This window comes from Patagioenas fasciata, chromosome 5 (assembly GCF_037038585.1).
Source record: "Patagioenas fasciata isolate bPatFas1 chromosome 5, bPatFas1.hap1, whole genome shotgun sequence".
NCBI lineage: Eukaryota > Metazoa > Chordata > Aves > Columbiformes > Columbidae > Patagioenas > Patagioenas fasciata.
The window spans coordinates 11,938,415-12,515,130 of NC_092524.1; the positions used below are offsets into that span (position 1 = coordinate 11,938,415).

The 576,716-nt window shown below is 40.4% G+C and overlaps 6 protein-coding genes, 1 long non-coding RNA gene and 2 other non-coding genes across 17 annotated transcripts; 8 read left to right on the forward strand and 1 right to left on the reverse strand.

Annotated features, from left to right (window-relative positions):
- The first annotated feature begins 13,809 nt into the window (after nt 1-13,809).
- On the forward strand, nt 13,810-25,684 carry TMEM9B (TMEM9 domain family member B). Of its 2 annotated transcripts, none has more exons than XM_065839343.2 (5): nt 13,810-13,960; nt 15,402-15,493; nt 19,739-19,847; nt 20,666-20,800; nt 24,521-25,684. In XM_065839343.2, exons 1-5 carry the CDS (start codon nt 13,877-13,879, stop codon nt 24,674-24,676), a joined length of 576 nt encoding a protein of 191 aa, XP_065695415.1. In that variant the 5' UTR covers nt 13,810-13,876; the 3' UTR covers nt 24,677-25,684. The 2 variants fall into 2 exon arrangements, with proteins under 2 accessions (XP_065695415.1, XP_071665019.1); XM_071808918.1 differs by lacking the exon at nt 13,810-13,960 and adding an exon at nt 14,027-14,285.
- Nucleotides 25,685-25,780: 96 nt separating this feature from the next.
- C5H11orf16 (chromosome 5 C11orf16 homolog) lies at nt 25,781-37,920 on the forward strand. The gene is given in 7 exon segments (XM_071808919.1): nt 25,781-30,003; nt 33,218-33,398; nt 34,206-34,365; nt 35,545-35,773; nt 36,546-37,162; nt 37,164-37,208; nt 37,619-37,920. Coding segments are annotated over 7 exon segments (1,719 nt in total). The 5' UTR covers nt 25,781-29,735; the 3' UTR covers nt 37,838-37,920.
- A 2,891-nt stretch (nt 37,921-40,811) lies between these two features.
- Nucleotides 40,812-45,818, reverse strand: AKIP1 (A-kinase interacting protein 1). Of its 2 annotated transcripts, none has more exons than XM_065839346.2 (5): nt 45,796-45,818; nt 44,942-45,019; nt 42,479-42,592; nt 42,125-42,175; nt 40,812-41,251 (listed from the first exon to the last, which is right to left on the reverse strand). In XM_065839346.2, the coding sequence occupies exons 1-5, from the start codon at nt 45,802-45,804 to the stop codon at nt 41,108-41,110; spliced, it is 396 nt and encodes a 131-aa protein (XP_065695418.1). In that variant the 5' UTR covers nt 45,805-45,818; the 3' UTR covers nt 40,812-41,107. The 2 variants fall into 2 exon arrangements, with proteins under 2 accessions (XP_065695418.1, XP_065695417.1); XM_065839345.2 differs by having other exon boundaries at nt 45,700-45,804.
- A 3,118-nt stretch (nt 45,819-48,936) lies between these two features.
- On the forward strand, nt 48,937-220,979 carry DENND2B (DENN domain containing 2B). Of its 6 annotated transcripts, none has more exons than XM_065839171.2 (21): nt 48,937-49,057; nt 88,390-88,478; nt 124,139-124,237; nt 149,975-151,186; nt 155,103-155,239; nt 169,844-169,992; nt 172,677-172,892; nt 174,281-174,377; nt 175,301-175,345; nt 177,626-177,810; nt 178,453-178,562; nt 180,625-180,694; nt 188,933-189,010; nt 192,796-192,936; nt 195,876-196,024; nt 214,855-215,032; nt 216,133-216,174; nt 217,186-217,297; nt 218,290-218,529; nt 219,759-219,845; nt 220,218-220,979. In XM_065839171.2, the coding sequence occupies exons 3-21, from the start codon at nt 124,164-124,166 to the stop codon at nt 220,250-220,252; spliced, it is 3,357 nt and encodes a 1,118-aa protein (XP_065695243.1). In that variant the 5' UTR covers nt 48,937-49,057; nt 88,390-88,478; nt 124,139-124,163; the 3' UTR covers nt 220,253-220,979. The 6 variants fall into 6 exon arrangements, with proteins under 6 accessions (XP_065695243.1, XP_065695242.1, XP_065695246.1 ...); XM_065839170.2 differs by lacking the exon at nt 48,937-49,057 and adding an exon at nt 49,380-49,617; XM_071808922.1 differs by lacking the exons at nt 48,937-49,057; nt 88,390-88,478 and adding exons at nt 88,974-89,149; nt 105,179-105,632.
- On the forward strand, nt 142,898-146,861 carry LOC139827993 (uncharacterized). The gene is made up of 2 exons (XR_011739144.1): nt 142,898-143,922; nt 144,738-146,861. It is a non-coding gene; the product is annotated as an uncharacterized lncRNA (long non-coding RNA).
- A 1,068-nt stretch (nt 220,980-222,047) lies between the features above and the next one.
- Nucleotides 222,048-226,466, forward strand: RPL27A (ribosomal protein L27a). The gene is made up of 6 exons (XM_065839169.2): nt 222,048-222,113; nt 223,013-223,447; nt 223,764-223,827; nt 224,389-224,464; nt 225,315-225,489; nt 226,284-226,466. The coding sequence occupies exons 1-6, from the start codon at nt 222,063-222,065 to the stop codon at nt 226,410-226,412; spliced, it is 930 nt and encodes a 309-aa protein (XP_065695241.2). The 5' UTR covers nt 222,048-222,062; the 3' UTR covers nt 226,413-226,466.
- On the forward strand, nt 224,850-224,981 carry LOC136102857 (small nucleolar RNA SNORA3/SNORA45 family). The gene has a single exon (XR_010651501.1). It is a non-coding gene; the product is annotated as a small nucleolar RNA SNORA3/SNORA45 family (small nucleolar RNA).
- Nucleotides 225,818-225,949, forward strand: LOC136102846 (small nucleolar RNA SNORA3/SNORA45 family). Its single transcript, XR_010651491.1, has one exon. It is a non-coding gene; the product is annotated as a small nucleolar RNA SNORA3/SNORA45 family (small nucleolar RNA).
- Nucleotides 226,467-229,454: 2,988 nt separating the features above from the next.
- TRIM66 (tripartite motif containing 66) lies at nt 229,455-283,125 on the forward strand. 2 transcript variants are annotated; one of them, XM_071808921.1, is made up of 20 exons: nt 229,455-229,637; nt 232,155-232,329; nt 242,900-243,003; nt 247,402-247,549; nt 252,178-252,310; nt 252,926-253,042; nt 254,259-254,373; nt 255,704-255,850; nt 255,988-256,105; nt 257,421-258,310; nt 258,964-259,125; nt 268,440-268,712; nt 268,907-269,135; nt 272,477-272,543; nt 273,264-273,438; nt 274,203-274,510; nt 276,034-276,157; nt 277,695-277,769; nt 278,938-279,090; nt 279,692-283,125. In XM_071808921.1, exons 2-20 carry the CDS (start codon nt 232,164-232,166, stop codon nt 279,959-279,961), a joined length of 3,774 nt encoding a protein of 1,257 aa, XP_071665022.1. In that variant the 5' UTR covers nt 229,455-229,637; nt 232,155-232,163; the 3' UTR covers nt 279,962-283,125. The 2 variants fall into 2 exon arrangements, with proteins under 2 accessions (XP_071665022.1, XP_071665021.1); XM_071808920.1 differs by lacking the exon at nt 229,455-229,637 and having other exon boundaries at nt 232,028-232,329.
- Nucleotides 283,126-576,716: the final 293,591 nt, after the last annotated feature.

The window sequence follows — 576,716 nt, forward strand, 5'->3', positions numbered from 1 at the left end:
CAATGCCTGAAATGATCTAGGATGCGAAGGACTCAGGAGCTAAAAAGGCAGCTGTGAGCAGATGTTATGGGAAGCTCCTGGATGGTGAAGGGTTTTGTTGAATGATTTATGCCCCAGCTGGTGGATGATGTCACACTGCAAACAAACATCTCGCAGGTGAGGACAAGCACAACCCCACAGGCAGCCCAAGGGAAAGTGAGCCAGCTGTTCCTTGGCCAAAGGGCTCCCTAGCACTAGTTCTCATCTTGTCAGCAAAGTGCAGTGGGACAAGACACCTTCATTCCTTTCCTATGTCTCATCTTCATTTTGGTTGTGCCTAAAGCGGAAGAGGTAAGAGGAAGAGATTAGCAGGAGCCTTAGTGGGTCCATCACGGTGCTTCAAAGAGTTGGTGGAATGTGTAGGGTCTTGATGCATGAGTTCCTGCAATTAAGATGGCAAGTGTGATTAAGACATCAACGCTCACCAAAAACTTTAGAGATCTGGGCAGCCAGTGCAGAGTGGCTGTCAGACTCCCAGTTCATGTCTATATTTCATTGTAGGTGATGCACATGAGGCCATGCAGGCAGGCAGTAGCAGAGGAGGAGCACCCCGGGGCTGCAGAGTGGGGGTCTGCTGGTGACCCCACCACCTTCCTCTCCACATCAGTTCAAGCAGCTATGGAGCCGACTGTCCAGTTTAGCTCTTTCTGGGCTGGTCGCTCTGCAGCAGCACTTGCTGCTGATCTGAGCAGTAAGTCAGAGGACATTGTCAGGAGTAGCCTTACAGCAACATCATTCACACGCACTTTGTATCCTGCTGAGATGCACTAACACTTTTTCATCGCCTCAGCCAGCAGAGCAGCTGATTAAACCAGACCCACTGGGGTGTCTCTCCACAGCTATCTGCAGGGTAATCTGTTACCTAATAGTTCTCCAGAGAGGTGCTTTTTATGGGCTTTTCTATTACTGTTTTGTTGATGATAACGTAATGCTCAACATGTTGTGAAAACAAAGCTGATTTATATGTCTCACAAGCAAATAACTAGATGATTTATTTGAATATAAACATAAGTTTTAGGGCTGTACATCACTGATTTATTGAGGTCTGTATTGCTTTATCACCTGCTCGCTTAATAGATGGAGGTGAGGTACTGTGTTTCCATCAACTGAAAATCTGCTCCTTTACATAAGTTGAGTTTTCTCTTTTTTCCCTTTTCCATGGGCTGGGCATTGCTGCGGCTGGCTCAGCCATGTGCTGATCTCCTCCTCCTCTTCTGTTAACAACCACATCACTGATAAAAGTCTACAGACTCTGGAGATAGCACTGTAGGTATCGGTGACATTTCACTAGAGATGGCGTTGCTGAAAAGTCAATTGATTTAACGATTTTGTTACAAGAGTGGCACTGCCACCACTTCCCCAGGATGAGACTGCATAACTCTCAAAGTGTGTGTGAAGCCAGTCAACAACCTAAAAATACCGGGAGTTCAGGAATGACAGGAAGCCACAGCAATGGGAGTACTAGCTGGGGGTACACTGCGGGGTTATTATTTCTTCCTTTTTTTGAATGCTGCAGAATCGATGTCTGGGGTTCGTGAGAGAACGAGTGGCACAGTGGCTGCCCCCACCATGAGATGTGGTAGAAGTCTCTGGAAAAGCATCTCAGCTCACACAAGTGGGTGTAAAGCTACATGCTTATTAAATGTAAAACCACTGAGTATCCTAGAAACAGGTGGTATATCTGCAGAAGGTGGGGAGCTCTTAAGGCCACTTCAGCTCTGCGTGTCTCACCTCTGCTGCCCACGTGTACCCCCAGGGCAGTAGCAGGGCCAGCACTGATTTACTGCTCACCTCCTCTCACCTCTCAAAGACAGGGGAAAACAGCCTCCTCCCTGCAGTGGATGTTCAGACACTGCTACTGCAGCTGAGGAGACAGCGACCACCCCAAGGTGCCTTTTTGGGGGTTCACAGCCTGGGGGGCTGGCACAGGCTGCTCCAGCCCCATGCCCTGCGCTGTGGTGTCCAGCAGCACGGTGCTGCTGTTGGGGCTGGTCTGAATCATGCCACATTCGCAGGGACTGTGCCAGGCTGCAGCTGCAGCCTCCCCATGCTCCTGCGGGACAGCAGCTCCATGGGTGACAGGCCGGGTGCGGAAACCCAGTACCCTGCTTTGGGGGCAGAAGAAAGGCAGTGGTTGCATCCCCCAAGGGGTGAAGCACTAAGAGGGGGCTACCAGGAAGTCTGAGAGGAGAGACCCGGACCCAGCCAGCTAAAAACTCACTCAGCGGTAAGGAAAAGGCAGGCTGGGCTGAGCACCGCTGTCAGCTGCAACCCCATGGTGCACAACTGGCTACCGCATTTTCCAGATGTTGACAGCTGGGGAGCATCTCAATGGCAATGAAGGCAAAGGCAGCTTTGAAAAATACTGCTTAAGGGAAAGAGCAATATTGAGACCTATGTTCTCAATGACAAAACCAATACATTTTAAAGTGTTGCTATAAACCCTGGTCCTCTGTTCCTCCCCAAACAGATCAGATGGAGCAAAGAGATTGATCAGGCACTTGATGGCTGCAAAACACATCGAGTTACAAGGGCAAAAAGGCTCCATGAGAGAAACTCTGCAACACCAGATGACTCTGGCTGTTGATTTGAAAAGAAAAAACGTAATCAGGGGTGAATCATTTGTCCTCCCTGGATCACAAAGCCAAAAAACACTTCAAAATCCCTGGGTGGAAGACAAAGCCCAGCATGACCGTGTTGCAGCCTTGTGACCTGGTTTTATCCAGGCCAGTGGAGATTATCAGGATTTCGTCACTAGCCTCTTTGGGTACTGGCAGAGGAGGCAAAAACCCATAATCGGGCAAAATGTGACTTGGAGCTGGCGTAACAGGGAAACTGGGTCTCCACAGTGCAGACGTCCAAGAATCCAGTGAATTGGGTCTGCTGTCATCAGTGACCTAGGAAGAGCTGTTTGGCCTTCTGGCTTGGCAGGTTTAGAGAGGAAATTTGTGGGTTTTGAGGTTCTTCTACTCACAGAATGCTCCTCTGCTGAAAGCATCGTGACACCTCTTGGTTTAGGCTTCAATGACATTTTTTGGTTTGACTTTTCATGCTAACAGAAGGGGAAAATGGGCTCTTGTTCCTCCAGAAGGAGACGGCAGTGTATTTTTAAAAACAAATTACGTATGAGGGCTAATTAACTTGGCATTTACCGCTTAGCATTCTCCTAGATAAATTTTCTCCAAATGAAACCACATTTTGTTGCAAGTAAGCTTCTGTATTCCATCTCTTTCCTCCTGCTGCTTCATATGCTGTGCTATTAAGGTCATGAGCCATCTTCCATTGTCCTGTTCAGTGCCTTCGAATTAAGTAACGAGCAAAGCAAAGATCCCAGGTATAGGTTAGCTGTGAGGGCTGAGACATATCTCAGTGGGCCTCCTTATGGTCCTGGTCAATGTTTTAACAGCTAGGAAGAGCCTACTGGAACAGGTTCCTAGAGGAGCTTTCAGCCAAGCAATGATTTAACCAGTTGAGATGCTGTTGTTTCTGCTCATTGTAGCGAGACGCTCTGAAAAGGTCATACTAATGAGGGGAAGGAGACTACGTAGGTGAGGAATTTACCTCCTCCTCCAACAGTAAGGCTTTGCTAAATAATTTGCTCTCTGAGCATGCTGTGGTTATGGTTAACAGGCTGGGAGAATGGACAGTCTGGATGTGTGGGTAGGATGGGGCAGGCAAGAAACTCTTGTCCTTGCTGCCACAGGCCCCCCAGGCCCCTGCCAGGGTGTGCAGGACATCTGTCCCACCATGGGAGCTCCAAAATCCTGTTTACTCGTGCTGTGCATATGGCTCAGGGTTACGTAGCAAAACAGGGCTGCGCTTGCTCCACTCACCAGGGAAACACAGCCTAAGAGAAAGTCTAAGCTTGTTTTGACAAGGAATAGTGACTTTATGTTGACATTATTTAGGTGTTATTTAATGCTCAGCAAAGTCCTCCCTGTCTTGCCGACATCGTTTTCCACCCCAGGGAGCATTCCCTGCCCTCAGGACAGCATCCGACTGTGCTACTGAGAATTCATGAATTATCTAAGTAGCTACCATAAAAGAGAAGGGGTTTGTCTGAACCCATACAGAGAGCAACCAAGCAGAGTGGCAGCTGAAAAAAACCTGCTCAGAAAAAGCACTAATGTAATGAATCACCATAGTCTGTATGAAGGGGGAGTTAATAGGAAGCTCTCATTCAAAAATTGCATTAGAAGATGCTGATGGCAATGAGCCCACATCAGTTTCTCTCCCCACACTTCCGCTCTCCGCCATCCCAAATTGAGTTAAGGTGATCCAGATGTGCCTTTTATTGCTTTAGGAAAAAATATGGCTTATGTTTTCCTGAGAGTCACATGTAACTAATGCAACAAATGCCCAGCACAGCAAAGGTAAAGCCCCATCCTCAGCGGTGTGACCTGCCACAGTGGCAGTAGGTTCAGTGGGCTTTCCCCAGGGCTCAGCTTTGGGGGAGAAGGTCTCAGGAGCCTGCTTGAGAGGATGAAGTGATAAAAAGCATCACCATGACAGCGGTTTGTGGAAGGTCTGCATGACTAACTGCATATGTGCAAACCTAAAGCTTGAAATTCTTTCACTCTTTCAGATTTTTCTTTTCTTCATTTTTAAGCCTGAATTGACACATCTTTATCTAACAATATCAGTTATTTATTTTTCCCACTATTCTCACAATACCAAACTATAAACATAAGTGGTGGTGGTGCATAAATAAAGGAAGGAACACAAAAGACACATACACAAAACCCAAACATAATATTTAGTTGTTGTAAAGCTCCAAGGCTCTAATCCTAGCTTCAGTATATTAAATGTGCTACAAACAGAACACACTTCGTGTTCAGCTTTTGAGACTGTTGAGTTAAAATGAGGGCAACTTGGCTAGTGAAGAAGACAGACCAGAGGGCAAAAGGAAAGACAAGGTTTTAGCAGAAACAACTGTGAGCAAAAATAATCTGTAAGAGACTGGTGTTAATAATCAACCCTCCCTCTTCTCTTACCCTGCCTACCAGAAAGCCCATCACAGTTGCCTTTAGGTGGGTGCAGAAGAAGCCTCCCAGGGAGCACTGCTCAGGGCAGACTACCTCCAGGTAAACCTCATTCTACAGGAAGAAAAGCAAGGCTATGGCATTTAGTAGAATCACCTGTATGTATTTATTGACCTCCCCAGAGAGCATGGCTGCTCAGCACCACTAAACCGCAGGCTGTCCCAAACTCCTTTTGAAAAAAGCCACCCCACTCTGTTTGAGAAACGGTCCAAATTTGGGTCTTTTTCTTGATGCAGCAAAATTCCTTTCTGCCCTTGAGCTGAGAGAAGTGGGTGCTCTTGTCAGGCAGAGGACAACCAGAAGCACATCTCAGAAGCATATGATGTACTGTGCTCTCTGGAGTCTGCTAATGATGTTTGATTAATTTTCATTATCACTGTGAGCAATCTTTGGGCTCCCTCTGCATCTGTCTTATTTAGAGTTGCCTTTTATTTCTTAGTTGAATGGCAACTTCTACAGACAGTGATCTAATTGTTCCTCAGCACCTGCTTGAAGCTGTCAAAGTTACAGATGGACATTATGTAATTTGCAGTAGACGTGATTTGGTCTTTAAGGCTTAGACCAAATAAAATGCAATAGCAGATTAGCCAGTAATTGAATGAAGTAGGAGGTAGTGTGCAGGCTCATGCTGGGGCTGGACAACACAATAATGGAGCAAATCAAAATATGCATGTTGTGGTCACCACACGGCAGGATGAACAGCCTTTCAGCAGGTACCCTGAGCTAACAGCATGCAAATCACCCTCTGTCTACCAGGGCAATGAGCTTTTGCAGTGGATTTTAGATTGAGTCTTTGCAATGCTATAAAAAGCAGATGCAGCAGCCCAGGGTGGGTTATGTGCTGTCACCTGTGGGCCTGTCAGCACTCTCCAACGGATCGCAAGGAGTACCTTGTACTGAGCCGTGTGACGGGTAAACACAGCTCCGGAGTTGGGATCATGCAAGTCTTTCGAGTGATGCAGAGGGATGCGCGAGGCCAGGGACCCTCAGAGGATCACAGTCAGAGGAAGGGTGCGTTGGGTTCAGCTCACAGAGGCAGCCATGATGGCCTCTTACAGGCACTTGCTGCTCCAGGACATCAGAGGCAGTAAGTCAGCCCTTCGCTCGCACCTCAGACAAAAGCCAGGACACTCGTCCTTGGTAAGGCCATGGGGGTGCCAAGACAGAGCACGTGCTGATCCCTGGGTTTCTTCACATTCTGGAAAGCGTATATCCGTGTTAGCATTCAGCTGCAAGTTCCTCTCAGCTGGACTTGGAGAAGCCCTTCTGTGGGCTACAGTCCTTCAGTGGGTCTGTGCAAGGATCCCAGCCCTTTCTTTGTTATCAACCTTAATTCTGATTCCCTCCTATCTGGATGACAACATGCGCTCATTGAGACAAATACTGAGCAACTGGGAGTGATAACAGTCAGATTCACAAACTGAGCTGCTAGTCTACATATATAAAGCAAAACAATCTTGGACTCTGTACAGGAAAAAATGTTTTAAATGTTATTTTAAGATATTATTTAAAATATTTTTAGCTTACCAAAAAGAAAAGATCCTCCAGCTCACTACAGTACTGCACTAGACTGGGAGGCAGGAAAGCTCAGTTCACTTTCCTCTGCTGCCCCAAAGCTTCAATGCCCTGAACTCATCTTTATGCTTCACATTTCTCATCTAGACAGCCAAAAGCATCAAGTCCAAAGACTTTTGTCTGAAGAACTGTTGGCTTGACTGATCCATATTTGGCCCTCATGAAGGTCTCACTCTCAGGGTACTCCCCAGCTTTTGAAGGACAGGCTGGATGAGACTCACCTCCAACAAAACCAGATCTTCCTCTCTCCAATAATTAGTCTGAGCAACTACTTGCCTTCTATTACATGAAATCAGGAGTTACTTGAAGTGCCATTATATTTTAATTCACTTCAGTGTACATGGAGAATCAGGCACACTGTACCCAGCAACAATGAAAAAAAATATAGTCCCTGGAGCAAAACCAAAAGTCATTCCTGATTACATTACCACGCAGCCATGCACAGTGTAAAATGGCAAACTCAGCCACCCTCCCAGCATTTGCGTAAAGGAGAGCTTAATACTCCGTGCTCTGACAATCAAAACATTGCTATTTCAAATAGATATTATTTTCCTTGTAAACCACGTTTTGTTAATTGAAGAAAGAGGTGTTGTCTGGGGCTGAAAGTCGCAGCCTGGGCACGGCTGTGGGATGCGACGAGGCAGCCAGGGCAGCTCGCGGGGAGCTGCTTTGCAGGGTGTTGTCATGGGAACAGAGCAAGTAGGGCAGCTGCTGTCTTCTGCACAAACTCTGGCAAAGCGGTGGCATAAAATCAATGGTGTGCAGCAGCACTAGGAGAGCCAGTGATTAGGTTGTCTCTAGTAGAGATTTAATCTGAATGAAATGCAAAAGCCAGAACATCCCTTTGTGTGGAAGTGGTGTCACTCCTTGCGATCTGAATGTAACAAGACTTTATGCCAACCGAGTGGGCATCTCGGCACAGATGTGAGAGGGAAAGGACTGGGGGAACCACAATTTCTTCTAGGAACACTCCAAAATAAGGTCATGTTAGAAAGCAGATACTGACGGCCTTGTTTACTTCCATGGCTTCACTTGATTTTCACCATTTGTGTACATTTTAACAGCATATGAGTCAGGCATCCACAATGATTAACGGCTAAAGACAAAGGGTTGAGCCTGGTGTGTACGTCACCACAGTGTACAAGCTAAGAATACAAAATACTGCCATAGTGTCAATATTTGTGGTCATCTGAAGTATCCAACTCCCTTTGCATAATGCTGGTTTTGAACGCAACTTACCTTCTCTGTGCAGGTCTATGTATCTGGAATTACTAGAATTTTCTTTATGTTTATAAGAAATACCTTGTGTGATATTGTGGTTGCTAGGTATAAGCAATGGTTAAGAATGGTTTCTTGCATAAAGAAGAAAATGGAGATTCCTGCTCTTGCAGTTATAAGTGATAATGTATCTAAAAAAAGAAAAGAGAATATTGTTAATATTACACCACAGAGACCAGTGAAAGTAGAAACAAATGCAATAGATAAGCCAAGATCTAAGAATGGTTAAAAACGCTAACTAAAAAAAAGGTTAAAAGAGCAAAACTCAATTCATTACCTCCAAGCTTTCATTTTATCTTGCCCAGGTCTGCTGACAAAGTAAAGAGCTCCTAATTAAAGCAGGCATCTGCAGTATAACCATGTTGCTGCCACTGACCCAGGCCAGCATGATGCTGAGCGTATGCTCCTCATTTCCTATCGACACCAAAGTGTGAATGAGGGGCCCTCACCCATCCAGGGCTTGTCTGATGTGTGCTTTGGAAAAACGACCAAAATAGCAGGCAAGGGAAGGAGACGGAGCCAACACATGGAGGGGTTCCCAGTTTACGTACTGAGGTTATTGATTAAAGTCTCTCTGCTTAGCAACAAGTTTGAGAAAAGTAATGATAAACTTTACCACAAAAAGGCCGGTAGTTGTATCGTAATCACAGTCTTGCCTTGCCTTTAACGCATCTCTCACTGGCTCTGGTGTTTCCATGGAGGTTGCAGCTAGGATCGGAATGAAATGGCTGCCACTGGGTAGTGCATCTTCTGGATTCAGAGTGACTTTCCCTTTAGTGCTGACCTCTTTGAACACAAAACAGGGAGCACAGATTTATAAGAGAAATCCCAGTGGATTACTCTGTATGGTGAAGAAACTGTGGGTCCTTTTTGGACATAGCTATCTCTATGCAGACGTGCCTCTGGCAAAAGCTCTTCTGGGGAGAAGGAGAGGGAGTTCAAGACAAAGCACGTGGAGCAGCGCCGACCTTGTCTCTCCCAAGGGCAATGCACGCAGAGTGCCCGAGATCCTGCTGGGTCAGGCCCAGCAGAGGCTGTTAATAAATATCGGATTAAATAAACAAATGCAGAAGCTGTTCTTCATGCTGCAAGGGATGAAGTCAGCGTTGTGGACTTAAAGATCATGGCTAACCAGCTGAAGCTCCCTTCTCATCTACAAGCTGCTACTCCAGGTATTTGCAGCATGTCTCCTTTGCTGAAGGAAGGGACACGCACCATGAATTGCATTGATAAGAGCATGACATATGTCACTAATTGAATCCATATGCAGAACACGGCATGCTCCCCACACGTGCGATATGGGGAGCCAGCCACCACTAGCAAAATGCTCACGTGTGTGAGTACTGACTGACCTTGCATTAACAGAGATGGACCTTGAACTCTTACAGCCTACAGAAAAGAGTGGATTCACTGAGACAGAAAGATAAAATAGATGCAGAGCTCTTTCAGCACTTCCCTCCATTTGCTTCATATCGTAAATATCAATACAAATATAGAAATACAGAGGTAAACAGTTTGTCCAGCTTGTCCTTTCCGTATGCATATATTTCTGTTGTGAAAGGCTTTACATAACTTCTAACAGCAGATTGCAAAATAATGCCCCAGTTACGGAAGGAAGCCACCAGCCATTACATTGCACTAATGTAATGTAATGGGTCTCTGAGATGACCTATATTTGGAAAGCTTGCTTTTATTGTAAACCTTGAACGCCATCCACCCACCGGCATTGATTTCTCTTTGCATTCTCCAGAAGCCAAAGACCACAAGGCCAGAATACCAGCTAGACGTGAACACAGCCACTGAGGTTTTGGACCAAAATGGAAACTCATGAGACAAAATTGTGCTGTTTATTTTAAGGGATGCAGCACCAGGGACAGAACGTATTCAAAAGGATTCTGATGACCAAAAGGTGAATTTCTCATTAGCCTAGAGCAATTGACATTGCAATTAATTGCTTCCCACACTTCTTTGCTAAGTAAAGGCTGCTTTAATAACAAGTGCTGCCATCATTTTAATTTTTTAACTGAACACAGGAAAGAAACAAAAGACAATCTGTATTTACTTTGTTTTTCTTTTTGTGCAAATGTCACATTGCTTTCATGTTGGCAATGACTGCAGAAGTGCTGATTCAATTACTTATTTACATAATCCCTTCAGATTTTTCTTTTATATCATTGTTGATAATGAAAAGATTTTTTCAGCTGAAAAAAATGAAGGGAAGCAGGCAAGTTCTGAATCTGAATAGGCTGAATTGACATAAAAAGATGGTAATTTGCATTAGTAAGAAATAATCATAATGCATATGATTAAAATTATGGTAAATACTGTCTACCCTACCTGCTCCGAGGAACATCCACCCTGTGACAGTGAATGTCTGTTCAGCTGCAGAATGTAAAGCCACCCTACACAAATTGTTTGACACAGCACAGCGGAGTCCAATATTATTACCACTTAGTGCATAATGTTATTTACAGTGAAAAGATTTTAAAACACTCTTATTCACACATGAATCACTGCAGCACAGTAAGGAAGAGCAGAGACATGGCTTAGTGCACTGTTGGCTACAGGGATGATGTGACTCTGGGAAGGCTCCTGTGATGGGAAACCAGCAGCCTGCTCTGCGCATACAGCACCTGGAGGCATAAAGCTCTGCCTTAGCTATTTTTATAAGATGAGTGAGCAGAAAAGAGACACCCCTGGAGTCGCTCCGTAGGGATGAACTGCTTGTGCTGCGTTCTTCATTGCAGTCTTGCCTTTTGCTCCGAAAAGCCCTGCTCAGACTGTGCCCCAAAGCCTAGAGTGATCTGCTGCACCCCACGGCTCCCCCACTCTGTGGCTGGGATGGACCAGGATTTCAGCCTCCCCAGAACCCCAGAAGCAGAGCACCTGAATGATTAAAGTGGCTGCCAACAGCTCTCAGGGGCACTACGTGTGTGAGTGTTGATGATGGAGACAAACATGACGGCAGCTACAAAGCTGTGAAAAGCTCACTTGTAATTCAATGCAGTGCACTGACAGCAAAGCACAAGGTTTAGCTTAGAGAGGCCAGCACATATGGCAACTCTCAAAACAAATCTTGTTATTAAAGCATGTTCTATGTTATTTTAAAAAAGCAAATTAGATGTGAGCACTCAGCTCAATTAACTTGTAGAGAGTTGGTCTGGTAAGGACTGAGCTGGCAGCACAGGGAGCAGCGCATGTACCGCTGAAGCTCAGACTCACAGATAAACCTTTGAGAGCTCTCTTGGAGAGGAAACCCTTCTCCATCCCTTCTGCAAGTTTAGATACCTAAAGAGCAGTTACACTCAGGGCAATGATTTAATAATAGTTTTTCTTAAAATCGCCTCTTCTTCACATTTTTTAGCCTTTTTTTCCTTTTTTTTTTAAACAGTAGTTTAACATTATTGCTTTTGATATTGCTGTGCTGACAAACTTTTCAAAAACCTGGAAAAATCTAAATGTTAAGATAAAAACTTCTGCAACTTTTTTTCTTAATAATTCATCCAGCAGTTTGCTTACTAAATCACTACTTACTGTTTTAAAAGGGAAGAATGGACTCATCTTCTAGGAGGAGTAATCTTTACCTCCTGTAGCACCAAGAGCCTGTGGCTCACAAGTCCTCTTTTCTTTTTTTTTGGTGTCCCTGAGTGGGAGCAAGCTCCAAGACCAGGCTTGAAGGTCTTAAAGGCTCTCCCAGCTATCTAACAAAAAAGTGCATTTATTACCTGTGTATGAGAACTCTCTGAGTGTGTTAGGAAATTTGTCTCTCAGACTACATATTAGAAATTTTTTCCTACAGTAAGCTGTGATGATCTGAAACTGCGCATTATTTGCTTCAGCTCAAAACTCGATCCACGTTTTTCTAGAAATTCAACATGTTTTTCAACTTAGCAATCGATTTGTCCATTGCAGACCATGAGCGTGGGTGGTGAGGAAGACACCGAGCCACCTTCATGCTTCAAAACATTTTCATTGCAGATACAGTCATTAAACAGACAAATTGTTTGGCTAAGGCTGAAACCTGATGTATGCTCATTATACTCTGCTGGCAATTCTCCCTGAATTTTAAATAAAGGCGTTTTGTGTTTCCATAGTAACTCAAGCTCCTTTATCGAGATGCCTGATACGCTGTTAGTATTACACAACTCACTGTATTAAAACGAAGTGTAATAGCATAATTGAAAAGTAAACTATATCTAAAGGATTATTTTAGTTCCTGTGAAATTATGACCACTTACTGGAGGTTGGGGAAGGAGAGAATAAACAGAGCAGCTTTTGACAATGTCCAGCGTTGCTACTTAGCAGTTTAGGATTGAAAATGGATATAAGACACCAGGTATAAAAAGTAGGAGATGGAATAAATGGGCTGAGTCATGCAGCCTGCTGTTACTCTGTGAAGCGTGTCAGAGAAGCTAAAATAAGCCAAAGCGTTTTCCCTGGTGGGGCTGGAGCATTTGCTGGACATCGCTCCCGTGCTGGGGATAGGCTGGGTCCAGTCCCAGCAGCACCAACTGGGTCTGGGGGTTTGTGCCCAAGCAGGGAAAATTCTGAAAACGTTCAGTCTGCCCAGGCTGAAGGGACTGCAGCTGGAAATGCTGCTGCTCATCAACACTGGTCCTCTGGAAGAAGGTGAACACAGCTCTTGGGTGGAAATAATTCACCACCATGCTACAAATAGAGAACATTGCTGGATTTAGTAATGTTTTCTTAATAAATAGGTCTGTGCATCTTATCGCTCTCTACAACTACCTGAAAGGAGGTTGTAGCACAGAGGGTGTTGGTCTCTTCTCCCAAGTAACAAGCGATAGGACAAGAGGAAATGGCCTCAAGTTGTGCCAGGGGAGGTTTAGATTGGATATTAGGAAAAATTTCTTCACAGAAAGGGTTGTCAGGCATTGGAACAGGCTGCCCAGGGAAGTGGTGGAGTCACCATTCCTGGAGGTGTTTGAATGACGTGTAGATGAGGTTCTTAGGGATGTGGTTTAGTGACAATGTTGGGTTAACGGTTGGACTCGATTATCTTGAGGGTCTTTTCCAACCAAAATGATTCTATGATACTATATATATATATATATATATATATATATATATATATATATAAAAAAAACACACCTTATTCTCTATTTAAGACGCTGAAGACTTGCTAGGTTCGTTCATTCATTCATTTTTTAATGATCTTAAAGGTCTTTTCCAGTTAAAATGATTCTATAGTATTCTATTCTATTGTGTCTATAAAATGTATCAGAATCCATACAAATTGCCCTTGTATGCTCAGGTATGGAAAAGCTGGATTACTGGCCAGCCGAACGTCCCATTTACAGCGCCACTAATTATCAGCGAGCGAGCACCACGGGAAGGGCCTTGTACAGGAATACAGCGGAAGAACGGCTAGTTAAATGTAAATACGCACAAGCGACTTGCAGAGCTGAACTGACCAGCGCCTGCGTCCCCGCTGGTGTCACCTCTGCCTGGGACCTTAGGTGCGACTTCCGAGAGCCCCCAGCAGAGAGGTAACTAAAATAAAACTTGCTCTTTGCAATGCATTCGTGGCCTCTGGCTCTCCTTGCGACGTGCCTGTGCTTGTGCACACAGGCTCCCCCGCTGACTGCCGTACGTTCCCCAGTATGTCACTGAGGGGACCAGGCCGGCGGGGATGACACCGCGGAAGGGTCCGCTGGAGCTGTGGGGACCGGCGGATAACGGCCACACCGCGCCCGTTGGGCGCTCGCACCCTCGGGACCCCGCACCGTGGCTGCTCGGCCGAGATGCCGGCGCTGCCCCCCCGCCGCGGGGACGCGAGTCCCGCCTGGGGCGGCAGGCGTCAGCCCGGAACCATCCGGCGGCGCCGCGGCTCCCGACGGAGCCGTCATGGCGGCGGACGCGGGCTCACGTGAGGCGGCAGGAGGCGGGCGTTGGCGGCGGCCGTAGGCGGTGGGGCGGACATGGCGGCCCGGTGCGGGGCCTGGGCGCGTCTCTGCCCGCTGCTGGCGCTGGCCGCAGTGGCGGGGCTGGGTGCTGCGGCCAAGGTGAGCCGGGCGGCGGGGAACGGATCGCGGGGGTGCCTCCCGCCTCTCTTCCCGGTTCCGGGGCCCTTCCCTCCGCTTTAGGCGGCGGCCGGAGCCGGTGGGTTCGGCGGGGCTCTGTCCGCGGGACCTGCCCGGTTCTTTCCTGGGGCCTGCGGTGGCCCTTCCCCGGGCACTCGGCTGTCGGTGCTTCCCAGGTAGTATTTGAGACTGTCACCTCAGTGTCTCTGTGACTCACGGAGCACCTGGTGTCTCTGCTGTTTTCAGAGTGCCCGCATCTCGGATTTTTCACCTTTTTAATGATAATCAGCTGTTCGACTTTTCTACGGTGAGACCAGAAGTGACTCGGTATATAATGCAGTCGAGGTTTTCCAGCTGACCTATGGCTATTTTGTGTTATTGTGACCTGATTGTTCAATATAGGTGTTGTTTACCAATGGTTCTTAAGACTTTCCTTTCTAATGCAGTTAGAAATTGCCTTGAACATCTGATAAGCCAAGTTTATCCACTGTCTTGTTTTACTTGGTCAAATAAGTTTTTCTGATTTGTGCTTGAAAATACTTTTATCTGTAACCCCTTGCAGACCATCTCTAGGCTCTCCATGGGGTTTTTGTTCTTGTGCTGTTGGGAAAAGAATAAATTATCCTATTTAAATATTCACAAAGTGGTTTTGTTTTGTTTTGTTTTTCCCTGAAATTCTGTTGTTCCCAGTAGTGATCTGTTAACTTATGATGCAACTTCTTTCTTAATGTCCAAAACAGTAGGCAGTTAATTTTCCTTATTGCTTTCTTCAGTGCCTCTTGTTGCTTATGCCAATTTTAATTTGTTTCTCTGAAACTTGCTTTTACAAGTCTCTGTAATTTTTCACATTTGCTTTTCATTCATTTGGAATTGCAGTTTTGTACTTTTTTTTTTCTCTGCTGCACAATATCCTGCTGCCTTTTAAGAGGAGAGCACCATAGGTTGTACTAGTCCCCTTACTAGTGTTCCTTATAGAGCTGTTTCTGCTGTGGTCAGGGAGGAAAGAATTACCCACAGAGGTTCCTTTGCCAGCTTCAGTTTGGGGTTGATATTCTTTCCTTAGTTTTAAGCTCATTGCTATGTCTGTGTTATACAGCTGTCCTCATGAATTGAGTAGTTGAGTATACCAACATCAATAACTCCTGAATGTGTGTTATTTCTTAAAAAGAAGAGTGAGCTTAAACTCTCGATTTTTCTTGTGAAGAATGTGTTTGCTATCTAAAATAATAGTGTTACTTGACAAATTGTTCTGCTTGCGTAGCAATTTTGAAGGCTTGTTTGTAAACTTGAAGGCAATCCTCAGTAAGACTGTTCAAAGATACTTGAAAGTAGTTTGTGTTAAACATTTCATGTATTACACAAAGCATGCTTTCTGTATCCGGCTATGGTTACTGATGATAATTTGTTGTTGTTTACTTTACAGAATTCTGAGGATGTCCGGTGTAAATGCATCTGTCCTCCTTACAAAGACCATTTGGGACAGATTTACAACAAAAATATTTCACAGAAAGACTGGTGAGTGTCTGTGACATCAAGAACTATAATGAGTTTTACTGGTTAAAAACTTGTTCCGTAGTGATTCTATGTGAGTCTGCTATGGTGCTGCCAGGAGAAATTACATCTCTTGCATAACTTACTGGAACTTTTATTTTAAAAGTACTTCTGAATTCAGCTCTAGCAAGCAGTAAGGCTTGAAATCCAATGTTTTTTTCCCGTCTTTGGTTTTGCTTTGCTTGCTTGCATGTTTGTTTATTTATTTAGACTTGGAAGTAGTAGAAGGGAAGGGGATGTTGTAATTTGAATTCAATTATTTGAAATGGCATAAAGGCAAGGGAGCACAGCCATGGAAGTAGGACTCAGAAGTGTTATCTCCTCCTCCTCTACTCTTGGAACCTATCCTATCATTTAGAGACTTTTCTTTCAGGAGATTTCTGTTCCTCAGAGTGCAGCCAGAGAGTGCAGTTATATGAGATGGCCTCATACGTAACACCAGATTTTCTCCAAGGGAGAGAAGCCTGGTTTCTCTGTGCCTCGGCAATGTGCTCTAATATATTATTTAGACCAGCTATTGCATTTGTCAGGCTCCTCTCCAAGCTGAGGACTCATGTGCATGGCCAAGGATGAGGGTTTGGGGAAGAAAAGGAGATGACAGTGATTTCTTACATTAGGATAGCTACCTTGTGTAATTTCACCTGGAGTATTATTGTCCATGTGAATCATACAAGTAAAACACAGTGCTGTAGAGTTGTGTTGATGTTGTAAGTGCTCTGAGATTCTTGGATCAGCTTATAAAAACATACTTCTTATGTATCTACTCTTCTTCAGTTAGAGAAAAAAATTCTAAGAGACTTTTCGGTCTGACAAGTAGCAGCAGGTTGGCATCTTGATTATGAAAAATTTGTGATCCTGAGTAGGTCCACCACAGTAATTACAGGAGTGAAATTAGTGATACAGCTACCTGTACAGTTGTACCCTGACTTATTAAAGTACTTATAAGAGAATTGTGAGAAACAACACTGTAAACTTCAGTCTAAACTAATGAACATAAAATGTACTGTCCAATGGAATTTTTGTTCTACATGATTAACTTAACAGCATTAGTCCTGCTATGACAAATTAAGTGGCAGTGGTGAAACATACTGGGAGAATTCCAGCTGCAGCAAGTATTTCAGAATAGCAGTGTTACTGGTTTTATTGTTCGTTACCGCTAATCGCAAATGAAAATGGATTTTTTCAGTGGGTATTGATTAGTGTGTGCCTTGCTAGCAGAAAAGACCCTGTTTTCCTTTAAATAAATATTGATACTTGTTGAAGGAAAATTGAGCTTTGAAGGCCTGACTGATTTTGTGGTTACAGATACTGATGCATATAGAGTCTCAAAAAATCTGTTTTTCTATCTTAAATCTCATTTTGTTGAGATAATTTCTTAAGTAACCATCTGGGAATGTTTTATGGCTTTGATGAGTTTGAGATGTCTTCCTGCCACCTCTGAAAGGCTCGACTGCTAGTTCATGCACAATAAATTCAACAAATTTAGTGCTGTAGTTTGGCATCTGCATCAGTGCAAGTGACTTGTTATTGAATAAAACAGAGTGATGTATACCATCCTTTAGGTATTTAGATCAGTCACTTGTGTGACAAGAGCCAGATCAATTTTTAGTGTCTTTATGAATTATGTACAGTATAATGACCACTTACTGCTGGCTTGTCCAGACATAAAATGAAAATTTAATTTTTAATGTTGAACCAACAATGTGCGTCATGATGCTCTTATTTAGATGTGCGTCATGATGCTCTTATTTAGATGTTTCAGTTCTTTGACTTGGAGTAGTCTGTTCTCCCAGCTTCAGGCTGGCAAGTGGCATATTAGGTGAACATCAGGATGTCCTGAGTGCACCAAGCACAGCACTGCCCCCCGGGTGAGGGAGGTGATTGTCCTGGTCTGCTCTGCACTGGTGCGGCCTCACCTGGAGCACTGTGTGCAGGTCTGCGCGCCAATGGACAAAAAGGTTATAAAGCTACTGGAGCATGTCCAGAAGAGGGCCATGAAGTTGGTGAGGGGTTTGGAGGGGAAGCGGTATGATGAGCAGTTAAAGTCACTGGGTTTGTTCAGCCTGGAGGAGGCTGAGGGGAGACCTCATGGCAGCTACAGCTTCCTCAGAAGGGGAGGAGGAGGGGCAGGCGCTGATCTCTTCTCTCTGGCACCCAATGACGGAACCCAAGGGAATGGCAGGAAGATGTGCCAGGGGAGGTTTAGGTTGGACATTAGGAAAAGGTTCTTCACCCAGAGGGTGCTGGACACTGGAACAGGTTCCCCAGGGAGGTCTCACAGCCCCAAGCCTGACGGTGTTCAAGAAGAGACTGGACAACACCCTCAGACACATGGTGTGAACTGTGGGGTTGTCATGTACAGGGACAGGAGTTGGACTCCATGATCCTTGTGGATCCCTTCCAACTCAGGACATTCTGTGATTCTGTGACACCAACACAAGTGTTCACCCTTCTAGGCTTGGACTAGAAACTATTGCAGGCAATCCTGGCCCGATGGACAGCGTGCTAGGCAGGTGTCGTGGTGCCAAAGCACCTGCAGGGTTAAATAACTCACTTGAAAAGTGTTGGTGTTTGTATTTCATGCTTTGAAAGTGTTGGTGTTTCGTGTACAGAGGCTGACTGCAGTGGCAGTTGTGGAGGTGCAGGGAGAGAAGGAGGAAGGAAGGACACCCTGTCTGCAGGTTGAATGAACTGGAAATCTGTGCAGAAGCTGCCCTTCTGACCAGCCTGGCTGGGAGGGCTGCTGCCTTGGTGCTGCTACTGTGGGTGCAAGGGAGAAGGTGCTGGTGTAGAGACAGTTGGGTGCGAATATTGTTTAAAAAAGACCCAGCCTTTTCTACATTTTACTCTAAAATTGCTGTGGAATTGCAGTCCAAGGAAATACATAATCAAAATTTTAAGGTTCTGATAGATTTTACACTTCATAGCAACTTGAAATACTGGAGGAAAAAAAGCTGATATTAATATTTTATATATTCACAGTAACAGACTACTGTACTTAAACTACATACTTGTGCAGCATATTGATGTAAGCTTTCAATCACATGAACAGAAATTGCACAGATGATGACTTGCATGTATTTTTGATTTTGTCACTTGAATACCGCACTCCCCCACAGAGGAGAATGTAATTCTGCTTTCAAATAAATGGGAAAAATAAGCCCTGCACTCCCCTCCAGAGGATGTGACTTGACACTCAGTTTTAGTTATGAAGAAGGAACACAAAAAAACCAGAAGAGATGAAGTTAGTGCCTGGCCAAGTGTTTGCAGCATTGTAACCTATCCCAGCAGAGTGGTGAATCCTATGCTGCTGCTGTCACATCAAGTGTTTTATTTAATTACCTGCTTCTGACTGTACTAATGTTGAAATACCAGGATAAATGTGAAACATCATTTTTGTTCCATCGATGCTTTGCAGAGACACTTGTATGTGAACTCTGAAAAACCAACCTGAGTCAATAAAAAGACCAAAATTACATAATGTATTTGTGGAAGCGGATGTCTCATGGCAGCTGGATTTTAGTGCTGTGGCATACAGTGCCCGTGAGATTGGCAGCCATGCTTTTTGGCATGGGACTTGACTTACCTTTTGTAATCTTAAATCAAATTATGTTTTCACATCTGGGTCCGGTACTGAAAGCTGAATGCTATTTATTCACTATTTTGTTGCTTAGAGAAACAACCCATCTGACTTTTTTTTTTCCTTTTTTTTTTTTTCTTTAATGCCTGTATCTTGTGATGGCAAGAAAAAAGAACTTCTGTTCTTAAACACCAAAGAGAGGTTAATCTGCCTTCAGATGGTGGAAGGGTTGAATAAGGCTCTTTTGAATATGGTGAAGAAAGAAGCGTGTAACTGGAACTTACTTTGATCCATGATGTCAGTGTCAAATGATGTATTTGTGCTTGGATTCAGGTCCTTGGACTTGATTTTTTTAACAGCTTTAATACTTTCTTGGAAAAATGAAAACATTGTATTGAGTTAGAAAGCTCTTAAAACTTGTTTAGCAGCTTGCCAATAAATAGCTGAATTCCTTGTTTAAGTAAAATAATTGTGGAGTAGTGATTTATTTATTTTGATCTTGGATACCTATAATTTAGAACAGCTGAACTGACAAACAGGTGACTTCTCAGCTCCTGCAGCTGGGGTCTGCCTGTGTAGTGGAACAAAACCAGCTCAAAACTGACTGAGCAGTTTCTGTCTTCCTTCAGTGATTGTCTTCATGTGGTTGAGCCTATGCCTGTTCCCGGACCTGATGTAGAAGCTTACTGTTTACGTTGTGAATGCAAATACGAAGAGAGAAGCTCTGTCACAATTAAGGTAAACAATGTCATTCTGTTGGCATATGTTAAATGCTTCAACTCATTAGTCAGTGTGTTTTGTCTTTTAGAGAAATATTCATTTTAAAGGGAAGGATTTTCTAAAGCAGCCTAATATTTAACTTTTTCCTGGTAGTTGCTCAGAATTTCTTTTGAGTAGTAACAATAGCATTGAGCTATAACTGAAGGAGTAGGCTTGAGATCCTTTGTTGAAAATCTCCACTTTTGAGATAAAGCTTTACACCTTACTGAAATTCTGAGTGTTCTAGGGCATTTTGTCAAGCTTTGGACTTTGTTTTCATTATTATTTTACAGGGCCGCTCATTATTCAGCTGTCTTGCTTTGTATGTTGGCAAGTTAAAAAGAGTGAAATCATATATGTTTGCCCTAGGCTGGGGTGAATAGAGTGTACAGTGCATCTTCTTTCATCTTCTACAGTTTTCTTTTTTTTGGTCTTTTAGAAGTTTGGTATTTGTTTTTGCCTTCCCATTTTTCTTAGTGGCTGAACAGTTGCCTTGATTGAGGTGAGATTTATAACACCAGGTTGTTTTAAGAATGATAACATAAGGTCTTTAGCAAGGCCTCACTAAGATAAACTGTCTCAAGCTAACATCTGTCTGCTCAAAACCCTTTTAATACCAGGTTGTAGTTCAGGGTTTTTTCTCTTTTCGTAGGCTTTAAGTCATCTAGTGACATTACCAAAGGTTGACAGGCTCATCACAGGCTTTGCATGTACTGTTCTTTTGATCCTTGCTGCCCGCTGAGAGATTGTGGGGGCAATGTCACAATTCTGACATAAACTTTGTTTGTATTATGTAGGTTACAATCATCATATACCTGTCTATTTTGGGCCTGCTGCTTCTGTACATGGTATACCTTACACTGGCAGAACCCATACTGAAGAGACGTCTCTTTGGACATTCACAGCTCATACAAAGCGATGAAGACATTGGGGTGAGTTCACCAGAGTGTTTGTGTACTTCAGTTAACGTAAAGATTGGGATGGTTAGCTGTTAAATAACTCTTGGGGATGAGCAGCGTTTTTGCCAGGCAGTGTAAATGCTTTTCCTGAAGGGAGATAAAGCTGCAAGATGACTTATGTGAAGCCACTCTCCCATTTTTTCGCTGGGCTAGAAAGCAGTGAAATGAGGACTACTTCAGTTATCCCAGCTCTAGGCACAGATTATTTTCTCAGAGAAGGAACAGAGTAGGAATTGGAGGTAAGCATACACAGGAGGTACAACTTCTTAAGTGTTGATCAGTCTCGCTACTGATCACATTTACACAGGTTGCTCACTGCTTGTATTTCTACAAAAAGAAAGAGGGGTTGCATCTGCTGTTGTTTCTGTTTGAATTTATTGGTGCTAAAAAGTAAAAAAATCATTATTTTATTGAAGTAAAACAGTGATTGATGCTGGAATAGTTTCTTAGTATTGCAGCTAGGAACCAGAATGGATAGTATATTCCAACAGATCAGAACAGCCTTTTTTGGGAAGGAGAGGGGAGTAGTCTGTCAGTGACTTGACTTCCTGTAATTACTGGCCTTCCCAATCTCCAGCACAGTGTTTTTGACTTCTGATAAATACGGAACAAGATAGTCTTCAGTGTCATTACAGGAAGGGAATGCAAGACCTTACGAAACCTTGCACTAGCAGGAGTGAGTCACTTTAGTACCTGCTCGGTGTGGATAAGGAATTCTGGTTGGTGGGAGCAGGTCATCTGTGTGTTGAAGGGGGACTTAGAATAGCATAAAAATATGGACTATGGCTCTGCATTTGATAAATCTGCGTGCATCTGAACCTGATGAATCTGCATGCCTTGGAGAAATATCACCATAATGAGAGGAAAGCTTTCTGAAGCGGCAGCTGGATTGGCGGTAAAAACGTCAGTGCTGAACCACACAAACTGATAAAAGAATTCTTGAGTCTCGGCATCAACGTAGTTTCTCTATTGAGCCATCAAGCAGGACTGCTTTTACTGATGAAGTACACTTCAGGTGTGGCATAACTTCTGAAACCAAACCCAGAGTGTGCAATGGGAAGATTACCGAATGCTTAACCTAAGCATTTCAGTAAACATGAGCGCTTTATTGCTGCTGGAGTAAATGGGACCTAGTCAAAAAAATGTACAATATTAGTGTCTTACGATAGAATCATTAAGAATATTTTAATCATGCCTTCCAGTAAATAGGAAATTAATAGTAGAAGATAAATAAATTTCTTCTTGGCGAAACAAAATTATGATGGCAACACTTTTAAAAATATTTAAAAGCCCTGTGGTTCTGGCAGCCTGTCGCTTCAGTGGTTTCATAGATCTGGAGGTTTCGAACCCAGTAAATGCTCATAACTCTGTTATGCTCAGTATCTGAATTTTTCCAGGTTGTTTTTGGCATGGCAACTGTCATTGCTATTAAACTGAGGAAAAGCGTATTCTTTAATTCTACTGTTTTCTCAACAGCGGCCACATCAGCTATCCTGACTTAAAAAGGTGTTTCTCTTCTGTGGGGGGAGGATATTAAGTAATCAAAATCAAGCATTTTCCTGGATAAGAGTTTTTATCAGCTGTGTTGTCTTTATTTACCTGAACCTCACAGCAAAAATGCATGAGTGTTGCCCAGGTTTGGGCTACTATTGTCTGGAATGAAGGTTCTTCAGCCAGAGGTATATGATTGCTTTTGTGTCCCACTGTTTCTGCACTTCCTTGGGTATTACATGGAAGCACATTCCAAATGATTTTGTATTGCAACCTTAATATTTTCCCAGTTACTTATTGGGAGGGTTATTTGGAAAGGAGGGATTTGAATGCATTCTTACAGCAAATCGGGCAGATCCCTATCTGAAATAAATGAATGTGTGCTGTATGTGATACCTCAGACAAATGAATTTTATTTTATACCTTAGGTGAATCATAGTAATACTTCAAAATCTGTTAAAATATTCTGACTGTAAGCAGAAGTTAAGTAAGTCCCGTGGCAGAGCTCAGGTTAACTGCTGAATGAATTTCCTTGAACTCTGGATCCGTCTTGATGCATTTCATGTTTTGCTGTAACTGTTACTATGACTCTTACGTTTGCTTGTGGAGTCGCTAGTGCTTATATCTGTGGTAGTGCTTGGAACAAAAAGCACTCAGGTCCTTGTGTAGTTCATGCTGCTCCTTTCCTGTTTATCCTACTGTGACGGTGAACATGAAATAATTTGGCTTATCCCCATCCTTGCCTTCTCTCTTGCAAATTCTCGAGGTATTGATCCTTATCACACTTGGGAAATACCACATGTTCGATTTTGTTGCAGAATTTCAAGCCAGTGTGTTTATTCGTTCTCGTTGCCCATTGGTGGCAGTGACAACTGATGAATGTAAGCCACTTCATGGACCTCTTTCCTCTTAAATTCTTTTTCCCCCCCTTGTTTATGTAGAAATTGATGGTAGCTAGCCTTTGGGCTGAGATTGTTGTTTATCAGGAAAGCCAGTGCCATCTAGCTTGTCCCGCGCTCTCCCTTCCGCCCTCTATTCTATGGTATAAATGTGTTGCTATTGTGATTTTTGTTTCCCTGCAAATGAAGTGGTTTGTCACCTGTTAAATTCCCATTCTAGATATAACCAGCTGCATAGTTTTTTATGGTGGGGTCATAGCTCTTTGGGTCAGGGATTGTCTTTTGTTCTCTGTGAGTGTATTCCTTAGCTCAGTGAGTCTTGTGTGGCTGTGGGACTTGTAGGCATCACTTCAGTGGGTATCATTGGTAATAATTTCTGTGCTACGAAGAATTATGATTGAGCTACTCTAAACAGTCATATTACAAAATAAAGTATCCATTAATGTCAATGCCTTCAACAGTGTTCTGGGGAAAAAAATAGGGAGTATGAAGTGTACACACTTCATACATTTAATATAGGACATAATTATGTTAGTTTTCATTATGCATTGTATATGTGATGCATTTTGACACAGCTTTAGCAACATGGCTTTGTCCAAACCAGTTTGATAGCCAAATAAGAAGTTCAGTTCCAACTTTTATTATTTTTAACTTTATTCTATTTACTAGAAGAAAAGAAAGCTTTGCAGGTACTGTCAGAAAACAGAGTAAATATTAAACCAGCACTGGGTTGTTGTTGAGCTCTGTCACTTAAACAGCTGTATTGACACTTTACTTTTAGAGAGCTCAGTACAATAGGTTTAGTTTGGTAAACGTCAGAGTGTGTTGGTTTTATATAGAAGCTGTGTGTGAACATCCTGAACTGCCTGACGGTAAATGGCTTTGAGCTGGCAGATAACTGACTCTTGAATTCAGTTTTGAAGTGAAGTGCGTTCATGACAATAACAGGAGCCTGCCAGCACCTGGGTCTGTTCCAGGCTTCTGTCCCACCAGCTGCTGATGGATGCAAGACTGTGCTGCTGGTCTGGCAGCTCCCCATGAGATCTCTGGGCAGCAGGGAATTGTTTGACAGTGTGATGAAGTTTGGTCTATTTGGGAAACCTATGGAACTTACCTTGAATGAGAAATCAAAGTACAGTTCTAAATACTTAAAAAAGCTTGCTTGGTCATTATTACTAACCAGCTTGTTGAAACAACTTGTTTACCTTAAAATCTCATCTTTTGGAATGTAACAACAAAAAAGGACTAATGTAATTGCTCAGCGGAATTGTTGAGATCTGACTACTGATTTTTGCCATTCCAGGATCACCAACCTTTTGCAAATGCTCATGATGTGCTGGCTCGTTCTCGGAGCCGCGCCAACGTACTGAACAAAGTGGAGTACGCCCAGCAGCGTTGGAAGTTACAGGTCCAAGAACAACGCAAGTCTGTCTTTGACCGTCACGTTGTGCTGAGTTAATTGTGTCTCAGCAAAACAACTGCAGGGAAGTGAAGTGGACTAATTAAAAGAGCTGACTTAGGTCTTCCTGATCCTGCCAGTTCAGAAGGGTTTTCTTAAATGGTTCATTATTCATTTACAAAAAAAAGTAAAGTATTTGAACTTTGAAGGAATGTACTGGAACAGAAGCAATTTAAAAAACTTAGTTAACCAAAAGCTTAAATCTTCACATTTTCAAATGGCTTTTGCTAATAAAACTGAAAAGAAAACAAACCTGAAGGTATCTTGGGTTGCCACTGTAGTACCTTATTTACATTTGCGACTTTATGGTGGTTTTTAACTATATATTTTTCTCTAGTATTTATGTGGTTAAAAAGTACCTGGGAACACAGTAATTACTTGCAACTCACTAATCGCTTTATGTAAACACCTTTTGTAAATATACTTGGATTTTCTTCTAACTGATGCTAGGTACTGGAAATCTAAATCTTACAGTGTAGTTTTCTTACTGGAGAATGAAATCCTGATTGTCTGTATTCATCATTTGGTTTCTTGCACTCGTACTTTCAAGATGCTTGTATGTCAAGTGATGTTTTCAGATTTAAGGCAAAACTTAAATGGACACTGACTCTTTGAGCTGATACTTGAAGTACTGTGACGTAGATAAACACAAATGCAGTGCATATCAAGACAGTGTTGGAATTTTGTTCTGTTTTGCTTTAATAGCTTAATATATTGTATGTGAATATCTCTTTAAACAAATCTTCACCCTCTCTTTCCATGGGTAAAGTCTCAGGATTTAGTGTATGATGAAATATTTATTATAAAAATCTTTCTGCATTTGTCTGGATTGATAGTGTAAGGCACATATTCTATCTAGCACCTGTCATCTTGGGAGTTAGGTGTATTTTTTTAATCTGTGATTCTGTACTCATCTCTTTTAAGAGGTCTGCAGTTGCTAGATGACTAACTTTCGTATATCCCCTTTCAAATGTAACAATTAAGGATAAAACTGCTTTTTGAAAAACAGATGTGCATTATTTGTATGTCATTTTTCTCCCTCATCACCCTGCATGCAAACTCCATCCATAAAAGCACTTCTCTGAAAATGCTTCAGAGTAGAAACATGCACTTGTTTAGTGCCTAGATAAAAGAAAGGCTCACCAAATTGCTAATTGCAAAAAGTGTTTAATCCCTGACTCAAATTTAGCTATGCATATGTTGTTACTTTATTGTCCTATACAGTTTTCCATTCCAGTGTGGAAGGAAATGCTAGATGGGACAGTACTGTATGTCGCTGGGGGGCAGAGAAGCTTGGGAAATAAACTGTACCTGTACACATAGCTCTGCCACATCACAAACATAGTCGTCTCATAACATTTGCACGTGAATACAGCTCTTTCGTAGATACAGAGCGTGTCAGTCCTTAGAAAAACTGAGTTAATCTGGAGGGAATTATAATGGGTGGCTAATTGGTGGAAGCACAGGATTCTTTCTTTAAAATAAAAAAGGCGACACAAGGTGCATTGACAGGACAAAGAAATCCAGATTTGGGTTTGGTTGGGTGTTCAACATCCTACCCTGGTGAGTCAATAACCAGTTATGACACTGATGTTCCCAGGGTCCCCTAAATAAAAATAATGTGAGTTGCTTGTTGCAGGCATGCCTGTCTACCAGTTTCAGGAGATGTTCCACCTCCTGACTGCCTTTCTGATGAGGTCTGATCTGACGTGGGTGGGAGGATGCAGAATACGGCATCGTTGCGGCCCCACACCAGGGCAGCAGAAGCAGGATGGTTTCGCTGATGACTGACAGTCCCAAGATGACAAGATGGGGTCTGTGTAGCTCTTTTGGTAGTAGTTCAATCGTTTCTAATCTTACAGTGTCTTCTGAAAGCTTTAAGCTGAACTGCTTTGGTTTTGGATTTTTTGTGTGGTTTTACTTCGATTGATAGAAGAACCAAATAGTGAGATAGTCTAGGGTGTCAAGGTAATCCTGTAAAATGTAGGGGTTTTGAAGCTAGATGTCGTATTTCCTTGCATGTGTACAATCAGACAGCTATATACTGATACAAAACATCTATATACCTATATATATTTGATTATACACACTGATTGCTCCATACCGTGTTTCTAAGTTCAGGCAAAACTTTAAAACGTTTGTCTTGCCACTGATAGCTCGCCCTTTTCAAATTTTGTTTTGTCTACCCCTACCAATGCTTTCTTAGAGACCTTCTATACGGTGTTTTACTTCTTAGCACTAAGGGAATTTCCCAAAATTACAGGTATAATGAAGATTAAATTTGAGGGTATGAAGCTAACTGATGTGTACCCGTACCTCTAATCTGGAGACAAATGCACCACAAATTCCTTCTAAACAAATGCTGATTTTCTGTGTTTAAAATGGAAGCTATGAAAACTAGTTTGCTTATGCCTTAATAGTAAATATTTATCTAAATTCTAGCTGATTGTTTATATTGTTTGATATTTAGACATGAAAGGACGAAATGCCAATAAATGAAAATACTGCTTTAGTAAACTGTAACAGAATACATACAGGAAGTAAACAAAGTACCTTCTTGATTACTTTTTCAGGTAATCTAGTTGTGCTCAATACAGTTTTAAAATTTCTTGCCCTTTATGCAAGTTTTGTTGCCATCATAGCTGTGGTGTGGGTGGAAAAGCCAAACCAGAAATGAGCAGATCTGACTGTAAGCTGCTTTGCATGTTGTCAATTGACTATAAATTGCAGCAGTCGTTGACTCAGCGGAACAAGCTGCATAATTCAGGTAAGAGACTTGCGTATTGCTGTATCGAGCAACAGATCTTCGCTGAATATCAATATTTTTGTAAATCACTTATGCCAGCTATTCGGTAACAGTGCTTCCGTAGTTTTTAAATGAATCTTGTTTAATATGATCTCTTATTAAATAAGGTGTAAGAAAAATGGACTTTAACTTCTTTTTTAATATCATTCAGGTATTTTCAGGTACTATTCATCAGTCTTAAAATAGCACATCTTGTTTCCTTGGATTTTACTTTCATCTGAAGATTGGTGAGTCTCTAGTCTAAAAGGAAAACGATCCTAACACTTGCATTTTGCACTTTGTGCAGATAGTAAGGCAGCAGGTAATTGTTTTATGTAATGCTATTATGCAGCAGAAGTGTCAGTACTAAGCAACAAATACTAGAAGTATTCCTTCTTTAGGGGTTGTGGTGGTTTTCATTTGTTGCTCTATAGTGTTGTTTTATTAGAAAGTGTTTTTTGCTATGTAACAGACTTTTGTCCTCAATGTTTTTAACTTGTTAGCAGTAGAAAGTTTTTAGACAATAACCCAACCTGTGGAAGTAGAAAAGAGAAAGATTATTGTCTGCTATTTTCATTTTATAAAGAGTGTATATATTCACCTCTGAAGCTCTGCATGTATATTAATGTAAAATAGATGTGTTCATGCTTTCAGCCTACGTATAGAAGTATCCGTTTAAGATGCATGTGACTCTTCTGTGTAGCAGCATGCTGTAAATGAATTATTAACTCGTAGGATTTTTGTTGTGAGACCTATTTGCATTAGAAAAAGAGATGACAGTGAATACAGAGGCTTTTTGATAGAATGTCATGTGAGGAAAGGTCTGTACTGAGTAAAAATTCTTTCTGTATTAAATGTGGCAGGTATGAAATCATTAGAAAATGTTAAAATATGTTCTTATAAAGGATTGAGAGGATCCCGTTTATGTTATGGAACCATGGTCTGAACATTGGAAGCTTTGCAAGGTTTTTGTGAGTATGTAATCTAGATGTTTCTAGTAAGCTAGTGTAATGTTCAGGTGTAGTTCCTATTTTCAAGGGTGGACTATAACCTCAGTGTGTTAGACAGCAATGGGTGGGTGTGGAAGTGGATGGTAAGAGTGTTTTTGGGTGGATTCTTTGTAGGCAAGTATTACTTGCAATCAGTGAGGATGGTTCACAGTCATTCTTTAAAAGTTAATTATTTAAAAATTATTTTCAATTAGCTATTAGGTGATGATCGTTACAGCTATGCTGCTCTTTAGCTGTCTGAATAATGATACTGGGAAGGCACTATAATGTAGCTTCCTATAAAACACTGCAAGATTAACTTTCTAATAAAAGTATAAAGTTGATTTGAGTAGTTGGACCTGCTGTAACACGGCTCTGAAGAGAGGGTGTGTGGTTTTAGTAGGCCAGTCTTAGTTTCTAGCAGTGCATCAACCACTATGTGCAGTCCCTTCTTAGTAAAATAATTTATAATTGGAAAAATACTATGAGGACATGCGTTTTTTTCCTTGAATAAATTACTTCTTTCATATTCTTCTATCAGTAGGATTGTATTTGTTTCATATCTGTGTTAAATATGCAGGTGAATGCAGAAGCAGTATGAGGGCCCAAGGAAATGTCAAGTTAAGCAGAAATTAATCCTCTCAACGTTTGGTAAAACTTTTGGTGTAGAATGGATTTAATACTTGACAGGCATAAAATTAATATTGAGATCCATTCCCTGCACAAGTTTTCTATCTAATTAAGGTAGTGTAGTGAAGGAGACATCAAATTAATAGAGAGAAAAAGTAATTTGTCTTTGAATGCTTTTTGGTATGAACAGGGAGTCTGTTACTGGAACAGTAGGTTTATTTTTTTTTCAGTGAGGAGAAGGAGGTAGAGAGATTGCCTCTGATGTTGACCTGCTTTTTATTGTCTGTAGAGGTGTAAATGTTGGAGGATTCAGAGCAAACTATACCTATGTGTGGTACATAAAGGTAGATCATTTCTAAAGCTGAGGTGAAAGGAGACTACTGTTTCTTTTAGTAAACTTCAGTGGTTTTATTTTCATAAAATCTTTTTTTTTTTAAATCAGTGTTGCTGACTTGCACCTTCTTTCATTTTCAAATGGGACATTGTCTGCTCTGTGTATCAATCTTCCAAGACTATTCTGAAATGTCACAAATGCATTAGAAGTTTCTCCTGGAAAATGCCAGTAATACCAAGTGTTGCTAAGTCCAGGTGAGTTTTTTCTCCTGTTCAGTATAACTTGTTAAAACTATTATGTGATTACACATTTCCAGGTTAAATGCAGAGCCCGATGGATGGCAAAAGCTGCTGTGACCTCATGAGCAAGTTGTCTGTCTGTGGTGAGACTCAGCGCATACAACTGGCCAGACCTTTCTGTGCTGACCCGGTGGTCACGTTGCACACGTACCCAGAGACACCAAACCAGGTCACTTGCTCTGAAGATTTGTCGTTTCTTCCTTTCGTGTCTGAGCATCTCGTCGCGGAGAACTTCTACAGTGAGCCCTGCACCTTTCCCTACCAAATGTCCCATTCCAATTACCACAGAAGTGAGTGCTCCTATGGGCCAGCTTTCATCAGAAAGAGGAATGAGAGGGAAAGACAGAGGGTTAAATGTGTCAATGAAGGCTACGCTAAGCTGCGACATCACCTGCCGGAGGAATATGTGGAGAAGCGGCTCAGCAAAGTAGAGACGCTCCGTGCTGCAATAAAATACATTAGCTACCTACAGTCTGTTCTGTACAGTGATTCTGTGGTGGCAGAAAAAAAATGTCCTGGAGCCAAGCCAAGTGCCTAAAGCATTTAACAAAACCAGTTTTTGAAGATGATCTAAGCTGTTCCAAACTAAGCAAAAGGTATCCTGTCCAGGCACCTGGTAGCCACTATATTATTAGTGACATGCACGTTCGTGGCACATCTTAGGATCAGGTCATAGCACACGTCAGGATCAGCCCACAGAACAGATTTTGATTTCAGATTTCAGTCAGTTAATTCATGGAAATTGGAAAACACGTATAAAATTGTCACCAAACCAAAAATGTAATACCTATGTGTGTGAAGTAACTGTATACATCATCACAGCCTGCATGCTTCAAAATAAATGCTTTCCTCTGCTGGGACTGAGATGCCTCTCATTTTCTGTAATTTTACTAGTTTACTCTCAAATGCACTTTCTGAAAAGATTTTTGGTCTAATTGCTGGTGTTTCTCTTAAAAGATTAAGGGTTCCCAGGAATGTTGTTAGATGCCAACAGAAAGGATAACTTAGTTAAAAAAGGGGAAAACAAAAAGGGCAGGGGAGCAGCTCGTTGAAGCATGGTTTCTGAACATACGAAGAGCAAAATGTCTGGCAAATGCTGTTCCATCCTTTTCTTATTAATGAATATTTGTTTAAATCCCGGTAGAAACTACTGACTGCGCCTAATTTCTATTGAAAATTGGATTCTTCAGCTGTCAGTGCCCTTAAATATTACTAGGACTGCTCACAAATTCCAAGTAAATAGAGGGTTGGCAAGACCTTGGCCTTGGGGAAAAAGAAAAAATCCTGCAACAGAAATTTTTTGGGACTTTCACTGCTAATGGTTGAGGTCTGGGATGGTCTTCCCTGACCCCTGTTTCTCTGTCCTATTGATGGTTTCGGCTAAGTGATATAGGATAGATTTATATTTATGTGAAGTTAGTGAAGACAGTTTAGCTTATGACTGGCAAAATGTTCTTAATATTTGCTGTATGTAAGGGAATTTTATTATTGACATTAATCAGTTCTGCTGACAGCATGGGAGCGGGTAGTCTGTGGGTGCAGCTGAATGTACAGAAAACGGTTACAGACTGCCTAAGTGCTGTATCCTTGTCCCTAATTGCAATCATCCTGTTGTTTTTGTAGCAGTGAATTGAAAAATGCCTACCAAATGCAATTAAGTATTCCTCCCCCCCCCCCAGAAAAAAAAAAAAGTTAACATTTGTTAAGGAGAAAATGGAGATGAGGGATCACAGCCAGATTTCTGCACTGTATTCTGGTATTTTTTTTGGTGTGCACGTTGCAGGAAGAGGGTAGAATTAATCCTTCCCCTTTATTGTGGAAAGTTTGTAAAGTGATGTGACCTCAGTTTGTCTCAGCTTCAACCTCTACGTCCACGCTTCAAACCAATTTATTTGTCACACTCTGGTGGCAGGCACTTTTTTCTAAATCTGAACCGTAACTTTGTGTGATGCTATTTTCTGCCCTGCGATAGTAGGCAGAAAGCCTAGAGGACACTGTGCCCTCTTATAATTCCTTCTCTGCCCCTGTGGTCTTGCAGTGCAATGTCTAGACCAAGGGGGAGCTGAAAATTGCGTGGATGTGTGGCAGATAAATGGTCCTCTCTGTGGTCACCCTCTGCTGGTTGTGAACTGGTGAGGTCAGGGTGACCTGTCCTGGTAGCAGTGCTGGTGACAACCTCCTTAGCAACGAGGAAACACTGGCACAAACGGCTCCGGCAGGCAAGATTTCTGCCTTGGGACTAAACCCAAATCAACGTAGTGTTGTTGATCGCTGGTAAGTTTGAAATGCTGCTGTGTCCAAGTACTTGGAGTTATCTAGAAAAAGAAAAATCTCATAAGGTGTTGCTGCCTTTGTGAGTGTCCTGTTTTATATAGAAATAGCGAACCTGGCTCTCAGCAGTGACAGCACCGAATAGATTTAAAACAGGGCTTAATGTAGAAGTGATAGTTGGTTTTCTTTGTGAAGTATTACTGATTCTGGCGTGTTTTGGTTTATAATAGAGGAGTTTGTGTGGCTGTGAAACAATTGAATATATTGTGTTAATTTGCTGACTTAAAGATGTGTTTTGCAACAGTTAATCTGCTTCTGTTTGGTATGCTAGTTTTCTGCAATTACATATATCTGGGAGTCCCTATAAAACGGACTCTCAGATCATATCTCTTGTCGAAGAGTCAAAATAACATTTAAACATAATATGAGACCTTAAACGGTATTTTGTAAAGTAAATTAGGCACATAAAACTTACATGTTGTTGAGTTTCCTTGCACATTTTACCCTAAACATGCTAAACATTTCTAAGCAATATTAAAAAAAAAACAAAGAGTGGAAGCTTGTATATGAAATCTTGTCAGATTCCCAGAGATAGCATCACGTCATCAATCTTACTGTGACAGCCTCTGAATAGTTATCACTTGTCAAATCTGAGCATGTCGTTCTTTCCTATGACAAGCCATAATCCTACTGTTATAAAACATGACAGGACAGCTGAAAGATCAAAATATTTCCTCTTAATACATCACTATAAATAAAACAAGTAACAGGCAACTGTAATCTAATGTCACGTTCAAAAATTGTCACATTTACCCAGCTTGTCAACAGCAGCTGGAGTTTCTGTTGCAGCTTGTGAAACAGGGAAGATTTGGCTGGAACTGTGTATGAAAAAGCTTTAGAGGAGAGCGTAGGTATAAGAAAAGAAGGCTGGGTGTTACAGAGGGAAACAAAAGTTGGAGGGAGGTGAAAGCTCCTGCTTTCCTGGGGATTTTCACAGCATTTCTAGTTTCCTTGGCTATTTCTGTCCCTCTACCAGGTTGGGATTTGGGTGACTGAAGATCACTGAAGTCGGTTATATGGATTCATCTGACCAAATGCCAGTCTGTATATTTTGAATTCACTGTTTTAAAATAAAAGTAAACCATAAAAGCTACTGAGTTCTTGAGGTACACTGGAAAGCATTTGTTTGTGTTGGAAAATGCCGGTACATTGTCTCTTTTCAACTACCAGCAGATCACAACCAATTCCTGCAGGTAGCTGCTTTTGCAGGAATGTCTCATTCGACTCCGGATCACAGGTTCTGCAGCGCAATTCCAGCTCTGGACAAGTTCTTGTGCTCCAGTGTCAGCCCCTGCTGCAGGAGCTCTTTTGTGGTGCATCCTGCCTGGATCGCCGAGCCCCGAGCCCCCCAGAGGTAAAACCAAGTTCATGTTTGAGTCTGTGATTTGTTCTTTTTCATGATATCTAATAGGATAAAACAGGCTAGAATGTGTCAGCTTAATAAATTAGCAGCATGAACATCATCTGAGCTTTTTCCTCCCCTGCACTGGCAGTTTTTTAGATGGTATTAACTAAAGTGATTTGCTACCCTGGAGATTATGAAAAGCAAAGCCCGAGTAAACCTCCTATCAAAGAAACATTCATTTAATATTATTTTGATAGATAAAAGCATCTTGCGTTACCAGCAATCTTCTGTGAAATGTTCCTGATACTTTGTGACAGGGGATTATTTTTCCTGTTTTGAACTTGAACCTGTCATATACCAGCAGTTTCGTTGTTTACATTTCTACTTTTTGGTTGTTCCCTGAATGCCCAATGTAAACCATCAGCCACAGAGCTCTTGAATGCACCTACACTGTGCTGGCGATGGATCCTTTCTCTGTCCCAGCCTTAAGGGTTGCATTGGCTTTCCATGTAAGTGGCAAAGGATCCAGTGCAGGTGATGCTGTCCCAGGATTCCAGCTTGTTCCTGGCTCATTTCCTCTAAACCCCAAACCAAAGAAATCTGGCTAAAACCAGACATTGATTTTTTTTTTTTTTCCCCAAAGCAAGTAACTGTTCCAGCAATAGCAAGTTTCCTGTTTCTTCCCACATGCCTTGGCCTGTGGGAGTGCTACAAAATGAGGTGGAATGATCCAGTTCTTAAATTTTACAAGATTTTTTTTTTCATGACCTGCAGAAGCTGTTTCTTCCAGTGCTGACCCGTTTTCTTTTCTTCAAGGTGCCAATGGCTTAGCCACTGCCTCCCCTCCTCTGGCCCCGCATGGAAAAGGCTGAGCCCGTCGGGGAGATCAGTGGGCTTAGACAGCAACGTCCCCGTGCTGGTGAGAAGGGAACAAGATGGATTTTATTATCGTGGTACAGTAAAAGAGGAGACAGAGGTGAGTGATAGTTGCTGTGTGGTAGTCATGGGGATGTGTAGGGTGTCTGATTCACCTGCAGTCCTCACACTACCCGAGTGCTGTGCAGCAGTTTTGATTTCAGCTGGTGCATGAGCCAGAGAACAGATCACCAGGACAGCTGATGGTCATGATTATGTACATTTATAAAGCTCCTGATGTGCCTGATTCCAGGCTGCCCTCACCTCCTGCTGCCTTGCATGCCGGGTGAGCCTTTTGCCTCAGCCACCAATAAACTGGTGATGATCAGACCCTTGCTCTGCTCAGCCTGCTTTACTGAGTCTGTTTCCAGGAGTGGACAAGCGTGCTTCTGGGGATCCTCATCTCGTGCAGAAGCCGGGTACCTCCCAAACTCTCAGTTCCCAGTGAAAGTGGTGGTGTTTGTACCTTGCAAGAGCCGGTCCTCTGCTTCTGTCAGTGCTGGGCACTGAGCCAGGCTCGGGCAGCACGAGTGGTGTTGTGAGCAATGTGCCAGCCACTGTTGTGTGTAGACACATCCCCATCAACAGCACAGGGAAAGCATTAGTGTTTTATATACACACTTCCAGCTTGGGTCAGCTATGGACCAATGGCTCAGTGTCTTTTCAGAAATGTTAGTGAAAGCTTTAATTCATTAGTTTGTTAGCACTTCAAACTTAACAGAAAAAAGAGTCCATTATTTCTTGAGAACAGGGAAGTGACTGCTTTCACTGTTGATGGAAAGCCTCTTGACAGACCTGAATTTAAAGAAAATAAAATTTCCCTGCAACCCACAACCCCCCCAAGAAGCCAGGAGTTAACATCATATGTAATGAGAAAAGACTTGGGCATGACTGAAGAGCAGGTCTGAACAGCTTTAGTGTCCTTTGTTACCTGGTGCACACACTGTAGTTTGTGAAATCCAGTTGCACACTATCTGTAGCTTTTACTTTTGGGGAAGAAAATACAGATGCCAGCAGCAGTGAATCTGTACATATGCTTCACTTGACCTGCTTTTTGGTGAGCCTCTCAGGGCTTTTTCTGGCTGTCTTGTTGCCAGATCAACACCACAAGCTATTAGTTATTGTTCAGGCTCAGCTGGTGTTTTCACCTAGCCATAGAATGGCCTTCTGGTGAAGGTTACGTGACCTGATGCATTACAGACTGTTTTCAAGTGAAACTATTATTTTGTTCCTGGTACAGAGTGACAGAGGCATGTTCCTGGTAGAATTTGCCAAACCACCTGTGTCACGTGGAAGGCATCCGGTGTGTGTGCAAAAAACAGGAAAGGATGACATCCTGGAATACGTGAACGGGATGAAGCACTCCTTGCTCCCTGGAGACAAAGTGCTGGCACCCTGGGAGCCAGATATGGCCAGATATGGCCCAGGAACTGTCCTCACAGGAATTGAGACAAGGGACCCTTTACGAGGTAAGAAAGATGCTGCCCTCTTCTTCCTCACCTTGATTGGGAACATGAGCGAGATTGGCAGGATAAACTCTTGTGGTGGTGCTACTGCCAGAGAAATACTGTGCACAGACTGTAGTTCGACCTTGCTTAAAGCTTGCAGGAGCTGATGGGACTTTCTGATGGATATCTGCATATAATCTCACCAGTCTGACCCTGAGCAAGTTGCCACCCATAAAAATGTCGTCTTCTGTGTCCACTGATGTGCCCATCTGCTTTGACACGGACGTGTCTGGCACGTGCAGGATGGTGGCTTTTTCCTGAGGGGTCCAAGTGAAACAGCTCTCAGGAAGCACTTATCTGTGCTTGAATACTCATATTTGTACCGAATGGTACATCTGGGGGTGATTTTATCACCCAAGTGTAGGAGATTTCAACAGCCCATACATTTTTCCCATGTCTGACAGTCAGGCTCCACTGACATTAAAATACTGTTCTCAAAGAAGTACTGCTAACTTTGACAGTAACAACAAAAGTTACTCAGTCAATGTTTTCTTGTTCATCTGATGACAAATTGGGAGGAAAGATGCTACCAAGCCTGTTGTCACACCAGCGGTGCCCTAGCTGTATACTGCACCCTCCATGACATGATGGTGAGGTGTTACAGAGAGGGGTCATAGCTGGTTCTACTGCTTGACCAGAGTAGAAAGTGCAATAAGCTGCAAATCCTGATCTGTATGTGTGTGCTGCCCAAGCAGACCACCTGCTTATGGCTGCTTACCTTTCCTCTTAACAGCCTCAGAAGATGAAGAAATTACAGTCCAGTTCTGGAACGACAAGAAAGTGAAGCTCCCACGTGGTGTGGCCCTGTGGATCCCTCCTAGCCTGTGGGAGAGGGTTATAGAGATGATCCACATGCCCTTCACCAGCAGGATGAAGCCTGGAGACAGTCTGGACACTAACTCTTGTATTTTTTCCTGCAGTCCTAAACTAGCCCTGGCTCCTGTTTGTGCTCTACATCTCCTTGCCAAGCACTGCTTTCCCTGCTCACCCTGCTGGCCACGTTTCCATTGTCACTGTGATGGTGTATGCTGTTTGTCAGCACCTGCAAGGTGCCTTTGCTGCTGCCATCCCCATTTTGGTGCCTGGTGGCCTCTTCCATCCAGGTCTCTGCTCTTCCAAAGCAAAACTGAAGAGACAGAGTCCAGCAGTGAGCCCTCTCCACACCTTCTAGAACTGGAAGGTCCAAAACAAGAAGAACCAGCAGCTGTGGAAGCATCTCCCCCCTCTTCTGATTCAGAGTGGGATCTGGAGCCCTTCCCCACTGAAAGTGCTGTGGTGGACAGTGCTGATAACAGTGGCTCTGGTTGTCTTGAGAAGCCCAGGCTAAAGGGTTCTGCAAGACCAGAGGATAAATACTGGAGAAGAAGCCACTACAAGTCCCATCTCAGTAATTCAGGTACCTTTTAACCATTTGCATAGGGAAGCAGCAGCCAGAGGGAAATAATGAAGTGTGTTCTGGGTCCCCTTCATCTGAGCAGTCACTTTGCCTGGGATGCAGCCTCTCATACAATATTTCCTCCTCCCGACATTTCTGCTGCCTCACCTTGCATGCCAGCTCTTCTTTTGGCAACTCACCCAATGGAAAACTGCCAGAACAATGAATTTCATGTTCCACATCATTTTGCTATGTTTTTTATGATGTTAACATCTTCATTAACCTTCGTAGCTAATCCATGCAGAATAAATTGCCTGAAAATTCCCTTCAGGCTTAAAGTGCATTTTCCTCTAGTCTGAAATTAATGTTTCTCCATTTCAGTTCTGGTTTTGCTCTTCCTAAGGCTTAGTTACAATTTTACTCCTTCCCAGGACCTGGTACTCGCAGCAGCACTTGTAGAAAGGACAAGTCGGAACCCAAAGCTGTCTCTGTTGTGCACATGTCCCATGTTACCCCGACTAATCGGAGGGCAATGTTTGAAACCATTGAGCAGTCTCCTGGAGGGCAACTCACAGTGGAAGAAATCCCAAGAGACGAAGATTTTAAGCCATCGTTGGGGGCAAGGTAATGTGTATCAATATTGTATTTAATTAAGCACATGATTTGTTTGAATGGAATAATGGTCTTGTGGCTGGCTAGAAAAATATATCGTTCCTAACTTAACTACCTGATAAAGCCATCCACCAGTTTTGTGATAGGAAGGGAACTTCTTCACTAATTAAAACAAAATCTCGAAACCCTAAGAAAGGGCTGAAGCTACTTGGTAAAATGGAAAAGATTATGCCAGTAACTGTGTCAGCATTCAACAATGCAAGTTTCAATTCAGAAACCTGCCAAATGCCTGTTGACATCAACCCAGTGAAGTCCTGTGGGAGCAGGGACCTACATGAGTGGCCCTGGAAATGGACGGCTCTGACTGTCAGCAGCAATGAAACACAGGAAGATTCCATCTGGAAAGGTGCTGTGCTCTGCCAGTCACACTCTGATAGTCATGATCTTTGTCTCTGAACAGTAGAAGTAGATATTTTTAATTGTATTTACTGAGTATCTTCTCTTACTCCCCTACAAGAAGCAAGCAGTTTAAACAGCAGATCCTTTCCCTGAAGCCAGAGGATATAGGGTAAGCAAACTATGTCACAGCTAGGTACAAGGATGACACCTTGATTTTTAGGTTTGGTTTCTGTCGGCTATGGTCCCCTCTTGCTTTAGAAAAAAATTGAAAAAAAAATCAAACCATGAATGCCAAACAAAGAAAGCACAGAAAAGAGGAAGAAAAAAGCTTGCAGGAGGAAGGGGGAGATGAAAGAGAAGGGCAGGATAGACAGAAACACTGCTCTGCACAAGAGCACCAGGGGTACAATTCATAAATTATATATCAGAAATCAAATGTTAATCTTCTCTACCTTCATACTCCTGCTACTGTGGGCTGACTGCAAAGTAAAACTTATAATATGCTAAACTTGCATGATCTTCTTTAGGAGGAGATTAATCTGTTAGTGACATGTCAGTGAACAGAGAATGTACCAGAATATATCTTGTATTCTCACAATTACATACATTGATTTTAAGCAGATGCCTACCAACTTATTAACTGTATGGTTCCTACTTTGTTTTCTAAATAGTCATAATTGCACACCTTTGTAATTGATTTCTTAGGATTTTTTTAGGCCAGAATGGAGCTCCAGGCAGACATGCTTTATGTTACCAAGCGTAACAGCTGCGCACTGAAATGACACGCTTTGCCTTTTGTTAAAACTAAAAAGAGACCAGAGTGGCATCATTCCAGCCCCAAACCGGCAGCATGAATTATGGTAGTGGACATGATATGATCATAGAGTATAACGACAAACTTTTATTGCTATAAAATAGCACTTGGTGTTTTTAAATCCAGAAGATAGATTGCTACTCCTTGAGAGAGCTGAAGAAATGTTATCATGTAATACAGACTGCATCCGAAGTAAGTTGAAACAAGCCAGTTAAGGCAGACAGCAGGCTTCCCAGGGGTGCTCCCTGTGGGGGCTCATGTTCCCCCACTGTAGTCACCAGAAATCCTTCTAACTTCTAAAGGAGCAAAGTTTCTGAAAATCCTGTGGTCTTGCTGTATGCTTCTGCATTTCAGCAGTAGGGTTAGTACTGGCACAGAAATGATACATTATTAAAGCTGCCTGAGGCACAGGTACCTATCTTTTAGCCAGGAAAGAAGCTTTTTTTAGATTAGACTTCCAAGGGATTTCTTTTCTGTCCTCCAGGAGGAAGATTTTGCAGTATCAAAAAACCAAAGATATAAAACGGCAAGAAAGAAAACAGTCAGATGATAAACGTAAAGCCACTTGCATAGAAGATTACAAAGTTGACAATACAGACCGTGTTAGAAAGCAAAGAACTCACAATAAAGCAGAGAGAGACATGATCAATGAGAATTCAATAAATGTACAACTGATGAAGTTCAGGAGCTGAAATTTCAGGTAAACTGTTTATAATGTAACAGCATTACAGTTATTAAACAAATCAAGTTCTAATTTAGGTACCATCTCTGTAGAAAATCTTTATGGATGACTGTATAATTTTAATAACTGAAAAAGTCTGTTTCTACCCAAATCGAATTTCATCATCCTCGTTCTCTACTCCAAGTTGTTAAATTAAGTTCCTAATTATTTGGACTTGACTTTACAATTATGGAGAGGAACACTGGTAGGAACACTAAAAGCCTGAACAGATGCAGAGCAAGGGTCTAATAAACCTCAGTTTGCCTCCAGTTCTCCGGAGTCAGACAGAGAAATTCAGTATAGCGATTTATTGTTGTAGAATGCCAGAAGGAACTGAGAAACAATACAAGCTGACAGCTCAAAGTACTTTTTCAGAATTAAAGCAAAAAAGAAAGTAGCCAGAGGGTAAAAGACCTGCTACTGTAGATACAGACAACAAAATGCTCAGAGATCCAGCATTCAAGCCACTGAATTTTATATTCCCATGAAAATTAACTAAAACCTTAATACCATCAGCCACAAAAAGATTATAGATATATATAGGTCATGTCACTAATACCAACCATGAAATCAGATCCTTCAGGAGAATTAAGCATCCAGGGAGTCTCGTTAGTGGGACTGCTCATGGTTTAAAGCATATGAACACAGGCGCGTGGGGCAGTGTGCAGGTGGTCAGCAGGACTTTTCCCCTGCAGCAAACAGGATAATTCAGGGCACTCTACCACCTCCTGGAAAAGGCAGCCAGCTGGCGCTTTACCAAGGTAAGAGCCTGCAAAGAGGCAGGACCCAGAGTGTCAATGGTTTATTTGCCTATACTGAACATCTGACATGTGTTCAAGTACCTTCTTGAGTTGGGGCCCTAGATAGTGAATTTCATTTGTATTTTTTTCTTTATCAGAACAATAAATGTACAGATAGGAGAGATGCATTGTGAGCCAGCTGCTCTAAAGTCAGTGCCAGCCCACAGGAGCTAACATACATCCATATTCATACCATGTGGATCATGCTGTCTGTGGTCAAGAATGTGACATGGATATTCTGTCTGAGGACAATATAAAAGAAGCTGTCACCACAAAGACTAAATTATGTATTTTATTCAATTGATCGTATCTTTAATTGTTTAAAGCATAAAAACCTGGAATTACATAGTCACATAATTGGATTTAAGGCACACAATGTACAAATATTTATAACATCAGTGTACAAAGTGGGCTGCGTATAATTGCATTAAGTATAAAACAAATATACAGGCCATAAAAATGGAGTCCCAAAGAGAAGAATACTATTAAAGTGCTAAAAAGATATACATAGTTCATTACATGCATAAAAAGAGTCTCGTATTTTATTCTTGTGATTGCCAAGAAACAATAAACATCATAGAACAAAGGTTAAATCAACACTTTGTCCAGCGTTGACATCTACCACGTGTGTTTGTTCTACCATGTCCTCTGAGGTTGCTGTGACAGAGTAAGTGCCAGGAGAAACTTCAATGTAGATGTCTTTGGAAGCTTGTCTGGTCTTTGGGGGGCGGAAAAGAAAAGTTTCATTACTGTTTAGTCATCTCAGATTTCCCACAAAAATAGAAATTTTGAATTTGTGTAAAAATTATATTTCAGCTGCTATAAAAACATACTAAGATTTTTCAAAATATACAGGCAGAATGGACAAAACTGTAAAATGTTTCTGTCAATATAAAAATTAGCAAGTGCCATACTAAAAATATTTCATCTAATGTTTTGATCAGTGGAAATAATCAACACGCTGTAATCTCTGCCTCACAAAACTGAAAGTTGCCAACCTAAACTGTTTTGAACATAAACCTGGAAAACATTCACACAAGAAGGGTGCTCCGACTAATGTGTACTGTGGTACAGATTACACGTTTCTCATCTTCTGTGGCTTAGTTCCCAAATGAGTTCAGTGAGGTGTTAGGTATTTAAAAATTAAAAAAAAAAGCTTTCTCCTTGAGGGTTCTTCAGAGAGAGCATGTGGAGCAAAGTGTAACTGGCTGAGCAAACACCGCGTGTTTTACTGGGTGTCAGGAGCACAAATAAGGTCAGACTGTACGATTGCTGGGTTGCTATCACTGATGCAAATCACAGGAGCCTGAAGATTAATCACAGTGTTTGATATTCTGTACCAGTCCAAAATATAGTCTTCACTGGTTATGTGCCAGAATGCCACAATCTAGTTTATCATTAATTGTGCGAGTCTCTGTATGTCCATTCTACTGCCCACCTATACATATACTAGTAATAGGATTGTGAATGCACCAAGGTTAATCTTCTGTGCCATCACAAAGTCTCCACACCTGATCACAAATTTTAACCAGCTAGATGCAAAATGATAAATAAATGCTTCATTTAAAAACAAAGTATTCTATAAACTTACACGTTGCTGGCAAGTTTGAGCTCGGCTGGGTGCTACAGAGGCTTCAGTCCTCTGCAAAGAAAGATATTGTTTTCTAATGATACAACACAAAAGGCAAATTCAGCACCTGAGAGAGGGGATGCTTTATGTCCATGAAATTCTCTCCTCCACAAAAGGACTGATACGACACTGATTGGTGCCACAAGTTACTCAGCCTCCCCAACAGAAGGCTCAAATTAGTCCAGGTGTTCATATGCCCATCATGTCAAACCACATACATTAGTGTAAGCAAGTGTCACAGACACTAGGTGGATAACAATTGTCTCAAGGGAGGGAAGGAATACCCTTTAATCAAAACAAAGACCACCTACTTACCGCTTCTTTGGAGGACTCCAGCTCTTTTTCCCCTGCTTGCTTGCCATGGTATCTGCAGAGGTGTTTGATTTCATGCTCTTTGCATTTACAGGCTGCCACGAAGCTATAGTACTTCTGGACAACAACAGAAACAGATAATATTATGTGGAGAAGCATCAAAGCTATCCTCACAACTACAGCAGATTTACAGTTAAAAATGGAACTGCAGAGCTACTGACCTTAATTGGCTGCTTTGTGCTCATGTGAGGATGAAAACAATGCCTGGATGTCCACAGGACATGTGCCTCTGGTACAGGACCATCAGCCTTGATTTTATGTGCTGGTGCATAGGGACTCTCTGACACCTCAGAAATGAGTTTGTGAAAATGTAAGAAGGAATGCTCTGAAAACATCTACCCACTCGGGCCCTTTGAGAAAAGCCCTGGCAGAAGCAGACATAGTTTCTGGATCCCTAATAGGATGGATATGCAAGCTAAGTCCCGTGTAGCCTAGCCAGTGAAAACTAGTTCTGCAGGGCACACGCAGGAGCAGTGCTCTAAAAGCAGAACACGTTAATTCTGAAAAATGACTTGGTGAAGAAGATGAAGCGTCTTCAAGGCTGGTACCAATAGCATAATGGTTTTGAGAATTGCATTTAACTCCACAGCGGCCCTTTTCTGGCTCCATGATAAAGGTACTTGAACCTTCCCACTGCTAAGTGAATATTTGAGTACAGCTCTGCTGCCATCTGGTGTTACCACAGAACTCCTCCCAGGGTTACCTTTTTGATCACAGAGGCCAGAAAGTTCCAAAATACCTATTTTATTTCACTTGTGTTTTCCTTGTGTCTGATTCTCAAGACTAACCATAATAAAAATGAGGCCAATAGCAGTTTTTATTTCCAAATCTATTGCTGTGCTTTATTCCTTGAGGTTATGCATGCATCAACAGATTTGGCTGCTTGTATTGTGGTTTACTGTGGAGCTACATCCCAAAATACATCAAATACTCTGATCTACTGCATAAGGCTTCACAGAGCATGTCTGTATCACAGGAGGTGAGCTGGATTTTTTTACATGATGCCACAGAGCAAAGAAATGAAATCAAACGTTTGGTGAGAAACTTTGGTCTCCAAATAATCTTAAGTCATGTAATTTTAATCATTTCCACTCGGTGGCATTCAAGTGTCTAAATGGTTATGTTATGTTCCACTGTAATGTTTCATTTATGCTTTGTAAACTTTATCCATGAACTTGTGAGTCTACTGCTTGTTCCCACTCCGTTACAGACTCCTAACAGGACATAGGATGAGCCTCTAGACATTGTTATATTTTTGTTTCATGTTCTGTAAAACTCTATTCTGCCCGAGTTGTTTTAGGATTAACTGGTTACCAAGCAGTGCTTTAAAATGATAAAGGAGTTGCTTAAGAGCTAATCATCTGGTGTGTCTCTAATTTAATTGAAGGCTTGGCCTCTGTAATTAACTCTGCAGACAACGAGCTCCCTGACACATGATGAGAGCAGACCCCGGAAGGCAGGGATGATGTAAACTGTGATGGAGTTTTCAGAGACTTGTAGTAGTTGCACTGCAGGGCTGTATTCACAAGGATGGGCTGGCAGAGATGGGCTCCCAGTTCATCTACCCAGCAGAGCACTGCCAGGCGCAGCCCGAACGCCAGCACAGCCATCCCACTGCAGTGAGCACACGTGTGCCCATATGGGAGCAGTGCAGCTGTGCATCTGCACCCACACCTGGATTTCTGCCTGTCGCAAATAAAGATACGGTGCTGCTCAGAAGAACCGAGCCCATAATTCAGTAACATCTCAAATCTAGTTTGCGTAAACGATACAAAATGTGAGATTCAGACGTTATGGATGTAAAATGCAGAGGGTAACTCTGAATTCAGACAACACAATCTCTTTACTTGAGATTCCAAATCTCTCTTCCTTCCACCACCCAGAACACACTGGTTCTATCAGCCAGCAGAAGTTCATGTCAGCACAATGAAAACAAAGGGTTTCTCTGTCATGAAGCCTCTCAGTAGCAGCAGTGGAAACAATTCTGTACATTGTGACACCTGACAGTGGCTGCCACAATGTAATTTGTGATGTCATCTGATGTTTCTGTCTAACCATATTGCCTTTACACAAAAGGTGGAGAAACCTCCTGCTGAAATCCATACAGGCCTACTGGTAGTCCCTATGGAAAATACTGATATTGCTGTTTATCAGCCAAGGTGGGATCACTTGGTCAGGGTAACACTGGTGAAGAAGCAGCACAGAACCTACCACGTGATGGTGAATGTCCCAAATTTGTTAATCCAGGCCAGCATCACAGGCTTGCAAGCTAAGCTCTTGCTATACCATGAGCAGAATTACCCTGAAGTCTAATTTTTGCAGTTTTAGCAAGAGCACTGCACACAGGCCTCTGCCAGGCACATCACAAACATTCCCCTTTGCACAGGTCTGGGTGTAAAACCTCACCTCGCATTCCTTTGTGGCTTCATTCATCAAGTTCACAATTGAAGCAAACGCTGCATTGAGACGTTCTGAATCTTCTTCCTGCAATTAAAGACATTTTTTGTAACTCCTAATGTGCTCATTGCTTAGAGATAGAACATGTCAGGTGATTCAATAGCAAAACACTCGCTAGTGCTGGAGACTGTCTCTGGGGTGAAGCAGACATGCGTGGCCACTCGCTCCTTAGTTTTAACGCAGGGTGCCCACCAGCCTCCCAACACCCGGCATGCAGCAGAGAACACCAGAGCACCTGCTTCAACCTGAGGACACCAGGTGCAGCCATCACCTTGTGCCAAGTGCATTCAGTCCCCCAGATCCCAACCAACTTGTCAGCTGCCTACATCTTCCTTTGACTACAGGACACCTGTCAGCGCCCTCAAACGTTTCACAAGTGCAGCAAGATAACAAACCCACCCGCCTCTCCAGGAGACGAATTATAACAAAGAATGATGTTTCACTCTGGCTTTGACTAGGAAAAACACAGAGGGGGATGCAACCAAGCGTGAAACCGTGTTTTAAAAAGCCTCTAACTCATTAAAGCACATATACAGCTCAATCCCGCGCATGTATATACATATATATATACATATATATATATATACGTACACTAGGCCTCTACAGGACACGAGCTCCCGCGCCACCCTATACGGACGTATCTCCCCGGCGCTCCTTGTTCACGCTGTCGCGCTCCTCCCGGTCCCCCCGCCCCCGCCCACACTGACCGGGCCCGATCCCGATCCCGCTCGCGCTCCCGCCGGCCGCCGCCGCGCCCGCTCCAGCACGGCGCGCGCCAGTCCCGCCGTCCGCCCCGCGCGCACCCGCTCCATCCCGCCGCGCGCCGTCACAGTGCGCACGCGCCGGCGCCCCGCCCCCCCCACACCCCACATAGCCGTTAGGGGGCGCCCCCGCCCCGCGCAGTGTCACCGGGACAGAGCCCGTAAGGGTTCGGAGCTCTCCTCACGCCATCGCTTCCCGGGGCGCGCCGTGCCCTGAGGTAAAGTCGCCGTCCCGGACAGGCTCCCCGTGAGTTCCCCGCAGCGGCGCCGCTCCTGATGGCGGCGGCTCCGCTGCTGTCCCGCCGGGCCATGGCGCGGACGAGCCGAGGGAGGCTGGAGAGCACCGAGCCCCGACTGGGCGGTGCTGCTGTGCCCGGGCGGCTGCACCCCACGGCCTCCGTTTGTGTATTAGAAAGGGGCGGTTAGTAGGTCTAGAGAGGTTCTCCTCCCCCTCTATTCTGCTCAGGTGAGACCACACCTGGAATATTGTGTCCAGTTCTGGGCCCCTCAGTTCTAGAAGGACAGGGAACTGCTGGAGAGAGTCCAGCGCAGGGCAACAAAGATGATTAAGGGAGTGGAGCATCTCCCTTATGAGGAAAGGCTGAGGGAGCTGGGTCTCTATTTTGGAGAGGAGCAGACTGAAGGGTAGTGTCGTTAATGTTTACAAATATGTAAAGAGTGAGTGTCATGAGGATGGAGCCAGGCTCTTCTCAGTGACAACCAATGGTAAGATAAGGGGTAATGGGTATACACTGGAACACAGGAGGTTCCGTTTAAATTTGAGAGGAAACTTCTTCTCAGTGAGGGTAACAGACACTGGAACAGGCTGCCCAGGGAGGTTGTGGAGTCTCCTACTCTGGAGGCATTCAAACCCGCCTGGACACCTTCCTGTGTAACCTCATCTGGGTGTTCCTGCTCCAGCAGAGGGATTGGGCTGGATGATCTTTTGAGGTCCTTTCCAATCACTAACATTGTGATTCTTTGATTTCATACTGGAAAGTGCTACTCCCTTTTACTGATTTATTTATTTTTAACTTAGGAGGTTCAAAATAATAATCACAGTATGCAGGGATGGGTGGCTGGGTGAAGTAGTATTAGTACAAGGGCAGAGCACCAGGTGAGCCGCAAGTTCAGGCCACCTGCAAACTACTGCTGCATCCGCTCTCACAAAGAAAGAAGCCCTTTTGCTTTGGTTAGTAGAAAGCAAGCACAATGCGTTTAGGCCTATTGCAAGCGAGATTTACCAAACAAGCAAATTCACTCCCTGGAACCTGCTTCTGGCCCAGAAGGACTTTCTGGCAGGGCAGCACACACCCGTGAGGCCTCATCAGCCCTGCCATGTGTGAGGCTGCAGTTGAAACAGGCTGGGAAAGTGGCTCTGGCTACGTGTAAGTTAGAGCCACTCTGTGGCTTTGCCAGCCTTACTTGTGCTGAGGTGATGGTAGAAAGTGCAAAATAAGCACAGAAACTTTAAGTGCAGTATGGCCAAGGTCAACAAGTAGGCCCTGTTTTTTCAAGTCCTTTGTTCTTGTTTGTGGAGCTTTGCTGGCTGTGATCTGTTTGGTGAGCAAGAAGAGTAATCCTCTCCCAGTTTACATTTTATTATTGTCTTCCAGTTGCTTAACCAGAGGAGCAGCTAGCCCCTATAATAAACAAGCTCTTCATAGGCTGCTTGTTCATTAAAACACATTGGAGGCCCAAATTCAGTGTTCAAATACAACTTCAGATTGGGTGCCCTGTAGTCAGAGGAAGATGTAGGCAGCTGACAAGTTGTTTGAGGTCTGGGGGACTGAATGCAAGATAAATGGGGGAGAAAAATAATATTTGATAAAACCAATGTTAGCATGTTTGAGATGTTTGTTTGATGTGCTGGAGGAGCTGCCAGGACAGACTGCTTCCTGCTTACTTGGAAGTCGAACATCTTTGAGCATCATTCTTTGTTATCATTGGTCTCCTGGAGAGGCAGATGGGTTTGTTATCTTGCTGCACTTGTGAAATATACTCGAAAAAGCCTGCCTATGTTGTTTTCCTATTGGGGAAAGAAAATGGTATTCTTTTTATATTTCTGCCAGGTACTTGTAGCAGTAGCTTGTTGTTCAGGAGGTAAATTATTCCTTGTGTGTTGAAATTTAAACTCTCACAATTTTTTGATGTTCAGTGACACAGTACTCCTTTTGCAGCTGAGTAAATAGATCTCCCAAGAAAGCAGGCGGCTGAAATAGCTTTTGCTTTGAAACACACACACATCAGAATGCAGATGAAAGTTACCCTTGCTTCCTGTGCATTCACTCTTTTGCAATATAATGGAGGTTTGTGAAATCCTGGACATTTATACCAGATTTCAGTGTTGTGTGGGATAACAGATCAGGATATCTCAAGACAATATATCTTATTTTAATGATGAGTTGGCAAAAGCCAAAAGCATTTCATCCTGAATACTCAGCTCTGGGTTCAGATAAATGTCCTTAGGTAGGAAAGCTCGTTAGCGTTTACCTAGTGTTGAGCACCATTTTAGTTCTGTTTCAGTCAGTGGAAGGTAAGTAAGCATGTGCTGGAATTTGTATTTCCAGTGTCGCTCTTATCTTTATTTTTCTTATGCTCCTATTATCGCTTAGTTAATATATTGTGAAGTGACTTGTTTTATAAATTCCTACATAATACTTCAAGATTTAGGTGTAGTCTTTGTATTTTCTGATACTCATGGTTCTGCTAACACCTAGTATATCCTGTCTATTTTTATGGTTTTTACATCGAACGTTTTGTGCGGGTTTGTCATCAGTTGACCCGGCAGAAGGACATGGCAGGAGTCCCAAGGAGCTGGCACCCATGACGCTGCTTGTGGTCCGTGTGGAGCACGTGTGATTTATCGCTTGTGCCATGCGGAGCCCTTCCTCGCCCTCCGGTACAAGCGTTACCGTGTCTGGCTGCGGAGGGGCCGCGGCCGAGCGCTGCCTCCGGTACGGGCGAGACCCGCGGCTGCGCTCCCGGCGCGCCGAGCGTTACAAAGCGCTGTCGGCAGCCGGTCCCAGCAGGCTGCATTCGAACTTTGAATGAAGTTCAGAGGCGTGCCGCCGCCTCCCTCTCCCCCTCTCTTTCTCTACAAGTACTGTTACTCCGAAGCTACCCCGGGGAGCTTGGAAAACTCGGGCGCCCCGGTTTCGCTGCCCCGGGGGCTCGCCCGTCCCCCGCTCCCTGATGGAGACCATCTGCTCCGGCGCCGGGGCGCAGGAAGCGCGGCGCTGCGTTCCTCCTTCCTTCCTCTGTGCCCGGCAAGCGGCTCCGCGCGGAGAGGAGCCCAGCACTAGTGGGTTTTTAAATAACAAATAAGCGGTACCGCTCCTTCGGGGTAGAGGGAGGAAGAAGATTGTCAGGCGCGGGTCGGTTCTCTCCTCCTCCCCCTGTCCATCGCATCTTCCCCGTGGACAGGCCCGTCCTGCCTGGCACCGCCGGGCTGCTCCCCTTCCTCCCGTCTGGCCAAGACCCGGGCTTGGGGACGGAGTCGGGCGGCGCCCACTCTCCGCGGGTTCGGGGCCGAGCGCTGCCGGCGGGAGCGGTGGCTCGGCCGCCCGGGGCTGCCCGGCCGCGGCGCGGCTGCAGCCCGGACCGGGCTGCGCTGGGGGAGCAGGTTTCTTTGTTGGCTGCCGGGTGACTGGTTCCCATTAATCTCCCGCACTGGCCGTGGCCGTCTCCACTTCCTGCCTTTGCATACTTCTCTCTCCCTCGATCTGAGTGCCTTCCCTCCCCCTTCCCTCCCCCCTTTCTTTCTCTCCCTCTTCCTAGCTTCTCCAAAAAAGCTACAACCGCCGGGTTGCGGGACGGGGGCTGCAGGCGTCCGGCGGAGGGAGCGCATCCCTGCGCGCCTCGGTAAGGGCCGGGGAGCTGCGCTGCCGGGCGGTGGTCCCCTCTGGGGACTGGGGCAGGGGAGCGGGGCTGAGGGACAAACGATTGATCGTGCTGCGGTTCGCCGTCCCTGTGTCCTGAGAGCCGCCCGCCTCCCGGGAGCGGGGCGGGCCGGGGATGCTGGGCGGCGGGAGCTCCCCGGGCCCTGTGGCTCCCGGGACCGCGGAGCCCCCTCGGCAGCGGAGCCGCCGACCCGCGGGGAGCGCAGATGGCCGCTGAGTCCTTGCGCACGGGCGGAGCGGCGAGTCGGTGCTCCCGCGCTGGTGTGTCCTGTGCCGCCGCCGGGCCTCGCGGGACGTTTCTTTTCGCGTGGGCGTCGAGGGCAGAGGCACCCCGGAGGGACAGAGCACAGGAGAGGGACTGGGCCAACGGCAACCGGGCCAGGGAGCCAGCCCGCCGAACGTGGGGCTCTGATCTGCAGAGAGATGGGGAACTGTGGCACTTCTTTTCCCTTCCAGTGCCCCCTTGCATCGTCTGTACAGCCGGCTGTAATGTTTGCAGGGATGTTGATGAGAGTAGGGGAGCCACCTGGACTCCAGCGGAAGACTTTGGGATCCCAAGACAGATTTAGCTGAAGAGCTAAGGGAGCTGCTTCAGCAATTCACTTGGTGGGAAAATCAGATGTACTGCTCTTGGCTTGGTACCAAGCGTTTACTTTACTAAGGAGCAGCGGGTCACCGCAATGAAAGAGTAGCGGCTAAATATGAGAGAGCTTTCTTATGTTTACTTCAGTTTTATAATTCAAATGTACTTTGAGTCAAGGTAAATGAAACTGGATGCATAGCATTATTGCATAGAGTATGTCAGTAGTAGTGTTTTCCACACCCTTGTTTTACTGTTGCACTGACTTCGGGGAATAGGTTTTCTTACATTTTTATTCTGAGCAATCAGTCTTTAACTTCAGCCAGATATTGGATAATCCAGTAAAAACCACCTGAAGTGTTAAAAACTTGCAAAAGATTAAAGATGAAACTGTTAGTTGAAGTGTGATTTCTGGTGATGTGGAGTATGATGAATTGAAGTGAGGTTGTTTTGCCTTTAAGACTTAGTAATGTTGTATTTATGTATGATTAATTTCTAGTCAGTAGATTAAAATATTCCATATAGTGGAAGGGTAAGTTAACAGAAGAAAGGTAAGAGTATCTTGCATTTTAGCTGGGATTTGAGAAAAGCATGTATGTTTTAGGAGTATCAAAATTCGACTTTGATTTTGATGATTGGGTTGTGCAGCTGGCATAGTAGAAATGTGACCAGGTTGAGGGGTGAGACTAAGATTTTTGGCTTTGACCATTAATTTCCTTCTTACTTTGCAATTAGTTATTTAAAGGGAAACTGCAACACCTTTAAGCAATTACAGTTACTTTATCAAGTTACCTAAGAATGTAGTTGAGCACCTTTTAAAGCTAGCTACAGTCTACATATTGTTAAGAGTGACGAGGCTGACAGGGAACTGCCATCTTGCTTCTGGAATCAATTTCCCCTGCTAGTATGGAGGACTGGGGAGTAGGGCTCCTTGGGAAGGGCGATAGAGTGGTGGTGCTGGACCTCACTGGGCACAGAGACCATCCTGCTCCTAAAAGTGCGCAGCATGTGTTCTCCTCTTGTATGCAGAAAGAAGGGAGTTCTGCCTGGTCTGGCATTCTCCTGCTGCCTTCCGGGTGCTGAACCCCCATAGGTAGATTGTTTGGTGTAGTCATTGCTCTTCCCAAGCGCTGGGGAGGAGAGATGCCTTCTGACCTCGCCTACCCCTACAGCATTTGTGCTGTGACTGCCAGAATTTGCTCAAAGGAGCTCAGGATCAAGTGTTGCCTTTCACTTTAAGCAAGTGACTTTTAACATATACTGTAGCTCTTTAAGGAGCATGTGACCCCTTATTATTGGTGACCCTGTAAACCATTGTGTAATCTGTTGACTGTAATGTACCATGCCAATTTATTCTTGGTTGGGAAGTCTTGCCAATGACTTGATAGAATAGCATGATTTTATCCACTTTATTGTTTTCATTGTGTTTCATAAACATCCAAGACCCTCTGGGAAGAATCACTGGGGTGGCTGGGCCTCCTTTTTTTAATTGCTGGTTAAATAAAAGTTGCCAGTTTAAAAAAAATAAAGTGGTATGTAGGATCTCAAAATGCCTGGAACTGCTAAGCACTCATGTTTAGGAAGCAGGACTATTTTTAGTGTAGGGGCATTTAAAGAAATGATACTAGCCCCTGTGAAGAGGTCACTGTGAAGTGCGCTGAAGAGCCTGCTTTTAGCTGCAGAGCAAGACCAAGTTTCCCACAGTTGAGTAAAGCTAAAGAGCCAGATTTGTACTTTTCCCACTTGACTGAAGAGGGAGAGGATAGACTTTATGTTAGTTCACAGTAGTGGGAGTGAAGAGGCCCAAATTCTTATTATAAAAAAAAAAAAAAAATCCTGATCTTGGGGCTTTCTGATTCCCTCCAGTGAGTACCTGTGATGGAACTGTATGACTGAAGGACATCTAATGCTTTCTGGGAAGGGCTGGGAACTGGCAGCTGAGGATGTGGCGTATCCCTTGGGATCTGTGTCTGTGGGAGGTCACAACTCTCTTGAATGGATCCCTGGCTGCCATCCTTATCTATAGCTAAAAGAACTGGGCTAAAACTTTAAAAAAAAAAAAAAAAAGCATGGGTGTTAAGAAGTCAGGGTGATTTGGTATCCTAAATCAATTCAGTACATGGGACTGAGGTTGCAAAATAAATTAGTTTGGATCCACAGAAGATTGTCCTCAACTCATCTGCCCGGAAAATAGAAGTACTTGGTTTTGATGGCTTGAAAGAATGTGGTTTAGGTCAAAGTTGCCACTGTGTGCTAGACCCATCATGCTATCTATGGGGTCCTGAGTAATCTAGAAATGGTTAATGTAATCCAGTCTCTTGCAGGTCAGAGGACCGACATCTGGACTGCTCAGACTTTCAAAATGTACCAAATGATAGCTGAGCCAAGTCGAGTTTTGGTCTAAACTTCATTGATGTCTTGTTTAACATAAGTTCAGTTTATATTATGAATTACTATTTTTTTTCTTTTATTTTTTCTCCTGATGCTTAGTACCATGTGTGTTAATTTTGTCTCTGTGCTGTAAAGTGTGTGAAACTGTTGCTTTTCAGATTTTTTGGTCTGCAGTTGGGATTTAGTTGGCAGTGCAGACAGAGGCAAGTTTGGGGAACCGAATCCAAATATTTACATTCTCAATTTGGCCCAGTCCTTTTGCTTGTAAACACTCATAGTCATATTGAACTTTGGTGAGGTTAAAAGTGGCTTTGCCAAGCCTTGGGGAGTCACACCCTACAAGACCTGAAATTCCCCCTTCTGGGAAGGGTTCTGGAAATGTTTTTTGGGTGTATGTACATTAGCTGAGCATTAGTACTAGTCACTCTTACCCCTAATCCAACTGCAAAATCTTTTCCTGTATCTTGCTTCTTTTTCATGTAGAAATGCCTCATGCTAGTGGGATGTGTCAAGTTAAATGTTGTGGAAGAGAAGTCCTGCCCACCTACGAGGTGCTGTGCAGACTCCACAAATCCTGGTCTCCTTTGCTGCTCTAGAGGTCTGCCCTGGCAGAGAGGGGTTGCGGTGAAGATCTTCTCCCTCTGCAGCTGTCGTTTTCCCAGTCCCTGCTGTTTGGCTGTGCAGAAATAAAGTTTGAGGACTGATTTGAACAATGGGGGTGTATGCTCATGGAGAATCAGATTTAAGTCCTCTTTCGATTCATACAGACTTTGAACACCTCTCAGGTTTTGTTAGAAACTTTTTATTCACCAGGGACTGAGTCTGAAAGTTTTGCTCTGCGTTAGCAATTGAACTTTCTGAAGTTCAGTTTACCACAAACTGTAGGGATAGGGATCAGCTAGTGCATTAACACTCCCTGGGCAAACCACCCTCTTGTTTGGGTCTGCCCTTCTATTTGAGTCTGTTACTGTTAACCAGAGATTGAAATTAGATATGATAGTTTAGTTGCAGAGAGCTGGAGACTATAGATAGAGGTGACTGAGTTGCAATGAGTTACCATAAGAGTTCCTATTCATCAGCTGAGGTCTGTAACTTTGTATTCTTAGCCAACTTAGTTTGGTAGAAGACTGCATTAGCTTAATTCACAGTAAACCTGTTTAGAGTAACCTAACTTTGTTCTCTCTCTGGAGTGTATACCCAGAGAGTTGTAACTGTTCAGGTAACAGAATGCTAGAATTCATACAGCCAGTGTTTTTTGGATGTTCTACTGTATGCTTCTGACCTTGGAGATGAATTTGTTAGGTTGAGGAACACAGGAAAAGAGTATGTGTGCATTTTTAATGCCACCTTTCACTGTTCTCTGAAGGTACGTTTGTCTGAGCTTTATCTGCTGAAAATGTGTTGGCCACTGCAGTGTAGAGAAGACTTTGGTGAATTTGTGCAAATGGAAGGTCCTTAAAGACACACTGAAAGCATCGCGAGTTTTTGCCGGAAATGCACCCTCTGTGTTTTTGCACACACAGGAATGGGATGTTATTTCAGTTTATCTGCCTCCTATTTTCTCTTTAAAACAGAGATGTAAAAATGCTTGATGTATGGACATTTAGTGTTAGCACTAGTGCCAACACAGGAAACCAGGTCTTTGAGTTGAAACATTTAACATTATTCCTCAACTCCCATGTTTTTAAAAACAGTCATTGTGTGAAGTTTTAATACTGTCGTTCATCTCATCATTTTGATGGGGTCATCACACTCAATTGACGGTTTGCATTTTTTCTGCTTAAGAAAAAGATTATTTGGTCTTCATGGGAAATCTAGTGACAATGGCAGGGGACAGATGCTAACCAGCTAGCATTGTGCAAAGCACCCTGCTTGGCCTGCTATTCCAAGTATGAGGGCAGAGACCAAAGCACTTTAGGAGAGCTGCCCTGGAAGATCTCACAACCCTTCTTCAGCGAGGAGCAGATGTTCCGGATGTGGACTCTGTTCATTGTTCTGAGAAGTCCTTCAAGTTAGGAGATGGATCTGTCTCTTGACATTTTTGCTTTCAACATTGTTGCTTCTTTGAGGAAATGCAAAGTTTTTGCAAGACAGGGTGGAATGAATTAGGAGCTTTAATGATTTTGATCTATTGTCCTGGTGGAAACTCTTATCACTCAAGGTTACTGGAAAGGGAAATATATTTGGCCTGAAGTCACGTTGGTTTCTGTGTGGGCACAGTGTGCTCAAGAAAAACGGGATATATTGGCTCTCTGTGTGTGAAAGTTCTTCTCAGTTGTGCTACAGGATTGTAAGGATTGGAGTTTCCAGTTTGCCTTGTCTTTTAATCCTGGCTCTAGGCTCACACAATCCTGGTAGCTGGTGTTGCTCAAATGAGCTTCATTACCAGGAATATTGTTTTGAAGATATGGCAGATCAGCAAAGTGCAAAAGCTTACCAAATCTCTTGTGTGATGGCAGGCTCTGATTATTTCCACTGTTAAGCTGCAAATTGGGCAGCAGTTCCACACCACAGCTTGTGTTTTACTGCCTGCTATATCCCTGCCGTATTGTTAGCTTCAGTCTTTGAGCAGAACATCCCCTATGCCACTTAAACTGTGTAAGAAATGGCTGACTTGAAAGGAGGCAAAATCAGAATAGGAAAGGAGAGAAAGGGATCATAATCTGAACCTCCCTATAGGCCTTATGTAAATACTACTTAACTTAATCTCCAAAATTGTTAAAACAGCATTCAGTACTTGTCGATACAAATCATATAGCTTTAGGGTATGCATATTTCTCTGTTCATGTTTTATGGGTGTATCCGTTACCATTTCTCCTGTGGAAATGAATAAATATCCTGAATTAATTGTAATGCAAGGAAGGCCAAGGACAAGCACGAGGAGCTCCTGCTGTCTCCTTCTCGGCACCTGTCTTGTCTGAAAGCCCATGTGACACTCATGGATATGACTGAGCTTCAATGGCACAACCTTGATTGTCTGGTTTTGCCATGGGCAGACCTCAGGATATCTTTTAAGCCTCCCTCCCTGCTTTCTCAGGTGTTGTGCTTCAGCTCTGCCCTCCCCAGTGCCAAGGAGTGGTGCTGATGGGTTTTGTGCCGATTGGCTCGGTGCTTTATTATGCTCTGAAACAACACCTTGAGCAGGAGTCTCTGAGGCTTTTGCTGCTGTAGTTGCTGAACAGCCAGCAGAGGAATTGCTCTTTCTCTCCAAGCATGTCCTCAGGCCTGGGAAGTGAAGGGGGATATTGCTGGGTGGCACAGCTACCTTTTCATCCAGTGCAAAGGCGAGATGGGGATACTTTTCATTGTCCTGCTTTTCCTGTGGCTACATAACTTGGATGACACAGATATCTTCCTGGAAACACTAAGTTCAAGAGAGGTGGGGGCTGTCAGACTCCTGCCAGTTTATGTGCAAGTAAAGCTTCATCTAAACCACTGTGCTTTGGCAAAACTCACCTGTTAGTTCCCAAGAAACATTTGCCATTCTTTTTTCTTCAGGTTTTCTTAGCGAGTTTCTTTTCTTATTTCTCCTTTTAGCCCTTGAACCTCCCTCTGAAAGCACCCCAAGCTCAGCAACTGGGCTTTAATGGACTGTGTCATACCCTCTAGTTGTGCTGCTGCTGTGTCTAGGCTGTATGCGAGGTCCAGGTTTTGTGGGTACCATTTTCACTGTGACTTGGGCTTTGTTAGGATCTACAAATGGGATAAACAATGACAGGTTCTTCATTTGCTTGTGAGCCCTGAGGCTTCTTGTCTGTCATAGATGTTCTCTGATAGCAGCTATTTGAGCTGCAAGAAGTCAGCTGGTGACTTATTCCTCTGCTTGGCCATTTTTCAAAGTGTTCAGGTGTGTGTTTAGTGGAACACCAAGAGAGATGCTGGATTGTACTTTGCACTCTAAAACCAGCATCACATAAGATTTGATTGAGATTCAACTTTAATTCTGGCTTTGTTTGCTGTTGCGTTCTCTCCTTGCAAGACAGTTTTCTCTAATGGTGAAGCTGATGAATGTGCAGCTAAGATGATGTCTCTCAAATGAAAGACTAAGAGACCCATGAGGTCTTTAGCGGCAAGCACATGCTTCAGAGATAGATTAACAGTGGAACGTAAAAAGTTATGAGAAAAATATATTGTTTATCCATCTACCTCCATGGGATGCGCCTGGCGGGGGGACACTCCAGCATATATGACTGAAGGGAAGTTATTGTCTTATCTTTTGTGTTGGGTGGATCATTGTATACTGTGATATTTCTTGCAACAGGAAGACCAAATACCAATAACTAGCACAAAAGCACAGTCTATAGGAAAGATGAGAGAATTTACTTTCTGCCCTGGGTGAAACCAACTTCTCTTTTGAAGATTAATAGTTCAATCCATTATCATTTTTTTAGCCAAGTGCATAATTATGCATAGAGAGTATGAGATGAAGCAGACTGTAGTTTTTGGCCTACTACTCAGAACTACTGCGGATAGACTGATGTGATAGAGGAAAGAATCTGGTCTATTCGAAAGTTTGGAGAGATAGTAGAGCTTTTTGACCTGTAGAAGGGTATCTGAGTTATGAGGCTGGAGGCGTGCTCTGGAAGCAGGATAATAAGGTTCAGTGGCATATTCATGTGAGGAATTAAAATATGTAATGAATTTTGGGGGTCACGCATGCTCACGAGTCCATGCATAAAACATCAGGAACCAAGCACTGGGGGGCTTAGTGCTTTGTCTTGGATCAAAACTTCCTTTTCCCTTCCCCATATGCTTTGCAGCAGAGCAGGTTGGCAACCACATCTGCTTGTCCAGCCCAAATAAACATGTAGTGAGAAAGTTAGCTGGGGTGGAGACCACACAAAGCAATGGGATTTGGACCAGGTGAATTATCCCATCATATAGGATCATACATCACATCAACTCTTCCTCACCTGGCACTTTATTTCTTCTGCCTGTGACTTTTCAAATTGTTTGTTTCTGAAAGCAGCTCTTCCCTGCCCCAATTAGGCAAAGAGTAAAAGGCAAGTACCTATCAGCTGTTTTGAAATAAAGTTTTTTTGTGGAGGCTTAGCTTGACCCTAAATGTTGGCTAGTCAGTGAGAGAGTTTTTGATCCAAAACTCCTTGACATAAAGGAGATGGGTTTTTATATACATGTGTATATATATATATATATATATATTTTTTTTTTTTTTTTTTTTCCAATACACAACAAAGGGGCTTACCTCCACAACATGTAAAAACTGGGTGCAGGAATTGTACACCTGGGGCCTGGGGCTAATTGAGGTATGTTATTTTCATCTAAAGGCTTTAATATACAGAGTTTAAAAATCTGAATGATGAGGGCTTCTGAAGCAAATAAGAATTAGTGGTTTCTGGAGTAAGGCAAATGATAATATAAAACAGGAGCTGAAGTTAGACAATGGCAGAAAGAAAATGAGATATTGCAGCAATGTAGTAGCTTTCATTTGTAAATCTAAAAGCACTTAACAAAATATGAATGAAGAAAAGACTTCATATAACTTTGGTAGATGAGAGAAGCATCAGGTTCAGGAAGGTAATCCTGGGAACAGATAAAACCTTTTCTCTCTATTTTCAGTTTAAGTCTTAGGAAAAATAGAAATTTATTATGAGGCAAAATATATTCTTTCATCTTGAACTCTAAATAAATACCCAGCACAGTGCTTTTCAGGCAATACTACTGCTGCCCTTCAGTCCAAAAACCTAGATGTTGATTTCAGGTGAAGTTACTTACCTTCAAAATGTGTGCCATTAGGTGGTGAGACTAACAGGATAGTTTAGACTTTTAATACCATGTTTCTTAACTACTTAATCTCAAATATTTATTAATGGACTAATGTATATAGAAAGGTATGATGTTATTCCATTTTTTTTTTTTCTTGGAAAGCGTGAGTTATTCTGTATCTACTTATATTTGATTTTTGAGACTTAGTCATAACCATTATTTATGGTTACAAGGTGGCAGTTAATTTGTATCTACTGTTCCCTCTCTCCTCCCTCCCCCCTTATTATAAACCTATGCCAAGAGGCAAAGATACACTGATCTATGAGAGTATACAGCCCAGCTGTACATCTTAGGTAGAGTATATTTGTCATAACTATTCAAATGATCATAATTTATCCATCTAATTACACAAGTATTCCAAGCAGCATTTTCTGTATGCTGATTAAATTAGCTGTAAAATCCTTTTTATTGATATACACAGAGGTTAGCTTTGCACAAGGTAGCACAGCAGGTGTTTCAGTTATTCCCTAAACTTCATTTTGACCAGAGAGTGGAGGAGACAAAGACCCTTTCTGCCTTCACAATTTCCTGTGTCTATTTATGGGTGCTCAACTCTCTACAAAGCCTTAACCAGGCTAGATTCAGATAGCATAAAAAAATGCTCTGGCTTTTTGTGCAACCCTGCTGAGATGCTCATTTTCCATTCAAATCAGTTTGAACCAGATACAAAAATCCGCAGTGTGGCTTTGGCCTAATTGTTTAACAATAAAACATCCACATGCTCTTCTTAGAGGAAGTTCAGGATCGTCACATTAGGAATGTGATTAAGTATTGCAAGCAAAAGTCAGCAACTTATTGTTTCAGTGTTTTTCTTGTATTCAAAATACTCATACATGTCTGTATACATTTCTACTGAAACAGAAAAGTACCTCTTTCTTAAAATAATTTAACCCTGAAACATCTGGTTTACTTTTGTTCTTAAACTTGGAAGAAAACAACTTTGCTGTGTATATAATTATTTTTTTCTTTTTTTTTTTTTTTTGTACTCTTAACCCTTTGATTTTTATCCATCATGGGAATTATCACCCATAAAGAGGATTGTGTTTGTCTTTCTCCAAAAGAGAACAACTTCTTTTTCAGAAGCAACTAGTATTAAGTACAGTGTCTATCAAAAGATGCAAACCCAGGTAAAGAAATACTAGTTTGCAACTCTCTTGTCCTGTTCTGTGCTTTGTTGTTTGCCTGCTCTGATGTACTCTAAGTCATTCCATTATCTGCAACCTCAGTTTCTCTGTGTGTCTGTAAAGGGATAACTAATACCTCTCTCCATGTATTCCTGAGATCTGCACATTAAAGAGTCAGAGGTTACTAGATGTTTGTATTAAACTAATTGCTATAACATGTACCTTTACAGTTTGCTGCATTTCTTTCCTAACCTGGCAAAGATATGATAGGCCTGAAATTGCACTCTGAGGGCTGATGGCAGTTTTACTGTAAAATTTCAGTGAGCAGAAGATTCAGCCTGTAAAGTGCACATGACGCGGGGAGCTCTGAGCTTAGGGAGACAATACCTTGTGTTCTGCACTGGCACCTCTAGCCAAGCAAAGAAAAGGTGTTGACCTTGGAAGGAGCTGCAGCTGTGCTCCTCTGCCAAATGTGAGGTGAAGCCCTGAAGCGAAGGAATAACAATGATGTATGACCCAGCAAAGAGTACTCAAGACAACACCCTTGAAGCAGCTAAAACCACCAAGGTACCTGAAAATTCATCAGCTGCCAGCTGGGCATTCCTCTTAGAGCTCAAAGCATATAGGTTTTATAGGCCCATTAAAGCAAGACTGTGCAAGGGCACTGTTATGCTATATTTTGTGATGCAGCAGAAGTTTGGATTTTCCTTTTTCTCATCACATTTCCCATTGTCCAGTGATTGTAGCATCTACCAGGTTACCCTTTCATTTAAACAAAATAGTGCAAATATGTTTACAGTTAAACATGCTATATAAATACCTTATTTTACTGTGTTATTAAATGTGTAACAAATCTGCTTGGCAGCCACCTAATAGGAAAAGGTGTACAGGTCTTGAGCATCAACTGGGCTCTAAAGTGTTCAGGTTAAATTGGGTTTTAGATAAGTTTACTTGACAGTTTTTTCAGAGAAACTGTTATTTCTTTTTCAGTCCCTTGGATTCTGCAAGAACTTAGTTTTTTATATATGCTACCTGTTAGAATTGCTAGAGTGACTTCAGTCCTGTGAAGCAAACCTTGCTGCAATGTTTCCAAAAGACATTTTTGTACAGTGTAAATGGATTGCACTTGGGTAATTTTTTTTTTTTTTAATCTATGTAGATAAAATACAGAAGAATGAGAATAAGCAGTAACAAGAGCCTTATTTACATCCTCAACTGTGCTTTTTTTCCCCCAGTGTCTTTTTACTCCTGCTGGGTGTCACAGCTGTAAGTGTTTCTCCTGCCCCCTCTGCTGTGTAGGGGATGCAGGCTGGCTAAGTGAGCTGCTCTCTTTTCCTCCCTCAGTAATTTTTCTGGTCCTTTTCTACATTCATGTAGACATTTCCACAGAGCTTGGATCATGAGCAGAGTTGTCTGATCTTTCATGACAACACTTTATTGTATTTACCAAGTTTCTTTCAGTACCATACTAGATTTGTTGCTACTCTGGAAACTCTCTCCTTTCCTTGTAAGCTGGTGTTGGGACATTGTTTAAACAAACCACCAGTCTGGGTGGCAGTTTCTGGCTCAGATGGGGGAAGAAGGAACACTAAAGAGACAGAAAGCTGCTTCAACTCATGTATCATGAGACCAAATGGAGGTGATTTTAGTATATTTGGCGCTTGTTCTCCTCAGAGCAGTTCTCTCGCCTGAGGGAATCACTCCTGCAAAGTCTCCTTGGTTTAGGCAGTTTGTGACCTGCCCCCTGGCCCCGCAGCTGCTCCATCCTCAGGCGGTTTGGGCATGTCTTTACACCGGGCCAAATGCCAATTGCATATTTGGGACTGAAACCTCATCTGGTCTTTTTGAGCCAGAAAAAAAAATCCTGAAAATATGTCTGTCTTTTATATTTTCTAAATGATGTTGTTCAAAATAGGGGAAGTAGAAGTTTAAACCTTGAACTGTATAAATACTTGACTTATCTCAGCAAAATATAAGTGCAATAAAGTGCATGCAAACAGCATGATACTGTGTTTCTTAGAGGAGGATAGTGAAGTAATGGAAAAAGTTCCCAACAAGGTGAAAATGAAATTAGATCTTCCAAGTGGTTTTGTTTCTCATTTGGAAAACTGATCCACTGCTCGCTTTCTGTATTATGCTTATTAGCAAGAGCAAGTGAATTTAAAAGCAGGGACAAACAAGCATTTTTCCATGGCTGATACTTAACAAGATTAGGGTTATGTATTCTTCCCAAAAGCTGAGTGATGCCCAATTGTTGCCCACCTGGGAGTGCAGTTGTAAGAAAACCAATGCCTTTAATACATTGATTTCCTGCTCCATTTGTCTAGAAAGCAGCTCCTGAGGGATCAGTGCACTGTGAGGAGCACGTTCCTCATTGGAATTTGTGATGATGACCTACAGGGCTCTTCCTTACTCTCAGGCTGAATGTCAGTCTTTTCTATGAAGGCGTTTGAAAGACTGATTAAGAAAAATAGCCTGCATCCTGCTCCCCTGCTTTTCAGAGTATTTCTTACTCCACTGAATGTAAAAGGGAAAAAAAAAATCCCAGTATGGTATTGTTTTACCCTTGCTTCAAGGAGAATGTAAATTTTTCAGGAGGATGGGAAGCAGTGTGGAATCTGCCTTTGAGTTAGAAGTAGTGGGTTTGGCAAAGCAAGGCGTTTGATGCAAAACTAGTTTATGCAAGGTCCTTTAAGACTTTCTGACTAAACAGTTTCTCATGAGCTAAACACTACTGGGAAAGGCTCACTTTGTGGGTAGGAGACTGTCCAAGAGCATGTTTTGTTGTGTGATTTTGCATCTGTCCCCTCAACACAGAAGACGTGTAGCCGTGGTCCAGCAAGCGGCTGAGGGCACAGTCCTGTTGGAGACCATGGCTAACAAATGAGATGTGGATCAAGTGCTAGACTTAAAGTAGTGCTTGTCTGCCTGAGGAGTTACTACATCTCTCAGGTTTAAACAATTGTTCTACGCACTCTGAGCTCACAAGAATGTAATAATGGTTGCCCTGCAACATTAAAGTTTCATCTAAAGATAACACAAGCTCAGCTATCGAACAATCATAAACAGTACAGACCAAGTTAGCCAGTAAATCAAACCAGGAAAAAAACCTCCTTTCTACTCTTTCCAACCCCTACAGAGACTTGTTGCTTTTGACTCCTCCTGGGAAGATTACCAAATTTGGAAACATGGGATATTTTTGACCAATTTGACATCAAGCACGGGGTGCTGTTTAAATTCTGGTTTGGTTAACTGCACTTTTGCTTCTTCAAACTTCCCCTCTTGCTCTATATGGATACAATAATATTGTTTCCTTTGTGCCCTCTACACTTCTGTGGCTTTGTACTGTTAAGTGAGTATTATGCTTTGCTGCAGAGACAGCTGTGTTTCAGCAGTAGATGAAGCAATTTGTGTGAGTGCCCACTTTTCACTATTTATTTTTCAAAGGTGTTGCAAGGTTATTAATTGTTAAATGCTTTGAAATTCATCCTTGAGGAATATCATATGACTTGGAGCAGTGTTTGAGTCAATGAAGGCATAAGGATGTTCTTGTGTATATTTTGGAGTCTTCAGGTCATATTTGTGCAAGTGATCATACCTATCTCTAATACAATGCTTTTCATTGCAATTCTCCAAAGTGCTTTGCAAAGCTGGTCAGAGCTATTACTAGAGCTAGTTGAAAGTTTTCGATTAAATGAAGTATGATTAAAATATCCTATTTTGATGGTGCTGGAATTAAGTTAATGCTAGGAGCTTCCTAAAAACCAGAGTGGACTAGAAGCTGTACTGAAACAAACACAGCAACTGATTTTTGTGGGAAAACGGGTGTATTGGCACAACAGCCTTATTGTGCAACACACGGATTTTTGGTTTCATTCAAATATTAAATATAAGCAAAGAAAGAAACTGTGAATATTGGAATGTCTTTGAATGACTTTAGTCAGTATCTCCATTTTGTAGATTAAGAAATCAAAGCAGAGGGAAATGAAATTACTGGCATGGCTGGAGTTACTTAACATGCTAGAGATGGAACTGGGGTTTTGAGTCATCTGGCCACAGAGCTACCTCTCTGACACCTTAGTTTAATAAGGTACTTGCTTTACCACTTTTGTATAAGCTCTGTTATTTTCTTCCAGAAATTAGACTTACAGTTCCAAGCAAAGTGAAGTATGGACATAAATAATGACAGTGAATTTCTCCTGTTCAAACAAAAGGGAAGGTAGGTCTACCATTAGCTTTAAATGCACTGTAAAGAATAAAACATTAACTGTTTCACTGCTGATACATTGCAACAGTTTTGACTTTCTCAGATTATAATATGAGTTTGGGAGCAGAGATGGAACTGAAATTGATTTCCTCAGATTATAAAAAAACCTCAAATTGATTCTTGCTGTTTCTCAATATCTCTAACAATGTACCTGTTACAACACTACAGAACAGATGTCAGGAAAATACCGAGATATATCTGTGGCAGGATGGATTTCATGTTGAAGTTTTTGAAAGTAACTGATCCAGCCAAGTGACGCTGTGCTGCCCCACTCTATCTTCTTTTAGGTCATTCTGAAAGACAATGCGTACTCTGCATTGCTTTGCTGTTTATGAAGTTAAAACAAGGTACAGCCTTCAAGTCAGAAAAGGCCTTCCTCTAATGAACAGCAGAGATTCAATACCCCATTTATTGTCTTGACATTTTGTTATAGTGTTCCAGTTTGCAGAGCGGTCTCTGGAGATTTCTAAAGTATGCATCAATAAGAGAGAGAAATGCACTCCTATTTTCTTTTGGGAAGATTGGGGATCTTGGCTTGGAAACAGGCCTGGCTATCTAAACCCATCTCTCTCATTCCTGTTGGCATTGGCAGAAATCCAGGTGGCACAGAACCCTCCTACCTCATCCTCTGCTTTTTCTTGCATTTTGTCTCTACATCTACCTTCATCATCAACGCCATGCTGTTTGCTAACAAGTCCTTGGTCTCCTCGGTTGTCCTTTCCACTGGCTACTTTCATTACCTGTATTCATATTCCAATGTTGTCTATAAGCACCAGTTAGTGATTGAAGCCAGATTTCTTGACCTTTCTATATGCATAAACTGTGTGTGTGTAAGCAATAACGAAGGTTCCTTTTTGATTAGAAAAAGGCAGATATAAGAAGTGGACAGGAGGAGAAGAGATATATGTTAACCTTCATCCATTTGTTGGTAGTATACTAAAAGGTGGTTGAATATGTCACCCTCTAACGATTCTCAGAGGTTATGGGATGACTGGGCTCTAAGCAGGTTTATGCAGTGTTGGTCTTGAAAAACTATGTATGGGAATCTTCATCACATATGGGAGAGAAGTTATGTTTATATCCCGGAATATAAATGAGATGTTAACTTGAATAGCTTTGTAGCATGGAATATCTCTTTCCTTCAGAGCTTTACATAGCTCAGTGCTTCCCCTTCATTTCTTCATGCCTGAAGAATGCAGACGAATAGCTGAAAAAGGTTTGTCTCTAGTGCTGTTAGGTCATTGAGGTTCTTGGCCAAAAAATATCCCTGACCTCCCAGGTCAGAGGAAACCGCATCAACAGCAATGGTTTTAAGGAGATTATAGCTAGCATGTCTCAGCTGTTGTGTATGAGGCCTGAGGGTGCCTGAGGGGATCGAGCACAACCTGCTGTAACTCTTATTCTCATCCTTAAGCGTGTGTCCAGTGAAAGCCTTTATGCTTAATTTTGTGCAAGGATTATGCCTGCAGAAGACAGAGAGGCATTCTTCCTGTGTCTGTGTTTTTGTGAATCTTCAGGACGCTGCCCATCAAAATCCTGGGAATGGAGCATCTGTTGGCATCTCGAGCTGAAGAAATTCAGCTCTTTGAAGGAGCTGGGCATCAGTTATGCCAGTGTGTAATCGACACTCCACTAATTGTACCACGAATTTTTACTTTTCAAATTCTGGGGCAAACTACTTTCAACAAATCCATACATGTGGACATGCAGCATTTTCATTTTTCTACTGGGGAGCAATCAGCACACATTTCTGCAATACAGCTAATGCCTCCAGCAAATTTTCTCTGAAGTGGAGCTGCCCGATGGCCTTGCAGCACCAATGAACCTTTGACAGGTATGATCTGAGACTGTTTATAACATACGCTTGAAATGTCAGGCTGGCACAAGGGGAGCGCCTGAAAAGCTAATACTTGATCAAGGCGAAGCAACAAGAGCCAAATTCCAGGATCTTCAGTTCCAGCCAGCAAACTGGAATTCTGCAGGAAACAATAGAAAAATCCTGCGGAATATTCTGTGCTCTGCCTGTATTACAGCAGGCTGTTTTTGTATTTCTGAATACAACCAAATACCCTAAATTGTGTAAGTTGTTTGCGAAGGAGTTAATAAGAAAATAGTGGTGGTATATGCCTTATTTTCAGCCTTCCTTGTAGTGCACACTCTTGGTCCTTCACTGTTCTCACTCATAACTTGTAGTTATCTCTGCATTTCTAGTTCACTGGGATCTGTGCCCAAGTCATGTTTTAACTTTTGGGACCCAAAGCTTTTAACATAAGGTTTGATGGCAAGAGAGCTCTAGGGGAACATCTTTTGGGTTCTTTAAAATTCTTCTGTTTCTGTTCTCTTATTTGTGGCACTCCCCTTTGTATACAGTCCTTTTCCAAACTGCTCCAGTTTGATTAGAATTTTTTATTCCCCACACCTTGTGTTTTCTTTCATTTTTCTTTTTCCCTTTGGCTTCATAGCCCTCTGAAGAATATTACTCTCTGCAACCTCCCATTTCAGTTGCCTCATGACCTACCCTAGTTTTTCTTCTGTTATTTGTACTGTGACCTGTTGTATTTTTTTTTTTATTCATTTATTTTATCAAGAAAGTGCTTGAATCTTACTGCTTCATTAGAAAAGCTCACAATAAAGCATGTGATCCGGTTTCCATGTGGAAGGTGGAATACACTGCCTGTATATAAACTGAGCCCTCAGTAGAGATTCCTCTGGCACTGGGAATCTTCTTCCATTGTGTGTCTGAAGAACTTGAGGAATCAAAGAACATGTATTTTAAATGCAAATCAATGTGCAACTCACATCTGTTATTTGAGAGTATAGTGCTTCACCCTTCCTGATAAAGAACCCATACATAGGGAGTTGACATAATCTTCCTTAAATGGTTAATACCTGATTAGTTTCAGATAAGTTTATTTTCTCTCAGTTATTGTTGTTGTTCCTAGTCCTACACTTTTCTGTGTTGTGGAACCTTGTGGGAAGGTTGGCTTGTGTGATAGGGCCAGGCTAATTTCACCTCATCCAGAAACCTAATGATTTAAACTTCTGGATGTGGTTCCAAATGGCCTGCATTTTCATAAGCCTTGTGCTCATTGCTGAGGTTTGTTTTATGTATTTTCTTTATTACATGAAAGACCTTTTGAATGTGTTCACCATTATGTACAAGTACCTGCAGAACTGAGTATCCTTTGGGGAAAGTGAGTTTCGCTTCTTTGAGCAAGCATGTAGTGTTGAAACAGAGCAGTGCAGACTGATGTTAGAGCCATAAAGGTGTCCGCAGGGAGAGAACATACAGGATCTCTCTTCTTCCTCTGGGTTTCCCTCCTAGAAAGCTGGACTATTTGTGGGACTCGCAGGGTGCCCAAGCCAGCCCACTTTTGCCCTTTGTTATTCTCTCTCATTGTCTTCACACAGGAGTGTGTCTTTTGTAGGCATGTGGACCAGAATGACCACCAAAGGCTCAAGAAGCCAGTATTGGTGAGCGAAGCTCCCTCTTTATCTTCTGGGGAGAAAAAAAAAAAGTCCACCCCCCAAACTAACCAACCAAAACCAAACAACACCACCACCAGCTAACCTAAACCAAATCCAACAACAAACTCCTCCAAAACAGAATATGTAGGCACTAACACTGCAAGAACTTTTGCATGGCTATCTACGGAGACAACACCTTTCTGGAAAAAACAAACAAACAAACCAACCTCCAATGTTATATTATACTTTACTGTATACACTTCAGCAAGAAAGTATAAATTGTCCAGATTTACCAAGGAACAATAAAACTCTGTGGTGTCTCATGAAACCATTGTGTGTAATGACACGCAATACCTGAACACAGCGTTTGAGCTGAAGTCTGTTGAAATAAAGGACTGTCATTCTAATGGTTTGAGTAAGCAGACTTTGGGCAAAGCCCTTGGGGAAACAGCAGTGTCACCTGAGAATTGGAGTAGAGTTCATAGATCGTTTTCTTTTGATGAGCAATGCTTTCTCCATGGCTCTTCTTTTAGAAAAGTGCTGTTTGCTGTGTAGGACATGAATCACTGCACATGGACCTGTTCATTGATTTTATAAGTGTTGCTTCTTTACTTGACTAAGCAAATAAAACTTTGCTGCCAGCCAGGTAATGGCTGAGATTGTCACAGGTTCAACATATTTAATGAGATAAATATATGTGTGTGTATATATATATATATATATATAAAATTTTTGGCTTTTTTTTTAGCAGAGGGTATTCTATTTAAAAGGTAGAGCTTAGATTCTGTGTGCACACTACTGCTAACATGGGAAAAGTAATGATGTTGGCGCTTGTGTAGTTTGCTAAGAGGCATGGACTTCACAGACTTTTGGGGTTATCCCTCTCTGGATTAGAAAAGAGGAAGGAAGATTCGCTTTGGGATTTTTTTTCTTCTTGAAATATAATCTGGATCGAAATAATTATTATTTTTTTCAAAATTTTGCAAACTTAACTGCAGCTAAACTTTGAAGTACAATTTTTGTTTTGAAATGAAGTCTCAATACACTTTGTATTAGAAAACATTGCAGAAAAACATGTCCTTGATTATTTACAGGCTGAGTATTTCAGCATGGATTTTTACCACCAAATCTTACTTTTTGGTGAACAAAATGTTCAAAGCAATTCAACTCGCTTGAATATTCTCATCCATTTTAACAGTCATGGAAACACCCAGATCATTTGGTCTCAATCTCCTCTAGAACCTGGTAGCATAGTGATTTTTAAGGCAATCTCTACTTTCTGAAAATTGAATCAAGCAGGTAAGTTATTTAAAAGGTAAAGAGCTGTATGTAAAATGGTAGCTCTCCCAAACCATATCCAGAAACTGTATCTTGGTTTTCTGGTGGCATATACTATAGGAAGCCACTATGAAGGTGCCTATGCAGTTTATACCATATAGAAAACAAACAAACAAACAAGCTCACTTGTGTAATTTCCCTGACCTTATGCCCCATTTCTGGCTTGTATTAGTTTTACACATCACTGTGTCACTTTGCAGAACCTGCAATAACTTCTCAAAGTTTGTACAGTGTACCTGATTATTGGTGTTTCTATTTAATGAAAATTAGCCCTCTGGATTTCTCTGCCTTTACCTATGAACAGGAAAGAAATAAAGAAAGAGAGGTTTGTTTTGTTTTGGTTTAAAGGGTGGTGTGTAAAGAGGAGTAAATCTCCAAAACCAAAAATAAAATGGCTCCAAAACTGGACTCCAGTTCTGTGCCAGAGCTTACAGCCTGTGGTCCTAAGAGGCAGAGGAACACGAGACTGGAGTAAGTGCTCACCAGAATTGCTGTATATCCCGGGGAAAGCTCGCTATGGTAGTTCTGCTTTTGCTGTGGGGCTGCAAAGAAGCTCCCTGCCACATTGCATTTAGTGAAAATGACAGAAGCTTTTGATAACTTGTTTCCTCAGGGATAGCAAACTTATTTTAAGTTTTTGGTTTTATGCTCAGGTTAGCTAGGAAAATCTGCATAGCTGAGAATCTTGCTAGGTGTGAATAATTGAATTTATGCATCAGTCCTTTCTGTGTGCTGGAAATTGTTTTTCTGATGCAGTATTCCTGTTCAAAGGAAAGATGCTAGCTTGCAGAAGTGGCTTTCCTGTTCACTACATCTTATTGTGTAAGCCGGGATGTTTTGAACTCTGCATGAACCAGATCAATATCTTACCCTAGAATTAATCACCAGGAAAACCAGTGACCTGGTTCCCCAAAACTTCTCTGATACCAGTGTAGCTGCTGCTGCTTAAGCTCATCCATGGGTCAAAAGCAAGATGCTGAATGCCCCTGGAGAAGATGTTCTGATACTTCTCCTTTCTCCAAAATTCACTTTTAATGCCAGCCCCCTGGCTATCCCATGATATTAATACTTGTCCATCAAGCCCAGGAGGATGACCAGCAAAAGAAAGCAGAGCATGGTGTGCATGGTACTGTCAGGGAGCAGAGCAAGGGCTGTCCCCTGAGGGAGGATGAACCGAGGGTGACCACAGCACGCGCAAGACAGTGCCCTCACTAACCACAGCACAGTCCCACAGTCCCTGAGCAGGGCCAGGTTGGTGACAATGACAGTAGTCACTGGCGGCCCAGGGATTGCTGGGCAGATTCAAAGGGAAGTAGCCAGGTCCAAGTTCGATCTAGAGAGCAGGTGAGGCCCAGCGAGGACAGGGCTGAGGGTGGGCAAACCTGCAGGATGGCTCAGCCTGAACTGAAACTGGGCTTCTGGACCTAAGGTTGAACTGTAAACTCCTCTGCTGGCATACAGGTGCCTGCTGAGTAAAGGGGACTGCTCCTCTCTGGAGATGCTTACTAGTGTAAGATAGGCATATTCTGCCCTCCAGCATCTTTCACTTAAAGCTTTCCAGGCATTGCTTCTGTTAGACAAGATTTTCCATTGAGGCAGCCTCACTGTGTCCTGCAATGGGTGGGGTGATTCCCAAAGGGCCCACAAGACTGTCCTTGAGTGGTGACACTGGTGAACTTTATTCATTGAACCAAATAACAACAAAGTGAAAAGCACAATGAAAATGCACATATTTTCATGGCATCCTGCTGTCTTACCCTTTGTGCACTAATTACATTTGTACATGCCAAAGAGAGTAACATTTCTGTATTAATGAAAAGTTTGGGTGAATACAGGTTTTGCAAAAAGGGAGAAAAAGACTGTTTTCCCTGAATCTGTTTCTTTAGGGCCAGTTTCCATTCTACCTACACACTAAAGGAGCATAAAAAGTTCCATTCAGTGTATGATATTGTTTTGAATATTAAATAGAGCTCCTGAAAATCCCAGATGCAGAACCCATGTGGGTGAGAAATCTGGGGAGGGAGAAGTGTCGTCTGTGGACCCAAGTGTCACCCCTTAGGTGGCCTTACCACTCTCTGATACCAGCTCCGATGCTGGCTTACTTGGCACGTGGCAGATTCCCAGGGACTAGTATTTCCAAGCACCGTGAGCTCAGTAAGTAGTGTCTGTCCCATCCAGTTTTCTCTTGTTGGGTGTTGGATATGCCCACGAGCTGCCCTGGCGGGAAGGGCTCAGGCTGTGGTGAGATCCGAGTCTGGCGATGGGGAGGTTACCTGCCTGTCCTGCAGCAGTGCACTGGTGCCTCAGGGGTCAGCAGCCCTACAAGGTTCCTCTTGGGCAGTCAGAGACAAAGCCTTGCTGCTGGGAGGTGGATGTATCTCTTTTAAATGATGCAGCAGGTACCATTTTGACCCTGTGCTCCTGCTTGTTGGAAAGCTGTTCCAGCACTTTGGTAGTCCAGTGGTTAGAGACATTTTTCTAATTTCTATCCTACTATAACTTGTGGGTGGTTTCTGCCTAATTTGTTCTCGAGTCAATGAGAAGAAAACGAGTGCAGTGTGCAGTGAATGAGGTCTGCCTTGAGCTTGTGGAAAAAAGGTGGCTGAGCAGGTCGCTCTCCTGATCTTGCAGCCTGGTGACTCTACACTTGCCTGAGAACATTCAGTGCGGCTCTGACGTCCTTTAAAGCAAAAGAATGTGGGTCTGGTCCCAAGCTTGGAGAAGCTCGTGGAAAGGCCTATGTTGACTTGGTGTTCTTGAGGAATAAGCCTAACAAGGTTTGCACAGAGCTGGTGCCAGATGCATCTCCCACCCACAGTTCAGCCAATGAACATGTGTGCACAAGGCTGGTGCAATTATGAAAGAGTTCAAAAGGATCTATACATCCAAGGAGAAATATTCATAGGCTCATCAGTGCCTCAACAGTAAACTTCCAGACAGCCGCCATCTGTAGTGTGGGGCTTCTCCAAAGAAAGGAACATCAGACGTGCCCTGGTCACCCAGGATTGTGAGTTGTACACACACGTTCCCTGGGGACTGGGATGAAGTTACTGTATGTGGGGTTTCTGTGGGTTTATTTTGTGAAAGTCCTGATCAGGCTGTTTAGGTCAGGAGCATAGAGCAGCTTGCTTGCTTCCAGTCTGATCTGGAAGAAAGGTGTCTGGTAGCATGTGTTTTTGCGGTCAGCACAGATATTTTCTGGGAATGTGTCTGAAGTGTAGGCAGCACATGATGATTCATGTGGAAACAGTAATTCCAGGAACACTACAGAGAGGTTTACAAGTGGAGCTAGTGAATAGGAAGATGTTCTCAAACACCATAACCTGTTGAGAAAAGCCTGATGTGCAGATGAATATGCTTATGTTTGTTCCAAGAAGATACCAGAAGGTTTTGATGGTGTGAAACCTCATGCCCTGGGTTGGTGGATCCATTCTTAGTTGTTCTTGTTTTACATGTCCAGAAGTGCCAGTTTTGGGATATGAATTCCTCTGATTTCTCAAGCACAGCAGGTGTGGGGCAGGGAAGAGTTGACCTTCAGTAGGTAGGACATGGTACCAGAGCATGGGGTAGGTCACACCCTGAATCCATGTGTCATGCCCCAGCATGGTGGCAGCATCCTGCAAGTAGTTGTCAGCTTTCCCATGGTAAGAGAAAGATATAATTGAAATGACAAATGGTTGTCACATGTCTCTCACTTGTTTAATTAAATGTAGCATTGCAGACATTTGGGTCAGGGTGTGCTGGTCTGGCTTTCCAGTATTCCTGTTCCAGTCACTTCTTTTCACTCTTCATCTTTATGCATCCTGTAAGGGCTGTCTTGTTGTGGTCCACATGCTGCTGTGTTTTGCTGGAAAGTGAAACATTTCGTGTTTGCTCTGTAGACAATTGCAGCGGTTAAGGACATTTAAAATGGGAGCTCGGAGTGTTTTGTCACAGGGTGATTGTGTAGGAGGTGGTGGGTGATAAATGCAAAACAAACCAAAACAATCTCCCCCCCAACAAACAAACAAAGCCCAAATAAACCAAACAAAACTTACTTTTTACTCTTGTCAACCCTACTAATTTTAATGTGAGATTTTTCTTTGGGGATTTTTTTAAGGCCCAGGTTCCTGAAGTTCAGTGATTATTAGGAATCTTGACCCTTTCTGGCTTTTATATCTACATGGTAAAGCTTGGAAACATAAGCCCCAAATGCTTGAAATCTGTAAAGCTAGTAGGAGTTCAGCCTTTATTTATACCTAAAATTTTGTGATTTGTTTAGGTCATCTCAGAGCATCTCTGAGAACTGTCTCAAGGCATTGAAGTACTTAAGCCCAGTAGTATGAGTTTCTTTTTATTCTCACTGGGCACTTGCTGGTGTGGTGTCAGAGGGAGAGCAGACGAGACTGTGCCCCAACCTCTCTCCCAGGGAACTGATAGGCACAACAAGAGAAAACTGCGTCCACATGAAGTGATGAAGCAATTGCATTCACTGAATGGAAAGGAACCGGTACCTTGTCTTGGGGCAGGGGTAAAATGATATCTTTCATTATCTTTAACATGGATGAGTATCTACAAGGGATGGTCAAACCCACACTTTTCTGTAACCATTATTTACAGCACAGTTACTTTCCTACTGATGTCACTGGAAATATATTTAATATTACTAACACTTCATACCATGGCCAAAGGTCTTGCCAGAAGAGAACCTGGTAGTCCAAAATTCCAGCCCTGTGTAAATAAACAAATATTTCAGTAAATCCCTGAGAATGGAAGCTGGGGGCCTTGGCATGACAAGCAAACCCATTATAAATGGATTATTTTTTGTTTGTTTTGCATTTGATTTTAATAACAGGCGGAATTTTCCAAGCAGGACGATTGCACGTGCTATTTACTATTTGTCTAAAGAATACTTTCTCTAGGAGGAGAGGGAAAAAAAAAGACAAAAGAGGAGGAAAGGAATAGCTTTTCAGAGAGAATTGCCTACTGCTTTTGTCTTCCATTTAAAATGAGGTGCTAACTCATAAGCTGGAAGCTTTCTCTTGCATCAGGATAACACAGCTTTATGACCATTCTCTCTAATTCCCTCCTGTTCCAGGAACAGGGCAGGTGAGCAGGGGTGTTTGACAGGGGCTGTTTGCTACCCAGGCACTCCTCTCCTATAACACCTGCTTTTCAGAGCAAAGCTTTGCAGGAAATCAGATGTGATTGTGATTGTGCATTGAGTCGTTTGGTGGTTTTTTTGTTTATGTGTTTTGGTTTGGTTTTGTTTTTTTGTTGTTGTTGTTTTCCTACCAGCCACCCATTCTAGTTTGCTACCAAGGTTTTTAATTGGGAACAAAGTGTTTTGAGGTTTCATTTTTAGACTCTTGAAGGTACGATTGGTCCTTGCCACCTTTGAATGCCTGTCAGTTTTATCTGGTATGTGATAGACAGGTTGAAAGCATCGAACTGTAAAAAACCAACCAACCAACCAACCAACCAACCAACCAACCAACCAAAGTTCCATCCAACCCTCCTACCCCAAAAAACCCTTCCAGGATTAGAAACTTCATAGAAACTTGCCCGTGGATTTGGACAGTAAGGCATGCAGGAGTAAGATCTTTGCATCAATTATAACCAAATGAGTGGAGTGCAGCTAGATGCTCTGCTGCATGGTTTTGGGGCATCCTGCTATTTCACAGCTTTAAACCTGGGCACATCACCAGGGCGCTATCTGTGTTTACATGGCTGTATGCTCCGGGTCAGCTTTGCAGCCCAGCCGCTGGTATGGTGTTTGCGTTTTTGCAGACACACTAATGACAGGAACAATGTTTTGCCTTCAAGAGTCTGTGTATAGAATTTCTTATCAGTCATTTCAGCACCTGATTAGTGGGTGCAAACAGGTCTTCGGCATCTAAAACCTTGGCTAATTGTGGGCGTGAGCTGCGACTTCAAAACTAGATACCACCCACTGAACGAAGCAGTATTCAGTGTTTGGTAGGTGCTGTACCTTTCCAGAGAGCTAGCAATGTTTGCCTTGCATTACATTAAGGTTACAAGGTTAACCTTGTATTGCCTAATATGTGTTTGTTTTGTTTTAAAAAACATTTACAGCGCATTAGTTGTTTCACCAATGGTCTCAGCCCACAGGCAGTTGTCACACTTTATGGGCATGAGAAGAACATTAGTAACCTACAAATGGTAATGATCTGGCTTATTAACAAATAAGTCTATGACAACCCATTTATTAGCCAAACACGTGCTGTAACCCTGCATGGAGGCACAGAGAATTTGATGTAACTTTGGGTAGGTTGGTGGTACCATGCTAAAATTGAAACTCAGGGTTTAGAAGGTGGGTGAGGACAGGGATGACAGTGCCTGGCCCTTGGCTCCAAGCTGTCTCTAGGTGACCTTCCTTTCTATCTGAGGGTTGCAGAATCTTTTTCTTCTGGCATCTGCCACTCCATGATTTTGGGGAACAGGGACAGTAGATCAGGACAGCTAAAATGACCTAACTCTTACATTGTTGGGAATCAGAATGGCTTTACTTTGCCAGAGAAGACTCATGCTTCACATGTGAATTATCTTCCTTTTGACCTAAACTTAAACCATGAATTCAGGGAACAACCATTTATAGAATTGGTTAGGTCTGTAATTCGCTGTGTGAATAACAGTATGGTCTGAAAGAGAAAACAAAGATCCTTACTTCTCAGCAAAGATGCAAAATAAAGACTATCAAATTCTCTTGGGTTTTCTTGTTACTGGTGTGTGTGTGTGTGGTTTTTTCTTTTTTCTTTATTTCTTTTTTTTGGGCAGAATTGGTGGAGTTTTGGAAATACTTTCAATTAGTGTAAACTATTTCCTACTGTGGCTGGCAGCTGTTCTCTCAGTGTTTGCAGATGAAGGGCACAGCAATACTCCTTAAGAAATGATTGCTTGTGAAGAACAGATGAGTCTGAAGTTCTGGTTAAGGGAGACTGCACCCCCATAAATTACTGCATTATTATATATCAAGAATACTTTTGTAGTCTGTCATTGGAGCAACCATTGAGTGGGATTCTGCATCCCACACTTGAAAATGGTCCCAGCTCAGCCAAATACTTGAGCATGTGCTTGAAAGCTAAGCATTGACATGAGCAGCTTGCCTAAGGGCTGACTCAAGTTCCATGCTGGTCTGGAAGGCTGCTGTAGTTCTCACAACTATTCTCAAATGGTTTTTCCTCTGGTGAGAACGGACAGCAATACTTGTGTGCTTCCTTTGCTTGTGAAATACAATCATCACTCCTCCTCCCTAGAAGTGCTAAACTCTCTCTTTTGCAATGTGAAGAAAAAACTTATTATGTGGCTGGATCACTGGGGAGGTGATCCAGGGTGGGTGGGTGAGTGGGTGACATCCACTGATATGCTGGTCTTGAACTGGAGTGAGTTGGCCCAGATCCATGTTTGCTCTAAGTTCTCTGATTGTGAGTTATGGTGTTGCTCGGTGCATGGCACAGGGGACAAAGTTGACATGGAGAAAGAAAGTTATGTTAACTAGCATAGCTGCCTCCCGTTAAGGATAGAGGGCCAAACAGAAAGATACGAAGATGATTATTCGGAATTCAATGACACTTATGATTTTCCATGCCACCATCTGAGTCTTGTAACATGTGATTAGCCCAAAGCCTGCTAGGCATTTGCTGCAGGGATGATATGTCTTAGTCACCATGTCTCACCCTGGATGGGCTGAGATGTGGTATTACTGTGCTGGGTATGGATATTGCCATAATTATTTCCAGTCCCACCCCATAATGTTGTTTTATAGTGTTTTTTTAAGAGGAAGAGCACTAAATCAGCCTCTAAATGTTGATGACCAATTGACATCCCAGAAGGTTAGTTACTGTGAAGGGTAGGAAGCTGGTGATGGTTGGGGTCTGTGCTGCTGTCGTGTAGGAGACTGACTGCAACCCATTGAGCACAGCTATGCTGATTCAGGTTTTCATACAGATTGCTGGGATATCATATTCCTTCTGTGTTGATTCAGCATGCTAAAGCAAAGACAGTTCAATATAGACATAAGAAAGAAAAAAAAACAAGAGCTGACAGACACTTTATCATTTTTGGCAAAAATAAATGTACAATACAAAGCAGTTTGCAGACTTGCACAGCCCTTCCTTTGTGTTTTGCGAGTGCACGTGATTTACTGCAGAAATCAGTTTGGCACAGCAGAGCTGTGCAGATTCAGCAGGACCTACCATTATCTTGTCATGTTTTTTAGCAAACTGACTTTTACAAGGCAGCAATTCAAAAACATTAAAGAGAAATGTGCTGAACAACCCACCCCTTCTTGTCCCCCCATCCAGTGTGTGCTGGCAAATCTGCCACAGCTGCACCCGTGGGCATGGCAGTGCTCAGCTCCCTCGCTTGCAAGCTGTGGACATTCTGCATGAATGAGCGAGCGGGGGTCTTGATTTTATTATTGTGCTCTCAAACTCCCAAGTTGCTGACTTTTCAGCTAAGTACGGCAGCTCAGACATGGCTTTCTGTCATGTTTCACTTTACAGACTTGATAGGTACAGCAAAAGTAACACATGCACTGTTAGCACAATTTTGTACATCTTGCTGCTTTTTCCAATGTTGCTTACCCACAGTGTGCAGTCTCAGATGGACAAAGAAAAATGTCCGGAAAGCAGCGAAGTTCCTGAGCTTGCCCTGATTAGCATTGCCTTTCATCGCCTCTGAAGGCAGGGTATTGAGCTAGATGCACCACTGGTCTGACCCAGAAGGGCATTTTCTGTGTCTTTAAAGTATGTTTCTGCTCCAGTGTCACCACTGAAGTAGCCATGGATACAATATTTCTGCATTCTCAGATGTTTGACAAATGTGCCTGAATTTTTATTTATTTTTAAGGGGCTAATTTAAAATGTGTAAAAGTTTCCTGCCTTCTGGGAATTCAGGACATCCAGCCCATATATGCCTCAGCAAATGGCTTTTATTTAATAACATCTTTGTATGTTACCATTAAGAGATAGCTATCTTGCAGAGCTAAGCTGTGGATGTGCCCAGGGGTGAAAAAAGAATAAAAAAGTAAGACAGAGGGGAGATAGGAGAAGGAAAGTTATTTGCAGGTTTTTGTGTTTTTTTTTTTTCAATGAATAATGTGTGTGAAGGGTAGGGGTGGAGGTGCTCTAAGGAGCATTCTGAGATAACAGAATAGCTTGCTTAGCTAAACAGGATGGATTGAAATGACAGCTCTACCCATCCTTCTCTCTCGCTCTTCTACAAACCAGAGCTCAACCAGTGTTCATGTGTGGAGCAGGGCCGTGCACAGCTCCTTTTCCTCTTCCCTTGGGTTTTGAGATGAAACTTCAGGGCTAGTGCTGTTTTCCATCCAGCTCCTCAGTTTAGCAACCTCTGTGTGAAGAAGCTTAATTGGCCAATAGCGCTGCCTGCTCCTTGCAGTTTGACAGGTCCTCTGCCACCAGGATGTGCCTGGGTGTCACCACACTCCATGAACCTGCTCAAACCCTGTCTCAAGCCACAGTGGTCACTTTCTTGAAGACATGACTATTTCCTCACCAGAACTTTCCTCTGTAGAAGGTACTGTTTTCCTTTCCTCTGCAGAAACTTGTCACTCGAAAGACCCTCCTGGATTTGAAAATTAGCCAGGCAGGCCAGAGATGCCAGTGAGGGACACCCACCCTGATGCAGCAGGTTTCACATCCCCCTGCAGCCTGTTCCTTATGTAGATTTTATTTCCTGCCACAAGTAAGGTCTTAAAATCTTTTGAATGGCTCATCCAATAGAAAAACCTCTACTCTACAGTAATGGGTCTTTCTAGCAGATGTAAAATCCAGTGAAACATACACAGTTTCTTTGGTTTTAACAGGAACAGATGATTTAATAAGCAGCTATAAATCTCCTGGGAGTGTATAGACATAGTCAGACAGCACGCTTCTGCCAGATTTTTCACTGACTAGACTTATAGCCTATGAGTCATAGCGGTCTGCTCTCCTCTCCACCTCAAATGCCTGTTGTTGTTGTTTGGGCTTTTAGAGCTGCTCTGTGCTGCATATGGAGGTTTTTATCACCTTCTCCTGTTAATGCGCTTGCTCTTTCATCCAGGAGACAGCGTTCAAGCCGTTGACTTCTCTGCGTGTGTGTGACAGTGCATGACATTTCTTTTCCATTCCCCAGCTCAGCTTGTGATTTTTAAAATTGCATAGTGAAAATTTTTCTGATTATTATATTAATAGAGACTCCTAAATGGGCTTAGTAGTGGGAATCTGATTAAATTAAGAGAGATAGTCAACCTCTTTCTTAATACAACAATGTTTTTCCTTCCAGCAGTCTGTAGCCAATTTAAGAAGTTTAATAAAATTATACTAACAGTATTTCTAATAGATTCAGTTGTTATCAGCTCTTCAGAGATAAGCAAACCATCACAGAAAGCAGAAAGCTGTTTCAGTTACCTGTGGCTAATGCTGAATTGCCAAGGGGGGTTATATTTCTCGAAGTATTGAAGGGCCATTCCAAATGGCTGTAAAATGGCAGTGTGTTTTACAAATGTCTTTTATATTCTTTTGGTCTGCTGGCTTTCCAGAAGTGTCATAAAGGTCTAGGAACTGGGATTGCAAGCTCCTGTTTTTATTTTACAGTTGGTTTGCAAGCCACGTGAATTACATTTGAGAGCTACTCTAGAGGAGGTGAGGTATTAGAATTGCTTAGATTTGCTCCAGGTTACACCTGGGTAAACCAGAGATGAAACTAGTGATAAAACCTGAGGTTTTGTATGGAATTTTTAACCATTGTGGAGGTTCTTGCAAGACAGGTGCAGTGCAGCTTATTTTGAATGCAACTGGATGCAGGGGATTTTAAAAATGGCCCACAACATAGTGGTATAGTGTGGTTTGCTTCCCCCCCCTTTTTCCCCCCTTCCCTCCCCTTTTTCTTGTTTTTTTTTTCTTTTTTTAATATTGCAGTGCAAGTATCTAATATTTTAAAATGTGACCAGATACGAAAAATATCTAAAAAATTGTGCAAAGTTCTGACTTCATCGTACACAGGCAGGAAGAATCAGGCTCTAAATCTTTCACTGGCTCAGGACTGCATTTGCATTTGTTGTATTCCAGGACTGTAGAAATTGTGAGAAATATTTCATATTTCAGTACTAAGAATGACAAAGGAACCCTGTTTGTGTTTGGCCTTTTTCAGGCTGGAGGGTGTATAAAAAATGCATACATGTGAAGCAGGTTAAGAAACTGGAAGCAGCCTTGGAGGCTGAGTAATGTACAGAATTGTATAACATGATCAAAGGTACATATTGTTTGAAGTTTATGATGAAATTGCAACTTACTGCACCAGTCCAATACTGTATGCTTCTGATTTCTCAGTGCTTCAGAAAGCCAAACAGGTATTGTGTTACTAAGCAAAGAAAGCTATCTGAGGTCCTATAACTGGATGGTGTCAAAATCAAGAACAACATCTGATTCTTCTGACTCCTTGTTAGGTCCCTGCACGCTGCACAGGAAGCAGAGTAGAGGGTTTCAAACCTATACATCTGTAATAAAAAAAAAAGCCCTTTCAGCTCTTTCTGGCAAGCTGGGAGTGTTGCTTTGTGTTTTCAGTAAGCACAGAGTTCTCATGTTTGCTGATGGGATTTTCACACGTCAGGAAATTAGAAAACTGGAGTCGTAATCAACATGCCTGTTCTTGAATGGGGAATTTTCCCCAAAGCAAGTTGTGATGCACGCATCTAATGATTTGAATCCTAGAGTTCAGACTTTCCATAAGCTACTTCCAGCATTGTGTAGGCACTAACCCGTGTTTGCAGTGAACATACGCACACCCAACTGCAAATGGGAAGAGCCCTGTTATGTGTGTTTGAATCTCGGCAGAAGTCCATGTGATTAGTTGGGCATGGCCTTTAGAAGCCTGCACCTACTGCAGCGTTTAGATGGAGACACTGGTGCGCTACTCAGTGCTTGTACTGCTGCAAGCCATGTTAAGGGTTAGCTAGATAGCAAGGCTTCTAGCAGAGCTTTTGCTAGCACTTCTTCACTTGGCAGCAAGGTCTTCTGCAAACTTTTTGGTGTGTGGTCTTTGCACACTAAATGGCTAACAGCCTGTGTTGTGGGATTTCAGCATTTTCATACTAGGAACAGCAAGCAGCAGCAGCAGCTCCAGGGAGTGGGTTGTCCATCCCCTTAAAGCAATGTACATAGTGATGGGGAACGTTGTATGATTACATGGATCTTATCCAGTGTTTTAAAGGAAAAATATCTGTAAGAGAGTCTTGGCCTATATAAGCTGTATAGTTTTCCCAGACTTGGAAGGAAAGCACTGGTACTTTCCCAAGTTCCGCCCTTTTCAGTTTGATGTAAAAAAATGTTGATTCTTGCTTTTCTTTTGTCTCTTTAATGGGAAATACTTTAGTTAAAGGAATAAATTATGCTTTTTCATGGTGAGGCAAAAATCTTATCTCTGAGCCATCCTTTTCAATGAGAGTAAAGCAGAATGTGTACATTTCTTTTTCCTTTTTTTTTTTTTTTTTTTTTTTCCTAATTATATAATAACCTCTACTGGTAGTGGTGAAGAAGAGACAGGTAGCTATGTCATTCCCTAGCAGCCTGAAAGGGAATGTTGGGAAAGACCTTGCTTAGATGTAGGGCTTTTTTCAGAAGCTTCCCTCAGCTCTGTTTGGAAGAGCAAACAGAACCGGAGGAGGAGGAGGAGGAATGACTTTGCTTTTAAGGCATTCATCTGGAGCTTGGGACCGGGAGCTGAATTCCCAGTGCTGGGACCGGCTCCCTCTGTGATCTGCAGTGTGGTGCCCCGGGGTGTCTGTGCTGCACAATGGAGCTGGGCACAGTGAGCCCTGGAGCTGACTCCAGGAGGTCTGCGTGGCCCTGCAGCGCAGTGGGGCACTGTGTGGAGGCACGGCCTCCTTCCCCAAAAAATACAGCTCTGCTAGTTCAAGCACTGGCTTGCGCTGTTGGGCCTGTGTGGCTTCCAGCTCTGGAGTTATGATGGTTGTAGCTCATTTGGGCATCTCTGTATCACACTCAGTTGCTAAACCCAGGAAGCAGTGAGGGATTGACTAACACAGAGTTCACAAAATGTTTTTGAACTGGCCTGGTTTTGGATTTCTTTTGTTTTGCATAAGCTTGTCCTAGTCACTCTGCTGTCATCGGCTTTCGTTTGCTCTGTGGCACTGGAAACCAGCTAGAAGGAAAACTTAATTTCAGCTGTTTTCCATGCTCAAATTGTTTACCTGGAAACAAAAGTTCTGATATCCCTTGGTGTTCAGCTGACCCCAGCTGCCTTTTGGGTCCCAACTGTCATCTTGGGGGAGAGAACAGAGCCTGGTGCTCCACACCCAGTTGGTCACACACTGTTTCTGAGGGGCTGCTGTGCAATCTCGCACACAAAGCCACTTAACTCCTCTGTTCCAAGCAGCCACACAGGAGTGGCATTTACCTGGCTTCGTAAAGCACACTGAGGGCCATGAATGAAAGAATGGAAGGAGCTGTGCATATTTAAAGAAGTATTTTGTTTATCTATTCTATCCAAACTGGAGTAGAAAATATCTTTATTGCATGTAGCTTGAAAAATCTGCCTGCTGTGGCAATTATGGCAAAATGAAAGACAAACTCATTATATGCTTAAGAAAACACATGCTGTAACTGGGTTTGGATTTGATGGGGTGTAGGTGATGGGAGTAGTGCTGGGCTGATGCTTGCTGTACCCTTCCTCCCCAGAGGTGCTAAGCAGAGCTCACAGGCATCCCCCAGCATGTGCCCAGCATTTCACAGGGTCTGCTGGCCAACTTGGAAGTTCAAGTCATGACTGAAATGCAGAAAGCCAACTGCAGAAGTCAGTACACAGAAAAGTCATTGCTTTTTGTCCAAATGAGCATCAGGCTGACACTTTCTCCTTAGAGTCTCTTGGCTGACAGTATTTGGAAGATAAAATCTATCCAGTGAGAGGGGCTTGCATAAACTTCCTGTCAACTTTCATAGTTGACAATCAAAAGGAATCACAAAACATGTTGTCATTCTCTGTCTATCTATTTATTTATTTATTTATTTAGATGTTCAAGGACTGCACAATGCTACTGGTTGTGATTTTTCTTGTGTAAACAAGGTGATATTGTACTGGATGCTCAGCCTTAGGCCCTCTTATTTTCCATTTTGAGTTTAAAGTAAGAGCTGTTTTGCAATATGTGTGTGAAATACAAAAAAATCCAACCACTGTCCATATTCTGCTTCAGAAACCAGCACTCCATTATTGAATATACCTGTCCTTGTGTCCATTGCTTTAAGAGATCTTCTTCCCTTTATTAGCTCCATATACAAACCCGATGTAACAAGAGAGATAGTTCCCAACAGCATCGTCTTATTTGTCCTACTACCTAAACACAGGAAGGGCTACTTGGACAACAATGTGAAAAGGGCCTCTTCAGGTGTGGATTTGGCTTAAAGGATCAGTATTCCCCTCATCTATATGCTCTGACAAGGATTCTGCCTGTCTGCTCCCACTGAGACAAGGCTTTGCATCACTCGCTCAGATTCACACAACAATTAGTCCTCCCAGAGTTACATTCTTGTGAGTCCTGCTTGCATTGCAATTCCAGGTGTGAGGTGATCTGTTTTTTAAATTGCCTTCTAGTCCCATCTGTAGCATCTGTGTACTGTGAACAAAGGCAACAGAAACTTGTCCTTTGGCTTTTCCTTAAAAGAAACAGTAGTGAACTAAGACAAACTGAGATATCTCACATTCATGTAGAGTCAGATCAGAATTGCTGTGGAATTTCAAGCAAGTCATTGACATCTCTCCTGATATGGCTAGTTCCCAGAGGAAGCCTGCTTGTCTCATTTGTCCCTTTTCTTGGGACATAAATCCATTCTTTATGGGGATATATGCAGTAAAAAAAAAGGTGTAGGAAAAGACTAACACCTATAAAGGGCAAAATTTTCTTGTTTTGTCCAGACAAGATAAGTGCTCTCTACTTGGGGACCTCCTCCCTCCATCAATTTTGGTCCTACAGCTTCCTGCCTTTCTGTCCAGGCATGCCTGGGACATAGCACAGCCCTGCAGAGGACGGGTGTTGACTGGAGTGCAGATGGGTTGCAGACAGGGCTGGCTCTGGAGAGTTGAGGAGCAGAAGGGCTTATTTACATGAGTTTCCCACCTTTTGGTTATCCCTATGGCTTGGCTTGTGCCTTGGCCTGATGCTGTCTGACACAGGCGATGTTGAGGGCTGGCTGAATTGGCTGCCTGGGCCCAGAGCCAGTTTGTATGGCTTGTTTGGCTTTGCACCACTTTCCTAGCAGGGTGAGCTGTAATATGTGTCTCCTGTCATGAATCAGACCATAGGTATGGATAATTCTCAAACCAGGCATTTACATGAGCTAATTCCATACCGTTCAGGTTTAATGTTGTTTTATTAAGGAATTATTCATCTTATTGCTCAGCAGATTTTACCCTCATTAGTACATTTAGCATGAGGAGCGTGTTCCAATTATATCACCAAACAAGGTCTTAAAGCTTTAATTGCCAAATAAAAACTCTTTCCATTTCTCTTTTCTGAAATATACAGCATTACTAAAGCACCACTTTGGTAAAATATTGTAGCATATGTTTGGCATACTTTTCAGTTCTCTTGAAGTCCATGTATGAGTGCTTTGCTGAATCAGGGCCTAAAACAATAACAGTCACAAAGTTAAGCTGCTTTATTTCTGAATGGGTGTTTGTACAGGAGTTGAATGTGTGTCAGCTTCTTATCATGACCCCCCAGGTACAGATACCATCTTAGTTTCACTGAATCACTTAGCAATTTTTGCAAATTACTGTCTTGCACCCAGTTGAGACGTCAGGGTCAGACCCAACTATGGCAGGCTTTCATTTGCAGAATGAGATCAAACTGAAACGGGATATAGGGCCATAAAGGGATTGGCAGCATCTCAAAGAGTGCACAGCTATGATTAGTCATTTCCTATATGCATATAGGATGTACGTATGTATATATACACACACACACATACTTTTTTTTTCTGGGTTAGTGAAATCAGTGCTTCAAACATGATCCTCATTGGGCTATTAAAGATGTCATGGAAATTTTTAAATTCTCTTATTAGAAGAGAGAGTTGTGGAAACACTATGGATAATGGATCTGGTGCTGAAATGAGGGAAGAAAGCAAGTTCATAGCTGGCTGATCTTAGACCTACATCTGTGCAGTCTCATTGCAATCAGAAGGCTATGTATATTGAGTCAACTCCTTTGCTTTATTGTTTGCAGGGCCATTATATACTCTTGTACTGCTCACTATGATACCACAATCTTGGCAAAACATGTTGCAGTGAGGCCAAAGTGAAGTTAATGTGCCACTGAAGTCAGTGGAAGTTTTATTTACTTCAATAGAATGATGCTTTTGGGGCCAGAGGTGTTATCTTGTGTGTCTTGCTTTCTTGCTATGCTCTCACGCCTTGGTGTTGGAGTGTTAACAATAAAGACCAGTCCTACGGACTATTAATTCAAAGGAGAACACAGTGGTTTTATAATGCTACTCCAAAGCGTATGGTGGCTACTGTCCTGGATGTCATAGCTTTGTCCCTCTGGATAGTCACAGAATGCTGTATGCAAAAGTGTTGATTGTTGGACCTTTAAGTAAAGTGCGAAGAGCACAATTTTTGTAGTGTGTGCACACTTTGCATTATGAGGTGGTTAGGGCCTTTTCCCTGATTTCCATACCTGTGCAAGTCACTGCCTGGTGATGAGGAGGTTCTGCTTAGCACTCTGCCTCTCCCAGTGATGTCAGCAGGAGCTGCAGGCACTTGCCTTTCTGTAGTGTTGGATTAAAAATGTACTGGGACAGGGTACTCAAGCTCCGCTTTTTGCTGTTGAGTCTTACAGTTATCTAGGTTCAAATAGAAACGTATCCATTGAGGTCACTGGAAAGACGGTCAGTAACTGGGAAGAAGAGAAATAAGGTGGTGATCTTCTGTTGGAAAGGGGCAAAAGACCTTCTGAAGGGAAGTTATTTGAGGAGGGGGAGAAATAATAAATCATTTTACAAGAGTATTTTTGCATGAGACTTCATTTTATTTAGAAGCTGCAAAGGAAAATGTCACTGAAGTTGCTGCAGTGAAATATCTCCATTTATGCCTACCAGAGATTTGTGCTGTTGTGGGCAGCTTCGGCTGTAGCTCATCTCTGGTTTTGTCCTTTTGAATCCCCAAATTAATTATGTGTTTTCACCTGGGAAAAGTGATACATCTTCACAAGTCAAGTAGATGCAAAGCTGAATTAGTTTCCTCTCCTGTTGCTGCTGATGGCTATTTGACTTGGAAAGGTTCAGTAAAGAATCTCAGACCACACAGGCTTGTATTTCCCTTCCCAGTCTCGGGGGCAGAGGCACCAGGTGTGCCCTGGGGAGGACTCTCTCGCTGCACACTCATCCTTTTCGGTGCATGTCTGGTCCTGCATGTGGCACGTGGCTTCTGCATTCTGCGCTTGTGACCACTGAGCACAGGGAGGAGTGTGTTCAACCAGGCAGAAATGGGAAGCGTATCGGAAATAAGAAACTAAACATCAGTTGTATGTGAGTAATGGATTGCCTGTCTCCTGCAGGAGATGAGGATGCTTATTCTAATGCTTTTTGATCACAGTGTAGCCATGATGCCGTAATTAATGTAATAGCAGCTGTTCGCTATGTCCTCTGTTTATGATCCTGAACTCTTTCCTGATCCTAAATTTTGTCCTGAGGTGTTGATGTGCTGACAGAAAAGTCCTGTGAGAAAAAAGTAAAAGCTGGGAATGATTCTTGTTTCACTGGCAGCAATCTGGAAAAAATATTTCACCTTTTTGTAAGTAATTGATTAGGAATGTATTAGTGAGGCTTATAATACAAATGTGCTTGTCTGGGGTCTTCTGTGCTAGTCACTTGCCCAAGACCAAAGTTTGGACCATAGTTTTACTATTGCGCTTTGTACTACATATTTGTGCATGCATAATATATTGTAGTAGCTTCATTTGTTTTGTCTGGAACTTTAAACTGTAACTGAGTGTATACATAATGTAATGAGCATTTTCAGTTGTTTATAAATTTTAGCTTGTGTGCTCCCCTGAGATCCCTGCCAGATATGCAGATGTGGTCATCTAATGAAGTGCTACAGACCCTTGTGAGAAACTCTGGAGTGGGACATGATGCAGGTGGTTGGTATATACTCCCATGCTACCAGTAATGGGGTCTATAGAAAACCTGGGACCAATCAACCATTTCACCTGTCCATTGATAAATTCCTATTTTTTTCCCTTACTTCCATGTCTTTGGGCACTCCCTTTGCAGTGAAGTAGGGTGAAACTTTCCTTTATTGGGGTGAGTTACCTGTCTCCCTCTTTGCCCAAGTTGCACTGCTGGAACTGTGTCCACTTGCAGCATGTGATGAGTTTAACTCGGTCATACACCAAAGGGAACTTTTCAAGACAAAAACACATAATATTTTTGTATTTGGCTCCCATGGTGCTGCTGGGCTTCACTGGTGCTTTCTTAGAGGGAGCTTAGCCTGAATTGCAAGCTCAACACGTGGTGCTTTCATGTCTAGAAAAACTATTTCATGTGATGTCATTTCAGCATCTTCTGGATTCTTGACAGCTGAAGTAGCTGTCTTTTTATGTTCATCTACCTGTGAATAGTCTACATGCGGTTTTTGGTAACTCTAAGATATGCCTCATGTATACACCTTTGGGTAGTGTTTGGGATGGAAAGAGAGGTGGTTTAAGTGTATGATCAGCTGGGAGCTCTGTCATTCACAAAATGTACAGTTTTCAGAAGTGTAGTCAATGATATGCTCCAGCATAGTTTATATCCTACAATAGCTATATGGGCAGACAGGTGTTCCCATCAGACATCTCAGCTGTCTCATCGTCAATTTTTTTTTAATCCCACCTTTGCTATCAGGTCGCAAACACAACCAGAAGAGTAACACATTGGAACTCTTCTATATCTCCTGGTGTATAAACCTAGCTGTTTTGATTATGGAATGTACATACACATTTTCTTGCATTCAGCTCCCTAAATAACATATAATAGGTTGCATATGCTAGTTTTATTTAAATTTTGTAATGCATGGGTGGAATATAATAACAGCATAAAGAAGTGGTTGATAGAGAAGAAAGAAATTGATTTCCTACTTGGTATGGCACAGTCAGCTTTGCAGTTCTACGCCCGCTAGAGGGACTGTTGCTTATACTGCTCCTTGCAGAAAGCAGACTCATGCAGTCTTTAGTAGCTTTTATGAAGTTTTAAAACTTTGAATGACTGACTCCAGTTAAATCCTCTAAAGAGTAAGTCTCCAAGCAGTTTCTCAGAGTGTACAAACCTTGAGCACAGCACTGTTCTTCTGAGTCCAAATAGTCTTTACTGAATTTCCTTACAAAATGTTCTTTTTTTTTTTTTTCCCCTGAAGTATTTTCTGTTTTCTTGATTCACCAACCCAAGCTTTCCTATTTGACATTTCTGGGGATTAATTTAGATTTTTTTTGTCAAGGAAAAAATGTTGTGTGTCTTATTTACGTTTGGAATAAGTTTTGTTTTGCAACCATGGTGCCAGTGAATATGGTAAATTAATCAGTTCTTGTATTCGCAAACGTCATTGAAATATGTCTTTTTTTTAAGTGGGAGATAGTGAGTTTTGGATAAGAGGCATGTAAACTTGTAGTCAGTATGAGAAAACTTCCAAATATATCTGTTTTTTCTTGTTTGGCTGGGAAATTTTTTATGTTTGTTTGTTAGAGTTGCATGTTCCTGACCTCTACATTTTTCTTCATAATTACAGAAACATGAAAGGATACAGGAAGTCCTGCATGACCACGATGAATACCTGTGCGAACTAAGTCACTGCCTGGGTACTGGGAGAACAGCAAGGTAAGCAGTCGGGTCATGCCAGCAGCATTTCTTGTAATCTGCCTGATTGTATTTCAGCAGCACTGAAAGCTTAGTGCTTTCAGATATCAAATTCATAACAAGTCAGTCAAAGACAAATAGCCCGTAGGTTTCAACGAAATAGATTTACTTCTAGTTCAAAGCTTTGGCAAGCAAACATCTCTGTTTTCCTTCCTGGAGTAAAAAAAATACAAGTTCTGTGGTGGTTTTCTTTTTTCTTTTTTAAAAGACAATATCTCTAATTTCGACAATTGATTCGTGACCAAAGCTCAGCTTCCTGGGCTGACTCTAGGGAGGGCTTGGAGGAGGGGTGGAATGCTTCAAAAACGCAGCTGATGAAAAGGCATGCTGTTTTGTGGATGCCTCCCAGAATTGTTTAAATCTGTGTGTGTGTATGCGCGCGCGCGTATGAAAAGAAAGAGAGAGAGAGAGAGATCACCATGACAACTGGCCCGGCCAGTCTGTGTTCCCTGCAATCATTTTAAATGGAATCAGTGCTGCGAAAGGTCATATGAAGGAGTTGTGGGAAGCGCAGCAGGTATCAGATGCTAAAACGCCTGGTTTTCTGATTGCCTCAGATAATAAGACAGATTTTTTTTCTGGGAAATACAAATCTGAGAATGGAGTGGAGAGGGAAATGCTCCAAATTTCAGGTAACAAAAATTGCCTTTTTAATGTTATTTCCTCCTGATTTTTTCTTTTAATTTCCACCCCCCCCCTGCTGTGGTGTTTACTCCCAGCCGAGTGTCTGAACCAGCTTGGATTCCCTAGCTCTGGGGAATGATGTCATACAGCAACAGTTGGATTCTATTAGCCAGGGAAAGAGGAAACATCCTGCATTTTTCTAAAAAAAAAAAGGATACTTTGGTGCTTTGTTGAATCTTGTGTGAAGGCTGCAAGAAGTGTTTAAAAAAAAAAAAAGAAGTTTCTAACAAATTAGTTCCCAGAAAATGACATTTAGGACCTAGACAGCATCTAACTTTAAAAACACTGCAACAATTACTCCTATATGCAAAGAAATTATTATAAAAGTGTTACAGAATTCAGAAGACCTTTCTTCTTGGACACTCCTATATTCATCTTTAATGAGAAAATTAATTGCATCATAATTAAGCAGAGGATTTGGAACTTCCACACACTTGGTATCCTTTAGCAATTGTTGGGAGAATGTGCTGCTAAAGAGTTTCTTCTGGTTTGGTCTCTGTCTCAAGCTGTTGCTTATGAATAGATGATGCTGGCAGCATTGTTCTTAACATTTTCACTGTTGGACTGTGTTTTTCATACCTTTAAACCAGCCTCTTTTGGGAGAGGGTAACAGAGGAAGAAAACAGAAAGCTAATACTTTCAGCATTTTGAAAGGTTCTTTTTTACTCCTCTTTCCTCAGAGGTGTTTGTTAAATGCTGTGTTCAACACTCAACGTTAGCATAGCATGCATAGCATTGTAAGCGGAGAAATGCCTGATGATTAATGTACAACTGCTATGTCCTAATGAAAAGACTTAGAAAATTGATATAATCCTACTTGCTTGAGCATCACAAAAATACACTGTACCGATAACTGTGGTGGAAAGATTAGGTCACCCCTACGCTGTTTAAACTTCCCTCTAGCAGATGCTCATTTCGACTTTCATGCTGCTCTGCTCCCTTCTGTGTGCTTCGGGCATGAACCAAAGTTTGCGAGAGTCCATGGGACTTTTCCCGTCAACTTCAAAGGGCTTCAGCTCAGCAATCTGCCTGAGAACTTCTCAGCCTCTGCTTCAGTCTTTTGACTGCAGGACCAGGCCACAGACTCTCTGCTTTCTTACTTGAACTTTCCAAACAGAAGGTCTTTTGTGTTCCTCCAAACAATGCCGGGCGCTGCTGACTGGCTTCAGCGTGGCGGCTCACACGCGCTGGAGATAATGGTGATGCTTATTTCCGCTTTCTCCTAAAATCCTCCCAAAGGGGGGAAAGTGCAGTGAATGGAAATCAGAGCCTTCTATCCCTCCCCTCCTCGCAAACAGCCCTTGTTTATGAGAGAATCTCCGTGTGTGTTTTTGTGTGTGGACATTGTTCCTTGATTAAAGGGCAGTGTCGGCTGGGCTTCAGGGAGGAGCTCCAGGAAGACTGAAGGAGGAAAACACTGTTATTGCAGCACTCGTGAGAGAGAAGCAGGCTGTCCTGGAGCAGACAGTCTTTCTAGAACATGTGGACAGAACTGACGGCTGTCATCTGTGAGTTGAGGGCTGATTGGCACAGTCTGGCACTTTGTGTCCCCCCCCCTTGCCTACCAGATTTGACCAGTTTGGTATTAACTAAAATACCGATGTTAGTGGATATCAATAACACAGTTAAGTTATTGGAAAAAATATTTTTTCATCCATTTAATGTTTGGGAGCAGATTAATAAGAAATTCTTGTGCCATTCCTGAGTAGGAATGAAATTTCTGTGAACCTGTTAGTTTGAACTATCCTTTCCTTAAGAACGAACACAGGTGATTACCCAAGTTTAAGGCTTGTTTGCAGGAAAATGCTATTAGTCCCTGAAACTTCTCAGACAGAGCAAAGGATTATGATTTTTGAAACTGGAACCACTGCTTTTAAGTGCTTACATTTTGCAGAAGGTCAGTTTGAGACCCCTGAGAGATCTCTGCAAGGTGTTACACATTGGTCATTCCAAAGGCAACGGTTGCTTCTTGGCATTTATTTGTTGTGTGGTGCGATGCAGAAGGAAGCCTGGTGAGGTCTCTCCCAGTGTTTTTGTCTGAGTGGCATTTCCATTAATGGTCTGCGTTGTAGTGTTTACATGTTACTTTGAAAAGTGATACAAGGCATCATTTCCATAGTCCTTTAATATCATCTCCGTATGTCTTAGAATTCTGAATGGTTCCAAATGGTGTTTGCATATGTTATGTAATACGTATTCCTTACCAGGAGGAAATAAATAAAAGTAACCAATAAATCATATATGTATATAACACTACACTCATAAGAAGATACCTTATAGCTGACTTACTATGACTGGGCATAAATGTAACCAACAGCACATAGACATTGGTGCACTGTATTTCTTTCATCCGTTAAAGCAGTAAGCAGCTCGAGAAGGCTGCTGCTGGGCCTGGTAGCACGCGTAGAGTTCTTGCAGCAGTGTGTGCAGGGGTAGCAGCTCTGTGCTCAACACAGCTCCTGGGAACAGGTACCCCATGGTCCTTAGCCCAGTGTTTGCAGCCTGCCGCAGTTGGTACTTTATAACTGCATTAATTTCAATACCTTAAAGTGAGTGGCTTTATGTGGTTGTCCTGACATAAATCTCCTTGCTGGTCCTGTCCATCCACCATGTTTCTGCCAATGGCTCTGTGCCCACGTTCTGTCTGTGGATGGTCAGTGGCTCTGAGTTTTGCAGAGAGCTTAATATGTTTTTTGATAGGATTAGTTGTGTCCTGTCTCATTGCACTTAAAAGGAAAGTGAAAGGACATGGTAGAAATATTTTTTGTTTGTTTGTTCTCTTTCCCTGATTATCTAAGGAATAATTTTTATATTCTGAGTTATAATGTTTTAATGTCTTAATTTATCTTGTATAAAGTAATATTTTGTGTAACTGCTCATGCTCCCTCTCTCTGTAGGTTGACAGCTCATCTTTCCCTATTGTTTGTTGTAGGGAGTTCCAGGTTAATTGCTATGTTGACATATTTGCCTTTATTACTTGGAAATACACTGCTTTGTTTGCAAGTAAGATGAAGCTATCTAGAAGCCTAGGACTGACTTTGTATCGTTCAATACTTGTTTTTTGCTCTTACTCCCTTCTCTAAATAGCTCTAGCACCTTCGATTTTTCTTCTTAAGGAAAGTCTGTGAGACACTGGAGAAGCACTGTAGATGTCTCCATTTCTGCTGTTTTCTTTGAAGGTCAGGTGATCTTCAGAGTACTTGGTGTTACAGTTGTGGACAGGTGCAACTCTAAAATCTGGATCATGAGATCAGCATTCTCCATCTGTAACCTTATGCGCACAATAGGTGGAATTCATTGATTGAAAACAACAGTGCTTTATATTTAGGAGAGCTGCTCATGGGGATGCTCAAATCTTTCCTTATTTTCTGTAATTTCAGTTCCATGTCTGTTTCCTCTTATGTGCTGTTTTCTGGTTGTGGTGACTCTGAGTGACTTTCTAAGGTGTAAAATGTGATGTGCAAAAGGATTTGTTCTGAGCAGCTCACATTAAATATGAATGTGGCTATCTTGTAACTACAGCAAGAGCCTTGAAACGATGGTTCTGTCATTCTGCTCTGCAGGGCAGTCTCATTAGTGCTAATCAGTGATCTCTGTTCTGCTTTAGCATCTTTGACTCAGTTACTTTGCTGAACTTAACACAGTTGCTAGTGTGACGCAAAGCAGACTCTTGGCACAGCCCTGATCACAGAGCAGGGAGAGATCTGGCAGCTTTCACACAAATCTGTTATAATTAAGGCTTCCGGTCTGGGATTTAAACTTCTTTCTCTTAAAAGCCTAAGATTTTTTCCTTTTTTTTTTTTTTTTTTTTAATATTTTTCAGACTGAAAGTCAACCTACTGCTGGTAGAGGCAAACTCTCCTGATGGTACTAGCTGCTAGCAGACCTGGAGGCAGGTGCTGCTCTTGTTCCTTCATCAGGCTTTGCAAATGTGCTTCCACTCTGAGCACTTTTTACAGAGCCTCCCAGTTGTTCTTCAGCTTCATGTGACAACAGTGGAATCCCCTCAGCAGTCAGAGGAGTGTGCCACAGTTGGCTTTCCTCCAGTGCCAGCTCTTATTCTGAGTTCAAGCCTCATGTAGCATTAATCCTCTTTGCTCACTTGGAGCCAAACTGCTGTATGCAAGGGGCTGTTCAAAGGAGTCCCATTTCCCCATCTTGTCAGAGGCAGTGCTCCCCTTCTTGAACCTTTTTCCTCGTCCTGTTGCAGTTTGACAAATAGATGAATTGGAGGCTGAAACTTCTGCCAGTGACAAGAGCACGATTTGGCACCCCTTGTGCAGCTGGCATCCAAGGGATACAAGCCATCAAATTATCCTGTGCTCCTGGTCCAGCAGAGCCTGTTAGTTTATAATAAGAACATCCCTCTTTAAAGTGTGCTTGAAAGTTAAAAGGCATTACGAAGCATTTGCCACATTACAAACATACAGAGGACAGTTGGACAGTTTTGATAGTACAAAACCTGCTCCCTGCAATGGTATTTCATGCCTCCTCGATAGAGAGCTAAAAGCGATTTCAGAGCTGTAGCAGTATGGAAACATGTGCAGCTGCACAATTCACATTCCCATGTTTCAGTCTCTCACAGGCCCATGCAGACCTTCTATTATTAGTTTTAAAAGGAGAATAGCTGACAGCTGATTAATTTGAATGGTGTATTCCAGAGAGAGCTGTTTTATGACTGAGTTGCCAAGAGTGGCAAGCCAAGAAAGTATTGCCTAAGTTACAAAGAAAAGTCTCTGATGTAAAGCACAATCCTGTTTATCCAAAAGATTTGTAGGGGACAGAACCGTCATCGTAGCAGTCTGCTGTCAACATGTTCAAAGCCGTGCTGGGGGAGGTGAGAAGCTGAACAGCTCAGCCTGTTGCCTTCATCCCCCAGCAGCTCCTGGGAGAACTCCCTGGGGCTTTTCTGACGCGTTGTTGCAGGGAAGAGGACATACTGCAACTCAGTCTTCAGAAACCTGCCTAAAAAATAACTTCCAGTGACTCATTCTGGTCTTGGTGTTTGGAGAGGAGTCAATTTGGTTTCAGAGGGGAGAGTGAAAAAACTTTTGGACGCTGGATGTGCTTTGTGTAATCAAGTGATGCTCTGGATTAGAGCTGCTCACACTGTGCATTAAGCTGGGTTTCACCATTGTACTGACCCTGCTACACTCATGGTTGGGACAGCAGATTGGCTTTTGGGAATGTATGAAGACCTAAGGGCAAACATTGGTTTTTCAGTGGTCTTTTATTAGCAGCAATAGCCTGCAAGTTGAGTGGTATCACCCGGGACATGCTCAGATGTGTGTCTGGTCACCCCTTTTGTTTCCTGTAGAAAGCACTGCCCTTGTGTGCCACCTGTAAGCCAGATCCTGCTGCTGGCCTGGGCAGCTGAAGCACAGCTCTCTTTCCCTGATCTGAGGCTTTAGTGCAGAAGCATGGCCAACTAGTGATCCATTTAGGTCTTCTGTCTCCTACAGTAATGAGCTTATGCCAGGATGCTGTAATACTATGGGACTGCTCCCCCTGCCTTTGCTTGGGATGCTCTCATGAAAGGTGAGAGCAAAGAGTAGCACGAGGTGAAAAAGCTAAACTGTCCTCCAGTCACTGTGGTCCAGGAGGAGACAGCATGTTCTTCAGTGTACAGAGCTTGTGTCCTTGACAGTGATCGGGTGATCAGCTGGGCAGGAACACTGTTCCTTGGGCCAGGCCAGAGCTGCTGTCAAGGCACAGAGGAGATGGTCCCAAAACACATGCAGAGCAGAGGTCCTTGCAGACCCTGCCTGTCACTGTGTGCTGCCTCCACCCTCCTCCTCCTCACTTTAGGGACCATGGAGACAGGGGAAAGGGTATCAATGAGAGTGGGGCTTTTTCACTTTCTATCCAGTGGTTGAACCCAGGTTACTTTTTCATCAGAAGTCTCTCTCAAAAAGGCATTTGTTTCATGTAAAGGTTGGGTGCAGGCAGAGACTCCATGTCCTCATGTTTGGAGCAATTTGTGTATGGTGAGGAGGCTGCTACACAAGCTGGTTGTTCAGGGCAACTTATCAGCAGGTTATAATCTTTTCTGTGCCAGACCTAGTGGATAGTATAATATATTGTCAAATTTGGCATTTGCATTAAGATCTGCTTTCCTCTCCTATGGAGACATTATCCAGTTTTCTGCTGAGACACATCAAGAGCTATGGTCCCTGCTGTGTTCTATTTACTGTTGGCTGACATGCAGGGACAGTAGAAAACAAATGTAAACATGACTCGGCGCTGTGTGCTACAACAGCACAAAATGTGTCCTGGGGATTTATGACTGTCTGGAAGAACAGGGGGTCCCAGGGGCAGCGCGAGGTCGGCAGCTGCAGCACCTGGTCAGCAGATCCCAGCACAGTTCCTGTGCCTGTGGCACTGATGGCTCTGATAACATGGGTGTACCGGCCTGTTCCAAAAGTATGACCAGATCCTCATGTAGAGGAAGATGAAGCCAGTGGACTTATGCTGAAAGTCGTGTAATTTTTCTAGAAAATCTGTGCAGTTCATGTTCTGGATATGGCAGACCGACTGCAAAGTGGCCATTGATCTGGACATTTCAGGTGTCAGTCAATGACTGCTCTGGCCAGGCTGTGTCATAGCCTGAAATCCTGAGCAAATGGCCATATTCCTCTTTCTCCACCTGAATAAAATTTCCACGTGGAAAACCAGGCTGCATTAGGTGAGGCTCACTTGTGCATCAGCCTCTTGCTGAATTGTATCAGGTATGTAATGTTACTTTTGGTGGTTTTGCTGCTGCTGTGGTGTATGACCTTGCACACAGTGGCAGTGTACATGGGCTTACTGTCTTCTGAGATCTGTCATCACACGTGCCCCGCAGGAACACAGGGACAGGACAGACTCCAAAGTGAACCACCACTGTTTCTGAGAAGGATGAGTTCTTGCTGCCTGTATTCATGCCAGATGATACACTGGCTTATGGAAGTATCAAAAAGCTTACTATTAAAAAATGATTTATCATGAGTAAAGGAGAAATGCGTTGCTTGCAGTGAGGGAATAGATGGCTACTCTTTAGTCTGGATAGAAAAGGGAGATGCTAGGAATAGGTTGGAGGAAGAGTGAGGAAAAGAGACAGCTTTTTTTTTTTTTTTTTTCTTTTGTGAAAGAGGAAAGAAAACTTTGTTAAAAGGTAATTGTTCTTCTGGATGAGTGGTGGGCTCCCTGCAAGGTGGGCAGAAGAGGAGCAAAGTCAAACCCCAGACTTCTGGCTCAGCATAACACTTATCATTTCAACATCACAATCTGATTTAAAAGCAAACAAACCCAACCCATCATTGCAAAGTGGGAATCCTGTAAAGTGTTTATTTGTAACATGGACATACGGTGTTCCCAAAACAAAACAGGTCAGACCCTTGCAACAGCCGGGTGATGTTGAGAGGCTGTGAGGCTGTTTCACTGCTGCCCGCTACTGAACAGGAGCAGTGAATCTGTTGGCTTGGGCAGATTGCCCTTGTGACAGTGGCTCATTAGCAGTTGTCACATCAGTTCTGTTTCCATGACAGCCTCAGGTCTGACAAATGTGACAAAGCTGTGTTTTATCAGCAAATCCCCCAGCAAATCCCCTGCTGGCCCTAGTCAGGAAAGCATATGGATAAGAAGAGAAAATTGTTCTTCCTGCTCTTTGTTACTGACTGATTCTGCTCTTTGTATGTGAACCAGCCAGCTAGGACTAGTTGCATTCTTCTGTAATTTGCCGTACCTCCTGTATGGGGCCGAACCAGTGATGAATTAATACCTTTTTCCATTTGTTAAGAAGTTTTATTCATTGTTTCAGTGACTAAGGGAACTCTAAAGGTCATACTGTAGTTTTGGGGAACGGAGCAGAAGCACCGGTGTTCTGACCATTACAGGGCAAACTTGAGCACCCTTGAATCACACTTTTTTGCAGAAGGATTATGGAGATTCAGATAGTTATGTTGGCCAGGGCTGAACCTGTGGGGCAAGCAGTCAGGCTTGTTCTGTTGCAGTTGTTAAAAAAAACCTAAACCCCAAAGAACAACAAAAGAGCAAATAAACCAAGTTCTATCAGGAACATTTTATTTATATTCAACTAATATATCCCTTTGAAACTCCTTGTTAAACACTACAAGATGAAGTGATCTGCAGCTGTTTGTTTTCTTTAGGTTATATATTGTTATGTTGTATGCCAAATCATACATAAAATGAAGAAAAATAGGATAAAATTATAGGGTATACAGAGATTTCTTTCTACCACAAATCTATCAACCTTGAAATTTAGCAGGATCTGTACTATAAATATTTTTCCCTCTTATGCAGGGAAAGGAAATAGTAGTTAAATAAATCAGATAATATGATGCGAATAACAAAATGAGGAGGGTTCCATAGCTTTGTGAAGTATAACATGGTTGCCCTTTCCTGCGTAGAATCAGATTTGCTTACAAGCATTCAGTCCATCTCCACAGGGAATTGCAAACAGGATGCAGCTTTGCTAATATTGGCAGGTATTGGAGGTTTTTCTCAGCTGAAGTGATAGACCCTGGGGCTTTGCATCAGAGGGTCATGAATTTGGATCCTGGTGCTACACACCGCTGTGGTGCCGGTTAGCTGACAACTCTGTGTGTGCCCATATATCACATGTGCACATGAGTTACTGCTCACCTCAGCTATCTGTGTTAACACACTGCAAGTGGTAAAACTCTCACCAGGAATATTTTGTCTCCAAATCAGGTAGAAGCTTCTGTTTGGGAGATCCTAGCTTTGCCCAAGGGAGGGTTCCAGGCTATGCTCTGGAACTGACCGTCTCATCTGAGTGCAGCAAGCCTGGCTGGAGATGGCCAGTGTTACCTCTGAGATGGGAAATGGTGATAGTTCAGCTGCTCACTAGTGCACTCTTGTTTATAGTGCCACAGTTGTGTCATTCCAAACTTGAAGGTGATGACTCTGACTGAAACATAGGTACATAGGCAAATATATTTATTTTAAAACAATGAGTAATAAATCTGATTATTACTTATACAGTTACTGTTATAAATTAAGTCAATGCTTTTAAAAGCATTGTTGGAGGTTCTGTACAAAGCTGTCAAGTGAAACACGCGAATTCTATTTAATAGCTCATGTCTGTTAGGTGCGGAGGGGGAAGCTGAATAAAAAGAAATCAGGATATACCTCAGAAAGACCAAATTTGTCATCTACTAATGGCAAATGTCTACTCTCCTCATCTCCATGGGAGCAATGGCAGTGAGAAAGAACAGATCATCTTTATGACTGATCAAACATAGTCAGTAGGAAAATGAAAGGCAAGGGATGGAAATGTGTTTGTTCTCAAAAAATGCCATGTACTTCAGCACAACTGGGTATTTTATGAGGGAATACCTTTTGATTTACATTTTTAAGTACAAGCAAATCTCTATTTTGAGAAAGAGGGAAAAAACTTAAGAAGGGGAAGGTGATACTTTCCAAAAGAAGTGTTCCTCTGCAAGATTTGAGATTCTATTGTGTCTGTGGTGTTGAAAGTACAAGAGGCATCATTTGAGGACAGATCATCAAAGGGAGCCACCAACAATTTTGTACTGGGTGAACTTTGCAGGTAGCCAGACTGACATCAACATTACTGTTTCCAGAACTTCAGTCAGACTTCAGGGGGGAGCCCATCACCAGAGCAAGGACAGACCCAGCCATAGTGAGCCTTGCAAGGGGAATCTTGGCTGGGAGCTGAAGGGCAGCTGGTGGCAGTGGTATGCAGCATTACCAATCGTATTGTATATTCTTTTTCAAAACTATAGCAAAAGGAAGTGTTAGGTGACTTGTGAAGTTTACTGCAGAGTTTTCCTTCTTTACTGGTAGCAGCCAGTCCCAGCAGGTTACATCTTCATTGCACCTTTCTGAGGTGCAACGATGGTGTAAGAAACTGGAAACATCACAGAAAACTCAGCTTACCATAATGGTTGAAGAGAAACTACCTAAGCGAGACTAACATTTTGGTTTTTGTTTGTATAGTGTTCAGTATGCTAAGTTCTAATTTGTGGCTAAGTTTCTGAGGTAGTGTGTGTAATAATAACTGTCTCAATAAAAATCAGGCCTGACAAGCATCACTGTTGAATTGAGTAGAATACTACCTCTTTCTAGATGTAGCTCTGCAAAAGATGCAGACTTTTTTTTTTTTTTTTTTAGAGCCATTAATTTGTCTTTTAGTTTAAAGGAGGGGAGAATGAGTCAATGCATATCCATTTGCTTGTTACTTTCTCCCAAGCCTGTCACAAATCTGTGGCTAAAAATGGACTGCTCACAAAATCTCTCCATCCTATATCATAATGGGAAGTTTGCATTTCTCTTGCGTTTCTGTGGCCAGCACATTCCTGCAGGCAGGGAAGTGGAAAGCCAACTTCTTAGAACTGTGCAAAAGTGCTTCATCTCTTAACTGTCTGCATCCTACTTTGGAACTTTTATTCTGCCTTAAAAATATTCCCCCAGAAAAATGAGTTTGAAGCCCAGGCAGTGTTCCCATATAAGTAACTGAGTCATCTTCCTTGTGAACTGAGGGATCACTGTCAATACATGACTAAGATCAACAGATAGTTAGGAATTTGTTGTAAATTTATATTATACCATTTATTATTGTTTGTTTTGAGTGTAGTTATACAGGAAGAAAACTCACATCATTATTATGAGACAGGTTTTCTTTGTATTGATGTAGTAGCAGCCAAAACAAAAAATGGTGAGATTCGCAAGGAATAAGATGGAGGATTATTATTGAGGCTGTTGTAATGCCAGGTCTCTTACTCCCTGTAGTAACATATTCTGCAGGAGCCAGAGAAAAGCCTACCTGTGATGACCCAATCTGGAAGCAAAATCGTTCTTCAAATTCACAAGTAACCTCTAAAGAAACACTTTTTTTTTTTTTTTTTCTGATATGTTTGAGCTCTTGATTGCACAAGGAAATGTTACAATTTTAAGAGGTAGTTTGAATTTCCATTGAAATCATTAATTTGGTTTGTTGATGGATGTGTTACTTCCACTGAACAGTCACACACCTGGAAACCTCTAACTGTGCTTCTGGGGTCCGCGGACAATGTTCTCAAGAGCCCTGAGGTCCCACTGACTTCCAGAAACATTGGAATCCTGAATGCTCTGAAAGCAGAACTCGAATCCCGCAGGCACCTTTGCAAAATGCTCCTGTCTGCATGCTCTGTGCTCCCTGTGGGCTAAAACACTCTGTCTTCAAACTGTTTCTGAGGTCATTGATCAAACAGAATTGTATCTATGGTGTGGTTTTTTTTTTTTTTTTCAGATAGAGAAGTTTATTTTCAGGCTGTCAACTATGTAGCCATTCACCACAGTAGAGAAATGTAAACAGTTTGCATTTTAGATAGAAAGAAATTGAAACAAAGTTATCCTTCTGAGCTGTGCAGAAGCTGTCTCAGCAAAGTGCATCCATTTGGGAGCCCTGGGGCTTTGAGCAACGTTCCTTCAGAGCTGCGAGACTGAAGAGCAGTGAGAAGGAAAGGGTAAGAGATGAGGGGGAAAAAAAGGGAAGAAAGCAAAAGGGTAAGGGGGGGAGTGTCTGCACCCTACAGATTGAGAGATGTTGAGTAGAACAACAGTTGAGAGAGATTTTATCTTTCCTCATCATCAAAACCTTGCAATTAATATGCTTCTGGAAGCACTTCATGTTTTACAGTTAAATTTTAAATATTCCCTACTTTAACATAGCTAGGTGGGTCACATATTTGCAGTTTCAAATCTGAGGCTATATTAATAATCCTAGGTATTCAGGTAAAGGTAAATGTTACTAATGTCTTTGCGAGAGAGTAAACCAGCCCGTAGAATAGACACAATAGATCTGTGATATACAAAAAGTGGCAGATCAGGTCACAGAAAACTGTGTATATGAGTAGATGACTAGTCAGATTTTTCTTCTTCCTCCCTACCTAGATAAAAAGGACTATATCCAAAGGGGCTATGCAGTGTACTGTATTCACTTCTTTTCTCAATCTAAAAGCTGTTAATGCATGGGAAAGAAATCACCTGCACTTCCAGTTGTTGGAAAGATGTGAGGACAAATGCCCTGAGGAGTAAAAGGTGTGTAAAGCTGTGAAGAAATAAGGAAAAGAAAGGCTTTAAAGATAATGGAATAATTAGATCTCATTCAAGTGATGATTCATAGAGCTTGGTCTTGGCTGTGTTTGGACAGAAAGTTTGGAAGACGCAGCAGCCAAGAGGTGAATGAAAATGCACCACAGTTCTCTTGGCATATTGCCTTCCAAAATAGATGGTGAAACTTTTCCTGATGGAGCTATAGCTGCTGTGCTAAATGTATTTCTTACCTTAGTCACAAACAAAGCTGCTTAAAGCAACTGTAGTCAAAGCAGGGTTCATTTTAAATTGTCATCCGTCTTGTAAAACAATTGCCCAGTGTCATTCAAAGAGAGCTGGAAAACGTGAAGGGATCTTGACACATTTACTGTACATGTTATTAGGTGATCAAGTAGATAAAAATGTAAGAATGCTATGTAAAGGAGACATGGTGGTGGTTTTACACTGGACAAAACACGTGCTTTTAACTTATCAAATTGAAAGCTTTTTACTGGCATGTGACAGTTTGGTTAATAGTTAGCAATTAATAAATTTTGCCACAGAAGAATTCTGCACCTGATGGCTGTCACCATTTCATTTGACTTCATTTAAAAATTTATGTTAAGTCTAGATTCTACTTCTCCATGTATTGTGGAAATCTAATTTGTGGTCTAGTAAATTCCAATCAAGGTAGAGACTTCCAGTGCAATAAGCTTTGTGAGAAAAATGAGTATTTAGAAATGATGTGTTAAATCACAGATTAGATTACTGGGTTTCATCCTCAGGCTGAAGGACCAAGTTACCATTTTTAAAGGGTTTGTGCCTTCCCCCCCACTTTCTTCTTTTTCCTCTCCCAAAGGTGGAAACTGTACTAGCCCAAGAGTTGACGGGGGTTTCGTTATAGTTGTTTAAACTGCTTTGAGTTAGCAGTATCCTGGCATCAGATGCTTCTCTCATCTTGCTGCATGCAGAGAGCTATTGATGAAAATTTTGTCAGCTCTGTTGCAATTTTTGGTGTAGTCTTTTTACAAGGCAAATATTTTAAGACACTGTGGAAAACTGGAGACAAAAGCTGCAAAGGGCAGTGAGCCTATACGTTGAAATGTCATACTGACCAGTGTTGTTGGATCACAATTTCCCTTTGAACATCAGAGGATAGTGACTCCCTTGAGAGCCTGGGGTGGCTCCTGAGACAGCTCTGAAAATTCGCCTGGTGTAAATAACCCCATACCTTTGTGGCACCTCTGAGCTGCAGAATATGCAATGAATGAGGAGCACTGGTTATTTGTTTTAGGGTCTGAAGTTGTCAGGGAGCATTACTGTGATACTACACAGGATCAACAGAGCCAGTCTGCTGTATAGACAGCGTAGTGGTGAGTTAGAGGCAGAACTGGGGTAGATACCTTTGAGATCCCTCTCACATGGTTACTAACGAAAGGACCTTTCTGATGCCTTTCCAACTTAAGCAGTTGGAGCTGTGTCTATACATTAGGTTTTCTTTTCTGTTAGTCATGTGGGCTTGCTTCTTCGTGTCTCCGGGCAGTTGGATTCTGCTGCATATTCCCTTTATGGATGATCCTGGTTGTGAAGTCTGCTAATCTCCACTGGGCTTGACAGGGAAAAATATTAGGGATATGGTTTTGAAACTGAAAAGTGCAGCACTATAATAAATTGTGGCTCTCTGGTTGAACATGAGGATAAAATTCATTCCAGACTCAGTGTTCAAATGGAACAGTTTATGAATGGAAGCACAGAGCCTGGATTGTATTTCAGCATTAGTTTCTGGTTTGGAATTGTGTTATTTCCAACATAGACAAGGGTACATATTTTATAAGCTTTCATTCTTCCACTGTTCAGGTTGTTCAAATATAAAATATCTTGTGCTGGAGATGACTGTGGAGTATATGGCAGAGGAAAAACATTTTCTTTTTTTATCGAAACAGGTTAGTATCTGTTGTCTGCAATTTGCATATTGAAAATAGCTTTATATTTGGCTGAAGGAGAACTGGCTAATGTTCAGAGGTATCACAATTGTATTTGTGCTTTACGTCCATTTCTCATTATCCACATCTTGTTTTATGGTAATCAGCTCTGCCTCAGCTTTGTCACCTCTCAGGTGAGGAGAACTGCCAGACAGCAACACAGCCATGAGTGTTGCTTTCTATCATCTGATATAGAAAGTTGTAGTTATTAAATAAACAAACAAATTAAAAGAAAACATGCCTAAGCAGCATGTATTAGGAAATTAGGAGTCTTGGACTGAAGTCTAGAAACTTTGTAGGCTCTGCTGCAGCAAACCAGCAGCTGAGAAATAGATGCTTAAAGATGAAGAATAAGCCAAAACCTCCTGTCAACATACTGTGGTTTCACCCACTGCTTAAAACCATTTAGTTTTAAACCTCTCAGATGGATTATGTTATAATGTTGACAGAAGCAAAAATGAGATGCAAAAAGAAAAGTTTAGGCAAAAAGCTTGAGGCGTGATTTTACATCTGTTAACTGGAAAATTTGATTCATTCTTTCTCACTGTGATATTTAAAGATGCTGACCTCCTATTACTTTGGCTGTGAAAAGGTAAATTCTTTTTTAAGGAAATATGTCTTTATTCATTCTTGCTGGTTTTGCTAGGTAGTACGAAAGCATAGAAATGTCAGTCTTTTTCTTTGAGCTAATAATATTTTCTAAGTAACAGCATGTGGGGCTTGGAATAAAAGCTGAGACATGGGCAAGATTTTTAAAAGCAGCTGTCTGAGTTGCACCTGTGAGAAGCAGAAGGACAGGGCACTATTGAATGCTCAAGAAATCTTTTAAAACATCACTCTCATTTTCAAAATAAATTGAAATAATTAGAAATGGCTCTGTAACAATGTTTCTTATTTCAAAGAGCAAATTGCGATAGAGCTATAGCAACTAGTTAGTAGCATGGACTGGGCTGAATTGGACAGGTACCTAAATATGAAGTAGGCCTGGAATTTCGTGAAGTTAGGGGCTCTAGACCCACCAAGAATTGTTGTCTCAGGAAGAGAGTACCAGGAAATAACCATAAAGAATAAAAAGGAAAAGTCCAAAAAGGAAAGGAGTGAAAAACTCATAGGTAAATAAAGATGGATTTTTGAGGTCAAGAAGCATGAATACAAAGCAAGGACTGCCAGAGGTGAAGTTAATTAGACACTGCTAAAGATATTAAAACAAAACAAAGTAGTTTTCCCCCCAACATTTATGAAAACAGAAGTAGTAAACAGACATGAGATAGTTAACATGAGAAGAACAGGGTAGTGACTGGTCACTGTACAGAATATGCAGAAACTAAACTGTGCACTGCCTCCATTCCCAAGGGAGTAAAAGGGGGGTTTGAATGAAGTTGACCTGATGTTTGAGATTGGCCACAGGGGCAAAGAAGAAATACAAGAATAGAAAGCACGTGAAAAGAGCTGGTCCAGCAAGAAAGCTTTAAGGACAGGACTTCTGCCATGTGCTTGGAAGTTGCAAATATAGTATCTGTGTTGCAGAAGAGATGCACATCAGTGATTCTGATTATGATAAACCAAACTTGAAAGGAAAGGGTATGTGGAGTCTTGGAGTTTAAGAGTGAAAGGTAGATTGTGCTGACTGATCTGATAGCTCTGAGAGCCCTATTCCAGAGGCAGGAAAGTTGCAGGTTTGTTCTCTTTGGACTTTTGCTTGGTAGTGGAACCACAGTGGAAACAATGAAGTGAGAGAAATTTGGGATCAGTAGAGCAACTGGGAAGTGACTTGTTAAGGGTGAAAAGATAAGGCTAGTGTTGAGAGAACAATATCAAGTTGTAGGGAGTTTATTAATGAACTGCTATATAACCATCTTGAGACTGGTTTTGTCTATTTTCTCCATTAAAACATTAATTAAATGGAATATGCTAGTTAAATTTTCTCCTCTTACACAGCTAAGCTGGTGATTTTTCAGACTGAAGTAACTGAAATGGCATAGCAGTGTCATTACCTGAAGACAAGGAAAGAACCAATGTGTGCTGATTAGTGACAAAATGTGAGAATGGGAAACCTGATCTAATGTGCACATTTTTGGAGACAAGGAAGGCCCAGAGGAGGCGCTCTTTGACATGCTGTGGGCAATGCTGATCACCCACATTCAAAGGGGTGATATTTGACCTGGAGCAAGCACAGAGAACAGCTATCGGGACGTTCAACATCACAGAAGACCAAAAATGGACAGAGGAATGAGTTTTGCAAAAACAAAGCAAAGTGAATGCTGGGGTGAGCTTTAGCTCTCTATGAATGAACTGAGAAGAAGAGGAACAAGAATCAGAAGACAAGCGAACAGCAATTTAGACTGAAAACAGTGTCACAAGAATGAGGGGCTACATGAAGCAGCAGAGGAAGGTAGGATTACTGCACTGGCAGGTTCTTTGGGTCCCTTATTTGCTATGTAGAAGGGTTACTTTACACCCTTCCCTTTCAACTGATGATTATGACTTAAATTTTGCTTGGTTTCAGCTTTAGTTCAGCTTCTTTTAATAGCCCTCACTGGTAGGGAGGTATGCAGGCAGCAAAGTGGGAAAGGATCTTTTGCTGAAGGTTTGGAAAGTGTTAACATAATCAAGATAAAGTAGAATCATAGGATCATAGAATATCCTGAAGTGGAAGGGACCCGCAAGCACATCATAATTCAGTGGGTTGGAACAAAGACTGTATTTTGTGAGATTATTACTGACAAATAGATGTTGAAATAGCGCACCTTTCCTAGTTGCAAACTACTATTGTTTGCAGAAGAACGAATAGAAATGCTGTTTATGATTTCAAGTGGACTGAGAAAGCAGACTAAAATCCTTGCTTTTTACAGCTGATCTTACTGAGCTTTTGGGCTGACAGCTTTGTCAGGAGGAACAATTGTCCAGAACAAAAAACAAGTAGTTCGCAACTCTCTGGTCATGGTGTTTTTCTGTCATCCTGGACATGTCTTTTTGCTGTCTTCATGTCTGATTAAGAAGCACAGTACCTTCTGTGCAGTCCATTTATAGAAAAGAATATTTCTAATTTAGTCTGTATTTCTCCTTAAATGATTGTTTCCAGGTGACTGGACAAGTCAGGCAGTGGTAATAACTGAAGATGGAGATTTTACACTATGTAGTAGTAGATAAAATATAATAACAATTTAAAGTTGATAAATTTATTGGTTTTGTGTGAAACATGTGAGGTTCTTGACTAAATTAGAACTGAGTAAACACTTCTTACCTTGGTTTACCCCTGACCTTAGCACTGAATTTTTCAGACAGGTTACTGTGTTAAATCTTCACTGTGATCCATTGACATCAAAGCAATCTTGTTCTCTAACAGCACAATGAAGAATGGGGCTTGGCTGAAGCAGGGTAGCTTTGAAAGAACAGATTTAGCTGGCAAATAGGTTTTATTTCTTCCATGAGAAAAAGAGAAGTTTTTATTGAAATAGATGTGCTTGTCCTTAGCATGGATAAAATACCTCGTTGACAGTGCTTTGCAAGATTTCTGTAATACATTTAAAGAGATTACTAAGGTGTTTCCTCATGTGGAATTTTGGCTCAGTGTTTTCTGTCTGTTTTTGTTGGGCATTCACTTGCAGAGTTACTCTGAAAAGATGCTGTATTGAATGACATACACTTGAAGTCTCCCTTGTTTCCTGTAAGAAGCATGATTCCTTCTTAATACCTGACAGGCTCATTCCGTGAGGCAGGACTGAAAAAATATCTTCTGGAAAACATGACGCTCAGCAGCTGCTCCCTCGAAGGTGCACATATACCCTAACCTAACTGCCTAGCTTAATACCTTTGCATTGAATGAGGTGCCTGCTTAAAGCAGATAACATCCAGTTTATATCAGCTGTGTTGAGGGTGATTCACCTTTTCAAAAGCACCTAAGTGATTCACACATTGCGTGCTATTGACTTTCAGTGATACTTTGTCTCCTGAGTACACAAACCATTGCTGGGCATGGGAATAAGACACTTCTGAGAATTGTATGAAGGTAGTGTTCGGTAGTTGCCTGGAGCGGTGGTGTCTGATGGAAGTGTGTTTTCTTTCGCCAGCAGAAAAAACAGATGCTATGCACCAAATCAAATGAGTGGGAAGGAGATAAAAGCGATGAGAGGTTGGAACAAGTAGAAGCCTGGCTCTGCTTCACCTGTAGGCAGATACATGCCTATGTGCATTCCCTTGATGCTGAACTGCTCTGCTTACCTCTGGGATGTTCAGCCCATGCTGTAGTTCCTCCACAGAAGGTCTGTTTGATGCTTTGCAAAGCTGCCTTTGAATAGTCCCACATTGAAACTGTATTGTTTGCATCAGCAAGTCAAAGACTTCCAAGTTGTGTGTGTTTCCTTTTGAGGACCATCTTTTTCCTTTCGGGGAACATCTTTACATTGGCACCAGGTGTGCTGTACCTCTCACATAGCACTGGAAATGAATGCTCACTCTAGCACTTGTACAGCACTGTTAAGTACATAAAATGCAGAAGAAACTGCTCTCTCTTCCCTAAAAATTATATGTAGGGAAAGGATAGACTGATTAATCTCAGCACAGAAAATGCTGGCTACATTATTGTGCATTAAATCTTTAGTTAGAGATTTGAGTATTGTACTGTCATGTATGAGTGTAGCCATAGTTAGCATCTGAAAGAACTTGCTGTCAACATTCTGTTCAGTTTCAGCTACATTATTCATAGGATTAATTCCTCCCTCCAGCTGTTTCCACAAATTGAAAGATTTTATTTCAGTTTATAAATGCTATTTCCCCATTGTTCGTGCCCACAGCTATTTTCCATCCCCAAACATTCATTCCCCCAAGAAAAGAAATACCAACCCTATAAAAGAAGCCATGTGGAGTGATCCTTTGAGGAGAAAGTCCAAAATGGCACAGTATTGGAGTTATCTGCAGAACTTCACCAGCTGGTATTTCTCTGTTGTGTATCTGTGACTGGGTGGGGATATTGGGCACGGAGCAGAATATGAGTGGGGTGTGTTGCATTACCAAAGGGTTCTCATTTTTTGTGTTGTGGTTTCAGTTTTCTCATTAAAACTGGAAAGGCCAAAACTTGCTTCTGTGAGAACTGGATGGAGCAATTGCCTGATGTTTTGGTGGTACAGATACAGTGTGAGGAGAATTTGTCACTCAAAGAAACTCCAACTGTATTGGCTTTTTGAGAGGAAGACTGATCGAATGATTAAGAAAATACATATGTCTGGAACAGCAGAGATAATATCTTGAAACTGTGCCATAAAATGAAGCTTTCTTCAGAGCCTCACCTGGAGTGTAGCTGTTATGAAGATTCAGCTAAATGGAATTTAATATTTTTCATACCCTTAGACTTTCTAGGATCAGAAAAAGGATCTTTGTCACAACTCTTACATCTAAAACATAGTATAAAGAAAACCCCTTGTATGTGGATGTCTTACTATGCTTTCTTCTTTCAGGTTAAACAAGAAAATATTTGTCTGGGTAAAATGAGGTAGGAGTTCAAATTGTCACACTTATTAGGCACACACCAGAAAACAGATGCAGTTATTCTGTCAGGAAACTTGGAGGAATCTGTGCTCTCTAGGAAGCTCTGAATCCTGATGCATTTATAATGCCTACAAATTTTAAGGCAAATCATCAGTTAAAATATCTCAACCCCAAATTGTCAGATGAGTAGATAGTTCTAAAAGATATTTAAGTGTATTCAGAATCTCACAAATCATTACCTTTTGGAGTTGCAAAAGGCTTTTATTTTGTTCTAGCAGGATGAAATCTGCAGTTAGTCAGCTTTTGCCTGCTGTGCTGTAACACAAATCACTGTCCTGTATCACTAAAAGTTTCACAGGTATTGACCTACCTTTTGGAGGACTAGGACTGAGTTTTGTATGAACTGTAGCCAAGTTTGTGGCATCAACTGGAAACCATGTGGAATTTTGTAATGCGGACTTCATGCCAGACAAAACTGATTCATTTTTGTCTTGAATGTTTAGATTTGTTCGTTAATCAAACCCAGGAAAAACTACATTCACATGAAGCTGAAACTGAAGAGTTTTTGCCTAATAGATTTTATAAACCTCAAAGACTGTATATGTTTTATGATGGTGAAATTTTTAGTAGGAAAGCATTATTTATAGTCTGTCTGTATACCTTATTCTAGCTACTATACTTACTGGAAGACAGGTTTTGTTTGTGGAGTTCATTAACAAATTGTGCATAACTGTGCATAACTGTGTATAACTGCACCTATGTATCTGTAATAATGTGTCTATTTGTAGCTGCACTTTTTTTAATTCTCTGCTTACCAGTATTGGAAAGATCAGTGTGCATGCAAGTGAACTGAAGGAGGAACAGTGAAGAAGTAGGAGACAAGTCTGGAATATGATTTCATTTCGGTATCATCCTCTATGAGCAAAGCAGTGTCTGAAACTGGAGTTTAGCTGACAACCACATAAGCATAAACTCTGAGAAAGCAGAATAGACTTCTGGTTTGCCCTTTCACGAGGTCAACTATGTGTTATGATTGAGCATAACAAAATGTGTTCTGACATTTTTGTTTGTCGATGAGTTGTGTTGGGAATAGACAGGTGTGATTCTGAAGCTCAGGTTGATGCAGAGTTACTTTTCTACAGCAGTTGCACTTTAAAAGTGAGAATAAAAGTATTCTTGTATAGGGAGCAGATCCAAATTAGACCTTTGCTGCATTCAGCTTAAATCCATAAGAAAGACGAGAAGGAAGATGAATGCCAGCTTCAGCGCTGGGGTCTACGACACCAGCATTTGAAAGTTTGCTCAGATATGGACTCCCATGAGATGGGGAAAGTTTGAGTCAAACTGCGCTATAGGTGCATTCGCTTTTGGAGTGAGAGAGCAGATGTGTTCAGATAATAGATTTTACACCCTGGACTTGCCTTGAAGAAGATATTTCCATATGGGTGCTATACCAAATTTACCCTACTGTGTGTGGAATGCTCTCTGCTTGGCAGGAGGCCAGAACATTCCCTGAAAGGGAGAAGGAGCTGAAATCGTATCTGATTTGAGTGTTAATCTATGTCCCTCAGGCTTATCCTGTGGCTGTTTCTGTGTTGCGAGGGCAATGCTGGATATGCCTTTTCAATGAGATCATTGCAAAATCAAATTGCTATTAAATTATATTTTACTCACAGTTTTGAATTGAGTTAAAGTAGGAACACCAGTGCTGAAACTTCGGGTAGAAATGCTGGTGCTGGAATGACACTCCAAATGCTGCCTGGATAAAATTAATCATTTCACACAAATATTTCAAGTTAATGTTACGTGTTTTAATGTTGTTAAACATAAGCAATAGCACGTTACAGCACTGCGACCAGTCTGAACACAAGAAAGGGGACCCTATTGCTGAATGCACTGGCTACTTGTTCTTCCATGACACATCCCACTGAATGGAAGGGCAAAGGATCACGCTTTCTTCTTGGCATGATTTTGAGGCTGCGTACTCTTGTGCCCTCTCCGGCATTACAGCTGTTAAGACTTGCAGTGCAAGCAGAGAAGTGGGATTTGGGGAGTGTGGATCGCCCACACAGGGTTCAGCATGGGCACAGCCTGCACCTGGTCGAGTGAGGGGGGTCTCAGTTTTTGGACTCATGGGCAGTGGGGCTCATCTGGCAGCTCCTGTGGTTCTTGGACTTCTTCAACAAAAGAATGAAATAGTTAAGTCTGTAATGCTGCTCTGCATCAGGTTTACTTCAGCTCCGTGGACTGTGAAGAAAGATCGTTCCCTCAGCAGAACTCACTAGCACAGTGGGTCTGTTCAAGCCTGTATCTGGGAAGATAGTGCCTTCATTTATGAAATTCCTGTCACAGAAGTGTAAGTTCTTTGGAAGAGTGGCTGGTCTCTTGAGATGTCTCTAACATGTCATGTATGCAGCAGTACCTAAATCATTTTCGTAAAAGGCAAGAGGAGAAGCTCTTTCAAATCATCAAATACCCTCTCACAGCCTGGAGACCTTTAAAAGATATTTGATATGATTCGCGGTTTGTTTGTGGGTTTTTGTTTTGCCTCTGTCTAAAACCCCTTCACTCCCTTCCGGCACTGGGAAGGCAGCACACACAGGAGCAGAGCTGGCATGTCCGTGGCTGCTGCCCGGCTTCCTTGTGCTGCTGGGGATGGCTGGTGCTCCAGGAAGCCTCAGCAGAAACCTTCTGTTGGCAGCAGCCCCGGTCCATAGCGGTTAGGTGGCTACAATCAGCTCCGGTGGGTTAAGTGGGTGTTTCGCTGCCTCCTACTACAATGAATGTTAAAACAGGTTTAAATGTTTCCAGTTGTGTCACTGTCTAGTGGTTGGAGGCCGGATGAAAGGAGGTTTATAACACTTATGCTTGTGGTAGCATGTCGAAACTTTCCTTTGATGCAGATGACAAAGGTCAGTGCTGTGGGAGCTGAACTCTTTTCCCAAGAAAAGTGCCTCTCCTGACAGCCACGTACACCTGTGACTGAGCGATAGCTGGGAAGATACTCTCTACAAATTCACAAACCAGCTTGTAGTAGTAAGGGAAGAAAGCTTATTTACGCAGTAGTTACAAGGTCAGGGGAGATGACTGAGAGGCATGGTACCATTTCCTTTGCAATAGGTTCAGTTCTTTGTCATTTTAACTTATAAAAATATCCTTTCTAGGAAGAAACAGCTCCTTCTCTATTAGATCTTATTGGTGTTTTTTACATTTGTGAAGGGCAGCTCTTAGAATTCCTTATGTTTCTTCTAATGGCTTTTCAGTGTTGATTCACACTTTCCTTTTTTGTTTAAGTGTGGAAGAGTGAAATTCCAGCAAGGCTGACTTAGTGAAAACTGAATTAGTGTTGATGGCTGGAGAGAAATGTAACTTGATCTTCTGTCTCCAGTGCTTGAATCAGGAACTGAAATAATTGTTCTAAGACCCTGGTGGAGTTGCCAGAAAATGGAGCGGTGCTTCTGCCAGATAGTCACTGCAGAAGTGCCAGACATTCCTCCCTTCTTTGAGCTTGTGAGTGTGTGTATTTGAGAAGTAAAATACACACAGGCAGTGGGGAAATGAAATGCTTTTCTCCCTGAGATGCTTGCTGAGTGTGCAGTGCCGTGGCAGCTGCCGTGGGTGTGTTGGTGTGTGACAGCTGGCAAGGGGTGTATGCACAAAGACTCGGGCGCAGGAGTTTTCCCCTGATTTTCTCTGTTGAGCAGTGGCATTGCTCACTCTGCTGCAGGGCTTGACAGAGGATGTGAGGTAAAGCCACCAGCAGTGGGACTGAAGGGCACATTGCACAGCAAGAGGAGCTAGTTCAGTCCCAGAAGAAGTCATAGCTCACTGGAAGAGATGATGTTGTCTGCCAGCTACTAAGCCCAGCTGCACTGGTTAATGATTCCTGCTTTTAATTGGAACCATTGTGCACTACTATAGCCCTGCCTTGTGGGAGCTGCTGGTGCAATAAATCTTAATTTTTCCATATTAGAAAGTTGCATTCTTTGGGGATTTTGAAAAGTCTTGGGCTTCTTTTGTTCCCCCCCTTTTAGCCCCCCTCCCATGTTGCTATAGCTACTATAATTTTTGTTAACAAAGGCAATATGAAGTAGTGTGCTGTGCTTAGTTTATGTTATTGTGATTCTGGTATAGCTGCCAATATTCCCTCCATCCTTTCTCCTCTCCCCTCTTCCCCCTCCCCGAGTCAATTCTCTAAAGAAACTGCAGGAGTCTGGGAACTGCCGCTCTCCTGCAGTCACTGCAAGGCTGTATGTGTGTGGAGGATGAGGCTTCTACTCATGCATTAGGGACCCAAAAACTTGAGTTTGCTTTTGAGTTTGAGCTTGTGTATTGAATGAGCAGCTACTCAGAGTTTGGCCGCTTCCCACACTCATGGAGTCATACCCACTTTGCAAGACACCAGGAGTTTCTGTCTCTTTCAGTGAAGTCTCACATCAGGTTACCACAGTATCACAAATCCATTTTTCTTGAAGTATCTTTGGGAAAATTCAAAGTTTATTCCATGAAGAAAATTTTAGCCATGGAATGAAAATGTCCCTGAGCGTGAGGAAGGATGGGCTACTTTCTCTGGGGGACACAGAGTGCATTCCCCTCATGGGGAGGAAGAAGGGGAGTGTATTTCTCTTCCCTCCTGGAGTTTCTTATTGTCTTTGTTTCCTTCTAAATATCTCTTCACTGCCTTGTTTCTCACCTGTGTTTTTCTGACACACTGTGTTACCTACCCTTCATTTCACCCTTTTTCTACCAGTCTTCAACTCTACCAATGTTTGCTTGGTCCCCACCTTCCTCCCTGTTTCTTCTGTAGTGTGCTTCGTCTGTTTCACTGATGCACCCAGGAGGAAGGTGGAGGTTCACTCATTTTGCTGGTACCACACTTCTCTCCCATGGTTCTTTTGTTTGTTCAGCTGTCTGAGGTGGAAGATGGAACTTAGGCAGGTGGGACATGGACTGCATCCTCCCAGTCAGCCTGCTTGTGTCCTGCTGTGGCTTATCATCCTGGGAGCACAGGGTCTTGGTTTTATTTGCTTTGGCTTAGAATGACTAGAGTTTGAAGGAGAGGGAGGCAGTATGCAAGAGGTTCATATAGATGAAGGGAATCGGAATCAAAAAGCCACCATGCACAAAACGGGTGCTCGTTGCCCTGAGAGATGCCAGTTGGCAGGAAGGCAGCCACGGCAGATAGGAGAGGGTGGGCTTGGTGTCAGCAGAAGCTGGTGAGGAATGGCTTGTCTCTGATGCTGATGTGTTTACCATTGGTGAGAACCACATGTCTGGACCCCACCATGTTTCTGGAGAACTTGAACTTGCTAAAGAACATGTCCTCACTGCTTGTGTGTGAGCTAAGTCATAAAGTTACGCATGGTTTGTTGGTAGAGCAGTGACATTTGGAGAGATCAAACCATAGATTTCTGGAGTAGAAAAAATAGGAGCAACCCTGGGAAAATGGGTCACTCAACCAGATGCCAGAATATGGGCAATGAGTTTTACTCCCTGGCACTGAATTTGATGGTCTTGCTTCTATGGAGCTTTTCGAAGACTACAAAAGAAATCCTTGTCAGAGGTGAAACATAGCTCAGAGCTCCTGCATCCTGCAGATGTTGTTTTAAGTGCAAGAACATAATTTCTAAATGTAAACAGATACCTCTCCTGAATGGTTTTTGCACAAATGCCTAATACAAACAGTAGACTTGCTTGCCATCCCATTTGCTGCTGATAATGCCTGCATTCAGGGTCACTTCTGGATGGACTTTGGATACAGGGGAGTTAAGGTCTTCTGTGTGCCTTTCTACAGATTCCCTGGGTAACTGCCAAGAACAAAAGAGAAAGACTCAAGGTTGTTCTCATCTTTTTGCAAAAGCCAAGACAGTTTTGGCTAATACTTTTTACTTACATCCATGAAGTCTCCAGCCAGTTCCTCATCCTCCCAGGATGCTTTATATCATCACGTTGAGTCAGTCCATCCAAATTAAGAGTTGCTTCACTAGAAGTGCTTGCGTTGGCAGCTGAGCTATCACGGACATGACCTGCTTCTTGGAGATACTGACTCAGAACAGTAACACAGTTACTAGAACATACTGATCTAAACAGAAGGAGATTCATAGTAACAACATATCATTTCTTGACCTTATTGAGGAAACGGTATCAAAGATTTTCCATTGCAGCTTGAAACTTAAAACACCACTTTGTGATAATGTTAGCTTACCTTCTACTTATACTGATGAATTTAGTTGTCTTTTAGTGCATATTAAAGTCAAAGGACTCTGTGCAGGATAGCATCAGTAGTTCCCATCAGTTACTTCCACTGAAGACCTCTATTTATCAATCCTTCTGACACTCATGAGGCACAGAATCATACAACCACAGAATGGTTTGGGTTGGAAGGGACCTTAAAGATCATCTAGCTCCAACCTCCCTGCCATGGGCAGGGTCACCTTCCACTAGACTATCCATTCCACATCCTTCTTCAGATGCTGCTTGCCATCTTCCTCTGAAGTTAGTTTTCCTGATGACATCTGCGTTGGCCAGGAGAGCTGGTTGTCCTCAGACTGTCCTTCATTGAATGCTCCTTACAGCCTTCTCTGGGAGCACAGCACAGTTTGGATCTCTGTACAGACTTGGTCCTTAAATGATCTTAGATTTTCTTCTACTCCTGTTTAACCATCTTGCCCATTCCCTTCCACTCAACATCGGGGAAAAGCGGTTACACACACTGGATGCTGATCTAGGGCTTTTGCTTCATTGCTCTGACACAAACAATGCAACCACTTTGTTTCGCTCTCCATTTACAGCCAGGGCCAGCATACTGAGGGTCACCTCATCTTCTAGCAAAGCAGACTTGAACCTGAATGCTCAGTGTGGCAAGTGACTCAACTTGCCTCATTGATTTGGGAGCAACATTTTAATCAATCCTTGTTTATTTTTTAATTTTTCATATTGATGCTATGTTTGCTTTCCCACTAAGACCTCCTTTTTTATTATTTATTTATTTATTTATTTATTTTTCTCCTCCTCTCTCTGCAGATCTATCTTCCTTTTATTTATTTATCTATTTATTTATTTATTCCCAGACCATTTCCACTTCTTGCTGCTTACTCCCTCAGGGGAGGAGAGCCAGGACGAGGTGCAAATCTGTTTGTCCCTCTTCCCTCCCTTCTATCACTGATCGTTTGTCTGTGTGAGAGTTGGAAGCAAGGTGTCTCCCAGACCATCCTGGCCTTGGGTTACTGTCTTTCCTCCTCTCTGCTCTCAGGAGTAGCTCCGCAGGAGTCTGAGACAAGCTTGCTAGAAGTAGTCTCCTGGCCTTCTGAAAATAGTGCCACCAACTGCAGTGGCCACACTGGCCATTTAAACCCTTAGAACTCCGTGCTTTTCTCAGTGTCACCGTTTCCCACATGGTCACAAATAGTTGCTTGCACAATGAAAGGCTATTTCAAGGGTCTTCATGCTTTTTGAGTGTCAACTTCACTGCTGTCTCTCAGGATGTGGGAGAAGAAGCTCAAGGTTCTGTTTGTGCATGCAGTGGGAAGCCAAGTTATTAATTTATAGTTCACTGCCTGCTCTGAGATAATTCTAACTCCCAAGCATCCCCTTATACAAGCTGATTCAGAAAGTGTGTTACCATCCTAAACATGTACTAAGAACATCTGCATGCAGAGTTCATCTGAAGCATTTAGGATGCTGTGAATTCTCCTCTGTATACAGACAAATTCTGACTTGTATCTGCTTTGTGGAGTGCGAATTGAGAAATGAAAATCAAGGTAATTTATCTACACTGGAAAGTTAATTCAGGTTTAAAGTACAATATAATAGAGATCTTGTTAGGCCACTCTCCATATGGCTGAATGTACTTCAGACTTTATTGGATAGCACAATTTGCTTCTAGGAAAGCTGTCCACACACAGAGATAGTCAGGAAATAGCTCAACTAGCATAACTTGAGCCATTTACCCAGTGACTCATAAGAAATGTATGACAAAATGAAGACTGAATCCATCTCTCTAAAGTCTTTGTGCAGCTGCATTAAGATTCTCCTTCGTCCCATCACGAGTTATTAAAACCTTGTACGAGGCATACAACTGCAGTTAATTTTGCAGTTTGCAGTGTAGCGGTGCTCTGAGTGGAGGGACATGAGCCTGGCAGGAAGGAAGGGAGCTGTGCTGACAACACCGGGGACAGCAACGTGTTCTGCCCTATGGCTGTGACCCATGTTTTGCCTCATGTGATGCTGTAATGAATCAAAACCTACAGTACTTGCGAAGTCAGGATGCTGCTCAGCTGCCCAGCAGACTTTGTCAGTCAGCACTGGGGTGAGGAAGGTTCAGTCTTCAGTGTCAGCTCAACAGGAAAGTTCCTTTTAAGAGTCCCTTAGACTTTCTGCTCAGTTTGTTCACTGTCTCCCCTGCAGCCTGTGCTCCCAGGCACTCTGTACTAAGTAGTGAACTGTGCTTTGTATCGCAATGTTTTTAGGGACCAGTGACACCCTGTGGGAAATACCAAAGACCAGTCTATTTTCTCATTTCTCATATTTTTTGTGATGCAAAAAAAAATATTTATGAAAAAGAATCTTGGTTCCTTAAAGCTAATCTCCTCTCATCCCTTAGCAAAATTATATGTTTTGTGTCACAAGAAACAGTTCAATATTGTGCAAATGATATTGATGTTGCAATTAGAGGACTGTGACTTAATTGAGGAATAAGCAACAGGAATAGGTGGGCTCCTGAGACATGAATGAGTGTTTTTATGCAAATATCCCAAGGAGGAAGGGACAGGACAAAGGAAGAATAATACTGAGGAACTGTGATATATCTTAAGCACAGTCTGTAAGTAGGTGGTTTTCATAGCAATGTCTGGTCTTCATGGAAATGTTTGTTGCAAAGGCCAATGTATATATGCCTATGATTATTTTGTGCTAAGCCTTTATTGCAAAATGCAATTACTAAGGGTTTTCAACAAATCAGTGAATCATTAAGTTTATTATAGACCTTTTAGAGAGGATTTACCAGATTGTGACTGACACTCAAATGCAGCAGAAGGAAACCAGAAGTCACTTTTCTGTAGTGAAGCCTGAGCCAGGTCTGAGGCACACACATATTTTCCTTGCTGAAGCCACATGAGGGTAATGTAGATGCTTTGCATCTAAAACCAAATTTTATTCTATGAAATCTGAGAGTCTTTGTTACAACAAATACATTAGTTTTTGCTGCGTTCATATCAGAGATGTCTTTGTGATTTTTTTTTTATCCTTTTTGCCTCTTTTTGTTCTCAAAAAATTAAGAGCAAAAATGGTTTGCGTGTTCGCAAGGGCAAAATTGTATTTTATACACTGTAGGAACATTGAGAGTCGTGTCCACAATTAAAAAGATTTCTCTCTTAAAGAGAAAGCACGCGAATTTAGTTTTATGTAACACACAGTTTGAAGGCACTTTTAAGGTATGTTTTCCTGACAGTCTGGATGAACCCAAATGAATGGCTGAAAATCAGCCTCACCAAAAGGAAACAAAACAAACAAACAAACGACAAAACCAACCAAACAAAAACAACACCCCCCCCCCCCCCCCCAACAACAACAACCTAGAATGGTAAGTTTTCAGATGAATCAGTTCGCTGAACCAGATAGCTGTATAAGTGATAGGGTGAGAATGTGTGGCTGGTGCAGCATGAGAAAATAAAACCATAGCATTTCAGATTGCCGTCAGCTTTGATGGTGGGATGAGGGTGTGTTTCATGACTGGCTAAAACCATGAGAGTTCACACTTCCACCAAAATGTGTAGTTAAGTTTCCTCTGAGCTCCTAATAATACCAATTAAACTGTACCGTTAAATATTGTAAACTCCTTCAGCCCTGATGTCTCAAATCAAGACAGTTAAGCTTGAACTAGTCAATGCATTTTTAAAAATACAAACCTGTTCTTTAGCCCACACAGGGAAATACTGAGTGCTGATTCAATAGCAGCCGTTTATTTTTTGTTAATGTCTCCATCTCACTTCCCTGGGCAGCAGTCATTTTAAAGGAGCCTTCAGCTTATTCCAGTTTGTTTTGTCAATAAATGTGAACTTGTTATATTCAGTAAAAGCTCTTTAAGCACTCATGTAGCACAAAGGAACAGGTAGAAGTCACAGTGAGGTTACTTCTCTGCTGGTACAACAATTACTGTGATTTACCTAAATTGGAAGAAAGTCTTGTATGGGCTACTAGCTAGGTGAAAAGCAGCTCTTGGTGACTGTACTAGACGTGGCACAAATCAGTATGCCTTTTGTGTATGCGGAAAGGGAGAAAGATTCAGTCCAAAGCCTGGATTCAGTCCAGCTTCTTCAGCTGAGATTCCAATGATGTAAGAGAGCGAAGAACAAACAAAACCTTATTGGTCCTTTTTAATACTGAAGCAAGATAAAGCAAACACTGTGCCAGAAAGTTCCCATAGTTATATTCAGAGTTTTTTCAAATACAATGGACCCTCCATAGTCTGAGAAACATGGTCACCCTAATATTAGTGAAAATTCCTACATGAAAGATAAGCAAAACTGCACAGTAGCATTGATATATTTGATTTTCGTGTTGTTTTCCTTCCATTTCAAAGCTATGATTACCTGAGCAGTGCTAAAGGTAATAGAAGAGCTTAGTGTTGAATTCTTACACAATTTAGACATGAGTTTTGGACAACAGTGCATTTCAGGTGAAATGTGTTCTCTCCACCAGGTGTTGTCCATTTTCAATTCAAGGGAAAAAAACAGCTTGAGGGAAGAGAAATGAAGTAATAAGAAGGTAAAGAAGGGGGAGGGAGAGAGAACTAGGGAGGAAGGCGTGAAATAGGCAAGTGCAAGATTATCAGAAGGGAAAGGTATTTTAGGTGGTAGAGAAGTAGGAGAGGAGGGTGGATGGTGATGTAGGCAGCATAGCAGCTTTTCACCTGCGTGGCTCTGCAGCCCTCCAGTTAACCTGCCAGTTACCAGAGGACATCACTTCTTTCCCCTCCAGTAAGTGCTGCAACATCATTTTCCTAATGGTATCAGTTTCGGTTCAGTGGGGACTTAATTGCTGAGAGAGTGTGTTGGCGTTACAAGGTTGCGATGACAACCAAGTCCACCACTGCTGTTGGTTATCCTAGGGAGCTTGTGCTGCAAGTAAACTTGTCACCCAGCTGTGACAGCCTAGCAGAGAAGACTGTTCATTGACTTGGTTTGAACCAGACTGTCTGTGGATTGTAGGGAAGAAAACTTCGGATGAGATTGTGAAGTTAATGCCAGTTAAAATCTCTGCCTTTTGTGGTGTCATAAAGGTGAGAAGCTTGTCAAACCCTCATCCTTTGGCTCTGTTATCCACAAACATCACTTGCTCTCAATTAGGAACTTGGATATATGTAGCTGTGTGAATGGCTTGATCTTGTTTTCTCACTTAGCAATTACATTCAAGCATTATATGGCTCAGGCATGTACACACTGCTGACAGCACAAGGTCTGTTTCTTCAGTCTTTAGGACTAACTTTGAAAGCAGTTAATTCTTACATCTTGCAAGAAACCTATTGATGTGATCATAGTTAGTCTATCTGTGTGCTGTAAAGACTAAACTTGGGATTAAATAGTTAAATTAATGCTTTCTGAATATCTCCATGCCCCTGCTGCACAGATCATATAGCTCTTCATGGTAGTTTGTATGGTGTTGCATGGCTGAACTTACAGTGGCCCAGCTTAAAGAACAGGTATACCTGATAAAACCAGGTCTAACATTCTTTGGAGTCTCCACAGAAGCTCTGTCAAGACAGAAATCTTTAAAGATTTTGTTGGACTTTCCAGTTCATCAGAACTGACGTTGTTCTGGGAGGACATAATTACATAATTACCTGTTTTACTGGAAGGGAATAGGCAAATTGCCACAAAGCTAAGCTGTGACTCTTAAACAAAAGTCTAGCTATACAACACCACTTGAGATGTGGGCAAGATTTCCTTAAAGCTCTCAGAAAAGCATATTAATGTTTTAAACTGACTTCTCAATGCTAGAGGAACAGCTTGCACTGCAGTGGGGCTGAGAGTGGCTTCTTCCAAAGTACTGAGATGCTTTAGAAAATTAAGAATAATTTTAACTGATAGTGGGAAGTAGCAAAGGATTCACACCTCCCCCATTAACGCCTGTTAATGGAAATAAAGATTCCATGATGTCACAAGGTTCGCACTAGCACAAAGTGTGATGGTTTTCAGTGCCTCATCTGTCCGTAAAACGAACTCCAGACTATGCTTTCATTTTGGAAGTGGAAGGAAACCCTTAAGGGCAGGGAGATAGTCCACAATGGATATTCTGTCACTGGGCTTCCTGCAATGATAAAAATCTGTTAGGAAATATCTGCCTTGCAGCAGCCATTTTCAGTCAGGATGATGAACCTTGCCTTGTACTAGCAGCACATCCCATGTTGCCATCACACCATTTATTATACTTGCCTGTTCTTTCCTCTTTGGTCACGCCAAATGGTTTGTGGAGGTTTTAGACAAAATGGATGTAATAATGAAGGAGGTCCAGATTCTATCCTCTGGGCACATTAAATTACCAATTTGAGAGTTGTCCTAGTGAAATTAGTGAGACCATATCTAGAGTAAAGCACAAATTATGGTTCAGTAAGGGTTTCAGAGTAACTCTTTACACTTACAGACAAAACTGAATTCTGCATTTTTAGGCAAAGTGTAGTTAGACGGTTAACTAAGCAATGTGGAATCTGTGTGACATGACTATTTTTGGAATTGTTGTTAAGTTTGTCACAATACTTGAGACATTTTGGTTTTCATTGCTTTGTGAAGAATAATTTGTGAATACTGTGATGGAAAATGCTCTCACAGAAGCCCAAGGGATGTGATTCTTAGCATACAACGATTCATATAAACTCACAGGACTGTCAAACTCATTCAAAGGCTCTGAAGTAACATGCTACATGACCATAAAATATAGTTTAGTCTTCATCTCTATGTTTGTTTTAGTGTGGTGCTTTTTTTTCCTGCCATATTCACATTATTTGGATTTTTTTCTGCATGTAGTGGGATGATACCAGCATCACCTGCAGTAAATATTAATGCAAAATAAATGTTAGAGAAAAATTGCATAGGAAAGGTCAGTTGATATCATCATATATACCAGAGTCTCAACTGCATTGGAGGAAACACACATGATCAAATTTGACATCTCTTGTGAAATTGTCTTTTAGAACTCAGTTCCTCTTTTGCTGAAAACAAACCAGTTTGATCTATTCGACACCTAAGGTAGCTTTGAAAGGGGAGGTTTAAATAATCGCTTTAAAAAATATTGCCATCGTGATTTTTATTAAATTTTGATGTATAATTATGCACACCTTTTTTTTTTTTTTTTTTTTTTTTTTTTTTTTTTTTTTGTTCTTTTAAATTGGGTTTTTGGTATGGGAAAAGTGGACTCTTAGAAAACAACATAAAAGCACACTTTATTTTTACGTGCTAAGTCAGTATCCTGTATTTTTGAGGTTCCCTTCAGCTTATTTTGTTCTTGAACAGCAAAGCAAATACTGGAAAACGAATGTAGCACATACATGCTAACAGTTGTTTTTCACCTTATGCCACAGCTGTATCTCTTATTTTCTTACCTTAATAAGTGATTTAGACATATTTAACACAGTGAAAATATCAAACTGGCGAGTGGAAAACATTTAAAAAGCTGCTGGCTCCCTGTGGAATGTACAGTCCTAGAAAGCTTGGCCAGCATCAGCAGGTTTCCTTTCTTTCCCCAAGCAAATCCTTTTCCAGTCGGAACAGGCAGTTCTTTAGCAGTCTGTTGTCTTGATAATGTAACACTAATAGTAACAGCCAGACACTGGAGGAATCTGGGGAGCTTCAGTGCAGAAAAAATGTTACCAACTGGGAAAAAAGTCTCTGCTTAATCTGGGAAAATTGATACAAGGCAATTGGAGAAGGACAAGTGGACCTGGATTCTGTGGTCAGCATGACTGAATCTGCCTCCTGAGCTGCAATCTGTAGATTTTCTGACCTTATTTATGGCAGAATCATTTGGAATTCAGTGGTTTAGAGAACGTCCTCTTCACCACGATGGGTCTGTTAGTACAAGGATTTTGTATGTTGTCAGTACCCAGCTTACTTTTCAGCATCACATTACAGTTGGCTTCTCAAGCAGTCTGGACTTACTATGGGTTTGAGTGAACAAGAAATTTTGTAATACTCCTTATTTTTGCATTAGCTATGCCATTAATGGTCATAAAAATTGGTAGTTCTGGTCAGAGCCTGGGTGCCAGTGCTGCAAACCATGGTAGAAATTTTAGCCTATAAACTAAGCAGTATCTCGGAAACCACCCAGAGCACATGCCAGCAGAGCCACAGAATCCTTGATAAATAACTCCTCTAGCATCAGGTGGAATAAGTACTGTTCTGTTTCTTTCACAAAGGGCTCTGCTGACACTTTAGAAACCTTATCATGACATGAAAGTACATTTTCTCCCTCATTTTGCAAAATATTTCTGAAGTGATTACAGTGACAGAGGAAATTGCCATAAAGAGCTGCGCTGTACACCAGAGAAACATGGGATATAGTCACCAGAGGGGTATGATGTTATCGGTTACTACTTTTGCATCTTTGGGATTAGATCCTGGCCTGTATTCATACCGCTATATTCTCCCTTCAGCCACAACATGACATTGCTAATAAGATAATGGGATGAAGGCAAAATAAATCATGGTAGCATTACAGAAGTAAGGACCATCTTTGGGGCACTTAACTAGACATATAGGGTTTTTACCATGACTGAAATTTGATATACAGCTTTTGGGTTGTTACCAAATTACTAGGAAACAACTAGGAATTATTAATGAGTCTTTATCTTACCTAAGGTCTTAAAAGTTTCCTAAGATAGTTTTACTTAAAGAATATTGTAACTAATAGAGAAAACTATTTGTAGATATTTTCATATCACAAGCAGATTTGAAAATTATATTCAAGATATTTGCTATTGAATATATTATTAGAAAATATTTCCACAATAGAGCTGCACTTTAAAATCGAGAAAAGTTTCTTGGTTCCTTGGAATAGCTTTTGTGTGATCAAAATTCCAGTCATTATTATGATATTTGCAAGTATCACACAGTGCACTTACTGGGTTCTCCTTGTACACTGATGGATGGAAGAAGCACCCCAAACCTGTGAACTTGATATTAAGCTGTGTTCATCAGACATGCCAGAAACTGAAGCACACACCTAATTCCCATATTTCCATTTATAGCACTGGGCTCTGATAAACTTGGCTATGAATGTAAAAGAGCAGCAGCAGAGAGGTAGGGTTTAGATATTCAGGATCATAACTAGACTCTGCTTTTATGCAGCATAGTACTTCTAGCAGTCTTGAAGGTTAATTGTCATTTGAGCTTGTTGAAAATTAACTGACTTTTCTTCTCACAGATATCCACATCTCTAGAAAGCAGAAATGACTGCCAACAAGAATGCCAGTGTCAACAGCAGAGCTGGAGGGAGTAAAGTGCCTCAGGACACCCTGGATAGGTAAGTGGTGAACTGCAAGCTATGTAGAGTAAGAGAACAGTTTGTCTGTGTTTGGGACAAAATCTTTGTTCAAAGGTAAGTGACCTCTGTTCTGACACAGAAAGATCTTTTCTGGGCTGAGAGAAGTTTTTGTGGGGATTGGAGGAACCGAGATATGAGAAAAGGTCTGCTTCTGGCATATTTCTCTCGAGTCATTGTGTTTGCTGGCTGTTTGCGATGAAAGTAATGGCAAGGAAGGACTTCTGTGGAAGGCACTGTGTACACCTCAGGAGGTTTGAACTAAATGTCTTGGCTATATGACTGTATGTAAGCTTCTCTCAATTGCCAGTCTCCAGTTTGTATTTTGTATTGGTATTAAAACCATATCCCTAGTGATATCTGGCATCCTCAAGTTGTTTTTCATCCTTCCATCAGTGCAGTCAGATTGGTGCTGGGAACTTGGGTCTAGGCTTTAGCAAACTTTGGACCTAATCTATTTTTTTAAAAATCTTTTCCATTCTGATTAGTTTAGAAAGTATATGGGATGCTAAATCATTGGATAATAACTATCAAGTAAACTGTCTTTCCCTATCATCATCATCTGTTTTGATTAGAATTTGTCAGGAAAAGGTTTTGTAAGGACAAGTATAGACCTGAAGCTAAAGGAAATCTTTGAGTTGCACTAGTGTGACAAGTGAGGAGATAAATAAGTTGTCATGCACCAGTTGTCCATCCATTATTTTGCCTTCTATAATCTCCACCTGTCTTTTTGAAACTCTGTAAGAGGATGTTATTTGAGTCAACCATGAAGATTCCTCATTTTAGTCAGACTGTAAATCAGTGGAGTAAATGCTGGCATAATAAAAGTTTAAGGCTTGCAGGATTTATTGCAAAGATGCTCAAAGATTCACTTAAACGGAACAGCCATTGTCTCTCTTCAGTACGGGATTTGACTGGAGATGGGGAAATCTGCAAATGGTGCTTTCCCTATAATTTGTGGGAGTAGAGTTTCAGTAAGTGCTGATACTGGCATAACTAGTGGCTAAAACATCTTTTTATTTTCTTGACAGTCCTAGCTTTGGTGACGTTTATTGTTGCAAGGCTGTTAGGTTGGACTTGAAACTAAAGGTCTTTTCCAATGTAAATGATTTTATGATTCTAAGACACAAGGTGTGTTTCAGTCACATAGTGTCACCATCTGGTTCAACCTTTTGTTATTCCTTATGGGTCAGAAGCAAAGGCCATTAAAGTCTATAGAAGTCTTCCTAATTTCTTTGTCTGTGAATCAGACCCTTGTAGATCATGGATTTAAATTTTAATCATAAAAATCTTTGGTGGAAAGGAGGTGCCTACAAGTAAGCATCTATACAACCACATGCAGCTAAGTGACTGAGACTCGCTTGGTCCTCTCTGGAGTGTGAGTCCACTGGTGTGAGGCACCAGAGCCATTTTTCCACCAGAGTTGTGCTAAAGGCAGTTTAGGAAATGAGGGAGAGGCAGAGAGCAGAGTGAGGATGTTATTTGGGAGGATAACAGTGAGTCTCACCTGAGGAACAGGTTGTGGGATTCACAGGTTTCTGCTGTGAGCACAGGAGGGGAAAACCTCTGGATCTGAAGAAAGTGAAGCAATTTAAATAAAAATCCACACTAATGCATTCTTTCTGAAGTTATCTGAAGTTACAAAAGGAGATTTTTGTGTGTCTTGAATGAGACAAACTTCACTGTGCTCCAAATAGGAGAACTGTAGAAAGAAACAAGGGTGGTCAAAAGTATGGAACATTTCGACTACAAGGCAAGAATTAGATTGACTGGGTCTCTTCATCCTGGAAATGAAAGAATTAGGGGGAAAGAAGAAGTAATGGAAGTCTCTGAATTGATATGTGGAATAGTAAATAGGTAAAAAAACCTCTTTCCATTTAAAAACTAATATGAATCAAATGAAACTAGAACACAACAGGTTGAAAATCAGTTGAAAAGAAGGTACTTCTCAGCAGCATGTTCTTCAACTATGGAACTTACTGCTACAGGATGTTGCAATTGGACAAATTCATGGAAGAAAGCTCTACCAAAGGCTTCTAGCCATGGAAGCAAAATCTGTGAGTCAACAGTGCTAAGCTGGCTAAGTTGCACTGCATACTTGTCTTGTTCTTACTCTCTTCTCTTAGGCACCTGCAAACTGTCACGGCCAGTGACCAAGCCTGGACTGGAAATGCCAGGGGGGACGTTCTGATATTGCTTGGAACTAGAGTCAGTTATAGGAAGTGAACATTAGAGAGTTTGCAAAGGGATTGCTATACTTATGAAATGAGACTGTCTAGCTTTCGGGGAACTGCAAGCACACAACTTTAATCCTTCCTTATGAGTCACTGAGGTGAACGCCAAGGAATAGAGGTTAGGAAAGCACCTTAGGTGTAGCTGAAAGTGACTTCTTAGCAATTCTTGCAGGAAACAGCTCTGTGCAATCTTATTAACTCTTCAACAGGAGATATAGGAGCCCATACCATGCTTGCAGCTAACGTATGAGTCTCTTGCATCAAATGACTACTTGGTTTGATTGCACCATACTTAAGAGGATCAGTGAAACTCTGAGGAGACCTTAAGAGAACAGAAAAAGAAAAGGCATAGCAGTCAAATAAAAGGCGTAGTGGTGTTTGTAGCTCGCTCCCCACAATGTAGCTTGCTTTCCCTTAGCAAATGATTTAACTTGATCTGGAGTCTGTGTTTTATGCTGAAACTTTAGTCGAATTAATGCATTAATTTATAAAGCATTTATCCTCACCTTGTGTTTGCTCCAGTGCAAAGTTAAATGTAGAAATGAAACTACCAGCTCTGACTTAAAACCACCTCAACTTTATGCCATATTAAAATGTGCCTATAGTTATGTCTATGAGCTCATGCTCTACTTAACAAAATATAGATTTCAAACTTGCAGACTGTTCAGTCTAATAAGAAAAATTTGAAAAAAATACTGAACAAAAATGTTACATATTAGTGTATCATTATCTTAAAATTGTAACTTAATTTGAGATGCTAGATGTGACAAACAGTGTTCCAGACCTGAAAAAGATTTAGAGGAAGTGTGGCTGCATAACTGCTGTAAATAATACCTAATGCTTTCACTTCTGGCTAGTATGCCATCTCTTAACTTGGGTTCTCAATGTGTTTTATACACTTAACTTGAGCCTTCTCACCTCCTGCAGTTACTACTGGAGTACAGGAAGTATTTGATTTACATTGATTTACAGTTTTTTATCTGAGGGTATTGCATGAGGTATAAGCAATTTCAGAATTTGGACGTACAGCCTTCTTCCAATGTATTTTGTCAGTAAGTGCTACAGTTTTCCTTTATCTTCATCATTTTCTGTGGTGCAGGCTGTGTCTGACCTATAAGTCCCACCTTGTGAGCTGGGTGCAGAGCTGAAAATAAGTAGAACTGTGCTCCTGCCAGGCAGTGTTGCCCTGATACAGGCCCTGTTGGAATGAGAAACAGAATAAATATTGTAAGACACATTTTTACTATAGGATAGGATTTTAAAATAAAAACCTAATTTAAAATATTTAAAAATATTAACAGTGTCCTTCTGCTGTAAGGACAGAATATATCCCTGCAACAGGGGTACGTAAACAATGATTTGATGTACTTTCTCAGTTAAGAGCTATTGGCTAAATTTCTGTTAATCTGGAAAAAAAAATTGAACACATTAATATGTATTTTTGTAAATGGAGTACTTAATGTAGACAATACTAGGAAGATATTTTGATTAATTAAGCAATACATGCACTTTACCAGATATCTCATAATTATATAATGAGTTATTCTCAATTTCTTAAAAAGCAAGTAAAGGTGATTGTCTTCTAACTTCTTACAGAACAGTGCAAAGTCTATCCTATATACAGCACACTTAAAATGTAGGCATATGAGTTTCACAAATCAAGACTTAGAAGACAGCTTTTGAAAGTTTAAGCACATTTGTGTACTATTTACAGTGAACAAAAATCAAGTTTGCTGTGAGCAAGTATTTTACTAGTGTGGTAACTTTAGCAGGATATATGGAGAGATTGCTATGATGAGCTAGAACCAATATCTTTTTAGTTTTATGTCTCTGGGCTTGACTTCGGAAGACAGCCAAAGGAGAAACCGATCTTGGTTCCAGCTGTGCAAAGTACTATTGCGTCTGAGGAAAACTACGTCACCAGAATCACGTAAGCTTTGGTGTGGATTGGATTTTGTGATGTAGGCTGTCGTCTTTCCACCCAATGTGCACAGGAAAGGGGTCATCCTCATGCGTTTGGACAATGTTCTCCAACTGAGCAGTCATGATTTAATGACACGATAAACTGAGGGTGCTGATGTCAATGGGTTGTATAGCAAGGCATCAGAAATTTGGGCTAGCAAAGGATTCCATCTGCAAATTGCTGTGAGCATGGAGTTACAGGTTGTTAAGTTCCTGCCCTAATAACATTCATAAAACTTCTCCTTTCTACATACTTTTAGCTGAGCCTTTGAATGCTTGTTCAGACTGAAATCTGATCTCTGAGTTGCATCCTTCTCCTTGCCAGGGAAGGACTGAGCTGGGTACCCACAAACCTCTAAATACAGGCTTCGGTTTTTATCTCCCAGCAGTGTGTGAGGCCATTCCTGCAGTCACTGACAATTTGTCAGCCCCATTATTCCAACACATACTGGGATATGTTTGCACTGGCTTTGTGGCTCACACCTTCTTCAGAATTTAAGTTAATGGGACAGAATTTTAATTGGCGAGAGCTAGCTTACCTCCAGTGAAGGCAATGGAGATGTACCACATAAACCAAATTATTAGCTGGACTAACATAACTCTAGAGGTGACTAAGGAGTGTTTCAGGTGAATTGCTTATAAGTCTTTAAATATCAAATAAAAAAATTACTTATGTTTCCTATCTAAGCATGTCTGTGTGGTAGTGTTATGTCCAGCTTTATCATGAGTCCAGGATTATTCGCTGTTCTTAGTTGTGGGTAAAATCACAGTTGTAAATTCAAAGGGAAGGCTCCTCATGCTGATGTGTTCACCTGCTACTGGCTAAACCAGAGGCCAGAGCTGGACCTGCTTGCACAGGGCCTCAGATTCTGCGTAGCCATCATCAGCCAGGCAGAGGAGAGGCCAGATGCTCCCCTTCTGGAACAATGGGTCTTTCCACATGCTTTGTGCTTGTTGCTTTCTATTTGGGGTTACAGAGGGCTGCAGGAGGTGCAAGGCTGTGGAGGACTGGCTGGCCGTGTTAGCAGAGCCAGCACAGTCCTGGAACGGTGTTCCACCCTGATTCTTTTGTTTGGGAACCTGGTAAATAATCACTGCATTTGTGTAAGCAAACACAACCTCTCTTGTTTGTTTTAACAGCAGCATTCTTCTGCTGTTGTGCATGACAGGGCACAGCAAAGCTGGGCTGTGGTAGGAGAAATATTGCTTGGCTTGATTACTAGGAGAGGTATAGTTTTGAATTGGTTACCTATCCCCATCATGCTTGCATGTCTGTGCTCAGCTACTTCATGTGCCTATTCAGTTCTTGTGTTTTATCACTGCAAGTCTTAGTTAAAGGAAGATTTCATGTCTGTGTTTCAGCCTTAAACTGAGATGTGCAGTCACTTCCAAAGTCAGTCCTAGTCAAGCCAAATTAATTCAGTTTTACAGCAAATATATTTGTTTATTTTTAAGTGAAATTAATTATTGGCCCACATTAATAATCCCAGCTAAAATACTTTGTTTCGTTTGAAGAAAGGATTACATGGTTGTGGCCTGGGGAGAGGACTAGAAATATTTTGCCTTCGGAGTTGAGACCTTCAAAATTCTTAACTAAAAGAATGTGCGGATGTGTGCAGTGTTGGGGCTAAGCAGCACTGCACTGCTGCCAGTGCTGCAGTGCGGGTGGCAGTGGCAGTTGTTTGCTCTGCTGGTTTGTCCTGGGAGTGCTCTATTCACTTCCCTTTCCACAGGAAACTTTTCACTTCAACGGTGATCTCATGTCAGGAGAAAAACCTATTTGTACAGGGAGAAGTATTATCTTCAGAGAGGCATTGCCTGTGCAGTACTTTCTTCTCATTTAGAGAATGCAGCTGTAGTGCCTTTTGCTTGCTCTAACCTGATGTGTAACAATATGATTTTAACTTTATTTGTATAATTTCAATTCTTCTGCTATTGTAGCTCTCCACCCTAATAAAAGTAAAAACCCAAACCAGTGCTTTTCAGCTCTGTGTTAACCTGTAGACACCATCAAAACTTGTTGCCAGGTCATTCATCCAGATGTGGTCCAGTCTGCCTGCACTGACAAATGAGTTATCTCGTGACTAATGCAAAAGAGCTGCCTGTGTTCCCGTCCAAGCTGGGTGCCTCAGGGGACAGATAAGGCAGCTCCATGCAGAGCAGCTCCCTCACTGTTACTGCGACAGAACATGGTGAGAGAGAGAACTCTGCATCCCCTATGCTGGAGCCCTGATCCTACTGCAACAAAAAATATTAGTAGTAAGATAAACAAAATGTTTGCATTTTTATTTATGGTTTTTCATGTAAATATAGATTTAAAGACTATGATACTTATTACATGTCCTTTTTTTTTTTTTTTTAAATTGAGACGACTACGAAGAAAACAATAACTTGGAAATCAAAGGATGCATCTCCAGCTCTCTGTATTTCTTTAAAACAATGAGGTTTTTGGTCTTAATTTAAAATTCTAATGCATACAATTTTCCCATTGATCATTATGTGTGATTGCCGTTGTCTTAGCACAGTTATGATAAAATATTCTTTCATCTCTTTCTTTGCTAAGTATATGGACAGTGTTGCTGTGAGTGATAGAAAGCTGCTTCTGCATTTTTTGGGTGGCTGCATTTCAATTACAGGTGAAAGGCTCTCTCTGGGCCCTACAGTTAGTCGCATGGTTTAAAGGAGTCTCCATAAAACATTGTCTATTAGTGTAGTTATCCTGTTCTTCACAGGTGGATAAAATTTTCTGTGTGGATGATGTTCCCATCCATGCTTACTGGAGAGTTTAGTGGGATGCTTGGTTGCCAGTTCAATCTGTTTTATAATGATATGCTGTGGGAAAAAATGCTGGTGCATTTGCTGCTGCCTCAGCTGTGTGCTGACATGCTTCCCAAACCACCCAGGGTGGTGTGTCTGCATGAAAACCTTTCTCTGGAGGAAGATGTAGATGGGTGTAGATGCAGAAAACGGTGACAGAGAAGGCAGCAGGGCTAGGAGTGGTTGACAGTTTTGCACAACTTTAAGGAGATCTGTGTGTGGTTTGGTAGGTTAGTGGTTGCCATTTCATGCATATTGGGGTGGATACCTTCTTGTTTTCAAGGGACTGTGGCAGGGGAGGAGGGAGACTATCTTGGAAAGGAGAGTGAACTACATATGCCTAAAGCAGGGAGTCAAGTCTTCGTTATATCATTATATACATCTAAAAACAAAAGCTTCTTTTACTCAGTCAGTTGTGGGATAGCCTGGGCTAAAACAGTTCCCAGTTTTCCCGGTCAGAGCAGCCCCTGGGGACTTTGTTAGAGCACCAAGAGGCCAGTGGTGTGAGTTCAGCTGATGTCCCTGCCTTGCCAGGCAGCAGATGAGGCAGGGCCGGGGCTGCTGCAGGAGAGAGCTCCTGGCAGCTGAGCCTGGCTTAAGGCAACAAGGAGCTCCGCACTGAACTGCTCAGGCAGATTTTCCTGCCAAAAGTGTTTGTCTGCTGCTCTGAGATACTAGTGAGAATCTTTTAAGCTCTTTATGAATTTGTGAAACAAATGCCATAGAAAATCTTTTGTTACTTTAAAAAATAATCAAGTTTTAATATTTTGCCAGAGAGCTTGAGAATAGGAAGAATAGCGATTCAGTAGAATTCTGCTAAGAGTAAGTAATATGCTGTTATTTGGACCATGGTGAGACACAACAAAACACACAAAAAAACAACCAACGAAAAACCAAACCATTGAGGCTTAGAAAACTATACAAATAAACTTCAGTAAAACAACTGTGCAAACCAAATAACTGATGTGGGATCTGTTAGCAAGTATTGTAGTCCTTTAAAAGCAGAAACAGCTTGAACTGTGCAGCTGACAAATTTTCAGCAGGTCGGTTCCCAGGAGCACAAAGATACATTTGCTTCAGAAAGGAATAAAAGCTGTTATTTACTCTGGGAGGTTGGAAGTGTGTTTGAGACACGGAGCTTTGGCAGCTCCACTATGAACTGGGCCATGGAAGGTGGGGGGGCACCTACTGCCATCAGGAACAGAGACATCAGCAATGGGAACAAGTCAAAACATTGATTCAAGTGACCCTGAAACTGGGTAGAACTTGAATACAGGCGTTACTGTATTGCTGTCCTTTATCTGGGTACGTGGCATTTGTGGGCTGTTGATTTCTGATGGTCTGGGGCGTGATGTTCCCCTCCCTGGCCCTGCTCAACAGTGACCTCAGGGCAGTGGATCAGAGGTCTTGAAATCTCTTTAGCAGGGTTGCAGAAGTATTGTAAAGCACAGTGGTCTGGAGGCATCAGAGAAGAATGGTTTGTAAGACAAAGTAACAGCTTCTAATTAGATCAAGAGAGAGAACTGAAGAAATGGAGCTACTTTTGGCACATGTCCTTTGGGCTTCCTCAAACAGTTGAATATGGGACCCGGGGACTTTTGGTTGTTGGCTATTTTGTTTCACTTTAAATTTAGGTGTTTGTTCAGAAAGAAGCATTGCTTACTTTATATGTACTTGTCAGTCAAGCAAAACACTTTTTCTTAGATGGATGTTGTGTTAATATATCCTTCCCATTTGCACAGGTTTTTAAGAAACAAAAACCCAACCCCCTAACATTTTGTTTGCATTTTGCTACATACAGCTTCAGATCAATATTGCTTTATTATTACTTAGAGGCTGCAGGAATGTACCCTGGCAAATTAGTTCCCATTGTAATTTAATTGTCGTGGCAGCTTGAATGCTTTATGCTTTTATATGCAGCAAATCCTACATCATCATTAAATTACCTTTTCTATTAAGGTTTATATTTGCTAAAAACATTGGATGCTAGCTAAAAATTGAAAAATAATAAGTCTTTTAAATAGAAGAGTTGCAGTTGACAGGTTAGACTAAAAGTGGCATTTTTAATGCAACTGTGTCCTGTTCCAGTACAAAGACTACTTAGACTAACACTGCAATCTTTGTTTGTTTAATTACTGTGTTTATACTAGCATACTCAGTAGTACTAAGACCTGAACTAAACTGTTACAAATTTTTGTAGAAAATAATTACAGTAGCATGATTTTGGAAATGTTTCTGATATCTTTCTTGTGCTTTTACTGTACTGAGATGTAGTGAATAAAAGCAAATAGCAGGATACTTGCCAAAACACTTAGGAGAGTCCCCCTCAATGTAGTGTCAGAAAATCAGAGCAGGAGTCTTGTGTGAGTTTGGTTTTTTGGGTGGTGATAAGAAGTGAGACAGAAGTCCACAGGGGATATAGCATAATAGTCATGTGCAAAACGTTTTTACATCATAATGCTAATATTTTGATTTTTTCTGGAGGAAGTCATGCTTAGGAATGAAAATCTTTTGCCTTCTGGACCAGGAAAATGTTGGCAATCTCACTGAAAAAGATGAAAAATGGTACAAGTCATGAGCATTGCTAATGATGTTTCATCTTCTGTGAGCATCTGTCCATTAGGAACTGGTGTAGGACCCTCAAGTCTTTACACTTGAGCTGTTGAAAAGCTGTCAGTATGAAAGAACAATTTCTGTTCTGTGCTCTGATCAGTCCGGATTTGAATTAGTGGTTTAGAAATGAAAGTGTCTGTGTTCTCTTACCAGTTTCCTGCACTGTTTAGTTATCCTAGAAAGATATTTTCCACTTTAAGCAGAACAGAAAATTAAAAGACATAGCAGAATTTGTAAAGAGTAAGACTGAAAAGAAGATTGAACATAATGAAATAAAGATAAGTGGATGAATTATTATGCATTTCATCCCTGATAGGAAAAACAGTTTGTCCAGAAAGTCAAAGCAAGAAGTGCATGGATGTAGTGTCCTCACAGTCTTTTCACAGACTTTATCCTCTAAATAGCATAATAACTATTCACCAGGTAATATTGTGTACAGAAACTGGGCATTTGCTAAATGCTTGATTCCATCTCCACACTGAGCATCACCCTTACACTTGCACTTGAGGAACATTAACATCAAGGGGGACTGTGTTTTCCTGCAAGCAGGAAAATAGGAGCTGATGGAAATACACAGGTGCCATCCATGTTATTACAATATATACATGCAAAACCGCCCATAGTGCCTAGGAGACTTTAAACAAGAGATGTGTCTATTGGAGCTCTTTGTAGGAGAGCAAAGAATCTTGGTTGTTCTGGTGCTGCTCTCAGCACAAAGCAAAGGACTTGCAGAAGCATTCCTGGAGGCTTAAGCTGTGCATAGGATTTTTGGGTCAATCAGCTTCATTCTTTTGCATTAGATGTGGCTTTTTCAAAACTTTTGTCACAATTCACATCACTGACTCTGAGATTATTTCCGTTTTGGCCAGCTCCTGTGTATAGAACTTGTTTTCTTCTCTCCTTAGCTGTAGAAAGACAATGTTAGGATTGCAAACCAAGGCAACTTCTTCAGAGTAGGCTGTCCACAATACTGTGACGAGTACACCTTTATGGCAAAAGATCAGCAGATAATAGATGGAAATTGTATTTTGCGTTTTGCATTCATAGAATAAGTCCATTTTGCATCCATAGAATAAGCCCATTTTGCATCATAACCTTCTCAGAAGTAATCTTTTTCCAGGTAACAATGTAAGTATTTGAACTGTGAAAACAGAATTCATTGTGGTAGCCTTGAAATGCTTTGTGTGTCAAATCCTGCTGGCAAAACCTCAGAAGGTCTTTTTTTCAGCTGATTCTGGCAGGCAGGTGGGCTGATACAGGAGGTGCTTGTGGGTTGGGATGGGGTAGTGTTGAGGATGTTCAGGTATGGGTGGTGTGGGTTAATCCTCCTGTTATCACAGCGCAGGTAACTCCAGCTGACTCACGGGGACGCTGACCCAGGGAAGCTGCTGCATGGCTGAGCAGCCTCTGAGGCCGTAAGAAGGGACTCGTCAGTACAGAGACCTGAACAAATGCCCAGTAATTGGACTGCTGCTCTCACATGAAACCTCTACCCCGTTGATTTGCTGCTGATTTGGAAAACCACTTTGTGTCAACACAGGCGAATAGGGGGGATGGCAGATAGCCTGTGTCTGTTTGGAACTGTTGGCAGAGACCTGAAAGCATTTTAATGTGGATTTTTAACCTCTCCCTTTCCTGCCAAATACTACTGTCACCCATGTGGACTTGAAGATATGTGTTGAGTCTGGCAGGCTTGTTCTCTGTGTCTGTACGTGTGTGGTTTGGTACCTGATACAGCTGCTTTGAGTTTGTTAGCAACAGGCGACTGGATTGCCTCTGCTCAGAGATTCGGCAATAAATTGTAAACTGTTGCTCCCAGCAACTTTAAAATAAAAACCTAAACAAAAAAAAGATTTTTGCCAAGCCATGGGTAACCAGGAGGAAACTTCTGGCTTGCCAGGTTTCTCACACACCTGTCCCTTCAAAGTCAGAGTGTCGGCTTGCAGAGAAAGGCTCTGCTACTGTTAGTTTTGTTAAACATTAATGCCAGTTTCCTCCCTGTAAGCATACAAAGGGACAGAGGTTTGACAAACGCGCTTGGGCCGTGTGTCATTTGTTGCTCGAGAAGCGAAGCAGGCAGAGCTCAGGAAGCACAGAGGCTGCAGCAGGGCACAAGGGACCGAGAGCAGAACTCCATCCTCATTCTGCATCTTTCCTGGAGGGAAGAGCTGCTCAGTAAGTCTGGGATGGGTAGCTGAAGCGATCGCACTGATGGGTGGTTGAGTGGTTGTCAGAGGCTTGAAAGGAGGCAGCTAAATAAAGCAGGAGTGAGGAGCATGAAGTACCACAGCACTGAATGCTTTAAGATCCTTTCCTATAACCAGTTTTGCAGTAGGTGAGCTTTCTATTCTTAGGTAGAACTTGCCACCAGCTTTCTGCCTACTAAAGAAAGAAAAAGAGGTACCTTTAATTTCCAGAGTTTGCAGCTTTGGTATAGGATGAGGGACTTTGTGGGACTAAAACTTGCTTTTACAGCCCTGTCCTTCCTCTCCTCCCCCTGCCTCTCTTGTTCTCAGACAGAACCTAATTTCTCTGCCTGGCTAAACGCATGTTTCTTGTCTAGTCTGAAATTCCACTTTTTCCTCTTTGTTCTTAAAGGTGATTTTTAAGTTTTGCAGCAGTATTCGTACCAATGTATTCTGCCACTGCTCTCTTTCCCCCTCAGATATACCCCTGGATGACAGTGTGTATGAGGGCTGACACCCTTTTTCTGGCATACTTGGGGTGCATACTTTGGACATACTAAGTTAAATCTGGGGTTATTTTACAGAAAGTGTTAGTCCATTAAGGAGAGGCCACACTTATTTATACTGAGGCTGACTGTGACTACAGTGACTGTGACTACGGTGACTAAATGCTGGCCAGCTGCTGAGATGGAAACTCAGTGTTAAATGCAGTGCTGCTGGCACACATTTGTGTGTTGTGTTGGTTTTGATGCCTGGTTTCAGGTCTGTGATTTCATTTCATTTCATGATTTCATTTCAATTTAATTTCATTTTTTAAAATGTTTTCTATGAAGCTTACTTTCTAGGGTATGAGACAGCTTATTTTTTTCCACTGAATAAGTAGAAGTCTTATGGGTTTGTGCTTTTCAAGAAAAATCAGTATTGCAGGCCAAACTCTATGGGGCTCTGAGGGATGTAACTTAGGGTGAAAGTCTGGACTTCAACTTATTGCTTCAAATATTCATTAGTTGAGACCCCTGCAAAGAGTTTGTTGTTAGTTTTTGTAGTCTTCACAGAGCAAATATTTTCACAGCTGATGAGCTTATAAACTTTGCTAGCTGCTTTTTCTTGCTGCCTTATACACAGATGTTGAAATTGCCTCATTTGCTCCATAAACTTTTCTTTTTCTTGATGCTTTGCCTGATGCTATCTACGTATCTTCCTGTAGGGACATGATGTTTATTTTTGGCTCTGTTCTGAAAAAAAAGGATGGGTGATAGAAGAAATGTCTACTTGGTTTTAGTTGCTCTAAGTTGAAGTTTAGTTGCTGTAAATTAAGTAAAACTTGCAGTTCCTTATTACTGTGCAGCATTCCTGTCGCACAACAATGGTAGCAAACTGTTTTCATTCTCAGACTTATAATAGATGCAAATTCTCTTATAAGATATGAAAAGTAAAAACGTATTGGCCAGCTCCTCATAAAACCTAATGGGCCAGCAGAAGAGTATAAAACTAAATCCACAGTTTTATAAGAAACCAAGGTCTTGTGAGAGTGAAATGTTTATAAAACATATATAAATCCCCCAGATATTATTCCGATTCCAAATTTAGGCTTGAGATCCCACAGCTCTTGTAGGTGTGGTGATGAAATGTGGTCTGGGAAGCTCATTTCAGTTGGGTGAGTAATGTACACGTTTATGTTACCCTTGATCACGGTGAAGAAAGTGATGGGGAGTGTCTTGCCCTGACCTAACTCTGCTCCTGTTGACAGTTATGGTCAGCAAAAAGCAGAGAGAAGCCGATGTCTGAATCTTTCAGAAAGTTTCTTTTAGATCGAGTTTTTGACTATTGGTGTGTGCAGTGCTTGAGTACTGGCTGATCGTTCTTTTGTTAATATTCAGTGAAACTGAATTAGCGCCAGATGTAGCCTTTGGTCAAGTTAAATTTGGTCTCGTCTGGACTCTTAAGTAAATAAGTATGATAGCAACAAGCACTGCATGTCATAGCTTGGCTTTTTAGTTTTCTTTTCTTTTATTTTCTTTTTTCAGTGTACGTGTGTCTGCCAACAGATTGGGGAATAAATAGATCAACGATTTTTTCAAAGCTCTGTTGAAGTAAACAAACCCCCAACAACTCTTGGCCGGCAAAATCTTTCATATGACTCTCAGTTGTGGGTATACCCTACACATTTCCTGATTTTCCTGGCTTGTTTAGCTAAACAAAGTAGAATGAAGCATACAGTAACCAGTCAGATTTAGTAATGTAATTTATTTTTCAGTGCAAATGTTATTTAGACCGAGACTTTGTTTTTCATAGGTATGTATTTGTGCCAGGTCAATGCCTTAAATCTTCCTATAACAACGAGTTTTGCATCAGTTTGCATCTTTCGCAACTTCTCTTTAGTAATTCCTGATTATTGCTGACATAACTCAGAAGAAAATCAGATGCTGATTCATAGACATTTAAAAACATGAACAAAAAGGGACCATTGGTGAAACTGAAAGAAAATTCCCTCTTAGATTCAAGCAAAGTATTCAATTTCTTCTTGAATCTGTACACACTTAAGATTTCTTCTTAATCTATGCACACTGTAACGTGTACCAAGGGTCATGTTTGTCTGTCATAGCTGGAATTTATTTTGCATTCCATAAGGTCAGAGCTACTAAAGCAAATTATGATGATAAGAGGGGCCGGGGTTGTAACCCTTCAAATCCTTCCTCCTTCAGAGGCAGGCTGCAACCTCCAAAGATGAGACGTTGGATACTCAATTAACAGGTACAGGGTAGACTATGAATGTGTATCTTATGTTATTTTACTCGTAGTTGTGTTCTTTTGCTTCTCTCGCCATAGCATCAGTAAAACGCCGAGTGTATCTGTGAATGTCAGGTGGTGCAACTGTGGTCTGTTGTACAGGTTGGGATGGGCTGTATATGATGATATGAGGGATGTCAGGTCACAACTTACAGGTCAGTAGAAGTCATGGCAGGCAGTGGCACCTTCTGAGATGGTGTTTGTACCCTTGATCTGTCCTAATACCAAAACTGTGGTGCAAGTCTGTACCAACTGTTTCTTCTGAATATCTGAAGTATTACGTATCACTTGAGTGTGTATTTCTGGTAATTGAGAAAGCAGCGAATGTCCATGTGTTTCCTTCCCTCCTTCCCTCTCCCTCATATTTCAGTTATCAACTGGTTCGTGTCTTTTCTGCTTTTTCAGGTGCTGGAAAAAAAATCCTGCATCTAATTTTGTTGTTGCAGTTGTTCACATATAAAGGTTGTGTGTTATGAGAATAATACAGTATCAAACAAAAAGCTGTCAGACTGCTTCATCCATATTATAGAAACATGTATAAAAAGTGCCTTTCAGAAGACAGATGAGCATTCTCAGTGTCATGTAACCTGGAGCGTGCTGATTGTGTGCCAGTATTTCGGCTTTTTAGTTACAGAAGAGATGTTTGCAAGAAGTTTAACTGAGTTGCTGAGGTTGTCTTGGTGATTGGATGGTACCCACCTACTGGTCAGAGATGAGACACCTCAGAGACCTGAGCGCTCTTTAGACAAAGATTAAAATCAGAACGACTCCTTCTTTCCCCTGCCTCAGATAGTTCTTATTACTTGTGAACTACCTTCACAATACATGAGCTGCAAGTGCATGGTGGTTGGACAGAGCTGGGTCAGACAGACTGTCTTCAGGCAGGACTGACGATGACGTTGTTCTGGTTTCACAGAGATAATGCAGGAGCTTCTATCCTACTCTTCTAGGATGCTTTCTCACTGTGTTAAATAAACTAGTTCACAAAACCAGAAAATTAGAAGAAGCAAATCTCTACAGAAAGACCTTGCTGGACATTGGCAACACACTGGGGACCAGAGATAAGCTGGTGGGGTCTGGAAGGAAAACGGGGAGACTGGTAGGAGAGATAAATAATAGAATTTTGTATTTATTCTGAAAGCAATTTCTTTGAGTGGATGAGACTGAGAACGGTTGTTAGAGATGGGATAGAGTAATGAATTCCCTTTTTTTTTTTTCTGTCTCTATTAGATATTTATTCTTAGGCCTATTTGATGAGGTTTTGTGTGACCTAGAAGTTGATTTATATGTAAAGCAGGGAAAGTAAGCTTGACTGTATTCTGGATTAGTGTGCAGCCAGGAATCATGACTTTTTGGCTCCCAGCTCAGTTCTTTTCCCTTTGGGTATAGAGTATTTCAGTAAAGTATACAGTGACCTTGTAAGGTTTTCTGACTTGTCAGAGCAGAAAAGGGATGAACCTATTTTACAACAGCTTTTCCAAACATGAATTTCAGGCTTGGAGCTTGCCCAACCCAGAATGGCCTCAAATGTTAAAAACTAAGCATCACAATTTATAAAAGTAGTTTTAACCCTTCCCAAATTGTGTGTGTGTGAGTGTAGGAGACTTGCAAAGCTCTGACAGAATTGTTTCCAAAGAGTTTATTGCTTTGAGATTCCAGGGCAGATAAACAAACATGTTGAAAAATCACCTGTGCTTTGAAAAAGCAAAGCTGAGAACTTCTATGTGTGCCGGGATTTTGAACAGACGTGTTTAGACATGCTGCTAAAGAACAAGTTTCGGGGCCTGGCAGTTCTTACAAAACTAAGAGCTTGTGCATTCTGGTTGATTTAAGAAAACACTATCATTTGCTGTGGTGCCACTCTCTCTCCAACAAAACTCCAAGATCTTAAGAATGCAGGTGAGATGTAAACATGTTGAGCCATTTCCAGAACATAATAAAAATAAGTAATGGAGGAGATATAACAGTGGAAATATCTGTTGCGTAAATTATTATTCAGAACATGTTATGGGAAAAGAGTAACTGTGAGGGAGGCTTCCATTTTTCAACTTGGAATCATATTATTTTATTTCAGGAGAAAATGAGAGATGGTCCTGTGAAGCCAGTGCACTGTACTTCAGCAGAAAAGAGAGAAAGGTGCTCTCAGATATTTTAGTTCTTGCTTTTGATATCTTTCCACGTGCAGGCAGCTTCTGATCACTGTGATGGAAGGTACAGCACAGGCTAGTCATTCTCCTGTGCTTTGGGTAGTATCGGTGTCCGAACAGAGTGGGTGAAAAAGGCTTAAACATGACGGTATTTAAAAACCATCCTGCACTTGCCTAGTAACAGAGCAGAAGACTGCCATAAATCTAGAGCAGCAGGGAATCTAGCCCTCTTAGTCTAGATAATTTCACAATTTCCTGTTATCTTCTTCACCCTTAGAAATTTCTTGGCAAAAGCATGTATCTAGTGCATGTTGATTGATCACATTTTATTTTATAGTCACTTGTCATTGTCAGATTTTCTTGCTGTCTTTACAGATCCAGTCAAATTCAAGTGTTTAGGATCTGACTCATCAGCTTTGATTTATCTGCCCTTTCTTTGTACAGTTGCGGAGCATAGTTGCCACTTCACGTAATTTACTTTGGCAGAATGACTCCTGAATTTCACTGATGTAAATCAGACATTTTGCTTCTAAGCCATAAAAACACAGTTCAACTGCAGTCAGCTGAGTTTTTGTGTACTCCTCTTAATGAACCGACTGCAAAGACACTGAGCTCTGGAGGGGTTTTATACACAGGAACTCACCACAGCGCACTCACAAGTGTGTGTCCCACGATTGTTATCATTGACTCAGTGCTTCTTGGAACCCAGGAAACCAGAGCTTTGATAAATGACACACAGAGCTGGATCTTTCTTTGTTCCACGGTCCTAGTGGCCTATTGTTTTGTAACTAGTTCTGATATGGTCTCAATTTTTATTTAAATTGAAAGTATAAAAATTCCCTGAGTAAAGAAGAATTCAGAAGTACAAACAGAAAAATAATTGGTGTTTGTATTTTTGTTCTATCTTTAAACATTTTGTGATATTAATCCACTTTGGTTTTATTGCCTCATTCTCTCTAAGTACTGTGACTTTTCTATCACTAGCACGTGTTCTTGGGAGTGAGTGAGCCTATTTCAAATAGCCTTGTAACGCAAATTCATTTTTCAGTTTGGAAAGTATTTTCTGTCTTGTTTTTGTCACGATCCCAAAGTCAACAACAAAGGAAGGAGGTTATTGGGAATGCAGATTTTTGGGGATTTTGTGCTGTGCTCCTGGTGGGAGCTCAAAAATCATAAAGGATCTGGTGGAAAAAGGGCTGTTCTGTTGGCACTTACGTCACTTTTCTTTCCAAGCAAGATGCAAGATATGACAAGTCGTACTACTTGCTTCATTGCCGGTTGAATCAGGTCAGAACCCACCTTTCTACCATGTGCCCACTACTGAGTCTGAAAAGTTCAACTCCTTTACTCACCACAAGCTCTTATTTAGTTTTAAGATAATTTAATATAGTTTCTAATTGTCTACTTGAGTTATGTAGAAAACTACAATACTATATACTATGCCAGAGTACCGGATATATTGTAATAAAAAGGTTTACTCTAAACAAAATTGGATTTGAATTCAATAGCGCAGGAAATCCCTTTTGTCTGGTCTTCCCATAATCCTTAGTTACGAAGAGTAACAATAACATTGATTTTAAAGTCCTTTTCTATAGCTGGTACAATTAATACAATGAAAGATTAAACTAATTTTCTTTGTAGTATACAGGGCAGTTGTCCAAGCCTAGATGCTCATTTATATTTGGAAAAAACCCTCAAAACTCAAAGTATCATGAACACATGGGATCCTCTTGGACCAACTCAGCTGAGCAACAAAGGCCTTCCATCCCACCTATTTTGGTGATGGCTGTATGTTGAACCCTCATTCTAACTGCCTGGTAGCCCAGTCAGACCAGTCTGACTACTTGCATCTGATGCCCGAGCATTCCCTGTTGCTGCCCCGCAGCGATGCCGTGCTGAGCGCTCTGCAGCAACCACGCTGCTGCCGCTCTGTCCCCACTGGCGAGGATGTAGCTGGGGTGAGGGAATGGAAGGGAACAGCACAGTGTCACAAGCAGATGGAGCTCGATCTTTGCTTCAATGTCCAATGGTTTGTTTCGTAACTCATTTCAAAATGCAACCAAACCACCAACTGGTAGTGTTGGATGGCTAAAAGTTGACTTCTCATAGCTCTTTGGAGGAAAGCATAGAGGAAATTATTCCTAGTTCTGGTACAGAGAAGGGAAGAGGGATTTTTTTTTAGAAGTTCCCCTCAACATTGCTTCAATCAAAGTTGTTAAGGTTTTTTGGCCTCCTTTGAATTACTCTGCTTTTTTTTCTTGCACCTGAGAGGCACAACTGGAAGATTGCTGTAGTGCAGTTAGTGCCTCCAGTTTTTGTTTGTTTAAAATCATTGATTCGTAACAGGAGCTTTCACAAGTGTGTCTCTGACAGAGGCAGAAGGGTGCTTTTCTGTTTGTTTGCTGGGTGATTTCCTGGCAGCAGTGCCCTTAGGGTGGCATGAGACTTTTCCAGTTAAAAGGAACTGTCAGTACTGAACCTTTCAAAAGTCCAGGTCATAGAAGTAATGACACAGAAACACTAGTTCTAATCAGAGCTGCTGTTGATCTCTCCACATTTTCTCTCCTCTACCTACTGTGTCAAATCTAGTGGAAGTTCAATGGAGATGAACACCATAGCAAGCCGTTACATCTGTTCTCAGTAGCGTTTCATGACGTGCTTGGCTCCAGTTAAGAGGTGAGCAGCATGTGCTTCCCCGTCACTTTGCCTTGCTCTGGGAAGGATGGATTCCAGCATTCCCACTCATGCTGACTGACATCAATTTGGAGCTGCTCCTGACTCCAGGGACCTTCCTGTGCTGCTGAACCACTCTATTGCAGTCTGACCACACAAGGCTCTGCTTTCAGGCGGACATCGTCCTCCCTCTTGCTGAGTTCAAAAAATGTGCATCCTCGCATCCTCATTTTTGTTTCTGCATTGTGAGTATTGGGTAGAAGTCAGGTCTGAACCCATGATACAACACATTTTTAGTCTGAATACAAAAATGCAAGTACAGCTTTTTCATATAGTGAGGAGTTACACTTGCGTGGCAGAAAATACCCTTTTGAAAATCTGAGGATCCAATAAGTTATATCTCGTTCTCTGAGTTTCTTATTTCACTTGCCTTTCAAATGTTTGGAAGCTTATACCAGTTGAAGATCTGGACATAGATAAACTCATCTGGACACACAATGAAATCCCCAGGATTTAGGGTTTTTTCAGCATTGTTATAAAGATAATTTCAGTTTTTCATCCTGAAGTCTGAACAAATCCATTTTGTTTCCTCAGTAGCCAAAAAGACTAACAGGGTGCCAGAAAGGTGTGGGCTTTACGATTCTTTCCAATAGAATGTTAAAAATAGATGTCTGAATTAGTCCTTCAAATGATAATTTTTGTTCAATCTTTTGCATGATAGACGCTTTTTATTTAAAGAAATTAAGATCATAATTAATCAGAAAATATTCTTAACTTGTAGTGTTGTACGAATAATTTGAAAGGTGGTAGCTGAGCATTTCCTAGCATTCTCTCTTACAAATTTCCAGAGAATTTTGTAGTTACACCCTCGGTTACCTGAAATTGGGGCAGCTGCTCTTGCAAGGAGAAATTTCTGTGGCATTTGTTTCAGATTTCTTTAAATATTGGCTAGAGCAACAAGTCTCTAGTCTTGTGTGGCAGGCCCAATCTGCTCAGTGCACAAACTAACATGCTTATGGTCACAGCTGATTCTGACATTATTGTCATTACTCTGAAACAGGTTGAGTTGTCCTGACAAAATGACACAATGCCCTGAGAAAAATCAGGGATAAGAAGAAAACCTGAATAAAAGTACTAATAAAGCAATATTTTCCTATGGAGTGGGGAAGTCCGGAGGACTAAAACCATCACTGTGTCACTTTGCGTGAGTTCATCGAACATCAGTGTCACTGTGAAATGACAGGATCTCATCAAGAGGAGCCTGGAAAGACCTTTGTGTCAATGCATTTCTTGCTTTTTTTTTTTTCTTTCTTTTCAGTAAATGGTCCCCTGAGCATGAGTATGTTGAAGTGGGAAATTCCCTGGGCTGGAGAGCCAAAAACTTGTCTCATTATTCTGTCAGTGTTGGTTTTAGCAGGGCAGACGGGATTAGCAAAACTCAAAGATTGCTGAGCAGCTTCTGCCAACTTGTTTGGCAGATCACAGATCATAGGGTGATCTGTGGAGTCACTCCCGATGCTTCAGGAGAGCTAAACATGTGCTGTGGGTCTGAGCTGCTTGGCTCAGAGGTCAGAGCAGGGCAGTGGGAGTCAGGAGTCCTGTAACTCTGTCAAGTCAAGGCATTTAACCACCCTCCAGTCACCTCTAACACCTGGTCTGAAATGCAGCTTAGTATTGTTATTAGTGTTTATAAAAAATGTGTGGATCATGGATGAAAACTCTTCAATAAATGCACATTCTCATTATTCACCTTATTCTGACTTCCAAAAGACATATAAAGGCTGCTCTTTGGCCATCATTCTGGCTGCCTCCTCTTGTTGAACACTATCTCATGGAGTTGTGGGAGCCATCTGCACTGTCTGCCATTCATTTCTCCTCTTTTCTGGAGGCAGTGATTAGCAAAGGAAGCAGGTAGGAGCTGTGTAGCTGCTCAGCTGGATCAAAAAGCCAGGCATGCTATTTTTGGTACTCATTTTGTATTGCTTACTTTCAGAGTTGTCTCCAAGAATTGAATTCTTCCTCTTCTACACACAGTCTAATGTCAGCACCCATATTTTGCAGGTAGGGAAGATTTTTGGCTTTTGGGTAAAATACAACATGATGGGTCAGGCGTTTTGTGGCACCAAGAAAAAATCCTTCCCCATCAGCACGGACTTTTAGAACAAGTCAGACTTGCTGGAGGCCTCATAAAGAGGGCAAGAATTCTATGTTTTCATCTTTTTTGCTTTATTATGAGTAGGGCACAAATTACATCAAAACAATGTGGCAAGTGATTCTGTTCTACTCTTGATGTCGATGAGGTACAGCTCCACTGTTATCTATGGGTGTTCATTGGAACTGCTGGAAGGGGATACTTGACTTTTTTGGAGAGGACAATATGAATACATTCATTGTTATGGAAACCATATATTTGAGGGCAGGCCTGGAGATTTACAGGGTTTGTATATTTAATGTTTTTTCTATGCGTGGGTGAGAAACAGGGAAACTGGAGAGAAGAGACTGAATAACAATTTAAAGCTTAATTGTATCTAGGGTTCAAAATCCTATAGAATGTCGCTGATGTCTCTGCCCATGGCAGCAGGGTTGGGCTAGATGATCTGTAAAGATCCCTTCCAACCCAAACCATTCTATGATTCTATGATATTATCAGTTTTCTTCTACTCTGGGTGATTCTGCTGATTTCTTGGAGAACAACTCACAGCATCAAAGCTAAGCATGGTTTGGAGGGCTGGAAAACACCTCTCATATTGTGTCTGCTCCCCTCCCTGTGCAGCAATGAGTCCCATCGGGAGGGCGGTTTCAGGGTCTGTGACCTGTTTATAAGACATTGTGGGCTGTTTGGCGGGTGATTTGCCTCCGAGACTGCAATTCAGTGCTGGATCACCAGCAGCTTGGGAGCTGCGCCCCTGAGGGTGTGTGGTGGAAGAATCCCCCCAGCAGATGGGCAATGGCAGCAGCTGATTGCAATGTGATTTGTGAAATGCTGGTATTCTCAGAGAAATGTCATTGCCCAGAGAGGAGGTGCTGTTCAAGTGAACTTGTTAAGAAATCTGAGTTTGATTCCATCATTTTTATTTATGCTGTTCATACATAATATTTTGAAGGTGTGTGTAACAATACGCTTTGTAAGGTGTTGCTTGTATTATGTATGTAGACAACTTCAATAAAAATGTTTTGCTTTACAGTCTTTGTATGGAAGATTGCAAATTATTTGTCTCTGCCCAGTAATACTTGTTTTAAAGTCTGTGGAACTTTTGTGCCTTCAAGAAAATATTCTTCTAATGGCAGCAGGTTTCTTGGGTAAGGACCATATTATTATCCACTGATTGGCTTTTGGACCTTTTTTTTTTTTTCCATTCTGTTACTTGCCACTGTCCTTTAGAGAACATGTGCCTGAAGTCATACAGACAAAACTTCGCTTCTCTTTCTTATTTAATTATTCCTGTAGCTTCTATCTTGGTTACTTCAGTTTACAGTACAATGCAACGGAAACCAGAATCTTTTTCTTAACTTGTAGTATCCCAAGTACTTAATAGCATACACTTCCAGAGGGCCTGTTTCTCTGCAGCCCCAAGTTTTGTGCAGTAGAAGCGAGTAAGACTTTTGTGACTGAATTTGGGGGTTTCAAGATTGAGTCTTTAAGCGCAATTACCTTACCAGGGACCTGGGATTTAAAAGAATGTCAAATATCTATAAGAAGAAATGTGCAACTTCTGCAATTTATGCAAATCATGCTTTCCCCCTTTTCCTCTTATCCTGTTGAGTCAACAAACCTTTTCCTGACAGTGCAAACCGCTTAAAAATATTTCTTAGAGTGCAAGGAGATGAGGGACTATGCCTACAGTATTTTCTATATAGTGAGTCAAAGGCAAATGTCCTTCACCTCTGCTGTCCCATTATTGACTTTACCCCAGTCATTTTGTATTTTATTCTTGCTACTGTCAATGTGGATTATCATTTAGAATCTAATAAATAAGTTTTAACGTGCTAAAGCATTCCACTTTGCAGGGTCTGCCCCTATCCCTTGGCTGAATCTTGCCAGTGGATTTAGCCAACACATGACTTCAAAGACTGCAGTGAAGGATCTAGTCTTTATATGTAAAATACACTTCCACCAGGCGGTACCTGTTTCATTGAGAAATGTCAGTGCAGCTCTGAAGCCAGGCCTGCACAAAATGCAGGAATTAGGAGAATCTGATCTCAAGTCTAAGCTAAAGGAGTGTCAAGAATAAAATAAAATTTATGACTTTGTGGTATTAAACTGAAGAGACTGAGAGAGGATAGATGGGAGTCATGAAGAATCAGGGCACCCCACCAAGTCTGAGGAGGCTGATTGAGGTTGCATCTTCAGGCACTGTAAAGGTACTTGGGCCAAAGTAATTCTAGGTGATTCATTACAAACCAGTGTTGCAAAAACCAACCAAAATAATTCAGCACCTGTCACCTACCTTTGATCTATTGAGGTCTCTTAATACACCGGTCTGAAGCTACGTAGAATCTCAGGAAATTTAACTTTTAGGATGAGAAAAGTGTATTCTGACATGCATCCCTTCTGTCCTGAAATTAGGAACCTTTAAACAACTGTTAGTGCAGTATTTTCTATTGTCTTTGGCATGAGATCTCTCTTTTCCTGTGGGCACATTTATTTTTCAGAACAATGAAGAAACAGAAATCATCAAGCAGTGCAGCTTCTGTTCCAAAGAGGCTTGATCGTCACAGGACTCTAAAAAAGACATAAGTTCACTTTTGTGATAATTTAATCATTGTCCTTTTCTGACCAGAACTCCCCTCTTTTGGGATACTTCTGAGCTTTGCTCGTGGAGTATCCGCTGCAGGAAACTGGGCTGAAATCTGAGAATTTGGTTTGGGAACGTGTTTGAAGGAGAAGAAAATATCTTCTTTGTCAAAGCAAATTTTTCAGAAATTGTCCCAGTGCTCTGGGCTTTCAGATTAGTGCACAGAACTTGGCACCAGTGCCTGTAGGTGTTGGCTGACTGTTGGGGAGAAAACCACATAGCGGCAGGGATCTTCTGAATCTTTTCTCCCTTTGCTACAGCAGAGACATTTGCTCCCGTAATTTATTTTGGTGAAATAGTTCTTTCATTTAGATTATGTGTGTACAGGACAGTTTATAAAAGAGCAACTTGTTGTCCACAATCTTCACAGAATAGAAACTTAAATCTGCATGCAAGGCACTACTTTTGGGTTTTTCTTCTCATTTCTGTGGTGTTTGGAACAGAAAGGTTGCTAAGGCAAAATGCTGAAGGAGTTATGATTATTTCTGCTGTGGTTTGTATGTATGTATTGTGGCAGATCAATAAAGCCCCTTTTTTGGCATGGTTTTGTCTTAATTTTCTTATTGTTGGCTCATTGGTGATGACCCAGCTGATTAATGTGCTGTTTAATTTCCTTTTGTGTTTTTGTTCTTAAGAGTCTTTGCAACAATGTTCAAAACGCCAGTAACAATGCCTGATCTTGCAAACCGTGGCAAAAATTTGTTCTGAGGGTTTTTTCCAGGGTAACACTGGGACCTTTCTATATAGTTTATACGCTTCAACACGTACTGTGGGAAAAAGAATATATTTTTTCAGTCTGTAATATTCTCTTGATAAGAAATTCTGTTTGATCAGGAGAATTTAATCTGTTGGCCAACATATGACACCAAAGACAATACAGGTCTTGCATTTGCCATTTTATTTAGTTTACTGTATATATCAGGGACTTGAAATGCCGTGGCTGAAATACTGCAGCAGTTGAGCAGGGAGCTACTTTGCTTCAGATGTTATGAATTAAAAACTGACATATTTTAAAATTGGTTTGCTCACTGCAAGCAGTCAGTAAACTGTGCTGCTTGTTGGTCAGTCTTTCCCATTTTATTTGCAGCGGGAATCTTCCCCCTGGCAATCCCCTTTTCCTGCAGAGGGAATCCTTAATCTGGGAGGCCAGGGAGCTGCTCAGCTGGAGGTGGTAGATGCATTTGAAGCAACAATTTGCTAGGAGAATCTCAGCTGTCTTTAAACCTGGGAAACTTGAAAAAGCTGGGGATCAAACAGAGGTGAGAAAACTGGCTTTGGCCATGCTGAATGCTCTGTTCATCAGCTCATCACTGACATCAGTTAATTGCTGCCATCCCTCCACTCCTGATTCTGTGGCTCAGTGGTATTTGGTGTCTTCACGATGCTTTGGGGTAGTTTTGTGGTGTGTAGACATCCTCTGCTCTACCTGCAGCCAGAAGAAATTTGGCAAATAACTCTAGTTTCCCCAAGGACTTGATTTTTTATTTCTTTCTGCTTCTAGGTGTCAGTCAGCCTCTCCACCACCTCTTTTGTCCCCGCGAAGAAGCCCAGCCTATCCCCTCAGCGACAGTGAGGACTCTTGCCGCTCCACCCGGCTCACCAAAGCCTCCAGCTCCAGGTTGCGCCTCAAGGACTGGAGCAACCGCACATCTACACTGCGAAGCACCTCCACAAGCCCATCAGACACCGAGTCCCCAAACCACCCTCTCAAAGCCCTCAGTGTGGGAGCTTTGGACAAAAGATTGTCTGTATTCAAGGCTGAGGAACAAAAAGAGAGTCCAAAGGAGGCTCAAGATGGGGACACGATAGGGAGCCATCCGCTCGCCCGGAGCACTCTGTCCTTGGGCACTGCCACCAACTTGAGGAACCTCTCCCTCAGCCGGGCGAGTGTCCGCTCCCAGGCACTGGACATCAGGCAGAAGATCACAGAATGGGAGTGTCGCCGGGAACCGTCCCCCAGGCTGAGCGCGTGTGTGGACAAGAGGGATGCTGGGGAGAGGTCGGGCAGTGAGAGCTGCCCCAGCGTGCTGACCTCTCCCTGCAGCGAGAAGACTTTTGACTTCAAAGGGCTCAGAAGAATGAGCCGAACGTTTTCCGAGTGCTCTTACCCGGAAACGGAGGAGGAGGAACTGCTGGATTCCTGCCATCGGTTCGAAAAGAGACCAGGCAGGAGTGAGCCTCCTGCTGCTGCTTTCCTCAAGGGCCACGTGAGGAAAGAGTCCTCTGCTGTGCTCAACAGAATACAGAAGATCGAGCAGGCACTGAAAGAGCAGCCCGGTAGAGGCCTCCCCCAGTTACCAAGTAGCTGTTACAGTGTTGATAAAGGGAGGAAAAAATCTGTGACTCTGACTACTGTAGAAGGACTGAGTGGAACCCTAAGCGATGGCAAAGGAGCGAGTGTTATTTTGGGGAGTGAACCAGAAACACCTACTGAGGCTGAGAAAAGCAGTAAGACAAAACAGGGGGTTACTGCAAACTCATCTTGCCCTAAACCGCTCCTCGAAAGCCCGACTAACACCGCAGTGAATCCTGTCCCCAAGCCCAAACGCACCTTTGAATATGAAGCAGATAAAAACCACAAAACTAAACCAAGCAATGGTCTACCTCCATCTCCTACAGCTGCTGCTCCTCCTCCCCTCCCGTCCACCCCTGCACCCCCTGTGACCCGCAGGCAGAAGAAAGAGTCGCGTTTTCACAGAAAATCCCAGAATAGGTAAAATTTGAGGAAATCTCTTGTGCTCGACCTTCTAATAAATAAATGCGCTGTATTTTTTCAGTTACAATGTTTTAAACTCTCCCTCTAATGCATTGCTTTTGACCTGAAAAATGCTAGGAATTGTGTGCAAGACAAGTAGTTTTTCTGCTGAACTGCACAAATGGTACAAAACCTCTACATGGCTGCAGTTTAGGAATTCTCCAACCTGCATTCCTTAATCCATGGAAAGGCTCTAGGCCATGTGTGCTAAAGGCTATCTCATTCATTTTGGCACAAATGCCCTTACTTGAGATTTTTAATGGGGCATAATTTCATTATCCTCTGGTAGTGGGACCACAGCTGATCTGTCACAGTCCTGTCTGTTCACTGCAAAACATACCTGTAGAGGCTTTGTGTTTCCAAAGCTTATTACCGTAGCAGTTGTGTCAGTTTTATGCAATGTTGATGACTTTTTTTTTTAATTCAGTGCTCAGAAATGTTGTCTTAAGTTACTATCAATAGCTGTAGAGGATTAATGCTCAGAAAAATTATATTTTAGCACAGGAAGGCCTTTAAAACCTTTCCGAGCTAATGAAGCGCAGAGTGCATGGCTACGTTTCCCCAGCAGTCTGTGGAGCTTGGCTTGTTTCAACTACATTATTCCCCTGGACTTCTTGGACATGGTACAACTCGGTTCACTGCTTGGAAAACTGTAGCTGTAGTTGTTAGTAAGCATTCAGAGTACAGCATTTTTAACAAGTTCATCTATCTGTGCATGTGTACGATACACACACACTCTTGGTATTTAGTGATAAGCTTTGCAAGTAACTGCTAAACAGCATCTCAGTGCACACTATCAGTTCAGTATCTGGTGCCTGATGTTAGCTCAATTAATTAGGAGTTTATGTCAGCACAACCTGACCTGAAGTACGCTAAGGCAGGAAAAGGAGAAGAGGAGCCTTCAGATTCTGCTCTTTACTTTCAAGAGACACCTGCTTCTCAAATGGATCAAACAGCTCTTCTGGTGACGTGTGTTATTTCTCTGAGAGAGGCGGGGGATGGAGAGGGATGTGGAAAGCCAGGCTCTGATTAGCGGTGCTTTTCTTTGAGTTCTGGCAATAATCTCAGTCCAAGGAAGTAAATCTTGATTTTAACAAGAGTTTGTGAAATAAAGCTGACCTCATTTGGTTCAGCACGGCATTTCCAACGTACAGAAGACAATAATTTTTGAATGTTCAGTTATAAATTATAACCTTTGTTGGAAAATGAAGGTGCAAGTGGTAAAATGGTCTGTGAGGTGGGTGATGGGGAGGAGTGAATAACAGGAGATAGTTCTTGCACAGAATCACTGTGTGACCTGCAGCTAAGTGACCAAAGTCAGTCTCTGAGTACATACACTGAATCTGAGGCCATATGAGTCCTCTAGGAACCACAGAATTTTGTTACAATGACTTTTCAAGATTAAGTTTTAAAACTTCTTTCAAGAAGGGGTACAATTCGTGCTTGCACCGTCTGTTCTACGGGTTCAGTCTCCCATCACAGCAGAGATAGACAACAGGACGATTCAGCAATGGAGCTTTAGTCCTGGGTGGGGCTAGTAGGTATGAGCCCAAAACAGCAGCACTATTTATCAATTTCAGTTGTGATTAGTGGAGTATATGTTGTAGGATTTACACTGTTAATCACATATACCCAATGATTCTTGCAAATCGATTTGACATTGTACAGGGTAGGTTTCCATTTGCCTGTAACACCTTTACCCTACTGTAGTTTGGTGATTTCTTTGGACTTATCTGTGATTAATGATAATCTAAATCCAACCTCCTAAAACTGCAGGTTTGCCATCTGACTTCAAGGCTGGGTGGAAATCCCGTATAAAATCTTAACTTTATTGTCTTTGCTACTGTCCTTCCTTTAGTTCCAGTAAGGAGAACTCCAGCATTTACAAAGCACTTGACACCACACCAGTCATCTAAGAATGACAGTATTTTGTTAATATTAGTTATTGAAATCTCAGTCTCTAAACTGTTGGAGAACAGATGTAACTCATTATGTCTACAGCTTGTAGTTGTGTGTTTCAGACTGAACATACGTGTGGTTTGCACTCACTGGAATGTCACGAGAATGGATTGTGGATATTTATTTTTCCAATATTTTGGTTGAAAACACCGGTTTGTGGTGGCTAATTCAACATTATAATAAAATGGAGAAAAAAATCTCTCATATTTGCCTGCTGGCATAAAGCCAGTCTGTATTCAGAGGACCTCCTGCCCATGATAGCTCCTACACTTTAGATTGATGTGAGCTGGATGTTCCCTGGTGGTTGGAGATCCTCTGGCACAGACAGCGCAGGAGAGGAGTGTCACAGGACAGGCTTGGGACACCTGGACCACAGCTGAGTGCCCGTCCACAAAACCACTCCCGTGGTCCTATGCAGTGTCACTAGATCGTAGGGTTTCCTTGAAATCTATGAGAGTGAGATATTTAACACCTTTAGAAAGTCTCATTTCATGCACAGATATGTCTCCAGTGCTTGCGCATCCTTTATAACTGCCAGAAGGTGTGGAGGAGCAGATGTCTGAATCTGAAAACACGGCTTGTTTCTGCCGCTATCCTGATGTGCGTAACAGGGCCCTGACTATTCTTAAGGTTGCAGAAAGGAGGAAGAGGGGTCTCCTAAGTCTGCCTCAGACCCGTAAGTCTGCTCCAGCAAACAAACAGGAGATGCTCTTGTCAAATGCAGGGTGTTTATGATGGGCACTGTACTGCCTGGAGGGACATTCTTGAGTCAAATAACAGGCTGAAGTATGTCTCAGGAGACTGCTGCTGCCATATGGATGTGCCATCAACATGTGTTTGACTCCAGCTGGGGAGAAGAGGAAAGGGGGTTGATGGCAGGATGATTTACTGTTCATCTGGCTTGGGTATCAATGAGTGAAGTCAGGGCATCAGCACAGCCCCCGTAAGCCTTACAGCCCCTGGGATTCACACTTCTCAGTGCAATTTTCATACCATTTCACCATCAGCCCTAAATAGATGCAATGAATGCTAGCCCTTGTACAGCTGCAACACAAACTGTGCACCTCCCGACTTCAGTGTAGATGTTGCCTCAGAGAACGAGTGCTGGGCAAACTGGAGAATGGGGAGAGCTTGGGCTCCTCTTCACCCAGAGCTGCTTGGCAGCACTGGGACAGGTGTGGATGAGAGGCAATTAATCACCTCTCCTTCGAGTACCCAGGTGGGAGACTAATTTTACAGGTTCATCTGAACCAGTTGCCCCTTACCTTCCTGCCAGAAAGCCCAAACCTTTGGGTCCCCAGCCATCAGTCTGGGCTGCTTGCCTACCCCGGGGTGTCTTAACTTCCTTTGTGCTTTGTCCTTTGCTGCCAGGGATTGACACAGGTTGTGTAAGGGAAATGGCTGATTTTCACACTGGTCTGTCTTTGGCATTTGTACGCTGACCTGTATGCAGGACCATATCTGGAGGCTGAAGATGTGTTTTCAAACTCAGGGCTACATCTCCCAGAGCAACCGGAGGAGGAACACTCTCTGGAGAAATGTCTTTTTCTTGAGGAGAGGTGGCCACATGTTTCTGGGGGCCCTGGCAAGAGCAAAGTGTTTTCTTTTCTGAGGACTGTGCTGTTAACTTACTCTGTAACCTTTGAAAAATATCACATACTTTCCTGGTATTTTCTCCCTGTCCACATAATGGAGATAACAATACTTACAACCTCATAAAAGTGTCACAGATTGCTATATAAAGACTGCTGTGAGTACAGGACTTGAGGTTCCCTAAAAGTTAGTCTTTAAAGCATGACGTGTAGTTTTTTTCTTTTGGTCATTTTTTTATATATTTCTTAGTAAACAATGCTCAGCTAAGTATTTGAGTAATTTTGCATTCTAGTTACTAATTACTTATTGTTTTAAACTTTAGAAAATCCTTTGAGTTTGAGGATGCATCAAGTCTGCAATCCCTGTACCCTTCCTCCCCAACTGAAAATGGGACTCAGAGCCAGCATAAATTTGGATCCAAGAGCACTTTAGAAGAAAATGCCTATGAAGACATTGTAGGTAAGAACCTGTTGCAGTTCACGGGCTCACAGTGCGATGTTGAGCAGTTGTGGTCAGACTGTGCATTGCTGAATATGTGCCCTGTACAAGAACACTCAGTGCTGTCAGTAAAAATGGACTAAAATGGAGGGTAAATGGGTTTGAGGCATCAGTGCAAAAATAACTCTCTGTCTGCATGCAGGAGGTCTTGATTTCTTTGAGTGATGTTGGAATCAAACTTTTTGGTCAGCTTTTTGCAATGCTTTTCAAGAACCAAATCATTCTTTTTATTGAGGCCTTGGCTTGAAGCCTTGAGTGATGTAGAAGTGTGAAGAACTGAACTTGAGATAGTGTTTACAGAACTATCCAACAGCAAGATTAACCTCACAGGCCTCGTGTAGTCAGCCTGAGCTTTTCAGGACTCCATGTGGACTGCCCCAAAGCAGTTGTTTGTAGCGCCATTCCTCGTCTCCCCTCAGTCCCAGTTGCTGGTTAAAGAAAAATTAATTTCCTTTAGCTATACAGCCATCAGGAATACACAACAAAAATGCTGTTTTGATTAAGCTTCACAAGAAAAACATGTTTCTTTTGGTCTTAGAAGGAAATGTATGGCCTATGCATACATTCTTTTAACATCAAAAAAGTTATAATTACCAAAAATTGGGCAGTCCTTCAGAGCACAGATTTACCACACAAGTGATGAATATCTGCATTGTTTTTAACTCTTTCAGTGTTGTATTATTACAAGAAATACAAAGGGCACTTCATTTTACTTTGGACAATGAACCTTTATCTACTGAAAACTGGAGATAATCAGGGGCCCTGGAGCACAAGCCCTCTGAAGAGACACTGATAAGCTGGGCTTGTTTAGTCTGGTAAAAACAGGACCTGAGGCACTGTAATACTGCTTACAAATGTTTGAAGGGCAAACAAAGTGAGAGAACAAAACTCTTCATGGTCATATCGATACAGCAAGGAGCAGTGGCCACAAATTGCAGCTTGGAGCTCTTTATCCTATACCCAAATTCTGTCTCAGACTTGTCAACCTCAGCAAAAACAGGAATTTACTTTTTCCATTTTCATCTGTACTCTCCCTCTATGCCATTCAAAAAAATGCTTTCAGAACACAAAAAAGCCACTGCTGTTCAGCGATTGTTAATAAAAATGAGAGCTTATGTAGATGCTAAAAAGCTGTTTCTGTGGCAAGCATCCTTATGTGATTGTCAGTCTTCTCTATGAACAGTCAGACCACCATGCAATTGACAGTTGAAAATTTATTGTGCCCTAATTACAGTGCTTGTCATTTATCAGGACCTGTCAAGATGTAAGATGGTAATGCTTCTTTTCCTTGCTTCGATTTATCAGATGTCGAAGTAAAATCTTCAGGACTAGTAAGAAGCTTTCTTCAAATGAGAAGAAATCTTGGATTCAGTAAAACACAATCATAATGGGCTCTTACAACTCAAGGGAACTATAAGACAGCTCCCTGCAGATTATAACTTGGGCATTTTGGTAGGGCAGTGGGAAGAGAATGCAAAATTTCAGATCTGTGGACAAACACAAAACTTCATTGTTTCATACTGCTTTTTAACAACCTCTTTCCAAACACTTCATTCAATACAGGCAGTGCAGGGGGAATACCAAATCAGTATAATTCTTATAAACTGTCAACCATGATTAAAGACAAGCCAAAATAGTTTGATCTCTGGCTTTAAAGAAACTATTGTAGTTTTGTGTATCACATCTGCATAATTTATACCAGTAGTGCTAGACTCCAGCCTGTAAGTAGCGCTTTTGTACTCATGCAGACCAGGTGTTTGTAAGAGTGAGTTTATTTTATAGATTTCCATCTGCTTTGGGACTATAAAGGACTCTGTCACTGCTGCTTTGAGTTTTCTTTGCAAACAATTGCCTTAAAGGTGGTGGTGGGTTTTTTGTCTATACCTAGTTGAATCTCCTGCCTCCCTAAAAGCTTTTGTAGGTAGTTAAAACATTGTTACTGTAGTAATAAACTCCTCCCATCCTATCCCATGTAAAATTAAGACTTTTAATGCACATAAGAGTTGAAACACAAGAAAAAAAGGCTATAGAACTTGATCAACGCTCTAGGTACTCTACTGTGAGACAGAATAATAAAAAATATGCAGGTTGGAAAGGATCCTAGAGTCAGCTGGCCCAACCTCTGTTCAGAGCAGGGCTACTTTCAAAGTTCAATCAGGTTGCTCAGGGCTACATCTGGTTGAGTTTTCAAAATATCTTAGGGGGGTGGTTCCACTACCTCTCTGCGCAGCCTGCTCCACTGCTTAACTTCCATTGTGAAGAACTTTTCCTTGATATCACCGGGAAGGAATTTTTATTTCTGTCCAGTCAGAATTCTGCTTGTTGCTATTTGTGACCGTTGTCTTTCAGCCTTTCACCATGTGCCTCCAAGAACGGTCTGGCACTGTCTTTTCTATAACTCTTTCTAGGTAGTGGAGAACAGCAGTTAGATCGCTGTGACCCCTGACTTCTCTTGGCTAAACCATCCCAGGTCTCTCAGCCTTTTCTCATTTATGTCGTATGCTCCAGCCCCCAGCCAACTTAGTAGCCTTGTGTAGACTATCTCCAGTCTGGTGATGACTCTCTAGTACTGTGATTACTCCAGATGTGCCCTTGCAAGGGCCAAATAAAGGGAAATTACCACTTCCTGTGACTTGCTGGCCACACTCTTGCTCGTGTAGGCCAAGGCGTGCTTGACCTTCCTTGCCACAGGCACACTTTGATGCCTTATGTTCAGTTCCTTGCCCACTGGGACCCCAGACCCTTCTTTTGCAGAGTTGATCTCTGGCCAGTCAGCCCCGCCGTGCACTGTCACAGGGTTAGTCCGACCAATGTATGAGACTATATTTGTCTTAAACTTCATCAAGTTCCTGTTGACCTCTTTCTTCAGCTTGCTGAGGTCCCCCGGGACAGCAGCCCAGCTCTCCTGTCTGTCACTGTGTCCCCCAGCCTGATGCCCCTCAGCAGGACATTTCTTTCTCACTGGAAAGTAAAGGAGAACTGTGGATAAGTTGTGAATTATCTAGCAGAGAGTATCTTCTATAAAACATATTTAATGTGAGATATCTACAAGATACTGTGTTGAGGTATGAGGGCTCTCAGACCAGCACAATGATCAAAAACCAGCTTCTAAGCATGTGAATGCTAGAACTAGAGTAATTGGTTTTGAAGTTACTACATGTCCTCATCATCTGATGTACATGCAAGCTAAGCCTTTGTCTTTCTTCTGGTGTCCTGATGCTGTTTCCTTCTTTAATGGATAGGACACTGATGAACTGCTGTGGCTAGTTTATAATATTTTGAGACCTGACTTTAAAAAAAAAAAAAAAAGTTTTAAGGTACATTGAAACCAAAAATGATTATGCTTTGAAATCCAGCAACATCATGAACCAAAAGCTTTGTTTAATTTTGTAATATTTTTGTACAGTTTAAGAGACAAAATATCTGCACATTAAGTTCAAGACAGATATTGGATTGGAACATAATGATCCATTCTGCATTAATCAAGAAGCAGTCAATAAAAGGGTGCACATTCCTGATATTAATCAAAGCTGTATTCCATGTGCAAGGAACCATGTGGACTTCATTCATCCTCTGTACTAGCACTCACAAGAATGTGGCAGTCATAGTAAACTTAACATTGTTTTGCTTTTTGTGGTTTTGAATGAGTCTTTAATCAGACCAAAATTGATGTGGCTTTATGAATCCAATTGGGGAAACCATGCTTGGCTTTGTGTGAATTCAAGAAACTATCATGGTATTAAGAGATGTCTGGGACAGTTGCTTCTGCTCTGTTTGTGGACAACAGTATTTCCTGTCATATGTACCATATGGTTTCAGTTTTCCAGTCTGTTTCCCTAAATGCAACTTAGATATCTGAATATTGTTATTTAATCTCTGGTGTGTCTGAGGCATTTTTCACCTGATGTCTAGAAGAAAGCACTTGGGTCTCTTGAGACTGGAGAAGAGGAGACTGAGGGGTGACCTCATTAATGTTTATGAAAATGTAAAGGGTGAGTGTCACAAGGATGGAGCCAGGGTCTTCTCAGTGACAACCAATGACAGAACAAGGGGTAATGGGTTCAAACTGGAACACAAGAGGTTCCACTTAAATTTGAGAAGAAACTTCTTCTCAGTGAGGGTAACAGACACTGGAACAGGCTGCCCAGGGGGGTTGTGGAGTCTTCTACTCTGGAGACATTCAAAACCTTCCTGGACACCTTCCTGTGTAACCTCATCTGGGTGTTCCTGCTCCGGCAGGGGATTGGACTGGATGATCTTTCGAGGTCCCTTCCAATCCCTGACATTCTGTGATTCTGTGGTTATCATAATGAAAAAAAGCTAAGTGCATAAAGTGAAGGCAAAGTTAAGGGCACAATATTAAGTTTAACTTAAAATCTAGTAAAACCATGTAAATTATAGTTTGTGTTTGTAAGAGAAATTGCATTCACAATTCAGAAATTAAATATAGCGGAAAACATCTTGGACAAGGCAAGCTTTCTTACTCTGTAACTCCTCAGAGCGCTGGACACAGCAGAATACGTGGAGATTTCCTCTAAGAGGACACTACAGAGATGTATATAAGACACATTGTTCAGCCGGGCTCTGCATGTTGCATTACAGATTGAGAATGTTTAATATGATGTTGCACAACTCCATCTGCCCTGCCCAAACAAGAGTCATTTGTTCTTATAGCTGCCTGGCTTTCATTTAAAACTTTTTTTTTTTTTTTCCTAAGAAGAATAAAAGTGATGAAAATGTTTTTCCTCCTTGAAGATCTGTGACTAACAGGTTTTCTTGTTCCTCTGCTGTTTTTGAAGTTATACGTGGACTACTCAGTGCATAGCCCAGGTATATGACTATCAGATTATGCATCTTCTAACAGGCTTAGTATGTTGCTAGTGCGGTAAGAACAGTTTGTGTAAGAATGGGTATATTTCAGCCACATTAGTACAGAGAGGTCTTGCCCCAGAAAGGTTCCCATTCTGTCTGACTGGCTCACATGCAAGTCTGGTGCCTGCTCACTAAATTGCAATGGCCCAAAGCACTCTTAGAATTCTGCTAATTAACATAAAAGACAATGCTAATGAATTACCCTCTTTGAGTCCCCAGACGGGATTATGCTGCGCTTTTCTTTGGGACAGGACTGACTTGACTTTGTGGCTGAAGCTTTCTTGAGTGGTCACCATGCTGGGCTGCAGTGAACAAACCCAATGCTCTATCCATCTTGGCATGTGCCTTGGTACGTGCCTGGAGTTTGGGGTGGCATTAGCCCTTCTTCTGTGTTGTTCTACAGGCTTCATGCTAGACCTTTTCTCAGGGCATAGATCTGCTGGAATTGCTTGAGGGCTGAAATTGATCTTTTAGTTTAATCCTCTCCATCAGATTCCTGTGAGGAGGAACGTAAGTGTCTGCTATGGCCCTGGGGAAGTTTTGGTGTTTCATAGGCAGCAGAGTCTCTAGGAACACAAAGTCTGGGGACATCAGCCAGTTACTTATGCCCAGGCCTGGTCTACACCAGAAGTTAGGTGGCCTGCCAAAGGCATGAAGGGCATCAGTGCCAGAACTTGTGTTAGAGCTGCTTGTTGACAGGTCCCAGTGCTGTGTAGATCACTAGGCCATGCATCTCTCCTTTAGCCTTGCAATTGAGAGTCAGCAGTATGGAGCTCCTTTCTTCATTAAATGCAGGTATTTTTTCAGCTGACATTTTAGGACATACTGTGGAAGATGGAGTCCATCAAATACCCACTGGCTGAGGACATGCTCTTCTCAAGGAGATGCCAGCAGCTGGAACATGAACCTGAGCAGCTGGAATAGCTGTTAAAGTGGGGCAGATAAGGAAGGATAGTCAGAAGTGTATGGTTCAGGCAACTGGCACGAATTTCTGTGAAAAAAATCTTTCCTCCAGGCAATGCCACAGTTATGCAAAGTTAAAAGTTGAAAATCTTTTATTTTGAAGCTGGGATTCAGCAGCTGATTTCTGGTTTTAAAAGAGCACAGGACTTTGCATCTAGGGTTTTGCTGTTGTCCATGGCAGCAGAGGCCAGCTTGAAACCTTGCCTTGGAACTCAGTTCCATCTTCTCGTTTCTCCCTGTCTCCACATCACAGTTTCTCTGTGTCCAAGGAGGCGACTAGAGTCAGTCACACATTCTCGATGGTTATACCGACTTCTTCCCAGCTCAGAAATAAACATTCAGAGGCAGAGCTTGGGTTCAGGCCCGTCTCTGTCTGTATTTGTGTTCGTTGAGAAGTAATTGATGGTACCTGTGAAGCTCTCAGTCAGCAGGGTCAGATTGTTTCACATTGGCTTTAAATAAAAGGTGGCAGTTAAATTGTGTGGGAAATCTGTCCAGAGGGGTAAAAGTTAGTAAAGGAAGCAAACAGCAGAACTGAGACAGTTGAAGCTGCCGACAGCTACCGTGTCTGCTTTGACAGCTAGAGCTGAAGCAGTCTACCAAGTGAAGCAATGCCCCAGGAGATACTGCTGTGGGATCTCTAAAACCAGGATGAATTTCTGAACTGCATCTTGCTGGTAAACTCCCATGGGAGCATCTTGCAATCCATGGTCTGAGGGGCAGCTGAGCCTCCTGGGGAGGGTTTCTTATGCACCCTTCTGCTACCTGGACTTGTTCAGATTCACCTTTAGGAGATTTTGAGCCCTTTCAATAGCTAGATATTTATCTTGACAAATATTTTTTCACCTTAAGAGGAGTTAGGCTGATGATAGCAACTTAATTACTGTGCTTCTAGAGATATATAATTAACCCTTGTTAAAAATGACACGCAAGGTGACTGAAAAGTGAAACAGTGTAGTTATACACAACTGTTCAACTGTTTTCCTCTGTCAATTTGAGTATCTAGCTTCAGTTTGGGACGAATTGACTTCTTGTTTACTTCTACACTATAACAGGACAACTAGTTCTGGAGTCAGAGAGCTGAGTGAAATATAAATCATTCTAAAGCCCCAAACCTGCCAGATTGGTACAAGGCCTAGAAAAATGTGTGTGTGGTGTTAGTTTGTTTGATTTTTGCTGTGTGTGTGGTTTTGTTTGTTTTGTTGGTTTGGTTTGGTTTGGTTGAGTTTTGTTTGTTTGTTTGGGTTTTTTTTGTTTAGTAAAATAATATCCACATAAATCTTGTATACAGGTTTCAGATAATCACCCAGGAAGCAAAATGTCCATCCTTTGGTGTAGTAATCTCTCCTTGATGTTAATGAGGGCCAGATTGTTGTTGTATTTGAGCAAGTACAGTCTTTTCCAGAGAGATGAGAACGGACACATCTGGGTCTCTGAGCTGTTTCCCAATATGTCAGAACTCATAAGAGAGGAGATGGAGTAATATGTCTCAAATCAGGATTATGAAGCGGAGTGTCAGGCAACCTAACCCAGGTGGGTGGCCGAGCAGTTAAAAGAGGCAGGTGTGGACCCATAAGCAAGATCCTGAGTGTGGAGGGAATGTCGCTGGCATAACCTTCCTTGTGGAGCCCAGAACAGTGTGTCATTCCCTTTATCCCTCCTGGTAAGGCACCTCATCTCTCCTAAACCAGTTAGTTGTTTTGAATTTTGATGTAAATTGGACATAGTGCTTGTCATGTAACAAACGGGATGATTTAACTGTTTTACTGAATCCTCCACTGTGGGTGCCAAGAGCTGCAGAAATTACGACTGAGGTCCAGTTGGAAGATGCTGCAGTTTGATCTTGCTTTCAAATTAGAACATTTGCAAAGTTCTTCCAGTAAATGTGGAAAAAGGTTAAAAAGACAGCAAGCTGATCTTTCCAGTAAAATTCAATCACCCCATATCACATTATTGCCTGTGATGCTTTCATATCATATATTTGTCTGTCACACTATTGTCTCACATCAAAAGGGTTGCACAAACCTGGGAGAATCTGGCATTGCTGGGCTGCTGTGAGCTGAAGCAAACTCAGAGACATTGCACCTCTGCCAGCAGTGCTGTGCTAGTTGCTTCTCTGAAAACATTTTGGGTTTTTAGTCAGTCTCTGGATAGCTGTAACTCAGAGTCAGAGCTAGGGCTGCTACAGAATGACGGTGCAGGCAGTGATCAGGGAAACGTATGTTCCTGTCTTCTATACTCCCAGTCTGCCTCTCCCTGTCTAAAAAGCATGTGAGTTTTTGGAAAGTGTAATAGTGGCAATTTTAATAATAGACACTGTAGGTTAATGGCAGCCAGAGCACATTAAATCTAACAGTATCCATATGGGACTGTCAGAGAAACACCAAATACTCCAGATGTCTGATGCTATTGATGATCAGCTTGCTGCTTTGTTTCTACATTGGGATGTGTGGATTTCAATTATTTTTAATAATAATCTCATGCTTTATTTAGATCTCCAGTTTTCTCTGATGGGTCTGTCTCACAGCTATACCATCCGCTACAGCTTCCTTTGACAGTCTCTGTCAGCTTTATCACCTGGTTTTCTAGTCAATGCTGCAGGTTAGTAAAAGAGAGAGTAAAATGACTCTGAGGCTGCTCTCCCAAATCCTAGTTTAAATTCAGAGACTGTATTGAAGTCAGCAGGGTTAAACCTCTGTGAAGTGCAAGCAGTTTAGGCATGCTGATGTTGTACTGTGCTAACAGTTGCACATCGGATGTTTTCATGCACATGATATTGGACTGAGTGTTAAGTGGGTAATTTTTTGGGGTGAAATTTCTTATTCATTTATCAGCCATGCTAATTATTCTCCATTTAATGCTTCATTGTGTTTATAACCCTAAGCTCTTGCAGTCCCTGTGGAGATAGTAGGGAGCTGAAAGTCTCTTCAGCGTTTCTTCTGCTTATTGCAAGGCAAAGCAAAACTGGAAAAGTTCAGAAAGCATAGGTTGTTGCCTACAAACTCTATGGACCAGGGCTCAAAAGGCTGATTGCATTTTAGACCTGCCACTCTGTGTGTTTTAGATGCTGTGTTACTTCTCTGAGAACATGGTACTGAGCTCATACACTGGGTGGTAGGATGGTCTATAACAGGGGTGTCAAACTCATTTTCACTGGGGGCAATAAATACAACTACTCCTACATTTATACAGTCCTAAAATTACATTTGGCCCTTTGAAGGCAAGCACAAGGCCGATGTGGCCCCCAGTGAAGATGAGTTTGACACCCCTGGTCTGTAACTTAGTACTGTTCAGCAATAGCTTTTCAAAGCAGCTATAATGTGTCTTAGCTGTAATTTGATATTACAATAGTTCCTCTTTCTGCAGATTCCTGGGGTAAATTCCTCAGCTGAGATGCACAGTTGCAGATTCTCTGATGTTGAAAGAGCTCATCTATGTGCTAAAGATCTAAGCTCAGATACTTTATGAGACTGAAGATTTTGTGGTTTTCACGCATTTGATCTAAACATGCTCATAAACATCCCAGTGGCTGAGTTTTCCTCCAGCACTGGCCATGTGAATCTGCATTTGCGCAATTTTATGAACAAAATGAATGAGTAATACTTAGGCACCTGGATTCTCACCATTGAGCAGTTCTTTGGACTTAAGTGCCCAGAGATGCCGGAGAGTCAGAAGTCCACACAGCGCATGAACCCTGTGCTGTTCCCTCATGCAGTGTTTGCACTCAGAGGTTCATTCCCATTGCCTCCTTTTTAACAGCAGCAAAAGCAGAGTTCCCCAGCCACCCTTTTCTGCTTGCTTCTCCCTTGTCCAGTTGTGTTCCACCTTAATCTTCTGCAAGGGCTTGTGTGCACCAAATGTGCATGAACTGGATCCATTGGGCTACATCTGCAACTGCACAGAGGTCATGAGCAGAGGGCAAAAATGTATTTCAAGGATTTGCAGATGCCATCAGAGGGATTATGTGTGGAAAGGGGTTGATGTTGTACCTCGAGCCTGTTACAGAAACACTGCAGAACGTTGAGGGGACAGGAGCCAGAGGATGAGAGGTTCTTACAGACAGTTCACTTGGGTCTTTTCACTAGTCTGATATTCAGTCCTGATTCTGCTTATATGGACTTCTTTTTGCTTTATTGCCATTATTTCCAGCTCCTTGCCTCTGGAAGTATGTACTGCTTTTTCCCAAATCTCTTCTGTGATGGCAGCTGAAGTTTTCAGCTCCCAGTTCATTACATCATAAAATACATTCATTGCCCTGTATTTTGGTCACATACTCTGGTATGCAGGACATACACACTTTGCCATTGAGGTGCTGACTCTGTCCAACTCAACCATACAGCTCAGGGGCCTGGACTTTCTGTGTAGCCAGCAGGGAAGGCAATAGGCTCCAAGCCCGGGCACTTGGCCTCACCCTTTGGAGATGGTATCTCCTCTATGAATATTGGCTCCTAATTTAGGCACCCAAGGCACCAGCTGATGAGCCCTTTCCCTTACTGTATGCCTGCTGTTTGATCCTTCTCACTTCCAGGCAGTGCAAAGGCAGGAGGTATAATCAGCATTCAGTGAACCAGTTCATTCCTCTGATAATTATTTCTCCATCTAGAAAGAAGTGATGCATTTCCTTGCTTTCTGCCATTTATAGGGAAGTGTCTGCCTGTATTTTTTTTTCCCCTCTTGGCCTTATTTTCACTCTTTTCTCAGAATGAGGCAGGCTTGCCGAGTCTGCCTCTGCTTCCCATTCACCACGTGTGAGAGGCTGAGCAGAGGAACATCGTGTGCTGCCCCAGCATTCAGCGGGGCTGACTCACAGAGCATCATTGAGTGAGGAATTGCAACCGCTGGAGGAAACTTATCCATGCTTAAGCTCAAGGCACTGCATTCCTTTTCTAAAGATCACTGGTTATTTTATCTTTCTTTTTCTTCTTTTCCCCATGGACCAGTCATTAAATTGCCTGTGAAATCTTCTGGAGATAATTGTTGTGTAGATAAATGTCCTGTGTTAACTCAGCAGTTTGATACGTAGAATTCAAGAGAATGGGAAACTTGAAAAAAATGCTTGTAAAGGGAACTGATCTGGAAGTAGGGACGGTGATTAGAGACAGTATTTGCCAAAGGCTTGCTCTTCATGTGACCATATGCATTCTGGGGGTCTGATTCAGCTTCCTTTGAAGTCACTGATAGTCTGCTCTTGTCTTGGGTGGCAGTTGGATCAGCCTCACTAAGACAAGCCTGGCCTCTATACTGCATAATGTTTCTCCTTTTGGCTTCCAATAGAGACATCCATATGGAAGGAACAAGGGTGTTTCCTTGCTCTTTCATTGTAAATATGTTTTCCTCTTGCAGCACATCCAAATGAATGCAAAAGTACTGCAGCTTCCAGATTGGGAACATTCCTTGCCTGGGTATTGGGACTAAAGAATTGATGGTGTTGAGGTGAAATGCAGAGATCAAAGCTGCAAACCCATGGGCCAGCCCAGCTGTATGGAAGATTTATTCATTTTGTGCTGCAGCAGCAGTGGTGGTCACCGCCACAGCCCTGTCCCCAGAGCCTTGCTCCAGTGTGGGACCTACAGCTGCTGATGGCTGTCGGTTCCCAGGTCTTTCTCCTGTGGAAAGGAGTCACAGTGCAGAGTGGTGGGGTTAAACGCTACTCTAAGGCAGTTCAGGACCCTCCCACATCTTTTTAGCTTGCTGACCTTCTTGAGTTTCTTGTCACGTGTCCCTTCCTACTCTTGGCACCCAGAAACCAGCCTGTCTGGGCTGCCTAGTGCGCTTTTTGCATACCTAGTATTTCGGTCTCATCTACCCTGGCATGTATATATGCTAAAAAAATGGTGGTTGTCCAAGGTTTTAAAATCACTGAAGACCTAGACAAATAAATTATCTCTTTTAGTTCACTGACTGAACCAAGTGCTGGGTTCAAATGCCAAATCAGCAAAACCAGATTGTTTCAGAGTGATCGGAATATTTCATTATCAGAGATTTGGTGGGGAAGTTTATTCTTAAAAAAAAAAAAAAAAAAAAAGGAATAGGTGAGGCGTATTTGTTTTGAAGGCATAACGTCAAAGTGAAAAGAACACATGAGATAAATTTTAAGCAAATGAGAAAAATAAAGGAAACAAGTGTTCTTCAACAGCAAGCCAGTCATCTGAAGAAACTCTCACAGCTCTAGCGAAAGGGTTAAAAGCCTGTGGTTTCTCCAGTGACCTCCACATTACACTAAAGAGGAATTTGGCCTGAGCTTTCTTTTGGTAGAGAATCTGAGTCAGAAAAGCAGCCTCTGCTCATGGTTCCTTGCTCCTCCCTCTCCTCTCATCCAAGACTTCCCTGGGCCTGTTTCTATACTTAATATTTTAGGTCAACATTAGAAATGCTGAGTTTAACCGGGTTCAAGCAATTCTGTTTTACATTGTGTCTTGGAAAGAGAATCACCCTAAAACTTTTAAATGCTTTACATTTCACACAAGTTTTCTTTGTAACTGATGAGATTGTTTCTTCTCAGGAGTTTGGATACTATGCAGACTAACATAATAACTTTGTTTTCACCAGGAAGCATATGTTTAAGCACTGTCTAATGTAGCAAGTTATTTTGAAATCTGTTCATCCATCCAAAAATGCTTACTTGACCTATACTTGACTTGGGCTTACAAGAAATTTTATTATGCCAGTACAGTCCAATTAGCTGTAAGCAACAACATTTTGTGAAGCTGACCATTTATTGTTGTTATGATTATCATATCTAGAGCTCTAGAGTTTACAAGTAATAGAATGAGTGTGCAGTATCTATTTATTTTTCTTCCTACAGAAGGAGTCAATCAATTCCATGGTCCTCCTAGAACATTTGTAACTCTAAATTTTTGTAGGACTAATTGTTGCTTAAGATTTATCCCACTCATTGCATTAATCAAAAGGTTTTTCTTCTAAGTACCCCATGCACCTGGGGCTGTTCTTCCCATGTGGCATGCAGATTGACTATGACGATAGTGCAACCTCTAGAAGCAGATTCCCTCTGGATGATATAATAAGCTGTGATTGCCAATTCAAACATTCTTCAAGAGCACCAGTTTTTCAGGCTTCTAATTAAACAAAGCTAAAACATTCATTCTTGTGCTTATATTTAACCAGAAATCATTAGGGCGATGCACTACTTAAGCAAAACTATATTTTTACTTGTATTGTGAATAGATGAACTTGCTAAGCAAAAGCTTTTATTGTTATAATTGATGAATCAAGTAGCCTCATACTTCCAGGCTTAACAATGAAGCAGAAAGCACAAACTACTTCTGTGTTCTTTCGTACAATGAGGAAATGCAATATTCTGTCTAGAACCAAAAAAACTGGTAGTCAAACAAACTGGGTATTAATCCAGGCCTTGCCCTCATTGAAAACATCTGTGCCTTAGCTGGTCATCTCTGTAAAAGCCGTGAATATTTTCTGTAATGGTGTGAATAATAAACCATGCTATATCTTCCTGTCCTCAGTTCTTAATTGATACAGTGTGAAGTAAAATCTGAATTTCCTATATTTAACAGCTTGTATTGCAATATATATTGTACTAAACCCGCGAGTTTTAGAGTAATCTTTAGATATAAAACCAAAAAGCAAGTTGATTCAAAAGCTTTGAACTTCCTACATGTTTCAAGTTTCTGCAAATTCAAAACTTTAATTTCAGTAGATTACTCTTTTGGGGATGTTTTTCTGTGTAAGATAGTTGGAAAACTGGAAGGAGCATGTGCTTGAAGAACCTGAATTTCTAAACCAGCTGCTGGTTATGAACTGTCTGAAGAAGTGGGTTCAAAACGCTCATTTTACTGATGCCACTCATTCATCTTCATGCTTCTTGGTTCAGTGAGAGGTTTAGTGAGTTCAGGAATTTTGAGATGGTGGGCTATTCCACCGGTCCTTAGGCTGCCCAAGGGTAGTGGAACTCAAATCTGGAGTATACATTTTGGTTCAGGTTTTCAAATGCTTTCAAATTCAAAGATTGCAGTCTGCTTTTTGATGTATTTTTCATGTATGTCTTATTTAGTGCTTAGCTGTTCAAGCCTCTCTATATAACTGGCAGAATGAGTTTCCTTCTGGGAGACATTAATTTTACGTAATTTGAAATGAATAACTGCTTAATTAGAAGGCATGATGTGTTTTAAAGAACACTTCGAGGATGTAGTGTGGTCGGGGCAGAAATTCTTCCCTCATCTTTTACATTTTCCATTCTTCTCTCTTGGGACTGCAGAGTTGAAGTGTTTATTCTGTCTTTGCCTTCTCTCAGGGGAAGAAAAAAGCGAAGGTAGCATCGAATAAAAGTTGTCTTATTGTGTGTTAGGGTGGTATGTTGAGAAAAGTTATTTATTGCTATTCATTTCACCTTGTGAGTGGCTGCTATAGATTTACAAAACCTACTGATACACTTTAAAGAAGTTCTGTGCCTTAGCTTTTATATATCAATAAATTTTCCACAGCTGCGGATGCTCAGAAGCACGTCTAGTGAAATCTTTGCATTTTATTTAAAAAAAACCCAACAAGGCAGTAAAAAACCCCAAAGAAACTTGCCAACCTCATAGCCAAGTTCTCTTCCAAATACTTGCAGCTGCAGCTCGAGGGATGAGTCATGCTGAAAGCCGAGAAGCTTTTCTAAAAGCTTTTCACTTGGTTCACATGATTTTTTTTAACTTTACATTCCTGTCTGTTTTCCTTTTCTTGGAAAAAAAAAACCACAAACAAAACATGAAGGCGAGTCACCCAAGGAAAACCCGTACGAGGATGTGGAGCTGAAGGGCCGTCACGCGGGCCGAAAATCCCATCAGCTCTCGGAGAATTCCCTGGATTCCTTGCACAGGATGTGGGCGCCGCAGGACAGGAAATACACATCACCTCCCCAGGTACCGGCTTGAAGCCTGCTTAAAACTTCTGCATGAAAATCGGTCGTGGCATAGGAGGAAGAGCAGCCGTGACGAACGAGAAAGGGTGTCTGGAAAAAGGAGCGTGATCAAATGCATAAGTGGTCGCTGGGAACGCTCTTGGCAGCTGCAGCTCAGAGGCTCAGCGCTGCGGCAGCTGATGGCTCTTTGTGCTGGTCCCCGATGAGTTTGAGCAGAATCCTTCCACCGGTGGTTTGTGAGCTGAATCTGGCCCTAAGTTATTTGTATGACTGCACCTCTCTGTGAATTGCCCCCGCGTTTGCTGCTGGGCTTTCAGTAGGGACAGGAGGGAAAAAGTTTGCTGCTTAATCCCCCCATGTATTGTTATGTGAGGCCCGTTGTGACTGTGCTCATGTGAAGTACGTAGTGTGGCATGCTTTACTGTAAAATGGGGGAGGCCTCCTAATAGATAATAATAAAATAATCAGAAAAATCTGAGAGTCTGCATTTAACAAGGCTGTACAAGTTGTGTTTACAGCATCAAGTAAAAGACCAGGAACTGTGCAGATTTTCCATTTTGTGGTGAATTTTCCAAAGCAGTCTGTTTTTTGTGAACGCTATGAAATGCCAGATTGCTTTGTTGTTTATGGGATATTTGTGTTCCTAAGGAAAAACATAAATTTCATCACATACTTAATTTTGAGATTCAAAATGCCCTTTAAAGGAGCTCTTGTTTTGCACTGAATCAACAGAAAATTTGCAGATGAAGAAAAGGTCACAACAATTTACTTTTTTGTCTTGTAAGGAGACCTAAACCAAAACCGAATGTATTTTCTTTCACTTATTTTTTGTGCATGGGAGCATCACAGTCCAAGAGAAGAAAAAGTATCACCAGGTTTCTTAGTATGCACCTAACACATCATTTGTAAAACAGGAATGATTTCAGCAAAGCTACTGAATAGGGAACAAGTGGAAAGTAGTAACCAGGCAGAGTAAGGAGAAACAGAAACTGCAGCCACAAAGATAACCTCGTAGTGGAGACATACTATTATGTTTAACAATTATTCTGGGTTGTGTGTGTGTGTTAACAGGAATTGTGTAGCATCTAAAGGATCCAACAGGGTGTTCCATTAGAGTGGGAACCCTACAAGTCCATAGTAAGGTACTATCGTTTTCTGTTTTACACTGGGTGACCGAAGATTAAAATGACTTTGATAAAGTTGCTCAGTAAATAAGTACTCTCTAGTATCTTTGCAGCAGGGCTATCTTTGTTCTGGTAGCTTCTTTTTGAAATGCTGCCAGGAGTTTCCTACCAGGAGTCAGTCCTGCCATAGTTGCGCTGTCATTGTGCTGATACATGAAGCGAAGAGACACTAAAAGCAGGTCAGCTATGGGCCTGGGTAATTCTCCAATGACCAGAAATAGAAAAGTCTCAATTTCCTGAAGAATTTCAGCTTTGGCAATGATTTATCAAGCAGTTTTTCCAGCATAGCAACATGGCTGGATTAGCAACATTAGCAACTTTTCAGTCATGGATGATGATAAACAAGATGGAAGAGATCAGGAGGTCAGCAGGCTTTCAAAGATCATCACTGAAAAGAATTTCTTTCATTAAACTATAGACTGCTGGAGATTCTCCTGCCGTGCTAACCTGTGGTAAGCAGAGGCCTCAGAAACACAGGCTTGTGGTCATTTTGAATCTCAGTGTGTCTTCTCCTTTCCCATTTGTTACTTGCAGTTTTTGAAGTCACCAGATATAACAGGAATGTTTTATTTATGACACTGTATTTGTGATGTAAATCCCACACACATAGAAACACCTGCACTTAACCCCAGATAGTATGGCACTGTGATAGGCGAAGCCTCCAAGAAGAACAAATGGGACATTTATTACTTGATGTTTATAGCTCATAATACTGTTAATAGGATATTAGCAAATGCCAATTGACAGTTCTTTGACATCACAGTACTTTATTCTAGACGTGTTGGTTAAGCTTCTTACAGTGTTTGTGTTTGAGAGGGGAAGGCAGGACCCAGCCTTGCCAGCCCGCCAATTAACCTTTGTGAGAGCTGGGCAGAGCTGCTGGAAGGGCTGCTCCAAAAGAGCCCCAGTTTTTTAAAGATAGTTGTTACTTGGTGCTTAATCCTGTCAGTGAGCTTCTCCCTTCCCCCTGCAATGAGAACAGTTTTGGGCTTTAAAGGGAATTCTTTGCAAATGAAGGACAAAGCTGTAACCACACCTCTGCACGCTGGGAGATACTAAAACATCTTAATACCATGGAAATATAGCAAGCTTGATTTTCTGCTTTTTTTCTCAAGGATAAATAGCAAATTCAATGTAATTGCTCTTGATTTTCACTACTGCAAGTGAGACAGATCAGGCCCATCGAGTCAGTGTTCCAATGTCAGCCAAACCTTCAAGTTAGGTTTGAAGGCTTATAGAGTTGATGTGATGTGCGAGCATGGAAGTTCACCAAAGCCAAAAGTATTATTGTTTTTTTTTTTTTTTTTTTTTGACTTTGAAGTCATAGATACTGACCCCTGTCTCTTCATTTCGACCTTGAACCCTCTCTTTGCACGTATCCCACAGAGTAGTGGCTCACCTGGCATGATGTCCTTGTGTGGCCATCGCTCACTCACAGAGCTGCCTGTGCACTAAGTGTTGCTGAGAAAGGGAAGAGCTCAAGCTGTTGTTGTTCCTGCAGCTCCCTTCGAAGCCCGGCAGCCAGTCTCTGCGCATCGGGAACTGGTCAGAAAGGAAGAGCCACCGCTTACCACGGCTGCCCAAGAGGCACAGCCACGACGACATGCTGCTGCTGGCTCAGCTTGGCATCCCCTCTTCCCCTTCCAGCCTCAATGAGGACAGCCTGAGCACCGCAAGCGAGTTGCTGTCGACACGGCGGGCCAGGAGGATCCCAAAGGTACTGCCAGCGTGATGAGGCTCATCCTGAGGATAGGTCACCATCCAGCCTTTAGCCAACACTTCAAACTATCCATTCTAGGCTAGACCTTTCACCTCTGTTGGAGGGGTTCTGTGAGTTTTTGTTCCAGTCTGCGATCTGTTCCTGACTTCCTATTGTGCCTGCAGTGAATTGGTTTCTCTCACTTGAGTTTATTTCTCTCTACAAGCTGAGGTAAAACAGCTTTTGCAAATTGTATTATAGTTCTATAAGTAAAGCTGCTATGGATTGAAATATACTATTCCTGACTCATAAAAACTTTATGAAGATTAATTGCTACATTCTATAAGATGTATAGATGAGGTTCTTAGGGACATGGTTTAGTGCTAGATTTAGGTTATGATTGGACATGTTGATCTTAAGGGTCTGTTCCAGCCAAAATGATTCTATATTTATGACTCTTTAGAAGTTATAATATTCTGCTTAATTACAAATTCTTAGTAATCCCAAATTCTTGTTGAAGGCACTAAACACAAGTCATCTCATTAATATTTTCCATCAACTCAGATATTTTTAGGCAGACAATTATTATCTACATTAGCCCTACTGAGGGAAGTCAGGAGTTACCAGGAGTTAAAATTCTAGCTAGTGCTGGCTAAAGCCAGCTAAAGGCAGCACTAGTAGCTAACTTCAAAATACTTTTGTAGATAAGGATAAGATTGGAGAAAGCAGATCCAATGCCTCTGAAGTAAGGCAAGTACAGCATGAGTTGGAAGGGAAGGGAGCAGAAGCCCATATGGACCAGATCCTCAACTGGTACGATGTAGCTTCAAAGCAGCTGGTTCACTCTCTACCTGAAAGGGCTTTAGAAAGTCAGGGCCATCTCCTTCTGTGCTTATTTGAACACACTAACATCTCAGTTCAGAGGAATACTAACACATGTTACTCTTCAAAATGAGAATATGATCTTAGGGACCATGAAAGTTTGGCAAAGTTGGAAATGGCTAATGGATTGCTGCTACTTAGACAATGCAAGTGAAGAGAGAAACAATAGCACAGAGGGAGCGGAATGAGGTGATAGAGAATAACAGCTGCCTTTGAATCCTCAGGCTCATTGGGCTTTTATTGGAAATGTCTACAATTCTTGAAAATGGAATTTAGGATTCTGAGCAATTTAATTGTTTTTTTAAATGCATCCATAGGTAAAGGAGTGAGACTCAAAATCAGTGATTCAAACAAATGGGATTCAAAAGAAGGGAGATCAGAAATGCACTTTGAAATAGTGAAGGCTTTGGGGGCTTCAGCTGCCTGTCATCCATGGACAAATTCTTTGTTTGGATAGATTAATTAAAAGTCTCCTGGCAGAAAAGTGCTTGGTCTTAGTGATTCTTCATTTTCTTATTTTGCAGCTTGTCCAAAGAATTAATTCCATCTACAGTGCAAAAAGAGGGAAAAAACGACTGAAGAAACTTTCTATGTCCAATATTGAGACAGCGTCCCTACGAGGTATGGCATGAGCATCACCGTTCAGTGAGTCCAATTGAATGTTACAGGATTAAGAGACTCCCTTCTTTCCTCCACATCTGCCCTGAGCTCTACTTTGTTTAGAATTTTCTTCTCCAAACAATGATAAATTTCTGTCTGCAAGAGGAGAAAATGGGGATGAGCGAGATTCTCAGCATTGTCTCTCCTATTCATCCTATGAACAGCTAGAATTAACCAGCTGCCTTTTCAGTCACTTTCTGAGTAGTTTGCTTCTGTAAGTTTTGTCCAAAATTCACAGTTTTGACCTTGTAATTCACTCATGATTTTTCCTGGCATGTGAATGTGACTCACATTGCACTTCAGACTGCTTCTGGAAAAGCAGGGGCCAAAAGCAAATTCAGGGTGTGTTTGTAGCAGGAGTACAATAGAGCTTTAACGCGTGTACACCTCAGAAATGCATCTTGTCATAAGATTACTTTTGCATGTTACTCTCGCTCAGTTTGGTGAGTTCTGGTCATTGAAAGTGTTGCCCAAAGTGCATAAGGCTTACTTTGACTTCTCAAGTGCTGCATAGCTTGTTTTTTTTAAGTAGCCTGAAAAAGAACTGGAAGGGTTAAAATCCATTTTCCAAATGGCGCATTCACCTCTGTAGCGTAGCACAGATGGGGGTTCACTGCAACCAGTTGCCGTAATGGAGAATGAATTTTACACTTTCATCAAAACAAAGCACTTATTCTCAAGCAAAATTGAAGCTTAATCCAAGGAAAACACAATCTAAGGAGTCATTCAAACTGTTTATTTCAAGATATTTTAAAACTGAGGAGAGAGCTTGCATGGATCACAAGGCTCAGTGCGAGATATGATTTTTCCCAGTTTCACTACAGCAAACCAAGTTTATATTTGCTTTGGTTTTGTATTAACTGATCCCTCTATCCCCTCTGCAGATGAGAACAGCGAGAGTGAGAGTGACTCAGATGACAGGTTTAAAGGTAAGGGATCAGCCTGCAATAATTCTAGTCAGCCACTGTCACAGACCTTATCAACGTACGTTTTCCTGCTACTGCACATTGTTCCTGGCCATGGCCTATATTTTCCTTCCTGAACTATGCAATCACCATTACTGCAGAGCTCACAAAGCTCCCAGCACAGGAGCATGAATGTGGAAAGCAGGGACAAAATGAGCTGTGAGGATCTAACAAGGATTTGGCAACTGTGTCATATAATGAAGAACAGGACCTTTGATAGATTTGCTTTGTCAGCCTCTTCACAGACGCTGATGTTTTCCAGACTGCCTACTGGGTGCAAACTTAGAGGGATGAGATTGGATAAACGTGCTGTCTTCTTATTCGTATGCTGCTTTAAATGTTTACTGCTAGCTGCTGTTGGAGGCAAGATTCTGGGTCTGATTCAGCATAGCAGTTCTTATACTCTTTTTTATAGGTCTGCAGTCTCCAAATTGTAGAAATTCCTTTGTTGGTACACAGCACCTGCACAAGCTCTGCTTGAGCCAGGCAAATAAATGAGTCCCTCATTTTCAAGAGTCCTGATACAAAAAGAGAACTATAAAAAAGTTTAAGGCAGCAACAACAGCTTTTTACTGAAAACTTCTCAGGTTCTTAGTAAGTGTGGGAAAAAAACAAAACAAAACAAAACAAAAAAACCCTAAAACCAAACCAAAACAAGAGTGTAAAGCTGTGGTTATAAGATTAGGGGCAAACATATGTGTCTATCTACTGCAGATGTCACCTGCTTGCTGTTCATGCAGGAAAACTTGCTGGAAAAAATTGTTTTAGGGAATAAGATTTGTTCCAGGTAGGTGGCTGGTGGCAAGACCACCCAAACCAGACTGTATGCAACATTGTACTGTGATGTGTGGAAAAAGTCTCATTACTCCTTTGTAGACCAGTACTGGCCCAAAAGGGCTTTCAGTTCTGTTTCTCTTTGTGTCAAAAAATATAGGGGTTGCTGGGAAGCTCTTTTCCCCATTGTTGTGGAATAGAGGATCTTCACTCTGATGACTCCCTAACCAACTGATCCTGCATGACCTTATATTTACATTGATGCTCTCAGGATATCCTGAGCCAAAGATCCAGTTATCACATGTGATGTGATAGGATTCACTGGGTCCCCATCTGTTGGGGTGGACTCTGTGGTTTTGCGTCTTGCAAACATGAAGCACTGGCCAGCAGCATGGGGCTATCTCAAGGCAGGTCATTTTTTGGGATTTAGCTTCCCTAGTTGTGCAGTCACACCAAGACCCAAGTGCTTTATCGTAACAAATTTTAATTTTTTGTGTTGTTGAACCAGTTGTGTGTCGGCTGGTCACTAAGGGATTTTGTTTTCTTTCTGTCAAATAGTTACTGCTGTAATCAAGTGCCTGTGACATCTTATTTCCCTACCACAAAGGACAATCTGCCTTGTACAAACCGTGGGCAGTGTCAGTGAATATAGCCTTAAGGGACTGGCATGTGCTGCTGATAATTCATTTGCCATTTCACAGAGATCCTGGTGTGAAGACGTGGGGAAGAGCATGTGGGAAACTGGTTTTACTAAGCTGTTTTCACTTACTGGTCTACCAGAACTGGTAATGATGTTACTGACTAGTCCACCCTAGATGTCTAGCGACAAGTCACTGGATCAAGGCATATCTTTGAATCAGGACTAGATGCGACCATGAATCCAAGACTGCCCCTCAGTTGAACTGGCACAAACAAAACAGTCTCACAGGAGGCAATTTGCAGCCCTTCCCCTTTCCCTTCCCTTTCTCCCCGCTTCCCTTCCCTTCCCTTTCCCCCTTTTCCCCCTCCCTGGAGATCATTCCAGGACTATGCTTGTACTGTTGAGAGGGAGAAAATACACATTCAGTGGTTCTTGGCATAAAGCTGTGCTATGTAGGGACGGGTCACAGAACTGGTTTTCACCAATGTAAACCAGGTCCAAGTCAGGCCTGAGGTCCATCACCCTGGAGGCCCCAGTTGCATTTGCACACCCACATAAGGACTTATAATCTTGGCAGGGGTAACAGTTATGAGCTGTAAATTATATTAGTGAGTTAGAGTTGCATCACTTGCATACTTGGAGAAAGTTTTGATTTATGGGAGTAATTAGTGAGGGAGACCACAGTATGAAGGTTTGGTTTTGAAAGGAGAACATGCTTGGAATTGAAAGACCTTGTGAGTGGTCATGGCTTACACATACACATCACAGTCCCAGGTGATGATCTGTGTCTTTTCTTTTTCTTCTTCTTCTTTCTTTTTTTTTAATACTAGCTCATACCCAGCGTCTAGTACACATCCAGTCAATGCTGAAGAGGGCTCCAAGTTATCGAACCCTGGAACTGGAGCTGATTGAATGGCAGGAACGGGAGTTATTTGAGTATTTCGTGGTAGTGTCACTGAAAAAGAAGCCCTCTAAAAACACTTACCTCCCAGAAGTGACATATCAGTTTCCCAAGGTAAAATTCTTACATACATTTCATTCTAAGATCAATGAAGTGAATAAGTGGGAAAAATAATAGAAATCTGTTTTTTAAATGGAGTTAATAATTCAGCTTTCATAATTGTTCCAAAGTGACCTGTTACAAAGTGAAGGGCATAGGGAAGGTGACTGAAAGCTTTCCCTGTTTACAAATCCATCTTTTCCAGTGCTGGAGAGTTTGCCCTGATGATAGCTGCTGTAAAGACTGAGTTTAAATCCAGTTTCTAAATATTTCATTTTTAACTCATTTTGGCTATATTAGGATTTGTTCCAAAACTCACTGAAGTCAATGGAATGGCTTTTGCTGATCTGTGGCATTTCTCTTGTGCTCTTGCAGCAGAAAGGAATTTGAGTTGGGACTGTGTTTTAAGTGGCCATTGTGCAACCAAAGAGTTTTGGGCAATTTTAAAGAAAATTAAAAAACCTCAGCAGTGATTATTTCTATTGTACTAGCATCTATAAGCCTGTCCTGGGGTCATGCCTCACTCTGCCAAGCACAAATAAAGAACAAGTTGATGGGCTCTTGTTCTTCAGAGTTGGTTAGTAACCCCCCTCCTGAGAGGTGCTGTGAAGCTGGCACTGACAGCAACTGAACAAACCTCAATTTTCTCCCCCACAGCTAGAAAGACCAACCAAGCAAATGCGTGAAGCGGAGGAACGTCTCAAGGCCATTCCTCAGTTCTGCTTTCCTGATGCCAAGGACTGGCTCCCTGTCTCTGAATACAACAGGTAAAGCCCCTGGTGCTCCCATGCCCAGTTAAGGAATTAACAGTTTCAGTCTTGGCCACTTCAGGACTTCAGGTTCAAGTAGCTGTATTTATTTTACTTTTTTATTTTTTTAAGTTCTTTGTTGTATTTCTTCCCTTTCCTACCTGCCTCACAGGCCTGTATGACTGAAGGGAAAGGGTTTGAAGGTACCTCTCAGTGCTAAACCCAAAAGCATAAATGGTAGTATTTAAAATAAATCTTAAAAAGGACAGGGCCCTGCCCACCACCTGCCCTAGTCATTTACCCAAGAAGGGTTGTCCAACATCGCAGGACACCTGTTCATTTGGCTCAAAGCAATGCTGTTCTGAGAACTTTTTTGGAGCCAATCTTATGCCATCAGAGGAGGCCTGTCTTCCTTCCTTCAGAGATCAATGACTGGAGGAGAAGGGCAAGGGGAGAAGCAGGCTTGCATTTTCTTTTTCATTTAAAAGAAACCTCAAAAAATGTATCTTTTTTTTTCCCTCCATCCATGTGTCAGAACCTGTTGATCTGAAGGTGTACAAGTAGTAGAATAGACAGAAGGGATAGAATCACAGAATAGTTTGTGTTGGAAAGGACCTTCAAAGGTCATCTAGTTCAACCTCCTGCAATGAGCAGGGACATCTTCAAGTACTTCAGGTTGCTCAAAGCCCTGTCCAACTTGACGTTGAATGTTTCCAGGGATGGGGCATCTACAGGCCCTTGTCCTATTGCTGGAGGCTCTATTAAAAATCTGTCCCCATCTTTCGCATAAGTCCCATTTAAGTACTGTAAGGCTGCAATAAGGTCTCCCCAGAACCTTCTCTTCTCCAGACTGAACAATCCCAACTCACTCAGCCTGTCCTCACAGCAGAGCTGTTCCATTCCTCTGATCATTTCTGTGGCTCCTCTGGCCCTTCTCCAGCAGGTCCATGTCTGTCCTGTGCTGAGGAACCAGAGCTGGACTCAGGACTCCAGGTGGCATCTCCCCATGTTCATCTAGAATATTACATGGCTTTTTAAGATGCATGATGTGAGATGTGTGTAAATGAAGAAAGACCTGTTCAGAGTGTGTCTGGAGGGACTCTCAACAATGACAAGGAACTAGCATTCACCTGCAGAAATTACTGAAGCCAAGAATATATATGGAACTTTTTATTGGCTTATGCATTGCACATACAGCACAACCATGTTATATTCTGTGTTGCTTGGCTGCATCATTCAGTATGTGGAAGCACCTGAATAATGAGTTGTTGAAAACACTGAAGGAGAAGCGGACAACTGTGTGGGTCATATTGGTATTAGAAGCACCCAGGCCTGCCTACACAGCATTTCATCTTCGCTGCTGCCACTTTTTGGGACAGACTTTTAATGAACCCATGTTTTTGAAATGGGATATTCTTTCCATATGGAGCTAAAATTATATAAACCCTGGCATTCCAACACAAAGTGGTCTATATAATGCCATTTAAAAATTGCAAAGCAGTCAGGAATGTTTCCCAGTCCAGGCACAAATTCACAGACCCATCCCTTTACCTGTGCTGTAGTTATAGCCTTGAACTGTCGTTTTACTTCTCTGTCACAAATGGTCCTTATCCTGGACAGGGATATAAAATGGGCTGGATTTTGGTAATCCCTGTTGTTTCTGGGTTAGAAAATGATTACTCTTAGAGAATATCTAAGGTTGTCCCTTTAAGAACAATGCACAGTCCAAAGATGGGATCTAACCAAAAGGTAATGGAGATACAGCATTTGAATACTGCCCGCAAAATCTGATTCTTGTGTTCCTTTAGCAGTACAAAGGGACTGCCGTGTCACTGAAATTCAGCACCCATCTCTTCTTATAAGAACATAGCCAGGTTGTCCACAACCGTGCAGATATTTTTGCTCTACTGCTGATGGAATTTGTCCACAGAGTATGTCCAGGTGATGGGCAGAGGGAGAGAAGACCCTCCAGTGGGTATAATCTCTCACTGGTTAAGGCAGTATCCCTTTCAAAATTATCTACCTCATAGCTATGCTGTAGTTCTGATTGTAAGGTCTGGGCAATTTTATTTTCTTCTAGTGAGACCTTCTCTTTCATGCTGACTGGGGAAGATGGGAGCCGACGGTTTGGTTATTGCAGGAGGCTGTTGGTAAGTAGATCACGTTCACCTCAAAATGCAAAATCCTTTCAAACAATATCTCAAGACTATAGTCTGAACTTTGAGGGTGCCTCTTGTGGTTTTAAAAGAAAACAGAGTTATTCACTCTGAAATTTGGAAATGTAAGGCGCTCAAGTAAAATAAGGAGTATGTAATAATAATAATAAATAAGTCTCAGTCAAATAGATGCAAGTCTGGTAGGAAATTCATGAGAATGTGGTAAGTTTATTGTGTGAGTATTTTTACAATTCTTTATATTATGTGCTTTCAAGCAGAATCTGAAATACTATAACACTGCAAACAAAGGCAAATGTGATATTTCTAAACATTTGTGAGTAGCATTTATCTCTCGGACAGCTGCTTACATCTCCAAAGTACTCTGCCAGCACTGCCTCATCAGTCTGCAGCAGGTCTGTGATGGAGGTGAATCAGCCCTCATGACCAGGGGTGGTCAGCTGGTGGTGTGGGGTCCTGACTCAGCCTGCCAAATAGCTTTGTCTCATCACCTGGAAAATCACTGGTTACCTAATAAACTGAGAGCTTGAAAGCCCAAATGTGTGCAGGGAAACTGCACAAAGGCTTGCATAGTGTATTAAGGCAGGTGAGGCACAGTGCAAACAGGGATTTTGCTGTCCATCCTGCAGGCCTGACTGGATGGCAGCAAAGCCTACAGCAGTTGGTTGTTCTTGCGTGAGTCTGTGCTCATCACCTCTCAGCTAGGTTTGGAGCTGGTTGTGAGTGCCCAGGTGGGAAGCCATGGCTGTTCACATGGTGGTTATCTACACTTGGCTGGAGAGCTTATGTGGCCATTGGGTGCTGCAGGAGACTTTTGCTGCTCTCATGGCAAAATGAATGCCTGCAGCATCATTGCAAACTTGTAAATAGGTACCCTCTATTTAAGAGAAATGGAAAACGGCACTTTCCCTTTCCTCCCCTCTCTGGCATGATTTCCAATCTTCCCAAGCAGTGAGCACCTGCCTGCAGTAGCTTTCAGTGGCTTCCAGTAGCCAGAGCAATTTGCTGGTATTAGTACAGCACTCTCCATCCTGCTGCCTGTACCTGACCCTGCTCCTACCCTGCTCTTTGTCTATGGCAAGGCTCCTTGTCGTGCAGACAGCAGACGCTCTGTCTGGGAGGTATTGCTGTGTGGGGTTCCTCTATTTGTAAGAAGTTTTGTTTAAACTAACATAACAGAAAACTTGTTTATCAATTCTGTGGGTGGTATTTGCCACAGGTAGCATCACAGAGACTCGCTTATGCTGTGTAACACTGTACTCAAGTGTGGGTCGCAACAAGATTTATATGTGGAAAGGAAATGCCAGTGGAGGCTTGTATTGCAGCAAATCTAGGGCTGATCAGGGGTTATTCAGAGATAAATGAGTGGAGCACCTAGAAGGTATCCTCACTGCTGTAAATAAGCATAAAAAGAGGCAGGGCAGCAATACAATTCAATTACTTTTTATGTGTTCTAATTTAAGGGATAATAAGGCATGTTTGGAAAAAAAAATAACAAAACCTCAGAAAACGTTGGCTAGAAATAAATTTTGGAATGTTTTCACTCTACCAGGTAAAGGTGGTTTAAGACTTCTGTATTTCTGGGAATGTTAGCAAGTTTGGAATCATGCACAGAGCTTACATTTGTGAAATGCAAATAAGCTGATCCTGGACCAGGTTGAGACTGAAATAATCAGCCACAATAAAAAAGATGTATAGACAAGATAGTTGAGTTAGTCAATGACAGTTTAATGTATGGTTTTTTTTACTCACTTAAGGCTCAGTGAAATCCACTCTACGTTAAAGGCAACATAAAAATACAGCACTGACTTTCAGTTGGTACAGAAGATGGGTTTGCACAGTAAGAAATACCAGGAACAGAATTAAATCAGTACTGCACACTTTTGTATAAATGGTGTTTTGAGATATTCCGGGATTGCTTTTACCCTCTATTGGCCATGGAAAAAAATCTATCAATCAGATAGCAAAAAACAATTTAAGAAGGGGAAAAATAAGTACCGTCTTGCTAAATCTATGTAATAATTGTGAAGCCAGTTATGAAACTGATCTGCTGCTGTCCTGGGAGATCACTTAATTCAGGATGTTTCCTCTGGTTCCAAAAGCTGACATGCAGAAGCTGACATCTCATCTACCTGGTACAGCCTACCCAGCAGAGTAAAGCAAGAGTGATACCAATCTACTTCACCAGCTTGTCCCCTTCTGGGGCAAATCCTACTGTGCCTTCTGAAAGCAAAACTGGCACTGTCTGGGGCTGAGAAAAAAAGAGGATTTTGGAAGCTGCAAAGAAATATTTCAGCATTTCTCTGTCTGGGGAAATGGCAAAACTAGCAGAGATTTGCTGCTATTTGGATCCTGTGACCTCTTACTGTCCTGCTGGGAGAAATGGTAGGATTGGGTTTGTTACCTGAAGCGCCTCCTCCATAGGGTTCAGCTGTGCTCACAAAGTGTAACAGTATCTTGTCCCCTGCAGATGTCGGTGCATGAGTGGAACCATCTCACTGGTGTATACCTCTGCGTGGTATTTATTCTATTTACAGACACATGCATACTTTCTTATTTTATACACGCAAATACAGAACCTGTACAGACAACAAGGAGCAGGTGAATTCTGCAGGCACTGTTTACATGCCAGAGGCTTGGGCTCTAAAGCAGATTTTTGTATTTGGCTGTACAGTTTCCTGAGCAGTTTCTGAAAACTTAAGTTAGGGTGGTTCTGATGTCCAGGAGTGCACAGCATCTCCCCCGATTAGTCCCATTCCTGACCAACAAGTTCTGTCAAATGCAATAACCATTATTTGGGAACTACATGCAGTTTCTGGCAAACATTACCTAAGAGAAAGGTGGAGCCATAGTGTGTAATATAGAACCATAAGAAAGCCCGAAAATCATTATAAACTTCTCTGCTTCAAGACAAGCCAACTGCTGTGAGGCTAATTCCTTAGAAAATATTCCCCAGCTGTCCTGGCGAGGGATGCTCTTCTAACACCCAGCAAGAGGTGTCCCACACCTTCTGGAGCATTTGCCAGTCCTCGGCAGCAGCTCCATGGCTGGACAGGGCAACCAGCCTGATCCTGCGAGAATGGTAAGGAGGACTATCTGTGTCTTCTGTAGAGGCTGCTGTTACCATTCCTTTGTTTACGAAACAATTACTTTTTGTCAGCCTTGTTCTCCTTTGGCATGTTTTGATACAAACAAACTGCTCCGTTTTTTCTTTTCTGCCTTCAGATTTCAGATTCTTCCAGACCCAGTTTTTTGGGGAGTGTGTGCTAAAACCCTGCCAAAACTAACTCAGGAGATACAGTGACAATTACATCCTGTTTGTACTAAAAATCCTGTACAGTATCCCCTTTAAATGTTTTTATATTGTTTTGTTTCATTTTGGAACAGGATTAGAATGGAATGTAACCTATTGTACCACAGCAAACCATCTCCACTTGCATAGATAGCACAAAGTTTTCCAGCTTGATACCTCCAAGGCAATTGTGTAACAGCTTTCCTAGTGACTTGACATGAGAAGTATGCATCTTCATATAAAAGGAAATGGGCTGATACATGGTAGAGATTTTGACTCTCACTCCTATGCCATTTCACTGCAATAAGACATTTTTCTTTAATAATCAGATTCATTTAACTTTCTTTTCCATGCTAATTCATCTATCAGCTTGCTAGGTTCCTTTCCAGAGCTGTTCTTGGGCTGTGGCTCTGCCATATGTGCATGTTGGCAGCAGAGATGATTTGAGCAGTTCCTGCTGACGGTTCAGTCTCAGCTGGCTGGTCACGGCCACCTCCAGTGGACATTCCAATGGCCCCGGTGCTGCGGTGCAGCAACCTGGGTAGGGGCAGAAGGGAGAGCAGGAGCACAGGAACAGCAGGAGAACATGGTGGGGAAGGAACAGGGTTGAAGCTGTTGTAACATGAATCTGTCTGTACCTTGCAAAATGCAGATTTTTAATTTGGTTCAGTGAATAATTTCATTTTACTAATTGCCTTGGTTTAATATGTTAAAAAATTGCTTTCTAGAGGACGTGACCAAAGTCTTAGCTCTTCTCTGTCAGTGCAACCCCATAGGCTTGTGCCCAGTAAGAGCATAGCGGATATATAAGGATCACAGTGGTGAAATCAGGGACCTTCTCAGCAGATTTCTGGTGGCTGCAAGACCCACCAGTGCTGGAAAATCTGAAAAACTTTCCTTATTGGGAGCCCATGAAAAAGGGTGTAGACAGCCAGAGGGATACCAGGACTGCATCCTTTGGGAGATGCTTGGATCCCGTGCAGCTCCTCAGCAGCCTGGGCTGTCAGTGGCCTTATGGCTGGGATCCACAGCTGTGCCAGCCGCTGTCTCCAGGGACAGTCATGTCATATAAGCTGCTGTTTTATGGGATATACACAAGCATCTTGGCTTTCTTTGCCATGGGAGTTGCTGTGGTTGCTGAGAAGTGCTAGTTCTAGCTGCTGGGGCAATACTGGAGTATAAGATACTGCAACCTCAAAACAATGTTCTGCAGTTCATTGCCACAGCTGGCAGCTGGTCTATGGGAACAGTAGGAGAAACACATTTATATCACAAAGGCAGACATCTGAGAAGGCACAGTTCTCAGAGCAGAAAGCCTGATGATGACTTTGTACTTGCAGAAATAAGATTAAAACTTGCAGTATCTGTTTCACCCTATCCTACTTCTCTCTTCCATCTCACATAAAATATGTTCTTCCAGCACTTTTCCCGGGTAAGATGAGTCAGTGGAGGAGCAGATGCCTGAACATGAAGTGTGTATGTTAAAACATGAAAAACAGTCGTTAGGTGGGACTAGTTCATCCTACATTTGCTGGGGCAGGAGAGGGGAGTTCATTACACTGTGAAGTCTGCAACTCTTGTGGGCTGCAGACTAATGTTTATGAAACTGAAACCAGCTCACTGGAAAAGCTTTTCATCTTTGAGATGGCAGGTGGGACTATGGTGCATGTTCCTCTCTCTTGCTGTTTGGCAGTCTGTTTTTGCTGCCTTTCCTCTCCACAATATATCTTCAGGTCGATGGGAGAAGCTGGGAGATGAAGGGCAGGAGGAAAAATGTTGTGTTTGGTCCCCATTGCTTTGGTTCCTCTGATGTCAACAAGCTGGGACAAGCATTCCCCAGTTATTTCTGGGGCTGTGAAGCCAGCAGCTTCCCTGACACCCCACAACCTCCCCCAGTACCTTAAAAAACCCAGACCACTGAGTTTTGTGTCTGAATGGGTGGTGAGGACACACACTACAGGGATGGCCTGCCTTGCTTTGAAAGCAGGTGTTGCAGTGTGTGAGAGACTCGCGCTGCTGTGCCAGGCTGGGAGGAGATCTCTGAAGGCTGAACATGGGCAGGGAGGTATGATTTGAAAGAGAAAAATGGCAGGCTTATTTTTTGGAGCAAAAGCCTGCTGTTTGTCCTGCCTTAGCAGGTTTTGGAGTGGGCTTTATTCAGTAAACTTCAGATTAAACTCACTATAAAAAAGACTGTCCTGAGGCACTTGCTGACCAGCCCGGATGCAGATCTCCGCTTCTCTACTCTGTAGCCAAGTTCTTGTCAGTTTATATTCATCCTCTTGGGAAACTGTCTTGTTATCAACAAAACTCCTTGGCGTTTTCATTTGTGATACTGAACTAAGGCTGAAAATATCCTGGGATCCATGAAAACAAAACAAAACCAAAACATCATCCTCTCCATCCCTTTTCTTCCAGGAGGAGTGCAGTGCACCAAGGCAGTCACTCAGATGCCTCTCAGCTGTGCTACTGTACCATACAGCTTCCCTGAACTGGATCTATTCATTGTGTGGAGGACTGGGCCTTGGAGGACACAACTCCAAGGCTTTGTAGTCACCCTGTCTGCAACTTGGAAGCACTTTATTCTGTGAAGAGAGGCGGTTAAACCAGTACTGCTGGCGAGACCCAGTGCCCAAGGTCTCCCCTAGTGAGGAGAGATGAGTTCAGGCAGGAAGGGAGGAGGGTCAGGTCCTATATGATGTTTTTCTGGGAAAGAAGCAAACTGAAGCACAATGAGCAGGTGTTTTAGATCCATCTTTGAGATATAAACTAATGTCTGAGAGGACAGGTTATGTGAAGAGTTGCCAGTGTCAGAAATTTGAGAAGTCCTGCCCCTCAGTATGGCTCTGCCTGAGGCTTTTTCTTTTTGCCTCTTACAGATGATTTGTGTGCATCTGGGAGGCTGTGCTTTTTGCAAGAAAAAGTCTCTGAAATAACAGAAAAGGATGTACTATGTGATGAGTGTGAGGAGGGAAGAATCCCAGCTTTCAGAGACATGTAGCCTTTAAGACATTTGAAAGCAATGATGTTTCATAAAGGAGAATCTTTGAGTAAGTGCTGAACAGTTATTGTTTCTGGTCTTATAGATGACCCAGGAATGTGATGTTTTTACTGGCACTCGGTGAGACAGCTCTTGGTTGGGAGCTCTCCAAGGCTCCTGGCATGGCTTCGGCATTCCTGCAGATTTGACACAATGATTTTAACCAAAATCCCACATGCTTGATATAATCACTCAGTGCCTTTAGAAAGGGTTTTATACCTAATATGGACAAAAAAGGGCTCTGCTTTTTCAGAGATGTGACGTGTAGTGCGCAGGTTTGGATCCAGAAATAGACTCATCTGTGTTCACTTAGCTTTGGTATTTTTTTGTGATCTTTATTATAACAGGCAGGCACCTGCTGTCTATCCAAGTCTAGATTGCAATATTCAGATTTAGAAAGCACAGTTACCCCTCATTTTCTCTTGATTGATATCTGTGTGGCATGTAAATGTCAAACACACAGTGGGGAATCTAATCACTGTATCAGCAGAGTCTAATGGTGAGACAAAGATAAAAATCTACTGGCCTTCCATGTGGATACAGAGGAGATGATCAACCACTTTGGCTAAATGTACAAGTGGGCAGAAGCTGATGGAAACAGTGACTGAGCTCCTTTATCACACAGTCGTTATTAATGGAGACGATTCTGTCACTGCTGCGTATCAATAATGTACAGCTGCACGAAGAGGCTAAGTGACGCTGATTCTTTCACAGCCACTTTTCACTCCATGCTGCACAAGCACAGCTGACTCCATGAGATGCAGAGATGTTGTAGGCAGCCTTGCCTGTTGTCTGAGACCCTGCTTGCAGCTTTTTGCTGCCAGGGTGCTGGGCCTTGCTGTGGACCTGCAGCCTTTCTGTGCCTTGATGGATGTAGCTCCTGGACGAGGCAGAGCCGGGACTTTCCTGCATTGTATCTTGGGACTCTGTGTGAATCTATCTGAAGTCAGCAAACTGCCTTGTTAAAATAACAGCCCCGGGAAGTACGTGCCTGCTGATCTGGTGAAAATCGGTTGCAACCACACAAAGCTGGAATGCTGCATTGCAGCTTATTAAAAATACAGTGGGAAGCTGCTATGTGTGGATGTCGCTGCCATCTGTGCTCATTGTACACATGGAGGACACAGGCAGATCAGCTTTCTGCTCTGAGGACCTTGCCAGTGAGGATGGTTTTTCTAAAGTGCTCAACACTGGCCTAATTCTGATTGTTTTCCTGTATACAAGCTAAATACAGCAAGTGGTTATACCCTTCTCTCACAGGGCTTCCCTGCAGTGGTACAGGTGGGGTTGCAGAGTCCAGTATGCTGGACGTCAGTCAGGCCAAGTCAAACAGTTTGCTTTTCTAGGAAATGTCTTCAATAGGATGGTTATAGAGGACGGTATTATAGGGGGATTTTTTTTGGGGGGTGGATGGGGTGTGCATCTTTGATTCATACTTGACACTGTTTAAGTTATTCAAGAATTCAATGTTTCTCGTGCATTAATCTGAGGAAGTTAACGATTTAGTTCATGCAGCTTGCCTTTGTTTAGGTCTATAAGCTTGCTTTCTGTGAGATGAGCTCTCTTTGAACATCCTGGAGTGAGTGGGGAGCTCCTCATGCCGCAGCCAGAGCAGAGGACACTGATAGCACAGGTGTGAGCTGCAGTTGTAGTTAAATGTGCTTTTATGGCTGCAGGCTGGAGCGATATTGGAATATAGCTCCAATGCGCTGTGATTTCCAAGTGGATAAGCACCATTTATGCTTTTTCACGAGTGGTTGTTTTGATGGAGAAATGGATAGTGAAAGGTGTCACATGATGGCCGTGTGATCAGAGAGAGAAGTGTATTTCCTTATGACTCCAAATTAATATGTCATCTCAATCTTCTTTTTACTGTTATTAGCCAACTGGAAAAGGCCCACGCCTACCTGAAGTTTATTGTGTCATCAGCCGGCTGGGGTGCTTTGATTTATTTTCCAAGGTAAGACAACTTTTTTTGTCAATATTGCTTTTTAATTTGATTGTTTACTGAGACACACCCGCAGTGATGAACCAGACAAGAAGAATTTCTTCCTTTGATGGGAGATAACTGTATTTTACAGTTGCTGTTTTGAACATTCTACCCCTATTATTTGGTCCATCAAAGAATGTCTTATTACTTCTGTGACTTAGGCAGAACTTGATTCAAAAAACATCTGGGTGTCTGTATGATCTGGCTGACTGAAGTTTTTTCCATTGTTTTCTAAAGCCATTCTGTGCTGAGCTGTAATTCTTGGCATCCACAGTTTGAATGATGGGCCAGTGCCACTTTTACTCCAATATCCTGTGGAACGATGAGGTTAAGAAGAAAGATTATTTGATATATGAGTTATGCATGCTTAACTCTATTGACATTTTTTTTTTTTTTTTAATCTTAGGAGGCTAGGAAAGCATGTATAATCTTTTAATTGGCCTCCACATTAATGAATCCAAAGTTGCATCGTATGCTGGTGTGGTTTACCTAGGTAATATATTTCTTGATGCAAGAGTTTCGAGACAAGGAGGGCGTTGCAGCTAAACTGAGGGGCTGAATACCCATAGAAACAGTTAACTGCCGATCAGCTCTAGAGCTACTAGCATTATTCTTCTGTAAGACAAAAGGTTATTAAAATTAACTATTAAAAACATTTGTGATTGATTAACATTTGAAGTATCTCTCTAGCTGCCAGTTTAGGGCCTCCTGGTCCTCTGAGAGCATGTTCTGCAAAATCTACCTCAGAATATCATATAGGATTTGCTCATGATCTGTGGAAAATGATATGTCTAATGCCAAATGTCTGCCATTCACTTTTCCAATTTCTATACAGTATTCATAGAAATGTCATCTTAACTTGCCAACAATTTCCACTTCGGGTATGGGAAATCTCATAGAACTTATACAGATTTTTCTTGTTAATTGATATGGGAATAAAGTTGAAAAGAACTGTAAATCACTGAATTAAATAAAAATCATAGCATTTATATTGTCCATATGATCTAATAACCATACAGAATGTTATCTTCAAAGCAGGTTTCAAGCTTTTCTAGATAAAACTTTGTTTAACACAAATCTTGTGTGAAGAAAAACAATTGGCTTGCAGTAGTTAATTGCGGTTCTGTGACGTCTTTCATAAAGCTTGAAATCAAGGATTTATCACAGTGTCTCTTAGACATAATATGTATCTAAACACAGATATCTGTGAGTGAAACGGATTGCATTGTTCTGGGAGGATAACACAGCTCACCAGACTCATGGTATGGACAGATGTCCTGAGGCTGTTTGCTTTTCTGTTTTTATCAGATTTCGATAATGCACTAATTTTCAAAGGAAAACATTTCAGAGAGGGATTAAAAAAAAAAAAAAAAGGAGAATCTAAGCATCCTCATTACAAGCAAGTATCACAGCAGCTGGAGTATAAATGTGCAGCAGACAAGGAAGGTCACATCAAAATTGCAAATAGTCTGCTTTCCCAGTTTAGTCTGTAACTTGAAAAAAGGTGCCAGATCATCCAGCCAAAGTGAACCGGAGGCTGATGTGTGAGTGCAACTTCACTGGCTTCAGCAGGGGCTGTGCCCAGGCACAGTGGCAGGCAGGCCCTGGCCACCCAGGCCTCTCCTGCTCCTGCAGGAAGGAAGGATCTCACCCAATTGCATATTGAGCCCTGCGTAGGGCTGTAACACATCTAGGCTCTTTTTTCAATTCATGGGCTCCTGGAGAGGCTGGACCATAAAAAGACCCCATCGCACTGGAGTATGGCCACCACGTTGTTGTCCTACAATGGGCTGCTCAACCTTCTGACAGCACCGGTGCCAAAAACCTCTTGGTTCCAAAGACGGATGTGGTGTGGATGGAGACGGAGGTTCTTGAAAAGTGAGACAGATTCTTTTTCCAGTCTAGTAAGAAGAACTTGGACTGTCCTAATTGATAATCCAGTGAAAGAGAGGAGAATGATCATGATGGTGCACTTTGCAGAATTAGTCAAAAGAAGGAACAGTTGTCTTTATAGGAAAATGGGAGTGAAGAAAGACTACAAGATATTAAACCTTGAATATTATTTATCAGAAAAGCAAAAGGAGTCTTCTGTTTTAAAATGTTTATCGTCCTGTTTCTCATAGCCTGCATTATTTTCATCTTCCTCAAAGTCTTAGATGTGCACTGTTGTGATACCTACTGCTCAGACAGACTTGAGAACCATGAATGTCCTTTCTTCCAGCCAGTTCTTTTGGTCATCATTTCAGCAGATTGTTTTGACCGTTTTCTCTCCCGAGATCTCTCTGTTCAACTTTTATTCAGTTTAAATGCTCCTTTTTATTTGTGTCTTGAAGCTTAGTGGGACATGGCCCCCAACTCCAGCAACATGAAGCATCAACCAGTAACTGCAGAAAAGGAGCTGGATGTTGGGTGTGTTACCACGTGAGGTGGCAGTGTGCAGGAGCACTAAGGGACCTGGGACATAGCCTGGGTTCACTGCTACTTCCCATTTGGGCAGCTGGTTTTGTTTGGTGAGAGTAGTTGTTGTGCTACAAATGACATCAAGAATGAAATTAATATCTTCATTTATGGTTATTTGCCACTTCTACAGACTGGAATGCAAGCTATGTACATAAGGTGGGCTCTGCTTTAGTTAGGTCTTTACTGTGTTGCAAGGACAAAGGGGAAACTACGCACCAGTGAATGTGTCTGCTGGCATTGGTGTCACTAGCGATCGTTGTAAGTCACCAGCTTGTGTTTAAGCATCTTTTAATATTCCGTTTCGGTGAAAAGCATTTCCAAGAGAAACAAGGGAAAATGCCTGGCTCAGACCCACTAACTCTTGTATGGCCTTTTGCTCTTGAGTAGTGGTTGAAAGATCACCATTTCAGGTCAAGCCACTAACTGCTTTGAAGCTTGCTTTCTCATCTTCTTTAGGTTTATCATCTATATGGTCTGTCTAATGTGGGAAAACTTAGCTGTGATCTAATTTATGTTGGCCCGAGTGACCAAAGAGAGAAGAAAATAATAGTACTCTCCGTCTGTAAGAAGTTCCATCTGCTTATTTCAAAAGTGGGTTGCCTGCTCTGCGTCATGTCAAACAGAAAATGACCTTAGTGCAGGCACTCAGTGTAAACAGCCGGGCACGCTGCACGCAGCTGCTCCCGGCGGGCTCCAGCTCAGCGCAGACTCGACACGGCTGCTGCCACCGCAGCCAGGACTCCTCCGGGAGCCCTTTCCTGGTGCACTTCTGCTGGTATCATGGTGGGCAGGGTTGCTTTTCTTGCTGGTCTGGCTTTTTCCTGCCCTCTCGGTTGAAACAGAAGAGATGCCCAGGGGAGAAGAATGTGCTTCTCCTTAATACAAATCTCAAGATGTACCACTGAGATGCGATGCTGACCTGGCCTGTGGTCATGGGATTTGTCTTGATCTTTCTCTCCTTCAGCTCACTCTGTTGTTCAGGCAAAATCCCAATGATATAGATACCTTTTGCCATGCTGAGTCTTCTTTCTCCTTTCCAGATTTGTTATTTTTAACTTGTCTCTGTATTAACCGCATTCACAGACAGGCTCCGTTTTGTAGCTGGAAAACTTATCATTTTTAGAGTACGATCGAATCCCGTATCTTTAACAGTAGTGAAGAAATGCATGGCAGAGGAGAATAAAACTTAGATCTGCCATGTGTTTAGGCACATGTGGGTCAAAAGATGCTTCAAAAGTGTATGTGGTGCTGACATGTTCTGTCTCTCTCTCTCTTGTGTCTTACTAATGGATCAGATCCTGGATGAGGTTGAAAGGAGAAGGGGAATATCTGCTGCCTTGGTTTATCCATTTATGAGAAGCCTGATGGAATCTCCTTTTCCTGCACCTGGAAAGACAATCAAAGTGAAAACCTTTCTGCCTGGAGCTGGAAATGAGGTAAAAAGCAACTGTAAACATTAAAAGTCAAAGTCTCCCCCCGCCCTCACCAGTCCAGTATCAAACAGCAGAAGAAAACCAGGAGGAGATGTGGGGATACTGCAAGGCATGGGAGGTCGAACACCCTCAAAATGAACAGTGCGGGAGCTGCACCAGGGTTGATTTGCTGATGCTGGTTCCCACTGATGATTATAAACCAATTTATTGTTATGTATTTGTTATTTTAATGTTATTAATATGCTGCATTTAGGAAAAAAACACAAACACCACAAATGTCCTAGTGTGCCTGGCCTAGTGAGTTAACAGAATGACAGTATTGCCGGGCTGTATCACAGTGATAATGAGCAAGTGTGAGTTTCTCATGTTCACTGTGCTTGAACTGTTCAGCAGCTGATTTTTTTTGCCAACCTCATTACTGCTGGTCTCAGCCTTAGTAGGAGGAGTGACCAACAGCACTTAAATGTCTCTTTTTGGCAATAATACTCTTTAACTGGCCCTAAAAGAAATAGTCTATATTTGGAAAAGCATGTCATATAGTTTGTGTGTGTGTGCACGCACATTTAATAGATTTCATTTGCTTTTATTACTGACTCAAGTAACCAGAAGCCTAGCATTATACAACATAGGCCTTACTGGAAAATGGCAATATTAGTGCCTTGCTTAAAAAGCTTTTTGTAATTTGAGGCTTGCTTGCCTTTTGCTGTGTCAAATTCTGCTCTCTGCATGTTCTTATGTAAGTATACAGTAGCTCCACTCAGATAGGCAAGCGTATAGAGGAAATACATTACTGCAGATAGGAATAGAATTTGGCCCAGTTAGCGAAAGCAGGAAAAAAAATCCCCTCTAGGGTTATTTTGCACTCCTGAGGGTTAGTTTTACAGTGCTATTACTATTTTTACATTGAATCGTATTTTCTCCAAGTGTAATGCCACTGACTTTGACAGAGTGGACCTGTAATGTCACTTGGTATGAAATGTGAAGGGTTCCTTGTATAAGTGACTTGCAAGGCATGCTTAAGTCACAAGCATTTTCTTGTGGAGAAGCAAAGGAAAATTAAAAGGCTGGATTGGCATAGCAGTCGTACAATCTGATAATGCTTTTTTGATGTGAATATATCTGGGAACCATGGATCTGCAACTTCTCTGTCCTTTGCTCAAGCTTCTGAACTGTCCCAGAGAAAAACATTGAGATAACTCCAAACAAACAAACCACTCTCTTCTGGCTGAGCTTTGCTCTCTGTTTTGCTAGTACAAACTCGTTATTTAAATGGAATGCACTGGCTTAATTAGGAACAGAATCTTGTCCTTCCATTGTGGCTCCTCCGGCCTAAACAAAGATGATGATTAATTGGGAAGCAGACAGTATATTTCTTTGTGATGGGCAGACTGAAGCAGAAGACTTTGCCAGGCAACAGAAAACATCCATGGCATTTGTAAAAGCTGCTGTAACTTGCATTGCATCCTACCCTGCAGCAAGATGCAGTAAAACCAGCTCCTCGTGATTTGGCACATAAACATGATTTGGGCTTATGATCCCAATGCAAAGGAGTGGAATTGGGCACCTTTGCTGAACGTGAGGAAGGGGCAGGCAGTGTTTCTCGGTGCGTCATCACTCCACAATTTGATTCTTACCACTGTCTGAGGCAAGAACTGAGTGATGGGTATGTAATACTCTGCCACCATAATGCTTCTGACTTTAAAAAAGTACATCTGTGCACAAATACTGTTCTAACAGTGACTTCCTTTTTACAGTCCTGTGTTACCAGTCACAATATTGCAACTAAACTGGTATGAACTGGTATTGTTTCCAGTATCCCGTGATCTTGCTGCTGATCACATCCTTAAAGCAGTGTGTTTGTGAGGAATTTTGTAAGGGCTACTTAAGTTTAAACCCAATACAGTATGCTCATGGAATGTGGTGTCATGTGCATGAAAACATAAAAGTCATCTAAAGCAATAAAGTGATGGTGATTTTTTGGACATATGGATAGAAGGAGGTCTATATGTGTTCCTGTTAATATGTCTTCAGAGATTTCAACACAGCTTCAAGTTGGCCAACTTTCCCCTTTCCCTTCTGTTTCCTCAAATTCCTCAGTAGTTCATTTGCTGCTTTGCACTTCACATTTTTCTTCCTCTGTTACTCTCTTCTTCATGTGTTTTTTCCCTCTTCTTTTTTCTGTCCTCTGCCTTCAAGTTCCACATCTGAGCATGTCAATTGCAGAGTAAGAGGAAGATATAATAAAGGAATCGAGCAAAAGGCATTTGAGAAAAGGAAGGAGAGGGCCTGAGGTCATGGATGAAGTATGAAAATTAGACTTAAAAGGGATGTCACAAGTCACCATCTAAGACCTTTTCCTGTCTCCCCAGTTAAGTATATATATGTACATATCTTTATGACAAAAAAAAAAAAGGTTTTAAATATTATGTAGTGAACTATGTGTCATAGAAGAGTGAAAATGAAATAAATTTGGTTTAAATTTTGCCTGGCCTCTAAATTCAGTCCCTGACTCCTAGCTAGAAGTGGATTTGAATTGCTAGCCAAGTTTAAACCAAATTTGACTTATTGTTATGGCTGTTTTAATCCTGTAAACTTCTGGTTCCAGTGTTCCCAGTTTATTACTTGCTTCATTCTGTTGACTCGGCCAAGCTTTCCATCTCTGACAGGGTGTTTAGAAGGCAGAATTATTCTTCCCTTGGAAATGCTGGCAGATTTAATGTGCAGACCTGTATTCTGGGAAGAAGAATGACTTGACAGTTAATTGTGTAACACACCATTTCTCTGGAGTGCTGTGCCTCCAGCCTCGGATTGCAAAAGTGGATGGGGGTTGTTCTCTGTGTCACCTCACCAGGAGAGCATGGAGCGGTGCTGGAGGGCCCGGGCACCCCGGCGCTGTCAGCACTGACCGGCGATGCTGACTGGTGTTTGTTGGATGTGTTCAGGTCATTGAGCTGCGGCGGCCGATGGACTCACGCCTGGAACACGTGGACTTTGAATGCCTTTTCAAGTGCCTCAGTGTCCGTCAGATCATCAGGATCTTTGCTTCTCTCCTGCTGGAGCGGCGTGTGATTTTTGTAGCAGATAAGCTCAGGTAAGTGCCAAAGGGAGCTGAACCACACGTTGTTCAGGTCAGTACTATCTCCAGATACAAAAAGCTTTATGGAATGTCCAGAATGGTTGTCAGATGTGAGGATCCCCTCACTGTAGGATTTGAATACTTTTTATATCAATGGAAGTTATTTGCATCAGGTGGGGCACACATTCACTAGTGGTCACTTGCCACAAGCCACTTGTTGTGTCTTCCTCGTCTGTGAAATGGCAATACCAAGACTTACCCGTTTCACAGTCAGCATGATGTTTGCACAGGGTTTTGAAGCAATATAGTCCTAGTGATATTTCATTTCAGGTTTTGGAAGGGAAAATTTATAAACTGTAGCAGACAGAGATCACCTCTGAGGTGCTTCACCTTGTGGCCCTGCAGTGTAGCCAGTGGGGTGCTGAGACTTCACCTGTTTTGCTCCATGCAGTACAAAGAATTTGTTAATGGCACTGGGTTCCAAATCCTGAAGTACCAAACCCATCCAGTGGGAGTGCTAAGAATGCTATTCCGGTCCATCCCAACCCTTTAGGATATTTTTCCTGCTACTGACATGACCTAAAGCCATTTCCTTCCCACAGCTCCATCTTAGGCTCCTTGCTGCATCCTTTCAACATACCAGGTGCAACAGGTCACAACTCCACATGGCCTTTACCAAGGAAATGGGAGCCCTGTACCCCTGCCCCGCAGCAAAGAATCATCCCTTTTTTATAATAGATGCTTATGTAATCCATATAGAAAAGTATGGGCATTGTAAAGATGTTCTTTGCTGTGGCATAATAAATAAAAGATAGCAAATAAAAATAAAGACCACAATTCATTAGACTGAGGAACATCCAGTGTCTTTTAAAAGGACACCAAAGACTGTATGGGTGGTTAAAAACACAGATGGATCTACCCAAACAAACTCTGTTAAACACTTTATCAGCCCTGACCTTCTCTGAATGACCGCCAGGAATAATAGCTGCACTTAGTGGCCGCCAGTGTATATAATAGCAAAAATACTTTGCATAGTAAAAGCTTTACAACCTTTAGGGGACAATTTCTTAAAGCTGCAGACCCTTCTCGGGTTATAAAGTTACTTTCTTAACAGTCTTGTTTGTTGTCTAGAACAACAGGAACATTTTATTTCATCCCTTCCCTTGTCAGTAACCCTTAGTTTGAAGGATCATTCGGGGTGACTTAGTTTCACTAAACTGCTGAGAATTGCTTAGCTAGTCCAGGGTGTCTGCAGTACTTCAGCAGATATTTGAGTCACCCCATGAATATTTGGGCAAATGGCTTTTGAAGATACTGCTGGGTGTTTCTTCAGACTCTTTTTCTATAGTATGCTAAATCACATCGTTCTGCCTGTTTCTATTTTAATGTTCATTGAGCAGAATTAGTGGTACCCACAAATCTGCCTGTAACTGAGAATGACACAGGTCTGTGTTCCTTCAAATGGCACACTGCTTTGAGTGGAAAGTCACAGAAATGGTACAGAGAAAATGAGGGCTGTGCTGTGCTGCCGCCAGCTGTTGCTCTGCTTCGCAGTTCCCAGTTGCTTCTTTGTAATGTTGTCCTGATTTGGTGAAGTACCTGGAGCCTCAATCCGCGGACCCCTGGCACAGGGCTGCAGGATGGTTTGCTGCAGGAGACATCCTCAGCTGTGAGGGCTGGGACAGAAAGTAGCTGTTCCTGGAGCGTTTTTCTGGGACAGCTGGCCTCGCCAATGTCATGTAATTCTTCTGGGTACTGTTCAGAGAAAAGAAGCAACAACTAAACCTACTTTGACAGGCATAAGGCAGCTTGGTTTGGAAGAGAGTCATGCTACTGATGCTGAGGGTTTGTGGTAACCTAGTACTTCATCAGACAATCAGGGTTTTATACACATTGCAAACCTGACTGGAAGCTAACAGCTCAGGCTTGCCCGTGCAATTATCTTTCTGTCGATAGCTGCCTGGTCCTACAGGTTCCGGAGCAGAGGATAACAGAGTCCTGCTCACCAACAAAACACTGCTGCTCTCCCTTTGGCACACAGATATAGAGCACCAGGACCAACAGGAACCTGAAATGACAAAGATCTATTTCGGCAAACACATATTGAAACATTGAGCTCTTCTGCAAAAACTGTTCTCTGGTGAACTGGTGTTTCTGGTTTGAGAGCAAGAAATCAGGTTAGGGGCCATCAGCAGGTCCTATGAGAAAGGACAGGATTCAGGTGGATCCAAGAGGCTCATGCAGTTTTGTGGTTGCTCCTGTGAGAAGAGACAGAACCTTTCATACAAAAAGGTTTATGTTCATTTACTTCCTTATATCTGCATATACCCTTTATTATACACATACACTTTGTTTTGTTTGAAAAGGGTATGACAAAATCTGATGTGGTAGATAAGGCCCTGGATTAAGACGCTTGAATCCTGAGCTCTTCTTCTGAACCCTGTGACCTGCTGTGTGACACATGCAGGAAACATAACTCCACTTTCTTATCTTTTGTCTGGTCTGACTGGGAACCTAAATGCTCCAGGACGGAGACTGCTTCTTGCTCTGTGTGCGTATGCAGCTCTGCTTGATGGAGTGTGGCCCCTCTCGGCATGGGGATCTAGGGGGTACTATAAAATAGAAGCTAATAATGAGTCCTTTGACAAAGGCCCAGAGAAAGTGACAGTGGATTTAAATTCAATACTTACTGAGGTTTTCATGGTTTAAATGGGGATGAAGTCTAAAATGAAACACTCTGACTTTGAGCTAATAACTGTCTGTCTTGGAACCTTTGCCTTGTCTGACATGAATTTTGTTTATGGGCATCATGGCTGAAACCAAAGCAGTTTACCGGTAATGTGGAAAAAAAAAGAAGTGAAATATCTTACAGGTCCAGTCTGTGGGCCCAAGAACGAGAGCAGGAAATTAAAAAGATTTTACAAGGGTTTGATTTCTGTATGTACCCAAAAAATAGCTTAGAAAGAAATGGTGTTGAGGTTTAGGCTTCAAACAATGAGATTCAATGGGCTTTTGTGGCTGCCTGTTTAACAGGTCTCCAAGCAATAAATGATTTCACACATTATACAAGTTTAGGAAAGTCATGCTATTGAAGTGAGACTCATTCAATAAATTTTATTTATGGTTCTTATAGTGCCCAGAATGTGAAAATTTGTAGTCCTTGATCTTTGCACAGAAGGGGCTGCCATTTTTTAGCACAGAAAGTGATGCTACCAGCAAGGAGGAAACAACAGTAAAGTTTTGAATGACAGGACTGTGAGGTTGCCTAGGTTAGTTATATGCAGTTAGGTTTGGGATGGTTTTTTCCCCCAGTAAGTTGCATATATATTTTTTTCTACCTGAAACTGGGTGAATAAATCCCTGTGGCTATTTGCTCACTTTCAAAAATGTGTTTGAATCTACCAGTGACCTTTCAGTATTTTGATTTCTATACACAGTCAAGAAGACAACAGATAAATAAAGATAACAGTAGAGAAACTTGGAAGAAGAATAATAACAACAACTCATGAAGAAGTAACTTAAAGCTTCCATTTCTTAACCATCTGCTGAAAGCACAAGTGAGATGGTATGTCTCATCTGAGCTCAATCCCCCTCCCAGCTGGGAGCCCCTGTTTATGTTTCCAGTGTTCTGCCCGTTCACCCCAAGTCTGAAACAATCCCACAGCTCTGCCGGCTGCAAAGGGGGAGCTGCTCCAGCACAGTCTATAAGGCCAGGGCAGCAGATGCAACATCGGCAGGTCCTGGGGCTCAGGGAAAATTGGCGTTGCTGGAGGCACAAAGGTAGCAACAGAAAATAAACAGAAAGTAAACAGGGGAAAAAATATTTCTCTGCTTGTTTTAGTTTTGTGCCGGGGAAACAAATTTGTGGACATGTTTGCTGCAGAGGTGATGTATCCATGCCTGTGAGAACAGTCTCTTTGCCTTTTCCCCTGAATGTCTGGAGAGGGGGAAAGGGAGGCCTTGGGCATCTCGATCCTCCTTTGTTATAACCCAAGTTTTTATAAATAAAAACCACTCTTGCTGTAATCCACTATATTGTGAAGGACTCTCAGCATGTTTTGCTTACATTTCACATGTGGGTCCAGTCCAACGCCAGCCAGAGTCAGTGGGAGTGTTTGGGTGAGGCTTGTCTTTAGCTATGGATCCAAGAATATTCCTTTCAATGGCATTTCTGAAGCTTTAGGGGCTGCGAAAGGCTCCTATAGAGTCCTTGCTCTTGTAGGAGGCAAAATAACTTCTGATTGTTGTGAATTTTGTTTTTATGAGAGACATTTCAGCTACTTCTCCGTAAAGCAGGAGCATGGGCCTCAAGGAAAAAAATCTCTGTTGGCAGCAATGAGTTTTATCCTCCTAAACCATAGAGGTGAACTTGGAAATGCACCCCAAGGTGGAGGTGGACCAGGCGTTTCTCTCAGTAGCAGTGCCAGCTCAGAGGTCCCCCCATCCCTTGCTTGCTCCTGCTCTGCACCACACTCTCCCTCACCCAGGAGGCTGTGCCAGCCCAGCCACAGGAGGAATTACTCATTTTGCCATGTCTCCAAACCAGAGGGGCTCCTTGGTCAGGTCGCACCAGGAGCTCCTGTGCTGGGAGAGGGGCAGAGCAGGGGGCTGGGGCTGGGAGTGGGCAGGAGCACTGGGATGGGCACACTTCAGGGTGGTGTTGCCACTGAAAGGGGTCTATCGCATATCATCCTTAGGTGTGAGCCAGCTGCATTTACATTCACGAGATGATACTGTAAATTTGTGAATAAACCCACAGGGAGCTCCATGGGAACGAGGCTGTGGAAATGCTGGATGACACTAAACTTTAGTGCAGCTAAAGCTTCTGCACATCAGGGTCTTCCCCCGCTTAGGGATGGCCACATTACTTTGTCTTCCCAAGCAGAGTTTTCTTCTCTCCATGCTTCTCTGCCAGGACACATCCCTGGCCCAACATGGACCAGCAGTCAGTCACCTGGTGTGCTGCAGCCACCTGAAACCCTCCTCTGCAGTGCTTGCCCCATGAAGTCAAGAGGTGCTGTTGCAAGCAGAAGCCAGGCACCTATGAGGTGGGAAGGCTTTGTCCAGTTAAGGATAAAAACCTTTTATCCTGTTAAAGATAAAAACCTTCCTGCCCCTCCCCAGAGTATTTTGGACTGGCAGGAGGAATCCGTCTTCCAGCACAACTGTAGAAAGTCCACACGGATCCCAGACCTGACCAAAGGTTATGGGCTCCAGACAGAAACACTGACTAATACAGGACAGAAGCATAAATATGTAAATACTGGGGGAAGTCATCCCACAGGCATGTCTCTGTTAACTTTGTGGAGCAGAGTGTACTTGTATACAAGGGCAAAGGCTTTCAGAACAAACAATGGCATTTCCTTAATCTCAAGGACAGAGACAGCTTAGGGCTGTGTGTGTTACGCCCGGGATGTTTGGGGGGCGTTAATGTTTGTCCTCATATTTGAATCTGTTGTTCTGGGAGTCATGAGGCCATGCTAGAAAGCAGCACGGTGAGCAGCTGAGGGGCAGCCTGGTCCCCATCTCTCAGTGCCTACAGAGAAAAAAGATATTAGGGATCCTTTAATCCAGCAGGTAAAATCATAGCATGATCTTGTAGTTCAAGTTAAAATATAGGAGATTAGTGGAAATGTTTTAGTAGTAAGAGTAAACTATTGTTCCTCAGCCCCGTAGCAAGGTCAAATGGAAAACCGGGAGTAGCTAAACTTTGGGGCAGATTACTGAAGTGAAAGCTCATTCCCTATTTACTTATTTTTTTTTTTTTTTTAACAAAAGTAGGATATAATTCTTACAAACTAATTACAGCAATGATAAGCCTGACTAGGCTCACCTGCTGCCTGGGAATGCTCCTTTCCAGTTGTCTGTCATATCGTAACACCTGTAAAATTTGCCAGCCTGCAGGTTGAAAGGTAAAGACACATGTGTTAGGACGAAGAGAGAAGGTGTGCTAGGTAAACAGACAGTGAGCTTTGACCAGTAAGAAATATTTGCTTTACTCTCTGATGTCACAAAAACCTCTACAAACAAAAAGGTGAGATAAAAGTGACAACAAACACATGCCAGAAAACAGCTTGTGAGGGACAATTTACTGTTGCCAGTTTCTAACTGCTCTGTACCATTTCTGAGCATGGCTACAGGAGACACAACTACCTCTTCTCTTGCTCACATCTGGCGCAGCCCTATATTAAGCTACAAGTCCAGTTGTTTGTCTTGAAGAAAACTTTTTTTTAAAGAAAGCTGTGCATTGAAGAAGGAGATGTTTAGAGATGAAAGCTATTGTACCTGTGCAATGTGTAATAGCTCCCAGATCTTATGCTAAACCCAGGAGAAGCATGTATGGCTTACATTTCTTTTGGTATTTTTTTGATCAAAAGATCTTGAAGTGTTTTCTTAATACTGTTAAAACTACTGTGCCTGTCTGGTCTGACATGCTGAACATAAGCTGGAGAATTTTTTTCCACTAATTTCTGCAGTAGAAGGAGTAAACCCTCATATAATTATCCAATATGTAATCATGCCTAGTAGACAGAATTTATGCTACAGCAAAAACATCAATTTTTCACATAGGTGACCAGAGAGTTTCCATTTCATCCAGTGAGAGCCAGATCAGCTCCCGTTGAGGAGTGATTTAGAACCTGCAGACCACTCCTACTTTACCTAAGGGACAACAGCTTGCACCACCCTTGATCTTTTATAAAAGAAGCATCCTCTTGAGTTTGTCTGAGTCTCTGTTACCTGCCCTGCAATCACTTTTCTTTTGTGGGACTTTGATTTTTCACAGTCTGCTTGCATTGTGAAGCTTCACTAAGTCGAAACATATATACTTAGAAAAAACCCTTCTGTAACGGATGTGATTATTTGGCCCGATGTAGCTGCAATTTCTTGATATTCTGCTTCTTTCTTTCCTGCCAAACATAGCTGGTAATCTTTGAGTGGGATGTTTGTATGCAGTGCAGTCATGCAAGACACTGATCGCCTTGTCTCACAGTCTAAATGCTAGAATTGAAGGTGTTCAATGTGATGTGAAACTGGTGGTCTAAGGTTGTCTCTCAAGGTTTTTGAGAGAAATTTTGCACTTTATTCCCCCCCTTTCAAGAGATACTTACGTTTTGTACCATTGGATGACATTTCTCTGGCACCCAGGTGTGTGACGTCTGATGCCAACAGAGGAGCTGTGTGTGGACAGTAGGAAAATGTCTTGTCAGGCAGAAGAGGCAGCTGGAGAGACAAAGTGAACTTTCTAAGTCTCTGGTTTGTTTAAGATTCCACAGTCCCAGAGAAAAGCAATCTAACAATGACATTTTTAATATGCCGTAAACTTTGATGGCATTTTTAATAAGCCATATGACAAGAAGGGTAGAGCCTGTATGATTTTCCTTTCCTCCTGCCCTCAAGTGCTATTTGTTTATGTCACTTCAGGCTTTGGCCAAAGCTCTACAGTGGGAAAACATAGTCATTTTTCCGCTTACTATGTGTGCAACAAAATTCTTTCTCCATTCCCCTGCCCCACGAACAGGTGTGGGATAAGAAGATGACCATGTTTTTTCGTTATTATCTTCTGGATTGTTTATTGGCACAATAACCATATGGCAGTAAGTTGCGATGTTTTCCTAACTTGACCTTTAGCTCCCTGCAAGGGGATTTAGACAGATTCCCTCTTTTCCGCTTTTGAATGAGAAAGGATTAGGGGGTTGGGGCTGTTCTTCTCTTCTGTTATTACCTAGAAAAATTCTTCATGCTTCTTTACAGCTGCCATGTTGTTAATAGTGCAATGATTACCTGTGAATCTGAACCTGGCAGTGTGAACATTAACAAGAACTAGTGGGAGCAAAGGTCCTTGTGTGGAGAAAACAAGTAGTTAGCACTCCTCTGAAGCACCTGGGCCAGAACCACTACTGTTATGGATCCGTGCTAAGAAACGCTCTTGCACAAAGGGACTGGATAACTGTCGGCACTAAGGATAACTTTCCACTTTGAAATGTGTGGGGTTTTGGTTTTGTTTCTTCTTGTAACCACCTGACGAAGTTTGGGCAGGTGGCTGATATGTCAAAGCAATGATTTTTTTGCTAAAAATCCCACTTACTTGAGCTTTGTGGAAAACATGGTTGAATGCCAGTTGCTTGAAAAGCCTTATTCTGAAGGGCATTTTGCATGTCTCTTTCTCCAGGGACTTTCGTGTGCCTCTCTTCTCATGCACAAGTATTACAGGAGCAAAAAATCATGTCTTAGTTAAAACCACATTCATCTTTAATCATCCTTTCTCTGCTTTCTTTTAAATTAAGCACTTCAAAGCCATTCCCGCAAAGAGAGATCTCCTGACGGTGCATTCTCTGCTCTGCAGCTCTCAGCTCCATGTGGTGCAACCTTGATTTGTACCATGAGCCAGGGTTGTGCTTTGCAGGTTGTTTGTGAGACCTCAGACTCTCTGTCACTCAGGTGTTGAGTCAGGTGTGAGCTGGATTATGGAAACCCAGCTCTTAATGAAGTAAAATCATTTACTAAGTAAAGTTACGATAACTTTTGGAAAATTTGCATAAAATATCTGTCTTCCAATATTTGGTTGAGAAACAAAAATAAAACCTCCCATATAGTCAAAATGAACCCTGTACTTATTATACAACATTGATAATCTGAATTATTTTGACTGACGTATCCAGTGAGTTTAAAATAGGAATGCCTGAGAGCACATCATATTTCTGTGTATCTCTGTTTAGCCAGAAGGCATCACCCCAGCAGGGCAGCCAGTTCCTGGGCACTGGCTGTTCCTGACTCACCTCTGGCCACACTGTGACATCGTATTATAGCAGACCTGCTCAGTCCTTAAGCTGTTGACCGTAAACTGCAGTTGGGTACAGATTGCTGCAGCAGCCCTCTTGCGTCACAGCGTGGGCTGCCACGAGCATCACAGCTATAATCTTTGGTCTCTTTGTTGTCATCTTAGGAAATCTTTAAATGTAAGTTACTTGCTCTTAGCATGAATCTTAGCACAGTGCCCAGACTACCAAAATATTACCTGACGTTCTGTGACGTTCTCTGCTCTGATGCAACGGGACATTTATGGGGACAGAAAGGCTTTTCTGTGCACGTGCTTCTGAACAAAGTCTCATGGGGGAGCAATGAGCGGACAGGCAAGTGCTGTGCCAGACCCTTGCCCCTTCCGCTCCACATTGCCTGGTGAGGTGTTCAGGTAATTACAGGGAGACTGCTGATGAACTGCTCTGGTAGAATAAGATAGCACAAGATAGGAGAGGAAGTTGTGAGGTTAAGCTAAAGGGAATGTGGTCAGAGAAGAGTTTATGGATGAAGATGTTGCCCACTCCATTTTCTGTAAAATATGATAAGGACAGACCAGAATTAGGACACAGGCGGTGATGCAAATCATTGGGCAAGTCTGCTTCATGAATTGTACTCATTGACATGACAGCGTGGAGAAAACAAGTCCAGGAGCTGAGCTGTGACCACTGTGTTTATCATAAAAAAATGACCACCTGGAATCAGCAGCAGCAGAGAGGACTCAGTTCCTGAGCTCTCCATGGCTCACCTTCAGCAGTCACTGCAACGCGTTCCAGAATCAGCTGTGCCACTGGTGCCCCACTGCTAGGAGCTGCAGCACTGCTTTGCCAGACAGGTGAGGCTGTATTGTGATTCCTTTATGAGAATTTTGCTTGGCTTTTCTCAGACTGCATTGTAGAAAGCACTAGATAAAACCTGAAGTGTGGCTCATTTCTTAGAAAACAAGGTTTGGGTTTGCCTTGTTTACCTGGCAGGTAAAACCCACCATTTGGGAGGTGTGAGGGTTAAGTAGCCACACTCTTTGAGTTGTAGGCATAGTTAAGAAGATTCTGCAAAAGACAATAACTGATAATTGGGCTGATGTTACGTGGAAAATATGCATTTCCTCTTCAGTCTGTGCCCCCCTCTCCCTACCCGTGTTATTGCTGAGGCCTCGTTTGCACTCTGTGAGATATCACAAAGGTCACTTGCAGCAAACGTGTCAGCATTCAGGTTAGGGGAGCCACGGTGACTCTGCCTTTCACCCTTGGCAAGAGCACAGTTGTGTTCTCACTTTTGCATCGGGCTGCTGCTGCCAGGTGGGGGAATCCTTGCTCAGGGGGCGAGGGAGCTGACGGGCACGGTGTGATAGCAGCGCTCCTGGTTTGCTGAATCAGCCACCCACCTGGGAAATGTCACTCTCTTGAATAATACTTCTCCTTTGTCAAGCTCCTGTGCAGAGTGAGGGATTTTCACCTGTTTCTGGAGTAAAAGTTGTTACCTCACTGCTGATACTGGGTAATATATGTTACAGTGCGTAACAGATGAGGAACACCTCTCATTTGTGCTTTAGAGAGCTCCTTGCCCAGCCACAGAGATCGACTGCAGCAGTATTTATTGTAGCATGGGTAATGATTAAGTATGAAATGTGCAGAACTGGCTCTGCTGCATTTGAGTTGGCCCAAGTGGACTCGGCTTTCCATGATTCTCACATGAATTGTATGTGTTCCTCTCCGTCATGATTGCACTTATACTAAGGAATTCCTTGTTTTATTTATACAAGAAAAGCAGAGCTTTCTATTGGCAGGTCTCCACTGACATAAAAAGTAACCTAAAATATGCACATGCAAATTTGTTCATATTTCTTGAAAAGATGTATGTTTGGTACTGATCAGAGGTACAGTATTAGCAGAGTACTTTAGGCCAGATACTAAAGACTTCACGTCATGACTTACTTCACCTCTCACTTACACGTTTGCTTTAAAAAATAAATCACAACGCAAAATATTACTCTGGCTTTTACAGCCTAAATTCTCTCAATTGTCCATGAATATGTGCTGCCACTAATTTTATTTTAAACATCTCATTGATTATTCTAGAGAAGGGTCAGGTTTAGTAGGAGGAAATTCAGAAAGTTCAGAACCCCCTTTCAAGTTGTGGATGCAGCTGTTCCATCCCGCACTACCTGCAGCCATCCAGATGTGCACAGCTTCACCTGAAGGTCCGGGAGGAGAGATCCTTGGCAGGGAGGTCATTCTGCCCATACACCCCTGCATGGGGGTGGGCCCTTTACAAACGGATTCTGCAACAGGGAATTCTCAGTCGGGGGCATGGATATAATTATGTAATTAAAAAATTAAATTACGTTATTAAAAGTTAATAAATATATTAATAATACATTAAAATTAAAGCTGTTTAATAGCTTAAAAAATTATAGACTCAAACTTCCAAGCCTTCTTATACAGGTTTGAAGGATTCTCTGTAATTTGCTTTAACCCTGAAGGGCTTCTAGAAAAGCAAAAAATTATTCAAATTTCATAAGCTGGAACATGCCTTGCTGACAAGGAGCTGAGTTTACAGCCGTTCAGATAGCACTCTTTTCCACAGCAGTCAGGGTACTTGTGCTTCAAAAGGGGTGATCATGTCTTGTGTGTGTACTTGTGGGCTCATCTGATTAAAATAGAAATGGAAAAAGAGAAGGTCTTTGAGGCTTCATTTCAGCAAAGTATTTCAGCACAATGAAAGTTAATTAAGGCCAAAACTTGTGCCAAATCAAAGCCTAAACCAATATTTTGCTGGTCCCCTCGTGCTTTACTTTTAATTGGTGAAGCCAGGCAGAAACTGACTATAACTCGTGCTGCTCTGTAATCATTACAAATACTTTTTCTGTCATTGTCCAGATAAATGACTGTATTAAAATTAATTTGCATTGGGATCAAACAGCAATAAGCTGAGCACAAATTCTGGTGTTTTTTTTTTTTATCACAATCTCTCACATACAGGTAAATGTAGCCATTGTGGAGGAAACTTGTCTTTTCAGTTTGAAAACTATTCCTGACAGAAACTGTGGGTTTGTGTCTGTCTGATTATAGCAGGCTGTGCACAGTGGGGCTGGGGGGGAACAGTGCACAAGTGGCCGAAGTGTACAAACACCCGTCATATTGGATTTACAGCTGTACAGCTTTGAGCCTCTGTCACACCTTCAGCGATGCTGGTGTCTGACCCACAGCTGCAGCTCCTCTCAGCGTCTCTGGTACCAAATGAGGATGGGTCATTGGCATCAGCCTGTCTTACAGTCCTTGGACCTGATAATTTGGCCACATATGCATGACAGAGCACTATCCATGTTCATATCAAATTGTTTTCCCAGGTCCTCATGTCGTTCAGCCCAGCCAGTCACTGTTTCATCCCTTAGTTTTGTACCCCAGCATCTTTGTCCTCAGTCCACGTTCCCTTTTTACCTGTTCAACAGGATCTTTTCATCTTCCTCCCCTCCCAGTTCTGCCTCACAGGTCTTATTTTTACCTCTTTGTATTTAATTCAGCCTCCTCCCCTTCCTTCCTTTCCTTCTTCATTTCCTTCATCCTGCAGGACGAAGATGATCTTCCTCTCCCAGATGAGCCTCCCATTTCTCTGGGTATCCCAGGGCTACAATGGAAAGGAAGGTGCTGCTTAGTATGACAAAGTTCTTCTGAAGAAATTAGCAGCTAAATAAGTCTCTTTTTAATATGCACAAATATATTTAAAGATGCCTTCTAACATAACTGAATCAGAGTGAGTTTAGACATCACTGGTAGACAACCTTGGCACACAGGGCGCTGCCTCCTGCCAGCCTTCACATCCTTGCCACCAAAACAGGCCACTCTTTCACAAAAAGGGGCAGCAAAGATGTTTCACATAACAGAATAACATATTTTTAAACTGGCTTTGGAAATAAACTGATCTGATGCCAAGCAGAGTTGGATCAGCTGACCTCCTGAGGTCTCTTCCCACCTGAATTAGTTTATAATTTTGTATAATTTTCCCTGAAATTGGAAAACAAAATTGTTATCCAGAGGCAGACACATAAGCTTAAAAATTTAAGTGAAAAGAAGTTAAATTTTGAATCCTGATCATGAAAAAATGGTGCCTTACAAATGCAAGCAACCCTACAAACAGGCAGCTCTCCCAGACCCATCAGTAGTTACACGCCTTATGCATGAACACAGTGTCCTGTAATCCCTGATCAGCAGCGACATTACCCGTGACAGCTTCACTTCTCAAAAAAATCTCCACTTCAGCTTCGCTTCAGTATTGGTTTACAAGCACAAAGGTATATATTGCTGCTTCTTGCTCCTGGTGAGAAGGTTGTCCCACACACTTCCTGCAGCCGTCTCCTGCCACAGCCATTCCCCAACTCTCTCTGCACTCAATGTGGAGCCTCTGAATGTGCCTGTTGTCCCCGAATGCGTGTCCTCACACGTTCCCAAACTCGGGGCTGCAGCCGTGCAGTCAGACAGCTCACTCACTTCTCTAGCAACATCAACTCACATGATCTTCTTATATTCACGGGGTAGGTGTGCTTGCCAAAAAGCTGAAAAAACATGTAATTTCTTTGGTTTGAGTCAAAAGAGAGGAATTGAAGATATCTTCCCTTTTCAATGTCCTGGAGTGGTAAGAGAGAAACAATCAGAAATAATTTGGTATAGGAGGAAACGCTGTTGTGTCTGACACTTTTACACTGGCTAGAAAACTGGAGGTGTCCTGCAGCATTGTATCAAAGATTTTATTGAATTCTCCTTTCAGTCCTCCCTGCCCTTTTTGGTGAGCAGTTGGTGGTATTTGGGTTAATGAAACATATGTCCTACAGCACAAGCTGTTGATCTGGGGGGCTGTGGGGTCACAAAGCCTCACTCCCTGGGAGTCAGGGAGGTGCTGGAGCTGAGCACCCACGCTGTGGGGCAGGGAGACAGTGGTGACATCTCCTCGTTGCCATCCAGCGTTTCCGACAGGCCTGGGATCGCCGAGGGCTTGATTTAAACAGGGTTCCTGCAGGGATGCTGCAGGAGCTGATTACAGAGAGACAGCTGGAGTATGGAGGCTGCCACTTACAATACTGATACATTTTCATTTACATCTTGTCCCTGATGCTATTACTTCATCTTATCCACCTGAGTAAAAGTGCTGCTGCTATTTATTCTTATGCACTCAGAGAAAGCTTTATTTTTTCAGAGCTGAGGTGTGTATTGTATCCAGCCCAGCATGGTTCTACTCCAAATTACTGCCTGCACGGTGACAGCAATGCTATGTGCACTCCATCTTCCACCCAAACTGTAGCAGTCTGCTACAATTTTTACTTCCATTTCATCTTGATGCTTTTCAAGCTTTCTGCTTTGTCGTTCCCCTCTGCCTCTGCTGTCTGTGTGTGTTGGAGGGGAGATGGGCTGAATGCTTGGCCCTGTAGCCTTTCCCAGAGTGTTTTACAAAGTCCTCTGCAAACCCCTCATGCTGTTTTATCTTGCAGAGTTGTCACAGACTTGTCTGTCTCTCTGTCTGTCAGAGACTGGAGTTAATCCAGGACCTGGGGAGGCATTGAAGGGTGTAGGAGGGAAGTGTCAGGCATCTGGTTTTGCTCTGCAGTTCGTCAGTGGCACAAGGGCAGGAGCCAGCACAGTGGAGCATGGCCACGGTCTGTGAGGAGGCAGGGGGGTGTAACACCTGGGAAGGACGGAGCCTCCAGACTCCAACCTCAAGAGGAGGAAGCTCTCCCGAGCAGAGGAGAGGACGTGGGTCAGGGAGGTATCTCGGTCACAGAGCTGCTGTGGGCTGGAGCATGCACACCTTAACAAGGCAGATGAAAGCGTTCAGCAAATGAGGACAGAGTCACATTATTAAATCAGCAGGGAGAAATGAGAACCACGAAAAGGTTGTGGAAGAGTAAACACTGGCAGTGGAAACACTACTTCCTGAATTTACATTTTTTGCTATGTTTCTCCATCTGAGGAAGCAGAGGGACCAGATTCTGACAGTCCCAGTTCTGTGCATGGTCCAGAGCATCAGCACAGCACAGAGCTGGCATCAGCCCTGGGGTGATGGAGCTGCTGCGTGGCTTGGCCCTGCACCCAAGGGCTGTTCCTCCCTCCTCTCCTGGCTGAGCGAGCTGGTCTGTCCCTTGGGAGAGGAGGAGGAAGGGGAAGGGATATTCTCACTGTTCTCTCTTACAGTGCAAATGCCAGAATGACTGTAGAGGTGCATGAGAGTAGCAAGGTAGGATCAAGGAGCTCTGCCAGCAAGTGGTTGTCTGTGCTAGTGGCTTAGTCCTGGACTTAGGAGATGTTCGGTGTGTGAGGCTCCCTTGGGTCTGTAAGAAATGGTAGGTGGTAGAGGGGGAAGTGAGAAGGAATATAACTTTGGGCTGAAAAGAGAGTTATCAAGTGTATCTGTGGAATATTTCCAATGTGAGTAGTACATGTAACTGAATATGACTTTAACGTTTCTTGAGAGTCGGTGACGTGCAGTACATAACGAGCCATGGTCCTCTGAAGCAGAGATGTCCAGCACCAGCACCCGCATGGGCAGTGCTCCCCGCAGCCCGGGCAGTGTCCCTTCAGGGTTCTACAGCACACAACGTGTGTTTCTCAGAATGTGGTAGTTGTGCTGTGATTAGATATTAATACAGCCTGGGCTTGGGGCTACTTTTTGGTTGACTGATGCAGAAACTGATAGCAGACATCCTCCTACCTAAGGGACAGTGAATGTTCTTGTAAAGTAATGTTGATTTGCTTTTGACATGGGCCTAGATCATGTGCACCAGCAGTCTTCACGATTCAGCTGAGTCATGGTAATGTCTGAAATTCCTGTGCCTCGGCTCTTAATCTGAGCCTTGTGTCTCCACAGCCAAGTAAACAACAAGGAAACGTTTCTGTTCACTATCATGAGCAAATGATTTAGAAAACAAAATAGCCCAGAGGAAGATATATCAGCTTTGAGTGGGAAAGAAGCATTGACATATTTTCTCTGTAACATGATGAAAGATCTCTTCTAAAAGAGAAATTTGTGATTAAGAATGTCTCCATAAGACGATATAATATCATATTAATACTTTCATGGAGAGAAAATCAAATACTAAAGGTTGTTTGTTTTTTTTTTTAATCTAGTGATTAAAAGGCACAGGAAGAACCAAAACCTGGGCCAAATCCAAATAATTTTTAACAAGATGATGACCATGGAAAAAAAAAAACCTGGAAGGAGAAATGGTGGATTGCCTTTTTTCCCTGGGGCCATCACAGTGCATCTCCCACTTGTGCACAACTCTGGCAGCGCTTGCCCTCTAAAGTACACGATGGTTTATGCTCCTTGTTAGTGTGTGACTCATGCAATAGTTGGGTTTCTTGTGCCCACGTATAAAATTACCTACATATGGATAATATAAGAAGTGTTTTCCAGTAGGATGACAGCTAGAACATTATGCAGTATTCCTGTAAAATTGCACAGACCAAATGAAAAAGCCTATTCTCAAAACAGCTCTCCGGATTACCAAAACTGCCCTAGACTATTAAAACTGAATATATTTCTAAAATGTAATTTCTTTGTTGCTTTACATTGTGTGCTTCACACATCTTAAAGAAAATAAATCATCTGACCTTATTTCTCATAAACAAGAACAGTGGGACAATGTGTGGGTTGTGCATCTTGAAAGGAAAAACTGGAGCGGAGCTGGTTTCCCAGGGCAGGGCTTTCTTTTTTTAATTTTCCAAACATGCTTTTCTGAATAATACCCTTTTAAAAGGATCTGAACCATATTTTTAGAGATTTAAATTGGGGAGTTCCCTTACATCCATCATCTCTTAAATTTTACCTCACGGAATGTGAAAACCTCACGCTGAAGTGAGAGATGTGTATCCTGTCTAAACGTGAATCTTCCCAGCTACAGAAGACACGGGTGCTTTGCACAAGCAGGAGTTTGGTAACGGGGTGTGTGGCTCCTGCACACGAGCCGCGTCTGGGAAGGCGACTCTGGGGACTGAAAGTTTGGAGCGAGTGTTTCATGGGGGCTCAGCCTGAGGTGTGTTAGGGAAAAGTTTTCTGAGGCTGAATGCTGAAAAACTGTGTGTGGAGCCTTACAATGCTCAGGCAGAGGTGGTGACAAGGGTGATGGCGTGACCCACGGGACACTGGCAGGGTAGAGCAGGGCGCTGCCGCAGGACACCCCCATGGCCCCTGCTGCTCCAGCTGCTGCCTCGTCCCTGCCAGCGCCCGGGAAAGCTCTGGAAGAGAAACCAGCGTCCTGGGCTGGAGCCCGAAGCCTCCCTTAGTGTGGGAACAGCACGGCCGAGAGGATGCAGGGGCTGATTTACGTCACGGCACTGCGTGTAAAACAACAAGTTACAAAAGGGCATTCTATAGAAAGGAAAAAAATGCTAACCGAATATCAGAAGAATGTTTGCCTTCCTGCTTTTAGCTTAATGTGGCTCTTTTTTTAGTCACTCAGCTAGGATGACTGACTTTGTAGTAGTTGAAAATGCCACAGAGTTGTTAAAACGAGCTTGAGAAAGCACTGGGAGCCTGTACAATGCTCCGCAGCTCTTCTGGAACACACTGCTCTGCTTGCTATGGTGGACAAAAACATGAGGCAACTGCAGCATCACTGCCTGCTATTAAAAAACAAATAAATAAAAAAAAAGAGAGAGAAACAGTGTCATTTTTACAATAAACCCATGTCAGGCAACATATGTTATAAAATCATGCTGTGATTGATAGATCTTAAAGTAAGTGTCAAGTAAAACCAAACCAACAGATTATTTGCAGTAAAAGACAGGCATTTGCTCTTCCCCAACCTTTTCTCTCTTTGTCCTCTAGTTCTCACTTTTCCCATTGAGCAAACTGCAAAGGTTAATCACTGACAGGAACAAACAGGTGAAAACTTTCTCCTGGCCTTGGAGTAATCCACAACTGAAAATGCTCGCAAAGGTTATTCTGGTGGAGGTCTGATGCCACCTAAAGTCTCCAACAAGCCTTGCAGCAGAAGAAATCAGCATTTCTCCCCAGCATTCTCAAGCAGTAACAGCTCTGAAGTTATCATTTATAGTTCTTTGTGGCTACATTAAGTACAGCAGAAGTTTACACTGTGAGAAAATTAGCTCAGTCATGCTAGGCTGGGTAAAATTCCAAATTTCTGTCATCCTCAGCTGGTGAGAAGCAGATGTTGTAACTCAGTCCAAAATCAAAGCTCTGAAATGGAGAGTCTGTCTTATTCCCCTGATGCTAAAACTAGCTTGGTAATCATGTTCCTTTATTTTTAACATTTGGAAACCACGTGACTGTAAAAGGGAATCAGATTCAGTAGATGGAAGGACAATGCATGCAAGAAATTTTCCGTAAATGATATCAAGCATTAATGTTTAGGGGATACCAACGTATATTTTAGAGTCCTCTACTGAGCACGGTTAATACTTTTATCACTAGAGGTGGTCAATAAGCCCATTACAATGTATTCTAATAAAAATACGCCGTTGTCACAAGACTATACAAACTTTGAAAAATATGTTGCTTTTATTTGGTTTGCTTTGGAGTATGTATTGATTGTTGGGGTTTTTTTGCATCTGCTTTAGTAGAGTTTTTCTTTAGGATTTTTTGGTTTGATTTTTTATTTTTCATTTTCCCTTGTTTATGCATTAGCGCTCAACATAAGAACATCAGTATTATGCTTTTTATACTACTGACACGGTTGTAGCAGCTAAGAATGGAAGTTGCTTTTGGAGTTCAAGCAGCATTCACTGTAGCTGCTATTAAGTGTCGCTGGGAACATTAAACCTCATCTTCTAGATCAAAGTGTTTCCTGACTGCTATGATCAAACAAATTGATTTCAGGTTTTTATCTTTAGTTTCAAGTCACCTGGAGGTGAGCGTGGGCGAAACTACCCCAGTGCCCAGTACAGGACTGGCAGGCACTCGTGGGCTGTCTGCAGTCAGAGGTGACAGAAGGGCAGCCCCTGGGCACTTGCATTTGAACACACTGGGTTTGTCAGCAGGTGGTAGGTGTCTTGGACAAAGAAGAACCCCTGCTAACGTGGTCGCCCCTCTCTCCCCAGCACCCTCTCGAGCTGCTCGCACGCCGTGGTGGCCCTGCTGTACCCCTTCTCCTGGCAGCACACCTTCATTCCCGTCCTGCCCTCGTCCATGATCGACATCGTGTGCTGCCCTACGCCCTTCCTGGTGGGACTGCTCTCCAGCTCTCTGCCCAAGCTCAAGGAGCTGCCCGTAGAGGAGGTAGGAGATGGCACCGGGGTTGTTTGCCTGGAGTAAAGCTGGCTTCATCCTGGAGAGGGCCTGCCAGTCCTCACACGTTTAATTTTTAATCTGCCTCTTTGTTTCTTCTCTGCCCAATTCTCACGGGTAGCTGCCTCTTGGTAAAACTGCAGTAGTAAGTTCAGTCTCCTCTACACTCCGTTCCTCTTCCCATACTTGGCACCATGACAGGGCGGAGTGAATGTTAACCTGGTCAACAAGTAAATAGTGTAAATATGCTGATTTGTTCTGATTTTGTTGGACCTGGAACATGAAGAGGAAGACATGAAGTGCCATTTGCTATGACACCTGTTAATGCTAATAGAAGTTGTGCATGAAGCCATAGCCAGCACAGAAAAAAAAAAACAACACCTTTAAAGCTTTTTTTTTCACTTCTAAGACTTTGTTAATACTATATGGGAAATCAAATCAGAGTTGCACTTCGTCGGCTCTTCCAGTAAAATACCACAAAAAACCCTCAAGGGCACAGTCTTCTCTCTTACTTCTATTAGTTTCCTGTCATTTATCTATGACATTTTCTTCTCTTGTGTTCGCATTCAAAGGCTTTCTGTGCCTCCAGCTCACATAAATCTTGGCTCTGTTTTCCTCCCACTTTCCTAACTTTGCTCTCCCACATCTGCCCAGCTCCATCTCTCAGCTTTGCTGCTTCATCCTCATTCATATTTCACACCCTTGCCCTTCATAAACCCTGCTGCCCCAAATGACACCGTTTTCTTTAAACTCCTCTGAAACGCTTTTCATCTGCACATTAACAAAATTCATTAGCAATAACTTGCTTAGGTTTAAGAAAAAAGACCCACCTAACTCTTTTGGATTTTTTTTACCTGTTAACCTAGTATGAGATCTATTGTATCTAACTACATTAAATTAGTTTTATGTTCTAAAGAAAAGCTTTATCTTCTTGTTTTATAAACCACATAATGTGTTGTTTCACAGCAGGAATTTGATTCATGTTGAGGCTTGCGACTGTTCAGATGATCTTTCACTATTAAAAGGCAAATACAAAGGAATGTCTTCTGCCTCTTCAGATATATTTCACTATAGTGTTTTCTTTTCTTTAGGCTTTGATGGTTAACCTGGGATCAGATCGATTCATCAGACAGGTAAAGTACAGTTTGAAATGTTGCCACGCAGCCTAGCAAGCGGTTTACTCCTGTAATATGATTAGGTTGCTTTGATTAGAGATATTTGGCAGGAATTGGGCAGTGGGAAAGAGATTAGAAAAAAAAAAAAGTGCTACTTTTCTGTTGCCTGCAAATAAATACTCCTCAGATGTGCAAAAGGGATTGAGGCTGTGACTGTCAGAAGAAATAAAGAACTGTGTTCACAGTGCAAAGAAAACATCCAAAGTTAATAACATCATGTTGGCAAAAACCTTCATGCGGTTGGAGGTGAAAAGGACAAAAACTGCAAAGAAAAGTTTCCGAGTGAGAGAGAAAAGGTGAAGAATAGTTTAATGTGGCGGGAAAACCATGACCTTGGAAACAGGGAGACGAAGGATCACATCTCCTGATAGTAACGTGGCACTACATAATTTCAAAAATAACAATCTGCAGGTTAGATGAGTAAACTTTCTTGTACGATTCCCTGGACAATATGGCTGGTGAAAAGTGGTTGCAGAGCTAAGATTCTTGTGTCTACTCACTTTTGCTGAACAAGCTTTAAATAGGATTAAGAGAACAAAAGGGGGAAAACCCAGAAAACAAGATATACTAGAATATAGGTACAAACAACTGTCAAGAACCAAAGCAGCTGCCTAAACCCACATAGGGCAGCTGTGTGTACAGGTAGCTGGGCTTGGCGTGATGTGTATTTAGTTAAAAACAACTATTTGGACTCTCCGTCATGTAAAGAGCTGATTCCAAGTTTCTATAGGTTTACCTTGCTCTTTGGATTATCATTCCTGACTTTAATCTCATTAAGAGTGACAAGAAATTTTGTTTAGAAATATATGATAGTTGCATATAGACTTTAATTATTTTGTTTACATAGGCATGACAGTAGCAGAGAGAAAATGCTTTTCTTTTGAACTTTAAACCTTGAAAAAGTATTTGCTGTAGTTCCTGCATGGATTAAAGTGATTCAAAGATTACTTTTTTTTTTTTCTCTGTCAGATGGATGATGAAGACACGCTATTACCCAGAAAATTGCAAGCTGCTCTGGAGCAGGCTCTAGAGAGAAAGAATGAACTGATAAATCAGGATTCAGATAGTGATTCAGATGATGGTAAGTTCATTTGGAAACAGGGACTTGTATAAAAGAGCATACAGGTAGTATTGACTTTCCATCCAGGAGAAAGGAAGATGAGACTTTAGTGCTCAAATACCTTTTGGAACATCAGAGTCTCTGAGCACACAGGCAACGGGACTGATAGCATCAACCCACAGTAATACATTGCCAGCAATCTACTTTAATTTCTTTGTAAATGACATGTCCTCCCATGAGTGCCTCTAAACCTTTACTCAGAGGTTTGCAGTTAATTTGGCCTTAATTCAATCCAGATAATTATACATGCTTAGGGGTGTGTCTGAGTTTGGAGTTGCTCTTGGCACTTGGTGTATTCAGAGGAGAGAAGCAGATACCTCCAGAAAATAGTTTCAGTGCAAGAGGGGCTGAGTTGCCTCTGAAGGCTCGTATTTCTCTCCAGCAATTATAAAAACAGCCCAGGGTGAATTTAAATGCCTGTGGTTAAAAGGTATGAAACAGGCCCCTATTCAGTTTTTTAAATTTATTTCTACTCCTCTGTGTTACATATGCAAAACTACTTTAACATCTCAGAAATGATGAAAACGCAAATTCTACAAATACTCTTTTTGATCAGTTCTCGGTAAAGGCTCATTATCCCCAGAACAAACGTTTTAATTCTGAGTCATCCACATGGTTCTCAAGAAAACTTACTCAAGAGCTAAAAAATTAGTCATAATTTTGATGAAGCACCCATAAACTTTTTAATTTTCTGAGCTGTTTACTGAGGATTTGTGTTTCTCATTGACTTTTGGTTATGGAACACCAATTATGTAGACCAGTACTCTTGATTAGGAAGCCCTCAGCCTACCTAATGTATACCCAGGGCTGCAAGGAGCCAGTTCCGCTCCTTTTGGTTATTAACACAGCATGAGCAAACCGCTAAATGACAGTACCTGGCCCCATGTGAGTGACAATGCTGACAGCTCTGGTAGCAGCTGATTTTGGTGTCTTATTGCTGCCTTATTTTGCAGAATGTAACACCCTGAATGGATTAGTGTCTGAGGTTTTTATCCGATTCTTTGTGGAGACAGTTGGCCATTATTCCCTGTTCCTAACCCAGAATGAAAAAGGAGAGCGTGCCTTCCAAAGGGAGGCGTTCCGTAAATCTGTGGCCTCCAAGAGCATCCGCCGCTTCTTGGAAGTTTTCATGGAATCCCAAATGTTTGCTGGCTTCATCCAGGACAGAGAGCTGAGGAAATGCAGGGCAAAAGGTAAGGGTGGGTTTGTGTCCCCCAGCGCGCGTTCCTTGTGCCGTGCCCATGTGCCCATGTGCCCTGGTTAGCGTCTGCCTGCTGTTGGGGCAGAGTGAGCACTGTGGGGCTGACAAACCTCCCGAAACACACTGTCCGCTTCTGGTGGGCCTAGATTGGGAGTGTGGGGGTGATAAAACACATGTTTAAACCAGAACTTTGACACCTGAGCACTTTACATCACTCAGCAGTGAAACTGGGAACGACCCTGCGAAGGGTCGTTCAAGCAGCGCTCAGAAGCGGACCCGCTCCCGGTTTAAGCTCGGGTCGCTTGGGGCGGCGCTCAGAAGCGGACCCGCTCCCGGTTTAAGCTCGGGTCGCTTGGGGCGGCGCTCAGAAGCGGACCCGCTCCCGGTTTAAGCTCGGGTCGCTTGGGGCGGCGCTCAGAAGCGGACCCGCTCCCGGTTTAAGCTCGGGTCGCTTGGGGCGGCGCTCAGAAGCGGACCCGCTCCCGGTTTAAGCTCGGGTCGCTTGGGGCGGCGCTCAGAAGCAGACCCGCTCCCGGTTCAAGCTCGGGTCGCTTGGGGCGGCGCTCAGGAGCGGACCCGCTCCCGCCGCCGCGCTCTCGCCAAGGGGCGGGGCGGGCGGGCGCACGTGGCGCCGCAGCGCCGCCTGCGGGAGCCGCGCGGGGCCCGGCGGGAGGTGGGTCCGGGCCTGGTTCGCAGCCTCGGGTGGGGCGGGGCGATGCGGCGGCTTTGCAGCCCGGACCGCGCCTGGTGAGGGCCGGGAGCGGGAGGCGCAGCGCAGCAGCTCCGTGGCGTTCCGGCCTTGTTGGGGCTGTAGCCGCTGAGCGGAGCCGCGCACTCGGTGCCGGCTGCTGTGGTCCCGCTGGGCGGCGGCGCACGGCGGTCCGGTACCGGCATGTCCTGGTACCGGCACGTCCCGGGGCGGGCGGCTGGCTCGGGCAGGGCCGGCCTCCCGCAGGGGCGCAGCGGGGCCGGGGGGGAGCGCGGGCCGCCCTGACCCCGCGCTGTTCCGGGTCCGTTACCGCCCGCGCAGGGTCAGGTGCTGCGGGACCTGTCCTGGCGTCGCGTGAGAGTGAGCAGCCCCTTCCCGGCGGCGACATCTCGCGGAGTGACAGAGGCCGAGGGCTCGGAAAGTAAAAAGCTGGGAGTGTGCACAGGGGCCGCGGGAAAGGGGTTTGGGCAGACATGGGTCACCCCAGCTCCGTTTTCTCCTCCTGTCCACAGGGCTCTTCGAGCAGCGGGTTGAACAGTATCTGGAAGAGCTCCCAGACACCGAACAAAGTGGAGTAAACAAGTTTCTGCGAGGCCTTGGTGAGGAAAACCTTTAAAGTATTTCTGAAATGAATTTTCATGTCTTTTGTTTTTAAATTTGAAAAAAACCTTACTGGAGGTGAAATCAGCCAAGCAGTTTCAATGTGATAGGAAATATGAAAACAGTGAAACCATACCTAAAGCTGACAGATCCAGATTTAATTATGATCCTTGGTTAACACGCTCATTTTCACTTGGGGGTGAGGGAACCCACCCACAATTGAGGAGAGGTGTCTGACAGCTCAGGGGTCTGTCAGCGGGCAGAGTTATTCTACAGCAATTAAATTACAAATTAAACCCATTTGCCAAGTAACTTTTGGTTGCCCTCTGCTTTGCAGCATGTGCTACAGACTGATGGTGTGCTTTCTTTAGGAAACAAAATGAAGTTCCTTCACAAGAAGAACTAACTCCATTCTGCTGAAATTCCAACGCAAAGACTCTGTGTGACCCTGCGCGAGGCACCTGCGGCGTTTCAGGGTTTGATGTGGGAGGAGAGCGGAGCAAGCTGAGCGCAGCGCTGCGTGATGACCGATGCTGGTGGACAGTGTGCCAGATGATACAGCTCCTTTATGTATCTGGGTAGAATTTGTAAATAACGTGCTGTAAGCTTTTGTAACTCATTTTGTAATGAGCAAGGACAACTGTGGTAAATATTTGTATATTCCTGAGAATAACAGGTGCTTTTTTTTTTTCTTTAGTATGAATTGAGTTATGCTTGGTGCAAAATTGAAAAGCTGATGATGTGCAGCTGACTGTCTCAGCAGAACCACTGACTTCACGGGGTGTTTGTGAGCTACACTGATGCCTGGACACTGCGGGGTGAATGGACTTGGGTACGCGGGAGAGGTTGTACGCACGGGGGCTGCTTTCATGTGGCGGAGTTGGTATTTTTTTTTAATTATTTTTAAAAGAAAGAAATAACAAAGTAACTTGATGATAAGGTACTTGGTTCACAATACAAAACTTCCACTTGGCTTGAACTCTGGTCAGTAAACTACTTGTAATCCATTCTGCACTAAGACTGCTAAACCTGAGGAGAGCTCAGTTCTTTGACATGCAAACTGCAACCAGTAGGTACAGTACATCCTTTCCTAATGTATGTATGTATGGTTTCTAATAAACTCTGTAAATATACCTGTTTGTTTATATTCATTGCAAACCTCTGCAGTTTCTGATGTTGAGCAGGTACAAAACCAGCGACTTTCCTGTGATTTTAATGAATTTGTAATTAAAATATGGCTAATATGAACGTATCTTTTAGTAGGCTTGCTGTTTCGCGACATGTAGTTTGATTTTTCTGTAGTGTTTTTCACTGTTCTGTTAATTTTATCCTGACAGAAGCATCTCTTAAAACATTTTTTTTTCTTTGCCATTGTATCACCGATACTGCTCCTGAACTCTGGTATTTTCAGGTTGGTTTTGTGCTGCCTTGGTTAGATGACCAGAGGAGCATAACTCCTGTGGAGATTCTGTAGAGTCCTGTCTTAGTCTGAAGAAGAAAATATAAAATACTTGAATATATTTGCAAGTCTCACAGCTAATGAAAATTAACTGTAGCTTCTTACCTTTTAAAAAAACCCCAACACCGTATTTTTCTTCATTTGTGGTGCAGTTCCATTAGTTAGATTGGCTTTGAGGCTTGCGCAGTTCCTAACCTGACAGTGGTTCTGGTTTGCTATCAGCCTCATAGAACAAAACTGAGGGATTATTCACTAAAAAGGTGAAGTCATTTCCTTTTTTCCGTACATCCCTCACACTCCTCTATATAGAAAAGCTGCTTAAGTGTACATGAAATGTCTGTAAAATATCAAGTGCTTCTGATTCAATGGAAATGTGGTCACAAATGTTAATTTCCATTACTTTATAATATGCTGTAAATTCCAGAATTATTTTTAGATGTAGTTCTTCAGACTGGAAGGACTAACTTCACTTGTACAGATAGATTCTGGCTATTTTATAAACCACAGTTGTTAGTACATATATGGGGAAATATATTTCTGAAGAAACACATCTGTAGAGAAAATGATGGTTAGAACATCATCCGCTGAAGGAAGTGCTGTGGAGAAGAGTTTCTACAAAGGCAAGAAAAAGCTGCGGAATGCTGATGTACAACGATGCAGTGCTGTTAAAACCCATCTCCCACACCAAAGCTGTTTCATCCATCTGCACTTTAAAAATCTAAGCAGAAAGCTTTTAAACATTTTATTACCCATCAACATGTCGTTCCAGTTTTTTTTTAAGGTGAATCAGAGGAGAGTACCAGACAAGGTGAGATCACATTTCAAAAGATCTCTAGGTGTCTTCTTGATACTTAAAGGATAGTCTTATAGAACTATCCTGGTGTAATCTGGAGGTCTGCATTTGAAAGGATCGGATTGATGAAAAACGGAAGTGTACTTAATTTTGCTTTTTGCATTAGTTGTTAAAACTAATGGTGTTCCTGAGCATGAAACACGACTGGTGCACTATTTAACTGAGAAGGAAATCCTGAAGAAAAACAAATCCAGCACTGAAACTCCTTTTAAATTGGTAAAGATTTGCTTAAAGTCTTGTGGTATAAAATACATTAAAAAACCAAGCTTGAGAAACGATGACACTCTCCAGGAATTGCTACTCTAGTTGTGCATGTAATTGTGTTTAACTATATAGTATTGTGTGAGGCAATGCAGGCAGGTCACAAGAAACAACCAAAGGCCATGAATGCAATTGCAAAGAGCAAATTTATTTGTTACTTTGCTACCAGGGCATCTCCAAAACAGTTTCTAAGCTCATGGGCAGAGGTGACAGGCACTGCAGAATTCAGCCCTGGCAGAAGATCCCTGGATCTGCTGTGTTCACCTGTATTTCGAGGCTTCAAGCCAGTGCAGCCTCATGCTGTGCTCTGCTCTTTCTCACAACAAAGCAGGAATCTCGGGCACAATGATAATGGGCCTCAGAGTTTCTCACAGGCCTGACACAGAGGTTCTACTTATCAAACACTCAAAGTCAGTAAAACAATTAGTGTTTTGTGTTTTTCTACATCCCAGCTGCAGTCACTGATCCTCCTCAACATTCTTCCACTCTGTTCCCATACAAGTATTTATTTTCCCATTGTTGTCGATATTTAATAAAGTGACCAAGCTTGCAAATTTTCCTAAATTCTGCTCAAAGTCCTACATTTGCTACAGAACATAGAGGGAAGCGAAAGCAAGTTGTCTGTCGTAACACGCAGCAGCACTTCTCTGCCTGCTAAATTCACTGGCCCGGCCGGGAGCTGCAGCAGGTACCGGAGCAACGGGAGCAGCCCAGGGACCGCTCTGTCCCCTCTGGAAGCCACGGGTGAGGCAGGGCGGAACACCGCCCTCCCAGACCCCTCCTGCTTCGGAAGCCGCCTGAGTCGCTGCTCCAGGGCGGCTCAGCCCGCCCCAAACCCGCGTTGCCCCCCCAGCCCCTCCCCGCCGGTCCCCCAGCTTCGGGGATACCGCGATCTCGCGAGACTCGTTCCGCTCCTGGCGCCTCGCGAGATCTCGGCACGGCCCGGCCCCACTTCCGCCCCGCTCCGCCTTTCCCCGCTCTCGCGAGCGCCGCGCTCTTTCTCTTCCCTCTCGCACGCCGACAAGATGGTGGGTGCTGCCGCCGGGCCGGGCCGGGCTGGGCTGGGCTGGGCTGGGCTGGAGGCTTCGCGGCCGCCGGCCCGCGCTCCCGCGGTGGGACATGGATGAGAAGTCGCGAGGGACCGGGGAGAGACGCTTCTCCGAGCCCGCGGCCTGCTGAGGGCACGGCGGGGCAGCGCGGTGTGGCGAGGCCGCCATGGCGCCTGGCTGCGTGGCTGCCGAGGGGCTGCGGCCGCGGAGCAGCGCCGGCCGCGGGGGAGGGCGGGTGATTACACTGCCTCTTGTTGCCCGTTTTGCTCACAGTTGCTCTCCCACTTTCCCGCAGCCTTCAAGGCTAAGGAAGACCCGGAAGCTGCGGGGACACGTTAGCCACGGCCACGGCCGCGTTGGTGAGTGGAGGGACCGCAGGGGTTGTGCCGATTGGTGCCTCTCGGCGCTGAGGGGATGCTGCTGTTCTTTACGGGTTGCAGAGAAATGTGGCTGTGGTGCAGGGTCTTACACACACCGTGGGTCGTAGTGAGCAGTGCTGAAGGCTACAGCGTGCGTGGGTGATGCTGGCGCTGTGGAGGCAGATGCCACAGCGCTGGGCTGATCTGAAGTCTGGCGGATTTTGTAAATTAACTTCAGTGGCGCTCAGGTGATAGGTACTTGTGACATCTTAAGCTTACAGGACAGCGTTGTGTCCCTTCTAATTCCTGCCTTTCCTTGTTAGCCCACTTGTGCTATCCCTGGTGGCCTCTTGTACTCCTGTAAGCTAACCAGAGGCATGTTTTGGTTATTATTTTTTTCTCCTATAGTGTTAGCTTTTAGTTGGTTCATCTTGCTGAATTGTGATAAATTCAGCATAGGGGATAGAATAAAAATAGTTTAAATTGACATTAAACATACCTCTAAGCTCAAGTATTTGTTGTAATATTCTTAGTGTAACGAACTTGAATTTTTCTTTATAGGCAAACACAGGAAACATCCTGGAGGGCGTGGTAATGCTGGTGGTATGCACCATCACAGGATTAATTTTGATAAATAGTAAGCTAACATTTTAAATATATGCTACAAAATGTATGTTTCTAAAGTAGAAATGTGAATAAACAAAATTCCCTGCAGTCCTGTGTGTTTTTTCCTCTTACATGAAGTGTGGCATTATAGCTATGGTCAACTCATGTCCCTGTTTACCCTAAAATCAAAAGCCCTTTTACTTAAACCAGCTGCCTGTATGAGTTCAGTGCAGCATTTGGTAAACTTGACCAAACTTGCCTGTTACAATGTGTTCCCTGCTAAACAATGTACACACTAAATGTTATGTTAAATTTATGTTGCGTTCAAAATGTTATATTAAAGTCCTGTTCATGTTAAATGTTATGTTAAATCCTATTTAGCAGCATGCTCTAAAGGTAAGGGATGTTGTCTTATTGCCGAGACTAGAGTCACATCTGGACGCTGCCTGTTGTCCTGGTGTGCTAGAGTACTCGGACAGGAACCACTAATCTATATTCACTGGCTGTGACTGTTCTTGACACAGTCAGTCACCAGGTTAGTGACAAGAGTGCTGAAACTACTTGGGCAGGCGCAGCCCTCCTTGGTGTCACTGGGTTGGGGTTGCCTCAGAAATACAGGACTGAGCCAGCCTCACCAGTGAGGGGGGTTGAGTTGTGAGTTCAGTGGGGAAAAAACACTGAAAGAGAAAATAATTTTCCCTTGCTTTGGATACTAATGATTATTACACTTGAATACTAAGTGTAATAATATGAGTAAAGTTATAATGTGAAATTTTATTACTTTGATCAAGTAAGATGCTTTTTCCAGTGTTAATTTGTAGTCTTACCTGTTCAGGATGAATTAAAAATGTGATTTAACAAGGAATATCTTTCTTTCACAGTCACCCTGGATACTTTGGAAAAGTAGGCATGAGACACTATCACTTGAAGAGAAACCAAAAGTTCTGTCCTACTCTGAATTTGGATAAACTATGGACACTTGTCAGTGAACAGACAAGGCTCAATTACGCAAAAAATGAGGCTGGACTGGCCCCTGTGATCGATGTTGTGCGCTCAGTAAGTTTCTGCTCATATTGAAATCTGCAATTCCTTGTCACTTCGTTTGTAATGTAGGTTTGCATATCCAAGTAGGAAAACTGCAAATGAGCTACAGTGCTTGAATATTTGTAACCTTCTCAGGACAAGTATCTTGGCATATAAGTAGTTGCACAGGTACTTATGTTACATTTTTTTTTCCTGTAAGAACATCTCATGTTTCTGCATGATTGCAGACAGGGACTGCCCTTATTTTGGAAGGTAGTGAGATTACTTGTTTAGTGTGTTACTGAGAGAATTTATAAAAACACGGTAGAACTTTTCATTTGTATGAAGCCACTTCTCTGATATCGAGGCTAGAGTCACATCAGAACATGTTTGATTGTCTTGGTGTGCTATAGTTCTCGGACATAAATGTCTGATCACTATTCACTGGCTGTGATGTCTTATGTCTCAGCCAGCCACCGAATCAGCAACACTTACTAGTCTGCCAGGTGGGTGTATTCTGTGTCACAAGTTAAGGTACCCGTGTTGGCCAGTTACGCCACTCCTAACAAGCAGTGACTTGAATGGCTGTAGTATTAATGGATCTTGTGCCATGTTTGTCCTTTTAATGTAAGGGACAGGAATGAAATGAGGATATTTTTCTTCCTTTCATTCATACCAGTTTGATATGGGAGACACACTTGGTGAGGCCATGGAGATCATGGTTTAGGTTTTAACTGGTACATACTGAAAGACAGATCTGAATGCAGGAGCCTGCAAGCTGATTACAAACACTTAATTTTTTTTATTTTTATTTTTTTATTTTCTAGGGCTATTACAAAGTCCTGGGTAAGGGGAAACTGCCCAAGCAGCCTGTAATTGTGAAAGCAAAGTTCTTCAGCAGAAGAGCAGAGGAGAAGATCAAAGCAGTTGGTGGTGCCTGTGTGCTTGTGGCATGAAGGCCTGTGTTTTATTCAAATTTTTTGAATAAAAACAATGTGTAAAATTCCTGATTTACAGAAGTTTCTGATTTTTTTTTTTTTTTTTTTTTTTTTTTTACCTCTGGCTTGTCCAGACGCTGTTCGCACTTCAGTCTTGTCCGGTTAGTTATTTCTGGCAGTTTTCTGATTAGTGGCTTGACTGCTTCTCACTGGCTTTTGGAATTGCCTGGCTAGTGTGTCCTCATCATTTTGTTTTTATGGGGTTGTGAAACAGGTTATTCTTGTATTTCTTTCAACTGGTGATCCTCTTTACAGCTGTCTATGAAAAAGTGACTTGGGATTTTTGTACACTAAAATGACATGAAGGTGAAATCTCTTGTGGGGATCCTGCCATGGCCTTCGGGAATGAAACAGCAAGAGTGTGGACAAAGAAATGCAATGGGAAGTTGGTAGCAGTATGTCAAAAATCACTGTGTGAAAGAGACAGTACAGGAAATTGCTTTCAATAAGCTATGTGCTTAATAGGGTTCTTCTGCAGGTAGCGAAACAATTCTAGTCTCATTTTCACTAAGGTGGGGTATAGGAGGGGATAAATGGGAACACCCTGGGAATAGTGTGGGACAGTATGGAGGAGCTGAAATAGATGGGAAGAGACAATCCATGGTGTTATGGCCAGACTTAAGTCACAAGAAGCACTTCAAGGGGGTTTCTGCAGCTGCTGTGAGGGTCTGCCTGAAATGCAGCTTTCACTAACAATCCTGGCTTTTGAGCAGAGGATGCTGCGGTGTGCCCCTTTGCAGCTAACAGCAACTGCGCTTCCAACAGAAAAAGCAATGTTTCTTTATCAGCATTATGCATAGAAATAAGATGTATTTTGAATTTAGCTCAACAAGGTGGTTAAATTATTTCCTTGACTCTTGAATTTGTCCCTCCAGTGCTTCAACTGTTGCTGACAGCTGTCTAGCTTCTGATTTCAATTAACATACAACATGCAGACCACTTAAATCCACCTGCTCTTTAGAAACTACTGGTGTGTAGTACTCTTGAGTTACTGAGGTGTTTGCATCCTGTATTCATCAGAACATGAGGCTGACAGTCATACATAGTGTAACACTGTGATTTTGCAGTCTCTTAGCTACACCACAGCTTGTGAACACATTGGATGTCTTTGAGATTAGGCTGAATTCTTCCACCACAGGATGAAATTGCTTCTGCACTTATTAATTCTGAATTTAATGAATTTGTAGCAATTGTAGCAGTGGCATGTTGTCCTTTTGGTAATAGTGGCAGAGTAGCTGGACAGATTGCTTTAGGCTAAAAGCTTTTAAAGCTTCTTGTCAGTGTTGCTGGACTGACAGAGGCCAATTCCAAGTTGTGCTTTTAAGGGTTGGTAGCAGCAGCAATGTACTGAAACTTAATGACTGAACTAATACAGTAACTGCTCATTTACTTTTGCAATCAATACCCTCCTCAAGTAGGGTACACGATTTCTGAAGTCCCCATGTGTGGGACAGAACTGGTGCCAGGTACCTTCAGCCTTCCCTACAGCTCACAGAAACCAATGGCACAGCTCTAGAACTGCACGGTATAGATTTCTGATGTATTTGGCTTAAAATCACTGCATAAAATATTGCTTGCTTAATTGTAACATCAAAATAGGACTTTAGTTGCTTGACCCTGCATGCCAAAGCAGAATCTTTATCTAGTGGTAAAAACCAAACAATTACTTAAAGCTAGTGAGCTAGCTCTTTTTTTAAGTGTCAGACCAAAAGCACTGACACCAATTTTTTTAATGTTCACTGCTACAGGTCTTGAATTATTGCTAATAGTTGCAAATTACCTTCTAGTATGTGTGATATGGTCCTAGTTAATGAACTCCTAACCTAGTGTTTGGCAATAACTAAATTTAGACGGCTTTTAAGCTAAAGCTGACATGCATTGCTTTGCTAAAATAGTTCATCTTAGGCAGTGGTACTGCTAGTTGTGAAGAACTATAACTTAAACAAGCAGTTTTTAAAATTCTGAGGTTAAGAGTATATGAAACTTATGTAATTGACTGCTGGGACCACTGCTTCCAAATATGTAATACTATTTATCCACTGGCAGAGCTAAGTCGCTTCAATCCTCAAGGTAAGTTGTGTGGTACTGCAAAATAAGGAATGTTATTACTTCCTCATGTCAGTAACATCGTGATCGCTGACCAGATCATAAGGACAGCAAAAGGCTCTATTTACACTGAAGTACCCTCTGCACAGGTGCCACCAGGCAAGTGACGCTGGCTCCCTAGCCTGAGGACAACACTCTCAATTCTTTGGTAGTTAATGTCTTAATGTTTTATCTTAAATCTTCCATGTTTTCTAGTCTTACTTTTGAGTGAGTACAAGAAGTTCCTTGTTATAAGTGTGCACGGTCGTCCAGCTCTGATCTCTGCGCCGCTGAAGGCCAGCTCGGGTATTTTGTATGCGGTTTGGCTGAGTTCCATCTGTCACGTGCCGATGCTGAGGCTGGGACAGGACACCTTCCTAGCGGGCTGCCTGTGCTGACTCCTGCAATAACCGTCGAGGGGTCTGGAGGAATAATCAAACCCTGGCGGTTGAGCTGTTTCCGAGTCTCGTTCCCACACGGCCGTTTTCCCGGTTGACTCCTTGCGGGGGCCCGGGGCCGCTTCAGCCGCGCGATCCGGCTGTCGGGCGCCGTGCCGGGGAAGGAGTCGCTGTGGGCGGCGGCCGCTCGGCGAGGCCGCTTCCGCCGGCGTTCCGGCCCGCCCGGTGGGTCCCGCCCTAGTCCCGCCCCCCAGCTGTCACTCATGTCGCGCGCGGCGGCCGTTGGGCGCGCGGGGGCGCCCGCTGGCGGGGCGGCCGATGCGGCGGCGGTTGGGCGCGTGGCGGCCGTTGGGCGCGCGCCTTCACTTCACAGCCAGCGCGGTCCCGGGGTCGCGCTGCCCCGGGCGGAAGGACGGGGAGGGCGGGGGCCGGTTCCTCACACCGGAGGGGGCTGAGGGGCTCGGGCAGGGTTTGCTGGGCATCCTGGCGTTTCTCGGAGTAAAGCGCTGGCGGGGAGTATTCGAGGAGTAAGCGGGCTGAACAATCGCAAACAAACCGCACTGTGACCGGGTTAACGAGAAGCTCCTGCGAGGGCTGATAGGAAACCCCCAGAATGGCTGTCCACGATGTCCGAATAAAGGATTTTCCTATATAAAAACAGGAGAAATGAGGAAGCCAAATAAAGGCCAACTACTTAAATGTAACACTTTTTTTTTTTTTTAAACTGATAAACATTATGCTTAGATGGATGGGAATATTTTTATCCAATGTTTTCCAAATTCTTGGCAAGTTGCAATACTGCTAATGAAGCGATTACTGACAAACTTGGTAAAGTTGATGTTATAACATTTTAAAATGCTGTAATGAGCCCCTGTAGCAACATCCACATTTCATGGAGGAAAGAAGATACAAAAAAAAAAAATCTGATCAAATCTGAGTAAAAGGAACACAGGAAGTTGAAAGAGTTGCATAGAGAGTTTATCCCTAAAATAGAGAAATGATAAAATTATGAGTGTATACCATTACAAACTTCTCTTGTATGAAATGTATTACTCTTCATTGGAAGTTCCAGTCCTGCAGTACCTGGATGCTTCCCTTGGACTTGTGTGGCGGTGGCCGCTGCCGTCCCAAGGCCGGGACTGCTGTGCTGGTGCTGAGGCAGCCCCAGCCCTTTGCTTTGTTCTGGGCTGGCACACCACAAGCCCAGCACTTCTCTTCCCATTCCAGCAGCCTCCCCAGCTCTCCCCGTCTTCATCCATTTCTGTCCTGCCTCATTACCCTCACCACACATCTCCAAATGCGATTAACTTTATTTTCTTTGTCATTGCTGCTGCTGGACTTGGTGTTTCCTATCAGCATAGCCAAGTCACTGGTGATGTAGCTGCCTCACTGCTGATTTCCATACCTACCTCAGCAAGAAATTTTAAAATTTTTGTCACCCTCACCCTTCCCCCTCCTACCAAAAAACTTGTTTCTAGTTTCATATGCTATGCAAAAAGCATAAATTAAAATGTATGGTAACCTACTTCTCATTCAGCCACAGGTTTGGCCTTTAAGGTGATACAGCATTTCTCAGAGTCAGGCTTGCTTTGCACAGATTCTCTGTGTGTGGATGCTTTGGTCCCAGGCTGTGGTTTTTCTGTCTAAGCAATGTGTTAGCCTAATACCTCAACTTCCTACTGCAGAAAGTACATGTTTTTGTAGGTGCTGGTTTGTTTTGGCAACAGAAGTTGCGAGAAACAATAGAGACAGAGTGAGCAGAGAAGCTGTGCTGCTCTAATGACATTTGCCTCTGAAAGATGGTTGATGAAGTGCACTGTAAAAAGTGAACTTATATCATAAGCACTGATGCAATATTTATTAGTTAAATCACAGCTACACTTGCCACAGCTAATTTTTTGAAGCTGCAATCAGAAGTTTTAGTGGTAGGTTTGAATTTGTCTAAGTGAATTCAGTAAAGTTGGTGGATATCTACCTGTTTTAATTTGTTCCTAGAATGGGTCTTGGGTATGAAATATGATGCCGACTTTAACATACGGTCCTTTTTTCTTTCTAAAATATTTACATAGCAATTACTTCAGGATGCAACACTTAAAAATTCCTGGCTGTCAATTTCTAAGTTTTTTTTTTTTTTTTTAATTGTCCAAAAAAAAAAAAAAGACCCGCTTACTAACCATTTTGACTGGAATCTGCCGTGAGACAAAATCCCTCAAGAAAATACACAGCCTGAAGATTAGAGCTGCTGCTCTTCTGTGCTGAGGAAATCTGAAGACAGTAGCTGCAAGTTGCATGCTGCTGGCAGCAATGCCAGGGCAATGGGCAGCTGTGTGGGCTCTGGTCCCAGAAGGTTTGGTCAGCTGGAGGGTGATTCCAGCGGAGGCCAGACTTTATTTGCTTTTTCTCCTCTGATGCAACTTGCAGAAGTTTCCCTTTTGCAGGCTGTATCTGATCGACATCTCTCAAAATCTCAGACTCAAGGATGGAACATGAACTGCAAATTTCGTTTTACCTTGAGTTTAGGTTGGCAGGAGGAACACTGTTCCGCTTGTTGGAAGTTCAAGTTTGGTCTATAATTAGATCTGTGGACATCTTGACTGTTGAAATCTGCTTACTGCAAAGTTAATTTTATTAAATTTCTACAAAGAAGACTGGCAGAATATGCTGTACATTTACCAAGGCAGCTTTCTAACATGCATTGCTGAAATCATGAATGTATGATCAGTTATGCTTATCATTTGCTTTACCTGAAAACAATAAAATATTGATGTGAAATTGTAAAAGCAGCAGAGAATATAATCATTTTTATTGCACAGTTTCAGTGCTTCTAGCAGGAAATGTACAGCGTGTGACAATTCAGCTTGGTAACAGCTTGGTAAGTAGATCAATAGAACAGATTACTTCAGTTTTTACAGAAGTTGCAAATACTATAGAGAGATAGTGGGATCACGGTTTCTAAACCATAAACCACACTTTCCTGCACAACAATCTGCAAATACATTACTTTTTTTTTTTTTTTTTTAAAAAAAACCCAGGTATTTGATTTTCAGCTGCAAGGAACTTCCTCTTTCTTCAAAAGGACTAAATAAATGTTGTTGCTGAGAACACTCATCCTGCTGTTGTCTTCTAGTTTGTGCTTGAGTGATCGAATGTTTTGTTAAGTGAAAGGGTTGTCATGAGCCATTTTGTGACTCTTCGTTTTTTTGATGTCAAACTTCAGCCGACAGAAATGGAGACTCTGGATCTGTTCAGGAATTGTTTGGTGTGCAAATGGGACCTGCGGAGGAGAGAGCCCAGAATGCTGCCTTGCCTTCACTCCTTCTGTAAGGACTGCCTTCCGGATCTGATTCAAGGATATAGCTGTATTCCCACTGAATGTGAAGTTCTATATGAAGGTAGTATTTGAGAATCTCTGGCTTGTGCAATTTGTGTTATAGTATTATAAAAACAAATGGATTGAGAAGTACTTTTTGTATCCTATTCCTTTAACGCACTAGTTTAAAAGAATAGGAGACTCAAGATTTGTATGAGTGAAGGGTGGATTTAGAACAATACTACTTCGTTATGTTTTTCATCAAACAACAATGTTATGAAGAGAAATTACACAGTCAGACAATATTTAATGTTTCCAGAATGGGATAAGTTTCAGTTACTCAGTGTGACGTTATGAATAGTTGATTTGCTTAGCTTAATAAATGGATAAATGCTACACGGTAGTTTCCAGGCTACATCTTTATGCAGTATTTTGGACATGTTGGACCTTTCTATGGTGGCAATTGTAGTGATAATTTTATTCTTCCTTCTCTCCCTCTTCCGTGCCCCCCCCCCGCAACACCAACACCAGCACCAAAACATCTTAATAATTGTTATTAGAATATATTGTGTGTATTGTGGTGTACTGAAACTCCTTTTATCTCATTGTAAATGTGCTTTCTCTCTATCTGAACCCTTCTGACTGTGGACTGTACTTTAACTCACCCTAACAAGCTGACTAAAGTAGTGACTGTGGCTTTTGAAATCCTGAAGTCATTTGTACAGGTTTTGGTAGTGATGTTAATAGAAAATACATAACTTTTTTTTTTTTTCTTTAAATAAGCCAGGATTTAGATCACAGAATACAGTAATTTTAACTGAATGTGTCTTAATTGCCATGGGGAAGCTTTTCAGATTCATTACTGATTTATAAGAAGAGCAAAGGCATGTAGATTACTTGTATTTTCACGGGCTTTGAACTTTAGATGAATAAGAGGCATCATTTATTATCTCTTCCATAGCAAATTTTAGAAACATGTAGGAAGATAAGATATGTTCCCTGAGGTGATGGTAATCTGAATGGATGAGATAAACATAAATGAGACAAGTTCAGGTTTGACAACAAATGGAAACAATATTGAAAGTCTAGCAAAACTCAAAAGGTAAAGGAAAATGGAATAACTTCTTGGTGAAGGAGAAAGGCTTTTCGTGCATAGGGTACAGACAGAAAAACATAAAGGTAGGAGAAGAAGACAAAGAGACTAAAACAATAACTTCAGGTAAATATCTCCTTAATATCGCCTTAAAGTTTTAAATGCCCAGTCATAGTGGGCTTACAGTCTGAGGAACTTTATAACAAAATGCTGTTGAAAACAACCACCCCATTGCTTTTTGTGTATCCTCATTTGACATCTGAGCTGTTCCTCTCTCCCCCTTGTCACTGTTTGTCAAGTGGAAAAGTGAATTTATACCACTTGGTGATCTTAGATGATATGCAGCTAGAAGTTCTCATGAGTTGTTGACATATTAGGTATTTCTTCAGATTCCCAAGTAGATGAGGAATTAGTTGTGTATAACTATTTTATTTCAGTATTCTTGACGTTTCTGTGTTTACTTCCTCATTCTCTTGTAGATAGGGAACTTCTGTGGGAAAGAGCAAGATTAGAGAAAAGAGATAATGAACAGTGATGACCCACTAAATGAAGTGAGACACCAGGTGCAGAGACTCAGTTGATATATGAGCAAGGAGAGCAGCAAAACCGAAACATCTGTGTCTCTTATTTAAGTCAATGACTGAAACTGCAACCACTGTAGGTCAGCCAGGATATATTTGTGAAATCTTCTGATGGTATGATGCTAAACATTGCTTGTCTTAGCTGCACTGATTGCTGAGTTGTGGGCAGTACAGTGCCAACTAAATTTTTAGCATTATCTTCAAGTATGATCATATATAAGTGCCAACGATAAATGATAAATACAAGTGCATTTTAGTTGGATAAATGTGAAACATAGCCTGTGTGAAAAATGTGTTCCTTATTCACTGTGAATTCTTTAAGCAAAATAGAAGAATGGAAAAAGTGAATATATTTCCAAGTGAAGTCAATCTGAGATTTGCTCCAAAAGCATACTTGAATTTGTGGGTTTTGGTATGCTTTACTATAAAGAGAACTCTTTTCTATTTTATTGTTGTTATAAGATTGCTGAGGTGATGGAGGTAAGTGGTCCTGTTTTTTGATGGGATTGATGTTGTAAACTTACTTTTATACCTGTGTGTGTCTAAGATGACTCATGAATGAAACCTCTGGGATAGCCAGAGCTCTTATGGAAAAGCTGCATACACAGCAGATTTTTTCACAGCTGTGAGAACTGAGAGTTTGGAAGTAATTTGAGTGAAAAAAGAAAAATAGCTTTCTGAGTTTAGCTCCTACATATCCTCCTTATATGAAGGGGACTTCAAGATTCTCAGTCTTTCATTTCTTTTTCTGCAGGCCAGTGTCAGTTTCCTTTTTTTTATTCCCCCTCTTCATGTAAGAGACAATCCACATTCTTCTCTGCAGGTCTACATGTGTGTGTTTCCAGTCTGTTTAGTGCACAGGAAGGAATATTTTTAAAGAGAGGTACTAGGTAAGAAAAAGAGAGAGAAAATTCCTCATCTCCTGAGATTGAAATTTCTCAGATGAGGACTTTCCCAGTGAATTGCTGCTCACAGTACAGTGTGAAAACACACAAAATTGGTTCTTGCATGCTGCCTTGGCTTCTTGGATCTGGCACCTTCTCACTGAGTTCTGAATACATTCAAAACTAGATTCATCCAGATTCCTGTGCTTATTCGTACTTTTTGAATTGGAGGTGGGTGCCAAAATAAATTACCTTTTGTCTACAAATCTTTCTTTGCATAAGATGTTCAATGATTTAAATTGTTTTGGTGCTTTAAATGTCACCAGCATATTAACTTCAAAAATAGCTGAGGACTGGTGGAGGTGCATCATTGTGAGAAGTTCATGTTTTTGCAAGACTGTTTCAACTTGAGGCTTGTGGTTTATTATTATTATTATTTTCCTTAAAAAAATCACAGTTTAGACCCCTGAGAACAAGCAAATCAGGAAAGATGTACTGGAACACCCTGCAGATTTCTGGTAACTCATATAAATTCCAGGTATTATTTACATTTTGTGACTGAATTGGGTAATTTTTCTAACTTGTGAGGTACACTATAGTATTTGTAAAATGCGGTTAGTAGTTGCTCAGCCTTGTAAATTGATCTGGGAAGTGGTAGGTTTAATTGTGTTATGGTTTTGTGTTGAACTTGTGTGTTGAACTACTTTTTCCAAAATTCTATTTTAAAAATATGCTTTGCTCTTTTGTGCTTCTCTAGGTTGGATAACAAAATTAATGACAAATGACTGCATAATTTCTGTCTGCATTCTGTGCATAAGTCAAAAACTGTCCACACTTGTGTTATGTTAACATCACACTTGCAGGAAAGGGTCTGAGATCCCCATTTAAATGCCAAGAGTTAGAGAAATGCAAATCGATTGGATAAAACTAAGAGAAAGCACACTATTAAAGCAAAAAAGTGTGACTTCAGCTGTTGACAGATGTCCACTTGCTGCATTATTTCCAGCTGAAAATATAGATCTTTCTTCAGCTTGTAAGGTAGGTGCTATATATAACCATGGATGCCTAATGTGAATGCTGGTTAGCAAGGCACATCCAAAACTCAGCCAAGCACTGGTCACACTTGCGTTTAACTTGTGCAGAGGTGTCTTCAGGGGGGTTTGTTGCAAGAAAAAGATTGAGCTCTAGAAGTCCTTTGTCTCTAAGCTTATTTTCAGTATGATGTTTTGATGTAAGAGACTCCAGGTGTTGACACATAGTGCCTTATCTTGTACTAAGTCTGTAAGTAAAACAAAAAACCCAAACAAACCAAAAAGCACACATCTGCACTACAGAGTTTTTTTAAACCGTATTTAGGCTTACAGTGGAGTACAGTTTGGATGCCTTTATATTACAGCTGTTATATCTCCAGGACCCAAATAACCTTGTTGTGATGCAATCATATAAGGCAAGTGATGCAATGCATCACATCTATTAATTCTGAAGGAGAATACCCACTTGCTTTAATTAGATCCACTTAACACTAGATATGTTTTATTTCTAAAAAGGGAAGTAGATAGGTAATTCTAAAGAGGAAACTGCTCATAATGTTTATATTCAGTCATCTTAAAACGGATTCAAAGTTACTCAGCCTTTCTCACTCTGTTGTTCAGTTGCCAGATAGAAAAGGCAAGTGAAACAATGAGGGGTTTAGTTACATAAATATGAAGCTGTGGAGTGGGAGGTTGTCTTCAGAACTGTTTCCTATAACCTATAATTGGGTCTCCAAGGAGGTGTAAATTATGCCTGCAGCTTGAGCTGTAGCTAATGCTCTCTGAGAATAATTATTCTGATGATTGTTGGAGGAAAAGAAGTGGAGGAATAGGTACAACATGTGGACAGCAAGTATAAATGTGGTGTGTATGATAGCTCCACTGTTTGTTTCTTTATGCTAATAAATTCTCATTATAATAATAGGTTAATTATCTGCATTGATTTGTTTCTGAGACAACCAGCTCGAGGATTCTTTCTGTTTAAAGCTGACCAGATTGGAAGACCTTGAAACAAAACTGAGAGCTGTGGCTTTTGATGTTCGAAATGTCTTTGTGCTCAGTTTCTACACTTGGTGGAGAGGTTACAGTTTTCACTTTCAGAGATGATTGCTACAAATTATTTGCAGCTTTGTCATTTACCAATTATATTGTTGCAATATAGGTAGAGTAAAAACCTAAGAGCACTCAGAAATTTTAGTTCTTTCTGTATTTGTACTTCTACAAAGCAACACACTGCATGAGGGCCACTACCTTGATGTCTACTTACTCTTCCCTGAGTCTCATGCAGTGTGGCAGCTTTCATTAACAGAAATGAAAGTGCTGTGGGATGAGAGAGATCTGGAAGTAGGACTTGAACAGTATATGGCAGAACCTTGTTGTTTTCCCAGAAGCTGATTTTGGATATCCCAGGTGTGGATCTGGGGTGTCCAGACTGGTTATTTATGTCCAACTACTGCATCCACTACCTTTGAATTTCCATTTACCTCAATCTGCTATCTAGTCACTGTTGTTGATGGGAATGTGGGAGTGGAAATAAACACACAGCTTACAAAGAAGGGCTGCAAACCAATTCAGAAAAGTAAAAATCTGCTGCTGAAGCTTTTCAGGGTCAGAGATACCTGTAGATAAACATAATACAGGCACACACAGAGATAAGTCTATACACATGTCGGTTTCTAGTGCTGGTGGCTTTTGTAGTGGTGTTCAAATGCATTAGCATACTATGGATGGTAGTTAAAGGAGTAGTGGAGCCCTGGAAAGATGTAGGTGTAGGATGTGATGAAACTTCATGAGAGTCTGTTCAATAAAATGTGGTCTTCAGTGATTGTTCAGTACTAGCTGATAACTCAAATACACTGAGAGTAGCTTATATGTAGTTTATCCTGCATATAATTCTGAAATAGGGTTTTATTCTGCATATGACAATGAAATGGGCCTCAAATTCAACATTAGGATCCTTGCTAGCATTTCCAAATCTGTAGTCATCTCTTTAGCAATGAAATGTGTTGTCATAAATAATGATTTCAAATCATAAACAGCAAGAGGTAATGAACTTCTAAACCACAATTTATGCAAATATTCCTACCTCCGTCCTACCAATATAATTTCCATACAAAAATAAAGCATGTCAACAGCTCTCTTAGCTTTTTGCTACTTTTATTTGTTTTGATAACACTAATGGACTTCATTTGGGCATCACAATTGCACCATAGCTGAATTTGGCTCCTGATCTCTTAATATGTAAACTCTTTGAATCCTGTAATTCCATGTTGAATTGCTATTTAGATCCAGAAATTGCATCATTCTCATACGTACAAACAGCGAGTCTCCAGGGCTTCTGACTACTCTTCCTTTCACCCACAGTGCTGTAATAATGATATATTTAAATGAGCTGTCTGCAAAGTACTGGTCCTTAAAACAGATTAGCAATGTTGTTTAGAGGCAGTGCCAAGGTAGGAAGGCAAGAAAAATATTTAGGGAACTGTCTGCAAAGCCTATTGTGGGAGTGAATGGCGTTGTAAGACCTGCTGCTACCTGGATCTGGAAAAGCTCTTCTCTGTCCTTCTACGCACTTGCTCCAGGTGACTCTGAGGACTGAGCGAAGACCCAGGCAAGAAGGGAAGTAGGATCCTGCTTTTCATTCTCACTATGGGATTTTTGTTTCACCACTTCAGGAAAAGTACAACCAAGGCAAGTTGACACAGGCCTGAATGAATCTCAGAGAGGTAAGGGCAAGAAGGAAAGCAAGAGGAAATAAAGTATGCACCTTGTAGTGGCCCAGTACATCTTTCTGCCCTGATTTGTCTGCTGATTTGTCAGCATTTCTGGCTGAAGAAGGGGGAGCAGCCCCAGACAGTTGGTGAGAGGTGTAGTGACTTCTCTCCGCAGTACAGCAAAGCCGGATTGCAGGGAGCACACAGCGTGTGCAGTTCTGCTTAACAACCACCCGCTCCCCGACACAAGTGACTTTGTGTGTAGCTCTCAAAGTGACTATCTAGAGGACAGGGAAGAGGTTTCTAGGAAATCGTACTTTACTGGTGATTTGCTCTCTGAGCATGAGCACAGCATTGTGCACTCAAATGTATTGTTGAAGTGGCTGCTGCTTGTGGCTATTGATAAATCTGTGTAAAGTTTGCTTAATTTCAGGGTGATTGCTTCACAAACCATTCTGTAGTGCATTTATTATGCCAAGGTATCGTTAGATTCTTTGGGGTGTTTATATTGAAAAAGATTGGGCATTTCTAGGGAGCACAGGTTTTTATTAAATGGAAAAGGAATCAAATAAGAAGCCCAATTAGCTGAACAAGTATGATCTCCAAAGCTACCATATTCAGGGAATCCCTCTTTTAGCGAGATGCAAATTTGTCTCCTGTGCTTTTAATAAAGTTTTAAATATAGAATTTGGTATTAGGACAAGCAAGAAGGTGCTTGCTGATTAGTCCTCTTATGAGCAGACGTCTGCTTCCAGTACAGTATTGCCATGGTGTCCCCATTATTTTTCCTGTTAACTGTTATGCCCTTTGTTCTGATTTTTGTATTACGCTGAGGGCTATACATGTCCTATGTTCATCTCAAGGGAGTTTTGGATTTGGAATCATTATAATTCACACTTACTTGAATATTTAAGACACATGTTTGCTCAGTTAAAGCTGTACTTTACTTGATGGTCTGTGGTAGTGAGTCTAATACAAAGTTCTGACCTTTGTGTGCGTGACTCACTCTGTGTATGCCTCTGGAAGAACACTGATTTCAGTAGCATAACTTGAATCTAAAACCTGGGAAAAAATTGTCCCATGGCATCCAGGACACCACTTTTAGATATCCCCTAATATTAATCAGTAGTGATGTCAAAATCATGAGTGTTCCATATTTCTTAATGCCATTGCATTTTTCAATATATAGTGAGGTTTTTGTGCAGAGCTGAAATCCATTCATAAAATATATTTTCTCAGGGTGAAAATTACTGAAGTTTCCTTTAAATGCATTTAAAAACATTAAAAAGGCAGTCTTGCCCATTGTCAAATTAATGTGTTCTTTATACAGTGTATTTTGTACTTCACTGATTTGTAACGAATTAGCAGATTTTAAAGTTCTCATGAACCTACCTGAGGCCATAAGCATTCCATTAAATATAATTCAATTGCTATAATTTGATTTAACATTCTGCACTAATTGAATAGTGTTGGAATGTAATAAAATAGTAGCTTGAGCATTAACTTTTTATCCTTATGTGGTGTGTAGAAAGAAGTTGTCCTTGCTATGGCAAAATCCTGAGTCCTGCTTTTGTTTCCCAGTCAGCAGCTGTTCCCAGAAACGTTTTGCATAAGACTATGTGCTCATCCATGCTGCGTGTAGATAAAGGAATAACTGTGAGAGTTGTGCACTTCTTACTTTGGAAAATAACCTGTGGATAATTTCCCCTTTGGTCAATTTGTGGCATATTATGTCGTCTCAGTATGAAGGTTTTCTCTTTGTATTAGTCAGATCAAGAACTGGCACTGCTTGGGCAATGCTGTTACGGGAGTAAGAAACTGGTTCCAAGTCTCAAAGGGCTAGAGGCGATTCCCTGTAAAGTCAGTAGATGGTTTCCTATCGACTGTGTCAAGAATTAGAGCATATCCTGTGAGATTTATTTGAGAAGCTGCTTGCAAAGTAGGTATTTTGCTTCCTAGCTTATCAGTCAAAAGGTATCAGTCTCTTTATTTCTGCTACTGTTATAACTGTTGCTTTGCAAGGTGTTCACAGGGAAACTTGTTTCACCGTCTAGGAATTAACACTACAATATATTGGTGCTTGTAGTATACACCATTTAAAAGGAGTAGGAGAACACTGTATAACATATCTTGTCTTAGGTACTGCAGTGTTCCTACTGTTTTTACATTTCCCTAGAGAACCAAGCTGTTAAGTGGTATGTAAAAGACACACACAGCCACAATTTAGGAAAGCATGTTGAGTTTTGGTGTGACTAATACAAAAACATTCTGTTGTCCTAGGTTGTAACATATGAAGGTGATTAACTACAAATATTGTAGGTAAATAAGATACCTTTTCAGCTGTGCTCCTTAGATTAAGGATGCAAAGTAGAGGAAGAGTTTAAGAGACTTTTACAGCTTTCTGCCATCACAGACATCTTTATCAGATGAATTTTTAGCCTCTTTGTGACTCCTGTCACCGGAACACAGTTAAACGAGACTCGAGTTACATGCCCAGAAGATGAGCAAAGCATTGGCAATTGCTTGCATGGCCCTTTCCCTTGGGGTGACTTGTAGCTGAGTAGCACAGGCACCTGTGGATGCCATCAGTTCCTTCTCATGTCTACATTAACACTCAGTGTTGTATGAAATGCACCATTAAACAAGTGTGAGATAGGCCACAGTCTGCCATTTGGGCCCCCAAATCACAGTTCTGTTGTAAATGCAACCTTGGAAAATAGTGGGGAAAAAAAAAAAAATTATATATATGCATGTGCATATATATATAATTTTGCCTTTATAACAAGATTTGGGCTGAAAAACCTAAACCTCGTGGAAGGAGTTCTTCGTAAGATGTTCTCTTCAAAGGAAATGTAGCAGAACTCAAAGTTTATTCAAAACATTTATGAATGAAACTGAACATATTCAGACACATGACTGCAGAGTGCTTTTGTCAGAAGCGGTAATGCAGGAAGGGTTTGGGGTTTGTGTGTCTCTGTCAATGTAAAGTGCTGCTCTTAAAATAACAGTAGGTCAGTTCTGAAAATGGGAGAAATTCAGGGTTAGAGTTGTGCATCTGGCTAGGGACTGCAGGAGCCATGTCCCAGGGGCGGGTAATACTAAGAGCCTGGAAAACATGAGAGTCTGTGATAACTGTCTAATGCAAAGAGTAATAGACATCTTAAGATTTAATTAATCTGCAGGCCACTCTTCTTATTCTGAAATAATTTTAGTTAAGGAAAATAGCACATGGACAATTGTTAGCCTGGTAGAGAGTTGTCCTTGGTCTTGCTTTTAAAATCTTGCTTTAAATAGGTTTGCATTATTTAGTCATCATACACAGATCACTTGGCAAACTGAGTGTAGCACCGAAATTCTGTTCTCAACAGAATGGAAAAACTTAGATTAAAAAGACTTGATAAGACAAGGTAAAAATAGTTTGTCACACTACCACCATCTCTAGAGGACTGGAATCACATCTACTGTAGTTAAAAGAAATGTGGTCAGAAACTTGCATACTCCTTTTCTAAAAAAACAAGGGAAAGAAAAAAAAGCACTAGACCTCCTACAAAAATGTAAGTCCTAGCAGAAGGTGTCTAGGAATGAAATAGCAGAGGTGCAAAAATGCAAGTGTACAGTTATGGACACCTTATTGAACTATTAGTTCTCAGGCCAGACAAACAATAAGATTCATCCCAGTTGCATCAGCAGCTGAATGAGGGTGGAGCCAGGTTTTGCTTCTCACCCTGCTTGCTTGAGTGATCACATTTTGCCACCTGTGGATCTGTTGTAATAGATGGTGTGCAGTTCTGACTTCTATTTATGCAACTTTTTTTTTTTTGTCCTTTACCTTCATTCTGACTTGTTGCTTCTGCTAGCAGCATGTTACTCCTCTTTCACTGTAGTTGGATAACATGCTGCACTGTAAAGCTACTGTTAGGCAATGTGTGTTTTATGCCTCGATATACATCTGGTAATGTAAAGCTGGTCTAGAAGAACTGTAGTAAGTATCAGGAAGCACAAATAGATCTGTCACAAGGGAATACAGTTTAAAGTGCAGCTCAGTTTTTATCAAAGCTGTAAGCCCTAATGAAATCATGGGAATTTGAACACGCAAATATCATTGATAAATACTGAAATAAGTCAACTGAACTGTGGTGTATTTCTAGGGATTTTATTGCTTTGTTTTTATTTCCTATGTATTGAACTGGATCTAGCCACAAGTAACTTAGGGCTTGAAGAATGCCTTGGTTTCCTGGAACTAAATGGGTCCATGTGATGTAAAAAAGCGAACAATACTGAAGTGTGGTTTATATAATTTACTGGTTCACATGGCTGGTGTGCTTTTTTTTTTTTTTTTTTTAATTCAGGTATCCTTTTGTGCCCTGTGTGCAAGCAGACCTGCTTTGCAAGGGATGTAGTTGAAAATTTCTTTCTCAAGGACTTTTCCACTGGTAATTCAACTATGGCAAAGGTAAGCGAAAACCACTAAGCAGGGTGCCTTGTGAGTTGTTGAAACATTATCGCATGAACACTGTGTGAAAAGAGAGCAAATTTTGTATTGAATAACAGACTCTCTTACAGTTTCCTTATGCAGCACTCTAATTACTTCACTCCTAGGGATGGGCGTACTGCCTTTGTAGTACTTTATACCTTTGTTTGAAGAATGAGTTTATATACTTAAAATAGACTTGATTAAAAATATTCATACTAGTGGTGTAGGACTGGATCTGTGGCAATATATTAGGAAGATACTGAATCTCTAGGATTCCTCATTGTCCCCTTTCTGCTCTCAACACAAAGTAAACAGAAGACAACTATTGGCTGAATGGTTACACCAAGATTATCCATTAGATCCTGTAGGAAATCTAGATTTTCTGATTGTCTGTTTTAATTATAAAAAAAGATCACATCACATTTCAGTTTCCCATTGGGAAATGTATGCAAAGGGTAACCGGAAGGCAGAGGATTACTAACTCAGCCCTGTTTTGACACAATATGTAGGTAGATTTCACTTCTGTTAAATACCCATTTAACACGTAGGACTATTCTCACACTTTTTCAGTTGTTACTACTTTGGATTGTGGAGAGGGACAGAGAAAGTTATGTATTTCTGCCCTCTCTGTTACAAAACAGTATTCTATTATTTGCATGAATAAGATTGATTTCAGAATGTAGTAGTATTACCTGTAGCTGGGAGTTAAAACAGGTGAAAACTTTTCAAGAGTATTCTGTAATCTGCTGACTGGTCTATCCAAAGTGTGGTCCAAAGTAAGGGAAGACTAAAAAAGAAGCAGTGACACTGGACTTCACCTTCTGTACCAGCTCCCGGACCTCAGTCTGTCTCTTTTGCACTTTTGATTCCTAAGTAAACGGGCAATTCTTATAGCCACATTGGATATTCAGTTTAAGGGCCTTTGGGTGGAGGGGGACACTTTTTCCATAATGTAGACCAGAAGACATACATTTCCACTCCTCTTAACTCCTGCAGGTGCAGCAACAATTTGTAGGTCAGTTCTGTCCCCTGCAGAAGGCTTGAGACCACTTTAAATTGTGCAAGTGACTTGCCCAGTGACATGGTTACAAAAAAGTCTAGAAGGGATGTGCTTCTTCCCTGTCAGTCATTTCTACATTTCATTTTCTCCATTGCTACAAAGAAAAAGAACGTATAACCTGATTCATGGAGCGTTCCAGGGAAATTAAGAAATTAATGCCATCGAAGTGTGTTGACATCTTCAGGTGTAAGGTGTTTGAAGAGTACAACATAACTTTAAAACACGAGGAGGTCAATTCACATGCATTCTTCAAAGGGAAGAAGAAAATTCTTAAGATATTGCTGAATGTTTAGAATGCACTTACTATACTGGGATTTCTTAATTACCATGACTCGCATCATTTACCTTTCAATGAGAATTTGTGTAGAAAGGAAATCAAATGGGAATATCTAATGTCTTCAAAAGCACTAGATTATTTTTTCAAGCCTTCTTTAAAAGAAGTTTTTTCTTTTCTATAATCCCTTAGGAGTCCTAAAAGCAGTACAGCAAAACAGATTTCTCACTGGAGCACAGGAGTACCCCAGAGGGACTCATGAACCTTCCTCATAGTTTTTGGCTTACTTCCTTTTTATTAACAGTCAAGTCATGTATCAGTGAAGTTTGCTTACCGTCTTTTAACTGCCATCCCCCACCAAGGCTAAAGCCATAGTTTCACCATCAGTGATATCAAAAGGAGAAGCACCAGCTCATCCAACTGAGACACAGCTGAACTGGCATAATTTTCTTAATTTACCTAATATGTTAAGATGGGAATCTGTCAAGGCTTGTAACAAAGTGATCAGAAGCAAGATGTTTCTCAGTTTGCGAGATAGTGAAGCATAAATGATAGAATGTGCTATATACCAGCAGCAGAGGTTTCAAAAATATGCAATTCAGAATCTCTTGCCCAAAAGCCCATTTCCACATCATAAATAATGTAACTCTGGGAACACTCTGTGCCCTGAAACTTAAAAGTAATGTTACCACAGTACAGTGTCGATGTAAGTTCTGGTCAAACTGACAGCTGAAGAGGTAAACCTGTGATTAAGCAGTTTTGGTTATTGCAGAGAAGGCAGAGCATCCCTCAACTTTTGGCCAGTTCCCTAAGGTGTCCCTCATGGGAACATTTTAAATTAGACACTTTTAAAAAAAAAAATTATATGTGTGTATACATATATATATATATATATATAAAAAAAACCAAGCTTTGCTTCCCAGAATAAATACCCTTGCATTTTGGTTGTATAATTTATATTAGACTTTTTGGTTTAAATCATTACATGTACCTTTTGGAAAACATTGTTGATAAGCAAATGGCTAAAATAACAGAATGGTTTACACAAATACTTGTCTGCCTAGACAATCAAACACTTGTAAAACTTTGTTGCCTCATTGTCAGCGATTGCCCAATCTCTTTGAAAGAAGATTGGGAATACTTAGAAACTCTTGAACACTGGGTGGAGAAGAGACTTGTGAAATTCCAGCCCTACTGAAGGTATTGATAAAATTTAAATTGATTTCAGCAGAACAAAAATTTATTTTCTTGAACTGAAGTGAATCAGAATTTGGCTCACTTGCGTCTCAGAGTTTATGTTAAAGCCAGGATTTAAAACTAAGATGACCAGCAAAGAACTGTGATTGTTCTTTCTTCAGTCTTTGTATTTCCTGAGACACCACAAAGAGAAACTCATCTACTAAATTCACCAGGGTTTACATCAGGGCTTATGTGCTGATTGTATGCTGCTATATCCTTCTCTTCATGTTTCCCACCAGAATAGCTGGGATGCAGTTGTAACCAAGCTGATGCTCGACAGGAAGGACACCATCAGAAGTCATTTTTTCACCTATTATTAGTTACTTGAGTAGCCCTGAGAAGTAGTGATATTTAGGAACTATGCATAAGTACAGTAAATTGTAACTCTGTAGGAAATGGTTGAGTTCGATAAACAGGTGGCAAGGCCTTTATGCTTTGGTGGTAAAATTACATCCCTGTGTTCACTCTACCCATTAGTACCTATTTGTGGCTACCGTAAGTAAAAAACATTAATATTAGCTATTTTCAAGCAAGGTATTTTATGCCTAGTGCAAATCCTTTTAAAAGGAAGTATCATTGTAGCTATCTTGAAATAACTCTTGAGTTCATTCTGGATACCAAGGATCAAATTATTCACATCATTTACTTGTTGATTTATTTATTTCCCCTTAAGTGACACTTCCAGACAGCATGGCCTATATAACCAAGGGCATTTCCCAAACTATTGTATCAATAGAGATGATAGTTAATAAATTTTCTACTTCTCATGTTCCCATGTCTTATGTTTCCAGTTCACCACATGTGATATCAATATATAAATTGAGCTCAATTCTGGTCAGTACTTTAGAGAACAGGAACTAAGGTTTTCATTGATAGTATGGGGGTATCCCCATATTGTTTTCTAAATTGCCTTACTATTGGCATGTTTTATGTATTTTTCTGACAGTTACACTGTATCAGAGTGCTTTATACAATGTTAAATAGAATAAGCTCTAATTTTAAATAAAGTAATGTAGATTTAGAGTAGTTCTGCTGAAGTAGCTCCAGTTTACATTCATATACAGGAAAACAGAAGTGGATTCTAGCCTATAGATTTTTATAGTTTGTTAATAAATAATTAGTAATGGACAGAAATTGATGAATGACACTGGGATGGCATGGTAAAATGCTTCTGCATAATGTGATTAGAAAGGAAATGGTAGATTAAAACCTTTTTGATGGGCCATGTTTGACTCTAATAATTCACGTATTTACTTGGCAACCTAGACTATCTTTTCTGAGGTAGAAAATACCTGTATCTATCTATCTATATCTACATACATATAAAAGTAAGGTGTATGCTCATTTGGAGCCACGAGTAATACAACACTAACAGAAAGAGATTACAAAGAACACCACCCCTTTTCAAATGTAACGTTAAACCTAAATCTCCGTAACTGAAATCAGACAAGTCTTATTTCATAGTTTCACAGCTTTTTCACAGGAAATAAGTCATTATGATTATTTCTTCTGACTTTGTGTGTAACATGGACGCTACAATTTTGCTGAATAATTCTTGCATTGTATCATAATTGTGGTTGATTGTGCTAGAGCACAGAAAGACAGCAAATTTGATTTAAGAGATTTGAATCTTAATTTTATTCTGTTCTCTTTTACAACATTAACAAGACTCTTCAAATCACTAGAATTGCTTAGTCTGAGGAAGAAAATTATTAAGCTTACCAATCTGAATCATAGTCTATTCAAGATAACAGTTTGTATGCCTAATTTATTATCCTTGTATGTAATTACACTTTGTTCTTAGAGCTGCTCCACGTGTAAAGAGAAGAGACCTGCTCACAGTCTCTGTACAAGCTGCAATAAGTGGTTGTGCAGCTCATGTACAGAGGAACACGAACATGGCAAGGAAACCGGAGACTGCTTCCTGGCTGTGTCCATGAAGGGCTGCACAGGTACTGAAGATGCACTTTGAAATTTTGTTTCTTCTCATATAATTTATCAAGTTGAGGTTGCAGGCTCTGTGACACAGACACCATGCTCTATGTGTGTGAGTCAGAAGGAAATTATGGGTCAGGGAGAGATGATGTGATTTTTCTATAACTTCAGGACCATTACCACAATCAGCATTCCACAGTATTTGAAAAATATTGAATATTTGTGTTTCACAGAGCCTATCTTTTCCACCTGCCTTTTCAGTCTGTGTAGTGATGGGCTAGGGCTTGGTAGGCTACAACAGCAACAGACCTCGCCCTTTCAGTATTTCTGTCCTCTTTTGGGTAATTTCATTCAGGAAACCACCATAAAGCAATTCTTGCGCTTATGGACAAGGTGTGGGAGGGAAAGTCACAGGCAGTGAAATGCTGTGGTCACTGTAGGATGTTCCTTTTCTAAGCCTGGAGTGAAAAACATGGTCCCTGAATGTGACCACTATATTGCCATCAGCAAGCACAAATGAAGCCCACTGGCAAATATGTCTCATTCCTATATAATTATGATCCTAATAAATGGATATAATCTCCTATTACTGCTCACTTTTTTTTTTCTTACTTATATCCCAGTAATCTGCTGAGGAGTATGCTAACCTGAAGTTATGTAAACACTTTTAACCTAAAATAGGAGTTTTGGAATTTATACGATGATTTAAGTTTATACTTTGCTCACATATGAAGTGACTATATTTGTGCTAAAGAGTTTATGCTGCACTATCATTCTTCTTCATAAGAAAGATGAAGGGCAGAACAAGGAATATACATAAGTGTAGCCCACTGATTATGATTATGCTTTTTTTTTTTTTCCCATATATTTTGTCTTTAGGATTTTGCATGTAGAAGCCTATACTTATGCTTGCCGTAAGTGGAGTTCTTTTAAGTCTAGGGTGTTCATATCAGAGTTTGATGCACTTGAGATGCAATATGCCATTGCTAAATAGAGTGTAAACAAAAAAAAAGAAGTCTCTAAGAATAGTGATAATAAAAACACACAGATGACATTTAAATGTGTGTGGAGTCTTTTCTAGAGAATAATATAAACTGAAGTACCCCTGTTCCCCCTCAAATACCCTGATTGGATGGACAAGATGTTTTTTTTTCTTGAGTTGATGACAGGATAAGGACTGTGGTTTTGAGGCTTCAACTGTTTATAATTTCATTTCACTTTGAGTAAGATTGCCATCTCATATTGTTGACAAATAATGGTAAGAAAATATACCTGTGGCTTAGTTGTGGTTTCGTGTGTGCTGTATAAATAAAAAGATGGAAACACATAAGCTAAAAAGCTTTCTCATCTTTTTAGTCCTAAATTATGTGTGCTGAAAAAAAAATGAAACAGGAGGTTGGTAGTGTATATATAAGCTAGTTAATCTAAAAAAGTGATTTGGGATGTAATCCATGCTTTTTAATTACTATTATTATTTATGTATATATTATTTACTTAGGACATAGATATCTCAGCAGGATATTTCAAAGCAAGCAAATACTAGGATATACTGGAACTTGGGCTATTTTTTCTTTTCCTGGAAATAAAGCATCCCCTGCTTTCAGATTCAGTAGCTGCCTTCAGTCTCTGTATGGTGCTTCTGAACAACAGCCACCTTCTTTGTAGGCCCTTTTAACCATTTAGAGACTCTCTATCTCATTAGTCTTGCACCTTTAAACTGTTCTATCTTTTGCCATTTGCTTTACAAATGCCAGACATTATTTTGTTATCTGAAAACTGTAAGATTCCCTGGATCTGGAATGAAGTAAAGTAGGAAAAAAACACCGCCAAATGCATTGAATCCTGCCTATTCCTCTTCTTTTTGATAAACAATTTCTTCCTTGAGTGTCAGAACTAAAGTGATCTGATTTTCCTGGGAAAGCTTTCTTTCTGCTTTTTTCTTCATGATACCTGTGTTCCACGCAACACATCTGATTGCTCCCTTCCACACAGAACCTGCAGCTCTGTCACAGCTCCCCATCCACTTCCCCTACGCATCCTATTGCTTCCTTCCTGGGCCACTGACTGCCCACTGGGTAAGACTGGCAGCACCCTCAGCCCACTGACTCCTGAGGTCATGCTGCAGACTAGTGTGCCAAACTCATGTATAGAGCTCTTGAACTGCCAAAGTCATGAAACCAGGACTTCTTCCTACATTAGTCCCAACTTTCTGAAAAGCACATTCAGTATCAGTACAGATTCTTTCCTCCCTCATTGGGGCCCCTCATTGAAAGAAGGATGTTGAAGTACTAGTGAGAGTGCAGAGGAGGATGACAAAGCTGTTGAGGGGTCTGAAGCACAAGTTTGATGAGGAGTGGCTGAGGGAACTGGGGCTGTTTAGCCTGGAGAAAAGGAGGCTGAGGGGAGACCATATCACTTTCTACAACTACCTGAAAGGAGATTGGAGCATGGAGGGTGTTGGTCTTGTCTCTCAAGTAGCAAGTGATAGGACAAGAGGAAATGGCCTCAAGTTGCGTTCAGATTGGATATTAGGAAAAAAAAAATAATTAATGGAAAGGGTTGTCAGGCATTAGAACAGGCTGCCCAGGGAAGTGGTGGAGTCACCATCCCTGGAGCTGTTTAAAAGGTGTTTAGATGAGGCTCTTAGGGACATTGTTTAGTGCTAGAGTTAGGTTAGGTTATGGTTTGACTTGATGATCCAGAGGGTCTCTTCCAACTGAAATGATTCTATGAAATCTGTGCTTTGCAATTGAGTAGAAACAATCCTTTTGCAAAAACTACGTTAGAAGTAAATGATCTGGTACTGACATACCAACTATTTATAGGCTAGTGCACAAACTGAATTATTTTCTCTTTGCTGTGCTGTCCATGTCTTTCAGTCTCTCAAGGCTGAATATGAAGCTCCAAAATAAAAGTTTGGGTCACTGTGGATTATGCAAGTTGAGGGAGCACTCTATTAGCGAAGATGAGATTGCTTTTCCAGAGTCTACATCAACTGATCGGATGACCAGTAATTAAAAACTTCCTGTTTATTATTAAAGAGATCCACCTGAGATTAAAAAAAAAAATACAGGCTGTAGAAAATGGTGACTCAAATGATGTTACTTCAGAATTTAAGGCAACTGAACTTTCCCTGTTCTTCAAATTAGGTTCTTTTCAAGAAGCTAACATGAATAGTTGTGGTCAAGTTGTCTGCTCCTAGAAAAAACAGGCTTGTGCCCTTGTTTAGTGTCTGCTTTGTAAGAATTGAATTTGTTTTAAAACTGAAGACTGTAGCTCTGAGCTGAGTATAAAGCAGGTTGAGAATACCATGGCTCAGTGGCAGTTCTCACTGATACAGCAATTGAATCAGGGAATTACTAGTGGCAGAGGCTGTGGTTCTGTGTTGTAATTAGATAACATTGATTTTTATCCATAGTTTGCATTTTAAATGTGCTTATCTCTTAAATCTGATACAGTACTAAGAAACTACTGATTTCTCTGGAATGATTACAATCACCCAAAGGCTAAAGAACCCTTCAGAGAAAGGAAAACGGAGAAATCATTATATAAGACTGTGACTAGGCTTCATTATACTTCGACCTTAAAGACTCATCTCATTATAAGTTGGACTTTAACATGGATAATTTGATCCTGAATTTTCAGAAGAACAGCTTATGTGCTTTGCAGGTTATGAACACTTATAGAAGCTTTTCCAGCTCATGAAAACTGAGACAGTTATTATGGGCTTTTTATTTTTCTTTTAAGACATAATATCTGACCCCGTAGGGGAGGAAAAGATGATCTTTGACATCTACCGTATTGGTTGTACAACCTGCTTGGTTACCTATTATTTGCATTGTCAGCTGCAGTTTTTAATGAAAAAGTACCTATTTGCAGTACAATCAGAAAAAAATTGCGGTTGAGTTCAGTTTGTAGATGTACTTGTGAATGTCTAACTTCAGTGGAAAGGGGTTTATTTTGCCATGGTTTAGCATTTTTTTTTTTTTTTAATTCTTTTATTGACAGTGTTCCTTCTATCTAAAACAATTCTACTGTATCCAGGAAGAGTAGATTTCACAGGAGCAACACTTCCACTTTACATATCCACTGTCCATTTTTAATCTTCATCACATTACTCTTTAGACAATCCTTTTAGGAGTAGGTTTTAGTGCCTAATATCAATATCCCCTAGCTGCTCAAGTTTTTGTATTACAAACACAAGTTTGAAAAAAAATCCCCATGTAAGTTTTTAGGAACAAAGGATGTCCTTGCTACTGCTGTGACTTCAGGTTTATTCAATGTATTTGCTTTCCTATATTCTACAATACAGTTTTGTTGACTGATTTGCCAGACCAGGGCATTCAAAGTTGTGAGGCAGGGTCCCAAAATCATGAGAGATATTTAAAACTCATGGGAGTTTAGAGGACAATATGAATTTTATTTGACTTGTTTCTGAACTGCTTTGATGTGCTCAGTTTGTAGGGTGTATAAGGCCAGGAAAAAATATAAAATAAACCTGCTTTATATAATCAAATGGTTCCAGGGTCTGGGTGTTTTAAAAATAACATCAAGACTTTCAATAAAATTGTGAGAGTTTAGCAACTGTTTTGTTGAACTATAAAAGTAATTCTCGACACTGACACCATTGCTTTGTATTCCTCAGCAACTGAAGATGAAGCAAGCAAGTTTTCCTTACTTTGCCCAGTGCACACACAAGAGCCCCTCAAGCTGTTCTGTGAGACCTGTGATACCCTTACCTGCCGCAGCTGCCTTCTGACAGAGCATAAGGAACACAGGTACCACACATTGACTGCATAATCATAATCCTGTCTAAAACTGTAGCTAATTTAGAGTTAATACTGTTCATCTGTTTCCTGTCAGCTGAAGCTGCAGGCTAGGCCAAACTTAAAAGCCACAGCAAACTCAGTTCAGTTGTCTTATGCCCAAGCAATGTGACACATGAGTTACTGCCCGCAAAGAATCACTCACCACTCTCAGCAGTGTGTACCTTTCCAATTGTATTGTCTGCCCAGATACTATGTATGTGTGCATGTAGTTCCTTGTGATTGTGCTCAAGGGCACAAATTGAACTCAGTACTTAGCATAGTTCAAATACTTCTGTTTTTCTTTATCAAAGACATCATGACTGTACCGGACCAGAGTTGCCAACGCTTAAGCATGCTGATTGCCTGTGGAAGCGTGTGAGCCATGTGAGGAATGGTCTATTCACTGTGACATTTCTTGTGAGATGAGACTGCCTGTGTAAGGGGCAATAAGATTTAGCTGTCACAGAGGACATTTGTAGTAGGAAAGGAGCTGGGCATCATGTTCAAACAAGTATTAAGACAGCTGGTTCCCTAAACTTTTCAACAGAAAAAACTCTCCTGTGAGAATTTCTCCTACTTTCACAGGTTCAGACATCTTGATGAAGCTTTGCAAAATCAGAGAGTTATCCTGGAAAATGTCATAACTAAAGTGGAAGAGAAAAAAAATGGAATTCAGGTTTCAGCTAAACAGATTGAAGACAGGTAATTGCTATGGGTTTTTATTTTTTCCATGAAAGTGGGTGATCAGTAAAAGTATTATTTTCACTAAATATAGGTTATTAGAAGTAAATGCAGATGCTCTTTTTAGTATGTGTGTGTGTGTGTTGTGTTTTTTTTTTTTTTTCTTTCTTTTCTTTCGAGGGTGGCAAATAATAGGAAGATTAAAAATATAAAATCCATGTTTAAGTGGTACTGACAAATGATGACATTGTAATACATTATTCCATAGTCTTTATAAAGCATGTGACAGCTGACTTCAGAGTTAAGATTCCTGAACTAGAATTTTAAAAAATTAGAAATAAAGACTATTTAAAAAATACCTTATTTCTTCAAGAAACCTCAAAACAAGCTACAAGTCCAGTCAAGACTAGTATAAAAATGAAAATATTTCATTATATTAACTGGATTCTGGCTACTGATTATGTATTTATTAGCTGTTTGATCTCTCTTGAAAAGAGTACAAATCTCTTTATACTATTTATACTCTAATATAAAGTTTTTTGGCTATGGCTTTTGTGGGTGTTTGTTGACGAAGAACTTAAGGCTGTTCTTGGGATGATGTTTGAGAGAGTCAGACAGCATTAGCATGTCACGTCCAGAGGGTAGTGGTCAATGACTCAATGTCCCGATGGAGATCAGTGATGAGTGGTGTCCCTCAGGGGTCTGTACTGAGACCAGTACTATTTAATAAGCGTAACTACTCCTACATGCTTTATTTTCTCAAATATAACTACTCCTAAATTTATACAGTCTTAAAATTACATTTTCCCTTTGAAGGCAACCATGAGGCTGATGTGGCCCTGGTGGAAAGGAGTTTGACACCCCTGGACTAGACATAAGGAAGAAAAGTTTTATGATGAAGGTGGTAAAACACTGGCACAGGTTGCCTGGAGAGATGGTAGATGCCCCATCCCTGGAGACATTCAAAGTCAGGTTGGATGGGGCTCTGAGCAACCTGATCTAGTTGAAGATGTCCCTGCTCATTGCAGGGGGGGTTGGACTAGATGACCTTCCAACCCAAATCATTCCATAATTCTATATTTGAAGATAAGTGTGAGAGAATTTATGGCAAGTAGTACAACTTTCATTGGAGTTGTCTGTCAATAGTTAGATTAGTTCTTGTAACAAATAACTACTAACCTCTAAATAAATGACATACCAGCTGGCTCATCCCAGGATGTGTATCTCTTACCCATAGGCTGCTTGAAGTAAAGCATTTATACAAAAAGGTTGAAAATCAAATAAAAATGGCCAAGATGGTTTTGATGAGTGAAATCAATAAACGAACAAATATCCTTCTTGAACAACTTGAAGTAAGTAAGGCTAGTTTCTTTGATACCTTGGGAAATTAAACTAAATTAAATTTAATCCCAGTTCCAGTGGAAGGAATATAGACTGTGAGAGTTATTATCCCTTTGGTTGTGTTTTCAAATATATTTTTTTTTTCTTGGCTGAAGAATTTTATTTATGGTATCAATTGTTGACAAAGCTTCGGGATGAAGTAGCAGAGTGTTTGCTTATCATGAGTTAACCGTGCTTTCTAATGCAGTTACAGAGAATATGTGTGCACCTTTTGAGAACTTGCAAACCAAACCAGCTTCTAGTTTTAATGTTTAATTTGTAGAAGACTGCTAGCAGCACATTTAATATCCTGTTTTGAAAACGATCCTCTTGTCTACTTTCTGTAACAGAGCCTGCAGTTTTCACTCTTCAGTTTTTGCATATCCATTTGAAGTATATGTGACTTTATTTTGAAATGTGCTGAGCACAAATAATTGTTATTGGATCTGATTAGAATTTGCAGTTCTCAATTATTATTGGGTAATTTCAGCAGATATTGGAAAGACAAGGCACTCAGCGCTTACTGGCTACCTTTGAATTTACATATTTGCCTCAAATATGACTACTCAGCTAAGTAGCTTTACAAAAAGAGAAATGTATGTTCTAATTTCATTAATAGAAAACATTAGGCTCGTGTTTTGACAATATTTCAGTTTCTGTGTTGTCTCTAACCACAACTGAACTGTGTGCACACTTGAAGTGTATGCACAGTGTTCTGTTGAAGTGCATGTAGGGGGCATCAAATGAAATTGGGAGGTGCCGGGTTCAAATCAAATGAGGGCAGGTGGTACTTCACCCAAATGGTAAATAAGCATCCAACTCCTTGCTGCAAGATATTGTGCGTGGGTTCAAAAGTAATTAGACAAATTAATAGGAAAATACATTGAGGGGTGATAATGAAGCTTCTGTCTTTGTGGTCCATAAATCATGAATTGCTGGAGACTGGAAGACCATTCTGAGGAAATGTTGCATGCTTCGCCTGTTTATATATTCTTTCTTGAGTCTCTTGTGTTGTGTACTGCAAGAGACATGAAAGTGGTCCAGGTGCAAATTTGATCCAACTTCTACAGCTTTCTTGGGTTACATTATTTCATTAAACCAAGGCCAGAATGATGTAGGTTGTTTGCTGCTGGAGAAGTCATCTGCTGAATAGGATTTGCCTTCTTTTTATGGTTGGTGTATTAAAAAGATTCTGTATAACACTGTCCCCACTAATGATGTGTAATGTAGTGCCAGTGATTGTATGCATTATGTGTGCCTGAAGAATGACAACTATCTTCTACTGGTTTGCATTATTAACAGAAAATCACAAGTGAAAGGAAGCAGAAATTGGAGCAACAGCTGCAAGGTGTTGTGGTTTTAGGCAGACAGGTAGAACATGTGCAGAACTTCATCAGTTGGGCAGTGTGCAGTAAAAACAGCATCCCATTTCTCTTCAGTAAAGAACTGGTAAGAGCAATACTTATTTTGTCAGTAAATTGAAATTGACTGTAAATGTAAGAACTGTTTTGACTATTTGATGTTTCTCGAATAAAACATTTTTCATTCATTGTGAATATAATCATCATCCTTTGATTTGTCACCAGATTGTATTTCAGATCCAGCGCTTGTTAGAGACAAACTGTAACACAGACATAGGTCCTCCTCTGAAGATCAGATTTACTTGGGATCCCTCCTACTGGACTAAACAACTGTCTAATTTGGGTAAGAACAATATCTTGTTATTAGGCAAGTGTCCAAAGCTAGACAGGACAGATGTAGACAATACAGTGCTTTCCCTGAAATGCTATATTTTTTTTCTTCTGTTTTGACTTCCAATTTTGTACCTCTTTTCACATTCTGCGATAAAACTAGTGTGGCTGAACTTTACTGTTTTTCCCTCCTGTTGTATTAATTCACCTATTAAAAGACATTGTTATATACAAATATCACCTTATAAACATTACCTAGAAATACACTCTCTCTATATAATCTTTGATGGTCTTACAAGATCACAACTTAAGACCACACTACTAATTTTGTAGAAACACTGTGCAGGACTGAACAAATAATTTTCAACTGAAATTACTTAAAATGTAGTGTCACTGGCTATCAAACAACCTTGACTTTGCCCAATATATTTGAAATTCAGTTCTGTCCCAGCAAGTAATAGCTGTGTACCACACTAACTCTGGCAGTTCTGTGATGAGTACCCTGGGTGAAATGGAATGTCTGCAGTGGGCCTCGTGCTATTGCTTCTGCCTTATCCATGGGTAGCTGGGCTCAGTCATGCCAATGCTTTCAGGTCCTTTAGTATCTTAGTGGCCGAGCGACCGAAGCTGCGTTTGAGACACAATTAATGGGCATGAAGATGGCTTTAAGACATCAACTCTGTAATAATTATGGTGTTATTTATATAATGAATGTGCATACTATGACTTTGTTTCCCACCAGCTATAACTTTCCCAACTGCAGTAGGTTTTTACAGTAAATTCAGTTTGGTGGGCTGATCAATGGTCTAAAAGATTGGTTCTCTTCCCATTTTATGATATTTAAAACTAGATGGGATAAAACACCATCAAAAGTATTAGATCATTTGACTAAAAGCATGGATGAGATCAGTCATAGGTCACTTTTATTTTTAGCTTTTATGACTCTCACCTACATAACATCAGTCTCTTATTTTTGTCACTTTCACCCTGGAAGCAGTCTTCTGTACCTGTGCTTATGAAGGTGAAGATATGCTCATACTTTAGTAAAAAATGGAAGTATAAACCATATCCATCAGTTAAAATAAGTTGAGGACTAATTTTCAAAGCATTTGCTGGTAATTCAACCATGAGTTCCCCTGATATCAGTGGGAGTTTGGTGTGATTTTAAATATTGAAAAAATTATCTTGAAGGTATGTTGAAGGACTGGATAGAATATTTGAATATATTTTATATTTGAAATTAGGACAAGGAAATGGCTGTTGTTCACATTTTTTATTATGTAAATTTGTCAAGATCATGAGAGGGTCTAAATTTGCTGCTTTTCCAGGCTGTTTCGCTATGGAAGGTGGACACATTTCTCACTCAGATGTGCTACTCTGTGGAAATGTGCAAGGATTACAGACCTCCTTGTATCACGGGCACCGTTTACCAGCATCACAGCTGGAGCCCGTGAATAACCAGCCACCTCAGTTTCCACCTGCAGTTCAGTGTCCTGCACCTGTGTGTTGCTCACACTGCCTCAGCATCCCTCACCCAAACAAAGCTCAGCCTTCTTACCAAGACATAAACCGCCATCAAAATTTCCGACAACCTCCTGAACTGCATCAGCAGCACTTTCCTCTGCAGTGCAGTGTGCAGCAACATGACAGAGATGAAAGGGGTGTCCCCCAACCTATGAAGCTAGCACAGTCTGGGCTGGAACGGCAGCCACGGTCAGAGCCAGAGGATATGTCTGGGAGGGTGGGAAAGCACTTACCATCCCAGCAGCCACAGCAGACTGCACCCCTGGGTTATGCTGTTGTATCACATGAGGCTCAGCAAGTTCACACGGGCCATCCACAGCCATTCCGCACACAGACCGCTTTGCAGACATCAACTGTGCAAGTGCAACTTGGTCATCTCCAAAAGATAAAATCTGGCCACTTGCAGCAGCCACCACAGCAGCAGCAGCTGCCACCGGCGTCACCACCGTTAGGTCAGAATGAGAACACCCACAAACAAGTAATTCAGCAGAGCCTGGACATAATGCACCACCAGTTTGAACTGGAGGAGATGAAAAAGGATCTGGAGCTTCTTCTGCAGGCTCAAGGACAGTCCAGCTTGCAGCTGAACCAGGCCAAGCCACCTCAGCATGTTCAACAGACCATAGTTGGTCAAATCAACTACATAGTGAGGCAGCCAGCTCCTGTTCAGCAACAAAGCCAAGATGAAGCACAAGTAAGTTCTCTAAAAGTTCTTTCCTATTGTATTTACTCAAGGTAAGCTGAGAAATGTGAGACACCTTTGAAATTTCATGTATTTGGTTGGACTTTCTGTTGTCTATGTTTGTATTCAGCAGAGGTTTCATGCCTCATGCAAACTGGGCCAAAATTTTCTGTAAAGTGCTGCATAAACAACCTGGATCCCAAAGATCTGATTCTCTAAATAGATAAGGTGAGCAGCAGGTCAGAGAATAAAAGCATCATCGTTCCTCCTTTGTGAATAGGTAACTGGAGGACTGCAGTAGTCTCACTCTCCATTTCAACTCTCTTTTTATTGGAAACTTTATGCCCTGAGTCCTTGAAAAAGATTCCTTTTTGATTCTGAATGATTAGTTAAAAGAGGGCAAAGAACACCTTTTTTTGGTCTGAGAGTTATTTCCCATTCTACTAGTAACTGCTCTTGCTACTGCACCATGTCCTTTAAGATTTTCATGAGTATTCACACATACTGTTCTGTTACAGTTCTGTCAGCAGGGCTAATTAGTTTCTCTACTTTTTCTCTGTTGGTAAGAATCCTGCTCTTGAAAAAGGGACAGTGCTTAGTGGTGAGTATCCAAACTACTTCTTTCTGATTTTTTTAAAACACAAATTCTCAATTGTGATTTCTAGATCTGTGAGAGTTCCACTGAACTTGATGCTCAGAAGCCTGTAATTCCTCTTGACAAAAGTGACAGTCCATCTCTGCCACAGTCACTGGATGAAGAAGCCAGTGTGACCAGTCACTCCCCTGAGAGCACATTGCAACAATCAGCTTTCCATCCACTGAGAAAGGTATAAAGAACTTTTTTTGAAAAATATATATTTTAAAGCAAAAACATAATTTGATAATGTGGAATATAATATGGCATAGGAATTTGCAATCAGTTTGAAAATATTAAAATACAGTAAATGTTGACAAAAGAGCTTGTGATTCTTGGAAGACAGTCATAGCCTAACCTAGTGTACATCTCCCAGTAAGATGCCTACACACTGTGCTGTAACCACGATCAGCAACAGTTCCATAAGCTGGCATGATTGTTAAGCATGAACTGGTAAATAAAGAGAAAATTTATTTCTTCACTAAGTAAATTCTCTCCAGTGCCTGTCTTTAGGGATTTAACTATCAGGACTTGTAACTACCATGCTTCAGCAGTAAATTGGGGGGAAAAATAAAGGGGGGGGAGGAAAGAAGAAAAAAAAAGTGATTCTGATGAAATCAGGCCTGGAAAACATCCTTCAAAATAGTTGCCCTGTGAATAACAACTAATTATTACTGAATATGCAGTATCTGAAAGGGACATAGTTCTGTTATACTCCTTCTCCTTGTTTGTGTAGAAGCAGAAAAATCATAGATTTCTGTATTGCTAGAATATTTCAGCACATTACAGAGCCATGCTTTGATCCTTCCACCTACTGAGAGGCCCTATCTATTGAAGAGGGAGCATAAACAAAACCAGGAAGGCTCATCTTTACCAGTAGATCCTTGCTGACTCTGGATATCACCTGTGCATTTGAGGCAGAGAAGCTGCCTTTTACCTCTCCATACAGTTTGTTTAAAATATTAAAACTTCTATGCATGACTCATGTAGTGCACCATGTAGAAGTCTTTCATGAGTATTTTTTAATTGGAATGTGTGTGTGGAATATTATAGAACTTGTCTTTCCATACTAGCCCCAGAAAGGAAGTTATTTTATCCTTCTTTAGTATGTAGTTTTGTTGATCCAACAAATTTATGATGCAATACCCATTCAGAGAGTTGGAGATCCTTTTGGGAATTGTAGAGGCACGGAAAGGTAATTATTACTGAGAGTCTGGAAGCAGCATGCAAATCAGATTTGGAAGCCACAAAAAATCTGCAATTGCTAACTTAACACTATAGATATGATGGAATTTCTGGATGAGGCTGATGATATCACAACATGTGGTTGAGACGGACAAACGACAATAAGAAGATGATCTTATCTTTGGCTCCGAACTTTCACACATGGAAGAAGATTTGCCCTAATCTCTGATGACAGAGGAAAACTCCGCAAATTTTCTAGGGTAGGGCTACATTTACTTTAGGATATGACTGTAAAAATTGAAGGTATGTATTTGAAGCTTGAGCAAGACCATGAACCTGAGCACATATTTTTCTTTTAATGCAGTCACACCCTCAAAGTTATTTGTGAAAATGAATGCTGATGTTAACCAACTAGTTTTCAGAGGCTTTTTTCTACATGCATATTGAAGAAGTTGTCCTTTTTCTTCTGGACCTGTAAAGGAAGGTTACTCCCAAGAGCTTAGACAAGAAAAGTCAGAAGGAGGGAAGACAATGGAAGTAAATGTGCAAGACAGAGACTAGTGGAGTCTGATGGGAAAAGGTGGTGGGAAAAAAAAGGAAGGGCTGACTCATTGCTGTACAAGTTGCGAAGGTGGGAAAAGGAGGATGCTCCTAGAACAAAAAAAAAGGAAATTTTTGTAATGGTGCTGAAAAGTGTATGCTCTTGTGCAGAAAGCACAGATGTGTCTGTGTTTTTACTAGTTACCTGGTACCTCCACAAGAAATGAGGACAATCAACAGCTACAGTACCCATCTTTGCTTGTATTTATCTCTTGTAATGAATTGTTTGGGATCAAGCCATAATGTATTGGCAGCTCTGGCAATGGCTAATAAGAAATGCCAAAGGAAAAGAGCACAATAAGGAAACTCTTGAAATGTATTCTTCATGAATGCTTTCGGAAGGTGTCTGACTGCTGTTGCTGACAATTAGACTAAATGCACGTTCAAATGGGAGATCAGTTCCTTTTTAAGAACAAGGGGATGGGTCTATTCATTCTCATCTCTATTTCACTTGATTAAATATTTTCACACTCACAGAATCAAAGAATTACAGAATGTTAGGGTTTGGAAGGGACCTCAAAAGATCATCCAGCCCAATCCCTCTGCTGGAGCAGGAACACTTAGATGAGGTTACACAGGAATGTGTCCAGGCAGGTTTGGAATGTCTCCAGATTAGGAGATTCCACAACCTCCCTGGGCAGCCTGTTCCAGTGTTCTGTTACCCTCACTGAGAAGAAGTTTCTTCTCAAATTTAAGTGGAACCTCTTGTGTTCCAGTTTGAACCCATTACCCCTTGTCCTACCATTGGTTGTCACTGAGAAGAGCCTGGCTCCATCCTCATGACACTCATCCTTTACATATTTGTAAACATTAATGAGGTCACCCCTCAATCTCCTCTTCTCCAAGCTAGAAAGACCCAGCTCCCTCAACCTTTCCTCATAAGTGAGATGCTCCATTCCCTTCATCATCTTTGTTGTCCTGCGCTGGACTCTCTCCAGCAGTTCCCTGTCCTTCTGGAACTGAAGGGCCCAGAACTGGACACTATTCCAGATGTGGTCTCACCAGGGCAGAGTAGAGGGGGAGGAGAACCTCTCTTGAGGACATCTGGGTTGTTCCTACCCAGATGCAAGACTCTACACTTTCCCTTGTTATATTTCATTAAATTTTTCCCCGCCCAACTCTCCAGCCTGTCCAGGTCTCTCTGAGTGGCAGCACAGCCTTCTGGTGTGTCAGCCACTTCTCCCAGTTTGATGTCATCAGCAAACTTGCTGCCAGTGCACTCTATTCCCTCATCCAAATCATTGATGAATATATTGAATAGTGCTGCTCCCAGTACCGATCCTTGAGGGACTCCACTAGATACAGACTTCCAACTGGACTCTGCCCCATTGACCATTACTACACTCATTGACCACACTCATCTTCAGACAAAAATTTCTGTATTGGTGTTCATCCATTTACTTTCATACGGTCTGTATTCAGAACTTTTCACCTCTCTCAAGTTCTTGGAGAACATGGAAAAAGTGAATATGGGGAAGTCTAAAATACTGCACTTGGAAAATATGGTAGAGAAGATGGCTAGAGAAAGCTTTTGCTACCTGGAGAAGAACTGTGTGCCTTTTGGTATTGGACTTCGTGGCCTTGTGTTGCAGTTCTGCTGAACTCTGACAGCCTTCATTGTGCACAGCATTCCTAGTGGAGTAGGTAATTCTCTGGCTGCTGAGATTCTTCCATTAAAGATAAAACAGTGTGAACCAGGGTGTAACAAAACTCAAAATTAACTCTTTAGAGATGTTTGCCAAGATCTGTCAAAATATGAAAGCTTCCATTAGTTCAGTGGTTTCCTTTATTTCAGAGGGGGTCAAGACTTGATTGCTCATGTAATTAAACATCTGTGCATTAACTTTGAAACGTGTTTATGGTATGCATTTGATCCTATTTACTGATAGCCAGATGAATTGTCTGCATATGGGATCAGATTTATATGTGAAGCAGTATAGAGCAAATACTATTAGTAGTCGTAAATGGGGAAACCACAAGTACATTATTCGGATCATCCCAGACAAGTGCTAGTGCAGCCATTACACCACAGTGTGAGGCATTCGTATGCCATGTGAGTGCCTTTTGAGTTCAAAGAATGCCTGTTCTAGTTATTCTGCTGAGTACCATTTTCTGTCCCTGACATTTATAGCTGGTTATTGATAAGCAGAAGTAGAGAAGCAAGGGTTGAAACACTTCATGCATTTGTAAAATGTCCTTGTGTGTTACATTTTACCACCTGGCAGGACAAAAATTAAATCTGGCTTCACTGAGCAGACAGAATTTTGGCTTTCCAGTTGTATAAAGTAGGGTTTTCTAGCTGATGCCAATCAGGAACACTGGCATCAAGGCTACTGCTGTCTTAAAGTTCTGAGTACTTCCTGTCTGTGCCCACCTGCTCTGTATGTGTGTGTATAGTATAGCCTCTAAATATGTAACCTTAGTTATGTGGTGCTTGTTTTCATTTGTTTCACTGTTTTTGAAACATGAATGGTGATATTTTGTCAAACTTTCTGTCTTCCTGTATATTCCTCTAACTATTCTTTCTCTGTGAATTGAATTTTTTGTGCAGAATAAATGTTTCTACACTTAGATTGTTGATTGTTTGATATAAGTACTGCACTTAGCATAACTTTGGACTTGATGAGCACATTTTAAGAATGCAACACTAGAAATGGAAGTTTTCTGTCTGTGTGCAAAATAGAAATAATTTTCTCTTCACACTCCCCTGTCAATATACTGTACTCACATAGCTGGAACCTCTGTTTTGGATGGTGGAGTTGTTCCATTTCCATGCCTGTCAAATACCCAACATTTCCAGTAAAAATGCCTGCAAGACAGAGGACAAGTCTCAGAATAACTTTTGTGATACCCACACTTTTGTTCTGGGGAATTGTGCCAAGCTCTAGCAAACAGATTTTGTACAAGTTATTGAATTGCTAAAATGCAGAGTGAAGAATATGTACTGAATTAGATTAACAGTTTTCTGGAAAGGGTTACCCACTTTCTGCAGTGATATGGTCCTCCTGTTGTTTTTGCATAGTGTGATATTGAGTTATTAATTTATACACAGAATTGGAGAGGTCATCTATTCTGGAACAGAGGCAAGAATAATAAGATATTTTTTGGCCTAATTGTGTTTTTAAGAGTAATAAAGGGCATACAATCCCTGTGTTTTGCTTACATGTATCTAATTATCACTTGTGGCTGTGATGAACAAGGGGTACCTAGCATTTGAAGAAATGTCACCGTGCATCTATAGCACAAATTTGTAGTTTGAGCCTCAGATACTGCTGCAAGAGACATTGGCACTGTCACAGGACCAGCTGGACATCTCTCCTTCTCAGACTCCAGAAGTGCCCCCCCTTCCTCTAGTTAGGATCAGGGACCTGGCAGGGAGGTTTACTTGTCTTGTCCAGCTCTTAAGCTGGGTCCTGGGCAGTAGAACTAAAAACCTCACTAACCTGGGCACAGTTGGTTTGTCTGCTGTAGGCGGCATTCTTTGATATTTTGCCCCAACACATTCGTCCCAAGCTTTATTAATGACAGCTTCTCCATCTCAGTGGCAAGTGCATAACAATTTCTTTTTCTTCCTTTAAAAGCATGTGAAATTTGTGGGAGAGGGATTGTGGAGCACAGTACAGGTTTATTTTTGTTAATATTGCACTGAGCATGTTGTGATTACTTAGTGCCTGAAAGTAATAATTTAATACTCAATCCTAAGACTTCAGATCTGAGCTTGGGACTGGGGTGAGTTTATTTTTACTGTTTTGTTTGTTTGTTTGTTTTCCCTAATTACTACTAATTTTAGGGGAATTAGAGGTGAAGGAAATAATAAAAACACCCTGGAATTTAGGGTCCTGTAAATTCAGAAAGTATCAGAGTATCTTTTGACTTTAAAGAATTAAGCCACTTGCAGCACAAATGCCTTCATGCTTGATGCAATTAGATACATTTCTCGGAATGTTAATTTCACAAAACCTTTTCCTTTGACCTGGAAAAAAGGATAAATAAAACATGATGCTGCTTGCTCCATACAATCTCTTCCTCCCGCTTTAAGCCAGCTCCAGTTTATTCAGACAAAATGTTAAGAAAGATTTGGATTCTTTTTCTCATAAAAATGGAAAGGCAATCTTTTGGATTTTATTGTGAAATTAGGAAATATGAATAGGAAGCATGTGTAGACTGTGCTATCAGTGCTGCTGTGTGCGGTGAGTTAAACAACTGGATTGGAGTAGTACATTTGTTTAACCTCCTAGCATAATGAGCTGCCAGGGGGATTGCTCCACTTAATAGCAGCCGTTCATTACTCTGCAACCATTTGCAGTGTGTTATTTCTCTTATAGCAAAGAGAATTGGTGGTTCCTAGTTTTAGCTTTCTTTATCTATGACACTTAATGTCAACAGCCTTGAGACTTTGCCAAAACAATCCTAACAAATCCTAATCCCAGTGTTTCAAGGTAAGTATTTACTTCTCAGAATTCTTCTGTATTAGTGCTGCATGTTTACACTGGACCTTTTAAAATGCAACAGTGATCAAAGAAATATTGGAACTGAACAATATGTTTATTTTTTGTTCTTTGAAGGTATTTTGCATGTTCTTTCTTCTTACCTTTCACTACCATAGCTATTAAATTTGTGGTAGAAGGCATTTTGGGGTGGTGATGCTGCTGCCATTATATTATAAGGATAATCAGACCAAAATTATGAGACAATGAGAATTCCATTTATAATGACACAGATACAGTTTGTGCCAGGCTGTACATTAAAATGTCAAAAGTTTCAAAATTAACATAGAGATGAAGCCACCCTCTACCCAAGAGCATAATTAATGCTTGTTGTTGTTCAAAGGTTGCAATGTAAAAGCAATAGAGCTTTTATAAAACAGAGATCAATTCTTTAAAGGCATCCCATTTTCAAAAACTAGCTGAATTGTCAAGGGAAAAGAGAAATTTTTGCTAATGGCAAAAGAAATGATTATTTTAGGGAGTGAATTAATAGGCTATTAATGAGCCTTGTTCCCAGTGCATTGTTCACTTCACACTTGACAGCAGCTCCATGGATCAGAATGGAATGTGTCTGTTCTTAACTGTGAGTTTTAATATTTTGCACTGAAAGATCATAATGTTGCTTCATCATTAAAATAACCACAAAATTAACTTTTGCCCCAAGGGAAAGACAGATGGCAGTTTGATGGCCTCATTATTCTTTTTTCTTTTTAACAAGAGAAAGGTTTTATATTGGCTTATATAATCTAAAAAGATCTGTGAAGAAACTGATGCTAGCTAGAAAAGTAAAGAAGATATATCCATATAATGCAATTGGATTTCGCCTTTCTAAAAATTTTAGTTATAACAATGTCTTATGTGTGTGTCTGTTGCTTTTTTTCTGTAGTTGGAGTTGTCCCAGTGACTACTCCCAGTAAGTAAACTTGTTTCGCTGAAGCCAGGAGTAACCCTACCACAGCCTCAGTGAGACTAACATTTTGGCTACAGTGCATAGAGTTACACCCGGAGGCGTCTTCACAGGTCTCTATCCCTAATAGCTGATGGCATGCTCTTGTAACATAAGTAAAGCAAGATGCATGTAGTGATTAGAAGAAGTGAAGAGCTGCAAGGTCTTCAGTTAACATACTGTCCATTTCCAATGTAATACAGTTTTAGGTAGTTCCTACTGACTTGGACAGGAATTTGTGGATGCCTCGTGCTTTTGAGCATCTAGCTAAATAAATATTTAATTACCTCACAGGAACTTAATTAATACTTACAATGGACTTTTGAAATAAGGGGAAAAGGCAAGGCTGATTACAGTCTGTCTGTTCAGTTCAAGCGTGGATTCTGCTTATTTGTTTTATTTTCTGTAAGTGACATGGGAATAATTCACGTTTTTGGTCTTTGTGGACTTCTTTAGGATATGTGACCATGAAAGTTGGGTTCCTTTCAGACCTACGTATATTCTTTTGGTTTGAAAGGTGAGCATTCTTAGACAGAGTATATGGAAAACTGTGACTCCACCAATGCATTTCCTCATTTGCTGTGTGCTAGTTTTCAGCTCAAACATAAGATAGGAAGAACATATTTGACTAGTTCCACCTGGTTCCAAGAAGTTATTATAGCTCAAACAACTTAAATTCATTTGCCTGAAGAGGAGGAAAATGCCAAATGCCCTGGCTGCAGAGACCCTGTACTCTCGGAGGTGCCTTCTATAGACAGGACTGTTTAAAACAGACTTACTAGAGCACTATGTGGTAGAATAGCACAGACCTTCCTGAGTGCCACAGAAGAGCTGATCTCTTTCTGTATCATTGAATATAAGAGGTCACTGTTGAGGCAAAGCTCTTACTTTAGTGTCTCTTGCAAATTGAGGAAAAGGAAATTAAATTACATCCTTAGGTAGAAATTAATGTCTGCGAACAGAGTGCTCTCTTAGCACAGAGATGATATACATTGCAAGCAGAGGAATTCAGGACTGACTTCTTTGGCATTATGTTGGATTTAAACAGGCACAATTGACAGCTCAATCTAGGCTACTGTCTTTACCACTGTTGGATTAAGATGGACACAGGTATCAAAATCCAAAATGGAATAACAGTTGAGAAGAAGAATAATTAAATCTAGGAAATGGGTTCTGTCTCAGATTTACTTCAAAGTCACAGGCCCCTAGCAGAAAAATAAGTACAACGATGAAATTAAACTCTAATTTAGATGCAATCAACACAATTCTTTTGTCTTGATTTATATTAAGAGTGCTACTTGCTGTATTGTAGTCAAACAAAAATTATATATTTGGTCAGTTTTCAAGGGTGAAACCCCAATAAACTATGATGAAATAAATGGAAAATTACATATTCAAGTGACACATCTGCATACTTCTTAAAACTGCTTAGATTTGCTTCATATAGATGCTAGGAGAGTCCTGATTTCAGCACAGTCCCACATTCCTGGATATAAGGCAGCTTAAGGAACTCACCTAGATAGGAGGATTTGCTTTGTTTTGCATAACAGTATCCCTGTGGTTTTGACAGTGACAAATCACGAGACAGTAGAAAAGGCATGTTGCTAAAACTAGTTCAGAGACTTGGGTGAATACTCTCTTTCTTTTGGAAATTAGACATATACATCTTTGTTAGTACATGTAGGATGTTTCTCGAGTTACACTATGATATTTAAAGAGCAAATGCGTTTAAATGGGATGGATGCACTAACTAGCATAAAGTTTTCGGCATCAATAACTGTAGCAATAATTTAATCCACTTGTGTCAGATCCAAATAATATTTCTTCTTAATTTTCTTTATAAATAAAGTCATATGATGATTTTTTAATAAGATGATAAAATTTCTGATATGATCTTATTTCTTCTGGAATAACTTAAGAGAAGCCAGGAGGGTTTATATCAAGGATTGATTTAAGACAATATTCTACATGCTTAGATTTCCCATTCATTGTAGGGAGTTAAAAATCAGGATCCCTTGGACTGATCAAAGGAAGACATTGTTTGTAAATCATTGAAGAATAACCAAGGTGTCTCCTTTTCCATTTTTCAGTTTTAATGGCGGAAACTCTAAACCTTTTGGAAATGGTATAATACTACAGCAGATATTTTCAGGCCCTCATGACACAACTGGTTTATTATGTATAGGTGAAAGACTATCTCATCCATTATGGAAAGAAAGAACAGTAGCATTTTGCTGCTGAAAAACTTACTGACCTTTTAAAAAATTATTTTTATTTCTCTTCTGCCAGCGTTCAGCATCCTTAAGTGTTGTGGGCTTTTCAAACAGTTTAGAAATGGAATTACCTTCAACGAGATCATCTAGCTCAGCCGATCCACAGATGCAAGGAGCAGCTGCTGTAACTCTTGGCCTGTCCCCGAACGCCCTTTGTGACTGTGATACTGCACCAGAGTTGGTTCCCAGCTCCAGCTTGACCTTGGGCAGAGCTCCAAGTGACCTGAGCCCCAGGGTTGCCGCTGACCTCGCACTGGGTGATGCACTTCAGGGCAGCACTAAGTGCAAGGTAAGAATCACTCAAACTCCTCTACTGAAAAGGAATCTGCTTCCATTGATAGTACATGTTATTGTTAGGCAGTCATTTCAGTAAGTGAATTTTTCCTTATCTGGTATTTGAAGACTGATTACAAATTATTTTCTTAAGATGGAAAGAAAGAAAACTAATAATAAAATTTGATTTTTTTTTTTTTCCTCCTGAAGCTGGAAAATGAAGACTTCATTATTGTAGATCATCCTCTAGAAAACAGCTTGGCTACTGCTAGGCAAGATGTAGTTGAAGAATCAAGTTTTTCTATGCAAAATGTGCTGGAAGAACCTATTAATCTTTCAATCAAAAAATCTCAACATTGCACTTCTCCTTCTGAACTGCTCAGCAACAGTTCTTTGCTGCCTGTGAATGCCAGAATGGAACAGCTTAGAAGCAAAGAAGGTACCCGGCTTTTCATTATTTAGTTTAGGATTTTAATCTGTCTTAGCACTGTGCATTGCAAGCATTGCAAAGCAGTATGCTTATTAATATACTTGCATATAAATGTGCTTTTCCAACAAGCTTCAAATAATATCAGAGTACTTAATCCAATGGAAAAGTGTGTTTGATCTCATTTGTGGAGGAAAAACATGGAAATGATATGCCTTGCATTTGTAACATCCTTCATCTATGAACCAGAAACAAGTGTGTCTGTGTGAAGTACCTGGAGCATTAGTTATCTTAGAAGCACTCCTGTTAATGAGACCTGCAGTTATGACTATTGAAGAGCTGTTTTGAAGAATCCAAATTCAATTAAAAAAAGAAATTGCTTCCAAAATGTAATATGCCTTCTGCTGAGTCTTCACATCAGCGGCATAGCAAATTTTTGTTAGGTTAATACATTGCACAGTATGTGCTTTTGCTTGGCTCTGTCTACTGTATAACATTGCCTTCAGCCAAGACCTACTTCTTCAGCCTTAATGGAGAATTAGACCTTACTCAACTCTTTTCATGGGCAAATTGCTAGCATCCTGTGCTACACTGTAAAGCTTCATTCCTGAAAACTCTGAAAGTCAATGGGACTATTCATGCAAGCAAGGGATTGCAGGATCAAGCTGTTATCCTGTGACTTATGCCAATATTTGGCTGCTTTTCTCTGTAAAAGATGAATTAATAATTGTATCTCTGTGCTGTATTTTTATTCAGAGAATTCTAATTAGTACAAAGGAGGCCTAGCTCAGTGAGCCAAGGAAATGTATTTGTCTTCTCTTATATGTGCTATGCCAAATTGTGGTAATTATGCCACAATCATTTGTGTGAATTGTAAGAATCAAGCACACCCCTAAAAAGCTGTGCCTCAATCAGGCTTAAGTATCTCTGAGAGGAGCAGCTTTGTAGTATCTGTTTTGGGTCATGTGACACTATACACAGAAAGCAGCCCCAACATACAGAATCTCACAATCTATAACAGATGTTACAAATTTGTTCTGTGCAAAACACGGGTCCTGTTGTGCAAGAGGGTGGGAAGACTAGAGTGTTGAATTCAATGGTGCTGCTTCTTTACAAGGCAGGCTCAGGAGTGAGCAATTCTCATCCTGCTCTCCCTGTTTAAATGTGCGCAGCGAGGAGAGACCTGAGGAGGTGCAGTCACCATGTGCGGAGTGCACAGCAAGAGAGATTAGCTCTGTTGCAAGGCAACGTTATCTTTGGTAGTGGCTCTCAGTAGGACTTACTGGCTTCGGCAGTGCTGGGCTGCCAAACCCCACTGCTTCTGGTATGTATTTCCAATGACTTATCCTTTTCTAATATCAAATCTAAACATTTCATCTTAATTTATAACAAAATACTTCTTACCCTAGCCCCAAGGGATGTGGTAAAATTTGTACATCATTTCATCATTTTTCCTCTTACAGCCACTTTTCTTCTTATCATGGGTTGTGTAAACAACCTCCCCTCTCCTTTTCTTTTCTAGACTAAACAAATCTAATGATTTCAGTCTCTCCTCATGGGTCAGGATTGTGATTATTTTAAAACCACCTCATTCCTGCTATGCTGTTCTGGATTCTCTGCAATTAAGGAGTGCTGCCCACAGCCAAACGCAGTGCTGCAGCTGAGGCCTCTGGGGTGCCATGCAGAGCCAGGGTATCAGCTTCTTGTGTTTTGCATTTCTCACTGATGGTAATGCACTGCAGGATGGAATTTGCTTTTTTGCAGCAGCAGCATTACATGGTTGACTCACTTGTAGTGACTGGTCCACATTAACCCTTAGTTCCTTCTACAGAACTGTTCACTAGTCAGTTATCTTCATTTGTGATTACATTCATACGATCCTTTGCAAGCATAATACTTATGGTTATCTCAATTCAAACTTACTGATTTAGGAGACTTTTTCTTTCTCTGATGTTTTAAAATAGTTTTTTAATTGTAAACATTCGCCACAATGTTTGCAACCCCTGTAGTTTGCTATTTTCCACAAACCCCTCTAGTCTGGTATTTTCTGTAAATTTTCAAGGTACTATTATTTAATGAACCAAGTTGCTAACAAAAATGTTGATTAATATTAGGAACACAGCACCACTGGAACATCCTCTGGTCTGACAGCATGCAAGGAGAGCTGCTCCTTCAGCTCAGTGTGCAGTCAACCTTTAGTAATTCTGTCCAGATGCGTGACTACCACCCTTCACCTGAGCAACAATCACAAGAAAATAACACTTTAGGAGTGATGTGACATGCACCTTTCCTTGACAGTCTTGATTGTATTGTGTTTCCTGTGGCTTGGAACAAGAGTATCTTACAGACATGATGCTTGCAAGCCATGAGTTGAGTACCATTGACCTGAGCTAGATTTTCTTTAAAAAAACATGTTTTCCTGGCACTTACATATCTCCAGATAGCCATGATATTGGTTTGTTTTCTTGTTAGTATTGTCTGCATCAAACTAATTCCTAAAAAAAAGGAGGAGTTACTATGAAACTTGCCAGTGGACTAGTATTTCTGAGGGCATCCAATGGGGCATTCATCTCTATTCCATCCCATCTATCCAGAGTTGTTCTGTTTCTCTTGTGTCTAGTATCAGCCAAGAGCTGTAGTCAGTTATGTGCTTATATAAAGGATAGTTCTGAATTCATGTGTTTATATTTGGAGTTTAAAAGATGCATAGATGAGGCTCTTAAGGACATGGTTTAGTGCTGGATTTAGGTTATGGTTGGACTTGGTCTTAAGGGTCTCTTGCAACCAAAATGATTCTATGATTCTATGTTACATAGGCTGGAGGACAGAAAGGAAACATACAGTGTAGCTTTTGTCCCTCAGTGGCAGATGGGAGACACAATTTCCTTCCTGTTTTCAAGTAACTAGAATCATCTAGAAGCATCTTTCATGGAGCAGGAGACCACAGAGACTTCCTGAGCCTTGGGGGTTCAGACCTCAGTAGGTCTGTTTTTCTCAAGTGAAGGCTGTATGGCGAAGAGGATTACTTATGTTATTCCATGTATATGGATGAATGTGGCATGGCTGTGTACATATGTAATTCCCTGGGAATGTAATCATTATGACAAAATATTTTGGAAAGGCTTTTCATATCCAGTATGGAAGCTGTGGTTAAAAAAAAAAGAGAAAGACAAAGACTGTATCCCAGAATAGAAAATAGCATACACATTTTATATACATATAGATGAAATGCTTCCATAATTCACTTATGATATCATATTAAACACCAGTCAGAAGTGCATGAATATTGAAGTACTTTCTACTCTAATCTGACTCTGATATTATAAATATTTTATTCATTTTCTTATCTTCAGTTCCAGATTCCAATAACTATGAAAAGGAACATTTTGAAATGGATATGAAAAGCAATCAGAATGTCAGGTAACAGGGTCTTTTTTTTTTTTTAAATACGAAAGTACTGCCCATAAAATTTTATGCATATATTTAGAAAATTGGTCATACTTAATGAAAATGGAGAACTTAAAAAGAATGCAAGACTCCTTACAGATAAAAATTCTGCAATTCTCTTAAACTTGAAAACAACAATTTAGAAGATGCGTTGAGCTCATGTATTTCTTTTATTCTGTGTAACTTTCCAAAATGAATAAATATTTGCAAAGTTATCTCATCTGAACAATTAGAAACTGTTTAGCCTCAGTTAATCCTAAAAACCATAATAGGAACAGGATTAACATTATCTCAACAATTTTATACAATTTTGTTTTCAGCTACTGCTGTGATAATATTCTAAAGTAAAGTTGATGATGTGCTGTGTTCCTGCTTGAAGCCAGCCACACTGAAAAGTATCAAGCAGGACAAACTGGAATAAATAAAACAAAAATATATGGAGAAAGGCAAAGTTTTAGCACAGAAGTTAGTGATGCATTTACATGTATGATTAATTTAAAGTAATTGTATTCACATTTCTTAAGGAATTGACATGTGAAAAGAAACCCCATATTTTCCATGTTTAGCCAGCAGAGTCACTATGACAAAGGAAAAGGAGCACAAAAAGTAGCGCATGAAAAATGTTGAAACTGAGTAGGGAGAAGAATTTTGTGGAATATGACTGAATTTAACCCTGTGTCATTTTGACTCTAGAACTGGCAGTAAGGAGCAGAAAATCCCCTATGTGCGACTGGAACGTTTAAAAATATGTACATCAGAAGCGGGGGAGCTCCCGGTGTTTAAGCTCCAGCCACAGGACAATGAGCAGGAGGGCAATTTCCTCCTGATAATTGAATGTGGGACTCAGTCTTCAAGTTTGTCTATAAAAGTGAGTGGAATTTCCTTGAGGCTTTACCTGCTTTTCTCTCCTTTATCCCCCTGGCTGCAATTTCTAAATAGTATTATACACTAAAGAAGTGTTAATTGATTTCACCCTTGGACAATTCTGTGATGGGTTGAAGTAACGGAGAATGCAGCTTTTAGTTTGCTGTGTAGCTGCTTCCACTTCTTAGAAGTCTGTCTCTGGCATTGGATAGCTGTAGTGTATTTGTATTCTAGCAAACAAGCTGGCTCGTCTGTCTAGTTACAAATATAGGATAAATAGCTTAAAACTGACCTAAAGTGCATACTTGAGTGATAAGAACTGATGCCAGAAATAGTGTAGTAGATTTTTAAAAGCTTTGTATTCTGTTCCTTCATTGGAGTTTTGAGTGTGAACGTCTTTCCACAGAAAGAAACAGGAATTTCTGATGGGAACAAAAAACTATACTATTTGTTTGTTTGGTTGGTTTGAGCTGTTTACTTTAAAATTTTCAAATAAGATTGTAAAGTATCCTGTTTCTATCATCTGTGATATGAAATCTTAACAGCTCATTCACAGTACTACTACATTGTGGTATGTGGAGGAAATGACCAAGGTGACCTGGCCAGCCGGTGGCAGACACTGAGCTGAACATGGGCCTGCTGAACCCCAGTTCCACCTCCAATAGAGGTTACTGAAGAGAAACTGTTTTGTCTGCAGATAACCACTGCTGTTGTATGCTTGTGTATGAAAATGATGATTGTGTGATGCCAGATTTTTCTTCCTTCAAGATAAATAAAACTAGTCCACCTGAAGGACTGAATTCTGAAGAGGAGAACTCAGAGAACAGAAAATTTCTTATATCCCAGGCTGCAGGACAGCCACAATCTGCTCCTGTAGATATACCATCTGTGGATCAGAAGCTCAGCAATGGCATCTCTACCATTAAAAAATCTCCAGTTACTCAGGAAGTCAATCCAATTGAAAATGAGGATTTCTGTGCTGTGTGTCTTAATGGAGGAGAACTGTTGTGTTGTGATCGCTGCCCCAAGGTCTTCCATCTTTCCTGCCATGTTCCAGCCCTGCTTAGCTTTCCAGTGTGAGTATGTGTAACATTTTGCTAATGTGCTCAGTTTCTGTTCACTGCCTTGGGGCAAAATATATCCTCAGGGATGTATATGTCAACCTTACATGAGGACTGCATCTCTCACTTGCCTTTTTCGTTACTTTTCTTGCAAAGGGAAGAATTGTCTTACACACTTGAAACTAGATTAATTATGAATAGGAACAGTTTCCAGCTACGCATGCCCTTTCTGCAGTTAGCTGGCCAGTACGACAAAAGATGTTGTGGACCTGAGCTTTAAAAACATTCTTAGGACTCACTGGAGAAAAAATAAAATCCTAACTCTCAGGTAACATTTGTGGTGTAGGTGTCAGCTCTTCTCTGCAAGAACAGTGCCTAGCACAAGGAAAGGGCAATCAGTGAGTTTATATTCAGTTTTCTAGCTGGTTTTATGGGAAATTCAGGATTACTGGGGCTTTTGTGGAAATGTTTAGAACATTGCTTTCCCTAAGACGTACATTCTCTAGCAACTTGTCACAGATGAATTGTATGTGACAAAGAGCCAGAATTAGATACACGTCCACATACCAAACTTTAAAAATGAGGCTGAATAATGTGTGTTGTTAGTGTTATATGATTCTGAATTCTGTTACAAATCATTGCCAGGTGGGATCAGAAGCTACTTCATTTGTTCCAAGCACAAACAACACGCTCAGCTGAGAAAAATACATTGTGAGATATTAGTTTGAAGATTCTGATGTGTTCTTTTTGTTTAAAAAGTTATTCAAGAAAAGAGGGGAAAACCAAGAGATGGAAATTTCTACTAAGTAGTTTTTAAACCTGCAGTTTCAAAACAATATGAAAACAAAGTTTTCCTTTTAAAATAAACTTCCTAAGCAAAGCTGAGTTCTGATGAAATTGATCCCCTTAACTAAAGTTCTGTATTTATAGTTCTTTAATATATCTTCATCTGTAGCTATTCAGGCCATGGTGTTGCAGAAGTTGCATCACTACCTCAAGAAATTGTTCAGTGGATCTGCTAGGAAGAACACTTATGCTCGTACAGAATTATGTCTACTTGGTTTGAGAACCGGTGTGCTTGCACAAATTATGACCTTTTCTGATAATGTTGATTTCTTAGATAAATATGTTGGTTATCATATCAATTAATAATAAATATATCAGTTGTCAAACAAATCTGGTTTTATCTTATGACCCAACTCTTGGTTATTTTTCCTTTATATCTTTTTATAAGACACTACTTGAATCAGTGCAGCTGCACATACTGTTGGTACATGATTTCAAACATGACTTTGTCTTTTTCTTTTTCTTTTTCTTTGTAACAGAAAAAGTGCAATGAGTAGGATCTGAAATTATCACACTTCTAATTAGATTCAAATCTCTTGAAGAACATCTAGAACAATGGGCTTCAGGTTGCCTGCTGTTGTAATACTAGTTAAGGATGAGACTTATTTCCAAATGCAGTGATTCCTAAGGTTAGTTATTTGTCAAGGTTGCTGAAAAAACTTGACACAAGTTTTTGGTTTCTTGTTTTGTAGGGGAGAATGGGTGTGCACACTTTGCCGTAATCCAGTGAAACCAGAGGTAGAATATGACTGTGAAAACACACGCTACAGCCACAGCTGTGATGCACAATGTGGCCTTGATGACTGTGACCAGAAGGTGGGAATAATTATATATTTTACTATTTAGAAAAGGACATATGATCTCAGCATGAGGCTTTGCTTCTTCACTGGAAAGATGACTTGTTTTGACTTGATTGCTACTTGAAAGTTTCAGAGAGTAGTAAATACAACAAAAACATTGTTAATATTTAGTTATATCATTCTCTTCTATCTAGACATTGCTGTTCAATTTAAAAATTAATGACATGGTGTAAAAAGATGAATCAGGCAGATCTGGAATTCCTTACTCCTTTGAACAGGGAAGTCGCACTCAGCAACAGAGCTAGCTTCCATTAGTCAACTTTGCCTGGCTTTCTGCCACTAAATCCTTTTCCTTAAAGACCTGGGACCTTCTCAGATAGGCCACTTGCAATGACATTTTTTTTGATCTAGTCACTTTTTGACTTTTAGTTGGATTGAAATTATCAGACAGTCTTTGTATGTGCCATGAATCCTCTTGAAGATGACATTTAGGCACTGTTAACTCAACCTGGATGGAAGTTTCTCTCTTTCTATTCCCATTACCAGTTTTGTCTACCAAATCACTCATGAAAAAATGCCTTTTCTTAAAGTACACTTGGTACTTGGAAGTCAATTTCTGAATAAATGTACTGTATATATTTGTGACAGCTGGACAGAGAGGCTAAGTCCACACAGCTGAGTGCAGGTGTTGAGCTGGCCCTGCACAAATGAAGCCAAGAAAAAGGCACTGTTCTAGTCTGGGCACCATGCATAAACACAACAGCAATGGTTCTTAGACCACTGGGGCCCCTTGGCAAGGCCTACGATCATAGCCACAGCACTGCTGTAATTCATCCAGGATGCTTCCAAACCTTAGTTATTCTGGTTCTAAAGAGGTGGACATAACTTCTTGACATTGATGTGATCCCTGTTTCTATTGGATTGGGTACAACAAGCCAGAAATAGTTGAGACCTGGGTCTTGATTAGTGAGGCTCTGTTTAGGAAGAGTTAATTAGAGATTCCATTGCTTGTGAGCAAACATGACTTGTAAAGTTTTTGTAGTGCATTTTTTTTTTGCATCTGTGAAAAAAATCAAAGACTTCAAGTATTTTACAAATTTACAGAGATTAAACGTACATACAACACTACCAGCTACATAACTTACATCCATTTGTATGAGTGGATATGAATAACGTTGAAACATTTTCCATTTAACTGTTTCCACACTGTTGCTCCTGTTCTTTTAGTCAAGAGCCAAGGAATGGATCTGGACTGCAGAAAGGAATTAGTGATAGTGATGAATTCCCCAGAGTTTCTGGGAAAGATGCATGCATGCAAAAAAAATAATGTGATGTTTCTTTTCTTGCATTTCTTGACTATCCTCGCTTTCAAAACTATAAAAATGCTATGAGGCAAAACATCCGTCGGATTAGAGTGAAGTATGTCATTTCGCATCAGAAATTCCCAGACTGCATGAAAACTCCTCTTATTCTTAGTATGATTGATCAACTAAGGGCAAGAATGAAATTCACTTGTTTTGTATTAAAATGTATTTCAAATTTGGCTCCCACAGAAGTGTGAAAAGCTGGTACTTTTCCTGTTCTGCAATAGTATGAGCCTCCCATTCCATGAACCTGTCAGCCCCCTGGTAAGTACTGCACACCCATGGGTCAGAGGGAATCCAAAAATTCCTTTGGCACAACTTGCGAGTTTCTCCTTTTTCTTATTGAAAGATACTCTTAAACTTTTTTCTAAACAGTATTGCTTCCCAGGGAAGGGCAGATGTTTCCCTTTTGCAAGTGCTTTTGAAGGTGCTGGGTTGGAGGCAGGTAAATGCTGGTCAGTGTTCTCAGGCCAGGTTTGGATGCCAACGTGAGATTCTGGTGGGACACTAAAGGTGTATGAGGGGTTCCAGTGACTAAGTTGACTTGCTGCATACATGGAGAATGTTGCACTGTCAAAAGAGAGGTCTGCTCTAGAAATAACCTGGACTCTCTCTTTTCTGGTGTTTTGCGCAAAGGTGGTAATGTGACTCTGTTCAGGGGGATATGTAGAGACTGCGCTTTCATCCACGTACTCAACATTTGCAGTTAACTGGCTATTTTAGGGAAGATGTAGTTTCATACTATTGTAACAATAGAACACAATGTGAAACAAGTTGGAGGAGGAAAATGAGAGAAAAAAAAGGTTTTATGTGAATTAATAGGACAAATAACAATATAAGAAGCATTTCTTGTAATAAAACTTGCAATGACCTTATGGAACACATTACCTAACAAGTAGGTTTTGACCCAGAAAGATATAAGGAGTGGGATATCCTGGTAGCTGTTGCCCATTGAAAGAGGCTTTTGTTGAACTTTGAAAAGAGTGCATGGATATGCATGCATATGCATGAAAAGAATGCATGTTTTTTAATCGTGGCAGCCTACTTCCCACAGTCTCAGCTGGCAGTATTTCAGCACACCATTTTTATAACTGCTTGGGGGAAATGTTAGTTAACTGTCAATGTTACATGGGTTATTGATTATGGTTAAATGACAATATTTATATCTGGGGATAAACTTTAGAAAGTGCAAATAGCAGAGTAGTCACTGAAGTGTGCTATTTTCAAAATCAGTCTTGCAGCAAATATGTTTTTAAACAAACTTTTTCAGGAAGATGATGATGTGCAAGTGTAGGCACCAAAAGACTAGAGCTGTCTTTCTTGATGCAGGGAATCCTCTGTAGTGTCTTTTGCCCAAATTTGGATAGAGGTTACCACAGAGGAAATGTTCTAATTAAAAAGGTTACATACCTGTGTTTTATTCTTGTTGCAGGCTCGGCATTATTATCAGATCATCAAAAGGCCGATGGATTTGTCAAGCATACGAAAAAAGTTGCTAAAAAAGGACAAGTACCACTATTCTGCACCTGAGGAACTTGTGACTGATGTGCGCCTTATGTTTTGGAACTGTGCAAAGTTCAATTATGTAGGTTTCTAAAATGGGTGCTGGAGGGATACAAACTAGAGGGTTGCACTTTTAAACTGTCACACTGGTGTAACTATTGGTTCCATTGACATCAGATATGGGATTGGGATAAACAGAAGTATTAGTGAGTTTTACTCTTTGGAAATGATTTTTTTTTTTTTTTTTTTAATGGCAGAACTAGATATATATATGGATTTGAGAATTTGAGATGCATATGATCTGAAATTAAAGAGGGGCATCTTAGCGAACAACTTTTTGGAATACCAAGTTTACTGTGAGAAGCCAGTCATAGCCAGCAAAATAGCTAGATAAAATTCAGGTGCGTAGAAACTCTTAAGCAATGATGACTGCTATTCCTTCTAGTTCATTGCACTTCTCTTTTTCTTAGAGGTGCAGAAACGTGTTCCTTAATAGCAACATCTGGTTCTTACTCACATTGCAAATGCAGAGGGACTAATGGGCTGTAGAAAGTACACAGAAGACTAATGGAGATATAGCAGACAGAAGCAAGGCGAGACATTAGGGTAGGGTACTCATTTGGGTTTGATCCTAAATGATTTCCGTGTGCAGTAACACTGAATGGTCATTTATTCTCTTACAGCCAGATTCAGAGGTTGCTGAGGCTGGACGATGCCTGGATGTATTCTTTGAGGGCAAACTGAAGGAGATTTATCCAGATAGGCATTTTCCTTCAATGCAACAAGAAGACTCTGATTCTGAAGAAGTGGAGAGCCAGAATAGCAACATACCATCCCAGGATTTTCTGTGGCCATCATATGGACAGGAGTGCATTCAGCCTAAAAGGAGACGGCGCCATGCTGTAAGATTGCAAAAGCAAAAGCATTTGGTTGCTAAGTGGCCACCCTGCTAATTCTGTTTACAGCTACTGATGGGAAGTTTTGACAGGGCTGTGTGGGAAAACTGTCAAGCTTCTATCACAGAGATGTGACCAGTTCTACAATTTTATGTCAAGATCGTCTGAGTGGAGTAAAGTGTCAGTACTGTATAAATGTGTGAGCATGAACAAATGAAGTCACTCAGGACACACCGTCATCTTCCTAGCAGAAAACTCTGTCAAGATTTTTGAAAAGACTAAGCCCTCTAGCCATTGACTGTTTGTTTCCTTTGTACACAGGAAAGTGAGAAAACTAAAAGAATGATGTTTCAGCCAGCTAACAGCCTTCCTCAGGAATGACCTCCTCAAGATAAGAGACTTGCTATGAGGAATCCAACAGCATAACTGACAAGAGTTAAGGTGTGTGGGAGGAAAGCAAAGCATTTGGGCTGTTTATTTAAACTCTCCTAATCTGCTGACCATATGCCTTATTTCTAGATCTTGTGGGTAGATAACAGATCCAAAGTGTTTGAATCTGTCAATGTTCAATCTGTTAAATCACGTATATGTTTTGCGGTGTTTACACTGAAGTCCTAATGTTTTGGTGATAGGTAATTATGATTAATAAAAAAAGGAACATGCTAATAATATCTAATACTGCAGTACCATTTTATAATCTGGTCAACATGACATCTCTATTTTATAGAGCACAGGTAACCATGTAATAATCTTGCAAGGTCAGTGTGAATGCTGACCATGCTTTGGGATGGCTAGAGTGTGTAGTCAGAAGAGCCATAATCATGTTGTCTAATTCAACAATTTTTTTCTGGGAGCTTGACTGCTCAAAGCCTATGAGATACAGTCTAATGTGATTATCTGATTAGCTGTTTCTTTTGAAGCAGTGCATTTTGATTAGATCATGAAAGAAAAAGTGCTAATAGTGCTAATACTAGGGCTCTGTGTGAGCTCTTTCTGAGTGCATACTGGATGCTCTGTTTGCAAGGAATGACTCTTCTGGCATCTAATTCATGTTCAGTAAAGCAGTGTGGGATTTCTTGGGTCTCAAAGGTCACATTTTTATACAACCCAAGCCAGTTGTTTTTCTTTAAAGTAGATACTGGAATTCAGTAAATTAACTATGAAGCAAATTACATGGTTATAGAAGTGCCTATAAAATAAAGTCATATATTCCTGATTTTCTCTTTGCTTATTTCTTGTAGTTGTGATTATCAACAGTACTAGAAGATGATGATGATGTGTATATGTAGAAGCTCAAACAGAATGAAAGGATGTCTTAGCTTTTTTTTTTTTTTCCTATCTTAAATTCCACAATGTATTGGCAGAACATCACTAAGGGCCAGAAGAGAAAGTTTAGAGTTAACTAGAACAAAGTGTAGCATGTAATTATAGAACCTGAAGGGTGGGATAGGTAACGACATGACAACTGATCAGAGTGCAACGGTTTACAAGCTGCTTCCCACCTCTTCCAGAAGTAGGTGAGCCAGATCTTTGTGTGGCCAATGCTTTCTTTGTGTGTGTGAGGGCATCTTCCTCCTTAGAGTTCTGCCCAGCATTGTAAAGCTGGGCTGTGGTCTGGCTCTGAGGGAGAAGGGTTGTTGCAGATCTCAAACACAGCTGAAGTTCATTTTAATTAGGTTTCTGTAAATAAAAATGATATTTTCAGCATAGTTTATATGGGCTATTTGATCTGGTAACCATATATGTTTTTTAGATACCACTTTAAAGTAAAGGTTTATGTATGAAATAATAAGACATGAATGTTATATTCTAAAATCCATGTGACTTACTGTTTGCCATTAATTTGGTAGTGAGCTAACGTTTTGTTTTCTTTGAAGAAATGAAAATCTGGATATTATAAGCTGACTGAAAAACTGTGAGATGAAGGAACAGCCTTTACATTTTCTATATGTGAATTACTATACGTTTGCTTTTTGTCAAACTCGTGTTCTCAAAACAGTAAGTGTCTTGGCACAGATAAATGAGTACAGGTTTGTAACTGAATTAATCACCCTTATCTGTGCTACAGGTATCACCTTTTCTCAGTTGGTAATTAATTTCTCCACCAAAGGCCCATCTTGTACCATTTATAGTGCAAAAATGATATGCTATATAGCCTTCATCTAAGGGCAAAGGTAGAAATAGGAGACACTATTGATGAATTCCTCTTTTCCTGGAAAAGCAGAGTCAACAAGAGCCTACTTCTGTTTCTTAAAGGCTGTAAGTTTGTTAACTGTACCATTAGTTTTGGAGAACACCTGTTTTAATAAAATTTATCCAGGATATATTAAACCTTTATTAAAAATAGAAGTGTAGCAGTTTGTCATGATATGTAAGATACTCTTTAGATGTGTGCTGACAGGACTCTATAGCCTGAGCACTCTTAGGGCTAACTTTGGGTTTGATTACTTCTCTAAGGCATAGTAACTTCATGCTTCATGTCATGTTGGTAAGCAGAACAAAAACTGAACTCATACTTACGACTTCACATACTTTCAGACACAAATTTGTGGGTCAGCAACATTGCATGTTGTGAGAACAACATTATCAGTCTTGGATGTTACCTTAAAATTGCTGGCTTGTTGCTGCTGCTGGACACCATACCACCAGGGCATTCTTGTGGCATTTACTGTGTTGAAGTCCAATTGTACACTGGTGATGGCACTAACAGGTATGACAGGAAGGGTCTCCTAAAATCTAACAGCCCACGTGGCCCAAAAGAGAAGCAAGTGATAGGTTATGTAGTTACTTTTCCTTTTCTCACTCAGACTGTTTCACAATCCAGAATGCATAGGAAAGGAAGTAAGGAGGAACCCCTGATGTTTTCCACTGGAAGTAAGTATATCAGAAACAAATGCCAGGAACACTGCGGAAACCCCAGCAAATACATTAGGCTCCTGCAAATGCAACCAAGGGCACAATTTTCCCTTTTGTCTTTATTAACGGGTTACACGTAAAACAGGAAAATCCTCTTTGTGCTTAAGCAGCTGGAAAAGAGACTGATTACATTTCAGTAATAGGTCTGTTGAAGAAGAAATGACAGCTGCAAATTTGACTTTCATTCCCCTACAGACAATTCCAAAGACATACTCTTCCAGCATCAATACAGCAGAATGGCATTAGAGTTAATACAAACAGGTATTTAACAATTCAGATTATCAAATGACTGCATGTTTTTATGTGTAATGTGCTTTCCTGAACAATAAAAGATGTGAGATGTATATTTGCACATCAATCTGAAATTTTTGCTCTGAGCACATCTGCTTTCTATTAATATATGGATGATACAATATAATTTAATGCTTATTAGCTATGTTGTTGATAACTACTGGTTACAAAGTTGAATGGTTACAAAAGCACCTATGCTAACGCAGGATATCACCTTTCTATTTGTGCTGGAATTTTCAATACCAAGTAGATATTTTACCTTTTCATTTTTTTCAATTAGTGTAATTTAGTGAGAACCACACATGTGATGAATGGGTAAAAAAAAGCAGTTTAAATGTGTGTATATAGTAAAGTGCTAAGGAACATACCACTCACTAGAGAGATGAAAACCTATTGTAGTGTATTTAATCAGAAGGAATCAGAAATATATTATTAAATTGAAAGATACTAGAAATAGAAGAATTACGGAATTATTTATGAAAATAGAACAAAAATACTCTATTGGCAAAAGGTCAAGCAGACAGTGCATGTGTTTTTGCATCATTATTGGTTCCTCTCAGTTTGGTTTATGGGAGTATAAAACTATGAACAAAAACTTTCTGACCTGGAGCTGTACTGGCTTGAGGGATAAGGATTCCTTTCAGGGTTACAGCTGTGCTGCTCTTCAGACATAATTAAAGAGAGAATTTGTAGATAGAGGTAACTGTTTTATTGTATGAACATGAAAATGTAGAAAAACTTCAGGACATGCAGTTCCGATAAGCGTGAAATACAGGCGATAGACTTCAAAGCTAAGTACCAACTGAGTTTCTCTGACTTTAATTATATATCAATGAGATAATCTGAGGGAAAATATGCAGTAGTTATGAGCTAAGGAAGATGCAGGTCTTTGGAACCTGTCTTTGTAGATCAAGAGCAAGAAGTGAGAGTTGGAGTGATTGTTTTTTTGAGAAAAGTTACCCAACTGCCTGTTCCTGTTCTTTAGCGAATGTCTAGAAAAGTCCATTTTAGCGTGTAGATATGTGCATTTTCATGAGAGCATTTCGTAGTTTGGTAGTATTTAGTCTATTAAATAGACTTTCCTATAAGTTTGTATTAGGATATGTAACAGTAGGAGCATGGTATTTGGGTGGCTTTGTTGTCAAAAGTTTACTGTGGTGGCAATACTTCCTGTGGAGATGAGAAATTGCAAAGTTCAAATTTATTGACAAATGACTAACTCCACTAGCTCCATTTTCATTCCAGGTGTCTGAAAAGAGGTTCTTGAAAGATACACTTCAGATAACTTCTTCCTGCATAGGATGTAATTGGTAACAGATTCCCTGTAAATTCCATCTCACAGTATATTTTTTTCTGTAGAAAAGTCTTTTTTAGGTTAAGAAGATAAGACATGTAAGTGTTTTTGCAAGAGCAAATAGGGTAGTGTCTGAAGGTCAGGGAGTATTTCACTTTTGGAGAGTATCTGAGACGGTTACCGGTTTTGTGGAAGTAGCAACACTGATTTATTTTTGTGCTGTGGATGTAAGTTTGTAAGGTACTATCCTTAAACTTGATTGTAGCACCTCAGATAATTGTGTCAGTACAGAAGTGTTCCAGAGGCAGTCTGATACTGACGCAATGCTTATTAAATTTGTTGTGAAAGTCGGTGAGGGAATCCAGGTTTCCAGAGCAGATGGTAGAGATATCACTTATTTTAGCCACAACATCAATGCTGTGTTCCTAGATGGTCTGTGCTGAGATGATATATCTGTCCTTTAGTCCAACATTCCTTCCTTATCGAATGCACCTGATTCCTTACTACACTGGAATGACGTTTCGACATTTTTTCTCATTAACAGTTGTAAGTTCAGTTTAGATGGAAAAAAATATTTTTATACACTGACATTTGAACAGGAAATGAAACATGCTTGAATATTTTTTCTTTTTTGCTTATTAGCCTGCTCTTGCTTCTGGTGAGGTTACTAAGAGCAGGAATGGTTATTACATCTCTTACAAATTTGATACTTATTCAGTATTTCATGATATCCTGCTCTAGAAAGATGTGTTGGTGCTATTTTGGACTGTGAAGTGGCTGAAGGAAAGAAACCGGAGAGTTGCTGTCAATGGGGCAGAGTCCAGTTGGAGGTCTGTATCTAGTGAAGTCCCTCAAGGGTCGGTACTGGGACCAGCACTATTCAATATATTGATCAACGTCTTGGATGAGGGAATAGAGTGCACTGGCAGCGAGTTTGCTGGTGACACCAAACTGGGAGGAGTGGCTGACAAACCAGAAGGCTGTGCTGCCACCCAGAGAGACCTGGACAGGCTGGAGAGTTGGGCAGGGAAAAATCTAATGAAATATAACAAGGGAAAGTGTAGAGTCTTGCATCTGGGCAGGAACAACCCCAGGTTCCAGTATAAGTTGGGGAACAACCTGTTAGAGAGCAGTGTGGGGGAAAGGGATCTGGGGGTCCTGGTAGACAGCAGGATGACCATGAACCAGCACTGTGCCCTTGTGGCCAGGAAGGCCAATGGCATCCTGGGGTGTATTAGAAGGGGGGTGGTTAGTAGGTTGAGAGAGGTTCTCCTTCCCCTCTACTCTGCCCTGGTGAGACCGCATCTGAAATAGTGTGTCCAGGTCTGAGCCCCTCAATTCAAGGAGGACACAGAACTGCTGGAGAGAGTCCAGCGCAGGGCAACAAAGATGATGGAGTGGAGCATCTCCCTTATGGGGAAAGGCTGAGGGAGCTGGGTCTCTTTAGCTTGGAGAAGAGGAGACTGAGGGGTGACCTCATTAATGTTTACAAATATATAAAGGGTGAGTGTCATGAGGACATGAAGGACATGACTTCTCGGTGACAACCAATGGTATGACAAGGGGCAACGGGTATAAACTGGAACACAAGAGGAAACTTCTTCACAGTGAGGGTGACAAACACTGGAACAGGCTGCCCAGGGAGGTTTTGGAGACTCCTACTCCGGAGACATTCAAAACCCACCTGGACACCTTCCTGTGTAACCTCATCTGGGTGTTCCTGCTCCGGCAGGGGGATTGGACTGGATGATCTCTTGAGGTCCCTTCCAATCCCTAACATTCTGCGATTCTGTGATTTCATTTTTTACAGTAGACTTCCTAGAGTTTCTTAATGTAGTGCAGGTATGGGACAAACAGGGAAGTAATGAGATGCCTTCTGGGAAATTTACAGCGAAAACGTAAAATATTCGAATCTGAGCTAATGTTTGGATTGTACCTCTGAAATGGTGAGATTTGCTCCTGTGGACAGACATTACAGACTTAGCTTGTTTCCAGGTCTTGTACTGACTGCCTGCACTGGGCTGAACTTCTCTCCTAGCTGAATGAACAAACACAGCACCCTAATAGTGTTTTGGATATTGACTTAGTAGAAACTCGTAGAACTTAATCTGGTTTTATACTGGGCACAGCAAATGTCAGTGTAGTGTGATGATGAAAAAGCAGCAGAACAATGCTATCTTCAGACATTGAAAGTAAGACAGATAAACCGTGTTGTAGTCAGAAAGTTAGGGTATTGGAGTGGTGGTGTATTTTATGTTTTCATTTCTGGATCATATGGTAATTTGTAAGTCAGTATGTTCATTCTATAAATAATGACATTTTTGCTGTTCACTACACTTTTAATGTTTCTTGCAACAGCATTGAAACGGGCAAATTTAAGTCACGGAAACAGTTTATGCATGTGTCTGTACCACATTGAGTAGTCTGTGGTGCACAGTGCAACATTTCTGAGTTTACAGATCACTGGGCCAAGCTAAGTGGTTCTCTTCTGCAGTCAGATAGCAAAAAGAAAAAGCTCATACAACAGTAATAATGAAAATATTAATAGAAAGGGATGATAGCTGTATAACCAGCACACTATGCAAAATGTTCTGTAAATCACAGAAATTAAACAAAAGCCTTGTAGGATATTTTATTCTCTGACTAATAATAAAGAAACAATATAGAGGTTAGATAAAGTGAAAATCAATTTAAAATTCATCGTTACATCCTACCCAAAATCTGTGCTGAATCTTACACGTAACTGTAAATACCTCAGGCATCTGCAGTGCAGTATATTAACACATACAGGTAGGCTTAGGTTTGTGAGAAATAACATTAAAAAAATTCAGTGCTTTAAGAAAACACTGGACACACCTCTGTTTCTTTTCCCCCATGGTCTCTGAGGACTTTAGAAACATGGGTAAACTGTCTCTCATCCATGTTTGTGATGTACTTATAAATATTTTCCATTTATATCTATGAAAAACAGCATGATAAGCTACTGGAACAAGTGAGTGGCAGAAGTGGAAATTGAACATAGCCCTTGGGCCTGGTTGCAGGATTATCATCTAGCAGTGTGAAATGCAAGTATTGTGAGATACTTTGGGTTTGGGATGCACAGCTAAAACTGTTCCTTATAGAGGAGAGGATTTGGCTCCGACAGTGTGATGCAAACGGTGCTTGAGGTGAGCATCTTTGATTCTCAACACCGCTCCAGGACCGCACAAACCTTTTTGTACCTGCAGGGAAGTTTTATCCCATGCAGGGGGAAGGGGAGATGCTCAGTCCACTGCTGCAAACCTACCACTGCCTTACAGCACAGGAGCAGTCGCAGTGGCCTGGGAAATTTGGACACTGTAACAACTGTCTTTGGCTCAATGAGGTTATCTTAGGGATACTATGAACATGATAGATTTTATCCAGAGAACGAACCTCATAAAGGCTCCCCAGAAGTACTGTTCCATACAATTTGAGAAAAACAAAAGTCTTCATCCCTACTTCTGTTCTTTTAAAGACCACAAAAACCTCTACAGTGCCAGCACTATTCATTGGCATGAGCCTGCTGGGCAAGCAAATCACAGCGATGATCTTTTGAGGCGACAGTCTCACTGCTTACTCGCAGCTCTTGCATCATGTTCAAAGCTCTTCCCAGCCCGCTAGCCCTGTGTTGTGTTGCATCATGCCAGGCTGAGCCGGTGCCGTGGGACTGTCATGCCCAGGGCCGGGGAGAGGCAGGCGCTCTGGACACGTGCTGGAGAGCTGGGAGCACCCTGGAGACATTCAGCCCCAGAGCTGGGAAAAGAGTCACTCCAGCACACCCTTCATCTGCTCTCTAGATGACTCATATAGCAGAAGGATATTTAATGGAAGAAGAATATATAATTTCCCTCCTTTTTAATTAGTCCTACTTAGGAAGTACTGTAAATATCTGTGCATATTTCTAGCCATGGAACTCAGCCTTCTACTCCTCTGCCTAGAGAAGGGAAGACACCAAGAGAATAAATCTGATTCTGCATTTATTGGATTTTACTGCTTCCAAATAATGTATATTCACTTTACAAACAAATTTCCATTGGTTGCCTCACCCAGCTATCAGTCCTATAACAACATCCTTCTCATTTTAAGTTCTCCTGCATTATTAATTCAGCAGTTTGTAATTAAATGATTAGCTAATCAAATTGTTCCTTCAAGAATACCTATAAATGCGTTGAAGACTGATTGATTTAACTGAGATCACTCAGAGATAGTTTAGCTTTCAAATTCCCCATTGTGAAGGATGAGAAACGGAGGAACGGCTTTTATAAGGAAAAGGCTCTCTGAGCTGGAGGTAGAAGGACTTTCAACCTTATACATGTTTTCTTGTAATTCCTGTGGAAAAAAATAATGGTTCTGGAAGTAGAGATCCAAAATCACACAGACTTTCATCTTTGTATGGCTTTACCTGTCAAAACTGCAGTTCAGGTTTTAAAACGCATCATGATAATTAGCTGCTTTCTCCTTTGCTTTACAATGTCTCATCATCTGAGAACAAAACACAGAAGGGCAATACTGTGGGGGTTCCATTGCAGTATTGTTATTGCTGGTTTTGTCAGAGAATTTAAGTTTTATGTGTAATTATCCCCACTCATTTAAGCAAAGCTGCTTCTGCAGCACTTATGAAAAGATAAAGTTCTTATGCAGTTTTAAAGGGGTGAGAGGAGATGAAGATAACTTTTTTTTAATGTCTCCCTCAGTTAGCTTTTGCAACCAAATGAGTGTTTTCTCACATTCCTCAAAAGCATTTAGGTACCTGTCACTTCCAGAGGTGGTGGCACAGCCTGGATGGGTCAGTAAACTTTAAGGATGCAGCAAAGCTCAGGTTTTCCTAATACTCCCTGTAGAACAAATGACACAGAGAAGCAACCTGTTCCTCTCCGGTAAGGTGAGATTCACCACCCGGTGGTAAAGCGGTGTAAAGATGTGGCACCCAGGCTGCTGGGCTGACTGTAGGGCAGCAGCCGATCTGGTCCTTCTACAACCAGGCAGTGGGCTCCCTCTGCTGATTTGCAGCATCATTTTAGTCATTTTAAGCAATGAGCACTCTCCTTTAGCTACTGAAGGTTCCAGTATCGTTGTGCCTTGTCTTTCTCTATGAATTAGTTATAAGCTCTATGTTCCCCTTTTGTTTAAAATCTGTACAGACCTTTACAAAGATTAATATATGTACTTATAACCAAGATTCAAACTGTAATGTGGCAGCTGAGCATAAGCATTTTAGGTAAGACCTTCATAAAACCATAATTACACCCATCTGTTTCCCATAAGCATCCAGTAGAAAACAGTTAGTGCTTATATATCTCTTGATAGCGTGTTCAATCCGTCTGGTATTATGGGGAAAGAGGAAAATTAATTTCCCTCTCTATTTTCTTTCTAGAAAAGAGTAGTGCTTAAATTTAAATATGTGTAAAAATATATGAAAAAAAAACAAGCTGAAAGCACTTGTCAAATGAGCTTTATTTGTATATGGATCAGTATCAAACCAGCAGGATTTTCCGAAAGTCTAAGTCTTATGCACCAATTATGGAAAATACAGAACAGCCACATATCTAAAAAAAAAAAAAAAGCTGTGGCCATATAAATAGATATTAAAAATAAGCAAACACAATATTTCTTAAAAATACATAGAGTTGCATCAAAGCTGTTGGATGTAAAAAGAGCTTTGTAAATAGCTGTAAACTGAATTATCATGGAGAGGATACACAAATAAGCCTTACCATTATGGCCTGGCTGTTATGTGGTTATTTGACCAGATTCTCACCTGTGGTAACTCAGTGAAGGACTTTGAAAGGCCATTTTCCACCGTGGCAGGACTGACTCTGAAACCACTGTGCTTCTAGAGCTGAAAAAGGAACCGATTTGAGACATTAATGGGGGTGTAGCTGGGAAATTGGACTGAGAGAACTTGTCTAGTTGTATGTTTCTTTGCACTTATCTGTAGCCATTTAAGGGATATTAGTATCAGGATATTTGGTATAGGGAGACATAAACACTTTTAAAAACTATTGCTTGCAAGAATTTGACAATCTGGGCACAACCAAGTTATCCAAACTCAGGCTACTCATGCCTTTTGAAATGTCCTCATGTACCATATCACTTGGAAGTCGCAGTGGAGTCTCAGTGGTTTTTGAGCTCATTTGAAGGTATTTGAGGCTTTTAACAGCCAAATGAAGATGACACGCTCTGTCTGTCCTGTAGATACCTACGTGAATCTTTCATGTACCAGCTCCCATGGGTCAGGTACCTATGTGTGCCTTAGTCACTGTGCACTCTGGCTGTCAGAGGTTGAACACGGTGACCAGGCCGTATTGTCACTTTGTAGGGGATCTTCTGAAGCTGCAGCAGCAGCTTCCCAGAGGGGGTTACTTTAAACTTGCAATTCCACCTGCTGTTGCCGCTCCTGTTGTGCGGTGTGTCCGGGCGAACGCTGCTGCAGGGGATGCGGTGCCGGTAGATGGAGCTCAAGGATCCCAGTCACTAAAGAGATGGTGAAATTAATGTCGAAAGTGCAGGCCAAGATTTTCCAATTTTTGTGTACTGCTAAAATTTGCCCTTTACTATGACATTTCCTCCCTCCCCCACCATGCCCCGAATGAACCTGCATTGAGAAATTAATACAAGTGGAGCACTTTACAAGATTTGAAAAGTCAGGTTGTCTGAAAAGATTTAGATGAGCATTCACTGCTGTGTGTCTCTGTCGAAATAATGCTTCCTGAATTTCACCCATTGTTAGTGACACAGCAGCTCTTAATGTCGCATTGTCGCTGTCATGGTAATTTGTTAAAAGTACTGGCACTTGATAACCTTATTATGCTTACAGTCTGAAGGAGGTAAAAATTTCTGTGCATCTGCATATGTGCTCTTACTAGAATCATGTTACTATATGACAAACAACATCATTTTACATCTCTGGTGACTGTTTCCTCTGGTGTTACAACCGAGGAGGGGTCTGGTTGGTACTTTATCTACTGCATATTTGATGCCATACCTATCTGAGAAAAAAAATAAACTTCTGCAGGCCCTAAGGAGAGAAAGCATGTATACTCATGCATCACAAGATAAATATTGAGATAAATATCAGGGATAACTAAAGCCATATCGAAAGCTTTTCCCATTAATACACACAGTGGATTCTGCTCAAAGCACAGCTAAGTGGTACAGAAGAATGAGAGCTTTCTAAAATTCCCCTTTCAGATGAGGAAGTTTAGGTCTCACCTGTCAAACATAATGTGACCTCAGGGGTTCCAAACTAGTCCTTAGCAGGCCTTTCTCAGCCTTGAAAAAGCAGCTGTCTTTTGAAACAATGTGTCCTTTCAAGAGCTTTGGCTTAATATTATGGCATGAAGGTCAAGATTGTCTTGTGCTGACTGAGAGGAGCACAGCAGCTTTCACAGTGGTTCCTTTCTTCATATGAGGCTCTTACTTGTACTTAACATTTTGAACCAAAAAATGCAATGTAGCATGAGAAAGCATCGTTTTCTCTGTGAGGATTTGATGTGTTTCATCTTTTAGTCTCACTATTGTCATTCTTTTTGTAATACTGAATGGTTATTCTCTTATTAACTGATGCCCTTTCTTTGACAGGACTATTTACTTTCACTGGTCTTGAGTTTCCTGGCAAGGTACACAGGCAATTTCAACTTGAACCTTTTGGTGGAAGGAACACCAAGATAATTCAGCATGTCTCCTCTGTACAGGCTACCGATGGAATAAACAAACGATGAACCTGTATGAGACAGTGAACAAGCCAGGTCACCTCAACCCAGACACAATGAAGGTAAATTACAGCACGAGCAGGCTGGGAGCAACCACCAGAAGGGCTAGAAGAGGTTAGATTAAAACCTCTCAAATCTGAATAGAGGGATTACTTCTGGTTATAAAGAGTCCTCATATTGTAGGTGCACAATTACTTCAGAAGAGCAATCCTGCTCTAATAGACCCAAAAAGGCAGTTAGCCAATCAGACAGCTGGCTGCAGACAATGGGGCAAAACCCACTGAAAACAGACCTGCATTTGCTGAGATTACATATTTTTGTTCTCAGCCACCCTCTTACCCTTACCCCAGGTGACTGTTGGGTGTCTGTGTGAGCTGGCCTGTGGCTGCTTTCCTGCGGCAGGACAACGTGCCAGAAATAATGCACTTGTTGGCAGCTGCAGATCGGAACATGAATCTGCAATGTAGGTATCTTAGAGGAGTCAGAGTTGCTCTTGATTCACAAGCCACAGTGGTCAAACAAGCAATTTTTCTTCTGTAGCTGGCATGTTATGTGTGACCTCTTCTACTGGAAGTGGCTGTTCTCAGACATACCTAAGTCACTCACTGTCACCTTGGGCTCCACTTGCTGTGATGTATTTTTTCTCAGACTGAAACTGAAGTCATCTGGAAAGGATGCCTGAAAGGACAAGAGAGAGATGGTTTAGATAATAGGGTTCTTCCAAAACTCGTAGAGATAGCAGGTATTGAGGAATTTAAATATACTTATTATCCATTCTTTTTTTGTGTGTCTGGAAGGCCTTGTGTTTTATTAAAAAAGCCTTTGAGAAAGCTCTCTTAGCACCACTACTCCTGGTCACAGTTAGTGGCATCAGTAGGAACAGAACTGGAGGTTCTGTGCCCAGATAAAATGAAGATTTTAACTGGGGCTTCCAACCCAAGGCTGACTCCATGTAAGGAAAAATTCAGTACCCCTAGAGAAAGGACAGCACAAGTGCTCAAATTTTAGTGTGGCATTGTGGGAATGCCATAGAATTGTACCCAAAGTGGGGCGAAAAACATTTTGTCCCTAAATTGTGACAGGAGCCAATTTCACTTAGTTTCGGATTATTCCAGCACTGATGAATGCATACCCATGTCTTCATGTTTAGGAAATTAATAATTTTTCTTCAGGGAAAAAATAATGACAACTACACTGGCATACAAGGAATGCATAATAATTTACCTGGAGTAACTGATCCCTCTGTTACTTCAGTCCTTAAAACCTCAGTTACTAAATAGGCGGATATCTGAGGTCTCATACTAAACTCTGGCAATGTGCCCTATTTATTTGACTAATATTGGTTTCAAAAGCCTGCTTAATACAGTGATAGCAATAGTGGTGGAGAAAGTTTTTAAGCCTACCTTTCAAAATTTCTCAACTTTACAACCAGTTCTTACTGAAGTAAATCAGAGGACTCAATACTGGTTTTGCAAGGAGATGCCAGACTTAAAATGTAACAGAAGTTCAGGCAAGAGGGAAAAAAAAAAAGCATCTTGAAGTGATTCTGCTCAGTTTGACTTGCATTCAGATACTTTTCTAAGATTATACATCTGCTTTAGTCCAATAAGTTAGTAGAGCAGTTTTCCTTTTTTTTCCCCTATCTGTTCAGCATTCTCTTTGCCTCGCCCCTTGATTTTTTCCTGCCCTATGGCATTCAAGGTTTAAAACAACATACTGCTTGTGCCAAGAGAACCTCATGGAAACTATTGTCACGGACTGCTTAGCAAAGCAGGAATTTTGTTTTTCCTCCAGCAGCCTTATAATACTGTGTCTGTTCGTCTGCCCTCTGAAACGCCAGCAGGGGTGCAGCCACCTCCCAGGAGGGTGCCCTCCATGAGGAGAAACACCCCGTTCTCCAGCCCCGCTGAGGTTCAGATGAGGCCATGAGGGGCCGTTGCCTTCCTTTCCTCGCTCCCCATGTCAGCGGGACCCCCACCCCTGCCAGCCCCTCCGCAGGGTCCCGGCTCCGTGCTCACAGACACCGCACATGACTCACAGCTCCCCTTGCCGTGGTGGATTTTTTTTTGTATGGCTCTGAGTTTATTTACACGTCAAATGTGATTTGTGTGTCACACAATTTGAACGAGTTGAAAAATGCAAAGTTAATTTATCTTAGAATGAACAGATTTTAACCATCTAGATTTTTCTGGCTTAGTAGCCAAAGACTTTGGTATTCTCTCATATTTAACAGGATGTCTGATTTCATTATGAACTGAATTTGCAATAAAGTACGGGGTTTAATTTTGATATTAAAAGTATTCTTAGGTAACGTGTATTGCTAACTTTCTTTGTTTGCCCATAATAATCCAGTTTATCCAGAGATTACAGAAAAGGTTATCTAAGAGTTACTTTACTGAAATACAGCATATTGGTGAGATGAAATGCCAATTTACTAAATCAAGCCATAAATACATCCTTCAACTTTACTGCTTCTTTCTTCCTCTCTCCCAAGAATGTGGCTATGTCCTGATTATATTGCAGTACAAACATTCAAATTCTTTGATCAAAACTACTTCATAACTGTGTAGACTCTGATTCTATAAAGCCCCTGCATTCTTTACATAGCAGCTTTGTTTTGTTTTGTATTATTCAGTTAAGCATGGAAGTAATGCTTTGCAGTCAGTTTATTTTGATATTCTAAAACTTGAAAACAGTGTTCCTGTCAGGACTAAGGCACAAAGGTCAGCTGCAGAGTCTTGCTTCTATTGCCATAGCTGTTTTGTGGCTAAGATATGTATTTCATTTTCCAGAACTGTGATATTATTCATAATTCTGGAGAGAAAAAAAAAATCAACTAAGTAAAAGCCAAGATTTTGATTAATGTAATAATGTCATACAAAAGGCATACAGTGAGAAGGTAGGATCGCATTTGGGTATTTTCCAACATTGAAAATATGGCAGAAACATTGTTCCTCAAAAGTAAGATACTCTTCCCAAACTACGTTATTACCAGAGACGTGGAAGGTGCAGGCATCTGTATTGGTATGGCAGTGACTTTAAACCTTCATCTGCCTCCCATAGACCACAATAACCATTCATTTACTTCATGTTCAGTAAGAGTTAGAAAATGCTTAGATTGTTAAAGTATTAGGTGGTTTAATAAGAACTAGGTAAAAGCAAGTGTAATTATTAGACTTAGATAGAATTACAGTAAAAACTTTTTGAGTTCTTTCCAGGAGGGCACACAAGCTCAGACTTGCCTGATCTATTTCCACTCATGTCTCTTCACAGCCTTTTTTTGATTCATTTGGGAAGCTTCCTTATCTGTTCATTGCTCAGTAAGGGGTATGCCATCTGCATGTTATTGTAAATTAGAGGATTCATCCATCTACTATCTTAGATGAGTACAGCTTTCCTGCAGGAATTTGTTAAATTGTATAAATTTAATTCTCATATCCCTTCTGGAATATTGAACAAAACTCATTTTATGACTGCAGGGTTTTAAAGCAGAAGGGACAGTAAACTAATATAATTAATCATTGTGTCATTGCTACAGAATAATGGACTAATTCTCTTCCTAATTTCCAGTTACTTATCATTTTAAATCTCACAGGGAAAGCAGCATTATATAGAAAGCAACAAGGAACAGCCAATTAAAACAAATGTTTTGTTTCATCATCTGAAGTAAGTGTAACTGGGGAAACCCTGCTTGTAATTTATTAGCTGCGTTTGTTCTTTGAGTTTTTACATACTCTTAAATATTTCACTGAACTACTTCTCATCCAAAAAATAATGAATTTCCCTGTATTAACATATTTTGTCCATCAAGTTTGCATTTTTAAAAACCACTAAAGTATAGAGAATAATTGGCTGGAGTTAAAATGAACAAAACAAGCCATCTAAAACTCTTTTAGTTGACAATTCTTTTTTTAATGTCAACTGTGAAAAAATTAAAAATTCCTGTAGTTAAAAAACTCAGTTGTAATCTGACACTGTCCTAATTTGGGTCACTTAAACTAAATACTTCTGTTTTACTTACAAGACTGTTTCAAATATTAGGTTCACAGCTGAATTCAACTGTGCCATTATAGGTTGGTCAGATGACTTTCTACCAGCTGATCATTATAAATGTGTCTACTACCTGTCACTAGTTTGGGTGAGAGACAGGGCTCTACTAAACCTTTGCAGGTTCAAGTTTAGGCTGGCACAATAAATATGACCAATACCTCTGATATCTCCCATTGAGATTGGAATTATGATGCTTTTAGAGATCTTCAGAACATCAGTTTTGGGCAGTACAGTTTTCTACATTCCCCAATACAATCACACGTCTCATTTATCCTGCCCAGACCCCTCCTGGCCTCCTGCATTGAATCAGGTGGTGCTATAGGTTGTAGAGGACCTTCTAGTGGGATGAGTTGGTGAAAATTGGTGGGGTTTGGGCTGTGTGAGTAGCATTGCTCAGAGTGCACTTTTTTGGGTATTTCTGTATTACTGCTTCCATCCTCGTGACAAACTTCCTGAAGGATGCAGAGGAACAACCTACCGGCCTGTCAGACTCTGGGGAGAATGTTTCTGCATGTTCTGTTGTACTGCTAAGCCAGCCATCCTCGTGCCTCATCATCAGAGGAGCACCGCTGTGACAAGCCATTTGGAAAAAAAGTAACAGGGATTGCGTGAGTTTTCATCTATAACTGACATCAGGTCTTTAAAACGTTTTAAAGAAAACGCTTGCAAATCATATAGAAGTTGCCATGCAACAGTTCATGGCAGTTCTGTTGTTAGTAAACTTAAATGCTGTACAAGCAAGCTTTTTGAGTTGGACTTTTATTTTATTCTGTCTGGAGAACATGGTGTCAAGTGCCCATTTTTTATTTTAAGAATAGTCTTAAAGGCTTGATTGCTCTTTGATCCTGATGTTGCGTTGAAGATAGTTCAAAGTTATAAGGAGTTACCACTACAGTTATGTATGCTGTATTCTAAGGAAATGCTTGTCTGAAATTGTACTGATGCCTGCTGTGAAAAAATCAATTTGCCATCAGCAAACTGAGTGTACTTGATGCTCAATTTAGTTCACCCAACTATTTGACGTTCCTCCCCGATAGGAAAACAGAAGGGTCCTGAGGATTAATTATAGTGTTAGCATCTGCTTGTGGTAGCTTTACTGATATACTTAGTAGAATAAGATAGTTAAGGTGGGAGTGAGACAGAGTGTAAAGTTTTTCCCACTACTATTTCTTATGCAAATATAGTATCTTTTATAGGACAGGCCTCTTTGTTGACTCCTGTACATACTTTTTGCAGTAGACTACCCAGTTGTGTATTAGATCAGGAGATACCGATCGCTTCCAAATGTACCGTGTTATGTCACTTTTTCATGGTTCATATTTCTATAAATACTGCTGCACAGTGGAGTATTGTTTATCTGAATGCTGGTAATGATATTTCTTCTTTTAATGTAAATTCCAAACTTTTTGGGGATCAATAGATGAATGAGAAGTTTGCAGAGATTACAGGTTCCTGAGATTCCTGATGTTGAATCTCGTATTAGTGTAATTCCAACCTGCTGTGCCAAGTGCACCATGGAGCAACCCTGAGCGCTGGACAAACAAACTTTTGTGTTGTGCAAAATCTGCTTTGACAGTCTTTCTTAACATTAGAAGTGTTAGTGTTCTAACATGCCAATCTAAATGGAAGTTTTATTGTGCTAAAGGTAGGTTGAGCTGCAGCACAAGCCCCCAAAATATTGGTAATTTTAGGATTTTAATATCCTACATTTTTGTATTTTAATGCATATTTAGGTAAATAAATCTCACTCAAGCTAGAAAAAGGAATAGGTACTGTACTTTTTGTCTAGGCTTTTTTTTTTTTTTTGTTGAAACAACACAAGGTATAGATTACCTTTCTTGGAATACCTGAGAAAAAATGATCTTTCAAACCCAAGAGATTTTCATTATTTGTAAATTCTCTATAATTTCTGTCATGTTGGATTTGAAATATGTTCATCCATATCACTGTATTTTGGAGAGGATCATCTTAGATTTCTGTGGGAGAGTGCCTGAAATTTGGTCTCGTCAGGAACGATACTGATGTTGGAAATGGTAGAAGAGTTAGTCCTGTTTGCATTGGAGAACAATTTCAGATCATGTTATTATAATAAAAACCCCAAGTTTGGTGAAGTAAGAGCGGGCTCTTCATGCTCAGTAATTTGAAAGAAGAAAATTACGACCAGAACTACTGGGAATTTTAAATGTTTTTAATATTTCTTGTTTCACATTTTCTGACAAGCTGCAAGCACAAATGGGAAAATTGTGTTTGCATGTCTGAAGGTGTAATACAACGTTTAAGCCTTCAGAAAATTTACATGTGGCCTGTTAGTTGCTTGAGGGTTTTGAATAAGTCATTATCCAAAGAAATACAACCTATGCTTTCATTAGATTAAGCTTCTTCTTCTTGAAGACATTTGAATATTCTTTATTATATTATTTGTTAATTTTATTCTTTTCTATATATATATGCAACGTTATAATTAATGCTTTGGCTTTTCTATTGGATACAATTCTTAATTTTATGTGTAATAGGTTGCCATATACAAAATGCTATTGACTTAACTCGTAAAAATTGTTGAAGCAGTGCCTGGCACTGGTCAGATGCAGTGATAATTAATACTGAAGTGAAAAGTATCTAAATTATATATTTCATAAGCTAATACTCTTACAAGACTGTGGTAACATTGTGTGACATTTAATACACATGCCTGTATATCTTGCTGCTTCTATCAATTAGAATTTTAACTAAAGGCTGAAAGAATGGGTCTTTGCTCCCTATTGGCCTAGCAATTGGTAAGCATTTCTGTATTTTGTAGATATGCTTTATTAGAACATCACATGGCGTGAAATTTAAACTCTACACATGTGTAACAGTTTTTGAAAGAATGTGTGGTTTGCTGCTCTTCCAGAGCAAACACATCCTCTAAATAATAACCATTTTGGTAAACACTTGAAGTGACTCCTGAGGATGTCTAGAGAAACCCTTGCAAATAAAAGGTGGTCTTACTGCAATGAAAACACAACTAAACTGTCAAGAACCTGGTAATAGAAGAACAGCCTGTTTGGACCTCAGAACAGGGCTGCGCGCCCTTATCCTTTTCCGTTTGTCAAAAATGCACAACAGCAATGCAAACAGAGAGGTAACAGACAGTCTTAAAACTAAGAAATCACTGGGTTAATTGTGCTCCATCCTTAAGTCTGAGAGAGAGTAAAATCTGCTAGTTGTGTAGGAAAGTGTTACTAAAATTAGCAGTTTACTGAAGTCATTGTACTTCTCTGCGCTCAATTTGAACATATTTAATTGGCAAATGTAATAAATACACAGTTTATAATGGAACAGTCATTTTTGTTATTTAAGCTTAAACATTTAACACATATATGGACTGTTATATGTTGCTAGCCAAAATATTTGATCTATTAGGTGCAGAAAATGACACTGTTATTTAGAGAAAGGACTTTCTTGTTTATTGTTTTATGAAAATAGCTTCATGTCATTAAATGTTTTAGCTATTTCCTCTCTTTTCATTATATAAGTAGTTTTCATTGTGTACATGGAGAAAGAGTATGTTGAACTTGAGAAAAATCTTTAGACTTTGTTATTCCTTTTGTTTGATTATTATTTATCAGTTTTATCTTCTTAGAAATACCATCTTAATTGGTAAAAAGTCTTATATTTCTTTATAAAAATCAGATGATAATTTATTAAAATAACTGATGACAATATTTGTGATTCCTTTGGATACAAATAGACACCCAGGTGGATTGAAAACTAGTGGTTTTGGTGATTCTTTAATATAGATCCAAGCAATCTATATGTTTTATATGTTGTTTAGCAATATCAAGGGGAGGGAAAAATAGGAAGATGTTTTATCATTCTGCAACTTTTATGGCAGATTAGTAATTGTTGCCTTGAAAATAGTTGGGATGCACTTTCACATAAGCTGTAAGACTTTCAAAACAGGTTTTTCTATGTTAAATTTGGTGCAGGAGATGTGTGAAATCTTGTGATCTTCATTCCTTGTATTTATGTGAAAAATAATTGTCAGGAAGAAGCACTTTTTTTGAACACTTCAACAAAAAATAAATTGAAACTCGCAGGTAATGTCTTCTGTGCTTTCAGTTTCATAAGAAGGAAATCAATTTAGTAAATTTTTCTTTGGTGTGGGAAAAGCATTCCTGATAGTGTAATATTTCAAACAGTTATGAGGAAAAATTGTAGTTTTTGTATACCTCTTACTTAATTTCTCTAGATGCTGAAATATTTTCATCTGGAGAAGCAGCATGTTTTGTGTCTAGCATTTCTCATTACAGGTGCTAATTAGCAATAGTTAACAAATGATGGTGTTTTGCATTAATGCTCAGAAGAGCATCCAGGAGCTCCAAGAGCAATTGGATTAATCGCTGAGACTGGGGATGTCTGCTCCCAGAAGCTCTCAGCAAACTGCCAAATGCATAAATGGTTTTGAAACAGCATATAGCTATGATTAGAGTCATTTATTTATATATAGTTTTAAGTATGAAAAGTGAAAGGGGTAGAAATTGTAACAGAGAATGGTAGGAAGGGAGATTTTATTTAATAAATAATTTGTTGTTGCAGGAGCACAAGATATTGGTTGCTTCCTTCTTCCCATGATCCATTATGACTGATAGTTTTGGTTAATTTAGTTAATTTCTACAACGGATGCTTTGTCGTGGGATTTGAAAAATGTTACCTGACATATAGGGTATATTTCAGCACATGGATTAGACTGTTTTGCAGATTTTTTTAAAGTAAATATACCTTGTGTGGTTGCCTGCAGCTGCATGGAATTGCACTTAATGATTCACACTGTCCAAGGTATCAGCTCCAATGAGGCGGTGAGGGGACTATTATCTTCAACCATGTTTGATGTCAGGAAAATATGGAATATTTTGCTGCCAGTAGCTCCTATTTAACATATAGGGTATTTCAAAAGATGAACCCAATTTGAAGTCACTATATCTTTGAAACTGGGTCCATCTTTTTGAAACAGCCTATATGTCAGAAATGTTTCTGTAGTTTATTTCTCATACCACTTTTTTTTCCCCCCTACTTTCCTCTGAAACAATATGTGTTTTCATCTACTTCCTTAGCCAAGGCTGAAAGATCTGGATTTGAACTTGTCTAATTTCTCACATGTTGTTAGCATGTAGATGTACAGAGATTATAGGTTTTCTTTGAGATGATTTATCTTTTCATCTACTGTTGGTCAAGCCAGAAGATTAGAGGGAAGGCAGGAAATTACATGAGAACAAGTCTTCAAGAAACCATCACAACAGGTGCACAGAGTTTATTGGAGGCTATTTCATTGCCACAGGCCAATGCCTAAGACAATTATTCATGTAAGAGGGTGCTTTTTTCTTATTTCACTTATACTGATTTTTTAACTATGGAAGCAATTTCATATTCATTATACAGCAGTCTGTACAAAATTTCTGAAATACTTTGTGGTGTTTCTGAAAAACTTTTAGGAGTCTTCAGACTGAAGGAATTTGGAGCAAGCACATTAAATTTAATGGTAGGCAATCTCTGAGAAGGAATATAGAAAGTTGTATTGGATGGGCAAAGCAAAGTCACTGTAAGAATTAACTTTTACTCTTGACATTTCTATTCAGCAAATACAATCTTGCAATAGTGCATATAATTCACATTCCCCTGTTTGTATTCTTAAATTTTGATAGATTTCTGGTTTTTATGACTGTTCAAATTGCATGTCAATGGCAGTATAAAAATGAATGACATTTAATTTAGTACCACTGAGTTTCCTTTCTCAAGAAAGATCTAAGTAAAATGCATGACTGTGATATACTCGGGAAGATCCTAGGAGTGATTTTCTGCACCCTTTTCCCCTCTTCCAATCTTTGAGAATGAATCTTTGAAATTATATTTGATATTTTGATTTTTTTTTTTTTACATAAAATAGTTAGTGTAGTTTGTGTTTGTGTGTGCACAGCCATGTGTGTACTTGTGAACTTTTTAATTTAAAGAAAAATTGGTATGTTCCCAGATCATGGTAATGAAGTATGGAATTAAGGAATACATACATTTGATTATGGCAGAAAACCAAACAAAAAAGAACAGTTATGAAAACAAGACAGCAGGGTTAGCATAACTTCTAAACATTAAGGCATGTCTTTTTTTTGCTTAGCTTTTTCCTATTCTTAATATAATTACTTTATCTGTGACCTTGCATTAAAATCTGCTTTACTGTCATCTAAGCAATCTTTCTGTAATTTATTATTAATTTTTAATTAGTACTACCTTCGGTGCATTTTCACAGACACAGTAAAGTCTGTAATTACTTGTTATTTTATAATTTACTTCAAATACATAATGATACAGCTCTTTACCTGTGTAATATATGTACTAGTGTGTAACTTCATGCTGTGCATGGAATTTTTCGGCAGCCACATGTTCAGCTGATGTTTGATTTTCTTTTTAATGATTAACTTTACATAACTTTTAAAACTCAGATCTTTGGGTGCAAGTATTGAATGACTGAACCATTTTGATCTGAATGAGACAGGAATAAGGTTAGCTTTGTAGGTTAAGCTAGCTTCATGTTTATAGAGTTTTAATTTTTAAAGCTTTAATACTGAGGATACCAAGCATTAGTACACAGAATACCAAGAGATTTTCTGCAATCATGTCTAAAGCAATTTGTCTTTTATATTTAGTAGATAAATTGAACTGGAAAAATGTTGAACTGGATGCCATGACTTGCAAATTGATTCCTATCTCAATGGTAAAATCAGTAAACATTTGATCTTAAAAGAAGAAATATTAATTATTTCTGAATGTAAATTCTAACATGTCTTTGTATGGTGGCTTCCATTTTTCATCTCAGGTTGCAATATTTATGAAGGATAGGTTGGTCCTAGCTAGCCTATTAAAGAAGCAAAATGTAGCACAGAGATGCCACCTTGTGGGTGAAATAAATGATGCAGTAGGCATGATTAAAAATAACTTGTTAATCAAATAGACTCTATGAGTTTGTGATTCATTTCTAGAATTTGAGGTTGTATTTTTTTGAATGTTTCCAATTATTTTGGGGGTTTTCATTTGATATTTTTGTAGGAAGTATCTAAGTAACTATGGCTGGACCATTCTGGCCTTAAGTGTTAAATGACTGCTAGAAATCAGACAATGTAATTTCATTTGTGCTTCTAATCACCACATAATTTTGGCATCAAATCAATGTATTTTTCTTAATGTATTAACCTGAGTGAATAACCAGAATTGATGGTTTTGTAGATATTCCCTGTATGAAAACAGAATGATGATGCATTCCTGTCCTGGAGTTATTCTCTCTACATACCCAAATTAACATGTTACAAGTATTTATTTGCCTTTCTTAGCTGCACATCATGGATTTCTTATAGCAATTTGTGAAATACCATGGCACCATGGTTTTGGATCACCTCTGTCTTGGACAGGTTTATATATGGTATTCTGGATTTCGAGAACATAATTTCAGTGTTTTCTTGGTCATTCAGTGTTAATGACCTCTCATAGCTCCTGCACATGGGGAACGTAATTGAGAAAAACTATATAAATACTTGGAAAATATGGAGCAGCAGATTGTGGCTGAGTCAGCTCACAAGAGCTCTCAACTGAGGGCAGCAGGGATGCTTGGTATCCACACCACAGTCCAGCTGGGTACCAGAAATTCCCCAAGCTGTTTCAGATAGAAATCAGAGTTCTGTTCCTGTCATGAAGCACTGTGTAGTGTCCATGTATTCTATTTGTACAACTTCCACAGGACAAGAGGGGTCTGTGGAGTGCTTCAGGTGAAAGACTCCAGGTAAAACCCATGTTATCTTTGTTCTGGCCATTTTACCTGAATTTACTTTTCCTCCTTATTCTTGCATGGATTCTTGGAGAACAATTCATTTTGCTTTTGCTTTGGAAAAGCTGTGTTTGCTGTTCAACCCACGTTTGTTATTATGTAGGAAACTCATAGCTCTTCAGGATCAGTAACGCTTGTTGTGGCATCATTAATCTTTGATGTGACATTGGTGTGGGCAACACATCCCAGTGTCGTTAGAATTTTTTAAAAAGTACTCTATGACTACATGCTGCACAAGATCTTCTTTCATAGGTCATGTTGGGGAGCCCAGAGTTATGTCTAAATGTTGTTCCTATGCAACACGTACATTTTGTTGCTGGTTTGAGGGACTATGCATGTGGAAGAGCACCTGAATTACGCAGATCTCAGATGCGGCAAGAAATAAGCTAATGGAGGTTACTGAGACTGGTGTCAGGTTGTCCTGGGAGGCAGCTGCAAGTCAAAATGCAACCTCTAGAGGAACTGTCTGCCCTGTGTGAGCTCTGGTACTCATCCACCTAGGAAATAGCCCCTTACCTTCACTCTTTGCATTACATGTCTTGAACTTGTCCACAGGATTGTGAACTCCTAGGTGTTCAGATTTTCTTTTAATGGGAACACTTCTGTTATGATTTTTAAGGAAGATGATTTACAAGGAGAAAAAAGGTTATTTTTGCAAATAGGAAAGCTAATATGTGCAACCAAGAATTTGCATTCATCTGCCTTCAGACAAGTACTCACCTCCCCATGACATTGTCTGAACTGGAGAAGGTTGCTTCAGAGTTCATGTCTTGTGCTTTGCCCCTTCACATGTTCCATCATGTGCAGAGCAAGACCTGGCCTCTCCCAAAGCATCCATTTCCATCAAATCCTGAGGTGTGTGCTGGAAAGCAGCCACGACACAGTCCAGTTCCTGACGCGAATAACTGAGGAATCAGGGTTTCATTGGCCACAATCTCAATTGCAGTAGCTGGTTTTTGTCGTTTCCTGTTGTCCAAATTTCAGAGATATCCAGAAATATATGATACGATTCTTTTCAACTTAGTCAAATAAATAAAGTACTCTATGTTTCCAGTGAACCATAGAGTAAAAGACTTGTGCCAAAGAGGTGATAGGTCCCTAGCCTGATGTGTTTATAATTTCAGTGCACAAATGAAAAAAAATCAAGCTCTCCATGAACACAGCACATGTTAAATTGAGGTCTTGTGACAGTACTTCCGATATTGCATGGAGATGGTTAGCCAGATGTTTCCTGGAAAGAGGCTTCAATGTTTTGATGTTATTTTTCATAATACAATCTTCAAATGAGGTCTTATCAGGAGCATTCTTTCAAAGGGTACTAGATTTTTTTTTCCTTTAACCTTAGAGATTTTATACCTAAGACGGCACTCCACTTATAACGTATCATATGTGCATCAGTATCTATTGGAAACCAGGTTGCTAAGCTTGATGAGCCTCTAAAGGAAAGGTTAAAAAATTCCAAGCTCAGTCAGGGGTTAAAAACCTAAAAGTTGTTTAAAGCTGCTTTCTTTAGCACAGCTTCAAATTAAACAAATGTAGTGCTTGGTCTTGTTTATTGGAAGTATCAATGAGCAACATAATCTTCTCTTGGCTTTGGATGCAGTTCTTGCTGATTTGACTGTAGGTTTCAGGAGGATTGTTAATGTAACCTTTAAGTACCTAGGTAAGTTTCCTCTTTTCCATTACTAACTTTGGTTCAAATGAGACAAAGGCAATTTCTGTCCATTTCCTTTTGCATGCAGAACCGAAGTGATGTGGTTGGGAGTACTGCTGGGCAATTGAGCAAGTCATGACTGGCATTTACTTTTGCCATGTCTGACACATCAGATTATTTTATAAAGGGCTGGTTTCACTTCCAGGCAAGAGAAGGAGTTAGACCTTCTTTATCTGGTAGATGACAAAAATCCTGGTTTGAAGATGTTTTAGGCTGTGTTCTGTTATGCTTTAGCTGGTTTGTGTACCCTTAGAAAATAATTGATGATATGAGAATCATCCAAGAAGCCACGTAAATACTCTGGAAATAACTGTCAGATGCAGCTTTTCCATATATGATTGTGCCTATCTTTTGAGCATGCCAAGTTCTGCTTTATAACCCCTTGACTTACTATTATACTATGGTGTTTATATGTATTTAAACACTAATGTAGTGCAAGAAATTAACATAATGTTTACTGGTTCAAAATATATTACTGTGATTATCTGTTCCTGTGTCCCATAAGAGTGCCTTTGTTTCGAAAGATTTGTCTCTCCCATAGCGGCTCAGTATTCGGAACTTAATACTTTGCACCTTGCTCAGAGATTATAGGGTATATGAAACATACTCTGAAATTCATTCAAACTTTTAAAACTTATCACATCTAGGAGAGACAGATTTAAGATTACTGAGGTTTCTGGTTGAAGTACTTCAAGCAGAAATCCATACTCCATTAGGTTTTGTAACATTATGTGACCTTAATTTTCCAGGTATTTTCCCCTTCAAATTGAAGATAGTATTTTAATACTATTTAAGTTTCCGGAAGAGCCTTACAATATGATAGGCTTAAGTTGTGAAACATTTGAACAAAATGAAAGATAAAAAAGTAATTTAAGATTTTGTACTATTTTTTAATGTATAGCAACATAAAGATACGCATCAAATAATAAATTGAAATAGGTGATATGAAGGTTTTTTTGAGTGCATTTATCAGTGAAGTTATATGTACATCTACTCAGCCATATTTCTTGTGTGAAGGTCTTTACATTTGATTATTGTAGGCAAAGCCATTCCCAGTGCTTTGAACTTAGGGATTTGTCTCTTACATTGTGGTGTACTTCAACTACAATTGTATCTCAACAATGGCTGTAGGATCCCATCTCAGGAGATGAAGTAGAATTACAGAGCTATACTAACTTGTTGGGGAAAAAACTGAACAATTGTTTTTAAGAAATCTTGTAGAAAAAGGATAGGGGAGAAACACATTTTCTTATTAATAAAGGTGTTATAGTCTTTCAGTATTGTTAAATGCAAAGAAATAAAAATTATTAGCAGCTGGTGTTGTGCCAGCTCCATATGTTAGAACTGAACCTAACAAATTACAGCAATAACTTCTGATGTTTTACTCCCTCCAATGTAATCCTCAAGAAGTCAAATAGCTGTGTAGTATCACGAATGCAAAACGTACCACTTCTGAGAAATCTCAAAAAAAGTAAGAACGGTATATAATTGAAGTGTAATGGCCTGTACTCTGGGTATGAAATTATATATATTCACATATGTATTTGTACTTGTTCTAAGTGTGTATCTTGATGGTTACCTCAGGTGTGGGTGTTTTTTTTTCTTTTTCCTAATAGTCATGCTTTATTCACATACACCAAGTGTCAATTTCCATGTTTTCTGTAACTGTCTACAACACTGGTTGTTACTAAATACTGTAACAACTTAGCATATATTGCCTTCTTTAAATATTTTCATTGTATTGCTGCTAAAACCAAAATATTATTTGATGGAGTGTCCCTTTTTGCAGACTTGTGCGCTGATAACTGCCTAGCAGATTATATGAATGTTTCCATGTCAGACGGAATCACCTGAAATGCAGGTATTAATATTGTGACATTTTTCATTCTGAGCATCAGGTTGGGTATTCTAGTTACTGAATACAAGAAGGAATTCAAAACAACTGAGCAGGCAATGATTAATTTCATTTTGCTTGTCTGAACTGTTGTTTTGTTGTTCTTGGCTGCCAACACTGAGATTTTCCCATGTATTTCATTCACTGCTTCCCAGTCTCTTGGGCTTAGTTGTGTGTTTGGGATACTTCCCTGAGAGTATCAGATGTAGTGGTTGGTAGTGGCTCCTAAATTTGGTCCTATTGTCTGGTCCAGTTTCGTGGAGTCAAAATAAATTCCTTTTGATGCCAAGACTTCCAGCTCTGATTTTTAAGCATCACAGGCTGTTTTGGCGCTTGGCGAGTGTGAACATTCACCCTCTATTCCTGCCAAACTTGGAATAGGAAAACTGTGAGTGCAGAAAAGCAACAAGAAATCTTGAATCAAGGCTGTGAAAAATTAAGCCTTCTTTTGTCTCTGTGCTTCTGAACTCTATGTTGCCAAAAATTACCAAATTCACCCCCACTTTGCTAATTTTTTCTGACTAGTAACTAGAAATCATCTAAAAAAATATTGTTCTGAGTTAAATCAGCAAATATGTGGTCTTTATTTTTTGTTTCAGTTAGAAAGCTGTGAAATTTTGGGTCTACTTAAGATTCATTAACTGAGCATCCCAGCATGCAGAGAGCACAGGTTTAGGAAGATTGCAGAAAGGAAATTGCAATCAATATATGAAAAGGTTAAAAATATAAACAAATTTTCAATATTCATGAAGTTAAAGAAAGATCTTTGTCAGATACCTAGAAGTACTGAGTTCATACCATAACATACCAACTTACTTTACCTCTCAGAAGTTTCCTGAGCCAGAATTTTTGTCATCCCATTAGTCTTTATTGAGACAAGCTTCCATCTGACTTTGGAAAGGCTAATCTGTTTTTACAGCTTGCCATCACTAAGAACTAAGTACATTTATGGCCACTGTTTCTACCATTTGCAAAATCACTTCATGGTGTCATGTCACCTGTAATGGTGGTACCAACAGTGTTGTGATCTCTGGTGGTGTTGCATGGTAAGCACCGTATGGTAGTCTTCAGCAAAGTCAATTTTTCCTATTCTTCACGTTCCAGTCACAGATAAAAATAATTCTTCTGGTAAAATACTGGATGTTTCAGGCTCACATTTTACAAGCGAAGAACAAAACTGGGTTTCAGTGGTGAAGAAATGACATGGACTTTTCCTTTTAGTTGATAGAAAGGATCCTTTGCCTGTGAAAATTAAATCCTCCACAGTTTGTAGCTGCTTTTCAAACTCATCAACCTGACAGTGAAATCATGTAATCTGCTAATAGCATGTCTGAGGCTTATTACGATTCTTTGGGCAGTGGTATCAGCAGATGATGTGCTCTGTTGATTTTAATCACTTAGGGTTTGATCCTGATCCCACCTGAGTGTAAATGCAGAGTAACTTCACTGGCTTCACTGGAATTGCCATAAACATCTCAGTGTAAATGAAATTGGAATTTGTTTCATTGGAGTAATGTTTCCACTATAGGATCTTCAGAAGTCACCGAAGAAATTAAGGTATGGATGACTTTTCCCATCTTTTCATGACAGCTTTGGAAGTTGGATTTTGACTTGGAGCATTTGTCTCTGACCAGTTAAAATTGTCATGTACCTGTCTGTGTGTTTGTACTGACGACTCAAGGTCTTTTGCTAAATGCACATGACGGTTGACTTTTCATTGTCTTACAGACAGTTTGATTTGCTTTAAGGTTCCTGCAGCTTGTCACTAGAAATTGTCTTTATTCATGAGCTTTTGTGCTGACTTTATAGTCAGTTTGAAACTGTTATGAATATATTTTAGTGTATCTGGATGGATAGAGTAATTTGAGATATTCTAGAGTACTTTTGATAAGTGGCCATAAATGAAAACTATTGGAATGTACATTTGATCCTGCAGCTGCTTTTTTTCCACCTCTGATAGTATCAACGGGAGATCTGTCTAAAAAGCAGGGACTAAGGTCTTAGGCTTGTATAGAACAGAGATGTAGCTTGTTCACAGCAGATTTCAATGCACAGATGTCTTCAATGGCACAGACATATTTGCTATTCAGTGAAGACTTTTTCTTAGTACTGGAAGTTTTCTTTTCAGACTTGGAATCCAAACTCTCCACAGCAAACCCTTCAGTAGGTTGTTTGTTTGTTTGTGTTTTTGTTTGTTTGGTTGGTTGGTTTTTTCAGTATGATAAGACCAGTTAATTTGGTGCTGAGCCTGATGTGCATTTTTATATCTTTATTTACTAACCAATGAAAATTTAAGGGAATCCTGTGCCTGTTTGTTACTTGTGGTTCTCAAAATCCCCCATTTCAGTAGTTTAAAATTAAGAATTAAAGGTGCTGGGCTGCAGGGCTGTGTAGGAAAGTCTGACTCTGTGAGCCTCTAGGAAAGTGTTCATGTGCTTTCTAAGAATTCCCATCTTGCTTTCTAGGAATTCACCCCTCAGCTTTGTAGGCTTTACATGTCCTTTCTATGAAAGCCCACCTTTTGCTTTCTAGGTATATTTCTCATGATGTTCCAGGATTATTTCCCACCTGCTTTCTAGGAATTTTCCCTATGCTGCCCAGTAATTTCTCCTCATATGTTCTAGTTGCCAGTGTGCCTTCTAGAAATTCCCTCTCTTATTTCCAAGAATTTCCCTGTGCTTTCCAGGAATTCTCCTGGTCCCCTTCCTAGGAATTTTACTTCTTATGTTTTGGTAATTTTCTTCATGCTTTCTGAGAAATGTTCCCTCCAGGTGGCAATTCTCAGGGGCTTGGTAGATTTTTCTCTCTGTCATTTGTAGGAATTTGCCTTGTGTGTTTTAGACAGTTTCCCTTGTGCTTTCTAGGAATTCTGCTCTACCTTCTAGGAATTTTACCTATGTTGTCCGGATATTTTCTCCTGTAAATTCAAGGAATTTTCCCCCTGCTTTCCAAAACATTTTCTGTGTGCTTTGTAGAGTTTTTCCACATCTTTTTTTAAGAATTACTCCTCCTCTTTCTAGCAATTTGTCAGGGGCTTTCTTGGAATTCAGCTTTCAATTAAAATTGAAGGTAAAAACATATGCCTTATAAATGGTTTTGTAGTAATTTATTAAATAATAGGAATGACTATTTTTATAGTTTATATTGAGACTTTTTGTGTTGAGCCTTTATTTTCCGCAAGAGGGTATGATTAGTTCTAGCCTTTCTTTCTGAAAAATAGTGTGCTGTCAGATTTTGGGAAAACCTACATAACATGAGAAGATTTTCACTGCTTTATTAGAGCAGCTTGTAGTAAGCTGTGTGTAGACAGATACCACCATCTTGCTTTTGTACGCACACATCACCAGCTACAGTGAGGTCCTGGCCCTGCTTTTGTGTGTTCTAGGTGTTGGTGTTGCTCTTTATAAGTAAAATTGTAGGATGTGGCCACAGAATTAATTCCTATCTCTTGCGGCATTTGCCTTCCTCTACAAATTATTTTACATGTATGAACATGTTACAACATTAATCGTGATAAGTGGCATTATCTTAATTTAACAGTTAAGGAAAATTGTAGCAGGAGAGTGAAGTAATTCCTCAGATCCCAAAGGAGCTGCTACATCTGAGAGAAGATCCCATTTCTGACTCAGGTTAGAAGCATACATGCCAAAAGTAGAAATGAAAATTGGTAGTGCTTAAAACCCAGCATTCTGTTTTATTTTGGTTTTTAACCTATTTCAGGTGTTGCAGATGCTGAAAATCATAGAAGAATTGAAATAAAAGATCTGGAATGTTAGATTCTGATATATGGGCCAAGTAGCTCCTTCCTTTCAACACTGGGAAGTTGAAAGTGGGAATTTTTAGTGTCTGACTATTCTTTATTCACGATGGACACCGTATCTATTAGTGTATCTACCTTGACCAGTAACAACTAAATATATCGATGTGAGCTCGCATCCGCTTTGGATCCTGCACCATTGTAACTTTGATCTAAAGCACCTGAAAATACTTTTCATTTGGGAAGGAAAAATAGCTTCAAATTGCTTTTTGATCATATTGTGAATTCACAATGGAAAAGCAGGCAAGCTGCAAATATGATAGGGAAGATCTTCTAGCTGTCATGTAAAATTTTCTCCTTTGCTATTTCCCTGTTTGTATCACCTGCGTATTATATTCTCCACGTTTATTAAAAACAAAGAAAATATTTGTGTGCTCCTCCTGTACAGCTTCTAATTGTATAAAATGTGCATTCGTCATAGTTACTGAAGGTGGTTAAGACAGATAATTCACTGCTCGAGCGTTTGAGATTTTGGATATTTATTAGGAAGGATATCTACCAAGCATACTGTGTATTCCCGAGTACTCTTTATTCTTGCTGTACATTGGATTTTTCTCAGTTCCTCTCATTTTTATCTTTCCGCAGGGCTGTCTGCTGTGCTATCTGTTCATTCTTGAATTGGTTAATTAAATCCGTTGTTATAGTTTCTAGTCTAAGTGATTCATAAAACATTTCAAAATACTCTGTCAGGTGTACACAGATATTGTGGTAAGGCTTGCCTGATGTCTCGTCCTTGGCACTGACACCCAGAAGGGTCTGAGGAAGGCCACATGACTCTCAGAAGGTGATTAAGGTATTGAGAATGGGAAGTCTCAGGCAAAGGCTAATGTAGGAACAGAGTTTTTCCTCTTTTTCTATTGGCAGTAGTTTGATTTAAAGCAGCTGTATCCCTTCCTCCTTCATTTATTTATTTTCAACTAATCTTTTAGTAGTAGCACTTTATTGTGGCTAGACAAAGAGTTCGCAAAGATTTTCTAGAAAAACAGTCCATCCTTTTCCTTGCATAGACTTATTGATAATGTTTAAAAATGTATCCTTCAGTTTATCAGTTTGTCAACAGAAAACTTTACTCAGTTCTGGATTTTAGTATTTTTTGTGTTTTCAAAATATCTTCAAGAGAACAAATTATTCCATTGTATCATTAAGCTTATCTCTTCTTTCTGCTAGTTATTACATTTTTTTTTCTGGTAAGTTTCAGAGACTCAATTACTGTAATAATTTTATCATATTACAGTTAAAAATTTCTTAGATGATAGGAATAGTACTAATATTGCCAGAGACTTAAATATGGAAATAAGGTATTAATCACACTTCATGTAAATTGCAGAATGTAGGCTATCGAGTGAGATTAGAAGCTATTTCTTATTATTAAAGCACTATATCAGAAAAGAACATTCTCTTAAGTAGCTTTTGCCTCCGTGTAAGAACTTTGTACTATTGTTTTCTAATAAGTCATCTGTCATTCAGAAAGAGAAGTCCTAGTTCTGGGAGGTGAGGGGCTAAGGAGGAACCAAAGGACTTAAGGATGTTCAAACACTATCTGAATTTTAATCTGAGGTGCATAAGAGGTGTGGGAGCAGAAGGCATTTTGCAGAACACCTACCTAAAATTTGGTCCTTGTTTTCTGCAGAAATGCACATTGTACCCTCTTAGTTTAAGCCAATTAGTCAATTTCTTGATATTTGGATTTTTTTATCTCATTTGTCTATCTCAGTCTCTAAAATACCGTCGTCCGTGCAGTCCCCATAGACTGCAGCCCCAGAATGTGTGAGACAAGGTGCTGCCTTTCACAGCTGAGCAGGGCAGAAGCTGCTTCAGTGCAGGGTCCCAGCGCTCGGTGATGCCAGAGGTGAACCAGTATCAGCACTTAAAGGTAGTTTTCAGTGCCTCACTCATGCTGCCCACCTGCAAGACAAGAGCAACTCTCTTTTAAAAGTTGAGCATCTTCAACTTGATGGTTTTCCAAGTGTAGTTAATAGTTCCCTTGTTTATCCCCTAATACTTTGAAGTATTGCTTCTTCTCACTTCTCCTCTATGAAGGAACTGAGCTCCAGCCTTCTTGCCTGAAAATGTTCAGATAAGAATGCTTCTTTAGTGCTTTTAAACTCATTCTGAGCCTTTTTGCACAGCTCCTTTTTTGAGAAAAGTAGACTTTGAGGAATCATGTGCAAATCAGTAGCTCTCCAGGGGAATTACAAGAGTACCAGGAATACTTGCTTTCGTTATCACTGTCTTGGCAGTACTGCTAAGTATGGCCTCACATTGTGCCAGTTAGAAGTAAAAGTTCATTTTAATTTGACAACCTAGATCTACAACTTCCCAGGTTTAACAAAGTATTTTGAAATAATCTAAAAATGCATTGTATACCATTTGCTTTGAAGGAAAAATCTTTTATAGTTTTGAACTGTCTGGTGGAAAAAAAAAATAAATATATATATAGATTTTAATTCCACTTCTAAATGCAGCCAGCAATCTGCTTGCATAAACACGAAACACAAGCTGAAGTATCATTTTTGACTATATATATATAATTGTTATCTTTTTTCAGATCTGCTGTTCAAACCAGTGTGCCGTGCTATGCCAATCTACTTCCTCGCCAGTGTGGCAGACAGCTGCAGTTGGAACACAAGGCTTTTGTGTTCCACTGGCCCCTTCATCTCTGAGGTTTTATTCTGCTTCTTCAAGCAGTGGACAAGTTCCTACCAGCCTCAGTGCTTTTATTTAATTTGGGGAGAGCCTATCTAAGACTGAACAGATGGCTGAAAGTAGTGGGGGGAAGACAGTAACATGTGCCACGTGCTCGACCATATTTGAACCAAGCAAGGTTGTATTTTTTTGCCTCCATTGCAACAAAGGTCTCGCATCTTCTGGAGGTGCGATAGCAGAGGCATCCAGCCAAGCAGCCAGGGACTGAGAGGATAACAAATAGCCTCACCTTCGAAAGATCCAGCACATGTAGAGGAGGTAAGCAAACAGTCATTGGAGGTTTCTTTCTTTGCGATGTATTTTTGAAATTTGTATTCAAAATAAGGTGTTGCTTCATATTCTGCAGTCACTTTTGTTCATTTCTCTGAAGCAAAGCAAGGATTATATTTCTCAATTAATTACTTAAAGCGTTCTGTAATAGAGGAATATGTCTACCACAGAGAATGTTTTTGAACTCTTGCACCTAATGACAACTTGACATTATTTTTGATATTTATAGAAAGTTCCGGATTCCAAGAAATTCACAAAAACACAGAAGGGTAGTTACACCGGGTAGGAAAGATGAGAATTTCACAGCAGAAGCTTTTCACTGTTTAAAAGAATCAGTTCATTGGAAGATGTGCTGAATGAACTTACAATGTTGAACTTTAAAAAACTTGTAATTTTTTTAGACATTTAGCATTGTTGTTTTACCTCAAGGTAATATAACAAATCGAATGAACTATGTAATGTTTTTAAATAGTGTAGTGGTTTGTAGTGATATTTATCTGGTGCTATCATGCCTTAATTCTTGAGATTGGATCAATTCATGGAGAAGGTTTGTCTGCACACATAAGAGATATATTTTCTTACCAGTGTATAAACTGGTAAAGAAATGCATGCTCTAAAAGTCTTATTAGTCCTACAAGTAGCGTAACAGATGTTAGTGTGTGTTTATTGTCTGTAAAGTTATAAATTAGTCTAAGGATTTAGGTCTGGGTAACTATGTAGGAAAAACAATAAAGGAGTGAGTAAAACTCTATTAAATCCGTGTCAGAAATAATCAGGTGATACCTAATTAGTTAATCCATCCTGTGGTCAGTGAATACATGCTCATTCTTTTCTGAATTTGGTTTATTTGTTGGCTCAACCCCTGAAGAATTGACCCCTGAGGTCACATGCTTTAAAGCTCTGTTCAATAGTACTTTAAGTACAACTAACTTGATTGTTAGAAATACTGGGAATGCACACATTCAGTTGAAGTTAATGGAATTTGCATGCTCATCATATTTTGAAAATCAAGCTTTTGTTTTAGTTGACAGAGTTTGTATGCGGTGGGCAACTTTCTGTTTTTCCTTCCACCCACTGTACCTGTGATGTCTCTCAAATGTGGTACTATTCAGCTGTATAATAGTCTGTAAGCGTTAATACTGTACTCATGACAGAAGGTGAAAAAATTTAGGCAGAAGCTGGATTTTAAGTTGATTGTCTTTAATTCCTCAATAGTTCATTCTTATTGAAATACAAAGTATCTTCTACTATCATTCCTGCAGTAGTTTACACGTTGATGGAGACATACGTATCTTGTATAATAATCCCTCCTTTAGTATTGTAGGCTTTTAAATGGTTCGGATTAAAAACTTTAAAAGCTTTTGTTGGATGAGTTCTCTATAATATACATATCTGAAAAGAAAATGGAAAGAAGCACTGAAACTGAAATTTCAGAATAAAATCCATAATTTTGAATATTAACATGAATGGACCCCCTTCCAAGTAGTATTTCCACGTATACATTTCTTTATATTCATATACATGTGTATAAAGTAGCTATCATCCTAAACTAGTCATGTCTGAATTTACAACCATTTATTTGCTTTTGTGAATTATGTGGTTAGTAGAAGGACATACAAAATCTCAACAAGGAAGTTAGAGATGTGTAGCCATAGATATTTGTGATACTACAAGAGCAATACCAGATTATATTGGATCTTTATTACCCCTAGCAACTGAGCTTGTGGTAGCTCTCTAGTTCGCTATTTCATTGCTGGTGTCTAAACAATATCCCCTTTTAGATATCATAGGAATTTAATGAAAATACATGAGAATGTTTGATTAAATGACACTCTTTTTATGTGAAACGTGCTTGTTGTTTTTGGTATTACATTCGGGGAGTGCCACTTTAATAAGAACAGTTTTCAATATGCAAATTCTCAAGTACAAACAATTTTTGCCATTCCCAGGCCATAGGCATAATGGAAGGTGGGTTTTATTTGTTTGTTTGTTTTGTTTTATTTACCACTAGCATTTATACAGTGACTATCCACTCTCTGTCTTGGTAGCTGCATTGCTAGCAGGGTCGTTATTATCCCAGGCTGACTGGAGAAGTCGGTGGGTTCAGCAGTGGATGAGGAAAGCCAAGCACAAACATTTCTCTGTGTTGGATTTCCATCTTCTGCGAAATATTCCATCAGCCACTGCCACTTAAGAATTTGCTTCTTCCTCTTGTTCCCTTCACAACTTTCGTAGTACTTCTGGCAAAGACAAAGTGTTCTACTCATAAAAAAAACATTTTGGAATCAATTTCAGGCACCTGAGATAAAGATGTGAAAAATAAAGGGGCAAATTCCTACAAAACAATGGGGACACTTTCTAGAAAGCACAAGGTAAAATTCTGGAAAGCAGAGGAGAGATTCCCTAGAAAATGGGGAGGATCTGTCCTGGAAGTCATGAGGGTAGTTCCTGGAGACCAGTGGGGATGGTTCCTACAAAGTAGAGGTGGGATTTCTTTGTAAACATATGAAAAGCCTCCTGGGAAAAGTGAATGGAAAATTTCCTAGAAAGCAGAGGGAGATCTAGACAGCCAAAAGGAGATTCATAGAAAGCACATGAGAAATTCCTGGAAATCAGTAGGGGGAATGCACAGAAAGCAGTGGGAGGAGCTGTTAGAAACCATTTGGGTGGTGGGAATTTGTGGAAAGCATGTGGGAAACTGGGAAGCGGCAGGGGAATTTCCTAGGAAGCACAAGGTAGATTCCTGGAAAGACAAAGGGGATTTTGTCAGAAGCACATAGGAGGAGACACTTGCAGAACAATGGAGGGATTTACTGAAAAGGAAAGTGGGAATGCCTAGAAAGTTGAGAGGGTATTCCTGGAAAGCACAGGGGGAAGCCTAGGAAGTGGAAGGTAGAAAAAGAAGGAGAGTAGGGTGGCATGTGTGCGTAGAACACCTGCAAAGGTACAAAGCACCAACAGAATTCCTAGACAGCCAAAGGGGGATAGTCTAGGGAGCACACTTGAAATTCCTGGAAAGCTGGGGTGTGAATTCCCAGAAAGCTCATGAAAAGTCCTATAAAGCAAAAGGGGAATTCCCCAAAATAATGTGTAAAATTGTGGATATGTGTAAAGTTTCCTAGAAAGCTGAATGTTAATCCCTAGAAAGCAGAGGGATATTCCTGGAAACTAATAGAGTACATTCCTAGAAAGAATGAGGTAAAATCCTACAAAGCACATTTTGGGATGAGTACTCCTAAAAATCAAAAGGGGAATTTTCCGGAAAGCATGTGGGAATTTCATGGAATTCCAGGCTATCACAAGTGATGGGGTGAGGTTGTTTAGATGGGTGAAATAACTGAGACAGTTTGGGTGGTGGAGTCAGGAGTTCTACCTGACCCTGGCAGGGGTCTGGGTACCAGCAGCAAAGTCACAGGGTGGTTGCTGAGGGTGTTATAATTGTGGTCAACATGCTCTGTGCTCAGACATTGACACAGAGAAGCAAAATTCTGAACTTCAGTCTTACCACAAAGTATAATTTGTAAGTGTTTTGTTTCTGAAGTCATGTTTGTACTCGTATTGCTGTACTAAGTTAAAAATATGGTAGCAATTTATTTTCACACTGACCACGTTGTTCTTAATGTTTCAAAATTGCACCTTACTTGTTACCACTCCAGGACTGTGGTTAGTAAGGTGACAGCTGTGCAAAGTGGAGTGGAAAACTCATACTGAACTCTACAAGTTGCTGGACTTAAAACTTCAGCTTAGATGCATGAAGACTGAAACAGTCAGTAGGAAAATTGTAAATATTTTTGTTTAAAAATCACAATGCTTCTCTGTTATGAAAAACATTTTAAGCATTTTGTTGTAAAGTTTAGTTTGTTTAAATTAATGGATAATAAATAAATTACGTTAAAACTTTATTAAAGCTGAAGTAATTTTTTAATAATTTTCCATTTCCTTATTAAATCTATTCTTTTTGAAGATAAATAGGACATGGAAGCCTTGTGGTGGTAACTGGAGTAAAACACAGGACTGCTGTCAAAAAATTGGCCATGAAAAGTTAACAGGAAAAAAAGTAAATATCATGTGGACAGGTGATTTTCTTTAAAGCATTCTTAGCTTTCTTCTGATCCAATGATTTTTTTTTTTCCAATATCTCTTTGAGCACCAAGATGTCATATTAGATGTAGACATTCTTTTTTTTCACCTATGTAGATGTTTATTTTAATTTTTAAGATATAATTTTGGGTCTTAGTCTTCTCCCCTGTCACAGAAACTAGAAGGAACATGGGTTTTTAAAATTCTCAAACTCTATTGCCTAACTATGTAAGTTAGGGTTGTTATTCCTTCATGAAAACATAATTGAAAAGGTGTTTTCTTATTAGATTCCAAACTGTCTAGATCTGATCAAAGAATATATGCATCTGGAAGGTGTTTCTTTTTTAAGTATTTGTTTTAATTTTTAAAAATAAAGTAAGGTATAAATTAGGAAGACAAAACTTTGCATTCACAAATCAGTATGAATACAGTGATACAACTTTATGCCCAGAGTTTGTGGCTGCCTGATGAATCCTGAGACTCTCAATTTACCGGGTGGAAATTCAGATACATTATTTTGTTCCTCTTGATATTCTAAACTCTTCAAACTGTTAAATTTGCAACCATAAATTATTTTAAATTGTGGTTTATTTAATAAGTTAGAAAAATACTGCACTTTGGTCATTGCTAGCACAGGGCAGCTGTGGCAATCCTGGGTATGATTACATTTAAATGGGATACCCTCATATAGGGTAGACTGGATTGTTTCATCTCCTTTATACCACCATGAATCCATCACGTTACTGGTGAGTAGTAAGTTGTTTGGTGCTCTCTAAAATAATTTTTTGCTCATTTGGTCTTGTTCAAATATTTGTGAGATCATGGGTATTGTCTCCACTGACTTTGTCAGCTTCAGTATATTTTGTTTAACTCCATTGCCCCAACATCTTTATTTTGTGTTGATGTTAGGTGCTTGTTAAATGTCACCTTTTCCATTTAAGTAAAGTTCTTTTTATTTTTGTTTCATAGGTCTATGGTGTGTTTGGATAGTGTGAAAATGGTTGTACACAATCACAATAATTTTCATACTACCCAAACTTGAAGGCTTACAGGGCATTTCACAGAATTGTGCATTTAAAACTGTAAGGTGTTATGGGCCAAATTTATTAGATCAATGGCAACAATCTTGCGGAATGCTAGGATTTGCTTGGTAGAAACATTTCAGGATGTAAGACCTATTAATTTATTGAATACGTTCAATAGCTTTTAAAAAATAAATTGTGGTTGAAAAAATAACATTGTTATGTTTCTAAAATGTGTTTCCCATCAATAACTAGGGGTGGAAGTTCTGCCATGAAGCTACTTGAATGAGGAATGAGCATCTTAAAGAGAGTGAACTATGATAACATAATACACTTAGAAGAGATGTTTGAGACACCAAAGGTAAGATTTCATTAATTGCCTCACTAGTGTTCATAGACTGAGAAACAAACAAACAGAAGAACCACCTCTATCCCATGGTAACTCATCATATATCTTATTTAACAATTTTGTAATCTGACACAAATCTTACAGCTCTTGATCAAAACATCATGAAAATATTAATATTTTATTTTCCTCAAAATTCCTGCTGAGCCATTCTTGCCAGAAATATAAATAGAAGTTCAAAAGAGGACAAAACCAGCATGTGTCACGGGAAATACCTGTGTAAGCCTGCTTTGTTTGCTGGTCTCTGATAGGCACAGACAATTACTACAGCCTAGGTTTTCATGTCTTCATTCCTCAATTCTCCTATCTATTTATTTATTCTCAATTCTATTCAGAACCATTGCAACAATAATTAAATACGGTCAACAAGAAAATTACAGTGTTATTTCTTTCCTGTGCTCATTTGCTGTAGGGCTCTATAAGGAAAGGACTCCTCTCGTGTGTCTGTAGCTTTTCTAACCAGGGGGAACATCAGTCAATAAGCAGTCTTTCAAATTTGTATAGATGTTTGTTCTTTCAGTAATTGTTATAAAGCCAAAGAATGGTGGAAATCTCATTTTTTTGAGGTTAAATTACTACTATTTTGTGTTTAACTTACTGTATTACATGTTGGAAAGGTGTAATTGGTGAGCTGCACAGAAAAGATCTCAGGACTGTATAAGGGCAGCACCATATTATAAATATTGCAATAACAGATGTAAAATGACATTTGCTGTCAGCTGTAAGTGTTTGGGTGGTATTGAATTGGTGGGAATTCTCATTTGAGTACTGTATTGTAGTTTTCATTCCTAGTTGCTGAAAAATTGAATTTTGTATTTTTTCAAATGTTGGTGCATTCTTAGGCTTTGTGTAAAAGGTATTGATGATGCATTGAATGGCTTTAAGATAAAGCTATACTTGCTACTTATTTTGTATTTTTATACATTTAAAACATGTATGTGTTTTGAAAGCTTGAGAGTTTGTTGTAGTAAGCACTGGCAATATTTGTGGTAGCTCAATTGTCTTTTATTCTTAAAATACTGAATGTGTTGGGGTTCTAGGTCATCACTGCAGCTGGAGCACTGCTCTTAATTATATATATTGTTATGACATTAAAAGAAACTAAACTCAGAAATAACAAAATCATTAAATTCTCTGTTTATTGATATTAGCAGATGTATCTTGTAATGAAGCTGTCTGAGGATGTAGAACTTGAAAACATTATTTGTAGTAAAAGACATTTTACAGAAAATGAGACAAGACACATCATTCAGAGTCTTCCTTCAGCAATAGCGTATCTTCACAAAAAAGCTAATTAGTTCTTCTATCTCACCCATATGTTCATTGATTTTGAGTGTTCATACGTTTAACAGCAGTTACTGATCCCTATTCTTATCTATTATTTATTTCACAGTATAAATGCAGTCTGGTAAAGAAAAAGTAAAATATATTACATGAATTTTTTTTAGAACTTTATTTGTTTTACATGTGCAATAACTTCTACCATATTTTTTTTATTTCTGTTTCTGTACCGTTTATGGATAATAATATGTATTCTTATTTCCTAACTTGCAATTGCTTTGCATTATAACATTAATTTTTTTAGTTGTTAAGTGTACAGTATATGTTGCATTTAGGATTCAGTAAACCCCAGTGTTTTCATCTGCCACACAGAAGCATTAAAATTCCACACATTCCATAACAGATTTAACTGATCCAGCCAAAAATTTAAAATTGTTTGATAGTGTAGAATTGTGTATAATTCTGGATTTTTTTCCACAGAAATGCTGAATCTCTCTGTTACAGAATATTGCTTCCAGGAATTCTTTATTTACTTTTTTCTTTTTCTTTACCAGTAGAGATATATATGGTTATGGAATGGTTCCTTGTTTAGAGCCTTGTTTCTTCTGTGTACTCATTGGAAAGGCAAAAAGCATCTGCTGGTTTTGGATATGAAAATGAACTCCAGGTATAAAAATGTGTGCAAATTGAATAATTATACAATATAAACTCTACTTTTTTTTAAAAAAAGATGATGTCAGATATTCAACCAATATTAAAGACTGAACCAATATGAACTTTTTCCTTGGTTTACAGGATTGTGTGGGGGAATGAGATTTGAAAATTTGACATACTTATATCACTCCTGGATGAAATGGCAAAGATGCTTTTCGTTAGGCTTCCAGTAGTTTAAAGTAAGATGCACTGGAATTGCTCGAAGAAATTACTCAATCAAAAGAGTTTAAAACATTTCTGTCAGCATATCTTCACTGCAACTGATAACATTTTAGTTCTGACTCTTTCTTGGCAGATATTGTTCACAGAGAGCTAAAACTAGAAAACATTTTAGTTAAAAGCAGTGACATCAATGAGGCAAATTAAATGAAATTAAAGGTAAGATGACAATTATAGCAGTTCTGCTTCAACAACTGGTTTTAATATCCAGGTATTACTGGGAGACCTGACTTTGATACCTATTAGCAGCTTTTGAAATGAGCTACTAAATGGTCTTATTAGGGGAAAAAATAATTTTGGAAGCTAAGTGCCACTGCTGAAAAACACTTTAAAAAAATTATTATTATTTTTTTTTAATAATCATAATTCAAGGTCAATATAAAAAAATCCTACCTTATATCTTGCTCATTTAGATAAATGAGGCTCTGAAGAAAACAAACAATGATTTATTTCAAATCAGCTCTAGGGTACGTTTGCCTAGACATGTTCCTTCTTTCCTTTGCTATTCTGGAAGTTCAAAACTTCTGAAATTGTTCATTGGTTGAGAAATAGAACACTATTTAAGATTGCTCCATCCTTTAAGCCTGCCTTGGAAGGTTCATGGTTACTTAAAACTTCAACAGAGTTGACAGGAGAAATTACTGACCAAAGAATCTGAAATCAAATGCATGTGGTTTTTGCAAACGAGCCATTGGTGGCCAGAGGTAATCAGAGATTCAAAAGGTTGGTTTTATTGGAAGGTAAAGAATTCTTTTGAACTCCTCATCTGCATAAGATAGATGGAAGAACTCCATATTTCTCAGCTGCTCATGGGAAAGGAGGTACAACCATTCCATGCCAGCTGCCAACCACTGCCTGGGTCAGCCAATGGAGGAGATGCTGTCACCCCACTCACTACCCAGTTCCTAAAGCAGACAAGCAAGCAGGTCCCTGCAGTGAGGACAAACAGCAACTCCAGCTGACTGGATGTCCCCAGGGTGGCCACAGGGAGAGACTGTGCTGTGCAGGGAGCTCTGCAACCAATACCTGCCGCCTGAGTTAGGGAAGACTTTGATCAGATCTTAGATGTAGCCCATCAAGTACTCATTGCAACCTCTTAGATGATATGCAGAACTCATTTCTTATTTTCTCATGAGCTTTACCACGCCCTCCATGCAGATAACACCCACTTTGCATTTCCATTCTACATGATGTTGTCTCCAAACTAGCTCAGTCTACCTTTATAGTATTGCTAAGTTCAGTGCAAGTAACACATTCCATTGTTACCAAGTCAGCTTTTTCTCTGTTGCTGGGTGTTTTTGAAGCCAACACTGCTTCCTGAATCATAGCGACTCCTTCTGGTTACATAAACCTAATTTGTAACTTCTGATGTGCTGCAGAAACTTCTAGGAATCTCCTGCTAAACAACAGGATTAAATTCTAAGCCAGTTTTTTCTTAGAAAATTCCCATCCAAACAATTTGTTTATGCCAGTGTATAACACTGATTATTATATGGTGTTGAAAAGGAAGTTGAAAAAACCCACAAAAACAGGTAAGTACCACATAGCCTGTCCAAAAGGCATGCTTTTCAGGGTGTTTTCTTCGCCTATTTAGGCAACTGATGCCTTGCATCCCGGAATATAAAGATTTGTACTCCTTTCTGATCCATACTGCATGCTCTAATATACTTCACTTCATTATCCAATGTAGCATTCATTTTTTAATTCTATAAAGTTGTTTTCCTTGATAGTATATACCAGCAGTGCATTTTACACCTTGCTTATAACAGAATGACACCCCCCCCCCCCCCCAAAAAAAAAGTCCTTTTTGAAGGAAGATGAGTAGTCCTGACATTTCTATTGATGAAATACTACTAGTATTAAACACTTCTTTAAGTAAGGGGGTGGCATGGGATGAAATTACTTTCTGGTTTACTAATCATGACAGAAAGATAGAAGCTCAACACTGGAAGAGACCTTAAGTCATTTGATTTGTTTCTCTGTCCAAAGTAAGAAGCAGCTGTGCTTAAGTAGTTTCTGATGACTTTTTGTGTAAAGTGTACTTAGACCTCCAGTAATGGAGACTCTGTAATCTTCCCAGGCACTCTATTCTGATGTTTCATTATCCTCCTAGAAATTTTAACTCCTGTCTGCCCTGAACCTTCAATTTGACAATCAGCTTAAAGTTATACCTACAGGCCAAGATCTTATAACTTTTTTTCATTATAAATTTTCAGTTAACTCACTTGCAGTCACATAATTGCTGGAGCTGACCTAAGCAGGGTGGTGGGAGCCAATGTGTGGGACTAAAGAAAAGAGCAGAACTGCACTTCACATTTTCAGACTCTTATTTCTCACCCTGTCCATCATGGATATGAAGAACAGGTAGCCACCTTCCTATTTTCAGCAATCTGATATCACAATTCTTCCCTGGTCTCTTGTTCTTCAGACTAAACAGGATGAATTTTTCCAGCGTTGTCCTGCATTTCTGATCTTTGTGATTGACTCACCGTGCTCCATTTGGTACCTACTATGTTAAAATGGGAGTATCCAAAACTGAACACAGTATCTAGTTGAAGCCTCACCAGTGATGGGCTGAGTTGAAGGATAGTTTTGAGTGTACCTTAGACTTGCATATAAAACACAGGTGATGACTGTCTTTTTGCAATTTATTTAAGGACTCTGAAGTCCAGATAAGAGAACAAGAGGTAAGTGCTGGGAATCAGGCCATTGGCCTGTTTTTCACCTGGCAGATTTGAACAGGCTTCTAACCCAGACAAGAGGAGGAGTGTTGGCCTTGGCCTCCTCAGGAAGGGTAGGGATGCACAAGGAGGTTTTACCAGAGTGGCTGTTTTAGGCTAATCCTGCCTTGCAGAGGCATTGTCTGGTAACACTGGAACTGTTAACTGGCGTTCAGTTTGTGATCCACAGCAGTCCTGGAGCTGCTGCCTGACCAGCTCTTCTTGTGTTTGTGTTCTGAGCTTGTCTTTCAATATACTTACAGTCATTCCTGGCTTGATGTTGTCTTCAGGTTTAATGAGCATGTTCTCTCTTGGATCAGCCAGGTCATCAATTATAATGGTATCATGCCTAGGAGAGGCACCTACAAAACATCCCTTGGTGCAGCCTTCCACTTTGACAATGAACAAGTTGCAATTACTTTCTGAGAAACATTTTTTATAAGCATATGTGCATTGTTCCTGTGATATTTTAATGTAGACAGTATTATGAAAAACATTACGTGAAATGGTATCAAAAGCCTTACTAAAATAGAGACATAAGATACTTAGTGTTCCTCCTCTAACCCCGAAGCCTGTCAACCTGTGCAACATGGAGATTTGTTCCTGACAGGTGCATAATGGCTGTTACTTACCTCTTTGTTTTCTTCTAGGTGCTTATTATTTCCAGTATTTTCCTGGGAATTAGAATTAATGGGATGCATCTGTAATTCTTTGCTGCCAGCTTTTCCACCCTCTTACAGATAGGTACCATGATTGCCTTTTTCAGTTTTCAAGTATTTTACTTGCCTTCCACTAATAGATCTTGAACCACTAATAGCTCTGAAAAGTCTTGTCAGTTTTTAAAGTACTCTAGAATGAATTTTATCGGTTATGGCTGATTTTAAAATTTCCAGCCTAAGTACTTGCTAATCTTTTGCTTCTCTGTAAAGAACTGAGGTCTTGCCCCTGTGTCATTGATATTGATTGTGCTATCCACCGCTTGCAGTTGACATTTTGGCTAAGATTGATGTAAGAAGATATTAAATACATCTGCCTTCTGAGCATCATCTATCAATTGCATCTTGGTTGAATACAGTACCAGCCTCTTTATTCACTGTCTTCCTACGGCTTGTGTACTTATAGATCATTTCATTTTTAGTTATGTCCCTTGTTAGTTGCTCCTCGTTTTTCCTTTCTGTTTTTACCTCTCTATGCTTATGTTTTCATTTTCTTCCTATTTCCATATTTTGTATGCTTCCTTTTTATGTGTGAGACTTTTGGAAATTCATGAATTAACCAGACTGGTTTATTAATTAATAAGAAAAATATAAAAGTAATAGCAATTTCCTGATTCTATAATTTTATTCTCTGTAGGATACATATACAAGCTTATAAACTTTTATAAGTTTGTAAGTTTCCCCAGGATGTGAATAGCATGAATTACTGCTGGTTTAAAATGTTGTCAAAACAATCAACTAAAAATGAGATGATACTGTAGGTTTTGGGCAGTTTGGTAATGTTAATGGTAGGAATCTCCTTTGAAGTCTTGTTTTACCAGTTGAGGTATTATCAGACCATAAAGTCAACCCTTTTAAGTTGACATAATGATTAGATATATCAAGCTTGGTACCTACCTAAAACATAAGCAACTGAGATGACAGTTAACCAAGCTTTTTGATTTCGTGGGACAACACCAAATAAAATAGTCTGTCAATCTACTCTTCTATTCCCTGAAGGTTTTTATCTTCTGTTCCTTACTGTGGCTAAGTATGTCATCTCCATTGATTCTGGAAGTGAAGACCATAGAATTTGCTGTGAACTCACAACCACTTTTCCCATTATATAAAAGATAAAATATCACTTAGATGTGACTGAAAGAATATAAAGTGATTAGTGAATAGATTATAATTTATGAATTTTTAGTCTATGATATAAATAAATATGTTTTAAAAGTTCCATTTTAGAATATTTTGGCATTGATTATGATATATTCAAGCTACTATGTGCAAACAGAGGCTCTTGTGTTTTGCAGAAACTCTGTGTTCTTATGTACTACGCTGAGATCTGGTATAAAAAGAAAAGTTCGTATGGTGTTTTGCAGTACTTTAAGTCAATGTGTTATGAATACTGCTTTAATAACTTATCGTGGGGAAAGAGAATACTAAGTTTAATCATACAGCTAATGTCACAATGTCGCCACCCCCTTAACAACTAAGTGATAGAAGTGAGGATGCATCAGCATGAATTGTTAAGGTCTGTACATTATTCATTTAAACATCTGCTGTTGGTTCCTCTTTACATATGGGAATAAATTATACCACATCAGCACATTCTTCATGCTTTGTGTTTAAGCATTTAAAAGGTTTTTTTTGTATTATTAATACTATTTTTTTCTGATTGGTTGGCAGCCCGTGAAGTTATCAGTGCCTATGACTACAGCCAACAGTGTGACATTTGGAGCTTACGTGTCATTATGTACATGCTGTAAGTAGCTTGTAAGAGTAATATAAAATGTACAGACCCATTTATAATACAAGTACTTACAATTTTGCACTGATATAAAAAAATGAATCTCTATGCTAAATCTTCACAAAAGACTGAACTCTTATAATTGCTTGTATGTTAACATTACAAATTTTTATGCAAAATAACGGAAAAGGTACAGTTCAGTGTTAAAAATTGAGTATTTGATTTATGAACCACCTTATAATCCTGAAATGACAGAAAATTACATAACATTGCAGTGTAACACCGTAAAACTAAAGTGGGAGTTTGGGTCTCTCTTTTTCATGTGTTGGTTGGACCTATATTTGAGAACTAAGTTATTGATTTACAGATTACTGGTCAAATCCTCAAATGGATTGCATGAGCCGTGCAATCAGCGTAAAGGCTTTTCTTCTCCATCTCTGGCTGAGGTAACTCTGTCACCAAGACATTAGAGGGCTGCCAGGTCTTCCATGTATGGATAATCTGTGTCCTTTGAAAGCTTATTAGTCTGCTGTTATTAGAGGAAAAAATGAAATTTTGCGTTTGTAGGAGTGTGTACGTATTTTTATTGAAGACTTCCATAATTTATAACATTTTTCTCAGTAAAAAATAATAATTCCTCTCTGAAAAGTCTTATCCTGTCTATACTAGCTAAATAATAGTAATTAAAAATAAAGTGTAGCAAAGTACATGTTTCCTTTCATATGATGCAGTTAAAATTGAGAGTTATGCAACTAAAATGTCACATGGTGTGCAGGGACCTTCTTTCTTTTATAATTTATTTGCATATTTTTTCCCCATTCTGTCATCTTCTTTTCTCAGTTGCCCCCAGATGACGCTTTAATACTGATGTTTTAGAACATTACCACTTGCCATTTCATATGTGGTTATTATTTCTGTCCTGTGATTGTTTTACTTTTGTTGCATACAACTGAGTTCTTTTGTGGCTTAAGTCTTTGTACATGAGCATGCAGACACAGGCACACAGTTTCATAACCTCCTCTTTACTGGATTATCTTTGTGGGTTTTTTTTCTTTCCACCTTGTTTTGGTTCCTCAGTTTCTTTTCTATGCAATTAGCTCACTTTTCTTCTTGTGTCAATATGATGGAGTGTTCATAGCTTTATTGCCTTTTTAAAAAAATTCTAAAATCCATGTGTACTTTCTATGCCGATACAGAATAAGTTTTATTGCTGTATTTCATGATATTAATGTTTGTATCATGGTAGTAGGAATTGCACAACATAATGCAATAGAATATAAGATAAGATGCTTGGTAGAAATTGCATGGTTTGACTAGGTAATAAGAATCCAGAGCAGTGCCTGCAATCAGCACAATTCACAACTCAGAACTTGTAAAATTCAGAGCAGTGAACTGTGTTGATTGCAGCTTAGACCTTCGACTTTCTTCCTTAATTAACAATATAAATATTTTTAAAAAATATTTTATTTAAACATTTTTTAATTAGCATTTTGTAATCACAACAATGTCAGGACCAAGTAACATTAATTCACCCCTTGTTGTGATGACTGCATAAGAATGAAAATACCATGTATGAATTAATAGAATACAATTCACACTCCTTTTTATTGCTTAATTTGAAAATAGTAATACAAAAGCCATAAGATCATCTTCTGATTTTAATTCTGGTTTTGCAAATTACTTTTCTTCCCACCCTGACTAACAGCTTGTGCTTCTACTGCTCCTCTAATGGGCTTAAAGATGCTGTTACAGCCATTATTGCCACCATCACAGCCTTGACCCTTCCAGGCTACAGCTAATGCCTCGCTGGTAATTTGCTGGCTGCCAGAGCTCTTTTTGCAGTGCAGATGGCATGCTCCATCGTGGTACCAAGGGTATTATTGCCACAACAGGCTCAGTCTCTACCTATATGGGGAGCATAAGCCCTGGGGTGACTCACGAACTCTGTTTTCATGAATGTTAATGCACAGGGTTGCCTCTGCATAATGGGGCGATGCCAGCATGATGGATTTTTATATGTAATTTAAACTGAGGTGTACTTTATACTTTCCATTTCATTTCTATTTTAACATAGACTAATAGAGGCACACACAATAGTAACCAACAAAGAGAAAATCCATTAAAATACAGAAGTATGGCAGCACATTGAAAAAGCAGAGTAGCCTGAGTCCTGCTGCCTGTCGCACTCAGAGCGCGTGGCCCAGGCGCTGCTCTCTGATCCAAAGGGGTCAGGGGCTTCTTGTTCCTCTGCAATCTGCACGATGGGATTTCTCGCTCATTCTTCCAGGCGTGCTCACAGACTCTGGCCTTTGCAATAGTTCTCGAAAACCTTTGTGCAACTTAAGAACTCTATAGGATGCCTAATAAATTACTTCCCGCATTGCAGCAATAAGAAAGCTATTAAGAAAATGTGGCACCTTTCTGAAGGCACAGAAAATTTCTTCACAGGTTTTCAAGGTTCCATGTGATACGTTTCACCTACTTAACTTGATTTCTTTAGCTGAAGTTATCTGTTGTCTGTCACTGCATTAGTCTGCAGAGAATTTAGTCCCATCTGTGCATAACAGATATAATGGGCATTGTCACCAGCCAATACTTACAATATTGTGTTCTGAAGTGAATGCTTTCTTCCCATTTTCTGTTCTAAAAATTGAGTTCCATGTGGATTTTAGTCTCAGGGAGATTTAGTCCTCAGGGAGATTGGGAAGGAGAATTGGAGGATAAAGAACCAGCAATTTTTGTTGAAGATATTTTGAGATTAAAATTTGGGGGGAAAATTAAAATATTTATTTTCTATTTTACCTTAAAATTAAAAATTAAAGCCATATGAATGAAACTCTAGAATATTTTATTTTGATATAAAGTGACAGGCATCCTTCACTAGGATATGACAATTACATTTCAGTAGCTACTTCTGTGTTTTGGGAGTAGAACTAAAACCATAATTTGATGGAAATAATTTATTTGATGAAGTTAGCTTCTTTTTTGTTTCAAATGGCCACAAATAGACGTATTAGTTTCTTGAAAGTATTTGCTATGTATTTTTTACATGTCAGTTGTGCTCGAATAGTATGATGTAAAATCTATTAGAAATCTAATCTCTCTTTATTAGTTTTGATTAAAACACAGTTCATGTGATACGGTTTTTCATTTGTTATGTGATTACTAGAACACAGATCAATATTTGCTTCCAAAGTATATTCCCTAACAAACATTTATAGTTTATGTTTCTGGTTAATACTTCTGTTGGTAAACATTAATAGTCACAAAAACCAAATACAAAGCAAATTTAAACAATGGGTTTGATATCAACTCACTTTTTTTTTAGGAATACATTTGTTTTAGTGTCATATATATTACCTTTTTTTATCATTGCCATGTCATTAAGAACACACCTGACATAAAGAAAGCAGATGGTACAGAAAGAATAAAGTGAATTTACAGACATTCAGATACCACATTTACTCAAATGTTTTACTGAAAATAACAAGAAATAGATACAGGGCAAGAATTCAGCCAAGGTATATTTTTATGAACTTATGTACTCTTAATAAGTACAATTTGGGTATGTCTTAATTTTTTCTGACATTTCTGATACCTTTGCTTTTTTATTATCCTATTTCTACTCATACTTTAGGCCAGACAAGATGATGTTCATTCTATGTAGCCGAAGGAGAGACAGCTTGGTACTAGAACAAAAAGTGAAAAACTAAAAATTATGAGGGTTTTTTATTAAGTATTTTCTGGTTTATGTTTTTGTTCTGAAAAGTACATATTTTGTTACAGTAAAAGTATATTATGCACTTCTATATTTTTCTGTGAATCACACTTGCTTTAATTTACTGTTATCCAATGAAGAATAACAACTTAGACTGAGAATTGAACATATTTCATAGATTGTAAGCATTTGAAACTGAGTTTATCACATGTTGAACAGTGGTAAACCTGACCTCAGGGACACAAGCAAACAATATTTATGACTAAACTGACTTCGTATATAAAATAAGGCTACAGAATAAAACGCATCTAGTAATTCTTATACTGAGTCAATGATGTCTGTTTTATCCAAAGCCTGTTTTTTTAGAAAGACAGCTGATTGGGAGTTAAACTCTTAAATTGAGAGTGACCTGTTTTGTCTCATTGTTGTTGTTTCAGTTCTTGTGATTGTTATTAACTCAGTGGAGTTTTAGCTCACTAGTCTAAAAACAGTGGGGCATGAATTAATGATGGTTCTTATTATTGAAATGTGGTCGCTGCTAGGATAGAATTGTTGAATTGTTTAATGGAAAATATTACTTTGACATGAAATCAAAAGAAATGGTAAGTATAAAGCGTTTGCAGTAAACAACATTTCTGTGGTGGAAATACTGCACATGGTGGCAACAGGTTAGCTGTCAGTCAGCCAAGTGATTTGGATGACTGAGTTACAGAATCGCAAAATACTATATTTTCAGATTAATTTTTTCAAGCTTGTACTTTCGGTTGGTGTATTTTGTAAAACCTTTGGCTGCTATTCTAAAAATCCATAAAGTATCAATTCTCCTTTCCTTATGTGGATACCTAAGGACCAAGATTAAATCACCTTTTAACCTCATAATCTTTTTCCTTTAAATCTCCCTGAGAGACACATTTTTCAGAACTTGAGTCATTTTTGTAGAGTTCTTCTGAAGCTTTCCCAGTCCTGCAAACTTTTGGATTTCACCATGATCCCATAACACATAGTTTTTGCCTCACCTGTGAAAAATTGTCGGTGTCCATTCACCGACCCTAATTTTCTTACGCCTTTATAGCAAGATTAGAAGAGAAGTTTTCGGAACGAAAAAGAAAGGGAGACCTGTGCCTTAAAATTCTGATCTGGGAAAGAGTTGGTGAGGCTGGTATGTACACAACGCTCTCACAAAACAAAGGCTGACAGTATTGCAATGAATTCCACAAATGTAGTAGTTTTGAACTGATTTTTGCTTTCAGGTAGTACGTATTTTCTGAAAAATTAAAATGATGTTAAAAAATAAATGGACATAAATGACATCGTGAACTAATTTTATAACATTGTAAGTAAAATATTCTCTGCTGCATTAGGGCACTCACTTGAAAATGTTTTGCCAGGGAAAAAACCCACAACTTGATACATCTCATGTCTGCTAAGAACAACTCAACACAAGTAGTGAGACTACTTCTGGAAGTCTACTCTACTCACCAAATCACAGCTAATGAATTATTTGATAACCAGTGAATTTTGAGGAGGTATAATTTCTTCTCCTTGTGTTCTACCTCTTGCTTATTTGGTACATGAAAATGCTGTATTGCCTCAGTGGAACCCAGTAGGTTGGAAAATTTAAAAATACACAACCTAAGAAACAGAGCCCTTCTCGGGGCCTAGTCCAAATCTCCCAAATCCATTAACATTTTTTGCTTGTATCTCATGGGCTTCTGATAAGACTGTTAACTAGGGGAAATTTTACACTGCGTTCCATACCCAAACCAACTTTATCTGATTTCCCATATGTTTTGACATAATATGGAAGTAGGGGTTCAGGTCAGCTTTAATTAATTCTCACAACATTCCTGTTACTAGAATAAAAGTTTTTGTTGTTGTTGTTTTTTTTTTTTAAGTTTAATTTGATTTAAAGACAGAATACTGAGCTACAGGAAAATCTGGCCATTCTGAAGGCAAGTGAATTGCAGTGCTGGGAAGGGAACCTGTGAACTCCCAGCTCCCTGGTTGGGCTGCAGAACAGACCATTGGGAGAATACTGAATTTTCAGCTGTCTGATGAAACAGTTTCACTATTTTGTAGTTGAAATTAAAGCAGAGGGAATGCATATATCTGCTACCTGGAGATAACACTGATGATAGCAGACCCTTATTTCTTCTGTCGCTGGCTCCAATGCCATGTCGAAAGAGAAAGGCCTGTGAATTACTGGAAAACATTCAGTTATGTGGGAGGATAAATAGCTTTCTCTGTTCAAAATGGACCACTGGTTTTGCCTCACACCTTCATCTACAAAAGAACCGTGCTGGACTAGTGTACATCTTTCTTCTTTCTTACTAATTGAGTATAGCTGAACAAGAAGATTTTTTTCAAAGTTTCAGTGCACTCTTGTGTGTGGGAAAATAGCCACAAGCAAATGTGTAACTCTGCAATGGCCTGAAAAATGAGACAATTTTCATCCAGTTATACTATGAGCACCATACTGTCCTTGCTTCATGAAACCGAAGAGATGGAAAACTACCAGCCATGTGATTTTATTGCTTTTTTCCATGTGCATTCATCAAGTTCGAGACTATGATAACATAATTGCATGTAACAAGACCTTCCTATAATTCATTGTAAACCATAGCTTCTCCATATACTATACAACATTTCAGGCACCATAAATTTTCATTTACAATGTTTTTCTTCATTCAAGAAGTAGGTGGCAGACTGGTTATCTTAACTATAAAACATCTATGAATGCAACCCCAATGCTAGTTGTCTTGTATTTGCACTTTCACAGTAAATGTGCAATACTTACAAGCATTTGTTTCAATGCAGAACTATATTTTAGATTTTTTCATCAAGTTTGAATGTTTCTAAATGTTGAGAGATGAACATCTTAGACTATTGATGGAATTCCATCACGCCAGGGAGCCACCTCTGAAGTCTGCCCTTGTGGACAGCTTCTGCAGACATGATTCAGTGAGAAATAAACACAATCAGAAATGAGCTCTGGAAACACGCTGAATCCATTTGTTCCTCCAGATGATCTACTCCTAGCACAGTTTTAAGCTGCTTCCTTAAGGGGAATCTTTCTGGACGAAGCAGTGCTTCAAACAGTGATCTTGCCTTCATGCTTCCACCTGTCCTGTATGTGACCAGCCAGTGTTTTCTATTACAGTAGAACTGCAAAGAGGTATTTTGCTCTCATAAGTATCTCTACATTAGCACGAGCTGACTTGCAGAGCCATTTTAAGGCTTGGATTGCTGTGTATCCAGTTCTGAAGGAGACTTGGGCACCGTCTGTGTGCGAGCAGTAGCTCCATCGTTGGATGCTCTGGATCTGCAGAGTGAGAACAGTGTGCAGCTGCTCTGCTCACAGACGAGACTTGGTTGAGCTTGCTCCATGGGCTCAGCACTGTGCATGTGCGGTGCGCGGTGTCCTGTGGTTGTTCTGCTAAATTTATTGAAAAATTATTTCAACCAATATGCCTGGTTTTGTGAATACTGATGGATCTGCTTAGCATTTTTACTACTAAATACATCCCCATCTCTGTTCAGTACTGACACTCCCAATTTATTTATTTAGCTAATAACATTTTTGTTTCATTGATATAAATGATTGATTTTGTATAAGGAGCTAAGAACACAAGAATGGTCATGCAAGGTAATGTCAAAGGTCTTTCTCACATCATTGTCAGTAGCCAAGAATAGATACTTAACCAATATATTACATGGAATATTATACCAGCCTTCAGTCACTTGTTGCTCAGAGTTTTCTGACCCAAAAGAGAGTAGTGGTGGTAAAGCTCAGTTGATTTTTTTTTTTCCACTGATTTGTCCAAATACATTTAAACTCACATAAAAATTAACTTGTGGGAAATAATTCCCAGCTTCAGTAGGCAGACCATGAAGGAGAATTTCCTTTTTTGTTTTGTACCTTCTACCTTCCATCTGCATGTATCATTTGAAGCCCCCAGTTGTCTTATTTGCATTGTCCTCTGCTGCTTATAGTTTTTGTATGTATTACATATTGCAGTGTTCGAAGCAGTAGTTAGATTTTTACCTTTTCTAGTAAAAACTTACGGTTTTAGAGGAGTATAAAGAGAAGAAAGAGGGACGTAAAGTGACCTTATGCAGAATTCTTTAACAAATGCTCCTGAAGATGTCCTGGTATGGCCTGATTTTCAGAACTACTGAGCACCTGTGGCTCCCGTCGTACTTCAGTGGGAGTTGCAGATACTCAGTACCGTTGAAAATCAGGACACCAGTTTCTACTTCATGCTTGTGCCTTCACAGTCTCTGTGATTTTACAATAGCCAGATGGGGAACATGGAAGTGCATTATCATGTAGAGAATTCTTCGTGTAAAAAAATTAACCCCTTGGTGCCATGTGACACATGAGCTTTTGCATAGGAGTAAATGCGTTTGGCACCACAGTCTCCCACCAGGAAATCCCTACCATCTGTACCACAAATTTATGAAGTCACAAGTCATTCTGTATGATTCAAACTGGCATTTAAAACATGGGTGTAGCAATTTTATATTCCAGAACAATACTTTAAAAATTTTAATTTAAAAGTTACCATGTACTTATATCAAAACAAATGACCTCAAACTCAATTCCGGTTGGTGGATACCTCTGGAGGTTTATGTGTTGTCAGTTTGAGACCATATATAGTTTTGGCCGGCGGCTATGCAAAGGTTTGATGATTAATTATTTACCAGAAATACTAATTAATGCAATTCTGTTACTAGTTTTGATTATGCTGATCTTTATACCAGTTACAACTTTTCCAGGCACATTTAACTTTTTACATCTTTTAAAAAGTAAGAGCGAAAAAGATGACAGGACAGCAGAATATTTTTAAGTCTCTGAGAAACACAAAGACTCTATTACCATTATGTGTTGTTTGTGCATAATCTGCAGGACTATATTACTTATATACTGAGTGTAATAGTCATGAAATATAGGGTAAATCTTATTTTGCAATAAATATTTTTATGGATACACATATTTTGGTTTGATACTGCAATTTCCAATTACTTTAAGCTAGACCTTTAAAATATACTCTATTCCATTATTTCTACCTAGTATTATATATTGTATGGATTGTGATATATTTCAACTATAAGAATACTCTTCCTCATTTTCTTCACTTCCCACTAGAAGAATTTAATATTTTCTTAGGTCTGATTTAATAGAAGGTGATGTTTCCTTTCAGGTAATGAGGCTGGTTTTTTTTCTTCCCTCTACTGATCTTTGTTTTTCTCAGAACAGCACATTGAAGGTGAGCTCTGGTTTAGAATTCTGTGTTACTGCTGTGATTTTTGGTGAAATTTATAGGTACCTGAGTCCGCTTGACTAAAGAGTAAAAGCAAGACCCTAAATACAACATTTATGTTTACAGCATGTGAGATATCTCATTTCTTTTGGGGGCGAATTGACTTTTACAAGCAAACAAAATGCCTAAAGCCCAAATTCCCTAGTGCCTGACTTACAACCCCAGTTCAGCAAAAAGCATATACGTGCATTCGTGTTCTGCAAATTATTTGTGTTTCTAAAGCTATGTCAGTACTTGAAAAATTGGATCCAAAGAACTGAGCTACCTAATGATTCTGAGAAGAAATCTGCTTAGAACTCTCACGTTAGCAAAGCGGCCTCTCACTTTCCCATCTTAACTTTTCTCAGCTAACTGGAGTTGGACATTTTGTGCACCTCGACCTCCCTGTCTTGTCACTGCTTGGCAGTTTGAGCCAAGTTACAGCCAAACAAGAGAGTTTCCTGACAGAATACAGCAAAATCACCACTTTCTTTTAGCAACTGGCAGAGAATAGCACCTTTTGTGTGGCACTCTAGCGGTCAGACTGCTTGCTGAAGATGCAGGAGACCCAAGCTTGGTGTACAGTACAGACTGGCCCAGAGGCAAAGGCTTGTGCTGGGTGAGAGCTCGACATTGCCTTTTCTTCCCTTGACTGAAGAGATGACGTTTGGGTTGGACGGCTTAGAAGAGGATCACTTTCTGTAATTCTGTAGAGCAGGCATTTGACAAGGGTGATAAAGGCTGAAATATGTACCACACAAGTAGATTTAATACACATACACCTTCGCTCTGCACAAAATATGGAACTTGAAACCCCTTCCGCATTTTTGCTACCAGCAAAATAATGCTCTCTGCTGTCATATCTTAGTAAAATAAATAGCAGTTGCATGATGCACTCCATGATATTTTTCCAATACACAAGTTCCCTTTTGTTTATATTATCTATAATTAGTTGATGGTTTATCACTGTCCTTGTAAATTTATTCCATTTTAGTTATCTTATGTTCATATTTTCCATTTCTGTGGACCAGTTTCCATTTTTAATGGATGGTTGTACCCAGGATTTCTCTGAACTAAATCAAAAGCATAATCCCCAGCTTTCTTCTGTACAGGAAAATCAAGAAACCAGGGAAGTCAGTTGCTCCTTTTTGCCTTGTCTGTAGCAACATTGGTTTTCTTTTTAAACTCCAAGACTTTTCTGTACGCATCAAGGCTTTTCTCTGGCTCTGTGAGCTTCTCCCATGGTATCAGAAGCATTTTTAGTATTTCCACACATCTTGTTCTTCCATTTACTGTGTATCAGACCTAATTTGAAGGTCCTTCTGTTTTCCTCTACAACATTTTAATTGTCTCAGTGATACGCTTTTTGGATTCTGAATGTCTGATAATGAATTATGAATTTAACAATTCTATTTCCTGCCCTCAGTTTACTGGTGTTACCTATTTTTTTTTATTTCTTTCCCCAATACTGAACTTTTGTCCTCTAAAATCTAAACCTAAAATACTCCAGACCAATACTTTGAACAGCTCTTGAAAATTATCACTTCAACTTGTCCTTCTCCTTGGTGTTTTTAAATTGGTGTATGTGTAACTGAGATTAACAGAATAAAGGTGCTCATCAGGCTTGAAATTTTGTATGTTAGGTATGTCCATGGAAAGAATACTTTACTGTATTTTCCATAAGTAGATGGATGTCTTTGCATTTTTTTTTTCTTTAATGCTGCCAAAGTTTGCTTCCTAAAAATTGAGCAGAAAAAAGTTAAAATAGAAACAAAAGAAACAGAACAATGTAATCTGTCAATTAGTAAACCTCCACTCCTTTTACCCGTAGTTGGTACCAGATGCTGATGAATTAAACCCAACAGGTGTTCAAATGAGCCAACACAGATAATTAACTTAAATGGTCCTATTTTCTTAAAAAATGTCAGGAAACAAACTCCCTCTTTAGTTTGATGTGATATACAATTATCTAGCACTCTGTAAGGTCAAATGTTTTAAAAAGGCCTAAACTCAGCCTCTGATTTTGTGGGTGCCATTCACTGCATGCTACATCTTTAACTCTGTAATTGTTCACACAATACAGGTAGTTAAAATGCGCGTCATCAGTTGTGCCCTCGGTTGTCGTAATTGCAGGTGAAAATCTGCATCTGCAAAATATGACATTTTTCAAAACGGAAACTTACCTTTCTAATGGATATGAGTGCTTATTCCTTGATTGTTTGGTACGTGTGTATGTAGCTAGCTATTTCAGACAAATGAAATGTTTTCTAAATAACAGCCCACATGTAAATAAAACAAAGAGGAATTTGAAGTAAGAATTGCTACCCTATTCCCCTGAAAATAAGACAGGGTGTTATATAAATCTTTCCTCCAAAACTTACTACTTTTTTACATGTATAGCTGCCTGGACACAATTTAAATTGACTTATTTCAGGAACTGTAACTAGGGCTTATTTTTGGAGTAGGGCTTATATTTTGAGCATCTCCAAAAATACTGAAAAATTATGCTAGGGCTTATTTTTGGGGTAGGTCTTATTTTCTGAGAAACAGGGTCTTGTCTCTGACCCCTTTTCTCTGTTTGATCCACTGTGTGACCTCAGAAGAAGTGATTATAATTATAGTTTTTGTGTTGTAGTTTATGAGCCTGTACAACACAGATAAAAACTACTGAGTAACTATAAATCATAAAATAATGTTAGAAAAATATCCCTGCTGTTCGTGAAATACTCGTGAAATACATAATTACCAGCTTTACTGAATGGCCGACGGAATCAAACCAGAATTATTTCTGATCATTCAGTGTGAGCTGAGAGGACAGAAGCCTGAGCAGTCTAAGAAAAGTTGTTTGTTCTGAACACATAGATCATTGCACTACCTGTTCCAGATTAGGCTAAGTGAAATGAGGGGGACTGTTTAGGCACCTTCATTTGCTCAGTAAAGAAATACTGATGGATACAGAAATAGGGAGAAGCCGGGGTGGTGGAAAATCTCAGAGCCATTCTCTAACTCTTTAGGTTTTCTTGTTGTTCCTTTTGTAGAAAGAGCTAAAATTCGTTCGCAAATTTTTGGGATCAATAGTTGAAGGAGTTCTGGGGAAAAGATCATCTGTTTCTCTGCTGACTGTAGTAAGCAGAACAGTAGTAGTAGCGCTTGCAGGGTTGTGCTTGGAAAAGAGATGACTGGCATTTGGAAGAGAATTTTTATTTTGTTTTTTTAATCTGACTGTGAATTGAAGTTCATGGCTTAAAACAAATAGAGCCATTACTCTGGTGTTATGTTTTTAACAATAGTTCCTAGATTTGTTGAAATAAAACTGTAATAAAATTTACTGTTATGTCTAAGGTGGAACGTATGTTTTCTGGTGAGCGTGTCTTCGAATTAAAGAAGGAATGGAATAATTATCTAGACATTGGTGAGAAATGCAATATAGAAGAAGAATCAAATAACCCTGGTACTACATGTCAACAGGATCAAACCAGTGAAACACAAGAAAACTCTACCAGTAACAACAGTAACATGGAACCTGGTGCAGAAGTTGGAACAGAGAATGAGGGCAACAAATCCTCCACACCAGCAAAACAGGTAAGATACATATAAAGTATATTGCAAGAAAGTAAATGATAAGTAGAATTGAGAATGACTTAAGAAATGTTGAGTGTGACCTAGTGCAGAGAAAAATTGCTGATGTCTGGTGAAGCATTTTAATGTAGTGCTAGAATAGAATAAACAGTAGGATATAAGGGGAACTCTCACCTGCACGGTTATAATGTAAGTACTATGCACTATAAGGAAACATTTTGATTTAGATACCAAGTCCATAACAGGTAATGTCTCCTGTTCATTCTCTTCAGGTGTAGGGAGTACGTGTATATATGGGATGGGAGGGGAGAGGAGAGGAGGAATGTGGTGAAAACTGTAGGATTTTAATATATTTAGGGGAATTGAAATGTTGCACAAGACAGCCAATTTTTTGTATATACACTCTCTAACTAATGTAAGTAGATGTCTCATGATGCTACTTGCAGAGGAGAATAGAAATAATAATTAAAAAAAAAAAATGAAAGAATTGTTCATAAACAAATGTATAAGCCCTCAATTAATATCGAAGTCCAAAGTTTAACATTTAGGATAGTCATTTGATTTCTTCAGATGATTGCCCAAGACACTGAATTTTCTTTCATAGTGCCTCTCTTGATGCTTCAGCTGAAGCAAGAGAAAACCATAATGCAAATACTAAGGATTCTGCATTAGCTGTGACCTCAAAGGCGCTCACATTTATCAGTCACAAGGTGGCTTGCTGTGCTGCAGTCTGAAAGCATCATTGTTACATTGGATGGTTTCTGCTTTCAAAGAGGTTACTTAGCAAAGGAAAAGCTCTTGATATGGAGTAATAATGCATATCTATTACAGCAGAATATTCTTGTATGAATCAAAAATGAGGGGTCTATATGAAAAAAAAAAAAAAGAAAGAAAAGAATTTAAATACACTTAATATGCCAAAATCAAAGTTCTAGAAATTCTGCTTCACACCACCCTAATCGGAGATACGAAAACTGCCGTCCTTACTTCCAGGCTCCATGGGCACCTAAGACTTTGTCTGCTGAGCATGCCTGTGTCTTGGTCTTTGGCCCAGGCCCCTTTGAAGAGCGAGGTCAGGGAGTGTTTCTGGAGCATCATAGGATAGGATTTATAAAGAACAGTGAAAACTACTCTTTCTCAGAAACAGGCCCCAAGGAGGCAGAGGTGGTCATGCTAGTGCTATTGCTCTCTTTTAAGCTAGCCTTGGCACAGAGCATGGGCTGCAGGAGACATCAGTTCCCTCTTCTTTCTGAGTGTGCTGTCTGCAGGCAGTTCCTTTCTCAGGAAGAACTTTTCTTTCATTTCTTATCATTTCACATCTCCTTCCACACCGTTCATCACTACCATTCGAGGAACCCTAGCACTCTTTCCACAGATTGAGGGAAAATGCTGCGTTTTGGATTCCTCTATATGGACCATATATATTGGCACAAATATTTTAAATAGTGATAGGGAAAAAAAACCACAAAACCACCTTTCCACACCCAAAGTGCAACACTGCTATACAGACATGATTGCTCCTGCTACTAAGCTGGCAGTTGATCACCATGCCCAGCAGACTTATGAAGGATGCCTCCCCAAGACACCTATTTCCTTCCAAATCAGCTGAACAGGAAGTCATAGCAAAATAGACAAAACCCTAGAATGTAAGAAATGAATTACTGGGTGAGACCATCTAGCTCAGTACTCTCTCTCTCTGGCAGCAGTAAATGCTATTTGGGGAGAATATACAAGCTTGGCTGTTTCCTTTCATGTAGTACCAAGCCTGGAAATTTCCTCCCGTTAGTACCCTGGCATCCTGAATTTCCTTAGGGCTGTTAGAAGATACATACCAACATAATCCTTTCAGTATTCATTATGGACCTGTTGTCAATGAACAGGTCTGATTCCTTTTTGAATATGCTGATAACATCTGCCTGTGCAGCTGCCCATGGCTGCAAGATACAGAAACACACTATTTGCTGAATAAAGACTTTTTTTTTTTTTTTTAAATTTTATTTTAGTCTGATCTCCTACTTGGTTCATCAAATGGCCCTAATTTCTAGAAATACAAGGTGTGGTGAACAGCTCACATTCATTGTTAGGTAAAATCTCAGTCATAACCCTCCTGAGTCACCTTCTCACCAAACTGAAGAGTTCCAGACTTTATAATCTCTTCTCATTTATGGGAAATGCTCTATCCATTTGATTATTTTATTTGGCATTCTCTGAACCTTTTCTAACTCAACCATGTCCTTCTTGAGATGTGGAGATGAGAACTTGCACAGTGCTAAAGATGCAGAGGCACCAGGGGTTTATATATCAGGAAAATGGTATGTATTGCTGTTTTCTCAATACCATTTAAGCAATGCCAGATGTATTTGGCTTTCTGGATGCCACTGCTTGTCCAGTCACTGATGCCAGAGAGCCTTCAGCAGTGGCTCCAGGATTGCTCTCTTGAGTTATGACCGTAACTACCAGTTTGAGTTGAGCACCATATAGATCTGTTTTGGATTATTTTTGTCTAAATGTATCACTTTATTTATTTTTTCCTCTCTCTTCTTTTTTTTTCTCCCTCTCTTTTAATTTTTTTCTTCTTTTCTGAGGCCTGTTGTTCTGTGTTCTGCACAGGAAAAGATATACAGCTTTGCTTATGGGTAAAAGTGTGCATAGAACATTTCCAGGAGCTTAACTGTGTTCCGAATTTCACTGATGACAAAAATACAGATATTGTCACTTATCTGAACTGCTCTTTTCCACCAAATAGAGCTGTGTTCAGAATAACTTCATTGGTGCTAGTTCTCTAGGGCCTTTTTAAGCCTCCAAAATGTGTCAGCTTGTTCCTTCAGTCCCTTCAGTCCTGTTTCATGGATTGGCAAGAAAATAAGTAGCACACCTATTTTACCAAATGCAACACTTGGAAACAATACAACCCTCTAGACTCACAGTGTTGTGAATACCTAATCAAGAGCCCTTGCTAATATTTTGTTGAAAGTTTGTTTAAATTAAGAGATAAAGTAATGTGTAACTAAAGACTGGCTGGTTTATATTTCACTAGTAAAATACTGTTTTCATTCAGATAGGAAACACAATGCAGTAGAACCAGTATTTCCCTTTGAGATGGCATAGATTTAGACACTTGAGCTTCTACCTGTGTATTCAGGAGCATGATTTTAAACTTTAAAAACATTGGACTACTTCATCTGTTAGTACTGAATATTATTTGTGTTAGCAGGAGCATCACATTTTTAAAGTTAAGAGATTGTTGTCATTGTACTGAAGCAAAAGACTTACTTTTTCAGTAGATATAAATCATCATTACTATTGTGTTCTTCCCACCTTTTTAGTGCGTTCATAAAGTTGCAGTCTGGATTTTTTTTAAATTGTACTCACCTGCAGGTAGATCAATATCTCCAGTATCAAATTAAAAGTGGAATCCGAACAGCCAAGAAAAGAAGGGAGAACTGGACAAGTCCTTGCTGCCTTCCACCCAGAAACTGGGAAATAAAAGCCTACTCAAGCCTGCTATCTTGCTCAGGACCGAAAAGAAATAATAGGACTTCCATCAGTTCTGAACAACTTAAGAGTAAACAACTATTACTTGTACCAAAATGAGCAGACTATATAAAGATGGACAAATATATCCTGAAGTGTTTGTCTCTTTACTTTTCTGAACCCTTTAATCAGAAAGCTTTAGCTTTCCTTTAGCACTGGAGAAAATCTAACAGCAGTGTGAACTCCTAACCTGTAAGAGGACATTCGCTGATAGTATTTTTATCAGAGTACAAATTATAGAATTGCCTGAAAATGTATATAATCTATTTGTTCTGTACTAATAGGCCCCATGCCAGGTAGGCAGTTCGCTTTCACAAATCCGTTTTGCTGTGTTTTACTTGCATTTACCTTCTTTGCTTTTGTCACAAACGTTTAGGGGGAAAAAATGAGGTCAAGATCTATAACAGGGATTCCTGATAACTGCCTGCTTTACACTCTGAGAATATTCTAGGAAATTGCTTATAAATTTGCTTGAGGCCCTATAGCACAAGTGCTTCAGTCTATGGAATTTGTTACTGATAGTTTAGGTTGCTGTCAATTGCTAATTTTTAAGCAGAACTTTAAGCTTGATGAATAGGAAATGTATTTTTAAGTACAGTGGAATTGCTATGGTACTCACTACTGAATTTCTGGTGTGTTGATTAAATTCTTAAATAAAATAGGTGTTAGAGTAATGGCCTTTACAAGTTAATTAATCTTCATTTTCAAAAGGATGAGCTACCATTAAGTGTAGCTTTATTATATATATGTGTAAATTGCTATGTGATTTACTGTTCCAAAGACAAAGCCATTCTCTAAGGACAGGTCTCACCAGTAGACTGGCATTGTGGTACATGATGTGAACAAAATATACACACTTCTGGCCGGTTGAAAATATTTCCTTACATGTATGTACATTCTGCGTTATGGCCTATTCAAGCAATTCTGCCGAGAATATCAGCCTGTGGAGATACCACTTACTTAAACACCTTTGGATTTCCACAATAATCTTGAAATTCCCTTTACAGTCGTTACAGACTTGATTTTATTTACATGTCAAGTATTTCCATTACAGGGCCAAAATCTTTCTCTTTACACATGTGAAAACTTGGAGAGATCTTATTTAGCTTTTTGACACCGTATAATATTAAAAGAATAATATATCACTCTCATTCTCACTGAAGAACATAGGTGTCTGTATAATCAGGCAACTTTTTGGGAGTATTAGTCTTCTAGTTTCTGTTTTTCAGATGAAATAAAGCTCAAGTCTGTTAAGGAGGTAGGCACAAAAGGTGTGTTCTACAAAGCACAGTGAGTGTAAGAAAGTCACAGATTTCTGTAATTTTCTGATAGAATTCAGTAAAAATTTCACTTTAAGCAGGAAGTTGTCCTTTGATGTTTTCTTGTGCACTCACACAGTAGCCAAGTCTGCTTCACATGTGAGCTCTACTGGTCACACTGTTTTTATTTGATGTGGTTCAAATCTTTTATGAAGTCCAGACTGCTTTCTGGTTCTCATGACACCAAAATGTTAGGTCAGATTGTGGCCTGAAAACTGTGTCCTTGGCTATTAACCTACACTGCTCATCCTCTTCATTTAGTGAGACTGTTGTTGAAGGGCATGTCTGGACTCACTATTAGAGCAGCGGCTGCATTATTAGCCACCATCGCAGCAGTCCCACCTCATCACCGCAGTTGCACACTGGTGAATTCTCTCTGTGACGGAGCACAGCATCTGTTATCAGATGCACTTTTTTGTAACATGGATAAAATTTTCAGAAGCCCAGCAGACACGGTGATATTTTCTACCAGCCCTGCTCTTTTGAACCAAGGAAGCTTGAAAATGCACTACTTCACATCAAAGGATTATGTCATTTTCACAGCACCAGCAGAACACAGTAGGTATAATTTACCTTTAGAGAGTGAGCTATTTACTTGTCAGGGGTGCATTCTCTTATCCTGCGGTATTAAATCACTTTCCAGCTCTGTCGATCTTAAGACACTTTGGCTAGAGCACAACTTCTGTGACTGGCTCGTCAACACATTTGACTTTGATCTCACCTGTTTTGATTTTGTTCTCCTTTCCTCTTTCCTCTGCACTCCTGGATTTATTTGGTGTGTTGTTCTGTTTTGCCTAGGTACGTTTCTGTTTCCACAGCTCTGCATGCTGTTTGCCACAGAGCAGACGTATGTCCTGCGTAGCCTTGTGTAAGTCTCACGTATGTCCAGTGTTGCCCATCAATGTGTTTTGATGATGCACAGTGCAGGGCTGTGAGGCTCACAGGAAAGAAAGCAGCAACCTGCCAAATCCATGGCTTGTAATCTGCCTCCTGTGTCAGGAAAAGAACAGGGTGAGGAATTAGGATAGAGGCTGGATGTATCTCAAATGTGATATTACCAGGCGGTGAACTGGAGCAGTTGGGAGGCGCCAAACATTTAAACTTGTGTTGGAATAGCAGAAGAGTAGAGCATCATCTTCCCAAAGGCTGAAGAAGAAACTTTTATCATGCCAGTGACTCCTAACGCGAAACCTCTCGTTAAACAAAACAGAACTCTTACAATAAGCTCCATGCATTTTTCAGTTTTCTTCCTTATCCTCTTTTTTTAATGCCCTTTTTCACTCCTTTTCAATACCTACATTTTTCTCTGTTGATTTTTTTTTTTCATTTGTCAAAAGATTTCTTTTCTTCTTCCTCAAATCTCTTTCTTGTTACTCCTTTTGATGTGGCTTTTCTCTGTGTTTCCCTTTCAACTCTCAGAGCTTACTTTAGTCTCTTCACTGTATTTGCCACACAGAGGAGTGCTATTGAAAAATTAAAAGTAGATTGCATGGGAATTTCTTATTTCTTCTTTTCCTCTAGAGGTCCATTTCTCTTCCCTCCTATTTCTATGAAATTTGCCATCCTCAAATGCTTCCTTCCTCAACTTCCAAATCATTTTACTCATCTTTCCCTCTCTTGTTCTGTCCTTCCACTTCACCTTCCTCATCACTTAGTATTGCTTGATGTTTAACTTCTCAAGTAGGGTGATAATTCCTGGTAGCATTCAGATTACCATGTTGTGGTAGTCTGTTCTGTATCTCAGCTTTACTGACAAACACTAACTTTACAGCTGCATCTATACTGACTTTTTGTTCCATTTTTTTCTGTTACACTCTTGGTAACAGCAGCCAGGTTGGCAGTATTAACTATTACAGCCACATTATAACCACAGTCTTGTAAAACCCATTACCGATCAGGTCTGTATGACATTGTAATTTAAATAGCGGTTGCTGGCAGCCTATCTCTGCTTGTCCTCCTATTATTACAACCACCAGTAGAGCTGCTCTACTGGGAAATTTCAAGTGTAGACAAAGCTTTAATCAACAGTAATCTGATCCTTTAAAAATGCAACACCAATTCATTTATTTCTCATTTCACATATGAAATTTTAATAGGTACAATCACCCTTAAGGATGTTTCAAATATTAACATTATGCACAATTACAAAACAGAGTCTTTTTTTCTGTATGAAACTATCAGCATCTTTGAACCAAGTAAGTAGTTTTCTGTGCAGACATCAGGTTTACTATCAATCAGAAACTTATTAACAGCTGTGTTAGCCCTAATTAAAGTGCAGAACAATGGCAGACTTTTTAATTAAGTCTTATTTTCCTAAGAGGAGACTGGTGGGCTTTTTTTCCCTTCTCTTCCCCAACTCCATCCTTATTTACTGTGTAAAACCTGCTTTAAAAATAACTGGGACACAAGATGTGGCCATTGACATGGGGCCAAGACAGCAGGAAGTATTTCCTTTACAGAATGGCTGTGTGATTATACTGACAATATTTTATTCCTTCGGCTTTGTAAAAGAATTCTGAATTTCTTAACTTTTCTGTAGTTTTTCATTTGGATTTATTTTTGTAGTTTTCTTCTTGTCTGAAGTGTATTTTCTGTATTGTCAGTGTCAGCAGAAGTATTATTGAAATTAATTTTAGTGTATAAATTCCTATGAGAGAAAGTGGAGATGTATAACATGCACCAAAAAAAGTCCTTGTTGCCTGAGTGGAGCTCTGGGTGGGTACTAGAATGAACAAAGTATGTAGCTGTTAAGAGAAAGAATGGGCCTCGCAGGCAAGTTGGAATTTAAAACTCTCTCTGAGTGTTTGATTTTCTTAGCCCTAAGCAGTGCCAAGTGGTATATGTGTAGTCCTGAAGGAGGGAGAGAAGTACTCTGAAAAATCTCTGAATTTGTACTTTCTACTCGGCACTATTTTAACTGGAGATCTTCTGTAACCACAAACAATTGCTGGATTGTTACTTTGCTCAAAGGATAAGCACTGTGTGCCATGTAAGAGGGCAGACTAATCGATTACTGCTCTTGACAGGCTATTGTCAAGCATAAATATTTTTATTTACTGTTACAGGTATAAAAATACCTTTACCTGAGCTCCATTGAGCTTATATTTTAAATTGAGAGATGTGATGACTTGAGGTAAATCCTGACCTTGATGCACTAACAGTTGACACCGAGAACTTCAGTGAAATGCTGACAGTTTACATGGGGTGAGGATTTGTCCCTTGCAGTTTAAAGAGAGGGGATTGTCAGTCTCTTCAGTCTCTTGTTTGGATCACCACATGAGATGAATTTGAGCAACATGTTCAGTGGGAAGAATTTAACAGGTTCCTGGAAAAAAGTGTGCCAAAGGTGCTCTAAGTTTAAAGGAGCAGTAGATCACTTGAGCCTAAAAGCCAGGAAAACTCATGGTGTTGCCTCACCAGCTGTAACACTGTGAGCTCTGGGGAGCAGGAATGGTCATTGTCTAAGGGTTTACAGAGCACAATTTGCAACCTGAGCTGGCTTGAGCCTAAGGCCCTGATTTAAAAAGCACTGAGGTCAGTAAAACCATAGTAACAGTTGTGGTGGCCAGCAATGGCTTTAAAACACTATTTCTCAATTAAGGCAGGAAATCCTAAACTAGAAATAGCAGGTCTTCATTTATGGGCATGCAGGTATGTCCTAATTGTCATATGTGGTATGATGGAAATTAAAAGGGCAACACTGTTTAACTCCTGCTTTGTGAAGCAAACTAGTTATATTTTGTAGCTGCACCTATTGTGTGGTTTCCGTACTGTTTCCAGCAGGGATTCTGGGTTTGTGTATTTAGAAGTTTCATTTTAGGAATCCATAGATAGTACACTCTGGTTCATTACAGTCAAAGGGTTTAATGGATGACTATTGTTTATACATTGCCTGAATATTAAAGCTTAATCCGTATTTGAGTCTAACCCCAGTTTTTTTCCAGGAAGAAAGCAACTGAGATAATACCCAACTATATTTAAAGAGAGAATAGGTTTTTTTACAATGGTTACGGATCGTTTTTATATGTTATCTTGAATACATTGGACCTATATGCTTCAGGAGTGTCCAACTTTGATCACTTTTGTTCTCTTACTTTAATATAAAGCAGAATAAGCTCAGAATTTTCTTCTGCTTCTGCTCTCTGTCTCTCATCCAGATATATTTGGTTCATATTCATAGTGTAATAAATGTTTGTGTCCTCTGAAAATTAGATTTAAAAATGCCGTTTTACTTCTTTTGATGGCAATAGTGATATAGGTTAAGGTGGGATCCTTGACATTTGAACAGGTCGCTCCAAGGTGCTCTGGACAAGGCAACTGCTTGTGACCAACATTGTGAGAGCAGCTGCAGGTTGGTCAGGAGTGCTGGAGTAATGAAATCGGCAGGAGGGACTCTCCTGGAAGAAGCACTGGAGTTTTCATGAGAGTACGGCTGTGGTGGAAGTGAGTTCAAGGCAGCATGCTCTTCATGGGTTTGTCTCCTGTTTGGTTTCACTGAGGCCTTGGAAGCGATCTTTCAAAACCAGCTAGTATAGTGAGATTCCTGCAGCTTCTACCACTTTAAACTCTTGCTTTCCAAAGGTGGAAGTTTGTTGTGGTAACCCCTAGCCTTCTGATAGCTCTTACAACATTCAGCTTGGGCTACCCTCCTACGTCCAGTGAGAGTTTTCGCTGTTGGAGTTACTTTGCTTTTCTGTCCCAGTTAAACATATTAAGGAGCACTATAAATGATGCAGTGTTTATTTGAATAACTACTCTTTTCTGGGAAAGTTAGAATTTGGGTTTAATTGAAATATTTGCTAAAATTGAATTTATCTTTCATGTTGATACTGTGAAGAAGCACAGCATAGCTTATGCTGCTTGTGTTTATAATTAGTATGAAAAACAGAAAAGGATCATGCAAACATTACTATATCCCAATTCAGAGTCTGCAAATAAAAGATAGTGATTAAAAAAAACCAGTGACTCCCTTCCCACAAGTAAGTGGTTTGCTAATCATCTGTAAAGATACAAGGGTAAGGTGGTCATGATCAAAGTGTGACTGTCGTTGAGGAATGCATTATGGAGTTGTTGGAGGCTTCTTAGGCATTAACGAGTAGATGTTTTGGAAAAGATGGTGCATTGCCACAGGCTATCAAAGAAAAAGAGACTGTGGGGTGAAAGAAGAAGAGAAAACAGCACAAGAGAGACTCCTGTTACAAGTATCCAGTAAGGAAAGAAGAGTGCATCTATTTGGCATGAGGGAAGTCAGCAAGAACATATTTGAAAGAGATAAAAGGACTCTCATCTCCCTTTTCTCCTTTTATTTATTCAGTGAATTTCAGTGCTTGCAGAAAGCACCTGGCTGACAGCTCTGTACCTTGTAGTCCTTGGTATATTCCCAGCATGGTATACAGTACAGACATCTACAACACCAGGTTCCCCTGTTTGCTCTCCTAATGGGAAATGTAGGGTATGCTTTATTTCCAAGGTGTGCTCAGTCACAGGCTTGTTTGCCCACTGTGGGTACAGGCTGGGGTGTCTTGCAGGGTTAAAGGTTTGACTAAAATGAGGCAGCTGATGCTGTTACTGCCCCAGCCATCGTCCCCACCCTTTGGTGGATGTTGCCACCCCTGAGGCAGTGATGTCTGATCCACTCATGAATCAATTATTGAACTGTCGCATTTTTCAGCCCGGCCTATTAAATTAAACTGACATGAGTCTCATCTCACAAAGACATTAGATAGTGATGAATTTCAGGTACTGTTAACCTGGTTTTGAATTGGCCAGCTAGAGACAGACAGATGCATTTTTCACTCCAGCTGCCAGAACCACTGTCACGTCCTGTCTTGCTGTTGTGCCTTGTTGATCAATGGGTGACTTTCTTTGCTAACTCCTGGGGGGGGGGGGGGCGCAATTTCATAAGGAGAAGGGCAGTGTAAGAAAGCCAGAAAGGTCAAAACCTTTTTTTTTTTCTTCTTCCTGCCTGTTTTTGTTAGAATTATGAGAAAGACTGTGCGTAGGCAAATGGTGAGATTGGCTGGCTGGTTAAAAAAGCATCACTGGAAGAAAAAGCATGATATCAACTCAAAAAGGCACTGTATGGAATTAATGGAATTCATGTTAGGGGAGTTTACATCTGTGGAAAAATGGAAAAGCACTATTCCATACTCCCAACAACATTGCTTTATAGCTACAGGTACCTGCAGTACGTCTACCATGTTCAGGCCCTGCTTGATCTTTGCTGTGTTTCCATTTGCTTGCTAAGGAAGTGGTGGAAACCTTCTTACTGTGGCTTGTTAAATGGTGGAAGCTCCTCAGACTGCTCGGAGCTGAACCTGCATGTGTTTGGATTTGTCTGTACTTGCTCCCTTCCCGAATTCTGGTTTTGCTAAAAAGAAACAAAAAATGCATTGAAATGGAGGTTAACTGCTCCTACAGTTTATCCAGTTTTCTCTACCGAGGGAGAGAAATTATGGGAGAATTAGTGAGTGTCTGTGTGCTTCCTTTTGACTCCTCATGGTGAGATGGAGCCATGTGAGACCTGTTACATATGGCCATGAGTGGCCAGAAGGGCAGCACCATGGCTCCTAAAGCGGGACAGCATCCTGTGCCAGTAAAGCCAGTTGTTTGCGGGTGCACTTCTCTTGGAATGCACTTCTCCTTTCCACGGTGAAAAAAAATAATCAACAAGGAAATCCTGGCAGATATTTCCTGCCTGCTGGAGCTGCGGATTCATTACTATTAATAGAACTCCTAATTGACTGCTCTAGAGCAGCTATAAAAATTGATTAGATGCATATGAGGAAATAAACATGGGTCAAGCTGTAGTGGCACAATTATATGAATCTGATGACCTATTAGGACTTTTTTTTGTCTAACAAAGGATTTTTTTAATAAACATTAAACACTTAGCCCAAATTCTGCCCTCCAGCACTTCTTCCAGTCTAATGAATGTGTAATGAAAGCAAATATTTGGTATATGAAAGAATCCTGTTTTTTAAATCTCATTCCTGTATATTTTCAAGAGGTTAGGCTACTTGACATGTATAATATCTATGAATTTTAAGCAAGGCCAGATTAGTAAAGCTCTATGGTTGGTCTTTCATCTTAATGTGTCCTCTAGCTCACTCTATTTACTAAGAAATTAAAAAATAGTAAATTACATATCATTGTATGCCATATGTCCATTCCTCTCCTGGGCTCTGCTCTACAGCAATGTTAATTGATTTACTTAAACCTTCTTCTCCTGAGTTGTGACCACTCCTGATGAAACAATCAACAATGTTGCTGAGCAGAATAGGGAATGAAAAAACAAAGCACAACATTGGACTGCATTAACAATAAATTCATTTCTGCAAAACAAAGATAAAAATGAAGGTCTGACATACAAACTATGCTTTCAAAGGCAGAATCTTCAGTTTTGGGTGTTCACTTAAAAAGCGGGTTTTCAGGTGTTGTGTAAAAGTCAGAGTGTTTTTAAAGGTACTTTAAACTGAGGAAACAAAATCATTAATTAGTAGAAAATGTAAACTGTTATACACATTTGTTTCTGTTTTAGTAGATTTTGAATAATGCACACAAAATCTAAAAAAACCTCAAAGGGTGTTAAATAATGACCGTACATTGTTCTATTGAGAAACGAGTTATTTAATGAATGTGTATGTAATAGGTATATTGGATTAGACTGAACAAAAATAATGATCATAAGTTTACAGTACATTAAAGAACTTAATTTTTACGTTTTCACTCTGGTCTTCAGAGAACTTTCATTAAATCACAAGTTTTTATGCTAATGAGGATGCATCACCCCAGCTTCACCTCCCACAGCACTGTGCTAACGAAGGCACCTGTGTGCAGGAGCCGGCTGATGACGCTTCCCACCACAGACTGCTGGTGGCTGGGGGCACTGGGGCTACCCTGGTTGTCCTGGGCTCCTTGCCCAGCCCGTAACAAGGTGTTAGTGGCCCCTATCCTCCTAGGGCAAGCCAAGCCACCATCCTTAGTCCTCTTCTTTGTGTGGTCTCGGTGAGCAGGGCTAAGTGTGGCTGTGGGGAGGAGAGAGGAAGAGCATGGAAAAGGAGTCCAGGCTGCAGCCACAGAGGTGTCTGGGCTCACCTGGGCAACTTTAACTCTGGCCCTGCCCACCAGCGGCCACCAGCATCTGCAGAGCGTTCAGTGCCCTGTTGCCAGGAGAGCTCACCCATAGGAAACCATGGGATGTTCCTTCTAATGCTCGTCTTTGATGGTGTCCTTATTGCTGTTTCGCAGTGCGCTTCATCCAAATCTGGTGCTGATCATAAGGTTTTCCAGTTTCTCTGTAGCTTCCCTGTGTTGCCAGCACTGTTAAGCTTTATGCAGGTTACTTCGTGTAGTGGTCTATGATAGCAGTGTGCTACCCTTCTTCTGTTTTGAAGACTGCTGGGGCATGCTAAAGAGGGAAAGAACGTCTTGCTATGCACACCCACTGGTCTTTAGAACCTTTTGTGTGCATGCAACTCCTTCTGCCGTGGCACCTGGCAGCACCCACCATGCACATTTGTAACGGCTGAAGAAGAAACACTCTCAGCTGAGGGCGGGAAAAAAAATAGAAGTGCAATCAACTGTTGCCTGACATTTTTCTTTCTTTTTATTGCAGATAAAGTGATTATGTTAGAATTGACTGCGTTTTCCTTTTTACACAGATTTTTGAAAAGCAACAAAAGAACCACAAAACCAACACAATATTAGATCTTGGGGATACAGAGAAAACACTGTAAATATGAAATCTGAAAAGACTCAGAAATGAAAAAACAAATATAGTGAGCATGATTTTTATTATCATTAATAGTCTGATCACTTTCTTCAGCAGTTTCATAATTTTTGACCCCTCAGAGCTGGCAGTGCACAAAAATGGGGCACAATTACAGCAGGCTTATTAGAGTTTTCCTTCCTTATGCTTTTTTATTCAATGATGCTACAAAATGGCTATGAAGTTAGAATTTTAATTTTAATAGCACTTTTTTCTAGGTATGGTCAATCTATCTTCTTATTATGACAAGTTATTTTAAACTACTTAGTATTCAGGATATTTGCAGTTGTAATGAACAAGTTCATTTAAACACCAAATCAATCAGTATTTTCACTAGAGAGAAATTTTAAAGTACCAATTAAGAATGAAAAAGCGATCTACATCCTCTAATACAATATTAATGTTCTGAGAGGGGTGATCCCAACTGCATGAGAAAAAAATGCAGCTGTGCATATGCTTCTCTTAAGAAAAGGGTTTTTTTCTGTCACTTAGAATAATTTAATGAATAAAAAGTGGTTCTTTTATTACTACTAATGAACGGAAATCCTATCAAATTGCAAGGCATCAACACACGACATTACTCTTAAACTAAAAGCGCAGTAGATTATCCTAGTGATAATGGAGGCTGCGAGCACTTTGTAGGATGGATGGACTGTACTTGTCGTGCCATGGTACACTGTTATCTTTCAGCAGTGCATAGATCACAGTTAAGAGTTATGCTAGGTGCTTAATTCTGTTATTTTCTGTTGAAATATCAACCTATCTGCCCATAATGAGATAGTTTTAGAAAAAATAAATTACAGAGGCGCGTGGGGAATCACACTCTTTAGGTTGGTGAGGACATGCAATACTGTGCCGAGGGGAGTGGTGGCGGTCTGGCTCATGAAGTAGTTTAGGCCTGCGCTGATGGAGGAATCAGACACGTAACGGCGGGAAGGATCTTGCCCTGGTGCTGTGATCTGGTGGCCATGTTCTCCTCTGGTACCTTCAATTTGGGTTTTGTTTGATTTGAAGTGAGAGAAGCACACATGAAATGGCCTTGGGGGAAGACCAGCCAAGTTCTTTAAAGAAATAAGCCTTGGATGGGGATACCCTGTTTAGGTGGGGATTAGGTTGCAAGAAAAAAGGGTTTTACAAGCCTCCAACAACTGGAGGGCCAGGTCAGGAGACATTTACTGAAAATTAAGGAACTGGTGCATTAACCAGACGTGTTTTATCACCTTGACCTAGATAGCTTTGTTTCAGCTTAACACCTGCTTGTTCTTTAGCAGTTGATCTGCTGGAGATGTTGCTGAACAATAAGGTGACAACCTCACCCTATCAAAATGACATAAAATACATTTTCTTTGAAGTTGTGTTTGAACTTGTCTTACCATAAAGGTATTTTCAGAGCACAGGCACCTTAGGGGGAACATCTGATAATGAGAGATGGGGGAACACAACCTGAAGATGAATTGTTGAACTAAAGATTGCTTGGTCTCTCCAAGGATTTAATTAGTGACTTTTCTGTGAAACAGTTTCATAAGCCTACTTACAACAATCTTGCTTTTCATATTCTAGTGACTTTCTTGCATTAATTCATAGAAATGCACTTTTTTCATATGATATTTCTTTAAGTGTTATCTAAAGGTGTAATTTAAAGGACTGTTGGTTTAACTATTTTAAGAGTATATTTATGAAATAGATTTTTTTTTAGAACAGCAAAAGATGTGTAGTCTCATTCTGATTATCTGTGAAAAAGTATTTATTATTCATAAACACAGAACAATTTGTGCATATAAAACTAGAGTCAGTGAAGTTAGCTTGATTTACACAAGTTGGAAATAAATCCAGCTTGTTCTTAAAATACTTGTTTTGCAGTTTTTACATGGAGAGTCTGAGTAAAACAGTACAGCTTCTGTTCCCTTGCTGGGTTATAAATAGTTTATAAATTAAGCATTTGGTATGCATTTTTTAATAAATCATCACTTGTCCTGAAATTCAGGATGCTTTGATCTGTGCACTGTTTTGCAAATACACAGCACCTTTATGATGACCCCACTGCTAATAGCGAAATGCACGGAGGGCTTTTCACAAGAGTATTCAAAGCTTTTGCTGTTTGGCCAGCAGTAGCTTTGACTGGAAGCTGCATCACTCTCTCCTCAACCATCACTGAGTGAGCGTTGTTGGAGATACCACAAAACCAGGCTCAAAGTTACCATGCACAGGATAAAAACATCTTTGTGGTATATTGCCATGATAACTCCAGTCTCACAAGGTAAAGCTGCATATAAAACATCTCTTCAAAAGAGAATAGGGAATGTAGTAATTAGGGAAGTGAGTGGAGTCATGTGGGAAAATATTTGTACCAGATGACTCTTTTCCAGCACTGCGGATGTTACATTAAAGAGCTAATGTGTAAGTTAATGCTGCCTGAGGCAGGATTAACTTCTAATGTGTAGGGATTGGAGATTGCTAATGGCCTAGCTAGCATGAAAACCAGCTCATGTGGGAAGGTGACTTCCCGTACTTCTATCTGTTATCTGGTCATGGCTAGGTTGGTTATGCTGAGCACCTGCCACCGAATTCCCCCTGCCTGTCCAACTCCTGGGCAGCCACAAGGTCTGTCACAGGGTCAGCTGGATCCGAGGCAGGGCAGGGTCATGCTGCTGGTTGTGTGATTTGTGTATGAGGCCAAATCAAGGAGTGTGACTGACTGCCTGCCTGATGTCCTTGAGCTGCTTGTGCTGGCACGAAAGGGCTGTGCTACTTTCCTGGACCAGACCTGTAGTTGTCAGTCAGTGAATCCCAACAAAAATGACAAAGGTTTGCACTGACTGAGGATGTGGTACTTCAGTTTAGGAGATCCACGTTACTGTGCTGAGGCTTTGCAGTATGAGAGAAGGTGCAATCTCATGTTGATAGAAGGCATCTGTCAGGGTGCTAAATGTGATGAACAGAGATAAGAGTATGTTCTCTTCCAGGTCTGGTCTCAGCTCTCGGTCCCCTCCTCTGCTGTGGTGGGGTGGCTGGGTTCTCTCTGGTGCACTCCAGGGACTGGGAGGAGGTAGATTCCCATGGGAACCTGTGCCCATCTCCAGTTTGGGTAGGAGGAAATGGGCTTGCAGCATAGCTTCACACATGAAATGAGGTAGATTCAGTGTGGGTGGCAATTCTTTGTGAACACTTGCCATGGTGTTTTGTATTGCTTGTTGGACACTGCCTTTATAGGGATTTAGTTTTGACTGTATTTCTTCCCCAAATGTGCTTCTGGGCTCCTACTCTACTCCCCATTCCTTCTCTGGAAAACCACTCCAGCGTGCTCAGCTGTGCATAGGGCACTACCATAGAGCTCCTGGCTGCTCTCTCACCTAAAGTGTTTCATTCATCCTGGTGTGGAGGAAGACCACTGGTATGTAACCCAACTGTGTGAATAACAGCTTCCACCCTCTGTTTTAATGGTAGTTCCTGTTGACTTGTCTTTCTGTATTGGCAGTTGTGCAGTTCATCCACTTTCTGATTAAAGTGCATGCTGTTTTAATATTGCTATATAGGCACCCCCTTAGGATAAAATGAAATGTAAAAAAAAGGTGAGAGATGGGGTAAAACAAATGTCCTTCCCTCCTTTTTACAAAAATGTATTAATTGTGAATCAAAGAATGTAGTGGTTTGACTCTTCCTGATGGAGGAAGTGCTTGTATAGACCCAGCAAGTGTTGTGTTGTTTTTTTTTCCTGGAAAAGAATATTTGCAAATGAGACTTCAATATTTGTACCTAAACCAGTATTTTAAAAGTTATATATTTTTCTGTATTTATGTGTGTATACTGTGATCAGTATCTGTTAGTCAGTCTAAAGGTATCTTTTTGGTTGCCAGATTAGAAATTTCCGCCTGTTGTGCAGCTTTCAGGTTGAGTGCAGAACATGGACGATTTCTCTAGTACATGTGTGCACAATGGCTGTGTGAGGAAGTTGAGGGGATAAGCGGTGTTGGTGAGAAACCAAGGAATTCCTTTCGCAGCACCAGGCCTTGTTCTCCTTCCAGTGAACATGGATAACTCACATTAACACTAATGGGTGTTATGCACAAGGGAGTGGATGATCTACCCCATTGCATGCACTGGGAAGTGCAATTTAAAGCTTTCCTGAGGCATCTTTAAATTAGATTTCTTGGAGCATCTGTCTTTGAGTTGTCTCGCACGCAGAACTCCCACTGACTCAATAGGGCTTGCTGCACACAGCTCAATGGGAAGGGATGTCTCCTTTGTTAGATCTTTCCAAGAGGTATAAACCAGACAGAGGTAAATTGCTCTCGTTGGTATGATACACAGATGCTCACCTGTGGATGTTGTAGTGATTCATTTCCACATGCTTTCAGGTTTCGTGAATGCCAAAACACTGGAAAAATAAGCCCACTACAAAATTGGTGAGGAATTTCCTTTCCTTCTCCAGAAGAGCCTATTCTGAAGCCTTGATTGCTGACAGGAGTTGAAGGAGAATAGATTGGTCAGGTTGACTTTAAAGACTGGATGTTTAAATGACTAGCAAGGACATACAGGATTGCTGTGAGAAGAATTATACAAACCAAGACAAAATGTTTGGGTGACAAAAGGACACACCCATAAAAAGGTGGATTCTGTAATCAGGGATTTCAGCATCTCCCTTGAAAGCATCTGGTATTAGCTGTGGTCAGTGATTACAATGTGGGATTCAGCTGACCTCTGAAGTTGAACAGTTTCTGTGTTCTGCTTTTATCCAGTTGGAATCAAATATTTGAATGCTTTTAACTCCGATCATAGTTGCACAGTGCTTGGCCAGCCCCCTGCATTTTGCTTGTTAGATGAAGGAGATAGTATATGAATTGTTCTGTTGAAAACAGGTCCTAAACCAAGCTAAGTGCATAATGTCAGAATAACGTCATCGTATGATACTGGTGTCTGCAATACCAAACCATCATTTTATGGTCTTACCTTATTTCTTTTTCCTTTTTTAAACACAAGGGAAATTTTGAAAGCACATTTTTTTCTAAACAGCTTTTTGAAACCAGTGGGGGTTAATTAAAAACTAAATATGGAATCTACAAACACCCAGAAATTATTTACACTGTTGTTAATTTGTTCTTTAATATTCATAACTGTTTTCTGTTAATTAAGAGAGGGAGAACATGAAGAAAGGCTCAGAACAAAAGCAGTCTGCATACAGATAAGGGTTTGAGTTCTCAAAGAACTGGACTAAATGCATACTGCCTGTACAGAGTGAGGAATTTATATGCAGTGAATGTGTATTGCAGCTGAAAAAATTGGGTGGACTTATGTTTGAATCTTACTACATCAGCATTCAGCATGATCCTCTTACCATCACAGTCGCTGCTTCCCTGTTTTGTGGTATTAGACACTCTGCAATCCTAGAGTGGTCTAATTAGCTCTTAGAAAGCAGGACTTGTAGTTGGGAAATATTTCTAGCTTTTGAAGTAGTATTATATAAAGCATTTGTAGAAAATGAGGCTGGATAGCTTAGAATAGGATGCTGTATTTTCTGTGTACCGCAGAAGTCATGAGCCTGCTGCTAATCCTTTCAGAGGTATTAGCCATTATCTCAACAGCATCTAGAGGCTGTGGTCAGGATCAGGGTTTCACCGTGCAAGGAATTTCACATAAACATATAGACAGCCAATTTCTTGATGTTGCACAGTATTGGCCAGCAGATATAAGCACTGTTACCTCTCTGTGTGAACAAGTTGCTTCCTTTTCTCATATGTAGAGGTATTTGTAGCTTCTTTCTCATCCAGAACCTTCACCAGCTTTGTTCTTTTCAGTTTTTAGTAACACTTGTTTAGAGTCATCCCTACAGTGTATTTACCTTCAGTCTTGAAACAGCCCCCTAGTTTAAATCTCTTATCTGTGATGTTTTAAATACTGGCCTATTTATGAATTAGGCTGCTATCTTGAAGTTTTACACCACTGTGTGCAATTTGTCATCTCTATAGGTGAATTTTAAATAATGTATCTTCAAATATACTCATGAATAAAAGTGGTGTATTGCCCTATAAGATTTGGGAGCTCTATGGTAGCTGTGAATAGCAGAGCAAAGCTGCTCAATAAATGCTTGGAAACAGGAGAGTTCCATGAATGTGAGTCTATCAGCTTAGCATAGCCCAGCTGACTTTCTTTTCCAAGAGGACAGGAAATGCTTTGTGGTTTTTTTTGTTGTTGTGTTTTGGGGTTTTTGTGTGTGTGTGTGGGGGGGGGTGGGGGTGGGGGTGTTTGTTTTGTTTTATTTTATTTTGTTGTTTTTTGTTGAGGCCAGTTGATACCTGGCCCTCAAAGCCATTTGAAAACCCAGTCTTAAATGGTTGTGTAACTGCTTAAAATGTTCATCTTCGTCAAAAAGATGCAGAAACAATTCTGTACAGCATAGGTGACCAAATCACATGCACTTGTGAGCAGCACATGATTGAGAGAAATGCTTCACTTTCAGAGGCTATGAACTTAAACAATCACAAAGAATAAATTGCTTCAAGAAAAGTAAGTGTGAACTAGCTTGAAGAGAAGCCACTGCATTCCACTCTTCCGTTCTTAAGCTATACTCCCAACCCCTTGTAGTAAATAATATATTTCATCACACATTTAAAGCTTTATAATATCTATTGACCTAAATGCAAGGTTAATTGATACTTCATGTCAGTAGAAGTAACAGTAAAATAAACAATGCCTTCCAGCTAGTCAGACTTTCTGCTGGATTGTGCTTGGAAGAAACCCTTTATATGTATATATATATATATATATGTATATATATATATATATATATACATATATGTATGTATAAAATATATTGCACAGTATACTACAATAGGCATGCAATATAAAGAGATGACAAGGTGAGATGAAGCTCCTGGTGCAACATGCTTAGTGAAAGACAAACTCATCCTCTTCCCCATTTCTTCGCCTCTGTATCTCAGCAGTCACAGTCTGAAAGACTGTTTGCAATTGTGAAAATAGATGGCTCGTATCCAGATGAGGCATGTGAGAGAAGACCAGAGATAATTAGCACAAGCCAAGATCATTAAAGTTTACACACCAGGATAATCCAAAGAAAAATGTTCTCTTGAAATAATTAGCACAATGTTTTAGCTTAGTTAATGATAACAACTTGCCTTTGTGCCAAAGGCCTATACACTACTGAAGTCTATTGATGCAGGAGGTCTAGCTTGAACTCTATACTGAGAGTCGACACAGGCACAGAGGTTGTTGAAACACTGTTAAACCTTAGCTACGTGTAGATTTCATTTAGGATATTGAATATACCTGTGTCTGATCTGTTCCACAAGTAGAAAACAGGCTTTTATGGAGTCCTTAATGTAAAATAACCTGCATGACTGGGACTCCCACGCTGATGCTTGCTGTCTTGCCATGCTACCAAGACAGACCCATTTTCAAGTTTCAGACTTCACTGTCCCTAGAATCATGGTAATCTCCTAAGAATGAGCTGTGGGGACAATATAACGTTGGAAGAAAGGAAACAGCACTTTTAAATGAAAAATAAATGGATTGTATTTCTTATCTCCTATCAAAGGTAGCAAGTGTCTTTTCCCAAGGATGGAGAATGGAGCAAAAGGAAGAAACAAAATGAAAAGAGAGACTGAGTGCCCCTGTGCTCTAAGGAGGATGTTGCATTCCCTAAGCTTTATAAGGATCATTGCATTCAAGATTTTAAGTTGTGACAATAAAGTTGCAAAAAACCCCTGTTTTAGCAAAGATTTATGGAAGAAATGCAGTGTATAGAGTAGTCTGGAGATTAGAAGCAAACTACAGACTGTGGCAGCCTGAACACGTTAGAGACCCGGGTTAGAGCTGACTGAGCTGTATGTACAAATACATGTCTGTGATCTTTTTGATATGAAAAAGATCACAAATTATATCAGAAAATACAGGGTCAACAGTAGCAAGAACACCTCGAGGGAGACAGGAGTTACAGTAATATCAGAAGACAGCTGGTAATGGGGCAACAGCAGATTTTTTTTTTCTTCCCCTTGGGGACAATGATGGAACAGTAATTACTGAGAAAGCCAGCAACCTGCAGAGCGTAGGAGTCTCTTGCTTGTAGTTGGAGATGCTGAAATCTGGCATATATAGGAATCAAAATTTGATCTCTGAACAATTGAATCTGCTGATGTTGGACAGGTAAGAAGGCAGATGGGGTGGGGAATGGGGAGATAAGGAAATAAACACTGTGATACAGCGCCTTTCTCAAAGATCTGATACATCCTGGTTATGTCCCTTCAAAGATTCATCTATTAACGAAACTGCATCTCTCTAACCCAAATTTTAGCTAAAATTGAAACCCCGAAAATGAGTAGTCCAGGTATAAATGGATGCAGTTGGATCAGTTCACTATGTCGCTCAAATAAAGCAGCATGGCCACGCTCTTTGGCCTCCCCTGTTCTTTCCCCATCTCCTTTACAAAAATATTGTCCTGATTTAATCGGTGATCTCTAACACTTGATGTTGGAACTGTAGACAACATTTCCATGGATTGCTGGTGTGAAGATGAAATGGGTTAACTCTGCTGAATGATATGAAAATGGAATGGACATATATTGTTAGAAGTAATGGTGGTTTAAGATGCTTGAAGCCCAGCATGAGAAATCTGAAAAGGAATTGAGATTTGAGGACTGCTCCGACATAGCTAAAAACCAGCCTTCTCTACGCTGTCCCAAGGAGGTGACTTGAAAACTAGATTAGGCACCAGTAATCTCATCTGCAAATGTGGGCTGGTTTGTTCTAAAAATTTTCACCCAGCAAGACAGCTAAAAACGAATGCCTGGGAAATAAAGTTTTCCAGTGTGCTGTACGTGTTTTCTTTCATAGTGATTTCTGTCGCTGGAACTTACTGATGCTTATTTCTGCCTTCACCAATACTCCCGTCTCCCTTACAGAAGTCAACATAGTTTCTTTGGAGATCTTGTTTTGTTATTATTTGTGCCAATGAACTCCAGAGCAACCTGCAGTGTAGATGAAAAGCAAACCTAAAGTCTGAGATTTCAGTGGGAAATTGCCCATTTCCCGTTCTCCCTCAGGTGTCCCTGGAGTTGCTCACACAGTATCAGTTGCTCTATTTCTCTTAAAAACACCTTCAAATAGCTTCCTTTCTGCTTTATGCTAATGGAGTCTTACATGAGTTTTGTAAGTTGTTATACTGTATTTGTATGTAAGCATGAAATATTCTTCTCTTTGAATAAGAGATGAAACAAGTGGCAATGAAAATGCAATTGAAAACAAAATCCTGCACAGCTGAATAAATACTGTCCTTTGCATATTAATGAAGATCTGAGGGGATCAGCAGGAGATACAGCAGTGTAAGAGAAGTGCTTGAGTGTGTCTGTCCAACTCCACTGTGAGAATCTCAAAGGAGACAGGAGTTAAATGCATTTGCTGTAGAACACAGTTTAAAAAAAATCACAACGGTTGTCTTTTTTATGTGTGTTGTGGTGTGTGTTTTGTGTGTGTGGTGTTTTAGGTGTTTTAGTTTGTTTTTTTTTTTTTTTGAGAAAGATCAACTGATACTGCTTTTCATTTTTTAGCAAAGGACCACTGCCTACTTGTGTATGTAGTTGAAAACTACACTAAATTACATAGTTTTTCTGTTTTTAAGAGTTAAAATGTCAAGTTTTGGGTAGCTTTGAAATGCATATTTTCAACTGAGATCTTTCAAAAGTAAAATTAACTGCACGTCAGTATTTAATGCCTGGAACCATGATTTAGTGTCCTGAGAACTAATTTCAGTTTGCTGCAGATGTAAACTCACCCTCAATTAATGTGCTACAGGGCCTGATTCGGAGATGAGTGAAGTCGGCAGGTCCTTCCAATTACTTTTATGGGTATCAGATGAAGTCTTTAATTAATGCATCACTGAATGCTTAGACTCATTTAAAAATTCTCATTTCTAGACATAATGCAGATCTTTCTAAATGTCATTGTACTTTAAAGCTGTTCTGCTCTCTTGGATAAGAAGTTATTTACACTTGTGTGAATACATCTGATATATTCCTCCTTTCCTCACACCAGAAGATGTCTACAGTATGTGTTTTGATATATTATGTGTATCTTTGTATACATAATATATTACCAGATGGTATGTGGTTAGCAGGGTACACTAAAGTAGAAAGATGTGTTCTGCCCTGGGTACATGCACACAGTCTGGTAGCTTATGTATTTAAAGTTAATATCTCAGGATGTATTTTCAGGAGAGAAAATAATACGTTGATCCATGCAAAAGTTCTGTGTACGTAGTAGACGAGCTACCCAGGAAAGTTTCATATCTAACATGTTACTTGAAGTAATGGAAAACCACTGCTGGCTCTTGAGCTCAGCCTCGTGAAATTTTCCCTGAGAACAATTATTGTTCAGATGCCATTGGCATGTTTTCAATTCCAGTAGCTTAATAGTCCAGATTTGGAATATGAAAGAGTCAATGTCCATATGACTTTTTCAGGTCTCACCTGGTTTTGATTTGTAGAGGAACAAAAAAACAATTAAAAAATTTGACAGGTTACTGCCTGCTTGAGTGGGAGCACGTGGAAGCCATTGTTTCCTCAGAACAAGTAAGGAAATGCCAGTTTGGAGCTTGCAAACCAAGCTCCACTGTCAAGGAAAACTTAGACATTTTTCAGTTTCCTGAAAAATCAGCATTTAAATCAGAAGCATTGGTACAGCCTTGTCTGAAATAATGTAATTTGCTATTATAATGAAGGCTGGTGTTGTGAAGAGACCTGAAGAAGACCTATTCCTATCATAGATTGTAGTGCTCAGAAATTGAATGCCATGGGCCAAACTTTCAGCTCTTAGTAATAAAAATTACCCAGTGAAGAGAAATTATAGACATTCCAGAAGTGTACTGTTTATGGGTCGATTCAGATCTGGAGGTAGCTTTAGTTTGGTAACTAATAGAAAATTCATATAAGAGCCTTAGCTCATGTAAATCAATCAGGCTTCCTTGATTGTAATGGGCTAATGCCAATTTATACCATCTGAAGCGCTATTGCCTAGATTTACAGTGTAAATATAATTACTATGACATAGATTTGCTTTGGTTCACTGAGCTGGCAACCAGCGAGGTTTACAGTATCTTGTCTCTTTGTTCTTGCTTAGATTGTTTTTTCCCAGAGGATGGTTGGATTTAGAACCCAGGCCATAGTTTCTCTCCCAATGTGTTGTTTTGACAGTATTAGTACATAAAGTCGGTATCACTGCAGAGCGCGGAGCTGGTTCCTGCAGGCCCTGTGCAGTGCGAGCGCAGGGGAGGCCCATTGCACCGTGGTGCTTGGCACAGCGGGACCTCCAGGACACTCGGTGCTTTTCAGTGTGGCTGCAATCAGGTTTTCACATTATCATCCTACCACACATCAGGCCGATGGGGAGACCAGAGCAACTTCCTAGACATGATCATTCTCCTGGGCTCTGCCAGCAGGCTCAGTGGGACAGTTGGGTAGTGATTTAAATGTTCAAGGCCAGCTTTGCAATCAGATGGGCTAGAATTTTTTTTTTTTTTTTTAAATAAAATATTAAGATGCTGAAAAATACAACAAGCTCTCTGAGTAGAAATGAGGAAACATCTGAGCTTAGGTTGCTCATTCAGACCTGTAAACCATGAAAAGTGGAGGATGTTTACCACAATAGAAATGGAGAAGACAAGAATATCATCCTTTTTTTTATGTATTGTGTAGGTTGAAACACGTTTTATGTCTTTGGCCACAAGCCTTCATGAACTCCAAAGTATAATTTCAGCCCAAGTCTCTCTTTGCCTGGTTGCAGGCTATCATTTAACTCCTGTTGCTTTTCCCCTTCTCCATTCATGCTGTGATGTCCCTGCTGACAGCTAAAATCAGTAGAAGAATCAATAAAGAATTATTAATAATAATTAAAGCATGGGCAGCCCATTGCACCCAGTGGGCTTAGTCTCTCCAAGTACAAATTCTGCACTCAGTTTTGTAAAGTGCAGCTGAAGACACTTGGCACAACTTCAGTGATCTGTGGATGTAACTAAGAGCAGGATGTGGCCCCTGGCACTAGGAGCTATTCTCTTAAATTATTGTTAAAAGCAGGAAATCATGACTTCTGGTTCTAAGTGGTTGAAATGCCATGTAACTCAGAGAAAATTGTGAGGGGAGGAAAAGGGTTGAAGCGAGTCAGTGAGCAAGCTTTTTATGCTTGGAAAAGAGAGAAACCTGTTTTCAAGAGCTCTTTATGTCACAAATAAGAGTGCAATAGTTTCAACACTAGCATCTAGCAGTCATTTTCCACAGTATAAAAGCACCATAACTTAGCATGATTTCTATGCTCCTGGGAGGCTGTAGACTTAAATAACAAGGGTGCCCCAGGTCACAGCTGAGATGCAATTAACCCTGAGATTGAAGAAATGCCTTCCCACCTGCAGGAAGGATTCTCATTTTGAATAGCTTTCCATTAGTTTTCCTGTGGGAATGGCACAATATTGGCAGTATTTCTGGAACTAATATGACAGTGTTAGCCAGGGAGAGGTTTAGCTACAGGTCCTCAACACTCCTGTGGCCACTGGGGAGTCTGGGGGTTTTCAGTCTGACTCTGACTATCTTATGGCTACTGAGAAAAATTTTTGTCCTGTGATTGAGGTAATTCCACATGGCAATAGAAATGCCATGACTGTATTTTGACAAAGGGTGCATTTGTGTACATCTGAGTTCTGATTTTTGTTGTTCATTGATTCCTTGTTCTCCCTCAGGTGACATGTAAAACTGGTAATGGTTGTGTTTTCACCTGAACCAAAATATTCAGATGTTTGAAATTCCATAAAACAAATTTATTTGTGACTGAACAACAACCTGATAGGTAAACTCCTGAGTAGAAACATTTACAAGAATCTGAATTTCTAATTACTCAAATAATGCAGCTAATGTTAGGAAAACTTTCAGAACTTGAAAATGATTATTTATGGTGGAAAACAGTTCAACTATGTTTTTGAATTTACTGTATGATTTTCACCCATTTGTAACCTAATGTGCACCAGAAAACCATTTGTCAGCTCCCTGCTTTCTCTGAATTCCTTTGCCTCTTTCTCAGGGATCAGTTGTGTGTTGTCTGCTACTGAATTTTTAGATAAATTGGTATATCAAAACTCCTGGTTACTGCTGAATTACTTACATGTTCTTTTGTCATCTTTTAGTTTTGCATAACTCTTACTGCAAACCCACTTCTGCAGAGGGAGAGACAGAGTAAAAGTTAAACAAAACTGGAAAAATTACTATGAAAGAGACTTGGTTTAGGACAGAACACTTCAGTGGAATTTGGAAGATGTCTTAGGAAGTGTGGATGCTTCCAGCATCCAGATCCCAGGGACAACTATGTTCTTCTGAAGAATGGGTTTATGATGACTAATGCTTCATTTTATAGCTACTTGTGCAACTTTTCCAGTCTGAGACATGCAACACCAAAAGCCAGTGGCTGAAGGAAGAGGCTGACTTCAACTAGTGCTTGTGAACTCTTCAGAAGACATGGTCAGTGGACTGAGTTACTGGTACACAAGAACAACCTGCAGTGAATTCGAAGTGCATGTGCCACAGAGGTGAAAGAGCCTTTGTGAAATGGAGTGTTATGTGTCTGCTGGCTGCCCACCCCACCCTCTCCGGGCCTGTGGAGTCTGACCTGTTTGGCTATCTGGGATTGTGACTTGATAAGTGCTGCTTTCATGTATGAGGAGATTATAGGCAGTGTTGCCACTGGCTCATGTTATCTTCGTAAAGCATAACCTGCAGGATACTGTAGAACAAAACAGGACAATATCGAAAGCAGTGAGATGTAGCTGTAGTGATGAGGAGAAAACTGATAGCTGTAAAAGCATCACAGAAGCACTCTGGTTCATCAGGTCCTGCACGCTGTCATGTGTGTTTAGGAAAGGATTATTCCTAGGGATAAGTTCCCACTCTAAGTATCAGATAAGTCAGAAGGTGAAAGTACTCAGAAGCATGAAAAAAGCATAGAGAATAAATATTTTTAATCATGTCAAACTGAGAATAGATTACTTCGTTTCCTTAAGGGGTCATGAGAGAGGTAAAAAAAAAAAAGTAAAATTGAGGACTTTTTTTTGCATTTATAGTGATCATTGAATGGGCATCAAATCTGGCTTTGTTTTGGGAAGTGAGGGAATTTCAACCAGGTAATTTTCTGAGGTCCCTTCCCACCTAAATCATTCATTGATTATCATTTTTGATTAAGCCAAAAAGCAATAAACCCTGAAAGGATAATTTGGCCTGTAGATCCCATTGGCATAACATACTGCTGAGTCCATGGTGTTAAATAAGAAAAACCAAATTAGACATCAGTATGGATCTAAAAAAAAAAAAGAAAAGAAAAATCCACAGTTGGGTTGGTTGGGATACCTTTACCTTTTCCCAAGGGCTGGATGTTGTCAGGCCAGCACAGCTTCTAAGGCATTGCGAGAAAATTTCCTGATGGGTAAAAAAGAAGCTTCGTTTCCTTTCCTTAGTGTAGCTGGTGTGGGCTTGGGACAGGGACAGCTCATCTGATTTGTTAGGACATTCTCTATGCAGGATGGGGTTCAGCTTTCACTTACAACAGGATAGTTCTACTATAACTTCAGCATCAGGAACTTCTTTATAAGACAGTTAAGCTTACATACAAAATTATTGGAAAAAAATCAATGTATAAATTTGCCCTTGATTTAAAACTTGAATTTTCCTCTGACACCAGATTTACTATCTGTTGCACAGGTGGAGTGAAGGTCAAATTCATCAGTATTTATCAAGGTAGCTGTGCTAGGCTGACAAATGTGTGAGAGAATCAACCAGTGAAATGCTGAAATCCCTGCCTTGCAGAGGGTACAGCCAACCGCGTTACACTGCTCTGTGAGATCAAGCGCAATGTTACCCCAAAAGAAGCCAGTTCTTTCCTAGTTTATGCAAACTAGGCCAGCATTCTTGAACTGTTAAAAATATTCATCTCTGCTTGAGTAAAAGCAGATTAAAAGAAGCTGGTTGGCTGTTTTCTACAATAAAACCCACCAACCTGTCCTTGTCCAGAATTTATTCCAATAACATGTTCACTTCAAGAATGGGTAATAAGAAGATTATTTTTGAAAAGAGAAAAAGAATATAAGCCTGAAAACCACTTTTGTTAGTGCTGCAATATGCATCTGTTGCAAGGTTAATAATAGAGTTATCTTTGTCAGCAAAGGAAGGAGCCTGACAACACAGAAGAAATCCAAATGAGTTTGAGTTTCTTGCATAATTGTTATTCTAATTACTATGTTCAGAAAAGGTTTTGGAGGTTCCCTGAACACTGCTCATCTCCAGATGAGATTTACCAGTGCACCACTCACAAGCTTTCTTTTGGAAAGTCACTTTCTTGTTTTATCATGTTTACAAAAACTGAAGTGAGAGTTGGTTATGAATCTTCTGTTATTTGAGTCGATGGCAGATGCTAGGAAGGCTTTGCTCTGTGATAGAGTTAAACACTCTGGGACTGATTACAAAGAAATTCCATTAGCAATATTTAAATGCCACCTTTGAAAGGCACTCAATAATATGTGTGTTGGCGCTGATCAAGAATAGTACCTTTTAAAAATGAAAAAGTAATGTGACTGTTAGCTTAACATAAAAATGTCAAACTGTGGGCAGTCTCTTGTCAATTAAAGAATCTGGGCTATTCCTAATGGGAATAAGGATGGGGGTGTGGGGAGAAGTGGGTACTGAAAATTGCAGGTGTGCAGAACTACTCGGAGATAATTTGTGCTGGCAAATAACACTGTCAGCCAGTTTGGGAGTAATACAGCCAGCTTGATACCTGTTCTTCCTCAGCTACCTTAGTGAATTTTTTTTTCCTTAGTATCTCCTTTAATAGCTAGCAAGGCTTTACAGCAAGCAGGGCTGTATTAATGGTATGCTGAATGGAGGTGGATTTGTGCAGATTTAAAGAATGTGCTTTAGCAAGTTCGTAAAATGTATTAAAACAGCAAACCTGCTTGTTGCTGAATTGAGGGATATGCCTGTGAGAGGGAAACAAGGAACCTTAAACTTCGGAGGCTAGTGGAGCTGGTGCTTAGATAGGAGTAAAGGGATGATGATGTGCATCTCTGTTACCTGTCAGTTCCAGTTAGCTTCTGTCTCAGTATAAATAAAACACCACAGTCAAGCGTCAACCTTTGTCTCATCTAAAAGTAGCTGCAAGGAAACAAAAGTCTCATAGAAGTTTACTTGGAGGGAATGTCATACAACAACTCTCTTTATTAGCTGGTACATGGGTCTGTTGCTTGCTTTTGGGAGGTTAGTGCCTGTGTTGTGGGCTTTTTTTTTTTTTTCCTGTTAAATCACCATTATTTCCATTGTATCATTCACATATCCCCTCCCACAGTTGTTTTTTTTTTTTTTCCTTTTTTCCTTTTCCTCAGTCATCTTTAAACTAGGCTATGTAACTAGTGTTCTATCTACCTGGGCAGGTTTCAAATCTGTTCTCACTGTCTAGATAGTCACTAAGTATTTGCTCCAGAAAGGTCCCACCTAAAAAGAGGCCTATGCAACTGCTGCTGCTGTGACAGTATGTGTACGTGCATCAACAGCTGTCTCAGTATTTATATGTAAATTAGGAAGGAAGCATTAGCATCTCTGTTTCACAAGACAGGAGCTGAATGTTAGAATGTGATTCAACCAAGGTCATGAAGGTCTGTGGCAGATCTAGAAATGGAACATCCCAGTCTGTTGTGTGAGCTCTGAGACCTGCTTTCATTTCAGTCCTTATATCTTAATGACACATTTTGTCTTGTTTAGTGAATTGCTGAGACTGAAACGGATTCTTTCTTATTTTTCCCATGGGGTCCTTTCTTTTATTCTTCTTTCTTTTTTTTTTTTTTTTTTTCAAATCCATCTAAACGTTACTTATAAATTACCAACCATAGTTTTTCTTTTCAACCTAATAGTCTGGATCTTCCTATTTTGTTAATCTGTCACTCTTTGCACCTGAGTGTCTTCTTTTAATGCATCTTTTATCCCAACTTCTTAAAAGCATTTCATCTATAGATTTGATGCCTTTTCATGTCAGCTTAATATTTTGTCCTCGCTTGGGGCCACCAGTCATTGCCTCACAGTTTTTATCATTGTTAATTGTTATACTTTGTTTTATTGCAGTGTCCTTGCTGTTATCCTTTCCCGATACTTTGCTCAAAAGTGCTATATAAAAAACTAAAACATAGCGTAATGGGCCAACTCTAAAGTAAATCAATGGACAACCTTGCTGTGAGGCCAAAACCTTAGAACTATGCTGCAGAAGGCTAGCTGAAAGTTGAGTACTGTTTTCTCTTAGTACCAGTACTATCAGAAGTTCTTAGTGTTGTCAATCCTTAATATTAACTTTTTTTTTTTAAGTTGTCTAACACAGAATATAACTGCAAGATCGGATTCTACAGGGGCAACAGTTACTTAAATTGCAACCCAAAAGGCTTGTTTTGACCTACTCCTAAAAATGTGACCAAATCCTAGGAATGCTGAGGGCCAAATCCAAGAGGGTTTTGGGCAACCAACTATCCCTTCAGGTATTTAAGGGAATAGTTGTTTGAGGAAGCTACAGCTGAACTAGATATGGAATCAAGTCACTTCAATGCCATTTCAAGCTCTTGCATCAACTGCTATAAGGTCATAAACATGTGCCTTACTTTTGACAAGCAACTGCTGTGGAGTTCTTGGCTTAATTCTTGCCAAGGGTTGCCCAGCTTTGTCTCAAACCCCACCATCAAGGCAGCTTTGGATGGGAGTCCTACAGATGTTGGTATGTTCCTGTAGGTCAGAAGGTGAAGTGAGGACTTTGGTAATTAATGGGAGTAAAAAATAACCAGCATGAAGCAACTGAGTGATGTGATATATGTGCAATAGGTTCTAAAAGATCTTTGGCACATCAGGAAATACAATATGCAATTGCAGCAAAAATTTGAGCTCAAATAATTAAGGACTGGGGAGGGGGGAGAGAGTTTAATTATTTGAATTTAATCTCTTACAAACTAATTTGCCCAAACCAGCAGTTTTCCTTTGGTTTTGGCTTTTATGCTTAAAAAAAATCCAACACCATCTATTGGACAAAATAATTTTCATCTGGCTAAAAATTGAAATGGCAGAGAATAGAATAACTTACAGGAAAAAAGAATTATTCTGCTATAGTTGCTGGCATGCCATGGGAGTATGCCAGGGGAGATCAAAAAGCATGTTCTGCTGCACAGGCAAGTGCTGGTCCAAGAAACATCCATGCAGGAACAGTTTGAGGTAGAAATGCTTGTGATTCCAAGGTCAAGAAAAGGTGCTTTCATGTGCAGTTAGAAAGAAAACTGTTGTGCACAGATAGGGCTTTTGTGTATCTCAAGATTTATAATATATTATAATAGCTCTGATAATGGCTGTGAGGCTCTTCCTCCTGAGGGGTGCCAGTGATACCAGAGCTGTTGATGAGATGTGAGAGGGGGCTGTGACAGGGTAGCACAGAGCATTTTGTAAGGACCCAGGGGAATTGTTAGAGCTGGCTTTCCATGGATGGACAGTCAGGAGGGTGAGGGGTCCTGAAAGGTCAGCAGTGCAAAAAAAATGTACAGAAATTCTTGAGGGAACAAAATCCTTTTTTTTTTTTTTTTTTAAACTTTCCAGTAACAAATGGTGCTGGGGTCTCCAGAGGTTTTGAAGGGTATTCTAAAACTACATACAAGTAATCAGGTTCATAAGTAGCGTTTGAGCATGTATGTTTCCCTAAAAGAGTAGGAGGTGACATGAATTTTACTTCTTTATTGATTAAGTTCTGAATGTGGATCTTCAAATGCAAATGAAGTTCTTGGGGTGTCTGGAGCTTGTTAGCACAGGTGTGGCAGAGCAGCGAGGGGATGCAGGGTGGGCAGGCAGGGGCTGGTGTACATCTCTCTGGCAGGTTGGGCTTCTATAGAAGTCTAAGATAACCTTGTAACTTTTCCAAACCCCGTGTAATAAGCAAAGCAAACTTTTTTTCACATGGCTGAAACTTTGGGCAGCTTTTAGAAGCAAAATTTACCTCATTAATTTGACGCGGGAATGTGTGAGCCTTTAATTACGGATTCTCTAGTAAGAGCAGCAGTTGATTTTCCCTTGTGTAATTGCTGTGGTGGCAACTTGTTCTCCTGAGTTTTAGATGTGTGCATTTTTTCGTCATTGCCTTTTATCTTTAAAGAGAGAATAACTGTGTTTATTAAGGTGGTTGTATTTGCCCTTAATGCAATGCATTAAGCATCTATTTATTACTAAGAAGTCTGCCCTAGCGGAGCGTGTGCTTGTAGGAAAGCAGAGCTATTGATTAGACTGCTTTGGAAGCACTTTACTCTCATTACAGTTGGAGTAGTTTTGGCATGGTGTACTCTGGTTTCTACAAGCAGTGTACTATGCATCCGAGTTTTGTCCACTGGATATTTAATGGTTGCTGTTGGAAGTGATTTTCTGTCTTATATGGCATTGGTATTGTTTGAATGGTGCTGTTTCCTTCTCCTTTCTGTTGCTCAGTTAATGGTAATAATTAACCAACTCTCTCCTTTCACTTTTATTAATATATTGATCACTTGCATATCCTAAATGGCATCTCAGTATATGTACTTTTGCATGAAATGACACTCCTGGTAGCTGTAATATTTATTCCAAACAGCTTTTAAGCTTTAAATAAACAAAAACAAACAAAAAACCTCTGCAGCACAAATGTTCAAAAATTACTTAGGAAAAAAAAAAAAGGTTCAGAAAGCTGGGCATCAATGTATGACTACAGGGATTTTTGTAATTCTTTTATCTGTGATGTTGAGTAAATAGAGGCCTGGCTATGACTTGTGCACATTATAGCTTTCACAGATTACTGTGAGAGTTGAGCAAGCTCATTTAGTTTAGTTTATTTTGTTGATATTTTTGAGATAAGGGAAAATATGATAGAAAACTAAGTTATTGTCTTTTCATTTTTTTTTTTCAATTTCAGACTTTTGCTTGTAAATTAACTTGATTAAGACTTTGGAAAACCTCTGTCCAGAGATTTTGCCTCTTTTGAGCTCAATGAAACTCATTTTTCTTGATGAACTTGAAACAGTCTTTGGTTTGGTGCTTTATAAAAAATTTAACTGTAGGATGTGGGGGTTTTCTTTGTTTATTTTGTTGGGGTCTTTTTTTGTTGTTGTTTGTTTGTTTTTTCTTTGAATGTGTTTTGGGCATTTGTGTGGTGTGGCTCATTTTTTTCTAAAACAAACAAACCAAAACTAAAACCCAAAAAACCTCACACATTATGTTTGGAAACTAGAGGGATTTTAGCTCATTTCTGGGAGACTTGTGCTTCCTCTCCTGTCTTGCCCAGAATGCAGTACCAGCAGCAATGGCAAAACCTGTGTTGTGCATGAACATGGAAGATATGAGTTGGAGGGCTGGGGAAAATTAGAAATAAAGCACTAAATTCTATACTTAGGAAGATCATTTCACCTTCATACTGATACACAGCAGTAACACTGGAGATTGAGGGAGGCTATGTGTCTCTCGTCTTTGAGAGCCTTCACCTCATTTTTGAGACAAGACTGGGAGATTTTGAGCAGTATGGCATCCTACCACAATGCTTTTAAATTCTTGTTAGCAGTCTTAGGAATGCCAGAGCTGTTATTTAAAAAACAAAACAGCCTCTAGCAAGTCTTGAAAATAAGACCTTTTGGCAGCTTTCTCTGAGAAAATAGAGAGAACTGAACTTTGAGTCGAGTTTCCTCTCCAATCCTTTGTTTGTAAGACATATGTGGATTTCTGTCCTGGGAAGTGAGCTGCGTAATTTTATCTTCCCTTGGTATGCCTGAAAAATAGAGTCCAAAGGTTCTATACTGTCTTTTCAGCAAGGCAAGAGCCAGTATGTGAACAGCTGCAACTTCACAAATACTATAGCAGGACTGGGGCTTGTCAGAAAATCAAGGCTGATCATAAAATCAGGGGTTTTGTTCTAGAATATCTTTTAAGTTTCTGTTATAGAAAGCTAAATTTTTTTTTTTTTGTCTGATGAGTGTGAAACAATTAAATAGGGTGTTTTTTTGTTTTGTTTTGTTTTTTTTAAGGACAAGAACATTTTAATTAGCAGAAAATCAGATTTTCACTAGAGGTATTGATATGGGTGGATGTTCTTTCTCTGTTCTAAGTAGTTCCTGCAAAGTTTTGGTTGAGGACCCTAAGACTTCTTTGGTAGGAATTTCAGAGTACAATGAATTGGGTACAGTCTCATCACATGGGTTACTGCCTAGGTTTCAAACAGTGTAATGAAAGAAATAGTGGGCAAGAGGAGTTAGAAAATAAATCAATGGAAAAAACAGAATTTAGGCAAGTGTAAACTCTGCCTTGCCATTTGAATAACCAGTGCCATGTATTGAAGCAGTGGACATGGATGCTCAGTAAGTCTAGGCACAGATTCAGTACTTGTTTTCCCCCTTCTGAGATGCATTCTTTAACCACATAAAATTGCCTGCTTTGAACTGAATGTTATGTTAAACCAAAGCCTGACTATTTCAGTGTGTCTAGAGAATGTAGTAATTGAAGAAAATAGTAACAATTGCAAATAGCTATTCCCAGCATTGTTATCCCTTTTGTATTTGGGATCTTTGTAGGACTAAAAAGGCTAGTTAACCAAGAAACTCTGTGTGTGTGAGCCTGGATAACAGAAAGTGACCTTAGCTCTGAGAGATCGCTTTAATAACTGTTGTTATTCTTTTCTTCTGTCTCCAGAAATGTTACTTATTAAAAACATTCCTTAATGATTCCTTCTGTCCCACCAGTCTTGAGCAACGGGATAATGCCAGGCAGTTGTGCCAGTGCCATGGTGAAGATAGCAGGCATGGCTTTCTCCTTCAGTAAAGTGTGGTCATTGGCTTGGAAAATGTCTGGAACTAGGGAATCCCTCACAAGTATCTTGCAAGGCTTGCCAGCTTTCTCACCAGGATCCCTCATAGTTTCTGAAATGTTTTTATGCCCACATTTGTAGATTTAGCTAACCTGACATCAGCACGGGGACCAGAACAAGCAGAAACGTGTTTTCCATGTTAATCTTCTTTCCTAATTTGAAAGACCCTTAAGAACCTTGTTCTTCCTTGCTGCACAGGCAGGTCTGTACCCACGAGTGTTTCTCTGGTAGTAAAACCGCATGTTGCAGACATATCTGAGTGGTGGGTAGTGTGTGGAAACCTTGTCATGGGAGGGTACCTAAGCTCAGATCTGTGCCAATGCTTATATATGTGGTTAACCTAATAACATTGAAAGTGCTCACACACATATTTACTCTAATAACATCAGTTCAAATCCCATTTGTTTGCTTGTTCCACACCTATGTGCTTAGCTGGACTGGAGCCCTCCTACAGCTGCTGCTTCTCTTCCGCTCACTCCCCCAGAGGCTGGTGGTTTGGTCAGCTCAGAGTTGTTGCTGCTGCGGCCTTGAGGTGGTCTCCTTGTCTCTAGTTTCTCTCAAGTCAAAGCTTCTTCCCTCACCATGTGAATTCCCAAGGGTGCTGTATGTCACTGTTTGCCTTCTGGGGCAGGGCAGTTTTTTCCTCAGCTGCCTGAGAGGACCTTGTCCCGGCCACTGCCGGCTCTGGAAGGTTCTGTGGAGAGGTGCTGCCTGTCAGCATCTCAGGAGAGGGAGCACCTTGTTTGTAGCCTGCAACTCACGGCACTTCTGCAACCCTTCAAAAAAAGGATCAAAAGTGTTGGAAACAGCACAGTTTTGAAGGGGAAAATGTGCTCTTTGCTTAAGTGGAAGTTTGGTCTCGGTGAACCCCGCTGCTGTGAGAGAAGGGATCTTGTGGCAGTGGACTACAGAAGTGGGCGCTACCTGCTAACATGGCAGGACTGGAGTGAGGTGGACAGGTGAGGCAGTGAGCTGCACCAGGTAATGGGAAGAGGTAGGTTTGGGAATGAAAACCACTGTTCCCTGGCCATGGTCTGGCGGTGATGGAGGTGCCTTGGGCTGCTCGGCTATCCTGGCACTGTGGGGCTGCTGGTGGCCAGAAGAAGGAAAAACCCTCCGAGGACAGTCCCCCAGAATTGCTGTGTGCACAACAAGATGAAAACATACTCCAGTTTGGTGAACTAGCCTCATACCACATCACTAGCTATGCTGTCCTTGCTGATTCTTAAATTAAGTTTTCACCTACAGATTTTAAGATTTAAAGATTCTTGCTTCCCCCATCCCCACTCCTTTTGTAATTGTTTTTGAGCTACAGCTGTGGATGGAGCGATGCTCCTCTCCTCTGCGCTGAGGGGCTCAGGTAATGGCAGCAAGCACCACACAGGTCAGGGAGCAGGCAAGGGAAAGGCTTCCTCATGGCAGAATCATATTTTATCCCATGGAGAGACAACATTTCTTTGCAAAACACTCCTATGACTTAAAAATAATACATAATAACTATAAAATTACCAAATGTCAGGTAAACAAAAAGTTATTAAGGATGACCTTATTAGTTCTATGTGCAATTTGCAGAGCGAGGTAATTGTCAAGTCTCACTGTTATTAGGTTGAAATAATAGTTTGGGGACCATCAACATTAAAATTTCATTATGGTGGGACAAAAAGGCTCATGTATAATCAATAGTAAGAATCCATTATTATTGACTTGGAATGAATGAAGCATGAACACATTTGTGCAGATATGAACAGTTAGCAATCTTTTGAATAATAAAGAATTAACACTACACAGATAATGTCATTCTGGGAATTGGACTCGAACTCAAATTGGTACATGTCTCTTTGTTATAAAGTCGGATTTACATCCCTTGGTAGCTTCCAATAAGCTGTTTCTCAAAATACTCTTTCTGAGTTTGTGTTCCTCGGCTCTGGGTTGCGAGGGGGTGGGCAGGCAGGTCAGGGTTGTGGTGGAGTGTGCTCTGTCACTTGCCAGGCTGGGTGGTGGCACTGGGAGCAGTGGTGCACTGAGACACTGGATGCAGCGGCACGGGCTGGTGGGAGCAGGTTGGGAGGGTGTTTCTTCTTTCTACAAACCCTGAGCTTGGTGTTTCAATGAGAGAGTGCAGTGTTGCTTCACAGGTGCCAGGTTGAAATAGGTGAGGGATGGTGAATGCTGAATGGAGAAGAGAAGAACAAAACCTGTGGAGTGTACCGGTTCCTGGGGATGTGGCCAAAGCCATGGACATGGTGTACAATATTAGCTTGTCTACTGTACATGACGCGCTGAGGCAGGCTGTTCCCAGCATGTTCTTTTCTGTCACTGTGCGATATGTCACATTGGCAGTATCGTTAGTCTCTTATTTCCCAATGAGGAGGTGGACCCAAAATGCACTTCAAAAAAAACCACCAAAAACCAACCCACAAGTCATTATGTGCTAAATCTGATGCATTTAAACTTTTTTCAACCTCTCTTTGAGTTTCTATATACTAAGTGCCTTTGAAAGGTGTTATTTAATGATATTTTAACCCTGCTTCCAGACTAACAGCTGCTCCTCAGCATTATCTTCTGACTGTGGTTTACCTGTTCCCTCACACTGGCTCCCAGCTGCTGTCATAGCCACTGTACTTTGAATCCAAGCTAATTCTTGACTTTCAACTGCATTTTTACAGGGAAGAAGGTTTGGAGTAATGCCTCTGCTATTACAGTGAAGAACCTCAGACGTGTAGTTACTTTGTGTTTTGTGGAGTGTTCCTCAGTGCTCCTACTCTCACGCCTTTCAAATTCCCATTCATGGAGCACTACAGGAGAGACTTCTGTCCTGTTGTCCTGTTCCAGATAGAAGCTGTGCAAACTTGCAAGCCCTCTGTGTGCCTGCTGGCCCAGGCAGAGAGGACCTGAGAACAGCCTCTTCCAGAAGCTCACCCTGTTTTCCCCAGTGGTTTCTTTCTGTTGCATGCCTGATTTCTGAAGGAATTTGGAAAGTCACCTGATGCCTTAAAAAGAAGAAATCGTGTGGCTGTGGCACTTGACAGGCTCAAGGACACTTTATTGGGAATCTGGGAAGTATTTTTTTCAACTGTGAAATAGGAACAATAATTTTCTTAGTCAGTGGAGAAGGAATAATTATTTATTACTTGCATTACAATAGCACTAAGGACTGGTTGGGCTAAATGCCCAGAAACTGAAAAAGTTATTTAAGGAATTAAGTATGTTTTTATTTTTTTTGAAAGGCACCAATAATGTTTTAGATGGAAGCCCTACAGGAGAATGAATGGTGTATTGCAGTGACACCTCCTTTAATCCTTTAGAATGGGTATTATTAGGAAAGGAGAAGTGTTGTTTCCTTTCAACTTTTACCAACAGTGCCTTTCTTCTTCCCCGTACTGACCTTTCAGATGCTTTTCAGGTGTGAGAGAAGAAAAACAGAGAGACAAAGGGCAGTGACCCAGCTGAATAGCCTGTGTATTGATGAGAGGGGCATAGAAAGGAAGGAAGGTAACAGCAGCAGGGTCTTTAGATGCTGTTCACTCTGCCTCACTGTTGGGCAAGAGGAGAAAATTGAACCTAATCCTCAAAGAGATGGAGGATGATACTGGTTTATTTCCAGGGTCCCCCTTTCTGAAAAGTGGGGCTACAAGGGGGGAAAATCCCTTAACATTTACAGCCATGAAGGGCAGAGATCCAAACAGCCTGAGAGCATGTGAACATATATTCAATTTGGCTTCATACCCAAAGCCTGTTTGAAGTGATGTGCATGCTTCCTTTTTCATCATTTGTCCCTCTGAGAGTAGATGTAATGGGCAATCTGGGATGTCTTCAGTGAGAGAGATGAAGAGGAAACATCAGAATTGAGAGGTACTGAAAATGTTTGGCCTACTAAAGGCATGAGTCATTTATTCAATTGTTTGGTTGGGTTGTGTTTTTTTTTGTTGTTGGTTTTTTTTTTGTTGTTGTTTTTTGTTTTTTTTTTTGTTTTTTTGTTGACCCATGATGTAAGGCATTGATGTTTCCTTTACCTGCCTGAGGGTGAGGAATAAGAAATATGTAGGTGTTTTAAATTTATGAAAAAAGAGGTGATTTATAACTGTTTAGGGGGGCTGAACCTAATTTCTGAAACTGTTCTTAATATTTATTTTCTTTTAAAGCAAGAGATACATGCAGGGCTCACAAACATTAAAATGGTTTTACAGAGCACATACCCTAAATCAATGAGTATGTTGTTCAGAACAGCACTAACAATGAATATAGGTGAGCGTATTTGAACCTAGGGAGGATAAAACATGTTTTTTCTCATGTTGTCAAGCTTCCTGCTGATTTATAAAATAGGTGAATTGCCAGAAAAACCATCAAAGTATGCCCAAGAATTATACAGTAGTTTAAAAATACAATACTATTGTATTCACAAAACAGAGTGCTCATCACTGATACAGTTCCGTAGTTATAATTGTTAAACATAAGTCCCTCAAACCAAACCTGCTACTTCATTAGATTGGATGATCAATGCAGAGTTTGTCTACCTAGAAAAATCCTATTTTTCTCCCACTGAGTTACATCAACCTGTTTTCTTTTTACTGCTAAAACTAATTTCAAGTAATCCATTTCAAAGTTGATTTTTTTTTTTTTTAGCATAACTACGTTTTCAGTTAAGTTGTAATTTTAAACTCCAAGTCTTTCAAATTATTTGAGAGATCTAAAACTAGGAAACACGCATGTTATAAAAATGTCATACCTTGTCTTCTGCTTCTTCTGAATGTCTGCTTCCCTGCTGTGCTGTTTGATCCTTGTTGACTTCTGTGTGAGTGCTTGTTTCCATTTGTATGCAAAAGTTCTTCTTGTGTCATTACAAGAACAGGTAATACCTGGGAAGAGATTACATACTTGAATTCTTTTCATGGGCAAAATATTTAAGTTCTGCCTTTCTTGTAATCTATTTCTGAAACTTTGAGGCAAATGATAAAGGTATAGTGCCTGCCATAAAAAGTAACATTTCAAGTAAAAGCATTTACTTATAGGTCGTAATTGTTTTTAAGTAGCATTTATAAGGGGTAAATGCAGTGCAATTTATAATAGTTTAAACCAACCATGAGAATACTTCATGCTCATAAACTGCATTTCACTTCTAAGCTCTTATGAATACCCAAGAGACAATGAATTTGCACACATAAATTTTAAGACCTGGGTTTTCGTTCCTTCTTTGTGTACATGGAAACTTCTTCCTTGCTGAATTTCAGCCTCATGTCTCTGGCCTTGTTTTTATTGCTGTAGTATACCTGCCCCCAAATAACTGCAAGTATAGGCAAGGTCTGGTCTTATTCCTCATTCTTACTACTTGGACAGCACATAGTACTGCTGAAGAGACATAAAGAGAAGTTTCAGTTCTATTAAGGTAAGAGCATGTCTGAACTCAATAGAAGCCCTTTTTATATGACCTCTCCACTAATGCAGCCCTTTAGATTAGAGAGGATTTCTTTTTCCTCAGCAATAAAATAACCTGCTCGCAGAACTGTTAGTACTGCTATTTCTACTTCTGGACAGAAGCCAGTTTAATGACAAGAACTGTAAGTTGTTACTTTCAGCAGGTTTTTTTTATTAGATGAGAGAAATAAGTTTACCAGTTCTATGTGGTCTAGCATCCTTCATATTTAAAACAAATAATAACCATCCTTGCCGTTCTCCCACCCAAAGTGTCCAAGCTCAGATAAAACCAATTAGCTTGTCCAGCTGGCTCTTTTAAAGACAATTTACAGAAACTGACCTTTTTTTAAATTGCAATGATATAGAGCAATTGTATCAATTCAGTCTGACTCCATGCAAACAGTTCTAAAGGTTTTCTAGTCACTCCAATCAAGTTGGCAAGAACTGCCATGTTTAATGTCCATCAAATGAAGAAGAGGTGTGAGCCATTGAGAAATGAAAGTCTAGCCTTCAAAAACAAATCTGTTGAATTTTTTGAGTGCAAAAAGCATCTTAAAAATTTAACTTCTATTTCTTTGTCACTTTTACAACTCAAAAATGCTAGACAAATGTTCTTGAACTTCAGAACAACTTTGTGAATTTTACTTAATTTGGAGTAGTTTCAGGAAGATTCTGAAGAGAAATACTTCTGCTCACCTCAGCTTCCAAAAGTTTAGGTCCTCATTTAAACTTGTTCCAGTCTTTGATCTGGCAGATGAACTCAAAGTCTCTTGCCATCTGATTTTTTTTTTTTTTCTTAAGTTTCTGCCACTGCAAAAATGTTGTGAGAAAACCCTCTCACACTTGGCTGCTTTCCCTTCTGCTGTCAGAGAAAGTAGGTGATGGAGAGACCTTGACTTCAGTGGGACCAAGGTTTGGACTTTGAGAACGTGTAGGATGCAGCAAGGGGAAACTTCTAGAGCATTTTGATGAGAATGAATGCTAGCAAATCCACAGATGGGTTGTGTGTTAGTGTGTGGGTGTTGGTTTTGGTGGTGTTTTTTGTTTGTTGTTTGGGTGTTTTTTAATTTAAATTCTTTAAAATTTCAAATACAGGCTTGTCTTACCTAAACTGTGTAGAATTCTGTAGTAACTTCTTAGAATAGAGGGATCTTGCAAATATTTCAGTTGTTTACGTCTCTTAGTTATAATTAAAAGAAAAAATATTCTGCTTGTTGTATGTAACTATTTTCCCTGTGATGTTTGAACTTCCATTATGGCATTCATTATATCATGTGATAACTTTGTAATTACTTTTTGCCAAAGACACATTTCATGTTCATATCATTATAGAAAATAACTGCCTTTGTTTAACTCTTTAGCTTCTCTCCTGTTTTAGAGCCACATGTGAAAAGAGTTCAATTTTGTACCTTATGCATCTTCATATTTGTTGTATTCACAGACCAGAGCCTTAATTTCTTATGCACTTGATTGAAAGTTAGTCAGGAAAAAAAAAAAGAGAAAACCAACCAACCAGAAAACCCACAAAAAACCTAACAAACACCTCAAGGGCTGTGTCACCCCATGTCGGTCTATTTAGGGAAGTTTGGGACCTTTAATTCACAGTTTATTTTTAATGTATCAGAAAACTTTCAGAATGGAATGAATCTCATTCAATATACCCATCAAGAAGTTAAATGCCTAAAATAAGAAACTCGCTTGGTCTCTCACTTTGAATACCAAAAATGCTTCTGGATTTGCCCCACTTATCTTAAAACCTTACCCTATTGATTCCTCTTCAGCGCTCATTGAATGATGATGCTGACATTAATAGAATTACACAGCAGAAATGTGTGCAGTTCTGGGCCCCACAATTTAAGAAAGATGTGAAGGGACTTCAATGCCTCCAGAGGAGTGCAACAAAGCTGGTGAAGGGCCTGGAAGGAATGTCTTATGAGGACTTTGGGTTTGTCTGATTTGGAGAAAAGGAGGCTGAGGGGTGACCTCATGGCTCTCTACCTGAGGAGGGGATGTGGAGAGAGAGGTGCTGGTCTCTTCACCCTGGGACCCAGTGATAAGACATGTGGGAACGGTTCAAAGCTGTACCAGGGAAGGCTTAAACTGGACATTGGGAAGCACTTATCTACTGAGAGGTTGGTCAAACACTGGAACAGGTTTCCTAGAGAGGTGGTTGATGCCCCAGGTCTGTCAGTGTTCAAGAGGCATTTGGACAATGCCCTTAACAACACATTTTAACTTCTGGCCAGCTGTGAAGTGGCCAGGCAGTTGGACTAGATGATCAGTGTAGGTCCATTCCAACTAAAATATTCTATTCTAAACGAAGATAAAAGGGACATCTAAAAGAATTAAATCGTTACATGTAGCCTGAATGCCACTTGATGTATTATTGGAAGCACATGACTGTTGCATAGTGTCTGTGTAGAAAGGCTTGAGAAAGGATAAAAAGTGCTTTGGGCAGCTTAAACATTAGGGTAAGAAAGGTTGCTAGCAGCAAAAAAATGTCCTTTAAAACTGAAATTGACTTCAAATGAAGAAAACAAAAAACATCATAAGCTACGGTGATTTTCAAAATAGAATGATGTAAACTAAAAAAGACCTTAAACTGATGTGTCCTCCAAACATTAGGAGAAGGAATGTGTGCTGATGACATACTGCTCTTCAGAGTGGTATGGACAAGAGTTGACTATAAGGAATTGTGATAAGGCCTTACGGGACTGAGTGACTGGGTAATGAAATGGTACATGATGTATAGTAGATGAGGTATATATGGGACAATAATCCATTTCAAGCTTAAAATATTGGGCTCTGAGGTTATGTGATTGCCTCAGGAGAAGGTTAGTTTAGTCTTGTCTTGTGGAGGGATCACTATTCTTTAACGGTGTCTGGAAGTCTTTTCTTGGATGACTGAGTACTCAAGGGTTATCTTTTTGTTTGTTTGTTTTTTCCTCCTGTTTTTTCCTGGTGAAAGAAAGGAGAATATAATTTTTAAGAACCTCTTGTTGATTTTTTTGTTTCTTTTTGTATCTACTCAGTTCCCCAGGAAACAGACTCCTCCTCTTTGGGTAGAAATTCTCTAGAAGCAAGCCAGTGTGAGTGGAGTGTGTGTGTTTTAAGCAAGAAAGATTCCCACTGACTGAGAGAGCTTCAGCTGATTCCAGATGATGCCTTACCTGGTGTTTGGCCATGTCTGGAGGTTGCTGGACAGCAAAGGGTGTATTCTGTATTTAAACCTTACAGAATTAAAAGGAGTTAATTCTTGAGTTGAGCACAAGGGTAGATAAAACCACGTATTGGCAGAATTCCTTAAATCCTTATAGAAGAAGTGAAATTCTTTAAGTTGCTGCTAGTGTTCAGTATTGTTTCTCAGAATTTTCTGCTTATCCAGATCAAATGGACTGTTCTATGAATAGTGCAGATTTACATCATGTTTTTCCCCCATTTATTTTTCAGGAAAATATTCTCATGTTTTTTCTACTTTTAGGTTTTACGCTTGTCACTGCTATTGCTGGTTGCCTTCCACTCTGCGGATCATTCATGAGTGAGGCCTGATAGGCCTTTTAGGACTGATACCTCTGTGCTGACAGTGAGCGAGCAGCTCTTGTGTTCAACACCATGTGCTTGGGTTTGAAATTTATCTTTGTTCCCACAGAACCATTACACTCAGCTCTGTCCATTAAGAGTAGACCACATTGTATCATCTTTATTTAAAAAATACATGGGAATATTGTTAACCAAAATAGCAAAATTGGAACACATTCAATCTGAAGAGATTTTTTTTTCCGTCTGCATTCAAGGCATCAAAATTATTCTTCCATCAAAACATAACAATTGTTATGAATGATATCATAATACTGTGAACTGCTTAAGAGCTTCCACTTTAAAACTGTAATGGGCCATGCAGACAGAATGGAAAAAAAGGCTAAAAGCATAAATTGAAGATAATCAATGTGAATAGACCTTACCCATTGTGCAGTTTGAATAGGATAAGCACACATTATCTGGCATAATTGGTTCATGTGATTTTTCTAATTGAAGAGAAGAAGTAATTAGAGCCTAATTGAAGCAAAGTAACACAATGTCAGTCAGCATTTTTCCTTCTACCACATATTATATTATTACCTGTCATCTTTTACTTTAGTGGGACTAAAAAATGAGAAAAAAAAAAACCAAACCACAAACAAAAACCCAAAATCCACAGTATTAAAACTTTGGAGTTTACCTAGCCAAAGCAAAGGTACACATAAAAGACACTAAAAGCAAATAAGGCTGAGATTAACTGTGTAGGCTCATGGGTGATTCCAAACTAGGAATGTTCAGTTTACCTAATTAAGAAAGGAACGGTATTTTGAAAAATGTTATAAATTCAGTTTTATTAAATCTTAGAAGAGTATTTAAAATGTATTTGGTTTCACTCAGGGCTCTGTACTTTTTGCTTTACATTCCTGAGTGAAGAATTTTGAACTTTGCAGTCAAAAAGAAAATAGTTGCTGTTTTTTAAAGTAAAATGGTAGATAAACCCTTTGCAGCCTTCTCTGCTGATTTTTTTTTTTTTTTTTAGTGGCACAATTTTCTTCCAAAAACTGTCTAATGTGAGAAGACTGCTGCTGAGTTAGTACTTGGAAGTTGGGAGATGCTTTGAATAAAGAGTAAGAGTATGTGGCAGGATAATCTCCATCTCTTGGGAAGAGAAATATGTTTTAAGGCTTTTTATTTCCTAGAGGAGAAAGGAGCCTGGGTGATGGAGTAGTTATTATCTGTCTCTATGCACAAAAATTTGGGTGTAACTTGAAAATAAGTTTCTTGAGACAATATGCAGTTATTATTATTAAGAGTATGTGATATCTTACTGTAATAAGATGCTACATTAAGTAAAGATGGAAAAATATTTTTGGTAAAGAAGTTGTAACTCATCTCCACTTCCTTGTTACTATGATATATTTAGTGTTGTGTCATTGCAGGTGGAGCAGAATAGTGAAAATTAGAGATAATCATCTTCATGTTGCAAGAGCTGCCAGGTTTCTTGCTGGTCATCCTGACATTGATTATTAACCCTTAGTGTTAATGAAAGAAATTGCATCTCAGTACCCTTTCAGTGCGTTTGCAGCTGCTGCTATCACTTGTCTCCAGTGTTAGATTCTAAAACACTGGAGTATGGTGTCATGGGGAAGACTTCTGGACCAAAAGATATGTTATAATCTTGATTTCTCTCCTTGCTGTGTGTAGTAATACCTGTTGTTAGTGCAAAGAGAATGTTATCTCTCGCCTGTAGAAGGAGAAAAATCTGTTTTGGAAACAGTGACTCAATCTTTACTACCTACCATGTGCTTGACTCATTGGTGTATTATGAATATGCCATCAGTCTTTAAGCAAAGTACTTGAATTGATACTGGATCATGGCTAACTCAAGTGTTCAAAATGGCCACAGGCAGCCTGGCTTTGACTCCTCTGTAGCAGCCCTCAAAGTGTGATAAACTCTTATTAGTATTCTGCTGCAATGAAGTGCACAGATCTGAGGTTTTTGACAGTTTGTTATGTCCCAGGTCTTCAAACAAAAGCTGCTCTCTGTTCTGATGTTGAGTTACTCTGAAAATCATTAATACCTTGTGCTGGTGGAACTGGCAGCTGTTTCTGTTTTCTTTGTTTTCTGACACTGAACTGCTTTCTGTAGGGTGTTTTCAAAGTTCTCAGAGGGTCCTTTTTCTGGTATGTGCTCTCCCTTTGCAAAGGAAAAAGCAAACAGTGAGGGTGGGAGACTGGGAAGGTCTGGATAGCAGCAGCTGTGCTTTGTAGATCTGAAAACCTTTTGCTGAAGCAGTAACAACACTGTGAGACAAACTGGTAAACCATGACTACAGCAAAGCACTTAGTTTGTAGCCAGCAAGTTAAGGACGGCTTACTTGGGCATCTTTCTAAATTAAGGTGAATACAGAACAGCTAGATATCAAAAAGGCAGAGGGATTTCTCAAATGACTTTTTTTAAAGGCTTTTGTATTTGAAGGGTTTAAATTGATTAAATTGAATTAAAAGGAGATTTGTTTTTGTCCTGGTGCTGTTTGAGACTCAAGACATTTCACAGCACAACCGTGTCACTGTTCAGTGCTATTCTGTGTTGATGCTGGGTAGGGTAGTACCACTCAGCAAAAAGTGAAATTTTATTGAGGACAGTGGGAAACAGTGGAGGAAAGACTGAGCATCAAAAACAGGTAAAGGTATACAGGCTTATATGTGATGCAGGAATATACAGAATTGAATGGTTTTGCTTGGAGGAGGGCAGGCAAATAAAACCAAATGACTTATGTGAAAAGGAAAAGGAAGTGCTTGCCTTTCATTCTTTTAAAAAAAGCTGTAAAATAGCTGTATTTCTTGGTGAAATCTGAGGCAGTTCCTAGCTCTGCTGATGCTCTTAAAGGAATAATTTTGATTAAAAGGCTTTGAGTTGAATCCCTTTCATCATTATTCTCTGTGGTCACAATTTGCCACATAGCTGCCTATTATGTCCTGGAAAGGTTAGAAAGACATTGCCCATAGACATTGTCCTCAGCTTAGTGCTTTCTACAAGTTATGTTAAAGCTGTTACTGATGTTAAAACAAAGAAATCATGGGCAATGAAGAGAATTAGAGTCTGCTAATGAGTAAAAAGTTGGAGTTGCATAAAGTGACTATACTTGAGGCTTTTCCTGCCAAATTCCTCAGGCCAAGCAAGATGCTTTCATTTGGAAAAGCTAACTTTTTATTTTGTTTCCTTGTGCTGGAACTGGGCTCGTTTCCCATGAGAGGAAAGATTTAAATTAGGCTCTCTAAACTCTTGGTCGAAGTTTAACTTTGGAACTGAAACTTCAAGAGCTTTGTGGCTCATAATATTTCTTTCACAACATGGCAATGATGGAAGCCTCTGTATGCTGTCACTGCTATCATTTAGTTTTTCCCATGTATTCACTTTCCCATTTTATGTTGTGACAGTGTAGGTAGAATCTGTTACCCTCCCATCTGCTGCTGACCACCTCTGGGGCCAGACTCATTTCTGAATGTCATTTACTATTCTGAAATACATGCTTAGCAGTGAATCTGTAAAAATGATTTGCTACATCATGTTGCTTTTTTATAGAGGTGAGAAAGAATTACATTTTTTAAATAAAACACTTCAGACAAAGTAAATATTAAAATAGTAATGCGTCCAGATGCTGGCACTGTCAAATACGCATCCGTTCCATTTATCAGTCTCTCAACATGAGGGCTTTTTTTCTCCTGTCTCTCTCTTGAGTAAATGTGGTGCACTTTGTCTGCATGGAATGAAAATTGAATGTAATGACATGGTTTGCACAATCTGATGAACACAAAGGCATTAAATCTGTCACCTGGCTAGGTGGAAATTCCCAGTGTGAGAAGCTCAAACGCTGAGCCAAACACCTGACTCTTGCATCACCTCCTGCTTGTTCTGATGTAAGGCATATGTTAGCAGGTAAGTGTTGAGACACTTCCCAACCTGATCAGCAAACGTATCTTGCCAGCTCATATCAACTAGCCCTCTTCCTTCCTGGCCCCTTCAACTGTCTGTGTAGTCTATGTAGGGCACAGATCCTCCCTAAGGACTGAGGAGCTGTGACCACCTCTCTGACAACCAGTACACCCAAGAGGTGTACTCTACAGGCTTACTGGGTAGCCTGCTGGCTTACTGCTTACCCCAAGCTTGCATTAAGCCTGTTCCTACAGTGCCTTCCCTTCTGTTGATTAAATTAGCTTGATTAAGACTAGCAAACATATGATTGTAGACTCCAGTCATATATCCTGGATGATTACAATGTCAATATGTTTGTAGTTGAACTCCCTTTTGCTTTGCTTAAGCAGTGTGAAACTTTGACTGAATTCTATCTTTAATAGCTCTACGATTTGTGTTCATTGATAATAGATGCAAAACAAAATGAAATTCAGATTGTAGTGAACAGCCTCTTTCAATCTCTGGTTAATTAAATGGTGCTCTTCAGGAACACTGAACATGAAAAACTTGTTAGAAGACAAGGCTACCAATGTATTGTGTGGGCTGTGTGCATGGGAAGTGAGGTTCTGATCTTTCTGTATATTCTTCTTTTTGTTTGATAATACATCTCAATAAGGATTTACCACCAATGCCTTGAGTTCTCCTTGAAGCGTATTGTGATGTTTGAATGTGTACTTTAAATGTTTCTCTGCCTGTTGGCCCTAAGTGTGAGTAGAAATATGTAAAAGATCAAATGGATATCATCTGTGTATCGTCTGAACACTTTACATCTAATTCTTCCAAAGCCTGCAAGAAACACTGTTGAGGACATTAATGTGGAGGAGTAATCTCAAACAAAGTCAAAGGCCAAGCTGTTTTTATTCTTCAGTACAAAGAGCCTCATTCATTTGGAAATTGACGGAAAGATTAAATTAAGCATTTGCATGTACTGTAGATTGATGGAGGTCATATTTCCAACTTGCTTTATGATTGCTTACACTGCAGACTTCCTTACAAAGCAGACAAATACTGGAGGTGATATTGCTTGGGATGGATGCAGCAAGAATAGTTGTTTGCACTTACCCATAATATTTAAATGCCAAATTCCAAATCTGGGCCCTAGAAGTACCCTTTTGCCATACATACAGCTATACCAAGACAACATCTCACATGGCTAAGGGAGGCTGGAGGTATTTTGTGCTTACCCAATTACATATTATAGCTTGACTCTGTTCTTTCTGTTACTAATTAAAAGGGTAGGGGGTCAGACAATCTAATAACAGTGACTAGATTATAAAGGTCTCCTTCAGAAGTCTTCCCCATCTGTCTCTACTAGTGCAAAAATTAAGATGAATCAAATAGAATTACCAGGAACACGAGTAGAGGAAAACACAAACCAACAATAGTGATGTTTCTTTGCATCATCAAAGATGAGGGGGATGGGGAGGAAGAATGAACAAGCACATTTATATCTTGATCTTTTCCTCTGATTAACCAAGGACTCTTAGCTTATAAAGCTTTTTGATGGTCCAGAGCATCAAATAGGGGAAAATGAAGAAATCTTGACAAAGTGTGCTCTGCACTGAAGACTGACAGTACATCAGTAATGTATCCTTTTGTGAGCTTGTATGATGAACTTTGATGATAATGCATATTGTTTGTCTCATACGACTTAGTCACAATATACCAAACTAAGTGTACTAATTCTAAATATCCTGGGGTTTTTGAGGCTCGAGTTGGACCTTTAGGACTACAATTTCAACCTAGCCTCTAATGTGCCTCTGTAAATTATAGTGAGGTACAATCATATATTTAGCCATCTGTGTGTGATAGATTGTGCCAGCAAATAATTGCATGTGCAAAAAATGAAAGCCAGTGTTTGAAAACCTGGCACTCTATTACTCTGAAGTAATTTTCCATTTGTGATATATAATAGTATAGTAGCAAGTTAAAGTGTGTGCTAACAATTATTTGAACAAAGCATCTCAGTTTTGTTGAAAGTACTGATGTTGAAGCACTATAAAATAGTGAGGGAGCAAGAGGAAAACTCTGTGCTTGGTTACTTCTCAGTGAAGAGACTACTCAATGCAATATAGAATTCAAAATGAACATATTTATCTGTGCAAGCATGTTAAAAACAACCAGGGCAAAAATTGTTTAGGAGCAGTAAACCAAAGCTGGGAATATGAATTAGAGCAGCTTTGCAGCAGTCCTGTCTAGAGAACGATTTAAGATTAAAAAAATAATAAATCCTTGAGAACATCAGCCTGCTATATGGCTGCAGTGAAACTGAGGCAAGTGGATGCCAGCAGGCATTTCCTGAATAGGACAGTAGGAAGATTTGAAGATGTTTGTATGCAAGGTACACATTGGAACTCATCTAGAGCCCTGCTGTAGAGGAAAACTATTAGAAAAGATGTTTAAAATAGCTAGTGATTAAGAACCCCCTGAAGATACTGGTCAGGTCCAATATCTGGTTATTTGCAATGTTATTAAAATAAAAAGTAGCTCTCAAATAGGATTAACTTCTAGTATTTGTCTGCTTATGTTTAATTTTGGCTTCCCAACTGTAGGACATTCTGTCTTTTGCCTTTGAAGACATTCGTTACCAAAATTTGTTCCTAATTTATGTACTTAGGGATTGCAATCAGTTTCTATCCTAACCTTCTCTTGTTCAGGTGCAGATTCAGCTATACATTAGTGATGGAGTATCTTCCAAATTTTCAGTTTTCTTGAGGCTTTTTCTCTTCTCTAATTTATTAATAGCATTTCTGGACTGTGGATATTAAAAGCAAAGTCTGTATTCCAATACTTATTACCCTAATGTCAAGCAAAGGGAAATGAAACTTCTTGATTCCATCTCGCTATTTGCTCCTTTCAAAGGTTTAGGATCACAGCAGTCCTTTGGCAGCACTATTGTTTAGGATCCATACCCAGCTGACTATTGACAATGACTCTGAAGCCCTAGTCACAATTTGCACCCCACAGCAGAGAAGCTCATGGCCTGCACATCTGCACACTCTTCCCAGCCTCAATAGCGACATAAAAATATGTTCACTGAGCAGCAGGTTATTCTGATTCTCTGCAACTCCAGTATTAATTTGGGGTAAAGATTTCAGCACTGGATAACATGAAGTGAGATGATGGAGACCTTATACTGTAAGAGCTGAAAATTTCTGTGCACTAAGTCAAGGTAATGATATATTGTCTCTGTGCCAGTCACCACCTAATTGATATGCATAGTTGCTGCTAATGACTCCCCTTCTCCTCCATTTCAGGCCAATCCAGCAACTGTATTGGTGCCTCACAACACCATAAGGGAACTTTCAGACTGAACATCCCATCAGCAAACACCTCTAGGTTACCATCTGTTTCATAAATGAAAGAATCAAATGTTGCTTAAGAAATAAAATAACACAACATTATAGTTAATGGTATGCAAATTGGCTTAAGCCTCTATAGACAGTTCTCCAAGCTGCATCCACTCCTCAGGATGTCCTGTTGGTCTTCCAAAGCTGAAGCACATGCTTCTTGTGAATGTGTTTCCCTTCCTTGTTTTTTGTGAGGTGGAGCCACTCTTTTAAAAAGCAAAATAAGGAAGATAAACAACTGTGTCCCAAACTTCACATGCATGGGAGGCTTTAGTAAGATACTTATTAGTTCTTATGAAATGTCTCACACCCTGATTGCTGTTACTCTAACTTGTCTTCTGTACCCTATGTCTTGAAAGTCTTTAAAAGTGGAGGCTAAAGACTTTCCCAAAAGGTCGCATGTTTTCTGCAGTGATGAACTGCAAAATTAGACTGCAGAAGACTGAGAGTTCAGGAAATGGTGTGATTGAATACTTCCGGACTGCTTTGTGGCAACTCCATCTCTTTTCCTCCCTGCATATATGTGATAGACTTCCAACCCTATGTTTTCAGTTGACCTGTATAAACCATTGAGCAACACAGACTAAAAGCAGCTGGAGATCTGAACTTTTTGATATTTAGCACAGGCCTTTTGTGGGATTTGACTTGAATGGTAACTCAAATAATGCAAGAGTCTATTGTTCTTGTAGTCTCCCTGGATTGCAGAATTCTACTGCAAGGAGACATACCTTATACCTTTCTTGTCCTGAATTAAATTTGCAGGTGGATCTTTCTAGGAAAATGTGACAGGAATTGACCAAAATCTTTTAGCAAGGTCGTTGTTCCTGCTATGAAACTGTATTAGCAGAACCACTTTGGTACTGCTTTTAAAATGTGACAATTTTCATGAGTAAATAGGAAGTTGGACAGAACTGTCTCTGAACCTATCTTCAGTTTGTGTTATTCTATTATATAATCATACGAGTTAAATGTTATTTGCTATTTCATACTTGGCAGTGGCTCAGAACAAGTGTATCGTAGCTTGAAACTATGGTTTTGTGGGCTTGTTATTTCCAGAAAGTGGCAAAACTTGCATGTCAGAAGTTCAGTCTCTGTAATAATGGATGTCTTTAGAATAAGAGTGAGAACTTTGTATGATGTTTCAGAAACCCTGAAAAAGCTGAGTGAGACTAATAAAGCATAGAGACTGCAGTCATAAGGTACATAACTGATTAGTTGCAGAATGTACAAAGTCAAACAAGAATGTATCAGTAATCACAAATTTGAAAAAAAAAAACAAAAACAAGTAAAAATTTGGTTTAGATATGTTAATGAAGAATCAAAGTAATTGCATTTGGATTTAATGCACTTTGTTTAATTGCTCCCAACATGCTGAAAAGCTAGAATAAAATATGGAGCTGCTGCTAGTACTCTTGGGCCTTTTCCAGAAACAAATCTAGGTAACACTGATCTTTAGTCTCCTTTAGAATAATATAACTCTGGAGTCCATTACTCAAAACTTAAATTTAAACTAATGTAGAAGAGAACAAAATGTGTGTCCCAATGTGAGCCAAATGATACTTAAAAGCAGTCTAAATTTGGTAAAGTCATGCTGTCTTTCATCTCCTGCATTATCGGCATTACGATCACAGGGATTTCTCGTATGCTATATGCTATTGGAAACTTACAGCTGCTATAGTTTTGCTGGACCTGACAGTAATTTATCACTATTTAACTTACCCATATCTATAGCTGGCTCTGAATTCTTTGTTGTTATTTCAATTGTTTGTGTGTGTGTTTTTTTTTTTTTAAATCCCTCCTTCCCCACCATAAAAAGAAATAACCCCTGTTTCCCCCTTACTTCTTTTAAGTCTCAGATGCCCTTTCTCTGTTTCCATGTTACTGACTGGAGTTTTTAAAATCATTGGAGCTTCTCTCTCCATCTTGATCACTTCATTGCCTTGAAATATAGAAGAGCTAGGGATCTCTCTTTTTCTTTTTTTTTTCCTTTGGCTCATAGGTGAAGTCTCAGGGGACAACAGAGGAAATTATGCTGTCAGCTTAATACAGGTCCATCAGTAAGACTTGGTATTGATAATATGCATGGAATGAATCTATTAAAAAGTCAAAGAATAGTATTTATGAAAATACAGCACTTACAGCAATATTTTGCCTTAGCATCAACCAAGAAATATATTCATGTAGAGCGACATAACATTCAGTGGAGTGGAAAATAGTTTATGTAAAATTGTCCTCACTATGAAATTGTATCAATACGCAGGAAAATAGGAGAGATTTTTTTAAAGGTAAGAAGTAAAGCTGTTCCGTTTCTTCATGAAAAGGCTTATGCATGTGATAAAAATTAGTTTAGACAGCTAACCAAAAAAGCTAATTAATGGGAATTACCAAAGAAAACAAGTCATAGGCACAGTAACGAGAGGTTACATTAAGGTCAGGCCCTCATAAATGGTCATGACAGAAAATCGTATGCTCTTTTTGTCTGACCTGCATGAAATATCCATGTCTGCCTTAACTCATAAATGGTATTAAGTCTGTAGTCTGACTCATTCATAAACCAGTCTTTGATAATCCTCTGATGGATGGTCATGATTTTCAGTATTGAGAAGATATTAATAATTTGGTGTTTTGGCTGCTCCTCATGCAGATAATCTCTTCCTACAGAAACAAGGAAAAGAAACAAGACAAAACCTTTCAATGAATAGGTTTGATTCCTGCCCAAATGTTCTAGCCCCTGGGGATGTCTGGAAGCCCAGAGATGTGTCTTTCAAGCCTGAGTTCTCACTATTCTTCTCCAATGCCATTGGAGTTGTGGCTCTGAGGTTCTCATCAGCTGCTGCCACTGCTCTTCAAGGAAATATAAAAGGAGGTATAGAGTAGTTAATGCAGCCTCAGCCTGTGTGGTTGTCAGCTCTTTTCTCTTGCTATTCCCCTTTTGTCTGGTCCTACAGCCAGAACCCTAGACTTTCATCTTTAAAGAAGTGGTGCTGGAAGGGCATGGATGAAAGTGCAAAGGATTATGCACTCAATTACTTTTAGCCAGATGATTTCTGTGAACCACAAAATCCCTTCCAAAGGGATGGAAAGAAAGGTGGGTGTGGGTTTTTTTTTAAATGACTTTTAATATTGAAGATCTTTGCCTTATGTCTGTAATTATAATACATGGTCTCAAAAGAGACTTTACCTTAAAAAAAAAATACACCTTTACCTTTCTAGTTGTTAAAATGCAGTGGTCTACTACAAAACTGAAACTGTCAGGAAGTTCTGGTGTTATGCAGTTTGCATGCCCTGGTTTTTACCGGCCTTTACCATGAGTAGCTCACAGTAGCTAATTTTACTTGGAAGTGCTGGTTAGCTTTAAAGAGCCAGCTTTCCAAAGTTTAGCACAGAAACCTGTGATTTTATACAAAAGACATCGTTAATCTGTTTCTGGGTTTAAAAACAAACCCAAACTCTTCAAATTTCAAGCCTATAGAAAGTGTTTTTTCTTGTTGTATCAACCAGAGTAATGAGACTGTATTCTAGTGATGTCTTGACTATTTCACTCTAAATGTTTACTGTGTGAACTTCTGAATGTGTTCTGTTATTACATAACTTTGTCAGATATTTGATCTATGATTTTTTTTTTAATTATGCAACAATAAAGTCCAAGCTATTCCTCAGCAGAATTAGAATTACGATGCTTTGGTAATTTCTGAAGGGTAATTAAAACTCCAGAACTGTCTTTTTCATTGGCATTTTTCTTTATTTGACCAATGTGTGGGAAATCGGAGGAGCTCAGTCTGAGTTTAGGTAAGTACTCTATCTCAGAATATCTGCAGTGGCTGCCTTTCATTTTGGTGGTTTTCTCTGAACTTTACAGTGTCTTATACTGACCAATAGAGGAGACACCTGTGCAGACATTGAATGCCTGGGGTAAATGTGAAAAAGCCTTGAGGGATCAACAACGAGTCTTGCTAAAACAGTGGATATGCTGCATGGAACTGACAAATACTGCCTTAGTTTTTGGTGGAAGAAAGTGTGCTCAGTGCAACCACAAAATTTTGTATCTTGAGTTCTGCAAACCTTATTCACCAAAGTTAACCTCCATGAGCTGATCTCTGATAACAGGCCTTACAGGTGACTGCCATATTACATCAAAGTGATTTTCCTGTTTGGATAGTAGCAAAGTCTTTAAACGCCTGGGCATATCACCATTCCAAACCAAGCACTGCAGTAATCAGGATTGTATGATTTGGGAATCAGACTATTCTAATTTGAGACAAGAACATAACTTTAAACAGAGCTTTATAATGCTTCCTTAAATATTGCACACCAGGTATTTTTATCCAAGAAATATTTTGCAAAGTATAATCATTCTTTACTGGCATCTTAAGAAAAGGGATGGCAAAGTGGACTCATTGTCTGTACCCACATGGCACCAACTTTCATGTTGCAAGAAGTTCTATTGTAACTTAGAATCTGCCTCCAGTGAATGCACGTTCTTTGCATGCTGCTCCTGGATAGGTCTGCATAGCGCAAAGTGTTTTGTTTTGTTTTGTTTTTTCCTGGAGATTGAATAGATTTTTTATATATATAGTTTCCTTCTTTCCATGTACTCTGTGGATCTGATATTATTAAATTAATGCTACCTTCCATGTACCTAACAGTGCAAAGAAAAGAATTCCCTCTTTCTGCTTGTCCTTGTCAGTACAGTCAACTGTGAGCAGTGACCAGGTTATATGCAGACAGCTTACATTGTCTTTCCCTCAGAAGATCTCGAGCGAAAGGCAGCTTTAATGAAGCATATATGTCAGTGAGTAGAGAAAGGCGGTTTCTTTTGTTTGTTTTTAAATGCTTAATAGGGAGGAAGATGAGGAGGTAAAGGTGAAAATAGGGATATGACTGTCATTTTGTTTTCTAAATAAGAGGACTGCTAACACCCTTAAATAATGATATGGTGGGATTGGGTTGAAGTATTTAGACTGGACGTGATAGAGCCATCCTTGGGAGCAGAAGCTATGATGTTGCAGGAATAAAGGTGTCTCCACAAATTGATTAAATGAAATTTTCTGTAGCAGGGAAAATGCGGAATGGAATCAGATCAGTAATGCTGTAGGATCTTATTTTTCAGAGCTGCTCCGCACTTTGAGTTTGTACGAGTCTCATAGAATCACGTTTTCCATCTGGTAGTTGGGCATATTTGAACATTTTCTTGTTCTCCGTTATTTACAAAACCACAGATTAATTATAATGACTGTAAAGAACCTGTTTTGTGATGAGGAGACCAAGTGTTTGATATCCCTGTGTGATACTTCAAAATACTATGGAGACTTATGAAACAAAGTTGGGAAAAAAGCTGGTCATAAAGAAAAACTGCTATTTAGAGGATGAAAGTCCTCAATGTATGAAAAGTTGTCCTCAGAGAGAAAGCCAAGACTGATTCACTCTTGCTTTAACCTTCTGTGCTGAAGGCAAACAAGCTTAAGGTACAAACAGATTGAGAATTAATTGGTGTAATTAACATTTTGTGATTATAATGACTTCTAATCAATACTTTATGCAAATAGCTGTATTGATGTGTTGAACAAAGGGGGCTACTTGTATTTGGATTGGGGAAATAAAACCCCAACACTTTAAAGCCCTAGTGAAATTAAAATCTTTCCGCTCAGGTAAAGTCCTAACCACATGTTTTTCAGGGTAAAAAGAAGATCCTTTAGTTAACTATTTAATTTAAGTGACTCTGATACAGCTGCTGACTAAACTTCATCAAATGAAATGACTGGAGGATCAAGCACATTACCTTACTGAAAGTTCCCTCTGCTAAACCACTGTGTTTCATCAAGTTAACAAAGCAAAATAGAGAAACCAACCCGATTGGAGCTCACAGCAGCAAGAGCCCTTCCTGTGGCAGGAGTAGCCTGGGACTTGGATCAGATGTCAAAAAGCAAATGGGAGATCAAGAAGTTTTCAAGGCCAGGAGGAGAGGGTTAGAAGCCTCTTTTAAAATGAGTGAAGGGGGTCCTAATTATTTCTCTGTCTCTGGAAATCAGGATCGCATTGTTCCTCAGTTATTTTTCTTTCTGAAATCATATTTAGAATAGGTAGGTTACTCATCAGAAAAGGTTAGATAAGAGCTGTCAGTTTTGCTGCACTCCAGTCTTCAACTTCATGTGGTAAATGGTACCTTCAGCAAACTTTATTTGCCAGTGGTTTCCAAATTCTTCCTTTTTCAAATAAGAACTGGAGACTGGGCAGCAAAGAAGTGCAACTACTGCTAAACTTAACTCAAATACTTCCTGAATAATCTGTTTAGGTGATGATGGAATAAAATATCTTTTGCTTTGAGTCTTGATGTTCAAAAGTAGCAGGAGTTGATTTGAAATAGTGGTTTATAAATCTTCAAACATAAGGTGAGTCCTAAAACATCAAGGGATTAATCTTTTGCAGTTGTAGATCAGCATACAGTTATGGTGGGACTCAATGAGGATTTCCAACCTAAAGGATTCTACTAAATATGTTTCAGGACTTCAGTTTGGGTGCTGATGGATATAATCTCACAGTGGACAGGACAGCATGAGTGACAGGCAGTCTGAGGACTGTGACAAGTTAGTATTTCCAACATCTGTTAATCCTGTGTAGTGAAGACTGTATAATTGCCTTTTGTGATAACCCTACACTTGACCAATGCTTTTTGAAAAAGAAAAGTGACTAAGTAAATGAACAAGGGCTTTGTGTACACAGTGTTGATCTTGGTTTTAGAGATAAAATAAAAATGATTTTGTTTTCTGTATTCTCAAAGGAAAAGCCACCTTGGTGCCTTTCTGCTAGGACTGTTTAAAGGGTTGCTGGAATTTGTAATTAGTGTGGCATTAGTTTTGTAAAACTTGCAAGCCTTTTGGTGCATCCTAATGAGGCATTAGACTTTTGAAGACAGTAAGTCCCTCAGTCCTCAGAGACGAGGCAGTCCATGCCAGGTATTGGCCAAAAATAGCTGTTGGGATTTCACCCAGTAAGCGCGTGTCTCATCAGCATTCTGCAGTGCTGCCAAAGTTTGCTATAGCATGAAGGAGAAAGAAACAAAGAAACATAAAGAGAAGGGGGAAAGGAAGTGAATGAGAAGAAAAATTGCTTTTTAGCTTTTCATTGGAACTCTTTTGGTTCCCCAGTGAACCTGAACAGCATCTTAGGTGATAATGTAGGGAAGTTAGAATTTTTGGCACCTGCATAGGAAACATTTGCAGTTTGGGCACTCTGAAGGGATTGGAAAGAGCTAGTTTAAGTGCTTTGTTAAGCAGTGCTAGAATGGATTTTTTGTACATTCCCAGAGCCTTGCTGAACTGGAACCTTAGTCTGGCTCCAGTGGTAAAAGTGCCCAAAATAAATCCTGGGTCTTAGACTTGAACTACCATGGAATGCGCTCCCTTATTAATGAAGGTCTCATGCTTCATATGTACATAAATATCTGTTTAACTGCGCTGGAAGTATAAAGGGATGTTGAACTGGCTGTAAATGCCACATGGTAGAAGACTTCTCAAATGACAATCAAACAATAGGTACCTCTGTTTTTATTTATTTTTTTTTTTTAAATTATTATTTTTAGTATAGGACAGCATAGAGTGCAGGTACCCAAAGAGAAGAGACATTCCAAGGCAATTTGAGTCCTGCTTAGGTCTGCATTCATCTAACACTGCTTTCACTGTGTCGCTTGGAGTAGCAGATAGTGGCTTTCCCTCTGAAGAGTTCCTCTCTTGTTTGGGACTGATAATACTCTCACCATTCTGATGGAGCTGCCAGAAAGGCTCTCAAGTCAATGTGTTAAACTCCAATCATCAGAAAGTTGCCAAGGTGTCTGTCACACCTTTTAAAGATGTAAAGCTGAGAAGTTCACAAAGTCACTTAGCAGGACATTAGTGGCAGCCACGCTGCTATTCCTTTTTCCTAGAGAAACAATCCCTGTGAATTCTTCTGGATGTACATGTGGCCTTTTCTACACAGCTGTCCCCTCACACCTCATCTCCCACCAATAAATTTTTAATTAAGTGGTTAGAAGCACAGTGGTCTCAAAATATTATGTTATTAGATATGTCAAGAAAACAAACAGTGCTAGTTCCCTAACATACACACAAGCTGTTGTACAACCCTTCTCACATACTGAAGAGTTCTTGTAGCCAAGAGTCCTTATGAACCACAGCAAAAATTTGTTTGGCACGTGATCTACTTAGTGTGCAGGATATAAATGTTTGGTAACTTCATTTGACCTCCTGCTTCCAGAATGCCTTATCTCCAGACAAGGGAACTGTGTGCTGCTCATTGCAGGTAGAATAAATTGATCTTCTGACTTCCCAGTGTTATAAAGGTCCTTCACAGCTGTATCTGCAGTGTTTGCCTTGCCTGATGGTAATAAAAGTTTGAAAGTTCTGTCTGCACTTATGGTATAAGAAGGATTTGACTAATGGCAAAATTTATGGGCTCTAAAGTATGCATGCAGAAATTCAGTTGCTCAAGGGGCTCTTCTGCTTTGTCCTCAGCACAGCATAAATTGTCAGGAAATATGGGATCCAACTGCAGGCTCTAATGTTTCAACTTTGTTGTAAAGAAAAGTACAAAAAGCCTTTTCTGGGAATGCCTTTGATTTGGCTAAGGAAGTGGAGACTGCTCTGTATCTACCTGAATTCTACTTCTGAAAGAGCTCAGATAAAATATTTCTACCCTTTGTACCTGTAAAAGATAGAAAACTGAAATCTGAGGAGTCCCTGTAGACTTCAGGAGTATTCTTCAGTTCATTTACTGGCTTAGCCTCTTATTCACTTTCAGATCTGCTTTGTATTTGGCTGATATAATGGTGGCTTAAAATCAAAACACTTTAAATACTCTGCCTCAGTAACTTGCTGTGTGCATCTTGTGTGCTACTTATGTTCCAGAGGATTATTGCCTTATGAAGACGCTTGTTTCTGCTGCTTGTGTCATGAAATATCTTTACTTTGTGTAACGCTTCTGATATTGACAAGTGACATTTGTTTCTGGCATGCTTTCTGCTTTAACTTTTAGTATAGAAGCATGTAGCAAGTATTCAGTATACACTTCTGAAAGGCAGGACTGGGAGTGGGGCCTTCTAAGCCACTTCGGTACTCTTGATATCTTTGAAACTGTTACTTGGTTCATATTTGTTTCTGCAGCACTGTTCCATGCTATTGTCAGAACCACACTAGAAGTAATAGCCACAATAATAGCATCAACACCTTTTCAAATCAATTAATCCCTTTGAATTCTCTTGAGGAGATGGAAGAAAGAGAGGGGGAACAGCAAACCCAAAAATAGCCCTTTGAAAAGAATTAGCTTGAGACCATAAAATGAATTAAAATAGAAACCTAACAAACTGTACTGGTAAGTACAAATGTACGGTATTCTGCAGCCTATAGAGAGCTGTCAGGCTGGAACATGGTGCTTACAGTGCAGAAGCTGGGATTGTGAGTGTATATTTAGCAGACAGAGTAGTTTCTCGTGACCTGGCACAGGATTCACGGAGGCAAACCAGAGCAGTTGAGCAGAACAAGGTGTTTTGTAGAGCCTGACTACAGAGCATGCATGTGCTCCGTGAACCACTGTCTCATTGAGCTGCATGGGTAGGAGAAGCCACCAGACATGGTGATGGAGACAAACATGCTGGAGAGTTGTCATATGGAAATTTTAAAGCTGATTTGGATTCTGGATTTCTTATAACTTGTAACCAGGCAAATCTTAACTTCTACTTTTTTGTTCCTTGGCCTTAAGTTGGAATAGCAGTTGTGAAACCTTTACAGTTCACTTTGTTCTGCTGTAGGTTCTTTTATTTGCCTCTAGGTGAACTCTGGGAAATATTAATAATCGAGATTAAACCACTTTTATCCCACTGTGAGCCTGTGCCTCCATTTATTTCTAAGAACTCTTCCTCACACTTGTCTGCCAATACTGATACAGCTGGGCTGAGTGCATTTTTCCTCCTTTTCTGGGTGAGGGTGAGAAGAGGCATTTGGCTGAGGTGGTGCAATACTTGGTGGACTCCTGTGTCTGTGCTGTTCTCTTCCTGCCCCTGCTCATCTCTGTTGCCTATCCTGTGTCAACCTGATTTTTAAAAAAACTCTCTCCTCAACATAACAGCAGTCAGCACATCCTTGAGAAGACTTCAGTGACATGGAGAAGAGGTTTTTAGGAAGTCTGGGATTTGTTTACACCTGATGTGTGCTAAAATGAGGTCAGGCAGTTAAGGCAAAATTTAGGCCTTCCTGACTGTTCCTGTTTGCCACTTTGCCGTGTCATGAAAATACATGTTAGTCTGCTTCATTAGCTAAAGGTGTGCAGGACAGTTGTCCTCATGATGCTCCATCTCCACTAGGAAAATATGTTTTGAAAAGATGATTTATACTTGAAGCTTTCTGTGGGGTTATATTCATTGCCTTGTTCTACAGTCACAAGTGTAAAGCTTTGAAATATTTTAGTTGAAAAAAAGACAATAAATAATTTTCCTTCTCCTTAAATGGTTATTAAATTCTCATGTACTTTTTTTTTTTTTTATGACAAATAGATGAACAGATCATAGATTTTTACATAGTAAGGTCTTCTTCAGATAAAGACAAAAACGCTTATGTGGTGGACTGTTTAGAAATGGATATCTTCTGATTGTTAATGAAATCAGACAATGCAAATTAAGTGAAAATGAATTAGAGCTGATGCCTGGCAGACTGGCTGTTTACAAGATTCTTCTGTGTGCTCTAGTGTGTGGGGTATTCTTGCCAAGACTTACTAAATGATGAAATGATACTGCAATTAGAATTAAGGCTGGCAGAGGTGTTTGTTAAAATTCTGCTATTAGTTCTTCGAAACACAATCAATTAAAAAGAGGGCCTTTGAAAATAATGAGAACAAATGAGAAGCCAGGAATTAGCCAAATAATCACTTGACTGCTTCTGTTTAGAGAAACCAGAAAATTCTTCCCAGTTATAGTTAAAAATTACACAAATGTTTAAGTTCATGGGGCGTATGTGTCTGCAAGGGAGAATAAGCTGTAAAACTGCCTTCTTGTCTGCAGGAAAAAAGCCCATAGGGTTACATTTAATCTTTCCTATAACCAAAAGCAACATGTTCTGAACCCATTTACTGTTCCAAATATTTGCTATCACCAAGCAAGATCCTTTGAGTTAGCTTATGATTCATATTCCCAATTATATGCTTAATATATATTATTAACAAATCATTGATTTGCATAGCCTGAGCATACAAAGCATCAGCCTGGATTAATGTTTTATTGTCCCAGGATTATACGAATAGAGTGAAAAAGGCAGACCATAGTAAATATTACAGTCTGAAAAAAAAACCAAATATGATATAGCAAATGTAGCAAAACTCTGGAAAAAAAAAAAAAACCAAGGAGGCTGATTGAATGCTAAGGTCCACCTGGTACCAGCTTCACTTAAGGACTGAGCAGCCTGGCTGTCAGTAGTGGATTTTTGAGATGCCCTGCTCAAGAAATCCTCACAAGCTTTTCTGAGAAAGATGGGCACTCAGTTTTCCGTAAAACCTAAAGGTTATAGTAATTAGACCAAAATTTGATGACAAGTTTTGGAAAGAAAACAAACAAGTATTGTGTTGTTCCCCGCCCCCCTAATTCCTGCGCTTAATTCAATTTCCTCCAATTTTTGGTGCCTAAGTTTGGAAAACCAGACTTGAACCAAAATACCTATTGTAAAAATGGGAGTCCAGAGAATTTTAGGATGAGATCTCTAAAAGGTCTTTCATTTCATTGCCACTGAACTTATATGCAAAGCTTTTGAGGCTAGGAGGATTGGCAACAAGTCAGAGTGCTCCATTCACATAGGATAATAGTAATTAAATGTACAGTGGAAGCCTTTATGTGATTCTGCCAAAATTACTGAAATTATGTTGAACCAAATTCATGTCTAGTGTAACTCCAGCTGTGTCAGTGGTCCTGGTACATCCAAGCACAGAGAGATGATGAGTCATGAGGAAATGTGTGTATTAAAGGAAAAGGAGAGCAAATGGGTTATTGTAGTACAAATATGAAACAAGTTTCTAAAATTATGTTTCATGAAAGACGGTATTTTTCATATTTTCCCAGCTGGTTAAAATTTAACTGAATGATTTTTGGTTTGGGAGACTGCGTACAGGGTTTGGTCACAACTGGTGTAGGGAGGGGGAAACCTTTCATAAGGAATTGCTAACAAATGGGATTCAACACTCAAGAGGCTCAGATGGCCTATTAATTCTGGTTCTGGCTTTCTTCCAAAACAACTGTGCTTCTCTTTTAATTCATGGCTAATTTCTATCAGAGATACCAAGAGACCATTTCTTTCTTCGACAGGAAGCATCCACATTGCTTAAATGGATTCGTACGAGGGGCTTTAGTGAGCAGACATTGATTGGCTCGTCTCTGGGGTCTGGCAAAGGCCTGACGGGCACTGGTTTGACATAGGCAGCAAATGAAATACGACCTCCTGTAAACAGGCCTGAGCTTTTGGGCCTTTGTGGTATCTGGTAGCTGAGGGCCTTTTCAATCCCTTTTAATTAATGAAGTGATTTGACTTGACTGAGATTACACTTACAATAATGAATTAAAAAGTAATAAAAAGAAATCTCTTAACAAATATGCAACAGGGACCAGGGACCAAATTCAGTACGTATCTGATCCCCAATGTATATCCTATTTCTGTATGCACTTCAGATCAATGATTTTAAAAGGGAGGCTTTAATTTTCCAAGCACTGACATCTGCATACTTCATATTTTCAAGTGCTTTTATATAGAAGATTAAAATTATGATCTTATATGCCTATATGATTAATTTAGTCCTTTGTTATATCTGTTGTGCTAAATCTCTATTCCTCAGGATTCTTGACATCTTATTCTCACTACTTCCATGTAGTATTTCCTCCTGTGTAATGGCACAGTTTGCTGGATAGCAATGGTCACTACATATATTTCGTAACAAGATTTCAGTCATCCAGTGTAACTTCTGGTGGTCACATAGTGAGTGTGAATCTATGCCCAGACCATTTTAAATTATCCTCCTTGGCGTTATGTCCAAGATCACTCTTGTTCGTTCCCACTCCCCCGTTGTTCTTGAAGTTGACATGCAGTAGAAATGATCCTAAATTTACTTAGAGAATAGCCATATTCTGATTCTGTCTGATGGGTGTGTTATAATTTTGGAGATATGACTCACTCACAAACTTTTCTTCCAGTCCATTTTGGGTTCAGGTGTGATTTAAGACGGTTCACATCTGAAACTCCACAGTAGTGGTTTGGGGCCATTGTGATCTAATGTGACTGGCTTAGACTTCTCCCTGGTGCTACGTTTCAAGGTGTAAGAAGTATCTTATTTGCTAACTGAGAGCGTACCTCACTTGAACTCCTGATCTAAATGCTCAAACTAAAGCAGTTGCTGAAATTAAAGGAAAACATGGGTTGATAGAAAAAAATGGATTTAAGCCTCTGTATTCTTGCCTAAAATGATGTGGCATCTAGGAGATTCCAAGAACGTTAAGTATATTTAAGTGTGTAGATAAGATTAGCTATGCAAAAATATGGAGGAAACTTCCACCCGCAGAGCTACTGTGGGCAACAATATTGTGTGTTTGGTCATGGACGCTCACAAAATATTGTGTGTGAGCAATACTGCTGTGAAATGTGGCACATGGGTGTCCTATAGACTTCCATACACTCGTGATTGCCACTGTGCAGGAACTGCAAGGCCATTGTAGCCATCAGTCTGTTTTCTTGTATTACAGCATGTGCTTAACTTTTTAGTTAATTCAGCTTCTCACTCTTTATCACAGCAAATTTTCTTCCTCTGCTGCAGCACAGGTTTATTCTGTTTGATAAAACCTGAAATTCCTCTTACATATATTGGCCATGGAAACTGCTCTTTTTTTCAGCTGTAAAAAGGGAACACCATCAATGTATGATTGAAGCAGAAAAGTTACAATTGTTTGTCATATTTTTAAAAATATTCTGTTATGTGACAGAGACTAGAGCAAAAGAGTAGTAGAGGTGTCATAAAGGCCTTGTGTACAATCCACTGGGAGCTCATTAAAAAGCAGTTATACTTAGATACTATTAGGTTTTTAGGATAAGAAGCATCTTAACATGTAGAAGAGGAGGATTTAGAGTGGTAAACAAGCAGTAGTGTGGCAGTCAGTTAACTAACAAAACATACCTTCCATTGAAACTTTAGTTTTCAGAGTTTATAGCTTCATTAAGGTGACACTTAATTACACAAATTTGTAAGAAATACCTCCTTAATTGTTAAGGTAGTGGGAAAAGCCACAGAAGTGGTTCTCTTGTACTTTAATTTGTTCTCTATGGCTTAAAAGTGACCTAAAATTAAAAAAAATCCCCCTGCTCTCCAGAGAAGTTTTATTGCAGATTTAAGCTTGGAACTGCAATAATTTTAAATGTATGTGTAGACTTTTAGATTAATTTGAAATTAGGAGCCATCAACGAATGAACAGCTGTGCTTAACAAATGTGATTTTAGAGGCCAGGGATACTTACTGATGCTCAGGAAGGAGAATTAGTCCATGGGTTATAAAGATTTTAAAAACGCTACATTCAGTAGTTTTAACTGTATTTTTAGTTTATAACTTATTTTCAGTACTGATAGCTGATGCTATCCAATCGTCAAGTAATCTCACTTGATTTATTAGCTCTTATTTTCATCACCACTCTGTGGCAGCTACTGTAATTGAGAGCTGGAATCACTGCACGCAAACCTCCAACACCCACCCCTCGCTCCTGCCCCCCAGGGTGTGTATTTCGGAGCCTGGCGGCTCCGGACACCTGCGGCTGCCCCAACCCACCGCAGCGTTCTGCGGCTGAAACGGGGGCACCCGGCCGGGAGGCGGCTCCGAAGGCTCCGGCGGGCCGGGGCAGGACGGAGCCGGGGCCGGGAGGGGCCGGGGGTGTCAGCCGGCAGCAGGTGGCAGCACCGCGCCGGGAATGGGGAGGCGCAGAGCGGCTCCGGATCTGCTCCGAGAGTGGGGATCGGCCACCTCGCCTGGAGATGGCTCTGATGGAAAGATCTAAACGATCACAGGCCCCTCATCTGAAGTTTCAGGGCGCCTCGCGGAGATGCCATTGCTAAGCGTGGTTGGAGTTGGCTTGTTCTGGTGGAAAGTCCGTGATGCGTAAAGGAAGGCAAGCAAGAAAATGTATTGGTGTCTCAGCAACTTAGAAATATATGTTGGATGGCATCACTAAGGTGCTGCTTATAGCTAAAGCAACTACTGTGGTGGTGAGTGGTAGAAAAGAAAAAAAAATAACGAAAGTCATATCTCTGTGGAAGATGGTAAGTTGAATTGAGTATAGGGAGATGGAAATTGCCCATAAGTTACGGATAATCATACACATGCACACATTTACATTTGCATATGACTGTGATAACTCAGTTATCTAAATATCCTAGTGCCATGACTTTCTTATAAAGTAGATGCATGTTCATTTTCTACATATGAGTCTGATGGATTTCGTATTTAGAAATAATGTGAATTTACTTGAAAAATATGCTTGAGAAAAGAGGAGCAAGCCGAACTACTAGAGTAGATATAGTGATATCAGGAAGGAGGTGAAAGAAATAAGACATGTATTTATTTGGCAAGGTGGTAAGAGGGCACCATGGTTGAATGCCTGCTGGAGAAGGCAGCGATAGCAAGAAGGTTTTTTTTAAACTTAAAATATAATCAAATGGAAAATGTGGAAATGATACCAAGGAAGGGGAAGGTATGTAGGTGTGCTGGTTTTGGCTGGGTTAGAGTTGATCTTCACAGTAGCTAGTAGGAGGCTATGTTTTGTATTTGTGCTGGAAACACCGTTGGTAACACAGGGATGATGTGAGCTGGGGGTGTACAAGAAGTTGGGAAGGGACACAGCTGACCCAAAGGATATTCCATACCATATGATGTCATGCTCAGCGTATATTTTAGGGAAAGAAGGAGGAAGGGAGAGACATTTGGAATAATTGTGTTTGTTTTCCCAAATCACTCTTACGTGTGATGGAGCCCAGCTTTCCTGGAGACAGTTGAACACCTGGCTGCCAATAGGAGGTAGTGAATAAATACGTGTTTTGCTTTGCTTCCATGCACAATTTTTGCCTTACTTATTAAACTGTCTTTATCTCAACACATGAGTTTTCTCACTTTTACCCTTCTGATTCCCTCCTCCATCCCACTTGGGGGAAGTGAGTGAGCGGCTGTGTGGTGTTTAGTTGCCAGTTGGGGTTAAACCACACTAGTGATCAAGGGCATCTTTGAGTACCTTATCAATAGCATTTTAGACTATCTAGATTTGAGGAAAAGACAGTTTAAATCTAAAATAACATAGAAGAAAGATTCAGGAAAGAAAAAAATATGTGATTAAAAACTGTTTTCTCTTGTAAGACTTTGGAGCAGTGGGAGACAGGAAAAAACTTCATGGAGTATAGTAAAGACTTTAATACAAGAGATAGGAAATCTTGGAGATTATAAGGAAAGGAGAGTTGAAAGATTATGCAGAAAATGAGGAAAGACCAAGAGACAACTGAGATCTCTTCCAGGAGAACTGGAAAAAGGGCAGTAAAAACTGAAGAGGGCCACCCTTAAATTGAAAGTATACTCTGTCCTTATTAGAGTAGCAGGTGAATTGTAGGGGATTCAGAAAACATGACAGAGTTCAGCATTTGGTAACTGAGATCCATGTTGGAAATGTGTGTTTTATTTTCTAATGTAGGAACTTTCTCAAGTGAGCTCTGTGGCCCATTCACCTTCAGTTTCCCTTAATTCAGCTCTTCGAGTGTTACTAGTTTGATATTTTATCTGAGATCTATTGACAAGATTTGTGCTCTGCTGCCATTCTCCAGTTCTAGTCTGCATTGTTATCCTGGCAGTGCTCATTTCTATGATCCCTCCAAAGTCCTGTGAGAAGGTGATGACAATATTTCATGAATTTGTATCCACAGATCTAATAGTGCTTTATGATAGTAGTCAGCATCCTTGTCTTCACGACATAAACAGAGACTCTGTGCCAAGGATTAAAGACGGTCACAAAAGATAGGTCTATTAGTCACTATTCAGCATGACAGTCTGGATGGACAGTAATCCTGCCTGGAAAATTTCTGGCTTGGCATTTGACAGAAGGTACACCCAAGGAAAGATGTCAATGTCCTCTATACTCTTAGAAGTCTGCTGCTCCTCACTGAGGAAGACAGCTTGCTGGGCTATATAGGTTGTGATCTGACCTGCCCATCCATTTTTGTCACTTCTGTGGCTTTAGCTTTTGCACATTTGCTTTTTACACTAAACCAGATGATTTAAAAATTAAAAAGGAATAGTACTTCAGAAAAGCATGATTTTGGGGATCTGTATATCATCCTAAATGCACTACTAGGTCACAGTGTTTAATGCAGCACTTACCTGTGGCAATATTTACATTATGTTGCTGCTTCCTTGCCTTGTGTCATGGGATCACCTCTCAGTGCATTGCCCTCTAGTATTGCCTGAATAAATACAAGAGGAGTCAGCTATAGGGATTGAGTTATTTTTACTCTTTTCATGTAATAACTGTGAGCCCTGCAGGCCTAGTGTTGGCAAAATACCATAGATTTGTCTTTTAGAAGCAGAAATTTCTGTATAATTTCCCAAATAGAATTTTGGTCCCCTCTGCTGCACTGAATTTGTTATTGTCACATGTTTTTCCTGGTGTTTCTAATGAGCTGTTAATGAGCTGCTAACTATGTATGTAAATTAAATGGGGTTAGACTTTGAAAGGTTATCAAGAAATAAAATGCTGTATAATACTTCAAAGTGTTATAAAATAAATTAGTGTCTTTAATATTGCTGGCACAAAGTTGATATTTAATAACCTATAGCCTCAGTTCTTCTAAATGATGTTAATTTAAGACATTTTCAATCTGTACCTCAAGTGACATAGCAAACAAGTTCTTCAATTCACCCTTCATTACTAAGATATATCTATAATGTATGTGTGGGTTCCTGTGTGCCTCAACTGAATGACCAAGTTATTAAAGATAGTTCAAGACCACTGGAGCTTACTGTAAATATTTTTGTTAGGAGTTGATACAGTGGGTAAAAATGTGGCAATGGTGACTGCTTTGGCTCTTAGGAACTATGATCCTGGCAGCTCCAGTTATCTTGCTTCTCCGTTGTGGTTGTGTTTTAGCACCACGATGACAAGGTGTTGTGGAGCAGACTTTACCCAACACGGGGGTGCTGTGGTGAAAGTCCTCACTGAATAAAAGGGACAGCGTGGCCCTTCCTTTAATGTCACAGTAGACTAAGCTTAAAGAGCTGGTGAGGCAGAGCTCTGGAGGTTCACTGATGAAACCAAGATATATTGTGTAAATATTAATAGCTCTATTAGATGCTTTGGTACCGCAGGAAAAGGAGCATCTTGTTCTCTCTCAGTGCTGACCCCAGAGCTTGGCTACTTGAGAGCTCCCGTGGCCTCCTCACCGGTAGAAAACTGACCTGCCACATAGGTCAGACTGCACAAGCACTTATTGAGCTGAACAACCTGCACTTTAATGCGGTTTTCACCTGGATCTTGTGCTATACAAGACCACTGCAGGGCAACCAGGCACCAGCTCAGGGGTGCCCTGCTTTCAGTGTGGAAGTTATAAGAACAGTCCAGAATAATTTTTAGTTCGGGTAATCAGGAAGCTGGGAAACACAACCAGAGTGAAGAATCTAGGATTCTGCATCACAAAACGTAATTTAGTCTTTTGTTTGACAAGCGTATTTTAGCTTAGATAATGTACATTAGTACTTCAGAGTATGCTAGCAGATGTTCTGCAGTACGTTTTGTGAAATTAATGAGATTGTGGTAATATGAGACATTGCTACCACAGTTTGCCATTAAATGTTTGCTGAAAAGGAGGACAGGGCAAAGTTCTTTATGGTGACTGACTTGTGAAGAAGTCTGGGTAGACTACGAGGTATTCTGTGAGACTTCAATGTAACTGAGTAATTGCTGTCTCATGTTGAGTATTATAAACTTACCAAATGTTTAAATCTGGCTTTTCTTTGTCATGATTTGAATGTTTAAAGATTTTGTGGGACATTATGGCTAGATTAGTAGCAGCATTTAAATCATTTTGGAAAACAAAAGAACTAGACAGAAGAAAAACTGTGCTTTCTTGTCTTAGTTTTACAGAGTAGCTGAAGGAATTTCACCATGTTCACTGATGTCTTAGGCCATACCATATTTTACCGCCCTACCCAGCCCAGAAGGATGGACTTGTTTTGCGTTTCACTGTACTTGAAGGTCTGGGATTAGATCCTTCCCTATATTTTTCAGTGTTTCATGGAACTATCCAATGTGTCACTTTGTGACACTGAAGCAAAGTGTAATTTTCTTTTTTTTGTACAGTGCCAACCTTGTTCCTTGCAGAAAATAAGATACATAATTTGTGTTCATTTCCCAGGAGACTAACAATTTTGCCCTAAAAGCCTGTAGGGATTTTAGTACTCCGAAGTCAGCACTCCAAAGGCTAGTAACACAAAGCAACACTCCACTGCAGACAAACTAATCCTCTGACAGTGTTTCATTCAATCAAAATATGCTGTGGATTGAAGGTGTTATTGCATGCCTGCCTTTTCGTGAGATTATTGTGAATGGACAGTGTTTTCCGCCAAGTAGTAACAGCAAAACAGCCCACCTACCTAAATGTTTCCCATGGTAGTTTTTCCCTAAATGAGCAAGGATTGGGAAACAAGTAACTTTTTTTAACCTTTTCCCTGTAAGTACGTGAATAAAAGCTGTTGTGGAAAATAGTTGATATTTGTAGTTTAAACTTCTAAAGTAAATTCATTCTATAATATGTGGTGCAAATCAGTTGTCAAGCTGATTAGATCCCGAAAACTCTATCTGTTTTTGTCTTGGACTAAGTCTGAAAAAAATTGCTGAGGAATCTTGTTATGACACATTTGAATTTATTTTGCAACACTAATCTCTAGATAGCAGCCACTTCCCCCGGGTACAAGTTTTCCTTTCCAAAATCCATACCTGACTGTTCTTTTCCAGTGCATGCACAGTTTTCTACAAAATTTGCATTAACAAATATACTGCTTTGGACAAAATCTTGTTTCTAATGTTATGATTTTAGCAGAGTGCCCATATCCTTTTTCTTCTAGATGCTCAGCTATGTGCTTTTGTCTCTGAACGCATTCACGTGTGTCCTGATGACAGACTTGAAAATTTAAAGAACCAAGATCTGTCTGCAGAAAGAGATAGTGTGGCTGCTGCCTTGATGGATGAGATGACACTCCAGTTCTCGATTCTGCCATTCCCTTCATTAAAGGCTTGAGACTGATTCGAGGGGCTTACGTAAGAAATGAGGGGCACAGCCTCGTCCTAGTCTCAGGATAGGATGGAATTTACTGTAAGTTCTCCCCAAAAAGCTCTTCAGTGAATTACACAAAGACAGGTGATTGTCCTATTGCCATTCCCAGGGGATGCATATTTTTTCACAGAAAAATTTTGAAGCCCTGAAAAGTTATTGTCACATGTGGAGAAGACCCATAGAGTCAGCTCATAGGCTTGGTCACATCTCCCTGTTTGGACCTGTTTGGGGCAGAGTGGCTTTTCTTGTTGGGAAAAACAGGCCTGCCAGGAGTGCCTGTTTTGTTGACTATTGGGAAATCAGACTGGGTAGCTGTCAGCTGGATGTTTTTCCACGGACTCATAATTCATTCTTCAAAGAAAACAAAACAAAAAACCCAACTAAACAACCAACCAAGAAAGAAAAAAAGAGAAACCAAATAGCTAATCCAAAACTAGGGATGCATAGGTACCTTGTGAAATCCACATTACCAAATAAGCTAATGACACAGTGACTGCTTTAGCTATGGACTGCTCTTTATTTCTATTCATGTCTTCCTGCTTCTTAGCAATTAAGTGTTTTGTTTCTAAGGTTCAGAGCCCAGCCTCACAGACCAGAGGTGAAGTTTCTGTCTAGATTGAAAAGGTTTTTACTGCGAGTGGCCATCAAGTACTGGAACACTATAAATGGACACTTACAGCTTATTAAACTGGAAACAACTCCACTGATGCACGCCATCCCATTTGGCATTTTATGCAGCTGAGATGGAGGCTGAGGGGATAAAGGTGTGATAGTAATGAAAGCAGCGGGGGTAGGGAAGTGGTAATGATGAAATGTTTGCACTAGTAATTGTTTTATGAAGACAACAAAACGAGGAGGAGGGGGAAGGAAGGAAGGGATGAAAGAAAAACTAGCGTAATGGGTGGTGTATTTATGAACTGAAACCTTCTTTCCATAGAGTGAGGGGGGGAAAAGGGTCTTTTAGCCAAAGGAGGTCATTCCATGCAAACCTCTAAAGGAAAGAGGATTTTGTAATGATAAAAGGAGGGGAGAGTACGCTTCTTACACTTTAATGATTTCTTTGCTGCTCACAGATAGGAACTGGAACTCTACACTATTAGCCACAAATGGCATTTTGAAATGACTTTTTTTTTTTTTTTGGGCAAACCCAAAAGACATTGCTAAGATTTACATTTTCAAATATATGCTGACCTTTTTTTCCCTCTTTCTTTTAGTTCATTTGTCATCAGTATGTAATTGAATCAATATATTTCCTGATCAACCCAAAGATTGAATAAGGTCATGGGAAGCCATGTGTGGACATTAAAAATCATTATTTTACTCAAAATGAGCAGAGATGGCATAGACCATTCAGAGTTCCAAATGAAATTCTATTAGATTCTATTACACTTTTACAATTATAGAGACGTTCTAATATTACAAGGGGAAATGAAGTCATAATAAAAAAGCCCAGAGGTGTATTACAAAGAAATGGGCATACTATTTTTCTAGTTAAAAACTTGATGAAAGGAGCTCTGTTACTTTTCAGTTGCTGAGATGTGACCTTGTTCTTCAAAAAAAAAAAGTGAAAAAGTACCAGAGGCCAGCTTCCTTCTCACCCTTTCTACTTCTTGTTTCACAGTATGTTTCCAAGGAGGAAAGGTTATTTAAGCTGCTTTTTATTTTAAAAATATTTAGAGAAAGATGCACAGTAATAGTTTGATATATTTACATATGTATCATTTTAGTATCTGTCTCTGGAAAAGTAGTTTTGGGGAGCTGCTTGCCTCTTTGTGGATATGAGCTTTTGGCATGTAAGAGACACAAATTTGATCATAATATATGCCTTCCCTAGCTGTTGCTCTTTACTTCATCCCCCAACTCTAATTAAAATGTTTGATCAAGCTACAATTCTTTGATCTGAAGGGAACTTCTTTTGACTAGAATATTTTTGGGAAACCCAGAATCAGTGTCTGTAACAGGACCCATTCCTACACTTAAGAACACACATCAGTGCATTCACCTGCAGCTAATGATGAGGTTGCTATAGAATTTCAAAGGCACAATTATTATCTGACCAAGGGTTGTCTCATCTTGGCATTGCATGGAGAAGAGTGCAAGAAACCAGTTTGTGTTGCAATTCTCATTCTGTTGCATTAGTTCTATATTAATTCTATGTTTAAATGTTAGCTTAGATGTCCGCGAACTGTTTCTCTACTACTGCCTCCAAAGAAATAAGGCAAAGTATCGAGACTGTTCAGAGGTAAGTCAAATGAAAAATGAAGCAATGAAATGTTGTCTGAGATACACAAGAAATAGAGAAAAATGGTATGTTGTATTCTGATCTAAAAACCAAAAAATTACTAATACTAAGGAAACACAAAACTGAGAAATGACAACATAGCAACAACCATAGGCCAAGCATAAAGTTTGAGCCCCGCTCCTCATGGAAGGTTTCTGGACATCTGCTGACAAAATTAGGGTTGTACTGAGAAATATTCTTTGTATGTATAGATGTGTGTACACACAGGATTCCATGCTGGAACAGGCTGCAAAGGTAGCTCAGTTTCCACGGGGGCATGAGGAAGAGAACAGTCTTCTACAGAACTATAATTAAGATGATAACTTCAAAGGGAACTATTAAACTCTGGAATAATGCCTATTACCCACCAGAATAAATTTTACTCATGTTCAGAAATGAACACTTCAGAGATCACTAAGTGGAGCAAGTGAGGGGTGGGATAAGAAACATATCTTTTTTCCAAGGTTTGGGACACTAGCAGAGCTGTTCTGGAAAAATTCATAGTAATTAGGTCACCACTTGTCTACTTTCTGCATGGTTACAGGCAGAAGCTGTGATTCAAGAGAGAAAGAAGTACTTGAAGAGCCCCCTGGTAATGCCAATGAGCATTAGCATGTTAATCTTCCCTAATGTTTCCAATGTTACCTTTTACAGCATTCCCTTGGTACCTAACCAAGCTTGCTTCGTCAAGTTATGTAGTCACCTAGGGACTCTCCTGGTACTTTTAGCATTACTACAGCGTTACTACAGTTTACACAGACATGGTGACAAACCATGGCCACATTTCCAAAGGCAACTGAGCTGTGCTACTGGGTGGATGCTTTCTGAGCACATTTATGATTTGGCCTTTATTTTTAATTGCTACATAAATGGAATGAATCCCTAATTTCAGGATATAGATCACAGGTTTACCCTGGTCTCTCTTTGAAGCTAGGAAAACTCTATCTAAATGTGCAGTGAAAGATAAGCTCTCCAATGCGTTTCATTGGTGCCATTAGGGTTTTTTTTTCAGTCACTTGTTATGAATGTGTAACAGTAAATATCCTCTGGCTGTTCTTAACTGACTTTCCGGTAGCTGTTGTCTTGGTTTTGCTTCTTGATAGCCACCATGCATCTGCCATTTTGACCTCATAAACTGCAAATCTGTTTTTCTTGATGTTTTTCTGTTCAACGATGGTCCTTTTGTCACCTGGGCAAGAGACTTCCTAACAACTTGATGTTTTTTGGCACCTCCTCAGGACTTAGCTTCACAACTTTTAATCAAATAGTTGCAGAATATGTGTGTAGTATGAGTGACTATTGCAAATGAATACAAATACAGATTAGTTCGCTTCTCTCATGGAAGTGGTTTGTAATGGTAATCCTGATAAGGTATGTTCACTTTTCTTAAAGCATCTTGCTTGGTAAATGCATTTTGAACTGGCTTTGACTGCATATACCTCACAAAGTCCTGTGCTGAGCCTGTCAGAAGGGGTTAGTACAGAACGCAACGAGGAGGAAGTAAAATCTCTTAATGAAGTGTGCACTCCCTACTAAATTAGGCTGAAGTCACCTCCAAAGCAAGAGACTGATACTGAATCTTGAGCTTGCGTTTCTACATGCTACCTCAAAGTTGGGTGGTGAGGTTTGTTTTAAGCCTGTTCTGTAATGAAAAGGTATGCAAGTGTCATAACAACTTTTAAATAGGTAAGTAATAATTGATGAAATAGTCAATTGCTAGAATGACCTCCCCAAACCCTCCCAGCAGTTATTGAGACATTAAAGTGACAGAGATGGGATCAAGCTGGCAAATGAGAATGTGCAATGTCTTCACTGAATGATTTCCAGTCTAAGCAACCATTTTGAGCTCAGTATATTGAGCAATAGGTTTGAAAGTAAATGCCTAGTAAAAAATTTCATTTAAATGCCATGACTCTTTAGGGGGATTATTTTACCTGAAAATACTTATAGTTTTGCTATTATTCTTACCCTCTCTTTTTCCTCTGTCAATCTGTTCTTTCAATATGGATAAAATAGTGAAAACAGTAGGAAAAAGAAGAGAAATAGTGTTTGCAAAACTCTTTTTATTGTGCTGGTTTCAAAAAGGTTTTGAATTTTAAAACTTGCAAAGTACTTTTTTGTTGTTGTTGTTCTCTAAGCCAAAACCTTTGTCTATCTCTACTTAGTAGTCTTCACTTTTTGCAAATGTTAACTACAGTAATTCATTTTGGCAACCACCCTGTGTTTTACACTAGTTTCACAGAAACCGGCTGGTTTGAAGGGCAAATTTTACTTTCCCCTCTTGTACTGTGTAGTACCTGCCCTCCTTCATGAGGAGAGCTATTCGAGTTTGACCTTACATGATTTGTTGAAAGCCAGAAAAGGAGTCGGTGTTAGAGTGAAGGAATTTTGGCTTCTGATCCAGAGTTCAAATGGCTAAACCATACATCTGATAAAATGAAACTTAAACCTGTGACACTGCATACGGCACAGCACATTTAAAATGCATTTGCTTCCCCACCCCAGGAGCTTCAATAGCTCCAAAATAACTTTTAAAAATAAATTGTTTATTGAAAGATTAAGAGCATTTTATTGACTTTGCAGTTATGGCCAATTTCAGTGCATTTTTGTGACAGTATCTAGCCACAGATAGTCTCTTTCCTACGTGTGATGGTTTCATTATGTGAAAGAAGCCTACCTACTATTTATCCTTCCCTTGCTCTCATGCTCACAGTCTCCCACCTTCCCCCAACGCTTTGTATGTCAAATGATCTCCCTGTCTCAATTCAAATCCCTTCTTAAGAGATGACTTCTTTGCAGATTTCCTATAATGATTCCCCCAAGATATCCATACTGATTTGAAGACAGGACTTTCATCTATTGTAGCATGTATGGCTGATGACACAGTTTCTGAACCTAATACTGCTGCGTTCAGAACAGTTTTGAAAAAATCTTTAAGAAAAAAAATCAAACACTCCTTTCCTTTTGCTTGTCTTTTTTTCACTGTGCCTTCATAACAAAAAAGCTTATTTTAAAAGCAAGGTAAATGAACAGATCAACTTCTAAATATGCGGAATAAATTACAATTAGTTCACAAATATTCTAAATACGAGCCTCTTTCTTTCTTAAAATCTTTTAGTGCCCTCCGTATCCAAGTGTGTGTAGAACTGCAGTATAATCTAATGCCTCCATAAACCTTGGCACTTTACTGACTCTTGCAGCCCTCTTGAACTTTCCTTTCCTGTTTTTGCAGCATGGATCCCTCTAAGGTCAGGGAGTGAGTTTGGAGCTGGGCTGCTTTTGCAGCCAGCGTCTACATCGTGAAGAAAGGAGGAAGTGTGTCCTCGCTGAGAGGTTCCTGACTCAGGAGTTTGCTTTTGCTCAGTTTTTTAAAGCCAGAGTTGAGTATCCTGGAGTATGGTGCCAGTTCTACCTTTTCAGCTGAGCCTTTGCCAAACGTTAAATTAAAATATTACTTTTCTTTCTTTTTACTTAGCTGATTAATTTCTTCTTTCCCTGCTCTACTGACTTATCACAGACAGATTTCTTATTTTTCATAAACTAATATGGGCTACTTCCCTTTTTTCGGACATGGATGAACAATAAATTGTGAAAGTAAAGTGGTAGATTATTCAGTAGTTACACATATGACTATATTGAACAGTTTTCTAAAGCACCTGTACGCTGCTGATTTCCACAAATGAGACAATTAGTGGACCTTTGGTCTGCTCTGGTATGGGAATTTCTGTGTTCAAGGTACTTTCTGGTAATGTGTTACATGCAATCACAGAAAACGAGGCTAGGGCAAAACCCGCTGCAAATATTTTTATTCTGTTAGTTTCCAACCTGATTATTTTTTTTTTTTTAGATGTTCTTTATGTTAGGAGAAAAATTTTGACCAATAGTATTAGTGATGCAAATGGCACCTTCTCCTAACAGACTGCCCAATAAACTCCAGACAGTTCTGCAAAGTGGCATGTTATTGCATGCGGGTTTGTGACATATGGCCACTGTGCACGTGTGAAGAAACAAGCACACATAAATATAGTCTTTGTGTAACTGTGGTAATTTTTAATCGTAAGCCTAAAATGCCTACACTACCTGTCCACTCCTGTTGAATTTTGGACTCATGCCTGTTCTATGACTTCTGTTTGGAATAATGTGCAAAGGAGGAGGAGTCATGGCTTTTCAATCCCAATTCAAGAAAAATTAGCTTTGGCAGGTGGTCTGAAAACATGCAAACAAAAATACTCTTTAAAAAAAAATAATCTCCCCTGCCCCCAATTTGTTTGGGATCCTTTGAACTGGAACCTCTGAGATAATAGGTGTATCATGGATATAGATCTGTAATCCATGACCTTATTACAAGTGATAAATTAATATTTCCAAACCTAATTGCCTCACTAATGCACACCCACACCTGTCCTAACTTACTTTGGCCATTTTTCAAACTGCCGGTGAGGGCAGCTGATCACAATTCTCCGCTGAAACAAAGCTGCATCTAGTGGGCAGAGTGAAAAATATTATGCTACCCAGACAAACATAAAAAGTGCCATACAAAATATAGACAGAACTGGTTTGGAACAAAAGTTGTTTAACCTTAAGCTTTGAACAGAAAGCTGTTTAACTTCCAGGCTTCACAGATGTAGCACCTTGAAGTTAATGGACTGGGACCAGTATTAATAAGGGAAGTCTGGTCTCTTGTGTCAAAATACGTGGGACCTCTTTTCTCTTGTGTGATGTTTTCATTACATGATGACTCTAGTGCTTCACATCCTTCTCTCAAGCTACTGATCCATTAGGCTACAGCCTCTCTGATTCCTACCTATGACTTACTCAGACAAGCTCACGTTATAAGTCAGCGGGAACCTGACCAAGTAAAATTTGAAACAATAAACGTTCCTCTGTCATTTAGCAAAGCATGTCTCCGCAGGATTTGATCCTGTTAGATTTCCTGAGTAAAGCTGAATTAAATCACCATGTAGCCTTTGTGTAACCTTTCAGTGATGCAGCAGGTTTCACAGTTGTCGCATCTCTAGGTTTATTTTTTGATATGGCGGTCTGTAATATTGTGGTTAAAAGAAATGAAATAAATACTTTCCTCACTGTTTCTCCCCCTGGATTCTAGTCCAGAAATCTGAAATACATTTCAGTTCATTTGCATATGATCTATATAGCTCATCATATATGCAAAGTACCAGTTTACTTTGATCATCTTAACTTTGTTAACCAAGTAGTAATCCCACTTCACAGTGTTTTCTCCAGTGCTCTTTATTCTCCTAAGACCTAAGTGTCTAGTATGCATATTGGTCGCAGTGCACGTGGTGTTTAGGACAAAGTGATAAATGGGAATATATTGATTAGGAAAATCACTTAGCTCTAATTTCGCAAATGTCACTGAATTAAGAGATCACTCTCATGTGAAACAGGATTGTCTAGTTTGAATACTTTTAGGATTCTTCCATCTTCTATTTCAGAAATTAGCTGACTGTTTCTAATAATAAACCAAGGTGGTATCTCTTCAGTGACTTTGGACATCCTTCCCAAAACCGAACATGTACCACACTTAAAAAAAGAGAACAGCAAAACAAAAAAACCCACCCCCCTCCAAGCCATTCTATGTAATAATTCAACCTAATGCTGCAGTTCTCAAAAATTGATAAATCCTTGGAAATCACAACAGATATGGTTGGAAATAAAGTAAATGAAGGGTTACAATGGAGAGGGATAGGGAATTGAATTAGAATTTCTGTAAAGAAAGTATACTTCCACAGGCATACAATGAGCCATTTTAAAAGCTGACATTGAGAGAGCAAGATACAGAAAATCAGAGCAAGATAGTTAGAATCCTGTGTGTAAAAGCCACAGGTGATTCTTAATAGGCAGTAAATTAGCTGAAGGATAGAGTACTTATTTTTGTGGCAATAGCAATGCTTTCATTTTCCAGCAAGTTTTTAACTGAAAAGTAATGCAAAGAATAGGAGGATAATTGTAAATTAGGAGGCAAATTATGCTAGGGACAATTGAATAAGTTCTGACTTTTCTTACTGACAGACATGTATATTAATAGTTGGCACTTATTGAACCAAATATGAATATTCATCTTCATTTATATTTCAAGGCCTTTCATTCCTCAAGGACCCACAGTGCTTTTGACCAATTTTCATCCACGTTACTAAAATGACAGCTTTCACTCCTGGGCCCTGACAGAGGTCTGCAGAATTCATTGGAGGTCCTGGGAGGAGGGAACCAGCTCCCGCTCCCAGCTGTCCACAAACACTCATTAAGAGAGGCAAATATCCAGCAGAATCTCTGTGAGAATTTTTAATCACGCAAAGGCTCTGCTAATTAGGTAGCTGATGGGGCATAGAGAGCACAAGGACGAATTCTTTAAACAAAGGACTAGAAACTTTAAGAGCTTTAATTACTTGGGCACAGAGTTCATTTCAGAACTTGGGAGCAAATTATTCTAATAACAATAAGACCAAGCAGCAGGCCATATTAGTGAGAATTGTGTAGAGAAGCTCAGTTTTCTTGGGCTGCCACAACCGTGATTGGAGCATATTGGAAACTGAGGGAATTGTAAAGGTATTAATAATAAACTTTATTGTGAAATGGATTTGATGCAGAAGATTTCCTATCAATGTGTGTTATGTTTCTCTTTTCTGTGATTACTGCTTTGCCAGGGATCATCGTGCTGTGCCCTATACCTCACAATCCTTATGTAGTTCAAGAGGTGGATACTTTTACACAAATGAAGAACAATGGCTATTTTCAAACCAAAATCCTTCCTTTTGTTTAGTGCGGCAGACAGTCTCCAAAACCTAAAAAACAGAAATATGTTGCTTTACTGTTGGTTAGAAGAAAATCGATTTTGCCGGCTGAAAATTACGGGTTTGTTTTTTGCTTGCTTTTAAGTGCATAAATAAAATGGCTGTGTTGTACGGTTTCTCACATGACACAAAGTAGGCTAGAACTATTTCCAGAATCCCTTTCTCCTACTTGGAATAAGAAATAGACAGAAATTGCTAAGGAAATTGGAAAAAACAGAGATCCTGAAGGATTCAAATTAGGAATGTGTGCTCTCCTACCCACCAAGAGAAGAATACAGAAAGTATACCACTCTCTTTCCCTCGGAAAATGGAAAATAGCTGATGTGTTACTCTTGTTATCGCAGCTAAGAAATCTTAGCAAACTTGACTGTAATTGAGCACAAGGGACACATCCTGCCTGTGTGCTGGATGAAAAGCTGATTTCCTTTGGGCAGAAACCAGGGTGACCAGGCATGAAAGGAAAGAAGACATTTGATGGTTGCTGCAAAAGGTTTGCTGGCCTTGGATATCTACATGGTCAGAGTTCAGGGAATCACTGTGTGGTATACCTGCCACGTATTGTAAATCTTCTGTGAAGATACACATTGAAATTTCTTCCTTTTTTTTTTTTTTTTAGGAAGGACTGTAACTTGTCTGGAGGTCAGTTTCAGACAAGGAGGAACTTGGTAGCTTTTACCATGCATTTAAAGAAAACTAGGTTCTAAGCGAGGGTGTGTTTTTTTCAGTGGTTTTGGTGCAAACCACTTACAGCGATTACTCATATGTTAAATGTTAATTAAAACGTTAGTGTTTGAGAACAAAGTGTTAATTTTATAGCCAAAGGACTCTACTCACTGCCAGTGGGAAGATGGGCTTGAATATGCGAGAAGTTCCAGGTACGTGCAAAGGGACAGGTGAAAATGTGATGTGTGATAATTGAAGGTTGACTATGCTCAGTGAGCAAGTGGTGGACTGGTGTTCACAGCTGCAGAAAGAAAATGAAGAAATAAGGGTATATTTTCTCAGAGAATTGGTCAGACGTAGAGCTTCAAAATTCATCTTGAAACTCAAATCTGCTTGCATTTTATATTTCATTTACTGCAAGTTTTATCCACCGCAGAGGAAAAGCATTACTAAAGAGAAAATGCTGCAGTCTGCGGTTGCAGACAAGCTTTCATTTTGTGTGGACTTTCCTCGTGTGAATAAATAGACGTTTGAGTGCAATAAACATAGATGGGTCCTTCCATTATGAAGTCACTCTGCCCACTGTGGTCCCCCAGCCATTTGTGAGAGCAGCTAGAGTAACAAAATATAGTACTGACAGAAGAGCTTTTTCATCTCTGTTGCTCTTTGGTTTAGTTTTAATTCCCAGGAAAGCAGGCTAAGCTGACATGCAGGAATAATTCTGTCACCTTAGTTCCTAATATTTCTGACAGCAGTTACAATAGAATAAACAAATAGGTGAGGGAGAAAATGTGAACAGAAGACAGGGAGAGACCCATGTAGTATCTCCTTTTAAAACAATTCCTCTTGTGATTTTGAAAAGCACTTAAGTTTCAGGTACGCTGCTGCTGTTCTCTCCTGGATCCTTTGGGGGAGTGGGAATAACTGTACTTTGATGCTCACTTCATGTGCTGCTGTTTTTCTGACTTTCGCTCTTACCTACTTGCAAGTCTGGTCTTGGACACACAGCACACAACAGTACTCTCCCCAGTTCGATCACACTGCATTGATTTAAGAAAAAAAGAATAAAGAAAGCTTTATGGCACATAACTTTTAAGCATCCATGATTTAGCAGTTCTGCAGAGCTTAAAGCCTAGAATCCAGAAACCTAGCTGAAAGTAAGGTATTCTTTTTGCATAAAAATATATGCTATCTACTTTTAAAACTCAGTGCTATTATAAACATTACTTGAATATCTTAATCTCAAAAAGCAATACAGGACAAATATTGCATGCTTTTGTGCTTGTTTGTTGTTGTGTTTTGTTTGTTTTTTGTTGTTGTTTTGTTTGAGTGGTTTTTTTTAGGAAATATGATTTGTGGTAAAGGTTTGTGGCCACGTTGTGCCAGTTTAGCTATTATGGAATAAAGTTCCATTTTTTCAGCAGTTCTGTGCATCGGATCTCATAATTTATTATCATTATACATGTAAACTGTGTCTTTTTCTTATTTCTGCTTTTGTTTAATATAGGTATTAGTTGCCCATTTTGTAAGTGTATTCTGAAGCTGTGTTCTTTCAACATGTAGACATCCTTAGCAGAAAGAAAATGTGTAAGACAGGAAGGCACACAAAGAAGTGGTTTATCAGCACTGCACTGAAGTTTTAAGTGGATCCATTTTAGACAGATTGTCAATATCAAGATATCAAAATATGAATATTTTTCTCAAAAAGGTAGCTGTCCGTGCACATTTGTCAACTGTTATGTTCTGTTTTCTATAGGAAAAAAAATCATTCATCATGTTACCATCACTGTCCAGTGCAAAGCTTATCAAGAGGCATAACCATTAATTCATATCTGTCCATAGATATCAACTCTAAAGGTGCATCTAGTTTCTATGAAAATAAAAAAATATTCAAATAGATGAATACCAGAATTTTTAGGACTGTGGTCATGTAATTTTGAGGGAATTTACCCTGAAATGGGAATATGAAGGAGCTAGACTTTAGAATTGCTACATGCTGGGGAAAATAATCTTGCAGCTGCAGAAACTGCAAATGGCTCTTGAGTGTGGTCTCTAAACTGGAAAGGGAAATAGAGGAGAAAGATACTTTTCCTGATATTTCAATGTATTTTTCTGGGTTTATGTCAAGAGCAGCTTTGTGAAACTTTCATGATGCAAAAACACTGGAATTTCTAATGCAGAAATGAGCTGCTTTCATATTCATATCCTTACGAAAAAAAATAAAGTCTCTCCTCTCTGTTTTTAACAGTTATGAGTTAGATTCTCTTCAGGAAATTAAAAAAAAAAGTAGAAATTATTAATATCAACCAAATCATTGTTTGATAACAACACTGGCAGATATCAGCAGGTCTGTATGGGTAAGGCAGGCCTAATAGATCCCATACCGATTACATGGTCAAGATGCTGATTGAGAAGAACTTTCACCCCAGCTGATGGGATAGTCCTATTCTTCTCCTCAGTAGGATTTCCCTCTCTCCATTTGGAGCTGTGACTGGGCCTTTGACAAATGCTCAATTTGGAGTACTCAGGCTTAAAATGGAGACTTTTAAAAATCTTTAATTGGGGCTAAGCGCTAGTTCCTCATGCAGTCCATTGTTTTGAACAAGGAAGCGGGACTAAGGAGTTAACTGCTTCCAATTGTAAGTACATCAGTGGCAGGCACATTACAAAGCTCTATACAATCCTGTAGAGTAAATGGTGGACAGCTCATCACAATTAGGCACGGTTATAATGAAGAGCCAGAGGAGAGAAAAGAGGGCATGGGGAAAATCAGACCTTTTACAAATGTTTTATATGAAGAGATATTATAGCTAAAAGGGGTAGTTAATTAGTTTAAAGAATAGGTGGTAATGCCTTCTCTTTGCAGAAAAAGAAAACTTTGAACGCATGGAAAATGGGTGAGTTTCTAGCTGCTGATCTGGAAAACGAGGAAACAATTCAAAGCAATACTGTACGTGGGTGTTTCTCAAAAGAGACTGTGGTGGGAAGCGTGTGATCTGAGCAATTTACTCTTAGCAGAGACAGCTGGCACTGTTGTGTTTAATAGAGACCCTGTATGTAGCCTTGTTTTCACTGGAGTGCATTTGTATTATTACAGTTGTTTATAAAAAACATAGATGCTCCCCAGCTTTGCATACCTCTAAGGAAGGTGAGAACCCATTTGACTGTAGTGAGAAGGTTGCACAGAGGAGCAAGGTTACAGTGAGGTTTGCTCTCTAGCCTTATTTCAGTGTGCTGGCAAGACAGTCACCTGTAGAAACATGCATTCTGAAATACGTTCTTTGGAGAAGAAATAAAGAATAGCAATAATCTGTATCAGATTATTGAACAGCAACGCGTGTAACCTAAAGTATTGTGGTGTATATGATAGAGCCTGTGGGATGCTACCTGGAGTTCAAGCTCTTCTAGCATCAGTGAATTTTGCAAGTAGCTCTTCCTACCACAACTCCCACTGTGTGTGTCTTGGATAAGAGGGATCTATGTGTCAGTAATAGAAACACACTCTGCCTAGACTCTGTTGTTTGGGTATGCGTATATTGCAGTCATTTGCCACGAAGTCAGTTGAGTTTCATGCTGCTGGGATGAACTTCTACAGGTGGCTTGGGTATTTCTGTGCTAAACCTCAGCTGTTTCTGAGAGTTGCAGAGTAGACGCAACCTTCATTTTGTAGTCTGGGATTTTGGAACTTCAGTAGTCAGTCCCTGTGACAACTATGAAAACAACATTGTGTTGGTTAGCTGTGTCTGTCCCTGTCACATGACACAAGATAGATAATGTTATAGTATGGGATAAGATCATTATTTCTCAGCTGTTACTGCATATAGCAGCATGCATAGTGTGTTTTGTGCTCACAAAGAGGAAACACATTTGTAGTAAGAGCCTGATTCTCTCTTGGTAAGTGGGTGACTGTTAGGGGACTGCTTCAGTTTCTTTTGTCCCAAGGAAAGTAAAATGGTGTGTAGGGATGTAAGGAGAAGATTAGTATTGCAGGTGTGTTTAATCTGTCTCCTGGCTCACCTGAGTTCTATTAGTACCCAGGTAACCTTGCTTTTGCAAGTTGCCTACTTACACCATCTCCCTCAGTCTCCAAGGGTAAGTAATATTCAATTACATATTCCAGGAGTTGTGATATTGCATCAACAACCCATAGTTTCTGTTGTGGTTTTTGTGATTAAAGCTGTTATACATAAAACAGAATTTTAAAAAGGACTTGGTATTAGTCTGGCTTTACTGCAATCGACATCAGTGGTAAGACTTGTGAGGGGAACAAAGTTAGGCCTGCTTATGGCACTTGCAAAAATTCTCACTGCAAAATATTTTATTATTTTCATTCATTATGTGTATTTGCTTGTCCTGGCTTCATAGACCATGTTACACCAAAAATATTATCTTCCAGTATTGTTCGCTTGCAGACCTAAAATCAACATTTTGGATGAAGCCCCTTTTCTTTAAATTCCCTCTGATAAGGTCTGCTTTAGCATTTGAATATGTGCAAATTAAATGGATTCATACCCCCAATTAAATTTGTCTTGTATGTGAACAGACACTAGAATTAGAAATTTAAGGGACAAAACCTGTGCCAGTGGCTTTATCAGGAGTTTTGTGAATATAAGTTATTTAAAAACTATGCTTTGTTTGGACAAACGGATGTAGAAGGAAAACGAGAACCACAGAAGGCAGGTGTACTGCTGAATGCTCTGGAGGGCAAATACAGGATTGTAAAATTGTAACTAGTATACGAATTAGATTATTCAGGTCTTTCTAAACACTTCCTAAACTGTGTTTTGTAGAAGAAAGAGATATATTCATATCATAATTCAAAAATGAAGCAAGGCAACATTTGCTCAGGTCTTGTGTTTAGGTTTAATATAGGGTTGATGTAGGCTACGGGATGTCAGAATGCAGGATGCTGCAAGAAGGATAACAGGTACTTAATGTTATTCTGAAAGAAGTCTGAGTCCATAAAATAATATTATGCAGAGAAAACACTGGAAGAAAGGCCTGTATGAAAATCTGGAAATAATGAATAGGGTTTTGTACCATATTAATACGCACAAAATCCTAGGGTAAAATAAGAATTTGGAAGAAAATGTATTTTTCCACTCAGCCTTCTAAAAGTAAATTATTATTGTTTTCATATCTGTGGTTATGTAGGGACTACAATTTCAATAATTTATTTGACTTCTCTGCAGAAAGATATTCTCAAGCTGCCAAAAATCTCTAACTCCGGTCTTTAGGTGGGTAGTGTATCCGTACCAGATCAGTCTGCTTCTGTCATTTTACAGAAATATCCATCTTAGAACAGGAAGACTCTGAACTTCGACAGAAGGAAAGCTCTTTCATAGACTACCCAAGAGCTGGGACAGGGAACTAAACATCTTTAGAAGATTGTTTCTGTGAGATTTTTTTTTTGACCGTATGGTTAAGCAGAGAGACAAAGTTGGAGGTGATCCAAACCCAAGAATGTGTAACATAAATTACCAAGGCATATGAAGAAGATATTTGAAAGAGAGAACAAGAGATAGGAGCCAATAATGAGAAAATCTAAAATTTTGAAGGTCATAGTGACAAGGAAAAGTAGCAATTGAAGAAGGCCAGGCCTATAATACTTCATTGCAGTTTAAGCAAAGTTTTAGCGAGTTCTTCCATTGGTCTGTGAAGTATACATGAGGTATTTTGGAAAGACCCCTCAGTCAGTCATCTGGTAGAACCCCAATGCAGAGAGGAACAGATCAGGACATGGCTGCAGGGTCTGTGGGTCACAGAGTCTCTGCTGAATTGCACCTCAGCTATGGGCAATTGCGATGCGGAAATTTCTCCATTACAAAAGGTTTGCTTCTTCTGGAGGGCTATTTGGGAAGACTGAATGCAGCAGCCTGACCATCTTGGCTCCGTTGCGATGGTTAGTGTGTTCATGTTGTTTGTTGTATCAGACTGTATCAGAGCTTTTCCATGGGCTGCCATTTACATAAACAGTAATATTTGTTCTAAGCTTCAGTGTCTGAAAATTCTAGCCTTGCTTGCTGGTATTTAAACGTTATCATTTAGCTAGAAAATGTTCTTTGTGACCAGGTGTTTTTGTTACATTTAAACCTACCAAAATTCCTTTGACTGCAAGATTTATTCATAATTGAAAATTTGTTATTTAATCTAGAGTTTAAATGTAGTTACATATGCCAACTTAATGCCACAAAATAGCCTAAGAATATTCTTAAGCAGTATGTCAGCTAAATTTTATTGCAGGTCCATTAGTATTACCATTAAGCAGCTGACTAAAGGTCATAATGAATACTTACTATTTTATATCACCCAGGAGGTACTAAGTGCAGCTGGAGTCTATTTCACTACTTGAACACATATAATACTCGACAAATTGTCAATCAGTGGGTATGTCCATCTTATCAAAGTACTTTCTCTGCCCAAGTACATAGCAATTTTTCTAGTGTTCATTGCATAATAGACTGTGGGTTTTTTTAAAAAAGAAAAGTTCTTACTTAATGGCTAGTTGTTACACTTCTATTTTAGGTACTGACTGTAATTTTGTGGTTGCACTGATATTTCAGAAACCCAGTCAGGTCTTACATGATTCTTGCTGACCAGTTTAACAAGTGGAAAAATAACTGTTGAGATTTTTGATGATCATGATGATGAAAAATTATTCTGGAGATTTTATCATATTGATGTTTTGTTGATATCACTTTTCATACTTTGCCAACCATCTATGTCCTTGTACTGATGTCTGGTTCTGCTGGAACAGCAAGAAGATTATGCCCTTATTGCATTTTTTTTTTAACAGCTGTTGCAAAATAGCCCTAAATCTTTCACGAATCAGTTCTGTGCATTTAGAATGGATTTTTAAATGATAGTTTATGGAAAAAATTACCAAAATAGATTGCTTTATATAATGACTTGAACTTAATTAACTCTTCTTTCTTGTGAGAAGAAAAATATGTTCATGTAGAGTTGTGTGAGCAGGATGGACTTAGGATCCATTCAGCTGTTATTATCCATCTGACAGGTTGTCTGTAGTCCAAGATAATTTCCAAAAGGAAAGCACTGACTTTAAAGTAAGAGTACTTGATCTTTTCAAGTACTGGTTTCTACTGTTTCCAGTGGATTTTGAGTACACACAGCTATGCAGGGTAAGGGGACGACACCTTCTTGATGAAAAATATTCCACAATCCTCTTGGTCCTATTTCTTTTCCCTACAGAGGGTCTATGAAACCTGAAACTACATTCAGTTTTACATTCATTTCAGCAGCAATGACACTGTAAACCTACTCATTTTCTACAGGTTTTTTGCAGTATATACTTTGGCACAGACATGCAGTAATGACTGATTTTTGACCTAAAATGAATGAAAAATACTTTATTATCAAAAATTTTGTGTATTTGAGTGAAAGAGGAAGATTAGCCCTCAGGTACTTTTTGCTTGAATGTGTTTTAACATTAACTTGTTCAAAATACCATAATTTATACTCACATACGTTTATATTAATAAGCAAAAATAGGATCCTCATCTAGAAGTTTATGCTGTAACACCCTTAGGCGAGTTAATTTCTTTCCTTTTCTTCCTAAACTCCATTTTTTTTCTTTTCCTTTCCAGTTGCACCATTTTCCTCCTTAGTCCAGTAGCACTAGGCAATCTCTAACTATTAGCAGCAAATTCAAAGCAAGAAATAGTTAAATTTTGATGGAGGAATACCTCCTAATGTGAGTCACTAGGTAATTCAGCAGCCACAGTTCAATGGGACTTAGTGTTTCAATGCTGTGCCTGTCGGGTGGTCATCATCTCTGGTGCTGTGTAGCAGAGGTGCAACTTGAAATGTTGCCTTCCCATAAAGACACAAAATAGATGTGTCTTAAATCTTTCTTCCTTGGCAGGATACTCCAAACTGGAATATCTTAATCTGGGGAGAATGCAATGGAAATTGGAAAATGCAGGCAGAAAAATGGGAATGAAAATCGAGTGTTATTTTTAGGAGTGCCAGAGACTGAAAAAAACAGAATTTCTGTTTTGTATCTCAGAGAGAAATAGAAGCCACACTTATAATAAATGACTTCCATGCTATATATACACTTTTGTATCAATTGATCTCTCTATAAAGTTCTTACAAACTAAAAGTAATGAAGTATAATAATTGAAAAGGGAAGTGAAGACATGAGGGATTCTGCTGACAGGATCAAGGACAATGGGTTTTGTAGCGTGTTTAGGCAAAAAAAAAATAATCCCCAAACTACCCACAAACCCAAGGAATTGTATAGATAGTTTACTAGACGGAAACTTCCAAATTCTTAACACTGCAGAAAAAAACCCAGATGTGATTAAATACATACTTACACTGCATTTGGAAGGAAACATGGTATTGTGTCCAAATACCTATCAGCTCAGTTAGAGAAGGTCTTTTAAAGGTAAAAAGACTTTGCTGGTCAATCTGTTTATTTTTATTAAAACATGATTTTGTGCATATTTTAAAACACAAGGGATAATATTGTGCTTGTGTTCAGCACCACGAGCAGACTGGTTTTGATCTGCATATGTTAGTCAGCTTGCTATTGATTGCAAGTCAACTAGTGGAAAAGCTGATAGTGAATTCAACAAAGAATTAGAGAATGGAAGCCCAGCTAATGGCTGTCAACATAGTTTTATGAAGACCTTGTCAAAAAAGCTTTCAGATTTCTCATGTGATTACAAATCTAATGAATGTACTGTATAGACACAGAGTGTTTAGGCTTCAGAAAAAAACTTTTGATGCCATGTTTGAATTAAGAGGAACACTAGCACTTCATGTTCTCACTGCAATATATAACAAATAAATAGAAAATGGCCTCACTGGAAGATGCCAGATAGTTGGTTTTGGTGAAGAGACCCGCTGTGTAGGACATTTCCAATGGCATTCTGCAAGGAATTATTCTGGCAGTGTTTGGCATCATCTTCAGTGACTGGACACCATGACACAACAACATGGCCAAGAATATTTTTGGACAAAGATTGGTAGCAAATCATGAGAGAGGGCAACCTCTGGTTTTTATCACTTCCCACCCAGGGAAATGTGGAAATGTTCTCAGAAAGGCCAGTGAGGTGCCCGAATGTTCGAATGGCAGCAGTGGGCTGCAAAGTGGTTTCTACCTCCTAGAGCTGAGTAACTGTTTCCCAATCAATAGTTCACCAACTCTTCTCTTAGAGACCCTCCGTATTATCTGTGGAGGCATCCTGTCTTTGACATGATCTTTCATGTTTCTTTAGCTCAATATTACAGGCAGAATGTTGTGAAGCAGAAACTAAGGTACACAAGCAATTTTTTTAGAAAAGAAGTAAGCACAGAAGCATTTCTTGGAGTAACAATTCCTGTGTCCTGGAGATGCTTCTGGTATCATGCAGCTTTTCTGTATGACTTTGAGCTGTTTTTAACATCCTGGAAGGTACAGTGCTGGTGAGGGAGAAAGAGAGGAGGTTCAGATCTCTGCTCTTGAGGTGGATTTCCTCTGGGACATTGTAGAAATCATACTCCATGTATTGGTTTCCTATCTGTGAAGTGGGGCCAATGCCTCTACCCACTCCTGGAGGACAGTCTGAAGTTGAAAACACTAGCGACAGCATAAGAATGCTACAGCAGCGATCACCTTGGGGAAATCTGTTCCGTAAATGAGACAAGTGTGTTTTGTAGGGGATATAAATGCATCTGCTAAGTGGAACCTCTTCTTCACAAATGCTGCAGATAAATACCAGCCAGTCTACCTGAAACTTGACTGCAAGTTTGTTTTAAAGATATTTTTAAATGCTTGAGACTTGATTTTGAAAGTGTTGGCATTTGTGTATTTGTAGAAGTGCTTCAGTTCCATTTAAACATTGGATATCCATTTACATTCAAGAATGTATCACTCCTTTATTAAATATGTACTCCGAGGTTCTAGCATACTGCCTCCAAGTAGCAGTTCTACATTCATGTATACTTTATCCTTTCTAAAACATTTAGTTCTGTGTAAAACATTTAAGTCCCTTGCTATCTGTAAGTACTGTGGTAGCCATGGGCATGGCCAGAAAAGACAAAGATTAGCTGTTTATTAACTCGTTAATTAATGCTTTAAAGCTCAGCAAGTCATTTAAAGTGACATAAATACAAAGACATCTTTATACAAAAATGTGTTTAGACTAAACATAGTTTTCTGGAAGACAGTAAGCCTACATATTTTGAAAACCAGAATAATGGTCAAACTGGTCAAAATAAGGTATATATTCTAAAATTTGTTCACTGGTAAAAATTCTAATATTAGTTTCTTGCTTTTAGGTATCCAGAATCTCCTTATTAACATTTTCCCTGAATTCTTTGCAAGGTGTATTAGCTGAGTTATTTGATAGCTAGCTGACAATAATTAACCTATTATGATGATTAATGCTTATTCAGGACATTTAATTTGCATGCTATAAGCACAGTGGGACAGCTAATTTGAAATTATGCCAAATGCAGTATTTAGTTTTCATATACAACATTTGTTTGGCTTTCCAAATGTAAAATAATTGACAAGAATGATCACAGCCGTGGATGTTTGGTCAGCAAGTTTCCATTTTTCCTTTTAACAACAATGATGTGTTACTTAGTGAACCAATTAACAAGGTAAACTTTAGTTGCATTTAAAAGTGTGTAAGGTTCAGGAAGAATTTCTAAATCATAGTTAATGGAATGTCAGCCAAGATGCATAGTGTGTCATCTTTGCCCAGGTGAAAACCATCTGTCCTAGACAGATAGCATTTCTCCAGCTTTTCGTGAGGAAGAAGGGTATGCGGTCGTTTTCCTGTTCCTGTGGATCTTGCATCTTGTTCAGCATATTTGCTGCTTCTGATCACCCAGGCTCCTTGACTGGGGTAGCAGAGCGCATTTTAAAATGGAATGCTCTTCACCAAAGATTTCAGTGTCCCTGGTTTTGAAACTGAAATCTTCCTAAGTGTGCTCCAGAAGAACATCCCAACCTATTGGAAATGTGTAGTGGCTTGCAGGGGAAAGAAAACGTCTGATGTGTCTAGAGAGCAATCTAATGTCTTTGGAATGAAAGGGAAATGCATGCTTCTCTACTGTAACTGTTGACATTTTCTTTAAAATATTAGGTTTCAGCCTTTGACACAGAATACATTGCAAAAGTCTTCCAGAAACATTGCAGAAAAGTTGGTAACACATCTAAATCCAAGTAGCAGTCAAACCTGTAGCCTAATCATCTCTGCTTAATAAATATTTCTGCTTGTGTTTCTGCAAAAGGCATTTCTGGCTGTTCTCTCCAGCTAAGCAAATGGCAGTTGCTGGACTTGTTGGGTCACTGATGGGAAATGGAAGAATCTGTCTTTTGTGAAGTGCCCTAAATTTTTTTACCATCTGTCAACCCCAAATATTGAAATACCTGGGAAGCGTTGCAGGGTATTTATTCTTGTTCATGCCGTTGTTTCCTCAAACTGCTGAGAAAGCAAGGTGTCTGGATGCTTTCTGACTCTGAGGCATAAGAGGAGGAAGAGGCAATTGTTCTCCCAGAGGTGACAACAAAACCCAAAATCTCTGTCACTTGTCCAGGGTCCTTTTAACCTTCTGTTATATGGAGGAAGCTAGCAGTCTGTATCAACCTGTATAAAAATAGAGGACCTATTTCTGTCCACTTGATCTCCCCTACCCTGAAATGATCACAAGCCAGTAGTGCAGGTTATAGCCTGCATTTATCACAGCACTCCTACTTTCTTCCCAAGCACAATCATAACATTTAGCACTCTCTTGCAAAGAGCCAATTAGTGTGTCCTGAATCCAGTTAAAACAGAATAGAGTGGCTGTGCCTTCACTACTAAACCGAGCAAGGCCAGACATGGACTCAAATACAGCACTACAAGCATTCTTAGGGCTTCACTGCTGCCATGTTTATGGCATGTTTTTTGTCGATGCCAACTAGACCTCTCCTTGATGACACCCCGTGTGGGTTGCAGGTTTGCCTAGGCCAGAGACTGTTTCTAATAAGCAGGATGAATGAGGGCTGCCCCCATGGTGCACTGGAGAGAATTTGGCCCGCAGACAGAAGCCATGCCACACCACTTGGGCCTTTGTGCCTTTTTGTTTACAATTACAGCCATAGACAAATGAGAAAATGTTCATTCTCTTTCTCATTAAGAACATGGGGAATCACTGGTTATCTACCACCTACTTAGATCCTCTTCATTTTATTTTTCTGTTAGCATCTTCCAGTACTTCATTACCACCTTTGTAACTTAGAGGAGTGTGAGGACCAATTTAAAATCCATTGAAAGAGCCTTTGGCTTTCTGTAGCAGATCCTGGATCAGGGCCAGGGGGTATGAACTGCTAGCGGCAGGTTTACAACAGGGCTCCCATTGTGGGTGCCACTGCTGGGGCTTACTGAGGTGGCTGGAGATTTTAATAAAAGCGGTTTTGCAGATTAACCCTGTGACAAGCTGTATGTGTTCAGTGGGACCTGTTCCCAACTTCTAAAAACAGTTATAGTACCCTACCCACGTCTGCTGGACAATTGTATACTTCTAACACAGGGATGATTGAGAGATGATTTTTTTTTTTTGCTACACTGAAGCTCCCTCTGTCTTTGTACTCTAGCTAATTTAATCATAGATTAATTTGCCTCTTGCTTAATTAGCTTCATATTCAAACACACAATGTAGTTATTTAGTGAGCTTACTTCTGACACTTACTTCTGATTATAGCAAGGTTAAAAAAGTTAGCCTCCTAGCATTGCACACATATCCACTTAGTATTGCACTGGTTATGCACTAAAAATACTTCTGATCTGTTATTACTGGGGAAAAACAACTGTAAACTGAAAAGTAATGCATCACAGTTCAGTCTCAATCCTTTTCAGACTTGGATTCATTCAGATCCAGTGGCTGAGTGATTTAAATACATTGATCATTAATTTGGTTCTTATTCAATAATTGTTTTCTTAGTTTGGTAAAAACTGTTCTGATGGAAATGCCAATTTTCAGGAAAAGCACTAACATGGTTTAAATAGTCCATTGTATATTTCTAGTTGCTTGCATGAGGCCAAAGACTACTCTAGTTGAAGCAAAGCTCTCAATTAAACCAAAACACAAAACATGCTCCTGGGAGAGCAACTAAGTCGGTACTATATTCAATTCTACCTATGCTGGTAGCTGGAAAGTAGTAAGGTTGCCTTGCTAATGGGTAAATCAAACTGATGAATTCTTGCAACAAATTCATTTTTTAAAACTCGAAACAGTTCATGTTTGAAACATTCTGAAGCTCAGAGAGTAGGATTCACACGAGGCTCTCCGATGAAGGATTATTGTGGTGTGTGTGGTTGTGGTGTGTGTTTTGTCGTTGTTTTTATTTTCTTTGTTTCTGTTGTTACAGATGCGATTATTTGTAGTTGGGTTTCATTGTTGTTGGAAACTTAGCTCAAACTTGCCCTTGTGAAACCTGGATGTGGTGTTTGATGTAGTCGTGCAGCCTTGAATTGACCATGCACACGTTAAAAATCCAGTGGTGTGAAAGCTGCAGTGATGACTTGCCAGTAACCAGTGGCTTGTGGCTTACGGAACGCATTTTTACTATTTCAGTTGTGATTTGCTACATTCTGCTCTCCTCTTTTTAAATACCATGTAAAGGTCCCTTGTTGTTTGCGTATCACTGATACAATTCTTTTGCAACAGGAAAACAAAAGAAGGCACTAGTGCTTTGAATAGAGGGTGCCTGATTGATAAGCTAGTTGCAGCCAAACCTGCTCTGGCTAATTGTCTTTCAAATGCCCTCATTAATCAAACAGAGGAGTAACTCTGACAGGAGGGCTGTCACTGTTTTCATGATTTCCTACCACTCACCTCACAGTGTGAGACCTGGCTGCGTACCCAAATCATGGCCTTTAAAGCAGTTTTAATTCCTGCTCGCTGCAGAGCACACCTGGCTTTGGTGGGATGGGGGCCTGCCCAACTCTGAGGCATGATCTATCCCAGGAGACCAATTTAGCAGTTATTTAATGATTCATAGCTTGATGTCTGGAAATGAGTGCTCCACACGATAACATACATAAACAAATTTAATTAGTTTTTGCCTTTTTTGCATAAGTAGCCACCAGTGTATTAAAGCTGCAAACAATCCAGGTAGGCTGCCCAGAAAGTCATTGAAGCTGGTTAACAGCCTGTCTTTGAAAAATACTATGGTGATTTCTTTCATCTGCTGATGGTGCCTGTTTGGTCAGATCCAGAAGTTGCCAGGTTAGCTTGTTAAGAAAGAGGAAAACAACTGTTACAATTACCTTCTACCTAGATCTTTGAATTGCATATCTACAGGAAAACCCGTCAGTCTCTTGTCTGCTTCTATTGAAAAGCTACAGCATATACTGTGTTATTGGAATTGTTTTAAGAAGACGTTCTTCATATATTTCCTGTTTGCCATCTCTTCCAAGTGTTACTTAGTAAGCACCAACCTAAGTTATTGTTCAGATTTAGGGTTTTTATATATATATATTTTTTTTTTAACTTAGTTTGGCGGCATTGCATAACTAACACTGGTGGTGTATGAAGTGTATGGGAGTTTTCGTCCTCTGCTGTTAAGTGTTTCGTATACTCCGTGGAGCAGAATTCTAGACTTGGTATCCAGAATAATATACTGCCATTCTCCTAAGCAGTATCAGTGAATGTATTTTGCATGAAAAAATACCATATTATACATATATTCATATTAAGCGAAATTCTGACTTCAATAGCACTTCATAGGGCTGAAAACTATTTAGTGAAACACATAAGTATGTTTTATATTGGAGGGATCGTATGAACTCTTGACAGCAAACCAATAAAGCTGGTTTTGCTGTCTTCATTTGGTAACAGCTTCCACCCACCAAGTGCAATATTTACTCCTGTGGGAGGTGCTTTTTTCTTTAATAGGGCAGTTTGGTCATAAATTTTGGCAGATCTTGGGTTTAGATTACAAACTGTCTAAACCAGACAGCTTTCTTTCCTGAGCATAGCGTGGAACACATCAGTTCAGGTACCCTGCCATCATCACTTTATAAATATGCTTCATCTTGGACTTGAGCAAGAGGGACCAAACCTTGATTTTAAGATGGTGTTTTACTCTCCACAAGTGAAATCCTGTCCCAGCAAGTTCATTGGATACTTTGCTATTGATCTCAGTGGGGCCAAATTTTATTTCACATCTTTACTCTTATTGAGGTATTGCCACCATGAAAACAATTTGAACCAGGAGAGAAGGTGGGGACTGGGGATAAATTGCTTTTGATGTTTTTCTTTTAAAATTTTAACAGAGACCTTTAGCTCTTTTTTTGCCAGTACCTCCCAATACCCATCAGAATAAAAGTATTTTCTCTGAGTCACTATTGGTTTTATATCAATGCGTTTTATTTTACTATATGAGCTGGGGTTCGAAGTGGTGTGATTTACAGGACACGTATACCTGGACAGAAACTGTCTCTTCTTTTCTCTCCTTGGTAATCCAAATCAAAGAGCTTTGCAGGGTTATATGGAAAAACTAGGTACCTGCTCCTAAAATTTAACTGACTTTAACCAACTCAGTAGCATGTAGGTAAACATTTCCAAATGCCTGTGATTAATTTTGCAGACTCATTCAATGCCTTTAAGTTGTGCTCAATGGACACTCATAAAGATTTCTAATTAGTGTCACTATGCCCCCTATAAATCTACTTTCTCAGGACTTGATATCTTGGTAATAAAAACTTGTCCTGCTGTGAAAGGTCTCAGCATAATGGCAAAACTATTATTATTTTTATTGCATTTGAAAAGTAATTCTTGCATCTTGCCCCCATACTCCAGAAACATGGTCTTTTTTGTGTGTGTGTGGTGTATAATACAAACACAATACATTTGTGTTCTTTTTAATTGAAATTTGTAGGCCATTAGCTGCTGTTGTATTGAGAGTGTGAAGGTGAATCAAACCTAAACTCGTGTATAAAATAAGGCTATGAACAAAATAGTTGCTGCTTTTCTTGAGAAAAGCATTTGATGGTGCATTAGTGTTCAGAGAATGTAACACTTTCTTCAAAAGACAGAACAGAGCTGAGGGATTTGGGAACATGCAAGAATGAAAGACCTTCAGACAAAGGAGCAATTTTGTCAAGTTCAGTTGTTAACTTTGATTAGACATTCTTAACTGGTATATACTTCCTTTCTACTACAGTTTATTGTGGGCTGTACAGGTACAACCTGGTAACTGTTACCTGGCCGCTTGTGCTGACCCCTGGCAGACTTGCTCTCTAGGGCCCTTGCTGGGGAAAAGCTGTCTGCTTCTGCCTCTGTTCTCGTTGGCTCTTTCACACCTGGGCTCTCCAAACTGGGATGGCTCTTTGAGATACAGTGAGGAATCAAACCTTGTGTTTAAGTGTTTTTTCAAGAGCTATGAGAGCTCACGCCATTTTGAGACTATAGGTTTGGGTTCTTCAGACCTTGGTCTGATGTGAACAGGAGCCCTTGATCATCTAAAGTATCATATATGTTGAATCCAACCAATAGATCTGTTAAGGAGCATGGAGATTATTGTTATATAGGATCTGCTAAATATGTGGTATGGTGCTTTTGAGACTGGCAGGAACCTGATGATCAGAGTCAGTATAGGTGCCACCTTGACAATTGGAGGTTGCTGTACCTGCTCCTCAGGGAGGTTTGTGACGGCTTTGAAGGCTGCACTGTGGAACGGTGCTTGACAGTGATGCCTTCTATGTAACAGGTGATGTTTGTGCTGCCCAGGTAAATGAACAGTTTATTTTTGTTCTGTCAGGTCTCCTAACTGCAGCATGTAGTTGTAGTGACTCTCCACAATAAGTCATGCAGTCAGCTGAATAAAACATTTGCTTGGGAAAGCAAATGTTAGCTATTTATGTTTTAGATCTGTTTGTAGAGTATTCACTGTATTTTTTAGCTGAGAAAAACACCATGCTGTTCCCACTTGAGACCAGCCATGGGATTTCTGCTAAGGCTATGCTTTAACTACATTTCTTTGTGGGATGTTATTATGAATCATGCAAAAAAATTGCAGTGCGCTTTCTTAAAAGTACTGCCAAATGTAGCATCTGATTGCAGGTAGTTAAGCACAAGAGTGTTAAAAATGTACTAAAATTCAAGAAGTGGATAGGAATTTGTGGGTAACAGTTCCAGTTTCAGTTAGACATCTAGAGCCAGCATTGCTCACAGCGCTGTGCACACTGGGGTCCAGGTTCTGCCTCGGCATGAGCAGGAGAGGAGAATCTGCCACAGGGTAACTGCAACAAGATCAGTAATCGGATCCCTAATAACTTAACTGACTGCTGCAGGCGCCTTTTTGAGCAAATAGATGTTGTAGGTTAGGTAGACTGAAATAAATGGAGTTGAATGAAAATGATTAATTTTTTGATTGTTTTAGCTGTTCATGTGCCAAAACTTATTTTGTTTTATTTAGTAATAACGATTGTGATATATTAAAACTGAACAAGATTACAAAGGAGCTCTTGTTAGTAGTAAATAGTCTTAGTTTTCCTTTTGTTTTTCTTGTATATATTCAAACAGTTACTTTGTTAGTTACAACTTTTATTTTAAAACAAGAAAAAACAACCAAAACATATGTAAAAAAGGTGATAATACAATACTTAAAAGAGCATTTTATGTTTGTGTATTACAGAAACAGTGTCGCTAATTCAGATCTGGAGAGAGGGGTAGATGGGAATACGTCGGTGGAAAGAGACATATATGGTAAGAATCTGTCATTAAAAGAAAAACATATAGGACTGCCATTTAAGTTAATTGCTGATGGATCGTGGATTAGATACTATCTGAGGGCTCATTTAGCCTTAAGGTATAGAGTATATGAATGAGTACAGTGCTAATGGCGAGTATTACTTTAATGGATCATCTGTCCAAAAATAATAATTAAAAGGACCTTTCTGAATTTGTAACATTAACTTATCCCATGGGAAAAATGTGTAGCTGGAAGATCTCTGTTATGAAATAGAGATGTACAAATGATTTCTCTCTCTTTTCATGGTGTCCTGTTCTTAATTTTTATGTTGCTGTGAAGTTACAAAGGCTTCAAACTAAAAATTGAGATTTCATATTGGACTGGGCGGAAAAACGTAGTTACTGATGACAGAAGCTTGTTGCATTTTGATTTATAATAACAAGAGTATTTGTACTAAAAGTGTTTCACTGGTCGATTCAGAAAAGTTGTTTTGAGGAAGTCAGCTGTGAATATGACGGAAGAAACCAAAGCATTATTACTGCAGAAGAGTCAAACTAGTTCTTGCTTATTTTTATTTTTTTTTTTTTATGATTGTGTCGATTTATTGACTTGAAACTATGAGTGATTAAGGCAAAGCCAGTGTTTTTGTATGGGAAAGGATTGTGAAGTCAAATGACATACAATCTAGTAGCTTGTTGTGAAGATTTTCGTTTCAAAGAACAGATCTTTAACACTGCTGATTTGTCAGAAATGCTGGGTTTGACCTCTGAAAATTGTGGGTGAAATTCAGATATCTTCACTAATATGTGAGAAATGTAGATATGGAAGTCTGGGGAAGTCAGCCTAGCTTCACTTCATGGTCAGTTGAGGAAAAATGGGAACCTTCAGAGAGTGATATATCTCAGCCAAAGATGGGCAGGTCAGACAACTTGCCCCCTGGAGATGCCTGTTTCTCTCCATTGGCTGCAGGAAAGCCTAGAGTGACAAGCTCAGAATTAAATGTCTATCCTTTTGATGTCTAAAGCAAGGTTAGATGAATCTCCCCACATGTTAATAAGGACAGGCTCTGCCAGCCGTACTAGTGTTGAATAGCATTTCCCCTGGTGTATTCCAGTGTGGAACTGAGAAATTCTGGGGATACCCAAGCAGAATGATCCCAATGATGATTTTAGGATTTTGTTTCTTTTTTAGATTCATTTGTAGTAGTTGGCAGGTGGGTTTATTTCAACTGGAAAAAGAAAATCTTGCGGGGAATTTTTTTTTTCTCCTATGGAATCTTAAAAATGAAGGTTTATTTTATTCCACTGAGTGTTAAAAGTTGCTGTGGGGCTAAGAGATTACTGTCTATTATGTGTTGCCAAAATTTTCCCCTTTTCTTGTATTATAGGGTGTAGACAGATGGTGGTTACTCTGTTAGTCTTATAAGCACAGCGGAAGTGGGTGGGAGAAGAGGGAGTTGTTCAAAGGTTGGCAAAGTATGCTGGTCCTGGAGAATGTCTCTCAAATTGAACACTTTCCTACATTTGTAATCAAATCCTTACTGTATTTCAGAAAACATTCCTGTTTAAAAAAAAAAAAAAAAAGGAGATAGATATGAGAATGAATGGTGGTGCTGTTTCATATAACACTTGCTATTAGCAGAGTTAATCCAGAAAGGATATAATGTTACAAAAATATTTAGAGAAAACTTGTGGTTGTGCTTAGTTTACAAACTGGAAAAACAAGAATGATCAGAACACTTTTGCTTAAAAAGGAAATGGCCTGTAACATAATATTTTCAGCATTTTAAGTCACAGGATACTTTCCGTGCTAACCTGCTGTCAATACAAACCAATTTGAACATAACAGGAGCAAGAGGGATTTTTGCTTCTGCCAGAAATCCCCAGATGTGGGAAGATGGATAAAGTCCCAGTAGTATCTATAACTTTTTATATTTTCTGTTGTTCAGAGAACCTGCCAAGCATATAATAATTAGAACTTTGTGCTTGAGGTCATACTGGTTCAGTGAATTTGTACTTGAGCTGATGTTTTCAGTTACAGACAATTCTGAATTTTCTGGCAGTCATAGACGGGCCATGGTGGCTCAATGGTTCAACATACTTGCAATTCTCATCCATCAATAGGTTGTTTTTTTTTCATGTTTTGACAAATTCTGAAAATAGAACATAGAATATACCAGCATCTTGAATGTACTGGAGGATTTTTTTTAAAGTTATTTTTTAACAAAAATATTCAAACAGACATATAGGAAGCAAGCTTGAACTTTTACAACTCTGCAAAACACAAATTTGCCTCTTCTCATGTGTCCACAAGCTAAATACCTACTTATTTAGACATTGCTCAATGTTACCTACCATGCCAAAAACTCTTTAATGGACAAATACATGTATGCATTTAGCTGCTTGTAGTTTACTAAAGTAAAAGGAAAATACATAAAAGGCAGGCTTCATGCTTTGAACTGGATTGGTGTGCTGACCTCAGCAATGACAAGTTCTCTGAACAGACATTGATAAACGTTTCTGTAATTTAAATTTAACCAAGTATGTTGAATAAGACTCTTTACATCTCTCTGAACAATTCAGAAATGAGGTGTTTTTGAGCATGTACTGTGAGTTGTGTACATGTTGCTAACTGATCTTGTGTGCACAACTGTGTTGACAAAGGAAGTCCTGGACTTCAGTGAGGAATTCTTGCATTAGTAAAAATGCTCAACACAATCACCTCCGTGCAGAGGACTGCTTCACCTATATTTATTTTTCAATTAACTCTGTGTTAAGTCCTCAGAAATAATCTTTGAAGACACTCTTATCATCTCTCTTCACTGAAAAATGAGGGGCCACAAAGAGAACTAGAATAGAATTCAGCCTCCTCTGTGGAGGGGCCTTAAGAACAGATAAAATCTTGACTTTAATACAGGTATGTGATAGTGCTGCTGTTATAAGACACCTTTAGACTGCATAGGCAAACAGCTGAAATATAGTCTGACTCTCTAATTTCTGTTACTGAATCTATTTCTTACCATGCACAACCTTCTTAATTAGTGAGGAAAATCCTTCATCAGAAAGATCAACAAAACTGAATAAAAACTGAGTATGTTAATCTTGAGAAAGGGCAAACTTCCCTGTGCTTCTGTGGTCATTACCATTTGCAATCTGGAGGCAGGTAAGACTGTTGAAATAGGAACATTACTTTTAAAGCAAGTGAAAACTGGGAGAGTGGGACAATTCCTTCCAGAATAGAGAAAAACATTTTACCTTAACTAAAAATCAGGGATTGGTTTCCTTAGATCACGTGACTGGCAAGTAATTTTATATACCTATTTTTGGCTTGGTTCACTTGAAGTGTAACTTATTTACTTGCAAAATGTTTATATACAAACATGCAGTGGAGCCTTTCTAGCTACTCTGAATTTCAGCATAGTGGCAATCTTGATGGCCTTCTTCATGGCTGCCATGATGAGAGAAGGTCTATATTCTGAGTTTTACTGGGCACTTTGCTGAATTCAGTTCCAGGGTAATCACAGCACTGTTATGCATTGTAATATATATTTGCATGGGGTTCAAGAGGTGTTTCAAGGTCTGATATCCAGCAAAATTTCTCTAGCTGTTGAAAGGATAGTTTGAGTAACTCTCTTAGAAACTCACTTAATGCAAGGGCACAGTCATTTTTGGCCTCATGGGAATTATGATGTGATTAGCCTGTTAAGTTTGTGACAACACGAGGAAAAGTATTTCTTTGTTGTGGATCCTCTAAGAGCTAGCATATTCATCATTTTGAGAAAATACTCATTGCTGTTGGATTCCTCAGAAAGTTTGGTAATATTTTTTTATGTTCCCCCAATGTTCTGTTGATGATTTTTTTTTTTTTCCCTAATTCTTCTGTGTGTATTCTGTGACTGCATGTGATTATTTTCCCATAAATTCCTTTTAAAATTCTTTCCTTCTTTAAGTGGATTTATCTCTATCAGTTTATAACAAAGAACAATGTCTAATGTTTAGAAGTAACAATATTCTGGGTGTAGAAATTGAATGTTTGGACTTGACAAGGTTACCCTGGAAAAATTGGATACAGGATGGCTCCTGGCCTAATTACCTTGTTCTTGCTGAATTCACATTCTGTCATTAGTAAGAGACAGGGATTCGAGCAAACACAGTGGAAATTTTCTTGAAGAAACAACACAAGAAGCGAAATGGAAGGACATACAGCTGCTTTTGTTAGTTGTTCTAAGGAAGGCAGCGTTTAAATGATGGTGGTCTTCTTTCTAAATCCCATGATTTTCTCAAAGAGTGCATTTGGATGCGTGTTTTACTTGAGATGAAAGCGTACTTCATTCTCACTGCCTTGGTAGTAGAAGTCCTGGAAGCGAAAGGCCCAAAACATCTATGTGGGTATCAGAGCTTCAGAAGGAAGCCTGGGGGGCCAAGGTGAATTTATAAGGTCTAATGAAAGTCACCTTACTGCATGGGTACTGTCATGTCTTATTCTCTCTGTGCTTGGCAAATAACCTCTTTCGAAGACAGACATCTTTGTCAGTACACTTGGTTATCTTTACCCAAAATGCTCTTCAAAACTTACATCGCCAGCTCTAATGGTTTGATGTTCTCTGTATAGTATTCCCTTTTGTGCCTCATAAAGGGAATGCAATATAAAGTGAGTTTCCAGTATTATTAACTTACCAAACATCTTTTGTTTTGTTTCAAATAGTACCCACCTTGTTTTCACTTTCTTTATTTTTTTCTACCCATCTTATCAGATTCGTCTTTCATTAACATGTGTCCAAAATATACACCAAAGTGAGCTTTCGGGAAGAAAAAGAACAAAAAAACAAACAAAAACCCAACCAAAACACTAACAACATATTATGGGAAAAACTTTGCATTCAAACTTGATTTATTGCAATGTTTTTCTTGAACATCATTGCCTAATTTCTAGATAAGGTTGCCACTGCAAGTACTGCAAAATTTTGCTGTGCATTGCCATGATGGCAAATGAAGAACTCAATAGCTGAAATGTAATATAACTACCTATAATGAGAGAAATGGGCAAATACTGGCAGAACAGACCATTTTTTTCAGGTGGAAGAGCAGCAAATCCTTTAAAAATATTGGTGTAGGCCTTTAAAAATATTGGTTTAGGCCTTTAATGACTTCTAACTGCTGTCTACCTCACAAATATAATCTAGTGTAAAATCACAGTATAAAAAGTATATAAAGCTGCTGGGCCTGTCCAGAGGAGAGCCACGAAGCTGATGAAGGGTTCGAAGAAGAAGCTGTATGAGAAGAGGCTGAGGTCACTGGGTTTGCTCAGCCTGGAGAAGAGGAGACTGAGGGGAGACCTCATGGCGGCTACAGCTTCCTCACAGGGGGAAGAGAAGTGGCAGGTGCTGATCTCTTTGGTGTCCAATGACAGAATCTGAGGGAATGGCAGGAAGATGTGCCAGGGAAGGTTCAGGTTGGACATTAGGAAAAGGTTCTTCACCCAGAGGGTGGTGGAGCACTGGAACAGGCTCCCAGAGACCGGACAATGTCCTCAGACACACGGTGTGAACTGTGGGGTTGTCATATGCAGGGACAGGAGCTGAAATCTATGGTGCTTGTGGGTCCCTTCCAACTCAGGGCATTCTATGATTCTGTAATGCTGACTAGAGCTCTTGGCCACCTTTTCTGTTCGTATTAATAATAATGGAGGATCAATTCCCTCATCAATAGGCACAGTGTGCATTGTGAAACATGTTGGTGTCATTTGGGAAGCCCTGGTGATAAACACTTTGACAAGTAACTGGGGTGATGGGATGTAGAGATTCTTACCACTGCGATTTGTCTATAGCCTTGTCTGTGAAGCAGAAAAGTTTGCTTACATTACATGAGTGTTAAGAATATTTCTAGTTTGTTGGACTTCCCTGACAATAATGGTGAGAGGTGAGCAGAATCGTGTTCTCCAGGAAAACGGTCAGTTTAATTTTTTCTTGTCCAGCAAGACCAAATGGTGAGAAGTTGGGTGCTTCTTACTGGAGTGGTCTTTGTCAAACACAAGTCAGCATAAACCCAAGCTATCAGTCCTTTAAGACAGAAACATTTTGTAGGACCTCACTGCGTATTTCAAAAGGTTTAAGTAGGTATTCATACAATCATGTGTACTATTCTATACATGTAACATTTTACTTTGGACTGGAGAAAATGAGGCCAAAGCCACATATACTATAAACAGCACAGATTTTAAGAACAAAGCTTTGTAAAATTGCAGTATACTTTTAAAGTTGGAATTGCCACAGGCACAAATGTCTCCCTTTGGTTTCAACGAGGCTTTCCAGTCTATCATCTTAGAGAAAACACTGCTGGGCTTTGGAAACCATCTGAATCAGTTACTTATCCACTGATGTGTTAGGATACCTGAAAAATAGTGCTGGTCATGATTTTTAGGTAGTGCTGGTGATGATTTTTAGGTAGTGCTAATTTGTAGTAGGAAATGAGATGCCAGTCAAGCTATGTCGTTCAAGTCTTTATAACTCTTATTTCTTGCCTGCATTGATCAGCAATGAACTGACTGCACCGGCATTTGAGATACCAGTATTAGAATTCATGGCTAAGTCTCTGTTGAGGCCAAGGAATTGTGCCAGCCATTCCTCTGTTTTGGATGTGTGCAGACTAAGTTTGTAAGGAGATTTTCTTCCCAACCAGCTCTAGAAGTTCTTTGGAAAAGGGAAATACAATACTAGAATCTAAGATGATCATAAGGATTGAAAACATTTAGACCAGACTCTCACAAAAATACCAGATTTGAAGGTTTGATAAATAATATCCTAGGCTTAGTGAAGCTGGTAATAATTTTATATTTTCAGAACTGACAAATTGTACTTCATTTAGATTTAGGTATGAAAGTTCAGTTTGGACCTAACATCGATTATTTTCTATTTTTAATGTTATCATATTTAACTGCAATTCTGAATCACTGCATGCTCTGTGTTTGTCAGTGAAATACTGAGTAACATGTTTTGTTCCTAGTGAAACTTTTGTATGTGTTTGTGTGTAGCCTGCAGTTTAACATGCTGTCCAGAGATGGAAGGTGCTTTCTTTGACAAGGTCAGGTTGGAAAGGTGGCCACATTCCCTGAGTAAGAAAAACCAGAAGGCCAGAGAATGCCATTTCATTAGACAGCCCAGGACTCCCTTCTCACAGAAAAGCAGAGAGAATGAATGCTATGGAATTTAAAATAACTATTTCAGCTCTTCTGTAGCCTGGAAAATGTTACTCTTGGGCAATATGCTGGTAATGACCACTGTTGGGCCAGATGTTCAGCACATGTAAATTAGTGTATTGCCATTGACTTCAGTGGAACTAGGCCAGCTTACGCCATCTGAGGATCTGTCCTCTCAGCTGTCTTTCTAAAGCAAAAGTGATTTTAGATAAGGAGACACAGTATTATCTGTCATAGTTCCAGTTTCCAGCAGAGGGGAAAAGAAAATCTATATTTGTACTTACCTCATCAACAGGAGAACAGATTAAATTGTGACAAAGAGTCAAAATAATTAAAATAATCAAATTCAAGACTCTCACAAAATGTAACAGACTTACTTTATTTTGCAGTGGGTATTTTCTTTGTCAAAACAGAACTTCATAGTTTCTAGATGGTCAGCTAGTTCTCAAAGCTTCTGGTATCACTTAGGCTAGTGGAGTGGAATAAATTGAACATATTAACCTGAAAAAGATCCCAAATTTTTGTTGTTGAGTGCGATTTTGTGTGTGTGTGTGTTTTTTTTTGTTTGTTTATTTGCTTTTATATTTTTTTTTTTCTGAATTAAGGTAGATTCATGCAGGGGCTTTAAGAAATGGGACAAGTTCTGTGAACTGGGTGCATTCCTTCTGCCTTTCTATTCTGTTTCCATTCAGCACTTATAATGGTAATGAAGTCTAATTACAAATGCATGTGACTGCCTGTTGTAATCTGTCAGTGTGTTTCTGAAAAACCTTGTGCCAGTTCAGTATTGGTCATTAGATAATAAGGATTGATAAAACGTAAGGGGCAAAATGTTAAAAATGCTACTATCGATTAGAACGCACCTTAATAATGAAACCATGGGCCTGGGGACGAAAGCCATGGATCATTTTGACAATTCACCCTTAGATTGTGGATGAGACAGAGTAGGGACAATTAATCCCTCAGAGCCACAAATCACAAATAAAGTAGTTGCAGCTCATTACAACCTGACCTTGCTAAACGGCCTTGAAAACATAAGTGACCTTCTAGTATTTGAAAAGATTACAAAGCTCTATTGAGAAATATATATATATATATATATTTTAATGTTTGGGAACGACATGACTTAATTTTTAACAGAACTATCTTGATGAAAGAAGCTTTTAACTTCACCATCTTTCACGGACGAAATTGGTAGCATTTCATGGAACTGGTGGCAATGTTGAGGAAAGATCTTAAAAGTCAAAAGTCTTGCTCTGTGCAATTAATCAGTGGAAGATTGTGCTACAATAGCTTTGAAGAGACAATAGTTTCAATGAACTATCTAGTAATTCCAGTTAGGGCTTTTATAAATGATCTGACACTATTGGAGCACTGCATAATTATAGGAAAACATACTCCTTTGTGCATTGCAGCCAAGTCCAACCCCAAAAATTGGAAATATGTTCAGTAAAGTATTTCATGAACTCTCCTCATATTCCCATCATAAGTGAGAATGTGGAGAGGGCACGTATTCTGCATTTCTGTCCACTCACATGGACGCTGCAGATGTTCTTTGGCTGAGTCATATCTTGAATGCCTTGCCATGGGCTAGTGTGCATGGAAATCACAAAGTATCAAGCCAGCAGCTTATTGCATGGCTAATCAAAGATCTCATGATAAATATATAGATCATATCCCTAAATAATATTCTGTGTAGAACTATATGCAAAGAACTGAGTTTCCGATGAAATAGTCCCTCTTAATTTGGTCCTTAACATTGGGTCAGCCTCAGCTCTTGCATCTTATTCGTACTGACTGTGGTAGATGGAGATATTCTTCCAGTTCATTTCTGAGAAGAGGTAGTAACCACAATCCCTGGCGTTGCCTTAACTGTGCAATGTGTTTGCAGTGCTACCTGATTTCTTTGTGGTTTGAACTAGGCCTATATGTGACTTCGCTTATTACTCCTTCCTTTCAACATATCTGAATGAGCTGTTCCTAAATGTCCTTATTATACATTAAATTAAACCTCTCCCTGAGTACTGCATCCCCCTCACTAGATAAATTAAATTTCTCTGAAGATTCCACCCTCTGTAAATACAAGAGACTTGTAGCTTTCCATAAGGATCAACCATCTTTGCTGGTTCTAGAAAAGAAATAGCATCTGTTATAGTGCTGAGAGCTACTCACTAAGAATGCTCTACCCTCACACCTCACGGTTGTGGTAAAAGAAATGCATCTAGTGTGACTTCAGTGGTGGCTGTGTGTTTGTGGGGAATGGAGAGAAAAGCTCAGACTTCTTCAGTTCTTTAGGCAAAAGGATCAAGTATCTTTTGGTAGCGTGAAACCACTACAATAGATCGTAGATCTGTTGAATCATGCTGACTCTGAGAAATGGCGCTTTATTATGTTTTTGGTAAAAGTGGAGTTTTTGAGATAGCCCCGAAATGCAGCTCCATGTAAAACACGTTGCAAAAAACCTCTGACAAATGTATCATGAGCACAAATGAGCACCATGCATGAAGTAAATGTTTTCAGTTCATTGTGTAGGAAGTGAGGTAATGAAATCTCCATGCTGCAACTAGAGGAACTGTGAGAGCTCACTCTCACAGCAGCTGGATTTGGGTACAGCTTCTAGGTTGTTTCAACCTGGTATTACCAGGACTAAGCTTCAGCCATGTCAAGCTTTCTCCTTGACAATGGGGTTGGATGACAATGCTTTCTGTGCTGGGAGTGACAGCACAAAGGCTGTGTGGTAACCCTACCTCTCTTACCAACGTGGAAGACAGCTGAGTGAAATGGATTCCTCTGAAGATCCATTTGATAATTTCTCAGTGATGAGGGAAAACTTCAGACTATCCCTTAGATGTAGCAGAGTTGCTAGTTCTGGTCAGAAAGCTTTGTGGCATTCTCAACAGCTCAATGGCTGAGCACTCCCACTTTTTGAGTTAACACTTCATCTCCTGACCTTTCCATGAGCAACTCCAGTTGTTTTCCAGGGACTTCCTGAGAGCTTCAGCTGTAATAAAGTTCTCATAACAGTGATAGTCATGTTCATGCACTTACAGGTACACATAGCAGGGCGTGACACAGCTCAATTGCTGGAAGTGAGATTGGGAATCAACCGGAATAAAATGATTCCTTGTAAAATAAAATCATTCAACCATTTATTAAGTACAGCAAGATACTGCAGGTGATCCAGTATAGAAGTGGGTGACCAGGACAACTAGACCTATTGCTTTGACACTTCAAACTTTTTATTTTCAAGTGGGGATTAAAGAAGGTTTCTGATATCACCAAAGGTGATTTAAGAATCAAAACTTTAAAAGTTTCCTTTACCTTTCTTACTTAGTAGCTCCACTTAGTGGCTAATGGGACAAAACACCATTTCCTTTAGTGTCTGTGTACCTGGTGCTATTGTGCAGGTCGCTCTTCCTCTCAACCCTCCTGTCTTCTGCGGAGCACCGCAGGAGTGTCAAAGATGGAAAAGTGCACTAACTGAAGAGCAGAAAAAAATGTCTGCTGATTTTCTGCTGAACTGTATTATCCTTACGTCTGTACATATATCTGTATTGAGTTCTTGTACAGTTCTAGTTTCTTTGCGAATTCATAGGTCATATGGAGCACTGAATCGTAGCAGCTCAGCATGCAGCCTTCCACCTTCGTACACAACATCCTTTCTGCTTAGATTCAGACCAACCTCTTCTGCAGGCTTACTGCTGTTTGAATAATAATTTTGCTTCATTTGGTGTCTGGCTTTCGGGGATAAATTTGTCTCCCTGTATACTGTGTTTTCTGGGCAATCTGATTTTTTAGGAAATACTTGGCATGCTTGAAGAGTTCTTTGGGGGGCAAATTCTTCACAGGAGCAGAGAGTTTCTGGCTTCCATAAAGTGAGATGCCAATTTGTTAATTTTCATATAGAATCCTGAAGTATTACTTCAAACCTAAAAGTAGAAATAATTGAAGCAACTGAGGAATTTTGGTGTTTCCAACATGTGGAAGGAGCAGAGAAGTGACTTTCAGGTGCATAGATGTGGACATAAGTAAATAATTGTTTTCCAAGGATATGGTATCTAGTTTCTCCATGCAGGTAAACTCCTAAGAGCTTTCCTTAAGAAGCTTGTGTTTTTGGAGAACTGAGTTAATATTGTAGGTGTACTTTTGGAATTTGTGTGTACACTCTGCCTATACTTTAAGCACAGTTGCATATGGCTTTCTTTTAATACAAGAAATGTTCAGAATACTGGCTGTTAAATATACAAAATATTTGGACATTCTGAAGGCTCTGCATGTTACTGTAATGAAAACAAATGATATTTTCCTTTGTATTTAAGCATTTGGTTCTCTTGTAGTGTGATGAAGCGGCAAGGTAAGAAGGGGTGGTGGCTTCCAGGTCCAACTGTGTAACCATGTTAGTTGTTGTCTGGATCGTGGTGTCTCAGAAGTTTCACCACGGGCAGCTTCTCTGGCCAGCTGTGAGACCTTTCTGGGTAGGACAGAGGTAGAAGGAATATATACACTGGGAAAAGGCACATACAATTCTTGTAGGCAGATCATAAGAGTGAAGGGGGACCTGTTTCTGGGGCATGCATTTCACATACAGAAAATTTCCTGTATCTGGAAGGAGCTTTTTTGTCTTATTTGGTGAAGGCCATATCAGTGTGCTCAGCTGCATTTCTAAATGCATAAGGTCTGTTTCCACACAGAAGCTCCACCGCTTCCTTTGGTTTAGGTCCTTATATGAATCAACATTGTTAATTTTGCTATCCTGTCAGTATAGCATACTCCAGTAGTTGTGCAAGTGGAGTCTTGATTTAGAAGAGCTCTTTTACCTTGAGTAGTGGCCTGAATGCTCTTGTGAAATCGCATCTTGTTTTCTCCAGGTTTTCTTCTTTGCTCCACTCAAGATTGTCCCACCAATGTGCAGCTACTCTGGCCATTCCATCTGAGCAGCTGGTGCCCCCTGGCTTCTCATGGCCCAGGCAGCTGCTGCAGGGACTGAAACAGCTCGTGCTTGCAGTACGTGTTTATCTGTCACTACAGCAGCTGTCATTTTTACGCTCAGAAGGGTGGCCACGTGGAGTCTCTCCAGTGGGTCTCTTGAGCATTTACATTGCCTAAATACCAGGGATTCCCTGCCTGCAGAGTAAGCACTTGTGTATCCTGGGTCTTTCTATCTACAGAAGTAAGCTGTTTTCTTGGTTCCCACCATTTTTAATAACTGAAATTCATTCATATTTATGGCATGATTTCCCAATTATCCATGTCCAGTGTTCTTTACTACTTAGAAATCCAATAATGTTTTTCACAGTGCAAGGCGAAGGTGGTGCTTGGGCTTCCTTTAAGTTGGTATATTGAACACTGATCTGCATATTGAATTGATATGATGAACCACATGGATCTCAGGCCAGGTCTAAGCCTAGTCAGATATAAGTTTTTGGTACCTAGCTTAGGCACTTCCTTTTTTTTCTTGTACATGCATTTATAGACTTATATAAGCTTTTCCACCCCAGCTCCCCCTCCCATTTATACATACAATAAAAGAAGCTAATGGCATAACATTTAATGTTGTCATAAGTGGTGTATTTCAAATCCTTACTTAGAATTTCTTATTTCAACACTATCTGTGCTGAAATTTTCTGTTCTGCATGCTGGCATCAACCCACTTCAGTCTGTTTGAAATTAAATTAAAAAAAGTTTCTATTCTTTCCAGAAAAAAAGAAGGCAAAGTACATTTTATGTGTTCTTGTATATGTTTGATCTCCATCACACTGTTCTTTAGCCTCAATCTAAAAATTTTGTGGGATCATTATCTTTTGCTATTCCAGTGAAAGTCCATTAGGGAAAAGACTGAAAAATATTTTTTTTTTCCACTTAATCAGTAGAGATTTAGTAGAAGCTGAATTCCCTGTACAGTACACGCCAATCACAATATTGCAGGGATGGGCAGAATCTCATCAGGGGTTATTTTTCATATAATTTTAGAATACTGTGACATCAAGCAGGAGAAGTTCAAGAGCATGCCCACCCAGCTCAGTGCAGTGTCCTGCTGGGGATGCTGGGGCAAGGAAGTAGGCTCCCTGCTCTGAGCGCAGTGCAGGCCGGCAAGGCTGAAAGCAATGAGGTGCTCTTGGGGTTTCAAGGTTCTCTTTTCTGTTCCTCAGACTGAGGAGGAGCAGCAGGAAACTCTACTTGACTGCAGAGCTGAGGAGCTGTAGAAGGACTTGGCTAGAAGCAGGACCTAAGAGTAAGTGAGAAAGAACTCTTGTGGCGATAAGGGTGCGAGATGCTGTCATTGGCATAAGAGATGACAGGAAAATTGGGGAAGTGTGTATATGGTTTGTGGTATGAGACAGAAGGAAAAGAGTTATGATTGGGAACCTCAGGGTAATGTATAGGAGAGAGACTGGAACTAACAAATAGAAGAGTAAATACTACTAGAGTGAATCTGAACAAGCCATACGGTACAGTGCTGAACAGAAGGCTGGGATGGGAAACTAGGTCTGGAGGTGTTTAGGGTTGCATTTGCAAAAATATTGGCATAAGTTAAGGACTGGGAGTGTGGAAGAACATGAGAGAGAAATATTTGCAACAGAAAGTAGTAGATAGCAACCAAAAATTCTTCATCTCTGGACCAGAGAGGGAAAGTCGAGATACATGATGTCCCGCGTTCCTGTTCTGCAGCGGGTCCCTGGGGAACCTGTGTGCCTCTCAGGCCTCCCTTCAGCCTGCTCCACACACAGGCTACCGTTGCTCTTACTGCTCACGTGGCCAAAGCCTCTGCTATGGACCATGAAGGGCCAGCCCTGTATTTCAGTATCAGTGCCATTCCGCACAATAGGTTTTTTCAGGCTTTCTTTTTCTCTCCTCTTCTGTATTTTTTTAACAACCTATGAAATTATAGATAAAAGGGTACAAAACCATGAGCATTGCAATAAAACCAAGCACACACAAAAAAAAGAGAACAAGAAAAAAGAATAATGCTGTCCATGAAGGCTTAATTGGGCCCCCTTGTGTGTATACATTTTGATACCGTCTCTAATTACATGATCACACACTGCTTTTTCCCATGGACCCCTGCATCGTTCTGTGCACTAAGTAGAAGGTGTTTGCTGAATGAGTGCAGCTTGAAGTTGTTTTATTCTTGCTGTGGCACAGGCAGTCTCAGGCTTACTGTTCTGTAAACTGCTCAAGACCAAGACTGAGCACAGAATTACTAATTTACTTGAGGGTTTTTCATTGCTGCCTGTTTTACAAACACTAACGTTTATTTTCAAAATGCATTTGTTCTGAGATGAGTGGTAAGGCTCTCCTACTCCTGCCTGTGGAAAAAGGGGCTGCAGGGTGGTTGAGTCTGAGATAGCAGGGGCCTGATGGTTTCCTGGCTCTCCACAGTGTAAGTCATGATGTGTGTTGAAACCAGGCTGCCCACTGATTCTAGTTTGCAGCTTATGGGTGTGGAGTCTTCTGTGATATGAACCTCTTTCTCAGGTACTCTTTCTCAGGAAGTGGAAAGTGAAGATACTACAGATAACAAATTCTATGAGAAGGTGAGTGCAAATTATTTGCCTGAGATTTTGTAAGAACCGGTGATGAAGACCAACTGTAATCTGCAAGGCCAGAACTCACGAGTTAACCCTGAGACCATTCATTCCCCATCTTAGTCCCCTGACTTATTTATATCTAATTTCCTGGTCTCTGCAATGAGAGGATGAAGACTATGTAGGCAGGCAGTCTCCTTCACTGCTCAGGACAAATTCAAAGTATTGGTTTAGGATTAATGATGTTGGGATCATCTGCGAAAGAGGTCATTGTGCAGTCAAACAGTGTATCATCATGGACATGCGGGGGGTACGGGCTGAACTAAGATTGTGCAGAGGGTCTTAATTATGGCCTCTTAAAATTTCTGAGTGCTTTGCAACCTTGATGTTCTTCTGAAGTAGTTTGTGTGTACATGCGTTTAATATATATTGTTTTTTCATTTATTAAAAGATGCTAGCAGGCTGCACTCTTCAAATAGTTTTATGAAGAGTCTGAGTTTAGCTTTCTGAACAGGTTTTTGAAATCAATACAGAAAGAGCCGCTAACAGGAGGTAAACTACAAACCACAAACACTTTCAATAGGATAGCTCGTTTTATATAACATTTGATATCATTTTCACAGCATGATCTCTACTTTCATACTGTGATAGCTTTTACCTGGAGTTTAGATGATTCATTTTTGTAGTGAATACTTAACTTTTATATGAGGAAAATGCAAGAGAAGCCAGCACAGCATTAAATGAACTGTAGTTGGAGCATTAAATGAACTACAGTACAGTAATAATGTAGAATGCTAAGATCCTTGCCATCACAGAAGGCTGGATTAATGAATGCTCTATTGATCAATAAATGAGGAAATATGGAGGCCTGGTATTTTTCTCACAGCTTTTTGGCATATCTAATTCAATTTTTAAAAGTAGATTGGGCACTCAGAGCTTGTTTAGTAATTGTTTGAAATCCTTATATAATTCTGCTTGAAAATGGAGTATGATTTCCTTTTGGTGTGGATCTGAGAGAGCCACGTGACTACGTCAGTGCATTTTCCTAATCTTTTTGTTCTTTGAAGTTTTTTAGACAAATTTAGAAATCCTAGCTTTACATTGATTTCTACAGTAACTGCTAAGAGGAGGGAGAACATTTAAAAAAAACCCAAAACTTTCATGTGAATCATGGATTCTTTTTGGTTGGAAAAGACCTTTAAGATCATTGAGTCCAGTTGTTAACCTAACGCTGCCAAGTCCACCAGCAAATTGTCCCTAAGTGCCACATCTTTTAAACATCTCCAGGGATGGTGACTCAACCACTTCCCTGAGCAGCCGGTTCTGGTGCTTAACAACCCTCTCAATGAAAAAAATGTTCTTAATATCCAGTCTAAACCTCCCTTGATGCAACTTCAGGCCATTTTCTCTCATCCTGTCACTTATTACTTTGGAAAAGGGACCAACACCCACCTCACTACAACCTCCTTTCAGGCAGTTGCAGACAGAGGTAAGGTCTCCCCTCAGCCTCCTGTTCTCCAGGCTGAACAGCCCCAGTTCCCTCAGCCGCTCCTCATCAGACTTGTGCTCCAGGCCCTTCACCAGCTCCATTACCTTCTCTGAACTCTCTCCAGCACCTCAAAGTCTTTCCTGCAGTGAGGGGCCCAAAACTGAACGCAGGATTTGAGGTGCGGTCTCATCAGTGCTGAGTACAGGGGGACAATCACTGCCCTGGTCCTGCTGACCACACTATTCCTGATACAAGCCAGGATGCTGTTGATCATTTTGGCCACCTGGGCATCCTACTGGCTCATGTTCAGTTGGCTATTGACCAACACCCCCAGGTCCTTTTCTACCAGGCAGCTTTCCAGCCGCTCTTCCCTGAGCCTGTAACGCTGCCTGGGGTTGTAGCAACCCAAGGGCAGAACCCGGCACTTGGCCTTGTTGAACCTCATACAGCTGGCCTCAGCCCATTGACTGAGCTGGTCCAGATCCCTCTGTAGAGCCTTCCTGCCCTCCAGCAGATCAACACTCCCACCCAACTTGACGTCTGCAAACTTACTGAGAGTGCACTCGATCCCCTCATCTAGATCATTGACAAAGACATTAAACATAATGGACCCTAATACAGACCCCTGGGAAACACCATTTCTGAAGGGAATGGCGATTATTCTTTCAAAGAGATCCAGATTTTTGTGTGTTTTATGGGGAGTGCATGGAAATAAATTTGTTATTTTGGCTTTTCTGGAAAATGGGTGCTGCGGTTGAGGTTTTTTGGGCTACTCAGCCAAGCTTCTGTTTTCGTATGCTTGTAACTTCTTACAAGTAATTTTAAATTGAAGCTTTCTGTATATGATTCCCAAGTAGTTTTCACATCTAGTTACTTCTAAATGATGCAAAAATGCAAAAAAGAAATCAAACAAAAATAACAAGAAACCTATTGTTTTGACCCTGCTGAAAAATATAGAAATTGAATAGTTTGCCTTATTTCCTCTGTTCAGCCCATCATCAGTCTTTTTCCTTTCTTCAGGTTTCCATCACTATCTCATTTTACTCTTCTTCTCCAGGGAACATATTAATACGCGTAAAACACACATATGTAAAATGATCTGACAGCTATTAGAATTTTGTCAAATTTGAGACTAGTCATGAGAAATGATCTTAGAGCTTCTGGAGAAAACATAGGTCAGACAAGGTTGAGCTGGACTCTTTTAAAATTCTGTTTAAGATTTTTGTGTCTAATTCTTGCTTTAGAAACAGATAAAAAAGGAAACCTTTCCTCCTTACTACAAACCAAACAGACCTTGTTTACTTCAAAACAAACAAAAAACCTCTTACATCTTCTACTATTTTTATAAACTGCGGATTGAGCTGATTCTATCAGCCTGTATCTTGCATGACCTGTGTTGCACTTGGTCAAGATGAAGGTGTTTGACCCTTTCTATGTTTGTCATAATTAGATATTGTAAAGCCAATTTAATATGAATGAGACACTTGTTTGAGTACTACAAGCTTTGCTAATAAATGCTGAAAGTCCTACCCTGGGGTTTCATGCACATTTGAAAGCAGCTACCCTTGATGATTATGTTCTGTACTTTTCTGTACTGAACAGCATACTGTGTCAAATCGATATTTCTTCTGCTCCCTGAGGTTCTTAATTCACATGTTCAGAAAACTTCATGTTTTGTATTCCTTGAGATACACCATACAAAACCTCTAATACACACAGAAATGCACATTAAAGGGCCCCTGCTTGCACTCCATCTGTATGAGCATATCACCAAGAATGACTGAGTGAGGTTTGCTTTACAACTTGAACCTTTGCACACAGGCACTCTCCTCCCAGCCTAGCCCTGTCTCGGGACTCTTCTGTTTCTCCTGCTGGAACTCAGGTTTTACCTACAATGTGTTTTACAGTGCGTGCATGACTGTAGAGCGTGACTTCTTCCCACCCTGCTGTCTAAGAATTGCATATCTGAACTTGTTTCTATGGAGGTTAAATTATTCCTAACCTTAAGTGGAATAATGTTATTTCTGGAGCCTCCTAACATAATTTTTATTTCTTATAGTGTAGGGATCCTAGTCAAGGTCATAGCCTGGGTGTGCTAGCTGCTGTACAAATGTATTATGACAGTTGCTCTCCAGAGAAGCCATAATTCCTAAGAAGATGGCTGACTGTGCTCTAGGGTTTCTGTCTCTTAATGTTAACTTTCAATGCAAATGCTGGCACTGGTGAATCAGGGCTGATTTACACCTGCCAAGGACTCTGCTCAAGAACTCAGTTAAATTTGAGACGCTCTCAAATTTCAATTTAGTTGTTTAAAGCAACAAAGTCTTGCAGGTGATTTACACTGTCTGTCAAGTTTCTTGAAGGGAAATCAAATCTGTTTCCATCAGCTTATGTTTTTCTTGAGCTATACAAATTCCTTCTACGTAGATGGAGCCTGACATATGTTTAAAACACTATAAGGCATGGGGTGGGATTAGGAGAGAGGGCAAAACTCCTAGGATAAGCAAATACTGGGTTTTCTGACAAACTTTTGGGAAATGAAGCAGGGTATACATTTCTACTTCAAGAAATTACTATGTGTGGCAGACTTGACGTTACAGTCATTTACCTTTCCCTTCACAGAATCTCCTGTCCAGTCCAGCTTTCAGTGTCCTTGCTGTTGCATCTCAAAAGTGCATCCAAGCTGAGTAGTGCTCAGGACAAGTATCTCCCTCCTCTCCTCACCATACTCTCATTACAGAGGCCCTGTTCTCTGGGAAGGACATTAAGGATGATTGCTCTGAGTAGGAAATACTTTGGGGGAAGAGCAGTGTACGAAGCAAAAGCTTATGCAAGGTACTATGCTTGGAAACAAAAAGGTAACTCTTCTCTGGGACCTTTCTGCACCCCAGCAGAAGCACGGGTTCATAGCAAGCATCTCTCCATGCAAGCAGGAGTCTGAAAGGAGTCTTGGCAGGGAAGAGGCATTGGGAGGTGTTGGTCCTTAGAAGCTTTGTTCGTGGTGGGAGCTGCCTGTCACGGTGCCCTGTGCCCTCTGCTCCAGGCTGCTTGTTCTAAGTTGGCAGCACAGCAGAGCAGCTGCGAAAGAAAGCTGCGGTCAGGCCTGAAGGTTGGAGATTGGAGATCTCCCTCTGTGATGTTTTTTGCATGAGGTAGGGAATCTAGTAAGCATCAAAGGTGGCCAGAGGGAAATCCCAAAGCTTTCAAATTCTGGAATCCCTGCAGTGAGACTTCAATCACCAGTCTTGACTTCGAACAAGCAGGTCAAAGGCACTCCCTGTGAAAACCCTTTCATTTAATTAGACTTTCTCATGTGATTAAAACTGCCTTTGATATGGTTTATTAACAGTTTCAATCCAAAATTAACGTCTTACCAGTATAAATTTGGACATTGATCTCTGACCCTTCCTTTTTTTTTTGTTAGGAAAGGTTTCAAGTAAGCCTGAATCTTGCTAAGTAGGAGAGAATGCAGGATGAACTAAGCAACTGTGTCTTGCAGAGTAGCTGCTCAGATCCTAAGGGTTAAGATCTGTCTTTCATTTCATGCAAGGATTCTTCAAATGATAAGATTATGTGTTGTCAGTGGAAGGGTAGTTTGCCTTGTTTTTCTTTTTTCCCCAGTATGAACACTGGAACATATGGAGACTGTTGTTAATTGAATAAGAACTGTGTCTACGCTTATAAGACCCTTGTTATGAGGATTTTAATTGTTTATTAGTAAGCGCTACTCTTTTTTAAAAAAAGGCAGTAGGTAACTATCACAACAGGACGATAGATAAGTTGCTGAAAAAACAGGTTTAATAGTTTAAGTCTTAAGATCAATGGTGAGCCCTAGCACAAGATTTCAGGCCAAGTCAGAATCTACATATTCTTTAAGTACCAGGCATCCTGGTGAGATGCTGTGAAGAGGGCCAGGCACAAAGTCAAAGTCAGATTCATTTCCTTTCATCTTCAAAACAGGCATGATATCGACTTCACCTTGAGCTAAAATTTGTCCTCTGATCTGATAAAATCATTATTTGTCATTTAAATATGGGACGGTTCTCATACCTGCTCCCCAAGCCCCTGCTGTGCACAGTGGCATTCTGTCTTCAGTTACAGCTCATGTGGAGTCGTACCTTGGTGTGAAAGCAGCTTTTGATTGCAAGCAGAAGCTGCCACATTACCAGAGATGATACCGCTGATTAACTCTCTCATAGTTGTGGCCATAGAGGCCTTGACATCACAAATTAAGGGCAACGTTTCACTCTCTGTCTTGAATCTGCTGGCATTTGCCGACTGTATCCAGGAATTAAACTTCAGTTTTACTTATAGGAGTCATCAATAGGAAGAATAATTAGGCTTCTGTCTTCAGTGAGACTTAATAAAAATAAGCAAGAACTGACGGTCAGGCTGATTTTCAATGGGAATTAATGAAATGATTGTTACGGGTGTTCACCCCTCCGCTTCTCTCATTTTTTTCAAGTGCAGGCCCCTCATCTCATCACAAGCAAAATCCTCCCTCGGGCAGAACAGCTGACAGCGACACTTCAATCTGCTGATTCTGATCCCAACAGCATTCTGAATGAAGGGAAAAAAACAAGTGTATTTGAGCATTAACAAACTGAGTTGCAGTATTTACCAGGATTTAAAATGATTGTCTTTCAAAAGATTCAAGTGTGAGCAGGTGTTTATGTAAATTATGATTCTTTAATTTGTCCAATAGTGTTGTTTTATTCCCTTCCTCCTATTATTCATTTCACTATTTTGCTTGTGGCATCCAGCTGTGATCCAGATTCGCAATCAGACCATTGTTTTTAGTCAAGTTCATCAAAAGGTTATATTGTATCTGATAAAGTCCAATTAAGACATTTGTGTTTTTCTGTATGTAAAACACTTGAAAGAGCTCTGTATGCACTCCACGCAACGTACAAGAAGTGACTGTGGAAGGTAATGATAAAGATGACCTGATCAGCTCATTTTGTTCAATGAAATAAGCACTATGGTTTGTTGGAAAATATAGAAGACTTAACTACTAGAAAACTGCTGCTTGGAGAAATTGCCTTTCACAGTTTTGTTTGTTTCTTTTTTTGTTTTTTAATTGTGGGCCTATATATAAAGATTTTGTGACTTAACGTATGTAATTTTAGGTACATGGCAAACTGTTTCCCCATATTGCTGAAGATATCACACATCATATCCTATAGACAGTATGTGCCCAAAGTAGAGTAATAGGTTCAAAGCAGATTATTTGTAACTGGTGTGTTACCATAGCAGAGGTAGCTGGGCTGTCATCTTGTGTTCATTTACTACATGAATAACAAGAATTTCTTTGGCCTGGCCAAGCTCGCCTTGGAGTCACAGAAAATGCAGCAAAGGAGAACATGTGACAAATAAGGTTCCAGAGTTTCTTTTTGTAAACCACCGTCTGTTCAGGCAGGAGATGATCTCCAGGTGCCAGTGACATCTGACCACAGACTTTTCCTGATTTCTGTCCTTGTTCTGCAAAATAAGTGCTGCAGAACAAGCTCTGTAGGCCTCCAACATTACAAGACTTCCAAAACGGAGTCACTCCTTGCTCACTGTATAAATGCAAGTCAGGCACAGTCAGGGTGTGTGTTTTGGTTTGTGTTGTTTGAAATCTGATTTGACTTTCCAAGCCACTTAGCAGCTGATGTGGGGGAACAAGATGACCAGGCAAGGTGGGGCCTGTTCTGCTGTTTTGGGAGTCAATCAGTCAGTGGAATATTATCATTATATCCCAGGTCTAACAGTTACACTGAGCCAAACAGCTAATCATTTCATAATGATCCCTAGTCAAGACAGTTTACTTTTTGGCAAGGATTTTTATTTTAATATCCAGTTTTGAGAAAGTAGCGTGAACATTAATAATAGCTAGTCATCATTGTGCTAATGCAGCCAAACTGCTTTTCGCTCACTTTTACCTAGAATATTTTGAAACTTTAGTTTTCAGAAAAACCTGAACTGCTGCTACCCAGAGAGATATGGAATACAACAGAGGATATGACCTTTCTGAATGTTTTCTTATCAGGCAGCATAAGTACTATATGTCCCACTAAGCTGCTTCAATAGAACCTTGTCAAGTTATCACATTACTTGACATGTTGCTGATAATGAATACATAAAAGCTTTAGATATTGAGGACTCAGAGGAAATAAATAAGATTCACTGAAAAACTGCTCAACATATATCCCAGGGCCACATTCTTTTTTTTCCATGTGGGTTTTGTGCTGCCTTTGGTCCCTTAGATAAATGGGATGATGCAAGAGTTCCAGCTTCTTGAAATGTAAAGTGCGGATGTGGGTAGATAAACGGAGAAAGTAAATGGTCATCTATCTCCATAGTGGAGAACTCAATCACATCGTAATCACATGAGCCTTGTGCTCCAAAACTGCATAATTATTTGCTTTTCTACTACTGCTTGCTCCTATAGCTCTGGCTGGTGTCTGCTACATCTTCTCTTGTCCCATATTGTTATGAGGGCTGAGCTTTGGGGAAGAGTTCATATTGAGCTTTGTAATTTTGCCCTGACATAGATAAATTCTTGTGACTTCGAGGAATTAAAGAAAAAACTACAACAAAACAAAATGCAGCAGACAGAATTAGGATCACCAACATCCGTCCCTTTTGTCACTGTGGTAGAATTAGATATCAAACAATGCTTGCCGAGAGGCTGCCCAGGGTTTCTCAGCTGACACCCTCCCCTGCCAGAGGGAGCACAACGCAATGGAAAACTTCAGGATCTGTTCAAAAGGAGTGGGGTGACTTACCCCCTCACTCCTTTTCTGAAACGATGCGCTGGTAGTCACATAGCTCTGGAATGGTTTTGGTTAGTTAGTCCTATGTCTCACCTGGGTCTGGAAAACTGTGTGTGTCTGTCATCTGTCCTAAAGACGGTCCCATTGGCAGAGGTTTCAGTTTTGCTTTATTAGCGGTATCCCAGTATACCTAGCCAACAAAAGCTGACAGCGTTGAGATTTCTTGCACCTGAACTTTGGATGCAGCTTTTGATAGCTATCAAGGATTTATTCAATAAGCACTGTTTGTATGCCTCTGACTGTGGAAGGTAACTTAATACCTTTTGAATCTGATCTCCACAATTTCTGACTTGGAAGAGCTGTAAAATTTGTGACGGGTAGCTTCTTAAATAAATACCTAATAAAATATTTTTAGTAATCTCTGAATCAAAAATACACGTTCTGTTCCCTCTCTAATTCCTAGTTTTTCACGTTTAGATTAAATGAATTCACTCCTTTAGCGAAGATGACTTTGAGATTTACTTCAAGTTTACTCATTTTGTAGACTACAGTATGCTTAAAGCAGAAAATAAGAAACGAATATTTTCCCATTTTAAAATGACTCCAAGCACCTATAAACTACTAACCTAAGAAAAAGCACCCATAGAAGTTCTTTATCTTCTTCTAGCACCCTGAGAGCCATCTTTCTCTGGAAGCCTGTGCTTTCATTCTGGGGTCCTGTTGTATGTAAAGACACGGTCTTAGATCTGGTATCTTGCCCGGTCGAGGCTTTTTCCCATGTTTAAAGTCACCTCTTGTATTTGACTGATGAGGAGGAGGTGGGAAGCACTGTTACAGCGCGGTGGCTCGCAGTGGCTGTAAGCAATGATATCTAACAATGCCCTCAGGAGCTAGTTAAAAAGCGCCTCGCACACTCAGGAAAGCGCTTTAATGTAACTGCATTAGAAAGCTGTCAGTTGCTTGTTGGGCAAAACAGACTTTTATTTTGCTGTAAGGATTATTGAAGCATTTGTTACACAGTAATTTGGAAATCATAATAAAACATTTCTAATTTTATTTCCCCCAGCAAACAACTAATGGATCTAGTGCATCGCAAGCTCAGACAGCATGCTGTAGAGCCGTGAAATCTTGTTCATCCTCTTAATTGGGAGGGCAGGGGATAGAAGCTGTAGCTATTTTTTTTTAAGTGTCCTTTAAAGAAAAAGAATTTTCGAAGGCAGAGGTAGGAAAAAACTTCATCTTTTTCAGCTTTTCCACTGCCTTAAACTCTTGGTATGTTTGTACAAATACATTTTAATGTTGTTCAAATGACATGTTAAATGCTGATGAAGTGTCAGAAATCTAGCAGATGACTTAAATGTTCTTAGTAGTCCCTCGTGTCAGGAACCTTGGCAAGATGGTGACAGATTAATAGAGGTTAGATTTTGCAAAATCCGAAGAGGGTGACTGGCAAAAAGTGCTTTGTAGAGGACATCCTTCAGCGCTCTCTACAGGCCAGCATTTTACATGGTTGAGAAATGAGTGATACATAAAAATTAAAAGAAAAAAAATATTTCTAAACTGTTTCTTTAATCTGTCTAACTTGTCTTTTTACCATATTATGATTTCCTTCATGAATTTTCTTTGGAATTGGAGAAGTAGAAATCTGATCCAAAAATTGTGCACCAGTTTTTAGTAGCTATTCTAGAGCTGATTGTTGGATATGCTTAGGTCCAGACATCTGAAGATGCATGTTGATGCTCTTCATGTAAACTTTAAATAGAGATCTATAATTAAACAAACAAACAAACAAACAAACAAACAACAACATACAAAGCAAAACCAAAACAAAAAAAAACCAAAACCCAGACCAAACCCAACAACAAACAAAACAAACAAAAAACCCAAACCAAACCAAAAACCAAAACCCAGCCTCACATCAAGGAGGGGAGAAGAAAAAAATAAAATAATGAAGTGTGGTGATTTGCTGAATTTCAACCTTGAGTCATGGTTAAACCTGATCACATATCACTGAAAATGTCAACTGTTATTGTTGTGTGAATAAGTTATGTGAATTTTTGCAGAATTGGCATTCTCATGCATCCAAAATGTCACAGGCCTAAGGATATAGCAATGACAAAAGTGGATAAGGGAATTCATAAATCTGTTGAATGGATTTGCAATTGGAAATCCAGAACACTCAGGTGCATCTGAGCAGAGGCTGGAACACTCTGTTTGTTATTCACTATCCTCAAAAATTTCAGGTAAAGTTCTCCTATGAAAAAATTCTCCCCAGACAAAAAAAAACATTCTGTCTTGGGAAGATAATTTTAAAAACAGTGATTCACAAATCATGTTTTTGTCAGCCTAGACAAATTCAATTTTTTACATCACATATTCCAAACAATACTTGCATACAAACTTACTTCTTCTGAGATCAAGATGAAAATTGTCTTATGTTGTCCATTAACCAAACTTACTGGAGCAGCTCTTAATGAACTAGGGGTGTATATTGCTCAAACCTGGATATTAGATGAACTGTAGTAGAGCTTGAGTTATAGACCTTGAACATGAAAAATGCTGGACAGCAAGTACAGGATGTTTCAAAAAGATGGACCCATCGTGAAATATATACTGCTTTGAAAATGGGTCCATATTTTTGAAACACCCTGTATTTCTCCTAAAGAGAACACGACCCTTTAGTTTCAAAGGGATAAGCATCAATGCCTATGTTTAAAGCTCTAAGAAGCAGTCTTTTGCTCAGAGGGCTGAATTAAAATCTGAGACTGGGAACCCTACAATTATTGACTGATACACAATGGCTCCTGTAGAAGAACCCTTTTTTAATTTAAATCCAGAGCTTTTTAGAAAATTTGTCATTACAGTTTTAGTCCATCTTTTTCAATATGGAATTCCAAGTAAGTTACACTTGGAAATATTCTTTTTCATAAATTGCTTATGTTTTGTGTCAAGTATCATGATGAAACATGATTGTGAATATGTTTATTTGTTCTAGTATTTTCAATATATGCTGTTAAACAGTGGCTGTTCAGCTACCTGTATGACACACAATGCAACGTGTGAGAGAATACAGTGAAATGGAGAATAAGATGGAAGTCTGGGCAGAAAAGATCAAATACCTGATTTTATTTTTGAATAGCAGCGCACATGAGAGATTTCTTTAAGAGATCATTGTGGCAGAGAGGAGGAGAGGAAGACAGAGGGCCCTGGAAGAAAGTGGAATCAAGTTTCTGAGAACTGCAGCCTTTACAAAGAAGGTCCTTTAGATACAAATAACGTGCAAATTTATAAAAGAGAGAAGTGGGTTTAGAATTAACAACTCAGAATACCAGTGAGCATCCAACAATGAATCTTAGCAAAGAAAAATACCTATTGCTGTAGGAGCTCCAGTTGTGCCTTAAAAGTACAATGGAGAAAGGACAGAAGTGAAAAGACAAGTCTATTCTTCTTTCCATTCAGGAAAGGACTGGCCTTCTCTTCTGACAACTGTCGTCTCAGTTTGTGCAATGCAGCCCTTCATGAGACCTGGAAGGATGCTTGATGGTAAACTGTCTTCAAGAAAGAACGGTTCATTACAAAAAGCTTTAGAATTTGGGCCTCCTTAACAGCCTTTCAGATAAAAGGGACACACCAGTCTTTCTTATATGATTTAAGCAAGAGTGTCATCACTGAATAGATCTGCAGGATGGCAACAAGGACAGAGATTTATATAAGAGCTTTAAGAACAGAGGTTTATAATTAATTAGTCAGCAGTGAATCGGCGGAGCATTGAGAAGGAGAAGTAAAGAAGAGACCCACAGTGCTGCTTGCAGGTTAGTCTGAAGTGAAAGCTCTTGGGGTGCGGGCCAGACTGACAGAGTTCTGCTAAAAGGAAAGAAAAAGCATTAACCTGTGTTCATGCCTGGATTTAATTCCACAAGACACTGCAGGACCTAAAGCAAACCAATTGGGACCTAAGGTACATCAAGTAACATTTAACCAGTTGTATGTTCTTTTTATGACTTCTGTTTGTGAGGGAGATGAATGCATGTCTTAGACAATGAAACATTTCCCCTGATTATAGCAAATGGTGTTTCTTTTCCCTCGCGGGATGTAATAGAAATATCAATGTTTTATACCTCAGATTAAAAAAGCCTGAGTTTGATAAAAAATGAAACACATTTAGTAGAGTTGTTATCCCAGGTAAGGTAAAGTACCATTGTACAAAGTCATAGGCACAGAACTGTAAGTACAGCGGATTCACTTACTCGCTGTGAATCCAACCACGCTTCTGCATACTACATCAAAAATCCAGGCGAGTTTGGAAAGAAAAGCTAGCGGCCAGACTTCTGTAAAGACCACAAAATCTCTAAGCAAAGCCAGGTTATACCTTTTATCAGAGGTAACAACCATCTCAATAAATGCAGCAAATTGAATTTTAAATTGGGACACAGACTTATATAAGGGGAGGATGGTGTTGGGGAGGAAAGCGGATGAGAGGGTGTGAAAACAGAAGAGAACCAGCTCAGAAAAATAATCCTGGGAAGTGTGTCCAATTTTTCTAACATAATCACTAACTTCTCACAGTTGTGTGGCTATCTGTAACAGTAGAATTTGTCTCCAGTAGAGTTTGGATGGTGTGTTAAGCAGATGTTTTATTTCAGGAATGTAAATATGCAAAATAGATATGCTGAAATATTTTCTTTGTTGTGGAATAATAAAATTTTAAAAGAAAGTGATACAGGACTGCCTTTCCCTTCTGTATAGTGAGCTGCAGTTTTGCATTTAGTTGTATGGCCACTGGTGGAAAACTTTTCCAAGCCTGCAAATTTTCCAGGAGCTCAGGTCTGTTCTGTGTTGTGACAAAGCCAAACTGTCCCAACACATGCTTCTTGTCTGTCCAGCAGAGACACCTGTGCTAGCACAGCCAAAAACCCCACTAGCTTGGGAGTTTGGCTTCAACGAGGAAACTTCTCCCCTGGGTGGTCTGGAGCAGGTTCCTCACTGTTGGGCTCCGCACCTGCAAGGCAAATATCCTCACCACCAGCCTGCCCTGCTGGCTGCTCTGGACAAGGCCACCCATTGGCAAAGTCTTGTGTCAGATGGCAATAACAGTAGAGTGCACGTGTGGGTTGGGTGACTGCAGCCTTTCTGGGAGCGCATTCATGGGAACCTGAGGTACCTCGGTCCCTTCTGCAATGAGTATTTAATTGTGTTTGTGCAGTAGGATAGTGCCAGCTGGAGGAATCAAGACTTTTCCTCCTGTTTCAGGCAAAGGACTTGAAGTTAGGAATTTTATCTCAAGCTTTAGCAAATGAATATTTTGACAAAAAAAAAAGAAGCAACCAATGAAGAATTGGCAGTGGGTCTCTTTAAAGATAGGTTTCTGAGTTTCCCTTCCAACACCCTAGAAATATTGTATCTCATTGCAGTAAATAAGAAATTTTCTGTATGATTCTAGGGGAGTATCCTATGTTTGACAAGTTCTGCGTATTCCTTAACTTTCCCAGTTTGCTACCAGATTAGTTCCTACTGCTTCTCAAAACACTGGTTTCCAAATATCTGATTGTATTCTACAGTTACATGCAGAGGTTTCGTGTGCGTCAAGGCAGTGTTTTCACAGCTCCATACTTCTGAATGGAGGTGTTCATTGCTGCTTGAACTGTGATTTCACTGCAAAATTAGGCAGAATAGTTTTCGCAGTTAGTTCTTTGAAGCGAGATTTCTTGTAGTGGAACTGGTCCGTTGGTTTGGTGGTGTTTGGTTTTGCTTGTTTGTTTGTCTATTTATATGGCATTTATAGCAGCCAGGAACTATCCAGCATGGAAGAAGTTTTTAAAGAAAGCCTACTAGTGCGTTTTTGAAAGAGACCATGGTGTAGTTTGGTTAGGGGCTGTCTGGGAATGAAGCATGTGCAAAGAGCTGAGAACTGGGCCGATGGCCACAGCTCATGTTTGGCATTTCATGATGTCAGTGGCCTTCAGTCCTGCCTTGAGTGAGTCCAGCAGCCTGTAACAGAGATCCCAGCCTGCCAATGTCTTCTCTGCATTGCTTTTAAGGTGTAAAATACAATATAATTTTTTTTTAAATGGATGTAAACTGTGTTTTATGGAGTATACGTGAAGTTCAAGGAACAGATTTCAGGCATTGCACATTGGCATGATTTCTTTTATTTCATATTTTACGCACACGTTGAATTCAGCATGCTGCGATTTTACATTTGTGCTGGTTTACATCATTAGCTGTAAAAGTGACATCAGTGTGTTGATACGTAATGTACTGAAGCTTTTCAAGTTGGCAATTATGAAGATGTTTCTTGTGCTGTACTACAACTGAAAATCACAGATCCTACGAGATAAATTTTCTTAGAGTTTTGTTTATCTAGATGTTGCAAAACAGTTGTTTTTGTTTTCTCTTGTCATGTTTTCTGCTCTGCAAGCTGGAAATTTTTAGTTGGTAAAAAATTGTTTCTTTTTAAAAAATGTCTGTCTTCTATTTTTGTGAACATGAGTAATTGTTTCCTGAAGATAATTCCCACAAATGTTTATATTCAGTTAAGTCAATGCTGACCTCTAGTTTCATGGGCTTTTGCCAGTAAAAAATTTAAATCCTTAAGAACTTGAAAAATCTTACAGAAGAAGCCACAGGAATAAATTTTATTATCAAAAGATGATACAATTATGCAGAAGTATGAAGATTCTGGTTTTTTCGTAACATTATTAGATGTTTTAAGTTTTGCTCAGCTCCCTCCATTCCCTCCAAGTGCTAGAACTGAGCTAAACTAAACATTATCATATTGTTTTAAATATTGTGTTTTAACATATAGTATACTTTCCAGATGATCCAACCTCCTTTAGAAGTACTAGTCTCTGAAAATGTGACTGTGATAGCCTGCATTCCCAAAGACCATACACTAAATTAGAGGGTAAACGTGTTTTGCTAACCACAGCTTGCACTGCTGCTAATTTTAAAACCTTTTATTTTTTAATATATTTTAAGAGATAGCCACGTGTTAGTATTTTTGCACATTTAAATATCCTGAAAGTCTGGGCGATGAAAATCAGTCCTTTTGCCATATTAATTTCTTACACTGCCTTTGAAAATCCCTTGCAAAGTATTTACAGAATAAAAGGGATATAATTCACCAGGACTGCTTGAGCTCGGAAACTCTGCCACAGCTACGACAATAAAGTCACATCCAAGGCTCGGAGCTTTGTGGTACCGTTGCAGTCACGTCACAGTCGCAACAGATAATGGTCGATCTGTAGTCACAGCACACCCCAGACACTGCACATGCATAACGCACCCCAGTCACCTATTGGGACAATCAGAGACATACCAGAGTATCATTACTTAGCCCCTAGTAAAATTTTAGGTGTATCATGTGGTATTCGTGTCAGTCCTATGGATTAGAAGATTTTACTTGAATTTCCTTGGTTTTGTTCTTCGGTAAATAGAGTCAAAATTCCAGGCAGGAATACATTTTTGTATAATTCTGTTGTATTATATATCAGTTCTGCTTTTGTTTACGGAAGAGTCATTTCTATTTCAAGAAGTTTACAGAATGCTACAGTGATTTTTTTTTTCTCCATGTATCCATTTAGATAGTTTTTACTTAAAAGAAAAAAGAAAAAAAGAGAAAACTCACTGAAAAATATATTATCCGAAATTACATATATTAATCACTGTTTGAAGGCCTGAGGTGTAATATTTACATTTTGCAGTTTTATTCAGAAATTAGAACTAGGTTAAAAACCAAAATATACATATTTTTTTTCTTAATGATCTTTTAAAACATTTATCATTGAAAAATGCCCACCAGAACATTCTGTGTTTTAATGGTGGTGTAAGTTACATTGGTTGCAAGTTCTGCAATATGAGTATGACTAATATTTGAACCACAATCATGCAATGCGATTTAGGATTGCATCATTCATTTCTTTTCAAGTGCATGCAAAGATGAAATAGCTCTACACGAGACGTATACAATGTACTCTGCCTCGCAGTGTGTCATCTGTTCCAGGATACGTGCTGTCTATGGATCAAGCAGCAACAGTGTTTTCTCTGTCTGTTTTGGGATTTCTTCTTACTTCACAATGATTTTATTTGAATCTTTGGCTTAAATTTCAGGAATTCAAATGTTTATTCAGAAATCTGGATAAAAATATATTTTTGTGTTTTTCAATATAAATTCCTAGTGTGCAGATACTCACTCACTTGGAGCAACACATCAAGATTCAGAGCTAGAAATGCGTTGAAATATAGTACTAAGGCGTTGCTAAGAAGAGATGAGAAGTACACTTTTTCTATATTTTATGTTGAAAGTTTGACACTTATAAACTGAAGCTGCAATTGTACAATACCACGTATGACCCATTAGAGTTCCAGCAGGTACCACACCAACTTTTGGGGCCACCTGTATTAATAATCAGCTCTACCTTATCCTCTCTCGGAACAGGCAAAGTTCTCTTGGCAATGGCATTTTTTAAAAGTTTTAACTGCATAAAGCAAAACTCAATTGTCTTGGCAAAGTCACATACAGTTGAAAAAAACAATCATAGCTTTTGTATAAGGTTTTGAAATCTTTCTAAAAATGAAAACCAGAACTACATGTCTGCTAGAGCTCCACAGGACAGGATAAAAAATTCCTAGAGAAAGGTCATCATTCTTTCTTAAATCGCACAGATCTTGGAAGATGTTTTGTAGAAGCCAATTGTATTGTGTGGAACCCAATTTGTGGTGTCGCTCTTTAAATCCTGTAGGATTTTCCGTGGAGTTTGTTGTTCGGTGCAAAGAGCCAGGTCGTTGTTCGCCCCGAGCGCGAGGGTTGCTCTTGCCCCACGCTCCGTCCCCCCATTAATGACGGGGTTTTCACGGCTCGCGCGGCTGTCCCAAGGGAGGAGCTCGTGGGAACGGAGGGGCAGGTCATTCTCAGCGACAGGCTCCTGGCTCGGGATCTCGTTCCTGCCAGAAATCTGTCTGAGCCTGAATCTGGCAAAGTTGAGGAAGCAGTGTTAAATGCGTCTCTTTGTTCAAGGCTTCCACTAACGGCAGGCGCAGGAATTTCGCTTGGCAGTCGGTATCCTGGCTACCCTTTTCAGGGTACTTCTATGGCTGTTTGAATAGCTGGGAGGGGCAGGGTGCAGTTTTTGTGGTGGTTTCAATGTAAAACGTATCCAGGTACTGTGATAGTTTGACTTGGTGATGCAAATATATGATTGTGTCTATAGGATATTGGTTGACTGGTTCTAATTTTGATTAAAAAGGAGAGCCTTTAGATTATATAATTTTAGAAAAGTCTTAAGCCTGAAAAATATGCAGAGGAATAAGATCTGTGTGTAGTAGGTGAGCAGTTTATAGACTTTTTATCATAGTATGTTTTCATTTATTACTTTGGATAAGTACCACAACTGCAAAGTAAGGAGAGATTTTTTTTTTTTTAGGGGGGGTGAGCGGGGGAGTGTGGAAAGAAATAAGTGTTGTTCAGCCTTAGAAACAAATGTAAAAATCAGGCATTTCATGTATTTTCTTGTTCACAGAGTATACTCTGGATTTAGATGCTGACTTCTGCAGTCAAAATGTGTAAGAGTTTTTGCACAAGACAGATTTTCCTGCGGGTAGAAGCACAGTAGTGGTTTGATACTGAACAACAGCTCTGAGGGAGCCAGAACCCGCCTTGGGCATCAGCTAATTCTATTGCCAGAAGGACTGCTGGTTTATCCCTTTTCAGAAATGAGCTGATGTCTATCTCAGTAGGCAGAAGAGCATTACCTGTAGGAAATTCACTACAGTGTATGAGTGCAGTGGGGTCTAGACATTAAAACTCCTCTGTGGAGGAGTGCTGGCATGTGTCTTTTCCAAATTCTGATTGACTTTGTCAATTATATTACTATTTGCTCTCTGGGCACTGTTGTCAGCGCATACAGACAGCGCTTCCCCTGAAAAGGTGCTGCTGCTGAAGTTAATTCAAGAGTTCCTTTTGCATATCGCTGTTGCTTGCTTACCCTGTTGTTACTTAGGTGTATTAACTGGTTTTCATGCATGACCAGCATTTATTCTATTGCTCTGTCTGTGTGTTTGCCAGCGTAAGGCCCTCTGACTAAACAACGTGAGAACTGAGAAGAATATCTTAGTTCGTATCTATGGCTAGATACGAGTCCCACTGTTCCCCATTCCCTAGCGTGTCTATCCAATAACAACTAGATAATTCCCTACAGCTCTTGTGGCAGAACACGGTCCTGAAGAGAGATGTGGGGAAGGAGAGAAAGGATGAGAGACAAGTAGAGGGACTTGAATATGGCTGCTGTTGGCAGCGAGAAAATGCCACAGGTAGTGCTGTAAGACAGAGGTCCAACAAATGCAAGAAATGTTTAAAATTTCCATGATGCTGAAGAGGAGCTGCTTAAACTTTGCTGTAGGGGTAAAGGAAAAGGCAAGTAGGAAGAAACGTGTCTGGGTGGGAGGGAGCTGGCATGTCTGAAGTGAGAAGTGAGCAGCTGAGTTAGTGGTTGGATCACTGTGGGTGGGTGGAACCATTTTTTTTTTTCTAAAGTTACAGGGAAACGGTTTGGAAAATAACACATCTTAAGCTTGCATCCCTTGCAACTCCTTTTTCTAGCTTGAATCACAAAAGAAAGTTCAGAAATCAAAGAACAGGTTATTGTACTGTACTATTTCCAACCTAACTTAAACTGGAGAACATTTGCATATGTGTCAAGTCCTCATGAGGATTGCAGCACAAGTGCTCAGAATCAAGTATCTTTAGATGTCTTTAATCTTGAAACATTCACCCTTCACGACGCAAATGATGAAATAACAATTGCTCCTTATGCTTACATCTATTTTTAAAGAACATTTTCTTCCTTTTCCTACTGCTTTTTCAACATCTTTTTGTGAATACTACTTGCCCTCACATCACAAAAGAAGCGTTCTGCGAGACACACCAATTACATCCCGTCTCAAATTTGACTCCATCCCTACTGAGTCCAGGTACCCAAAGGATCACAGTGTGACAAACTACACGTTTATGTCTGTGACTGGCAAGGAGATCGTGTCCAGTCCTGATGAGTTACATTCTTGGTCACGTTTGTCCACAGGCTGTGCTGTTGTGGGTCTTCCTGAGGACGGAAGTCTCATGTCCAGGATACCAGGCTTGTTCAAATGGTCCCAGGTGTTTAGCAACTCACGGCTGGCACACTTCTTACTGCGTTACCTGTCTCTGACTTGCTTCTTGTTGAAGACAGAATATGGTTCAAAGTCTCTGCCAGGATTTTTAGACCTTTACATGGACATGTGTTTGCTACTTTGAGACCACATCTTCCTGTGTGTGATTTTTCAGCCTCCACTGTCACCAGGAGATCGGAATCAGATTGGGAGACCCGTGGCTCTAGGAGGCAAAAGCTTCAGAAGAGCTTGGTGAGAACTGCAGAGCACTTGGCTGGGATGGCATTGTCCCCTCCACAAGGTGGCTCACAAAATAGCAGTCTGGTCCTTGTTGTGGAAAGGAAGATAGAGAGAGAGGAGACATGAAGTGTGTTGTCAGCCTCTTTACCTCCTTGAATTAGCAAAATGCTCTGACAGTGACATTCCTAAATAGCAACACTTCTGTTTCACTCATTTCTAAGAACTTGGAGGATCTCTTCTTTTTAATTCATGAGTACCTATTTTTAGGTCTCCTTTTATTACTAATTCTTATGCTGACTAACAATGCTAACAAAGCTTTTTACATAAAGCAGGCTGTCTTACAACTTGATTTTTTTTCTTCTGAGTTATAAATTTTAATTAGTAATAAGTGATATGAACAAAGATAATTGAAACATTTCATCACTACATACTTAATCCTTCGATTTGAGATGGACCCTGGGGAAAGAGTTTGCATCTAGACCTAATGGCATAAACACATTCTTGCATTAATTGTCAGAAAACTATTTCATAATTTTTGTTTTAAGGGGTCTTCAGTTATACACACATTTAGAAACCTTTTTAGTCGACCGAAGTTTGTATGTGTGACAATGCAATTGTCTTGTTGCATACGTTCCCATCCTGTTAAATTTCATATCATTTCTCTAGGATCTCAGTTGAAAGGATTTTTCTCTTATCATTCTTTGGGCTTAATTTTGCTTTGGAAAATCAAGCTCTGTGCTCTTTTTGTTTCATACCCTGTCATTTAGAATCAGACAACAATAATTCTGGAATCGGAATGTGTTTCTGTTATCTGGCTGATTTTGATGGATTGTCATGCGTCTGTTTGACTTTGCAGGGGTTGAATATAGCATTAAAATGTTTTGAGCAGTTAACTGAACAAACATGCCATGGAAACTAGAAAAGAAGGTCACTGGCACAGTGTTTGGTAAGCAAAGCTTTGCAGGTTGTTTTTATTTTATTTTAATTTTTTTTAGCTCAAGAAAAGCTTTGAAATAGTGCATTGTAACGCAGTTTGCAGATTGCTGAATTATGTACTGTACACATGGTTAACGATTTATGGGGCCATGAGTTATTTAATCTGGTAATGCATATACTTTGTACAACAAGCAAGTAGATGAAAACTCTGGAAGAAATTGTTCATCCTCCAAATGACACACATTATATGCTGTGTTATCAGGAAATAAGATGACTCTTTCCAGCCAAAAGTTGTCACTTGCAGTGGCCATTGTCTCATCTGAAAACATCAATTAAACAAAAAATGTGTAATAAATAGTGTCTTTCATTTGGGATGTGTTAAGTGCAAGGCAAAAGAGGGTGATCTCAGATCACTGGCATTAGGTTCTTGTGTTGTCGTTGTAAATTTTGTTGCTTTGCAGAATGGACCCAGCTTGCAGTAAGGCACTTGATTTCAATACCTGCTGGAACTGAAATATGTTATTGCTGTAGAAGCCATTCTAATCCTAATGAGTGGGAGGTGGTAGATAGCTGTAACGATGCGTTGCAGCATAGGATGGAAAGGGTAAGGATAACCAGGGAAAAGCATTGTACTGTTCACAACAGAGATGGCTATTTCACAGTGTTGGCACAGGACTCAGCACACCAGGGCTCTTATTCTAGATTGACATTTGTTAGTTACAGAAAAATGAAAGGAGAAGAAAAGGAAGAAAGAGACTGACAAGCATGAGGCAGTAAAATAAAGGAATCTATTGGGGGGAACAGAGGTAAGGTACAGATGGGGAAAGCAAAGCAAGTCTCAGAAAAGAGATGTCTTGTGCGGAAAAACTTTGAACTTCTTATGGATGGGGAAAAGCCTCAATCTTCAAAACTGCGTGGGACAGAAAGTGGGGAGCGAAAAGGGAAGATAAGCTCTGATTCTTCTACAAAAGTGTCTGTTTTTTGACATGAGAGTGGTAGACATGAAGGAGCAGGGACTTGTCACACTTACTATGTCTCAGTGTCCATCCCAGCAACCAGAGTCACAGATCATATCAGACAGGATAAGTTCTTAAGGAATAAAAGCAGACGTGTTGTGTCAAAGAAGGTGACCTCAAGGAAAATAAAGCCGTATCACAGGCCTGGACCCTTCCATGTACCCTGGAAGAAGGACCCTTGGGGGTTGATCACATTTAAGAGCCGTGGATATAACTAGGCATTCATCCTCTATAAACCAAGAGAGTATGAATGGCATGTTCTGGATGTGAACAACATAGCCAGAGCATTGCTGACCACTTGTGCTCGCCTAGAAGGCTTAGAATGCTACACTGAAGTGGCTGACTGTCACAGATATCGGTGATGATATGCATCTCCTTCAGATCTGTGCTCTTTTCCTCTCCGCAAGCCCTGAGGGCAGTTTTATCCAACATTGCTACTGAAAGCAGCCGAGGAGCCGTGTGCCCCAGTGGGTCAGCAGGGTGTGATGGAGCAACGCAGACCAGCGTGGAGCTTTCTCCATGCCGCAGTGACTCCCATCCTCAGCAGAGCTGCCCAGGCCCTGCTGTGCTCCCCACACCCATCTGTGAGCAGCTCCTGCTCACCATGGTCCTTTCAGGTCAGATTTTTCTCTGGAAGCTGGGACACCCTCTGAGAAGCGAGGGAGCTAGACCAACCTGTCAGAATGGCACTGCTATACGAGTACTTCTGGAATGGCTAGGTCCTCATCATATTCTTCATAGAGTTTGGAATTTTTTTTCTCTTAAACTCTTGAGAAAGCATCCAGCTTTTCAATTTTCCCTGTATGTGAAGATGCACAAGTCTTCATTCATATTTCTAGCATCTGACTTCAGCAAAAATCCCTAAGATTTCCTAGTTTCAAATTGTACTTTTGTGAATAATGGTGACTCAAACATCCCAAAGTATTTTTAATGTTCTCCAAATCCCTCAAAATACCACAGCTAGGTCCATGCAATTAGCTTCAGAAAACCATGTGAAAATGCAAATGTTTGCTTTCTCGACCAGAACTGAAAAATTTCTAAAGGAGAAACAGAACAGTGTGTTCTACTTTCCTTATGTATTTTATAAAAAATGCATATATGAAGAAATGAATATAAATTCTTTTAGGAGCAATTGTTTCATAAAAGAAACATGAGTTTGCTTTGGCAAAGATGCTTATGATTTATGGTTCATTCTGTAAACTTGGCCAAACAATTTCCTTCTCGTTTATGATTGGAGAGCAAAGCTGTCAGGGGCAGGGAGTTACAGGATGGCATCTGTTCTTAGAGCAACAGGATTATGTTTATTCATGATTAGTTTATGCAGAAATTGCATCAAAGACTTTATTTGAATTTTTGATAAATTTGCCTTGTAGAAAAGAAATATTTTTCTTAATTGGACCTTGTAGGAAAAATCTCGGTAGTGGCAAATGCAAATGAGGAATAATCTAAATTTAAAGAGCTTTTTTTATTTTTTTTAGAACACTAGCACTCAAAGTAGTGTGAGACCATGGTCTTTGCACTTTTTAACAAAGTTGTGGGCTTTCCTTTTCCCTTTAATTCCACATGCATGCTGCATGGTACTACATAGTGCTTTAACATGTAGTTTCTTCATGTGTCTTTACTGAAAGGAGAAGATAAGTTTATCAGTATAGTGCTCAATAGCCTTCTTTCCCTGCTTGCTTTTTAGTGTTGAATGAGGTTTTATAAAGTGCCACCAACCATGCCAGTTTTCCATATTTTTGACTCTATGTAAATTTTTGCAGAGATGGGGAGAGCAAATGAAAGATTGACACTGGTATCTCCTGAAATGTTCCTTTTTTTTTTTTTTTTTTAAAAAGTTGCTTGATTTTTCTTATAATGTTGCCAAAAACCTAACAGATGATGTTTTCAGGATCAGAGACAGGAGATTGAAATGTTGCTAATGTCTGTAGCACTTAAGTCATAGAATTCTGTAAAGAAATGTGGCATGATTGATCTGATTAATCATTTAGATGGGCGGTGAGGGAGAAAGAAACTTCTTTACCATACTAAATTTTTAGATTTATGTAAGTGCTTTTTAGACACTGAACTTAGGTGTCCTTGTAATATTCTGACGTGGGTGACTCGCACTTGGCAATTTCAGTCAAATTTGGTACTCTTCCTTTCTGCTGCAAAGTTTTCTACGTCGGCCTGGCTGTAACAGAAATGCTGTTTTTTACAGTTCTCTCCCATGAGCGAAGTCCCATGGGATCCTTCGGAAAATGCAAAGCAACGTGGCAGACAGTCATGCTGTTACTGCGCAGAAGCTGTCCGCTTGTTGCGCGTTGCTTCTCAGCCTTTAATCAAACTGAGGGTTTGCTGCCAAAAAGCTTCAGGTTACACCTCATCATTCTCAAGATTAACTGTAATTGTGGATCAACATGGCCGCTGTAGCTGAGCTGGGGAAGCTCTTATTTAACTGGCAGTCACCTGTCATGACCTGCAGCAGACCTGCCCATCAGCCTTCATTCAGTCTCGTGAAGCTGGAAGACCTGGTGCTTGCGCTGAGGGATTCCAAACCTTCCCCAGCTCATCTCACGTTGGGGCCACCAGCCACGGCACAATTATTACAGAAGTTCTGGTGTCTTCTTGCAACTCAGAGGAGCCGTTACCTGGCTCATGCATAAGTGGATCTTCGCAGCCTTTTCTTTCAGCTTCAAAAGGTGCAATATTTCATAAATGGAGCTAAAGACATTTTCCTTGTCACATGAATTCTTGTGGATTCTCAACCTTTCTGAGCAGGTGCCAGAGGGCAATATTAAAGTGTATATGTAGATAAACATGCACACAATTCATTATTTATTTAGTAAGACCGTGGAGCTTTAGCAAGGATGTCAAAAAGCCAACATAATCAACATAATGTGCTGCAGCCAAGGAGCAGAACTAGTCAGACATGACAATAACATAGTTTTGTCTTGGGAGCAAACAGACTTTTTTTTTTTTTTTTAAAAAAAAAAAAAAGATATTTCTGTCATTCTCTAAACTAGTGAAAGAGCAATAAATGAATTTGTTACCAAAATTTAGAAAATTGAAAATGTTTGATCAAGTCTATTTGGTTTTCTCTCATTTGGAGCCTGCCAAGTGAACACCCAGAACAGCATACATGAATTATTGGCTGCCATACTCTTTGAGTTGCGACTTTATATTTTACTTGACCAGTGCCTAGAACGCCTCACAGAACTTAAAGAACATATTCCATTTAATTATATCACATTGGAATAAATAATTTCCTAAATATACGCTCTGTCATGGTGGCCACTGATAAGGAAATTAATTTGAAACTCAGCTCTTGGCTTCTGAAAATCAGCTTTAACTAAATTGTCGCAGTCATTACAGGTTGTAAAGCCTCTATATTTCACAGTTCATTTTCTGTCCAAATGGATGCCAGCCCACTTCAAAGGGAAAGAAGCAAACCTGTGGTTGAAGTGTTCACCTGAGCAGCGTGCTCTCCCTGGATCCCACATCCAGCAGTTGCACGCATTTTGAATTCCTGCAGGTTTGCAATTTAATTGGTCAAAAATCAAAGGATGTCCAGTTGAACTGTACCTCCCTGTAACAGGGTCACAGATCGGGGGATAATGTTTGATGCTCCACCTTTCCTGACATTTCTCTGTTGCACAAAAGTGGAAAAAATATTTTCAATGAATTTCCAGGTTAGAAATGTTAACTCCCAAGTGTTCCAAACTTGTGAACATGGACTTTATATGGAAGAGAGACAGTATTAGAGCCTACTAGAAGTTATCGTACAAAATTAAGATGCTAATTTGTTATAGTCTGTGATACCAACCCAAGTACTCAGATCCCCATTCAGCCTCTGGTCTCAGAGTGTCCAGTAAAACTTTGTTACAAAATACGTGTTAAACATACAAACATTTTGAAGTGGTAGGATCTGCATGACCCTCAACATTGTATTTTTTGTGTCCAGTCCACGAGGACTGGTTATGTTCCTTACTACACACCGTAGTGGGCTCCTGTCCCTGGCTACTTCCTTTGATTTTTTTGGATATGTTGAGATTGTTGGGGGAAATACCTAGAGATAGAAGGTAGGAAGCGTTTGAAAGAAGACTGAAAACAGATGTGGTATGAATGTGAATGGAAAATTAAGGTTTGTTGCTGCCGTAAGGTTTACTACCTAATTGCTTTGGGCGGTTTGCTTTAAGTCACATCACTTAAAACAGAAGCATCTTTGGTGTATAGCCTGTTCATGGATCCCTGGGCAAAGCGCAGCTGGTAAAGCTGAGGACAGGGGTTTCAAACTTTCTCCTCCTTGCTCTCCTCTTTTCCCACGTTTACTCCCTTGGGCAGTGGGAGTCCGCAGCCTGGCCTAAAGCGAGCAGAAGACAATCATTGAGCCGTGATGAGGTTTGGAGGAACACTGAGCTCTGCCCCACCTTCCTGCTGCTTTCCTGCTCTTGAGAGGGAATCGCAGCAGGAGATTTTTGCCAGTGGCGACATCGTAACCAAGGCTGTGCTCTCTGGGACCACAGTGTCAGGGTTACGGTGTGTGTGATTTGTAAACGGAGAACTGGCAGGAGAAATGAAAACTGTGGAACTTTGCAGTGGTTGGCTGAGTATCGCTGTTTGACCCAGTGTCCAATTTTGAAGGATGGTGTTGGCCTGGCTTCAGTTCATGCGGCATTTGTGTCAACATGCGTAGTGTGCAGCTCATAGAAAGGGAGGTGCTGTGTTGCTGTGAGAAATGTGTATAATGACTATATACATTGAATTGGTGTGGGGACCCAAAAACTCTATTCATTTTTACATTTATTAATTTTTTTGTCTTTCCCTGAACCAAACTCACATTGTTTGGGGCTGTGTCATGACTGGTAGCAGTGTTCTTTGGGGACCTCAATGTCACGTGCAAGTAATAACGATATTGCCACTGTTTATCTGATTGGAGATTGATAGTTCGATACCTTTCAACTTGGCTGGGCAGGTAAGGTGCAGGAATTTTTAAATTGTGTGTTTCCATCACATGACTGTTTTGGGCTGGTTATTGGTAGCTTGCTTTTAAAAGCACTTGCGTTCACATAGGAAGAGTTTGCTTCCCTGTTTAGAAAAGAAAAGGAGAAGAAAGGAGAAGGGAAGGGGAGAGGCGAAGCGAGGAGAGGAGAGGAGAGGAGAGGAGAGGAGAGGGAGATTAATCTAGATAATCAGAAGAGGATGGTTATGCTAGAAAAAATGGATACTTAAGACTGTTAATCATTGCTCATACTAAAAGCAGTGACATATAGGAATTGGCCACCCCAGGCAGACTGGATAAGTGGACCTGGCCTCTGGTGTTTTGACTGCACTTTCTGAAGCAGAAGCAAATGCAGGAGTCGAGGCATTTGCAGCTGTGCTTGCTGGTGCATGGGATGCAGGAAGGCAGGACAGTGTGCCTACAGAGAAGTGGAGGGCAGCTGAAATGTATGGCTCAGAGAAAGCAGGGGTGCAGAGCTCTTTTGGAGCTCCTGAACTGCTGAGCAGGAGGCGACTTGTTCTTGTACCTGTGACATTTAGGGAGCCAGATCTTTTATAAATTTTATTTTAAAAAGCAAGTTTGAGCTGAACAATGTCTGTTAGTACAAGCTTGTCTTCCTGACAGCAACTAACTAGTAAGGTCTTGAGTACCATTTGATTGAATCAAGAGGAGCAGCATGTATTAAAGACAGATAGGTCTAGAAAGTCCAACTTGCAGTTATAGGGCCGAGACAAGATGCATTGTAAGAGCCTCTTAGGAAAATAAACTTCGCATGTGAGCTTTCTAAAATTACGTTCAAATAAAAAATTGGGTTCTTTTAAATATCACTCATTTATAGGGAAAACATATTGATTTGAAGAATTCTTATTTTCTACTGAGATTTATAGTCCCTTTTCCTTTACTTGTTCAGACTATTCACACAAAATAAGAAGTCATAAAGTGTTACACAGTAACAGATGAAGGATATCCCTTTATTTGTTTGTTTTTCAAGTTTCTACCCAATACTTGGTCCTTTTCAAGTTATAGCTGTACTATAGCTCTCAAAAATCTAAACAACCATGGGGTGGAAAGTGCATTATATAAAGCTGCCCTCTCATGTGTCCCCCCTTCCTACTAGCTACCTATTTCACAAACAGATATTTAAACCTGGCTTGTCACAATATCATTATTCTGTAGCAGGTGTCGATTGGGAGTTTTTTATATTTCAGGATCCTCTGACCTTTCTTCTGGGCACACGTACAGTGTGTTAATGATGAACAATGTCCACACATCAGCACTAATTCAAACTTGAGCTCTTCCAGAGTTTGAAATATGCATGGGTAAAGTCTGTGCAGATGGTCCTGAATTTTAATACATAAAAGTCACAGTAAAACAAAGTTAAGTTTAAAAATTCTGCAATAAATCAGAAAAAAGATGAGTACGATCCTCTGGATATCTTAATTAGATGAATTTCTTTCAGTTAATCAGACATTCAAAGTCAAAGGGACGAAAGACACTGTCTTTCTTAAATACTGAGGCCTGAATAATGGCTCGGTAGTCAGAAGAGTTGATCAAATCATTTGCTGTCACACGTGTTTATATTTCATTGTAATATTTTTCTGAACAATAACTTGAATGTCACTGATTTCACTTCTTTATCAATTACAATCAAAAATATTCTCAACAACTTTATTTCTGGGCTTCTTGCTGCCACACAAGGACGTGGCAGCATGTACATTGACACGCAAATATTTAAGGAATAGTAAGTTTGCAAGCTGGACTTCGAAGATGGGAGATAGAAAAATCAAGATTATCCACAAAACACACTTTGGTGTGTACCTCTGATAGGAATCACCGGTAGCAGTAGGAAGGGCAGAGGTGGGGACACAGGGTGTCCTCTGGGCTTGGAGAGGCGACCGGCACCCACCATGTGCTGTTCAGAGCTCAGGTCCGAGGCTGCCCGAGCTCATGCAGAGCACATGGAGCCTTTGGGCTGGAGCAACCGACTCTTGGCTGCTATTTAGTGCATGCAGATGGTACATTTAAGAGACTTCACATATGGCCAAATTAAGAGGATTTTTTATAAGGAAATTAATACATTTCTGTCTGCTTCAGGGTTATCTCTATGCTGAATTCCCATGTTCCTTCTCCAGATCTTCAAAATGTTCCATTTTGTTTTAAAAAACCAGTGGTCTGTGCTGGCAATTTCTCCGGATTTTTCTAGACTTATTGAAAACAGCTGTGACATTTTTGCTGAAGCGGGATGTCTTTGGTTTTGTCTGCTTTGGATTTCTTTTAAATTAAGCCAGAGGTAACATCAGTCGCAGCTATAAACAAAGTTTTTAGAGAACAGAGGAGGGAGAAAGAGCGAGAGAGCAAGGATTTACAATGGGAAAGTATTAGGCAGGATTGACTCTAGGTGTCACTGTGAGCTGTGCCTGTAATTCTGCAGCTCCATTTCCACTTTTACTCAGTGCCCCCCACTTTCCAGCCTTCTTCTTTCTGTTTCCCCCCCATCTCTTCCTCTCTCTCTGACTCTCTCTCTAATACACAGATGTGCATGCAGAGAAGCGTATGACAAATACTAGTAGGAAGCAAGGAAATTACTGCGACCATCAGAGAACATGGCATTGATACAAATTAATAGATAATTAATATAAATACTGGTTAACGGAACAGTTATGATGTGTGATATCTAACTTATATGACAGCCGTAGAAAGAAAAAGATTAAAAAAAAAAAAGCTAAGCTTTCTTTTGTCCATTTACGTATGGAAAACACCAGCACGCAAGATACTCTTCCAGTCTGGCCCATCAGGATTGAGCAGAGGCAAGGCTGGATCATTTTAGGGATTACAGGCTCGATCGAAGGCATGACGAATTCTGGTAAAATTTGAAATTGTACCCACCTGCACAGATACTTGAAAAAGCAGCCTCTGTTAATTTTTTCTCTTCACTAATATTAAGTTAACTTCACAATTTATAATTCAGAATACTTTACTATAAGATCCACTTAGAGAACACTAACTAACGACATACAGCAGCATCATTAAACACTTTAGTGCCTCAGGGTAACAGACTACAATGCATCCTGCGAAGTAGCACTTAGAGGCTGTATGAACATATTCTGTCACCTTGCAATCTTTTATAGCAGAGCCCTGGGAATGTGCAGGGAGATAACATGCAGCGGAATAGAACAAAGTCTGCTGGAGTCACACTCTTCTTAACGTGATGAATTATCAAGATGCCGTACGTCTCCTGCTTAGGTCCCAAACAGATGAACTTTTGTAAATGAGCAAATTGAAATGCCTTCTTATCACACGTAGGCAGAACACTGTTTTCATGGTGTTACTAAGAGTCTGATGTTACTTTTAAGTGACTTTGTGGAGAGTGATCAGTTCTTTGGTCCTAATTAGTAAAAGTAGTAAGAGCCTTAGATTTAAATCACAAACAGAAAAATAGGTCATCTAATATTTTAGTTCAATCCCCCGCTGACCCTAAATTATTCCTTGCTGTATATATTCTAACTGTTTTCCTGTATCACTTTACATTTCCTAAGCAACATCTTCTGTGACTTCATGTTTTTTTCTTTTGAGTTTGCTTTTTTTACTGGAATTTAGTAGGATACTCCTGAAGGACAAGGGTAATTTTTAAAGCTGCTTAGTAGAACTCAGTTTCCTTTCTGATTCAGGCTCCTCTGACAGTGTTGAATCGCAAATTTTTGTAGCATTCTGTAGGAAGAGGAAGGCGATCTGCAAAGTACAAATTCTCCTGGCAAATCTTGCTTGTTGCTCTACACAACTTCTAAACCACCTCTCCTTGGTTTTCATTCTTGCCTGATGGCTGCATCGCGTACTGTATGTTCAATATGGCGATGACTCCGAGATGCACCCTGTCACTAATCTAGTCTCTCATGGCTGCTGTGATTATCCACTGTCTCTATCAAATTACTCTTGGACAATGTCATCAGTGTAGTCTCACCTCTGAACGGAACAGCCTTTTTTTTTTAATTTAATCGGGATTAAGCAGTCAGATCTGATGACACTTCACACAAGTACAGTGGTTTGAAAACATACTGTCCTTTCAATCACAGTAAGTGACAGTGTGCACAGTGTGCACTCCACTGATGCCAGGGCTGCCTTTGATGCCTGCTTTGACATGCTTTATGATAAATAGTTCAGAGAAAAATGAAAAATTCTTTACAGGAGCAAACTACTTTTGCCAAATGGTTAGCTCTTTGTAGTTCTTTTCCCCCCTTTTTTCTTTTAAAAGGAAAATATAACAGGGATTAAGCTGGGGGGGGAGTTGAGTAGCCGTTTCCTAGGACGGATATTTTTTTTTTAGCAGGGACAGGCTTAAATTCCTGTATATTTAGAGCCAACGGAGTGGGTGTGAGGAAATATGTCTAAGCTCCCTGCTCCCATCTCTGTGCCCAGTTTCTCCCTCATGGATATTATAGAGGCATGAGTGGGAGTTAGGAATTTTTCAGCATGTGTGAGACAACTAGTGGCAAAAGAAACCTGCGGAGCTGGGTAAACCACATGATGGTGTCTCTCTAATTTCTTCTCTCGCACTGTCCTTTCAGCAATGAAATGGGGGAGATGAGCCTTACAGACTGTATGATAGGGAAGAAACAGCAGCGCTTGGCTGTAGTGAGACATTGTGGGGGGTGTCCTTTGACTGTGGAGCTCCCCCGGGGTGGAGGTGCTGCAGGAGATGGGGGCTGAGAGCTCCAGCTGGGGCACCCCAATGCCAGGACACGGGTGGGAGCAGTGGGGATCAACCAGGTTATGGTGCAGACCGGTCGGGAAATGGGAGGATCACAAGAGAGGCACCAACAGTGTGTGAGGAAGTATTTCCCTGCGGGCCACAGCACACAAGGCATATTACGGGGATCTAGAGGAGAAACATCAGTTTAAGGCAACTTTTCATCATCCCGAGCTCCAAGACATGGTCCCAAGATTCTCACACACTGCCTGTGTCCTGAGGTCACTTCTGCTCCGCCACTGCTCTCTCTGGTCACTGCGCCGGGGACTGGGGCACCAGAGTGGAGCCCACATGGACCTGGTGCGGGTGCCAAAGCCTGGGGCAGTGTTTGTGGCACTGAACACTCGGGGACAGGCTGGGGGACAGAGGAAAGATCCCTTCCAAGAGCTTCAAGTCCTAAATTTCCGGGAAAGAAGCTGTCATGTGTTGTAGGAGAGATGTAAAGGTATAGAAGATATTCCTCTGCAGGTCTGATGAAGTGTTGTGTGATTTTCATAGCACGTTTGCTCTTGCAACAGAGTTTAGGGATGAGGAATGTCTTCACCAGGGGAAATGGAGAGGAAGAATCTTACTGGAAAATGTTCTTAATCATAGGAGAAATTTTCAGTAAGTGTTTTTTTCTACTTTTTTTTTCTGTAACACTTTCTGATGCGAGTAATGCAGCATTTAAATTCTCTTCATCTCAGATGATTCACTGAAGGTCAGGTCTCTTGAAGTAATATTTTCTTTCTTATCTGTAACTAATCAATCATGTCATATATAAAAAGTCCAAGCAGTTGTATCAGCGCTTTAGTACAATGTAACAATATTAGACCAATCAAAATCAACTAATCGTGTATTAGGAATTATTTTGAAGTGATACTGAAAAAAAATTACACACCAGCTACCAAATAACACAGATAAAATAATGCTCATCGGTAATTACAATGGAGATAGCTGCACAATTTTTTTCTTCTTCTAGGATATTTAACTGGCTGGCTTCTAATATTTCTTTTAATGTTTGCTTTTGCCTGGCAGGAATGTGATAAAATTATGCAAAGCAATGATTCACATAGAACAAATACAGATTGCAAACTATATAATGTTATCCCAGCCTGCTGTTTATAAAGCAATGAATATACCTGCTAAATCTGTATGCTGATGATTTTTTGCAGCCAGGTTTGTATCTGGATGAATGACCTTTACTTTTTCTAATTATTATTTTACACAAGCAAATGATTTACCTTTATAATTACAAGTAATCATCAAGAAAGACCCTTGGCAGGTGCTGGCATATTGCATTGTTCATATCATTCAGTAAATAGCCTTCTTCTGGTTCAGGTATAGTTTCTAGGCCTTATATATTGCAGAGAAATAATGTGAATTAAAATTTGAATCAAGGCAAACTGTCTCAACTCTTTATATATGAGTCTGCACAGAATCACAGGCTGTCCTAGTTGCTGACGGAGGCCTGTTGGGTAAATGTCCTGATGATTCTGATGACACTTCTACTCAAGAGCGACTGAAGAAATCGGACTCTTTCTCACCAGAGCAGACAGTTGTCAGCCTTATGCAGAGTTTTAGGGCTTGGAGAAAATCTGATAGTTTCGCAGTCAGTGCACCAGACAGGCATTGTAACCAAGTGGTCAGTTTGCTCAGCCACAGCCAGTTAAGCAGAAGCATTTGGAAGGGCTTGCTCAGTTTCTTCACTATTTGAGTCTTTCTGAGTGTCTTAAGGGTCAGACTCTGTTTTAAAGCACTTACAGTAGGATGACAGTGACTGAATTGCTGACAACATAGCATGCAATCTTGCTCAAGAGTGTAGCGCTAGTCTAAAGACAACATGGGGTAGTTCAGACACACCTGAGCTGTTTCAGCAATAACACTGAACTTTCATGCTTCGGCTCTTTCTGATACAGCTGCTTGTTTCACAAACAGGTGTCTAAAACTGCTGTGAAAGTCACTTCAGCTGCAGGCGGAGCAAAAGTCTACTGACTTTCCATGTGGTGGTACAGTGTCAAGTAATAATGTGCACGTTACTGTCACTTGGGAATTACAACTGGGAAGCCTCTGATCTTTGGGAATGAGGCTCACACTTTGGGGAAGCTGGGAAAGAAACCTGCTGGAGTGCGCCCTTCATTTCAGTGTGTTTTCCCTCTCTGACCAGTTGTGCAGTTGCTAAGACTTCCAGCAGACAGACCAGTTCCGCTGTTTGTGTTACAGGATTTTCCCATTTCTTTTCCATCTCAGGAACAAACTCACTGTTTTTTCCAGTGAATACACAGAAAAGCCTCAAACCCCATTCTTTCTGCAGAATCTGCTGTTGCTCTGCATTTCTGCATAAGAGTGAATATAATAGCCATGTGACATGTTGACAAGAGTAATTATACCCATAGGGGTTGGTAATTTATGTTGGGTAGCAGGTGGTATCATTTCCTGGTTAGTCTGTACCCTAACCTGTTATTATCTATGGCCATCAGCAGCTAAAGTGACACCTACAGAGGAGACCTCAGAGCTCACAGCAGGAGCCAGAGTTGTTCCATTTGACTGTAGATCGAAGGAATTCCTGCTGTCCTCCGTACTGTGTGTAACATAACCTTTGATAGCATAGTAGGCAAGGCATGACTCATCTCATTGACTTTCCCCTCTTGTATATGACTTTTTAACAGGTTTTGCTTGACAGAGAATATGTTACCTACTTACTTTCGACCACCATCATTATGCCACTGACTCAGTCATATATAACATGCTGTCTAAATAGCTACAGTCCCTAAAGGAGTGTTTTTTATCACAGTATTTCTTTGGTGTTGTCAGTTACTTCATTGCTTTTTTTTTTTTTCGGAGACGAGAACCCCATTGTTTTGGGAGCTGTACACATGTGTAATTAGAGACAGAGTCTTGCTCTGCAAAGTCTTTGCCCTTAAGAGAGAGGAAAATGTTGCATCTATTTTACAAATGAGAATGAATGTGAGGAAGAGGTGAGGTTAAATAAATTATCAAAGAATGTCACGCAAGGGATCTGTGACAGAGTTAGGAGTTGATCAAGCTCTTGGAAGAGCCATATACAGTAGCCTTAACGACAAACTCATCCTCATTTTTTAAAGCAAGCCTGTTCTGTTGCTTTCGTTTCTTTAGAAAACCACAGTACAATATCCTTAGCCTGGTGAATCTCTCTGGACTCTTGAGCAGGTGAAAATCTAGATCCATAATCATCTTTGATCTTTGTGGTTCTGTCAGCTCCTCCCATTTCCAGTTTTAGCTTTCTCACCTCATTTTTTCCAATTCTTCAATCCCTCTGTAATCCTTGAGATTCTTGCTTTTCCTTCTCGCTTCCCATAACAGGCCTGGTAATAATGACTTTTTCTCACAACTGGTGTCATAACCCTGTTTTGTCTCCTCTTAGATCCCATCTACTTTCCCTTTCCTCTGTATTCTTCTCTTCATTTTTAAATGTTATTTTCTGAACTTCCTCAAAATGTAGACATAGCTTATGTCATTCATTTATTTTATCAAGGGAGAAGCTCAGCATCTGAGGTCCTGCAGGTTTGTTCTAATCCTGTTAACTCTGCTGTTAGATTCTAGGTAAGTATTTTTGGTTTCAGGTCCACGTGTGTGATCCTGAATTGAGGGTGTTTCCAGTAGCTGTCTTTCTCTGCTTCTGTGTAGTTTCTGTGCTACATACATCTGCTGTGTATGGATATCCAAGATAGCTCCAAACAAGTGTACCACATACACATGGCTATGATGCCTACATTATTCTGGAGGTGAGACTGTGGGTTCCATAGGTAGTTTTAGAAGTTTAACCCTACACTTGGTTTCATAAAATTTACTTTTTTTTGGTGGTTATGATCCTTGAGGTGATGTTTCTTTTAATCCATGACTGGAAATATTGCTGAATGTGTTATATATTTAATAGAGGTTTTGAGGATTTTTGTGGAGAGATTTATAAGGTTTATATATATATATATATATATATATATATTTTTTTTTTTTTTTTTTTTTTTTTTTTTTTCTTTTAGAGAAACTATATAGAAAGAGTGTGTAAAGATAATGACGAAGAGTTCACAGTGACTATCATGGCTATCTTGAGTTTTTTTCTTTTGCAACTAGAAGATAACATTACCAGAGCAATAACAGTATCCCTCAGACATAGGCATGGCATGTTTAGTATAGTGTCAACCTTTCTCTTGATGTTAATTAATTGCTAATACAATCATGACTGTTATATACTTATATAGGGTCTTACATTCTGAAAGCTCTAAAACCATTGTACAGAGTGGTCTAGGACAAGAAGTGAGGAGCACCAGTAGCTCACTAGGAACACAAGGAGAGTAGTGTCCAGTGGGGAATGTATTTCCCTCAGTGGTAAGACTGTCAGGATGGTGAGGTTCACATCCCATTCTTAAAAATAGCGCCTGGGCCTGAGCTTGTAATACCGTATGCCACTGAGTAGAGTCAAGTGAACCATCTGTGGCAGGTCATTTCAGGTTCACCACTTGAGGGTGAGCTGCATCTTGTGGATATTCCTCTATCTCTTTAGTTGTGCTGTGGGAAATTGAATGCTCTTCTGTGAGCTATGAAAGAGGAGGAGGATATAATTTGTGATCAGACCTTTATCCTGGAGAGTGGTATTGAATCTTCATTTCATTCAGTTCGGTTTCTTGTGGGAGTAACTGTTCTAGACTGAGAGATAAAGAGATTTGCCCTGGCTTTGGGATATGTTTGGCAGGTGGAAAAGGTATGTGTGAGAAAGCAAAATATAACCTGCTGAGGCTACATGTTTGAGAAGCCTCAACTGCACACAGAAAGACTGGGATATAGTACAGGAAGAACTGGACCATCTTCAGGACTGGAGAACTGGAAATGGGGTTAAATTTGTGTGAAGTACACAAGGTCATGTGACAAAAAAGTTCTATAGGTCATTAATTGGCAATGCTAAAGGAAAAAGAAGTGCATAGGTATTTTACAGGACACACTCTTGTGAAATTACCATGTAAAAGGCAGGTGTGATCTTAAGATGTTTCAGATGAAATATTTCTGTTGATGATAAGAAAGTATAAGTGTAATTGTACAAGTCACAGGTTTATAATTCTGGGCATTTATGTTTAAAACAGAAGGTAGAGATGCAAAGAGGAACCTAATTTTGATCAGGAGAATGGAAAACCTTTCTTAGTGGAGGAAACAATGGAACCTGATCTGCTAGCTTAGCTAAATAAAACTTACAGAGATTTTACTGACTGAAATTAAGGAAAGAGTAAAATTGCTAGTAATAGCAATGGCTGTGAGTAAATGTGGACCCAAGTTAGAAGACCACAAAGGAGCACGTGTCTTGAATACCTCACCCAAACACAATGTTTGCCTCTAGAAAGTGGTAGTGGCAAACAGTGAGCCAATTTTGAAAGTTACAAAAGTATTTACATGAGTTTGCTGCTAGTACTGGAACCTAAACCCAGAACCACAGGAGAAGCCAATCATTTCTGCAGTTTAGTGCCATAAACAGTTTTATTTAATTTAAGGAATCTATAATAATCTAGCAATTTTTATTTTCTGATGTATCTTTTTGTGAACCAAATAATGATCTTGAATTTTAAAGTCAATTTAAGAGTTTTCAAGCTAACATCTCTCCTCTGAGGTTCCCCAATTTACCAGCAGTAGCTGAATGAGCCATTTGGTTTTGTCTCTCATTCTGCTCTAGTTTTCACATCAGGAGTACTAAATTCCGTACCAAAGTCAGTAGAGGCAGGCTGAGTACTCACTGATCATACACTTCCCCACAGGGACCTCTTGTACCCCATCTAGTTGAATTCAGATGCAGTCTTGTTTTCAGTTTACATTTTTTAAAACTTGATAATACCTCAGGGAATTAGTTACCTAATTTGTATTGAATTAAAATGCGAATTGGATGAATGGTTTCCTTAGACTTGTTTGAAAATCTCAGGTTGTTATTTTAGTATTAGTCATACTACTGCATGTGGTTTTGTTGCTAAAGAACTGCAATAAATAAGTTCCTGGCATCATATTTATTACAAGAATATTTACTTACGGAATCTTTTATAAATAAAACTCATACCTGTATTAATTTGCATAGTTTTTTAAAAAGACTGAATATTAAGAAGTTGGGCACCCTGGTTTACATAACAGCTACAGATCATATGACAGCTGTAATTTCCAGAGTACTGAACTTTAAATGAGAGAAGACATTAAAAGTTGTGACAAAGAACATGTTTTGAAGTTTCACTGCCTGATTCTGCAAAATAATCAAAGGTGAATGGCATTTATCATAAAGCAGACATTTTCTGTCTGCATTGTCCCCAATTAATGGTTTCTTCAACACTACGGGTGAGAATGGGAGGTTTGTGTGTCAAGGGAATCATACTCCTTTAGCAGAAAGGGAACACATGCCTAACCTGTAAGTTTGCTTATGCCTTTTTTATTTCTGTGGGCTTTGCCAGTTCTAGCGTCAAAGCAGTAGGCTAACTAGTGGGAATCAAATGGAAAAGGAAGCTAGAAAGATGAAAGAAGGAGTTGAAATCAATAAGAAAGGGTTCAAACCATATGTCTGATGAGCTCTTTCTAGTAGCTAACATTGTCAAAGAATAAAACTGAGCTGGAGGGTAACATTTTACCTTTCTGTCCAGTCCATTCACTAGAAAAGACTACATTTGATTCAATGCTCTGTAGAGCCATCTGAGACATGTTGTTTTCCATGATGTGCAAGAAATTCTGTAGGAATTAAAATACTTCTGATGAGCTAGATTATGCTGCATTCTTCTCATTAACAAAGGGACTGGCACAATGTGATGGTCTCTCAGTCTTTGACTTTTCTGGAGATTAAGGTATTTCACGTCATTTGATGTGAAAATAGTCCTGATCTCTTCAAGGGAGGATAAGACAGTGGAAAAATTACCATCATGTGCTAGGAAGCTTTGGGATAAAACCCTGTTCCCTGAATGAGAATTGCTAACAGATATACCAGCAGGATTAGTACAGCCCTTTGTTTCCCACATTTTGGGGGGTGATCAAATCTTTTTAATAGTTTGTGTAGCTGACACATGTTCAAAAAGGTCTATCATAAAATATTTGTCACTAAAATCACATTGTGCAACATCGCCTGAAAGCATTTTCTGTTTGGAACAGTATGACAACTTTGTTCTGGATTTGCAAAGAGGGCGATCACTTTTACGAACAACAGTGGAATTCTTCTCACTGAATTTGAGGTGTTTGTGGAAGCAGGCTCTTCCAGGTCCCCTGCCATCCCTGCAGAGCCCAAGGCACGTTGTCTGTATAAGTACTGCTTTTGAGATTCATTACTATCGCACTGTTTAGAAAATTAGCTTAAATTGGACAGCTAACTTTCAGAGGGCTGGAGTTGGGCAAGAGGAATCCGGCACTGCCAGGCAATTCCTCTGAGACCCAAGGGACAAAGACTGGGCACCACACAGATCTACTTGCTGGATAGATCCTTACTATATCTGTCCTTTGTTGAAGAAAATACAGTATCCAGCCTCTGCTTGGCTCATGACAAAATCCAAGTCTTCTATATCCTTGGATTTTTTTGGCTTAGTTCTTTATGCTGCACAGAACATGCTTCTCAGAGTAAAATGTTAAAGACCTTTGGGCCTGGGCTGACCCAGGATCAGAGCAGCAGTTATTTCCTTGACTGCAGTGGGAGGTGAATTTGGGGCCTGTTTGAGAACTGGTTTTACACGCAGCTCAGGTTTAAATAGGGGAACCTTATGTAGTGCAAGTCCTCTGTGAAATTAGGTGACTGTATGTTGAGAGAAGCAATTTTTTGATTAAAAGAAAAAAAAATCTGATAAAAGCATGTGTTTGTTTTTGGAGAACAGCACGACAATGTGTATCGTTTTTATCTGTCAACAGCCATCACCTTGTCAGAGTATGGCTGCTGTTGATTTATTACAACCTATGTGAATGTATAATTGGTAGGCTGGTCCTCAGATCTGCAAAGGAGAGGCACAAATTTGGAAGCCAGATGTCCCATGGTAATGCACTAAAAGAGATAATCACCGAAGAGCTGAGGAGCCCTTCAACTTCTCATTACTCTTACATATTCTCTCAGCCTTAAGATTTATCAGTGTTCGTAATGAAAGCATCTAAAATAAAAACAACTTATTAACTTCACTAAAGACACCATCTTCTACTCCACACAAATAAATCTTTTATCGTAATCTGCACTGCAGGAGTCCCAGCTTTTTAGTCAGAAATAGGGGGAATTCACTGAGGCATGCTAATTTAGCATTGCTGTCCCAATGCCCAGGATGACCTTGACAAGGAGAAAAGACTTTGGAGTTGGAAATTTCCTGGCAAAATAACACATGCAAGAAAGTATTATGCTGCTTTGTGGACTTCAGGGATTATTCTTGGAACTATTTCATTGGAGCTTTCTGCTGTTTCTGTGCCAGTGCTGAAGGCATGCAAACTATTCACAGAACTATAGTCTGCCCTTAACATTTATATGGCCAAGGTTTAAAGTCTTGGTATCAAAGACCATCGTATCCAAAAGGCACATCCTGCCAGACAAAGTAGTCCTGGCAGAACTCTTCCGAAGCTGAGGTGAAGGAACGTCAACATTTTAAATACTGATTAGTGCTTTTAATTCGGTATTATTCACAGTGCTTTTTATAGTGTTTGCGTTTCATGAGGAGGCCACTGCTTCTCAAAAGTGGAACAGGTTAACATGGAACAGGTTAACATGGAACAGGTTCCTGGTGTTCGAGTTCTGGCTGGCAGAGGGCAGATTAGTGAAAATTTTCAGGAGACTGCAGAGGACTTCTGCAGAAACTCCTCTTGGACTGGGAAGTAGGGACAGAAAGGCAAATCTATAAAGCCCACGTGTATATTATCATCTGTCTTTTCCCTCTAATTCCATCCTGACTTAGAGAGAGGAGAAAACTATAGGTCATTAAATGAGTCTTAGTGGTTTTATAGACCAGGTAACGTACCTCCACTATTTGCCTCAGACAACTACTTGTACGTCTTTCTAATGTGATTAGGCTGTCATACCAGGCACAGAACAATTTATTATTCTGCCTGAGAGCGCCATGTTCCTCTTTAAAAAATTGTTACTCCTGGAGTCGGCAATTACTTTAAAATAAATTTGCCAAAGACAAAATTGTGCCTCTTGGGTCAGTAAATGACTTCCCTGTTTTTTCTTGAAGAGACAAGGTGTTTATTAAAGACCTCCTTAGTTTACTGTGTTGGGTTTTTCACTTTGAATAATTGTCCAATTAAATATAATTTGGAAGTCCATGCTAACCTACTGCTTGCATTGTACAAGTAAGAATATCTCTGAAAGATGTGCATTAATAAATCCCACTGAGCCCTATCTCTTTTAAAAAATGGCTTCTTTTGTTTAATTTTTAGAATTTTTTAACAGGTCTCTGCCTTACATTTGGAAATGCTGCTGTTTTCACACAAATAATTTATACAGTTAATTCTTTCAAATTCTGTAGAAAACAGCTTTATCATTTATTGTAACTTTTAGCTTATTTATTTATTATTATTTTAACCTATTGTTTAAGTTTGGAACATATTTTACGGTCTAAAACTTTTTTGTGTTTTTGCCTAGGGACTTCTATTCTTACTTTGTAAGATGGAAGTTCTAGAAATCCAAGATGGAATTGGTCAACAAGACGTAAAAAGATAAAGAAAAATTATGTTGCATGATGTAACCAGTTCCATAGAGATATAGTCGTCATATATGGCTTAGTGGTCCTGGCAGTAGGACCTCTCATTTTGATTCAAACACAGAGAGCATTGATGTTTCTTTGTCTGCTAGGATCTAAGTCACTCCAACTCATTTTCTCCTGTGGATATAAGACTTTTATTCCTAATAGGAATATAATGAGTATTGATTGACTGACCAATCAAATTAATAAAGATTTTTACAACTGGGGAAATAACAAAGCATATGAGGGAAATTTTATCTCATTCTTGTATTAAAAATGAGTCGCAATAACTACCAGAAAATGAATTCCTAAAATATGTTATGCTATTGTAGTTACACTTTTAATTGTAGTTATCATTGTTCTTATTGTATTAAAAAAAAAAAATCATTTTGTTTTGATATAGGTAAGAATAGATATGACATTAAATTAACATTAAGATTGAAATTAGCTGCCTACTTTATGTCCTTTATATTCTGTCTGCCTTCACCCTCTAGTGAAACATAGGAGTTGGAAAGCTTATTTGGCTTTCCTGGTCTATCAATGCACAGAACACCTAATTAATATTAAGGTCAGTAACACAATCTGCTGCTCCTGAAGATTTAAGATCCAGCAACCATCCATACACAAGCACAAACCCCAGCCAAGTATTTTTAGTCAGTAGCATCCAAAATAAAATAGAAATTAATTAGTTAGCACTTCCCATTTCAGCGTAACATCACCGATGGGCAGGAGGGTGCATATAACTGTATACACATACAAATAACTGGAGAGATCTGAAGTGCATCATCCATTTCCAGCAGAGATGGGGAACTGCTTAATTTCAGTGAAGACTGACTGGAATAGAAGTGGACTTCTGTCATCCAGTAGTTTGATAACATCATTCTTCAGAAAGGAGTCCTTACAGATAAATAACTTGGTTGCACCATGAAATCAGGAGGATTTGGGATAGCAAGAGGACAGAGAATAGCAGCAGAAGGCCTCAAATGAGGGAAGTTCCTTGCCTGAAAAGTCTCATTATATACCTTTTGGTCTCTTTCACAACCCATGACATGCAGGCCCAAGTTGGTTGTGGTGTTCCATAGGTGAAAAGCTTGGTCTTTACTGAGCATCATGACAAAAATATCATGCCTTGCTTTGGGACAAGAGGCCAGTAACTGCAAGCTGTTCTTCTCTGAGCAGTACATGTATCATGGCAATGGGATGCGCTAAGCACTGCCGGAAGAGTAGGAACAGATTGCTCAAATGGATTTTTGTAGACTTGGAGGCTGGGTGAAGATAATTTACTATTATGGACTGTAGATCTTCATTGTCCATCGGTGTGCAGGGTATTGCAAGGGTGTGTGGGGACTTAATAATGCCTAGCAGAATTTCTGTCAGTGCCAGGAAGAAAGGAATTTGAGTCTGGTTTAATGCACCAGCTACTTCTCTCAAAGTACATCTTGTTTCATTGCGTATCAGATCTTCGGGACCACAGTTGTGCCAAACAGATAAGTAGTTTGTTACTGTAGACAAAACTGGTGCTTGGAATCCTGAAACTGTGTATGGTGATAATTGTTAGTTTTTAATGACTGAGCTAGTTGATAACTTGTAAAAGATTTCAATTTCCAAATTAGCACAGTCTGAGCCAGTCTAGGATAGCTTAATGCCCTGTTTTTCCCTGATACTGCATTTAGATCCATTTATAACAAGGTACTGATGTACTGCTAGGTTTGATTATAAATCAAAATTTTTATAATTTTAAGTTCAAGCACAGACAGTGATTAGTAGCCAACAGATGCAGCAATTTGCACAGTAAAGAGCCACATGAATGATTAAGAGATTGGAGCATCTGATGTGAGTTACAGCTGGGATTGCCCAGCCTAGAGAAGATTCAAGGTGATCTTATCAATGTGTATAAATACTTGATGTTAGGGTATAGAGAAGGCAGACAGAATCTTCTCCATGGTGCCAAATGATAGGCCAAGAAACAATAGGCACAAACGGAAATACAGGAAAATCCATTTTCACATAAGAACAAAACTTTTCATTGTGAGGGTGGTCAAATGCTGGTGCCAGTTGCCCAGAGAGGTTGCTATGTGTCCATCCTTGGAGATATTAAAAAAACAATTGGACAGAGCCCTGAGTAATGTGCTCTAGTTGGCTCTGCTTTGAACAGAGCAGGAGTGGACTAGATAATCTTCAGCAGTGGCTTCCAACCTCAACAATTCTGTGATTCTATTTCCTAGCAAAGGCAGTTTCTGGTGTGTGATTCAGGACTAACTGAAGCCAACTGGTGTCTTCACTATAGCTTCAGTGAACCATGGTTCAGGTCAGGCATGAGAGGAAAAAGAAGCAATATTAGGTGAAATTAAAAGAGAGATAAGATCCAAGACATGTTGTCAAATTCAGTCTGGGAGCAGAAGAATCAGAGGAGGTACCAATATAAGCCAACAAATAGCTGCTAAAGAAACACATGCAACGAGGTTCAGAAATGGATATTGCAAAAGATGTTCAAGGGGAGCAATGCTCTCATTTCTGCTCACAGTGCACCCTTGCTCTAACAGAAAGGCTGGATTCTAGGTCTACAACCATTCCATTTTCTTAGCCTCCAAGGTTCCTTCAGTACCAGCTTGTGTCCTAATAAGCACTTCTACTTTGCAGCTGATCAAGTGCATGAACTGTTTAAAAGAAATTGCTTAAAGAAATTTCCTAGGCAACAAGTATATCTGATAGTATGCTTTTAATAGCTGCTAGATTTTCAGCCCAGTCTCCATTTTAAGTTTGTAAATTACAGCTAATGCAAAAAAGTGAGCTTAAGTTCTTATTTTAATAAAGCTCTACACTTTATTCAACAAAGCAATTGAATATGTATTTACCATTAACCTCTTGCTTGGCTCTAAACACTTTTTAAAATTGAGGACAACAAATTTTGACCTGGTGCTAAAGTCTAATCACAGTTGTTAAGTATTTTTTTGAGGACAAAGATTGTCTCGAACATCTTTCAGAGCTTATAGAGGACCTAGTGGTTATTTGACTTCATTTGTATCCTTATTGTGAATGTACTGGTGGGTGTGCGCGTGGCTCTATGCATTTTCTTCGTTCAAAGGTAACATGATTTACGTTATCTGTTTGTAGAAGAACTGTGCAAGTCAGTGGTCCATCCTCTAAAACAATGTGGGGAGTTTTAAGTGAGGATGATGAGAACATGGTAAACAGGTCAGTTTTTTACATGGTTTTCTGCTCTTGAACAGGTGTGTACTTAGATCTACACATGAATGTGGAAGCCATTGGTCTCATTTAGTTTTAGTTTACGGAAGGCTTCTGAATCATATACCCTAACAGTATTAATCTCTCACTAAAATGCTTCTGAGAGAGTCATACTTCGCTAGGGCCATGGAAACTATGGTTTACTGTTCTTTAAGAAAGGCTGAAAGACTTGGAGAGCATGTGAACATGGTGGTAATTCAGTGAATGGTTTAGAAAGTGAAATGAATCAGTTGAATGCCATACTCAAGAGTCAGTCAGCACCTGTAAATTCCCAGCCTTGCTCTGCTACCAACCTGGGACTAATAATAAGATTTCTGCTGTAAGCTCACAGAAATAAGAGACGGAGATGTCAGTGGTTAAGAGATGTCAACATAATATGGCAGTGGAAATGGTTGAAATGACTCTAGGACGCATAAAATGAAGTCTTGCCAGTAGAGATAGCAGAGATTAAGAAAGTGTTGAATGATCTTGTAAGGTATGGAGCAACAATATAACTGTGGTTTCCCATGTTTAAGGATTAATTGGGTTTGGAAGAGATGAAATGAGAGCTTGACCTTAAAGAAGAAACTGCACGTCTTGTCTTGTTTAGCTCTGCAGAACAAAAGCTTGGAGGGGATAGTAGATAGCTGGGAGTTGTTAAGAGCAGTTTAAATTAGAGGTCAGTGCTGACACAGAAAGGGATGAGTATGAACTAAGCATGAAAAAAATGGCCTGTAAATAAGGAGATTTCTAATCCTTGGGACAGCCTTAGTGAGAGTGGACTGGCACAAATGACCATAGTAATTTTAAGATTGACCTGGTTAATTTGAGGGAGGGATTCTATGATGCCCTTTACTATGAAAGCAGAAGGGCAGTCCCTGGCCCAGGAGGTCACTCACTTTCCCAAGTTCCTACGTCCTGGGTCCTTGGGTGGGTTTCGTTTGAAATCTGTTCTTTACACTTTGTTCCAAACTAGTGCTCTCTTGCTCCCATCTGTCACCTGTATCAGGACTAAAATGTGTCTTACTTTGTGAGACATAGAACGTGTGATTTGAAAGTTAATGCAGTATTTGTTCAGTGTATTTGCATTTTTGTGCTTGATGCTAGTAGAAGATACAGCCCTGGATTCCTCCTCTGTGGGCTATGATTCACCTTCATTATAAATATTTCACATCAGCCTCATGTTTAATGATGCTGTTGGAAGCGGGAACATCTGGATTCTTCTACCAGGTGCTGTAGCTGGATCTTACAAGTTGTATGCATTACTTTCACTGTCTCTATTAAAAATTAAAACAAGGAAAATTATGTCTAAATTCTTATGAACAGCCAATCTTGAAATTACTATTAATATATTAGATTATTCTATAGTTCCCACTACTGCGATATTTGAATAATGCCCTACAATATTCATGTGTACTTAGAGGAACTGATGTGCTGAAGAGACAAAGGGTGTGTTCAAGGTTATACAAAAAGTCTGATGTGAAAGGAAGCCTGAATGTGTCTCTAAGCATGTCTGACTTGTGCTCTGTCTACTGGGCTATTAGGAAGGATGTCATCTCCCTGGAAAGGATGCTATTTCAACCTCAGTCACTGGTCATTTGACTCTTCTGATGGAATCATCTCTAATTTTGGTTCTTGAGGAGGTTTCACAGTTACAGTCATTCCAGAAGACACGGTTTCCTGAGTAACTACTCTTTTCCTGTTCTTTATATCTATTCCCTCTTCCTGTTTTCAAGTATTGTGCTATGAACAGCATAACCTGTCTTTCAAATGTTCACATGTGCTGTTTGCAGTGTTTTGTCTTCCCTTGATGTTCCTGTGGACCTTCTGATCAGTGACTATATCGAGTGTTCACAGAAATGGAGAGCACACAGGTGATGCAGGGCTTTGTGGTAGCCTGATGGGCAAACTCTGACTAACAGCATCACTTACTTGGATGGATATTTGTGGGAAGAACTATCCTGAGATAATCCCCAAGGTCTATCTGTATTAATACCAGAATTACTTTGTGAAATTAGGTAAATAGAGGCCAATATAAAACCTGCATGTCAAGAAAGAATTTCTTTTGCACCTTCCAAGATCACACTTCATGTTGTTCAAAACTCATTTTAAATAACTGAAAATATGGTTACTGGTGCCTAAACATGTCATTAAAAAGCATTCGAAATCTACTACTGATGATCTCATTTTCTGGAATTTTATGTAGTTAAACTACTGATGACTTAGACTTTTCCCTTCACACTATAATAATGATGTTAATTTTATGTGATAGAGACTGAGTGCTGGGGCAGAGCACTTTGCATGGGGCGTTGAGAAGCACTTGAGAAATTCAACTCATTACAGCTGTGATGGTGTAGCTCAGGGGTTGTAATAAGACAGTGGCGAGTTTATTATGTTAGCATTAGTTTGTTGCTGCAGTCTGCTGATAGGTGTAGTTCAAATCCTTTAGCACAAAACAAAGTCTTTTAAACCCTGCTCTTTCAGCAATTCATTTAACAAGGAGTGCTTTGAAATTAGTCCTTGGATATCGTGTCTTCAATTTACGTTCTCAGTGCAGTTAGCACTTAATATATCCCTTTCAGAAGCAGATTGTCACTGCAAAGTGTCTGTACACAGTCTGTCTAATTCATCCACAGAGGTCCCACTGCATTTCAATTGTGTCTTTTCTATTGCTTTTAGGAGCAAAGCTTGGGGTGCTGCACGTTCTTGCTACCTTTTTCCACTTCACTGAAATCATTCACTTGATTTAAAAAACCCTACACAACTAAATTGATTCAGTAAATCCCTTTTTTCATGTACAGTAAGTGGTTTGGTGTAAGGCACAAAAATCTTTCTACTTTTACACTTCCTTTCATTTCATACAATTGTCCTTAGAAAAGTAAGTCTATAAATGATAAAAAAAAATACAAAGTGGAGCCAAGTTAGAAGGAAAAAGTTTTAACTAGCTTTTTTGTCAGGCTTCAAACAATACTTTCTCTGATTCTGACTTTCTCTTTCTAACCAGTGTCTGTTTACAGTCACTTGTCATTAACTATACATGTTTATCAGGGTTTGCAGCCATCACTGGCCTATTTGATACTTCTCTTTTTAAACAAAAACACCCTCAGAAATTGATACAGCAGCCAAAATGATATTCATAAAGAAATTTAAGAAAGAGCTCTCAGTGTTAAAAAAAAAAAAAAAAAAAAAAATTTTTTTGAAGGAGCTGAAAAGAAAAAGGTCTTGGAATTACAAGCAGTTAGACTTGGGTTTTTGCGTAATGACTCCTGGTATCCCACTGTGAGAAGACTTTCCCCAGCTTCTCGTCTGCATTCTTCCTCATTCCCTGCGGGAGAATGAGTTGGATTTGTCTGCCATATTCACAGCAATCGAGGTGATCCAGGTTGAAAGAAAATCAATAAGATGTGTCCATTTATGCCTCACAAAGGAAGAAAGGTCTAAAGAACAGACATGGGACGTGATTCAAGCACTAGAGACTTAATAAGACTTCTACTTGTGTTTGAAGGGGATGGTAATTTATATTTTACTTTGAACTTTTTTTTATGCTTCATAACTATTGGGATTCGGGCTGACATGGGAAGCAAGGAAAAGAAGGTTTGATGCTGTCTTAGAAGACCTAACCCATTTGGGAAGGCCATGCTCAAAAGTTCAAAAAATTTTGTTTTAGAAAAGATTAAAGAGACATCACCTCATCATACTGATTTATCGCTATTGATAAAACTGGTTTAAAGTATTTTGGATTGGGGTACAATAAAAAAAAAAAAAAGTCTTTCTTCGAGAACAGCTGCAAGTTTCTCATTATTGGCTGTCTTTTCTGTGTGTTTGATATCATTTTGCTTAGAAATAGAGGAGCAGTCATAATAGGTACCCTGGTGCCACTTGAAGCTTTGTCAGGGCAGCTCCCCAAAAGTGGTTGTTGTTCTGCGTGATGTCTGTCATGTTAGTCACCAGGGTGCTGCTCTCCCAAGGGTGCACTCTGTCAGCCCTCAGCAAAAATGCTGTCTCTGCTTTAGGGAACATTGTTTTTTCAAGCCAGTCTTGCGGTGTAACTCTGCAAGTGAGATGTAAGCATGCTCTTAGTCAGCAGGAATTAGGACCTGAGGGAGTTTCAGAAACTAAACCCAGAAAACTTAAAATAAAGTAAACCAAGACAGGCTGCAGGCGTGCGTCTAGTTATTGCAATCTTTTTGTTTTGTCATAAAAGACAAAAACGAAAGCAGCCCTTCTTACCGAAGGAGTAAATGGCCTCAAAAATTATGTTTAGGCAAGGCACGGAAGAAAAGCTTGCTGATCAATGAGGTGGCATGAGAGCACCGTGGAAGAGGAAATACTCTTTTTCTTCTCTATAGCCAAATATTTTGGCTATACGTTCCCACCCAAATGAAGGCTGACAGTGAACAGGCCTCAGATGAAACATCTGAAATGGAGATGGCGTACCCTAGGAAAAGGAGTTCTTATTCTGAAATCTGGCTGTTCTCGCTAAGTAGCTCTTTAAGAAAGTTTCAATTATAAGAGATATCTCCAAGAAGAAAACTGTGCTTAGTGCTTTATGCAGGATAAAGTTAAAGGTGTGAAGAGGATAGAGACAGATTTAGAGCCCACTTTAAAGGTATGCAGAGGTTTATCTTTATTAAAAGTACCATTTGTTCCAAATCAGCCCCTTTCCACTGAATCTTTGGCAGATTTTTGCAGTTTCATCCAACTTCGAGTCTTTTCAAAATAAATTGCAAAGTGAGTTTGAGAAGCATTCAGACTATTAATGGATTTTTTTTTTAAGGCTTAATTGGTATCAAACAAGATTTTAGTGAACACAGCCAAGTGTGCCCATTGCATCGTTAAATGAGGAAAATTAGCATTTAACTGAGATTGACTTACACCACTGTCCTTCACTTTCAAGAACTGTACTTAAGTGCGGTGAGATCAGAATATCAAAGCAGCCCATGTACTGTGCAGTCATAAATTTATTTTTAAGGTTTCCTTCACACGCATTTCAAAACGGTGCTGTTGTGGAACGACCACTATTAAAACAATTAATAAATAAAAAGACGTGCTAACAAAGCAATTGTGCAACAGTGAATGAGAAGTGACATGGGCCAGGCTGTATTGCCTGGAAAGGAAATGTAAAAATAAATCCCAGCAAATTGGAAAGGGATTGGATGGGCCAGCTGAGCAGCCTGCCACACAGAAGCGCGATTCTGCAGTTTACAGGCAGCCCTTTTGCCTTAGAGAATCTGAGAAGTGTTTCAGTATCTCATTTACATAACAAAGGAGGTACAAAATCAGCTTTGCATACAGGGGACTACACAAGTCTGCAGCCCAGTCGCAGGGAGTGGGAGAGGCACAGGGAGCACCGACTGCTCCCCAGCCCCCTGCCGAAAGTTGCCAGCAAACCCCATGTCTGATAGAGGTATTTCATGGCCATTTAGGGCTACTGGGCTTTTGCTACACAAATGTAAATGGCTGTCCTGTTTCTTCAGAAAGGCACACCAGAGAGAACCCAGTTTCTTGGCACCTTGTCCTATATTGCCTTTCATTTCCCAGGGGATGAAGTGGGTTCCTGTCACACAAAGCCACAGTGACACTAAGTGGGAACCTGAGGTTATTTCTTTTGACGGATGTTTCTGTTCAGCCCTTTCCAGAGGTCTTGGCAAAAGTGTTGGTAGAGTTGCTAGACCATCCTCACTACTGTGCTGCTTTTCACCCATCCTCTTCCAGCTGTCCTCAGTTTCCACATAGCTCTTCTTTACAAAGAGTTCCCTAGCTTGTGGGTTAACTAAGTAACTGAAGAAACTGATGATCCTGAGTCTGCAAATTCTCTGTTTCTGTAAGTTATTAGCCCAGTAGACAAAATCTCAACAGTCCCACCTGTGAGATGTGCAGACATTTTTATCTGTGTGTGTCTCTGGGAGGAGAGGAGGACTCCTGAAGTGGCATTAGAGGAGGTTTGCATCAGAAGGGGGAATGATACTGCTATTTCAGCATTAACTCATTGGTAGAAGCTGGCAGGCTGGAAGCCGCAGTATAGTTTTATGAACAGTGTTAAGTGCATTGTTATTTCTGGGTATTTAATTTTTTTCTTGTTGATACTATTGAAAGGAAAGAAACAACAGTACTCTGAAAGGACAAAGAGATCTGTCCTACAGCAAGGCCACGTGCCAGGCTGATGCTTTACTTGTGAATGGAAAAGCACCTTCCCTCATCTGTGCGTGGCCACTGTAAAGAGCTGGCCAATGCTGGTCTTGGCACTCAGGGGTGCACTGCATTTTCTACCAAATGGCTCTCCTTCCCAAAAGCAATTTATCAGAGTGAATGGGGTAGGTTGGACAAAATCGCTGTTGCACCCCGCTTGGGGCGAGCTGCCAGCCCTGGCTGTGTGCATACAGGCCTGTAAGAGGGAGTGATTTGGAGTGTTCCTGTCTGCAAGTGCAGCGTGTCTTCAACTGCCCCTAAAGAGATGTCCAAATGTCTCTAGAGCATCAGATATTTTGGTGTGATGCAGGGTTTGCCACGCCAGGGTCGTGGTTCATAGACAGAGCTCCCCACTGCCACCACAAATGCAAAATGAAAAATATTCAAAAACTGTGTGCATTAGGAAAAGCAGGTTCATTCAGTGCCCATGCAGTCGCAGCTGCCACTAAAAGCTGTCTCCAGTTCCCAGAGGAAAACACTATGTCTTCATGGAGTATTCACCTGGGAAGGTAGTTGCAGGACTACATATTGATGGTGATCCCTCACTGTTTCATTCATTCTGGGAAAAATTCTGAAAAAGAAAAAATGAAATAGTTCAGTTTTGTTGATGTATTTCCTGATTTGGTGCAGCAAAAACTTTATTGAATAGTGATGAATGGGAGTCATTAAAAAAACAAAACAAAACCACTCACAAAAAAAAACCACCACCAAAATCCCAGACCCCAAACCCCCAAAACTTAAAGCTCAGTTCTCTTCACAGAAGAACTGTGAGAATTATTCTTCTTTATTAAAAAGAAACTCATTGGAATGCAAATTTTGATTTTGATTATCTGTCACAGCCTGCTTTGAAGTTTTTCAGACAAAAATAAATATCTCCATAACAGAGAGGATTATAGTAGTCTTGTTTAGAATCATCTGACTAAGAGTGACATCTAATCTCAGAATATATAAGGTTTTATTGAGGCCACAGAGACTTTGAAAGAGCTTGACTCTCTTCTGTTTTGTAAATTTTCTATAAATGGTTTAGTAAGGTTTTCAGTTCAGCCCTCAAAAAAACAAGGACTAAAACATTTCCATCAGCCGTATTGTTGAAGAAATATAAAAGACACATAATTCAATTTAAATAAAGCTGTAGCTGGGTCATATCATCCTTATCTCAGTAAAAAGTATTTTCTTTTACAATCCTAAATAAATAAATAAATAAATATCTGTTTCTTGGCTTTGAAGGCTTCGCTTGGATAAATCAGGTTTTGGCAGCTCTGTAATTCATGAAACAATACCTCTAGCTCTACCGGAATGGGAGTGGGATGTTTCAAGCTTTATGATTCTGTTCAATTCTGGAGCGTTAATGGGGCTATTTGTAAAGAAAGAAATATAATGAGTTATCACAAAACACAGCAAGAACTCTAGAAAGGGGCAGCCTCCCATCCATCACCCATTCTAGCGTATTCACAAAAGAACAGGGCAAGAAATCTTGTGAGGACAGTGGGGAATTTTGCTTTTACTCTAACCTGACTTTCACAAATTGCGATGGGCCTGGAACATTATTTTCTTTGCAAAATGACCCCAACATAATCCTAAATTCAAAGTGGGAGTGTGTGTGACACAGATTTTTGTGGAGGCTTTTTTTTACATTCCTGTACTTTATGCTTTCAGAAGACATTATCTTAATTAAGATTTATTGATGAAAATAAAAGTATTAGATCATTTTTATCTGATATAGAGGCTAATTCAGGATGCTGACATTGCCATATTTCTGTGGCACCTTCTGGTAGGGCTATAAGTAAAGTCACCTGTTGTTGCCATTCTATTCTCCTCTATTTTGGTAGTTTATGACTAAACCTTGAAAATTTCTTGTGGGTTCACACTCTGACATATGAGCTGGGAGCCTGAGAGCAATTTTATTTTGAACATTAAAAAAACCCAGGCAAACACATACAGAGCTGGATTTTTTTGGTTGCTCTTTGTTTTTCAAGTTGTAGAAGCACAAACAGAACCAAAATTTTAACTGGTGTGTGTTGTGATGTAGCTGCAGTTCTGTCCTCTCTCATCACACTCAGAATCCTTAATAAAGCCCAGAGAAGGTTTTGAGTGAATATGGGTTTTAAGAAGGACTGAAGGTTTTGCCCCAAAGATAATGAGATAATTAATGTATTTTATAGTGTAGTTCAGAGACGGTGAAACAGCTCGGAGTAATGAAATGAAACACGCATACCAAAACAAAGGGCACAGCAGGAAATAGTCTAAAGTACATGATAATCAATTTTCACATTATAAGCTTTTACATCTCTCCTTCCTTATATCCCATTATAACAGGGCCTGTTGCTTATTAAAAAGGAAATTGAGATGTCACGAGCTGTGGAAGAGCAGATCCTCGGGCAGCATAAATCAGTCTAGCTGCACTGAAGTCCATCACACTAGCTGTAGGTCTGATTTGGGATCTATTTGATATGGTAGATCAGTTTTAATCTGCAATCCAGTAGTCTTGCTCTTAAAACTTTCTGTGTTTTGAAGGCTGGAAGAACATTGCAATGAACTCCTCCGCTTGCCCCTGCTCTGACTTGAACTTATTCACAGACTGCAGTCCCTCATGGGTGTACCAGCTCCTAGTGGAGCCTTGTCTATGACCCACAATCTCTCCAGGGGTCTACCTGCTGTGGCATAGACTTATCCACAGCCACAGTAGCTTTGAGGTGCACTTGTTCCAGCTTGGCCTTCTCCATGGACCATAATGCCTTCAGAGATACACGTGTTCCAGCATGGCCTTACCCACAGCCACAGTCCCTTCAGAAGTAAACCTGCTCCTGTATGGCCTTACCCGTGTCTGCAGTACCTCCATCGGTGTACCTGCTCTGTTGTGGGCTTATCTATGGCCACATGCTTTCAGGTGCTTCAGCACGACCTCATGCACAGCCACTGATGCTTCAAGATGTACCTGCTGCAGCATGGACTTAACCACAGCCACAGATGCTTTGAGACGTATTTTCTCCAGTGTCGACTGATCCTTGGGCCACAACCTCTTCAGATCTATATCGGCTGCAGCACAGACATATAATCCCTGCCACAGGTGCTTTGGGATGTATCTGCTCTGGTATGGGCTTATCCACAGCCACAGATGCTTTGGGATATCCTGCTCCCATGTAGACTCATCCATAGGTCACAATCCCTTTGACTTTGAGTTCACATTAGAGTTCCAGCCCGTCCAGTACAGCAGCATAGAAACAGCCGCGATGCCCTGGCCATCTGCCAGCCCAGGCACATGCCATCGGTGCTATCAGAGCATTCACAGGCACAGCAGAGTGAGATGATCAGCAGTACAGCAAAAGCAAAAAGCACCCACTGTTGAGCGCTTGACACTAATGAACAGTAAGGGAAGTAAGCCCCATGGCAAGTACACAAGCTTCCCAATTAATAGCTAAATAGCTATACATTCAATCTAACACATCCCAAACAAACCTGTCCTTATCTCAAATGCTTCGAACCCCAAACTGGGTGTCAAAAAGGACTATTGTGCTTTAACCCCTGCTAGCAGCTAAGCATCACCCAGCCGCCTGCTCACTACCCCCAGTGGGATAGTAGACAGATTCAGAAGGATTAAAAGTGAGAAAACTCAGTTGAGATAAAACCAGTTTAATAAGTAAGCTAAAACCACACATTCAAGCAATGCAAAACAAGGAATTCATTCACCTCTTCCCATTGGTGGGCAGGTGTTCAACCATCTCTGGGAAAACAGGGCTCCGTCACACGTAGTGGTTACTTGGGAAGACAAATGCCATCACTCTGAATGTCTCCTCTTCCTTCTTCTTTTCCCAGTTTTATACGCTGAGCATGATATCATATGGTGCGTAATATCCCTTTGGTTAGTTGGGGTCAGTTGCCCCATATCTGTCCCCTCCCAGCTTCTTGCGCACCCCCAGATTCCTTGCTGTTGTTGGGGAGATGTGAGAAGCAGAAAAAGCCTTGGTGCTGTGTAAGCACTGCTCAGCAACAAAGAAAATTGTCCTTGTATTACCAGTGCTCTTTCCAGCACAAATCCAAAATGGCCCCATATGAGCTACTATGAAGAAAATGAACTCTATTCTAGCCAAAAGCAGCACAGACCTTATAGTTCTCTCAGCTTGCCTGTGGGAGAAGTTGTCTTTGTTATGTACAAGGAGGTACATGAGGGAGATATTGTTTTTGCAGATGAAGTGCTTTTCCATCTGAACATGGTAAAAACTTGCCAATTTCATACTGAATTCACTGCACTAAGTATATGCACTAAGCCCTTTATTGAAAATTAAGCCCAAAGACTTTTACTGCAGCACCTCACCATATGAGATTATGTGAGCTGATGCCCCTTCACTTTCCTGCCTCAACAGTTTTTCCCCAAGTTAGACCAGGAAGAAGAGGGAGGCATTCGACCTCTTATAGCAAGACAGATGTGTCCTGAAGAGTATTAACATTAAAATATGGCACATCTGAGTCTTCGCCCTGTGCAGTGGTATCTGGATAGTGTACTTCTGGCCTAACTCAGTTGTCCTCACAGGATTCACATCACCCTTGCCCTTCCTTTTTCCTCAACGCAACAGGCATGGCCAAACCATTGCAAAACTTCCCCTGTGACCCCCGTGCTACCAGGATGCTGCTGAGGCTTTTGCTGCCCAGGGTGCAATCAAGTGGTGTGCTCATTAATCTCCTGTCTCACATAATTTCTACAAATCTGCAGTCCTGAGCAGTGTATTTTTCAGATGAGTCCCTTGTGTTTTCCAATGAGATAATTATTTTTAAGCCTGGGCTTTATGGAATTGTGCTTTCTGCAGTATATAGGTGTAGTAAGCAGTACATGCGAACGGACTCATGTGCCTTCGACTATTTGGTGATCACTTTAGCACTAAAGAAAATAGAACCAGCTGTCATTCATCAAGTATTTGGCTCCACAGAAGTGAGGACAATTCACACATGAACATGAAAGGTTGTGGCAAAGTATTCAGCATGCTCCATCATTTTGAGTCAGCAATTTCACTATGTGCCATCACACTAAAAGTAAGATAAAAACCAATGCGAAACACTCGATTTCACAGTATCATGAACCAGGACTTGAGAGGCCAAGTGCATTGTGGCCTGTAGAGCTGGTGGCAGTAAAATGCACTGAATAAGGTTGTGTTTGAAACTGTTTTCTGCAGAAGGGTATAACCTGTCTTCCACAGCCATCAATGCCTTTGGTTCTGCATGAGTAAGATAAGTTGAACTGATTCTTCCTCCCTCAGAACAGAAACCTAAGATCTTTGCTCCCTTCTCACTAATGCCATAAGACTATGGTTTGCATAACTGTAAAATTATATGGGTGTTGAGCCTGTCAAGTATTGAACTCCCTGTAAATCATGCTACTAATTTTCATGTGACAGTATCTGCTAAATTTTTTATCTTTCCTTCAGAAAAAAAGAACGTTTAGTTGCTAGTAGCATTCCCCACATTGTTTATCTTCCATCCTTCCTATCACAGCTAAACAACTTATGCTGGGGTATTTTTGCGTGTTTGCTACTGATGCTGTGCCTCAGTATAACCACCTGTGACCGAATGCAACTCTTAAATGAGTCACTTCAGGGACCCTCTTGTCCATAACATCTCATTGACTATTTCTCAATCAAGGTGTAAGGCAAGAAGGATTCAGTCTCGGTACAGCATTGGAAGTGACCTAGAGTAATACTGGATCCCTTCTGGTGTCAGAGAAAATGGTGATGACCCTGTTTGCTGGCAACCAGCCTTTTAGAGGTAAAGTTATACAAACCTAAAATGCTTCTAGCTGCAATAGCAGAAAAACAAGGTCATGTGCCAAGCCACCTGGTGGTACGGAAGAGTTGCTTGTAAAGCTCCATGGCCAATGAAAGAAGATTGTTCAGGTGGCTTTGAGGAAGAGGCAGGCAGGATTGCTTTATCCATTATACATTTCTCAGGCAGAGGAAGCATATTAAACCTGCTGAAGAGAGATTTCCAAGTCAAAGTTATATCAGTCACTTATACATATGGTGCAACCTCCCCCCATCCTCCTTGCCTTGAGGGAAGAAGTGTTTTCTTCTTTTGCAAGTTTTGAGATACTTTCAAAGCCACAGAGAGAAACCCTGTGGGACAGGAGAGGATTTGGATGTATTTAGAAATATTACTATATAAACATTAAATGTACAGGATATTCCTCTTCCTTTGATTTATGAGGACTAAAATGTAACTTTTGGCTGCAGCCAACATTTTGAGGTGATTACATAACACAGAGAGGAATAAGGATGTGCCACAGCTCTTTGCCCCAATACTAAGGAATTGAAGCTGCTTAGAGATGCTATGTACGAGTTGAATCCAAATTGTTTAGTTGTTTTCCTTTCAAACTTTTTCAGGGGTTTGAATCTGGTCTCTTTTGTAGCCTTTACATTGTCTCTGCAGAGATCACAGCAATGTTCCTAAAGCCAACTCAAACAGCCCCTTGGGGAATGTCCTGCTGTTTGGTGCTTTTCCAGACAATTCACAGCTACCGAATGACTTTTTTTTCAGTTCCTTGTGTCGTGCCTCTTTCCCCTCCCACAGTAAGATAGACGACATGGATGACTGTGTTTGAAGAGGTGTTTTAGATGAGGTGCGGGTGGCTTGGGGCACTCTGTTGTTACCTGCAAAAAATGCCCCTTATAGTTAGAGCTTGGGCACTGCTCTAGTTAATCTGGCACTAGCTGAGTCCTGAGAAACACCATGGCTCCTGATGGTGATGTTGTTTCTTCTCCTTCCCTGGCACGCATCACGCTCAGGCATAGTTCTACGTCAAGGACTTGCCATCCACTCAAATCTCAATTCATTATGTAGACAAGCATCACTAAATAAGTCACAGATATATTACTCTGGGTTCTATTTCACCTTGGTCACCTGTGTGTGTCTGTTCCTTGCCCCCAAACTGCTTCTTGAAGTGGGAAAAAGCACTTAGAATCACCTCAACCTCTGAATGCCAAAGAGATGCTTCTTCTCTCCTGCTCTCATATTTGTCTCACTGTCATATGCACATGTGTGGAGTTAATGTCAGTGAGAATACTGTGGGACAAACAAAAAGAAGAATGAATAAATGGTTTTCAGCTGTGTGCAGGCAAGAGGTAAAAGGAGAAGCAATGCACTCAGCTGGTGCCTGGGACACGGAGAGTTTGTGCTGCTTGAGGAGCACTCAGATTGTTCCTCCTGCAGCAGTAAGGACCGCATCTTTCTCATGGTTTGGAGAGAAGTGGTGGCACCACTTAGCCTTCAGAGGGAGGAAGTCAGCTGGAAGAAGTCTACTCTGGTGCAATAGTGAAAAAAAAATCTGTCTTGAGTAGCCTTAATAGGGTATAGGGACCTGCCACTGTCAGACAAATTCTTGGCACGGTGCTGGTGTTGCCAAGAGCTTTGCTTTCCTTCTGTCTATTGTTGCTAGGAGGATAGAGGAGAGATAAGAGCTGAGCAGGGTTCTGTGTAAATGGTCCTTCCTTAGCGTCTTTCAGTTTAGCTTTCACTGACTGAGGGCCCCAAAGTACTTAGCGTGAGTAAAGTTTTCAAAAGCATGAGTAATTTAGGAGATTAAAAGGCATTTTCAAAAGTGTCGACTTTTCAAAGTGCCTAACTTCCAGCTACTTTCAATGAGGTTTGGGAATCTCAAATCATTTGGTTGCTTCAGTGAATAGCACTGTTGATTGCAGAATAATGCATCATGGGTTGGTATCCTGCTCGTGTCAGAGGTCAGTGCTGAGTGAGTGACTCTGAGGAGCATGTACCAATCCCCATCACCACTCAATGGTGGGGAAATTCTTCCTCTCTCTTCCTGGAGGTGACTTTGAGAGATCGGGGCTCTTCTGAGTTTCTGGGATAATTACATGGGGATATTGTGGGAGGAGTTCAGTCAGGCTACTTTTTAAATTGCCTGTGTTTTCTTCAGGTTTTAACGACAGGTGCTGTATCAAGTTTCACTCTGACCAATTTGACATCTTTTTTTGTTTTGCACATTTTGCTGTATATAAGTTTCACTGACATCTTTGATCTGTTTTGTGGTAGGAGGTTCTGTGTATGTATTTTTATTAACTTATATAGATACAATTTGTTTTATGAAAACTCTCAGTGTAAAAACCGTAGGTTTCCTATGTGTGTCTTTGGTCTTTGAAACAGTCATGTGAAGCACTAACTTAAATACTTTGCTGAATTGTAGGCTCAGAGGGGGAGAGATGCACATGTTTAGGGGAGGAAGGGCTTAGCATTTGCATTTGGATGCATGTCTTACGGCTTCAGAGCTCTTTAGACTCTTGAGTGGAGCAACTCCGAAGTTCAAAGCGGTGTGATTTTTGGCAGTTTTTTTTTTTCCTAAGACGACTTCTTCAGGGCATAAAATATTCTGCCCTCAGTGCATGTACATAACTCTCATTGGCCTTAAAAGAAGTTGCATGCCTACATCAAAGGAAGGATTTACCCCATAATGATTCATCGTGAGCCTGACAGGCAAACACAACAGCGGAGAGCTCACAAGCCAAAGCTCGTGAGCTAGGGGTACGGCAGAGTTCAGATCTCTGCTGATCAGCCACATTGCAGCTCTGATTTTTAGCAGTTTTTAATTTTTTTAATTAAGTATAGTAGGGATCAAACCATGTGTTCTCCATATGGCAGAAGAAATGGTAGGAATCAAGCAGAGGAGACAACCCTTTAGCATCTCATGTGGGAGGCAAATCAGGGTCAGATTAAATTGTGATGCTTTTTTCCTGGAAAGTGAATCTCCTTGTCCCTGGTGTTACGCTGGAGACACAGAGACACAATATTCTAAAACAAACTAGAAATATGTTTTTATTAAATATGATTGCAGAAAGTCCTGGGAAGGAATGTGTTAATGACTGGTGATTGAATGCAGTGGTTTGCAAGCTCTAAGCAGCTTTAGTGTCTCCTACCACAGCCCTGATTTAAAATTCATAAATGCTAATCCTCCATAATTTACGGTTTAAAAAGCAGCCCCACTCACAGGCCCTGTGGCTACAGCTCTGTCAGAGTAATTATGCCGCCAAGCTGAAATTGGACTACTAACTGAGATATTAAACAGGGTAGGAAATCCTCTTCCCTGGCAGCCTACCCAATTATTCCAAATAAGCAAACAGATTAGTGAGTAATTTTCCAGTTAAATCTGGTGATTGGTGCCAGAATTGTATGTTAAATATTCAGAAGTAAATAGATTAAAGATGAAATGTCCCCTTTTCTCAAGCTTAATTTAGTGTGTATATTAAAACTTTTTAGGGGGAAAAAAATCTTCATTGAAGTGCAATATGCTTGCTTTGAAAACAGAACCTTTCCCGGCTTGTTTGCACTTGGGGCAGTGCCGTTCATTAGCTGGGGCACGTTGTGCCGAGGGAACCTTGTGCCGCATTAGACACAGTATCAGTCCTGCTGTTCCTTTATCCCTCACCTTGGAGGAGCCCTCCTGGGTGGCAGGGCTGCCAGACTGCACGCAGTTCTGCTCGGGACCGTCACCATCAGGGACGGCTTTGTACCAGGACTGTGTGATGCCGTGGGCTATAGGGTGCTGTACTGGCAAGAGAGGGAGTGTGGGACTGCCAGCTGTCCTGGTCATCTTGGTGATCCATTTGATAAAAGTTAATAGTAAAGATGGGCATTTCTTACTTATTCTGGTTCTTGGGGTGTGGGGAAGTATTTTTTCTTTCTAAATTCAGTTTGAATTTCCCCACTGCCCTGCCCAGAGTTCACATTTTTTTAGATTTCCAAGCACTCCTTATAATGCAGTGTTTGACTGAGACCCAAACCAGAGGGGAGGTGGGGGCAAAAGTAAGAAAATATGGACTGAATGCCCGACACACACAACTTCCGTGTACAGGGGCAAATGGCAGGGGAGGAAACAGGGCAGCTCAGCTGGAGTAGTCCAGGAATGTGAGCAGGAGGTCTGTTCCTCCTCTGCCCTCCCACCACAGGCTGCGCATGGTCACACCAGAGAGAGGAGTCAAGGAGAGGGTCAATTTTGGGGCTGTGCCCTCACTCAGAGTTTGGGCAGCCCCCAGCAGCTGAGGGTGCTGTCCTGGAGAAGCCTGGCTCTGCTCTGGAAGTGCCGTGCTGGCAGCTGGACCGCTTCAGAAACAAGACACACCTCTCAGAAGCAGAGCCAGCAGCTCTCCCTAGCAGGACTGGGGCAATAGTTGCTGCACAGACATGGAGCTAGTTGTTTGCTGCAGGGATTGCCATGGTGGGTTCTGAGAAGCCCAGGTGGTGTATACTGCATTTTAGGACCGCAAAATTCTTTCCAAAAAGAAATCTGAGGGAAATGTTTTCACATTCATGGATTAAAAGCAAGGACTTGTAGCTATTTGCTGCTAATATGCATGTGTGTTTCAATATGCAACACCACTGAGGAGAGGGAAGCTCCATTTGAGGAACTAGAATAGTTTTAACACCTGGTAGAATTTGCTTTGAAGTTGTTCCAAGGATCCCAAATACTACAAACAGTGTTTTATGCCATTTCTAGTGTTTTCTCCAGGCACTAAAAGCTTGTTCTGCCAAGGAAGTGTACAGTCCTCTCAATTGGAAAGTGAAGTGGAAGGAGCACCTGTTTGTCAGGAGGTTGAGGTACAATAGCCCTGGGGTTCTGTGCTTCGCAGCCCCTCCTGAAAAGGCAGAGCTCTGGTCTCTGCTTCAAGGAAGAATTAAGCTAAAGTGAGGTAAGGAGGTTAATGTAATAGAGCTCCATAATATTGCTCCGTCATCCCCCTACCCAATCTAGCTTGCACCAGCCTTTGCTCCTCTTTCTGCCACTGGAGAAGGAGAGGGGTTGAAAGGCTTCGTGACCTTCAGTGTTACTTATGGCTTGGTCTGTTGGGCCGGTGAGAATATCAGTTCATTCTTAGGTCTGAGTTTCATATTTTCAATGTTTTAAGTCATGATCCATTCTCTAGATTAGGCAACTTAGAGTTTAAAAAAAAAAAACAAACTTGCCAGTATTGGTTGCCTGGAATACATGGGACGAATGACCTCTGTCCTTCCTGAGAAAGCCCAGGTTTTGGTGGTGGAGTGGTGGTGAAGGGACTAGGTTCCCAACTTGAATAACTTGTTCATGAAAAGTTCTGTTATGCTTGAAGGAGGGTTTAGATCAGCCCACTCTCACACCTGGACATGGTGTGCTGAAGGAGGCTGAAATTTCTTAGCCGTGACCCCACAGATTTGCTTTTCCACTGGGAAGTGAAAGAGCTGCAAGTAGGTAACGCTGAACACATGCCTAGAAAGGATTAGCTCAACTCCTGAACATCCCAGAGGCTTTTTCTTCTGTTGCATCCTCCCTGGAGAAGCTTTTTCACCTCAACCCTCTGCTGGAACGTGCCTTAAAGGCATAATCGAGCTCATAAAAATTAAGTGGTGTGCAATCATTAAAACAAAACAAAAATACCATAACTACATTTTGCTCAATAAATTCTCTAGAATCAATCCAGTTATGTTTTTATTACTGTCAGAGCTCACAGCATAGTTTCTCTTTCTGTGTTTCACAAGGCTGCAGGGGCTTAGGTTTGTTTTCTTTGTTGCTTTTTTTTGGGGGAGGGGGTTGTTTTTGTTTTTTTCCACACCACTACACATGACAACATTTTGTATTTGTGCATAGAAGTGTTAAAGTTCAAACTACAGGGTTTTTTTTTTTCAGTTTGTGATGATCCTTCAGATCAAATCTAAAGGCTTACCTGCTCAAAACTAGAATAGATTTATGGATGTGGAGGGATCCAGAATGAGTTACACTGCTAAGGACAGACCCCTGTGAATGACAGGTAGTTGGTCACATGTCACTAGAAATATAATTATACACAATTTCTGCCTCTCTGGAAAGTTCACCTAGTAGGGCTAAAGATGTATTTTCGTGCTTATTTTTGATGGCAATGGTAACAAAATGGAAGAATTTGTGGCGTCCTGTCTGCACAGATCTTTACTACACCCTCTTGCTCTGATGGTTCCGCATGTGCTGCACATTTCAGGCCTTCTCTGTCCTGAGGAGAGTTTTGAGTCTTACTGCTTCAAGGTACCCCAAATGTCAACACATTCCAAATATCTTCCATCTCCTGTCTGCTGCACTGTCCCTCTAACCCAGGGATTTTACATTGTTTTCTAAATATGACAGAAGTCACTTAAAGGTTGTTATTCTGAGACAAGTTTGTCAGCTGGGCTTTTCTTAGCAGAAACCATATTACTCTCTTGCACAGTAAAATAAAATGTTTTCAGTTGGTTCCAAATTCTTTCCAGTTGAAATCTTCTCTATACATGTACTTCTCTCAACTACCCTGTTAAGTGTTTGTGGTCATCTTGGGTTTTATGTACCTTTGGTTTACCTTTCCAAGGCTGTACAGGGCCATCACTTGTGATCTACAACTAAGTGGACATGAAGCAAAGAGGCGGACACAAAAATTGTCATAATGGAATAGGACAAATAGCCATTCACCAAGTGTAATTTCTATTCCTCTGGCTATTTCTGAAGACTTTAAGCAGTCTGGATTCACCTCATTTTTTTTCGTCCACCATGTTTACCTACCACTTGGTGAGTGAAGAATTTGTCATTAGTCCCTGTTTCTGTTTGTTCTTGCTTCCCAGAAGCACGGTTCTTAGTGGCTGTTACCAGTGAATTCTCTGCAGTGAAAATAATATTTGATTGCGTCCTTAGACTTGCTTATATGCAATCCCTTTAAAAAAAATGAAAATCTCTCTCATATGCTTCCTCAATGATATCCTGCTACAGTGAGTTCCAAAGGTTAATTATATGTTTTGCTCAAAACTACTTCTCTAATAGGGTCCTCAGGATGAGGGTTGCTGACCCTTTTAAGCCAGTGAACTAAAGCAAACAGCAAAACATCGCACTGAGGCTCTTAGCCTGTAGGTGGCTATTTGTCTCTCAGTTCCTTTTCATCAGGGCAGCCTTACCGAATAGACAAGTAACCAAGCTCTGTCTCAAGGAGGTGACCAAACACTCTTTGCTGGCATCATGAAAAGAGAGATTTAGGCGCCGGTTTCCCTGTTGTTTTTCCTAAGTGTCAATTTTTTGGTTTCGAGAAGAGGCTGTGCTGACAGGACCTTTCCTCACTGCTGGGGACCCCTCTGGTACCCCACGGAGAGGCCTGAGCAGGCTCAGCTGCCCTGGGTGTTTGCTGCCTTCTGAGGTTTGGGGACAGCCGGGAGGCAGACCTGAGCTCTCTGTTGCCAGGTATGTCCACAAATACATCACTTCTTTGCTGTGTGTAAATGATTCTAAATGCAAATGTAAATAGAAATTATTTTTGAAACTTGGAATTTCCATGAACAAGAGTTCCTTTAAGGGATAAAAGTAATATAATTTAATCTGTGTTTATAGCATTTAATCTTAAAAACCTGCAATCTTATGTATTTTATGCATCTATTTCCCTTGAGGAAAGCAGATAAGGGCATCCAGTGCTTTTGCAGCTCATGCCAGTTAAAATGAATCTGAAATGGAAAACATGGTTGTAAATAAAATACAAGTGATCAGGACCTACTCTCATTAGCTAAGATGTGCCAGTGGCACTGTGAGTACTTTAGGGGAGTCTTGCTCGAGTTGGGTTCATCAAGGGTTTCCAGCCTCTCTGGTGAAATTGCCTGCATTCCAGGACATCTTAGACCTTGTGGACAGGTTAGTGCATGGAAGAGTGTGATTTTTCAGCCCTTGCACTGGTTCTCTGGTTATACGAGGAAGAGAAAAAAGTTTCTGGAATGGCTTTCCTGAACACATGGCCAGTCACAGCCAGGGTCTCTGTTCTAACGTGATGTAAAAGATCGCTCAAGTGATTAACTGATGTTTGTCACACTGGAGAGACCAGCTTCATTTTTCTCATTGAAATGTTTCTCTGAAGCATTGTGGTGAGCAAAGGCTAATGAGGAGAGGTTCCAGGCCCATGCATCTCCCGTTACAGACACCCCACTGTCCACCCACGAAAAGAAAGCAAGAACAACTGGTGGTCCTGAATTACCATGTGTAGATTTATAAGGAGAGATGATATCTCTTAAGTAACTGGGTGCCAGACCATTTAGGGCACTACAGACTTCAATCAGTGCCTTGAAATGTATTTATAAGCAAATAGAGCCAGGAGTGTTTTGTGGTATTAGGTCAGTTCAGCAAATCACTTAAGCATTACTTAACGCATGCTAAGTCCACTGTACCTAAGGCGAACTCTGGATATGATAAACTTTGTCCATAAAATGTCCCCTTCCGGATAATGTAGCATCACTTTATTGCTAAGGGTGATTTTGCATCTGTCTGTCTCAAGAAGAAAAAACCTGGTGGTAGAGTCATTGTGCTGTACCTGTATAGCTTGTGTGATTGTTTTGCTAAGTGTATAAATCTTAAATGATAGAAATTTGTAGTATACAGTATAACAATTGGCAAGTGTTGTACGTTTTTTTTCACAAGTGAGGGAGTGACCCGTAACTCACATCCATCACAGTATATGAAAGCACAGCTCACTGTAGTATAGCAAGCGAGGAATCATTCATACGCAAGATGTTATTAACTTCAACCTTTCCCCTTTCCTGAACACAGGCAGGATCTATGTGTCTATCGCTGCATGCTCTGTGCGCTGGCATAGATGTATGATGGCATCGCAAAAACTGGAAAGGGAAGAAATGAGATAGGAAAAGAAAGGGGTGTGGGTAAACATCTGAGCTGATAGAAATTTAAGTGGCCAGGCTTGTCAAGGAGAAGGAAAACTGTGGGGCTGGAGAGTGACTGAGATTAGAACTGACTTTTGGAGAAATGGGAGCTGAAATAATACCTTTCAGTTCGTAAAACATGGGTGATGTCACAGGATGAGCACGTGAGAACTGGAGGTTAAAACAGTAAATAAAATGGAAATGTGTTTGATGTAGGGAGCAACAAAGTATGTTTCATTCTTTTAATTCTGCTCTGGTTCCTCTGTCATTCTTTCCAAATATAACACTGTAATTTTCAACAGGACCTCCATCCTGTAGCAATTTCTGTGAAAAAAATCCTTCATGAAATGGTCAAAGCAACAGAGGAGAAACATTAGTTTAGGAACCTCATGAGTACTCAGTACCTATCTGTTTTCACCAGGCTTGCAGACCTGTAGAAAGTCTCTATCTTTTTCTGAGTACCATGTGAATAATAAAATTAGCTTTAATTAGTCAAATACTGAACCACTGACCTACCTAGAGAGACTGACCAGGCACTTCCTTGCTAGAAACTGTGCACAGCAAGATGAACCCTGTCCCCAGTTTCTGAACGAGCAGGAGAGGCAAAGGGGTGGGTACAGTTATTTCCAGTGTGCAAGGATTTCACAAATTTGCCAAGGAACATACAGGAAACATGTTAGAAGGAAGAAAAACCCGATTTAGCAGCATAAGATACACTTCGCACTTGCATCCAATTGTAGCAGGGTTGCCACTCCATGGGTTATACTTGGACAGGCGGTTTGGGAGGTTCCCTGGGGGAAGGAGGAGGAGGCCACAGGGATAGGCAGCTCTGATTGGAAAGAAAAAGCTTCTTGATAGACAAGTTGAGACCTGCTGGTTTGCTTTTAAGAGTGTAATCAGTTTACAACTTCTGACAGGGTTTAGTAGTAGATTTTCCTCTCCACTCAGGTCCTAGCCTGTGACAAACGTTGCAGGTAATAACCCAGCACAGTTCAGACAAGAGAGATCTTGTGTGACACTTGAGGGGGCAGTGCCCAGGCATTTCTGACCTTGGTGCAGAGGCAATCTCTTTCCCTCAGGACCGACTTTGCAGTGAACACAACTCTTTTGTCATCTGTGCCATGCTCCCTTTTGTCATTGCACTGCTGGACTCACATCCTTGAACTTAGAGTACAAAAAAACACCCTGGTTTTTGAACTGATGGTTTGTTTGTTTTTCCTCTTTGGTCGATGCTGGGATCAGTGATGTCAAGTTGTTCTATTTGCTTTGACAGGAAAATGTTTTCAGAGTTCATTAGGATGGCATCAATTCTAACATTTGGCACACAAACATTTGATGACCTTCATGTGTGGGAAGAAATATGTAGGCAAAACTTCCATTAGTTTGAAAAAAAGCTTCTAGTCAGCACTGTTCTGATTCCTGAACCACAGCTTCATCCTGGAGTTTTGAACAGTCCCTGTTTGTGATCTGCCAGGGGGCTCCAGAGACTGAGCTGCAACTGAAACTATTGGGAACTGATGCATACTAAGTCTGGGTTAAGGTTACCGCTGGATCCAGCTCTCTGCTAACTGTTAAGGAAGGCGCTGCCAGCAGATCGTTTCCTCTTGAACACTGACTGTCCAGCTCCTTGGTCCTGGTCAGCAGAGCTGGTAGAGCTGGTCCATTGTAAATGCAATGGTAACTGCATCCTATGCCTCCAAGCACAGAAAATTCCTAATGCTTTCCTGGTAGTTCCCCTCAGCGAGATGATTTCATTTGGCAACTTCAGGCTCATTTTCATCAATTACAGGGCTCATTAAAAGAGCTGGACTGACTGGTACCACTAGCAGCTGAACCTCTGGGCTTATCAACAGGAAAGGAATAGCAGGTGTTGGCTTTTCCCTCTTCAGTGCATCTGGCCCGTGATAAAGCTGCTGCCTCTCAAAGCAGGAGGGTAGGTCAATGTTCATGGCTTCCCATGGCCTCTGATAGTGAGAGGCCAAGTATTACCAACAGCTTTTGCAGTGAAGAAGCCTTTTCGATAGTAGCTGGACTGAGCCCTCCAAGTTGCTCTTACAGTGTCCACTTCAAGAGCTGTTGACAGCATCTGGTTACTGCTAACCTGTAGGATTAGCAGGGACGAGGTAAAATGGGAGTCCAGGTATTTGCCACCATTTGTCCTTTGAGTCTTTCCACTCCCTGTGCCTTAGAGCTGTGAAAGTACTGCCAAACTGATCTGGTGGTTTTCCTACTGCCTGTCTCCAGTCCTTTCCTCTGACCCATCTTAGCTCTTTTTTTTTTTTTTTTTTTTTTTTTCTTTTTCAGGATTCACCGTGCTTTTATGTTTTTCTTCCATATCCTGTAATCAAGTGAAAGGTGTCTCTGTGGATAGAGGGGATTTGTACTCAGCCTTTGTTTGATATTTGCTCTTTCCTAACGGTGCTGCCTGCTGTAAGAAAAGCCAAATGCTGCCCATATGTTGCTGTGCTCCTTTAAATTACGGAGGGTGAATGTTTACGGCTGCTCTCGCTGTTGCTTTTTCTCCATACTCTTCTAAATGATACGTTTTCACAAGCAATTACTGAGATAGGGAGTCAGGACTGGTTTCTGAGGTGTGCCACTTAGTGGCCTATCCATAAAAATGGGAGACGGGAGGAGGAGAATGGCAGAGGCTTAATACCATGCCTTGCTTAAGAGAATGTCCTTCAAGAGAGCAGAATTCTGCACCTTGTAAAAGTATGACTTTAATTTTGCCTTTCAAATATGAACTAAGCAGGGCTGTCAACACATGCTGTGTTCTTCCTTGTCAAACCATTTCACTTACTCTGTCAGCTGTAAACAGCTTTAAGAGGCATGTCATTCTGGCATTATTATAGCACTTTTAGATTTGTTTTTAGATTGGCTCTGTATCTGTTCCTGCAAAAGGTGTAGATACAGAGATGACATGGGTTATTTATTGTGTTACCGCAAAATGCTACTTGCTGTTTTGTGGTAAGCACAGAGTAACTCCATTTCAAATAATGGGCACTGCAGGGTAATAATCCTGTAGTACCATGGTAATACCATTGCCATACTTTGTCAAATCAGTTGTGTCAGTAGAGCAGTGTGCTTACTTCACTGCGGGTGTATGTGGCCTCGCACTTCATGTGAAGTTTTCTTTCCCAGGAGATCAGGAAAGCAGAATTAAGACGTCTGGAGAAAGAACTCTGATTAACAGACCCTGTACTTTTGGTTTTTCGAAAAGTTGCTTTACATATTCAAATAAACAGTGTTTAAGCTGTTGATGACAGCTTAACTACTTCATCCCAGAACGTTTTGACAAGTGATTTTCAACGTTTTCGTTTCTCAGAATTTTGACAACCCCCAAAAAAAACATGAACTGATTTTATATGTCACATATTTAATTTATTTGATATGCATATATTATTTTGCAAAAGCAATAAGGAGAAAGTTAAAGGACAGGGTGATACACTCCACATTTATGATCATCAGCTTCTTCACTGTGCCATTGCAAGAGAAAAAATGTTCAGAGATACAGAGCATGCAAAGCAGCCAAACTTTTGTGGCCAACCCATCTGGATTGTGATTTATGCAAATTGTTGGTGCAATTTCTATACGACTGCGCTGAACTGTACGGAAAACAGAACCCATTCTCACTGTGGGGAGCCATAGCTGCCTCCCTTGTGTTTGACTTCTGCCATGTGTGTGTTGTCCCCACGTTTGTGGCTGCACGACCATGGAGGGTGGCACAAAGTGGGTTTAACATCACCTGGGCTCTGAGCAATGATGAAGGAGAAAGGTAGAAGTTTTCTCACTAGAAATGGGTGAATTTCTGCTGTATATATTCCATAGAATTGTCATCAGAAACAACACATATACGTAAATTGATCTTCACTTTAATCCCAAAATGAAATGAAGCCCGAACACTTTAAAGAAAAACCGTTGTAACTGTGTTTTCAGGCTTTTTTTAGGTTTTCTCCAATTTTGAATTGCTTCTTTTTCTCTGCTCATGTTAAAGAAGAGAAAAGACAGGGTACTCCCTGTACATTCCTGGGCCTTTGAGCAAGAAGTGGGGAAAAATACAGGGAATTGCTTTTGTAAAGCTCCTAGGCTACATTAGATATTGAGAAATGTGAATAATTTCACTCAAAAAGAGTTCATATTTCAACATGATACCTCGAAGCCTATTGGATGTTACCCAGTGTTTGTTTGTTGGTAGTTCTGTCAGAAGTTCTTCATATACTGGTGTATTTGAATAACTGAAAAATCCTTGTTTATCCTATTCAAAACTCGGAGGTATCACTGTCCTTTTTCTACACCAGAATGCCACTTTATTGCGTAACAGAGTTATTTCCATCAGTACTAAGCATCACATGACCTTAATTTTTAAAGTAGGAGTAGATATTTTATTTTAATTGATTATTGATATAAACTGAAACCATGTCAGTTTGAAGTATTATTTTATAATAATGCTGTGTACACTCAAATGAAAACTGATGCATTCTACATAAAATTTGAAACTTTAACATTCCTGAAGCTGATTTTTTTCCCCTAGACATGCACTATTTGGAGGTGTTTTGTTTTTCATACACACACACACAAAATAATTTACAGATTTTATCTGTGATTTCCTGCTTTTTAAGTATCAAATTTTCCCATAAATTGAAAAATCTAATTGCACTCAATCAAAGTGTTAATTATGGAGAACATAGGTGGATTTTCAGACATCCAGGGCCAAGGTACTGAGGCTGTTCTAGACAGATGTACAGATATTTGAAGATAAAGCTCAGAAAACCTTCCCCAGAGGCCCTGTGGGCAGGGCAGAGGACAGCTGTGATTTGCTTACTCTAGGCTTAGCTACCGCGACTTTCTTCTGATACCTGATAAGTATTATTTTTCTGATGATTTGGGAGTTTTAACAGATAATTAGTATCTGGCTAGATTGGCTCTGAATTAATTGCCTTGGCAGGGTACTGTGCTATCTGCAGCCTGCCACTTCTGGGAGGTGGAAGAAGTGTGGGCTCATAACGAGGGGAGACGGGGCAGCAGCTTGAGGGATACCAAGGCTTGGTGGAGAGGGCAAAGGGAGAAAGAACCAGCCAGTGACCTCCGTTCAGTCTTTAATAAGTGGTCCTTTCTGCTGGCTATCAGCAGTTAATATTTTCATTAACAGAGAGAAGCAGGGATTCGGCGAGGAGCACAATTAAGCTACGCTCATAGCAGAGCACACTGGCCGGGAAAGAGGCTGTTGTGTCTGTCAGGGTGCAAACCGCCAACACCTTGCTCCGATCAGTGTTACCTTAATTGTAGTTTGGGACCGCCTGAGTGAGAACCCCTGCGGGTCCCCAGCACCGCCGTGTGGCACGGCCAGCAGGCACCTCTGCCCTGCCACTAACACAGGGGGCCGCGGTGTCTTGCTGGCGAACCTTCTGTTTGGTTTTCCCCTAATGGAGAGGGGAAAACAGGAGGAGATGTGACAGCTCTTGGCAGTGAGAGGGAGACAGAGTTGCCCACATCAGGAAAAAAACAGCCACTTTTGCAAGAGCGAGTGGTTAGGAAAACAAAAAACAAGTATTTTCAATATATTACAAACAAAATTTTCTGCCAAAAGGGCAAGATAATTATCTTAATGTGATTTTTGACCAAGATAAATTTATCTTATTTTATAAACTGGGTAAGAATTTGAATCTTATGCAAAACCTAGAAATAAATCTAAAAAATATGATAATGTAATAAAATCGAAATTATTAGCAGCCCAAGTGCCATACTTGAGGCAGTAAAACCTTTTAACTTACAATGGAAAATAGGCTGGTAAAACTGGAGTAAGTTACTCTACTTTAACCACTTGATAAATAGCTACAATGTTTGGAAGAATTGATAGTGTCATTATAGCAACATCCCTTTTTATAAACAGCCTGGTGCTGATTTGATTCTAATTGCTGCCAGAGGAACAGTATCAAAGTGGTGTTGCTCCTCAATACAACCTGCCGGGTGAGCGAGAGGGGGATTAGCTGCCTGAAATGAAGAAAGCCCAGGTTTTTTGAAGGCACGGGCTCTAATTGTGGGAGTGATGGAGGAGGCTGAGTAAATTCAGTGGTGAGAAGGAACTACAGGGAAAATGCTTAAGGAAGAGAATGCATGAAGTAGAGAAAGAAGGCTTCTCTGAGCACACAAAATAGTGGAAAAACAGTGAGAGAAGTAGAGAGGTTTGAGCAGGAGCATGTGTTTGTTTTCTCATCAGAAAGAATTCTCCTGCAGCGCTGGTGTGGTTGTTACCAAACCGCGGCTCCAACCTCCTTGCTCTCAGCTTTGCCTCTTTTGCAGTCCCCATTTCGTAAATGGTTTGCGATATAGATGTCTTAATTTTTTGCAAGTCCGCTAGCAGACCCCAAAGGCCTAATTTTTAAGACATCCTTAATTATTAACTACAACTTCTTTGCGCGCTTGTGGCCACTGCGTCCACCTTTTGGTGCCCATAAATGCACCTAAAAATGAAGACTGCTTTTGCAAGTTTGATCTTTAGCAGTGCTGTGCTCCAGTTCTTACTCTGCAAATCCTGGATTTGATCTGTCTTGGGCTGCAGAGCTATTGAGGAGGTATCAGCATTGATGTATCAGTACTGATGACTGCTACGACATCTGAGGGCAATAAATTTACATTTATCTGGAAAAAAAATTCTCTAGAACACAGGCTTATAGGCTGGGTCTTCTTCCAAAAACTAAGAAATTTTTGTATTTTGGAAGGGTAGCAAGAAAACCAGAGTTCCATAAGGAGAAATGAAGAGGAACAAGTTTAACAGTTCTGTCTTGTTAGCAACAAACCCAAGAATAAACAGAAATGCAAAGGGGAAGGGCAGTTATCATTTTACAAAAATCATGTGATAAGTTTCTCCTATAAAGACTGTGGGCTAAGTGAAATATGTAAAATAGCTTGTTGAAGAAAAAATTGGTTCAAGTGAGACTGAATGGCTCAAGAGATTAGTGAGGGGATAATAGCTTTTCTCCATCTAAGTGGCAGACCAGTTCTAATCAATTCGAGGTCTCCAGAGACTGAAAGGTGTTGCTATCCTGTGACTCCTTAGTAGTTATTTGAAATGATTTTTTTGTCTCAATCCTGTCCTTAGTTGCCAGAAAGTTATCCCCAGCTCAATCAGCACTGGATTACCTTGAACTAACTGTTGTCTCCTCCCCCTAAAGATGCACAACCTTCAAGGCTATGCGTATTAATAGCAGTTGTTCTATTTAGTGCTATATTGCTGCTCAGAAGTATTTTGTTTCCTGTGGAATGGACAGATTGCACCAAAAAAAAAGAGACATCCTGCAGTATTTTGCAATGTAAAATTCTTCTTTAAAAAAAATGTGATGACTTGTTCTTTTAATGTATATTTCTTGGGAGAACAGGGCTACTTTTGGCCACCTTCAGCTACTCCTCCCTTGCACCCAGAGCTGCACCTCTCTCGCAGTGCAGGAGCATCCTGCCTGCCCATGGGCTGTGTCAGGACTTCCACTGACATAAATGTAAATCATGAAGCAGCAGGGCCACGACTTAGGAAACAGCTATTGGTCATAAGTAACAACTGGAAAATTAAAATTGGCCGCTTGCCCTCCAGGTTCGTTTTGGAGCATCTATTTAGTGTGTGAAGCTGGACCACTGAAATGATGCTAGGGGCATGCCAACTTACAGCAGCTCAGGATCTTGCCTATCATTTTTATTCTGAAAGATTATAAGAAGTAAAATAGCAGACATTGATTATTCTGACAAACGTAAAGATTAAGCAAACAGTAAGAAGCAATGCTTACCAAGCTGAGGAGGGTTTGGATCTTTCACTGGCTACAATAGTAAGTCTGAAGCTCGTGAACCGCAGCAGAGTTCATATTATTCAGTGTATCAAAGAAAAAAGAGACTTGGGGTTATTAGAGAAAAATCCCAGCAGTTCTGTGTGTATGACCGCTTGGGGAAAAAAACAAACAAACAAAAGGATATTGTGACAATGTAAAGATGTCAGAGAACTGAAATCACATGGCTACAGTCACATTTTCTATAGAACTGATCCAGTATGGATTCGGTTGCAGTTGCCTTGCAGGAGAAATTTCATTTTTGCCTTAGCCCAGGCAGCTCCAGGTTTAAGAACACTCATCGGCAGGAAGGCTAAAGGGGTTAAGGAAATAAGGCTCAACAGAGGTGACCTATGGGAACTTTCATTATTATATAGAGCCTTGATGAGTGAAATGAGAGGAATTGCTCTTCATCATGAAAGGCTGAAATGTCGAGGGAGCAATCGCAAATTAATCTATTAAGAATAAGTAGGGAGTTGAACAGTGTGACTCAAATGGATGGAAATATATGGAATCAACTGCAGTGCAAAGTCGCTGTGATTTATAAGCACAACCTTAAAGACATCCACCTATGGTTTTTTACAATGAAACAGGGATTTTTACATATGTATGTATATATGGGAGACAAAGTTTAAGCTGACAAATTGGGCCTCTCTTTATTCAGCTAATCCCACTATTTGTAACAACCAGGCCTGAATGAGAAGTTCTGCTCTGATTTGTGTGGCTTTAACCAGAACAATGAGCCAGGAATTTTTCTTTTTTTAAAAGACACACCAATAAAATGCCTCACAGGTAGTTTTCTCTGTGGTGATTTTGCTGTTTTGCTGTGACATTTTTAACTAAAATTTAGTGTTTGTAAAAGGTGCTATTTGACAGCGTTGTGTAATCGAAAGCCTCTTTTTATTGACAGATCATGCACACTCAAGGTTGGGGAAATTTCTCTGTCAGCCTGGTGAGGGACAACCCTGCAGCCTGAAGGAACCAGCTTCCAGAAGGAAAAATGGTAAGTCCGTGTCAGTCAGTCCACTCTGATGTTAAATGTCACTGCGTGACTATTTTTAAAGAGCTCGTATCTGAAGGATTTGGAGAGAGGCATGAAAAGTTACCCATCTGACGTGACTGTGTGCAATATATTTCCTGTTCCTCAGCAGCGGCTACAGCTTTCTGGAATATTACTGCCTTGTCCACTGGTGACTGGAGCAAGACTTGACCCAGAGCACCAAGTGCATTTTGGTGGAGCTGATCCTGTGGGATGCGGCTGCCTCTCACTGTGGTACTTGGGAAGCGAGGGTCTGTTTTTTGCTCAGTGCCCCTCCCTGACACCAATCTTTAAGCCTCGATGTTAATCAGTTCATGAAGCTCCTGTAGTTTCAGACTTTTACCTTTGTCAGCTTATTATAGCCTAGGAAGATGAGACGTGACTATGCTGAGATACAACCCCCAGTGATGGCACTTTATAATACTGTATAACTGGAGGATTGCTATTGTAGGCAGAGAAAAAGGCAATAAAGCAGCATTGATATCCTGCCTGCCCTCTTATAGGAGTTATTGAATCAAACCTACCAGAACTGCCAGACAAACAATTTGCAGCTGCAGTCTGAAGCCTGACAATGACACAGAATCAAAAAGAAATAGTTGGAGTGCATGGGCTTGTGAACTCTTCTGCGACCCACCACAGCAGGCTCCCTAGGATTGTTCTCCTCTTTCTGGTCCTTTCCCTGTACAATTCCTTCCCTTTACCTCCCTTTTCCTCTCTCCCTCATCTTCTCTGGTATGTCTTGCCACTTTAAGCTTCTCATACCTTTTCCCCTCCCTTTTCTTTCTCTTGTTGCTTCACTGTTTCCTTCTGTTGCCTCCAATATACATCTTGTCTCTGGTTTGTTTTTCCTTTGTGAGTTGTAGTACCCTCCCCTGTTTCTCATTTTCTTCTCCTTATTTTTGATTAACTTTCCCCTACTGTTTCCCATACACTTTCCTATTCTTCCTTCCCTGCTGTACTTTTTTTTTCTATTTCATCTCCCTCTCCATTTTGTTTCTCATTGTTTCTCTTTTTTTCCTGCTGATTCTTCTACCTTCATTTTTCTTGAGCCATTTTTAGCCAGTAGCTAAGCTCCATGTTGTTCTTGCTCCTCAGATATGAGGATTTAAACCTTTCCTGTGCGCTAGGATTTCCAAAGTGCCAATCCAGCTCAACTAAGGGGAACTGATGTGGTTTGGCTCTAATGTCCGTGAAGAAAGATACTGCAAAAGCCAGCGTAACAGTAGCACTTGCAAATACTCTGTGGCTCATAAGCCAGGCCTATGCTCATGGCTGGATTCAAAGCTTATCAAGTTAATGGGATATGGATCAGACATGCAAGTACCATCTTCTACACACTCAGGTCTTATCAGGTTTCTGTCCTTTATTTCAATAGAAATCTCAATGCTCTCCATTCCTTACAGTATATGGTTTTGCTTTGGCTCAGGGCATTCTTTTGTGGTATTGGGTTTTTTGGGGGTTGTTGTTTTTGTGGTTTGTTTTTATTTTTTATTATTTTAAGGCACATGCAATGTATGTAGCATTAGATGGAAAAGGGTCATACTGTGAGCAATGTTCGGGCTCATATAAACATATTAAAAAAACTTCTTAGTTTTTGCATGCTTGAAACAACTATCTACTATTTTAGGGAAGATTGTTCCATTTCCTTCCTTTGCTTGTAACCAGTGTCTAATCATTGCCCTTCTAAACTTTAGACGCACAGTCTTCTAAATGGTTGGCAGGAAGGTAGATAGTACACAAGTCTTCTTTTTTATATTTGTTTGTTTGTTTGTTTTTTGTTTTAAGTTCCTTGGTTTAATTGCAGGATGTTTCAAAAAGATGCATTTTGGTCCTTTTGAAATTGGGCCCATGTTTTTGAAACACCCTATATTTCCTTTGTTCCCTTTCCCCACCCACTTTCACTTAGGGGCATTTTGATTTGTTGTTCTTCATGACAATGTTCCCCCACTTCCTGTTAAAAAGTGGTTGCAATTACTCGGCAGCCAGATGTTCTATGAGAGCCCCCCCACCAGGTGACCTCTCACAAGGAGACCACTGCCAAGGTTGGCTCCCATTGCCTTTCTCTGGGCAAGCAGGGTGGTCCTGTCCATGTGGGGCTCTGGAGCTGAGGAAGGGAGCAAAGTGCTCACTGTCCCGTAGCTAACTGCTACTCAGATCAAGCCCAGATCTTGTTGACAGGATGCCACCTCGCCTTGTGTAAGGTTATGTATAAAATGAATATGAAATAAACCCTTCCTCTCCTGTTTTTCCCACTTCCTTCTGTCTCTCTGGCTAGTTCTCCGGTGGAGTTCAGTGCTGTTGAAAATGGTAAGAAAATCTGTTCTTCTATAAGGCAAACCCTTTCTGCTCTGATTGGATTTTTCTCCTTTTGTCTGCTTCTTTATTTGATTTAAAACCTTAAGCCCTTTGAAGGTTTTCCATTAAGACGTTGAGCACAATTTGGAATGGGGGGAGCAGTCAGAGCATTGCCTAAAAACTCCTAGTTTATTTTTAGCTAATGGAAGAGGAAGACTGATTGGATTAACCCAGCAATATGAGTACCTGATGCAGACTGCTTTCAACGGAGGAAGGGTTAAGTACAGTTTCTTTCACTTTCTCTCACTCACCCCTTTTACCCTCTTCTGCTTTGCCTTTCTTCACTCAGTAACTGACACTCCCAACAGCTGCACAAATTCCTGGGCATGTTCTAGTACTGCTCAATACAGGAGTAAATCTCACAGTCCCTCCTGCTGTTTCGCATTTGCCACCTGACAGCAGTAGATGTTCAGGAAGACCGAGGGGTAAGGTTTTAAAGCTTTAGACTGGGCTTTAGCCATGTGATGTCTATTAAAGCAATTGGGAGGCAGGTGGCCTAAAACCCAGTGTGATTCTCTGTAATGGTACCCCTGAGAGCGCCCATCTCCTTTTAGCACTACTATTGATTAGGCAATTCTTGACTTTGAGGAACAAAATTGGTGTGTGCATCAAGCTTCTTTTCCTCAATTTGGCCTAGTTTGAAATTAATCGTTCACCTTGAGCCATTTTTGTAAGCAGCTTTAAGCTTCAATAAATTTCAGTGGGATTTGATTTTTCTGCCACCTTTTTCTATGGAGGCCGGTTGTTTACTAGTCTTCTCTAGGACATCTCCAGAGCTGTTTGATCTTTATCTTCATCTCCCACATTGATCCAGGTATGTTGTCCAGTGTGATTGTCCAAGCTGGGTAAAATGCTGGGAGCTTTATTTAATGGCTGTGCACAGTGCAGTATGTAGGCCAATGGTACTTGCTTTCAGTAGGAGCAATGCATTTGATGAGGTAAACCTTTTTATGTTTTAGAATATTGTTCAGACTGTCTTGACTGAATAAATGTGGTGTTCTTAGAGGCAGCACAAAAACCATGAGTATGTTCCTCCTCATTTCAGAAACTCTTACTGAGTATTTGGTATTTACTAGAGAAATGCCACACAAAGGCACATGAATGTGTACATCTGTTTGCGAGAAGGTGAAAAAGAATATGCAAAAATAAGGAATACAGTTCCTCAACCCTCTTACCTTTTGCACATCACTTCCAAAATAGTCCCTGTTTCTCTTTATTCCTCTAAAGTGTAGGAAGATTCCTTAGCACACCATGTCATTAGTTGTGGAGAGGCAGGACAGGCTCTGCATGTGAATATGCCCTTTGTTTGGGGAGTTCAGTGCATAACAGGGTTTTTCCCATCTGTTTCTTTTGAGTGTTCTAGAGTACTCTTGTGAACTGCTAGGTAATGCTAAGTACTGCCAGCCACAAGTGACGGGCATTGAATAGCTTTTGCATGTAATAAAACCCAAAGTTAAACCTGGCCTGGACCTGCATGGAAAAAGCTATCAAGCCAGTGCAGGACTTCAGCAGCCAGGTAAATCTGTGTCAAGACCCTGGATTCTTCTGCTGCATCACTTCTCTCAGTGCTGCTCCTTGCCTCCTCATAGCCCTCTTGCTCCTCTGAGTGATCAGGCCAGAGAAGGTGGCACTTAGCAGTTCTACATTGCTGGAAGACTTTAATTGGGATGTTTGGATGTGAGATGAGATGCAAACAAGAGAATTGTAGATGGAACAGAACTTGAGAAAAAAGAGTATTTTTTATTCCTGTTTCTATTCAAAATGGGACAAAACATCTCCTGAGGTGTCATAGGCAACCTAGGAAGTTCATCATCTCCTTTCCCAAGATTGTTTTTTTAGGAGCCCCACAACTGGTTTTATAGGACATCCCTGTCTGCAATGAGCTGGGAGATCGTTAATGCCAAAAAGGTTCTGTTTGAAGAACATGATGTATTCCAATGAGAAGGTGTTTCATCTGCAGAAAGTTCAGCTCATTGTGAGTTGAGTGTGAAATGTGATGCCAAGATTACAAAGACAGCATTACTTGAAGGACTTTGGAGCTGCAAGGGGAAGAAAAGTATGCACCACCTCTCCCATGCCAGTCAAGTTCAATCTAAGTAGTTTTTTTTTCTGAAGGATATTTTTAGAAATCTCAGCAGAATGATAAATTCCAAGCTCAGTTAAATATATTTTTGTGTATGTGAAATGGCACAGAGCACAATTAGTGCAGAAACACAAATAGTGAAAAATCTGAGCTGGATTGCCCAAGCCTATCTGAAAATACACACAACTTTGATATTGAAGGCCTTGCCAAACTAATTAGTGAAGCATATGCTGAAATACTTTTTATTTCATTAGGTCCTCAGAAATCAGTATGGGGGATCTCATAGGAAAAAGCAATGGATCTTTAAATTGTTGCTGTTTTACATTCACAGCTGATGTCATGAAGTCTGAGATTTATAAACAGCTTTATATTTGTATTAAAACCTCCTCTATTTTAATTGAGGTTTGTCGGTCATACATCTGAAACTGGTGGCTTTTCACAAATATTTTAAATGAAAGTAGTTTCTGTGCACAGAATAAACCAGATATTTTCCATGTAGGTAGCACTTGCCATACGAGAGGTACTGCAGACAAAAAATGCTGAAGGCCAGAAGGGGAACTGCTTCTTCCAAAGTTCATGATCTGTGACTCTCACTCTCTTCTGCAATGTTATTTCTGTTTTACAGACCAAAATAGAGGGCCAAAGAGGTTGGGAGAACAGAGTCGTGCTTTGATGGTGAGAGAGGAGAATGTGCGTGTAGCTCTCTTCAACTTGCTTTTGATCCTTTTGCGTTGTGTTCTCCTTTTGAGCCGAACTGATAGTTGGTTTTCCAGACTGGGGGGGAGCAGCAGAGATCAGTAATGAAAAGAGGAATTAATGCCTATTTTGGTTCTACCGTTAGTGCACTCCTGTTTATTTGCAAATAAAGTACAAGGCCCCACTGCCTTTCCTGAGCACAGGAAAGATTGTACCATGGTTAATGAATTTGCTATCAGGTCTAAAAAATCGCTGAGCCAACACTCTTGTCAGTTGCTGTTATTTTGGGGTTTGTTTTCCCCACCACGCCTCTGGCTTGTATTTAAGTGTATCTGAAATCCCTTGTGTTGCCAGTTTCAGTATTGCAATACTAGTTTTGAAGGTAACAGTTTGGTTCAACTGCTGTTTAAAATGCTTCACTATCTCTCTGTTTTGGATAATGACTCCTGTTGTTTCATGTAGCTAATTTCTTAAAGAACCTTATTTTTCACTATAACCTAAATAAAGGGCCGTAAATGTGTCCACAGATCTAAGCATTGCTTCATTAACTCCTCCACAGGAAAATGTTTAAATATGTTAAAGTATTCATTATAATATAAAAGTGAGAAACAGTTACGTCCAGATACTCTTAGCTAAGATAAAACATTGCTGCTTCCCGTGACCTTAATGGAGCAGCATCATTTTATGTCAACAGAAGCTGTTGTCTATTAGCAGCCAGAGATGTTGGCCCTCAGTCATTGTTTTTCTTCCCCTCTGTTGAGGTGGTTTTGGTCCACACATTCAAACACAAGTAATTTTTGGTGACCAAAGGGCTACTGTCCTTCAGTGTTTCTCCACAAGTACCAAAATTAATCAGTGATCTCTTTGATACGCTACATTCTATAGTATCGAGGAAGCTGATCACAACTGCTCCACTCAGATTTGTTACATCCCAGATTAGAGGATAGGTATCTCCCAGTAAACCAGGTAGGGATTATTTCTTGATAGTTCTGTCGGCAGTTCTGCCCAGAAACCACAAAAGATAGATCTTTTTGAGCTACGGATAGATCAGTTTGAGCTACAAAACTGAAAAGAGTTTTTCCACAAATGCTGGGGGCGAACGCCTGGGACATCTCTCCCGCTTCTACCATGAAGATAAGGAGCAAGTGTTCCAAGCTGCATTAGGCACTCATGGCTTGGTTTTGCCAGGATATAGTACAGGTGCTTTTGTGATGCCTTCCAGTGTATCAGTGTGTCAAACCCTGAGGAGTGATGAAGCAAGGTGACAAGGCCATTGTACCAGACTAGTCCTGAGGCATCCATCTAAAACGATGGGTGGTGGTGGCCAAGGAAGGAATGTATTTGAGAGAACTGTAGTATCTCACACTCTTTGTGCCACGCTGTCTGTACCTTTCCCCTTGCAGTGCCCAGGATCTTCAGCTTAATGCAGCAGGGTGCTCTGGGTGGCATCCATGAACACATCATCTCAAGGCAGAGCGCCTTGCTGAGGGATGTGTCTGAATGACACATCGTGTTCTTAGCGGGGGAATATTCATTTGGTTTGCTGTGGAATAGAATACCCAAAACCAGAATAAATTCAGCATTTGGAAAACATTCTGTCCCTCTCTACCCTGATTTTCCAAAGCTGCTCTTTGCTGCATGCCTAGGAGGTCCCATTCAATTAGGAAACGTAAAAGTGCATGTATATGGTTTAAAGTAGCGCCTGGGAAGCTGTTCTGTTTTCCAGGCTCTTAAAGAATGTGACCACAGAGGATATCAACACAGATTTGTGGGATCATCTTAGAAAAGGTTGAATATAATGTTTTGTTTGCAAATACATATGCTGTCAAAACTTGATTTACCTGTGCTGTTTACCATTTGATCAGATAAAAGGATATTAGCTCTTAAAAATGAGGCACAAACCAAATTCCCTTTCCAATATGGTATACAATAATACTGTGTTTCTCTAGGCTTGTATAGCTCCTTTTGTCATCCAAACAGACACGCGCAGAAGTAGCCTTTGAGCCCCTTCCCACCGCTTGATCATGGTGGTTGTTTCAAACAGCAGAAGGCCAGGTGTAGACAGGGTTACCAAGCTCTGAGATGTCCTCTGTTAATTTCTGCTTCTGCAGTTTAAATGCTCCTGCCTGCAGCTGTTCCCCTGCTGGAATTAACTACCAGCAGCCACACAGAGACCTTTGACGTGGGGGGACAGAGGAACGTGTTGCTCTGCATAGGCAGCTGAGACAGCAGTGCCTGAGACCACCACAGCAACATCCCCAGGAGAGTGTCATCATCAGGATTACGACTCCCTCTTCTTATGGAGGCTTGGTCCAAATCAGAATAAATCACTCCATTCTGATTCTGTAGCATATTACAGTGGAATCATGTCAAGCCTGATCCACAGGTCACTCTACTGGTGTTTTTCTTTTAGCTGCATTGGGCTCTGAAAGAAACCAAATAAATGGCCAATGAGCGAAATTGTATAGAATGATCAACATGCAACTGTCATGCTGCATTTGTCTCATGTCGTTAGTCATTATGAAAGCCTGCATAATTCTGGAGCAGAACAACAATTTCCATACACCAAATTACAGATTGTGTTTGCCAACCTCCAAAACATCACAATATTTATTTTGAAACTTTATAATGCTATCAAGGGCAAATTCACTTTATCCGTACAAATATCCCCGTTGAGACAACTTAGATTACGCATGAAAGGAAAAGCAGGCAGAACTTGGCTGTGGGCACAAGAAAAGCAAAGCTGGCTTCCTCTCGTGGTGGAAATGGGGGATGTGTAAGCCCAGAGCTGGGGAAATCTGTTACTAGCAAGTGTATCTCCAGGGATGTGGGGAGAAACATCAGGATACAACTGAGATAATAGTACTTTGGTGCCCCAAATTCCTACCTTGTTTGCATTCCTACCTCTGCCACTTGGAAAGACTGCCTTTCTGCAGGTTTCATGTGAAGCACATCATCCCCCAGGGCACTTCTGTACTTTCATGGACCAAATTTATCCATGGTGTGGATGAGCTTATGGCTATCAGAAACAACAGCCTCATTTTTTTTGGAGTTAGACCCACTGAAAAACAAGTTTGTATGCCTGATTTTCTTATTTGAGTTTTTGAAGGATTTTTAAAGTTAGTTTTATCATTTAGCACTGCAGACATCACCAAGTTTAGACTCAGTTTTAGGTGGAAGGGTTCATTTTCTTATGTTCCATCACCTATCTTGACAGATTCTGTGTGTGCCAGAGGTGCCCTTCTTAACCCCGGATCAAAACCTAATCTCTCTTGCTTTCGTAAAACCTTTTCCTCTAGTTCTCTCTCTACTAAATTATATTCTGTTCTTTGCCCTTGAATAATTTAAAAATGTATAGAATAAAGTGTTTTGGGGGGGTTCTGTTCCATTGAGCAATACCTGGTAATCAAAATACTGCATTCATATCTTGCTGCAGTGATCTCATTTCTACTGGGACAGCACTCCTGTGAGCACAGGCCCATGTTATGTTCATCCTGTTACAACCAGATAAACTCATAATGTAGACAGATAAGAGCTATGCTCATTAATCTATTAATTGCCTATTGTCAGTTGTCAATATGTTTCGCCTGATGGGAAGCCAGAAGATTACTTTGTATTGTGAGGATGTAGATTTTTGTTCTGTATTACTGTTATTTTATTTTGATGCGTGGAATACTACGAAATGACATTCAAGCCGGTAGTGTCTCACCCAAGCAGAGTAGAGCTGACTGCTTTTTAAGTTTCTGGAACCAGAAAAATGCAATGCCCCAAATGGCTGTGAAATAGAAAGTGTATTTTCAATCAGAGGACCTCACAAGAGCGGTGACTGTGTTGAGTAACACATTTTTTACGATGGACATTCAGGACATACTTAAAGTCAACAGAGCCTGAGATACCCTGGTTTCCCGGGGAAGCTGAAACTCTGTGGGGACTTCATTGTTCACTGGAAATTTGAGACTGATTTTGTCTGTGACTGGAGCTGCTGGAGCAAGATTTTATTATAATTGTGTGACCTTTAATACACCATGAAGAGATTTCAAGTTCTCTATTTTTCTAGCCTATAACAAATCAAATGTTTAACTATAATGTACAGTCACCGAGTTTACACCTTAAGAAGGGTGATTTTCAAGGGCTTATCTCTACAAATAACAGTGGAGCAGAGACAGTTTGAAAAAAAAGGGAGAGGAACGTCATAGGAGCACTTTATAGACCTATTTGAATCACAGCTTTAAGTCATTTATACCACTGCCAACAATCCCACCCATGTGTGCATTTAATAATGATGGCAAATTCTGAGACTGGAAATTTTCCTCTCCATGGCAGGAAGCAAAAAAAAAAACCCTCACTGTTTCTGAGTTGGTAACTTGACCTGTTTGAATTATTTTATTACTTGCGAGACTATCAGCCAGGTGGCCAGTGTTTAAACTCTGAGGAGAGATCTGAGAATTTATTTCTGTGGAACTAGCATAGTTAAGAGCAGCTGATGATCAGGTAGCTCAGGCCTTTTCTAGGCTCGCTTAGGTGGCCCCATCTGACAAGTAGCAACTCATCCATGGGGCCGCGATCTTCGTGCCATCTACACAGAGGTTTGAAGGATACAGGCAGATCTTCCATACTGTCCAGAACACGTTACAGTGGTATAGACCCGGGTATAGGAACCTGCCTTCCTTATTTTCTGCAGTGACAGATGGAAGCAGTTTGTTACCTCAAGGTAGATGAGATTTGTTTCCCTGCCCTGCAGTCACCCCATGGACCAGTGCAGGAGTCTATTCTCATGGTCCAGAAGCCTCTGTTGTTAATATCATCAAGGATGGTAAGAGAGTTTAATAGGGAGCCTTTTCTCAGGATGCATGTCAGAGGCCAGAGGTTTATTTCAAATTTTTAAGGAAAGAAAATGTTATTGAAATCTGTGTGGGTCTTTTAATATCCGGAGAAATTATATTTTCTCTAGCTGTTTTACTCTTCTGGTCTTCTTTCTTTCTGCACAAAGTTAAGGAGAGAAATATACTTAAATTAAATGAAGTTACATAAAAGAAGAAATGATGAAAAAAAAACTCCCTTTCCACTGAAAATGTGCCAAACCCCTTTAAAGTGAGGAAATTACTTTTCTCAAATATCATTAATGTTTTAGCTTATTTTTCCCCCAGTTTTGGAAAGTCACAGGAGTTACAATTTTACTCTTTCTCATCTCTTCTAACCTTTCCAGAAGAGAAGGGGTTTTGGAACATAACACAAGAGCAAAAGGTAAAATAGGAAACACAGAAAAAGGGAGAAGAGAAAAATCTCTGGCTGGCATTTAAATATCTGTATTCATTGGAAAACAGTCAGATATTTGTATTCAGTACCTCAAAAGTACAAAATGATCAAAAGGTGTGTTTGGAAGTTTAATGCTTTGAAAACTTATTTAAGAATAATGTGATCCATTTAATTGCCTGTAAAATAGAAAAATGCAAAATTTGGGATTTTTCACATCTACTTGTTTCAACAAACTTTTTTTCTTTCACATGAGTGAATTATGGCTGAGCTCAGGGGACCCAACACACAAAGTACATGCCATATCCTCTCCCGGAGTATTTATTCACTGATGGGGACCAGATTGCAATGAGATTAAATGCCTCACTTCTGGACCCAGAGGAAATATATGGCAGAGTTTTGAAATGGACCCAGCTCTCCCAAGTCGCAGGTGAATGCCTTAACCAAAATCTCACTCTTCCTTATCATACTTTGTTTCCCTTTCTTTCCAAGATCTTCTCTAAACATTTCTTTTGTTTGGTTCGTCGAGGTCAGTGGTCTCAGCTTGTTGCAAGCACCACAGAATTTCACCCTTTATGCTTTCTTTCTTTTTTTTTCCTTTGTACATTGCCTATATGCTGAGTTGCTCGCTTTGCATTTCTTCTTTCTCCCAGATCCCTCCCTACTGTGCAGAAGGTGACAGCTTCAGGAGCACCATTTTTTGCTATTTTTGACCTGTGGGATGCTGCACACCCCTTTTTAGCCCATGTCCCATTGTAAGTCAGCCCCTTTTGATCCAGTCTCCATCCCCTTTTATTGACCAGCTCCCCTATTTCCACTAAATGTTTCAGCCCTGCTGCCTGCTCCCTTTGTGCTTTCTTTAAATCTCAACACTTCTGCAGCAGGACTGAGTTTGCCATCGGTTTGTTTAGCGGAGCAGAAGACAAAGCCAGGCTGGTGCTGCTGCTGTTGAATAGGTCACTGGTGACAACAACCTGTGCGGCAGAAGTTAGCCCCCACTGGCTCTGTTTTCATTCCGCTTGAATGGAAGCTCCTGGGAGTCTTTCTTTAAAGAGCCCTGGGGTGGGGAAGGCAGGAAAATGGAAAGAAAAGGAATAAAATAATTATCGCAATAACACTCCAACTTTCTCAGTTGTGTGTGGACTTGGCTAATTGAAATGAGAAGTAGGATGGGTGTGTGTAGATGGGGTAGATGAAGAGGTTGTTCTTTCATCCCACTGTGGCCTCTGCAGTGGGGAGCAGTGACTTCTGTATCTCTAGATTTTGTTTCTGTTGTTAGGTTAGGTGCTGTAACCTTTAGAAACAAGATTTTTTTCATCAGCACTTGCCCTCATTCAATAATGAGGTGTAGCCATGACCAGGAAGGGAAATAATCCTTGTCTGGGCCACCAAAGGAAGATCACACCCAGTGCTGCAGCTCTGACTTGTCCCAACTAAACTAAAACTCTACCTCGGTGGTGACCAGTTGCAGAGCTGTGCCTACCAGGAAAAGAGGGAGAGGTGCTGGGCATGTGTATAACAACCCCCATCTCCCAGTGCTTCTAGAATACACATCCCTCATCTTGAGACATTTTCTAATTAAACAAAGAGGGGTTTTTTAATTATACTGCAAGAGACAACAATGTATTCTACATTTTTATCTAAATGAAGTCCATTTTCTTTAGACACAATAGGAAATAGCAGCCGTCTTTGTTAGAGGGTGCTGAGGCTAAAACTGCATTAGTCTTGTGGGGCAAAACCATTTGAATTGTAGATAGAGGAAATGATACTTATAAGAAAGGAAAAAATTGGTTGTAATGGACAAGACTATGGAAACAGCTCTTTCTTCATTATTCAGAAAGCCAGTTTCTTAAAAGGTAGTAGGCGAGTAGTTTTAACAGGTTCATAATGGATATCTAGCCAGGAATTAAAACAGAAATATGAAAGAAGTAGATGCTGAAAATTTTCAAATCTAACTTTTAATGTACTTTTGGGCCACATAATGTTTTTTCTTGAAAACCTCCATATAATTAAATCTTTGTTCACAGATTACATAACATAAATACTTGGGGGAGATGGACTTTCTCCATACAAATAGGAAACCTTATATGAGAAACACTAGATGTAGTTATAATATAGAAGAAAAGGCGAGTAATACCAGTGCAAGAGTTCATGGGCTAACATAAATTTATTTCTCTTTCTGAATTAAAATAAAGAACACGCAACTAAAAGTGGTCAAAAGTGGTAGAAAATACCACTCAACATATATACATATACATATATATATTAGGTTTTTTTTTTTAATTTCTGAACATCTCCCATTGAGTGTAAGAAGAAAACACAATCACACAGTCCATAGAAGTGCGTGTCTACATGTATATTTATTGTACGTGCTGTTCCAAGATTCATACACACTGTTTGCCTTAGGGAGTTAATTTTCATATGCAATTTTTCTGGTTCTGCAAAAAATTTGAGACCTCGTGATAAATTTGACATAGCTGACCTGTATGGCAAAAGGCTCGTTACTTAGTCCCACAGTTTGTATTTAAGCAGAATAGTGTCTTTCTGTTTTATTCAGTAAAAGACCATTTTTTGTTAGCAAATCACTTAAAATTGTGATGATGGGGAAGCCAATAACCAGAAGACGGAAAGTGCTAAGCATTGGAATATAGCATAGCTTCCAAATCCTGTAGTTTTTAGAAATTTTTAGCGTTCAGAAGCTATGTCTTACCTGCAAACAGAGTTTAAATATGATCACCACCGCGATGGATTGATTTTTCTTTGGGGAAAGATGAAGCTACATCGCATTGCATTGGTTTTCCTTGTGGTTGTTGTGTCACTGTCTACCAGCTGATGATGTGGTACTGTAGCATGGTTTCCTCACTTCCCTAAATGAATTTACGTAGTCTTCTTGTATAACTGGAGAGTTATTGAAAATACATATTTACTTCTCGGTCCTTTCTACTCAGCATAGGGACTTGCCAGTGTGTCAAGCACCTGGAGTGCATCTGTCTGTCGCCCAATGCTTGTGCAGCAGGACTCGGGGGTATCAAAGAGGCAAGTTCAAGGGCACTTTCTTGGCAGCCTGCTGTCCATTTGGGGAGCTCCATCTCTCCCAGGTCCCTGCAGATGTCCTTCCTGTGGGAGTGCTGGAGAGAGCCTGGGGGTGCATGAAGCCCTCCGATGCATGAGCTGCCTCTAGCCAGCTTCTTGGGATGTCTTGTGCCAACAGTCAGAAGCTGTGGTTGTAGCCTCATGATGCAGTTTTGCTGAGCCAAACACACAAAGAGAGGGCAGAGGGTGACCAGTCCCCAGCAGAGGTGCCCAGGGAGGGCCAGGCAAGCACAGATAGAGCTGGAGAGCAGCAGACAATGGCAAGAACACACACAGCCGGAAGTCTGCATGACATTTGATAAAGCAGCATGAGCAGCAGCCTGGCTTAAGATGGTAGCCCTGACAGCTTTTATTATAGTTCATCCAATGGATAGTATCATAGAATGATTTAGGTTGGCAAAGGCCTTTGAGATCATTGGATTCAACTATTAACATAATGCTGCCAAGTTCACCACTAAACCATGTCACTAAGCACCACATCTACACATCTTTTAAACATCTCCAGGGATGGTGACTCAACTAATTCTGTGGGCAGCCTGTTCCAACGCCTGACAACCCTTCAGTGAAGAATATTTTTCTTAATATCCAATCTAAACCTCCCCTTGCTCAACTCAAGGCCATTTCCTCTTGTCCTATTGCTTGTTACTTGGGAAAAGGGACCAACACCTACCTCGCTGCAATGTCCTTTCAGGTAGTTGTAGGCAGTGATAAGGTCTCCCCTCAGCCTTCTTTTCTTCAGGCTGAACAGCCCCAGTTCCCTCAGCTGCTCCTCATCAGACTTGTGCTTCAGACCCTTCACCAGCTCCATTCCCTTCTCTGAACCCTCTCCAGCACCTCAAGGTCTTTCCTGTAGTGAGAGGCCCAAAACTGAACACATGAATGCTTATTTCCAGTTTGCTTCATGGAATCTAACCTGTGTCTTAACTGCCCTTGATGATCTCTTGTTGTTATAGTTGACTTGGCATGCTTTCCTAGCTCTCGTGGTTTGTCCAAGCTGGTTGGTTGGTTGGTTGGTTGGTTGGTTGGTTGGTTGGTTGGTTGGTTGGTTGGTTGGTTTGTTTTTTGGTGGGGTAGAATGATTTTTGACAAAGTATTCTATTTTGATAATTTTGAGCTCTTGAAAATGTCAGACATACCTTTACGTATTTTGGCACAAGATCTGATTTTAGGTTCAGAAACAAATTAGAAAACATTTACAATTAAGTGGTCAAGTGGAAGTGAAAAGTCCCAAGGTTATTGAAACAATATATTTAAGATGGTCAAACTGAGTGGGCTTCAAATTTTTAGTTACGAACACTTTCAAGATTTTGAAAGCGCTTTTTATCCAAATTTGGGGCTGGAAAAATGTAGAACCTCAAAAAAAAATTCTGAAGGAGAGAAAAACTGTTTCTAGTTGAGTTCCCATTATTTATACCACTACAAAGTGCTTATAAAATATTACTGTTCTAATTTGTAACATTTTGTACTTACTTTGCATAGCAATAAGGCAAAACCAGTAATAAATAAAAATAAGGGTGTGGAACCTGTTGTGTTGAAATGGTCCCAATGATTCTAGAGGGAATAAGGAAAAAGAAAACTAATGCTTTCATGTATTTTTCAATATTTGCTAGTTTTCTGTTTTTATTGGACTGAGTAGGAGTTGTATGATCACCTAGTTTCACATAAGAAATACTTTTTCTTATGTCTGAATCCTTAAAATTCTTGTTTAAAAACAAGGGGTAATTCTGGATTGCTTTCAAGAACTGGCAACTAACCCAGAATTTTGGTGACAAATCAAAATTTGCACTATTGAATATTTTAAAGAAAGAAAAATTATTTACATGTGAAATATGGAGGCACATTGAAAGTCTGTCTTCCAGGAGCACTTTTTTGCTGCCGATGTATCACTTATGCAGTGAAAATTACTGTTCTGCTATCGGCAGGGATTAACATTCACTTCTTCCGCTTTGAAATATGCTGTTTGAAGTATCTTACCAAATGCTGGTACCTTACACGAAAACTTGGAAAAACATTCTATTGCAGATGGTTATTTTGAATTCTAGGCACTTTATCATAACATTCTTGATTTTGGTTTCATAGTGTAATGACTATGATCTTTTTCACTGTTCCTGTGGAAGCTCATTGTGCTAGTAATCCCATCACCACCAGTGCGAGTTTCGAGGAGTACACGTGTAGCAAAGTTTGTAGCTTCAGGATCTTTGTGAGGCTTTGCTCTCCACAAATATCACATATCACAAATATTTGCCTAAAAGTTCTGATATGTTCAGATTGTACCCATTTGAAACATAGTGCTTTCAAATAAAATAGTTTGCTTGCCTCACCAGAAAGAGTTCCCATAACAGTGGCAGGGATGGTGGGCACTTCTTCCTTTCAAGGGTATTCCTTTCTCATTCAGGTTCTGGTCAGGGTGCTATGTAGCCTTCATTTAGAGGCCTAAATTCAATTTGTTTCCCAATGGGTAAACACAGCACTAAGAGAGGAAAGGCACCAAACAACTTTGTCTGTATATTGTTGATGTCCAGAGGTGGTTTAACAAACAAGATCAACTGAATCTTAGTTTCAAAGACAATGTACCCCCCCACCCCTTGCTTTCATGGGACTTACCCATCCTGCATTGTTAATTTATCTTCATATTAACCTTGTTTTTCATATTACAGTGGTGCCAGAACTCTGAGACAGCAGTTACCTACCCAGTAAAATAGCTGAGGCCATTACATCGTTGTTTAGAAGTAACTTGTCAGCCAGAAGTGAGGAGAAACCAGCACTCTGTGTCCTACACCACTAGGCACAGACCTCCCTTAAATGTGCTGCAAGTCATCAGGGGTGGCTGAAAGCAAGAAAATCCCATAAGGAAGCTGTTAGTAGCACAATGGGCAAAGCAGGGAGGTGTAGTGGTACCTGCTGACCAAAAGGAGCAAAGATGAGGTTCTACTGAAATCTGAAATAATGAAGTAAGGTGAGAATTGCTCTGCAAAACTGCATCTGGATTGAAGTATGAGAGTATGCAGTTACACAGCTCCACCATTTTAAAGTGACCCAGATACTAAAAGCATTCAGTAAACCTACTTTGCGGCACCAAAGGTACATTACAGGCATGCAGTAAAATCTAAGCCTTAAAACGATCCTATCAAGTTGTTTCACAGAGTTCCAGAAATGAGAAACTTACCGAATTCCTCTACCCTCCTGCATGGCAGTGAGCTTCTTCCACTGGAGCTATTTTATTAATGTTGGTTCTACAGGAACAGAGTTTTGTGGGTCTTCAGATGACTTAAACATTCTTCGTGGCTGAAAATAAGATTTGTAGGAGTCAATTATCTTAAATGCCTGTCCGATGTGAGTGTATTTGTGTTTCGTAGCAGAAAGAGATTAAAGTACAGAGCAATAAGAGAATCAGTCACTTCTGCTACCCTCTTGATTTTTCACTAAGTGAAGCACAACTGCACAGAATGTGACAGGTACCATCTGATACAGAGAAGTGGACATGTAGGGAGCTGCCAGTTGTTCACAATTTTTGCTGAAGTATAACAAATGTAGTACGACACCTTATGGTATGTGTCACAGGACCAGCACTGTTTTGTTAAAGACAACAAGTTGTTGATTTCATTTATCACAGTAGTTCAGGTGTGTCTCGGTCTTCCTCCATCCTTGGCATCCTCTCCATTTGCTGACTACATTTACTTTCATCACAAAATTTGAAGAGACTTGTACTTTTGTGTCACTCTTGGGTACTTCTGAAGACTGCACGAGTTTTCTTTCTGAATTTTCACTTCATTGAGTTGCAGATAAATGTTCCTTCTCATCTAAAACTCATCACTTCCTTACCATTGAAGAAAAAAAATAACCAACAACCCACATTTAGGAAATTAGTTTGTGGCTTTCTTCAATTTGTTCCACATAAAACTGCTCATCAACAGTATAGCAGCAAGGAATTGGCACACAGCTACAAGTGTGTGTTTAAATTAAAAGGGTATGCTGTTCTTTTATTCTTATGTTGTGCAGCGATTGTGGAAGGAAAATATTTTCATCGAGCAACCAAAAGCACATTAACACCAAGGAAAGCTGTTGCCACCTCCTACCTACTTTATAAGACAGTAAACAGGGAGAGAGGCCACGGCAGGGTCACCATGGGGAGTACGAGCCGTGCTTGGTGTGACTCCCCCTCTCTTCTTCAACAGCCAGTCCTGAATCTTGGGCTGACATCAACAGCCGCAGCTCTGGTGTCTCCACTCACCTGCCCTGCTTTTGTAAGAGCAGTGAAATGTATGCAAGGACCTCACAAAATACATATCAGCTAGTGTTAAAACAAACAAACAAAAAACACAAAACAAATACCTGTCCTTGATTCTTAATTATGATAATGTTGAGGTGCAAGAAACTGAAGACCGAAGATGCAAAGTATAAGCCTGAAGTTTCCCACCCAGCGCCTGCATTGGTCATGGCTGTCCGCAGATCAGGCCTTAGTTCTGGGGCAGAGAGGACTGATTGGAGTTACTTAATGACAGCTACAAATTAAACGTGATCTCTATGTTTTTGTGAACAAGCTGCAAATGTAAATGCTTTACATAATTTTTTTAAATTTTGGGGTGTGAGAAAGTTACTTTCTCATTAAATTTATACCATGGGAAAGAGGGGGGAGGGGGGAATGAACCTAAAGCAATTATTTCACTTCATTTATTTCTAGGATAATTTTTCCATTCTGACTCTGAGTTTCACCTCATTCTCTGAAACTCAAAAGGCAATTTTCACTTTTTTTTTTTAATATCATCTGCTATGCTTTTGAAAATGGCTGTACTTGGCTTTTGTGCCACATAGAAGTGGGCTCTTTACACATAGAATAAGAGAAGTGGGGGTTTTGTTTGTTGGGATTTTTTCGTTGTTGGTTGGTTGATTTTTTTTAACAATACCATTTCTCCCACCCCTAAAAGTAGGGAGCTGGGTGTTACAGTACGGAGCAGCCTATTGTGGCTCCATCACTTATGCAAAGAGGTCACGGATGATGGAGTCTGGAATACAAAAGGTGTAGGGCACTCTGCATCTGTGAGGAGGGGATCAAAACAAATCTCCTTTATTAAATGGAGAACCTATTACTGAATCAAATACGGGGATGTGAAGGGTCCAAGTGTGCTTTTAATAATCTGTGTTACAAACAAACCATAATTTGCACAATTAAGCTTCTTGGAGTTGGCAGGATTTCATGTTGTTGGCAGTTTTCCCCTCGAATAAAGGTCAAAAAGAGGGGAGTGAATTAACTGATGAACACCTTTCTAAAGGTATTCTATAATTCCATTGAACATTATAAATATTTTCTCCATTGCACTAGTGGCTCTGGGGAAGAGTGAGTTCTGTGTCCTAATTTAAAAGCTCGCCTGCTTGAAGAGTAGAGACGTGCTACACAATAAACGAGGGAGTAAAGGGGAACAGGAAACCTCCCTCTGTCACCACGTAGGTGTGCACTGGGCTGTCAGCGTGTGTCTGATTGTAGCACGCTGTGGATCAGGCCCTGGGGAGCTCTGCTCGTGTGAGTGTTACCTTAGAGTTGCCCTTAATAGCTATCACTGGTTGTTTTCTAGGTTACCACAAGTGCTTCCAGACCCCTGGGGCAAAGGGTGGGTATCTTGCCTACTCCTTCCTGAGTGGACATCTTGCTACACAGATTACCATTTCTCAAGCACAAATGTGCATTCTCTTTCTTGCAGGGTGACAGGGTATATGCAGTTCTACCCAAATGGGTGGTGTAAGGTTGCTCTCTCAGTAGGATAGTCTCATTTCTTGATTACGATGATGAGAAAGTGTTTTCATTTAAAAAGGAAAATGCTTGAATGATTTTCTCATCCCCCACCCCTCCTCTTGGCAAGCGAACACACTGTTGGGGCACTGGGTTTATCACAGGCCAAGGGGGGAATTCTCTTAGGAGCCTCCTGTTGAAATGTTGGCAACACATCACTGAGCAGTTCTAAAGACCTCAGGAAGCCCCAAATTTCTCTGAATTTTCCCACCAGCAGCCTTGAATGTGTTTGCCTCTTTGGCCCTGCAAACTTTGGGAGAACATCAAGGAACGTGCTTGCAGCCGCCATAGCGTGCTCATCAGCACAGGGCAGCCCCTCGGGACGGGAAGGGAAGTTGATTGGAGAAAGAAATCACCCATGTACTAATCTTTTTTGTTTCCCTTCATTATTTTTTTCTTCACTTTTTCCCTTCCACAGAATACACTCAAGGGAAAGGCATTATTTGCCAGGATCTTTTCTGGGAGAGTGAGCTGGAGAAGCAGAGCTGCCTTTGCTGTATGGGGATTCTCAGATCCTTCAAAAGCCTCTGTCCAGCTGCCTCACTCTTGCTGCCGCTGCGTGGTGCGGTCTGACTTCCTTCATCTTTTGTGTGTTGCCGTTACAGTGTAAAACCAGGGGAAAATAATTTTCCTCCATTTACACTCGATCATTTTGGGGCAAATAAATTCTACTACCACTCACTTGAAGAGAGGATTGCAGAATCATGGAGGGAGGCAGGGCAGGAGAGGCAGAATTTTTGTGTGTCTGGAAATCAAACGTGGTCTGACCGAAGATGCCTTTTCTCTCTCTCTTTTTTCTTTTCCCCCCTCCTTTTTTATCTTTTCTATTTTTACTTAGGTGTTAAAATGAAGACTTAACTGAATGTGATTTCAAATGACAGGTTAACTTACTATTTCAACCAAAACTGTAATAGAAAAATATTTTCCTTCATTGTTAAAATGCAACTCGATTCTTGCTTGGCTACTCACACTCCGTAAACAAGAATGTGTATTTGCTGTTGATGTGCGGAATATATATATATATATATATATATATATATATATATGTATATTTTAAATCATAGAATGGATTAAGAATTAAACTGGAAACAAGATGAGGAAAAAACCCTCAGAGCTGTAATCAAACATCCATTCCAACAGCTGAAACATGTTATTACGTCTTTCAGCTGATTTATCGTACCCAAAGAGATTTCATAATCATTCTCAGTATTAAAACAAGGGGAATAGAGGCACATTTCAATAACAATGATTGTTGTTTGGAGAATGCCAATCATGTCTGGGAGTGTTATTTACATCAGACAATATGTAGATATTGTGCCTCCAAGCCTGTTCCTGTTCGGTTTTGTTCTTTGACTTACACAAATGAATGTTAGGAAATGTTGACAACGAGGTTCAATAGCTAAATACAATAACCAGGGTCCTGCTGACTTCCTTGTGGGAGGAGAGAAATCTTTACCACAGAAGTAATGCAATCTGATGTAGAGATAAATGCAGCTATAAATGTCTGAGCTATCTTTGGTGTGAAAGGTGCGGAGAAATTGAATCTGTATACTAATTTTAATTTGTATTCACACATTAACTATAGCTAATTTGAAAACAATTAAAAGACAGGAATAAGAAAACCAGATGTGGAGCAATCAAATGTATTACAGAGAAGCAGGCTTCACTTTGTGTTATTTTCTAACACACAGTTTTATTTTTTGCTGGTGTCTGTCACAAATCCTAAAATACCATTACAGAGTTAGCAGATGGTTCCCAAGTATTCATACCTGATAAAGCCTCCTGGGTGATCAAGCACTGAAAAATCAATATATTTTTCAACTTTCAATGGCTAGCTATTCAGTTTCATTACATCTCGCTATTCCTCCAAGGCCACTGTGATATGGACATTTACTTCACCATTGCATTAAGCTCTAATCTCTGGGCCGGCTGATACAGGCAGTTAATGAATAGCTAGAGTACCACCTCGGTATGCTTCACAATTCTTCTGATCTCAGTAGGATGTTTCAAGTACTGTGATCTTGTGTTTAGTAACACCCCACTTCTTCCCCCTCTTTTTTTTTCCACACATGCACAGACACCCCTCTCCAGCTGTCACCTTGCTGAGCTCTGAAAGGAAAATCCAGTAAATACACATTTTAGCAGAAATATTTTGCTGTGACATTTGACTCTCTTAAATAAATAATATCAGCAAGTCAGACTAAGTCAGATCCATGCCCCTTGGGTGACCATATGAATCACGTTCTTGAATCTATCACTTTCAATAAAGCCACAACTAGAGATGGGTCTTTAAAATGTCCTACTTTTGTCTCCAAAATATCTACATCCCCCACAAAATAGCTATGCTCTCTGACTGACTGTTAATGCATTCTTTAAATCATCGTTCTTTCCCCTTCTCCTAATTTAAACTTGTATTACGGTAAAGTTAACTTTCAGTAAATAACAAAAGATGTGTCAGCTTTGTAATTATTACAAGTATCTGATTATTGGTCTTTGCCAGGCATTTTGGTCTTGATCAGGCATCTCTTTTTTTCTCCAATTTACATGGAAATACAAGCACAAGTAAAGTGCTAGTGAATGCACAGAGTATGTGCATGCACAAGAAAATGGATTATCCTATATATTTTAATTTTCCATTAGTATTAAAGGTTTTACTGAATTTTGCTATTATAGTTAATTTGAGATTGTGGTGGGGGTTTATTGTCATTGTTTTTACACACCCAGCAAAGTCCAATGACACAGTCCAGACTTCTTTTACGTGCACCCAGGCACCAGGACATTGGTAATCCTGGGGCATCCAGAAAAACTATCGAGTCTGATTAAGGCATATCTTAAATTTCAGACATAGATCTTGATTCAGTCAAAGTGCAGGAGATGAGAACCTGTTTGTTGCAAATGGAAGCATTAACTCTAAACCCCATGAGTATTTCCTCTTTCTTAGCTGCATGAAGAACAAGAGTGAGTCTTGGCATGTGCCATGGCTGTGTATGGAGGAGACTGATGGTAATTAATAAGAGTATTTGTAGCTGGCAGCTCTCAGGTGGCAGGTACCATCACTGCCACCTCCCCAGAGATCTCTTCCTCCCAGAGCAGTTAACATAGCAGCAGGAGGAGGCCAGGGCTCCAGGTTGTGAAATGATGGACACACCAGAACAACTATGGTTCTGTTCTGCCAACCGCGGCGTTCTCCTTTGGCGGTGTCCTCCATGGTGTCTTGACATAGGTACTCATTGCACGGTGTTTCATGTGTCAATTCCTGTCCAGCGAAATGCCACGGGCCCAAACTCAGCAGGCTGTCCTTGGATTGATTCCTTGCTTTTGTTGTCAAAAAAGTGGCTTTAAAAATTGGTGGGAATTTGTCACTAACACAATTACAAATTTTTGTCTGCCGGAGTCCTTCCTGGACTTGGGCTGCAAATATTCAGCCTGTGCTGCCTGACCACGGGAACCGAATAACTTTGGAGGAAAAGACCTGTGTCATCTGCAGGCAGTTTTATTAACATCTGAAGCACACAATTGTGCCATGTAGGACCCGAGTCCACGCTCAAGCCCTTTCATTACCCTGCTGCACGGCTGGATTTATGCTGGTGGAAGTCCTAGCTAAAAAAGCTTTTGTACAATGATTAATTGACCTTAACAAGTTTAAGGATGCTTATTTGCACACAGTTATGAAGTGTTGCAATATGTCACAAATGAGAGCGGCTTCTATTATAAACATAATGGCATAAACAGTGAAAGCTGGTTATATTTCCTTAAAAGTTCATTGCGGGGAAATGGGGAAGCTTGAGAAGCTAAACAAATCCAGGCAATAATGGAAATGTAGCATGAAATTACTTCTGTAAACAACAGCCATTCATTATTTGAACATTTTTCATAAGAGAGTAAGCAGATGAGTGTTGATGTTAAAGGGTGTGTGTGTAGGGGGAGGAGGAAGGGAGAGATTATGAATTTTGAAAGAAATCTTCCAGGGCTATACAGACAGACATACATCTGTTTAAAAAAAAAGAGGTATGTAAAGTGCTGATTGATCCCTGAATATTAACAATCAATGCCATTTTCTTCATTAACTTCTGAGTGGAGCACAAAGAAAGGTATATTTGATTTAAGGGGAAGAGAAGGGAGCACTATTTAATGTTGATTTGGTGTAGTGAATAACCCCAGAGAGAAATGTAAATACCAGGCTGCAATAACATGACAGCACACTAATCATATTTACAAACGATATTAAATCTGTCCATTGTGCTTGCCTGACTGCGGATTGGCCCGACTGTAATTGTCACTGTAACCAGCGCTGGCTTGTGGGAGAATTTAACTGCAGTGATATAAGGTGAGTGCTAGGCTTATTATTACTTTATTATTACCCGGTTTATGTTTATTAAAACAATTTGTCATGCAGAACAGGAATGGGAGAATGGGAACATTAAATCGTGCTGTACTCAACCTGAAGAAATGAGTTACAATAAAATTAATGGCAGGCAGGCCACAGCTGACACTTGTAGCCGTGTGGAGCAGCTACACACTGGTTCGTTTCATTTGCTGATCGTTTCTTGTTAGGGTCACGCCATTAAACTTACATATTGAGAACTACTGAAAATCTGAGGCAATGAAGGTAAAGTTTATGAAGCAAAAGTGGGGTTTTTTTTCTGCTGCTAATGCATTCCTTTCAATTATTACAGAAATCAGGAATGCAGATTGAAAGTTTAAATCATACTGAGTTATTAAAGACGTGTGTTGGAGTGAATGTCCTTCAATTTTACAGAGGCTTAGAGAGCTGAGAAAGAGCTGAGTTTAGGCTAAAGTGAGACCATTCTCTAAAGGCTTTGAGCAAAGAGAACAGTGAGAATAGTGGTCATGAAAGGTCTCATAACAAGTTTAATAAAAGCTGCTTTATTTTCTTTCCCTGGAACTCAAGGGGTCCTTATTTGATATCTTCAAATTTATTTCAGCCCAAATCTTCATTATTTTAAAGTAGAGGCAGGAGGCAATGACCATGGGAATAGTATTGAGCCTCTTGGAATTCAGCAAAGAGGCACAGTGACATAACCCCCTCTCGTGACACAATTACGGAAGAAATTAAAAGTGTCAGGCTCTATGTACTTTAGCTGTATAGAAGAAATCTGGCCTCCTGATGAAACATCTTTGTACATGAAAAAGTAATACCCTGCCCTTGTTTCCCATTATACAACAATGTTAAGGAGTCTTCTGGGGTGATTATTAGGGATTTGGTGAAGCACAATAAATGCTGAAGATTAAATCTGAGTGCTAGCAATTAGTATTGGGGGAGGAAGAACGCTTTTTTTTTTTTTTCTTTTTAAAAGTATTTATTAATGAAGCTATTTAAAGGAAACCGAGCCAACTGCTGAAATTAGGAAATGCAAACCTTTCATTTCTAGCAGTTTTATACTTGTGTAAGTCCTACAAAGTCCACAGGGTTATTCTTGATTTATACCAGTGTGAGCAAGTAGAAGATCAGGCTGTCTCTGTGGGATTTTTTTTCCTCATTTTCCTTTTTAAAACTAAGATAGGTTTTTAAGTCTTGGAAAAAGCTTTCAAAGAGGGGATTTAACCACATGTTCTCTACCTGTGTCCCCAGTCTCAAGGGCTGGACTAAGCATCCAAGAGCTCAGCATCTCACCGCTGCAGCAGAACACCAGAATGGGAGCTGAATTCTCTGGAAAATCCAGTTTGGTGAAGTGAGTGAAGATATTTAAAAGGTATTATTTTAGAAAACTGTTTTTTTCCTTGCGGTTTTCCAGTAAGGGGGAATGGCAGATGTTTCTTTCAGAGAAGAAACTTTCCATTCAGTCTCAGTGGTGAAGCCACTGCAATTGTAAAGTCCACTCCAAAACCTATGGAAAAAAAATTCCCTATCCTTACTTAGCACTTCCTCACAAGCTGATCATCCTCTTGAAATAACAGCCACTTCTCTGAGAGCACCAGAAGGTTTCTTTGTGACTATAAAAGGAGAGACCAAAGGCCCTGACTCACAGATTATTTTCCGTGGTGAGGTCTAATGCAATAAGTGTAATCCACCACGATGGCGAGTGCTCAACATGGACCATGCCCTGGACCCTTAGCAACTCGTGGGGTGGTTCCTTTTGACTTGGTGCTGCAGTTGCAAATAGAAGAGAAGTGCTTTAGAGAGAAAGGAAAATCACTGAGGGAATAATTCTTTCTGTGACGACGGGCTCTGAGGTTCATAGGCCTCCTCTGAGGATGATGTGAGGAGGGACAGAACTGGGGGCTTGGTGGTTTAATTATGGACAGCTGACTGCTACAGTGGTGGGTGCAGTGGAAGCATAGCAGATACCCATATATTGCTGGCTTCGAGTCCTCTTCTGTGCCCTCTTTTACATTCATTTAAAATAAAACACATTTTATTAATACACGTTGACCTGAGTGGCTCGCTAAATAGGCTTTTAAATGTTACAGCAGAGCTCTGACCCAGCTTTTTCAAAAGCAGGATTTTAACGTAATCTTCCATTTTCATTTATATTTTTGTAACACTCAGTAAACTTGAGGAGAAACCAGTTAGTCCTTTATTTGCTTATGTGTAAAACTCCTGAACTTGCAGTAGCATGTAAACTGTGTCTTGCTGAATTGCAGTCCTTATTATATGTACAAACATCCCTTTGACATGCAGGACAAGGACTGAGTATAGAATTTTGAGTCATATTTATCACTTGGATTATTAATAATAATAACATTTGGCATCTTTATAGCACTTTACATTTTCAAAATGCTGCATAAACATTAACTAAATGGTAGTTAAGTGTGCATAAATGATATTCAGAGCCATTACCTTCTACCATGCTAACACAATCACTGTGGGTCTGCTGCTGCTTGTTGGAAAATCTTTACTGTGCATGTGAAGTATCAGCTTTCCTGCAAGAACCAGACTGACCATTTTTCATTTTGTTTCACAAGCACCCGAAGGTTTTTGCCCATATTATGGATTAATGGTCTGCAAAATTTAACTTTATTGGGGAAAAGGAAGTTGTTGATTTTAGTTACAGGAGCATAAAAACAAATAAAGTAGATGGCTCAGAAGCCAAAACACTACTCTTTCTTTGAATCACATTAGATTTTTTTTTTAAACCATAGCCATGCATTTTGTGCCCTGTTTCCGGGCTGTGGGGCCTGCTTCTGCTGCACTGCACACATTTGCAGGTTGGATGCTTCCAGGGCCGCCTGGCCAGGACCAGTCTGACCCTTCAGAGCCACCTGATGTGCCCGTGCATGCGTCAGTGTTTCCAAACAAGGTGCTACTCCATGTCCATCAAACAGGGACTGTTCAGAGGGCCTTTTATGATCCATTATTTTCCAGTGATGTGAGGCTTCTCATGCATGGCTCTCAAAGAAAATATCTGTACTTGCCTTATGTTTATCCTTCACCCCATAATTTGCAACATACTTTTCTGCAGCCACATTAGCTTCTATTGCAGTAATGCTTCTTTTTTCTTACTTTAAAAAGAAATGGCCTTTCTTCCATTTCAGTAAAACAGGGAGTGGAGAAGATTTCAGAAGCATCCCTATCAGTAGCAAGTTTGTACCCAATAACAATTTACTGTGTCCCCCCCACCAAAGAGCAGGAGAAATCAAGGGAAATGTCAAATAGCAGTTTTCATGCTGAATTGCATCAATGTAATCCAGGAGCAAGCAAATAATTCCACTGTAACTTAATTAAAAGTTTTAAGACCTTATGTCTTTGACCTTGTTCTTTAGCTGAACACATAAAAGCAAAATGGCTTGCTACCTTAATCTCACTTCGTGCCGTTGCCCTCTGATGAGAGAATCCTCTTGGTACCTCTGATTTGTCATTGAAGCGAAGGGAAGGGCTACGCGCACTACTTGCTCCTGTGTTCTATGGTGAGTCTACCTTGACAAAGTTTCTCTTGCTATCTTTAGTCTTCTCCCTGGAGCACCTAGCACATCAAGGCAAGAGGGAGCTCAGCCCCACAGCTTCATTTGGACCTGTTAACTGTAACTACAGATGTCGTTTACAAGGATAAACCCTTAAAGCCAGGCCAAGGTAGACAAAGAGAGAACACTAGAGTAATTCCCTTTGGACAGCAGAGATTGGTGTTGAAGTTATTGAAAATCTGTGTAACTCATTTTCTCTTTTGTCATACTTAAAAAATCCATGAAGTTTGGCTGAGTGCAAACAATAAGCTTTTATTGTTGCTGCCCTTCTTCATAAATGTGTAATCTTCTGGGACCATCAGAAAAGCTTTGGTACAACAAATTAAAAGTCTCTAAACTTTCCTGTGTCTCCTTGGACATTTTGTAGACCTGCAAATATCAAGCAGTAATCAATACGATGCTGCTCTAATACTTGAAGGCAAACTGGCAGCTCCCGAGCCAGAGAGCACGTCTCAGCTATCTCACAGCTCGACACAATTCCTGCGGGGTCACAGAGGAATAGTGCCCTTGGCTGGCACGGGGAAACCACCTGCTGGAGAACCTGAATTGCAAACTGTGGGGCCAGCTGGATGCAGCTACGTGCACTACTTATCAAGGCTCTGAAATCCACTTTCTGTCCCATCATCAGCTCCCGCATTTCGGCAGCAATGTCTGTAAGCTGTGCCTGAAGCCTGTGCTGCTCTGCAGCTCCTCGTGTGCTGTGAACTCCTGTTTCCTTCACACGTCTCCTTGTGCACACATTTCCTTAACAAGCCAATTATATTGTAGCCAACAGGGTGACTTGAGTATTCCCTCTTTCCTCATTGTTTCAGTGTAGTCAGCTCATTTAACAACACACTCTTAGTATACCCTTTATTTTACCTCTGAGAGCATTCTCTTATTTTTCTTTGTGGTGGGGCACTTGATATTCGATTACAGAATATTCTCTCCTTCATATCTTGTCAATGGAACAACCTTCTCAGTTTAACAGCTTCAGTGAGGAATATTCAGCATGGACCTGAGAGGGTGATAATTATGGTTGTATTTTTTTGTCTCATCACAAAGGAATAAATATTTCCATTTTCTCCACAACTTCGTGACTATTACACCCGAGTCAAAAAACACCTTTGCACTCACTGGCAAACAGCAGCTGGAGGTGGGTGCAGTGGGTGAGGCTTAACATTCACCACCACCACCCAGCTCTTCTGTCATTATTTGAACCATCACTGCTCCCAGTGAGCTGGGAATAGATTCCTGCAGTCACCCATGCAAAATGGATGCATGTAGGAATGCAGGCGAGCAGCGCTGCCGACCGCGTGTCCAGCTGTGCTAAAGAAGCACCTGAAGGTGCTGCAAGAACAGCTGCACCAGAGAGTCTGACCACGTCTTTGCTGTGGAAACAGCTTGTGCAGAATGCATCCATGTGCTACTATGAACTCTGACTTGTGGTGCAGGAACCGGAGTCTGCTGGCCTCTGGGCGCTCACTCAGGATGAGGTGACAATCTGGTGCCTCCTCATATACGGGGCCAAATGGCCCAAACCTTTGCTGAGATGCTGGAAAAAAAAATTGAAGTTTTACCTGCAAAATAATTCCTTTACTTCTAGTCCATTTCTAACAGCTGCTTATTTTTATAATATATTTTTATAATCAGGAGTGCTCTTTTCTCTAGTGTGGCCTGTTCCAAAGCCCATTTACATCAACATTAAAGGATGCCACTGACCTAATGGCCTTTGGATCAGGCCCATGGTCTCCTTATCTTCTTCCATATTACTGGCACACCTTTACCTTAGGTCTTGATTTCTGTGGAGCGCTTAAGGTCAAGCTCTATGTCATTGATGTGCTCAGCCTTAAATTGATTCAGAGAGAACCTGACTGTTCTTCTAAAGAAGTGGTCATTTTTCTTAAGCAGCTTCTATTTTTAGATAAAACTCCTTGAGGCAGCAGGCAGCGCTGGTGCCTGCTTGCCAGGAGTTTGTGTGCTTTGTGACAAACCCCTTTGGGACATGCCACATGGGCAGTGGGGACAGTGCCTGAGGATACCGCCACCACTGCCATCAGCAACTCAGGGACAGGAAAAACTTGAGGCTTTTTCATTCCACTAATCAAGAAAGAAAAGAAATACCAGGGTTAAAACTTTATTTAAGTTTTCAGCTGGGGAGGTGCTCAATAATGTTGCATGTCTTCCTGAGAAGCTTTTAATCATGTATTTTATTTTCCTATGGAGTTTTTGTTGCTTGAATGATAAATTTAGGACTGCTGTCTTAAATGTTCTGTCTGTAATTGTTTGGGGAAAGTTGTTTAGCATCTTTTGAGGAGCTGGTGTGCCCAGTTTCTGGAATCCCAGGCAGGCTCTCTGCCAGATGTGAGCTCAACACAAAAGCCACTGCAATTAATCCTGTCCCTTCCACTCCTTTCTAATTTCTCACTTTTTTTCCAGTAAGCACTGCTGAGTGTGGAAGCACAGCATTGTGTCCATCAGTTGTATGTAATACAGATACATAGACTGGGAAAAGAAGTAATGTCAGTCACAAAAAAGTGTTTACAGTGCAAAACACAGACCCCCGTGCTATGGAGCAGCACCAGAGGCAGTGGCAGGCACAGAGCCTTGATGTGAGCACACAGCCAGGGCTAGTGGGTGCACACAGGACTTGGGGAAGCACCAGCTTGTGAAGAAGTGGCCTCTGGGTGGCTTTTGGGAGTGGTGGCTTGTGACCTGGGCATTCCTGCCAGCTGTCCTGCCCCTGCGGTAGGAGACAGTGACATTTGGTTCTCAAAGGCTGGTGGAACTCCTTGCCTATTGCAAAGTTATAATTTGCCTCACTTTTTCTGAAAGTTAACACCTTCTCTGAGGTCAGGGAGAATTAAACACCAGTATGCACAATTATGTTCAAGAAATGCAACATCTTGTTCTTTGACCAAAAACCAGTGGACGCTACAGGGACCTAAGGAGTAACATTCACTCCAAGCCAATTCTTCCATAACTGTCCACAGCAACATTTGTGTAAATTCCTCCAAAACATTTGATATTGGCCATTGGCAGAGGAAAGATGGCTACCTATTTCCTGACCAGCAGCCCCTTTGGTTTTTAATTGTTTATTAAATTAGTCTATATAAAGAGACATCAAAGAAAAAACAGTAGAGTGGACAGTAATACTGGTGACAGATTTATATCAGCAGCTGACCTTCTTGTGAGATGCAGTCATAGGTCAAAGTGCCTGTACGATACCAACGTGATTAGGCTGTTTTGTTGGGCAGTGCCATCACTTAATTATTCTGTGAGAAATTCCAGAAATACAGTTGCTTTATGAGCCCAAGTTCTATGAAGATAAATTTCCAAAAGCAAAAATGTGAATTTAAATTATTCGTATTCATGTGAGCGTGGTAGAGATTTTTGGAATCGCTGTGGCAAGTTATGGATGATGCATGAAATGAAAAAATCCCTGCCCAGTGCACAAGGAATACAAAGAGGGTTCTGCAGCCAGCACTGCGCCGCACTGTGCTACGGGATGTGTGCTCTCTGGGGGAGCGCTTGTATTTTTGAAAAGCACCCAGCCATCAGCCTATGCGCAAAGATAAACAAAGGAGAGAATGAGAGAAAACAAACGGAAATACCCCCTGACCCAGGAGCACCTACAAGCACAGGCCAGGGCGCCGGTTCCTGCAGCTGGTGTTCCAGCACCCTGGAGCTGCCTGAATCCCACACGCATGGGGGAGATTCTCATCCCCTGCAGGGCAACTGGGGCAGATTTTCAGCTCATGTAAAGATCCACTGAAACCAGTTTCAGCTGCTCATACCTTTGTGGTGCAGAAAGGCATGAAAACAACCTCCGCTGCACCTCAGTCTTGTGTATCCTTCCCTGGTCTGAGAATGGCATAAGACAAATACAGAAAAACCTGTCTGGGGTAACAGGATCACATTCACAGTGCTCCATGTGTAGTAGTGTCTCATTTTCTTCTAGTCTGAAGCTGACTGTGTAAAACAGTGGGCATACAGTAAAAAAAACTGTCTTAGAAAATACCTGCAGATAGTTTTTTTCTAAATGTAAGTCCAGCATTAGGATCTGCCCAGTCGTCCAGTCTGCAGGAAAACAGAGTGACTGTTTCCCTAGGACTGCAGTCAGCGTTATTGTCGTCCAGACCTGAATCTTGTACTTCTTCAATCACTTGTTTAAGGGCTTTCACTTGTAACTTAAATAGATGATATCTGCAAATACTGAATGTGATCTGACTTTATCTTCCAGGAAAGTTCAGATTTAATGTCTTTTCAAATTGTCTAATGAAATCCTGTACATGTGCACGTATTTTTGGCTGAATACTAGTATGCATGATATATCCTTAGGTAATTCCAAGATATTAAAGATCTTGTGAAGTTCTTTAATATCTACTGCATTGTGTTAATTTGATAGAATTTTACACCATTTTAAGACATCTATATTTTCTGTTTCAGACAGACCCTATGCAGGACTTCCTATCCTACAACTTTATGTCTTACTGTGTTGTATAGGGACGGTTGGACTAGATGTTGTTGTAGATCCTTTCCAACTGGAACTATTCTATTCTATATCAGTGTGTGGCCACCATGACATCAAACAGGACTTAGATTTTACTTCTAGTGCTGAGTATTTGGTACAAATGATGTGTGTGTTTGACCTGTGTTCCTGGACTTCAATGTCTGTTTTCACAAATTGCTAATTCATTTCTAATCTTGCAAGGCAGTTTGTTGAAAACCTCCTGCTATGTAAATAGATTAAGACTTCTCAACCAAATCTCTTTTTTATCATCTTTTGCCTTCACTATGCCTTTGCTTTCCAGTATTCCATATATTAGGATACTTTTTTCTCTCCTTCATATATTGTGCCTAGGACAATTCATTTAGTAAAGGGTCACTCCCTTCTTATCGCTTGTGCCCCTATGCTGAACATGGGAAGGTGAGTGCTTCCACACTGCAAACAAACCTGATCATTTCTCACAGAAAAAACCAAGAAGGTTAAACAAACCTCGTTTCTGTTTTGATGGGCATTAATGGAGATATTAACCTGGTCTTCAAAACCCAAAGACCAGGTTTCTCCACATCATGGTCTAGAAGACTACCACTGAGATTTTAATGAATATTAAAAATTCAGTAAGTATTGGAACCCTGAGAGGGTAGAGTTGGGCTGAAGTCTGTGAACAGTGAGCAGTAGCAAGCACCTACCCATGTATTACATTTATCATTAGTTGTGCCTTGTTCACTTACTGCTTGATAATGTTTTCTTTTAGGAAAAACAGATTTTACTAATTCTGCAAATATCCAGGTCCATTCCCACAACTTTGTTTTGACTTCTCTTGTATGTCACAGTGTTCTGTCTGCCTTAGCCCATCTGCTGAATCTTCCAATCTCTGTGGATTAAGTGCATTTCTCTGGTTAATAGTGTCATCTGGCAGCTGATTTTATAGCCTATTCTGGCATAACATGTAGTATTGTGGCCATATTAGCCCATGTAAAAGGTTTCTGAAACTGCTGCGACAAGGGAGACAGAACTTTAGGTCAAAACCGGCATCTCATCTCTGTTGTACAAAGATGCCAGCTTTTAGACTACTTTTGTCTTCTAACTGAAGACCCATAGCTTATGCTTTTTCTGTTGGCATTTCAGGATGATGTTTGTTGGCAGTGTCTGTTCCCTAGTGTGCTTCCTTTGGAAGCAACCTGCTGGATACAGGTGTATCGTGGACAGAGGGACTTGTTTGTCACCATTAGGGCTAGGAGCACTGGGGAAGGTGCTGCACTCACCTGAGCTCGTGCTTGGTAGTTGGTGGTGCTGAACACGTGTCTCCAGTGTCAGCAGAATGTGCTCGTGCAGTGTTGTGGAGCACCCTGGGATTTTTGCAGCTGCTGTGCGTGTGGACTCTGATGAAACCCTCCCCACTTCCCCTGTTGTGGCCAGGTCCTGCTAACTGTGTCCAGATGTGAGATGTTCAACTGAGTTAATTTGCTTCGCATTTGCCAGTGGTCTGACGTGGTAGTGTTGGTGGTGTGATTTCAGGCAAGGCTTTATCGTGTGGCACAGTTAGTGTGTGTTGTCCCTCTGGTTGCCATAGCTTATCACACAGGAGCCTTCCTTCACATAGGACCATCCCTATGGAACCTGTCTTTCCTCAGCACCTCATACAATGTGGGGCCAGCACTGATGCTGGCAAAACAGCCACGCCAGAGAAGCATCAGGTACCTCCTGCCGCAGCACATGTAGGTGCATGCTACAGTTACATTGATCCCTCCAATAAATGTGTCCCTATAATCATTATCGTCTGTACCCTGTAACTGCTTCTTTAAAAGGGAACAATTATCCTCTGGATGTGTTTTTGCACCCACTTTGTGTAGGAATGAATCACCTGTACCTCTGCCCACCACGTGTGTCTCAGCTCGGTTTGCACTGGCTGCATTCTCAGCGCACTCGGAGCTCCTGAGGATTAGCCAGGAGAGCAGCCATCCCATAGCAACTCATTTTTATAGGCCTATGAAAACTCAATCCATGAAATAGTTAATTAGAAAGTCTCCAATTACCAACTGAATTTATTTTGCAAAAAGTTACATTTGTTCTTCTCGGCGAGAGGAAAAAAAAAAAAAGCAATTCAAATAATTTTGAAGTTCCATTCCTTCATTCATTAGGAGACTTAGCTTGCAAAATCCTAATTAAAAAGAACATTTTGTGTTAATGAAAATGTTCTAATTTTTTACCTTATTGAGTTGGTTAAATTTTTTTCCAGAGCATTCGGCAAGAAGAGGCCTGCTTAACAGCTTTGTTCGTGTTTATATTCTTTGATTGCAAAATTTGTGAGACAAAAGAGAGCTAAACTCATTCTGTGTTGCCCTCCAGTTAACTGTTCAGTTGAAAAATGACCTTCATAACTAAGTCCCTTGCCTTTTCATCGATATCAAGGAGTTACAACTCTAACCTACAGTTGAGGAGGTGGCTTCAGTCTGGTAAACCATCAGAAATTGCATGAGCACCCTGTGGAGTGTAGATATTTATAGATATCTAAGAGGAGTACAGATAACTGAATAATTTGAATCTGAATTCTGAAACAGCCTAGGGCTTTTCTGCTGGCTTTCAAATCCAGCATCCTCTTGCATGACATTTAGTCATTAAAAGCTGAAGTTTATTTCAGTAGCTAATAATTCTGCATCAGACACAATAATATTGCAAGCCAGAGATCACAGAACTTGGGTGTAGGTTCCTACTGTGGCTCAACACTGAGAAAGACAGCATTTTTTGGATGTCTTAAAAATAGCTATACTATATGTGAGGTTATGTTAACTGTAAAACACATTCATTTATGCAGTCTTAAGATTCAATGCAGAACTCTCTGCTGGTGTAAATCAGGGTGGCTGTAAGTCAGCCGTGCTGAGCTGAGATATGCTCACAGGCAACTCGACTCTCAAGGAATTTTGCACCTTTGGTTTTGTTACCTTCATTTTACCACTAAACTAGCTCTGTTGGGATGGATTTTAACATTCTAAATCTCTCCATAGGCAGAAATTACTATAAAATTCTTCAAATTCTTGCAGAAATAGAGATTGGGGATGTAACATGTTTTGAACTTGTTTCGAGCACCAGAAAGATATTTATTAAAGTATAAGGGAATCATAGAGATTTGTAGGTTGGAAGGGACCTCCAAAGCTCATCCAGTCCTACCTCCTACTCTGAGCATGTGTGGTATGAGCAGGTTGCTAGAGGGCTGTGTCCAGTTGGGTTTTCACCCTCTCTGAGGATGGACATTGCACAACCTCTTTGTGCAACCTCCTCCAGTACTTTCCACTCCTACAGTGAAAAAGTTTTTTCTCATATCTAGTTAGATTTTCCCAAGTTGTAACTTGTGTCCATAGCCTCTTGTCTCATCACTGTGCACCTCCAAGAAGAGTCTGATTCTCTTTCTTTATGCCTTCTTATTAGGTAGCAGTAAACAGCAGTAACATCTCTCCTTAACTTTCTCTTTAGACTGAACAAACCCAGTTCCTTCAGCTGCTCTTCATATGTTACTTTTTTCCATCTCACTGGACTCTGCTTTAGTTGCTCCAGTATGTCAGTGTCTGTCTTTTCAATGCAGGTGCACCCAGAACTCGTCACCATACTCCAGGTACAGTCTTACAAGTGGTGGATGAAAAGGACCCATCACCTTCGCTGTACTGCTGGCTGTGCCCCTGCAAAGACAGCCTGGTGTGCAGCCCAGGATGCAGCTGGTGGCCTCAGCTGCAGGGGACACTGCTCCCTCGTGTTCAGCATCTTGTCCTACCGGCCTCGACTGCTGCTCCTGCAAAGCTGCTTCCCATCCCGCTGGCCCCCAGCCTGTACTGGTATGTGGGTGCACTCCATCCCAGCTGCAGAAATACTTGGGGTTTTAGTTTTGATTCCAGTAATGCTGTATCCTCTATGCTGAGCTAATTAACAGCTGTTGTTGGAGCAGCTTATTCTCAGGAGAAGTGAAAAACCTTCTTCAGCCCTTTGTGTTGTTGTTGAGGATTTGCTAGTATTTAAAAGTGGATATCTTTCTGCAATACTTTCTGCTTAATATTTGCTTTTTCCTGATCCTTTAGCAGTCAGCTTTCACAAGTGCTTGTAAAAACTAAGTGCTGAGCTGGCACGCTCAAATTTTCAAACAGGACACGCACATCAAACTGCGGGTCAGAGCAATTCTGTGCTATGTGTGCAGCTGCTCACAGAACAAACTTCAGATGTGAAGTGTCAGGAAAGCACTGGAGACTCCTCACCATCAACCTATGCAGGAAAAGAATGACACTATAAAATTGAGCCTCATTTAAAGTAATGATCAAATCTGAGGAAATTGCAATCTGTATGCAGACACTCCACATGCCGAAAAAGAAGCTAAATTCATCGTGTGAATTATTTGCTGCTGATTATTCTCTCAGCTCTAATATTCAATTTTAAATATTTAGTTAGATCCACTTTCAACCTAGAATTTCAGTTTTCATTTAACATCATGAGTGGCTATATATATGTATGTATATATGACACGTTATTTTCATTGCATCTTCTCTGAATGCACTTGAATAGTAATGTGAATTGCCTGTCTCCATTTTGGCAGACTTTTGGACAAGGTGTAAGCCTTTTATCAGTGGATTTTGGTAGTTGTCTGAGTGCCTCTTTGATCTGAAAGTGACCCTGCCGTGTTGAAATGTGGACTTGGCTAACTTCATGGCAGGACTCTTGGAGAATTACAAGATGGCTGTAAAGATGCACTAACCCTTTTCAGGACCTAAATTAAGCTTTAAATCAAAGCTAACTAGAATGCCACTAAAGCTTTTCCATTAAGACTGGCTTACACACCCTTACACTGTGATGCACAGAAAACATCATAAATTTTGGACCTGGACTGAAACACTGAAGCTCTGTCTTTACTTTCAAAGTTCATGAAATGCTTCTTCACTACCAGTGAGCAATCCAGTATTTGTGTGAATTGGTTTTTGAGTGTGAAGGCAGATGCTGACCTAGAAGGCAGTTGGCACTTGACAATTATCACCAGAAACTGAATCTCAGCTCTGGTCCGTCGCTTTAGTTATTGGTGTGCAGGAAGTGCTGCACCACCGTTTCAACACAAAAAAAAGAAACAAGGGGTCACTTTCTGTTAGACTAAGCCCTACTTTATAATTGGTGCATACAGAGTACTGCAGCTTGAGGACAGGCCATCACTGCCTGCTGCTCTATATAACACGTTGTACTTAAAAGCAAGGACTTTTGCGATTTGCAAACCAAACGTGTGAATACTTTTTTCTTTAGTCTGTTGTATTCCTTACTGAAGGTAGCAGTGGGGAGCTACACAAGAAACGAGGTAAGACATATCTCTTTGCTGAAGTTTTACTTAATTATAAATGAGTACTTGAGAAGGGTGTGAGAAGGGAGGAACTTTACAGCTATTAGCAGCCTGGGGCAGCATCTGCATGTGAACTTTGGCACCAAACCATAGCGACTGTTCAGAATGAAACTGGACAAGCCACTGAGAGAAGAGTTTGAGCTCCTTGAGTCCTGAGTTTGCAGGGGAAGGGAGAGGGACTTGGCCAGGCCCCATAGTGAGACAGGTGGACATGGCAGGTTACCTGAGCTCCCTGCTCTTAGAGGACAGGAGGCCCTGGCTCATTCGGGAAGAAGTTTATCAATAACTGCTGAGGCTGAGCTTTGATGCAGAATTTCCTGGAGCTCCATGCGCTCCCGTTCAGAAATGTGGGTGTTATGACTGTGAAATACCACGATCAAATGGTCCATCCTACTGCCAATGTTTGGCTTAAAAGCTGGGGCAGGAGAGGAAAGAATTGCTAACGCTCCAAGGAACAGCTTGTCAGCTTGAGGGCCTCATGTGTGCCAGCTGGATTCAAGTTCAAGTCTGGATTTGATCCACTAATGAAACATCATCCTCCAAAAACTACTGGCTGAAGGTGACAGACCTCTGGAGACCTAGAGGGTTGATTGGAAAGTTCACTCTCTCTTAACCATATGCTCGTGTGTATGTCAGTTATGAAAATGAGTCAGATTTTCAAGTTTTCAATTAAAAAAAGTCCTTAGGAAAAGCATTGGCAAAATAGCTGCAATTTCCCCTCCTCATTGCCATCCCCTTAGTGAAATGGAAACAGTTCTGTTGATTTGAACAGACTCTAGGATTTTAATCCTGTCTTGGCTTTGCTGAGGCCAACATTTTGCCCCTTGCAGCTCTTGTATTTAGTGAAATGTTCAGGAGTAGAAGAATGTGACATTTTAATAAAAAAGCTGATGGAATCTATGAATTTTCTGAAACATCTGGGGTCAGTCCTATGTGATGACAGTTCTGGACTGAAGCAGGCATGGTACTTTTGCCTTCCAGCTCTGAGGAAAGAGAGATTTCCATTGAAGAGACATAGTTCAACATCCAGTGCTCTGTCCCTAATGTAATACAGAAGTTTGTCTCAGCAGCAAGTTGGTTTCTGAGTTTTCTGAGGGAATAGAGGAAGAATTTTCCTCTGGAACCTGCAAGGCCATGAGACCATGCATTAGGTAACTTCCAGAACATCCCTTGTACAGCAGACTTGTAAATTGATCCCCCCTTTTCACCTTCAGCTCGCTATTTGGTCATATAAATATTTAAATATTATATTTTAGACCTCTGGGAAAGCTCTATCAATTGCCTCTATCAGAACCTGTTCTATTAGCTGAGCAACTTTCTACCATTACAGCAGCTTTTCACCACTTTCTGTTTCATTAGCATTCATTTTCTTTAGACATATGACACACTACCCACTGGAAATGTAGGCATCTGGGAACATAAAGCTAAAAGCTGAGGTTTGCTTCAGTGCTTGCCAGCCCACAGAATTTTATTACCTAACCTACCTTTACCTAAATCACAGAAAAATGACAAACCTTTTGATGCATGTAAAAAAAACCCTGAAACAGAGTTAAATTGCAAGCTTGACTGATGCAAACTGACATAAAGCATCACAATGGCTCACATCAGAGACAGATGTTTTCTCCAACTTCAGTTTAGTTGCATTTTTGCAGAGTGCACTACTGATTCGTTAAATGTACTGCTTGTAAAAAGATCTGGGTCTGGAGTTCAAACTCAAATCTCCATGAGTAATTGGCGAGCTGATGGGTATTATTCTCACAGGTGGAAATGGGTAATGCAAATTTTAGAAGCAGCACATCTGTTCTTTCAGCTAATCGGATATGAGTTCTACAGGAATGACCACATTAGCAACCTCAGTGTCAAAACTGGAGGGACACAAATCAACAGCACTGTGGATGCTAATGTTGAGGAACTGGAAATCCGAGCTGCAGATTCACACATACCTGCCTGATGCTGGCACCTGCTCACAGAAAGCCTGTTACAAGATCCTGGCACCAAAAGGGCTGTGGTGGGCGGCAATCCTGTTCTCACTTCCAGAGAACTGTAAAAAGGAAAGATCTCGGCGTTTTTTTTGGTAGAAAGTGGTCCTAACAAGAGTGACATAAATTCATACAGCCAAGTAGCTCAAGTAGCTGTTGCTTTCCATGCAAGAAGTCCCTGAAAGGAAGAGAAGTCACTGACTAAGTCATTAGTTAATTTTTGAGGGTGAATCACATGGATTACTTCGGTTCATACTGGTCGCCAAAAAAGTCAGCAGTTTGAGGTCATAGTGCTAATGTCCTGTAAGTAAGTAGACAAGGGAAGAGAAGAAACAGGGCATAGAGGGTGACCCCAAATCACCATTAGTAAGGTTGAGATCTCAAGTCTTATGGCTCAACGGGTGAAATGGCCTGTCCCTCAAACCACACTGCTGCCTTAGGATAGACATATGCATGTCCTTTGTGGCTGGTTGACAGCTTTTTTTTTCACTTTCTCTTGCAAAAACCCAGATGGGAAATAAAAGTACAAGTTGGACAGTTTCGTGTTCACCTTAAATCTTCTGGTTTGTGACATGTTACAGGCTGTCAAGAGGGTTGTGTTTGTCAGCTATATACCCTGGACATTCCTTCTCATATGTGGGTGGAAACTGTGTAGCCTGAACATAAACACTACAGAAATCCTCTGAGATGCCAGTCTTAGGATATACTTTGGTTTTGACATCTTCCCCTGATGAAGTACAGAGAAATTCAAAATGTGTTGCTTGGTATCAGCTGCTTAGGACAACAACCCAACCATCATACCCTGTATCTAGAACAAGTTTATGCGATGTTATTAACCCAAAAGCTGGCACTTTGGGCAGTTTGTCAATAGTTTAATATACTTGAAATGATCTCCCAGGCATTTTGTAGCACATGCTCTTTTTGATAGTCCAAAGTTCTTTTATTATACTTATAACCTGGTTTTATTTATCTAACAAATTTTATGTCTATTCTTCAGAACTTCATGCCTAACATATTCACGAACACATATACATGCACAGAACTCTATGACAGTACGTTGCATAGAGTGTTTTAATTTTCCATTTGTTTGCATGTTCTTTTGTCCATAGTTCCTTACATACAGATATGTCAAGGTTATTAAAGTTATTAAAGATATTAAATCAGTTCTTCCTGAGTAATTCATACACTTCATCAATTGGAAAATAGTATTTTTCTCCCTAAATTAATGGTGCAGTGATACGATTTTTGGGAAGAGCTCCTCCAAACTGATGATAAATATGTATTCAGGAACCTATCCCATACAGTTCTAGAAAAGCTGACCTGATAACCAAGTGTGGTACTTCTGTATGGTACTAAGTGATTTTTATTGTAATAAAGCTGAGAAAGGATCTTGAGTTTTAGCACACAGCTATTGAGAAGCATCAGGTAGTCACCAAAAAAGCTCCAAAAAATTCTTTTCTATCTTTTAAAATTATTGTTTTCCTTTTTACTGTTATCCTATGTGACCCATTTGTGTGATTTATTCCAGTTCACAAAGTGAACAGTAGCTCCTGTAAGGAACTCCTCAGCGCTCCATAGGAGGACGCTACTTTAATCCAGCTCCACTCATGGCTGCTCAGCATCTCGTACAGAGAGCTCTAAGCTTACTAAAACCTTGTGAAAATGAATGGATATATTAGCTGGTGCTATACTTGCCTTTCTGGTGAGAATCTGAGCTCATTTCCTGATCAGCTTTGCATGGTCTGCCAAAGGAAAAGGTATCTCCGAGTTCTTTTTGTCGTTACTGCATCCTCTCAGCAGGCCAGTGGTTTACTCTGCAGATGATCAAGCTGTCATTTATTGTATGCAAATGTATGGGTGTCTTGTTTCAGGTAAGTAGCCTTAGACCCAATGAATTGAACTTAATTGGCATTAGAACTTCGCATTCAGGAGACTACATCAGACACTTTACTCTATTGCTATTCAGAAAAGCAGAGATGCTTTAGCAAATGATAAAATGAAGTGTGTATTCCTATAACAAGAAATTCTTTCCTGAACTGGGCCTGACAAATTATCTTTTCATGTGTTCATGTACCCTTGTGTCAAACCTTGAGTTTTGCACATAGTGTTACATCATTCTCAGGATAAGAAGATAACTTTTAAATCTCTTTTTAATTCTGCATCTAGAAAATTACTTTATTAACCTCTAGTTCGTTAGCAATAATACATCTGATGTGTTCTGTGGGCCTGCTTACTTTCTGTTGCTCTCCTGCAAAAGCATGATAACTTCTGAAGAAATCCAATGTACTAGACAGACCCAAAGAAGACTGATTTTAACTATTAATCTAATAGTTTTCGGACACCTGTATTTAAATCATTGTTTACACTGTGTTCCTCATAAAGTAGTTCAGACATGATATTAAAAAATGTGGACACCTTTACCAAAATTTACATCTACAAAGATTACCCCCTATCCAGAGAACTGTCTCTCTCCCAAGTCTTAAGCAGTGCAGTGAAATTTGAACACCACAATCATCCAAACCTATAGAACATGATCATGTAACAAAAGGGTAAAATATAAATTAGCCTACAAGAATCTGTAGAATGATGTCCCATTACCTAATGACTGTGGCATTCCCATCACTGCATAACTAAAATGGCAGAGAAATTCAATGGCAATAGGTTCAAAGTAATGCCGACTGGAAAATAAGAGCCCTGGCAATACCTAGACAGCAAACTGGGTAAGATTAAGCAAGGGCAAATGAGATTTTTACAAGTCAGAATAAATATTATGGAGTCATAGTGGTTGGTTCTCAAAAAATAGCTGCTTATTGTTCAGAGGCAGCTGGGAAAGCAAGGAGAATTTTACGAGCTATTAAGCAAAGAGTAGAAAACAGAAGATAAAACATTCCACCATGTAAATGGGTGGCATGTCCATGTTTCAGGAACTCTCTGTAGTTCTCATCACCTGTCTCAAGGGGCTGCAGGCAGGAGACAGTGAGGCCCTGCACGCTGCCCGTGCCTTGCTTCAGACAGGCTGGCATGGACCCGCTATTGACAAGTGGCTGCCTGGCAGCGTCTGCAAACAGCAGCGATCTCTGCTGCTTTGAACTCGTGGGAGAGGCCTCCTGTCAGCAGCTCAACAGCATCTTACTTCAGCACATGGGAGACGTTGGGCTTCCGTGTGAGGACAGACTTCTACCTTCCACAAGCTCCCTGCGGGTCTCCCACTGGGATGGGCTTCTGCAGCTCCCCCACCTGCAGGAATTCAGTGGGGAATGGGAAGGCACAGGCTCACACAGACACACAAAGCCTTCCACCAGTGGCTCCCAGAGAGAGACGGTGTCAATCTCTATGGATGCCATAGAGACAGCAGATGACATCTGGTCAGCTCACGGACAGTATTCACCTCTGCATAGGGCCAAGGCTCTGTCTCACTCAGGGAGTCATGCCCTTATTTCATTTCCTAACCCTTCGTTTTGAGCAGTAGCAGAGATAGACCAGAAATGGTTGCAGGGCTGTTTAAAGGTACTTGGTCTAGGTAGAAGGTCTGGCTCAGGAAGGTGTTTAAATTTTTGTTTTTGAGAAGCTGAGATAGCGTGACATAATTCTTATATTCTTTCCAAAGAGCTGACCACTATGAGAGAGGAGATACTGTGTTAATTGGATTTGCTGTTTGATCTAGCATGGCAGTTCTTCTGCCTTTAGCAACAAAGGAGAAATCGGCTTCTTAGATTTCCATTGCGTGTTTATACAGCCTGTTGACGCTTTCTCGATCATCTGCTGTCTCATTATTTTGTTTCTAAAGGAGGGTAGAGCTGTGGTTACAGATACACAGGAATCTGCACATCTGGAACCTCTCAGAAGGTTTGCGGTGCCATGTGTCAGTGTGTGGCTTTGGCTCAGTCACCTGTGTCTCTACCCAGTTCCCTTGTAAATTGATGGGAGTCTTTGCTGAGATATGAAAAAAGCCTAGTTCTTTGGCCTGCTTCAAAACAGCGGGAGTTATTCTATCCATCTCAAATGGATTAGGCCTGCAATGCCAAACCGGGGAATGGTAGCTCTTAAACTCTTTGCAGTGACGTTGTGAGGCTTAATTAACTGAAAGGAACTAATGGAAATTAATTTAAATGGAAGGGGAGACCTAAGTGAATATTATGACTGGGTGGAAGAATCTTTTAGCTTGACGTTGAACTAAAAGGATCTGAAATGTACTCATGGTCCTGAAAAAAAGCTGGAGGGTTAAAATGACCTAATTCAACATCAACTAATACACTCCAATATGCATTAAAGCAGGTAGATTATTTTTTAAACAGTACTATCCTACTAAGTGATGCACTTGTGCTCTGTGATAGACTGGTTAAAGCTGTAAATGTCATTGCCAAAATGAGGATCTTTAACAGCTAATATCTATTAAAATGAAGCACTTAGGCACCAGAAAAGACAGTTTTAAACTGCTAGGTCCCTACATTATTTTTGTACAATCAAAATGAGACTCTTAGGGATTAGATGCCACAGTGGGTTAACACATTACTCTTCTGGATGGAAGATTTACCATTGTCTCTTGCTTAAAAATACAAGAGAGCTGAAACCACTGTTCTTCAGGTGATCCAGCATATGCATTTCTAAAACATATGTTGATATAATTGACTGTGATTTGCAAGGGAAATAGATGAGGACATCACCTGCTGCTCAAGGGTAGGCTAGGACTTGGATTCACAATTTAGATTGTTTCCTTGGTGAGCTGACAGGATAAACCACGCCTACATTTTCTTCCTACAATACCTTGTGACACAGCTACAGCAGGAGCTGTGAAGGGTTAAACTCAGCAAGTGAGAATAAGAGTTTTCAAGGCAAGCATGATCATATAGTCAAAAATGAGGTGTAGGAAGGTGACTACCTGCACAAGTAGGTGCAGAGGGAAAGTGAGTTATAAAGAAGCATGCTACCATGTATTTGAATTGAAACTATCCAAATGGCTTTTCAGGTCGTTTTTCCTATAACTCAGCTGAAAGTGTTGATCTGGCTGGAGGCAATGGAATATTTATTTTGTTTAGTGAAGACCCAAAATCTCTTTGTGCCCAAAATATAATATTATGAGTCTTTTGTACTCCTCAGTTCTGCTGGAGCTGCTGAAGAACGCAGTCCTTCTCCCAGGCCATTCTTACCCCCGATTCCTCTTTTCATGCCCCATTTTGAATGCAGCATGTCACCAGTGAGTGCACACCAGCTGCCTGCTCCTGCTCAGTGTTTTATCTGGCCTCTGAGAAGCTGCACTCCCAGGCAAGTGCCCCTGCCTTGGCCTGAGCTTCTGAGCTGACTGTTGATGGACCGCAGAGGTAACACATGGCGAGGGGATGTGTGTGTGTCCATGTATTCCTGAAGTGGTCTGAGGAATAATCTGTCTTTTGAAGCCCAGTCTGTTCCCAAGCTCTTCTTGGGAAAAGATGTTGTCACGAAGTTACTAGATCAGACCACAGATCTACATGTCATCTTCTTGCTCTTGAAAAGCTGTACACTTATCTTTAAAAGGAAAGATGATACTTCCCGCCCCCGCCTGTCTCTTTTTGTACAGTATTAAACATCCATAGGTGAGGTACACAGTCCCCAATGTTTCTTCTCCCACATCAGTACAAGGAAATATTCCAAATATATATTTCCTCCTTGAGTAATTTCTTAAATCATGAGGCTCCAAAAAGCTGAACCTGAGAAACATCAACTGTTAAGAACTTTAGGGAAAGTTTCACTGTCCCTTTAATGTATTTGTTCATAATAATTCCTTAAACTATTCCATGGATGTGATGCCATCCGTTACAGGATCACAGGACCAATCCTTCAGTGCATCCATTTTTTATGTTGTAACCTTCTCCTTTTGGTGCTTATGTCAGGCTACTGCCAGTTTGGTTTTCGGTACAGATGGATGTTGTTTAAAAATCGTTCTTCATTTCCATAAATAATTTCTTTTTCATGAAGTTAAATTAAAAGACAAGCAGAAGAGTACTCATTCTGTTGAGCAGAACCTTAGCAAAGGGTGAGTTCCAGAAGGCAACCAGTGTCCTGCTTTATCCAGCAGCAGCTCTCTCTGCCAATGCTGTGTGCAGGTGCATGCAGGCACACTGAGAGAGGTTATTCCCATTTTGGCACAAAGTGATCCAGAATCTCCTTCTGTGGATCCTCCTCCCCAGGACTGTGGGTTGGTGCCAGCGATGTGGTAAGTAGATAACATCTTGACATGCAGTGTCAGATTTAAGAGACTAATAGCAGCAAATTCCCAAGAAATAGCAAGGATGGTTTGACTGAAGTTTGTTCTAAATCTTGTTTTCTGTAAAAATCTCATTTGTAACCTTTTTGAGCAATTGCATGTGAGATGATGGGTCGGTCTGCTTTATTGCACCCTGCCAAAAACCAGTGCAAAGGGTCTCAGCTGTTCTTAGAATGTAACTCTGCAGAATCAAGGCCTCCAACCTTCTGCAGTGATTCTCCATAGGAAAAAGCTACACAACTGTGTGTAAAACAGGAAATTCCTGCCTTAGACCCATTAAATGTATTCATAATTGTCACAGAATAATTTTAAGATGAAATATCAGTTCAGTGGATACTAGTTCACAGTAAATATGAATTATTTCAGTGAAACGTGACAAAGCGTAGGGCAACTGATAGCACTGTTGCCGTTTTTCCTAACACAGGATGGCAGAGTGTAGAGAATGTCAGATTGTGTCTTTCCACGCACATAAAAAAGACAGGTTTGTTTGCAGAATTAAGTTTTACTGTCACTATAGTAGTGGCATTTCTGGGTGTCTTCATACAGATAAACACAGTGACAGTGTATTATGATAATGTAAATTATAAGGAGAAATTATTTTCCTATAAACAGTGCATCAAATGATACGTTTAGACATCACTTGGCAGTATTTTAGAGCTCTGAAGAAGTGGTAGCCCACATCTCAGCTTCTTTTAAGCACCTATTTTAGTATGTCAGAATAAGTTTTCTGGCTAATAGAAAATTATTTGTATTTCACATTCTTAATTGATGCTTTTAATTACTCTTCATATACTTTAATAGTTTTCATATAGAAAACTGCTTTCTGTGCAGTAAGCCGAATCTCCATTCTGCGGCAAAACTTGCTTGAGTCAGGTTTTTGCCAGGCTCTGTGTACCAGCCCTAAATACTAAATTATGTTGGCACTCTTACAGCAATCAAGGGAATAATTGTGAAGGCAAAGTTTGTTGTAAGGAAACCAAATTAGGAGGGGAAAACAACATTGCTTAAAAGAAATATTTAGTGTGAACTAATATTTTTGGTCTTTGTCCTCCTACGGTAATGACTGTTTAACCATGCGGTATAATTATTTAAAACATATTGTAGTTCATCCTGTGTCAATTAGAATCCTGTTTTACTAGAACACTAGAAGGCCAGTCTTCAAAGAATAAGCAAATTAAAGCTCTGTCTTGCTGTTTACAATGCTGGGGTCAGATCACTGATATCTACCAGATTTAATGCAAAGAAGCCATAAACCTCATTTAGTAAGTTAAACAGTTAATGGCTATTTAAGACGACAGGGGTCTTTTCACTGCCTCTCATACAGAGTCGCTCGTTGGGGTATCGCAGAGTTGTGTATCTCCCCCGTTCCAGCTCACATTAGTCACTAACAAATCCCCCTTGGTCTTCAGCAGGAACAGGGCCAGTTCTCCTGAAACATCACAGTACCGGGTGGGTGTCTGTCATTTTTGTTCCAAAATTACTCTTCCAGAGGGAGTTTAAGTTGCTTTATACCTTCTGCATGGAGATGAGGCTACAAGTGCTCTCCAGAAACAGTAAAATAGAAAGCTGATAGCATTTGAGTGCTGTGAAGGGGCTTGACCAGCTGGAACCCACAGCTATTTGTATGAGGGACTTACCCTTTGTTGTTGCTTTCTCCACACCTCTTTTTATCTGGCATATGATAGGTCTTCCTCCTTCTCCCTCCTGTTACCTCTCTGCTCCATAACAAACAGTTTAACACACACCCATTCAGGGGAGAACAAGGCTTTTTAAAATGTGTTCTTCCCACACAGCTAGAACTAACCTTAGCTCTTGCTGATACCACTGAGCGTAAAAATCCCACCCCACATTGCTAAAATGTGTGAGGCCCTTTGTGCTTTCTCACATGGCATTTCTGCCGGCCATAGGAGTCGATCCCAGCTGGGAGGCTTCGGTGCACTTTGCAGTGGTCAGACTTTAGTGACCTTATCCCAGGGCCTGTGGTGGAGATTGGGTAAGGGTCCTACAGCTCCAGGTCTTAGAAACAAGAGGTTTTGTGAAAGCCTTTGCTTTAACTATAATAATTTCAAAGTTAATTTCATGGGTTTGGGGGAATTTTAAGTAGATATTTTGGACCATGTGTGGTTGGTAATGCTCCGTTTTGGAAAATCCACAAGTATTCAGATGATTGCGTGGAATTATTTCATCTATTTTGGGAAAAAAACCTGCCTGCTCAGGCTTTTTCACAATATCGGTATTACATCTTAGCCTTGGCCAGGCCAAATATACAGTGAAAATAGCCTTTGTTTCTGTATTGCAATGCTTAAGCTTCCTGTCCAGTCCAAAGAAACACAGGAAAATAAACAAACAAAAAAGGGATCAAATATAAATGCACAGCATACTTGCAGCTTTTAGTCTGTTTTCTCTGTATTGCACTTTTAAATGTAAAGAGCATGCTTGCCGCCCAGATGGGGGGTATAGCCAAGAGGGGAACTGAAATGGGGACACTTTCTATCTCTTGCACAGATTTTATTGCATGTTTGTTCTTTCATTGTTGTTTTCTTTAGTCTAAAACAAAGATAAACTAGACAGAAAGCAAAGTGGCCAGGCGCCACTGCACAATTATAATTAATTCACTGTTAATGTTTCAGACATTGTTACAGCGTACATTGGAATTGCTGGGGCAGGGTGAGATTAGTCTGAGTTATTCATGTACATACTACAGGAGAGTCACATTAAATACCCACTCTAATTAATGTTTTCAAAATGAGCACCAAAGGGAATAGTATGACTTGCCACTTGCAGAAAAGTTGGTTTGTACTTCTGCTTCCCAAGTTCTTGCTGTGTTCTCACCTCAAAAAGCGGGGATTTGAGCACATATTGTGCCATGACCTCAGAGTACAAATGTGCGCAGCCCATCATCAGATTATACCATTAGCTTGGAAAGAAGGATGTGACTACACTGACTTGTATCTGAATATCTGCAGACTTAGGAAAATTCATGATCTGATTTGGTCTACAGAAGCTGCGGAAGCCAAAGGCTTCACTTTGTCAAGACTAAAAGAGCAAGTTCTGCAGTGTTTTAAGCAAAACTGTAGAAAGGAAATCTGGTCTCTGCCTAAAGCCTGGAGATAGCCAAGATGTATTAAATATAAGAGCACTTAACGTAAAGAAGAGGTCTCAGCCTATAGACTGTTTTAACAGCGAGAGGAATTAGGTAGTTTTTCTACCTTCAAAATATCTCTATTCATAATTTTTCTGCTGCCAGTATTTCCTATGGGAGAGGAAAGCCATGAACATCGTGATCAGGGATATAATATGT

Bases quoted from the DNA above. Each gene is read 5' to 3' on its own strand.
- TRIM66 (XM_071808920.1), top strand. From the start codon at position 232,110: ATGAGCCATTTTGTGACTCTTCGTTTTTTTGATGTCAAACTTCAGCCG. The intron at 252,311-252,925 runs GTACCACACATT...CTACTTTCACAG, and splicing joins ACAGAGCATAAGGAACACAG to GTTCAGACATCTTGATGAAG. The intron at 277,770-278,937 runs GTAAGTACTGCA...TTCTTGTTGCAG, and splicing joins ATGAACCTGTCAGCCCCCTG to GCTCGGCATTATTATCAGAT.
- RPL27A (XM_065839169.2), top strand. From the start codon at position 222,063: ATGTCGTTCCAGTTTTTTTTTAAGGTGAATCAGAGGAGAGTACCAGAC. The intron at 223,448-223,763 runs GTGGGTGCTGCC...ACTTTCCCGCAG, and splicing joins TCTCGCACGCCGACAAGATG to CCTTCAAGGCTAAGGAAGAC. The intron at 223,828-224,388 runs GTGAGTGGAGGG...TTTTCTTTATAG, and splicing joins CCACGGCCACGGCCGCGTTG to GCAAACACAGGAAACATCCT.
- AKIP1 (XM_065839345.2), bottom strand. From the start codon at position 45,804: ATGGAGCGGGTGCGCGCGGGGCGGACGGCGGGACTGGCGCGCGCCGTG. The intron at 45,020-45,699 runs GTCAGTGTGGGC...CTTTAATTGCAG, and splicing joins CGGGATCGGGATCGGGCCCG to GAAGAAGATTCAGAACGTCT. The intron at 42,593-44,941 runs GTGAGGTTTTAC...GTTGTTGTCCAG, and splicing joins AAGCCACAAAGGAATGCGAG to AAGTACTATAGCTTCGTGGC.
- TMEM9B (XM_065839343.2), top strand. From the start codon at position 13,877: ATGGCGGCCCGGTGCGGGGCCTGGGCGCGTCTCTGCCCGCTGCTGGCG. The intron at 19,848-20,665 runs GTAAACAATGTC...TGTATTATGTAG, and splicing joins GAAGCTCTGTCACAATTAAG to GTTACAATCATCATATACCT. The intron at 20,801-24,520 runs GTGAGTTCACCA...TTGCCATTCCAG, and splicing joins AAAGCGATGAAGACATTGGG to GATCACCAACCTTTTGCAAA.
- DENND2B (XM_065839171.2), top strand. From the start codon at position 124,164: ATGACTGCCAACAAGAATGCCAGTGTCAACAGCAGAGCTGGAGGGAGT. The intron at 180,695-188,932 runs GTAAGTAGATCA...TACTGTTATTAG, and splicing joins GTTATTGCAGGAGGCTGTTG to CCAACTGGAAAAGGCCCACG. The intron at 219,846-220,217 runs GTGAGGAAAACC...TGCTTTCTTTAG, and splicing joins CAAGTTTCTGCGAGGCCTTG to GAAACAAAATGAAGTTCCTT.